At 35.6% G+C, this 569,334-nt stretch overlaps 56 protein-coding genes and 3 long non-coding RNA genes across 86 annotated transcripts; 24 read left to right on the plus strand and 35 right to left on the minus strand.

Moving 5' to 3' along the window:
- Positions 1-27,365: 27,365 nt before the first annotated feature.
- Positions 27,366-36,422, minus strand: LOC129797282 (phagocyte signaling-impaired protein). Of its 2 annotated transcripts, none has more exons than XM_055839686.1 (6): positions 36,337-36,422; positions 35,040-36,148; positions 34,449-34,644; positions 31,814-32,266; positions 30,056-30,949; positions 27,366-27,976 (listed from the first exon to the last, which is right to left on the minus strand). In XM_055839686.1, exons 1-6 carry the CDS (start codon positions 36,386-36,388, stop codon positions 27,801-27,803), a joined length of 2,880 nt encoding a protein of 959 aa, XP_055695661.1. In that variant the 5' UTR covers positions 36,389-36,422; the 3' UTR covers positions 27,366-27,800. The 2 variants fall into 2 exon arrangements, with proteins under 2 accessions (XP_055695661.1, XP_055695660.1); XM_055839685.1 differs by having other exon boundaries at positions 30,056-30,964.
- Positions 36,423-37,163: 741 nt separating this feature from the next.
- LOC129797283 (symplekin) lies at positions 37,164-41,023 on the minus strand. Its single transcript, XM_055839687.1, has 3 exons — positions 40,753-41,023; positions 40,025-40,617; positions 37,164-39,959 (listed from the first exon to the last, which is right to left on the minus strand). The coding sequence occupies exons 1-3, from the start codon at positions 40,843-40,845 to the stop codon at positions 37,211-37,213; spliced, it is 3,435 nt and encodes a 1,144-aa protein (XP_055695662.1). The 5' UTR covers positions 40,846-41,023; the 3' UTR covers positions 37,164-37,210.
- A 367-nt stretch (positions 41,024-41,390) lies between these two features.
- Positions 41,391-60,079, minus strand: LOC129797284 (uncharacterized). Its single transcript, XM_055839689.1, has 5 exons — positions 58,294-60,079; positions 45,928-46,026; positions 45,742-45,803; positions 44,615-44,693; positions 41,391-42,089 (listed from the first exon to the last, which is right to left on the minus strand). Exons 1-5 carry the CDS (start codon positions 59,152-59,154, stop codon positions 41,475-41,477), a joined length of 1,716 nt encoding a protein of 571 aa, XP_055695664.1. The 5' UTR covers positions 59,155-60,079; the 3' UTR covers positions 41,391-41,474.
- Positions 60,080-63,412: 3,333 nt separating this feature from the next.
- Positions 63,413-65,547, minus strand: LOC129797285 (uncharacterized). Its single transcript, XR_008751323.1, has 3 exons — positions 65,474-65,547; positions 64,537-65,301; positions 63,413-64,463 (listed from the first exon to the last, which is right to left on the minus strand). It is a non-coding gene; the product is annotated as an uncharacterized LOC129797285 (long non-coding RNA).
- Positions 65,548-67,573: 2,026 nt separating this feature from the next.
- LOC129797286 (protein giant-lens) lies at positions 67,574-73,002 on the minus strand. The gene is made up of 5 exons (XM_055839690.1): positions 72,521-73,002; positions 71,840-72,412; positions 68,832-69,358; positions 68,508-68,682; positions 67,574-68,442 (listed from the first exon to the last, which is right to left on the minus strand). The coding sequence occupies exons 2-5, from the start codon at positions 72,059-72,061 to the stop codon at positions 68,221-68,223; spliced, it is 1,146 nt and encodes a 381-aa protein (XP_055695665.1). The 5' UTR covers positions 72,062-72,412; positions 72,521-73,002; the 3' UTR covers positions 67,574-68,220.
- A 3,125-nt stretch (positions 73,003-76,127) lies between these two features.
- LOC129797289 (solute carrier family 46 member 3) lies at positions 76,128-80,247 on the minus strand. Its single transcript, XM_055839696.1, has 6 exons — positions 79,797-80,247; positions 78,429-78,810; positions 78,184-78,369; positions 77,741-77,847; positions 77,130-77,468; positions 76,128-76,853 (listed from the first exon to the last, which is right to left on the minus strand). Exons 1-6 carry the CDS (start codon positions 79,821-79,823, stop codon positions 76,407-76,409), a joined length of 1,488 nt encoding a protein of 495 aa, XP_055695671.1. The 5' UTR covers positions 79,824-80,247; the 3' UTR covers positions 76,128-76,406.
- Positions 80,248-80,302: 55 nt separating this feature from the next.
- LOC129797287 (adenylate cyclase type 6) lies at positions 80,303-124,516 on the minus strand. 3 transcript variants are annotated; one of them, XM_055839692.1, is made up of 14 exons: positions 124,266-124,516; positions 105,558-106,042; positions 97,242-97,563; positions 95,566-96,034; positions 91,001-91,185; positions 90,788-90,908; positions 88,659-89,327; positions 87,848-88,181; positions 86,405-86,763; positions 86,110-86,311; positions 85,206-85,292; positions 84,724-85,128; positions 84,481-84,650; positions 80,303-84,323 (listed from the first exon to the last, which is right to left on the minus strand). In XM_055839692.1, the coding sequence occupies exons 2-14, from the start codon at positions 105,663-105,665 to the stop codon at positions 83,123-83,125; spliced, it is 4,632 nt and encodes a 1,543-aa protein (XP_055695667.1). In that variant the 5' UTR covers positions 105,666-106,042; positions 124,266-124,516; the 3' UTR covers positions 80,303-83,122. The 3 variants fall into 3 exon arrangements, with proteins under 3 accessions (XP_055695667.1, XP_055695666.1, XP_055695668.1); XM_055839691.1 differs by having other exon boundaries at positions 123,893-124,516; XM_055839693.1 differs by having other exon boundaries at positions 87,878-88,181; positions 123,893-124,515.
- Positions 124,517-128,969: 4,453 nt separating this feature from the next.
- Positions 128,970-129,433, plus strand: LOC129797290 (coiled-coil-helix-coiled-coil-helix domain-containing protein 1). The gene has a single exon (XM_055839697.1). It carries the CDS (start codon positions 129,030-129,032, stop codon positions 129,387-129,389), a length of 360 nt encoding a protein of 119 aa, XP_055695672.1. The 5' UTR covers positions 128,970-129,029; the 3' UTR covers positions 129,390-129,433.
- LOC129797288 (2-hydroxyacyl-CoA lyase 1) lies at positions 129,416-131,684 on the minus strand. The gene is made up of 3 exons (XM_055839694.1): positions 131,350-131,684; positions 129,822-131,254; positions 129,416-129,761 (listed from the first exon to the last, which is right to left on the minus strand). The coding sequence occupies exons 1-3, from the start codon at positions 131,398-131,400 to the stop codon at positions 129,542-129,544; spliced, it is 1,704 nt and encodes a 567-aa protein (XP_055695669.1). The 5' UTR covers positions 131,401-131,684; the 3' UTR covers positions 129,416-129,541.
- Positions 131,685-132,524: 840 nt separating this feature from the next.
- On the plus strand, positions 132,525-141,911 carry LOC129797293 (sialin). Its single transcript, XM_055839700.1, has 6 exons — positions 132,525-133,178; positions 138,815-138,984; positions 139,050-139,559; positions 140,137-140,416; positions 140,494-140,732; positions 140,824-141,911. The coding sequence occupies exons 1-6, from the start codon at positions 133,142-133,144 to the stop codon at positions 140,971-140,973; spliced, it is 1,386 nt and encodes a 461-aa protein (XP_055695675.1). The 5' UTR covers positions 132,525-133,141; the 3' UTR covers positions 140,974-141,911.
- A 2,720-nt stretch (positions 141,912-144,631) lies between these two features.
- Positions 144,632-150,850, plus strand: LOC129797292 (sialin-like). The gene is made up of 8 exons (XM_055839699.1): positions 144,632-145,530; positions 147,189-147,316; positions 147,390-147,626; positions 149,245-149,346; positions 149,415-149,469; positions 149,558-149,986; positions 150,055-150,293; positions 150,543-150,850. Exons 1-8 carry the CDS (start codon positions 145,488-145,490, stop codon positions 150,726-150,728), a joined length of 1,419 nt encoding a protein of 472 aa, XP_055695674.1. The 5' UTR covers positions 144,632-145,487; the 3' UTR covers positions 150,729-150,850.
- Positions 150,851-151,186: 336 nt separating this feature from the next.
- Positions 151,187-156,086, plus strand: LOC129791560 (uncharacterized). The gene is made up of 4 exons (XM_055830194.1): positions 151,187-151,229; positions 152,490-155,327; positions 155,859-155,992; positions 156,057-156,086. The coding sequence occupies exons 1-4, from the start codon at positions 151,187-151,189 to the stop codon at positions 156,084-156,086; spliced, it is 3,045 nt and encodes a 1,014-aa protein (XP_055686169.1).
- Positions 156,087-156,661: 575 nt separating this feature from the next.
- LOC129797297 (uncharacterized) lies at positions 156,662-157,977 on the minus strand. The gene is made up of 3 exons (XM_055839709.1): positions 157,307-157,977; positions 157,127-157,233; positions 156,662-157,045 (listed from the first exon to the last, which is right to left on the minus strand). Exons 1-3 carry the CDS (start codon positions 157,682-157,684, stop codon positions 157,027-157,029), a joined length of 504 nt encoding a protein of 167 aa, XP_055695684.1. The 5' UTR covers positions 157,685-157,977; the 3' UTR covers positions 156,662-157,026.
- A 2,666-nt stretch (positions 157,978-160,643) lies between these two features.
- Positions 160,644-166,092, minus strand: LOC129797294 (uncharacterized). Of its 5 annotated transcripts, XM_055839703.1 has the most exons (4): positions 166,018-166,092; positions 164,956-165,030; positions 162,177-162,371; positions 160,644-162,102 (listed from the first exon to the last, which is right to left on the minus strand). In XM_055839703.1, exons 3-4 carry the CDS (start codon positions 162,237-162,239, stop codon positions 160,831-160,833), a joined length of 1,335 nt encoding a protein of 444 aa, XP_055695678.1. In that variant the 5' UTR covers positions 162,240-162,371; positions 164,956-165,030; positions 166,018-166,092; the 3' UTR covers positions 160,644-160,830. The 5 variants fall into 5 exon arrangements, with proteins under 5 accessions (XP_055695678.1, XP_055695680.1, XP_055695676.1 ...); XM_055839705.1 differs by lacking the exons at positions 164,956-165,030; positions 166,018-166,092 and adding an exon at positions 163,883-164,121; XM_055839701.1 differs by lacking the exons at positions 164,956-165,030; positions 166,018-166,092 and adding an exon at positions 162,485-164,109.
- A 518-nt stretch (positions 166,093-166,610) lies between these two features.
- On the minus strand, positions 166,611-167,553 carry LOC129797296 (uncharacterized). Its single transcript, XM_055839708.1, has 3 exons — positions 167,438-167,553; positions 167,198-167,359; positions 166,611-167,133 (listed from the first exon to the last, which is right to left on the minus strand). Exons 1-3 carry the CDS (start codon positions 167,509-167,511, stop codon positions 166,683-166,685), a joined length of 687 nt encoding a protein of 228 aa, XP_055695683.1. The 5' UTR covers positions 167,512-167,553; the 3' UTR covers positions 166,611-166,682.
- Positions 167,554-167,774: 221 nt separating this feature from the next.
- LOC129797291 (centromere protein J) lies at positions 167,775-171,695 on the plus strand. The gene is made up of 3 exons (XM_055839698.1): positions 167,775-168,297; positions 168,364-169,918; positions 171,272-171,695. Exons 1-3 carry the CDS (start codon positions 167,775-167,777, stop codon positions 171,624-171,626), a joined length of 2,433 nt encoding a protein of 810 aa, XP_055695673.1. The 3' UTR covers positions 171,627-171,695.
- Positions 171,624-173,260, minus strand: LOC129797295 (39S ribosomal protein L44, mitochondrial). The gene is made up of 2 exons (XM_055839707.1): positions 172,673-173,260; positions 171,624-172,588 (listed from the first exon to the last, which is right to left on the minus strand). The coding sequence occupies exons 1-2, from the start codon at positions 172,746-172,748 to the stop codon at positions 171,708-171,710; spliced, it is 957 nt and encodes a 318-aa protein (XP_055695682.1). The 5' UTR covers positions 172,749-173,260; the 3' UTR covers positions 171,624-171,707.
- A 209-nt stretch (positions 173,261-173,469) lies between these two features.
- Positions 173,470-182,191, minus strand: LOC129797298 (fatty acid synthase). Its single transcript, XM_055839710.1, has 8 exons — positions 181,360-182,191; positions 178,667-180,691; positions 178,373-178,602; positions 178,108-178,298; positions 175,890-178,043; positions 175,485-175,834; positions 174,327-175,419; positions 173,470-174,257 (listed from the first exon to the last, which is right to left on the minus strand). The coding sequence occupies exons 1-8, from the start codon at positions 181,815-181,817 to the stop codon at positions 173,601-173,603; spliced, it is 7,158 nt and encodes a 2,385-aa protein (XP_055695685.1). The 5' UTR covers positions 181,818-182,191; the 3' UTR covers positions 173,470-173,600.
- A 1,627-nt stretch (positions 182,192-183,818) lies between these two features.
- Positions 183,819-185,464, minus strand: LOC129797305 (malate dehydrogenase, mitochondrial). The gene is made up of 4 exons (XM_055839724.1): positions 185,234-185,464; positions 184,936-185,143; positions 184,824-184,867; positions 183,819-184,707 (listed from the first exon to the last, which is right to left on the minus strand). The coding sequence occupies exons 1-4, from the start codon at positions 185,297-185,299 to the stop codon at positions 184,018-184,020; spliced, it is 1,008 nt and encodes a 335-aa protein (XP_055695699.1). The 5' UTR covers positions 185,300-185,464; the 3' UTR covers positions 183,819-184,017.
- Positions 185,465-185,703: 239 nt separating this feature from the next.
- On the minus strand, positions 185,704-195,054 carry LOC129797303 (sorting nexin-27). 3 transcript variants are annotated; one of them, XM_055839718.1, is made up of 5 exons: positions 194,516-195,054; positions 188,486-189,156; positions 188,053-188,403; positions 187,457-187,635; positions 185,704-187,376 (listed from the first exon to the last, which is right to left on the minus strand). In XM_055839718.1, exons 1-5 carry the CDS (start codon positions 194,785-194,787, stop codon positions 187,308-187,310), a joined length of 1,542 nt encoding a protein of 513 aa, XP_055695693.1. In that variant the 5' UTR covers positions 194,788-195,054; the 3' UTR covers positions 185,704-187,307. The 3 variants fall into 3 exon arrangements, with proteins under 3 accessions (XP_055695693.1, XP_055695695.1, XP_055695694.1); XM_055839720.1 differs by lacking the exon at positions 194,516-195,054 and adding an exon at positions 190,275-190,826; XM_055839719.1 differs by lacking the exon at positions 194,516-195,054 and adding an exon at positions 189,223-189,387.
- Positions 195,055-195,582: 528 nt separating this feature from the next.
- LOC129797301 (tyrosine-protein phosphatase non-receptor type 9) lies at positions 195,583-216,966 on the minus strand. Its single transcript, XM_055839716.1, has 6 exons — positions 216,581-216,966; positions 210,176-210,391; positions 209,851-210,081; positions 198,752-199,765; positions 197,858-198,065; positions 195,583-197,792 (listed from the first exon to the last, which is right to left on the minus strand). Exons 1-6 carry the CDS (start codon positions 216,590-216,592, stop codon positions 197,566-197,568), a joined length of 1,908 nt encoding a protein of 635 aa, XP_055695691.1. The 5' UTR covers positions 216,593-216,966; the 3' UTR covers positions 195,583-197,565.
- Positions 216,967-218,474: 1,508 nt separating this feature from the next.
- Positions 218,475-220,321, minus strand: LOC129797304 (elongation of very long chain fatty acids protein AAEL008004-like). 2 transcript variants are annotated; one of them, XM_055839721.1, is made up of 5 exons: positions 220,005-220,321; positions 219,618-219,694; positions 219,324-219,520; positions 218,784-219,170; positions 218,475-218,712 (listed from the first exon to the last, which is right to left on the minus strand). In XM_055839721.1, the coding sequence occupies exons 1-5, from the start codon at positions 220,319-220,321 to the stop codon at positions 218,533-218,535; spliced, it is 1,158 nt and encodes a 385-aa protein (XP_055695696.1). In that variant the 3' UTR covers positions 218,475-218,532. The 2 variants fall into 2 exon arrangements, with proteins under 2 accessions (XP_055695696.1, XP_055695698.1); XM_055839723.1 differs by lacking the exon at positions 220,005-220,321 and adding an exon at positions 219,810-219,822.
- Positions 220,322-220,386: 65 nt separating this feature from the next.
- On the minus strand, positions 220,387-222,503 carry LOC129797307 (elongation of very long chain fatty acids protein 7-like). The gene is made up of 4 exons (XM_055839726.1): positions 221,970-222,503; positions 221,634-221,824; positions 220,705-221,088; positions 220,387-220,639 (listed from the first exon to the last, which is right to left on the minus strand). The coding sequence occupies exons 1-4, from the start codon at positions 222,028-222,030 to the stop codon at positions 220,472-220,474; spliced, it is 804 nt and encodes a 267-aa protein (XP_055695701.1). The 5' UTR covers positions 222,031-222,503; the 3' UTR covers positions 220,387-220,471.
- A 229-nt stretch (positions 222,504-222,732) lies between these two features.
- Positions 222,733-228,789, minus strand: LOC129797299 (small G protein signaling modulator 2-like). Of its 2 annotated transcripts, none has more exons than XM_055839711.1 (12): positions 228,384-228,789; positions 227,867-227,918; positions 227,589-227,763; positions 226,902-227,519; positions 226,693-226,820; positions 225,762-226,135; positions 225,377-225,679; positions 224,410-225,314; positions 224,211-224,344; positions 223,950-224,129; positions 223,586-223,863; positions 222,733-223,506 (listed from the first exon to the last, which is right to left on the minus strand). In XM_055839711.1, the coding sequence occupies exons 1-12, from the start codon at positions 228,475-228,477 to the stop codon at positions 223,421-223,423; spliced, it is 3,327 nt and encodes a 1,108-aa protein (XP_055695686.1). In that variant the 5' UTR covers positions 228,478-228,789; the 3' UTR covers positions 222,733-223,420. The 2 variants fall into 2 exon arrangements, with proteins under 2 accessions (XP_055695686.1, XP_055695689.1); XM_055839714.1 differs by having other exon boundaries at positions 225,377-225,703; positions 228,247-228,475.
- Positions 228,790-228,870: 81 nt separating this feature from the next.
- On the minus strand, positions 228,871-229,868 carry LOC129797308 (mitochondrial import inner membrane translocase subunit Tim22). The gene is made up of 4 exons (XM_055839727.1): positions 229,663-229,868; positions 229,471-229,595; positions 229,138-229,401; positions 228,871-229,063 (listed from the first exon to the last, which is right to left on the minus strand). The coding sequence occupies exons 1-4, from the start codon at positions 229,773-229,775 to the stop codon at positions 228,981-228,983; spliced, it is 585 nt and encodes a 194-aa protein (XP_055695702.1). The 5' UTR covers positions 229,776-229,868; the 3' UTR covers positions 228,871-228,980.
- A 458-nt stretch (positions 229,869-230,326) lies between these two features.
- On the plus strand, positions 230,327-231,773 carry LOC129797306 (protein NipSnap). Its single transcript, XM_055839725.1, has 3 exons — positions 230,327-230,597; positions 230,669-231,291; positions 231,362-231,773. Exons 1-3 carry the CDS (start codon positions 230,554-230,556, stop codon positions 231,508-231,510), a joined length of 816 nt encoding a protein of 271 aa, XP_055695700.1. The 5' UTR covers positions 230,327-230,553; the 3' UTR covers positions 231,511-231,773.
- Positions 231,774-231,950: 177 nt separating this feature from the next.
- On the plus strand, positions 231,951-242,922 carry LOC129797300 (serine/threonine-protein kinase Tao). The gene is made up of 11 exons (XM_055839715.1): positions 231,951-232,226; positions 232,910-233,621; positions 233,705-233,920; positions 234,634-235,660; positions 236,757-236,930; positions 236,996-237,358; positions 237,451-237,690; positions 237,881-238,054; positions 238,128-238,349; positions 238,413-238,531; positions 238,616-242,922. The coding sequence occupies exons 2-11, from the start codon at positions 233,392-233,394 to the stop codon at positions 238,737-238,739; spliced, it is 2,889 nt and encodes a 962-aa protein (XP_055695690.1). The 5' UTR covers positions 231,951-232,226; positions 232,910-233,391; the 3' UTR covers positions 238,740-242,922.
- Positions 242,923-243,278: 356 nt separating this feature from the next.
- On the minus strand, positions 243,279-245,538 carry LOC129797302 (vacuolar protein sorting-associated protein 33A). The gene is made up of 4 exons (XM_055839717.1): positions 245,360-245,538; positions 245,249-245,291; positions 245,016-245,186; positions 243,279-244,952 (listed from the first exon to the last, which is right to left on the minus strand). The coding sequence occupies exons 1-4, from the start codon at positions 245,459-245,461 to the stop codon at positions 243,436-243,438; spliced, it is 1,833 nt and encodes a 610-aa protein (XP_055695692.1). The 5' UTR covers positions 245,462-245,538; the 3' UTR covers positions 243,279-243,435.
- Positions 245,539-246,451: 913 nt separating this feature from the next.
- LOC129797309 (neurobeachin-like protein 1) lies at positions 246,452-272,721 on the minus strand. The gene is made up of 10 exons (XM_055839728.1): positions 272,533-272,721; positions 272,217-272,414; positions 269,355-272,131; positions 268,459-268,813; positions 267,158-268,385; positions 266,901-267,088; positions 260,859-261,008; positions 260,585-260,742; positions 247,313-249,545; positions 246,452-247,252 (listed from the first exon to the last, which is right to left on the minus strand). Exons 1-10 carry the CDS (start codon positions 272,581-272,583, stop codon positions 246,758-246,760), a joined length of 7,833 nt encoding a protein of 2,610 aa, XP_055695703.1. The 5' UTR covers positions 272,584-272,721; the 3' UTR covers positions 246,452-246,757.
- Positions 249,680-251,164, minus strand: LOC129797311 (cuticle protein 21). The gene has a single exon (XM_055839732.1). It carries the CDS (start codon positions 250,634-250,636, stop codon positions 249,935-249,937), a length of 702 nt encoding a protein of 233 aa, XP_055695707.1. The 5' UTR covers positions 250,637-251,164; the 3' UTR covers positions 249,680-249,934.
- Positions 258,919-260,358, plus strand: LOC129797312 (larval cuticle protein A3A-like). Its single transcript, XM_055839733.1, has 4 exons — positions 258,919-259,051; positions 259,141-259,374; positions 259,443-259,503; positions 259,584-260,358. Exons 1-4 carry the CDS (start codon positions 259,040-259,042, stop codon positions 259,790-259,792), a joined length of 516 nt encoding a protein of 171 aa, XP_055695708.1. The 5' UTR covers positions 258,919-259,039; the 3' UTR covers positions 259,793-260,358.
- On the plus strand, positions 262,791-266,877 carry LOC129797310 (uncharacterized). 2 transcript variants are annotated; one of them, XM_055839729.1, is made up of 2 exons: positions 262,791-263,163; positions 264,782-266,877. In XM_055839729.1, the coding sequence occupies exons 1-2, from the start codon at positions 263,125-263,127 to the stop codon at positions 266,798-266,800; spliced, it is 2,058 nt and encodes a 685-aa protein (XP_055695704.1). In that variant the 5' UTR covers positions 262,791-263,124; the 3' UTR covers positions 266,801-266,877. The 2 variants fall into 2 exon arrangements, with proteins under 2 accessions (XP_055695704.1, XP_055695706.1); XM_055839731.1 differs by lacking the exon at positions 262,791-263,163 and adding an exon at positions 264,499-264,564.
- Positions 272,722-273,981: 1,260 nt separating the features above from the next.
- On the minus strand, positions 273,982-301,633 carry LOC129797317 (cilia- and flagella-associated protein 298). 2 transcript variants are annotated; one of them, XM_055839740.1, is made up of 3 exons: positions 300,819-301,633; positions 300,633-300,749; positions 273,982-276,004 (listed from the first exon to the last, which is right to left on the minus strand). In XM_055839740.1, exons 1-3 carry the CDS (start codon positions 301,461-301,463, stop codon positions 275,888-275,890), a joined length of 879 nt encoding a protein of 292 aa, XP_055695715.1. In that variant the 5' UTR covers positions 301,464-301,633; the 3' UTR covers positions 273,982-275,887. The 2 variants fall into 2 exon arrangements, with proteins under 2 accessions (XP_055695715.1, XP_055695714.1); XM_055839739.1 differs by lacking the exons at positions 300,633-300,749; positions 300,819-301,633 and adding an exon at positions 277,128-281,385.
- Positions 283,343-286,634, plus strand: LOC129797315 (uncharacterized). The gene is made up of 2 exons (XM_055839736.1): positions 283,343-285,562; positions 285,818-286,634. The coding sequence occupies exon 1, from the start codon at positions 284,203-284,205 to the stop codon at positions 285,550-285,552; it is 1,350 nt and encodes a 449-aa protein (XP_055695711.1). The 5' UTR covers positions 283,343-284,202; the 3' UTR covers positions 285,553-285,562; positions 285,818-286,634.
- On the plus strand, positions 286,750-290,838 carry LOC129797318 (protein tipE). Of its 3 annotated transcripts, none has more exons than XM_055839741.1 (5): positions 286,750-287,094; positions 287,592-287,787; positions 287,853-288,026; positions 288,103-288,339; positions 288,951-290,838. In XM_055839741.1, exons 1-5 carry the CDS (start codon positions 286,872-286,874, stop codon positions 288,997-288,999), a joined length of 879 nt encoding a protein of 292 aa, XP_055695716.1. In that variant the 5' UTR covers positions 286,750-286,871; the 3' UTR covers positions 289,000-290,838. The 3 variants fall into 3 exon arrangements, with proteins under 3 accessions (XP_055695716.1, XP_055695718.1, XP_055695717.1); XM_055839743.1 differs by having other exon boundaries at positions 289,580-290,838; XM_055839742.1 differs by having other exon boundaries at positions 290,013-290,838.
- LOC129797313 (uncharacterized) lies at positions 291,703-300,563 on the plus strand. The gene is made up of 5 exons (XM_055839734.1): positions 291,703-292,446; positions 292,591-292,801; positions 296,929-297,013; positions 297,112-297,749; positions 298,091-300,563. The coding sequence occupies exons 1-5, from the start codon at positions 292,304-292,306 to the stop codon at positions 298,628-298,630; spliced, it is 1,617 nt and encodes a 538-aa protein (XP_055695709.1). The 5' UTR covers positions 291,703-292,303; the 3' UTR covers positions 298,631-300,563.
- Positions 293,073-294,785, minus strand: LOC129797316 (PR domain zinc finger protein 5-like). Its single transcript, XM_055839737.1, has 5 exons — positions 294,552-294,785; positions 294,090-294,485; positions 293,450-294,021; positions 293,216-293,384; positions 293,073-293,160 (listed from the first exon to the last, which is right to left on the minus strand). The coding sequence occupies exons 1-5, from the start codon at positions 294,671-294,673 to the stop codon at positions 293,145-293,147; spliced, it is 1,275 nt and encodes a 424-aa protein (XP_055695712.1). The 5' UTR covers positions 294,674-294,785; the 3' UTR covers positions 293,073-293,144.
- Positions 301,634-301,703: 70 nt separating the features above from the next.
- LOC129797314 (ero1-like protein) lies at positions 301,704-304,987 on the minus strand. The gene is made up of 6 exons (XM_055839735.1): positions 304,604-304,987; positions 304,266-304,523; positions 303,916-304,196; positions 302,456-303,026; positions 302,249-302,388; positions 301,704-302,184 (listed from the first exon to the last, which is right to left on the minus strand). Exons 1-6 carry the CDS (start codon positions 304,715-304,717, stop codon positions 302,133-302,135), a joined length of 1,416 nt encoding a protein of 471 aa, XP_055695710.1. The 5' UTR covers positions 304,718-304,987; the 3' UTR covers positions 301,704-302,132.
- A 239-nt stretch (positions 304,988-305,226) lies between these two features.
- LOC129797319 (V-type proton ATPase subunit D 1) lies at positions 305,227-306,522 on the plus strand. The gene is made up of 2 exons (XM_055839744.1): positions 305,227-305,471; positions 305,595-306,522. Exons 1-2 carry the CDS (start codon positions 305,431-305,433, stop codon positions 306,292-306,294), a joined length of 741 nt encoding a protein of 246 aa, XP_055695719.1. The 5' UTR covers positions 305,227-305,430; the 3' UTR covers positions 306,295-306,522.
- A 203-nt stretch (positions 306,523-306,725) lies between these two features.
- LOC129797320 (arylalkylamine N-acetyltransferase 1) lies at positions 306,726-311,862 on the minus strand. 2 transcript variants are annotated; one of them, XM_055839745.1, is made up of 5 exons: positions 311,520-311,862; positions 310,151-310,238; positions 309,787-310,071; positions 309,517-309,713; positions 306,726-307,409 (listed from the first exon to the last, which is right to left on the minus strand). In XM_055839745.1, coding segments are annotated over exons 1-5 (813 nt in total). In that variant the 5' UTR covers positions 311,522-311,862; the 3' UTR covers positions 306,726-307,168. The 2 variants fall into 2 exon arrangements, with proteins under 2 accessions (XP_055695720.1, XP_055695721.1); XM_055839746.1 differs by lacking the exon at positions 310,151-310,238 and having other exon boundaries at positions 306,921-307,409.
- A 1,448-nt stretch (positions 311,863-313,310) lies between these two features.
- Positions 313,311-320,243, minus strand: LOC129797321 (tubulin-specific chaperone cofactor E-like protein). The gene is made up of 6 exons (XM_055839748.1): positions 319,720-320,243; positions 317,047-317,298; positions 316,072-316,830; positions 314,349-314,448; positions 313,953-314,269; positions 313,311-313,875 (listed from the first exon to the last, which is right to left on the minus strand). Exons 2-6 carry the CDS (start codon positions 317,163-317,165, stop codon positions 313,686-313,688), a joined length of 1,485 nt encoding a protein of 494 aa, XP_055695723.1. The 5' UTR covers positions 317,166-317,298; positions 319,720-320,243; the 3' UTR covers positions 313,311-313,685.
- A 3,090-nt stretch (positions 320,244-323,333) lies between these two features.
- On the plus strand, positions 323,334-324,668 carry LOC129797322 (histone deacetylase 8-like). Its single transcript, XM_055839749.1, has 3 exons — positions 323,334-323,478; positions 323,541-324,160; positions 324,225-324,668. Exons 1-3 carry the CDS (start codon positions 323,407-323,409, stop codon positions 324,640-324,642), a joined length of 1,110 nt encoding a protein of 369 aa, XP_055695724.1. The 5' UTR covers positions 323,334-323,406; the 3' UTR covers positions 324,643-324,668.
- LOC129797323 (protein canopy homolog 4) lies at positions 324,625-325,414 on the minus strand. The gene is made up of 2 exons (XM_055839750.1): positions 325,203-325,414; positions 324,625-325,139 (listed from the first exon to the last, which is right to left on the minus strand). The coding sequence occupies exons 1-2, from the start codon at positions 325,376-325,378 to the stop codon at positions 324,689-324,691; spliced, it is 627 nt and encodes a 208-aa protein (XP_055695725.1). The 5' UTR covers positions 325,379-325,414; the 3' UTR covers positions 324,625-324,688.
- A 495-nt stretch (positions 325,415-325,909) lies between these two features.
- Positions 325,910-363,380, minus strand: LOC129797324 (homeobox protein ceh-10-like). Of its 4 annotated transcripts, none has more exons than XM_055839752.1 (7): positions 362,298-363,380; positions 353,894-353,947; positions 344,624-344,714; positions 344,359-344,485; positions 328,719-328,893; positions 327,561-328,029; positions 325,910-327,220 (listed from the first exon to the last, which is right to left on the minus strand). In XM_055839752.1, the coding sequence occupies exons 1-7, from the start codon at positions 362,650-362,652 to the stop codon at positions 326,947-326,949; spliced, it is 1,545 nt and encodes a 514-aa protein (XP_055695727.1). In that variant the 5' UTR covers positions 362,653-363,380; the 3' UTR covers positions 325,910-326,946. The 4 variants fall into 4 exon arrangements, with proteins under 4 accessions (XP_055695727.1, XP_055695728.1, XP_055695729.1 ...); XM_055839753.1 differs by having other exon boundaries at positions 327,597-328,029; positions 328,704-328,893; XM_055839754.1 differs by having other exon boundaries at positions 327,597-328,029; positions 362,298-363,344.
- Positions 363,381-394,923: 31,543 nt separating this feature from the next.
- Positions 394,924-395,573, plus strand: LOC129797330 (39S ribosomal protein L14, mitochondrial). Its single transcript, XM_055839763.1, has 2 exons — positions 394,924-394,979; positions 395,046-395,573. The coding sequence occupies exon 2, from the start codon at positions 395,046-395,048 to the stop codon at positions 395,514-395,516; it is 471 nt and encodes a 156-aa protein (XP_055695738.1). The 5' UTR covers positions 394,924-394,979; the 3' UTR covers positions 395,517-395,573.
- A 239-nt stretch (positions 395,574-395,812) lies between these two features.
- LOC129797325 (trichohyalin) lies at positions 395,813-405,391 on the plus strand. 2 transcript variants are annotated; one of them, XM_055839757.1, is made up of 5 exons: positions 395,813-396,754; positions 399,512-399,623; positions 400,089-401,796; positions 401,861-403,232; positions 403,316-405,391. In XM_055839757.1, the coding sequence occupies exons 1-5, from the start codon at positions 396,658-396,660 to the stop codon at positions 403,462-403,464; spliced, it is 3,438 nt and encodes a 1,145-aa protein (XP_055695732.1). In that variant the 5' UTR covers positions 395,813-396,657; the 3' UTR covers positions 403,465-405,391. The 2 variants fall into 2 exon arrangements, with proteins under 2 accessions (XP_055695732.1, XP_055695731.1); XM_055839756.1 differs by having other exon boundaries at positions 395,814-396,754; positions 403,281-405,391.
- On the minus strand, positions 405,382-406,274 carry LOC129797331 (40S ribosomal protein S19a). The gene is made up of 3 exons (XM_055839765.1): positions 406,218-406,274; positions 405,914-405,984; positions 405,382-405,846 (listed from the first exon to the last, which is right to left on the minus strand). The coding sequence occupies exons 2-3, from the start codon at positions 405,982-405,984 to the stop codon at positions 405,450-405,452; spliced, it is 468 nt and encodes a 155-aa protein (XP_055695740.1). The 5' UTR covers positions 406,218-406,274; the 3' UTR covers positions 405,382-405,449.
- Positions 406,275-406,395: 121 nt separating this feature from the next.
- Positions 406,396-408,597, plus strand: LOC129797326 (CWF19-like protein 2 homolog). Its single transcript, XM_055839758.1, has one exon. The coding sequence runs from the start codon at positions 406,468-406,470 to the stop codon at positions 408,487-408,489; it is 2,022 nt and encodes a 673-aa protein (XP_055695733.1). The 5' UTR covers positions 406,396-406,467; the 3' UTR covers positions 408,490-408,597.
- A 57-nt stretch (positions 408,598-408,654) lies between these two features.
- On the plus strand, positions 408,655-415,932 carry LOC129797327 (serine/threonine-protein kinase PAK mbt). Its single transcript, XM_055839759.1, has 4 exons — positions 408,655-410,058; positions 413,729-413,849; positions 413,946-414,217; positions 414,311-415,932. The coding sequence occupies exons 1-4, from the start codon at positions 409,135-409,137 to the stop codon at positions 414,773-414,775; spliced, it is 1,782 nt and encodes a 593-aa protein (XP_055695734.1). The 5' UTR covers positions 408,655-409,134; the 3' UTR covers positions 414,776-415,932.
- On the minus strand, positions 415,491-417,240 carry LOC129797329 (actin-related protein 10). Its single transcript, XM_055839762.1, has 2 exons — positions 417,067-417,240; positions 415,491-416,999 (listed from the first exon to the last, which is right to left on the minus strand). The coding sequence occupies exons 1-2, from the start codon at positions 417,135-417,137 to the stop codon at positions 415,949-415,951; spliced, it is 1,122 nt and encodes a 373-aa protein (XP_055695737.1). The 5' UTR covers positions 417,138-417,240; the 3' UTR covers positions 415,491-415,948.
- Positions 417,241-418,153: 913 nt separating this feature from the next.
- On the plus strand, positions 418,154-421,579 carry LOC129797333 (uncharacterized). The gene is made up of 3 exons (XR_008751325.1): positions 418,154-419,288; positions 419,348-419,493; positions 421,501-421,579. It is a non-coding gene; the product is annotated as an uncharacterized LOC129797333 (long non-coding RNA).
- LOC129797332 (uncharacterized) lies at positions 421,555-423,016 on the minus strand. Its single transcript, XR_008751324.1, has 3 exons — positions 421,966-423,016; positions 421,728-421,896; positions 421,555-421,662 (listed from the first exon to the last, which is right to left on the minus strand). It is a non-coding gene; the product is annotated as an uncharacterized LOC129797332 (long non-coding RNA).
- Positions 423,017-427,384: 4,368 nt separating this feature from the next.
- On the plus strand, positions 427,385-440,886 carry LOC129797328 (uncharacterized). Of its 2 annotated transcripts, none has more exons than XM_055839760.1 (7): positions 427,385-428,428; positions 432,093-432,420; positions 433,663-433,771; positions 436,969-437,188; positions 438,940-439,117; positions 439,493-439,629; positions 440,165-440,886. In XM_055839760.1, the coding sequence occupies exons 1-7, from the start codon at positions 428,263-428,265 to the stop codon at positions 440,281-440,283; spliced, it is 1,257 nt and encodes a 418-aa protein (XP_055695735.1). In that variant the 5' UTR covers positions 427,385-428,262; the 3' UTR covers positions 440,284-440,886. The 2 variants fall into 2 exon arrangements, with proteins under 2 accessions (XP_055695735.1, XP_055695736.1); XM_055839761.1 differs by having other exon boundaries at positions 427,389-428,428; positions 440,168-440,886.
- Positions 440,887-469,062: 28,176 nt separating this feature from the next.
- LOC129792218 (uncharacterized) lies at positions 469,063-473,021 on the minus strand. The gene is made up of 2 exons (XM_055831483.1): positions 471,846-473,021; positions 469,063-469,194 (listed from the first exon to the last, which is right to left on the minus strand). Exons 1-2 carry the CDS (start codon positions 472,899-472,901, stop codon positions 469,063-469,065), a joined length of 1,188 nt encoding a protein of 395 aa, XP_055687458.1. The 5' UTR covers positions 472,902-473,021.
- A 39,616-nt stretch (positions 473,022-512,637) lies between these two features.
- On the plus strand, positions 512,638-515,068 carry LOC129797334 (histone H4 transcription factor). Its single transcript, XM_055839766.1, has 4 exons — positions 512,638-513,295; positions 513,370-514,021; positions 514,079-514,547; positions 514,605-515,068. Exons 1-4 carry the CDS (start codon positions 512,984-512,986, stop codon positions 515,008-515,010), a joined length of 1,839 nt encoding a protein of 612 aa, XP_055695741.1. The 5' UTR covers positions 512,638-512,983; the 3' UTR covers positions 515,011-515,068.
- On the minus strand, positions 515,056-516,544 carry LOC129797335 (zinc finger protein 675-like). The gene is made up of 2 exons (XM_055839767.1): positions 516,271-516,544; positions 515,056-516,207 (listed from the first exon to the last, which is right to left on the minus strand). Exons 1-2 carry the CDS (start codon positions 516,406-516,408, stop codon positions 515,392-515,394), a joined length of 954 nt encoding a protein of 317 aa, XP_055695742.1. The 5' UTR covers positions 516,409-516,544; the 3' UTR covers positions 515,056-515,391.
- A 2,300-nt stretch (positions 516,545-518,844) lies between these two features.
- LOC129797336 (glycosylated lysosomal membrane protein B-like) lies at positions 518,845-521,009 on the plus strand. Its single transcript, XM_055839768.1, has 4 exons — positions 518,845-519,088; positions 519,214-519,940; positions 520,204-520,441; positions 520,509-521,009. The coding sequence occupies exons 1-4, from the start codon at positions 519,011-519,013 to the stop codon at positions 520,657-520,659; spliced, it is 1,194 nt and encodes a 397-aa protein (XP_055695743.1). The 5' UTR covers positions 518,845-519,010; the 3' UTR covers positions 520,660-521,009.
- Positions 521,010-521,655: 646 nt separating this feature from the next.
- Positions 521,656-523,801, plus strand: LOC129797337 (gastrula zinc finger protein XlCGF52.1-like). Its single transcript, XM_055839769.1, has one exon. The coding sequence runs from the start codon at positions 522,626-522,628 to the stop codon at positions 523,778-523,780; it is 1,155 nt and encodes a 384-aa protein (XP_055695744.1). The 5' UTR covers positions 521,656-522,625; the 3' UTR covers positions 523,781-523,801.
- Positions 523,802-549,070: 25,269 nt separating this feature from the next.
- On the plus strand, positions 549,071-554,074 carry LOC129797338 (fibroblast growth factor receptor 3-like). Of its 7 annotated transcripts, XM_055839773.1 has the most exons (7): positions 549,099-549,477; positions 551,676-551,754; positions 551,823-552,355; positions 552,411-552,624; positions 552,682-552,859; positions 552,925-553,061; positions 553,337-554,074. In XM_055839773.1, the coding sequence occupies exons 3-7, from the start codon at positions 552,026-552,028 to the stop codon at positions 553,441-553,443; spliced, it is 966 nt and encodes a 321-aa protein (XP_055695748.1). In that variant the 5' UTR covers positions 549,099-549,477; positions 551,676-551,754; positions 551,823-552,025; the 3' UTR covers positions 553,444-554,074. The 7 variants fall into 7 exon arrangements, with proteins under 7 accessions (XP_055695749.1, XP_055695750.1, XP_055695748.1 ...); XM_055839774.1 differs by having other exon boundaries at positions 549,071-549,477; positions 551,744-552,355; XM_055839775.1 differs by having other exon boundaries at positions 549,073-549,307; positions 551,744-552,355.
- Positions 554,075-569,334: the final 15,260 nt, after the last annotated feature.

The following is a 569,334-nucleotide window of genomic DNA, read 5'->3' on the forward strand; positions in this document are numbered from 1 at the left end:
ATTTATGTATCGAATTTGTGGAAAAAAAGAGTTGGAAAAATCATAAAATTGGATAAATTGAAAAGTCTTTCTTCAACGCCCCAAACAACCCCCTGAGACTTCTTTTAGACACATTTCGAAATGGATTGAGGAATGAAAAATGCTGGTTGAGAAATGAGCACTTTGAAGTGAAAAATTGAAACGGCTTTTAGTGATTTATTTAACGTTTTAGGTAAGGAGTCACCCCATCAAGTTGTGGTGCAATAATATATCTTCGCCAAAAGTCGACATTTCACCACACACAAGAGGGAGGCGGGAACAAGTGTCACACACTCTGTGATCCCATAAAAAGGCAAAAGTTCACAACCAAGTGTATGTAGGGTATACGGGTGCAAAAAAAAAAAGAATAGAGAGACGACAAATAAGTCTAAAGCTCTCCCCTGTTTAGATTGCCTTTACAAGAAAAATGCCAAGGTATTGATAAGATTAAAAAGTTTTCCCCCTTCTTACTCTATGTAGTGAAATAGATTAAAGACACATTTTCCTTTTCCTCACCCTCCAACATTACATCGATTTTCTACCCTTGTTTATTTGTGCACTGTTCCGGATGCCTTTCACCACTTGTGGAGAAGTGGTGTTTGTGTTAGCTGTTTTAAAATTCCTTGCAATCTTATTAAGTGTGGCAAGACGCTTGTAGAATCTTCCTCTTCATGCACCAACCGGATAATGAAGAGGGCGTTTAAAGAAGCTGAAGAATGATTGAAATGATCCCCCACAAATACAAACTGCTAAAAGCGATGGTGGGTCGGAAGACAATTTCGACCTTTGACCTAAAGGGAATCTGCCCTCTACACACTTTCAATCTCCTTGGAATCTATGGGAGGATTATTAGTGTTCTCATGCTTCTTGGGACATGCTGAAAGAAATCCAGAGAATCGATGGAGGCGTTTCGTATATAAATCATTAAATGTAAGGAGGTTTGCGTTGAATGAGCTTTTCACGCTGGGTCGCTTCGGATATAGAGAAAAAAAAGAAAAAGGAAAAGGTCGTGCTCTTAGTTACCGTATTATCGTGTTCAATAGCATGGGTAAATCGTATATGATTTTGAGATAAAGGCAAAAGTGTATGTATGTGTAGTTTTTTTCTTCCAACAAGAAAAATCACTAAGGCTCAAAATTCCTTATTATGAGCTTCTCCTTCTTCTAGTGAAGTATAATACATATAAATTTGCAGAGTTTTCATCACTCACACTATTTCTCGAATATCTTGAATTCTGGAAATCAAATTTTCCTTTGTTTCTTGCATTTTGTGTATACATATAGTACAACATGTGGGATGGGAAATAGGGAAAATGGAAATTGGGGTAAGGAAAGCTTTCGCTGCAGTGGTTTTGATTTGTTGAAGAGCTCTACCCTTTGAGAAAATGTACAGAAATGCACATTGTATTATGAAAATTGTAAGTGAAATGGTTCCTACTATATACGACTGCCATGGAAATTAATCTTTAAGATGGTGTTTTATTGCTATTCTTGAAGAAAATTGGCTCAAATCCCCATGATACGGTTTTAAGTGCCTGAGTGTAAAATAAATTGAAAGAAAATTAATTCCCATTTTATACCTTTAACTTTACAAAATTCAACACTGCTATAGCTACTTATAAGTAATAGCACATTATTTACCTTATGTATATAAGATTACAGACACTTTAAAAATTGTATTCCTGCAATGTAGAATTTTCATTTGTAGAGTCACAATTCTTGTTTAATTAAAACAAAACCAAAGGTAATGGGAATTTGCTTGGTTTAGAATTGATAAGCAGGCAAACAATCTCTTGCTCTACTCAGGCGGCAGCCTCTGGGTCTTTCATCACGTAAAGTATTTAGACATTGTGTGGGTTTAGGGAGTAATTTTCGTTTACCGTCAGAGTAGATTGGTTGGCTCTGTTTTGGGGTGCTGCTTCATTTAGTACTAATTTATTGCTGGACTAAATTCAATTGATTTGATTTGATTAATTTGATTTCGCATTTATCAAGGCATTAATCAGGACTCTTAAGGACTAATTTCCGAAAAATCATGCTTTATCCACATCCTTTTTATTTGTAGGCGAGACACATTCCACGAGAGAAAAGCTTGATTGCAAAGAACAGATATTTTTGGCATGGTAAAAGCATACCCTTATTATGTAATTAAGGATGCAATGCCAATTTCAACTCCATTATCATATAAAATTTTATAATATCCTATGCTGGATATAAAAATTCTATACACTAAATAATGTTCTTATACTAGTGTTATTATATAAAAGTTCTCATTATTTACCTAGTTACTAAACTTTAACTATTATACTAGAATCCTATTATAAACTTTTAATCCCTCTTCATTTTTAAAATATTAAATTTAACAGAAATTATTTTGTGTTTTAAAATAAAAGTATTTAGGAACGTTATAAATAAAGTAGATTTTTCATATATTATGTACAATAATATATAAAAACAAATTTTTTTCGCTGAGACAGTGTGTTTTAATTTGGAAAACAATCAAGTTAAATTTCAAAACACTTTATACGAATGGTCGTGGTAAAAGAGCAATCAAATAAATTCATTTGAGTTTTCAAATAATAATTGGTTGTCATTTAATTAAATGCTTCATACAATTTAGAAATAATTCTTTTCTGTTGCTTCATCCACAAAAAAGGGCGAGCTTTTTGGGGTTTTCCGTTTAGGATTTTTTTTTGTTAACTTGGGTGGGATAATTAGCGTTACTTAGCGTGAGAAGTGGGTGGGCAGAAAAAAAGCAAGAGTAAAGAGTATTGTGGGGGGACATAAAAAAGGGGTGAAATATTTCATTTCATGTCCACAAGTTGCGGAGATGGACGGAAAAAGTTGGACAAGAGTAGCCAAAAGGGGGATGAGAAAGGGGTGGCGGTTGATTTTGAGTGAAGAGTGCAATGGCGCTACATGCAATTGTAACGCATTGTCCATGTACGTGTATAAATTCCAATTGCAGTTGGAGAAATTCAGCAGAGAGAAGGATGAGTATTAAATGCACAAGAATCTCTCCGGGATGTAAAATCCAATGTTGGAATGGGGGATGTCCCACCCCATGGGAGATCTTTTAGCATGAAATGAAATTTAATGGACAACAATGATAATTTATAACTGCGACATGCAAATACCGGAACAACAATGAAAATGTGTGTGTACTGTGTGTGCGAACCCTCATGGGGATGAAGGGAGTGCGGGGTTCTCTCACATCCCCGCACCCCCACCGATATATTGCCCGGTTTGTCGCTTGATCCTCCAAAATGTACAATAATAGGGATGCTGAGTGGGGGGGTGCTTATGGGGATGAACTGTGCTCGAGGCTGTGCGTTGGCTTCTGTTTTTGGGGTGTTATAAATGTTCAATGAGCGCCACATAATAATTGAATTGAAAATTGTGTAGAATCGCAAAGGGGGAATTTGATAATTATTTGTCCTTTTTGACGGTGGCTTTTCCGAAACAATTCCATATTTCATCACTTTGGATTCCACCACGCCTCCACTCACCCCATTGCTATATATGTTCCTCTGCTGTAATGGATCGGGGCTTTGAGAGTGCCAACTATGTGCCCCTATTTATGGGTAATTGATCGCGCTTCTTTCGCGCGCCTATCCTGTTCCCGCAAAATTTGTTGCCAAACACTACACCCATTTCTCGTGTCTTTTGTCCTCTTTTTGGGGTTACAAAACATCCAACTCCCCAAATCCACCCTAAATCCGGTGCGGGTGAAAAATAACTATCAATTTCCCAACTACTTTTCCAACACAATCATCTTGAAAAAAGAATGGGAAGTTGGGTATACATATACTTGCGAAAGGACGAAAAAAAAACTCTTGTGCAATATTGAAGAGACTTCTTGTGACTCTATCCTCAATATGAAGTCATTTTCCCAACAACAATTGTGAGAAGGAAAAGTTTTGTCGACTTAAGAAACATTTTTAATAATTAACTTTTGGAATTACTCGGAAGTCATTTTGGCTTTTCCTCATACCATATAATGTGGTGGCGCTTTTTACTAGATATGTACCATGAAAGGCATATACAGAGAATGGGGGCTCCTATATGTATGAAGCAATTTGTTACATGGAAAATATATAGTTTAATATTTAACAAAATGATAATAAAAAATTAATTACAAATTTTTTACGGTAAATTAACAATACATTTTTCATTGTTATTTTGTTTTTTTTTGCCCTTTTGCCAAACAAAAAAATTGGCATATAAATACAAATTAAAAGAATTTTTTATGCGCACCGGCGAAATGAAGCGTCATTGATGATATGAGATTAATTAAATATTGAAATCGAGATTTTCTTTTACAATATTTTTGTGAAAAATAGGAAGTATGGGGAGATTGTGATGGTAGTATAAATTCCATATATTGAGGGATATAACAAAATTCAATGGTTCTAGTTATGTTAAAATCCTGTTAAAATAGAGAAATTTAGCGAAAATTCAAATTAGTTGCGAGTGACGAGTACATCCGGAAGTTTAGAACTCGCACGTCAGTAAATCACAAGTTGAAATATATAGTGGAACAGTAGACCAATTCCCAGGCAGAGATTTGTGCCTGAATTGCTCTCATATGTATATGTATGTAATGATGGTCCGAATATTACAGTATTTCTATGATATGGTAATGGAAGGAATTTATTTAAAATTTTCTCCCTATAGTTATTAAAGTTTAGAAAATTCGCAAAATTTTGAATCATTCCCCCTAGGCATGACGAAATGAATAGTTTTTAGTGACAATTTTTTACATTATGCTACTACACCAAAGTTATATAGAATAGCAGAGCAGTGGTTGTTAAAAAAGTTGCAAGTTATTTTATGCAGGTAGGTATAGGTAGAGTAGGTATTTGGTGAACTTTATTTACTGATTATACAAACAATAAATTGTTTGTTGCTCAGCTCTTGGTTTCGTTTTTGTTAGTTTGTTAAATTCACTATGTATATATGTTAATTAACCAACTTCCAAACTCTCTATACATTCTGGATTATAATATGGATTATGTCTAAACTTTATTTCCATTTCATAGAAAATATATTCATTGTTCTGTGAATTATATTCAGTTGTTGTATTTAGCATGAGATTGCATTTGAGTATGTACCCAGAAAAATTAATTATAATTCTGTTTGTCAGAGCTTTTCAATGATTTGTTATACATGGTATTATACAAAAATATTATTGTGATTCTGCTTCCGGAGCATTAATAGACTATTGAAAATTAATAAACCCGTATGGAGTTATTTAAAAAAGTATACATACAATCCCATTGTGGTGTAGTATTATAGGATTCCCTTCCCATGGAAAATTTGAATATTTTATAGATAAATAAATTCACACGAAAATGCAACGTTTTTTTCTGAAAATTTTAATTTGGTTTACAATTTCAATAGGTCGACATGAATACATTGTGGTTTCAATGAATCAAAATAAATCTGTTAAAATGATACGCAATTTTAATTATAAACATGCACATTATAATTTATAGTTGAATTTATGTCCAAAATTGCGAGCATTTACCAACAAAAAATACGTTCATTTAAGTAAGATATTTGCAATGATTCAATAATATTAATTAATTAAACGGTTTCCGCATGGCGTGGATAATATGGAAATTCCATGTGGGGAATTTAATTGGAAAAGTCTCTGAAAACATTATGGCTAAGCTGTGGAATGTGCATCAAAATGGAAATATTTGCATGTTTATCAATCATTGAATTTTCATGGTGGAATATATACTAGATTTATCTCTAAATTATTTGATTTCCTCCCACATCCATATCCTGGGTTGACTGCTATATATGTATATATATATAACATTTGGCGTTTCGAGCATCTTTCTGCGTCGCGTAACTTTTGGATTTGGTTGAGCTCTGAATGCGCAATTGAGCGCGAATGCCGCAGAGTCAATCTCGTGACAAATGTGACTGCAGATGGTTCCAAGTGGTTGAACATCATCAACGGAGTAAAGTGGGTGGTGGTGGTCCAAGAACTTCACCCTTTCCCATGGGAGTCACAAGGCGTTTCTGTTATATAGGGAATGGTTCTGGACTGGAGAGTTATTGGATTGCGTAATGAATTTACGATGACACAATTACAGAAAACTATTATAATAATCTGACAAACCATAACTAGGGAAAATCGATAAGTACATCGATTTAATCCATATAAGGTTCTCCCCTTTCCCCTTATCCCTCACTGCGCCATGTGATTCGCCCAATGCACCTGAATGTAATACAATATGCACATGAAACACATTAATTTGGATGTGGGTAATTTACGCAATTAGTGAGATAATTGCTACAGATAAAATTATTCAGCATTTTGTTCATCATGATTACACTTCATATAGGTAGGTACGAATAATACTTCTAGTTGGACCATTTATTATTGACTCAACTACCCATCCTTTTATGATGTACAGTACTACATAGCATATTGCAGAAAAAAAATCTATTCATCTCACTGATGAGTTTTCCGTGCAATTGAAAGAGTTTCATTATAATGCAGGAAAAAAAGCCGGAGAAAAATGAAAAAATGAGAGATTAGAGGACTTACCGCGATGACTCGTAAAGGGATCATTGAGTTGGAGTTTACTCTGTGTACTAGACGTTGGAAAATATAAAAAGGATGTTTTTAATGTAAGAAATCAGCTACAAGATTATCCTTCCAACTTATCTACCATATATAATGCTATCAAAGAAGGGAGAATTTCTTTGTACATACAAAAAAAAAAAAGAGAGAAAATTCAAATATTTCCACAGAAACTACTGTCTAGGAAGAGATAAAAATGCTATTTTCATTCACGTCCTTAAGTTATTGCAGTTTTTTTTCGACCCATCCTCTTTGCGCTATCCTCTTTCCTCGAGAGTTTCCCATAAACTACATTAATTAATCTCTTAGCAGGAGGAAGCGTATTTTCCCCCTCCTTTCTTGTATGTCCTCGTGAGATAAAAATAATTTTCTTATTACTCCCTAACTCTGTTGAGTCACCTCAGATTATGGGAAAGAAATTATGTAGGAGACATGTATAGAAAATCAATATGATGGTAGGTAAAGAGAAAAGAAAGCACCATTGGAAGACACTCGTCTTGTGCTCCCACGGGAAATTAGGAAAAGTACGAGATTATGGAAGTCGTCATTTCATGAATGCACAATTTTATCTTATCCCCAACACCTTCAGACCATATTGTAGCCGTGCATTTCTTGCAAAATACTCTCCTTTCCTGCATTTACCTCTTTTCATTACACATGATTACATTTTGTTCTACACCCTTTCACTCAACTCGCACGGGGATAGCAGAAAAGTATAATGTAATTGAGAATCTATCCCAACAATACCTTAAGTGCTACAGTGAGACCGTATCGATAGTTTAATTTGCGAGAAAATGCAGTTTATTTTGCAATAAGAAGTTTCAAGCTCGCGGGGTGTTTGGTAATCGGGTAAGCACACTGTACCTATACAATGTAACGTCAAGAACATCTTTTCTGCACGCGGGAATTTTCAATAATTAATTTGTATTTCGGAGAAATATACAAGAGGTGGAAACTTTTCAAATAGAGCCCTTATACTTTAGGTGGCTTCTCTGTAGAATTAACTGAATGTTGTCCGTATTTATCCAACGAGAAATACCCAGCTTATCTCTTTACTTTGCCCCACAGAACATATTATGAATTTAATGATATTAAATTGCACTTTTCCACCCTTAGCAGCAGATCCGAGGCAACAATTTTATCGCACTGTTGCGTTAAAATCATTTTCAGTCATAGTTTTTTTTTTTAATTTTAATTAACTCCATATAAATATGTTTTGAATACAACTTTTTTTTCGAAACTTTATGCTTTTTTCATTTTTAGAGCAAAGGGAATAAAAGTCAAGCTAGGTTCAGATTGAATGTTAAGTAAGTTTTTTTTTAGTTTTTGTCTAAAATAAAAGTTTTAGTGTATAAAACTTTTTTTTTCTGAATTCTATTAATAGTGAGTGTAAAACATAAAATGAGAGTTTGGAACATGAAGAGTCATAACCTATGCTTACATGATGAAAATGATGATGATGGTACCATTTAAATATCTGCATATTTATGCATGTACTAGGGTAGGTGAAAACGCAAAGCATAAAGAGGAAATCAGCAACTTTCTACAATCTCCAATAAATTACTCTAAAATGTTTGGGCATCTGATTGCACTATATGGTGTATAACTATTTTCAAAGGAGACATATAGTGTCATCGTACCATCTGTGGTAGAGCGTTTTTATCGGCAAAAAGTTTATGGTGTGTGTTTCACTACATAATGTGTGAAAGCATATGGGCCAAAGTTTGTGGTTTTCAAATTAAGTGTTTCTGGTATTGAACCCCCAAAAGCAATATGGGTTTATACACTCCAAAATGCGTCATTTATTTCCTTGTAGATCTGTAAAGTGTTTGGTTTGGCACATAGCTCGAAAACAAAACAGGCAATTACCCTATTCTTGGAAAATATCATCATATTCATTTCCAAACTAACAAGACTTTATGCTAGCTTTGAATGCAATTTTCTATCTCATATGGGGCTAACAAAAACACATATATAGGGGAGAATTTTAAACATTTTATGAAACAAAAATACAACTCTTTGTCTAATTTTCTGCCCCGAAAATACCATTCATTGTATTCTCATGGTGGCTTAATAATGTAGAAAAAAAGTTCCCTTGTTTGATTCACTTTGGAAGTTGTAAATGCAAAAATGCGCTAATTGCATTACAGCGAAACCACATATAATTAATTTCATTCTTTCTCATTTTCGCAATTTAATCACTTTCAATTCAATTCCAACTAATTCGACAATGAAACTGGAAATTAATTGGAAAACAATAAATAGAAATTCACAGTGTGGGAGGAATTTGTTTGTCGTATAGTCCGAATAAATAAATTGATAAAAGGGTGTGCACTCTTTGTTGCCTCACTAGTTCACTGGAAAAGAGTATGTAGGGAAAATGCGGGTGTGAAACCTCGGGAAAAATTTCATTTTGCCACATGGAGATAAATTAATAAAAATTTCACATAAATGTGGACTTCAATAAATTTATATGTATGGAAAATAATTCAATTTCCGCACTACTGCGGAATAGAGCGGAGAATCTTGAGTGGAGGAAAAATTGTGGGTTCCTGCCCAGGAAAAACAAATCGATGAAGTGTAAGGGAATTTTCCGCTCATAAAATGGATAAGGAAATTTAAACGTGAAGAGCATAGAAATCAATTTTGAACCATAGATTTTTTTCTGCTTCTCTTCCTTCCCTCCTGCGGGAGAAAATCATGAGAAATTTCCTAAAAATTGATTGCCAAGAGGGAAGAAATTAATAGGTGCATTTGGCACGGAATAAAAGTTCACACCCAATGTTGGGTCTAGTAATAAATTTTATGTTTCTCTACTTAAAACGTTTAAAATTTATTGAAAAGCTTTTAATTCTTATTCGATTTTGTTTTTTTTTCTGCAAGTTGTAGAGTTTAACCATCAAATTGAGCGCAATATTAAAGTAGCTTCACTGTATGTACGCTTACATCCAAAACGCTTTGTTCTTATAAATGAAAGTTGGACAAAGAGATAAAGCAACAGAGCGAAGAATGAATTACAAAATGGATTGTAAAAAGAAATCATATACATCCGTATTTGTATATGTTTCTATGTTGGGTTAAAGTAATAAAACCCTAAAACATGATTAAAAAACAAGAATAAAGGCTTACAGTGTTACACAGGCTACAAGACTTATTGCTGGACCTAATAAATGTTCACACCAGTTGTAATGTATATAAAAGTATGAGTAGAGAAAAGAGGAATGTGAAGCTAAAGTCCAATTTGTCCTCATGGTAATTTTCACTCGGATGGCGATAAATGTATGAATAACAAATGAATTTATAGCCCCATATATACCCCTCTTCATCCCACACTGAACTTTTATCCCCACAGAGAGTATTATACAATATTTTCAAGTAAAATGCAATAAATTGTCGCAATCCTGCAAATTATAGATTAATTTTAAAATTTATGAAGTATTTAAAATAAAATTTCTCATCGCATTTGTCACACATTTTGTGCGTATTTTTCATACACACATTGCGCAATAATAATGGGATAAACTGTGGGTGCGAGTTTTTCCGGCAGAAAATTAGAAAATGCTCCGCAATGGTTAGAGCGCGCGTATTTTTTTACATTTGCAAATTAAATCGATAAATTTGGAGTGATATTTCTGAAACATGTTACATTGGTGTTTTCTTTTCAACCTCAAAACTTTTCCATTTTTCCCCCGTGCGTTATTCCTTTTTTTTGCAAACAAACCTCGAGGAGAACAAAAGGCAAAAAAAAGAAACAAAATAAATTATTCGCGCAATAACGAAAAATTAATTAATTTTTTTTCATTGGCTTGGGTTTTACAGAGATCCTTTTTCAATCAATTTTTCTTTTGGATTTTTTTGTGTATGTTTTCCGTTCGTGGGCGAGCAGAAAATAAAGCGATTGAGGTGAAAAATAGGGGTGAAAATTGCTGGTATGCTGTATTTTAGACCATCAGGAGAATACGACCTGTTTGCAGTAGCTAGTCCCAAAAGCATCCGTATGAATTTCAATGTACTTTGCATGAATGTCCTTTTGGAACGTTGTGGGACAATGGAATATAATATTGTGAAAGGAGAATCCTTCGAGGGGAAACTTCTCCATGACGAGAATTTTCCCCGTTGTATAATGTGCCTCCTTATTGCTTGCTATATAAAGCATCTGCTCCTTTTTCCACCCTCAGTCTACCAGGGAGCGTCCTGATGAGCACACATAATAGCCCAGAAGATCCTTATGTATTTATATGCTCTCCTCCTGAACATTTAGAATGACATGACACACTCAATGATTTATGTTGAATTTCGTCATTTTTCTACCCTCGAGGAAGTGAGAAAATTACAGCAAACATCCGTCTTGGTGTCCACATAGCTGAGAATGAAGTTTTTTGTCCCACGATGACACCTTGTCCGATGTCTGTGGTGTGAGAATATGCGGCATGGGGTATGGCGCGAAGGGTGGAAAACTTTATGTACCCAAGAATATGCAAATCTCGCATGATTTATCACTGGACACGTTAGTCATCTTAAGAATGTGAAAGTGAATTTTCACCCATCTTTTTTCGCTTTTGCACCCATATACCTTGGTTGGGGGGAGGTATGCGAAAAGAAAAAATTATATGAAGGAACTTCCTTCAATGCGACACTCTGTCTCTTGATAGACAGGTAAAATCAATTTTTTCTTCCTCGCCCACCTCTAAATAATTCAATTGTGTTTTCCATTTGAACAACACCGACTGACAAAATGACATGAACAGACGCTCAATTTTGCCAGATACTTCTCGGAATATTCTTGAAAAATATTCAATACGATTTCATATCATTGCCCCGCATTGTGCTCTCTTTTCACTTGAAATTTCCAATTAGTTTTCATCGAAAAGTATAAGAGTATACCTACTAAAAATAAACCAAATGTATTATACACATATGTATATACATTTTCTCTCACATATGTAGCACATTTTAATTGCATTTCCTTGTTCCACATGCTCTGGGTTCATTATTTGAGAGTTTACAAGTACCACGGTTGAACATTGAAGGAGACTATGAAAAATGGTCATGAAATTTTAGAGAAGAACATAATACACATGACGTAGGATTTGGTGAGGTTTTCCTGTTTCCTCAATTACCATGAGATGACCGTCATGATTTCTGCCACATACAAAAAATGTCCTCTCTCATTCTTCTCACATAACAATGGCATATCATGGTCAAAATTGAGTTTGCATTTATTGTGTTTCTCCGAAAATGACATGCCTTTAACCCTTAATTAATTATAAAATCAAACTATGGCTTTTACAGCACCCCCCCCCCCCCCCCAAACCCACTACCTAGAGAATGTGGCCTATAGAGAATCTATGACGTTCTCAGTGTTGCGTTTAAATAAGCCCCTGCTGATTGTTGGCTGTCATGATATTCTATAAACGTGTTGAGGAAAGAAAGAAAAGTTTGTGTTGAAAGTATTTCGCAGGTTGCATTCGTGATGTCAAGCAATTATCCTAGACAGCCTTGCTTGATTTGGTATTTCAGTTAAAGCGAAACTCATTTCCAGAATTGGATCATTTAGATAGACATTTAATTTCGTGTCAAATTTATACTTAAACGTTTTAATTAAAAAAAAATATTCCAGCACAAATGTTTTCTTCTCTAAAATTGCACTAACGAAAAAGAGTATTAATGTGCAAGACAATGTCCTGCACTTAAAAGCTTTAACAAATAAATTGTTCTCATCTTCCAACATGTATAGTAGAGTGATAGAAAATGTTTTAAATAAATATAGATAATAATTAGTAAAACAAAAAATAGAAAACAATCCATTAAATTAAATTACCAAATACCTGATTCACACACTTTTTTCATTCATATTTTTTATTTCAGACGAGGTAAATTGTCGCTTCGCTCCAATTTACCTCGCCCCGCTTCGCGGGGATTTGTTGCGCTTCGCGCAAATTTTAGAGGAAAAAAAATTGTGATGGTTTGATTGAGGCCACTTATAAATCCCGGAGAAAAATTTTGGAAAGAGAAGAAATCATTTTCATACAACACTTTAGGCGCCAAATTCAAACATTTGCAAAAACTGCATGAAATCTCTATGGGGGCTACCTGAAGGGGGGCTTTGGGGGGAAAATGAATACGGCCATCTGAAACCGCCTGTTATAAGGGGCCTCTGTACCAAATTTCATCGCGATCGGACAAACGGTGTGGATTTGTATAGAAAAGTCGGAACGACGATTACCAACAAACAGACCTTTCTTTATTATATAGAGAAGATGGGCCATGCAAAACCTCCAACAGATATTTCAAAGGGAAAAAGTGAATTTCACACAACATTTATGGCGCCGAATTCAAAAAGTAGTCAAAAAAAAGCATGAATTTTATATGAGGGCTATGTGAAGGGGGGCTTTGGGGGGAAAATGAATGCCGTTGGTAAAAACCGCCTGGTATCAGTAGTCTCTGTACCAAATTTCATCACGATCGGACAAACGGTGTAGAAATGCATAGCTGTACAGGAACGAAATCCTTTCTTTATTATATAGATAACCTAAATCTCTATTACATGAGCAATAATTTAAAATATCTTAAAAAATGGGGCGATTTTTGAATATTTACAAAAAAATATTGTTGAATATGAGGGAACATGGATTAGTCTGTGATATAAATTAGACCAAGTCCCAAAGATGTAAAAGCATCATATCGTTAGATTCTCATTGAGAAAACACATTTTGACTTTTATAATAAGAAAATAAACTTTTGTTTTAACAAAAAAATCGTTAATAATTTTTCAGAAGCTAAACACTGTTAATTTTGTAAAAAATACGACTTCTATCCTGAAGTACGATTTTTTAAAATTCCTTCTTTAAATTACTCTAGAGGTTGTGATAAATCGGTGCATCTCCTACAAGTTTGTATTATGAGCTACGTTAAACTTGTAAGTGTTAAACAGAAAAGTTGTGTTTTTAATTATCCTGTTTTAATTATTGGTTTCAGTAGAGCGTGGCTAGCGCCTTTCATGTCTCCTTTATTGTTCAACTGCAAGAAATACTAGTAGGTGCACCTATTAGTTGGTGTTCCACTTCGTGGCCAACACCAAGTATTGTAATCGTCGGATTTTCCGACCACCTCAGATCGGGCTCAAATTTGGTATGAGCACGTTTTAGACATCCCACATTCCAAAAATGGTGGTGGAAAATTTTTGATCCGGCCGGCCGGCCTGCCGGCCTCTGCGCCAAACTTTGCTTTATAACTCGAGAACGGCAATAGATAGAGACTTCCGGTTTGAAGTTTTCTATAGAAATGTGGGTGTAAATTTTCATTTTTTCGCATTTTCAAAATCCAAGATGGCCGCCGTCCGCCATTTTGAACTATCATCAATGACTTCCCTTATAGCTAGAAGTCTGAAATTTTAGTATGTTGTAGAGCTCAGTGAGACGTTTTCATCGATAATTCATACTTGACAATCGGTCAAGCCGTTTAGCAAATATGGCGGCCTAAAGCAAAAAGTGTTTTTTTGATATAACTTGAGAACGGCTTAACCGATTTTGACCATCTTGGTATCAAATGAAAGGTATTGAGAAGCCCTACAACTGTCTAGAACATTCCAAGTTCCAAAAACAGCCGCAAGAGGCGCTAAAATCAAAAACAAAAATTGCCTAACTTTAAGGGGCAATATCTCCCAACATCTGTTATCGTTTTCCTTTAAATTTTGATATGTTGTGGCCTGACTCAATATCTTTCACCAGTCCGAAAATGAAGAAAATCTATGTCGCCGTTTAGAAGATATCGCAGTTTGAAAAATTCTTGAATTTGAAAAGTTCTAAGAGCCATATCTCCTGCACTGCTTGGCCGATTTTGCTCATCTTAGTATCAAATTAAAGATTTTGCAAAACTCTATAACTTTCTAGAACATCAGAAACCTCTAGAACTATTCCTTCGGAACAAAAAATGCCAAAAACTGTTTTCGCAAAACAAAAATCTGCCATTTTGTGTTCTGGAGGTGACCTTGAAAATTATTGAAATTTATGTTAGTTTATAGTCTGTTTTAATGCCTTTCCAAAACTAGTCAAGAAATTTCTGTAGGTCTTATAGAACCAGAGATATGACCATTTTTATCCATCAAATTGTCGAATTTTACAAAAAAATCAAATTTGTCTGCTAATTCTGCTCACAAATCGCATTACAACGCATAAACAAACTTCTACACGTTGTGGGACACCAACTCTTATAACTGGACGCGTTATGATTGACTTTTGCAAATTATAAATTTGCACAATGTGAACTCGTAGCATTATTCAGTGTTGACGAGTGTTGCCAAGTCATAGCGAAAATTCAGCAATAAACACTCGCACTGCTATACATTTATCATTGTTACATTTTGAATCTTCCAAATATGCAAAGCGGAGCTCAATTTCGACATTTGCGTACATATTTTGCATTACCTATACAAAAGCCATTATGCGAATTTCGCGAGAACGTGGAATTGAATAAGAGTTTTGATGGTTTTGAGTTTTGATTTTATTTAATGTGAAAATGAGGGAAATGAATAATAAGTTCCTTCTCCTTTACAGAAAAGGGCTCTCTTCTGAAATGAAGAGTAATTTTCATTTTGCTATTTTACATTTTAAAATGAGCAGAGTGCATATTTTAAACAAATACGCGTATTTTTAGTTAAGGGTACATGCATATGGAGAAAATATAAAAGACTTTAGACTTCTCTTCATGATACAGATCTAGACAAATCTGATGGTGAGAGCAAAGAAATAAAACAAGAATACATTTCACTCTTGGATATGTTTTTACATTTTTTTTATAATCCAGGATTTTGAAAGAAGTCACGGGGTTGAGCATTCAACTCCACAAAGGTTAATGACAAAAGCACTTCTATTCATGGTTACGATAACATAATCATCTGTTATGAAAAGGATATAAGCTTAGACTGATAAATATGTACATACATATATTGTACATAATTGTAATCCCATTTCTGTATTAATATAAAGTGGATATCTGGCGGTATTCTAAGATAAATATAAAGATCAAAATAAAGAAAAAAACCAAGATTTGGTATTCTACTTTAAAATTCCAAGAAATTTTCAGGATAATCTTGGAAATTCAAAATATTTCAAGATTTGGTATTCTAAGATAGAGATTTACGGTCGAACCATAACCTAAAAATCTTGTTTCTTCATACAACTTCCAAGACTTTTAGCATTCTGAGATACGAATCAAAATCAAAATAAAGATTTACAAAATGAGTTGTCAAAAGAGACTTGGATAAAAATATTCCAAGATTCTATATTCTACGATAGAGATTTACGGTCTTATTATAACGTAAAATGTCTTGGATTTATGTGAAATTCCAAGACGGTTTTGGGGTCCTTTGAAAAATTGGTTTTTGCCGGAATTATGGTCACTTCTCCTTTGTAATGATAAAGTGACCTCCAGATTGGGGATCTCATCCCAGGATTGTCACATCCTGGACAATCCTGGGATGAGATCCTTAATCTGGAGGTCACTCCATCAATAGCAAGAAGAAGTGACCACGATTCCTAAGAAAAATTCAAAATTTTGCAGTAGCATATCCCCCCTCAGTTACCGCCAAATTATCATGATCTGGAGGCAGAAAGCACCTCTCCGACAATATTCATTCCATTCCCGGAGCAATAATGCCTGGGAATAATAGCCGAGATTATACAATCAGGGCTCCTGGATGTAATGGCAATAGGGAAGAAATTCCCATGAAGTGTTTAAATTTCGTTCAATTGTCATCCGAGAGTGAACGAGAAAGCGCAATAGAAAAAATTAATGCGTTAGAAAGAGATATCGCTAAAGTTTTCTTGGCGCGAAGCTGAAACCAAGAAACTGACAAGTAGGATAACGCAAATTTTGATTTTACTTTCCTGGATAATTCGTCGTAAAGTAGAATACCGACAGTCTTGGTCTTTATTTTGATTTTTATCTTGATCTTGAAAGGTGTCTCTATCCTAGAATACCACCCATCATTTTGGAAAAACAAAATTTTCTAAGAAGAGCTTACCATAAATAAATAAAATAGGTAGGAAAATATTAAATATTTATAAATAGAAACAAAAATCCTCTCGTCTGTCTTAATCAATCAATTTTATATATTTTTTAAATTGACAAGAGCAAGATCTTTTAATGCAATTTATAAAATAGAAGGGAGTGAAATAACGAAAAAGCCTGTATACTGTGAAATAATAAACTAGATATTTAGTAGAAACTCATTATTTAAAACTTTTTAGTTCATCGTTTAATTAATTTTTGCATTTCATCACAAGAAAAATAAAATGTGAAATGAGTTATAATTGCCGTGAACACTCTCCCCATCTTTGTGAGCTACGATTTTAACTTTGTGTTATACAGTTTGTACTACAAATATCCCTAACCAACGACATACCATTAGAGGTGTCATTCAGTTGAGTTTCATTAAACTGTAATCAATTACCGAGCACTTTTTCCGTGCGGCTGTGTACTTCATTTTGTACTATTTTCAGTTGGTAATGGTGAAACTTTAAAATTTTATCGATTTTAGAAAAAAAAAGACTCGATTATGTATGTATATTATGGGATAGGATTTTTTTTTTAAATCTTCTCAGAAGGAAAAAAAAAACTTTTCTTCGATAAACAGAGAGAATTCTTAATATCCTGATTTGAATACACACTCCCCAAGTGGAAGGCAAAAAAATGCTTTAATTATTCTTATTAAATAGACGAGAAATTGAAAATGAAATTGAATGGAAAAATTCTTTTCAACTTTGTTGAACTTTTGCTTTCTATTAATCAATGCTATAGGGATGTGGCTTAAAGGGCATATTAGAGAGTGTCTATTGAATAAATATAAACCAAAAATCTTTCCACTCATTTTCCCATTTTGAATAAATATTTAAACAGCATCAGTGGAAAATTCTCAACACACTCCCCCGCGTGAAAGGCAGGCGAGCGAGTGAAATTTTTGAGCTCAATAATTATGATGAATTTCCATTGATGATTTTCAATATAAAGAGCTTTTTACGATTTCATCAAGCAATGTTTGGTTGTTGGTGAAATTCCATTTAGATTAAATATTTTCACAAAAGTATAACTCACAGGGGAGGTTGAGATGAAAAATCCTGCAGAAGCTCTTCTTGGAAAACTTGATGAAAAGCTTATACTATAGAAGGTATAAAGCGTGGTATATGCTTGGATAAATAAAAATGCTCTTCCCTCCATCTGGTGCTCCTTTATATCATGTGCATTTTGTGCCAAAAACTATGGTGTTGGGATTTATTTGTTTTCACACTCTCGTTTTAATTATTTTTTATTATGTCTCATACATATTGCGAGGTAGACTGAATATTTTTTTCTCCCATTTCTCATCCTCTTTGACTTTTTGTTGGCATCAAAAAGAGGGAGCAAAAGACTCCTATTTCTGGAAGTATCTTATATGATGGTGACTTTTTTTCCCCTTGCATCCACCCTCTTGACTTGACTATGGAGACAGAGAGAATATTTAGATTTCTGTTGGGGCGTGCTATTGGGGGCGGAAGGAAAAAAAAGGTGTGGGTGTCTGATGGCAAGTGCTGGCAAATATTATTTTGATCTATTTTTCAGATTATATGGAGAGAATAAAATGTGCCACCGAGGCGAAGAATCAAAGTATTTTCAATCTCCTATCTTTTTCCTTCCTCGTTTCCTTTTTCAATTTTTTTTCCATCCTCTCCCTAGCGTAGAATATTTTCTATTATTGAATATTTATTATGAAAATACCCCCAGTCCCCCATTGCATTCTTGAAATCAGAATGTCGTGTATGGGAGGATGGAGGAATAAAAAAAAACAACATTTAGCCTTAATTTCTTATCTCAAGGAAGAATAGAAAAAATGGAGCGTTTGGGGTGGTGAAAAGACAACAAAAAGCACCAGAACTTTGAGCTTTTATTTCCATGTAATCTGATTTTTGGGTATAAGCTCACCGGATAAAAAAAAAGAAGCCGAAGGAGTTTCTTTTGATGATGGTAAAATTCCTGAAGACATCTTTCATGTTGACTTCGCTTGTGTGTGTACACCAAAGTGGAGTGAAAAAAGGTACATACGCCAGAAAAAAAGGCATGGAAAATGGGGAAAAATGGGCAAGAAAGCTTTGGGTGGCGAAAGGGCCTTTATTGAACAGTAAACAAATTGAATTTAACGAATTTTTTTTTCTCCCGTGTGCTTACACAGAAAATACCCGCATTTTGTTTCACCACAACAAAATAATTTTTCAAAAGACGGAAATTTTTTTTTGTTGAAGAACAAATAGAAAGATTCCCGCAGGGGATGCGTTTCAGGGAGACTAAGTGGAAAGATAAGAAGTAAATTATAAACAAATATTCCCTGGAGGAAGTTTCTTCTTCTATATATTACATGAGATATTAAACATTGTTATATTATGTTTATTTTACCATATAAATATATGTATATAGATCAAGGGATGTACTGTGTACACTTTGAGGAATACGCGAATAAAATTATTGAGCTATATTGATGCTTCGCTTTAAGCATTTAAAAAGTATGAAGAATTGGTTGTTTTGTTTTTCTTTAATAACATCGTCAGTGCACAATGTTACCTTTATATTTCAGAAGAATTTTAGGATAATCCTACAGAAGTTCGCTTTATTTGTAATGTCTATTTTCCGGTTATTTTAATTTTTAGGTAGTCGGAAAGTTTTTTAAATATTTAAGACTATTGTAAAGAAAACGAAAGATGAAATTTCGGCAACAAGCAAAAAATATTATTCATCAACCATTTTTCGATGAATTATCACCGTATAATTATAATATTTTTTATCAATAATTTTATAACCCCCAAAATAAAATGACTGAAGCGTTTATTGAATCCTCAGATTCAGTTTAATTTAATTTTCCTATTAAAATATGAGGAATTTATTGTGAAAGCCTATGATTAGAATGACGGACAGGTGTATTTCAATCTCATCGTCAAAAGCCACAAGGATGTGGTTGCATGTCTACGTAAAGCAAACTTGAAGTAGGTAGTTATTTGATACGAATAATTTTGTATTTTCAACTGGAAAAGTATTCTCGTTGCATGGTAATTACCACACAATGAAATTATGTGGGTACACACACATAAGTTAAAATAATCCTTTAGCTTTGAAAGCTTTGAAATAAGAATCCCGTATTCTCCATATTTTCTTTTGATTCAAATTTTTAGGAGTGTATATTTTTTTTTTTACAATTTCTGTTTAAGGATGGATGCGAAAAAATAGACGATCCTTTCATTCCTGTGCTTTCGTCTTCCGCCAAAGTCCTAACACTGGCAATATTTAATGAATGTATACACGGGAAAATCCTCCTCGTTTCATGAAAATATACATTTTTTATTCAATTTTCGGTCCCTTTAATTGATTAATATGCTTCTGTTTAATGTCTCTGTTATTTTATGTCTCTCTCATCAACAAGGGTGGTGCGGTTGGTATATATTGTCTCTCAAGAGGAGGCGATTCGTTAATTAAAAGGACCATTTTGATCTCTCTTTTTTTGCTGGTAATTTTTCTATATTATTTTTCTTACCAAAAATCTTCTTGACATTTTGTGCGCTCGTTTCTTGCTATCGTCCTACGAGTCTATTGTGCGCACGGAGTTGTTTACATTCAATTTAGAGTACATGTTCATTAAATGCTCATTTCCATTGTTTCTTCACGTGTTTTCGTCATCTTTTCTTTGGTGAATTTTCCCGCAACCTTGGAAAAGAACACGGCATGTACATTAAAGAGAAAGAGAGGAGGTGGATGGGGGGGTTGGGAAAATTCAGTCAGGAAGCGCGAAAAGTTCAAACGAGCTTGAGACTTCCACTCACCCCCTCCAAGAGTTATATGGGGGGTGGGTGCTGTGGCAAAGGTGGTGTAGGGTGAGAAGAAAAACAAATCAATTATAAAACATCAATTCTCCTTATCGTATATATGTACGTACATATAGGTATACATATAATATGTGGCTGCTTGAGACGATAAAGGGATAAAGGAGGGTTCGTGTGTTTTTTCTTCTCCTCACTCGAAACAATCTCGCCTAAATCGTTAATAAATGGATTTGTTAACCCTCCGGGGCATTGAAAGAGACACGCACATGAATGGGGTGAAAATGGTTCACGTGTGTTTGTCAACGGTGATTTTATTGTGTATATGTGTGGGGGAGGATGAAGAAGAATTTATTTAATTGGACACTTTGTGAATTCCTTGAGCTCTATTTTCGGTGACACGACACAGATAAATTTTCCTTACATTTGCCATCGCTCCTGGGGACAAATATTTTTTGGAGAGATCTTCCACCCACATACTCCCCCACACCCTTAGCACCCAAGTCAAGTGGAAAATATTTCCCTTTCTCCGTCTCTCTCTTTTTCTCCCCTTTCCTTGCAAATTATGCCTCAAGTTAGGAAATGGTATGTGGAGGATGTGATTTGCAGAAAGATTTGTTTTGAATCCTTGGAATTGTTTTTGCCGAAACAATCTCTTATAAACTCCTTGTTTATCAACTCAAGCAATTTCCATGAACTCCTTGCTCACGAGATTTATGTATATTATAATAAACACATTGAGAATGGAATTTAAATTCCATCAGACATGTTATTATATTGACAGAGAAGAAAAAAAAGGCCAGATATTATTATTTCTCGGAAAGTTGACATAGAGTTATTGAGTAAACATTGTCCTACCTCTGAAATACTGATTGACAAAATTGAATTGTGTTTACCGAATCCACAATCCCCCCTTGATTGTGTTGCATTATCAGTGAATTTATAGTGACGCCAGTACCGTGTTAGGAAATCAAACAAACACACGAGCTAATTTTATATATATATATATATATATTGTAGGTATAACAAACGCATAAAGCTCTCTTCGCAAGCTTTTGATTTTCAGTATGTATGATGGTGCGTACGTGTATATATGAGAATCATCTCTTTAAAGTAAATTCCCATTGAAAAGTGTTTATCTACATAAAATACATGACCTATACTAATTTTCCTCAATTATTAAGCATTTTCTCCAAAAAGCTCTGCACATTTTTTTTGGCTTTTCTCGAGGCGTACGTGTTACAACCCCATTACGACCCTTTTAATTTTTTGATAACGTTTCTCTGATATTTTTATGACCGTTTAACTTTATAAAATATTCACTTGGTTGGAGTTTGTTAACAAAGAAAATTAATTTAGCTTCATCTCGGCAGAAAATATTTGAAACACCTTTGAATAAGAGATGAAAATCTCTGTTGCGATGTGAAGAGTGAAAAGTCAAAAGGCACATTGGGGTTTTTCAGGGGGTTGAGGCGAGAGGGGTTGTAGACTGGTTGGAGTTATGAAAAATCAAAGGGACCTCTCCCATAAATTGTATAAAGTGCCAAAGGGTTTTTTTTTCTCCATCCGCCGTAGTATTAGGGATGAGGGTGGTTTGCTTGTGTCCTCGGGTGTCTTTTTGCCATATTTTCATCTATTTGTTTTCCTCCCCATATGAACGATGGTGCACAATGAAGTCTTCACTGTTGAGTGGCGCTCACCCACTTCCACCACCACCACCACCTCCTGAACTCTCTGGGCTTTTTTTCCCAACCCCAACGCGCGCCCCTAGAAGAGTGCGGGAGGGTGTTGTGGCAGAAAGACAGGAAAAAGGGCGGCCTATTGTGGAACGATGGGAGATTGTAATAAATTTTCACAAATAATTCACAAACATTTATCATAAATATTGCAAAATACATCAACGTCATTCGTAATTGTTGCCAACACATGTCAACACGGTGTGTTTGTGTTGCCGAGCAGTACGAGGAGAGCTTTTGGTTCTGATGAGTGAACAACTCACACGGTGTGTGGCATAGAAAGATCTATAAATCCGTCCTACCCCCCTTGCAGCTAGAGACCATGTTCGAAATATATAATACTTCCTCTGTACGAAATATTTTCCTCAAAATATTCTGCATAGCTCACACGTGGGTCTTAACGCCGAGGGGCGTATATAGTTGGGAAAAGTGATGTTCGCACTAGTAGGAACTTGATTTCCGGGGATGTTTCCGTCAAAAAGCAATTCCTTTTATCTGGGAGTTTGTTCATTTTCGACTTTCAGTATTTCCTCTGAGCCCCTCTGCCTCCAGCAGCCCCCGTAGATGCTTTAGCAGCACATGTAAACATTTTACTGCATATATAGCGCAATGATGGTACAACGGGGGGAAGCAACCGGCGACCAAGGATATTTCCATCCAATTTATTACCACGTTATCTCACCATTGATAAGGGATATTTTCTGTTTTTGAACAAAACACCATTAAGCGACAAAATTCCTAGATGCACTTAAAATATGAGGTAAAAACAAAAACTCCATGATAAGCCCCGAAAGCATTTGGGAGCCATAGCACGTACATTTAACTATATACACACACTCTGTGCGGGGAAATTTATGACCTTTATATGGCTTTCGCCACAAGAATTCGGCAATTAGAAATATACACGGATCAAGATGGAACCCTTCATACATAGAAAAATATTATTATACATATCGCGGCTTCATCTTTTCCCAAAAAAATGGAGGTCAAATAAAATATTTTACATTTTTGTTTGCGAATGTTGAAATAATGGGTTTATTTCAGCGAATGGGGTTTTGTTCAATTTTTAGCTGTGATTTTTTTTATATTCCATACCATATACTAACTTATATATGGATTGTTTGTTTATGAAAAGAATTTCTATTTAGGAGAAGAATTTAATGTAAAAGATCATCCTTTAGAACATGGGTTTTACGATTTATATCCAAAGATTAGGGGCATAAAATTATTCCGTCTCAGTACGAAGACTTCCTTTTCTTTCTTTTAAAGATTTTTATATGTTGTAGCAGTGATTGCATATTTCATTGATATTTTATGGATTATTCCAAAATTTGTTGTTTTAAATCAGAATCGTGGTAGGAAGATTTCTGCTCTATGACTATCCTCTCACAGTCAGGTTTTTGCAATGATGTGCATGATTAATTTAAAAAAAAAACTGTTTTCTTTTAAAAACTTGCAAAGCTTTTCAAGAAAGGAACAATTTATACCTAATATATAAATTTTATACTCGGGAACGGCGTGTAATAAATATGCCAGGTGAGAAAATTAGAAATTTCAATAAAGTTTAAACAATGAAATAAATGATAGATTTGGAGTAAGAGAAACATTCCTTCGTTTCCGGAAGGTGCGCGTAAAACACCTCAGTATACTAAAATAAATAAATTCAAGACGAAATACAACTTCAACTGGAAGCTTAAAGCCGCCCTCGGCGCCTTAGCGGTTAGGGGAGGTAAATTTATGTATTGAGGAAATTGTACTACCATCACTTCTTCTTCGTGTCACTGAAGATGTCGCGGAGGGCAACTGGCAAGAACTTTCTACAACTTTAATCCACGGATTGATTTAAGAACTGCATTTGGGAACTTTGATCCTGTTGAGTTTATCATGGAGGTTCTGCGTGGCTTTCAGTTGTAAAAAGAAAAAAGCTTTACGAATAAATTGATTTTTTCTCTCTGAAAAATATCGTATTTTATCGCAAATCTGAGAGCAAAATTTCATGAAGAATGAAACTATTCGGAAAGAATTCCAATAAATTAAAATCTTTCAACATGCAAACAACAGCATTTCCATGTAACAACAATTTCCATCTCTAGTTGTGCAACTATCTCTATGTCAGGAATCAATCGAGCATTCTCATTTAAAAATCATGCAGCTGCAAGGGAGCAATTGTTGCACAATTTATATATTTTATTGCATGTGGATTAATTTGTGAAAGTTTATCATGGAAATTCGCAACCGCAAAAGGAATGGAAATGCTGGAAAATATGGTTTTGGAAAAATAAATAATTCACAAAATGCTGACGATATTAGCATCAAAGGTTACAAATTATTTAAATTTAAACTACGAGTGGTTTTAATGGTAAAGTGTCAAAATTAAATTTGTCAGCATCTCCAGATTTAGGTACCTACATAATGTAGTTTAGAGAGGGGTATGTTGTATAACGTAATATAGGAAGCTTTAAGCGGTGTCGTGCATTATTCACCCCTCGATTTTGCCCAGGACACCCAGGACATGAGAGGACGGAGCTTGTGGGCACTTTATGAAGTTTCCCGCCCTTTTTTCTCGTCGCTCTGCGCCAATTAGTGGGGACAACAAAAAGGCCGCATGATTAATTTTGCAAGGGAAATTTCAATTTTCTCCCACGGGAACATGATTTTGGGTAGGTGAAGTGGAGGGTAGTCACATCGTTCGTGTCTCATGCACACCCCAGTGTCAACCAGTTGGGGATTTGAATTCTGAGACACGCAGACGACGTGATTTATGGTCGCATGAGGAACTTTCAGCACACACACACACTCTTTCACTCCCCAGAGAGGTGCTCTCCTCTTGTCTTTCTGGGCTTGAGAAAAAGCACAGCCCTCCAGTGTGTCTCTTCTCTTTCCCCGCCCCAGGAGCGCCCTTTCTCTCCCCCAAGACAGATTTTTATCACTCGTGAAAATCATGGGAAAATGTGAAAGATTATCTCTATGGGGTTTGAGTGGGGTGCTGGGTGGTGAGAATTATTTGATTTGACGTTGGTAAAAGAGTGTTCGCGCAGATTAATTTGTCTCTTCAATTTGGTCTTGAGATTTTCTCACGAGATGAATGGCAAAATGGTCCCATTCTTTTATACATACATATATAAACGAAAAAGACCCCGGAAGATTTTGCCTCTTTAGGCGATGGTGAAGACACTTCTGAATTAAGTCATTGTCGAGATTGTCTTTCTAGCTCGTGCCTTATATGCGGAAGACAAACGAGAGCTTTGAGGGATGGGTATTATACAATGCAAAATTGAATCATTTAGAAAACTTTCCCATCGAGAGGACTTTTATTACAAAAAAAAAAGTTCCAAATTGAAAGTTCAAAGTGATGAATGGAATTCATTTTCGTAGAAACAAATTCTCGCGACTTTTCATGAATTTTCCAGGGCACAAAATTTTATTCATCATCCATTTCTACATACATACATATGTAATCTAGGTATGTATGTATGAACGTATTTTAATTTCATATTCAACAACACATCCCATGAGACGACAAAAGATTCTCACAGCAGTGTTGTGATTGAAAAGCAATTTTTTTCTCTATATGTAATTTATTCATACGTTTATAATGACATATCAAAGGTATTGGAAGTTGATGAAGAAAAACTCAATCAATGCAAATTCTGCGAAACTTTGATAAAATCTAAGCAAAAGAATTTTTTTTCTGAACTTTTAAACAGCAGCGGGAGCTTTTTCAAGACTTTTCCACTACACGGGATGCTTTAAATGGGATATACAGGATATACAAGATGAAATATCAGTGCTTTTGATAACAGAACTTTGTATGTACTAAACTTTTCTCACATTATAGTAATAGTAGTAGTTTATTTCCTGGAGTGTGCTTTGAGTTTCAAATTTTAGCAAAACACGAAATTTAATTTATATCACACGAGGATTTCTGTTTCCGTGGATTCCCATTTAGGTTTACCTTTTTACACACAATGAAATCTTCATCATTTCAATTTTCCCCCTTTCACTTCGATAAGCTGACACAAGAGACGCTCCCCCGCGTGACAGCCTTTAAGCTCTATGAAAGCAATAATATCCGGCTTCTCAATATATATAAGAATATAGTTGTCGGTTTGTAGCATATTTAAAACCCAATTATACGTGGAAAATTGACGCAGCGGAAAATTCTAACAATCTTATTGCGCGGCAAAAAATCCCTCTTATGCTCTGGGGGTGCTTGTAAAAGCATCACCAGTGTCTGCCTCCCGCTGGAAATCAACTGAAAGTGTCAGCTTTCAGGAACATTCTCCCCAATTAGGAAAGGAAAACAGCACTTGGTAAGGAATAAAATCCCATGGAAATGTCACACCATAAATTTAGAAAATGGCTTTTTTTGTATACGTAATGCACCCACTACCACATGTACCTACTACATATAAAACTAGGAACTAATATTTAATTCTTTACCAAACTATAAATTATTCCCGGCAAATGTGGTATGAAAAGGTGGAGAAATTTCTCTCCTCTCTTTTTCTGGGATCGATAAAAAATTCACTTAGTTTCCTACCCGAACTTTGTCGTGCGGTGAAAGAAAACTTTCAATCACTAAGTAATCAATTATTCGTGAAAATTTCTGCAATAAATCAAAATTCCTTGAAAATAGTTGTAGTAAATTCAAGGTAAGAAAGTTCCTTTTAGTCGGGGACGGGCAAACACACACAGAAAAAAAATCAATAGCTGACGATGAAAAGTATTCGCTGAGTTGGAAAGAGCATAAATTCAAAAACAATGTTTATTGTGTGTGGAGAAAACTTTCGCATTGAGTCTTTTTGAGTTTTTGACTCCACGCCACACCACACTGCTGTCATTCTGCTGCCCGGCTTTGTTGGCTGGCATTCCGTAGACTTTGTCATTATGTGCGGAGATTCCCTTTGAAAAATAACTCTCTAGAAGATTGAAAAGAGAATCATTGATATGATGAATTTGCTCATTTCTCCCCCGTGAAGATGTTTTTCCTCCTTTTGTAACGTTGCGAGATAAAATTCCAAAGAGGCGCACACGGAAAATGTTCCGTGGAGGCTACATTCCGTGAACATCCTTTCTACAATAACCTGAGATTGGCTGGGGGAGGGGGAGGGGCGGGGAAGCTTGAAGCAGTTGTATAGAAATAATAATTGGTAGATTGAAAAATCAATTGCACTCACAATGAACTCGAAAGATGCTCGTTTATTGAAAGGTATTACTTTTAGTGGTTCTTTTTCCGTTAAACTTGCTCACCAGTGAAAGGTATCTTTTTTGATATACAATTTTTCCGCGCACTGTACTTTACAATTTATTTATTTATTTATTTTTTCACCACCTCGTGATATTTTCATTGTTTATCCTCAGTCAGAAAAGAAAATTAATCCCGAGAGAGTGAGAAAGAAAAAAGGGATGGGAGCGAGTGAAGAAGTGAAGTGGATGATGAGGGAGAAGAATAAGAGAGAAAAGAAGGGGATAAAAAGAAGAGAAGTTGTCTATTACCTCCAGAAATGATGAAGATGATGACGTGCATTTTCTTCGCAATGCTCCCAAACCACATCGCACTTCTCAACACCATATAATTTTTCTTTCCACCCTCGCTCGCCTCTTACGACTTCTGCACCATTCGAATTTTCTCTTTGATAGCATTCTTGAGCTCTTTGACCACAAGTCGATGATTCTCCCTGAAAATGCCACTAACGGTCGCCTCAACTTTGGGATTCAGTGACATGGCAGCCAGGCTATCCAATAGTTCATTAGAGACTTGTGGCGTTTTCCATGAGTCTGCAAGTAAGAAAATAATTTGGTCACACTGAAGCACTAATTTACAAATTCAGCTGATTTATCAACTTGATTATTTCAATCCCTAAATTACGGATGCTAGTCACATGGGAGGGACACATTATTCTCCGACAAATCTATCGTCATTGCCGTAATTCAAATAATTGATTTGCAGTTTATTAATTAAAACTGATAAATGTGCACAATTGCTTCTCTCTAGTGCATCGCACAAACAATCCTATATTACACAGGGTTATTCAATTGATATGTCTCCATGAAAACTTTGTAATTTAATAATAAACTTCCTCCAATCATATTTTCTTTATAAAGTATTTTTTTTCTTTAATAAAACATTTTATAAAACACATTAAAAGCTTACGCTATTGGTTATAGAGATACCTTATTTTAAGAAGAAAAAGCTACCTAAGTACCTATATATATATATAGTACATATAATATACATGCAAAAAAGTTAAAAGTATAGCTCTTTTGTTGATAAATTACTTTATAAATTTTATGAAGCTTTTTAGAGAAAATTGTATTTCTTTGGAGAAAATTCAGGTAATTGCCAGTACGGAAACCACTTCCTTGTGAAAGTTCTTTACATTTCTCGTGAGCTTTCAATCAACATCTCTTTTGTGATTTTGTCAACTCCAGTCTGTTTTTGTTTTTACACAAACAGACGATGTTCCAAAAATATCAGGATGTTAAAATACCTTTAAAGTTAATTTAAAAAGCGACAATTTGCTATGTACAAATGTTTCTTTTCAAAATCTCAGGTGGTAAGAAAAATAATAAATTTAAAATAAACATCTGTGGCCATAGAACCGTGACCATAAATACACATAAAAAAATAAATTCTGGAATAAATATTTCCCAACAAGATTACATTATGTAGTACCATAGAAAGAAAGCAAATCATAGCAAATTCCTACATACCAACATCTATAAAAGCTGAATTTTCTCTTGAAGAAAAAAAAAAAAAAACGTGTGAATTATCAAATTGATTTTTAATGGAGAATCAAGCTTTTCCTCCAAGACATTTTTCTGAACAAGATTAATTATCCTGATTGATAACCATTGTGCTCTTTTTTCTCTCTCCCGACTTTATCAGGAGCAACAGGCAAAATTAATTATTCTGTAATACTACACGCTCATTTTGATTCTCATTACTTTTAAATATTTTAAGTTTTTTTTGCAATAAGTACATAAATGTGGTGTTGTTTAATCATCAATTTGTATGTAGTAAAGTTAGAAAACTCATTATTTCATTATCTCAGCATATGGTGTGATGATTTCAATAGTTCATAACATATAAATATATCCACAGATGAGGTAATAAATAATAAAGAGTTGTGTTGAGAATTATAACAGTTTATGCAAGCTTTTAGCTGAAATTCAATTTGTATTTTTCTCACATCTCTCAAGCTTTAACTAGAAATTTTGTGCTTTCACTTAGGATTTGGAACAGGAAATTGACTTTTCGGTGAGTAATAGCACCAGAGTTAAGCCTTATGGACTACCCAGGGATTTTATTTAATAATAAATAGTGGTTGTATAATTTGAGTTTCATAGAGACACATCCACTGGAATACCCTATAGATCGGTGTATACACAGCAAAAGTACAACTTGCAGCATTTAAAGTCTTTTCGATAGAACTTTAAATAAATTCACTAAAATGTAGTGTAGTTAATCGTGATTGCAGCAATGTTTATCTTATTTTATATAGCACGTAGTTAAATTTGCATGAACCAAGAAAGAGTGTGGAGTTTACTATCAACGGCATTACTTTTTTTTAGGTCAGGAACGCCTTTGGTCCATCATAGAATAGGAAAAAAAAGTAATGTGGTGGATATATGGATTCCCAAAAATTGCACCATAAAAAAATGTTGAAGAAGAGCCTCATAACACTTAACATATCTCAAGTATAATCGGTAAACCTTGCGATTCACGTAATAGGATAGGTTTTTTATGTGCTTCATCGAATAATGGTCCCCTCTGGGGGTGCGATGCCGAGTGGTTTGGTTGTGTTTGTGTGGTGTATGTAGTAAATATTGTAAGGAGAAATTCTATATGCTTACCTAGGGCTGCGTCGCATATACTCAATTGATCTCTGAGACCCTTGAGAACGTCCACAATTGCTACTAATCTCTCCTTTTCGGCCACTTGTCCAACACCTCCAATCACCGATTCCCCATTCCCCTCCACATCACGCTTCTTGTTCTTCTTTGTTGCCTGCTGACTAGCGAGGGAGGTCCCGCTGAATCTCTCATATCCGCATACGAGCACGAAGGAACACAGCGAAAGTATCTCAATGCAATTAACCACACGCTCCTGAATCACCCTTCGATTCCATATGAGGTCAGTCTCTTGATTGTGACTCGTGATTTCCGCCTCCAACCTCGATGCCACGCTCCTAAAGCATTCACCGAGCGTGTCGGCACGTGACTTGGGATTTTCTGCACCATGAAAGACACACCCCACGAAATCAGACAGGGCGAAGAAAGTCTCCTCATACGGTAGCGCGAGAATTGCATGCAGACGCGATGGCAGTATATTGACTAAGTACTGATCACTCATGGGCTTGTAGTTTGCATCGCGGGCGTGCTTAAATAGCCCCCGCCAGGCTTCATGGAGTCCCATGTGGATTCCACTGAAGCGGACATCTTTGGTTGATTCACGATTTGTTAGTAAATTAATGCATGCCGCCGTGAGATGCAGTAGCCCAACACGAAGGCGCAGCAACTCACGGTCCTGATTGAAACTCTCCACGGCCATTTCTTTTGTTGACGACACCGATGCATCGCTGCACTTTATATCCCCATCGGCCGTTGTGACGTTCGTTGGATCCCACCGGACAACCACTGCCAAGTCACGATTGTCCGTAAGATGGTCCCATTTGATTTTATCTTCTTCCGGGTGAATTCGCATACTCCGAAAGCTAGACATGTTGTGCGCCATTGTACCGCAATAGCCTACAAAAGACGATTCTATTGATCTTTCAATGTGATTGCATTATTATAAATTAATTTTTTGTTATTTAAATTTTAAATTAGGTATCTCCTTAGGGAATAGGGTAAGCTTAAATTTTCCAGTTAAAATCTTCCTTTCGTCCTTTAGCAGAGAGACAATTCAAGTATACATATAAATTTATTGCTTCTTAAAGGGAAATGATTTTGGTGCAAATCGCAAATAAATCACCGAAAATCCAACAAAGCATTTTCCCTCAAGTCTTGTTAGCATGGAAAATAATACCATCGAGCGACAGAAAGCCAAATACAAAACTTCTATTACGTACGTGTAATTGATAGTGACATTAGCTTTGACTTTCCATCGACATCAGCGCTGTTAATTAACGAACAATTGAGAATGCAGGCTGCAAACCGAGGTTCATTCTAGATTCGCATACATCTCAATTCGAGCGAACTGATATGTTGAGAAAACTTCCAAGTGGAAACCCCCAGTATCTAGGGTATATGTATGTTCCTATCGATTTAACATTTTCCACGTTAACAGAATGTTAATGATTTGCTTGTTCCCCGAAGGCACCCATATATCTGTACGTATAACGTATATTTGGTGTTGTCTTTTGTATATTTAACTTGTTGATTTTCAAACCATTGTTGGGGCTTGATTCAAAATTCATCAATTCCATGGGAAATGAAAAACTTTTCCCAAAGAACCCACAGAGCAAAGGAAAAGAAAGAAAAAAAAAAGAAACGAAATCAAAGGAAAAATCTTAGAGAAAGAAGAGATTTGGGGACTTTCTTTATAAAGAAAACATTTTCTTTGCGACGAATCTTACGAGTGAAGTAAAAAAGGAAAAAAAAGATTATTACCTGCGATTTCCATGAGAATTGCTTCAACCGATATTAATGAATAATGTAAACTATTAGCAAGCTTCTCGCGGAAGTCCATGAATTCCTGGAGTTTGGAGAAGGAGCCAAATTTGTAGCTCATGGCTAGATACTCGACACTATCCTTGAGACTCGTTGTGAAGAACTTCAGTGTGGCATCATAGAGGGGTTTAGCAATCGATGGAAGACCCACTGTGGGTAATAGGGCGCAATGGATGAATCCCATCGAATCCAATTGAATATGTTTAATGTCCAGCGTTTCGTAAATCTTCATGGCTCCCATGCCGCAACCAAGGTAGTGGTAAACCTTGAGTGACAGGAGTTTTGCATGGAAATTCGTCGGAGAGTTTGAGAGGAGATACTGAAGGAGACAGAGGGCTTCCACCAAATGCTTCGATGCTTTTATTCGTTGAGACAGATCATACATAACGTGAACTGCAAGAGAGATTGAATTTTATATATTACATATTATAAACCAACGCGTCAACCGCAATATTATTATAATATAAACGTGTATGCGGATGGGATAACCAAAATCACATGTTGCAAGGATGGCAAAATGGGAAAGCCAGGGAGATTATCTGTTCCCGTGATGGTGAAAATTGCAATTATCTTGTCATTAAATATTCAATAAATTCCATGCTGAGCTTGAGAACGCGGAAAGCACTTTGATGATTGTTTCCTTACAGAATATCTACCCATAAGATGAGATCTTTTTGGTGGATTTTCTCAGAGACTTTCACTACTTAAATGTTTAATGAAAATTGGATTTTTCTCAAGATGAGAATTTTTCAGCACTTCTGCATACATTCCACATCGTTTCTTTTTTGTACAACATTCACTTCTTTTTACGACATCTCATGCAAATTCCCGGTGATGCGGAGTTTTTTTTTTACATTCATTGATTTTGCATAAAAGAGTTTTTTGAAATAAAAATAAATGCACCACCCAAATAATAATAATAAAATGTTATTGAAAATGTTATTTCAATCAAAATGAATGATAAAGCGTCAAACTAATTTATGATATATAGCTCAAAATAATTTTATTTAATATTCAAATGTGTCGAGAGCTTTAATTAATTGAACAAAAAAATTCAGATTAATATTTCAATATATTTTCGAATTTTAATAAATTACTGATTTATGGATTTATTATAGCCAACATTAGATGCTTCGAATAAAATAATTATATTATTCGTCTTTTTATAGTTGTTTTTTTTTTTAGAAGTTGAATTTTCTATTTTTATACAAAAATAATTTAATCTTTTGATTTAAATTCATTTAAGCTAAATAAAATTGTTTTTTTCGTTGAAATTCTAATTTTAATTCATTTCATTTTATTCGACAGAATTTGATTGAAAGGTATTAATATTGGGGATGAAATTTATTATAGAGAGTGAGGACGTACTAACTCGACTATTCAATTTTAAATATTCAAAATTCTCTAGAAATTTAATTTAAAAATGAAATGTGTTTATAATTCAACAGATGAAAGGTTAATTTAGAATTCTTATCGAATTAAGATTACTCAAGATTACTTATATAATACAAAATTTGATAAATTTATCTTTCGGGAAGAGAGAATCAAAATTCTCAAAAATTTAACAATTTTTCTACGTAACAAAAAGCTTTCAAAAAATATATTACTAAGAGTACCTACTAGAAGAGATTTTGACGTTACCCCCACTTTAGAGATAATAATTCTAAAAAATCATTTTGAGTTCTTTTCCTGTATAAAATGTAAAAGATCCTGATGGAAAAATCACATTTTTAGGCTCTTTGTATAAAAGCATAATTTGGTTGAGCGGAATTGGTGATGGCGATATTTCCTATGAACATGAAACTGGGATTTGGAATTATCATATCAAGAGAGTTAAAGCGTTATCTGCTTACACATAGCACAGTGACTCTCACACTTATGATAAAAGGTGGAAAGGTAATAATGATGAGGGATTTGAGAGTAACAAAATTCATGGGCCCCTCTTCATATCCACTTCAGGATCCATTTGCAAAAATCGATTTTTTCCCTTCTATATGAGTAGGTAACAATAACTGAGATTCGTTCATGATGCTTAAAAAAAAACGTCGCTTTTCCTTTTCACTCGCAATCGAATGGAGAGGAGAGGAAATTAAAGTGCTGTGTTTGTGTGCAACTGACCCAGGGGAGATCCAAAAGCGGGATGTTTTGGCCGGGTGAGAACCCCTGGCGCACTTTAATCCCCTCACTGATTGATTTTGAAAGCATCCAAATGAACTCTGATTGACTTCTGAAAATTTTATCTAAACATGAACGAGCTTTTGGGTGTACGTTTCCACATGGAACATCAAACATTTGCTGCTGCCGAATCCAATTTTCGTGTGAATTGCCTCCACTGACAGTTCAAATTGGCATCATTGAAGGATTTTAATTTCTGTTACCCCTACTTCCATTGCAAATAGCATCCCGTATGGACCAACAAGTCATTTTTGTGAATTAAATGAAATTCACCCGCGCCCCACAGCAACAACAATGGGAACAGGCAGAATTTTCAAGGTTTAATTATACAAAATGCGGTTGTGCAAGTGATTTAAGTAATGGTAATGTAGAAAATGCTTGGATGCGAGACCTAACTCACCAGCTAGAAGTGCATAAGGATCCGATGGTCCAATTTCCGTGGGCATCAAATCCACCCCAAATGCACTGACACCGTGTTCATAATGCAGACTCAGTGCCGTGTGGAGAGCTTCCAGGTGCTCCGTGCCCAGTACCGAATGGACACCGACGTACCGGGAGATTTGGAGGGAGCAAATGTGCTTTTGCATTTGCTCTTTCTGCAACAAACAACAAAAAAATGGGAGCACTTTAGAGAGAGGATTCAACATTAAAAGTATTCTGTTGTATACATGTTTTCCTTTTAGCTCTTTAGTCCTTTTTGTGTGTGTTTTTTCAACCGTTCAGGAATATTCTTTTTGTGATTTTTCAGCCTTTTGAACTTTTTATATGGATTGGACTTTTATATTTTTACATATTCGTGTGTGTTGTTTTAGAATTTAGTGAGAAAAAGAGCTTTTATTCATGGGTTCACTCGAGAGAATTATTTGATTCAAGTTCATAAACCTCTTATTGAATTCTCTGAATCTACATTAATCCTTACCACATAAATTCCAATATTTGTGGTATGTTAAAAAATATATTAAAGGGTTATTTAAATCAAGAGTTAACTTACATTTTGCGGAAGAGTCGTTGAGCTAATCCCGCACTCAACGATGAGACGAGAAGCAAATCCGGGTCGTTCGTGATGTGGTAGATACTCGAGGAACATCTTAATGTCTAAAGCGCAGCAAGTTTTATCGCCAAACAGTCGGAAGTATTCAATAAGAAGCTCAAGATATTCCCCAAGAAGGGGTACTGGGTCTTTATTGCGTTCCCTGAGAAGTCGATGGAGTTCCAGGCGGGCTAAATACGGACCCCGCACTTTCTTTGTGCCCTCCATCATGAGACAAATGAATTCATGGCACATCTCCATCGTGTGATCAGTGCCTTCCCCTGACATTTGAGCATCTTCGAGCTCAAAGCACGTTTCAATGTAGATCTTGTAGTAATCCCATCGATCTCGATTGTCGTCCAGGAGTTGCTTCATGAGCAAATTGAGATCAACCCATTTGCTCAAGCACATCAGCAGGTCGATTTTAATTGAAACTGGAGCACTAGGATAGAGTTTCTTGCACACAGGACCTTCGAGGAATTCTAGCGCCTCTTGATATTTCTCCTGGTACTGCAGGATGCTTATGTACAGCTGAACATCCTGTTCAGCATCGAGCTTCTCCTCACTGATGAGCTTGTCCACCATTCTCTGTGCCAGAGTCAAAAGAACTTTCTTTTTGGCATCTTTATCGCGATCAGGACCCCGTAGGGCCTGCAACACAATACTCATGACGGCCCAGAAGTAGTATGGATTCTTGGGACGCAACCTGTATAGCTGGAGAGCTACCGTTTGTTGATTTTTGTAGTCATTTATCCGGACGTAGGCCATAAAGAGGTGCGAGAGTATTTCCTCATTCTTGGGCGCTAATTTTACAGCCTTCTCATACATTGAGCATATTTTATCCAGCTGATCTGTCTCTCTGTAGCAGAAGGTCATAACCTGGAGCGTGGGATCATCACAGATGTCCTCATCGGCGAGGGCCTTAACAATTGCTTCACTTTCGTCGTCGCGACCTAACCTCAACAGGGCCAGAGCCTTCAGGGCTCTGGCACACTGCATAGAGGCATTCTTTTTCAGTACCTTCTCAGCTTCCTGGAGGGCTTTCTTGTTGTTTCCCACCTCCAGGGAATCTGGAATAACACAGAAAGTGCATTTTTATGCCATTTCACTTGCAAGTTATCAACTGCGGTTTGTCAAAACACTCGATATTTTAGGCAAAAAAAAGGAAATTTGTGTAAAATTTCAAAGCCAAACTCAAGAAAACAAAGTTGGGAATCATTTTTGAAGACAAATACAATTCGGAAGTGAGAGAATTTACCGTAAATAGGACGTAAACGCCGCTCCGCGATAGCTTCCTGCACGTGTTGCATGTTTATATATCTCGACTCGACGGCTCCAAAGTCAACTACGCTTTATTGATTCGATTGATTCGATCTAAAATTATTTAAAAATATTTCTAATTGCTTTGATTTTCTCTAAAAGAATTCTCTCGTGGTTAAGTATTCTATGAATTATTTAAAATACAAGATAAAATACTGATTTAATAATTTTTTTATTCTAAAAATTAATCACAAGAAAAGTTTGAAGAGTTGTTTAATTTGGAACCAGCGGTACGGACGTCAATTTCCATAATCTCTAATCGGGCAACATGAAAATCTGCAAATCTTTCAATACCATTTGAACTTTAACGAACTTTTTTTTTGTTTCTCCAAAATTGGGATTATTTTTGTTTTTTCCCAAATTTTTGGGCACAAAACCTTTTTTTTGGGGGCTTCTGGGGGACCTCGTGTTGCTCCGGAACCTCCGGGGGAGTCTGTGCGGAAATTGGGGCCCGCGGAAATTTTGACGGTTGGGTTACAAATTCGAAATTTTTAGGGTTGGAAATTGTGGTAAACTTTCAGAATTTCCGATCCCAATCGACGCGGCGTTGCTTTCAAAGCAATTTAAACCCAATTTCCCCGGAAAATTCGGTGGAAAACGCGAGAAAATTGCGGAAAAATGAATGTGTGAGGGAGACGGATAGATGTTATTTGCATTTGTCTCATTTTCTCTTGAACAAACAGTGCCAAAAATAGCAGTGGTTGGTTTTGGAACTAACATTTAGAGCGCCAAATTTAAAAAGTTAATAAAAAAATAAATGCAAAATTTTCTTTTTTTATTTATTTTTTAAAGAAATAGAAATGGGTTTCAATTTAATCCTCTCCTGGAGGAAGTGGTTGGTCAGATCCACCGGGAACATCATCCTTGGCTTCGCTGTCGTTTAGCTTTTGTCTTTCTGGTTCCTTTTTGCGCTCAACATTCCCCATGAGAACATCCAGAATTGCCTGCGAAACCGTCCCAATCTCAGTGATGGTCTTCACATGATCCAGCAGAGGTGCCCTCAGATCGGGACACTGTGCTAGGGCTTCCTGCAGTTGTGGTGCTGGCAGTTGAATGAGAACCGGGAGGCTCTGTGGGACGAGCCTCTGACAACACTTTAGGAATCCATCCCAGACCACCTTTTGCTTCCACACATGCTTGAGGATGAGGCGCTGGAGGAGATTTGTCACAAATCCCGCGAGTCGTGGATAGAGTGTCAGGGATTGAATGACTGTGCGCATTAGGAGTGTGGGTAGGGGCAGCATTTCCACGAGTTGTTGCAGGACAATGGCCAGGACCTCATGAGTGTAGGTTTCTTTCTCTGCGAGGCACAAACTTGTGGCTTTAACAATGAATTTCAGCTCCACCTTTGCTGGATCAATTGTATGAAGCGCCACAAGGAGTTCAGTAGGACTAACTGGAAGGGGTGCATTGTGAAAATCAGTCGTGAGTCCGAGGAGCCTGTTGAAGACTTCCTTCACCACGACCGGGTTGAGTTTTATAAAGCGCGGAAGGGACGTGAGAATCTCCTTCTTAGTCAGTCCACTCATTACGGGGATTAGAAGACGCACATCGGACACTTTGTTCTGGTACAGCTCTCTTACGCGAGTCACGAGCTCAGGTGTGGGTGGTGCCTTCTCAGTGAGGATGTAGATAATTCGCGTGATTAGTGTTTCAGCACCCTTTGGGCAGTTTTCGACCAAATTCAACAGTTCAAAACTATCTGGTCCAATGTGACGGATGGGAGCCTCAATTGATCTCAAGATGATCCTCTTCATGTCACTGCTAGTGGATGTATAGACGGAGCAGAGATTGTGGATGAGCTTCTCATGGTATGGCATCAGTGCCAGGAAGAGATTGAGACAAATCCTTGCTAAATCATCCGTCCACATCAAAATGGGTTCCGGGCGTCCGTACTGCAAATGGAAAATCTCATCCGGTGGAGCTTCCCTGTCCAAGTAGGACAGCCACAGTAGGGCAAATTCCTCTATCTGTGTCACCATCATCTTGTGGACAGCATAGAGTGTGATAACTTCCTCAATAGCCTTCCCACGTATTTCGGGACTTTCATGCAGAACAAATCGCAAGAGGACTTTCATGAATTTATCCGTCTTTGTTGGACGCTGCAGGGCAATATCCTTAACGAGTGTTACAGCAACATCCGTGTAGTATTCCATTTCGCACAAAGAGACAAGGATGTTAATTGATTCATCTGTTATCAGTGGAGATTCCAAGTAGAAAGATCGTATGACTTCAATCTTCCATGCCCTATCCCGGATTTCTGCATGATAAGCTACGTGCTGAATGAGATCGCAGAGTAATTTATTGTAGGCATAGTCAGGTTTGTGTTCAGATTTGATGTACGAGTGCCGTGTGAAGCCCTGAAGGAGGCTGTATTCCTCATAGATCCAAGAGAAAGCAAGATCCAGATGCTCCTTGATGTCATTGAATATAAACGCGAGGATGTTGTCGCGCACACTCGGTGAGAATGTTGACGCCAGCACTGTGAGTATCTTCCGTCGATGATGTGCAGCACCGCCCGTAAGAGCTACTCGTTCTGCATCGAGGATGCGTTTCACAGCCTCCAGGAGAAATTGTTCTTTAAGCTGCTTCGGGAGGGGTTTTGTCACTTCTTGCAACTTTAGCGTTCTCACGCGTTGCTTCATTTTTGGCAGTAAACTCTGTTCCCCCTTTGTGCGTTCCAGATGCTCCCGTAGTTTCTTTGTGGCCTCATCCTTTCGCATTTGACTGTCGTCTTCCGGGCGTACTACCTCCATTTCCGTTGGAGCAGCTTGCTCAACAACTACTGGCTCTTTGCGTATTCCCTGTGCTTTGTCCTCATCAACAGACACTTTGGGACGCATCGGTGGATCCTTGGTGAAAGCACTCATGCCTGGACCACACTTCTTATCTGTCATCTCCTCCGCTAAACCTTGAGCAATTCGTAGCATCTGCTGTGCATGAGTCATATCCTTGATTGGTGTGTAATTTTCCAGGAAATGTTTTGGACACTCGTCCGGAAGCTTTGGCAGAGTTTCTGCCACAACCTGAACTACAAGCTCGGGAGATTTAATGGCTTCCAGGATACTTGTCTCGTTGATTTTCACACACCTGGCTCTCTGATTAGCCAATTCCTCCTGATCTACCTCCATCACGCGCTCTCGATCATCCTTCTCGTGTCTGGCCTTCTTAGCAGCATTGGCCATACTCGATTCTAGAGCTCTCTTTGCACGTCTCTGCTGCTCATGTTTATCTATTTTGGGTAGTGCACGTGCAATCTCTTGATTGCTGCATCCCAAATCGCTCAAAATCTGCACAATGGTGGACTGCATTTCATACGACGATGGTAGTTTGAGGATGTTTATTAGCTGCATCTTGATGTGTTTCCGCACTGAATTCACTTGTGAGTCCGTCAGTGTGGGTGGCAGGTTGGAATTCAGCTTGGCAATTGCTTCCACAACGGGGCTCATGAGAGACGGACGCATCTTGGCCACTAAGCACAGGGATCCTGTGCATGTAATTAAATTCACAGAAGATATATGGGAAGCTGCATGAAATTTTAGCAATAATTCAAAGATGTTTCTGTAAAGAAAGTTATTACAGGGTCAATAAAAAATCATTCAGGAGGCGTAAAAAAAAGAACTCACATTGCTTCATCCTCCAGCTTCCGTTTCCGGACGATTTTAAGCGTTGTCGGGACATCTTCGAGGGAGAAATCATTCTCCTTCTTTACGCTATCCTCATCTGGATATGTTTGAAGCATAATAACTCCCTCGAGGAATTTAATGGCAATCGTGCGTATCCCATCGTTATCACTGTCGATCATATCAACAATTTGGGCTTTAATGTTACACAGAGCATTCCATGCTTCTTCCATACTATCAGTCGCCTCAGTGGCTTCCGTGGCAGTACAAATCCACTTCAGAGCACTCCGATAAATTGCCGCAAAGGCTTGGATGACACGCTTCTGCACCTGTGGTGAGTGATCTCGTAGCAGGAGAACGAGAATTGGGGCAATTTTGGGGAGAAACTGCGCATCTTTCTTTGCAACAGCTTCCATAAATCCCACAACGGTTCTCTTTACATCTGCCAGCGGGTCTTGGGCAAAAGTCAACACATTGTCTATAAATTCCTCAAGGATTTCTTCGTCGGAATTCACCGTGAGCTCCTGTATCTTGCTAAGGAGTTCACACTTGGTCGTTTTGTCTGCCAGAGAAGCCTCATTGAGCCACTCAACAACCTACCGGGAAAGATTTTTTTGGTTATGTTTGCTACCCAAAATTCTATTACTAATTTCTTTGCAAGCTTTCGTGTATTAATACAATTTCATCAATTCTAGAACTAGTTAGCATCTTAGATGGGATCTAGAACTCACCTTTGACCTGGCATTTGCAGTTTTTTCATTTGTAAATAATGCTGCGGTTTCCTCCGACGCTAAAAAAGTTGTTCTCGGCAGTAAATTATCCATTTTCAAGCCTTCTTTCACAAGGTCAAGGTAGAACTTATCACTTGTTGTCTTTTTCACTATTAATACACGTTTTAAAAGTAAGAAATTTTAAAGAATTGCAAAAAATATACAATTTTTCTCAATTTGTTAATTTTTCGCGATAGCTGACATTTGCAACCCACTAAAAATTCCTTGGTATACTATGGAACTTTCTACGACATGTCAGTTTATTGTCCAATGAAAAATATTGTACTGAACCGGAAATTTTTGGCGGCTGTTTTGATTTTTCTATTTTCTTCATTTGTTTCTGATTTCTTTTTATTTTCCCAAGTGCTTTTTTTGCTTTTGCAACTCTTCCCAGAATGAAAAATGCAGATAAAACGCGATAAACTCTATTTTTTGGCACGTTGTGTCTCAATGAAAAAAAAAGCTTTTTTCACCCGCCACCAGAGGAACATTTTGAATTTTCGTAAATGATAAGGTAGAAACGGTTTTCAACCGCTGACAAAGATCATAAAAAAATTAAAGAAAAGTTAATGAAAATCACGAAAATAAAAAGAAAATTATGCTAGACATTTTGATATATTGCCGTAAAACTCAATAAATAGGTAATTTCTACAGAATTTCTTAATAGAAATGCTTTTTTTAGTCTATTGATCCCACTGCAGTTGCTCTATTAGCTCCTTTATCCGATGAATGGGAAATTCGGGTGTTGAACTCTTGTAGCTCCTTTCGCTTCTCGTCGTATCCTCGAGGTCTTCTTCCTCATCCTGCTCTGATGTATCCTCCATTTCCAACTCTTCCGTGGAGGTGCCATTGCGCGTTCGTCGGCTGTACGTGTTGACGATGTTTTGGTACTGCGGTCGACTTGAGATAGTGGATGTGAAGGGAAGAGGACTTCCGGGACGATTGAGATATTGGTAGTTGGCCTGGTACTGTGCCTCGTGGTAACTGTCTGTGTACTTGTGAGATGGTGGCCTCGTGGGGCGACGCTTTGGTGGCTGACTCTGTGTGGGGTGCTTCACAAAGTACCCTGGCTTCACGCACATCATTCCAAATACCCGGATTCCGGGGACGCTGGCGTACGTGGGCTGATCATGTGACATGGGACCATCGAGACGAAAGCCATCCGGACAGCGACAGATGACAAGGTAATGCGATTTTCCCGTTCTCACGTTCTGAAGCGCCAGTAGGGACCAATCTTTTGGGGCGCGACACTCACGCATCTCTGTGGTTGACTCGCACGTCTTGGCCAAGGTTATGGCCTGTAAGAAAATTTTTCCACACATTAATTTCTCAATTCCGGGAAAATATTTTCATGTCTTGGGAATTGTTTAGAAATCTAATGAGTTTTCCATTAAAATCTCATCACTTTCTCTGCAAAAACTTATGCATTTTGCTAATCTTGTGCAAATCATAAGAATAATAAATGTAAGAAGATGAGGGGTTCTAGTGCTGAGAAAAACTCAGGTAATGACCATAAAATTGTGAGAGAGAGAAAAAAAGAAAATTGTCGTGGCAATGGGTGGAAAATCTTCTAAAAATCTCTAGCTGTTTGAAATCATGCGAGACATTCTTATTTTTGCGGTTTGGTTTTGGGCGATTGGCTATTGAGATCGTAGAAAGATCACAAACCACGATCATCCAGCATATGGATTTCAAAAACAGCACGAAGCCGCAATATTGCGGATAGAATATCATCAAGAAATGGAACGCTAAATATCTGAATATTTAATTGCATAATATTAATTTCCCGAAAGAACTTGATTAATTTGTTAGCCGATTATTGGATGGGGAATTCAAGAGCCACACAAAAGATCCCGGGGATCATTCAACAGTTCTTCATTGAGATGGTGTGATATTTTAACACAAAACAAGCACTCATAAATATTCAAATCATACCGCATAAGCATTGCTGTAATACCCAGGATTATCCCTCTTAATCTCTTGCATATGGCCTTTCTACCGAAATGATCGAAAACTGTTGATTTTTATTCTTTGCGATCGACATTTTGATCTGATTTTCCAGCGGAAATACACAATATAGGCTAAGGTCGTCTAATATGGGATAAAAATTCTGCGATTTATGGCTTCTGCTATTATGCTGTTGCTCATAAATCGTATACAAATTATCTCATCATTCCCTAACACATAATGTTTAATAAAAATTCCATGATTGATTTCATATTGGGGCAGCAGAAAATCCGAAAGAGCACAATGAATATTGGAAAATCGTCACGATTGAAGATTAAAAAAACTGTTTTTTGTTAAATGAACCATTAAGAGCGAAACTTATTTTGGATAAATTTGATTTTGAGAGAACAGAGAAATGTTTAGAGAAAAGAGATATATTTTTTTGGATTTGTTTCAATAGATTTATGCATAACAAATTGCTAAAATTCAATAAAAATTCATTTAAAACAAATCAATTCATTTTAAAAAATTCCAAAAGTATGAGACAGTATCATTGTGAGACCCTAAAGGAATGATTTTCGATTTATTTGAGAGATAAAAGCAGAGAATTTTATATGGCCACTTTTGAGCACAACTTCGAAGCACATTTCCAGGTGGATGCGCTATACCGAGACATATGAGAGATACTCCTTTCCAATTTTAGCCTATTGATTGATTATTAATAATTATTTTTCGATTGTGCAGCGAGAATTATGTTAATGCGATATGAATCTGTACCTCACATTTGCTCCATCCATTCATTGTGGGTCATGTGGAGATTCAGTGAGTAGAGAAATAAAATATCTCTCTTCTAAAACCACAAAAGAGCTTGTGCGGTTGGATAAAAAGCATCATGTGAGTTTGCAAAGTAGGAAAAGATGTTTATGCTCATATATGCTAATGCTCATAATTTCTATAACCTTCAATTTTTCTCTTCATCTCACTTTATGCTAGTGTATGATTGAAAAATCTCTCACAAGTATCCTCCTTTGGGTTTCTATAACGGAAAAACGACGCTAAATTGCTGTACACATTTATAATTTTCCCTCATTTTCACCAAAGAATTCGCCATGGGATCACAAAAGTTACAACGTGCGCACGTTGATCTCTCAATATATTTCCCCTGCGCATCAATGAAAATATATGTTTGGCTGTAAAAGAGAAGCTTTTTTTTGTAAATCTGCGGGTTGCGAGAGTGTGTCACATTTTTTGCCAATTTTGCAAATTACGATAGTTATACAAACTATTAAGAATAATTAAAACATCATTTTACGGCAATGCTTCGGAGATATTTCTAAATTTCTAATCACAGACTTCAAAAAAAAATCGAGTGAGAGATACTTAAATTAGTTTTGTATTTGAATTGCGCAGAGAGGATCACTTTCAATTTAGCATTTTGCACATTTCTCATAAAGCAATTAAATTTATTAATTAATTCCCCATCAATGGTAAATATACAACTTCTTTAGCTTTTACAAATGAAGGAAAAAAAACTTTCTTCAGCGGATTTGTGTGTAAAAAAAAAGATCTGATAATTCATCAAGATTTTCTTTCAATTTCCGCATGAAAATTCACTGCGAAGTACATTTTTTTTCTCATCACTCATGTCGATATTGAAGGTAAAACTCTATTGTATGGAGACAATGAGGGTACAAATTTGTGAAATTTACATTTTCTAATCATTCTGTGAAATTTCTAGATGTGTGATGAGGAGAAACCTTTCGCAGCGAATCCATTCGGAAATGTGTGAAAAGTCGTGCATTAAAGTGTGTTTTAGAGATGGTTCTTTTATGGTGCTTTTTGTCACCTTAACGGGTATTAGCATTGAATTTATTACCTTTTTACTCCTGTCGCCGATCAATTTTGTCGTATGCAAGTCATCTTCGTTGAGACTGGCTGAGCATGGATCTCTATACCTGGTGTGGAAGAGAATCAAAAGGTCCATCCGTTAAATTTCTATTCAGCCACAGAAATAAAATTACATTGTCTAATAATGTTCTCTAACTTCATGGAAAAATCTAATAATTTAAAATTTAAATGTTACACAAATAACTTCCGCATTGCTTAAGTACTTCTTCTCATTTGAATTAAAAAAATGTTATTTTATTAAAAAAAATATTCATGAATGTTCACGTACAAGTTGATAGTATTAAAATATGTTTTTCCCTTCATTCCTATTATTCCATTGAAAATGCCTTTTATCTAGAATAGGAGGAGCACCGCGTCATATGGAATAATAAATCATTATATTTACGAGCATAAAAGTGTGCAAAACACGCATAAAAAATAATTTAATTAGGTTATTAATCTTGAGAAGCTCATAAGCAAAAATGTTTAATAAATATTAAAAATTAATAGAAAAAAAAATCACTTTCATCTTTGAAGGTTATTACTTTTCGCATGTACCGTACGTAATGTTTCCGCTTGAATATCTCTCAAAAGATCTTTATCCTAAATTTATGAGAAGATAATTTCATTACAGTGCCGCAAAAAACAGTGTAAGTGCATGTATCTTAAATGAATAACATAATTGCATTGAAGGTTTTATGTTAGGGGGAATAGTAAAAGTTTTTTTTTACTATACTATAAAGAAAAAAAACTCAACGCATCTTTTTTGCATAAATTCTCCTAAAAAGCGAATAAGCATAAATTAATTGCATCTGTGATTTGCATTTTATGCATGAAGAATTGGCAAGAAAATTTCTCCTAATGATGCAAAAAATCTACATAGAGTTTGGATAGCATATCTGATTACTATATGGTATTGAAAGGTATATGTATATATGTAGGTATCATGATAAAGTGTATAGTGAGAGGAGAGATATGGCACACGCATAGGCGATGAGTTTATAAACAAGGATCTTATCTCAAATCGTTATCTCTGTGTGGTAGGTATATAAGACAGAATTAGCATCATAATTTAAATCCTGATCGATGGAACTAAAGATATTTTGCGCTGCTTACCTCGATGGACACGCGCAGAGGGGTTGGGTGTAATTAAGTCGTACGTAGACCGCATTGCAAACCTTTGGAAGAAAATAACATAATGACGATGAGATGAAGAGGCGCAAAAAAAGAGAGGCATGCCAATAAATCACATGTGTAATTGGATTAATTTCTTCAACACACTGCCACGGTGTGATATTTTACCTGCTGAATAGCGCACTCGGGCAGAAGATAAATATGCTGATTATGTGGATAATAGTGGTACTTGGTTGGTTTGGAAGTTCCTGTAGCTGGAGGTTTTTGCTGTGAAGAGACAAAAGAAATAAATTTTCATTTTCCTTTCAATCGTTCATCCATCTAATTTTTGCTTGATGGATCATCTTTTGTGAATGTTGGCGGATGGGATGCCATTTGCGCAAAAAACCGCACAGGAGATGCTCATGAATTGTTTCCAATTCGCTCTGTGTTCTTTATGACTTTATTATATACTATGTATAAGAGCCGACCACACTTATATATTAGAAGTCAGCATGATCTCGTGGGTCATTTACTCTTTCAATTTGATAAGTATTGCTAACAATCTTGCAGATTGACATGCCGAATTTTGTTAGTGATGCTTGCATAGAAGTTTCTTTATACATATAAAAAAAACCTTCCGTAACTTTCTATCTCAACAATGGTAGCATCGCATATCACGGTAAAAGAAAAAGCGAAAGAAGGTGAAGAAAGATCACGTATAGAATGTCGGAAGCACTTTGGACGATGAGGATGATGAAGGAAAAAAAAGAATCTTGACTTCACAGCATACAAACATAATAAACACTCTCTAATGTTTTTCTGTGTCGAATGATTAATGGAGAGATTGTAAATTGTGGGCTTCTACCGTACATTTTCATGACACAATATATGAAGTTCCCATTCTTAATTTTTCCGTACCATCCAATACAACATATCTATATAGACATTGAGTCAAATGCTGGATTCATTAGAGATTATTTGAGCTTGAATTTCAATTATTCTCCCCCCCCCCCTCTCCTTACTAATCTTTGGGAAAGATGAGGCGAAAAATGAGAACTTACTGACATTCCTGTATATAAATGTTAGCTAATGATTTCATTAGGGAGATCGAATCATTTGTTATGTCCGGAAAGATGATTCATAATTGCTTCAACACGTCTTACTCTAATTTATATTTTTCCTACAGATGACTGAAAGTTATGAGCACCATTTACCTCCTAAGTTCAACTTACTATAATACCTACAACATAAACTCAATTTATATAGGAAATCCAACAGATGGAAAGGAGGTGAAATGGATACAAAAATGCCGCTCATTTTATGCTATGAAGTACATACTATATCTCATTCTCATAAGGGGATAAAAGCCAATTAATGAATGTGTGATAAAGTGCTGATAAATTACGTGTCGTTCCATGGGTAATTGTCTCAGCGTGTAATTAATTATTTAATCATGATTATTAAGAGAGTGATTATTATCACTAAATGAAATGTCTTACATATTGCTTGTTTAAAGTAAGTACATTTTACTTTGAAATTAAAATTATTTTCTTGTTACCTAACCACTTTCAAAGAAGTCTAAGAAAAAAATGAACAGTTTTGGGTTAAAAAAAGGTCTCAAAGAATTTTTGTTCACAAAAAAAAAGACTTAAGAACTTTCATGAGAATTTCTATAAAGCTGATGATCTTCGTGTATATAGAGAAATGTCCCATTGTTGGGACTTCAATTGATTTATCTCTTTTGAGGTCAAAATCACAAGCATTAACGCAATTTGTCTACGAAAAAAGTCATTGCTTTTGGTGAAAGAAAAACGGTTTTAACAGTAAATAATTCTCTAAATTACATCATACAACAATTGATGGATGGAATGTCAAAAAGAAGTTTATTCATTGAGGAAACTGTGAGAACACCAATTTCTCATCTCTGTCATACATAAGGTGAATTTACTACACGCTTGTGTAATTAAATACAAAAGTCAAGTTCATGTCGCTCGATGCAGAACAATAAACCCCAGGTGCATGCGTAAATGGTAGAAAAAGTGAAGTTAATTGAGAGACTAATCTATCCTATCACGGAATCGTGTTTCACTCATTAAGTGAATTTTAAACATTACCAAGAGACCATAGATAGAATGTAAATTAATTCTATTTTGAGAATTTCTCTGGAGAACGGAGGCATTGGAGATAGTGGCATGCTTTTGTGTGCTCTCGTGCTAAATGAGCAATTTATACCAAATACTTGTCCTTTCTCCTCACAAAGAATCCCATTTATCGAATATTTTCATCTTCAACAAACATGCGCTTGCAGTTGAAAACTTTCTTTAATGTTGATTAAATTTTCAACGTGGATTTAATTGAAAATCTGACCATTTCATCTTAATGTATTATAAAGATGTGGATTGTGAGGGCGCTAGGCATTCTATGTAAGAATGAATGTACCTGTATCTTGACCTGTATAATTAAAATCTACTACATACAGAGATGAGATTAGGTTGGCATATGGGAGACAAAGAAGAGCATGGCAATGGAAGTAGGAAAAAATTAATTATGCAAAGTTAAGCCGTGTTATGTCTCTCTTCTTAATACTCATTGACCGCAAAAGACATTTATTAGCAAACAATGAAATTGCAACGATTATGTATTGTTATCATCACGCTTTTACTTTGCCTTTTTTTTTGTTTTACTCTCATTCTCTTGCCCAACTGTAACATATTATGTGCAAAATATGCAGACTAAATAGAGAGAGAAAAAAAATAAAAACAGATTTTGCCAATTTTTCTCTCATACAATGTTATTTTATTATGGATGATCAACAATAAAAACACCTGTTGATTGCTCTTTTTTCGATGTGAACAATCTTGATTATGGGGGTGGGTATATGTATGTAAAAAGAACACGAGTTGTAACAAATATTTCGTTTGATGCTGCGTTTATTTTTAGTTACGATTTCTCAAAAAAATTATCTTCGTTATGGTCTACAAATATGAAAAATTTCTTTGCCTTTTCTCAAATTTAATTTTACCGCTCCATCTTCAATTCTACTGCTTTTATTTACTTTAACGTTTTTATGATGCGATCGTTGTGAACAAGAGCCCAGATGGGGGCTGAAATAAAGAAAGAAAAAAATTAAAGATGAGAGAATTCAATGCAGAGTTTCGCACGTGATGAACAAAGTTGTAGATTATGACACAATTTTGCAATGTTTGCCAATAAATTTGCACAAAAATTGAGGTAGATGGGTAAGAATTTATTCAAAAAAGAAATGAACATTACATTGTTTGCACAATGAGGCAAATTTCAGACCAAACTTCTTTCTTTTTAGAATTAATAACAATGGAAAGATAGTGAATGTGATATGATGTTCAATTTTTGCTTAAGAAATTCACACTTTTGTGACTTTTCCCTAATTATTTTTGGAAATTGGGGTCAGAAATCCGCGAATATACAGAAGAACATTTTCTTATGCCAGAAAACTGGCAAGTGTGAATGATTTACCTGCAGCATTGTAACAATTTTAGGAGATTTTTAGATTGCCTGAAAGTAAATACAAAGCAGGCATATATCAAGCTTCAAGAGCTTTTGCGTAGAACATATAGTTGATTTTTATGGAGTTTTTTGATAGCAATTTTTTTATAAGGGCATTCATTATTTAGAGATATATCTTGCTTCCTATTACGACCTCTAAAGGGCTTCTTCATTTTTTTTAAAAATTACTTACTGGCTAGAATTACCAAAGTTTCTAAAATTATATTAAATAAAAATTTCCATCAATATTACTCATTTTTTAACTATAAATTTGAAATGACCCACATTTCTTCATAATGAAGTGCTTAAAAAATATTGCTCTTTTTTTTGTATAGATGGAAGCAAAAGAGGAAATAATTTGAATGACCACGAAAATTCGTCTAAGAGGCATAAAATCGCCAATGAAATTTGGGAATGAATTCATCAATTTAATGAATTGGTCTTTAGCTGGAATTGTTGTATGAAACGATTCGCTTTCTTTTGAATTTCTTCATTGATTAACTTCAATTTCATTTCACATGCCTATATGCATTGATTTCAGTTGAGAGAGAACTTTTTTCTTCTTCAAAGTTTTCACAAAATCATCGTCAAACATAGCAATAATGGTTAATGATGGAAATTAAGGTGCTACCTAAAAAGTAACCCACTTTGGCATTTAGGTATTAGGCTGAATAATTTTTTCACGCATTTTTTTCCCTTTGAGTTTTCTCTTTTGAAGGGCTTTAAACTTGTATGTACAATAAAAAGTATGTATAGGACTAAGGACATACTTATATTTGGAAAAAAAGTTTTGCTTACTCATATTGAATTAAAGAAAAGAAATGAATTTTGACGAATATAAAAAGTTAAACTATGTATGTAGGTAGGCTGAGATTGAGATGTTCGCATGAATGCCAATTTCTTGCTTAGCATTTAATTTGGGAGTCAGCAGCGAAAATATAATGCGTATATACAGTGGAACCCCAGTACAACGACCACTTGGTTATACTACTCTCGCGCATTGAAGATAATGGGTGTGAAGAGTACATCCGAGTGGTCGTTGTACTGGGGTCCCACTGTAAAAGAAAGAAGCACAACAAAAGGTCTATTTTCACAATATAGTGCTAGTGAGTATAGCAATAAGAAATTAAAGAAAACCCAAGAAATTGTGTCTTGTAACTGCATTCTGAGAGAATTAAGTATTAATTTTTTTTATCTCGTCTATTCTTCAGATTCTTTCTTTTTCATATATACCAAAACAAGTTACATTAACCGATTTTTCTTAAAAAAATAAAAAAGTTTTTAGCGCAAATTTGTGACACCGCTACTCATTTGTTATTAAGAGGTAGCACTCTATGCTAGCTCTTGTACCATTTTCAATGTAAAGTTGATTTTCTCTGAACGATATTGCAATATAATGATTGATGAAAGATCAGCGGGAAATGCAAATCAATTAACTTTTTGTTAGATGTCTTAACGTACAAAATTTCTTCATGATATTGAATATTGGAAATACACAGTGTGTGGCTTGTGGGCTAGATTGTGCTTTGAGAGTTGCTAAACCTTGGTTGTTCTTTGCCGCTTTTCTCTCCGAAGTAGAATAAATTCCTAAAAGAGACAATCACAGTCATCTTAATTATGTTTTTTTTCCTGAATATTCACAGAGAGTACTCATGACATACATAATTACATGTAACGCTTAAATAATCAAGTGAATGAGGACGATTTACATAGAGACTCTGCGGTATAAAGAACACTTATCTTATGCTTCTGTTGATGTTGCTTCGCGGGGCGTTTAAATTCTCTTTTTGCTAAATAATTTCATTTTCTCTCTTTATCTCATTTCCTATAATAGTTTTCACATAAACTTGCTGTGCTGCCTTAGAAGACGATATAAAAAACCTTAAACTATTTGCATTTGCAGAAAACTAGTCTACCTAAGCACGTATAAAGATATTTATTGAAATATTTTTTAGAGATTTGTTTTGAAATCAAATTGAACAGATGATGAAAATAATAAAAAGTAAAAGTCTCAAATTCAAAATTTTTCATTTAAATATTAAACCAACCATGCAAGAAAATTTAGGTCTGTAACCAAAATAAGAGTAATTTGAGTCATTTAAAATCTAATTCTGTGAATGAAATAATTAGTTTTCATAAAATTTCTAATGAAAAAAATAAAAAGTATATAAAAATTTTAAGGTCATATGCAACTGTACTTGATAGCCGAGCAATTTGTAAGCTTAAACTCTCGAAAACGACACAACCTTCAGCACAGTGCACTTCCCATGACACCTGGGGTGCTGTGGGGAAAAATGTGTACTTTATAGCCCACACCAGCAGAGTGTATTCCAGTAGCATCAATAAAGTAAAGTTTTATGGCCGCATGATTTATACTTGCGACAGTAAAAATTTTTGACGGAGTGAAATTTGCTGCTTAATGAGCGTTTAATTGTTAAAGCAATTTCATAGTTTCAAATTTATTCGCCACATGATACTTTATAAATACTCTTCTTAAATATTTACACTGCACAATCTACTTTTACTCGTGCGATAAATTTCGACACCGCATGTATCCGGTTAATGGGCTTGATTTCATTGCACAATTGAAAGAAAGTCTATACGGAGAGGTGTTAGGCAGGCATACCTAAGAGATTATTATTGAAGAGAGAAAGAACATTACGAGGTTGAATGAAGATAAAATGCTGGATAAAAAATTCTTGAAAATCTGGATCAATTTGCCCATTGAGTGCATCTATATATACAGAGGAAATTTTATAAAGTGGTAAATACCTGTTTTTCACCTAAGAAATTATCTATATAATAAAGAAAGGATTTCGTTCCTGTACAGCTATGCATTTCTACACCGTTGATCCGATCGTGATGAAATTTGGTACAGAGACTACTGATACCAGGCGGTTTTTACCAACGGCATTCATTTTCCCCCCAGAGCCCCCCTTCTCATAGCCCTCATATAAAATTCATGCTTTTTTGACTACTTTTTGAATTTGGCGCCTTAAATGTTGTGTGAAATTCACTTTTTCTCTTTGAAATATCTGTTGGAGATTTTGCATGGCCCATCTATATAATAAAGAAAGGATTTCGTTCCTGTACAGCTATGCATTTCTACACCGTTGATCCGATCGTGATGAAATTTGGTACAGAGACTACACTACTGATACCAGGCGATTTTTACTAACGAATAATTTTTCTATTGGACCTTTTTCATCTCAATTATTTTCTCCATCTAAAATTTGCGCGAAGCGCAACAAATCCCCGCGAAGCGGGGCGAGGTAAATTGGAGCGAAGCGACAATTTACCTCGTATATATTATATATACTCAATTGCAGGCACTAAGATGAGGAAAAAAGAGTCAAAGATTTAAATTCAATTGCTACAACTCTTGCTCCCATGGATTAAGCTTAATTGGACGAATTTTCATTGAGAAAACACTCGGGGAACGTGCAGCAAGAAAATGATTGTTTTTACCACAGAATTTCCTCTTTTGTCAGATGAACTCGATAGACCTTAGCATTGGTGAACTTCTAGCTGAAGAGGCGTTGATATTAAAGTATACCTCTATTTTCTTGGAAGAAATGCAGAAAATTTCACTTTTTCCTTATGTCTGCCCAACTATCTAATTTAATTACACCGTTCTAGAATTTCAAGTGAAAAAGAAATCAAATCATGTGTGAGTTTTCTCTATATACGGAAAGTGGACTTTCTTCACAGTGTGAAGAAGAAAAAATATTGCATACTGACCATCTTTTTACATAGTGTATAAATTTTCCCCAATGTTATTTATTTTATTAAAAATGTGAGATATTAGATGATGGTGCGTAAGTAAAGCATTCAGATATGAATATTTCTCTCTCTGGGCATACAAGAACTTCACAAAGTGGCGCGCAAATTGAGTGAAAGAGAACACGCATTGTTTAAGTAATTATTTTAATAACTATTTTCACACTCACCTTACACCATTTTATGTCTTAAGTGAATGATTCGAAGTTAAATAACTCTTTTATTATATTTATAAGGTAGCTATTGAGAATGTTTTCCGTACTTTATGGTATTCAAAAGGAAATTTGTAGTTCTTGCTCTTTTATTGCCCTGCCTCACATTTTCAATTGATTCACAGTAGGAAAGTAATAAATGAGTATAAGACGTATAACATAATTGAAAAACTCATCTGCTCTACCACCAAGTAAATTGTGTTGTTGCCTTGATTCTTTCAGATTTCTTAAAATTTCTTGGTATTTTTTTTCTAACAATGTTCTTGTTGTGTAATATTTTCATAAGATCTCTCGACTGATGATAAGGTAGTGTTTGGTATGAAGGAAGTGAGAAATTGTTGATATTTTTCTTCTTTTTTTTTAACAATTAGTTTGAGGCAAAATTCATTCGTGGTGCAGCCAATTTGTGAAACGTGACAGTGACCTTAAACGATTCTTCACACGCGATCTTCGAGGTCAAAGTCAATAGTTCTGACCGTGAGGAATATAAATCCATGTGTCGTGATGATATTTTTGCTAATTTTTTTTTTCAAAAAAAAGTTATATAGAGCACTTTGGAGCCATGTTGATCGTGAGAGACAGAAGTTACATAGTTTTATTGGTACTTTGTGTAGTTGAAAAATAATTTTTGGTTCCAATGTGCTCGCGTCCAACGGTGAGAATGTTCTGTAACGCTAAATAAGAGGTCGATACTCCGTGGTAATTCCTCCCGATAAAATATAATTTCACGCCAGAGAGGTTTATATCCATTGAAATAATTCAGAGATAAAATTAATTCTTCTTCATTAAAAATTAATACATCAAAGAGAATGGGATGAAAAGGGAGAATGAATTTCTTACAAGTGTTGCTACAAGAAGTTGGTATGGAGGAAGAAATATTCAATGGTATTTTTAATGCAGTCATGATACAATTCTAACGGACAATCTGAGCAGCACAAATCGTTTCCTTTAAGGTGGTGCACCCGGAGAGTCTTTGGCGGTGTCTTTCTCGCGCCTCCCTCTCCTTATGCTCTTTTCAATTCTTTTCATCTCGCGATTAACATATACATACATCTACAATGATGATTATTTAACACCATTTGATGCCCTTCACGTGTAGTGCCAAAGGAAGGAGGAGGAAAAAGAAAAGAAAAGAAGAGAGATGTTGTGGAAAAAGCGATGAAAATTTCTCTGCGCGCGCAATTTGCGTTTCAATTTGCGTTTAAAGAAGTTCTAAGATTCTGCGAAAGAGCATTATGGTGTGAATTTTGCTGTTCCACTAGCAAAATGAGGTCAGTAGGCGTATTTCTTTCCATTCTTCGATGGCGTATTAAACGCATACGCAAATGCATAATCTCTTACCCGACTGATTTTCTAACCACGGCACAGAGCATCTTATTGACTCATTTTCATCATCATGCAATTCTGTCCAACTTGATTGCTTCTCCATGGCTGTGATGTTGGAACATTGTCGCATTTATTGGGGCTTCTCTCTTTTCTCTTTCCGTCTTGGGGCTTCTCTTTTTTTTATTTTTCAGTATCTCTTATGCTTCCTATTTTCCTCCTCGGGCATTTGAGGAATTTCTATAAGAGCACTTGGCGAGAAGAAAGACTTTCACAGAATAGTATGGTGTGTGTATAACCTTTACTAATGCGAAGGTTTCGTTCTTTTATTGTCCTCCCCTCATGGTTGTAGCAAAGAGAGAAAGAGGTGTGATATAATCAGAAAAAAGGAGATCAAAAGACGAATCAAATGATACAGGTGAGATGTAAAAAAGGTCCATTTCCATGTCAGCAATTCAGAGCTGTGTGTCAATAAATTGCTATATCGAATTGATTTTTCTTCATCTCACATAATATATCGATGAGCACCGTTGATGAATTGTTACCATTGGGACTTGATGGTATGGCAAGCATTAAATACAATTTACTAAAGTTCCATTTTCCGACACAATCTCATTTTTCCGACTATTTCTCCGTCTCTTTTCATCCTCAAATTTCTGAGAAGTTCACATGCCGTCTGATGTTGAGAGGTTTCATTTTACAAACGTCGCCTCTCTTGGTGGTCATGGTTAATGAACATGAAGGTTACTATATAGCAGTCATTTTAGCAATTTTTCATACTCTTTCATTGATATTCTCGTTTTTTTTTTTACCTAGTAGGTACCAATTTCCATCATCAAAGGGTAAAGAACAGTGGACCATAAGAGAGTGATTGCTAAATATAAAGATTTTCTACATTGGTTTTTTTTTCTTCTCTACCTACATAATGTGGACGTGAGGCTGATGGTTATGTTACTGGGTGTTCCTCCCATTGAGGAAGTTGGGTAAAGATTGCAAGATACTAAATTCCTCACTGTCTGGTTGTTGGCTGTCTGATTTCCAACTGTTACACGTTTAATACGTTGAAATATTATTCTTATTGAAATTCTTTATTCGTAGGTCAGTTAGGAGGGCTTTTACATCATCTTCTCCTTATACTTGCCTTGCCATCATATGTTGGGAAGTAGTGTTGAAAGAATATATAAATTTGTCAATTGTATTATGTTCTCTTTTACATTCTTTTCTTCTCGGGTAATGGGAAATTATTCATTGTATTTTTTTTTATATGCCTAAAGAATAAATTTAATCTTATTTGATGATGAATGAGAAATATGTGGCTACTACATTGTAGAACTTTTTAAAATTTTCATGTCTTTTAACATTCTTTTCTCTCGACTTCTTGTTTAAATGAAATTTTTTCTCCTTTTTTTTTATAAAATATGTATATATCACGTATTACCACTCTATCTATTTCCGCGTGTAAGAATAACAAAAACGTAGATATAGATTTCACTTTAAGAATTTCCTCCTCGATGGAGCATGCAAAGTACACCATCCATCAAATTAGTGTAAGAAGTTGTGCAATAAATTCTCACATGCTAAAGTGCCAATGAAAATTAAATTAATTAACAATTCTGGCGATAAGAATAAAGGGTGTAAAGAACAGACAAGAACAGAATCATTCTGCGTGAATCTCTGCACGCATCGTGACATAATGTGTTGAAATGCTTTGATGTGGAAAATGGAGCAAAATTCCCAGGATTTCCGAGCTCAATGACTCAATAAATAATGTCAGAAATGGACTTTTATTTTGTACGAGAATGAAAACAAATTCCTCTTCCTTTGTTCAACGGAGCTTGTCTAATGCTCATTCTTTTATATATATATATGTACAACATACATATATGTAAAGGTATACCTTTCCCTCCCCATTTGCCCTCTCCACAATATTATAAAGAATATTGCAGTAGGAAAAGTTCAACATCACGTTTTAATACTCTTCTTTCGTATGCATTGCTATGTGCTTTTCATACATTATGGTGTTGCTACATATAAAGTGGGAATAAGAAAAGAAGCGCGCCCGATTGCATGGCGATTTCTGCTGTAGAGAAGAGAAAGAGATCTTTGTGGTACTTGCAATGAAACAAAAACCTCTTATCACACCCCTCTTCCGTAGCATTTGGAAGGCACACACCATTCGCCCAGAAGTGTTCTCTGTGTGCCATACGTGACATATTTATATCATTTTTTGTCAAGATTGCTGATAAAATCACGACATTGCAATTGGGTGAATGCAAAGGGGTACTTATCTGGTGAGAATAATGGTCATTGATTTCATTGCAAACGTTCACATAGTATATGCATGTTAGGTCATTTTATTCACATTTGGTATGAGAAAATATATAGGTGAGATGGGTAGAGAAATGTTAGAATGGGGGTTATCCTACAAATTGCCGAGGAAATTGAACGTTCACTGGGTAAATGGGTTTTCAATGAGATTTTCGTGTTCTCCATAAGAACAAATGTCCACCGAATTGTATGAAAAGAGAACAAGAAATGCATCAGACTGTTGTTTTTTTTTTTAAATTTTCAAATATATGCAAAGTCAAAACTAAATAAATGATGTTAGACTTTAATACATTTATCTGATTTCTCTAGTTTCTCAAACAATTTTCTTCTATTTCTCGAGGTATTCACGTGTTATAAAAAAAGACTTTACGAGGGGGCTATAAACTCCACGCAATAAATGCATTATTTGATAGCAATTTTGTCTTGTATAATTTCACACAATTCAGTCACTTTTATTTCTCCTATATGCATGCTAGAATGCAAGATCTTTTGTAAGCTTTACAGCTGCATTAGTTTTTTTTTTGTAGAGAATACCTTTCTTTGGTATTTATGATCATTTAAATTGTTTTGTGTTGTATCTTATGTGCGTGTTCTTATTTTTTTACAAATAGAATCTGCTTTATTTGGCTCATCAAAATAAGTATTTAAAAATACGAAACAGATTTAAGTAACGAATTTTTATTTATTACATACTTTCAAATAAACATTTAAAACCAGAAGATATCAAATATGATACTTGTATCATATGCTATACGGTTTTTTGAAGAATTATTTTTCCTTTAAAGATTTGCATTTCGTATAAACGAAAACCAAGTCTCTTTTCTTCTAGCAAAAAAACCTGTAATGTTAAACGATTTATTCTTCATCAATAGTAATGATCTGTAATTTAAGAAATTTATAAAAAATTCTTTTTTTTTGTACAATAAAATTGCTTCTTAATTTAGAATTTTCGAACACCTTTTGATGCTGCAGCGTCACCGCCGTAATTTTCTATAGAAAACTCACGCAAAAACGCATCACAATTTAATCGCAAATTGAGATTTGTTTTCGCATTGAAAATGAGTGGGTGACTTCTATAGGGCAAGCGTATTAAATTACCATTTTATCGATCTTTTAAATTGATAATTTTCTCAATAGAGGTAAAGTCTTGCTCGGTTTCTTAGTGACGAGATATATGGATTACACGATTTAATGTATGCTTATAACATACATAGTCTTATACGTGTATGGAAAGATAATTTACGATAATATGTTACGGGTTCAATCGGGAAATGAGAAGGTAATCAATGGGTGAGAGTATCTAGTAAATATATGTATACACAACATGGGATGCGCAAATGTATCAGTTATTCACCCCTCGGGAATTGATCAGCAAGAGACTCACCTGGAGCTTGTTCTTTGTGGCATTGGTTGGTGGCGTCTGGTGATGATGGGTGGATACGGAAGGCGCTGGCAATCGGATCCGTTGCTGGTAGGCGACAGAATTGGGCTTCGAGAGACTCTCAATGAGTGCCGAAGCCGTTACATTGTAATCATAGAATGATAATTCCGATGGTTTGACCGTGTGCCTGCTTGTTGCGCTTGTGGTCTTCACCTCGTGATTCGTAGGTGGTACCGATGGAGTGAGTGTGGTGAATTGCGAAAAATCTCCACTATCTGTGGTTGGTGGTTGCTTGACTTTTTGCCTCGTGAGCGGCTTCTGAGTGGCTTTTGCAGTCGTGGCTGATTGATTTAGTGACGCTGTTGATGCAGATTGCGCCGGTGATGCGGAAGACGTTGACTGTTTTTGTACGGTCTTTGTTACCATCACGGACGATGGCCTCTTAGTGGTGGTTGATTTAGTCTTGTTTCTAATACCGCTCCGTGTTGGATGAGCTCTCGCTTGTGCATCCTCATCACCGTTGGATTCCACTGGAATTTTGTTAGTCACCATTAATCCACCGTATCGTGCTACTCTATCCACAATTTGCTCCAGTAGACGTCTCTGTTGTGCCGTCAGTGTTTCTGGATTCACATGAATAAATTCCTTGAGATGCTCCACCGCATCTTCGGCAGGAGCCCTCGTGGGAGCACTCGTGATTGTCTTCACGGGAATATATTCATTCTGATCCACGAAATCCCGACTCACACGACTATGCCGATTTGTCCTAATTTGTTCCACAACACCCGGAAAATTCACAGTCTCACTCCTCACCAGTAGCACAAGGGTGCTCATCAGTAAATATCTAAGCACCACCGTTACCATTTTAGCACTCCAACTTTCTTATACTGCCACACAGGTGTTGTTTTTTTCTTCCCTCTCCCCGAAAAAATAGAACACGCACACCTACGCAACTAATTTATTCTACTAGATGTTTATATTGGTCGAAAATTGAATTATTAATTGACCGTGATAGATGCAGTGTGAGGTGTTAGAAATGAGAAAAAAGAAGTTATCGAAACAATTTAATGGTAATTCTTTCTTTTTTTTCACTTGATGTACGAAGGAGTGGTTGGTTTTATTATAAACTAAAATAGTATCACAACATGAAAGATTATTACGGTTTTTCACAAGAATTTCTCAATTTGCTGATTGAGGTAAAAATTACGAAGTGAAGAGTGTGAAAGAGAGATAAAAGTTAAGAACTGTATTTGTGAGTAGAATTCACTTTGAACATCATTCCACCGAGTTATACATGTAATTATGTCTTGAACTAACTTTTATTTCACTGATCCAAAATCATAATTAATTATTTACGTTACATCGACAGTTATTTCAATTAATTGTTCATTTTTGCAGGTAATATTGTCTCTCTAACTTTAGGGCACACAATGTATATTATTCCTTTTTCTGCAAATCATCCACCAAGTCAATTTTATTTGTCTTTACTTCACTTTGTAAAAATTTGTTCCGGTACTTGATGATGGAGGTCGATGCGATGGAGATGTGTAAGAAATGTCCTGTTGGGAAATTTTTCTCAAGATCCAATGACGAGGCAAATTCACACAAGAAAAGTCTCGGAAAAGCACACGGGAAATTATTTGTATATATTTAAAAAAAAAACAATACTTGAGAGTGGCACTTGAAGTAGAGCATTCAATGCAAGAGAGACTTTAACGACGCGAAGGTTCCATAATAAATGTTCTAGTCAATGGCCTTCCAACTGCTTTTAATGCTTCCTCCACTTCTTAAGTTTAGCCCCTTCTTTCAATCTTCTCTTCGTGTTACCATGTCTTTCTCTTGCTCATATACTGCAACAGATTTATCTCTCTCTCATATAGAGGCCCAATACGGGGCTCTTAAGCTCACCAAGAGTGGAAACGTTATTGTAACACTGATTTTTATGTTACCATACTGGTTTACTGCGTAGTGCGAGTCAAATTTTTGCTACATTTTTGACGCAAATTTCACTATAATTGAATATTATGTAAATTGTATAATTTTGAAGTTATCGTAGAATTGACCTTTAGTTTTGGAATCCTCTATTTACTACCCACTTTACTAAGGTAATTTTTGTAAGTTATCACTCTTAGGGCAGCTTACCATTTATTGAGCGAATCATAGAAATTTCAATTTTACATATCCTCTATAGAAGATTGAACTCAATTACTATATCTGTGAGCATATCTAAAGAATATCGAGCATAGAGACTGATGTATGCGAGAGAATGTGTTTTGTCTCAAGCCAAGAAATCACGGATCTAGCCTTTTCCTCCTTTTTCGCCCATTATCCCATGCACATGCGCTCCCTCTAAATTTTTTTCTCGAATAAATTATTGAAAGTAAACAAATACAACAAATTGAAGTTTAGCTTTTTATTGCAAGCAGAACGTCTCTATATGCGCTTGAACATGGAAACATTCAATTTAATGAAATGATCTTGAAGAGCACAGCGAAAAAATTCTAATGAGGTTTACAAGACTTATGGAAGGAAAGTCTAAACGGTTCAAATATGAAATGAAATTAAGGGCTTTTTTCACGAGTATTTCAGTGGGAAATTATTGGTGTGTATGCTTGAGAAGGAGCCGCATAGAAAGCTTTAAGAAGAATAAATTATTTGAAGGCGTTCCAAAGTGTTTGTAGAATATAAGGTATAAATTGCAACTTTTTCAGGAGTTTTAACAGCCTCTATACGAGATCCTTACTCAAGCACTAAAATTTATTGCTGCGTGGAAACAATAAAAACTCCAAGATGGATGCGTGATGATTTAGGACATGACTTCCATGTTTCTTTTTCTATGGATCGCATTGAAAGCCCTAGATGAAAAGGTTCTCGCGTAATTAAGATATGCAATCTGAAAAAAAAATTAACCGAAAGATTGCTCAAAAATTGCCCAGTAATTTGGTAATTTCGGATGTAATTGCGGAAAATAGAATCATGGCTATATTAGGTAGAGTTTGTAAAACAATACCCGTCTGTTTTGTTCCAAAGATTCCAAAAAAAGTGTGTCGGGAATCATGAGAATATTCTTTAAAAAAGAAATGTTGTGAAAATTGTCTTTAATTACAAGATTAACATACTTTATAAAGAAGTTGGTTGACTTTGTTGTAAAATACAACTAAAATAATTTAGAAAAATTTCATTGCCATTTTTTTCAGTGTAGGGGACCTTCTTGCATAAATTTAAATTTTATTACTCTTTAGTACATATACATACATGTATGCCATTAATTAATTTTTATTGTACATTTTTATTGGGGTGCCGGGGGTGGTGCTGTAGTTAAAGAGCACTGAGGAACCCCAAATGCAAATAGGAAATTGGCCGGAAGGAAAATAGGCGCCGAAAGCAAATATTGTTCTCCGGGTGGAACGAATTATGTGGAAAAGAACGCCCTCGTGTAGAAAATATAGAGTTGGTTGTAGTTCTGTGAAATCCACGAGAAAAACTCTCTATTTCTAAAGTTTATTTTCTTTGTTTCAATTGACTCTTCGGTGCACAAAAGGGAGTTTAGCGTGCCATTAAAAGTCAATAATTAAAATTAATACATACAACAAAACGACATGATGACAATGTATGAAGACAATTGCGCGAAAAGATGATGAATTTGCTGCATGTGTGCGGTATGTGAAGGAGGGAAAAAGGTAATAAAATGGAGACACATCAAATGAAATTGCTATATTCTAATGCATTTCAATGGAAAATCATTTTATGTCGATTTATGCTAAAGTTTTTCATCGCACTTTTGGTGGAATATCGATGGCAATCGATGCCTCAGTTACCACCTGAATGAAGGTGATGCCGGGAAAAGATATAGTCTCCCGTCTTATGGGTCCGTTACTTCCAATTTTGCCGTTTGAAGACAATGAAAGGCACAAACTATAAAGGTGATTGTTGGATTGTATGAGCTTGCACCTCCAAGACTCTCTGGATGCCTCTTTTCCTCCAGCGCAAAATTGGTGGAGGTTCATTCAATAGATTTCCCATCTCTATGGCATTTCTCATCTGATTATAGTGATTGATAATTATAATTTGTGTAGAGTGGAACACATCACAATTAATCATTTCAATAGAGCTATACGCTCATAGAACTCCACTCGTGTGTGCCTCAGCACAAAAGAGTGTGACTCTCTGCCAAATGGCAACAAAAGGCCCCCATTTTTCCCAAAACTGATCACTTCCCCATTCCCTGGATCTCTCTTTTTTTCGTGATGACCAAAAAAAAAAAAGAATTCGCGAAATATGTCCCATTGGCCATTGAATGAAATTCTCCCATTGAAGCTCATTTTGGGTGAATTGAGAGCGCCAGTCTTGTCGTTTGAAGAATGAAAAAAAAAACCCAATTGTCTGATGGAAATTTGATTATGTGCGCCTTTTCTCCCGGAACGCACGCACGATTGAGATCACAAAAGAATTTCGAGTGACAATTTGGTAATTTTTCTTCCTTGATTTCTCAACATCTTCTCAAAAACTCTTCCCATCAGGAGAAGTTGTATGAGTGATTCTTTTGTCCAGCAAACTAACCCGCGTGAGATAAGCCACACGCGAAAGATTTTCCCTTGATGTTTTGACGAGATTTTGATGTTTCACCATCAAAACTGTGCCAAAGAAGATAAACATCATTGTACATGAAAATTTCACGTCGATCGGAGGTGTCGATTAATGGGATATTGCTTTAGGAATTTATTGTTTTTATATTTTATTATTATGAAGAGAAAAAGAAAAAAAAAGAAGTCGTATATGTGAGTAAAAAGCAGCATATTGAAAATAAAATGAAAACTCACTGAATAGCTTAAAACCAAGAGTTTCTTCAGTAATACCAATACAACCAATAAAATCAAATGGAAAGAGTGTTTTCTTTTTTTCTCTATAATATAATAAAATATAAATTACCTTACTTTACATTTTGTGTTTTTCATCTTCCATTGACCTATCTTGTGATAATTCTTTAACAGCGAATTATGAACAAAAAATTGCTCTATTAGTGAATAAATAACAATAAATATTGACTATGTTTTTTTACAACCACTCGAGGCTTTGCAATAAATCACAGTGCGTTCAAAGAGAAAATTGTATAGACCATAGAAAAAAGTAATAAATTTTATTTTTATTACCTGTCAATATACATCAATATAAAGTGCAAGATGAAGAGCTAATTTTAATACAATTTTAGAAAATTTCAAATGTCTCACAATGAGAAAATATTGCGTTAGAAGTGTATGAGTACAGTAATTTTTGCATTATTATCCTCAATCCATATTTTGTATACATATGTTTATTATATTTTCAGTAAGAATTAAATTGGGTGTTTACGGAGAAATTGCAATTAAAATATATTTTTAAATTTTATTTTGATAATCTTCTCTATATGTTCAGTTTATCTATAATTAAAAAGTATCCTATATATTCTTCAATTAATTTTCACGCGCTTCAAGCGTAAAAAGTGCTCTTTTTGTAGCATCTATGTAATATCTAATAAAGGTAGCTTTCCTTGTCTATCAGTTTACTTTTAATTTTACTAAAATGCTCGCTAAAACGTAATAGTTTCCGCGTATGAACACGATGTTTTGCAATTAATAAGACAGACGATGATGTGTTCTCAAAAAGAGATCTTCATCGTCTCATTCATCAGCAGCACACCTCAACAACATGTGATATTGAATGTTGAGCAAGGCGCGCAATTGCTTCTTCATCTAACCCAGATCCCTTTAATTAATGTACAAAAGATCGTGATCTCTCAATCGAGAATTGTTCTATAAATCCAGAAAAGTTGTGCGGTAAAATTTTATTGAAGTCTCGGGCACTTTTCTATTGTATATATCAATCAACGTCTTCCCCAAAATGGAGCATTTGGCGGTTTTTCCAGTAGCATTGGCAATTGCAGAGGTTTAACCCCAAAAATTTTAATTTAAAATTATTCATCACACTTAATTTGGTAGTTTTGATTGTAACGAAGGGGGCAATTTCAGTTCATCAAATTCTACCTACTCAATAGACATGCTTCTTCTTTTCAGTGTGTTTTTTATACCTTTACCAATTTCTTTCATGATTATTCAAGCGAATGTCGCTGAGACCTCTTTTCTCGTCATTTGAATATATATGGCAATATACGTTGTTTTCATGGCAGCCGCATGTACCTACAGAAGATGATAGGGAGAAATGAAAATTTTTTACAATGAAGACCGTTAAATTAAAAGTAGGTATACCTACCATGCAATGCAAATACAATCTATGAGTAGATGCCTTTGTTGAAAAATATGTGCCTCATCTCAATCACTTTCGTGGTGTGCAGTGAAATCTCTGGTGGATCTTCATGTGCCAAAATTGGCTGAAATTGCCCAAAATTGGTGGTAATTGATTTTGATGGCGTAGGAATTTCAGCTCATTTGGAATATCTTCCGAAGATGTCGATATGTTGAAAATAGCTCCGTAGGGAGAAAGTGGTATGCTTCATGTTTCGCTTTTTTCTTAAGGTGTTGTTCATCAGTAAAAACAATTTCAATCTCTAGGTGATTAATTGTTGTGGGTGGAGTGAGGGGCACTAACGACCAAACACACATTACACTCTCTTCAAATGATGAAATATTATTTTGCACACCACATCTGAAGAATTTTCTCTCCCATAGCAATATATAATACCTATACGTCGTAGCACCTTTTCTCGGAGAGCAGAATATGGGAAGACATTAAATATTAATTAGTCAACTTCAACTCTTGTGCCCAATTAATTGGCACTCAGGTGAGGGCAGAGAAATTCCTAGGGAGCATGAGTTTTTTTTTTTGAGAACAACTGCTACAGGTGTTTTTTCACAAGCAAGAATAATAGTTTTTTTTGTAGAAGAAGTAGAGTGGTCTGAACTCATGCAAAAATTAACCGGCATTGAGAGTGCTTGAGTTTCGTAGTTCTTCAACAGGTATATAAACTTTTAAATTATTTGTAGCGAAGCTTTACGTGATGAAAACCAATAAAATCACCTATAAAAATATATAGAAAACATATAAAAAGTAAAAGTTACTTTAAAATCAATTTCATGAAATTGAGAATACAAGAAAGTAATAAAATTATTTTTTAAATCAAATGTACACAATTGATGGCTAAAGCCCTCAACAAAATTTGTTATGAAAATGTGTGTACATATATACATACCTAAGAAATTAGTCGACACGTGTTGATCTCATACAAATATTATACCACGAGCAAGCCTTAAAGGCAATAAAAGGTACTTTATATTTACGTTTAAATATATATATATATATATATATATATATTTTTATAGAATAGTGATGAAGAAAATTCTTACTACATTATTAATGAAAATTTTCCACAAAGTTTGTTTTGACTTTTCACCAACACTTAACTTGTAAAGAACATCGAAAGTGAACCAGAACTTTAGTGACCTCATTTCGTGTGCTGCTGCTTTGGTTCTAGACTTTTCTCATGATTAAATTTTGTATATAGCATTAAGTGGTGTTGTATACTCATTTGCTGCCGTGTTCATTCCATTCTTCTAACACCTTTATGAGAGACACGACTCGTTTTTTTTCTTTCTCCATAAAGCCATTTAATATATGGAACTTTTCAACAATCATAAATGTTAGAATAGGCACGTTTCCACGGATCCGCTTTTATACGCATATATAGTGAGATGTCTTTACAGAAGAAGGTGAAATTCTATCCGAAAAAAAATAGTGCTAAGTTCTCATTAAACCGGTACAAATTGGAATTCTGGAAGAAGTGGGTCTCCTAATTAAACTGCGTAATTCAGTGGGGCGGAAAAATTAATTGCATTAGCAACAAAGTTAGTAGTTTGAGTAAAAAAATATTGCTACCTATGTGAAAAAGTCATTTGCTTAATTTTGTTTTTAATACAAAATTGAGTTTTTAAGTAGATCTTTTTTTTTATTTTAATAAAATTACTCAGTAAATAATTTCATAATTATCATTATCTTGAGTTTTGCACAGAAAAAAATCTAAATGGGTATTTCACATCTCAAAAGATTATGTTACATCTTAATTTATTTTCTATAAATATTGAGCTTGGGAAAGGTATAAATTGTTTATATGTCGAGTGAGGTCTTGAAATTCAGATTTGATAACGCTCTTTGAAAATGAGAGAAAATTATTTCATTGTATAATTGTACCTGAAGAGAATCTCAATTATATACAGAGATGGAGCGAATGAGATAAATTATAAATCACGTCAAATTAAGCAAATGTACACTCAATTAAATGCCATATCAAACAATGTGAATATGGTAGCCCAATATTGAAGAAATGTCTCTCTATTGTAGTTGAACAGGGGGAGGGGGTCGCACTTGTGCTGAATTTTCAAACTAGGGGAAGAGCAAAAAGAAATTTCAAGATGAAATGATGAAGAAAACCGTCTCATTATTGTGATGTTTGATCCATTAAGAAAGTAAATATACCATTTTCCCTCTGAAACTACCTCATTCTCTGCCGTTGCCACTTCACTCGATTAATCTTACTTTGTATGAAAATTAGGTGAATTAATTTGTACTACCGTGAGTACCTATGAGTGTTTTGTGTGCCGAACAAGTACTTCCAGAAGCTCATGCAATTTGTAATTATTTTGTACACAATTTCGTGTCTATTTCCTCGTCTATTTGTTATTTTGTACATAATTTATTCTTCAACAACAGCACATCTATCTTCTTGTATTCGAGTGCATTTAAGTGATTAACTAACGTTTCTTATTCCATGCAATATCAATGCCTTTTAATATATTAGGCAAAATTGCTAAAGGGTTTCTTGAGGTGCAAACGCTTAAGAAAATAATCGAATTAACTGTAATGGGGCAGTTAAGTGGAGGTTGAATGGGATCGTTCAAATATTTAAATTATTAAACTTTTCCTGTCTTTATTTTATTGCTCAAAATCGTATTCAGAAATTAGAATTTTCTGAAATTTATAGAAATTTAAGACCTCTAGATGGGAAGTATAATTTCATTTTAATAAGAAAATACGGAAAAATCATAGAAAATTAATTTAAAAATAGGGGGAAAACAGCCCCAAGTGACGGTACTCTAAGATTTAAAATTCATTCTCTGGAATTCCACAGACTCTTCCACCAGAAATTAGTTACTAGGCAAATTTTTACGCCGCAGTGTAGACAATTCATAGTAACCCCATATAATTTTTTCCTCTTTTAATTCCTCTATAATTTATTGAATTTCTAATTCTAATTAAACTGTACTAATTAAATACATTGCGAAGAAAGTAATACTAGTTTGTCCCGTGAATTAATTATTTATTCAAGTATGTTTTTTTCCTTTTAACGAATAAAGTACACAACAACTTTTATATACATACCGATTTTATATCTGTGTTTAAAAAAATACATGTATTTTAAGGTATCCATTTTTGTGATATCTTATCTCTAGGACAGAGCAATATTCTTAAAGAAAAAACTAACTAGATAACACTTCTTACTCTTTTTTTTATACATTCAGGTACAATAATGTTGAAATATGAATGTTATGAGGAAAGAATATACTTCTATTAAGAGTTATTGGAAAAAAGAAAGAATTAATTAAAAAAATACTTTTTTGTCTTCGGCCTCTAGCAATTTTTGAATATTCTCTCAACTTTTACAATAAATTAAGGAAAATGGTGCCATGTTATATATATATACTATATTTTTTTTTAATATGAATTTAGTATTAAAGCTATTCTGAGAAAATCTTACTTATAAAGAGGAGAGGCATCTTTTTGCGAATGTTTTTTTTTCTGTGAAATAAATTATTATAAAATAAATACATTTTGTAGGCATTCTCATGAAAAAATATACATTATTAGTTGGTTAATTAGCTCGTAATCTAAGTATTTATCGCATTGTACATGAAAGTCATCTTGTTAAGGAATTCTTTAAGCCATTCACTTTGTCAAATCATCTGCCATGCAGTAGCCAGAATAAGTTCGAATATTGTCCTGAGCATAGGATTTGCCCACAATTACGCCCACGTCTGTGTGATGTCGAGGGCAACGATGATTATGCGGACATTGGCACAAGGGATTCGTATTGACCTCATCCAAAAATTCTCGTCTCTTTCGTACCGTAAAAAGTTTACATGGCTCCTTTCTCTGGCATCTCAGGCGCTACAAAAAGAAAAAGAAATTGTATGAAAAAAACGTCAGAAACAATTTTTCTGCATATGCATTACACTCTGAGGCGAACAAGCGAAGAAATAGACATATCCTTGTTCATCTTTTGCAATTAGTGGCTCTCGTTTGATGAGGTACGTGACTGAATTCTTGGGACAGCGACAGTGGATTATTTGTTGCGTTGAATTTGCTCCTGTTGTAGATTTAAGGGTCCACGTGAAGTCCTTAAAGTACCTAAGAGAAGAACATAATTTAAAAAAAATTTAGTATAATTCAGTTCAACGGTGAAAAAATAATATAAAGGAAAAACTCTAATATATTTGGGAGGTATATACAATACATGCTTTGTAATTAAGTCATAAGAATAATGGCTGTATACTCACCGACAGACAGGTAATTTGTGAATGGGACTACAGAGCTTATAGTGTCGTGTTTTGTCTACAATTGTGTGACCATCATCCCCACCGATGGCACTTGAACAACCACCGATTGTGGCAAAATCCCGATGGGAGGCATGTCGAAGTCTCTTGCTCTCGTGCAAATCAGTCGCCGTAGCTGTAAGGTGGCTAATGAAGTCTCTCTGTTTGTGGATGCTACCTTTGCTGCGGTAAAAGTAATTCTGCCCATGCTCTGCCTCATCAATCCCACTCAGCACGATGTCATCCACATGATACACCGCACCGAGTCTCTTTAGCATCTCCCGCGTTGTTTTGCGTTCTATTGTGGGATCATTGCTGAGTTTCCGCAGGAGCTTCTCCAAGAATTCATTGTGCTGGTAGTTAATGTGCTGGCTGGAGATTGTTGTGGTATTCGGACAGCGACATTGGCGCTCAATCCACGGTGTTTCGTAGAGATCAATCTTCGAACAGACGGCATTTGGCGCACAAACCGGAAGATCACTTTCGGAAGACTGTACCAAAAAAAAAACAGAGAGCGGTTAATAAATTTTTATCTTTCTCTATTAGAGGAATTGTTGCATAATTTATAGAGAAGTTCATGATCTCGATTTCACTGACGTCAGAAAGATTTTTGCTCAGTATACTCAATTCTAGAGAAGCGCACGAATTTTTTTGTTCAATGCTACAAAACACATAAAAACCAATAATTTAAGATTCTTTTTTATCATTTTCGAATTAGTTTTACTTGTTTGGTTAATTTAAGTAATTTGTTTTATTTTCGATATAAATTTAAACATTTCTACAGAATCTAAATAAAAACCAATAGAAACGTATATTTATTAAAAAACAACCGCATAATTATAATAGCCAATGGATTAGAAATTCCAATAGAATGTACGTGGTGATCTTTACTTCCGCCGGCACGTTGCCAAATATTTCTGTAATAACGCAAAAACTAATTCGTCGCCGTTTCTATGGTGCGTGAGATCATTAAGAGCTAAATGTTGTCCTATGAAATTAAATCACGTTGTTAGTTTATAGAATTGCGCATTGAAAAGGAAAGAGCTCTTAATTCTTGTTTTCAATTTTGATGGGAACATTATGTGTAAAAAAACTAGGAGAACCTAATTTGAAATAGAAGGGGAGAGGGAAAAATTGAGTCATCATTTTTCATTCGCTCCACTGAGTAGTTTAATTCAATAACATAATTAAATAGCCATTTAATGACATCATTTATTCATCGCATGCCGAGTGCGTAGATTGTTCTAAGAAGTTTGTAGTATTCTGAAGAACGTTTGCGTATGCCTTTTCCATGGAATTCTACATAATATTAAACTTAATTATGTTGCTTCTCGCTGTGTGTATATTTTATATTGGTTCTCCAATTGATTTTATTGTGAAACACATTCTAAAAGCTTCTTCTCAATGAATTTACAGAGAAAAATGGGGCGATCAGTAATATTATGATATGATGAGGTTTTCGCACCATATTATCGCATTTTATATAGCCGAGGCATCACCTCGTGTGTGTAGCACGAGAGAGGAGGATGTTGAGTGAGCACAAAAAGGCGGGAAATGGTTCTCTGAAGTGCCCTCATCCTGGAATATATACATATGTATGTACATAATACACAACGCACACCGTATGTACATGTTTAGTATGAAAATCTCATTGAGGGATGGCGATGGTAAAATAGAAGAAGCGATATAATTTCCTAAGATGGTGCCTTCCGTTGCTCATTTTTTGGGTGTCGTGTTATTTCATTCAATAAATACACGAAAATAACGATAAAAAGCCTACCAAATAAATGCGAGAGTCAATAGGTTTTGAGAGAGGTGAATGTGTAAGCGAGAGGAAAAGGTAAATAATAAGAGTTTAAAGGGAAGTTCATTTAGCCTACAGCAAAAGCCCAAGAAATAGAAAGAAAATGAAGAACAAGATTGCTGGGTATATAAACGACGAGTGGAATAATATATATAAAATTCCGTATAGGAATGAATGAGGCGAAACAAAAACGAGAAGATTATTAAAGTGCGGAGGGAAAAAACAGGAGGTGAAAAAAGACCAAGAGGAGAACCTTTTTTAAATAGGTGAAAAGAGTAAATGTGCTGCTATGCAACCGGATGTCCGGTTGCCACATATGTATGTTCTTTTATAGTAAATACCACATGACAAAAAATCTCTCAGATTTTCTTCTCCGTATGCCATCGTTTTGACTTGCTTCCATTTCTCATATGGTATACTTTCCAGCAATTCAATACCAACCAAATGGAATCATCATAGGAATTGAATTTTTTTGAATAAAATATCTTACTGTATGTATAAGGATAATACTTAAGATTTTTGTCCTGAATTTAATTTGCTACGCGTGATTTAATTATTGTTTGTTAGTAGAAAATGTTTTACATATTTAAAAAAAAATACATTGGCTGCATTTGAACAATCTTTAATTAAAAAAAATGAAAGATTAATTGAAAAATCCGTAGTCTCTCTCTCTCATTTTAGAGACATTTTATTAAAAAATATGTATATAAATCTCAATGAAATTGATCTGTCATTTTAGTTGAATAAAGTATTTTATTCCCAAAGCAAAATCGCAATTAGTTCCTTTAGTTCTTTATGTGGTGTCGTAAATTGTAATTTTAACAAAGATTTTTTAATGTACTTTTTTGTTGTTCTGAAACAAAAATATATACCTAAGTCTTAATTACCAATAAATTTTTTTTTATAAAATATTTCAATTTTATAATTATATTTCTGAACAAATTAATTCTAAAGATTTTTTTTATCAGTCGTTCGTAACATAATTTATACGGCGTTTCTTGAACAACTTGAACAGCGATGTCAATATAATTTAATTGCGAACAAACGAGAAATATCAATTGGAAGCACTGCGTCAGATAAAAAAAATTAAGTGATGAACTTCTCACAAGGACGCAATAAAAAAAGAAAGAATTATTGATTGAGCATTGAATTAAGTTGAATGATTTACCCCAACTTGATACAAGACTCGTGGTTTGTTGATGCTATCTGTTGGTTGATTTTCTCTTGCAGTCGATCCGCTGTCGCTGCTGTTGTACTCAATGGCAAGATCCAATCTTTGATGCTTCACGAGATCCTCCACTTCGAGCACCTCCAGCGGAAGATGAATTGTCTCGAGTAGGTGAATCAGGCAAATTACCACAAATCCCGTTCCGGCAATTTGTAAGTACATTTTCTTCTCGTCTTTTCCTCCCTGGGGTTACAATTTAACTTCACTATGGGGATATTAAATGGTGTTCCTCCCAACTCGTTGGAAAAACTATCAATATGTATTCACACCAGAACTAGTCCAAGCACTTTTGAATCTCGCTCTCACCTCCTTCAGCTTTTCTGTCGCGCTTTTTGCTGTGTGTCTTTTTTTTCTTCCACTCTTCTATATGTGATATAACATATTACAACGTTCGATTTCAATGCAAACAACTTAAAATTGCTTCTGGAACTCTTGTTTGTTTATTCACTCTTTTTCTACTTCTTCACTTATGTGCTAACACATTCATTTTTCTCTCTTTGCTTTTCTCTCTCTCTGGATGGGAATATATTGAGAAAATTGTTCGGTACACGTCTTATAAAAAAATTTTTCAAGACGCTTTCCCGTATTTTCAAAATTATTCTTGTACAGTCAGTTCACCACCTTTTTCCTCACACTCTCTGTACTTTTTACAAGGAAAAATTTCTCACTGCGCCAAATGGCTCAAAGTTGCATTTCTCTCTACGCGAGCCCACAAAAACTCTTACAACATCACAACTCTTGTGTGGTGTAATTTTATATGTAGGTGCCGCACTACACTCTCTCTCCCTTAGCCAGGCTTTCCACACTGTCCTCCGGAAAATTCAAATTTTCCCGTTAGTCACGCGAGTTTGGAAATCAAAGGAAATTGTGAATGAAACTTTGTGTGCTGGGACGATAAGAGTTTGGACTTTCGAGGGAGCTCCAATACAACACTCATTGATCGACACAAGAATACTGAAATGCGCCTCCAATGAATCGGAATGTCTTGCCTCGTTGTTTGTCTCTCTTGCTCGGTTGTTTTTTTTTCTCAATAGAGCTCCAGCCTTGCGTTTTCTTTAATATAGTATATGTACATGCTGCTTGTATATAGAAGAAACTTGAATGAAAACCCATACAGTCGCATTTTCTGCTTTATGTAGAAACTCTTTGAAAAATAAAGTGAGAGAGACAGACAATGGTTAAAGTGAGATGTAAAAGTCAGGAGGCAAAGCCAGATACTCACTCTGTGGATGCTCGACCCAAGTGTTGGGCATCAGGTCAAAAATGAATGGTCTTCAGTATAGATTTTCGACTTTATGTAAATTGCATTTGAGAGGGACAAGACTAAATTAGTCAAGAGTCCTAGACTAGTAATTATGTAGGTATATTTAAAAAGTGCTTACTGATTTAGGATTCATCTATGTAACTAAATTAAAACGTTCTTATTAGGTTCTAACACTTATAAAACTGATCAGGATCAAATTGTTCAAAATGTCTAAAATTCAAAATTGTATCAGGAATATTTTTTTCCCAAAGCAAAACCAAATTTTAAGTAAACCACAGAGTGAAAAACTAACTAATTATTGGCTGTTTACTTAACGAAAATGGGGGAAAATTAATTTTTTTTCCAGATTGCTATAAAAAATTTCAAGTTTCCATATTTATTGAACTATCCCTTAATTCGTAATTAGAGAATCTTGATCACAGATTATATTGGATAGAAGATCTTAATAAAGAATGTGTTCCAAGTATTTTCAACCGAATCTGCGACAGTCGGAAATTCCAATGTGAATTACATTTCTGAGAATACAGAAAACTATAATAACCTTCTGATGAAGCTTGATATCATTTTTCCTCAAACCATAAATATCACTTTTTAAAATACCTATCAATTTTTATGTTTATAAAATACAATTTGGTAACACATTCCTTCCTTCCTACCATAATCGTTGAAAGCAAACATTGATTTTTTTTTAGAATTTTGAATAGTATACATTGAAACGCGCAACATTAGAAGATTGATGGATTTCTTATCAATATATAAAATTTATAGGATGAAATAAGGAAGGTAGGTAGGTATATATTGATCTTTTTTCAGTTTCTGTCCTCTTATGGAAAAGTTGAATGGAGAATCAATGGGTTTTTTTTATTATAAAAAGTGCGTATCGTATATGTCGCTGCTGGTATAACCCGTGTAGTGTGCGAGATCGAGCAATCAGAGAGGCTCACACAGTAATGCCCACCTTTTACATAATTTACACGTTCAATTTATACATAGCAAGACCTCTATATGGTGTATATTTATACGGTAGAAAATTTGTAGTGTGTAAAAGATGCACAAAATGTGTTTTTCATTCATAAAACCTGCAGGCACATTCATTGAGAAGTGATTTTTCTCTTACCAGGCACCGTGGCATTTTGCGAGGTGTGGAGGTGCAAAAGGAAGGGACGATCGCATATATGCCCATTATTGGGGAAGTCAACGCAATCTTCACCATATACATATATAACACACTGACTGTGTGCTCAAAGAGTCCAAGCTGTTTGTACACCGCAGCGTCTCTCTCGTCTTCTCCTTTTCACTCGGACGTTGAGTAAGAAAAACAGAGGCTGATGAATGAAATTATAGGTGCTTCCATCGGAGATTGTTTTGAGTTCATTGATGAGACGCGAACGTTTCTTTTGGGGGAAGAGAACCCGTAGTGCTTGTTTTTTCCTCACCTCACCTTTTACCTCTTCTCATCCTCTCGCAGCTTCTTCATCATCTCACTCGCACTACCTTGAGACAATCAAATTCATATATTTTTATTTTGAGAGAATTAATTCCATTCGTTAGCAATTTTCTAGAGAAGAAGAAAAAATCTTCATCCGTATGTTCTTTTCTTCTGCGTGCCCATCTTCTCCCAACGTCTCTCTTTTCAATATGTTGGTACATATGTTGTATGTAGACATATTTATGTATACGCATCGCATCCAGAGCCACGTGAAGCGGAAATAGGAGTTTAAGTGCCCCGAGAGAGAGAAAGAACATACATACATATATAATGTGTATGAAAAGAGATTTAAACGCTTCCTGAGAATTGTGTTTGTTTGACTTTTCTTCCGGTCTGTCCTATTCTTTGCGTCTTTACCTTCCTATCCTCTCCACACCTTCTCCCATATAAGTAGTATAAATTCCACTTTATTCAATATCCAGACTATATAGTATTATTGCCTTTCAAACATCACAAATGCAATCTCACCCAACTTCTTTCTTGCCTGCCACATTTTATATAAGCTGCAATTTCATTGAGAGCAAGCTAACACACAAAAATGTCGCACATCCCGTATGTTCTTGCAATAGAAATGGATTTTAATCCAATTCCTCAGACATTTTATTCTCTTTCCTCCCATGTGTGTTTGTCTCTTCCACAGGAAGAATGATTTTTCCCTTTGGGTGCACAATTGAAATTCTTTCCTTTGGCAAAAGCGTTTGGTTCATCGTTGCGGGATAGAATTGCATACATACTATATATGTGCCATACAGACTACATATATCGCTAGCACCTACCGAGAGTTTCCTCTCAACTCTGACATACTATAGCCTCATCCAAAAATGTAAAAAGGAAGTGTACCAATAGGGGTGAAATTTATTTCACATGTCTCGTACATTGTGCAAAACATCCTGTTTATCAAATTTTATTAATTTGGTATCAATTTTAGCATTTTTCTTTCCTTGAACCCTTGAAGCTACTGCGAAATTCAATTGCAAAGTATTTGGATTTCAGCGTGTACGTCTCATCGTCCAAATATTGACCTCAGTACCACAATAAACGTATTAAATATTTACCCAACAGATGAATTTTTATCGTGTTATTTTACGATGCTTCCTAAAAGCATCAACATTTTTGTTTGATTTGCTGAAAAACTCAGGAAAAAAAAACGTGCTTAGCTTATGAGCCTGGATGAAGCTATGTGCACTTTAAACAAAAAACCAGTGAGATAGTTTCTTGGAATTCATTCTCATCTTGGAATTTTAATTAAAAATTTGCTGAAAGTTTATGAATAATAAACCATTTTGTTGAAATTTCCCCCCAAAAAAAAGTTGTTTTTACATTGAACAGGATGTGAGTGTTTTATGCTTCTGTGAGATTCACAATCGATAGGGGTTCAGGTTAAATTGCTTTCGTAAGGAAGTTCATAAAAATGCAAATTTTTATGCCTTTTTGTCCCTACAAAGTTGAGACGGATGAAAGTAATAAATTATGCATACATAAAGGAATCTACTTTATTTGCGACATTTTAAATCTTTTTTGGACTTATCATTACAAAAAAATCTTTATAGAGATTATAAAATTTTTAACAATTCATGCAAAAAATGTAACCTAATTATAGCTTTAATTACTTGACTACATCCTGAGGAATTACTATTTGAATCTTTTTTCTTACATTTCTTTAGGTAGGAGGTTTAAAATGTTTTTTTTTTCGTCTTTTATTCGTAATATGAATTAAAATCTAATGGAAACTACAAATTTTGGTCTGCGAGATATTATTTTTGCTGACCTTGATCTTCCTCCTCTGAATTGGCTTTGTCACCATAAATGAGGGTTGTTTTCTTCTCCACTTCTGCCACAGCTAGATTACGTCCTTTGAGTGTTATGTGGATGTAGAGTGCAAAGAGGAGAACACAGAGTTGAGTGGACATGGTGAGCCAGAAGATTCCCGCCGGATGAGTGTTGATTGTGGCATTGTAGACTTGTGTGTAGAGAACACCGCTAAATAGCGGCACGGCGTTGTCGAAAACAGAGAGAAGTGCAAAAACTTTTCCCCTTTCCGCCAGCGGTACTACTTTTGAAGTCATTGAGCGCAATACAGGAGCCACTACTGGACCCAAACTCGAAACAGCACCACCAATGTACAATACCCACGGAACTTCAGCAAAGGCAAAGAAAAAGCGTGCTGATGCGTGAGCACATGCTCCCACCATAACGATTACCTATGTAAAATTATATATGTTTTGTTAGACAAAGTTTTTTCTTTAATCTAATTTTTAATAAGAGCATAATACTCTATCATCAAGAGGAATTAAGTTTAAAAGTTTCAGACAAAATATAAGAGGAAATTTAACAACTTTTTTTTTCCAATATTGCAGTAAAAAAATGGATTGAATTGATTTATAAAAATAAAATGTACGTAAATAAAAAAAAGTTATAGCCAGATATCTTCCTCTTGAATGAGAAACCTGTAATGGAAAGATAAAAGATTTTCTTACTGTATCTGGCCATCCAAAGACCTTGCTCATAAGTGGAATGCCAGCCAGCATCATAATCACGTAGGCAGACGATTGAAAGGTCTTAAAATTGCTGTAAGTCACTGTATTCCAGTCGAACTTGAGCTGTGTGTAGAGGTACATCATGGGTTTCTCATCTCGTTGGAAGGTGTAAAGGGCCATGGCCACCATGAAGATCCAAAGGTAGACGTGTCGCTTCATTTCGCGCTTCCTGCAGAGTGTCTTGAGGGACTCCACAACATGATGGCGATCGAAGAAGTCACAGAGAACACCAGAGCAGCCCACCTCACGAAGAGATCGTTGGTTGGAAGTTGTTTGCCACTTGACGAAGCATGAGATTTGAGTTATCATACGCCGATAAAATCAATGGCATGAGTCAGCAAGAGTTGCAAGAGGCATTTTTAACTTTTTTTCAAAATTAAATTTTCTTTCTTTTTTTTTTTAATTGAATTTTCACTAAATTTTTCTGATAAATGTATTTTTTAAATCATTTTTTGTACATTAATTGAGATGCCGCACATGGCACATTGAACTCCCAAGCCCCTCGTCACTTGCTGACTCAAGTCTCTCTAGCATAATAATTCTCCACTTACTTTCAAGTGAATTAATGAGTAAATTATCGCCGCCAGAAGACATGAAGCGTTTATCATGAACATGACGGAGTAATTGCGATTGACGACGTTGCTGAACAAATAAGACCCTTCAAAAGAAGCACCAATAATTGAAATTCTCGAGCTGCAGGGCTCAAAAAAAGCTACATTGTCATGTAATCTTCTAGGTCACAAATAATTCTCGTTAACAACATCAAGACACACAGAGAGGAAGTATTGATTAGGGGGATATATATTGGAAAAGCTTTATCACATGTGATTTTTCCCATAAAAAAATTCAAATCCCACTTGAAAATAACAATTAACATGGGGCGAGACTTTTTATAGCCCCACATATATTGAGTGGCTTGATAAAGTGTAATCGTGCTACGATAGCCGTCTCCTGGTAATTGGAAATTAATTGCAATTTCAATTTTATTACTCACCGAGTGCCACTCCAGTTGGCATCGTGCTCAAATAGCAAACATCGAGAATTGTCACCCGAATTGTCCGGGAAGAAACGGTGGATACATCGGAGATATAGGCAAAGGCAGATGCAAATATTGCCACATCGGCACCGGTGAGAGCGCTAGGAATTGTAGCGGAGTATATCACAGTTCTTAGAGGCCAATCTATGTGCAAACAAAAATTATTATTTTAAATTTAAATTTTGTGACAATTTGAAATTTACCTTTGTATGAGTTAACAATGATCATGATGGACCAGTAGAATTTTCCAATGAGTCCCAATATCAGTGGTAGCTTCCTCCCTCGTCGATCAGACCACGAACCAAGGAAGAGGGCCAGGATTATGGGAAAAATATGACCCAATACGTTGTTCCATTGATGAAAATTTGAAACAGTGATTTGCACCTCTTTCTTTATATCCTGGTGAATTTCTAAATCATCACAAACTTCAGCTGGATAGTTATGATCGACAATGCATGCTTTGTGGAGATAGAAGGCTTGTTCGATTACAGAAGTCACCATAAATGCCATCATGTAGAGGAACATGGTGGGTTCCACTGTGATTTTGTTGTACCATTTTTCTTGCCTCTGTGCAATTGGAACATCCTGATAAAGTTTTTAAAAAAATTTATTTTTGTCAGATTTCTATGCAATGAGTCGTTAGCATAGATAGGTTCTATATTCTGAATAAAATAACTAGGTACTTCTAACTATTAGCTGTGTTTCTGCTTATATGTTTGTACATGTACCTAAACTAGAAAGTAGTTAAAAAAAAAACTAATAATTCGCCAAATCTTTTTTTCCATGTAGGCTCTCTAATGATTACTTGAAATTGTTCTTTATATTAATTATTATATAATTTGATATACTATATTTAAATAGCATTGAATCATCATAAGTAAATAATAAATCTACATTTTGCAAAATACTGGAAGCAGTCAAAATAAATGATAAGACAGTGCAACATAACGTAGGATTTATAAAAACGTGGTGTGATAACAATATATTATTGAGGATTTTACTAGGAAATTATTTTAGGAAAATTCTGGAGATATAAAAAATTACATTTAAGAGAGAGTGGAGTAATAAAAGTTGCACAAAAGTACAAAGAAACTCGGCCGTAATATAAAGAAGTAATAGATAAAATAAAGTCATTTTTTTTTAATATTTTATGATTGATTATATTAATGTCTGTGAAAAAAGGAATATTTTAGAAATGTCATCAGGGGTTAAAATATTATTTGAAAAAAAAGCAATAAGCAGTTCTGAGGGAAATATTATTAATTCAACTTTTAATAATTGGATTCTATTGAAAAGGTACATATAGAAATTCTGAATTCGTAAAAAAAACGAGGGAAAATCATATAATTTTTCCGCCAATTTTCTCGCGTTTGCGCCTTTTTCTCCGGAAATTTTATATAACCTCAATTTAATTAATAAAAGTGCCCATGTGCTAATCTTGCTAAACACAGCGAAATCTTATCACAATCACTATCATTATGTAAATTGTGTATGAAATCAACAAATTTGAGACATTTTCTCTTAGATTCCTGTAAATTAATGGGAAAATGGAAATCAATTAATCTTCTTACCTCGGTTTTCTCGAGTTGATGATCCATATCTAACGTTGATATTATATAAAACTAAAACTTTTTTTTTAGTCTTTCACTGAGATTATTTATTTATTTCTCTAGCTTTAGCATCTTTATTAGAAATATTGAATAAACACAAATCACACAACAAACATTTTATTATCGTGACGTTTTGCCGGCGACCGACCAAAAAAATCAAGAACTAAGCGCACTCTATGGACAGTCGGGTAAAAAGGTAATTTTTAAAATAAAATTCGTTGGGAGACGAGATGAAGAGATGTTGAAGAAAATGAGCACAGAGTGGAAAAAAAGAAACACGGAAAATACACGCTTTTTGTATGATAGAAAAATAAAGTCAAGCACCGACAATGTTGCACGCGGGCTCTGTGAAGACTGCCTCGGAGCTCGGAGTCACTGCAAATAGTTAAGTCAAGTGCGGTGTTGTAGGAATAAAACACAGCCTGATGTCTCCTTATCAATTTTTCACACCAATAAGAGCAAGCACATTAATCTCTAAATTGCTAATTTATTCCCCTCCATTGTGTGATAAAGATTAATATTCTCATGGAAGATACTTGGGATGTGTTACAAAGTATATCACGAAATTAATCGAATGAGACAATATTGACATTCACTTTACATTCATTTTTATATAGATTTTTTTCCTTGTATCTCTTTATACTTGGTTTCTCTTTTATATATTCATCAATTGACTTTTTTTTTACGAAAAATAAGTGTCTATGATATTTTTATTTTTTGATTACTCTTCTGATATTTTTGTCAGCACATTCTGTGGGCTCCAATTTTTGTGCTCTTTTGATTATGAAACATTTTTGCTGGGATTGGAGTGTGTACGTACAAATAAATTGGTTGGGGCTCAATTTAATATTAAGCATTTTTTCACAAGCTTTAGAAAGAATTTTAAATCCAAATGTATGATTTTCCCTGTTTTTGTATTTTTTCAGTGATTTTTACATTTTGCAAGCAATGTAAATTTTCTCATCATTTTAGTAAAAGAAAATATAACATTTCTTTGAAAGGTGGTCCCCTATTTTTCACTGCTTCATCATATTGGTCAACAAATCCAATCAACAGGTAATTTTCGCGGTTGTCCATTTTAAATTGGTTTTTTTTTTCTACCTTCTCACATGCCACATTGCATTTCTCAGCCAAATCATCTTATCGTCTCAGTCATTCTTTTAAATTGCCTTCTTTTTAATTTACTTATTTAAATAATATATATTTAACGTATATTAAGTAAAAGTGGTTTTTCCTGGAATTTCTCACTTTGCAAGGCTCTTGATTGCATGCAGAGACTTATAGCTGTAACGCATAAGTTTAGAAATTGGAGTATCATACACATTCTCTCCTCTTAAGAAAATTGTATATAAATAGATTTCCTATATTTTGTGAGCTTTTAATTCTCAATATTAAGTTTCAAATTTGTTTATATAAATTAAACAGAATTATATGATGATATAATATTCCTAAATTTTAAACTGCTTTTGCAGAATTCAATCAATGAAAAATTATTTGGTGCTGCACTGAAATTGTTTATTTGATTAATAAGTCAAAATTTACTCTCCTCAGATTAGGTGGATGAGTGAAAAACATGTTGAGGCTATTACATTGTCATTTATAGCTGATCAAGATAAGAATTTCGGTGCTGAAGATAAGAAAGCATTTATAATTGCTAATAACACTGTGTAACCAATTTATGATTTTTTGAAATTATTTTAATTTATTTTGCATTTTTCTGTGGCTCTCTTGAGGTACATATTTGATGCCTTAATTTCAATAAGGGAGATTTGGGATAATTGAGCAACATTAAATTGTAGGTAAAAGTTGCAGTATATCACTATTTTCCATTAAATACGACACAACCCTTTCACGACGAAAATATTTCCATCGATAGTAAAATTATTTTGTGTTTAAAAATTGTATTTCTTTTTTTTTTTCAAAAAAAATTTCAGTGTCTATTTAAGCATATCTCTGCATTCATTATGAATGAATAAAAAAATATTAATAATGAGAAATTGGGCGCAATTTATAAAATTGTCAGTGGTTATGATGCTTTTATCGCAAGTGGGTTAAAAACTTCACTGTTTAATTGACTCAGTTTTGTATGGTTTTCCCCAGGTTTTCCTCTAATGAGAAGTAGGAGTTATAAATATTTTGTTGTGTAGTATTTTATAATAAAAAAAAATTATAATACTGCTTATAAATCATTAAACTCACTGCAACCATCTTCCGCAACATTATTTTTCACACCTTCAGAACAAACAAAATGAGTCATGTAAATGAAAATATTGCAAAATATTCTATTTTATTTTAACAGCAAAAAAATGCAAAAACGTGGCAGAAATTAATTTAATGAAATATTGCTGTGAGCTCGATTATCCCTAAAATATTCTGCATCTGTGTGTAAATATTTCCCTGAAAAGGTTAATCTGCTTTCAAAAGCACTCCATCACTATACTCGTTCTGGGCTGTGAGAAAGTTAGACATAGGATAGGGATCGAAATTACCTAATCTCCTGTAAATTTGCAATAGTAATACGCAAAGAGTTAAAATTCCCCATTCAAGAATTACCTTTGGAAGCACCAATAAATCCTCAAAAGCTAGCAGAGATTATTCAAGGTGTTTTGAAGAGATCTCTCTCAGAGCTAATAGAGAGACAATTAGACTAATTAATGTGGCAGTCGGCAGTGCTAAAAGGATCTATTTCATGTTGCACTCCTTCATTCACATAAGCTAATGAAAGTGGTATTGTGTAATCAGCACTGATCTGCCAAAAGTGGAATTGAGTACAGGAGATTTTCCAGCCAGGAAATATACGCTGTGATGCGAGATGGGATAACATTGTGTGCACCACACATATGAAGAGTTGAGCTTTCTACACAATTATTACGTAGGTACACATGTTGTGTAAAATATTTATACATACATTTTCACATAGAGTCTTCTCATTTTCATAATTAACATATTTATATGCAGCTTTTTCTCCACTCTATTAGCTATTACACCGTAAAATTTATATGTACACAGACTTTTGACGATGCTTCAGCAGCAGGGATGTTCTTTTGGGGTATTTTCAGGATGAACCCCAAGGAGGATTTGCATATTAATTAGGGGAAGAAATCACAAGCATCGCCCGATATGAATATCACCAATAAAATTTTTCAGACACCATAACGCAACCACATTAAATATAACTCTTTTTTTCTATATCGCGCATAATTGATTGATTTTGTATGTCACAGGGATTTTTCTATTCTTCCCTCTCCATTGGACTGAAACAACTCCCGGAGATGTGCAATGAGAGACTAATTTCGACAATTGGTGATGTCTTCCAAGACCACTTTAACGCTATTGACATCAATGAATGGCAATAAATTGAGACTTTTGCTCGTGGACATGAGGCAGTCTCCTCGTGTCTTCTGATGCTCTAAGTCTATTGGATACATTGAATGGGAATTCTTAAGGATCTTTGGTGCATCACTTTTTGCCTCGCTCACCACTTGAGGTACATTGATCACAGTCTCTGAGGACGTGGAGATTTTATCGGTGTGGTTCTCCACGTACTCCGGCACGATGTTCTCTTCATTGTGCCCCTCACTCGATACATGGCGGTATGGTGGGATTTTCACAGATGATAGATTCGCTAGGCCAATGTCGCTCTTTAGAAGTTTCTCCAAACTCTCAATGGAATCCTGCATCGCACTTTTTTCCACTCTCTGACGGTGCCCTTTGAAGTCAGCGGCTGTCTTCATAATCCTCGTGGATTCATCGGGTTTTACTGTGCTGGGAGGATTTTTTCCTGTTGCATCACCAGAATCACTGGAAATTGTTCCACTTGGTTGTATTCCACTAATACAACTCCCGGTGGAGACACTCGGGCTTAGGGATATGCTAAAATATGGCACAATATCATTCTGTCGGCAGAGACTCTTCCGCCTCAGTGCTGTAGGATTGTCCTCAGACTGACCACACGCTTTATCGGGATTCCCAGTTGCTGTAACATCCTCTGATGTTGTTGTACTTGAACTCTGTTGTTGCTTCAATTCATCATTGGTCTTGGAGAATGTCACCAAATCAGCTCGAGCAGGTCCCTTGAGAAAGTACGTCACCATGGAGCCCTTCCCTTTGACATTTACACTCCCTCTGCATTCAAGAGGGTACCCACGTGGCTGGAGGATCTGATATACTTCCTGTGTCACCTGAATGTGGTCGAGCAAACCTGTTGAATCCATCCTACTTGCAACATTGACAGCATTACCCCAGATGTCATATTGTGGCTTTCTCGCCCCAATTACTCCAGCAACCACAGGTCCAATATTGATGCCGATGCGCATCCGGAAGTTGTTAAAGCTGTGTGTGTTCACCTCATTAATTTGCTCAAGTAGACGTAGTGCATAATCCGCCATAGATGTTATATGACGAAAGTTCACCATATCGCAAGTATTTGAAGTGAGTCCTGATGCAGCCATGTAAGTAGCTCCAGTGCTCTTGATTTTCTCAATGTACCTGGAAATAATGGGATTCGCACAGAAAAATTTCCACGTTATTTTTTTTATTTAAACTAGGTCAGTTTTCTTTTGAAGAAAAAGAAATTCTTTTTTTTTCTTTGTTACTTGTTAATAGCTTTGAAGTTGAAATAAAATGAAAAGGAGCTTTTTGTTACCTGAATCTTTCTTCGCCAAGAAGCTCATCAAAATCAGCAATGATTTCATTGAGAAGACGGAGACACTCAACTCCTTCATTGTTTGCCTCAAGTTCCACATAAAATTCCGAGAAGTTGGGGATTGAAGCGAAAAGAACACAGACACTGTCGCATTGCTCGTGATATAATTCCTACAGAGAAAATGGAAAACAACTCATGTAAGTATTTAAGTGAATTAATGCATGAGAGAAGTGCTAAAATTACATCAATATTCTTGTCGCGACTGAGGAAGTGCTCTGCCACATGTACTGGAAGGATATTGGCTAGGAGCTTTCGATTGTAGGCCTGAAGGTGCTCCATGTCTTCCTTCTCTTCCGTTGCTTGAAGTTTCCATAGAAAATCCAATCGATACGTGGCTTCCACTTGATGACTATGAAAGATTAGTGCCACCACGAAAATTATCACAAACAGAGAATCCTCAATGGATGATGAGAGACTTTTACTGCCATTCTCTTGTCCAAAAATTTCTTCAAGCTCTATGCTTTGCGAGAATGTCGTTACAATGTAAATGATTGCCAGTGAGACGAGAAGAAACATCTTTACGACTATCTTGAGAATTTGGTGAACTGCACATGTCACCATGGAGATTATTGTGAGTAGAAGAAATGTCTGCAAAGATAGAGTACATAGGGCATTCTCTTGTCAAAGTTCAAAGACTGGCATGTGTAGATATCCCTTTGACTTACATTTGTTATGGTTGTGGCTCCGCAATCCGTCTTGATGTCATTCGAGATTGTCTCATTCAAACAGATAAATTCGTCCTTTACAATAATCTGAATAGAAAGACAAATATTATAAATTCTTTAGATTCCCAAATTAGATTTTTTGTATGGAAAGTTAAAGACAGAGCGCTGCAGAGAGATTGACCAATTAATCATGATTTGCTCCTCGAAATAGAAGCAAATTGCGCAGAGAGTAGCTTTAAGCACCACGAGAAGGAAGAACACAATAGAAAAGGATATTAATTCAATTGAAGGAGATAATTTCATCACCAGCAATTTGTATTTTACACGTAAATTACAGTAAAGTGATGAAAACATTGATTCAGAAAATTAAGCATTAAATTTATAAAGGATAATGAAAATAAACCCTAAGATAATACCATAGTAAGGTATGGTTCTATGAGGAAAAATAATAATTAGGTTTTATTTCTTTTTTTTAACATAACAAAGTTTCATCACCTCATGCTTCACGAATTTATTAAAGCTCGTTCAAAGCTAAGAGATAAGATGAGAGTTAACAAGGTGTGTTTATCCAGGTGTCTCACAACTTAAATGTATGCAAGAAAATGAGAAATGCACAGCATAATTTGTAGTCTCTGCATGCGTGGTTACGTACATGTAAAATACATTGAATAATAGGGAATGTGTTATGGGATTGAGTGCTTGAGTTGAGCATTTCACATTCTTCGATACAAGATGTGTTTTTAAAACAGCTTTCCCAATGGAATGAATCCCCCGCGTGCCGCCCTTGAGTGTGCTGTTTTTGAGGACTTTTTCAAGGGTTCTCGTCAAAATTCCAATATTCAATAAACAAAAAAAAAGGAACTCGGGCTGAGAGGGTGGATAAAATTGAAGTGATTATACTCACAACGGTGGAATAAGCCAAGCACTTGACGATGAATACCACAAGAAATGATAGAATCTGTGCAATGACTCGTTGCTTGTGAATTCGTCGAGATAACAACTTTAAATGTACTAGACACCATTTGTAGTCTTTGGCCACGACAGCACCACAAAGTAGAAGCAGGAAACTCCATAAAAAGCTCATCACAATGTAATTGTATATGTTTCTGCAAGAGAAAGGGTAAAATTCTAAAGTTAATATGGGTTGTTTGGGATGTATGTGGGTGACATTAATCACCCTAAAGGTGTTGGAAACTTACAAAGGAAAGATCAACCACTGAATGAGAATCATTCCCGAAAACATTATCACAGTACAGTAGACGTAAATGTTGAGCATTCGATCGGGCTCTTTGGCGTACTTGCGCTCAATATCATTCTTCTTGAACGTCAAGAGGATATGCTTGCAATGCTCAGACCTTAGTCTATCGATACTCCTTGCATCAATGGCACGCATTAGATAGTCATTAACTTCATCTTCGGGATCTTTAATTTCATGCACATCTGAAAAGCCCAATCGATCGTACTTGGAGGAGGTATTCTTTTGCGAGCCATGACCCATCATTCTCAGCTCCTTAGAGATATTTCCATTCATTGAATAAGAATGATTAGGCCTCTTGTGCTGCAAAAGACAAAAAGCATGTCAATCACAATGGTTCTCCAATGCCACATGTGGAGATATGTGGGGGGTGTATGTGATATAAATTGGAAGCCATAGGGGTGAACACTGATGGTTCATTCAATTCACACGGAACTTCCACACAACAATGTCTGGCACATATGTATATACAAATTTCCTATTTGATCACAAAATCAGCAGGATATTTGTGTGGGTTTGGTTGTAAAATTTTGCAAAATGAACGCATTTGAAAGTTTTACGAAACTCTGTTCGTTTCCATAAATTGAAAATGTTATATTTGTACATAAATGCAATGAAATAATGTAAGTTAAATATTTGTAGGTGCAAAAGCCACATGCAAGCCTGCCTATATTAACAAAATTATTCGTGTATAATTTAGCGGAACAACGCAACTTGTTGCTTTATAATCAAATTCAGAGGAAGTACAATATCCATTATAAAATTATTTTCAAGTGCTTTATTTTGTAAACCACTAATTTTGAAAGGCATTTTGCGAAAGTTCTTGAGGTGGAAAAGCAAAGGAAATATTTGGTGGATTAACTCCGCAATTAGATCAAAATAGTTTTAACATGAATCCGCTAGCTATTAAAATAAATTGAGCGCTATACATTCAAGTATCTACTGTACGTCCTCGAAAATTTCCAACTACAACTATTTTATTACAATATCATTATGCTTGTTTTAGAGAGTTTTAAATTGTTGGAATATTTTCAAGTTTGAAGTTATACCAACATTGAATAAAAATTTTCCCAAACAGCATATAGAGGAAAAACTCGAAGAGCTTTTAATTTTTTCTTCAATTAAAAGTTTAAAAATATTGCAACTTTTAAATTAAATAGAAAAAAAAACTTTTAAATAATATGAAGTGTGTAAATTTTAAATACAGTCAAATACAGCATTTAAGTTAATTAAAAGTTACGTCGTATCGAGGAATTTAATTTGAAGCTTTAGCCAATATTTAAATGGATCAAACATTCTCGAATCAACAACATCCACTGAGGACGCATAAAACATGGCATTCGCCAATATATGTCGTGCAACATTAGTCTTGTGATGTGATAAATACCCTGGAGTGAACCCCTTGTTGAGGACAAACCTGCTGGTACGTGTCACCGGGCACAATGAGAAATGTCTCAATTTGATGGTCCTTAAGGTAGGCATTCCTCTCACAGCCACGGCCCTCCTCTACTTCATAATCCCCGTCCAAGCATTTTAGTGTCTCCTTCGTAATGTGCACACGTCCGGGTATTCCGCCACTTTCCATGTGATTGGCCAGTGTCACGTCGTTGGACCACACGTCGAATTGCCATTTCTTAAGACCCAAAACGCCACAGTGGACGCGTCCTGTGTGAATTCCAACTCGCATGTTCACATTCACAGCCATCACCTCCCGAACAAGACTGAAATAAATTTTAGTTTTCCATACAGATCTACAAAAAAATTTCCTACTATACGTAAAACAACAGAAAATCCTTATTTAGTTTTCATAAATAAACATGAAGGAAATGAAATTAATTTTGATATTCGCAATACAATTTATATAGGAATATTTATTTTTGTTAAAATATTGCAAAACTCAAATAAATTGTATATTTGAGATTATTTTTTTCATTACTGGAAGGTTATTATCCTTTATTACTTCACATTTATATAGCCTGAAGAGTTTTAAATAAAATCTCCAACATCAAAAGTACCTTCGCAATATTATATATTGATTTGATAAGATCAATATTGAAATGTATGAATATTGCTATTTAAAAAACTTTCTGATTGTTCGAGAATCGAATGTTGTGTAGGATCAAAAATCCACTGTTATTATTACAATATTTCCTTACAATAAAATCAAAAAGAATTAGTTAAAAGTGCAAAAAACTTACGCAATAGCATCAATCATGTCAAGTCCCATTTCTACAGCACAGTGAGCATGATCTGGCCTTGCTTCGGGTAGTCCTGATACACAGTAGTAGCAATCACCGAGGAGTTTTATTCTTAGGCAGTGGTGCTCAGAAGCAAGTCGATCGAAGCGTGCAAAAAGCTCATTGAGCAACCTCACTAGCTCTTCGGCTGTACATTGGTCCGAGAGGCTTGTGAAGCCACAAATATCGGCAAAAAGGATGGATACATTGTCGTGGCGCTGGATATAGATTTTATGAAATTGTGCCTCTCGTGGCTGGCCAGCAATATCATCCTTCATCTCCATGGCCACATGCCGCGGTAGAACAGATAGTAAGAGGCGCTCCTGTTGCTGATTTTCTCGCTGAGTCCTGAGACGGGCTTCAATGCACTGCCGTGTCTCCAGAAATGCCTTTCTTTGAGCTTTTTCACGTGGCCAATGTGTGTATGCACCAGCGAGGTTAATGCAAATGAGAGCAATTGCAGTGGACACAATGTGTTGCCACTCCCTCTCTATAACGCACGTATCTATGATAATGTGTGCTATAGTTAGGAAACATCCACCCACGATAGCCTCCCTAAGCCTCACCGGCAGCATTGCATAAGTCAAGTAGACAAAAATCAATGTGCTCCCATTTACGCTATGTATCTCTCTGTCCGGGGAAAAACGACAAGTACATTAGGGACCTGTAAAGTAATCACTCGAGGCGATAGATTGGAAAGCTTCACTGTGTCACACCACACCTTAAAAGATATGGGCAAAATCAAATTGTCAGATCCTTCCTCTCACGAAAGATATATAATTCCCAGCTTTGGGCCAAATAAACATTTCGAATGCCAAAAATGTTTCCCATATTGTATTGGGGGAATCATTTTGAATTCTTTAAAGAGACACACAATTTTTTATCTCTCTATTTTTTTTCCTCTGTGATATCGAGCTTTTCAAATGGTATGAAGATTTTTTACAGTCAAATAAACCTATTCCCCGAGTGAATGGTGTGAATGTACGTTTCAATTGGTATAGATATGGAAATGGAAAGACGATATCTCTTAAATTTTAACGAGCAATTCGTGAATTTTATTTTTCACGCATTCGTTAAGGATACGCTTTTGTATCATTTTTCTCGTATTTCTTATACATAGTTTCTTTTACCAAATTCACGCACTAATCCAACATTAGAGACAGAAACTTCTATCTAAACCGCTTTTCAAAGAACAAGAAGTATGCTGTGTGAGAAAAGCTCTTCCATTCGTTTGTGACACTCTCTGAGTCTTTCTGTGTGTATTAAGTGTCCATTGACTCTCTGTTTCTCGACAATGAACACTTAATCCCTTGAAGAAGGCACAGATTGTGTTGAGGAAGAAACTCCCACTATAACTGTAGAAATTATTCTGGACGAGAGGTTTAAGTGGATAGGGTTTCTTTTTGTCGTTCAAGTTACGATTTCTCATTGAATTAGAACACGTGGCGATATATATTTATAAAAAATCTGCTATAGCTAGGGATTAATCCTGAGAAAGGAGGAACGTTTTTGTTCGGGTTATTTGTTGTCAAAAACACTTTATATGGAATTAGTAAAAGAATCATCATAACTAAGAATGATACAATCTAAATGTTTTTCCTCTATCACCATCAGAAGAATTTTGAAACCCAAGACATTAAAACCCTCAATTAGAGAGGAATTTTAATTAAACGATTATGTATAAATATGTAGAAGGATATAGTGTAATGTGGGTTGTTATAATTTATGCATAAAAGCTTTGTAATGTGTATAGTTAAGTTCTTTGTACAATGCTGTGAATAAAACAAGCTGTACTATAATAATACTAGGCATTAAAGGGATTACTCAAAGTATCTGGGAAGTCTATGAGCATGGAAAATCATTATTAGGTATAGACAGACTCTTCAAATTGGCAACTCCACACAATAGAATATTTTGTGTGGATCGTTATGGAATGTGATACTTTGTTCAGAATAAAAATAAAAGAAAAATAATGATGAAAATCTCAACCAACCCATCCAACAAATTTGACTTTTGCCATCACACCCTTAAATTCGCAAAGTGTGAAACATAAGAAGAGTTGGTGATTAAATATTCACTTTCATCCTTACCTGTAGTAATTGGTTAACGAGAGACACACTTCAATGGCGAAGAAAGTTGCGATAATGGCATAAGACACTAAGACTAAAAATACTTCATTGATTGCGGGCTTCGAAAGAGCAATAAGAAGAACTGTAGGGGTTGTTGGAAGAAGAGGATGTAGCATTAAAATGAATACAATAATATACATGGGAAATTGATCAAATTAATTGTACGACACTTACAGATGTAAACTACAGCACAGGCAATTAGGGTAATAATTGATGGCAAAATGCTTGTGAATTGGTCAGATGAATTCCTGGAGTTCTCCGCAAACTTTTCCTCATGCTCAGTCCTCCAACTTGTGTTCCAACTCTGGTTGCTCGTGGCATTGTTTGCCAATGTTGTCTCATCCAGTAGCACAGTGAATCTGAAAAGAGCCGGGACCCTCGTTGTGAATTATTTTCCTTGATTTTCCTCCGCTCATATATTTTTTTTCTTGTATACTTGAGTCTTGTGTTTCTTTCCCAAACATAAGGACCCGTAGACTGTATAAAAAATGCCTTCGATATTAATCTTTCGAGAGTTTTGTGATAAAATTTCCTGTTTGTCTTCCTTCTTCATTCTCATCATATGGAAATTGATTGAAGTTGCGGAGTGGGAAAAGAAAAATTTTCTCTCACCGCATGAAAGAGCGATAAAGAATGAAAAATGAGCAGGAAAAAGGTCACAAGGGAGAGATATTGAGGAAGGAAGTTACCAAGGAGCCGAAATATTAATTTATATAAATCAATTTATCTCGCGATTACCCCCATTGGAATTATATGACAGAGAAAGAAAATAACTTTTTCTTTAAAATCTCCCGCACTAACAAATTCAAAGGATACCATTTTATCTCCTTTTCCCACCACCTCATCCTACGCTCAACAAAATACCAAAAAAGGGGGAAATAGGAAAAATCTGAAAAAGCTCTTATTTTCTTATCGTTTTGCTACTCTCGGAAAAAGGATTTAAAAATTCATCATTCAATTTATTAAGTAGAAAGAATTGAGTGTTGCGGAGAAATGAAAGGGTATTTTTTATTAATTGAATTGTCCGTGAATTTTTAACAAATCAAGGGTATAAAAAAATTGGGTGTATTTACGGAATTCCACGTACATCGTGGTACATAAAATAACTAAATTTCCAAAAAAGAGATCCCAAAAGACCCCGTAATTTTATCACCGCATAAAATTAATGGTTAAAATTCCTTAACTCCTCATCACGGGGTATATTTGTTTATTGATGTTCACGAAATACTGTGAGCCAAAATATAATTAAAGTGGAACCGAAGCGTGAAACACATAAATTATATTGAGGTATGATTTATCATACCGATGAGCAATATAGAGATTATTGTTTTATATACATACATAGAGACAATATCATATGGATGATTTTGTGGTTAGACAGAAAGGGTTCACTGGGTTAGAAGGAAGAGATCCCAAACGAAAAGGATGTGGTTTGTTCGATCAATACTGTAGTAGATATTTGCCTATTAACACCCAGAAATGGTTTCAATATCAACAGAATTACCGGAAAATCTCACCAAAGCAATACACAATTTACAGGGGGTGTTGATAGAATTTCTACACAAGGAGGAATCTAATTGAAAATTCCAACTAAGGAAATTAAGAAATTCAATACTGGCCCACACACTCCAAAAGCAACTTAATTGTAGGTAAATATTAAATTGAATGTATTTACGATATCTATTTCGAGGAGAAAATTTTAATAATATAGGACAGTAAGTATTTTATCAGGCAATATTTATACACCTCACTAAGAGAGAGAGAGAAAAAAAATCCCAGCTAAAAAGACTTTAAGAAATTCATGTCGCCGTAACAGAAGTTTTCTGTTAAATTTTCAATTTTTCGTACGAAATCACTGAGAAATTCAATTATTTACCACTTCTTGAGAAAACTCTCCGAGTCATCGTGCACAACTTCTACTCTGAGTAAGCGTGATACATATTTAAACTTATCCAAAAGCTTTCCACGCAGAGACAATTTTTCCCTTGACGAGAGAATTTAAATTGAACCACAAGGCAGATTCTTTTCGTCTCGAAAAGTTCTCTTTGATCTTTTCTTGACAATTTCCTCTTCAGTACCTGCAGAATTATATACACATATGTACATGTGTCTATACTCTTATAAGGAAATGCCCCGTAAATTCATTCTTCGTATTTTAAATTAAAAATTCACGAAACTACTTGTATGTGGGACTAGGAATGTGAAAGAGAAAATAGAATCACCGTGAAACAGTTTTCTTTCTATATACATACATATATGTATTATCGAATGAAAAGTTACAAGCATGATTGAAACTACATAAATTCTAAATATATATTTTTAAAGAGAAAAATGGGAATCAGTAAAAAGTCACAAATAGTAAGCAGGTAGATGTTATAAAATAAATTCTCTGAAATTTTATTTCCTCGTGATTTCATTTTATTTCATTTTTTAATATAGCCACTCACTCAGTATTGGAAGCTTTTCACATTGAAACATTTTAGTGGGGCACCAGGCAGAGTGAAAAAAATGGAATAAATGTGACACCCTCGGGGTAGTTTTAGGTTTCATATTGCCAGGAAAAAGTTGAGCATTTTGATTTTGCCTTTACCCAACATTGAAACTTTTAATAGGCTCTGGATGATAATTTTTTTACAAGCTATTGTTGGAATTAACGAGCATGTTTTAGGTCTCGACTAAAATAAAAATAATAATAATAACTCTAGAAAATTTAAAAAAAAAAAACCTTTTTAAGTCTATATATCTTTAAATATTTAACACACATATAAGTTTACCTGTCAACCAACTTGTTTTTTAACGCAGTAAAAAGTATGCTGAATTTTTATTAATCTAACAGATAACTTTGCATAAATTAAATTAACTTTTTTCCCAATTTGAACGCATTTGATATATTTTATAAACGAAAGGAAATATTAATTAAAATTTCCATTCCATTAGTTTTAATAGTCAAAACTGAAATATAAATCAAAATAAAAAAATGGGAAGTTATAATTTTGTAAATCTATACTAGGAATGCAACTGGATAACTTATAATAAATATAAGCCGTGACATAACCATTTAACAATAATCCAAATTGATTATTATACATAAGTATCTTTATATTCAAATTTGTTTGAAGTTTTCAATTAAGAGGATTTGAAAATATGAATTTAAAATCAATCAACGTATTTGAAGAAAATATTAAGCCCATCTACACACTCAAGGCGAAAATGATATTCAAATTTTCACGAGAAATTAAATTCTTATCTAAAATCTTTTGAAACTTTCTCAGACGCGGGGGGTGAACTCACATTGAAAATTGTTCCTAATAGATTTCTTTCACTTTATATTTTAGCAAATTCCCCACCCCCATCACCCAGTGGGTGCGTGTTTCGCACCAATTTTCCTCATTCCATACGACAATACCTAATGAAGATGGTAGAACAAATATTTCAGACAAATTAGCTAATTCAGAGCAAAATCATTAACATATGTAGATATGTACGTAAACGTAATATGTATAGATATTACACATTATAAATATTACACATCACGTGGAACAGTGGAAATTAGAAATTCTTCTTATATCGATTACACGTCCACTTCTCAGAAAACCATCAGAGAGGTGACTTATGTGTGTGTGGCATAGAACAACAAAAAGAAGAAAAACAAATAGTGCCAAGAGAGGATAAATGTGTGGGTCAAAGATGACGATAATAAGTGGTTTTATTTCAATCCAAATGTCCATCATAGACGGTTGACATGGCCTAAAAAAAATGTTTCCCGAAAAAATGTGATGGAAATAGTTGGATTTTGGCCTCTGACATGCAAGACAAGTGTCACAAATCCTATATATGGTATTGTGTGTGTGGGGGTGGAAGAGTCTTGATTCAAGACATGAAATACGACACTTGATCCACTTGATGTTGAAAGATCATAGTGGGGTATTAATTAGCACAGCACATTTTATAACCGTAATTAAATTATGTAATTGCATCTTGGGGTAAGAACAAATTATTCTGGAAGTAAATTTAAACTCCTGAAGTGTTGAACTTCATGTGAGACTACTGAAAATTATTACAGTCAAGAGATGAGTTGTTTTTCCTATGGTATAATATACTTCAAAAGAAAATAAACTTCATGTTTTTCCCACGAAAGCACAACAACTTTCAGAACCATTAATTAGTAAATTTATACGTGTTTATAATAGGGATAGAGTTGAATTGTTTATGATGGCATATTTATATTAACATCATCCCATTTCTGAATGTGAATTTTATCGAAAAATTTAATACACAATATGCATTATTTTAATTATTAATAAAAAAAATAATAACCCTTTATTTAATTGAAAATTCTGGTAAATAATTAAATCAAATCCAGAAAACTAATAATTACCTACATAAAAACAACAGACTTATTAAAAGGATGTTGAGGATAGAAGAAACAAATAGATATAGCTATATATACAAAAAAAACAATTTTTGCTTTTGGCTGTCGGTTTTTATTGAAATGGAAGTAGATAATCAATTGAATTATTGTTCAATTGGCATAATTCAATGTAAATGTTTTTCATTATATGTTATAAATATAAGTGTATTTAAATTGTATATAATATGCGCATTTTTTGAGTACCGCATCACAATAAATCATGTTCAATCCGAATGTTTTATTGTATCCATACAAGTGAAATGCATTTATCGAAAGTACCCTAGAGGCAAGCCACATAACATTTATGAAGGTAAAATGTTAACGTTACCTGTGCAATTGTTCCCTCATCGATACAGAATGACTTCCAGTCAAATTTTTTTCCAGAGCACTAAATGTGTTGCCATCAATTACATGTATCTGTTCGGAATCTGTGATGTCGAGAAGAATCTTTGCATCATCGCTCGAAATGGCTGCATTTGAATTATAGAGTGTGGGAAGTCTTGTACTATTGAATGTGGCATCAGCCGTATTTGACATGAAACCCCAGGGTGTAATGGCGAAGAAGATGTAGATGATAGAAAGAATCAGCACTAATGCCAATAAAAGGGCCACAATGTGTGTTGTGTTGCTCTGGTTCATCCGAAGGAAGTACCGCTGATATAGCATTTCCACTTGTAGATTCTTAAATTGATGGCTACTGCACATTTGGATAATTAGTTTGTTGAGACGATACCAAAACGAGGTTTTTGACCCATTCTCATTCCTGAAGAGAGCTTCTTGTTCCCTCGATTCGTCCGCTGTTAAGCATGAAATTTTCAATCAAATCCAAGAAAAAAGTATGTAAGTAATTAATGTAAAGAATTGGAAGGAATGTGAAGGAAAAAGAATGAAATAGGACAGAGAAATCAATATTTAACATCAAATACAATTTGAGACTTCAAATAAATTGATTACAAATGCGAGAAAGAATTGACAGTGAGATAGCTGAGGGTGAAGGAAAAGAAAATTGAACCCTGCAGTTTTTCTCGCATTTACTTATTCTAACACAAATACAACTTTTTCCCCCCACAAATCACCGAAATCTCACTCAGAATTTGACTTTTTTTTCTTTACAATATGTATCACGCATTGAAGGAACATGGAGCATTGTTTGGTTGTTCTCCAGCAGAAACCATATTATAGACATCGATCATCCTCCTCAGATGAGAAATCTTGACGAAATCGATATAATGACTATATGGAATACGTTTTAAAACTTTTTCAATCAGGATAATGTTTTTAAAAGAAGATTAGAATGTCCCATACTTATATTGCATTAGCCAGTAAATTGAAGTGAGATTTTTTTCGAGGGCGACGTTTGATTGATAATTGAAAAAAAAAAAGAAAATTCAAATTAAATAATTAAAACTAAGCAATTCTCTTTCTGTAGATTTAATTGTACAATAATATGGCAAAAAACTAATTTTAATATGGGAGATAAAAATCTAATAAAATGAATATCGTACATTATTATATATGTATCTTGTCAACAATAAGAGAAAATCAATTAAATGGGACAAATATTAGATATAATGAATCATCAGATGCTCAGATAATTATTCCGATAATTGTCACTAAAACGCGGAAAAACAATAAGCTGAACCATTACTTTGTGTATGAGTTTGTGAGTTCTTTGCTAATTTAATGAAGGAGTCTACTTTCTATGGCTAACTCTGAAGCTGTTTAAGGTCTTATTCTGAAGTATAATTAGCCTTTATATTCCTAATGTATGATATCTTCTTTCTTTCATTTTCATCTGTTAGTTAAAGCGAATGAATGGAGAGAAAATAATTTGCTAGTTCAATATGAGAGTGAGCTTTTAATGAGCTTTCTTTCACGTTCAAAACACTTCACTTCACCCCCACATGGATGATGAAAAAAATAGAGAGATAAAATAGCAGGTGGTACATAGAGGGTAAATCAGTTGGACGAGAAAATAAAGAAAGGAAAATGTGAACTAATTACCAGGTAATAGTCGTTGATTAACTTCTCGATTTGCCATGGGACTGTTGCACGTGGATCCAGAGAAATTTGAACCGAGAGAGTCGTCGAGGTTGCACTTTGTCACCCCAATGGCAATTAGGCTACTACTAACGGACCCACGTCCCTTGGGTCCTGTGTTGAAATGTTCGATCACCTCCCAGTTGGATTTCTTGAGAGTACTACTATTCACCATTGGCGCCCAGGATGTGGGTGGCACTTGGAGCTCTAGTGACACTTGAGCTGTTCTCGTCTGTCGCAGGGAAGCCGCACGCCGAGTGAATCCCGTTTTCCTGACTGTTGTATCCTATTAAGAAGGGATACAAGGACTTTTAGCTATACTATTTATGTCATATGGTACTATATATGTATATATAAATACACAACATGTTTATAAGAAAACAACGCATGTATACGGATAATTGAAATAGAGCCATTAATTAATATGTGGGGTATTGCTTAATTCTCGCATGTGTTGATTTCTTACACACGTTCTAGAAAGAAGACTTACAAGACCTTTAATTTGATCTAATAAATTATTATGTCTTATAAAAAAAGGAGAAGAAAAAATTCGCAGAGAATTTACTTCTACAGTATTCACTAATAAATTATTTAAGTTAATTTGTAATTCAAAGTTATACATCAAAGAGTAATTTCTTTGAGTCACGTCCCTGTTTATGAAAAATCATTTATATAAGTCGCACACTTGAATATTCAAGAAGTGCTGTAGACGAAATTATTTTCAAGGCTGTAGTGGTGAAGAAAAAAATTAATAAAATTAAATTGCATATACGAATATTATGGTTCATCGTGGAAATTAGCTTTCGAGACATTTTCCAAATGTATCCTCATTGACATGCAAGCAAGGGAGAGTTTGTTCTTTATAATTAAAATCCAACATTACAAGGAAGCTCAACGTTCTAATACAAATTCTCTCGAAATGTTTTGTATTTTTTATGGAGGCAATGCCAACACCCTCAAGACTCCAAGCATCAGTCGCAAGGCATTAGCAAACTTCCATGGAGATCACAAACTCAATTGTTCTCACTTCGAAATTATGCTAATTATCGCGTTGATAAAATTCTTTGCATAGTCTTGGAGGGTACATAGCTATGTATACTTTGATACATTTATGTTGTGTTCATTTTCCATTCACCGAAAACACACCATTTGGGTGAACAACATTTAATGAAGGGATAGCTAAAATAAATAATTAAGTGGCTGAATGTCTAACTTAATATAGGTACTTATATATTAAATATATAAAGGTATAATATTTATTTAAAGAAAATTCAAAATAGTCCTTGTTGAAGAAAAAAGTGTGAAATGTTATGATTGATGATATTGAAGTAACTTATGGAATTTTATTATAGATTTAGAATTTCAAAAGTTAATTAAATGCTGCAATTTAACAAATATTTTCCATCAGCTCATTTCAAACGAATCACTTTTGCTCGGTGCTGCACATTTTAATTGAAAATATCACCACACAATCCATCTCCCGTATCATTCGATACGTCGTTTATGTTATGCTCTGCTAATTTAAAATAATTATACAAGCGTGATAAAATTACAAATACGACAACATGCTTTCACGGACCGATACATAGACAAACATTAAATGGTAAGCTCTATGTCTAAATATAGATATATGTAGGTATATTTTCAGGATAGAAAATGTGAAAATCTGTCTACAAAATTCAAAAGCAAAAAGGTACATGATTTTCTTAATCAAATAGCACCCTCAAATGAAAACCCTTTTCTTTAATTTATTTCACAAATTATGAAAACAAACTGGTGAAACAGAAAAACGACATGGCATCCTCGTTGAAAATTATATTTGAGTCCATATTCCCCGAAAAGTTGAACTAATTCACAAAAAATACCCCAAGAGTGGATGGTAAATTTTAAATAAAACATTTGCATTTCTACTCTTTTGATGTTTTTCCCACACAAAGATTTCGAAATATCAAATGCGAATGGGAGTAAACTCAAGGAATGTGCTCCTTTAATATTTACTATAGGTATATAATATAATAATACAATGCTCAATCTGTTATTCTTTTTCGAAGTAAAAATAAATCAATAGAATATTTTTTTTCTACTACTCGTTCCTGTCTCAGGAAATATGTATACATACATATATATAACTTATCTTTTAATCCATTTAGTCCCTATAAGACATAATGTTGTACCTGCAAAAAATATTCTAAAAGAACTTGACTGCAGTCGTTATATTTAAAGGGTTACAGGAGCCAAAAAGGATTTAGTAATGAATTTTTAATTGAATCCCGTTTTGTCTTATTTTCCTACCTTCATATTTTCCATATATGTATGTAATTATTTTTTTTATCCTTTACTAAACGACAAAAAAACGACAGACCGAAATATATGTGTTTTTTAGGCTTCCTTCTAGAGGGTGAATTAAAAACATATTACAGAACGTGATTTTTTTCTCAATCCACCAGTAAACCATCATGGGAACTGAGGGTGGCTTGAAGAGGAAAAGTATGGTACAAAAAAAAGGAAGGGAAATGAAGGAAAAGCTTCATTTAGAAATATTCGTTTGGGGTATATGTAATGTATATTCAAGGATATAATAAATTCCAACGAGTTTGAAAGACAATCAATTTTTAACTTAAAAATATCCGAGCTCCCTTCATTTTCCTTACATCAATGATAAATTTGTTACATACAAGAACGGTCGTTAGAACTTTTGATTTGTATGAAAATATTTTACTGGGTAAGCTTTATGCTTTTATTGAAGATGGAATACAAGCAAGTGCAAAAGTTCATGTTATTTATCAATTTGAATTTAACCGTAAAGAGAAAATTTGTAGTGTGTCATTTCAAATATGTTATGCTCAAAAGCTTTAGATTCAAGAACTCAAGCAAGAAAAATATATAGAAAAATTGCCTCACAAAAGCAATCTAACGTTAAATATAACTTAACTTATGGCAATGACGAGAAAGAAATTGAAAAGAATTTCTAAAAGTTCAATTACTTCTAGAAACGAAAAATGGAACTTACGTCAGAGACTTGTGAAAATCAAGCGGAAAATGTTAGTGCAATTTGGCGGCTGTATTTAATTGCATCGCAACTGTTGTTCAGTGTACATAATATGATATTGGCTATATTTGTAGCAGTAATTGTAATTTTACGTCAATATTAACAATGTACATAGTTGCATTAATTAGGGATGCACATACAAACGGGTTTATTTCTAAAATAAATCAGACCACATCACACCGTACACTCTAATACAAAAAACCACATCTAGTCTACCATAAAGCCAGAAAAACATATCGACAGGTGATACAACAATGCTTGAATTTCTGAAATTTTTCCAATAAAAAAAGATTTATTGTTATCACGTTCTTATAACCGCATAAGCAATTTCTTTAAAAGTTGTTTATGTACTTTTTTAAGAGAGCTTTTTTGCATTTAAGCTTCTTTGAAAAATATCACGTAAACAGGATGATTTTTTTTTATTATTCCCACCTCACTCTAAAGTTTTTGGTTCTACTGACCCATGTAGGACCGCCAACAAAAATCAGGATGATAATGTGGTGAGAAAAGTTCTATAGAAAATCTACATGAAGCAATTTTAAAACAAAAATTTTAGTCTAAAAAGATATTTCAAATGAAACAAATAAGAGTTTATTCAATCCATCCTGTTGATTCTTGTCACCCCAAGTATCCGTCGAAGAATTTTAAATTCTTCTATGTTGGAACTGAATAAAATTGGGACATAAAAAATACATGAATAATGTGTTCTGAGGAAGTACCATGTATAAGTCCACTGAGAAATGCGTATACCCACTGGGAATATACCCATATTGATTTTTATTGACACCAAAAATATCAAGTATAATATATTTTCTGGAATTCATGGTGTGGTAAATCATTCGTTTACAATTAATATCGCCAAATGCCCTCGGCAATTTCCCCCAAATAGACAACAACATTTTCACCGACCCATGTCCCTTTGCTCTCCCTCTTTTAATCTCCACCCATTAAACTCCCTCTGCGGCCCTATCCCCGCTGGACCATTCTTTCCTTCCATTTGCTATACTTACATATTGCTCGAATGATTTTGTTTTTAATTTCTGCAGCATTTCCATTTAGCACTTGCAAATTCAATGGTGTGGCTGTTGCTTCGACAATAAATTCACATTTTCCTCCAAATTTTTCAACTCTTTTCCTTTATGTCGTATTTTTTTCTTGTTCATCAGAAAATTTACATTTTTTTCTGGACCACGCACATATAATAATTCAGGGTATGGATTTTTTTTACATTTGGGATATAAATATAAATTCAAATTTCACCTCACAGTTGAAGTACACAAAAAACCCACGTAGAAATCTCAATCAACGTCATACACAATGCATTGATTAAAAAAATGTAAATCTCACTGGGATATTCGGTAAAACAATAAATTAATCAGAAAAATGGAAGGTGTGTACCAAAAGAGCTTTTAGAAAAAAAAACAATTTTTTTTGGGGATTCGTTCACAATGGAACTTTTCAGCGTGTTTTAGCGCTTAAAAAAATGCGGTATCTTCTGCGAATGATGGTTCAACTTCTTCAACGCGCCGATATAGACTGAGACAGATTCTTCTGTAACTTGAAGAGTTTTGTCCATGAGTGGGAGAGCTTTTACTGTCGTCACAGCAGGATTGTGAGAGTATAACTGATGAGAGAGAACATTTTGCTGAAACCAAAATTTGTTTTCAATCACTTCTGGGGTAGTCTTCTCCCTCCAAATTACACATTCGAACATTCACGTCAAATCCTCCCTTAAGAGTGGCTTTTTTCTCCTTCATTCGATTTTAATGTCGGATTTTGTTGACAAAAAAAGCTCCTTAACCTATCGATTTTGCCCGGTGGCACGCAGTTTGTAATTTCTGCAGGCACCTCTGTAAATAGCCTCAGACACTGTTTGTGATGTATTTTTGTACAAAAACACGAGTAATCTTCCCCTTAAAGCCATCAATGTTGGGGAAGAGGGTGGAAAAGAAAACAGAGACGAAAGAATGTGTACAAGTTTACAAATAGAGTGAAGTATAATTTTTTCTCATTTATGCTTCTCCCCCTTTCGCTTATATACATGAGCATAAAATTCTCACTTGTTGCATTTCAGAGAGCGCATGAGCAAATTTTTGGGAGTCTTCTCCCTACTCCATGCTTTTATTTTATATACAACAACACTACTTTTCGCTACCCCCATATTGATGCTAAGTAAATAATGGCAGGCAGGAGCACTGACATCACCGCTAATATATAATTTTAATACACCCTTTCTCCTTCTGCGTATACATATGTACATATGTATAACTTTTGCTGACACTACCATACATATATTCAGACAACAACACCGGTAGTCACGGTGAATTGTTGAGAAAATGAATGAAGCTACCCTTTACATTTGTGGATGAATTCAGCATCTACTCCCACAGCCTTTATTACCATATTAAAAATAGGCTCTTGCTCTCTCTATTACACTTTACCTCAATTTACTATCCATTATATTATGTACATAGAATCGGAAAAATATGCATTATTTACTCTTAAGATAACCAATGATATTTTCAGCTGTAAATTCTGTATAAAACGTACAAAAAAGTAATAAAGTGAAATTCGTATTAATATTTAATTTATAATAATTCATTGATTCATTAGATCGCCTGAAAAGATGGCATATTTCTCAAGACAGCCCTAACAAAGTTTATTGGACCATACCACAAATATTAATGGAATTTTAATGGCAGGTTACTTTTCCAGTTTAACACTTTACCCTTCCAAAAACTTTTAATTAAACTTTGAAAATTCGCAACATAGCAAAAGGGGAATAGTTATGAATTTTGATAAATTCTTCCTTTGACACAAAAAGTATCGTCTGAGAGTTTGCAAAGTGATGGTCAAAACCAATTTATAGTTGGAAAATCTCAAACTTTGTCAGAGCTACAAGAAAATACCTGATGTTCCAAGAATTACTTATATCTGAAGGGGATGCTCCAAGAAAAAGTCTCTAATTAATTGAACTTATTTTGTTTTGTTGTATTTATTCTCATATTTAAAAGAGTTAATCTGTAGATGCAAGAGAAAGTTTTTATCTCTGAACAATTAGTTTTACTCGCAATTTGGTTTTTATATAAATTGAGTTCACTCCACAAAAGTTTTTAACTATGTTCACTAAAGTAGAAAATGTCGGATATAGCAAAAAGTATTTTTTTCATTATTCGCTCTTCAAATAAATTATTAGGGGAACGTGGCCCAAATCGGACCGCCGCCCAATTGCGACCGCCCCTTTTTCTCGTAAATGACGAAATATTATAAAATTAGTTTCACTACATTATGAAGATATTATAGTAAGATAATGTTAGCGCCTAAAATAAATTAATTTGGTACACAACAGGACTAATAAAAAATCAAAATTCATTTTCAGCACTTGGCCGACATTTTCTGATTTTAGAAACTAAGTTGATATGAGTTTTTTTCCCACTATTATGTCTCATATTATGCCGCGTTTCTGTAGCTTAGAGGGTCTAGTTTATTACTTGATTTACAATTTTTTGAAAGATTTTAGGTATTTTAAGTAATTAAGTGAAAATGTAATACATGCAGAATGGTCTAATTGCGACCCCCAAAATGTTTCAATTCGGACCGTCTATTTCCACCATTCACCACGGTAAAGCAGTCGCGCATGCGTGTAGTGGTGTGGAAGTGTCTCTCTCACACAGACCGCGCTGTGTTTTGATTTCGGGAAAATCAATATTTTTTCACGTTTCTTGAAAGTTTTTTCGCAGTGAAAATGTTCCTACAGCCAAAGGGGAGTGCAGTTAGTGTAATTTACGCATTCCTCAGAAGAATTTTCGTGGATTTTCTGGGAATTACGTCAGTGAGTGCGCAATTGTCGGTGTGTGTGAAAGTGTGTGTAGTCACCTCAAGGGCGAAATGTCAAAACAAATGTGGGGAAGAATGAAAATAAATTCTTGATTTTCCGGCTTTTCCGGGTAATTCATGGCAGTTTCCCTATTTATAGTAGTGATAAATGTGATCTACTAGTGAAAAACCCACAAATTACGGCAAAAAAAGGGGGTCGCATTTAGAACACTCGGGGGGTCGCAATTAGAACACCGTGGTGAAAAAGTGCAATTTTAGCAACTTTTTTTAATTCGATTATTACTCAGAACAGGTAAGAGATAGAATGTTTGCATCTATAGAACAAAGTTAGCCTATTAAATGACCTTTCCAATGGTACCAAACTTGGGAAGATTTAATTCATTTTAATATGACTTTTTTCAATCCTTCTGAAACAGAATTTAGGGGGTCGCAATTGGGCCACGTTCCCCTATAAAGTATAGAGTTTTTAAAAGTACTTCATTTTAATTTAATTTAATTTTTCGATTTCGACATAAAACAACATTTTCAAAGGATTTTCCATTTCAATAAACCAAATAAATATTTTTTTTTGCGATGATAGTTATAAAAGTTGCAATTAAGTAATGATCAACAAAGACGAATGATAAATAGGAAAATTATAAAATTACAATGAAAACTTTTGCTAATATAATATCAAAAGTATTAAGTGTAATATAAAATTCTAGATTTCAAAGTGAAAAGATGTGTTCGTTTCCATCCATGACAGATATATAAGAAATCAATCACTCACATCACATCAGTAGTCTAGCAGAGAAGGGAATCTCTGTGTAAGAGTTTGAAAACTATTATAACGAAAATGGGTGTAAAATGAACAAGTTTCAAGAGAAAAGTGGGTTTCATTCTCAGTGGAATAAAACTCGTATATAATTCAATTTCTTTTGCACAAAGTGAAAAGTTGTTCTCCTTTGATGGAGTAAAATGCGAGAAATTTTTTTATTGAAATTGATATTATTATAATGCGGATTTTCTCACATCAAACGCACTGCAATCCGAGAACTTATTCATTTTCATATATGAAGGTTTATACATAACAATAAAAATAAATTGAAGTATGTGATATCTCGATTCCCTCTACCAAAATCCTCTGTTCAGGACACATTTCTCTATAATTTGGAGACGTAAAGGATGTTAAAAGAATTTGTGGAATTCAACTAAATATGCATATGTACCTGAAATACAAATAAACAAAATTCCACATTAAATGGAAGAAGCGATGAAGATAGTTAATTAAATTTTCTACTCTTGTAGTGTAGTCGACCTCAGTCAGAACTATGACGGTCAGTATAAGTGGTAAAATTATGCAACGCGGTGGATAATGAGGTTTTATGAGAATATATTTACAAAGTAATCCTTACCTCTCTCGTACGTCGACTTCCCCGGAGTGAAAGTCTCTTTCCCCAGTCCCTCTTGTGTGCATCAACGGAATATGAGCGCAACATTGGTGTGGAGGATGCAATTTCCATATTTATCCTTGTCTGGGAAATGCCTGACTTCTCGTGAAGGTAATCTCCTTGCGGAGTAGCTTGGACAGTTTTGTGATGGAGAAAAGCTCAACAAGACTTGCTTATTTTTTTCTATTCACCACCCTTTCAACTATCCTTGCGAAGCTGTCTTGCAACGAGCTTCAAAATAAATCTGCAGACAGATTTTCGTTCCTTTCGATGTGCAATTCTCATTGAATCAACATTTGCTCCATCAACATTTTAAGCTATATACTCCCATTTTGAAAATTTGTCACATATTTTGACACTATTCACCTAACACTTTACTATACAATATACTCTTTTTGCACGCGCGTGGTATTCGTTGTGCAACTTTGCTATTTGTCACTGGAAAATTCCTGCAAAGGAAAAAAAGAGATTATGAGAAAATTAAATAGTAGAAAATTCCAAACTAAAAGACAACTTTGATAAAATGTTTAATATAATTTTGGAAAATGGTAATAGAAAAAGTTCAACAACCAGCTCTCACTCTCACTTATGTATTATGTACAGTACATAGGTATATAAATTTCATGGTTATAATACATATAAAACTGTATAAAACCTTCTACCCAGAGAGAAACTTTTGAAAGCTTGGGAAAAGGGAAGGCCGCTACACTGTTTGAAATATACTGGGGAAAAACTTTGCATTTTCTCTATATAAAAACTTATATTGAAATGATTTTAATTATTTTATATTACCTACTTTTTTTTTGTTTTTCAGTAAATAAACTAATTAATACGTACATGAAAGAAAAAGTTTATTCTTAAATTTTTTTTATCTTGCTCATAAAATGATTTTAAAAAGACAACAAGTTTTTATTACAAGTTATAAGTTTTAGTTTGTTAAATAGTTAAGAAGAAAAGTAAGAAGATTTTCTGAGAGGATAATGGTCTAAATCTGACCCTATGGTTTATTTTTTATTTATTTATTTTTAATACAAAAAAGAACATTATAAATCTCATTTAAGTGATCTTATTCTACCCAGTTGGCACAAAAGGTCATTATAAAGTCTAATGTGCCGAAAATGATCGTTAGAATAACGTTGATAATTCATCAAAAATAAGTCATTTTACGTGATAATGGGGAATAAAAAAGACCCACGTTGAAAGTCAGTACACCGTCAGAATAACGTTATTGGAAGAAATTTCTGACCTTTTTCTTACGTTCTACTGACCTTTAAAATTTGAGACCAAAAGGGGAAATTTTTGACATGGCATCCCAAAAAAAATTTCCCAAACATATTTCTCTCTCTAGCATACATGGTAGCATAGGATAATGGTGTCTTCTCTATTTCCCTACCAATATACCATATTTATGGTATTTTACAAGGAATATTTATAATTTTTTTTTCGAAATTTTCTATATCTCAAATTTATATGCCGAAATACTTTACCGTCACAAATAAATCAAAAAGAACCTAAAATGGACTTATTATTAAAAATTAATTATTTTTTATAAAAAGTTTTGGAATATTTCTGATGATGTAAAATAGACTCTGTCTTTACTACTCATTTAAAATGTCTTAGACATCCTTCCTATTGCTTAAAATGCTGACCCGGCTTGATTCAAAGGCAATTAAATATCCTGAATTTCGCTATAAAAATTATTGATACTCCCGGACACTTAAATCTACGCCATATCTCGTAGCTTAAAAATTTTTGTCACATATATTGTATTTGGCCGAAACGTTAAAATGAACAGATAAATGATATATAATGTAGAGGAAAAAGAGCTTTTTTTTAATAAACTTTATTATATTTTTGAATAGATTTCGTATATTATCGAATCAAATCAAAAATCAAAGTGTGTGCATCAGTAAATTATTTTATGTAAAACGAAAACATATTAAGTGCGATCAAATTAAATATTATTTAATCTTCAAGGAAAACAAATATTTACCTAAACCCTTTTTCTCAGAAGTATTTCTTTAAAAGTATGTACCCAAATTGAAAACTAAGTCTAATACATTTTGTCTTATACGGATTATGACCTGCAAGCCTGCAATAAACATTTAAGAGATAAGGAGAGCAACCCTTGTAAACTGCAAAGCAAGGGCAATTAAATTGCCTACCTGGGAATAACTTAGGGTTTTTAAGGACCTTAAATATTTATTTTGAAAAGAAAAATGTGATATTTGGCAATAAAAGTTTATGCAATACATATTATATGTACGTTAATGTATTTTTTTCTCTTATTCTGGAAAAAACTTGAAATAAACTGTAGGAAAATATTGCAAGAAATTGATAAAAATCATTTCAATTAAATGATCTATTTTGATCTTTTTTATTGAAAAAAAGACTGATTAATTAATCTTAATTTTGTGCTCGCGATAGGTTTACATGTGAATCTTAAGAAATTCTATGCGGATTTCCTTACGTTCGGATGTCCCTTTTTGAACGCTCTTTTTCCCTTAGTGAATTTCAGAGAAGGTCTTCCAAGACACCTACGCACAATTTTGGTCATCCGTATAAGCATTCTTCCCTATTGTTATATGACATGCGCGAAATACTAAAATTGTGGCAATAAATGACGTATTTCTTAATGAACAAGACCTGGCGCACCCTCATTATGATCTCCTTTAACGATTTCATTGATCATTTTGCTCATTTTTATTGATTTATTCGAGAAAATCGTGAAAAACCTAAACCAAAACAAACGCCTGTCAAAGGTCAAAAGAAGAGTGCAGAAATACAAAAAAGAAATATCCCACGCAGTCTTTCTCTTTCTGTCTCTCCCTCAACACCAAAGGTTGGTGGAGGGTAAGTATACTTACGGTATTCTGACGTTGAGATTTCGGCAGGAATTTTAGCCAAAGTTGATGGAGGGTCAGAAATTTTGTGCTTTCTTACGGTATACTGACGTTGTTAAGGAAGAAATTGAAAGTATATTTTTATATAATAAATGAGATTCTTCTGCTCAAAATAGCTTCTAAAACTATTTGCTCTCTTTTAAACAATCATTTTAATGCATTTATATGCCATTTTATTTAGTTTTTGATGATAGAAAAAATGATTGATTTTTCATCTTACTGACCTTTAATGACTTATTTCTGACGATATTCCAACGTTTACACAAAAAATTGAATTTATGCGAAAAAAATGAAGTAAATAAAGCAAAAACGTCTTTTAATAGCTTTTTGATCATCTACAAATAGATTTGTAATGTTTTAATGACTAAAACTTTGATTTCTGCAAAATGACTAAAAATGCCTCAATTTTTACTGACTTTACTTACCAAATAATAACGTTATTCTGACGTTAGAATTTAGTAAGCTAATGACGAAATTCTGACCATTTTTTACGATAATCTAACGTTATTATAACGTTAATAAATAGTAAGTAAAGTCAAAGTTATTATGTGTTAGCTGGGTAGGAATAAAAATGCTAATATTGCAGGTGTTTTCAATTTTGTGGTAAAAGAAAATCGAACGATTTTCAACAATGTAGAGACAACAGATGGGCATGGAAAGAGATGATGAAAAAAAAAGAACTTGAGCGAATATAAATGAAAGGGGAAAATTGTGAAGAAACCCCTTTGTTGAAAATGTTCACGGTATACTGAAAAGAAAATTGTTAAACAAGCTGAGACGAAACTTTTATGAAATAAAAAGTGTGGTTGCGAAATAAGGGAAGAAAATCACATTTTCTTCATAAGAAAAAAATATATGTATAATATTAAATCTCAGGATAATTGTTTTCCATAGTTTTTTTTTCTTTTTTCTTTTCTTTTACAACTGCAAAAAGTATAATATTATATTAATTTGATATGAAATATGGCAATATGAATAATTTTCCTTTATAAATCGATACATTTACCTTCCTATTTATCAATCAGTTATTTCTAAATGGGCAGAATCGCGGAAGGAAGAAATTTCCAATCGTTTGTACCGATATTATGGATATTAAATTAAATTTAAAAGAGACTCCTTTCGTTGAAAAACACCGAAAGAAAATTGAAAAGTGATTTTAAGAAGCTTTCACCCCTGCTGGTGCTATATACCTAACATTTTCAATCTTCTGGGATCAATCAAAATTTTTGCAAATTTGTTATCCATCTCCTTTCGTTCCAGGAAAAAATATATATACATAGTCTTATTATGTTATGTATTATTTTATCTATAGAAACATGAGAAGCTCTGCTTGAACTCTCGCAAGGGAACAATTTCATGTAATCGAGGTTCTTCCTTCAAAATTCTCAAATTGATTCTCAATTCACAATTTAAAGAAGCATGGTAGTATAAAGTTTTGATCGAAAATTGAGTTTTGCTCTTTTTTCATCCTGTTGGTCGTCTGTGTCGGAAAACAAGCACATTTTTCCTATTTATTTGTTCACTTTTCTGGCAATTGATCTTTTTTTCTGTTCTTACAAGATTGTTTTTGAAGATTTTTTAAGGTGTTCGTTTGATTTTTTCTCTCTACATAGCCTTCCGTAAAAACTTTCACACGAGTGCCAAAAAAGTTCCGAAACTTTTAGGTGCTTCCAATTCTTTACACGATATGGTAAGATATATGAATAGAACGGAACATTTGAAGAAACCACAGAAAACTTTTCTTCTGGCCAAGTGATTGTAAATGTTTTCTTAAAGTTTTGAGCAAATTTTACTCCTCTATGTAGTCTCTTCAATGGCTCTCCAAAATGATAATTTTATATCAATTTTGCACTCTTCTGAAGTAGTACCATAAGCTTTCATTTCAAGCTGGTACTTTAAAGTAAATAAATATAAGATAGAAAATTATGAAAAAGAAAAAGTTGTAGGTATTGATTGAGCGAGATCTCGTAAATATAAAGCAATAATTTTCGTGGAACATGTATTTTTATTCATAATGGATTGAAAAAAGCTTCAATGCAAATTTGAAATTCAAAATTCCCTAAGAGTTATTTGATTGGTGGGTATATCACAAAATTTTACCGCATATATGGATAGTAACAAAGTTTCAGAACTTCACCAAATAACCAATCAATTTCACATTGCATTTCAACGATGATCTGCACAATCAATTTGTAAAAGCTCTTCGCTTTGTGGTTTAGTTATGTGCACCTAAATATTTAAGCCTCATAAAATTACAAACCATACATGACGGAGCTCTACTCTATCTATTTAATCTTTGACATCTACTTATTACAATATTCGTGCTCTATCTCACTGTAAGCTTTACACATTTTAGCATCATATATGAGTTACAGAGCTTCGGAGAGTAATAAACAAATTAGTCTGGCAATGCATTTTGAATTTGTCATTTCCACCGAGTTAGCGAGGTTTTTGCATAAAGCAATTCAACGACCACATACAAAATTATATTTTCAATCGATCATCGAAACTATTCGTTCCCATTCCGCACATAGAAATCTGGGAACATGGGCGCCTAATTGGAATGTGGCATCGAACGCAAATTCAATTGGTGGTAATTGGATATTTTACCGGAGAACAAGTAAAATTATATAGGTATCACAGAGAATCTCCTCCATGTTTCCTACCTCGCTTATCATTTAACAGACCAAAAGCGCTCATCATTTTTGCTGCGTTCCCAAACCCCCAGATTTAGTGTCGTATTTCACATCCCAACATAAGCTTTCAGATGTCACAATGAGACAGCGCAGAGATTTCATGAATTTCCATTATACAATATAAGCTATATGTATACCTATTTTTAAAAATATCTTTCGTACCTTCGTAAATTTCAATCAATTACAATACCATTGGCTAAATTTATCTCTTCTTTATTTATTTGGAAAACATCTCAAACTTGACTTTCATTGTTACCTACATTTGAATCTTTAATTAAAGTTGCAGCTATAGAAAATATACATATATAACGTGTAATAATAAAGATTAAAGCTTGCAATTTTGTAAATTTAAAATTTGAACGCCATTGTGACTTGTCAAAGAAAACCATTCAGATGAAAATAAAATTACTTTAATGACTTTTAAAATAAAATAATATTGAGTAGGTACCTACATGAAATAAATTTAATAGCTTTCTCAACTCATAAACTTTTTTGTTAAATAGGACAATTTAAAGAAATCTTTTTTGAATTCTAAAAATCAGCACGTGATCATGGATTTATTGCGAACATTTTTCGGTACATAAAAGTGAGAAGTATACGTAAATGCATTGTTGGAAAAAATATCACGTTCCCAAAATCATCATTCTCAGAAATAAAATATAATTTCAAGACATTTTATGTCTGCGAGTAGGAAACACTTGTAACAGGAATGTGAAAGAAAGTCTTGTGTAATAGATGTAATAAGAAAAATTTGATAGAGGATTTTTATCATATTGCAGTTGTGATTTTTCTGTAACTTTTATTTTTCAAGCATTGACACTTAAATTGGAAACGCTCAAAAGAAAAATATTAAAGCTTTAATTGTTAAAAAGAATTGACTTAAACAAAAAAAGAAAATTTGAAAGAACGTTGTAGGAATTATTATCTTCTCTTTCAATGAATTAATTTCAGTTCACAAATCACATTTTAAACAATTTCAGCAAAACAACAGAATTCACATAGAATTACAAACATTTAAAAATTTTACAATATTGGGCAAGATGAATAGACAACAATATCTGTAAATTTCTGGATTTCCTAATGAATGAACCACAGGAAATCCTCAATAAAAAATACATTACACGTGTGTAATACACGTGAAATCTCAAGAAAATAAAATGAAATTGCTATTATTTCCTGAGAGTAAGAGGTGTGATTGTTAAGGATATTCAGAGGTGAATGTGTAAGTGAAGACATTTTCCTTTTCATTGTACAATACTTCCCCCGCTATTGTATGGTTCTTGCGTTCTTATATGGACAAAGAGATAATTGAAAGTGGTACATGGAGAAAATCTGACTCTCTGATCTTAAGGCATTGTCATCATTGTATTATCCAAGCTCACTGTGTATTTTTTGTAAAAGACTGCGTGAACCCCAAAAAGAGTATTATTCACAAAATAAGGACTTTTGTCCTTTCTTTCATCATTATGAAATGTCAAAGAATTATGTATACAACTTGTGCCTGGCTATAATTTCTTTCATGTCAATTTTATCGCATATAATTTATCTTCATTCCTCCATAATTCAAGAAAAAATGTACTGGTAAGCTGACCAAGCTTACGAGAGCTGTGTTTCTTTCAGTGTACCAATTTTGTGAGAGCAAACTAGAACGCGAATTTGTTTAAATACGCGCAAAGTCGGGAAAAGTTGAAAAGTCATACCCTAAGAAATCTTTAGAAGGCTATATCTCGGGAATGGCTCCATAGATTTTCGAGTTTGAGCTATCGTTGGAAAGATCTTAACCTCAACTATAATATATAAAAATATGAAGTAAATCGATAATGGCATTTTCGAAATATTCGAGTTCGAAATTTTCGAAAATTTTGATTTTGACTTTAGCGCCTCTCGCGGTCATTTCTCGAACTTGCAATGTTCTAGACATTTGTAGGGCTTCACGAAACCTTTCTTTTGCGCTTGAGTTGATCGAAATCGGACTGGTAGAACCCGAGATATGACATGCCAACTTTGGAAGGCTATATCTCGAGAACGGCGACATAGATTTTCTTCATTTTTGGCATGGAGCTAGATAATATGGTCAGCTACAACATATCAAAAAATGAAGCAAATCGATAATGGCGTTTTTGAGATATTCATCGAAAACTCATCGAAAATTTTGTTTTTGATTTTTGGCTCTCTTGCGGTCACTTTTGAAACTTCAGATGTTCTAGAGAGTTGTAGGGTTTGTTGAGATCTTTCATTTGACCCCGGGTTGATCAAAATCGGTCAAGCCGTTTTCGAGTTATGGTCGATTTTCGATGAAAAATTGTGGCGGCCATATTGACTAAACGGCTTGACCAACAACAACAACAACACACATAGCCATTTGTCCCATTACTGGGGTTGGCTTCTCACACACAAATTTTGGCTTTGATTTTTAATGACCGGCTGCCGACCTGACGTCAACCTCAGAGAGGCATTTTTGTTGCATTGTGACTTTGTGTTAGGAATATTCCTCATTCATAAGTTTTTATCACAAGCAACGGTGCAGAGCAGTCAATATCAGTTCAAGAGTTGCCTCTCGTTGTAATATTGCACTGGTGGGAACGAGTGGGGGCATTCCTGACCGAATGAGATCTTTTTTCATATCTGCATTACAGCCAATCGAACACCACCGAGCCTCGAACCCGCCGACCCTCCCAGGGACAGAGCAAACGGACACTAGGACCGTCTGCTTTGCCACTACTCTACTGGGCCGACTAAACGGCTTGACCGATTTTCGAAAATGAGGTATCGTTGGAAAGGTATTGATGGCCCCTACAACATATCAAAATTTCAGCCCTCTAGCTATAATAGCGGCTGAGATATAGCGAAAACAAAATTTTGAAGTTATTCAAAATGGCGGACGGGGGGGTGGGGGGGTGGATTTGACCTCATAATCGGATGTCTTCCGGTCGATATTTAAACTTTGCCGTTTACCGCAAGTCTCTATCTATCACCGTTCTCTCGCAATTAGGCGATAGGTTCCGGCCGGACGGCCGGCCGGAAAAAAATTTTTTTGGCGCATACGTTTTTTGGAATGTGGGGACCCTAATTCGTGCTCATCCCAAGTTTGAGCCCGATCTGACGACTTTCGATTTTGCTCGGTACACAAAAGCTGTGTCTGAAAGAAACACAGCTAAATCTTTACTTCTTAGTCGATATATATTTTTTTCTTTGGGAAATGAATTTCTTTTCATCAGTGTGTGGTGTACCTACATATACATATATATTGTAATATTTTTATTCTTATGTCCATGACAAGTTCCTGCGGGGAATTTTCAATTTATATATCGCTCTTCAAAATCTCTCCCCTTATATCTACTTTTTTTTCTTTTACAACACACGATAAAATTGGTATGGTTTTCTCCCATGACGCGAATGAAAAGCACGCAGGAGATTGCGGAAAAGAAAAAAAAACCCAAAGTGTGTGTTAAAGGCTACAAAATTTCCCAATTTCCACGCATTATTTACAATAATGTAATGTAAACATAAATGTGCCTTTTCCTCCTGCCATGTGAGACATCTAAGCAGGGGAAAAGAGGAACAAACAAGTGACTCGAGGAATGGGCGAAAAAAAGAAAATATTCTTTTCCATAATACACTAGAAAGTCATTCATTTCATCCCGTCGCTTGTCTCACAAATAACACAATAGAAGGAAGATCAAAGAGATGATTCGCTTCAACCAAAGTCAAGCAATAAATTTGTTTTTCTCGCATAAATTACATGATAAATATAAGCGATGGCACATACATAGGTATATTATGTAAAATATAAAGAATATCATATAATCAAACAGGATTTTAACCCTCCAAAAGTATTTTCACATTCACCCTCTCTATGAAAATCTATTTTGATATGTGTTGTAAATAAATAATGCTGAAGCTCAAAATACGAACTTTGGAAAGGGGACAGCCTCTAAAATGTATGATGTACATATACATAGATGTACGTACAGTGCATATAATATTAGGAAGATTGGATCTTTCATTGGTTGAATGTTTCTCCACAACGTGACTTTCACACATCTTTAAATAATTAATTTTGAGCATGTGACCTTTGACACTGTGGAAAGATTGCAAAATCAAATTTAGTTGGTATACCACAATCGTGGCATACCAAGTATTGTAATCGTCGGAAAAACCGACCACCTCAGATCGGGCTCAAACTTGGTATGAGCACGTTTTAGACATCCCACATTACGAATATGGTGGTGGAAAATTTATGATCCGGCCGGCCTGCCGGTGGTCCAAACTTTGCCTTATAACTCGAGAACAGTAAAAGATAGCGACTTCCGGTTTGAAGTTTTCTATAGAAATGTGGGTGTAAAATTTCATTTTTTCGCATTTTCAGAATCCAAGATGGCCGCCGTCCGCCATTTTGAAATACCGTTAACTACTTCCCTTATAGTTAGAGGTCTGAAATTTTAGTATGTTGTATAGCTCAGTGAGACGTTTTCATCAACAATTCATACTTGACGATCGGTCAAGCGGTTTAGCAAATATGGCGGCCTAAAGCAAAATGTGTTTTTTTTATATATCTCGAGAAGGGCTTGACCGATTTTGACCATCTTGGTATCAAATGAAAGGTATTGCGAAGCCCTACAACTGTCTAGAACATTTCAAGTTCCAAAAACATCCGCAAGAGGCGCTAAATTCAAAAACAAAAATTGCCTAACTTTAAGGGGCAATATCTCCGAATCCCTATCATCGATTTCTTTTAAATTTAGATATATTGTAGCCTGACTTAATATCTTTCACCAGTCCGAAAATGAAGAAAATCTATGTCGCCGTTTAGAAGATATGGCCATTTGAAAAATTCTTGAATTTGAAAAGTTCTAAGAGCCATATCTCTTGAACGGCTTATCCGATTTTGCTCAATTTGGTATCAAATTAAAGGTTTTGCAAAACTCTACAACTTTTTGGAACATCAAAAACCTCTAGGACCATTCCTTCAGAACGAAAAGTGCAAAAAACTGTTTTTGTTGAACAAAAATCCGCCATTTTGTGTTCTGGAGGTGACCTTGAAAATTATTGAAATATATGTCAGATTATAGCTTATTTCAATACCTTTCCAGAACTAGTCTCGAAATTTTTGTAGGTCTTGTAGAACTTGAGATATAACCATTTTTGTCTTTCGAATTGATGAATTTCATAAAAAAAATCAACTTTGCCTACTAATCCTACTTACAAATTAAATTACAACGCATAGACTGACCAATCCGCGTTGTGGTTTACCAACTCTAATAACTGGACGCGTTATGATTGGCTTTACTATATATACACACAGTATACATAGTACAGTTAAATACTATGTACAAGTGTTTTCTTGGAGGGCATTTCCCTGTAAAAAGAGAAACTTTGTGTATTTTCTTTTGAGTTATTTTCTTCCAATTGGCTATTTTTGGAAACCCTTAACATTTCGATTTTATGCCAATCACAACCACGATTGAGAAATTCACGTTCACTTTCTGTGGTGGAATTAAAATGTTAAATTAATTCCCTAACAATCGAAGTTTTCTTTTCCCACGAGACGCTTTTGCTAAGCTTTTACATTCTTACAAAATCACGTGCACAAAATTCAAATTATACAAAATTCTCTTGGATTGATCGTTTGTCGTACCACACGCAGACTAAATGTGATGTGCGAATGAATTTATTTTCTTTCCCTTAAACCATAGATTTTCCTGGATGAAACTCCTAAAACCAATATAAAAGAATTGTATATTCCAAATAATTGGGGTAGAACTTTGGCAAGAGAATTGATTTACTAATTAAGGTGAATAATTAGTCTTAAACTACCATGCTGTGGTCTGCTATTTGGTTTTCCTCAAAATCCCTAATCAGTCTTTGGTGTAGAAAATAGGGGTAGATTTGGGTAGGGAAATGGGAGTGACAATTTGAGGTAAATTGAAGCTAAAAATCCTATTCTATTTTGCAGATTAGGGGTGAAAAATCCGCTAAAAATTTCAGCTGGAATTCTTCGTTTCTGCTGTGGAGTAGATGAGCATCAGGATCAACTTAAAATTGAGGTGAGAAAAATCCAGGGATTATGAAGGGAAAATCCACAAAAATGGAATATGAAAAATTCCATTAAAATACCGTTAAAAGCTCATGAAAGGATGATGAATTTTTCGCGCAAATATCCAGGAAATTCCCTGATGAGCATGAAAGAATAAATCCTCTTAATAATACTCAAGTAAAATGAAGCGAAAAAAAGTTCGTCTAAAGAATGTTCTAAGTTATACGTAGATACATATGTACGTTCAAATAAATAATAACATTGATTAAAGGTAAATCAGTCAAGGTAACGAAATTCAATTCTTCCTCATCCCACATACACATGAAGCTTTTCATAAACGTTACATAGACACAATCGCTCTTAAAATGTTTTGACCAAAATCCACATGAAACCACCACCACCGCACCGCAGAGAGCTTTCATGAAATTGAGCGCCAAATATCCTTGGAAGTTGAAATGAAAAAAAAATTCCCCGTAAGCTTAGGGCAATGAAATCCCCCAAAGAACTCAATGTGAAGATCAAAATGAGTGAATTCTCAAAGTTGTGCACAAAAGCATAGCAAACGTACTTCTTTTTATCCAAAAAAAGTAGAATTATTTATTAAAAAGATATTTCCCAGCAGTGAGAATACCGCCCCCCTGCAGAGGATAAAATTTGTTTGAATTCACGTCGTGATGATACCGAGAACTTTCGCTTCTCATTGGAATTGTTTCCACACAAATAAGTCTCTCTGTAATCTCTCTGGATAAATTTGATATGAAGAATATTTTCAATATACATTAATTAAGTAGAGAGGAAACCGTATGTGACTTATTATTGCTTGAGGAATGTATTCAAATTTGTATCACACTCATGATGATGTATCTCAAATAAGCATGGCAATTTGTTACATGTCACACAAGATAATTTCTATATGTATCCCGACAACATAGCATTTGATTATATCTTCATCTCTCCTTTTGGTATACACAACACACTAAAGGTGAATAACTTAATTTGGCATGCTACATAGAAAGTGAGTGAACATCACCAGAAAGGGATGTTCTTTGAGGCTTTCAACCGCATACATAACATGCTATGTAAGTCCATGTGTAAGGGAGCATAGAAAAAGGAAAGGAAAAAAAGAATAGAATACAGGGCAAAGGTGTTTTATCCTCGTAGTATTAAATCTTTGTGAATTTTCCCTGTGAATGAATCCCTATGCATACAACATATCCTTTTAGTGAACAGAGTTGACTAAAATTTTAGAATAAAATTGAAGAGAAAAAAACATCTTAAATACGTAAAAATATATTATTTAATATATTTTTTATTATGCTATTCTTTCTGCTTTTAAAATTATTATTACGTCCTATTCTTCCACGTGGACATTTAATTTAGTTTTAATTTACTTTGTGGAAATATTCTGTTTAAATGACATTTTTTTAGAAAGCTGAAAAATAATAAATAATAAAAAAAATGTAGGTACCTACTTATTTTATCATGACCTAATTAAAAATTCACAGCTACTTAAAATTATGATAAAAAAATCTCTTCTATTTTATATACCAGAAAAATAAAACAATAAATTTATCTAAATATCTTGCAACTCTGATCTTTATACGCACATTATGTAATTCCATGAAATCGTGAATTATAGAAAGGGACCCTCAAATTCATCATTTCTTTTCTTCTACCCTGTTGATGTACATTACATAAATCCGTGTGGAGAGTATATAGCCGAAAAATATAAATCACGTATATTCCCCATACATGGGGATTTTACCCATGAAATCCTATCTATCTTGTCATACTTTGATATATATTTCTGCTATACTTTTCCTGATAAACTTATCTCATTGAACATAATGTTGCAAATCACCTCGAAAAAAAATACATTGAGTGAAATAAAAATGTGTTTTTATTCTAAATTCCACCAACCCATCGTGTCACCCGCACCCTCGTAGGGGTGCGTGTGTGCTGAAGAGCCCCCAAAATTATTGAATTGAAAGCTCACGCAGAAATTTCCCCATGAAAGGAAGTTCGTGGCTTCCCAGGAGTTGAACCAAAGAAAGGTGAAAATTAACGTGCTGTACCTACTCTCCATCGCTCTTTTGCTCCTCTTGTCAGCAAACTTTGACACTCACAGCGTGATTTAATAAACATTGTTTCATATACCTACAATACACGGGATAAATTAAATTTAAATGTTGGCTCCCGATCTAATTAATATCGGTGCAGAAGAATCGCTTGATTGAACTTTGAACACGTTTTGTAGTAGTGTGATATATGTATTGTACAGGAGGTAAATTGTATGTAGGTAGGTTAGGTACATACATATATATTTTAAATAATAATGTAGTACAGAGTATACTAGCAAGTACGGGCACATTATGTATGAGTTACTATGGTGATTTCTCTCTCTTCACCTTCCAGTGTTTGCCAAGTTGAAATCTCTGATAAAAGTTAGAAAATTATTCATGTTTCACCTCTCATTATGAATATCCAACATTAAGTATTTTCTTTTACTAAAGTGTACAAGGCATGTTCTTTCCTTCCTACTCACTCTTATATCTTTTTTTTGTATTCACCTAATGATATGAGTTTGGGTGTGAGAATAACGAAAAAAAAGATGATTAACTTTCATTTTTCTTCACAGAAAGAATCAGTCATTTTTCCCATTTTTCTTTCTAGCCATTAAATTTATGTACTTTCATGTAAAAAAAATCTTTGCTGCCTCAATACACGATCGATGAAGTTTTGCAATTTTGATGTTTTCCAACTCCACTTTAGTGGTTTCTTTTTACATTAAAAGTTGAAAGTAAATTTTCGCAAGAAGTTCCGAAATTTTGAGTATCTACCAAAATTTATATACATACATACATAGGGGAACGTGGCCCAATTCGGACCCCCTAAATTCTGTTTCAGAAGGATTGAAAAAAGTCATATTAAAATGAATTAAATCTTTCCAAGTTTGGTACCATTGGAAAGGTCATTTAATAAGCTAACTTTGTTCTATAGATGCAAACCTTCTAACTCTTACCTGTTCTGAGTAATAATGGAATGAAAAAAAGTTGCTAAAATTGCACTTTTTCACCACGGTGTTCTAATTGCGACCCCCGAGTGTTCCAATTGCGACCCCCTGTTTTTGCCGTAATTTGTGGGTTTTTCACTAGTAGATCACTTTTATCACTACTATAAATAGGAAAAACGCCATGAATTACACGGAAAAGCCGGAAAATCAAGAATTTATTTTCATTTTTCCCCAAATTTGTTTTGACATTTCGCCCTTGAGGTGAATACACACACTTTCACACACACCGACAATTGCGCACTCACTGACGTAATTCGCAGAAAATCCACGAAAATTCTTCTGAGGAATGCGTAAATTACACTAACTGCATTCCCCTTTGGCTTTAGGAACATTTTTACTGCGAAAAAACTTTCAATAAACGTGAAAAAATATTGATTTTCCCGAAATCAAAACAAAGCGCGGTCTGTGTGAGAAAGACACTTCTACACTACTACACGCACGCGCGACAGCTTTACCGCGGTGAGTGGTGGAAATAGACGGTCCGAATTGGAACATTTTGGGGGTCGCAATTAGACCATTCTGCATGTATAACATTTTCACTTAATTATTTAATATACCTAAAATCTTTCAAAAAATTGTAAATCAAGTAATAAACTAGACCCTCTCAGCTACAGAAACGCGGCATAATTTGAGACATAATAGTGAGAAAAAAACTCATATCAACTTAGTTTATAAAATCAGAAAATGTTGGCCAAGTGCTGAAAATGAATTTTGATTTTTTATTAGTCCTGTTGTGTACCAAATTAATTTATTTTAGGCGCTAACATTACCTTACTATAATATCTTCATAATGTAGTGAAACTAATTTTATAATATTTCGTCATTTACGAGAAAAAGGGGCGGTCGCAATTGGGCGGTGGTCCGAATTGGGCCACGTTCCCCTATATTTAAATTCCTTTTACAGATTTCTGTATAAAGCTTTTTTGAATACTTACTTTGATAGCGCAACTTCGCTTAAACACTCACACTCTACTATTTGATAATTTTGCAAAATGTATCATCAATTTGTAATTATTACGATGTTATTTCAAAGTTAATAGCTTGATATAAACATCGCTTATGTATTTAGTTTAAATTTTGTCAAATGAACGAAAATATTCTCGAAAATCCCCAGATTCCAATGTAATACAATCTAAATTTAAGTATTCAGAGTAATCACGTCAAATTTGCGCAAATTGAACGATATTAACATTGAATTATTAAGCGTAAATAATTACTTTAAGAATATGTAATTGTTCATATACACATATAAGTAGCTATATATGTATGTAATTCATCAGAGAAAAATGCACAAGAAAAAAAAGGAGCAGAAGAATTTTGGAGATCACAATTATTATCACAATTCATACAGAAAATGTAAATATTTATGAGATGCCATTGAAGAGAAACTGGATTAAATCACCGCAACATCTCTCAAGGAGATTTTTCTCTCGCGCTTCGCTTAAATAATGTCCCTCTTCATTTCTGTTTAAAACAATTTCCGAGCATTTTATATCAATTATGAAAACCTCGGCGCGTTAGCACACGCTCAAAAATAAATTGGAACATTAAGACTAGTCAAAGGATGTAGTAATGTGTATAATTTCTTTTAGAGTACTGCTGAGAATAATAAGAAAGTCTGGCATATCTACTAAAGGTGCGATGTGATGTGAGGTTGAACGTAAATGTGTGCTTCAAACAGCAAACTTTAGCAATTAAACCAAAATTTGGTGCTATATAGACGTTAAAATTATTATTGGCAGATACGAAGTAGGGAGATTTTTAACCGCATAATACATTATTAATCATCTTACTCGTCTTACACACGATTTCACTGAAAGAAAATTTTATAATATTACGCAAAGAAGCGAGAGTAAGCAAAATGTCCAATTGAATTAGCACATTGGATAGAATGATACAGAAGCGAAAATTCCATAAAACTGTGTCAACAATTCATCCCACGGATGACATACACTTTTCAACATTAGCTTGATGCTTTCTCTCTCGGTAGTATGTATTCGTAAAATATTAAAGAATTTTCATTGTCATTCCATAATAGCTTTTCCCTCTCTACACTGTATTTCTTCTCAATGTTCGTTCTGATGGCAATAGTGCCTCTTGTCTCATTTTTGCATTTCTATGTTATCTCTCACAACTTCAATCTTCACCTCTGTTACAACGACAATTTGTCAAAGTGTATATTTACACAAATTGTGAATAAAATATTTTCTTATTTATTTTCTATTTTTCTATCTTACGTTAAAATACAGAATTTTCATCATTTCCATTAGGAATGTGGAAAATTTTCAACATAGTATTTCGATATTCAAATACATTATTCATGTCTTATTAAAATTCAACGTTTTATGTTAGGTACTTTAAGTTACCGTCTTTGCATAACTATGTTTAGCCATCTTAACGAAATAACTGAAAAGGGGATAATGATTCTTGGAAAAGACACTGTTTATGTAGGAACTTTTTTTTATGAATATCTGAGAATACTTTGTAAAATAACTTTTAGAATTATTTGTGAATGAACGATAAGTGTAGATGATATAGGATAGACATCAGCCTAGGACGTTTTTAAATTTATCTGAATAAATTCAGTCATCGGTATCCGTTCAAGATGATAAGCCAAAATAATAAATTAATAAACAAGTTAGAATTCCATTTAATTTTGCAAATGTATATTTTTCATTTTGCAAACCAATCACAAATGAAGAGATCTATATTGAGAGCTTTTTTTTTATTTAAATTAATTTTCCATTAAGGTAAACAACGTGTAACCCAATGCGATATTTATATCAATGAAATTAAATTTCCAGCTCTTTTTGTGATGTTTATCAAATAAACAATGAAATTAATGTCGATAAATTGTGATGTTTTGTCACTCTGTTATTTTTTGCTCATATGATGGTCTTCCCTGGCTAAAAGCGATTATATTTCTGATATCAATTTAATCTTCCATTACGACTCTGTGTTCTCTTTAATACGATATCTATGGGGATTATACATAAGTATATTGTTTGAGTCATATATTATAAGTTTATTTACAGTATAAATTCATATACACAAGTGTAAATGTGTTTATTTGATTTTCGCATAAGATAAAAAATTACCACAATTTATTTTTTACTTCTATATACACCTTGTGCCTTCCTTCTCAATGTACAGTGTATACCTCAATGGATTACACTAAATCGTCTCCACATGTCTCCGTATTATTCCACTATATTTATTCACTTTTTACCTGTGACACATCAGTAAAATTATGTAATTTCACATATTTATTATAATTTAGAAACATCGTACAATTATTAGCACTCGTAATAAAATCTAATGTTAAATAGTACGAAAAAAGAATTTTTTTTCGCTGCCCTTTTTTTAAAAACATTTTTTTTAATCCGTGTTTTATTTCATAATAACTCTTTTTTTCATTCTCGGTTGTTAGTTTAATTTTTAAAATGAACAAAAAAAAATGTCTGATATTTTCCTTTCACTATTTCCAGTTTGAACACACATCAATCTTTGGTTTTCCTGAATTCCACAACACAAGCAGTTTGTATGAAAGGGTAGGTATTAAAGGTTGAAGAACAAAAAATCCAACATACCGTTGAGTTTCCACCGTGTCTGGCGTCGTGCTTTTGACTGGGCTTTTGGTGGCGAAAACTCGGGGTTTTATATTGAAAAATCATCCAGTATGAGCTTTTGATTTTTCATCTTCTCTCTTCAACCCCTCTTCTAGTGCTCGTACAACTTCACTGCTTTTTCACCCTTATTTCTCTCACTCAATCCCTTTCCACTTCACTTTTCGCGACTCTTTCCGAGGGTGAAAAACACAACACAAAGGTGTATTTACCACAAAGTATTATTCATCACACTTTTGGTGTTAGAATGGGTGAAAATATATAACATAAGAGGGAAAAAGTGAAGAAGGTATACGCGCGCAAGAAAAGATTTAATAAATACAAAAAAAGAACTCACAAGGAGAAAATCTTGTATAGGAAGCAATTCGCCTCACTCGAAAATTATCTCTAAATTATTTAATTTAATTAACATTTGTGTGAAGCACGTCACGCAGCTATTGTGAAGATGGTAGAGCACTTGCTAAGCGCAAAAAAATTCGTCACCCGAGATGAGAGAAGTCTCACACAGCACAACTTCCGTCCAGTTGAAATATCGTCTATCAACTGATTTCAGAGTGGAGTACCTCGCATGTGAACATTTTCCGCAAACCGAGAAGCATGGAGAGGAGAGAACGCGAGCTACTTTTGTATACTACAACTTCGCCATAGTGTACGCTGTGCCGCTGTACTCTCAGTCAGGAAAGCTATTATGTGCCCCACGAACTGGAGGTGGTGCTTCTGACTGAGATATACTTTTCTAGATACACAGAATAATACATATATGTATATAGCAGATCGGTGTTCTTCTCGATACAGCACCAAATGCGTGCAGAGTTGGATATGGTAAGCTCAAGGGAAAGCGATAAAGATAGGATGGAGATTATCGTGAGAGCACGCAATCATGCCAATCATGCGGGAATCTTGGCTAAATAAATATTGCAAAGGAGGATATTTCTAAGAATTTGCTCACGGATAAGGATAAATATATTAGGTTTGAGGGTACAAAAGTAGCCCCATGAGTCACTTACTTAACTCTCTCGTAGTATATGGGTAGTTTAAATGGTAACAAAACATTAAGACATATTCATGCTTTATTGAGAGTCACGAGATATTCCTTCATCGATAAATCAAATTTAACTAAATTGAACCTGATTTAGCCAATTTGTAAATACTTTTATGATATTTTGAATTTCCAATGACATCATGTGGTGAGGTTTATTTATCTGAAACTTTTACTTGTACATAGCCTACATGGCTGTAATTGTACTAACAGCTAAAGAATAGACACTTTGTCAGAAACGCCTGAACTATATTTAGCTAAAATGTATACAATACAGCGAAGTTTTAGAAACTCCAAAGAAATTTTTCCAGAAATAAAAAAAAATACTTTTCATATAAGACGATTTGAAAATATATACAAAATATCTACATATGTACTAACTCAGTTTTATCAGCAATAAATATATTAGAGGAGACGCGCGCGATAAGGTGAATCCCAAGTTTTCCACGCACATTTTGTCTCGCTATATAAATTTTCATCAATAGATAAATCTCCACACTCGATAGCGCATTATCTCATTTGGGGAGGATTTCACGAGTAGTTTTCCGAATTGGAAGCACTTTGCACATTTTCCCGCTCCTAAACATTCAGCACGCCCATTCTTCGCATTTTTCCTCACACTTTTCCCTACATGTTCTTTCCACGTTATTCAAGACACGACGTTCTTCCGCCTCGCGCCATTGCTACGTGTGGCAAAAATAATGTTTCAGACGCGATTTTCACATTAAATTCTTGTTATTTTGACCCTTTAGCATATATTTATATGAGCATTCTGGCGGCTCAGCGTGAAATTCTCCATGCGATACTCTGCGCCATAAGAACTTCGAGGGAGTACCTATACATAATCGAAAAAGCTCTTTTTTGGGGGAGGTGATAGGCACTTTTTTTTGGATGGGGCACAATAGCGAATAATTTTCGTTATTAGAATGAGAAATGGCTACATCGTATACTAAAGAAGGAAATATGCAGAACCTGAGAGAACATTTTTGCGTGTGAATTTATTGGTTATTTTTGCCGGTATAACGAAAAATGTGGCAGACCGTCTTCGCAGAGTCTAAAGATTATGACTAATATGTTTTTGCTTCTTTACCCTGAGTGGATTAGATAGGCACGAAAATTATCTTGCAAGCACAAGCCATTAAATTACTCTAAACAATAGATTTCCTGTCTCAAAAAAAGCTCAACCGCAAGACGAGTTGAGTCGTTCGATGCTTTGAATAAATGAGAAAAATTACAATATATGTACATAGCTTGTTGATTGATTTTTATGGTAAAGCGAGCACAAGATTGATTTCTCAATTTTTGTCATCCTCTCGAGATTGCTTTCAATTTCTTCAGCTATACACCGAGAGAAGAAAATTGAGTGGTAAAAAAGTTGACCTCACATGAGAATTAAAAGTTATGCGCAATCGCAAATGGTTTGAAATTGAAATTCTCATCAATTCTGCGGGGCTCGTCTCTGAGGTTTTCTTCACACTTGACTAACTCCATTTATTACCCATCTATATTATGTTTGATAAAGTATCGTAGAATTTATTGGGTCTTTTTTTTATTCTACGATAATCATGGGTTTATCTTGAACTCAACACCGATACTTTGTCACACTTATTCCCTTTCGAAGAACAAATAAATTTTCATTTTACGCTCTTCAATTTATCTTTTACAAAACAAAATGAAAATAAATTCCAATTACATTCCTATGTCCCTAAAATTCAATTTAATTATTAGTTAAGGTCAATAAAATGAATAACTCAAAAGTAAATCAATATTCATATTTTTGGTCAATTTCATTTATGTGGAGTGTTTAATGTGGTTTCGTTAAATACATGAAAATTATATAGTTTGATTAAAATTAAAACCACTGCGTTTTCCAATTCAAAAAATATTTGAATATGAATAAATTCTTTTTAAAAAAATCATCAATAGCATTGTAGTCTAAAAGAAAATAAGAAGGAGTAATTGAAGGAAAAATCCACCTCCGCGATTACAAATAATAAGTTTTGAATGTGATTAATGCAAAATACCATGTCGTGTTGTCATTTTCATACAGAAAATTATTTTGTATTCTGCATAATTTGCAATTTATAATCTTCATGTGGTTAGAATAGAATTTGCATACATCTCACTAACTATTCCATGCTTTAAATAGCATCTAAATTATCATTTTTCTGCAGTTTTCTTAACGAATTGAACGACAAATGGAAGAAAAATCGGAATTATTTGTGAGATAAACGACAAACAATATCACTCTAAATTGTCCAAATTTATATTTATGTGGTATTAATACGAATATATTGAGTTTCTTCTATAAAGCTACTTTGTCTCATGCGGAGTTAAGAAATATAGTCGAAATTACTACCAACTTGTAAGTTTATTCGCTTTCTTCTCTGTGAGGTCTTTTTTTGTCATCCTCAAGAGCCACCCCCTCAATTTATAGGCCGATAAATAATAAATTGCGTGAACCCCTGATCGATACGTGCCAAACTAGAAAAAAAAAACTCTTGAATTCGTCTCCACATCCAGCCAGAATAAAAAGCCTCAGCGGAGGGGTTTTCAAATGATGTGAATTATAAATATTCTGTTTTTTTGGTGGAAGAAAAAAGAGTCCTCAAATATTGAACATAAGCAAACGAAAACTGAGAGCATGTACTCACATTTTCTCTGATTTTGAGGACTCTGCCATTTCTTTCATCTCTTCGAAGCTCAAAGAATGCAAAAAACACAGGATAAGAAATAAAGGTAAAAGCAAAGGAATTTTTGCCATTAAAACAGAACGAAGGAAAACTCTCAAATGCAATATAAATATTTTCAGTTCTCATATGAAAAGCTCACTCTAACAAAGTTATCAAGTTATGTGTTAATGTAATAAAATGAGTCATCACTTGGCCAGACGTTTATATTCGTGCAGAAAATTATAAATCAATGAAAATAGATAGAATATGAAGAATTATAAAGTTCTAAAATATTTATTTAAACTAGACTAGACAGGAAGGGAATTTTCACATAGATTAAATATGGATTGTAGTGGACTAACTTTAGTGGTTTCACAAAGTCATTCCATATTATCATACCCATTCTATGCAGTATCTTCTTCACCAGATATTCTGAGAATTTGGCTAGTTAATACAATTGTGGTAAAAATTTCTGAGATGCCTTCTATAATATAAAGTGGGGATACAAGATTGTTTAATTTGAGTTGTGCTCAATGATCTCAATTTATATACAATATAAAGAATTGTATATTTTTGTGATCGTAAGGGTTGATTTTTAATACTTTTCTAATTTATTTTTAAATTTAAATGCATTACACGAAAAAATCTCGAACATGTACAGAATAAGAAAATAAAAAGAAATCCGAAGAATCTTTTCAAGAATACCAAAATATTTACCTTGATCTCGCTTTAAATATTCTGAGCTTCCTTCAAGATGTTGGGATGCGTTTCATATTTCCAGAATGGTACAACCTCCTTGAGATGAAATCATACATATAGTATAATCTGTTGAATTTCCATGAAAATAAGACTGCAAAAATTTCTCGTGTTCCTTTTCTTAAAAGGAATTTTTAAGGCAATTTAAGATGGTTCAGTGGCTGGTACTAATATTACGAATTGTTTCTTTATAATCTTTAAAAAAAAATTATTAGGAATCTAATAAATTATGAAGGTTTTTTTTTGGTAAGACAATAAAAACAGAAAAATGAGGTAAAATGTCCGGTCTAATATTTTAGAATATGAAATAGAAAGAAAATAAGGAAGTTCACAAGAAAGCTGTTGGTAACTCCCCTAGTAACCTCAACTCTCAGCCGTAGCCAAAACGCATGGGATTGCCTCGACGAACTGGTGTGGCTAAATTTTTCTTTAAAAAATGTTTCCACGAAAAACCTAATTTTTCCTCAAAAATTGTTGAGAAAACGCGAAAAATCTAGTGAACGGTCAAATGAAACGAATGAAACTTTCTCTCCTAATAAATAAAATTTCATGAAATTTTCATACCCTAATTTAGGTTAGGAAACTTTGTTGTGAAAAATATTCGAGTGTGGAAGGAGAGGAAAACTAAAGGAAAATGCGGATACCATCAATTGTCCTGTTGCAGAGGACTCCACCACAGAATGAAAATAAAGTCCCCTTCAAGGAACAACTTCCGCTGCGCCTGAAGAACCGTGTGAGTGGGAAAGGTGGTTCTGAGAGTGATGTTGCCTGCCTTCATGAGATGTCGGTGCTCTTTGCCTGCATGAAGGGAGCAGATTTCAATGAGAGTGCATGCTCAAAGGAGATCACAAGTCTAAAGAAGTGCTACAAAACCTTCCTGGATACGAAAAAGCAGAAGAAGGCCGAAGATAAGACGGGGAATGTGGTTGTAGGAAGAAATCTCAACTACAAGCAACTCAACAAATACCTGAGGAGCTACCCAAATCCCGAATGAATGTTGCCGGAATAATAGCTAATAAATGTAGGTAAAAATACAAATTTTATTTTTTAGAGGAATGGCCTCCGTTGTACCCTAAAACCATTATAAAATTGCACAATATTAACCACCATATCCCGTGAACTATTTTCGGATTTGTCCTGGAAATCTTACAATTTGGATTCTGTTAGCCACCCAAAAGCTTGTTGCTTTCTCTCAGCACTGGGGCTGATGATTACGTTGATAATTGTGGGTTTATCGACTAGTGTTAAGGATTCTTTTACTGCTTTCTGCAGTTCAGGAATTTGACGTACAAAGTATCCTTTTTGATTGAACATGCCCATCATGTTCTCATAGTGAGTTTCAACGGTAAGGGCCATGGGAGGAGTTCTGGAAGGAAAATTAGATTTTATATTATCTTGCCAAGGATGTATGAGACAGTAGACTTACACTTGAGCTAAATCACCATCACTGCGAATTGTATCATAGCTCTCCTGATCAAATCCACTGTATATCCCACCGTTGTTAACCACGACAATTACAATGGGCAGCTTGTAGCGGACCATTGTCTCAATTTCCATTCCCGAGAAACCAAATGCTGAATCTCCCTCCACACAAATGACCTTTTTCCCAGGAATGTAGTCTCTGCAGAACAATGCTGCAGCAATTGCGAATCCTGGCCCAACACCCATTGTACCGAAAGTTCCTGCATCTAGGCGGTGTCTGGCCAGCGAATTGTGCAGCATTGTTCTTCCGATGTCCATCGTGTTGGCACCTTCACTAACGATGATAGCATCTTTAGGAATGATTTCTTGAAGATGATGGAAAACAGCATAATAGTTCAGTGGAGTACTGATGTCTAACGCCATTTTGGACACTGTCTTCTGGTTTTTGGAGCACTGCTCCCTCAGAGCCTTCCACCAGTCCTTTTCTCTCGTGAACGTGAACCTCTTTTGTGCAATTTTCATAAAGAGTGCATCCACAAATGGTACAATGTCTGTTTGTACTGCAATATGACTACGGATGCTGTTGTGCATCTCTTCAGGGCACAGATCCGCCTGAATGACCTTCACGTCATTCGAAAATCTCGGTGATCGTCCAAAATGGAGGATCCAGTTGAGACGAGCGCCCAAGAGGAGGATTACATCAGCCTTCTGCAGTGCCATTGTACGAGCTGAAGCGACACACTGTGGGGATGTATCCGGTACAACACCTTTCCCCATTGGTGTTGCAAGAAATGGCAGATTGGTATTTTGAATAAGCTTTCGAATACCATTTTCAGCCCTTGCATACGCTGCTCCCTTTCCGATGATCACGAGAGGACGTTTTGCAAGTGCTAGCAAATTTGCAGCTTCCTGCACAAGCTTCATGTCTGGATGACACAATGGTGGTTCTGGATGCACGTAGTAATCAACAGCAGTCATTGGGACTTTAGCTTGAAGAATATTACCCGGGAAATCGAGATAGGAAACACCTGGACGTCCGTATGTGGCCAAACGAACAGCCTTTTCGACATGCTGGGCAATAAGGAGTGCACTATGGGGTCTGGCGGCATATTTACAGTATGGACGACTGAGTTCCACCTGTGGGCATTCCTGGAAACCCCCAATACCTTCGTGATCTACCGACGTGGCTCCCCCAATGACAACCAATGGCCAGCAATTTATCTGTGCATTTGCCATTCCGCCGTAACAGTGCAACAGCCCAGGTCCCGAGACCACTAGAACCACTCCAGGTTTTCCGGTGAGATAGCCAATAGCTTGAGCCGCATAGCATGCTGCCTGCTCATTCCTCATCCCAATGTATTTTAATCCAGCGCTCTGCATCGCCATTGAGAGCTCAATGACGGGAATCCCAATAATCCCGAAAACATATTCAACGCCCTGGAAAAATATATTTTTCAGTGAAATTTTGAAAGTCCCTCTTGACCTTTGTACAGAGGCCAAGAGCTTATCTTCCAGAAAAAGAGAATTGTCACCTGCTTTTTCAGCGACTCCGCAAGAATCGTATTTCCATCCACTTCCGACATGTCTCACAGTAGAACTATTAATTAATAAAGAATCTTGCAGTCTTCTTTTATTTATAAATTTTTTTTCCTCCACAGATAAGCAAATTAAATCTCGCTTTTTGCTGATATCAATAAAAGTTTAATGTAGGTAGTTTTAATGTAGTTAACACTCGCGATATTTTTCAACATTCTGACGTTATCTCGCGGGATAACGTCATTTTCTAACGTAAATTTTAAATTTAAATATAAATATTTTCGGTTGAGAATTTTCTGTATTTTCAAATCAATTTTCCTCTTTGGAAATCATTTTCCGAATTTCCGGCTTCTGTGGAATTTATTTTTGTCGCTTTTGTCTTTTTAGAAACGATTTTTTGAAATTATGTTTTAGCATCACCATATTTAATGCCACGTCCTTTCCTGAGCACGGAAAATCTAATTTTCCCTTGAAAATTTGCCGGAAAACGTAAGTAAATTGCAAAAGAACTGACAGTGCGGTGCGATACGTTAACAAAATTTTTTGAGAGAGCTTTTGTCGCTATTTTAAATTCTAAAGCTGTGCTTGCGGAGTGCTTGCAAAAGCTTTGATGAATAAGCTTATATTATAATAGATTACATTTAATAATAATCCTAGTTTTTGGGTCTTCGGAAAAAAACATTTAACGTTAAATCATAAAATTTTAATATATACGTAAATTTCATTTTTCCGGTACTTTTTTAACATAAAAGATTTAAGAAGGACTTAATGTAACATCTATTTTATTACACCAGAAAAATGCTGTTAAATTAACCTTTTTATTTAAAGTTAACTTTAATGCTAATTCGTTTTTTAAATCCCATAGTTAAGAAGTTGCAAAAACATACAAATAAAGTGAGTCATAACCACTGATCATGATCACCTATTGCGACCGACATAAATCATAAAAAGAATATAGCCAATTCAATTGTCTGAAACCTATTTGTGGATCCTTTTAAATAATTTGCGATAATGCAATTTACGCCACTTGAGCAAATATTAACACCTCAACTATGTACATTATGTATTAAACGTAAAAATATTTTCATGGGAAATCCATTATCATTTTTTTCTGCTGGTTTCTCCTCCACTTTTTTTGTATCTTATGTGTGCCACAATTTTAGACACAATCAGTTGATTTTGACGAGGCATTGCGATCACTTTTATCACGCCAATTTCTCTCACATAGTTGTTCTTTTTTTCTGCCCGAACGTCAATGAAACTTTAATCTGCACAAAGTAAACCAATAACATCGGGAATTGATGGAAAATTATTTTATACATCCCCATATAGTCATTTCACCTGTAAACGCTATATTTATGAGAAGCACATAAAAGTGTTCTGTCGCGCTTTTTTGCAAGTCTTTTTTTATCGTATTGTCGTGAGTGCGAATGAAGATGGAAAAAAGAGCCGTGGATCGTTATCATTTATCATATAATCAAGCACAATAATATGGCTCATCATTAAGCTCCAAATTTATTATAGTATCTGTTGACTGCTGTTTCATTTAGTTCATCGCGGTAGTTCGTGCTAATTGTATCTCCTGTGTTTCCCTCCACCTTAAAAAATTGCGGACTAGGTGGTATTTGCGGTAACTGTCGCTAAAGTGTCGTGATTAAAAAGTCATTCAGTCGGAAATTCGCATTGAAACTCTGGAAAAATTCCAGGGGATGCAAGTTGTGGTGCTCAAGGAAAATTAGTTAATCTTCTTTTTATACCATTTAGACTTAATTAGCAACTACATGCAATATGGTTGAAATTAATGCCTTTCTTGCGAGAGTTTTCAGTGAGTAACTTTTACATTTTGAGTCTTTAAATTTCTCTCAAAAAATATCCTTTTACTGCAAATTAATTTACTGGCGGATATGGACCTTATAAATAATATTGAAACGTATTTGTTCAGTGAAATAATAAAAGTTGAAATTCACGTGAGAATTATTTTGCAAAGTCAGAATATTTAATAAATGTTTTTGATTGATATTTTGATTTAAAAATTACTGTATTGAATTATGAAAATCTTTTATATTCAGCAAAGAATCTACCTGTATAATTTTGGTTTGTTTTGTGTTGTGCAAATCATGCAAAAGTTTATCAGAAAACTATGTAGTGGCAATTTCATGGTCATATAAAGTATTTATTATCATCTATTTATTGGTTGTGTAAGAGATAACAAGTGGATATATAATAAATATTTTTTTTTATTAGAAATGTGTTGATTTGAAGCAAAATAAATCTCAAATATTTTTATTTGAAGTATTTTATGGTGTAGGAGCGCATTGACCAATTCGAGAAGAGAGCCCTCTCGACGGTCAAATGTAACCCTCTCCTCTCCCTAAATTCCTCTCTCTCCAATAACGGTGCTGAGGACTGCAGCTCAACTGAGAAAGATCAGTTGGGCTGATGCTGTGAGAGTGAACGCATGCGACCGCACGCTGTGTTCCTCTCCAGCGTGAAAAAGGGCGACAGTCCCAGCCCGTGCGTGCGTGAGTGTGTGCGTGTGCGCGTGAATTAAATTAAACGCTTACATTTCAGAAGTGGGATTGATTCCCATGTTCGCGGAAAAGTGGTGTGTTTTCCGGTGAGAAAAGTGCCGAAAAGAGTGAGACAAAATGGCGGCCGTACGAATTCCAAGAAATTGAATGGAATTTTGGCTTAAAAATGCCATTAAGTGAACTGTGTGACTGTTGTGGGCCACGAAAGGCAGCACACAACTCCATGAAGTGATTTCCGCGGGTGGATTTCACGTGGAAATGCACCTATTGTTGCGAATTGGAAGCGGAGCAAGGAAACCATGCCGTCAGGATTGCACATCTGGGAGTATTTCAAGTGCCTCCGGAGGAGCTCAAAAACCAGAATTGGGTGCTCAGAGGAATGCGGAAAGGTGTTTTGGCACTATAAACGTGCCAGAATGTGCAATAAAGATGCACGAAAAGGTCATTCTAGAGTCGGAGATCAATGGGAATTCATACAATGGGGACACGTAGCACCAAAATGTGACGTCGGGATGATGAGATGAGAAGTCTCCAACACATGAGACACGTGATCGCTTGTGTTTGATGTTCTCTTCACAGCTGTTCCGGACTTCGGAGGATCCTTAAGTGTGCTCAACAGAAGACTGCGGATGGATTGATTGAGCAAGATTTACGTGCGGAGGACCGCTGGCGTCACCTTAATGAGCTCCTCTGTGGTTCCAGCATCAAAAATGTACCAGGAGAAGCAGTGCCGCTGCAGTAAAGGACCACCTGACGTCGGAAATGAATGGGAGGTTCCACGGAGACCTAAGTTGTCTGTAATCGATGTGCGGTGTCGCATTATTAAGATCAACGGCGCCAGGTAGTTAAGCGAATTCCATCAAAGTGGAGTGGCAGTCTCAGAAGGATGAATATTCCGAGTCCTTGAGTTTCTCTCAGGGGTTGCCGTTCTCATAAAGTCTGACGAGATGATCCCTGGGAAATGGACGGTGTGAACGATGAAAGTTGAGGATTGCAGCTAAATTGAGAGAGAAATTGCGGCTTCTGTGATGTCCAGAATCGCTGTGCTGTTGTACCAACGGTGCGGAATGCAAAATTCACGAAAGAATGTCATCAGTGGAAAATTTCGAGAATCTATCGCAATAGAGAAGTATAAGTGTGAATGTTTGAATGAATGTGGGGCCCCAGTGTGACTGAAAGTGTGAATTAAAGTTATGAGAGCCTCCTGAGTGTGCCTTCCGGGAGTCACTTAATGTGTGATGTATGTGATGTAATCTTCCGAATAGTGATTGCTCTCCGCTTTAGTTTTGTCTTTCAGGAAAACGGAGGACATCCCGTGTGAAGGTAACAAAGGGCGTAGTGGCTACGGGGCGAGGGGCACTTCCAAATGCTCTGGAAGTAATACAGCGATTCTGTGGAAGATGTTGAGATGCTCGCACGTAAGATGAACTTCAGGAACGGACAGCAATGGCGCGATTGGTTCTCAAAGCTGCTGGGAAAGATGAATCGCTGTGTGGGAGGTGAAAAGTGGTATTTTTCACAAACTAATGCTACGTGATTTGGAAAGACGGCGAATAATATTAGGAAAACCTACCGCTGGATTATTTAAGCAGCCTCATTTCGTGAAAATAAGAGTGGATTCCCTCTTGGCCATAAAAGAAGTGAAGCACCAGAAAAGCAATTCCATGGGAAGTATCGGTTTGGTGTTGCATTGAAGTTCCTCAGGATGCGGTGGTTTCCCGTATGGTGGATCATCGAAAATTTAGCCTTCCGAATCAGCGTTCTGACTGCCGGAAATGCCCCTGAGGAAGAAAGGAATTGGTCTTCTTGGAAGATCGCAGAATTTGATGTGTAGAAGCCGCAGTAATCAACGCGAGGTCTGCTGTGAAATCATTGTGGGTGGAGAATGAAAGGGACACGGAGAATGAGTGAAGAATCGCTGTATCCCATGGACAGAGGCGCATCCGTTCTTTCTTCAATTATCTCATTGCCTTGAAGAAAAAAAAATCCTGAATAAGCTTATGCACCAGTGGACCTTGCATGTTCCATCTTTGAGGATCCCCGGATATACTCAGTGGTTTCTCATTAAAATCATGCACATACGGTGGTGTAATCGGTCTACATCATGGAAGTGAGCATTTCTTCTCCCACATGATTCCGATTTGAATCGGGCATGCACTAAGAGTGGAAGTAATGTCCAAGATTAAGTGTGTAATGCTCAGGTATGGCCTGCAGCACGTGTGGAGGTTTCCGGATTATTCCATACGAGATTGTACTTGATAAGCTGCCAAATATCCTCATTCCCTCATTCTCATGTGCATCACAGAGCTACATCCGCTGCAGAATACACCTGAAAAGGCTAATCATGGAGTGTTACTGCTGGAATTCTTTGAGCAGCATGGGAGGAATTTAACTACATGAAGACTGGAATAAGTACACAGAACGGTGAACGATATATACCGAATGAGGAGTTGCAGAAGGAAGTGGCTGATAGGCAGAGGCCGAGTTTGTTGTACACTGAAGATCACCTAACAGCTGGAATGTTAGGGAGAGATCTTCTCATGGTACATTAATATCGCCTGCATATTAGTTGAAGGAGATCTTCTCACGGATGTGTCCTGACAGCAGGAGTGTACGGGTGTTCGAGAAGCATCAGCTGCTGTCAATGTGCAGTTCAGAAGCATCGCAGATCATCGTTAGCGGAATCGGGTGAGTCAGTTCCATTTATTCTTAATCTTCCAAATTTAACTGCCGTATGTAGGGTAGTCTGTGTTTGGGATGTAGTCAGTTGAGATATAGTTGTGAATAACTATGGTATAAGAGAAAATCCTGGCCAGGTATAAAGTGTATAAAAGAGCTTAAAATTGATCATGCATGTAATTCGGGTGACGTGTGACTAGAGATGTGTATTTGTGGGTTAGGGAAAGTTGCAAAGTGGGTTGTCGCTTTCCGTAGGGAGGATGAGCCTCGGTTGTATGAGTCACATGGATCATGAGTTCATGATCACCAAGTTGGACTCACAACAATGGTTCTGAATTAATCACACAGCTTCCGGAATTTGCTAAGCCCTCTGACAACTAAACCATTACACTTATCCTCTGAGAAATCCATCGAAGGAAAGCTCATGTAGCAGTCTGAACCTCCTCAATATTTGATGTAAAGAAGTAATAGCTCACACTTTCTCGAGGGTGGTGGAGAAATAAAGGAGGAAATTCACAAGTCGACGAGTCGAAACATTGAAGTTATGGTGATGAAGGCAGTGTATTACCATGTGGTCATGTGGAACATGAACAAGACGGGAACAGAAAGTTGGTAGAGTGCCATGGGCAGTAAACGAAAGAGAAGTAGAGACGAGTCCTGATAAGAGAAATGTTCTGTGCAGTGGAAAAAAAAAGAGTTTTGAGGAAGACAACCACGAAGACACTCATACGGTGAAAAGAACTAAAAGCCCCAAAATGACACGAAGCAAGGAAGATTCCTGCTAAGGAAAACAAGGGGAAGTTTTGTTAAAGAAAGGAAAGTAAGCCTCAAGAGGCTGGCACGGCAATACGGTGCAATAGTGATGGGATTTGAGAATATGAACGATGATAAAATATGGAATATGGGTAATAATTGAATGAAGCAGCAGGATGACATCATGAGGCGGATTCGGCAGTTTAGGGCAGTGAGCCGGTAATGTACTTGACAATGACATGGTCAGAGAACTTTATTCCAGTTCACTCTGGTGATTCAACAAAGCATAATAAGATGCATATTGAGTGTATTCGTAGAAGTTACACCAATAGGTTAAGAAAGGATGTCCATGGGCAAATGGATTTGAATGAAGCGAATATCTGGAACATGAGTGATGATGGAGTATCTATGTTCATGAATGAGTCTACTTTTAACTTGCACACACACGAATGAAAGCAAGTTGATTAGCCAGTGAGCTAATGTAGACCTCAGGAACGAAATTCCACTGAGGTCAGGACTAAAGACAGCCATAGCTATAAGGGTAGACTTTTCCATTCAGGTGAAACCCCCAAAGTGTGATAAGTCACAAGAGCGTGTCGTGGGGCATTCTCTCATGGATGTCAAGTTTCGTATGCGAGAAAGATCGCATATGTCTTGACACCCATGGGAACGGTCCGAAGAAGTAAAGAGCCATCCAGTGTGTTTTTCTGCGCACAGTGGTTGACTCTTGTAGGTACTGGGCCTCATGAGTTACGCTGGTGTGCGTAGAGGAATATCACAGGGATGTTGTGGTGGAAACGAGCCACCGATGGCATGGGTGACATGCCAAGTGAAGCATCCAATCCAAAGTGATCATTTACACATAGTGGTTCACCAATGAAGGTTTGTGCCTCATAGGTTAAAGCTGCTGTGTGTAAAGTATCATAGGGATGCGAGGGTAGAACCGAATCTACCACTGACAGATGTGTTCTGTCTTTCAGTTCTGGAAGTAGAACTGAGCGCTCATAAAATTGCGGAATTTTAATGGTATTCGCGCCTAGTTCTGATTGAGTTCAACGGACCTTGGTACTCGCGGTGTTATGGGTTTAAAGGAACGGGTTAGTTGAGCTACGCTCCTAGCTCGGGTTCCTACTATTCACTGTGAGTTGCCAAGGGACGGCAACAAGATCAGAATGGCCGAATGTAGGAGCGCATTGACCAATTCGAGAAGAGAGCCCTCTCGACGGTCAAATGTAACCCTCTCCTCTCCCTAAATTCCTCTCTCTCCAATAACGGTGCTGAGGACTGCAGCTCAACTGAGAAAGATCAGTTGGGCTGATGCTGTGAGAGTGAACGCATGCGACCGCACGCTGTGTTCCTCTCCAGCGTGAAAAAGGGCGACAGTCCCAGCCCGTGCGTGCGTGAGTGTGTGCGTGTGCGCGTGAATTAAATTAAACGCTTACAATGGTAAAAAAAAGATTAAAATACGAATGAAATAAAAGAATCTTAATTTTTAAAGGACGAGTTCCAGCACGGCTAAATATTGGTTTTATGCTCTTCCTGGGATGTTTCATTACATACATGGTTCGAGTGAATATGTCAATCAATATACTTGCAATGGTGGAATCGCGGGATAATGAAACCCTTCCAGACTATGGAGATCGATATCCATGGAATGCTGATCAGCAGGTTAATTTAAATCAATTAATCAGCTTGTTAAATGCATTTAAAAAAATCTTTAAAAAAAATTTCAGGGCCTTTTGTTGGGAGCATACTTTTGGGGTTATCTATTCACATCAATTCCTGGTGCTTACCTAGCTGAGTACTTTGGTCCGAAGATCGTCACTGAGCTTGTTTTCATTGGATGCGCCGTGATCACCGCTCTTAGTCCACTTGCAGCATCAGGTGGATTTGGAACAATGTACGCGGCGAGATTCCTCACTGGTATCCTCTCAGGACCCCTCTATCCATGCTTCCACAATCTAATTTCCCGCTGGGCACCCCCGGATGAGAAGGGAAAATACGTTGCAAGTCTCCAAGGTGGCACATTGGGGACAATCTTTACGTGGCAGATGATTGGATTTTTAGTTGAGGCAGTTGGATGGGCTTGGGGTGGATTCTACATACCCACCATCATCATCATTGTAGCAACACTCATTTGGTTCATGCTTACTGCCGATCGTCCGGATACGCATCCCAGAATCACAGAAGAGGAACGCACGTACATTGAAAATAGCTTAGGAGACACCGTGTCCAATGAAAAGGTTTTTAAAATTCTGATCTTATCGTTAATCACACTCAAGTGTAATACTCAATTCTTTACACCCCACTAGAGCTGTTATCTCGACCGATTTTAATTTGATATCTGTCATATGGATTTTCTCAGATTAGATGTATTGGCGGCACACGTTTGTTATTTTCCCTTCATTTTATAGGCATTGAATTTGAATTTCCCTAAAATTGTTAGTGAAAGGAGAAATATTTAAGAAAGAAATGTAATATTTGGCGTGTGCCATTTTCCAGGTATTTCTCATTACACAAAATACTGGAAATGTTAGATATTCGAAAACATAAATGAAAGTGAATTCCCCCAGTTGATCTGATTTATGAAAAACCCAGTACATTAATAGCATAAAAACATATTTCATATAATACAGACTAATTTGAAATTATGTTGCCATTGCGATCTAATTATTGTGCATTATCGCTAATTAGCTCAGAAAAAGCGTCTAATTTGATGAAACACGTTTGCAATGAGAAAAGAAGCCAATTTGCACTCCATATAGAGGGTATTCCTTGATCTTACCACATGCGTTTATATATTTATTTTTATTCCACCAGAAAGTTCCTCCGTACCTGAAATTGATAAAAAGTGTGCCCTTTCTTTCGCTAATGGTACTCCACTACGGTAATCTCTGGGGTCTGTACTTTCTCCTTACGGCCACACCGAAATTCATGAGTGAAATACTTGGATTCAACATGGGCTCAACGGGTGTCCTGTCGTCTCTGCCACATATTGCAAGGATGCTCCTGAGTTTTGTATTTGGAAGCATTGGGGATTTAATTAAGAGACGCGGATGGCTTCGAATAACTGTGATGAGAAAATTCTTTTGTATATTCTGTGAGTTTTCTGTGTGTTAAACTCGTGATGCCAATGAAAGTGTTAATATTTTTATGACTTTTATCACTCACCAACAGCTCATATTGTCCCTGGGCTCTTTTTAATTGGCCTCTGCTTCGTTCATGAGCCATACACATGCGTTGCATTGATAACCCTCTCACTGGGCTTCAATGGTGCCTCCGTGCTTACAAACTTGCAGAACAGCCAAGATTTGGCGCCAAACTTTGCTGGGACACTCTATGGCATTATGAATGCAATTGGAACAACAACTGGATTTCTCACTCCTCTGCTCGTGGCATATTTTACACGTGAAGAGGTGAGTCACTGTGCCACACACTTATTCCAGAATATACCCAATTTATTCATTATAATAAAATAAATTTGTTTAATTTCAATGTCAATTTTAGAATACCTTTGAGAATTGGCGGTATGTTTTCATGATTGGTGCTGGAGCTTACATTGCCCCAGCCATATTATTCTTCTTCTTTGGCTCAGGCCAAGTTCAGCCGTGGAATTCAATTGAAAAACCCCCAAAAAGTGAGGAAGATAGCAAATAACACATAAGAAAAAAATCAATCAACAAAGACAGGTGCGGAGAATGATTGTACTGTGAGAATAAATGGAAAAAACGTCCTACAGTAGAGATAAAATGAATATGTACCCAGAAATATCGCATAGATATTGTATATTAGTTAAAATATTTGCAATCACTGCGGTTTTGGATTTTTTGTTCGGGATTTCTTTATGTTTTTATTTCTTAGCCAAAAGGCAAATATACAAGTTGGAATTTGTCTTGGGGCTATGGAAAAATACTCCGTGAAGAGTTGCTAACATTTTTTAGCCATCAAAAATATACATTTCCCATTAGAGATTCCAACAAAAAAAAACACTTCCAGTGAGGAATTAGACAGTCAAATGTTTCATTCATTTCGCTATTTTTATTTCTTTTTTTTGCGAAATAACAAAAATAGCATCAATAAAAAGTGATAACAGTAATAGGTAGCTATGATATGTTTACATATTACACTGAATTATTTGTACATATGTATATGATATATTTACACTTTATATATGTACATACATGTATGTATGGTGCAATTATGGAGTTTATAAAAATTAAATGTTGAAATCCAGAACCTTTCAATGGGTCATTCAACTCAAACGCGTTACACATTTAATAAATATGACAACTTTATGAAAAAATATTGAAAGAAAAAAATTATTCTACAAAATATATAATATCAAAATTAATTGCATAACATACTTTTTGATCACCGAATTTTATTCTTTGAAATCTTAACAAATCAGATTTATAAAATGTAAATCATTCAAATGTTTTGTTATATTTTTTTACAAATACATAGATTGCTTATTTTTATCAATCTATTGATAAAACTAGATAAGAATAATAAAAGAATACAAATAAAACCTCTAGTTTTAGAGCAAACCACTGTCTTTGAGAAAAGAAATTTTTTAATAAAGAGAATTTCTTAAATTTCTTGGATTTTCCATACATTTTTTGTCAATAGCCTTTCGGGCTTGTTTTTGAGGCCATGTATCATTAAATCTCATTCTTTTTGTAATTTGTCGCTATAAAAATGAGGTGAGAAATTGTTAAACGAAATGTCATTACCAGAAATTACTCGACTTTTATCACTGTAACACATTTTCAGTGGAATTTTCCTTACTCATTTTACTACGAGAGTTTTTTGAAATGAAATATAATTTTTTATTCTTTATTTTTTTTGCTTCTACTTTAAGAGATGAAAATATTTATTAGTTTGTAGTATTTAAAGCCTAAAAAATTAAATATTAGTACCAAAAAATAGCATGAAATGAAATCTTTCAGAAACTCACTTCCTCATTTAAAAATTTGTCATTTTCTTCCTTTTTGTTTTGGGTTTTGTTCCTGGTTGTGTCTTCTTGGTCTTCTTTAAAAAAAATGTTTACCTACATATTTCAATCTCACAGCTGAGCTGGAAAAGCGATAGCATGCATAGAAGCTCAAACTCTCTTATCACATTATTCTAATCACATACAACAAAACCTCATTCGTAAAACTTTGGTCATGGTCAGGGTTACTAACAGGTATAAGCATGCATGCATACGGCAACATTAATTGTCATTGATGTGATCAATTTAGTAGGAAAATTCCGGTCATTTACGCAACAACAAACATTTATGATGAGCAAGTTCTCAGTTCAAGGAAGAGTTTTTGGTAACTGATATCACAACAATTGGTAAACAACCACGTTGAATTAACAAAATCTGATATACCTATGGTTCTAAATTAGTACATAAAATGATGTTCTGTTTTATGTGAGATAACAATCTCTCAATTCCCATCATGTGGCGGTCATTCACTCTTCGTATATGTTGCAAAATTTTTAATTCAATTAGAATCTTTTCACGTTGATCTTGGAGTCTGAGAACGGTTTAAATGAAAAAAAACTTCATGGGTTTTTGACTATTTATTTAAAATTTTACCACGATCTTTTATGGGCTCATCGCTAAATTATATAGCAATTAACATTTTTGGCCATTAACTCTCAAAGCGTGTCGATTTTCTATGGATCACTTGAAGACAGCACAATATTGCCACCTTGGCCGATATTTATTTCACATTAATTCTAAATGAGTGCATATTTACACAAATAATAAACAGAAATTGTCTTTCAAAACTTTATTTCAATTAAATATTTCCACAGCATGGTCTATGGAAGACAAGGTGTCTTGTACATTGTTAACATCTTGTTACATCAAAATTCTCCCATTGTTTATTTAAAGTGAAATTTTTAAAACACGAAACATTTTTTTTGATGACTTTCGCACACGTAAAAAAGAGTTTCTGCATTTGGCGCCAAAAACGATGATGATTAATCTCACGAGTAGGTGTGTGTATACATATTAAGCATCCATCAGAAACAACATGGTGCCAATTTATCTCTCACAACTCATCGTTTAACGCAGCGATAAGTATCTGATAATGAGATGATGAGCAAGATATGTGAGAAAATTCTCCATTGGCATGCGTGCGCAGCACCCAAGAGAGGAAATCTTCTGTGGGAATTTTTTCGCGGAAATATCACGATATTTTCCGCCCTTTCCACCCATGAAGTTGTATTTCCAAATACCACTCATATTGTCGCAAGGAAAGAAAGCCACGTGTTTTTTTTTACATTACAATGTAAAATGTATTGCATGTAATATCAAAAAACTATTGTTTGAGACTTTAATTGAAACCTATTCCAATACCGCTTTCCAATACATTACGTTTAAACGAGAAAAATTGCTTACGGAAAGTCAAAGGAGAATTTTCCAGCAATTGACTTTTCCATCTAATCACATAATGTTGAATCAATTTCATACCATTCGATCCCACGTGGAATTTAATTATATTGGAAGCTAGAATTTATTGTTTGATTCTATAATTCAATGAACTCAAGGTAATTCCGAGATTGTATGAGCGTGAGAAAATTCTAATGATCAATCATATGGATTTTTTTAGAGCATAAAAACGTAAAAAAATAGATGTGAACAATGAATATATAAAATTGAAAAAAAAATATTTGGGATAAACCAACGACTAAGAAGAACTTGATAGTTTCGTGTCTCTTTTTGTGGTTTCCCCTATCATCTTTATGTTTGCTTTTTGCATATCATGTGATGAAGAGACGTTGATTCTCTTTTTGCATATTTGCTCATTTGAAACTGGTATGTTCATTATAGTAGTAGTTCTTTTCTGATTCTATATTTAATAAGATTCAAAAAAAAGAAAGCGAAAGATACAAAGTAGACAAACAGGGTTTTTTTAAAGTTGAGAATAATTTGATAATAAAAAAAATGAAATTTATGGACTTTAAGATGATAAACTGCGCATTTTTTAATTCGTATTCAATAGACATGTATGTATATATGTATATTTTTTGTTACATGACCTTGTAATTCGAAAATATGCGACAGATTTGTCAGGAAATTGATAAAAAACACAGCAAAGAGTTCAAGAAAAGCAACATGTACCAGAAAAAGAAAATGTTAATCCTATTGCCCATTTGAATAAGTAATTTTTGATTGTGTTATCCTACTTGGTTGAGACGGTCTCGCATTTTGATTACGTTATCAATGGAGCAATTATCGCAATTATGTTACTTTGCTTGCATTCCAGACGTGCTCAATGCGAAAAGGTGGGCACGATAAGCCATTGTGGCTTACCGTGACATTGGGCAATGCTAAACCACCAGCAGTTAAACAAGCCTAATAATGCGCGTGGCCACAGGAATGCCATCGATGAGGAGAGATTTTTTGGCACGTTTTACATGGTTTACGCATGGCGAAGGTGACATTACATGATATTGATGCCGAAACTGCCCCCAAAGAGCGTCATCACCGAACACGATCGGCAAAGAGGAAGCGTCCAAAAATTTTCGGGTCATGTGTTGAGAGTTTTGCTCGTCGATAAAGAGAAGTCCAGCGCTCGATAAATCTTCAATCTGTGCACAAAGGTGTGCGAGAGAAGGTGTTTAGAGGTAAACTTTTCCAACTGCACAGTAGTGGCAGTTGCTCGTTGACGGTGCTTTGAACAGCATGCTTTCTACCAAAGCTCACTAGCATAGTTGTGTGAGCACAGAAAGCTTCTCTCTTGCATTAAAACTCCCTAAATCCACATCCCGGTAATTATTCAATACGATCAACTAATTGAGTTGGAGAGAAGTAAGTCAAGTGTGTTACCTGGTGAAATAAGAATAAATTTTTTGGGCATGATGTGCGTCATCTGTATTAAAGTGCAAATAAAGAAGATTCCGGAGAAGGAACTTCCCCTGGATTGTGAGTGAAAATCAGCACAAGTGTGTGGAAAACTTGGTGGAAAAATTATTGTTTGCGTGTTGGTAAAAAGAGAATCTATCTGTGAGATATTTGTGAGAAAATTCATCACAATAGAAAATATAAATTGCAATAAAAAATTTGCAATTTGCGCTCGAAACAAACTGCGGCACTCTTAAAAAATAATTTATTTTGGAATTTGTGTTCTTAGCACTTTTCGCAGTTATTTGTGAGACTTTGAACACTAACCATGGTATCTGGAGCTGTTTCGAAAATCCTGAGTTTATCTCTCGGTAAGGATTCCAAAGCAATGTGAAAGAATGTGAAATTATTGAGTATCCATGACACTCTTCCTTTCTTTTTGAAAATGTTAATAAAGTGGAAATTTTGGAAAATCAAAATTCATGAAAAGTTAATGTGAAAAATGTGATTCATTATCTGCTCAATTTTTTTGAGCTTTCAATTTAAAGTTTATGAAGCTTTTTAAATACAAAATGTATCATACATTTTGTAGAACATCCAATTAAAACGATTACTCATTTTATTGTAGTTAGAATAGCTAAATAAAATCAAGTGTTCTAGAAAACGTTCTACAAATAAATAATTAAGCTTTTCAAAAAGAAATCTCAGAGTAACGAAAATAATTCCGTCGGAGTGATTAAAGTTTAATATTGAAATGTTCTTTATATAAAATAAGCGAACATATCAATAAAGGGAAGTTTTTTGTAATATATCGGAAGAAACATTAATTTAAAAATACATGTATGAACTGAAATGCTGCCTTCCAAGAATAACTATTAAATTAAGTTATTTTTATTACAATCACAACAAGTAGTGAAAAATTCATCAAGTAAAAAGTTAATAAGACATGTTGCTGAATTAAGTAGGAACCTGTACTATCTAGGAAGTGATTTTTTTTCAAAAGTTAAATAAAATACTCCAGTATGGGAAGTTTTGATCATGTTATTTGACACATTTTCTTATTATTTTTTTTTAAGATCCTAAAGTGTTGGGGAAAATATTTCGATGGGCCAAATCATGTGAAGACATAATAATAATTATTTTTTAAAGTTCAAAATTTGGAAAATTATGTAAGACATTCTTCCTGGAATGTCCCTACAATCTCAGCTCTGTTCTAAAAGTGAATTAAGTTCATTTTTTTTAAAATGTCAATAAATATTTGCGTTATACTGTTGTAAATCTATCAATCTTGCTCGATTTACATAACACAAATTCGTCTAATTAATAACTCGGACAAAACACCTTGATGAACACACCCTGTGAATTTAAACTTTCGTTTTTTTTTATTTAAGATGTTTTGCAAAAATATCAAGGCGATGGAAAAATTCGAATTGGCTGGTCCATTTGTGCATTTATTGAACAAGTGTTTAATTTATTATTTACACCACATATTATAGTTGGACAAATCCTTTAAATAAATAACATAAAGTTTCTAAAACATTCTTATCAAATACTTTTTTATGATAGTATATTTTTAGTTGTGATTCTTTCGAAGAAAATTTTACATTGACATTGAATTTGTAATTCCGCAAATGCATTAGGCATAATATTTTGTTCAATTGGTGTTTCATTTTCTTTCAAATAAAAAAAAACATTTTATTTGTAATCACGCGCACTTTTTCTCTAATCATTTTAATTTGGTATTCATGTCAAGAATTTCTTTTACGTAATCAATGATTGGACAAAAAAAAACAAACAATTCCATTTATTTCTGTATAGTTCACTAAGAATCTATTTTTGGTACCTATACGTTTTTCATTAATTGAACTTAAAAACTATAAAATTAAATATAAAAATTAATAAATATACGATTAAATTAAAAGATTCATAAAAGGTGAAAGGAAGAGTGTTTGATGAAATGGAAAAATTTCACACAATAATTTCAGATCAATTTACTATTATTCTATTGTTGGGTAATTTGTTCTTCCAGGGAAATTTCCTGTTCGCCTAAATGTGGGAGTGATGCTATTCCTCACCACCATGATCAACTATATGCTGCGTGTCAATTTTTCCATTCTTTATTTAGCAATGGTGAACACAACAGCTGATGCATCCGATGTGAGTTTTTTATTGAAATTTTTAAATAAATTTTATTACAATATGCTTCGATTTGTCTTTTTGCTTTCTCAAGTATGGTCCTCGATATGATTGGAACAAAAGCGAGCAAGGATTGCTTCTTGGTGCATACTTCTGGGGCTATCTCATATCAGCCATTCCAGGAGCGTTGCTGGCGGAACGTTACGGCGGAAAAACAATCACAACAATAATTCATCTGCTAAGCACAATTCTAACTGCCCTAGGACCACTTTTAGCTGGCTGTGGATTCGTCCCCATGTACATGTGCAGACTGTTAACTGGATTGTTTGCTGTAAGTACGCCTGCGTACACATTTGGCGTTTATATTGCGCAATGATACACTCGGAAAATTCATACTGAAAAATTGCACTATTGATTGTAAAGGATATCAATGATCGATCGTTTCGTACAAACAAGAAAATGCTTAATCTTCATTTGAGCAGTAAACTAATTTTACAGTTTTGATTGCAATAGAAATTTTTTAAATTTGTTTTTCTAAAGAATAATTTGAAAATTAATCTTGGAAAAGAAAAGAAAAACACGATAAACTCAAAGATAAGCTCAATTAACCGGACGTAATACTTATTTAGTAATTAAAATCATTTTGTTGATTTCGCTATAATTTTATATTGTCGACAATTTGCTCATGAAAAGAGTTTGTCAATCGTAACTCTCACCTTTTCAATGTCTCTGTCAGGTAATTATATATTTTCAAAATTAACTATACGCTATGTTTCTCTTTAATTGTCGTAAAATTTGTTACTTGTAATTGTTTCGTTATCAAATTTGATCCAATTGCTTAATAAATATTCTCCATTTTTTCTATGCATTTTTAAAATTTAAGATTCAAATTAAATATCAATGTATATAAAATAATATTAAACACTATAAAACAATTATATCCGCATAAACTTGATTTCGAGTTTCCAACTTCTTGTGAGGTTCATGGAAACTTTAACCTCTAGGCCGCCAAGCGGGGTCGTTGAACGACCCCAGCCCTATATTTCGTGCTATAACTTAATAAATATAAAAGATACCATTCCCATCTTTTGGAAATAAGTTCTTTGGTTATCTGAGGAGGTTGTGTAAAAATTTCAGCTCAATCCGTCCACCACAAGAAAAGTTATTAAGGAAAATGTAGAAGAAGGGAATTCAAAAATTGGTGTAACGGCCATGCTGCGGAAAATTTCTCAGAATGAAGTTAGTCACATCATAAATCATATGGTTGAAGGGGGTTGAAGGGTTGTGTTTACTTTCTCAATTTACCATCTCAGTGTCAGAATTATCGCGAATAAGTAACATAAACAACATAAAACATAATTAGAAGCATATAAATGTGCAAAACAATAAAGAATATTCGAGAAATATTGCCATTTATCACGGTGCGGGAAGTGAGGGGAATGTGGGGAAGTAGTGAAAAAAAATAGCAGTTGCGGTCAACTTCGTGGCAAATTTCTCACGAAGAAAGTGTGAAAAAGGAGTGAAAAATGTTTTTCCCTAATATCTTCTTCTGCGTGTTTCCGGGTGGCAAATTTGTGATGCAAGGGGCAAGAGGACTATATAAGGAGTCTAAAGGTAGTGACCCGACAGTTCCCGGTTTTATAGTTTATGAGAAAATCGACTTCCTTCTTGGGGTCGTTCAACGACCCCACCTTGGCGCTCTAAGGAAGCTCCAAGGTCTTGGCGGCCAGCAGGTTAATACAAAATATCAACAATGTAGTCAGTAAATTATAATAGATCCGCTAGAACTCTATTCATTTTCAGCAATTATTCTTAAGCAATTGACCTGAATTTTTCCAGCAAGTTTTTCTCTGTTGCTTCAAGATTTTATCTGCCTCAAATGGCAATTAGTGTAAATGTAGATATAGGTTGTATAGGTATTGTATAAACTTAAATATTTCTATCTAAAGGGTCCTCAATATCCTGCTCTACACAATCTAATTGCAAAATGGGCTCCTCCAGAGGAAAAAGGGAAATTTATTGCGGCACTTTTAGGAGGAACGTTTGGCACGGTAGGTGATTAAAGTCTTTTGGGAAATTCCCATGTTTGGTATGCTAATAAACTTGTATATTCATTTAGGTGGTTACCTGGCCATTGATGGGTGTTGTGATTGAAAATCTAGGATGGAAATTTGGTGAGTTTAACATAAATTACAATATTAATTGACGTGATTTGAAATTCCATAATAACTCTTTATTATCATCACTATTTTTCCTCAATAGGATTTTACATACCAGCATTTTTGAATGGAGTAATTGGCATAATGTGGTACTTTATCGTATCAAATGATCCTCAATCGCATACGTGGATTTCGCAACCAGAGAAGGAATTCATTGAGAAATCTCTGGGATCCGCAGTGTCGAAGGAAAAGCCTCCAACACCATTTATAAAGATTTTAACTTCCGTCCCCTACATTGCACTCATATGTCTTCACTTTGGCAACTTGTGGGGCATGTTCTTCCTCATGACAGCAACTCCGAAATTCATGAATGAAACACTTAACTTCAATTTGGGAAAAGCTGGAATTCTTGCGGCACTCCCCTATTTGGGACGTCTTATTTTTGGCCTAATCTTCGGTTCCGTGGGAGATGTTGTGCGAAAAAGGGAAATGCTTAGCATTACAGCCATGCGAAAATCTTTCACAATATTCTGTGAGTTTTCACAAAGATACGAAAAAGAATTTAAAAGGTCTAACAAAGATAAATTTCTTTTATTTTAGCTCACATATTACCGGGAATTTTTCTAGCGTCTCTGTGCTTCGTGGAACATCCATATGCTTGTGTTGCAATTATTACAATTTCATTGGCCTTCAATGGGTCTTCTTGTTTAACAAATTTGCAAAATTCACATGATTTAGCACCGAATTTCGCTGGCCTTTTGTATGGCATAATGAATGCCATTGGAACGAGCGCAGGTTTCGTTTCTCCTATTGTAGTCGCTTACTTCACAGAAGACGGGGTGAGAATTTGTTTATCGCTTTATTGATTCTTTGAAAAGAATATCATTTTTTTTAAATTTTATCATTTAATTGTTAATAAATAAGTTAAATATCATAAGTTCTCTTTGTTGGCTTGCTACTTACAATTTTGCCAACAGAAATTTAAAAGAAAAAATCATTACTCATTTTGGAAGTAATTTTTGATATATTTAGTTAAAAATCATGTTATTGCATTTAATTTATTGTTTTTTTTTCTTTTTTAATTGCAGAACGAAATGTCCAATTGGTGCAAAATATTTATAATTGGAGCAGTGTTTTATATTACACCAGCACTCATTTTTATGATCTTCGGTTCGGGAAACATACAACCATGGAATGAAGTACAGAAATTGGAGCCAGAGAAAGAGGCAGAGGCAAAAACGGAACAAATCCAGGAGGGAGAGAAAAATGTTTAGGCTGTTTTGATTCGGAATGAATTTTTTTAATTGTATTTGTGATAAAATGCATCAGGTGAACATCAGGGTTCGATACTGCAAATCTTGCAAAAATAAAGAACAAAATATTTAAGAAAAAAAAATGAAGCAAAATATTATTTCAAGCTTTAATCGATTTTTTTCCTAAGATGTGCAGCTTTTGATTAAAGTAATAAAACTCTTGAGAGAAACTTCAAAAGTTCGTGTATTTGGACATATGAATGTGGATGAAAATCAGCGTAAGTGTGTGAAAAAAAATGAAAAATTATTGTAAGTGTAAAAATAAAATTTGATAGTAAAGGTTAAAAGACTGTGAGAAAGCTCATCGTATTATGAGGACACATTCATAATTTTATACTCGAAGGAATTTAGAACTCTGGATGAATTTTTAATTGGTGTTCTCAGCTAATTGTAAAACATCCATAACTAGTAAAAAAAAAATGATGCCCAAAGCAGTTTCCAAAATCCTCAGTGCAACACTAGGTAAGGATCACAAAATCATGTAAAGGATGCGAAAGTGGCTCTTTCTGATTTTATGTAATCTATCAAAAAAATCTTCATATTCTTTGTTTAAAGTTTGAATTTAATACGATTATTTATTGCCGGGAATTTTGTTCAGGGAAATTTCCAGTTCGGCTAAATGTGGGTGTGATGCTATTTTTCACTACAATGATGAAATACATGCTGCAAGTGAATTTTTCAATACTCTACCTAGCCATGATTCAGACGACATCAGATACAAAAGATGTAATTCTTCTTTGTTATTTTGTACATATCCTTTTTTTGCATTCTTTATTCTATTTGAATTTTCTGTTCTAAAGTATGGTCCCAGATATGATTGGAGCAAAAGTCAACAAGGATTGCTTCTTGGAGCATACTTCTGGGGTTATTTAATTACAGGAATTCCAGGAGCATTATTAGCAGAACGCTATGGCGGAAAAACAGTCATTACATATATTTATCTTCTAAGCACTGTACTAACTGCTCTAGGGCCACTCTTTGCTCACTGGGGATTTGTTTCTATGTACGCATGCAGATTACTCATTGGATTAGTTAATGTAAGTAAAATTTAGTGTTTTCCTTAAAAAAAAATATCATAAATAAGTGAATAACTGTTCGCTTTGCGCGGGAAAATTCAAATTATTCAAACAAGTAGGCCTTGCATTTTGTGTCTTGGCAATGTCAGAAATATATAAGAAGTTTTCGTGAACACTACGCTCAATCATTAACTTACATTATATTCAATTAATAAATACAATATTAACAAAATCAAGTGTAGTTTCACATAAAAGAAGGTGTTGGGTGCTCTGTTGCGTTGGAGGGCACACTTTTTGTGGCCCTCCCAGAGCCGGGTGATATCTCATACCAATTACAGGTAATTCCCCAACATCCTTTTGTGGCCCTCCCAGAGCCGGGTGATATCTCATACCAATTACAGGTAATTCCCCAACATCCTTTTGTGGTCCTTCGGTCAATTGTCCAGCGCTGTGGGACAAATACAGCAACAACAAATTGAAAAATCCACGGCGTCTGCATCAGAGTCTCAGATCATCGAGCAACCATACATTGAGTACGCCTCTGGAAAATTCCTTTAATTTCCCTCCATCTGGAATTATTCTACAGCTTAGAGTTGCTTCAATTGACTACGTGACTACGCCAAATTCACAATGTCGCAAGCTACTCTAGACATTTTGAGGGAAAAATTGACCAATAACAAGAAAAAGTTGGAAAAATTCTCTTCAGAAGTTGGTGACCTTCAAGATGAGACGGCTCTACGAGATCTTTTCGCATTGCGGGAATCGTATGATCGTATTGGAGAAAAATTTGCGCAGCAAACCCAAATTCTCATTCTACAAACCACCACTGGAGCTGGAAAAACTGATCTGAAAAATGAAGCCAAGGAAGTTGCTTCTCAGTGTTCCTTAGCGGAAGAAGAAATTACCAATTTGATTGCCCAAGTGAAGGTCAATAGGTCTCTCAACAAGACGGAGGAATTAACAATAAATCAACCAGATTTTTCTGTGCTCATCAATGCACTTACCGACAACATAAATGAGCAAAAGAAGCAACGTGAAGCTGACTCTGAGAACATGAAACAATTTTTCAGAGCTCAGGAAGAACAGATGAAATTGATGTTACCTTCTGGTGGGCCAGCCATCGTCGAAGAAGTGGAGAGAATAAAACTTCCGCAATTTTCTGGCGATTATCTGGAGTGGAAATCATTTCATGATGTGTACGTCTCGGTGGTGCACTCCAATCGCAAATTTTCCAACATCCAGAAGATGAATTACCTCAAATCTGCTCTCAAAGGCGATGCAGCTCTTGTCATCAGTCATCTTACAATATGTGAGGAAAACTACAATGTGGCTTGGTCAGCAATACTGCGTCACTACAACGACAAACGCTCAATGGTGGCAGCACACATAGACACTTTCATGAAGCAATCTTCGGTGTCTCAACCATCAGCAGCTGCCATCAAGAGGTTGCAAACTACTTCATCATGTGTCATCCAGACGTTGGATTCACTCTCGGTATCTCAGAAGGATCCCTGGATCATCAATCATGTGCTTTCAAAGCTGGATCCAGAGACAAAATCCTTGTGGGCCCGAGAAAAGTTCGATGACATCCCATCTTGGACACAATTCGAGGAGTTTCTCATCAACCGTTGGCGTGAGTTAGAACAGTATGCTCTCTTCAATCCTAAATTGTCAGGTAATCAGGGAAAAAATTCAAATAATTGTGATCAGAAGCACAAATCCGATAAGAAAAAGCTTTCAAGTCACACTGCCTCCAAACAGGAGACACAATCGCTTTGCCCTTATTGCCAAAAATCACCTCACAAGTTGTACAGGTGCAAAACTTTTATTGCTCTGCCCATTTCGAAGAGAATTGAAGCTGTACGCTCTTTAAGCTTCTGCCCAAATTGCCTTTCTGAAAAGCACAGCATTGAATCTTGCAAATACCAATCATGCAAACTGTGCAACCAGAAGCACAATCGTCTTTTGCACGAATCACAAATTGCTTCTGGACCTGTAGAAAGTCACTCTCGTGGGCCCCCAGACAGTAACGCGCCGCCACTGTCAGCAAATACCTCCTATCAATTCAATCCCAATACAATGGTCTCATCAACTCCAGCCTCTTACAATTGTGTAGATGATGATGGCAGGGTGAATTCAAGGGTTTTGTTGGCAACAGCCATGGTGCTTGCATACGATATTCACAATCAACCACATGCTTGTCGTATGCTCTTGGATGCAGGTTCTCAGGTTAACTTTGTAACCACCAGTTTGTGTCAGGATTTGCGTCTCAAACAATCTACTGCAAACCTTACAATTGAGGGCGTTGGATCTGCTACTCAATACTCCCGTTACACTACCACTCTTCGCATCTCACCCCTTCACGGGAACTCGAATGAAGTTTACTCGCTTGAATGTGCTGTGTTGAGACGCGTAACGAGTGAACAACCAAATTGGAATATTAATCTGACCAATATCCACATTCCACAGAATTATCAGTTGGCCGATCCTCAATGGCATGTCACCCGTCCTATTGATATCCTCGTTGGGGCTGCCCTGTTCTTTGAAATTGTTGGTGGTCAGATTCTCCGGTTGGGTGAGGGACTTCCCATTTTGAGAGATTCAACTTTGGGTTGGCTTGTAGTTGGCTCTATCGATCAACCACAATTCGCCACATCCAATTCCTCTTATCAAACTGTTGTGTGCAACACAACTTCTGTTGAGCAACTTGATGCTAGTATCCGGAAGTTTTGGGTTACTGAGTCCCTTCCAACACAAACTGTAACTGAAATTGAACACCAGGAAGTAGAAGAGCTCTTCTCTTCCACAACGACACGATCCGATGAGGGGCGTTATGTTGTACACTTTCCCCTCAACGATAATGTTTCTAATTTGGGTTCAAATCACCGAGCGGCTCTTCGTCAATTCTATTCGTTGGAATCGCGAATGCGTAATCATTACCCTGATCTTCATGATCATTATTCTCAAATTTTTGAGGAGTATCTGGCTAAGGGTATTATCGAAAAGGTTCCTCACGAAGAGATTCACAATCCTTCCTTTTACATGCCCTATCACTGTGTCATAAAGAAGGATGCTCGATCGACTAAATATCGCTTTGTCTTTAATTGCAGTGCAAAATCTGAGACAGGTTTCAGTCTGAATGATTGCTTGAAAATTGGTGCTGTGGTTCAGCCACCCCTCTATTCAGTGCTACTGAGATTTCGCAGATTTCCATTCGCTGTCACATCAGACATTGTGAAAATGTATCTCCAAATTCTGCTTCACTTGCCTCATAAGGACTTGCTAAGATTCCTATGGCAATCAAAGACAGACAAATGCGTCCAATCATATCGTTTTCGCACGATATGCTTTGGAGCTTCTGCTTCTCCTTTCCTCGCAACTCGTGTCCTGGCACAATTGGCTGCAGATGAGGGTGATAAATTTCCCTTGGCAGCTTCCGTTCTCACGTCTAATTGTTACGTGGACGATTGTTTGCTATCCGTTCCAACAGTTGAAGAGGCAATTGAAACTATGAAGCAATTGACTGCGATCTTGAAGAGTGCTGGTATGGAGTTGTCAAAAATCAGGTCAAACATTGATGGATTTGCTCAATCAGAAGAGACTGATATGTCCTTTGTTGATTCCATTAAAACCCTTGGTCTTCATTGGCATCCAAAATCAGACATTTTTCGATTCAAGATCAACCTTCCTGAAAATTCACTGGACTCCACCACAAAGAGAAAAATCATGTCAACAATTTCGAAACTCTTTGACCCTTTGGGATTGATTGGCCCAATCATCACAGTTGCAAAATTGATTCTCCAAGAAATTTGGAAACTGAAACAAGATTGGGATGAGATCATTCCCCTTGATTCTCTACATTCTTGGCGGCAGTTCATTGAAAATTTGCCTGAAATCGAAAATATTGACATACCCAGATGTGTCTCATCTTTGTCCTCAGTTGAGTCTTGGGAAATCCATGTCTTCTGCGATGCTACTACTTCTGCATACGGAGCGGTGTGTTTCTTGGTGTGCGAAGATAAGCATGGAAATCGCACTTCACAGCTTCTTACTTCGAAATCTCACATCTCCCCAGTGAATAAGAAAAAGAAAAAGGGTAAAAATGATAATGAGGAATTCGAGAATATTGATCCTGCGAAGAAAGATGAAGAAATGGAATTAACTGTTCCAAAGGCAGAATTGAGTGGTGCACTTCTTGGGGCTGAATTGGCACAAACCGTGTCACAATATCTAAAAATTGACTCATGTTTTCTTTGGACTGATGCAATGGTAGTGCTTTGCCAAATCAACAATCCCAATGTAAAGCGTGAGGTCTTCGTGAAAAACAAGGTTTCAAAAATCCTCAAAATCTCCACAAGCGACCAATGGCGTCATGTGCCCTCACAAGAAAATCCAGCTGATATTCTCTCTCGCGGAGCAAGTCCTGAGAAATTGAAAAACGCGGAGATTTGGTGGAAGGGTCCACAATGGCTCACTAAAGATCAATCTTATTGGCCCAAACCCTTCTCCCATTCATCCTATCGCGAAATTTCACTTACGAGTTCTCAGTGTCTTGTGACACCAACTATTTCCCGTGACCCAATAGATTCAACTGGAAAGCCCTTTGTTTCGCTTCATGAGTACTTGATGCTGCGATACAGCAGTCTTGATAAAATCAAATCTGTCTTGGCTACAGTGATATTCCGAGTAATCCCTCGATTCAAAGCCAAACGGCGAAATACTCGCATAACCCGAAGTACTCCCCCATTGCCTAGTGGTCGTCCTACTATTTCTGAGTTACGGACCGCGGAGCATCTTTTGGTCAAGTGGGAACAGGTGGCTCACATGGATGATGTCCGCCGTGCTATCATTGATGGTTCATTGAATACTAAGCGAAGGTTCAAGAAAATTCGTTCATTGCGTCCCTTTTTGGATTCGAATGAAATAATTCGCGTTCGTGGCCGACTTGAACATTCTTATGCACCTTTCGATACCAAACATCCAATGCTCCTTCCTGATGGTGCATTGGCGGAAAAATATGCCGCAAGAGAGCACATCCTTACACTCCACTCTGGTCCACAACTACTTCTCGCGTCCATCCATCAAAAATATTGGCCATTAGGAGGTAGTCTTCTAGCTCGTAAAATCTACCGATTGTGCATAAACTGCATCCGTGCCAACCCTCCAGTACCTGAGCAATTGATGGGTGACTTGCCCCAGCCTCGAGTGGAATATGTCGCTGCTTTCCATTCAACTGGAGTAGATTACGCAGGTCCCGTGTTGCTAAAAATTGAAGGTCGTAAAGGTGTTGTGTACAAAGCTTACATCGCAGTTTTTGTTTGTCTTTCAACTAAGGCAATTTACCTTGACATTGTAAGCTCCCTTTCAACTGATGCCTTTTTGGCTTGTTTCAAACGCTTTGTCAGCACTCGAGGTTCACCAAAGCGGATGTACTCGGATAATGGCACCACCTTTGTGAAGGCAAATAAGGAATTGAAGTCCCTGTTTCATAGCAAAGATTTGCAAGATCAGCTCCATCCTTACCTCGCTACCAAAGGAATAGAATGGTGTTTCCAACCTCCTCGTGGTCCGCACCATAATGGCTTGTGTGAAGCTGCGGTGCGCTCTTGTAAAACTCACTTGAAGAGGGTATTGAAGGGTGCTACTCTGACGTTTGAGCAAATGATGACTATTTTGAAGCAGGTAGAAGCGGTGCTTAATAGTCGTCCCTTGTTCCCACTTCCAAATAATGCAGATGATCCACTGATTCTCACTCCGGGTCACTTTTTGAAACTGGAAGGTCTTCCGCAACTTCCAGATCCCGACGTCACTGCTTACAAGTTCAACCGACTCGATAAATGGCAAAAACTTCAGCACTATGTGCAACATTTTTCTCAAAGATGGAAAAAGGAATATCTTCATACTTTGCAAACTCGTGCTAAGTGGTGTGTTCCAACATCAAACATAAAGATAGGCGATGTTGTTTTGTTTGTTGAAGAGCTGATGCCTTCCACTCACTGGCCTTTGGGGAAAGTTATAGATGTTTTTCCTGGGAAAGATGGTAATGTCAGGGTGTTGAAACTAAAGACTGCACGGGGCATCTTCACGAGACCAATAACGAAGGTGGTTCGTTTGCCGATCAGTGACGCGGGGACTGATGAGGACCCAAGGGAGTGAACAATTATTTGATATAATTTAAACAGTTTCAATTGATCTTAAAATTGGCAAAGCCTCATAAATACGCGTAAACATGAAATGAAGTAAGTGACTTGAGGACTTTTCCTTTAAAGATTTTCTTGCTGAATTGCTAAACCCCTTTTTAATTGTTAGGTTTATCTTTAATTTAATTTGAAGTTTAATTTCTAACATATAATTAATTACTTTCTTGAACTTTTCTTTTAATTTTAAGAATAGGTTAGTTTTTGCAAAGGGGATATGTAACCCTGATTTTTTCTTTTTTAATGTAATGATTATTAACGTAGTTTTTAGCTTTTTTCATAAATTGAAAGAGCATACTTTATTGTAAAGCGTATTGTTCACGACGCGGAGGATGTTCGCTTTGCGCGGGAAAATTCAAATTATTCAAACAAGTAGGCCTTGCATTTTGTGTCTTGGCAATGTCAGAAATATATAAGAAGTTTTCGTGAACACTACGCTCAATCATTAACTTACATTATATTCAATTAATAAATACAATATTAACAAAATCAAGTGTAGTTTCACATAAAAGAAGGTGTTGGGTGCTCTGTTGCGTTGGAGGGCACACTTTTTGTGGCCCTCCCAGAGCCGGGTGATATCTCATACCAATTACAGGTAATTCCCCAACAATAACAAAAGATTGTTTAAAAACAACTTAATTATTCCGTTTCCGTTAATTATTTGATGTTTAAGAATATCTGATTGTGTTCCTGAAAAATTATTTAACTATTTTGAGGACCATTAAATATTTTAAAGCGTCTAATAATTCTCCCATCTAAAATCCTATAAGAAAATTCTGTTACAAACTTATCCCCAACGTGATCTTGAGTTTACTCAATTTTGAACATATAAAATGAAAGGCTTTAATGGGCCTTATTCAGCGACCAAGAAACCCTTGAAATTCGCTTGAAATCTTGAAATTTCAGTACAAAATTCAAAGATTTCAAGGGTTTCTTGGTAGCTGAATTAGGCCCAATATTCATTTCAGAATTATAAACAAATTAAAAGGAAGATAATTTAGTACAACTTAATATTTTATTTTTTAGGGCCCTAAATATCCCGCTTTAAGTGATCTTATTTCAAAATGGTCTCCACCAGATGAGAGAGGAAAATTCGTTGCTGCAATGTTAGGAGGATCTTTTGGTACAGTATGTAATTAAATTCCAAATTATGAAATTATGTATACATAAATTAATTTCTGCACTAACTTTTAGGTAATAACCTGGCCATTGATGAGTATTGTGATTGAAAATCTAGGATGGAAATTTGGTGAGTTTAACATAATTATATAAGAGTTATCTACTATTTACCATCGTCTATTCTTCCTCAAAAGGATTCTACATTCCAGCATTAGTGAATTGTGTAATAGGAATATTTTGGTACTTGATTGTGGCAAATGATCCTCAATCACACACGTGGATTACACAAGCAGAGAAGGAATTCATTGATAACTCTTTGGGTAACACTACATCCAAGGAAAAGCTCCCAACACCATTTATAAAGATTCTAACTTCTGTACCCTACATCGCTCTCACGTGTCTTCACTTTGGCCATTTGTGGGGCATGTTCTTCTTTATGACAGCAACTCCGAAATTCATGAATGAAACTCTTAATTTTGATCTGGCAAAATCGGGATTCTTGGCTGCTTTACCATACTTAGGGAATTTCATATTAGCCTTTATTTTTGGCTCAGTAGGTGATGTTGTGCGAAAAAGAGAAATGCTTACAATTACAGCCATGCGAAAATTTTTCACCATATTTTGTGAGTTTCCGCAAAATTTAATGGATAATTTAAACAATTCTAAATTAGTATTTTATTATTTTTTAGCTCACATTTTACCGGGCATATTTTTGGCATCTCTCTGTTTTATACGTGATGCTTATGCCTGTCTCGCAATCATTGTACTCGCACTATCCTCCAATGGAAGCTCCTGCTTAACAAACATGCAAAATTCACTTGATTTAGCCCCTAGGTTTTCTAGTATTCTTTTTGCCATTATGAATGCCATCGGGACAAGCTCAGGTTTTATTTCTCCTGTTCTTGTCACCTACTTCACAGAAGACGGAGTAAGTACAAAATGAATATATTTCCAATCACACACATAATGGATATTATTGCATTTCCTTTTCTCATATTATTTTAATTAGTGAGTATTTTCAGCTTTTACATTTTTTTTATTCTCTTGTTGCAGAATGAATTGTCGAATTGGTGCAAAATATTTATCGTAGGAGCAGTGATTTACATGGCACCAGCACTCATTTTTATGATCTTTGGTTCTGGAAACACACAGTCGTGGAATGAAATAAAGAAATTGGAGTCAGAAAATGAAAAAGATCAAGAAGAGCACCTGAACTTGAAACAGGAACATAAGGGGGAGAAAAATGTTTAGTAAATACATATATATGTAACTCAAGAACTATTTGCAGATATAAATCCTAGCAAAATATAAATGTTTTATGAAAGAAAAAAAAACTATTCATAAACATTTTTTTGTGTTGCGATGCGTTCGTTCATAACGCATGTTCCTCACCGATATGTAGCTTTCTAATATATCCAAGGGGCTTTTCTGTTCCACTTTGTCAATTTTAATAGACGCTCGATCATGTATTTTTCCTTTTGTCGTGCAGCAGAAATCACGAGGTGTACATTAAAGATTCACCACCAACTACTAAAATAAGTGCATGAGCTTCAATGAAACTTTTATTACAAAATACAAAATTTACACCTGCATTCCTAATAAATTTTGCAAAACTACTTCCAAGTTTTTGGAAGTCTTTTATAATAAAGAAGTTCCATTTGCAATTTCTCAGAATATCTGGTTTTTTTCTTATAAAAAAATGTCCTGCTTTGCATTTTTCACAAAAGAGATTCACTTATTGCTGCCATGAGAATATCGGACACCCTTTGGTGGAGGATCATGCGCGGAACTGGAGGATCCATTGTACGAAGGATTTCTTACGCAATAAACGGGGATTTCATCAGAAAATGTTGCCTTCGGCACTGGGATTCTCTGTTGTCTAGCTGCATTTTCCAAAAGAAATTGCCTCAGATGCCTAACATCGGATGGTAATCGTGTCGATCGTTGACGATTGGAGGGAATTTCTTGAACATTTTGGGAATTATGAGGGATTGCTTGGTGAACCACTGCTGGTTGGGGTACAAAATTAGTGCGTGGAATACAGGCAGGTGGATGAAAGGCATAGGTAATTGGTTGATTTGAGTATGGAATTGCTGGTGGATTTTTGGGAACTTCTACGGGGGGTGGATGAGGCAGGTAGCGTTGTGGAACATGAGCATATTGCGGGAAGGGTTCTGCCAGAGGACGCGGAGGTGGATAGACGTATCCACCATCTTCCATGTAAGGCACTTCGGAAACAGGTGCATAATTAGATGGGATTGCTAGGTGATAGGATCTCCGTTGGAGAACTGACTCGTCTGGGCATCCTTCGTAGTATGTTGCAGGAACTGGGTGGTGGTAAGAAACCGATGGACGTACGTACGGATTCGAATGAACAACGTGTGGATAGCTGTATGTTGGTAATATCCGTGAATTCGGCTGTAGTCTGGGAATTTCACTCACTCTCGCATTCTGAGGTGGCGGTGGGGGATACAATGTAGGTACTTCCGGTGGTGGATCCTCCATCAGTCTCATTTGAGGGTATGAATGAACCAAGTACCTCAATGGAACTGGATAATGAACTGGCTGAGGAATGTCTTCAGCATGAGCCGCCTGGTGGATATGACGAGTTTCTCCTGAACTCCTCGGCATCTCCTTACGTGGGATTCTCGAGAGATCCAGAGGAGTTTCTTCACTTGCTACATCATCCTTTAAAGGAATCCTCTTTATTTTCGTGCCCACTTCTTGCAGCATTCTCTTAAGAATGGGCTTGCGAGACAATCTCCGGAGTTTCACTGTCTTATCGTAGTGCTCCTGACTCACTTGATATCTCTTCTTAAGCGGCAAGGATGTTACAATGGATGAACTAACACGGGAATCGCGTTTTGGACGGATCGATGGTAATTCTATGGGAATGTTAAAATGCTTTAGCACTTTTCCATCCTCTCTTAAAGCATCTACGGAGATCACGAATGTTTCATCACCAGTCATTTTTGCACTTTTCCCAATCACTTTCGGCTTTCTCTGGTAATTTTTGCAATTTTCTCTCTTTAATATTAAGTGCATTTGATTTTACTAAAAATTTCTATGCATCTCACCTCATTTGATAGCCTTTTTACTGCGATAATTTTATCAAAGCATCTTTCAGATCTACGTTGCATTTCACTTTTTGCAATTTATGGATCCATTCTTTTGTAAATTTTTGACTTGATTGTCTTAATGAAATCGTTCTGTAGTGCCTTTTGCATAAAGTTCGATTTATAATTCCATCTCTGCATATAGAATCATATTTCCTAGAAGAAGAAGAACATAAGTTAAGATAAAAAATCTCATTTTGTAATTTTACATAAGGAAAAATTTAATAATAAATTACAAAGAAAAAGTGTGAATAATAAATCAGACCCACAGTATATTAAAAAAAGTTGCAAAATTTCACTTTTAGCGCAGTAGTTCCTTCTTGCTTGGTAGCTTATCACTATCTGTCCTGTTAAGTGCTATCGTGCAGAAAATATTAAGTAAAGTTGTCGTGAAAACGTGAAAATGTATTTGAAAATTAAAACCTAAAGATAAGAGTGTATAGCATCAGTAAAAGAACAATAGTCTCAGCATGGACACTGGACATTTTAGTCGTCGTGAAAAAAATATATTTAGTGCATTAAGATACGAAAAACATGCTCAACACAAAAATTATTTAAAGTTTACATAATCATTTTTTGCAGCTATATAAAGAAAACAAAATGTGGATTCTCTTTGATAGGTTTGTAGATTATCCTGCTTCACCAATTTTAAGAAATTAGTTCTTTTATGAATCCTTTGGAGCTTTAATAATTTTTACTGGATTCAAATTGCATATAGGGAAATCTGAGGTAAAAAGATAATTTTTTTGGGCTTTTTTATGGGAGTACGACGTAACTACTTGCAAAATTAGACAGATTAGCACTGTGTAATATTTTTTTCACCCCAGATTTCAATATTACAAGTATATAGCAAGTTAAGTACACAAACAAGGACTTGGTTGACAAAACTGTACGTACACCCAATTATGCAAAATAAACTCGTTTGTATTGCGTGCATGAAATAAAAAATTATCCTTGTAAAATAATCATAGATTGATACATAAATAGGTACTATTTACAGTATTATGAAGTTGTCTTTGCACAATCTATTTTAAAACTTTTAAGTTTTTCATTGTTTTTTTTCTAAAAATACCAAAAAATTGGTCTGACTGACTAACATATTAGGTTTGAAATATTCAATTAATTGGCAAAAAATCACTCTAATTTGATCGGGATCATTAACAAATTAAGTGTTTAATTTTTTTTAAAGAGAAAGAATCCAAAATAAATTTTATTATGAAGATCGTCGTTGCAATTACTTTATCTGAAGGGTAAATTATTTTAAATACCTACTATATTAACAGAAAACATCTGTGCAAATAAATAAATTTTTCTTCACTTTTTAAAACCTTTTTTTATGGAAATCTTCAAGGATTTGATCAACAAGGAAGAGGCCATACAATGAAAATTCTATAATATGCTGAAGCAACGAAAATTATGCTGAATTAATTCACTGTGAAACATTGTTTAAATCAAAGCAAAATAATTTTTTGTGAATAATGTGAATGATGAAAATAATCCAAATACACGATAAATAGAAAAATTCAATACAAATAGTACCATTATGCATTCTATTACATTGAAAAGCAATTTAATAATTAGATATGAAAGAATGTTACATTTTTTCTACATTAAAGCCATTAAAGTCTAAATGAATATGAATTATTTCACGCAAATCCACCCCATACCATTTTTCTCTATACTCATTCACCATCAGTGTCCTCATGAGTTCCAATTGTTTCTAACTGATCCTTTTTTTTCGTAAATTTCGAAAATAAAACTAAATAAATGAAGAGCTTCAATGCCTTTTCACTTGTTCACTTACGTTAAATAAAACGCTTAGTCTAGCACGAAAAAAAATAACTTAATTTTTTTCCCTCGCAACGAACAATGTGCTTAAGTTTAAGTACCGGAAAATGACGATGATGAACCGTACTGTTCGATAGTTTCCTTGCAACTGTCTCAATATGGGAAATAAATGGTGGAGTGACCACATTTTGTATGACTCAAACTCACCTTCTCGGCAGGACTAGGAGAGCAATTTATTAATCAATCGATTGAATATAACAAAGTTTTCTCAATGAAAGTAAACTGCACTGTTATAGGTGTGAAATTGGCAAGATTAAAAGGTGAATTAAACAAAGAACTATGTAAAGCAAAGGATGGAAAATTATTCCAATTCAGAACATACTTCCCAAAGATTTATTTGAATGGCAGATTAATTTAAAAACAAAACTTATATTTAGGATATTTTTATGATAACACGAGCTTTTATAAAAATATATTTCCCTTCGACTATAAATCTATTTTAGTCCAATGCTCCTTATTACATATGCACGCAGTAATAAACACAATAAAAACTTTTCCTTTTAAAATATAATTTTCTTGATGCAATTTCACTCAGAAAATTAATGTAAACTTCTATAAAATTATAATTTTCATTAGAATAATGGAGATGAGTAACGTTGGTAAGCTCCACAATCAAAAGATGAGTCTTAAAGTTTCTCATCAACCCATTGTGCAATACAGTTGTGAATATTTTTTTTTTTTTTTCATCTGACAATCGCAACAAATTGTACCTGGCTGAGGTGAGCTGGGTGAACTATAAATTATAAATTGAATCACACAAGTAGAACGAAAATATCAAATATTCCTTCAATAAAATTTCCTTGCTGATGAAATCACTGACGAGCATTGCGTCCAGAGAAATTTATTGATTTCTTCGAGCGCGGTAAACGTAACATCAAAACATTGCACTCACGGCTAATTAGTCCAATATCCCTGACGTCCAACGCGTCCAATTGCTTCCACCTGTTTTATGTTGCAATTTTCAACCCTTTTTTGAGATGAATGAGAAAAAAAATGTGTGTCAATCGTTAAATGAAATGGAAATTTTTAGAATTTCTGTCTTTTATATCTTGTACAAAACTGAATAAATATTTAAAAGCAAACTAAATAAATTCATGACAAAAATATGTCCTTACTAAATAAATATTTAATAATTTAATAAAATAAGTTTAGATCAATAAAATGTTCCCTTAACTAAATTCTGTATGATTGTTTTTTTTTCGTCTCTGTGCTGCGTTGTGAATGTTTTAAACTTTTGGAAAAAATATGAATATTTTAGAAAGAAACCCAGAGGCAATAGAATAATGTAGAAATAGGGTGAAATTTATATTCTATCTCTAACAATATTGGATAATCTTTGCATCCTTTCTTATGCAAAATGATCATGAACGATTGAAAGCTTGGAGAGCTTTTATGATTCACAGAAAAGCTCTTTCCTTGATAAATATTTTTTTTAGTAAATTCAATTTATGACGCGTTTCCTTTTCATTCTAATAAAATTTAAAAGCTCTTTTTTCGCCAATCTTTAAATATGATTTATTTAAAAATAGACTTTATCTTCCAAATAAATATCTTTATCACTCAATTTTTGTAGAGCCTTCAATAAAGAAAACAACTTGGACAATTTGAACATGTTTTTCTCTTACACGCCTATCTTTATATTCCGTCAAAATATGTTCTGCTCATTACGTTTCTTTTACGCCCACACCTGAAAATTTTTATTTTTTTTAATACCTACCTAAATAATAAATGAATATCAAGGCCACGCACAGCATACAATTCAATTTCTCAGTTTATTTATTTTTTCAATATGATCCTGAATATTTTACCTATAGATATCTTTTTTTTTAAGATTTTACTGCACAAGATCTTATAAGGAAACAGTGATAGTGTTTAAGTAAGGTTTTTACCATACTTATCATTTAACTGTGCTTTGTGTGGCCTCTTACAAAAAAAAGCCAAGAAAATGTCTCACCATAGTCTGAGAGTATTACACTTAAAAACCACGTGGACGAACCCAGAAGGCACTTTGGTAAAAATTAATTGTAAGAAATACTAAAAAAAAATATCAGTGGGAAAAGGTACAAAAAATGTGGCACTGCAACATGTAGAGTGGGTAACTAAACTATTTTTTTTAATCACTCTCAAGAAAATTGACTGAAACCGTCAAATTGGGCGATCTTTTCAGTTGAGCCTGCGCACAGACACGAAAAATTGGCCAACGCGTTAAGTTTATTTTCCATAATATCACCTGTAGAGCTATGTAGTTTATTTTACTTTATCAAATTGCATGTGAGTTTATATATTTGAATAAAATTTTAATTAAAAAAATATATATTTCACTGCCACGAAAAAAAAATTCACTGTGTTTAAAAAATATTTTATAAGATAAATTAAAAGAAAAGTGTTATGGTGCTCTTTTGTAAAAGGGTATTGATGTCATTTTTTGTCTGGATGTTTGTTCCAGATCGAGTTTGCAGAGTGACGACGATTGTAGCTCACAAGAAGGCAAACAAGGAAGATTGAGTGGGTGGGGATTATCATGTGAGAAACCGAAAAGCAACACAATCACTCTTATCACGATACTTTATTAAAGAAGGAAAATATAAAATCCATAAAATCTAACATTCTTACGCACACTCAAATATCTGTCTCCATTGCAAAATTATTGAGATCGACTGCTGATGAGTTATTGTTATCCACTTCCTCTTCATCGTCTGTTGCTTGCTCTGGTGGAAGATCTTTCTGCGGCACAATGAGTTTCTGAAGAATCGTCGGTGGCTGCCAGAGAACAAGAGCCGTACAGGGATTTTCCATTTTATCCAGGAGAACTTTTGGGAGTATTGAATCAGTCATCCCGAGATTCTTCACTTCATCGCACACCGTGATGCGTTGGGCATTTCGCAGCTTTTGCTCCAAATCCCATTGTGTCATGTTTACAAAGTACTGCGACGGTTGTTCGTTCTCCAGTTGCATTTCGGATTCAACCTCGAAATCATTGGAGCTGCTGTGAGATGTGAAGTCGCTGGATATGTGAAGATTATTGAGATGTGCAGCCATCTTCTCCTCCGTCAGTAACTTCTTCGCTGGACTACAAAAGCGATACAAAATTTTACAAATAAAACTCCTCGATAGGATTCTTTAAGAGAACTTACACAGTGGGCTCAATATCTGAACGACGTTTTTGAGACTTTACAGATGAAGGAACCAAGGGAGTTCCTTTGAACTCCATTAAACTCGGGTGGGCAGCATATGTCCATGGATTTGTCCATGCTCCACTTGTTGGTATACCATATGGATATCCTAAAATTGCTCTTCTGCGGGGTAAGAGGAGAATAAATTAATACAATCAAATACATTCAATTGATTCAATATGCAATTTCCATTCACATTACTTTTCTTTTGCACTTTCTGGATTTGTTGAATCATCTGGATACATGATGTTACCGTAAAGTGACATTATCCACATGCACACAATGAATTAAATTGCCTTTTTCGCGAATTTTCCTCGCAAATTAAGCACAAATTGAATTCCACTTCACAAAAATTTCGAGAGTTTTCCTTTGTTTATGTTTACTAAAAGGGAACAATAAGTGAGGTTAAATCCGACAATCTTATTTATTTTTTCAAACGTTTCAAACGGAAGAAGCCGAGCGTTTTGTTTGTTTACACGGAGTGTTGTAGCGTTTTTCCTGTGAAAATCCCGTTTTCCATGATTAAAAGTAATTGTTAATGGACGAGAATGAACTTGAGTCTCCGCGAAAAATACTTGGACGTTTAGAGAAATTGCGGCAATGGCAGGAAGAGCAGGAGAAGACACTCATTGAGAAGCAATGCAAGCAAAGGAAACTTTTGGCACAGGAACAGGATAAATTGTACAAAATGTTAGGACATAGTCAATTCCCGGATGCTGGGAGCAGTGAAAAAGGTGGAATTGATGGAGAATTCATAGAGAGGCTCAGTGGAGAGAATATGATGTCGGCTCTAATTGCCAAATCCAGGCAGGAGGTACAGAAAAGGTCTCCGATTAATAAGAAGCCCTTCTTGAAGCGAGGTGAAGGGCTGACCAGTAGATTTCGCGTGCATCCAGATCACTTTAATCTCAAAAACATCCCAAAATGTAAGAATCCACCCGGAAAGAGGAAGATTAAGCTCACAAATCTTCAGCAAACTGAAGTGCCTGCGAATGTCCAGGAAGTGTTGGATGATAGCGAGAAACCACCAGCTGACGGAGAAGTATCTGCAAATATCTTAGGTAATTCTTTCCCAGGTAAAATGACATAAAATATTTTTAAATAAACATAAAAAAAAATATTTGCAGATCCACAGTGTTGGAAGAAATTGCTGGAAGCTATGAATCTCAATCCGGACAATGCTTCGAGACTCTTTCAGGAATTTGCAAAATTCACACTGAATAATTCGACTGAGAGTTCCAGCAGCAAGAAATCCTGTGACCTTGATAATTTGAGCTTATTTGAGCTGCTAGAAGAGAAGCTCCAAAATTCAAGTCTTTCCTCAAATTCAAGCACTGTTAGGAGACTTCTTAAATACGACGAAAATAAGGAGCAATCAACTAATGATCACTGTCCTCAAGATACAGAGGGCTTCAAAGCCCTGCCACAGTCATCAGACGACGAAGAAACTGAGAACTCCGGCGATGAAGTACAAATAAGGAAGCCCCAAGTGAGATTTTCGGAGCAAGTTGAAGTGAATCAATTGAGCGATACCTCCGACGATGATCAGGATGGCAATATGGTGTCAACTCCTCAGAGATCCCACGACGAGTTCCTGAACTTTAAGTCAAATCTTGAGAAGAAACTATCAAGATTCTCCGATAGCGGATCTGAAGGTGACAGCCGCGAGGATTTACTTGTGAAGCGTAGTGATGAGATCAAGGCACGCCTGAAGGAGCTCGAGGAAGAGATCGACAAGTTTCGCAAACAAAATCATTCCTTGACAAAGGAAAAGCAAATGCACGAGTTGGCAAAAGTTGAATTGGAAAACCGAAGGTTGGAAATGGAGGATCAACTCAATGATGAGCGTATCAAGATGGAAATTTACTTTCACGATGAAAGAATGAAAATTGCCGATGACAAGGCGCGGTACGAGAAGATGCTGAAAGATTTTAAAGTTCCCACCAAGAAGGAAAGGGAGGAAGTGAAGAAGCTCAAAGAACGCGTTGAGGAGCTAGAGAAGGAGCTTAAAGAAAAAATCACAAGACACGGAGCGGCACAGAGTCGGCATAGATCCCAAATTCGTGGTCTTGAGAAAGAGATCAAGGAGCAGGGAAGTGAGATTGAGCAACTCAAAAAAGAGAACCGAAAACTTGAGGCGGAAAATGTCCGTCTCCGACGGCAGAGTAACAACAAAACTCTTCAGGAAATTAAAAGGAATATTGCTAAATTGGCTCCTCCGTCGATTCCTCCTGTTCAGGACACTCATGGGCAGAAGAATAGAAAATCATCTCCAGCAAGACGAAAAGAATCTTCGAAAAGTATGCAAATGGATGAATTCTTTTTCTCCTCTGATTTAGAAAATGAATCTAGCGATGAGGATGTGGCAGAAGAACCCAGAAAACTCGAGATGAAAAGTGAAATGCCCACAGGAATCACTAATGGATCATCCGAAGTCAAGCCGACTCAGCAAGTTGATCTAAAGCGGGAAATTGTTAATTCAGATGGGAGTCGCGATATTTGGTACCCAAATGGGAATCTGAAGAAAATTTCAGCTGATGGAATGCTCATCAGGATGCTTTACTACAACAAGGACATCAAGGAGACGGATTTCAATGCTGGCACTGTCAAATATTACTACGCAGAGAATAATACTTGGCACACGAGTTATCTCGATGGGTTGGAAATCTACGAGTACCCCAAGTAATTTGTGTTTTAGCTGTGATTCTTTCTTCAAAGAAGCACAGCTTCTGTGTACACTCAAAAAGCCAAAGTCGTCAGATCGGGCTCAAACTTGGGATGACCACGAATTAGGGTCCCCACATTCCAAAAAACGTATGCGCCAAAAATTGGTCCGTCCGTCCGGCCGGCCGTCCGTCCGTCCGTCCGTCCGGAACCTTTCGCTTAATTACAAGAGAACGGTGATAGATAGAAACTTGCGGTCAACGGCAAAGTTCATATATTGGGTGGAAGACATCCGATTATGACGTCAGATCCGACCCCCCACCCCCCCGTCTACCATTTTGAATAACCCCCAAATTTTGTTTTCGCTATATCTCAGTCACTATTATAGCTAGAGGGCTGAAATTTTGATATGTTGTAGGGGCTATCAAGACCTTTCCAACGATACCTTATTTTTGAAAATCGGCCAAGCCGTTTAGCTAATATGGCCGCCACAATTTTTCATCGAAAATCGGCCATAACTCGAGAACGGATTGACCGATTTTGATCAACTCGGGCTCAAATGAAAGATATTATTGAGCCCTACAACTGCTCCAAACATTGCAAGTTCGAAAAATGACCGCAAGTGGCGCTAAAATCGAAAACAAAATTTTCGATGAGTTTTCGATGAATATCTCGAGCACGGCTTTATAGATTTGCTTCATATTTTGATATGTTATATTTGGCTATAATATCTTTCATCATGCCAAAAATGAAGAAAATCTATGTAGCCGTTCCGGAGATATCGCGTTTTAAAATTAACATGTCATATCTTGAGTTGCATTAGTCCAACGCCCCGCGAAGCGGGGCGTTTTATATATACACATATAAAAGTAAAGTAAAATATATATATAAATGCATAGATAAAAATTAAATATAGCATGGATGGAACAGTATAAAGCGAAAGAACGGTAAGTAAAACTTACGGGCTGTGATTCTTTCTTTGTCAGTGAAATGTGAAATTGACTGAAAATTGAGGATGGGCAAATTTTGAGCAGAGACTTACTCGTGAGCCGAATCACAGCCAACGCCCTCCACGATTCAGACTCTTCAAAATTTCAGCGCGTTGGCTGTGATTCGGCTCGCGAGTAAGTCTCTGCTCAAAATTTGCCCATCCTCAATTTTCAGTCAATTTCACATTTCACTGACAAAGAAAGAATCACAGCCCGTAAGTTTTACTTACCGTTCTTTCGCTTTATACTGTTCCATCCATGCTATATTTAATTTTTATCTATGCATTTATATATATATTTTACTTTACTTTTATATGTGTATTTTTTTATGTTTCAACCAATTCCCCAATGAGGTTACTAACTTATCTGAATTTCCTTTTAGCGGTGAGACGAAGCATCTCCACAAGGATGGCACGACGGAAATTCACTTCCCCAATGGTGCTGTGCTGACAAAAAAGCCCCAGAATGATGGGGAGATTCACGAGGAGTGGCAATATGTCGACGGGACGCAGATTTGTCGCAAAAACGGTGAGATTATCTACACATTCCCCAATGGACAACGGGAGATCCATAGCAGTGACCACAAGAGACGAGAATATCCGGACGGGACGGTGAAATTCGTCTACAATGATGGTAGCCAAGAGACGCGGTACTCAAATGGGCGCGTTCGCCTCAAAGATCGCAACGGAAAGCTGGTCATGGATTCAGACACCAAGTCTCACAGATGTGATAGCTGAGGTGACATTCTTCCTCTTTAATCTCTAAATATTCTCCGGAATTGTATAAATCTAATCTTTCTTAAGTAACACTTTATCCTTTTACTGGGTATTCGGTGGTGGACATTCCTGGAAGTTGATAGGTTGTCGCCAAGCTTGCGTGTTAAAAATATCCCTTAAGCTGTCTCTGGCAGCCTCCTCTATGGCTATGTCAATATTCTCTCCAAATCCCGTGCCAAGCAATTCGCGATTGCAGTAGATTCCAACGTGATAGGCAGCCAGGATGGTGTTCCTTCCACATTCTCCAATTAAACGTGGCTCTACGTCTCCCAAATTGTTCCTAGAACAGTATTCCGTGAGATATTGCAATGGGTTCTGCACTTGCCAAATCTCTTCTAGATCTTTCTGATTGAGCTGTGTGAACACAAAGTCCCGGACAAATGTGCTTGCCCTCTCAGAGCCACTTGTCTGCTCCAGAGCAGCCACAACAGCTTTGAAAGTATCCGCCAGTGTTGAATTTGTGACAGGAAATTCAGCTGAAAGGATGAGATCTCTTGTACCAATGTGGTTAGAGATGTGAGCAAGGTTTTCCTCCTTCATGAGGTACTCCCTGATGGAAATTCTTCCCTCAAGAGGGATTTTTGGCATTGTACTCTCAATGTATTGATCGAGATATCTCCCTATTAGTTCATCCCCTTCCTGCACCATTTCACGGTTATCCAGCATTCCCACATCTGGCTGTTCTATGCCAACTTCCTTCTGTTTCATTTCTTCCTGAATTATGTAAGAACGATGTGTAAATGCTTGTCGTAGAAGTTTTTCATCAAAATTCTCATGCAGGCGACTTCCAAAGGCAAAGATCTCCGCCTTGTAGTTCCACTCTAAGTGAGATGAACGTGGACGCAGTGGTTCAGGACCTACTTTCTCCCTCCGCCGCCGAAGTTCCTTAAGGGTCGGAGCAACCCAGCGTTTTACATCTCGTCCTAAGAATATTTTTGAGGTTAAGTTTGCATTATTTTATCTAACATTCTTTTATATTGCTTTTTGCTATTTAATTTAATACATACGTATTAGTTTATGACTCTCCGAAGATGCTTGAAGGATCCTGGGGCACAATCGTAGGGAATTTCTCAATAAAAACATCTTTTTGGGGAAATTTTTTTTTTTTTTTTTTTTTTTTTTTTTTTTATTTTAAAGCTTTACGGCCCCAGCCTTTTCAAGCCACAAGGCCAAACGTCATTTGACGTCTACACACAATATACATATACTCTTATATTACTAGTTTGTTTGAATTTGAATTTTTGTCGTTGGTTTAATTTGTTCTGGTTTTGTTTACTCTTATTTAGGATAGAGTATTATCCTGTTCTATAAGGATGTATCATACCATAATAGTATATGGTAAAGTTGTACATTCTTATTGTTACTTATAATATATGAGTGTTTGTTTGTGTTTAAATGTCTATGTTGTTTTCCTTGGTGAACTCGTAGATTTCTATCAATTTGTTTGTCTTGTTCTCTTTGAGTATGCTCTGGAGGTCTGGGGCGTTGGTGATGGATTTGTATTTCCTTCTTGAGATATCATACTTTTTACAGTTTATTATGATGTGATTCGCGTTTTCTTCTGTATTGCAAAGATCGCATTGATCGTTTTCGCTTATTTTGGGGAAATTTGCAAATTAATAAACACACGAGTGGTTCCAATTTTACATTTTGGCGCTAGTGCTGCATTTCCTCCATTTCCTCATTTCCTCTCGGCACTTTTCGCGCCACATTTTTCAAGGGACAAAAACTAATTTGTAGAAAAAAAATTTTTTCTGTGGAAAAAAGTGATTTGTGAAAGACGTGAAAGATAAATTGGTGAGCATTGTTTAATTAAAGTTTTATTATTTATTGAATAAGAAGTTGTACAGATCAGATTCTTTACACCATTATGAATTTCCAGTCAATTAGCATTTTTATTTCGATCCTTTCGATCCTCGTACGAAGCCACGATCCTTAATTTGTGAGGTACTTCTTGAAAGCTTTGTCCGATTCGAGTTTGGGGTCAAGATCATTGATGATTTGAGGGAGTTTGCTGTTCTCCAGCATTGAAATATGATTTCCCTCGATGAATTTAAGATTTACAGGACCTTCAGTGTATCTGGAGAGTTCGTAGTCCTCATCAATGTCCACAATGGATACTTCCGTGGGGCGCACAAGGGTTATCGGGCACTTGAGAGGAACCGGGGTTTCCGTTTCCACTTCAAGAGTTACTTTGATTCTCATGTACAGCGCATCGGTCATCTTGCGCAGGTATCCCTCCGAATAGACATGCTGATGTTTACCCAGCTCCACCAATTTATTCACGCGTTCCTCCCAATTCTTTAATTCGGATATCCTTGCGAAGAGATCCTCGGGATTTTCATCAGGGAAGATGGTACGAATGATGCCAGATATCAGGACACATTGAACTGTCTCATCCGTGTAGTCTTCGGAAATCTGTCCAATGGCCAATCGTTTGAGGAAGGCTGGTGCACCATCAATGAGAAGAATCTGCCCAGACATCCCTGATTCCTCAAGCAATCTTGCAATTTCTAGCGTTACAAAGGCTCCAAAGGAGTACCCAACGAGATAGAAGAATTCCGATGACTTCATCACTTCGTTCTTGATGTCCTGCAAGTGGAAATGGGAATGCTGTAGGAAACCTTATCAAAAAAAAAAAAAACATTAAATCGTACTTACATCAATAACTGCTCTTGCAATCTCGGGAATAGTTTTGAGTCCGATGGTGTGGGTGAGTTGGAGCACAAAGGCTGGAAGGGAGATATTCGCACTGATGGCGTAGAATGCATTTCCAGCAACACCCTCAATGCCAGGAATGATAAGAGCACATGAAACGTACTTGACGTTCTCATCGCGACTCTTGACACGTAGAATGGTCTTCTCACTGTTAGTCTCATCGCCCAAGTTTCGCAGCAACATAGCCATTCCCACGGGTTTATCATCACTTGCAAGCTTCAGCTTCACATTCTCGCTGCCATCTTTCTCACGGTTATCCGCAAGTTCTTGCAACTTCATAAATGTGAGCGATCGCAAATCCTGTGGTGTGAGGAAGAGCTCAAATTCACGTTCGAGTGTCTGCTTAATTTCCACTGCCATCAGGGAATCCATTCCGAGTTCCGACAATGTTGCATCCATTGATATGGATTTTATGTCCCGAATACTCATGATATTCATCACGGTGTCAATGATATTACCCTTCCCTCCACTTCCTGCACGTTTCTCTGCCACAACCATACTAGCCACAATGGGATCATCACTTGTGAGGAGATTGTCCAATTCTGTGAGACACGATGATATCCTCTGTTGTAGCGTTCCTCCAATTTCCATGTCCAACTTGTCTTCCTGCATATCCGCAACGAGACCCACTTCACCAACAGCACCCCATTGGATTGCTTTTCCAGGGAGACCATCTGCAACACGTCGCTCAATTATTCTCTCCATCACAGAATTTGCCATGCCGTAATTGCATTGTCCAGCATTTCCACGACCACATGAAACGCTAGAGAAGACAACGAATTGCTCCAGTTGCGGGCACATGGTACGACTTAGCTCATCCAAGTACATTGTAGCAATAGCTTTGGGTGCCATGGATTCAGTGAATTTTTCCACAGTTTGATTCTCCAAGATACTGTCTCGCAGGACGACGGCCAGGTTGAAGATGCCACCCACTGGACCCAATTTTGCAGCTTGTTGGATCAGCTGCTGACATCCTTCGCGCGTAGCAATATTGACCGTACTAACGACAATCTTTGCTCCATAAGTTTCCCAAATCCTGCATAAAGGAATTTTAATTAAAAGTCACAAACTTGAAAAAAAGAAAAGGGTCACAATACATGCCTTATTCTGTACGCCTGATATTGCTTAGTGATGCCTCTGCTGGAGCTGAGTACGAGTTTCCTGGCACCTCTTATGACCAACCAATCAGCCAGTTCTAGACCAAAGCCTCCAAGTCCTCCAGGGATAATGTATGAGAAGTCAAAGTCGCAGTTAACACGTGGAGTAATAGTGATGGGATATGTCTCCTTCTTATGCTCATGTTCACGTATCTTCAGCAAAACTTTCCCCATGTGCTTTCCACTGGCCAAGAATCGGAAAGCCTTCTCCACCTCATGAGCCTCAAAAACAGTCGATGGAAGTGGCTGAATTATTCCTGAATCGATGTCACGCCGAATGAGATTGAAGAGAAACTGAAAAAGATTTTTTGTAGCATTAATTTGAAAAAAAAAAAATTAAGAGTCTTACTTCTTTGTAGTCTGATGTGGTTTTGAAGAGATTATCCGCAAGAACAGCACAGAAAGAGATTTCACGCAGGAAAACACCAAGACCAATCTTGCTATCATTAGCCATGTCGAATTTACCAATCTCGAGGAATTTTCCACCAATTCCGAGGCATCGCACAGACGCATGTAGTTTATCTTCTGCAAGGGAATTTAGCACGTAGTCTACACCACGACCCTTTGTCTGGAGCATGACCATCTTTTCAAAACTGGTATTACGAGAATTCCCAATGTGACTCTCCTTAAGTTGAGGGAATTTCTCCAAAAGGAACTTTTTCTTCTCCGGTGTACTCACTGTGGTGAAAACTTCTAAACCATATGCAAAAGCTACACGAATAGCTGCCATGCCAATACCACCAGTTCCTGCGTGGATGAGGATGGATTTACCCTTCTTGATGGTTGTACTAATAAAGAAAGCAATGTACACAGTAAGATAAACTACTGGCACCGTTGCAGCTTCCTGAAGAGACCAGTGATCAGGAACAGTGAAAGTTAACTTATCATCAGAGATAAGATGTGTTGCCATAGCTCCGCAGTTAACCATTCCCATCACACGACGTCCTCGATTGTCGATTCCTGAATACTCGAAACCCAAAACGCATTCCTGCTCGAGACGCGTGGTACCAATAACTTCAAGTGCGAGCTTCCCAGTAGCCAGCATAACATCTCGGAAATTGAGAGAGGAATACATTACATGAACAACACCCTCCTCATTGAAAAAGCGTTGCGATAATCCCCCGTGGAGCCATGTAACAGAAGAAAGATCACCACGTGTGAGAACATTAGCAAAGCAATGTTGTGTCGTAGTTTGAGGCTTCATCTCATGTTCCAGCTTCAAATGTCGATAGCTGCCCCAACGTCCGCTTCGACAAACATTTATGGCCAAGCTAAGTTTAAGATGAGATTTAAAATAGGGATTGTCAAAGTCGAATGGAGGAGCACTGGGATCATCGACAAATACACAGCTTATTAGATAGCCATCAGGTTCTTTTCTCAGGCAGTTCACCAAACCGATTATTCCAGAGAATGGTTCACCTTCAGAGACCAATGTTACAGGACCAGTCTTCATGCCAGCTCTCAATCTATTTAACCACTCATACTTTGTGTCCTCCATGGATATTTTAACAACAGTGGGATTTCCAATAAGTTTGCGACGCAAACGATGGCACATGATAATGGTTTCATCTTCTGTCGGGATAGATAGGATCATTTGGAAACCTGGAGGTACCTTAATATCTTCCACTCGTAGTTCTTTCGGCTCACGCGATACGAGATATGCATTCTCCGTAAGACTCACCACAGACTTCTCCACAAAGTCTGGATTTGAGAGGCAATCTGATGCAATGACGAACATGCAGTTGGTTTGTGTGGAAAGCTTCCCATTCTCCACGTGCACACCTGTAAGCTCGATTTCTCTAGCAGTAAGGTACATGAGATCTGATGAAACTAGAGGTAGATCACCAAGTGCTTCTTGGAAGAAAGTTATTATGGGTTCCGTGGTTTCACGTGTGTCGACTTCAACGGCTTTCACTTTGAAGGAGGGATTGTTCTCCAGTGCGAGCTGAACACACGTTCTAACTGCATCAATTTGAGACATCTGTGGTGCTGGTAAATGAGGAATGAATTTGTACGTTTCAAGAACAGGAACACCTGGTGGGCGCCTACGAGCCACTGGACTTGCGTGGAGACCAACAATTTCAACGCCACCGGAACTGATCATATTAAGTTCCTTTGAAACTTTCACATCAAAGTATGGATTTTCTTCGTTGAACATGTTCATATGATCACGGCCGTTGATCCTCATTCGCTGAATACGTGTCGGCAACATGAGCGAACGTGAATCCTGGCCTATAATGTGAACCTGAAGGAGACAATCGAGGAATGGTACCCAATTCCGCTCAAATTTCACTTTTCCAACTAGCCCATCTCCACGAGCTTCATGAACTGCCCTGAAGAAGCCATTGTATTGGTAACCACGCAATCGCAGCTCCTTGTAAAAGTCCTTGGTCTGCAGCACTGGGAATTTAGATGGTGCAGGATCTGGGAAACTGATAAGTGATGTTCCTGGTTCGAGTTGTTTAATAAAGCCAGTTACAACAGCTGATGATCCTTCAGTAATCTGTGAAAGACACATAAAATGTACTAAAGGGTTTGTTTTTTGGCCTTCATTGCGCATCATTTACCTCAAATCGTCCTGTTCCTGGTTGAATCATGATAAGAAATTCAATTTCCGTATCCTTGGTCATATTTGTGGCACGTAGGAAGCGTACGTCTGAGAATTCAATTTCCATGTCAAAGAACAAATCACCCTTCATCATACCATATGTCTCCCAAACCAAATGGAGGTATCCAGTAGCAGGAAACAGGATTCGACCTGAGGGAAAAATAAAAAAAAAAGAATAATCTTTGGAAGTTATTCTCCTTAGTCTAATCTGGGGCTAATCTCACCGTCAATTACGTGTCCACTTATATACTCATAATCATCCATAGTTAGCTGAACTTTGCAGTGCCGTTCGCCAGATTTCAAGATTTTCTGTGCTTCAAATTTAGTCACGTACCAATCTTCGCTGTGATCCCACTTGACAAGAGGTGATATCATAGGAGTTCCTCGAGAAACAGGATACTCAACAGGAGGATACATTCGTTCGATGGGAATGTCAACGCCGTTCATGTAGATCCTTAAAAAAATAAGTTTTTTTTTATTCTCTGCAATTCCACAATATATCCTCTGTTAATACTTACTTTCCTAGAGCTGTAAAGAAGTACTGGACATTATCCTTATTTCCTCGCTGTGCAAGTCCTGTGTGAACTGCATTTGGCATGGATTTTTTGAGAATAGCTTGAAGAAGTCCATGAGGAGCAATCTCAATGGTAATGGCGTTATTTGGTAGCATAGCTGAAGTTTCCTCAAAAAGTACAGCATTCAGCAAATTATTCGTGTGATACTGTGCCGAACTGTAGTGGTTCTCGGAATAGTCCCATCTCTGTTTCGGAACACTCGTACTGAGCCACCGTGGGGAACGCTTCTTAGGCTCACGGATTACTTCACTGAGCAAAGCTTTGAATCTTGGTCCCATGTCGGCAATGTAGCGTGAATGATAAGCAATATTTGAGCATGGAACTTCCTTTGCGAAAACCCCTTGGCTCTTCAGTTCGGCTACGAATTTCTCAATTGCCTTAGCAGGACCAGAAATTGTACACGAATCTGGGCCATTGTGACAAGCTACTTCAATTCCTGCTGGTAAAAGGCTGCGAATTTTGCGGTAGCCTAGACCAACAGCAGCCATTGAGCCGAAGATCTTTTCGGTTTCTACACTAACTTTTCCACGGCAGTAAGCAGCCAGAATCATTTCTTCAGCTGTGAAGCATCCATCAGCATAGGCACAACCCAATTCACCGACTGAGTGTCCGATAATGTAATCAGGCTCTAGATTGAGAGAACGCAGAATGTCAACGAGAGCAATTTGAATTGCAGCAATGCCAGTGAAAGAATGCAGAATGTTGTCGTATGTTGTGGGATCAGTAGAAGTGAGAATGCCAATTAAATCGAGATTCTTGGGCTTTAGGATTTCATGGCAGCGTTCAATGGATTTCCGGAACATTGGAATTTGCATCAAGGATGTTCCCATTTCACACCATTGGCTACCCATGCCACTGAAAACCCAGACTGCTGGTCTCTTTACTCCAGTATAGTGCTGAGCTTCACGACTGAGGCAAATCGCATTTCCACCATCGGGATCCTTCCGGTAGAGCCCGTAGCTGCGGAAGACATTCCCAGAAACGCTGTCCATCTGGGTACTGTGCAACAATCCAACGAATTCTGCATCAAGAGGTCGAGTAACCATAAAGTCCAAAACTTCATTAACAGCTTCCTCCGTTCGTCCTGACCAAATAACCAGTCTCGGAAGATCATCTTCTGGTATACCGAAATTGACCTTTCTCTTGGGATTTGCTTCGAGCAAAGCATGAGCATTGGCACCGCCAAAACCGAAAGAATTCACCCCGATGAGGGGTCCTTCGAGTTTTGTGGGCTCAGTAACAACCTGAAGGCGTCCTTCCATGAGAGCTGGGATTCCTGGACGTACAGCTGTAAAGTGGATATTTGGCGGGATGAGATCATTCTCCATGGCTATGATCACTTTGGCAATGCTACAAGTTCCAGATGCAGACTCTGAGTGCCCAATGTTGCTCTTCACGGAGCCTACTGGAAGGGGTTTATCTCTTCCCGTACAAAAAACAGCATCTAAGGCGGAACACTCTTCAGGATCTCCAGCAAGTGTACCGGTGCTGTGGGCTTCCATAAAGTCAACTGCTTTGGGATCAATACCAACTTCTTGGTAGAATTCCGTGAGAAGTTTCCTCTGCATTTGTCCAGATGGATAGGTGATTCCTTCTTCTTTGTAGCCATCGCAATTCACCTTGGAGTATAGGATTTTAGCGTAAATCCTCTTTGCATCCTTTGCTTGTTGCAGAAAGATGCAGCAAATTGCCTCTGAGCGAGTGTATCCTTGGCCATCCTTGTCGAAGGGTCGACAGTAGCCATCCATTGAAAGTACACCCAGTCGCGCAAACTGAAGAGTTACATATGGATGCAACAGGAGATTGGCTCCACCTACAATTGCAGCCTCGCATTCTCCATTTCTCATTGCACTGAATGCCACATCCAGGGCTGTCATAGAGCTACTACAGGCTGTATCAGTGAGCAAAGATGGTCCTTGAAGGCCAAGAGAATAGGAAATGCGATTGGCCATCATAGCACGACTGCATCTGTTGAAACCAAAAAGAAACAAGTTGAAAAGATTGAAGAATTAATGCTAAGTTAGTTATTTCTAATATTTTAGCTGTGTTTCTTTCAGACACAGCTTTTTTTCTTTACTCTTTCTACAATCTTTTCAATTCTTAATTGTTTGTTTTTTGTTAAGTGCATATATTTATTAACTCTATTTTCGTCACTTGAACTTCCTCTATTTGTTTGTACAAAGTTCACTTTTAATTGAAGAGGGAAAAGCTTACAAATGGGATCATGTGACCACCATAAGACGAATATAATTTGCATTAATGAATGGTTTATAAGGACATTTAAATTCATTCAATTAAACTGAAAGTGATTACCTACTTGACTCTAAGCACTTGCCCTTTTATTTTCTCTTTAACACTCGGAAAGAACCGCAAGTCTTTCCGTGATAATTCACGTTTATGTTTGTAAGAAAGGAAAAATGTTGTCGAAGAATTTTATTTTGTGAAAAAAAAAAGTTCTCCATTTTTTTTTCTTTTACGCACTAGTCTGTAAATTGGTGTATAGTAAAAATGCAAAAATTACAATTTTCCCTATAACGTTTATATAAAATGTTAGGAAACTAAGAAATTTATAACGAACTTATACGCTTTCAATCAGTTCCAAATGATTTTTAACTGGATTTTTGTACAGTCCTTACCCTGTGATACCGAAACCTCCCGTAGAGACCTTCTCGTAAAACCAAGTCTTCTCAGATTCGGAAAAACAAGCACCAATGAAGACCCCCGTTCGTGTCCCACGGAGAGACTTGGGATTGATTCCTGCATCGAGGACAGCCTCATAGGCTCTCTCGACAAGGAGACGCGATTGGGGATCCATGGTGTGGGCTTGCTTAAAGTGCACCCCGAAGAAGGTGGCGTCGAATTTCTCCAGATGATTGATTTTTCCGGATCTCTTAGGGATTTCGGCGTACGTGTGACGCCAACGACGTTCATCGTCATCAATAAGATCCACCTTATTGTAGAGATTCTTTGCAAATTCCCCGATGTTATCTGAATTTGGGAATTTTCCTGAAATCCCCGTAATCACAATTTCCTCTTCGGGACACCGTGCATGGGTCCGAGAGCGTAGAACTGGTGTTACACCTCTACAACTCATCTTCAACCAACTCTAATGGTTTCGGATGCAAAAAGTTGTTCTTTATTTAGTAGCTTCACTGTATTCACTTCTTCCACACAGAAATGAAGTATAAAAATCTGTACAATTTTCACTTTCACAATTTGATTATTCTGCTGGGTAATTCCACACGGAAAATGCACTGAAAATCCAAAGGGAATAATCCACAGAGAAGTAATCCAGGGGTTTGTGATATCCAGTACACAGTAATTGGAAAAGCCACTGTTGCACTAATTTTTTTTTGATTCCTCAAAACACCACCACTAAATAGCACAAAAAGTAGTCCAAGAACAAGCACTAGATTAAATCCAACTGGAGAAAATGTGAATTGTTGCAATGGTCACAGCACAATTGACTGGAAGTCCGCAGAAGGCTCCTTTTTATAGGGGTACCCAGGAATAGCCATTAGCATTTGTAATGTGAAATGGAAATTCGGTATCACCTGAAGGGGTTACGGCTGGTATTAAACTTGGTAATTGAGTCTGACTTCTTAACGGAATACAATCGTACAAGTGCGCGAAAATTTAAATACACTACACGGATTGCGTAAGTAAGAAAGAGCAAGAGAGCCGACTTTTCTCATATTGCCTTCCATGGGATTTTCACAGCCCTGCGTATTTTTCATTATAGAGGATTTTCTTAAAAAAAACTAATTTTTAAGATTCTTTTGAATGAATCATGCTTGAATGAAGGTGCTTTATTAGTGTTTTTTTATGCGTTAAGTAAAATATTATTTTGGCACGAAAGAGCATAATTGATTTGTTAAACAAACCCACCCATTAAACACCCTTAAATGCAAGAAAGAATAATACCTACTATAGAAAATTAAATTAATATTGGATGCTTTATCAAACATATTTGTCTGGAAAAACGAAAATAGCTCTTATTTAAAATTTTGATTTTGTTTAAATATCGTAGTTTTAATCTATGGTTAAAGTGCGGCAGTTGTTATAGGGAAATTAATAGACCTCTTAGGTCATCAAGGTTTCGAGGTGTTCCAAAGACAGACAAACACCACAACGGTATGAATAAACTGTTTGGAATTATTGGTTCAATTCTTATAGGCTAAAATGCCTCCTATTGTAATTATCGTACCACCTTATTTATACAATTTGTACAGTAATTAGAGAAAACATTTCAGTTATAAAGATATTTTAAAAATTAATTTTAATTTTTTTCTTATTCATTTCAGGAAATTCTTTATAAAGGATTGACACGAGCATTCTATCACTGAACTACCGATTTTTAACTTTTAAATTTACTTAAATTAAAATTCCAACTTGTGATCAATGAGTGAAATTGTGATACGTGTTCTGTGAAGCAAGAGTCCAAAAAAATTTCAATATTGGTAAGATTCATTTAACTTTTTTTTAATTTATTTTTAATATTTCTAAACTATTAGCAGAATGGTTCAAATGTAAAGTCGAGTTAATAAGTTTACTACAACTTTGTCACTTTATCCCCCACAATATCATCCTGATCTCGACCTGCCGTCTTCTTTAACCATGTTCCCATTTTAATCAATTGAAACGTTCAATTGAATAATTTTCATATATCTAAAGATTAAAAATTCAATTAGAAATCTTAAGATTTATTTTTAGATTAGACCATTTTTTGTAGCATTATAAATCACGTAGTGCGATATATCGTCATTCTTTGATCTAAAATTTCAATGTGACGATCATACTGAGAAATTAGGTAAATTATTTGGCAAATCAATGCACTACGTATATTGACCTAAATCATATCCAAGACATTTTCGTATGTGAATGAAGTCGTAGACATCGTAAGTTGTGATCTGTGTTGAGTTTAACGCCTTCTGAATATTTATCTTTAGCAATGAGAGAATACGATGTCGTTTTGAGTACAAACAGGCAAACAACTCCCATCAATGAAAGAATTACAGAGATAAGAATACTGATAAGGGCAAAGTGGAAAGTACCATGAGAACTTTGTGCGTTAATTCCAAAATGAAAAGCAACATTTTTGTCGTTTCATCTCGTCTCATGTTTATTATTTCATCTCACGGGACATTTTTGCACCTTAAATCAAAATGAACTTAACATTAATTAACAAAGAAAATTCTGAAAAAAAAACTTCATGGGATTTAAAGGAGAAAGGATATTTTTTTGAGAACGTTACTTGTCCTTTAGCAGAGCGTATCAAAAGTACTAGGAGAAATTTATTTAACAAAATCCTCGCCCTTCTTAATGTTGGCATGGAGCTCAGGGATGGCCTTCTCAAGCAGCTTCTTTTCATAATCATTGAGCTTGGGCAATCCCAAATTCTTCTCAATACCATTACGTCCCAGCACAAGGGGTGTAGAGAAGTACTTGGCCTCCGTGACGTCTGATCGCACGTAGGAGCATTCAACAACATTCTGCTCTCCATTGAGTCCCCGGATGAGTGACAAAGCAAATCGGGCACCAGCGTACGCCATGGATAGTGTTGCGGAACCAGCTCCTGCTTTGGCTTTGACAACTTCAGTACCAGCTTCCTGGATTCGCACGGTTAGTGCATCGATCTTGTCCTTTGGGAAAGAAACTGAGGGCTTTACAGCTGACAGAACTGGAATAATGGTAACTCCAGAGTGGCCACCAATGACGGGAATTTCAACTTTCTGTGGATCAACACCAGCTGCTTCGCCAATAAAGGCGCGAGCGCGAACAATATCGAGCGTGGATACACCAAAGACACGCTTAGGATCGTATGTTCCGGCCTTCTTGAGCACCTCCGTGGCAATGGGTACAGCGGAGTTCACGGGATTGGTAATGATGGCAAGACATGCCTTAGGGCATACTTTGGAAGCTGCTGTTGCCAGGTCCCTAACAATTCCTGCATTGGTGTTGAACAAATCATCGCGTGTCATGCCCTAGAAGCGCCCCAAAATGAAACAAATGAAAAGAAAAATGCTCGGATTAGTTGCGAAAGAGACTGATAGAGGGGTTTTATGTAATATGCGAGGGATTAGGTCACGAGATTACGTACCGGTTTGCGCGGAACTCCCGCTGGGATGACCACAACGTCGACTCCTGACAAAAATACGCAGAAAAAATGTTAGGAGTGATCAGGAATGAATGCAAGATTCCCATTTATTTACCTGCCAGCATTTCCTCCAGATTTTCGGGGCCACTCTTGCCCACAACCTTCGAATTAGTATCGATGTGGGACAAGTCAGCAGCAACACCGGGAGTGTGAACAATATCATAGAGCCTGAGTTCCGTGACAAGGGGGCTCTGCTTCAGAAGCAGCGAAAGAGGCTGCCCAATACCACCGGCAGCTCCACAAACAGCCACTTTTGCATTGTTCTAGTACGTCCCAGAATGCGTTCAAGGAGTTTAATTGCATTTTAGATGTGTGCCAAAGACGGATTACGTAAAGCGAAGAAAAAAGCTTACCTGAGATGTTGTGGAGAAACCACGGGCTGCCTGCCGCAGAGCTACTCTTGCCGCAGGGAAAATCATTTTGCACTTGGTGCTACAGCCACGTCAGACACGGAGAAAACTGGACAAGAAAACGGACTCGAAGAGAAGGAGATCTTCTCAACTTACCACGAATCTACGGAGAGATTTTCGACCTTCAACTGACAACTGTGATAGTCGCCCCAGTAAAAATTTTATCAGCACCGAGGAATATAAGAAAATGAATGGGAAAGTATTACAGTTTTCCGTTGAAGAATTACCGACTATTCCCATACAAAAAACTGAAATTGGGAACTTGTTTCAAAAAATAATTTTTCCAATGGGAAATAGATTTAAAGTTCTGGAATAATTTTATTTCATCACTTAAAGAAAATATAATTTCGTAAATAAATGTGATCAAGAGCATCAAAATGCTGGTTGAAAGCGTCAGGGGAGGAAAAATTTCCTTGCAATGCTATACTTTTTTATTATTATAATTCTGTATATCTCATGAATACATTAAGTTTTCATTAATCCTAGTGTTATTTTGCTACAAGACAAATTTAAATTCTCTCATCTTTGCAAAGTTTACACGAAAACAAATTAAATATAAAGATCTATGTCTCTTACACATAAGATTTTCTTCACTATTAAATTATACATCACTGAATACCATTTTTTCTTCATCTAAAAAGGTTTCCCTTCTCTGTGTAGATTTAATTTCTTTACGAATGATTCAATTTGGAGGGAAAAAGGGGAATCCTTTCGAGTGTACTTCATCTTCTTTTTTTTTTTACACATATATCACGTTGGAATGTAAAATTATGTCCGACCTCCATAAAAAATATTCATTTTGTTAAAGAGTATTTTTTTTCTTTTAAAGAGAATACACGGTTTTAGACTCAAATCACTACATTTTCTTGTGAATTGGTGCTTTTATCTACAATTTCTTTTCTCTACAATTTACTACACAGGTGCATCTTTACTTCTATGATTGATTTTTTTTTTCAATATTCGTCTTTCGTAGAGTAAAATATAATATATATATTTTTATATGTGATATCAGAGTTTATGATTAAATTGTGAGAATAAAAGAACAGAATAGCACACATAAAGAAGAATTAATATATTTTCAGAGACAAAGTTGGAATGCTATTTTTTCTCTCTTTTTTTTCCTAAAAAGAATAATAAAATGTTAGAGACATTTATAATATATGTATAGGTAGGGCAGAGATGGGAAATATAGCGAAGGATTTTCTTTAGAAAATAAGATCTTATATTGAGAATTATATTTATGGACACAATTACAGAATATGTTTTATTTTATACCCTAACAAGGTAAATTGGTTGCTTTCTTTAACACTTTACTTTATTTTCATACACATTTTATAATTTCTTTTTATATATACCTATATAAATCACAAATTCAATAATAGTTCTCGATAGAATGTAGGATGCAACAATTTTTCATTATCTTTCTTTTTGTCTCGTCAACGTAGATAGAGTTAGAGCTTTTTTTTTTGCAATCAACAACAAAGTTAAAGTGTGTGTACAAAGTATCTTCTTATTTTTTTTCATATACATACAATAATAAAAAAATATATTATAAGTATGAATAAAAATTCATATACATAGATTTTATTCTGAAGTGTTAGGTGTAGTATGTTAATGAAGATGTTGCTTCTTCGGAATTTATTGCCTCTAGAATTTTTGTGACAAGAACTTACGAAAACCGTTCAAAATTTGTTTTTGTTTCTTTTTTTTTGTTTAGAATGTTATAAATGCATTTTATTCGTCAAATGAAGGAGCTGTGGGATCGTGATTTCTCCTAGACAATCTTTCATTTTTTTTCTTTGAGAATAAAAAGGAATTAGATAAGAAATTTTCACACAAATTTGCAGGTATGCTTGTAATGCATTTTATCATTTGTTATTTTTTTTTTAATGTAATTGCTACATGTAGTTTTTCTCTAGCAGGACTTTTTTCTTAACCATTCATCAATGAAACTGCGTGTGTGTGAGCTTTTTTTGTAGGCTAAGAGTCTCGAATTTCTCTATTTTTGTCATTATTGCTAATCACCCGTGTCATCCCATTTTCTTTCCTCCATTATTCGATCAAAACAATCCGCCAGGAAGGCATGCTGTGAAGAGAGAGGAAGAGAGAGTGTTGCTTTAGTCAATTTGGTCAATGTAATGGAAATTTTCTTCAAGATTAACTTACATATGGCGTGAATACTTTGACCCATCGCAGTGGCTTATCGTTGCGAGTGTACTGAAAGCAAAATGCCATTGATTCCTCGTCACTCTCCCAGCGAGTGATTGTGTCCCATGTGAGTTCCACCGTTTGGGTCTCAAGAGAACCATCCTCGCGACATGCATGGAGGCGGAAGCTCTTCATGCCTATAAAAATAGAATTTTCGTTCATTCATAAATCCATAAAGTAACGACAGTTTTATGTTCCTAAAAAAAAGGTCTAATCTGTAGTAATATAATTAATGTATGATGCAACAAATTGATATTCTTGCTATATTGTTTTGTAAACCAAAATGAGTACTAATTATTGCCAAAGTGGAGCATTTACGTAAATCCTTATCATATCGTGTTTGACCAGAGCAGAAAAATAAGATCTTCAAACATGTTTGAATTTCTTATCACAAATTTAATTATTCCCAATTTTCCATTACGACTCTTTGTGTCCTTCTTGAGACAAAAATATTTCACATGGACAATAATGTGAATTAACTTATTTTCTTCGTATTTCCTACTGCAAATATAGGCAGATAATGTTGAGTTTATAATAATGTTGGAAAAACTTACCAACGGATGGCACAACATGCCCATCTTTGCGACTATCGCAAGCACAATGGGGAAAGACAACGTCTCCGTATCCTGGAAGTGTTCTTGCTAAAGCCAAATACTCAGGCGCCCTTTTGGAATCCTGAAGAGCTTTTAGCTCATAAAGTCGTCCATTAGCACGGATATTGCCACGATTAACTTCGTCCACGGCCTGATAGAAGATAAAATTGGTGGCTTTCTCGCCAGCCGGTAGTGTGAGTTCACGATTAATGGAGAAGAGCCACCTACGAACGCAGAGACACGTACTAGAGGCTGTACTGTAGTTTTGTACATAAAGCTGATGTGGAATTTCGTGTGGTTGCAGTTTTCGTTCTAAGAAATTATTTGGAAAAAGAAAATTTGTTCAAATTCTCAGGAATATGGAAAAAGAATAATATGTAGTCACAGAACTCACCAAAATTGTACTCGACAATTTCAAAGAGATAAAAATACTGCTGAATATATGATGTAAAGTGAGCTCGTTGCACCAAAATATCCCAAACAGTCTGTGCATTTGCGGATTTTCTCACGGAAACCGTGACAACCTCGTGATCTGGCAGCATGACTTTGATATCAACTGGAGATGCCGACAAATCATCCTCATTGTCTGTGAGAAATTCCTGAACAGCCTCGCTCTCAGCAATCACACGAACAGCACACACCTTCTCAAGGTATTGCTCTAAGCCACGTCTTCGGGCATCGAGTTGTTGCTCACTGAGTTGAAAGGGCCACTTGCTGGGTAATTTGGGGAAGTTGAAGCCTGTGAATTCCTTCTTGAGGGATGTGTGCAAATTCGAAAATTCCCGGTAGCGGCGTGAGCACAACTGCCGTCCAGCCATGTGAATGTTGAACACAACAAAACGCTCCCCATTGCGTGTTACAACGTTGTAGTCAGGGATACTGATGGGCAGAGAGCGCTTTTCTGAGTAGTCTATGTATGAATATCCACCAGGATCCTCCTGTGGTTCCAGCCTTTCAGCCTCTTGCTGTGTCACAGAAATTACTGTGAGTGTGAGACAGTCTCCACCCGATTTGATTAAATCCACCACTTGTTTGTGTGTTGCTCCTTCAACATTAACGTTATTTCTGCAAAAAAGGACACAGATACACATTAACTTGAAACTTAATTTTCTTAATTTCATTTAAGTCCACCTAGTTTCTTCATCATCTTCAATTTCAATTTCCAATTCATCATCAATATAGGGTATAGGAGTTAATTGAAAGTATGATGTGAAAATGCATCGTTGCATTTTTCTTATAAACAGCAGAACAAGAGGCAAGGATTGAAAGTCCACACTCAGCGAAATCTCACGTTAGACTGTTAGATTGAATTTTCAACGGGGTAAAAATAAATTTGGAATTTACTGCCGAGAGACAAGAAAATGAGGGGATTTACAGAAAAGTTAGTGACAGACATGGAAGAAAAAAAACACGCATTGTCTTAAAGTGTTTACCCTCTCGTCCCGGAACCTTGTAAATTACTTAATATCAAGACACGCGGGGTTTCTTGATAATTTGTTTTATCTTATACGTTTTACATTACACACACGGGGTTTCTGTTATAAAACATTTAATCTTTGAACAGCTCACAAAATTGTTTTAACGTTTGCCAATATCCTACAGCACGGCTTTTTTAATACTCCTAAAATTCCGTCTTAAAATCTTTGAAGAATTTTGCAATAGCCATCACCTCAATACTATTCACATATTTGTCTATAAAAAGCTCATAGCTAATAATTTTTAGAATTTATTGTCATCATAAAAACATGGGGTTAATAAAAAGAGTTTATGAAAAAGCTTTTCAAACATTTCAGTTTGATTTACTTGCGTAAACAGAACCACAGTTCAACATTAGAATTTGGAGAGCCCCATATATTTTCCAGCATTGCTATTCCTTTCATCTCAAGTATATTCATAAATAGTCATAAATTTCTCGACTGAATCTACATCATATGTATAGATATGGTGCTAAAAATATTCCTTATCATTAAAAGTTCACACTAATTGAAAAAAAAGAAGAATCACAGGTAAAGAGAAGGGGGGAATGTTTGAAAGAGAAATTTCTTTTGAATGCCATAATTATATGAAAATGACTCTTTTTGTTAACAATATTTTCTCGTCTTTTCAGGTGAAAATGCTCACGGTGGGGTCTTTTGAGAAGGATGCGATAGGAAAATAAATTTTCAGGTGAGTGCCTTTTTTACCTTCTATTTTGCCGCTCCTGCAATCGATGAATACGAGCTTGAAATTCAAGGCAGTGCATGTAATTGTACCCCAACATTTTCTTGATACTCAAGATGATTGACAAATTCTTCACAATCACACAATGGGTGTCTAGGCGAAAATGGTGTTTGATGGAGCAATTTTTTTTCAAGCCAATAACTTTTCACGTGTAGCTTCGGAAAAGGGAAGCTTTTGATTGACGTTGATCACTCGTGAGACTTCAACCACAGAATGTCTCTGCTAATTTTCTTTCACTGCCTTATTTACTAAAACGACTAAAACTTCATGCATATGTATGTAAGTATATTAAATTATCGAGACACTATCAAACTCCCTCCTTCAGACACTGAGAGGAAATTTTCTGTCCTCTCGTATTAGTGAGACAGTCTGTTTGTAAGAAAAAAGGCCAAGTACTTTGGGTTCACACACAATGTAGAGCAACTTATGAGGTACCAGTCACTCTTGTTTCTCTCTCAGAAACACTGCTGTGCGTCTTTCCTCCTAAAACACTTCACCCATGGGTGGGAGATACTGTTGAGACATGAAGTAATCGAGGGGTTTTTAAGTGCTTCGTTATCATTGCGCTTTTACATCCAAACAAAACGGAGGGTCATGCCCAATGAAATTCTTTATTTAAAGCAAATCGTCATGTAAGAATTCAAAAAGTCCATTGATTAAAAATTTTACTTTCTTTCTGTAGCTTTTAGCAAATCTATCAAAATCGGTTCTGGATAGTTATTAGACAAACCATACAACATTTACAAAATCAATTTGATATTCTATATAAATCTTTAGAAGACTCATAACTTTTGAAACAAAAATCTTTTTACTTGAAAATTGAATCTTAATGATCCGCAACAATCTATATTGTAATTCTTATTCGTAATGATTCAATGATTGGCCCCTAGCGATGAAATTGAAAGTCCGCGTTGACTATCTGAAATTATTCGTGATTCCACAACAAAACGGGTTTTTAGCGTTTCTATAAAACTTCATGATATTTTGCTGATGAAAATGCAATTCATTGCCCAATTAACAAAAATCTCCCACTTGGAAAATATTCTTTTGTATCTCATTCTCTGTGAGCTATGAGAAAAACTCTCTGCATTGCTTGAGACAAATGAGATAAGTCATTAGAGAGTTTTGCAAAAATGAATGATTTGGAAAAGGAAGCATTTGGGAGAAATACCGAAACAATGAGAAAAATAAATGAAAGAAAAGCAAATGACGTAAATTGCTACTGTTGTAGAAAAAAATTGATGATCAGAGAGCAAAAGTATAGCTTTAAAAAGTCATGTTCTAATAGGTATTCTGCTAAAGTGAGTGCTCCTTGGAATGCGGAAGAAGCTTCCTTTTCTGCTTTCTCTTACCCTACACTTTTCCCAGACACAACACTCGTTACTCACTGAATGGACATGGCAATTCTCATTCTTATCTCCAAATTGGATTTCTTTAATGTGTCTCTCTAGCCGTGAAATTAATTCCTGAGCTATTTCTCATCTGCAAGAGGGATCAAGCTCTAATGGGTACTTTATTTAGGCTAAAATGTTTACGCAAATTACTTGGATGGTAATTAAAGACCTACTAAAGAGATCACATTACCAGAATCTAGGACCTTTCCTCGTAGACATATAGAAGTTTTTTTTACACGAAAATGAAGTATATCATTGCAGGTATATTTGCTCTATTTTTTCTGACTACATTTTTAGAGTTTTTCCATTTGAGTAACTACTACACTCTAAAGAAAAAAAGACAAATTTACATTGAAGTTAATGCATTTAAAGGCAAGAAAATATACCATTCGCTAAGACAGTTAGTCGTGCACTGTATTACAAACATGAGCGATAATATGGCAAAAGAATTGGAGAAAGGATTGAAAGTGAAATCAAGAGATACGCAGAAAGACTGTTTAAATAGAGAAATTTCATTATCATTGAGACTGATTGAATTTACTTGCTCAATTTAAAATTAAGTTTCAATATTCTATGCGGTTGCACTTGATGTTTCGATTGAAAATCTTGTTAGTAAATTGAGAGTAGTTTCTCAAACTGACCTCACCAACACACCATCAATTAACATACTTTGAGCACCATTGTAAATTGGCTCTCTTCACTTCTATCTGACAATTCAATTCGAATACATCTCTCAAAATTCTCAAGCAGATTCTTAAAATTTCTGCAATTCTTTAACTCGAGTTTTCGTCTTCGACTTATTAGTTGGTATTTAGCGACAATCAAGGTGAACTGGCCAAGTTTTGGCAGATTTCTTTTTCCCTAAAAAAGCATTTTTTGTAATAAAAAAAAAGAATTTAAAAGACTTTCCTCATTAGGGAATTTGCAATTTCAAATTAAAATTTTTGTCACCGTTTTTTTTCTGTTAATTCCCAAGTATTTTCAGTTTTAACTACCAATTCCCATGTCATATATAAATATTCAATTACAAGTAGTAAGGGAAAATTTCAGACTCAAGAGAATAAGAGATTGGGTGACGAATTATACCATCAAGAAAGGTATTTACTTGTGGGAGTAGGTGAAATCTTTTCTCTCTTGCAAAAATAGACTGTCTCACAGCTTCCTCTTCAATATTATATATTGTTATGTACGTTATGTATATAAAACCAGATGTGTGAAAATATCGTGCATTTTGATGGAAAGGAAAATTCTTCCATTTCCTCTCAAATCCACTTTCCTCTTATCGTCATTTCCCGAAGGAAAGACAAAAAGACTTATTTGTGTTCTAGCGTTCACCTTAAGAACTTTGTCATTTTTATCAATTACAGCATAAATTAATCTTAAGTATATATAAAATGAGAGATAAACTAAAAAAATAAAATTCCAGAGATACATTTTTAGCTGAAGAAAATTTTCTATACAAAATTAATAACATTAATTTTTAAACATTGAGAATGAATATTCTTATAAACTCAATTATAATATTTCATTAATTTTCTTTTTTAATGATTGACATAGTGATTTTAAAACGAATTAACTTAGGGAATTATTTATATTTTGTTTTTACATTGAAAGTCTTCTAAATATTTTTCTGGGATGAATTTTGAGATGATTAATTAATATTTATCTCTATGAGTCATGTCATTCAGAATGTTTGACCGCGTAGAAGGTAAATAATTGCCCATCGATTGAAGAGTGAAAACTCCCGATAATTCCAACCAAAGTTTAGCTCACCACGGCAAATAAATCAAATTATTGTTGAATTTTTGATTGAATATTTGGATTACGTGTGACTTTCAATATGTCGATTGAGATTAGAAAGGGGGTAAAGTGGATGATGACGCTTTATCACGTTCAATTGCTATCAGTTTTGGAACAATATCCACGTCAGTGATAAGCGAGAAGGGTAAGCAATGGCTCTTTATTGAATTAGTGTCGCGTGTCGATTAGAACAAACAAGTATTTGAGGATTGGAATCTATTGTTGTATTTTGATCGATAAAGTGAATGAGTCAACCACCTATATTTTTCAAGAATCGATAAATAACATTATTATTTTGTTTTTCTAGATTTTTTTAAATTGTGAAATTGGTGGGCTAATCATAAGAAAAGGAAATTGATAAAATTTTATATAGAGACCCGTGAAACATTTTTAGTAAAAATTGATAACAATATTATCAATTTTATCATTAACAAAAATCAATTTGTTTCATTAAAATTGAACTACTGCAGAGCGGATGGAACAGGTATCAATTTTTTCTATAGGAATTTTCTTGAAGTATGACCTACCGCGTTGATCGCATGGATCATGACGATGATACAGCGAATTAAACGTGATGAATTTACTTTTAAATAAACAGAAAATAAGAATTCAGAGTTAAATTTAAAATCAAATATATTTTTCCAAGTTGGATTTTATGTGGAAAATTGAAATTGAGATATGTTGGTGTATATTTGCACCGTATGTACCATATGGTGGGCAGACTGACAGATTTCAATGTTCATTGTTTTCACACTGTCTGGTTATGAATAGATAATAAATGAATGGTGGTCAGCCGGAAGGGGGGTAATGGGGGTGTGATTCTTAAGCGCGCGAGGCATGAGAAAAGAGAGAGACAATGGAGAAGAAAATAGGGAGGAAAAATCGATAGATCGTGGTGTGACTTTCCATAACGTCACATATATATTCGGTGCTGGGTGTGTGCTCTGTGCGGAGGGGGTCTCTTATTTGGGCAGGAGAATGTCCATTGGGGGTCAAAATGCTCCACTTACACTTCGAGAATTCGATCACCCTTCTTGATGCCCGCCTTCTCGGCGGCTCCATTGTCCAGGACGGCGCTGACGTGCTGTAGGGGTGCATAGAGTTCCCCATTGATGGAGCGCAACTGGCCCCCTTCACTCACTTGGCCCCGTACATTGAAACCAAAGCCCGTTTCGGTTTTGTAAATGGTCACGACACGGGGACCAGAGTGATTCTGTGCCCCCGTCTGAGCCGGGTTTGGCAAATTTGGGGTGCTCTTGGGTTTCTTTACCGCTGAATCCATTTGGTAAAGTTTCACAACTCCAATGCAAATCTTTCGCCTCCCCGACTACTCAGTGCCTTCAGCACTGCACTCACTTTCCACTAGGACCAAGTACCCTGTGCCACTTCATGCACATTCACAAGCAAAATTTACACCTTAATGCACCAGTTTAACCAGGAAAAACTTTCTGGAAAACCCTCACGTCAATAACAAACTTCTCGCCATATTATAAAACAAATCGCACACTCACTACCGACGAAGCAGAAGCAGCAGAGGAGAAAGACTCGAACTCTGAAGCTTTTGCTTAAAGCGGCGAAGTAAAAGAGAGACGGGCATATCAAGGCAAAATTGAGCGAACCTGAAGTTTTCAGAATGCCTTTGAGTCGTTTGAAAATTTCTAACGTACCCAACGTATCGGCGATTCACGATAAACAGGTGGAAATAGATATTTTGGAAGCTTTTTATTCGATTATTTTCAATAAGTCCTTATTCTAAAGAAAGTCTTTAAATTCGTGTAAAATGAAGATGGCGTTGTATTCTTAATATGATGACCTTGAGTTCTAGAAAGTAACCGCGGAATATAGGAAAATCTGAACATATAGCTTTTTAGAAAATGAAATATTATAGGTTCTAGCTCATTTCTATACCTACCTCCAATTCCACCAAGTTTTATGAAATCCCAAACACATATTCGGTTTGGAATTAAAATTAAGGAGGTAATTCCTGTTTAGTATGTAGGACCATTCCGAAGATGCTAATGCTGTTCACGCTGTGTTCAATAACCTTTCATGCAATAAAAGAAAAATGCTTTCGACCTTTTTGCATTAATTATTATATTTCTTGAATCCGTTTACAACACTATGGAGAATTACATTTATTTACTTTAATATCTGAGACATTCTTTTAAAATGTAGGTATTAAATTTTTGATTGGATACAATCTTCTTGTTTTTTTTGTTACAGAAATAATAGAATAACCTAATTCAATATATTGTGAATTTTTACTTTAATGTTTGGTTTATCATTAGTTTTAAAGTTTTTGAACAAAATTGTCGAAGAATGCTACAAGTCATATTATTCTTCATATAATTTTGAGACAACAGATTCTGATGACTTTATCACAAGATGATCCCATTTAACATAGTGATGATAAAAAGATTGTATACCTACCTATATATTAAAATGTACAAAAAAGGAGAAGAATCTCTCATGATAACGGTTTTGCAAAGTCTTGCTAAGATTATGCAGATATTGGTGGATTTTCTTTTTAAAATTTTCTTGCGTCTGTATTACCTTTTTCACTCTCTAATCTAAAAAAAAAAAGGAGTTAATCGGTTTTTAGGCATGAATGTAAATTTAATTTACCTTTCATTTTAATGCTATTTTTTGTAATATTTGATTTAGAGTAATAAATAATTCAATATTTTATTATTTTTCATCTTGTTATTACAAACCACTTAAATTACACTGTGTATTCATAATTTTTCATCATTTAATATTCCTTATTATCCTAATATTACTAAAAATGTTTTCTATTTTTGCGCTTACATTTATAATAGTTTGTTCACGTCTCATGTTCTTTTTTTCTTCTTCATGATTTAATTGTGATTTTATTTCTGTTTTAGAGTTTAATTTTAGTGACAACTTGATACACTTGATGCAATATTTTTTTTGTTGTTGTTTCATCTTTCACATAAAATTCTGGAATATTTTGCATTTTTAATTATCCTTTATTATATATACATGAAATAACTTTTGTTGAATTACTATTCTGTCGTTTTTTATTCTTCCAGAAAATACATTAGTGTCCAAAGAGAAATTTATTTGTTTTTCATCGTAAAAATTTTCACTATAAAAATTACAATTTGTTAATTTATTTTTCTAGCGCTCCTAAAGACGGTTTCTATGCGATTATTCTTTTTCTTTTTTTTTCTTTAAATGAAGTTGTAAATTTCTTATTTATTCATCTACTTCTTTTCAACGCTTTTGTGCTCTACAGTAATTTCATCAATGGACTTTTTTCTTGGGATGTTTAGAAATAATGCTGATATAGAATATTCGTTGCAGGACATTGACAAAACTTTTGGGATAATTCTTTTATAGGACGGTTTTGTCAGGTAGAAATGTTTAATTTAACTCGGAAAAATATACAAGATTTTTGTCGCAAATTAAAAATCCCACAATAAAATATTTCCTGCCACGAAAGAAGCCAACAAAGTATTTTCAATTACAGTAAAAGGGTGGTATTTCGTCTTGGTAACTCTTTTATGTCCGTCCATAGTAAAGAAAAAAATGTCTAAATACGTTTTTTTTGTTTTTACTCTTAGGAAAGCTCAAGAAATGTGAAATTCTAAAATTAAAATTAGTATCTATAACAAAAAATATCTCGTAAACATTTTCAGTGTATCAAATTTGTTCCAATACATAAGGAAAATTGATTAATTTCTTTCTATCTTGCACTATATATTTTCATTTATTTTTCTTCCTATCTTGGTCCGGAGACTGAGTAATGAGTGGTAATAATGAATAAATACATATAATATGTTTATTTCTTCTCTTACAATGGAGAAATATAGAAAATAGATTGTGAGTCAAGAAATATTCTCAAATAGAATCTGATCTAGAGGATTTACTAACAACTATCTCAAACTGAGAATGAGTGAAAGGGTACTTTTGTTTCGATGTTCATAAGAAAAAGGAGGGATAAGAAATGATTGTGTGATTGTATTGAGAATGCTTAAACTTTCACTTCTCTTAAAAAGTATAAAAACAACAATTTTCATCCTGAACAATTTTCACTCTACTCAGACTCCTCTTCGCGATCATCAAAACCCGCCAGGTCGGCCGACTGTAGCATACCTCGGGATAGAGCATACTCTATCAGTGCCAAATGACAGAAAACATACTGATCTGGCATCTGAATTGAATATGCTCGCTGAGAACGAATCTTCTCCACTGTTCCCCGAATGTCTGCCGTACCGAGGTCCTCGAGTCGCGATATGCAAATGTCCAGAGTTATAAAAGTGCCTGAAAGTTATTATTCCATTTATTATACTTGCTAACCTACACTATTTTCGTAAAAATAAACTCACCAGTGCGCCCAATACCGGCACTGCAGTGAACGACGATCGGTGGTCCACGAGGATGTCCGGCCCATGTATCTCCTAGCGCTTTCACCATCTTTGCTTGCTGCTCTCGGACGCACTGCAGGAAATTGAGCATCGCCATAGCGGACGCTGGAACACCATAGTCTGGCCAACTAGTAAATTGCCAATGTGATACGTTTCTCGTTTCATCAGTCTGTTGGAACAGTAGTACATTTGTTTAATTTCTTTTTAAAAACTTAAATAATAATAATAATAATGAAATGAAAAGGTAATAGGATTCTAAATTACACACGAATTATACCAAGAAATAATATTTGATTATTTTTATATCCTTTTAAATGTTTTCATTTTGCTAGTAATAGCGTAAAAGTCTGAAGTTTTGCATTCGTGCTCACGCCGAAGGTAACACATGTTAATTAATGGTGTCAGTAATTGAAATTATTGAAAGCATTCAGTTTTAATTAGAGAAACAACTAATTGAGAGATATCTCGACCATTTACCATTTAATTGACTCCCAAGTTAGTTAGTTTTTTCCTCTCCGTATATATGGAAATGATTAAGAGAAAGTCAATTTATGTATAATTCTAATGAATCCCGGAATTATTATTTGCTTGGAAAATGTGATCTTCTTGATTGGTTCTAAAGAATTTTTTTTCACTTAATTGTGAAGCACCATATCCTCTATCCGGGTTCATGTTGGCGGTATATTAGAGACAGATTAATCGATTAAATGCTTTCCATCTCGTGATAATTGCTGATTAGAGATCACGCAATGTCGCGATCCAATGATTGTACTGTGGGATTGCTTTTGAGGTATTTCATGCGGGATATATGGCGGACGTGTGATGTATGTACTTATTGGGTGGAAAATGACTCACCTTTGTATTGGTAAGCTCTAGAGATGCTACTGTGTAATCCTCCTTTGTTTCTACAGATACTGTTCGAATCCTATATAGTCCAAATTCATTGGCATTTCCTTCAGCAATGTCCCAGTATTGTCCACACTTAATACGTCCACGCTCCATTACGCGTGTCGTCATCACAATCACAAGACAGTGTTGCTCCCACACCATTCGCCAGAAATCACTGGCCGTCTTTGGGAGTGGACCCTGTGTCGAGATGTAGGCATTCTTTTGCCGATATCCATCCACAAAGTTGGCATTTATATAATCCGATGACGGATCTTCATCATCCTGCGACAACACCACCCGACTATGATCGTAACAGAGAACATCTGTGTAACGATTCTTGGCCAGATTGTTCCTCAGCCGGGCATTCGTGAAGGTACCCTCGGGAGCACGAGAACGAATGTCCATGTACTCCTGTACGAGTCCCTGCCGTCCGCGCTCTCGCACCATTTGTACAATTTGTTCTATCGTCTTGGCGTCACCCTCGGTACCAGCTAAACTGTCGTCATCGCTGAAGCCCGACGAGGCGCTACTTGGTGGATTTTCGGACCAGAGTTCACTTATTTGACCTTGGGCACCGTCACTTACGAGCCCCTGGGGCTCATTTTGATTGGGGCTCTGACCGCATGTAGTGGTTGTGATTGTTGTGAGGTCCGATGTGGAATTATTTTGCTGTGGTGTCTGCTGCTGACCACCAACTGGAGTCTGTTCAATGTTGTTTGCCAGGAGTTCGTCCTCACGATTCGTCATCGATGTCTTGAAGCAGTGCAACAACCATGTGGAATGATCAATGCTCAACGTGCCACCAAGGCGTGTTGGAAGGGATTCACGTGGGATATGGAGGCTCAGTTGTGGTATGGACACCGTGAATACACGCTCTCGTAGCTTCTCACGCACAAATAGCCGCAAAATCTTGAAGGGTGCTTTGAACCACAGTGGAGCCGTTACAATTAGCACTTTTTTCAGCCGAGCTGGGTAGCCACCCTGAAAGTTGCAGAAAAAGAATACAATTTATTCACTTTGTCTCAGATCGTGGTTCGCTTGCTTCACCATCAAAAATCACCCTTGAACTGAATTTAGCACCCGACAATTTCAACCCCCTTTGAATAAAAGAGCACAAAAAAAGAGATCACATTGAATTGGATTTGAATGCATCTGTATGTGAGTGAAAATCCTCTCGGTTAAATGTGTCAGTGTAATACAACGTAGGTTTGGAAAGGGGGTCGTTGATACCATTCTTCTCTATTGTATTGTTTTTTATTCTCGCACTCTGTTTCAGCAAGTATAGCTTATGCTTTTGGGCAAACCAATGAAGTGAAAAATCTAGGAAAATATTTTATTTAAAATGTGATTTATAAAATAACTTTTGATCCATCTACTCAGATCTAAAACTATAGTTAGATAAAAACTAAAAAAATCCTATATAAAGGAAATTAAATTCAAATATTACCTACGTGAATATTCGAACCTGAGTATATTTCATAAGGTTTCCATGCGTAACATAGGGTTTTGCATCTATCAACTGACTCACTATAAAGTCTGTTATTTGTGTGTATATACCTTACTATAAAAAAGAAAAAAGAGAGAAGGAACGACCCATTGTTGGTTTGCCAAAAAGGACGATAAAAAAACATTCGGACTATTGACTGAAGACCGATTGATGAAAAGAGGAAGCAACGAGGAATTTAAGGGCACGATATGTACAATCCATTGTTCCATTTGCAATGGTATTACCACCGCCAAAGCTCTAAATGAAATGCAGAAAAGACTAAAATGACTCGAAACGATTCATGCTTCAGAGCTTTTCTATTAAGTTGAAAATTTTCTCCTCAAATTATCCCTCTGATGCCACATAATCCCTTCCCTCGGCACCATGGAAAATCTCTCATGACAAATTGAATTGAAAGTAAATTCACACACGCTTCGGAGAGGCCAATAAACTCATTTTTCTTAAGCCCAAAAACCTTTCAGTAGGAGGGGTGGCAGACCCCCTCAAATGCAGCTGCCCAAAAAATAACACAAGACATAAATTGTAACTGAGAGGAGTCAGAAAGCGGCTCCCCTTCATTCTCAAGTGAGAGACAAAAACAAACCCCATATTATTAAATACAAATTCGTTCGAGGAGAACGAAGGGAGAAAAAGGGAAAAGCACCCTGTGCGCACATTTTTGCGGGGTTTGGGGTGAAGATTTGTGGGGCTAGTGATTCTTGGGGAATTGCTTTTCAAACGTGTCTCAAGAGCTTTCCCTGCTTTTCCCTCCTAAACTCAATTTTGATGTTTCGCCACTTCAATCAACAAATGCGGGAGGATAATAAAAAATACATCACGATCTTCAAAGAAATGATGCTACACCACGAAGGAAGTGTTCTTGAACTTTTTTACTTCCATCCAAATCTCATTTAAAATTCATTTACATTCGTGATTCATGACGGTGATTTTAAAATGATTTATTGGAGGCAATTTATTTACGTTTAATATTCAATATGTCTGTAATTGACATTAATTTCTATTGAATGATCTTATAGAAAGGAATACAAAACTAAATGAGATATGTCTTTTGTTAGTAAATATTAATCTTGTTCAATTGATTCGAGAAAATGGTAAATTATTAAAATCATGAAAAATTATTTTTTCGTTCTCAATAGAATATTTTTCTCTATTCAGCACTTGTTGTTCCAAGTGATCGTTTATTTACTAGAGAGAGAAATCTCCCCCTCACGTCCTTACAATCTTGCAAAGTCACACAGACACAGTAACAGGCAAAACTTTCCAACCCACTAACGACATTTGCTTGTTGCCCCAACAACACCCCCTGTAATGAAAAAAGGAGCCACAACAGCTGAACTACTATGTATGTATACAATACATAATATAAATATAGTATATATTTTGCTCGAATCTTGCAGCATTTGTGTGGGTTGGCCCATCAAACACTTGACTCATTTGAAATGTTAATGGAATTACTGTGGATAGGGCATAACTTGAAATTGGGGATTTTCATCCCTCTTTTTATTGGCGTGAAAGTGCCCTTCCTTTTTTCCTGAGATTGTTGACAGAGGTGATGAAAAGAGAAAAAAGTTCGCGAATTTTTACATTTTCCCAAAAAAAAATGAGGAGACAATTTATTCCTTTTCTACCTTGTAATGTGATTTTGCATCCATTTCCATGGCAATTTCAAGTTTGTTTGTCTTTCATACTCTTTGAGTAAGGGATACCTTACAGGATGCAGCCCCATGGCAATATAGAGGCGTAGAGTGGGTTCATTTCATTGCTTATTTGAAGTACTTCTATGACGTCTCTGCGTCTGCTTTGGATTGTGAAATGCGAACGAGGGATCCCTTCACTTTCCTGAAGGGGATTCCACCACAATCCATTTCTCTACGCAAAATATTTCGAAAGGAGGGTTGAAATTTCGGTTGCCTTCTAAAATGTATATATATTTGGGTGCAGCGACCTGCGCATCAAATACACTTGTTTGCCTTTCATTCTCCCGCCATTCTTGTGGAAAATTCTTGGCATCCCCTCTGCGAAAATGTGCACATGAGATGACTCATCATCCAGGGACGGCTTCCCTAACTTTGTCTTCTTTTTTTTTTGCTACTTTGCCAAAAAAAAAGGGAATGAAGAGATATTTTTTTTATGAATCATCTTAAAGGAATTTTTCCATGTCATGATTTTTTATCTCTTACTATAAAAATCTGTTTTTCTACAACCAAAAATAATCCACAACCCATCGCGCGTGTGGCAAAATGAAGCAGATTTTGCATGCTGCACATTTTTTTTGTATCCTCCGGAAGTAGGTCAACAGCACCGGAGGCGGAAAATGGGGACAAAAGCACTGCGGCCTGTCCTCATTTTCTCGCCACATTTTTCCATCCCCCTATTTTATAACAGCACAATAATTGCTGGAAAATATTTAGAGAAATGGTGTCACACAATTTTCATTGCACATTTTGCATAAAGCCTCATAAACTTTCGACCTTATTGCAAGAGAGAGAGATGGAGAGAGAAAACAATTATTCGTAAAAAAAACATATTCAATTTCCCATAAAATGTCTCTATTGATAAAATAGTGCGAGGTGAAAAGGGGGGAGGTATAAAAACATAGCTAAAAGCTTTTAGAATACCCATTAGAAATGGAAGTTCGTTAAATCGAAAGAATTGATAAAAAAATGAAGGATAAATTATCCGGATAATTTTCCCTTCTACGTTTTCATTTCTTCAATTTATACATTATTTTGTTTCAACATTGTAGTAATAAATTACATTGTGACGCATTTTTTGTCGATTGATCAATATGTATTACATATTTATTTAGAAAATGTAGAAAAGTTTGAACGTATGAAACACATTTCTTTTGACCTTCAACTGTACGCTGGTGTTTCATTTATTGTTGATTTCTATTCTTCTTTAACTTGGTTGTTAGTAAATGTCAAAATACAATAAAGATATGGAAATAGAAAGACGCTATCGAGTAAATTTCTCAAGAAATGTGATAAAATTAATTTTGCTAACGTACTTTTGACACTTTTCCGTATAAAAGTGTTGGTTTATATGGAAAATATTTTATATATAATAGCATAAAAGGACATACGTTGGTAGCTTTTTTCACTTTTCTCTGTCACCTTCAACTCTCAAAGGTTGGCGCAAAAGCGGTAAAATTACAGGAAAGCACGCGATACATATTCAATGAATAATTCAGTCCTAAAATTTTCCTTCTCTCAGATCCTTTTACTCTTTGTCCATTTAATCATAAGATGAAATTGTTATCTTTGAGATGCATTTTTTGAACTTTCATTTAAACTTAGAGTCAAATAACGTCCTTTTAATGTACCTCCATTCAATTATTTAAATTTCGTGATAATTCTAAAATTACATACTCACACATTGCTAAAAAAAAATCTCAATTGAGAAGACCTTCTTGACAGAGGTGTGAAGAAAAGAGGCAAAAAAAGTAAAGATACTTGAACAAGCATCAGCAATATTTGAATTGAATTTTTATGTCTTCTTCCACATCAGCCTCTCACTTGAATCACCTCACCGTCAATTGACTTCCAAATCAAGCTTCTGTGGCATATTTCCCCGCACTCTTCTCTTATCTCCTCATTTGGTATATAGCAAAAAAAAATGTTGAAAAAATTATTTTCATTGTATAATTCGAGATTCATTGAGAATCACATAAATCATCGATGTATAAAATGATGAAAAAATCCAAAAAAGTAAGGAGAAAACACATATTGCCCACACATTTGCAAAAAGGTATGTATTTCAAGAAATCCATCGCATAATATTTTTTTTCATCATTAAACTTATTTAAACTTTAAATATTTGTCGTTAAGAAAATGATACGGGAGGCACAAACAGTTTGCTTAAATATATAGTAAGAGATAAATAAATAAATGGAATTTGATATGAATTTCATCTCTTAAGATTTTTTTTGCATTAACACACCTTGAATGTTCACTAAAATAGGGAACAATGTGTTGAAACTTTTCGGCGTATTTATCAAAATAAAAAAAAGAAGAACACAAATTAACTTTAGTTTTATATTATGTATACTAACTATGTTTAAAAGTAACACACAAAGATCTTTAAATTATTTGGCATCTGACACTACCCACGCTATATATTGAAAATTTTCAGTCTAAATAGTTCTTGGGATAATCAAATGTTTCCTCGATAAAGGTGTGTAGAATTGTTATGCTGAAAGAGTGAGTGTGAGAAGAGATTGTAATTAAAATTAGCGTCAAATATACTCATTTAGTGAGAGTGGATTGCAAATAAAAGTGAGTGAAATAAGACGAAATAAAATGCCTCTTGACGTCACTACCAAACTGACTTGAGACTTTTGCCAAGAATTTCTCTTTTTCACATGCATACAACTAACACGAGAAAATCTTTTAGACTGTACGTTTATAATTTCCAACAAGCACCATGAGGATAAAGCAAAACTCACAGACATACAAATAAAAAGTCAGTGAGAACATAAGAAAATCTCTAGAAAATCAAAGTGATAAGTTCTCCCATTTCTCTCGTGAAGCATCACGAGCATCACTCAAGAAAATTATCTAAAACGCAATTTCTATACAAAGTTTTCTTTCAAAAGCTTTTTTTTCGGGAATAAAGATGAGATTAAAATGAACCATTCACTTTCGAAATTTTTCAGAAAATAATAAGAGTGGAAAATGCAGAGAAGGGATGGTGTTAGATGAGAATTCATAACTTCAAACTTCTCACCGTTTTATACGAAATTCATATGAAAATAATCTGCAAATACGAGATGAAAGTCCCAAAAGTGATGGAAAATGGCTACGAGCTTTCCAATATTGATACCACTTCACACACACACTTTATCCTCTTATTGCAGTTCTCTTTGCAGAAAAGCTCACAGAATTATCCTTCTTAATTGCACACTAAACTTTTTCCAGTACACTCTCGTTGTAAAATGTTCGATTTTTTTCGCACCCTTAAAAACGTGATGGGAAATCTGATGGAAAATCACTTTTTTTCGCACCTAGATAAACCTTCTCTATTTAACTTGAGTCTGCACCGATGCAAATATAGTGTTAGGGCGACCGACAAGCACACCGATTGAAATAGGGTGAAAATTGCACAATGCACTTGTATGTTATCTAATCTTAACAAGACCTTAGAATAAAATTTTCACTTCAGCTACATAGAGAAAATTGACTATGAGTATTTTTCTCTCACACATCAACAACTGTCGACGTTTTCTTTAGCACTGAACTTGTGTCACAGAGAATATTCTGTCGCGACTCCTTTTCGCCCCCGTGGCTATTTTATTCCCACAACACTACCGCTCTGTGCGGGAAAATGCTCAGGAAAATGTTACTCGGACTGGTGTACTTCGAATGGAAACTATGGCTTTGGACTTTTCACAATTGACTTCAATGAATGAAAAAAAAATCCGCAGACTTGTGAGGAAAAAAGGGAAGTTCTACAGTTTGCACAAAAAAAAGATGCACAACAACCACACTACACAGCCATAGAGTGACTCAATCAACAGCATAGGATCTCCTATTTCTATCCCTAAATACACATATTTAAAAACTTATATTTATACGACCCTTATGGCAAAGTGAGGGTATGACTGAGAAGGAAAATCTCATCAATCGATTGCACCGGAAAGTAGCGAGTATGCGCAGGAGTTTGCAACCAAAAAACGGTTTACGGGACAATACAAAATTTTCCCGCAACAACCAACCATCTAGGAAAATACATTTTCCTTCCAAATACAATTTAAAATTTTGCCTTATAAACTGTTTTTTGGATGTTTCACTAACTGAAAATAATTTTTATTGAAAGTTAATATGGTTAATATAGCCAGGAAAACTGTAAGTAATATGCGTATTTATATATATAGTTTATTTGACGCACATGGACCTAACATTACCTATTAATTTAATGAAAATTTATGAAGCAATATAAAAACAAGTAAGAGCGTCGAAAAACATTAACAGGGATACAACAAGATCAATTTGTAATGTGATTCATTTTCCATGTTGTGACTGTATTTTTTGTGTCGCAAAAATACAAAAACACAAGGTAAGGTCACGTCGTCATCAACGTAAATATTGAATTTCCACATAGTCCACATAGTATAGGAGAGGAAAAAAAAACGTGGTGCACAATACGGGAGAAAAATCTCTTAGCAAATGCATTAAAAACCTTACTTCGAGCTATTTGCGACAAATTGCAAATATTTCTCTTAAAACATCCATATCGATTGCCATGGCACGATTTTTTTGCCGTCTTCCATAGACAACAGTGGGTATTCGAAAAACAGCTTAATTTTTTCACGATATCTACGGTTCAGCAGAGAGAGTCTGAGGTATTGAGCGAAATATAAATTAATTCTCGATAATGCTATTAAAATTCCACCAGGAAGCCTATAATTGAGAACTGAAAAAACCGACAGTATGAATTTGACTGTAAAGCGAATCCACAGTGTATTTGTACATTTTCGCATGGTGAGACATGCACACCGAAATCACATTATCAATTTCGTAAATAAACACTTGAGAAAATAATTCATTCAATTGACATCTCGAAATTCACTTGAGATACGTGTGACGCGTACTTTTTCATATACCCGCACACATTCTCTTTGCTCATTCAGTTCAAGAACGGGAAATGGAATTTAATAAAATTATTAAAATGGACTTGACAAAAGAGGAACCTACAAAGAGTATCCATCACCTGTCCAGTGCGTGGTACCGCGCGTACTTCTTTTTGCGGTTTGCTCAATGAAACGCACACGAAAATTCAATTGATTCCCGAAAAAAGCACCTGCGTCACTTCTCTTTTTCACTCGTTACTTCACCATGCCCACGAATTTTTCAAAAAAGGCCATCACTAAGACGTGTTGGATATTATGTAGAAAAGAAAATATGCCTGTATTAGAATGTCTTTGAATATCTTCTCTCTTTTTTTTCTTAGTTCACACACAAAAACTTTAATTTCTTTTTGCAAAATTCCTCCTTAATTTTTGAACATGAACTTGTATTTTTTTTTCAAGTTGCGCGCAGAGTAAAGAGAATATTTTTCATCATCAGTGAAGACTCAAAATAAAACTAAAGACACCCGTAGAAAATTGACAGTCATTGAGCGCGACTATGATTAAACTTAATGTTTTTTAATACATTCTCATACGTGTATTTTATGTGTACAATTTTAGCTCACACAACGCACACATGTTGAAAAAAACAGCCAATCCGAAAATATTTCCATATTAGCAAAAGTGAATTTTGTAAGAGTGGTTGCTTATGGACTGATGTTAAATTACTCGTAGAATTTTAATTTTTTTCTTGAATTTTTTTTTGAAGTTTCACAAAGAAGTTCTTTAATTGTTTCCATTTCAGTGAAAATCATATTTGCACAATGGTCAGAGCGGTAAAAAAAATAATAATCTTATGTACTGGACAATTAATTTAACGTACGATGAAGATATTAACTTGCAAAGAAAATACAATTTTTTTTATAAACAGTTAGTGTTTTACAAAGATTCTTCTAACTGCTTTTGGGTTAATTTTTGATCAAGAGAAATGTCTGAAAGCACGCGCGTAAAATTATTTCTCATTATTATCATACACATTCGTAATTTACTGTAATGATAGGAAACAAGAGGTAATAAAAATACTTTAGATACAAAATCATAATTCTATCAATTGCTTAGCTGACATGGAACACGTAGAATTAATTTAAAATTGATGCTATTTTACATTTTGCTCTAAAATAGATATATAACCTCATAGAAGAAATGAAAAATGAAAACGATAGGAATTTTTAGAATTAATGTATACTCTTACTACACTATAGGCAAAATTCATAAATTACATGAAAGTATTTTTTACACTCCCAATATCTTTTTCAGTGTAGTTCTAACTCCACTACAAAGAGAATTATGAAGAAATGTGAAACGAACGATTCTCTAAAAATGTGTGAGAGAAATCCCCTCCATAAAAAAAACTACGATTGTAGTGTTGCTATTTTCATTATCACCTGGCACGAGTTGAAGTTGTATATCGTGACTTTTTGGCATTCAATAGGTATTTGTAAATTATCTTCTCTGTATATGAACACCATTTGTCTGAATTTTTTATAACAAATATATACAAGACTTATGTACGTATATAACCTTTCAAATATAAATAAGGTAGATAGTTTTCATGATTTTACCGACTACACTGCAAACAAGGGGTGGGTGAGAATTTTATTTATTTGCTACCAACAACAAGAAACCCTATTTCATGAGAATAGATAACACTTGGGGACATTATGTGATAAAGCAACCCTAGGGTGAATTTTATAGCATTTATAGTTTTTTTACGCAATTAACAATACATATTTACTAATACCTTTGCAAGTGAAAGCTATATAAAAGGTGTAAATAAAAAAAATATAGCAGAAAGATTTATCTGAGAGGTATATTCATGAGAATTTTATAAGCCGGAAAATTATATAGAAAAAAAGCAACATAGGTAAACGCCCACAAAATTGAAGAAATATGTTTTTTACATCATCAGATACTACATCGATGAATGAAAAAGGGATAAATAAATATTTTATGTGTATGGAATAACTGAATTCCTCACGGTAAATGAGGAAAATTGAAGAAAAATATATATGTATGTATATTTAAACTCACGTGTAGCTTTACTTTCATAATAAACTTTTAAAGTTTATTGGGTGAAGCAGCTTCATTAGTTTAAATCAAGGACATATTTTATTTCTGAATTAAAAAGCCCTTCTTTGGGTGAATGATTTTGTGAAAGAAAGAAATCAAATTTTCACCCTTTCTAAAAAAAAATGGAATGTTCACCAACCATTTCTGTGCCTTACTCTTCTTTTCTCTCTCTTCTGTGTCAGTGCTTAAAAAAATTATGGTGGAAAAAAGTAGAAAAATTAATTTCATATTAAGTGAATGAATACATCGCGAGCTGTCTCATAATGCACACACTTTTCGCCAACGCCAGTGTGAAAGACGCCGAAGAAACTAATGGGTGATATTTTAGTGTTTTATAAAGGAAAAATATGTAGGTCACTGAAAGCACTTGAAGCTTGACTTGAAGCGCAAAGAAGATCATACTCTGGAGATAGGTACGTACCCCTCCTGAACATTTCATGAAGAAGAGAAAAAACATATTATAATAATCAAGAGAGTGAGATTTATCATTCAACTCACTGAATTGCTTTCTTCATAAAGTATTTTTATCACGATGATTTTCTCGAGAGATTTGCCCACCCGGTGCGAAAACAAAGCATTTACTTTGGTATAAGAGGATTTTTCATCATTCACTTTTCTTCTCCACTCTTGAAAATTATATTGCCCCAAACAGCGAAAGATTCACAGTGTGCAGATACTGTTTTTATGAAATAAAATTACAAAAATAGAAAATGAACCCATTATGGACTCACTCTCATTTGAAACTTAATTATTTTGTGCTCATTTTTACTTGACTTGAAGGAGGGAAATTTTCTAAGAATTCATATTGTAGAAGTCGGTGAAACGCGACATTTTCCACAACATTTAGTTAGGGGTACTTACTTTCAATAATGTCAGAATTTTCTGTGATAGATCATAGTCAAAATTTGAATATTTTGATCCACTCATGTCGTAAATGAACACAAGACCGGCTTTCTGAGTTTCCGGATTCTGGAGAGCTACATCAAGTTGATATACAACACCTTGGAGGGTGGTTTTATGTGTTACTGTCATTGGGCAGTGAAGACTAGCAGTGAAAAGGGCGATTGCTGCACCTGTTGCATCCCTCTGGGGCTGAAATTTAAAACAAAATGTTAGAAAAGTCATGCAAATTTTGGGGATTGATAACACGAAAGAAAATGTACTAGCAAAAAAAACGGCTATTTACCAAAATGGTGAATTTCCCCGTTTCCAGTTCACTCCTCAGTGGATCGCACATTGGATCAAAGCTATAGAGGCCCTCCTTTTGACGGATTAATTCATGTTGCTCATAGAGAGCAACAGCTCGTGGCACGTCAAATTTGCGAGCCAGAAGAAATTTTATTGCTGTAGCCGGTGAAACCGCTTTGCGACTACTCACGGCATCAATAAATTGCTGAACAGCCTGAAAACACATAATAATTAAGGGGAAGAAAATTAATTAAAAAACATAACGTAAAAATTGTATTATTCATTTATTATAGGCTGAAATAAGTTTTCAGTGAATGTAAACTCAAACTATCCATATATTAATGAATTGTATAGAAGAAGAAAAAGTTAAACGAGTTCTTGCGTTAAGAAATCATCCAATAAGAGTGTTTCGTGAAAAATTCTTATTCCACTCACAGGTGGATTCTATTTCCCATTAAAGTAGTTTTTTGTTCGATAAAATAAAATTCTTCCAACACTCGTTTGATATATAATTTTCAAAATCAAAGCAATTTTTCTTAGGAAACAATTTTGCCCTGTAAAGAATCTTCTGTGAATATTTTATTTCATTTTATGCTAATTATTTCCAAGAAGTACTTCCTGGGTATGTTCAACAATTTTACAATGTAATTCGTTCGTGGAGTGGGGTAAGGAGAAGAGAGAAGTACTAACCCTCAGCAACCAATTGAAAACGTAACGAAAGAAATTGAAACCCTTTCGACGATTCATTGCTGTAAAATCACAATTATTCACTTTAAATTATTCTTTTCTTTCACTCTTGATTAACCATTTTTTTTGGTAAAATTGTTTGTCAGTCTTTTAGCACCATTTAGTGCACAATGGTGAAAAAATATGAAATTTCTCTCAATTGGCCTGAAAAATTATTAACACAAGTAACAATTTCACATTGCTATTGTTGCAGAAATGGCTAAGAGAAAGAGCAAATATACATCTTTGCCCAAGTACACTGAAAAACACTTAAATATGCTAGAGTTTCTTATTCAAGAATGAAGTTTTGTTCGACACTGTGGATATACAGTTAGAATTTCGTCTTGATCCATCGAGAAAAGTAAAAAGCTTCTTATTTCCTACTAAATTTTTATAAACTTTTATTCACTTTGATTTGTTTTGGAAAATTGTAACTTTTTTTAACACAGAATTCAGTGGATAATTGTTTTTTGTGTGGAAACCGCGAAAACAGAGACGTGATGCTGAAGGAAAAGCACAACAAATTGTGTCTTCTGACACTGAAATACTAAAATACACTTTATATTTTTTGATGCTCTCCACATACAATTTCTTTATGTCTCACTCTTTCTCTCTCACACACAATCCAGCTCCTCTAGTGTAAAGAAATTGTTCGACGAATGAACTCTCAAGAAGAAGTAAAAAAAAAGAAATGCACAAAGTGGAGGAAGAAACATTACACCAGAGTTGGATTCAGTTGATTCTAATTAATGGAGATCTTTTCTCCGTGAGCTCTTGCGTCTCGCTCTTATGGTAGATTTTCATGATCAAACAATGAAGGCTAAAGCAAGATTCCATTCAATCTCAGAGCACTTCAGTTTATGCTCCAGTTAAAGCCATCTTTGTCTTAAAATTCACTCATAGCTTGATCTTGAAGAGGTCAGTGCTTCAATGAAAAGTATAAACTTTCCCTCTATTTCTTTTTCTTCCCCTGGCAATTTCTTTGAAGAACAGAATAAATAAATAATTTTCTTCTACTTTACTTAATAAGAATAAATTGTGTTTGTATTTTATATACAGTCGTGCTCTCGTGGTAGGACCGTCGTCAAAATGACTTCTCCGCGGTAAAACGGCTTCAGAATGAAGTATTTTGCCTTCGCAGTGGGACAATTAGTACTATTGGAAAGGTAGGATACTAATTGTCCCACTGCGAAGGCAAAATTCCTCATTCTGAAGCCGTTTTACCGCGGAGAAGTCATTTTGACGACGGTCCTACCACGAGAGCACGACTGTAACTACATATAGGTATGGTATATACCTACTTCATAACTGATTGTAATTTCCTTAAGTGAGTCATTTTATGGAATCATCTCAAGGAAGAACTATAAATGATTATTTTATGACTTTGTTGAAGTGCCATCAAAGTCATTCATTCAAAATATCTATATTTCCTCAGTTGGAATTTATTACATCGATTTTCACTTAACAATCCCATATTTGCAATTTAAAAACTTGCAAAACTTTTTCTTGTTCAGAAAAATAATTACAGACTATGTATCTAAATTCTTTTTGATAATGACAAAGTTAAAAAAAAAAACTTAACACTTGTTTTGCATCTAATTAATTGTCCACGTGGTATCTTATGATGTATACCTATATAAGAGTATAAAATGCAAGAAGTACCAACATATTGCAATTGGGTTCTCCTGATATCACGAACAGATCATAGTACCTCCTTATTAGAGAGCAAACTTTGCGTTGCCGCCAATTAGAATGGTAACGGTGATAAAAAGTATTCGAAATAGCAATTTTCTGATGCACCCCGTTTAACGGACACTATTTGCTTCCTGTCCTGTATGAAATGTATACAGAGTATGTATATAGCAGGATGATATAAATTCCACTAAAGTCAATTTCAATTTCCTCCCTTTTAAAGTGATCGCAATGTATCTCTTTCTCTCCCTCCTAAGATTCCCTCACCATTCACGTTACTTTTTTTCTTCATTCGTGTGATATTTCTTTTATTATTTATTGGATCGCCGGATTTCCGCCAGCACACAACAACTCAACTCTTTCAATGCTGGAAGAAACTCAAAATAGTCCCGAGTAAGCAATTCAACTTCACCCCGTATTTTACTTACACGAATCCCGACTGAAAGGGAAAATTTTCACCATCCACGCAATTTGCGTGGGAAAATTTTCCAATTACAACACCCACGCCTGGATTTCCTTCCAGCCCAACAAATCGAATTTTCCCTTGAAAATTCTTCTCTTGAGCATCGTATTGCCATGCAGTATTTGTGGAAATTTCGCAGAAATCCGTGGGTGTTCTACATTGAGTTATGTACAGAAGCAATTATTGTTTGTGACACAGAATTCCCTCAGTATCTGGGAAACAATTTACCAGTTTCTTTTTCCAAAAATAGGATACCCTAAGATGAAAAATCAAATACATGTTTATTAAATTTATACAGTTTGGCTATTTTTCAATCACCCACGCAGATATTTTGAACACAAAAATGAATAATATGAAAAAAAGAAAATCTTCTTTTGGTATAAATTTGTGATTACATGAAAATAGTATTATAATTCATATTTTAAGAAAATCTAGTCTAGTTGATGAAAGAATAAAGCTCTTGTGTGTGTGCATCAGACTATGTGGCAGACGAAAGAGCTTCTGAGAAAAATTGCGCGCGAAAAACAAAAATGAGAAGAAGTAAACAAGCAAATGTGGAAAAAAATCAAAAGTAAACACTGAATGAGTAATAAATTCTCTACAATGTCCCCCTTTTAGACTTTTTATGTAGGTAGAATTTTATAGAATCACATTTATGACACAATTTTTTCTTCTCGCGAAAAAATACCAAGATATCCAGATGTGCACGCGTATTAGTCGGAAAAAATGGAATGTTGAAGTTTGAACAGTAAAATATTTCGCCACTTTGTCTGAAATGGCTAAAGATAAGTAAAAAAAAAAATATCAACCGATATTTAATTTCTGATCCTTACGTCAGACCAAACATTTTTTTCTGGCAAAGTTTATTTAAAACCTTATCAGAGCAAAGAGGGATTTGTCACAGCTGCCAAACTCATATCATTAATGTTAAGTAAATTAAATTTAAGAGTTGTAATTTTCATCTTTAAAAAAATCATTGGATCCTATTTTTTATACTTTTCCTATATTTTCGTTTTCACACTCTTAATGAGCTGAGCAAGTCTTTTCGACATATACCTCTCATCTCTCATCCAACCCCCATTTTACATGTCTGGAAAGTTTTGTGCTATTTTCTGTCGATGGTTGAGAGTTTTTTTCTGATCCCGAATGTATGTGGACGAGCACATACATATATTTTCGAATAAATCCACCGTGTAACGAAACGGAAGCAACTGATTTCCGGCCAGACTGTTGCTATGCCAGCATTCAAAAGTAGCAATCGAAACACACATCTATGCAAAGTAGGTATGTAGAAAGACAGTCGGCTTTTAAACATGTCGGCAGAAGATTACTTCTTCGTGTCTCTATCATTCCCGTCTTCATCTTTCCTTCATACATATATACATACAACAAAATTACATTTCATTATCCATTTCCCAGAAATTTAATCTTGCAAGGATTCCACCAAATGAGGGAGTGGCAATGTAGAGTGCTGCTAGTGAAGGATGTCACCGGAAAACGCAATACCACTCTTGTATGCCTAATAAAAGTAAATGGTTTTCTTGAACTCAGCTTTATTCTATGCCCTTTATCTATTTTTTTTCTTGGCGTTTATCGAATTGATAAGAAATTAATTTCCTTAACGAGAATAATCTCTGTTGATCTTTTTTTTTCTTTATTTGTCTTTCCTTAATGTGAAAATTTCAGAAAATACGGAAAATTCCAAGAGAGAAATAATTTGCGATTCTAAGAAAATTGAATTTACGAAAGATATATCCTTATAATAAATTGAGTGGTGAATTTTCAGAGAAAAAATCTCGGTATTTTAATATTTATTTTCCTAAAATGTTATCAGGTTATTACAATTTTCCAGGAAAGAATTTTTCATTAAAACCAATTTTGATAAGATTGCATTTTTTATGTCCACTTATCTTTATTAGTTGGCAAAATAAAAAAAATGAATGAAACTCACGTGACGGTTTCTTTACAATATGGTATTGCACAGAATTGCAATGTTGATGTAATAGCAAAAACTAGCAATTTAATACATAATACAAAATTGAATAGATTTTTATTGAATATAGAGATGGCAGACTTGTACATACGTGATTAGTTATAATTTGCCAAATAAACATAATTCTAAGAAAAGTTGCATTCTTCACAAATACAGTTGTCGTAATGTCGCAACGTATTAAATTTAAGAATAAAATCCCCAATTAGGCTTGCCACTTTTCTCAGAATTCTTTCATTTTGATAAATGAATTTTACTTTTATTTTCAGTTCCATACTTTTCATACTTTTAAAATAGTTGAAGATACAGAGGAATTGTTATACTATTAATTGTTAACTTTATTACGAAACTTGCATGGTAATTCAAGCGAAACAATTGAATTTAGGTTGTTTAAAAGGAAATGAAGATTCATGGTACCGCATGAGGTGTTCTGATTATAAATTTTAGATAAGAATGTGGTTTAGTTTTTTTTTAGAATTAATATTATAATTTTGATCACTTCCGAATTTTTTTTGAATGAATCCTTGAATTTTCTTAATTTTTTATCATGTAGGTATGGTTTATAAAACCAAATATTTTCGTATAGGTATGTTAAGAAATTGAAATATTTTTCCCCTTATGTTATAGGGAAAAAACAATTGCATTGCTGAGGTACATAATTTCTAGCGTTAACATTCAAGTTCTTTTCTGTACTACCTAAAGAATTTCCCTTGGGGAGGTAGCTTTGGATTTTATATATGTATATGGGGGTTGAGGAATTTTAGCATGTGAAGCATGGGAAAGTTTCGTGTTAGCTCTTTTTTTCCCTCCTGAATCTAAATCGATTAATTCTGGGTAAAATGCGAGGAAGAATTCGTATGAGGATTTCGGGGAAAAACCTCCAATGTGTGTAAATAAACAAAGAAGCACTATTCGCTGAGAGTAAAAGTATTTCCGCTGAGAGAGAGAATTTATGTGGAAAATCGTGGTGTGAGTCTCTCAAAAGCCATATGACCAAGAATTTTTCCGTTAAACTGCACGGATTTCTCACCCAAGACATAATATCCGATGACTCACATCGTATGTCACCCACTAATTGGTGTCTGGGAACATTTTTGATTAGGTGAAGAATGAGTGGCACAGTGCCTCGTCTGGGGTCCCTTTGATGTTGGAGTTCATCTTATATGTCAACGACATTCCAACGTACCTATACTCTTATCAGCGGAATAATGACTTTTTTTTATCCATAGAGGACGAAAAACCTCGTGTCCATGACAGATTTCTAGTTTACAATTTTTATGGAATTTCTTCATAATCAATGAGCTATATGGGAAATTGATGTATATTTGTGGAAAGATTCAACAGATGTAAGTCATTCCCCCAGAGTATTGTTATTTGCTATTTGCGTGGATTTTATAGCCATCAACCATTTCCTCTCTTTGGGGGACTTTTACACAGTCATATATTCTCTAGCTGGGCATTGTCTGTCCACGCATTGACCTTTTGGAGAAGGATGAAAAATACAATGCATCTCTCGTCCCAAGGATACTTACATTCGATTCCATGTCTGATGTGATTCGGGTGAAAATTGGGTGTATTCAGTGGGTGGATTTTCCAACAGGAAATATCTCTCTATGTGATATAAAAATTCTTTTTGGGTGTCGCACAAAATAGTGTGTTCCTCCGCCTTCGACGGTATTCAATGATGAGAAAGATTGTGTGAGAATTTCACTAATTTTCCCACATTTGCCATTATTATGCACTCACTGGAGCACATGCACTATTGTCCTTGGTACCGATAGAAACATACTTTCGCGCATAAACTACTTCTGCTTGGATTTTTTGGCACGTTTTCATATTTTCATTTCAATTTTCCTTACAACTCTGCCTGCACACACAAACAGCACACATGAGAAGATTTCTTACTTGTGTGCAATTCACGATGAGATTTCGATGAAAAAATACGACTAAAGCGCCTCTGCCACATAACGATATAACGTTGAAAAGACCAGTAAACTCATGGTATTCATGAATTTCCAAGTTAAATTGGATAATTTTTAATTTTGTGAGAGATTTGTTTAATTTTCCTCTAAAACCCTAATCAATAACTTATAAACTTTTGTTTTTAAATTGGTTACATTAATTTGAATTTAAATGGAATAAAATTATATATTGTATTTCAAAATGATATCAAGGATTTTAATTCTTACAAATAAATAGTGGGATCGAACTCTCAAGAGACGCTGTGAAATAAAATCACAGTTTAAGTTTTATGATGCACTATAAATTCCCTCTTAATTTCTTTTAATGAATTACCTAATTTTATTATGATTCAATTCTATAAAAAAATTTAAACATTTAATAATTACCATAATTTTCCCACGATGATAACAATAGCTGTGAAATTAAATATAACGAAACACACTAAATCGATGTAACTTACGCTTGTAGCTAGCGAATCTATCGGCAGCATGAGGAACATTCACACGATGTATACAATTCAAAGTTCCATGTGTTTGCCACGAAAGATTTTGAAGCGCTCTCAAAAATTCCGCCAAAATTAAACAGGTAAAAAAATTGTTTTTAATTATTATTTTGATTATGAATATAGTCCAGTAAGCATTTATAGTTACAAAGAAATAGTAAATAGGTAGTATATTAAACAAGAAAAAATGTTTAATCTTTTCCATTTTCATTGTTATTCTCTTCAACATTTTCATTAGCTGCTTTAAACTTTTTGTAAATATTTTCCAAATTTATCAAAAATATCGTTAAAAGAAATACAAGAATCACAATAAAGAGTCTTCCTGAGATATATCCAATATTATGGCATGCAGATATTTCACTTTCTCCTTCATTTGTGTGAGTTCCTTTGGGTTGCAGAATTTTCGTCTTCTCAGTCACTTTCTCACCTTTTTGCAGAACTGGTTTAAAATCTTTGAGTTCATTTGAAGTTGTAAAAGAACTATTACGGTCCTCATTAAATCCTATCGAGTTATCTTCATTGAATTTCTTGTAGTTGACTTTATTATTGACACGCCAAGAATCCTTTTCGACTGATTTTCTCCTTGAATTTGTCATCTTTGGGTTTATAGCTTCGTGCACATGAGTTGCCGGTAACTGAAGCAGAAAAACTATTAATTTTATTTATAATCTTATTTACTTTTTCTGAGAAACCTTTTAAACTTTAACACTTACAGCTAACATCCAGATATATTAAATATACTTGTTCTAATTCCTTCAATATTACTTGACTAAGTGACACACTTTCCTCATCTGCGCAACCAAAGAATCTGCTTATAGTAGGTATGTAGATATGTATTATATATCAAGAATTCGACATGATTTTTGGGCCAAAACAGTGCCAAATTGGCGCCAACATACTCATTGCCAAAATATCATGGAAACTTTCACACTGATTGATTTTCTTAAATGAAAGTAAAATTCTATTGTAACTCTTATAATTTAATTTTCACTGTATAATACAAAAAATAATTAAATAATCTTATTCAGCATTGTTCTTGATCTTCTTCCTACGGTATGCCTTCATGTAGAAATCAAAGAAGAGAAGAAACATAAAGATATTCTGCATCATTGCGATGAATAAAAGAATTCTTGGGTGAGAACAATCGGATTTTCGTAGTAGTGGATGGGCAAAGTGAATAATTAAAATTAGGAACTGGACCTGTAAGTAATCATATTGAAATAATTATGTATAATAAAAATCCAATCAACACCAGATGTATATAATCTTACCATTTGCATTTGTGTTATGTATTTCTTCCACCAAATAGAGTTCTTGAGATTTGAATTGAAGGCCGTAAGGAAGTAGTATGTGTACATGATAATGTGAATGTAGGCATTGAGGACACCCAGGAGGGTTGAATGACTTCCTGCCATGAATTTTGCAAAAATAAATGTACCCAGAACCATTCCGCCATGATGGTAGGTGTGCAGAAAAGTAATTTGGTTGTATTTTTTCCGTAAAACGAAAAAAACGGTGTCCATGAGATCGAGAATTTTAGTTAAGAAGTAAACGTAGCTAACAAAGATCAATTGCAGTCTTTCCGGGGTGACAACCGTATGATCTATTGGCTGGCATTTCCAACTAAAGTCAGGTTGCCAATAGGAGTAGTAAGTTCCCTGAAAGTTAATAAAAAAAAGAGAAAATTGCAATTTCAATTGCAAAAAAAGTGCTTTAGTTTTACGCAAGTGTAATTTTTCCACGAAAACCTCGCTAATTATAGTTCAGAGTTCATGGTAATGACTATAGGTCAGGTCATGAAAAATACTTACAAATACGGCAATGTAGATATTTAGAACTATTTGTATTACATTGAATACATTCATTGTATTTTTCAGTTGAAATGGTTCACGATTTTCCATTAGCTTTGGACCCAATCTCTTCACAATATACACATAGCTGGTGATAATCAAAATAATTTTTGCTAGTCCATAATCTCCCATAAAAGGATAATGCGCTGCTCTGGGATCTTTTGAAGAAAGCACATACACAAACACTTTAGTTAGTTTCAAGTAATATTGAGTAACATTAAAATTTTACAGCAAAGAAATAATTCCTCTCTTTACCTGAATGCTCCGTGAAGAGTGCATTAAATCCATTATAGACCGATCGGATAACAAGGGCCATTTTTGGGACACGTGGGCTAAAGAATAAAAAGTATAAATATTTGGCGGGATAAAATTTCACGAGAATTTTTAGGGTTTTTTTCTGCAGAATCAAACGACACTATGTGCGATCGGTACAAGACTGAAAATCACATTCCAACTTTTAATCCAATATCACTCGCGACAATAACTCCGAGTGCCTATAATGCTAAATCCTCGCTATAATTTATAACAAAAAACGCACAAAGTGTCCACAAGGAGGGACAAAGTTAGAAAATGAAAGGCAAATGCGTTTAGGAGTCTTCATTTAAAAGTCGAAATAAATAAATGATGTCGGGTCTTTCTTACCTTCTTTGGCTCAACAGGAAGGTACAAGGCACGTAAGGTGTTGGAAAAAGAAGGAATGACGGCTGGACATTTAATTGCTGGGTAATTCTTGGTGTGCAAAGGTGTTTGGGTAAAGCAAACAGAAGAAAAGACGCGCGCAAAAATTTGCATAAATGTTTTGTCACTCTGCTAAAGTTCTTTTCTTTTTCGTAATACAGCCTGACGACAATTGTTAAGCGGTAGAATATATTTTTGCTGTAGTGCAAAAGAGATGGAAAAAACATAAAATGTGGTTGGGAAAATAAAAAGGGAAGGAGAGGATTGAGGAAAGCTCCCATTTACGTGTGTTGCAATTGGAACGCGTTTTCATGTTTTGTGGGTCAGGTGAAAATTAAAAAAAAAGTTCATTTTAACAAAAAATATTTTTCTTGGAGGGAAATCAGGGAGAACGGAGACCGCTTGTTGTAGGGCATATTTATTTTGAAATTTCAAATTTCTTTTTTCTTCGTGAGATATGCTTTACGGTAGAAATCGGAGAAGAGAACGAGCATAAAGAGATTCTGGACGAAACAAATAGCAGACATAGCTTGTGGATAGTCACAGTCCTGCATGACCAAGGGTCGACCAAAGTGAAAAATCAGGAACGTAAACTGGATCTACAAAACATTAAAAGTAAACCGATGTTAGACTCTGAAATTAAACTAAAGAACAGAATCTTTACCATTTGTACGTGCGTGATGTGTTTCTTCCACCAAATTGACTTTTTCATATCTGGCTTGAATGATGATATGAGGTAGTACATGTACATAATAGCGTGAACGTAGCAATTAACAATACCCAGCATCGATGCATGGCCTGCAATAGCAAACTTTGATGCAATGTACGTCCCAAAGACCATCATTGCATGATGGTACACGTGTAGAAAGGTTATTTGATTGTACTTCTTTCGTAGAACAAAGAATACAGTATCTAGCAGGTCTGTAACCTTAAGCAAATAGTAGCAGTAAACTACAAATGCTACTCGGTATCCTTGAGGGCTGAAATCTTGTCTTATTGGTTCACAAAAGAAGTTCCATCCTCCTCGCCAGTAAGAATGGTAAGTCGCCTGTGAAAAAAAATAGAATATAAAGCTTAGAATTATTATTTTTTAAAATTAAAATATCCACTAAAAATAAAACTATTAAAGATATTAAAAAAAAATTAAAAAAAAAAACAAAAATATTTTTTCATTTAGCTGACCTAGATTATTATTGTTATAATATAATTTTATAAAATTTATTCAGCTCTGTCATGAGGACAGCAATACTAAAAAAAAGAAAAAATTTACGCAATAGCACTCATTGTATTATCTATGTCCCTTTTTCTTTCTATAAATTAGCATAATATGTAGGTCTTTGATACTATTTCATTTAAAACTGTGATGACCAAATACTTTGCATTTTTGCAAAACAAAGTCATGCTATTTCCTGTTATTTGCGAAAACTACGAAGCAATTAAGAAAAAAAACAGAAATTAAATTGATATCTCAACTAAATCACAAGATATAATTTTCTTAATTTTAGTTATTGGCTTTTACACTATTTGTGCAATTTTTCACGTGATTTTACTATTTTTTCGGACACTTTTTCTTTTGAATTTGAATATACTTACATAAAGTCCTAGCCAAATATTTGCAAGGACTTGCAACGTGTTGTATATTATTAGGATAGCTTTTAGCTCGTACGGTTTCCGACTTTCCATGAAACGTGGCCCCCAGGATTTGGTAAAATACAAATAGCTCGCAATGATGGCGATGACTTGCGGAAGACTATGAATGATTGGGAAATCCTTCGTTCTTGCATCTGAATTAATCAAATTACATCTCACTTAATTTCCTTTCCATAATATACATATGTCATGTGTACACACTTCCACTTCACGTTCATTGATAAGAAGAAAAAAAAAAGATATCACAAAAATAAAATGAAAATCGAAATGGTTATTCACCTTCATGCTCGACAAAGAGGTAATTGATGTTCGTGTACAGGAATTTGAGAACAAGAGCCATTGTTGATCTTATAGGGATATTGTAAGTTTAACAAAGTGCTTTAAGGAGGGACTATTTGGGTACAATCACACGCGGAAATTCGGCAACGACTTGTGAGTGTTAGCAGATCAAATGGGAGTGAATTTAGATTTTAATGCTTCCCTTGAATTGCGTTTAGCTTATGTGGTGAATTTAATGAAATGCTAATTGAAACTTCTACACTGGACTATTAACAATGAAAATGCTCAGGAGTGGAGGAATGATGCCAAGTCATTTGCATGGGGAGTATACTACGTAGGCAGTTGACGGGGCATGGGGTCACAAAGCGGATCAAGGGGACCACATACCGTATTAATACAAAGTAGCGCCTTTAGATAAAAACTCGCATTACTTTTATCCATTTTATTTATTTCCAAATATATCATCTTTTCCTACTAATTTTCTACATTCCATTGTATTGTTTTTCAGCCTAAAGACGATGCATATAGTTTTCTTTATTCTTGTTTTTTCAACCTTCCCCTTATGTTTCATACCTTCGTCTTTCTGTAGTGATTTTTTTAATAGGATATTTCTTGTATTTGTTTTTTTTTATAATTTTACATAAATGTTTTTTTTTCTGTATAATATACTTCGACTGTCTTTTTTTTTGTACTAAACACCTATTAAAGATAGATTCAATATATTTTTTTTATAATTTTCTTTTTAATAAATTGATCTCTTCAATACTTTTTTTTTAAATTTCTTTAACATTTATTTTAAAAGTTTTTCATCCAAATTGATTACTTGTTTTTCACAATTTTGTGATATGAAAATAGTTTTCTAGCCCTGTTTAGTTGTTTTCTCTTTCTTTTTCGAGGAATTGAAAATTTTCTTTTACATAATCGATGAAATTGGCATTCATTTCAGTGGCTAATACTATGATCATTTCTTCCTTAAATTAACATCAGTTATAATGTTACATAAATTGATTATTTTTTTTAACGTTGTAACAGACTATAAGAATTAAAAATAATAACTATGTGCTCTCAACAATTTACTATATACTATAATTATATAATATATTTGCAACATAAATATAAACTTTAATTTAAAAAAATACTCTAAAAAATATTACAAACTTTTTTTTAGCTGTGCCGGCAATCACATAAAAATTTCAAGAGAGAGATAACACTGAAGTTGGAAAAAAATCCCAAGGATACTTTCCAACTTTGGAAAACTTGTAGAAGCGATTCATTTGTAAAATGTTTTTTAGAGGTAACAGTGACATTTAGAGATATAATCAATTTTCTCCCTCAATCGTATTATGTACATACAAACACTAAAAGAAGACTCTTGTCAGCTATCGATATTCTCCCATCACTCTTAACACCCACATAACAGGATACCACCCCCCACGCATGGAATGAAAAATTCAATTTTCAATAATGGTCTGTAGCTGAAGTACCAAACTCCTAGCGAGCTTGAGTACTTCATTGGCATTGTGTCTCTCAGCCATTTCTAAGGAGAAAAGGAAAAAAAAAAGAAAATATTATTACTTTCATATAAAATTCCGCATGGGTTACGTCATAAAGCTCACCATTAAAGAATTTAATGACATCCGTGAAATCCATACTGTTGACTATGATGATGTCTCTGTAGGTTTCAAGGAGGGCGAGGGCTAGGAAGAGAACAAAGTGGCCAGATGCCACGTGTTTGGCTGCCCAAATTACCTCCCAAGTGGCAAAAACATCCGCATACACGAGTTCTCGCTTAAAATCAAGCAAAAACCAACGGTAGCAGAAATAGAAGTGAGTGTAATCCCCATGAGCATGCATTAGGTCGTACATTTCAGAGTCGAGAATCTGAATGAGGGACCTGAAAAAAAAGCAAAAAAAATATTTTTTAATTATAAAATGTTGCCATGTCATGGTCAAATAGGAAAAGAATTTTTTGCCCCTCACCTCATATTTGCAAAATGCATGTCCATTGAATCACCATTTGGAAAGTTCTCAATCATTCTCTCCATAAGGCGACAGAAGCACCCATAGCTGAGTGATTCATCATCCAAAATGACCAATATTGGTGCCAAGAGATCACACATCCCTTGCATGTATCCCACATCAAGATGCTCCCAAACGTATCTAAAAAAAAATTTTTTTTAATAATTCTTCATGTCAGATTTCGTCTCAAACATAAAATTTAAGATAAGATAAATTGCTTACGTGCAAATAACATTCCTCAATTTATCCAAATTTCCAATATTCTCATTGGCAAAGAAGTAATAATTTCTATCACATCTATTCACATCCTTTTCAATACGATGGAGGTTCAATCCAAACAATTCCAATAATTCACTCTGCAAAAAAACAATATAATTTGAATGTACTGCTTTAAAGGAAAGTAACAAGAAAAAAATCTTACGCTGTAGATTCCTCCATTAGAGCTTGCTGGTGAGACACATGCAGATTTTGGCTCTTGCAATGCATCCAAAGAATTCTGGGCCACTTCCTCCTGAAGTGGAGACATTGGATCGTCAATTTTTTCTTTTTCCTGCATCACTTCGGCCAGATTGGCCACGTCAATAGAGGCATTTGTTACTATCACATGTGCCGATGTTTCTCCACAGACAGTATCCTCTTCCTCATCCTTGTCCACACTTGGGCTAAGCATCTTCGCCAAGCTCGGGTCGGTAAACTCAATAAATTCCGCCCCAACAGTCTCATAGGAGGAAGCTGTTGGTGAGCTCTTGTTGCTTCCACCGGCACTTTCTGCACCCACTTCAAGCGTCATCCCTTTCTTATCATCCTGCATTGTACCATCCTCCTCCGGGACACTTTCAGTCTCGGGTTGCATTGTTGGATTTTTGGGATCCATTGGGAGATCCTTAATATGATTGCCATCATTGTCATCGAAACCTTCAACATCGGAAATGTCAGAGTAGACATTCTCCTCAAAAACATCATTTTCCATTTCTCCATCGAGATGTACTCCCTTCGTCTTGTCCCCACTCCCACTTTCTGAGCTTAATTTGGCAACAGCATGTGCCGTCTTTTCCTTATCCCTCTGCCTCACAATTGCCTCCACAGCCAGCCATTCGCTCATGGTGGTCTCGTAGTAATTGTGGGTGGATTGATCGAGTTCTGCTCGCTCTTCGGCAGTTGAGCCGAAGGAGTAATGCCCAAGTAGGTAGGGCCACACTTCCTTTCGAATACTCTGCTCAACACCACCAAAGTACACCAATCGGTACACTTCTGCATCATCCGCAACAACACCATCCACATGCATTTCCTCCCAAACACTCTTTGTGAGACCTTCCTCAGCCCCTGCTGTTGGTTTATGATGAATCACATTAATTATTGAATTCTAAAATTATTCACTTGAAACTTACCTTCTGGAGTAATTCTTCCATTAACAAGCCCAGATAGGTGCGTACGTACAGTGGATAGATGCCTACAGTAGGCTAACCATCCATAGAAAGCACGAGAGATGATCTGACGCCTCATTGTGGAACAGACAAGAGCAATACTGGTGGCTTGGTTCTTTGTCTGGGGACTTGTTTCCGGGGCGGGATTGGCTGAATCAATGGACATACTCTTACTTGAGCAATCACTGCTCTCGTTTGTGCTGCAACTGCTCAGCTGATGCCGACGTGGGCTGGTACGCCCAAAGTCCAGTATAGAATGTGTAGCCACTGAAAGTAGCAAAGGCACCAAGTCTGGACAATCAGGACACATGATAGCATGCACAGGAGCAGGGATGTCGAAAATACTCACGAAATTCCTCGTGGTTGCTCTTATTTACAACACGGAAAACATAGTCAATGGGTGTCTCCTCGCCGGATGTAGCTGTCTCAAGGAGAGACGGAAGTGGACGACGGCGACCCCGGCCAAGGAGGGGGAAGACCTTTCCAATGCCACGCTGTGACCAAAGTGGCGGATCCAGTTGCCCATGTGGCAAAAGTCCAGTTTCGAGGCAACTCAAAAAGGACGCCATGTGCCCACCTTCGGGAAAATGAATTGGAGGACGCTGAACTCCATCCTGTCCCACAAGGATTACAGTTCCACCGGTGTCTGTGCCACGTGCCTGGTGGCAGTGGACATAGACTATGTCGTCTACATTGATATTGAGAGCATAAGCCCAGAAAGAGCTATAAAGAGAGACAGGGGATAATTTTATAATCCACCCTGTTTTATCTATATAATAAAGAAAGGCCTGTTTGTTGGTAATCGTCGTTCCGACTTTTCTATACAAATCCACACCGTTTGACCAATCGCGATGAAATTTGGTACAGAGGCCCCTTATAACAGGCCGTTTCAGATGGCCGTATTCATTTTCCCCCCAAAGCCCCCCTTCAGGTAGCCCCCATAGAGATTTCATGCAGTTTTTACAAATTTTTGAGTTTGGCGCCTAAAGTGTTGTATGAAATTGATATTTCTTCTCTTTCCAAAATTTTTCTCCGGGATTTATAAGTGGCCTCAATCAAACCATCACAATTTTTTTTCCTCTAAAATTTGCGCGAAGCGCAACAAATCCCCGCGAAGCGGGGCGAGGTAAATTGGAGCGAAGCGACAATTTACCTCGTTTGTCTCTATTTAAGTGTCGACAGACAATGAGGCGTTTTCATCTCAAATAATCTGCTGGCTGGTTGCAATATGCAATATGTATCAGAGAACATTTCAAAAGGCTCTTCTTCGCAAAGCTTACCTTTTGTCTACATTTTCCGATTCAGTGTAGCCATTCATGAGCTGATTTGGAGTCCATTTAATTGTGAGGGAGTATGCTGTCTGATGAAGACTCAAATACCCCGGCATCGGTTCATCTTTAACGTCTTTCTGCAGTATGATAAATGGATTTATTTAAAAAAAAATAATTTAGGTTTGTTGAATGGGTCAGGATCCCTCGGATTTACTTACAGGCAACACTAAGACGTTGTTTTTCCCATAGAGAAGGGTAGCTCTGGAGTTTTGATGAAGTGACTCCACATAGTCCTTGGCAACTGTAGCTGAAGCTGTTGACTTGAATGAGCTATTACTCCCATCTTCGGAGCTTGTATGCAGGCTTCGCTTGAAATTGAGAATTGGCCGTCGACAGGATGGTGGTGTGGGATGACTAGAGCTGATGCGATGACGCTGTACAAGTTCATCTGCCGGTGGATCTGTCCAGAAATGATCAGCAGTCTTTGTGCGCGAGTACTCTAGGGCACATGGTCCAACAAGAAGTGAGCTCAAGATTGATCCGTAGTCTGGATCTGCGACCAGGGAATCCCGGTCATAGTAGCGTGGAGCATTTGTCACGAGATGGTCAATGATCCGGGAGAGTTTCTTGTCATACAGCGCAAGGCGGATCCAGAGATACTTAACTGTTGGCTGAACTGAGACCGGTGGAGTGGTTGTGGACACCGAATTGCTGCTGTTCTTCTTCAATATGGGCGGTTTGCTGGTACTATCACCGCTTGATGAGGATCTCTTATTGGGATCAGCATGTTCAATATCCAGAACCTTTTTACTGATGTATGCTGCTTCTGGGCAATGCTGCATATGATTTGGGATTTTATTAACATAATGAGATAATTTTTATTAAATTTCCTGCTGGGTGCATACCTTGGCGACCTTGTGCAGCAGTGCTGTAGTTGATGATGTCTTAAAGAGTCCCAAAGCTCGCCTGCGTAGCCCTTGGCTAAGACATGCCTCAACGGAAGCGCATAATGAAGTGACCGATCCTGATTCTTCATGTATAAACTTTCTGGTCACAGCCTCCTCCATCACCTGCTTCACCTCTAAAAATAAGTAAAATTTTTTGCAATTATTGTAATATATAGTGCTACTATAGATCACTGTATCTCTTGCATATAATAAACTATATTCATTCATTCATTCATTCTCGCTTCACAGATGCTATGAGGCGCTCTTTGTACTCATTGGAGGAATCGGCTACAATGAAATTCCACAAGATACAAAGCAAAAAAAAATGATAAATCATTTGAGATGTGAGAAGATGGGATATTGATGACTTCCACTATGGCACGATTTAGTATGTCGTTTCCCACACCCACCAGTGTAATTATTCTTCTTTCTCGCATATAATGTACGGTGGGTATAATTTTTTTCGGGCGCATTGATAGCACAGAAAATCGATGATATTGGATGTGATTGGCATGAGTGCGGAGGGGGCGGGGAGGTGTAATGTGTGGAATTAGCTTTGCGGAAAGGGGGCTCATCTCCATTAGCATTTTCACCATTTTCTCATCGCCATACGCACCTGTTTGACCAGACATGTTGAGCACTTTTCCAGCAACTTTATCCATTTTGTTTAATTTATTTGGGGTGCAGGGTGCCCCGTGCAGCCTCCACAGTCACCAATGTGCGATAAATTCACAGAATACACCACAAAATCACCTTTCATATGTTGCTGATTGTGGAAGGAAAATTTTCCCAGCCGGAAGAGACGATGAAAAATTTTCTCTTGAACTCCGTCGTACACGAAGACCATTTGATGTGGACACAAAATGCAGAGTAAGACTCACGGATGATACAAACTGTACAAACCGCAAATGTCTTGAACCATGGATGATTAGTGAAGATTTGCAAAAATCCCCTCGGATTGGCTTTTTGCGTCACAAAACGCCCTTTTTCTTGCCAGAATGGCTCTCTTTTTTTTACCACTCGCTGTTCCCAGCAATCGGGCCAATTCTCACCACATACTGAATGTACGGCAAACTCTTGCCTATGACACTCTCCTTTGGCTCTGGAAATCAATATTGCGCCTGACTGTTGAACACAAGCGCGGAGTTTACAATGCGCTCTCTCTTCGTGAGTTTCTCCTCTATCACTCCTTCCTCCAGTTCTCACGACTTATTGTAAATGTTAAAAGAAAACCCTGGGATACTTGACGAGAAATCTCCTTATTTTCTCAACTTCGCAACTCAACAGTTTTACATAAAATTTAAAAATATTCCTAAAGCAAATTTCTACAATAGTTTTTATACTACATATTTATCGATGCCTCATGTAGTAATCAATAGCTGTGGAGAATGCCGCAAAACCAGCAGCTCCGATTATTCCTGCCTTGATTCCCGCTAGAAAACAGAGGGAGAGTAAATGCATGAAATGAAAACCCTTCTCACAGTTGCTCTACACTCCTTCAACTCACCTCTCACTCCGATTAGGCCACCTGTTATCGCACCCGCATATGTTCCATTGCGCCAGTCGGATTTCCCACGACTAGATTCAATAGTGCACTCAACGGCGGAGAAGACAGCACCGATGAGGGCAAAATTCTTTGCATATCCGTGTGTTGTAGAGCGCATCTCCCGAAAAATCTCTCGTGCAGACTGCTGTTTCTCCACACCTGGTGTAGCAATGTTGGGATTCACTGAAGAACTAAAGAGACCAATTGCAGCTCCCAAACCATATCCTGCACAAAAAAAAAACATCCGTTAGTATCCTTTTGCTTCTTTTCACGGTAATCCTCCCACATACTCACCCATAACACATGCCATCACAGATTTAAATGTACAACTATCCATGGCATTTTGGATCATTTTCTCCTCGTTCGTGAGAATCTTCACTGGACCAAGATTTTTAGGAATTACCACATTTTCACGATACCTGTGAAATATAAAGGATTTAAAAGGAGATCCTAAAAACATCGCTGCTTACCGCTGATTTTTCTAACCTCTGCATGTTCCCAATGAAATGCCTGGCCATTGAATCCATATCATCATTTTCAAAGAAGACATTCCTAGGGGCAGCATCTTTGGGCTTTGCTGCAGCTGGATTTGGCAGCATTTTCACGAATATTTGGGGATTTTTTTTTTAGGAAAACCAGAAAAACACTGCAACTTGTTTACCTTTTCACCATGCTCACACACTGCACTGATAGAAACAATCAGATAAATCATGCTACATAATGATTGTGCTTATTTTCTACACGTAATATAAAAAAAAAAAACAAAAATATTTTTTCTAACATTTTTCATTAACAAAAAAATCAAGAGGTGTTTCACTAATTCATCTGATTCTATTACCTTATTCTTATACAGAATGTGACAAAATCTATGATTCATTTTTTCGCCATTTAGGTATTTTACACTGAATTTTAATAAATATTTAATTGTCCTGATTTTCATTGAAGAACAAACTCATTTACACGTTTTTAGGGAGATATTATAATGCATTTTACATTTAGTTGTTAACATAAAAAAACTGAATTTGAAAAAACAAAAAATTAAAAAATCAAGCATACAAAATAATATGAAAAAGTTTCTATGTGTAATTAAGACAATCATCATGTAATTAAACATTTCTTTCATCGCGATTGGTTGCATTTTAATCGAAATCTCGTTTAACTCTCTCCTGACGTCACGAGCCTGTTATCAGCTGGTGGTGGGGGAAAGTGCTTGTAGGAGAAAAAATTGTTTAAATGTCATAGGAAGGATTTTTTACATTACGTGCACATCTCAGCTGAATTTTCTCAATTTTCCACCAGTAATCTCTATCTTTTGTGATTGTTTTCGCTGTACTGGTGATCATAAAAAACCTCTGCATTGGGATTTATGTTGAGAAAATGGCAGTATCTCGAGCAAAAGCATTTATGGTGACATCTTCACGGTGACTTTCTACAGAGATTGTATATTTGTTAGTTTTTTTTTTCTTATTTTCCTTCATTTTCGCTATTTTAGTGCCTTGTCCACTACATCTTCTGTGTGGCGCGATGGCAGTGAATCGTGGATCAGCAAATTGTTGGTGAGAAAAATTGAACCGACAAAGGAGCCACATAGCCGGATGCTGAGCGACAAAGAAATAATCTATGCACTTCATACGCACAATGTTCGCCCGGATTCAATAGCCAAATACTTGGCCAACTATAAAACTACTGTTGAGCTCATAAATGAGAAAAAGGATATTTCTTGCGACCTCATTGCATCTTGGACGGTGCAAGTGGGTGATATGGATCAATGTCTTCATTTATGGCGCTACACCGGTGGCTTTGAAGCTATTGATCAGGCAAAAGATAATTTGTGGCACGATCCTGAATACCTCAGGCTAATGCAGGAGCGTGGAAACTACCTCAGATCGCGACATTTGCAATACTTACTGGCATTTAGCTATTGGCCACAAATCCAATTGCGCACCGATGACAAACACATCTACGAGATGCGATCTTATCGCCTCAAGCCGGGCACAATGATCGAATGGGGCAACAATTGGGCACGCGCTATCAACTATCGACGCAACAATGACGAACCATTTGCTGGATTTTTCTCCCAAATTGGTCGTCTCTACAATGTTCACCATATTTGGTGTAGGTTTTCTTTTACGAAATCATTCTTTGAGAGACCTACAGGATAAAAAAAATCAATTCTCTCTTTTAGGCTACAAATCCCTTCAAGCTCGAAAGGAAACCCGAGAGGCAGCCTGGCGTTCACCTGGCTGGGATGAATGTGTTGCATATACAGTTCCTCTCATTCGTGAGATGCACTGCCGTATCCTGGCGCCTACAGAATTCTCACCTACAAAGTAATCGTATGCACGGTGAGCTGCAAAATGCGCAAGAGTGTTTATATATTTTTCTATGAGAAATTTTATACTAAAGTATGGCCCCCTTTTTGTTCCCAAAAGTGTATCTTTCCCATCTTCCCCTAACTCTGTTCTGCAAGTACGCAACATTATATTAGGCATTAAAATGCAGCTGTCTGTCTGTCCAATAAAATTAATCTCATTGATATTGTAAATATATTTCTTGAGATTATTTACGCAAAATAAAAATTGTAAATAGAAAAATTAGAATAGTAGTTTTTTTGCAAAATAGAATGCAATCTCTTATTGGAATTTGTTGCGGAGATTGTAAATTTTTCTACAAAACTAACTGAAATCTAGTTAGTCGTATGACAGTGTACCAACTGACAGTACTTGAAAATGACAGAAGGCACAATGGATTCCAAATGAATCAGACTGGATTCAGGGCTCAGATTCGTGGATCGGGGCTGAGTGAATCACCCCTTAGTTTATGTGTGTGTCCAGATAACAAATAATTGGCGAAAATATTGAAATTACGCCCTTTCTGTGGACACGGGACACCGTGAAAAGTGCAAGAGTGCTGTGTATAATGGCAAAAGGATCACATTGCAGTGCACTGACCATCCTGGGACTGGGCGTGCAGGTGTTTTCGCTCGAAATCCGTGGCCGTCTGCTCAATTGAAAAAAATTGAACGCCACCATTTTGATTTTGGATGGAAGGTCCGTATTAAATAATTCACCAATTTTCACACAATTTTCCCATCTCCCTGGGGTGTTGGGGTGCAGCAGCAGCCATCCTGACACCTCAAATGGGTCCTCTTGCTATTTGCCTGGCATTCCGAATGTGTCGTTGGGGTGAAAAAAGGTGGAGCGGGTGGGTGTGACGCGAATTCAATTCACTTTTGTCGCATTGGATGCTTTTTCCTGACCACCGTCATCACAGGTGTTTCGTCAGAAAGGTAGTTTAGGTGCTGAAAGTGCCCACGGGCATTTTGAGGTGCCTAAAACTACGCTGAGGTGGGTTTTTTGGGGCAATTTCCCTTGTCCTTTCTCAATCGTCTCCACCTCTAATTCATTCTTCCACCATTCTCTTCCTCCACTTCTTTTTTTTCTCTTGGCATCTCTCCTCTCGCCAGCATTGCATGAAAATTCCCTTCAATTGTTTATTTTCTTTATTGTCTGTGAGCATATTTTTCTGCACTATGTGAAAATTATGCCAAGATATTCTCGCTCCGTGCCATGAGAAATTGTCTATAAAAGCTGATGAGAAAGGCCAATTGTTTTGCGCGTTGAGAGAGTCTGGCCAGAAGATGAGTTGCCACCTCAAGAGAGCTATGAATTATGCCACCAGGAATGACTTTGCAATGAGATGGACCACTAAACATGAGAAATCTCTCTTGCAGGAGACCCATCCTCCATCCCCCGAAGGATGTCTCAAGAGATCACCGTTGTGTGTTTTCAGTGAAGGACACTACGCCGTGCTGTGTGTGCGTGAATTTCTTTTTCGTCAATCCGTGGGCGAGGACGAAGAAGGAAAAGAAGAAATCAACCACCCCGTGTGGAACAGTTTTTTGATTATTTATCAGTGCCCAGAGAGACGAGAGAAGAAAGTTTTTTTTTGTGTGTGGTGTGTGGATAAAAATCGATAAGTTCACTGTGAATTTAGCTATATAGGTGCGGTGGAGGCAAGAGAGGGCAACCACACTGCCAGTATCATAAATTTTCTCACAGTGACTCTTATTTGGTCAGGAAGTGCTCGAGAGTGTGTGCAATAAATTCCCCCCTAAACAACGGGTGCATTACTCCCAGCAGTCAAAGCATATTCTGTAGGAGGGCTCCAAACCACTTTGTCACCTGGTGGGAGTGAGCAAGAAGGGGCTGCAAGATGCCATCGGCACGCCCTGGCTCACTGAAGGACCCAGAAATTGCGGATCTCTTCAATAAGCACGATCCGGAGAAGATTTTCGATGATCTCCGTGAAATTGGTCATGGATCCTTTGGGGCTGTCTACTATGCCAGGTGCAATCTCACGCGTGAGATTGTGGCCATCAAGAAGATGTCCTACCTCGGGAAGCAAAGCATGGAGAAGTGGCAGGATATTCTCAAGGAAATCCGGTGAGATTGCAGCACATCCCAAAGTTTAATAAGTCTCAATTAACATTCCATTCTTTCGCTTTTTTTTCTCTCTGTGGCTCCAGATTTCTTCGGCAACTCAATCATGCCAATACGATTGAGTACAAAGGATGCTACCTGAGGGAGAACACAGCATGGCTCGTGATGGAGTACTGTGTGGGGTCTGCTTCGGATATAATTGAGGTACACAAAAGGCCACTACGTGAGGAAGAGATTTCTGCAATTTGCGAAGGAGTTCTCCGTGGTTTAGCCTACCTGCACCACCTGGGACGGATTCACAGGTAAAATTTCTCTCACTCAAAGTATTTCATTGTCTCAGAAGCCAATTTGGTTCACCTACTAATTTAAATTCTTATCGCCCATAAACTCATTGGGGAAAGAATCGCACGGTTCACACAAAAGTATTAAAAAAAGAATTCTTTTATGTTACTGAATTTTCATTTAATTTTTTAATAGAGGATATGGGATCCTTCTCTATTTTACAAGGAAAAAAAAACATTCTTATCCAATAAGAAAAAAAATCTGGTTTACGTCTTATTTGATTCATATTCAGAACATTCATTGCAAGCTTTAAATCTCATGAGTTTGGAATTCAGATATAAAAGAAAATATTTTCGGCAATGTAAATCCCACAATAGATTAAAAATTCTAAAAAAAAATAAATTATTAACTTCAAACTTCAAAAGTTTTTATTTTTAAATCAATTTTATAAATCTCATAAGCAGCATAATCATTAAAGAAAATAAATAAAATAGTTTTATTCTCATTATTCTTTCGTAACAAAAAAAATAAGAATTGAGAAGAAATATTGCTGTTGCGCATGGGATGTGCGTGATGCGTGGTGAGAAAAATATCACAAAAGGTGACTAAATCACGACTAGGCGATATAGTCCCATAATATTTTTATAGAAAAAAAAATCTTATCGAGGTTATTCTGGGAATTTTTGTGATAAACTAAAGCCAACCCTTCTTTTGCAAATTGACATCATCACAGGGACATCAAGGCAGGAAATATTCTGCTGACTGAGCAGGGAATTGTGAAATTGGCAGACTTTGGGAGTGCTGCCATCAAATGTCCAGCCAATAGTTTCGTGGGTACGCCCTATTGGATGGCGCCAGAGGTGATTTTGGCTATGGATGAGGGTCAATACGATGGGAAGGTGGATGTGTGGTCACTTGGGATAACATGCATAGAGCTAGCTGAGCGGAAGCCACCGTACTTCAACATGAACGCCATGTCGGCTCTCTACCACATTGCCCAGAATGATGCACCAACACTCCAGGGTGAGGAGTGGTCTGAGACATTTTGCAATTTTGTCGAAGTTTGCCTCCGGAAGTCACCCTACGATCGTCCAACGTCGTCCAAATTACTCTCACACGCCCTCGTGACGCGTTCACGTGCTGGGAATGTTCTCATTGAGCTGATTGCGAGGACAAAGGCCGCTGTGCGGGAATTGGATAATCTGAACTATCGCAAAATGAAGAAAATCCTCATGATTGACTCATGCGAGACGGAGAGTACAATGGGTGATGCTGAGGATACGCCAGATGAGCAAACTGGTGGCGATAGTAGCAAGAGCAACAGCATCACATCGGAGCACTCAATGCACTCCGTGGGACCCGTAACAAGCCAAGATTTGCACTTTCACTCCCAATCGGCAAACTCCATTCAGGGGATACATTCCCTTGGGCCGGGCGCTATGGGTGGCATGGGGATGGGTGGGCAGGGAAGTAGTGGGCAACATGGTATGAATATGGGCGCAATCACGCGCAATCCATCGCGCAATCGGATGCCACCGTTGATGCATGCCAACAGCACACCGTCGCCGGTGAATCACATTGGGCCGCCAGGTGGGCAAATGATGCCGGGTGCATCGAGAATTAGTGGTATTCATCAGCATGAGCATCCTGGAGTGCAGCAACAGGCCATGGTGAATGCAATGCACGAACATGGACCCAATAATTTTGCCACCATTCGCACCACGAGTATCGTGACGAAGCAGCAAAAGGAGCACATGCAGGTAAGTCATGGACATTTCTTTCTTTCCCCCCTCTCACGTACCCTCATTTCTTAATCTTTTTCCTCGCATTTTATTTTATTGATTTGTCAAGAAAATTGCTTCAAGGACTAAATTCTCAACAATTAGCATATTGCCCTAAGGGCGATTCTTGTTTACAAAAGACCAACATTTTCAATTGCTTCTCTTATCAAAACGCAATTTATCGATTTTCTTTGCCAAGAAATTAATTCTGTCAACAAAATACCAAACAATGCCGCTTTTCAGGCGTCTCTTATGAGAAGAAAATTGCGATATACTTGCCCCAACCCTTGTGGGGTTTTTATTAGAAAATTAGTTGACAAACCAATGGGGGTAGACAAGAAAAGTTTGAAGAAAATTAATTTAGTTTATTTGGGTATTTGTGAGAACATGAATAAATGAAATGAAAAAAAAAACATGAGAAGATTAACATTGCAGACAGATTGTGCGACTTGCGAGAAAGTTCTTCTCTCAGTTTCTCTCGTCTCAAAACAGTTGAAAAGTTATTTTAAAGTTTTCTATCTCTTAATTCTTGTGCATGAATTTCCATTTAATTTTCCAAAGTGCAGATAAATTTTATTATACACAAGTCTGCACAGTAAAATATCTGACATTTTATACGATAGAAGCATTAATCATTTTTGGATGAAAATGGAGCAACATGATAATATATTTATACCTATTTGTGTCTTCTGATGTCCTTTTGTTATTAATTCATCTTGTGAAATTTGATTCATGTCTTTTTAAACAATGCTTTCGGGTGCTATCCATCATCCAAAATCAGACAGATTAATCAATTTGAAATCTTTCTGGTTGATCAATGTGAAATGTTCCAAATTTTCAAATTGAAATTTTGATTTATTATTATCTCTGCCTTCGCTTAAAAAAAAAGCTTTAGTTATTTTGAATTCTTTCATCACAAAAAGTTCTCGGTGATTCATGCTTAATGATCTCTGTGAATTGATTTGACACTGCCGGAAATTCATGTAATAAATTTCATGTTGCTGTATTTTGAGACAAAACCCCCGCAAAACCACGAAAAAGAGAATCAAGCAAAATGTTTTATTTTTATTTGCAGGAGGAAATGCATGAACAAATGTCGGGATACAAGAGAATGCGCCGAGAGCATCAAGCTGCACTTTTGAAGCTTGAGGAGAAGTGTAAAGTAGAGATGGAAGCTCACAAGGCAGCTCTGGATAAGGAATACGATGCACTTCTTCATAATTTCACAAGAGAACTCGAGAGATTGGCTGTGAGTTTTTAGGTTCCTTTTAGAGGGAACTTTCTTTGAGAGAAAATACCCTTCTTTCTTTGCAGCTAAAGCATCAGCAGGAGATTGAAAGGCGAATTAAGCAGAACAATGTGGCAGAGAAGAAGCTTTTCAAGGAGATCTCGATGAAGCATGAGAGCGATAGGAAGGCATTTGATTTACATAGGAAAAAAGAGTACAAGGCGAACAAAGAACGGTGGAAGCGTGAATTGTCAATGGATGAATCAACGCCCAAGCGTTTGCGCGATGCAACATTGCAATCGCAAAAGGAGAACTTGAAGCAGGCTGAGGCACAAGAGGAACAACGACTTCTCAGGGTGCAAAAGAATTACATTGAGTTGGAAATGAGGAAGTTTAGAAGGAGAAAGACACAAGTTCTTCATGATTTGGAGAATCAACTCTTGAGAGATGTAATGCACAATGAAAGAAAAATTGTTTCTTTTTTTTATTTCTGTGTGAGGGATGAATTCTTAAATATTTTTTTTTAATTCTTTAAATTTAGGAATTGAGTAAGAAACAACAGCAGCTTGAGCAGGCTCACGGGATGCTGCTGAAACACCACGAAAAAACTCAAGAGTTGGAGTATCGACAGCAAAAGAGTGTCCACAATTTGCGCGAGGAGCAAATAACGAAGCAACATTCAACGGAATTGCAAAACCAAAAGGACTACATGGATCGTGCGGAGAAGGAACTCATGCGGAAGCATGCATTGGAATTAAAGCAGCAACCGAAGAGTTTAAAGGTAATTTAGGATCTTTATTCTGCCGAATCGATCGAATTGATCTTTATTCTGACTAAACCTATAAAAGCGGTACATGTTATCTTGACCAACCTATATAATATGTTCAAGTCCATATATCACATCATGTTCATTAATTTATCTTCTAATGGCAATTTTATGTAATTTCTTTCACAACAAAAAAAAAAAACAGCAAAAAGAACTTCAAATACGTAAACAGTTTCGTGAAACGTGCAAGACACAAACGAGACAATATAAAGCGTTAAAGGCGCAAATATTGCAGACAACACCGAAGGATGAACAAAAAGCTGTGATAAAACAATTGAAAGAGGAGCAACATCGCAAATTAACTCTTCTTGGTGATCAGGTAAATGGAAATAAATTTATTTTGCTCCTAGCTAAGGAAATTTTTAATAAACATTTTTTTTTGTGTTGGATAGTATGAGCAGAGCATTGCAGATATGCTGCAGAAACAGAGTTTGCGTCTGGATGAGAGTCAGGAGCTTGAATGTCAGCAGCTGAAGGATAAGCTAATGTACGAATTGGAAATCCTTATGGCCTATCAGAATAAGAATCGCATGCAAGCTCAGGCACAGAGAGATCGCGAGAGGAAAGAACTCGAAGATCGGGTTAATGTAAGGAGGGCTCTGCTTGAGAATAAGGTCAGGATTTTTTATTAATATTGTGAATCATCAGTTTTATTAATTAATAACTTTATACTTTAGATGGAGGCTGAATTGCAGCAATTCAGTCAGGAGCGCACTGAACGAATTCGGGAATTGCATGAGAAGCATGAGAAAGCCATGGAGAGCTTCAATGAAGAATCCGCTCGAATGGGTTTCAGGTAAGTTTTTTTTTTATTTTTCAATTTATGTTCCCTAAAAGGATGAAAAAAGCTAAAAGAGAGTATTTTTTCTGCTAAAATTAGTGCCCTCGCTCTGGCAGAGGCATCCAAGGAAACATATCCGGATGAAGAGGGAAGCTTGTCCGGATCCATGATAAGCTTAGCCCATAGCAATAGTTCAACAAGTTTCCCCGCGGGTTCTCTCTAGCAGAGCGACCACAATTCAGATTCATGGAAGAGGCGTTCAATGTAGATATATTTACAATAGTTTTTTTTTTAGAAACGAGAGAATATAGAGTATAAAAAAAATTTTTCTCTGAGTTTCCTACCCCCCAACGGAATAAAAAAGATTTTTAAGGAAGAAAATATACATAATAGATTTAATCTACAGCGGAAATGGAGTTTTTGTTCATAATACATCGTTCCATAGATGAGGATTATTTGTTTTTTCTTAGAGAAAATTCTAATCCTACACACATTCAGTAAAATGAAGAAAAAAATCCAAATAATTATAAAACATTAATCTTAAACAAAAAATAGAGTTCGTGAAAAGTTCTTTAGCAATTAAACAAAGATATTGAAAAAAAAAAGTATATTTCTCTCGCAAAATTTGTAAACATATTAATATAAAACATTCGAATACGAATGAAATACTCACAGTAAAAAGTAATATGTTGCGAAAACAATTATGCAGAGAAATCAACCACGTAGTCCCATCCCAATACACATTATTTGCAGGAATGGATGAGGGGATAGAGAGGGGAGAAATATGTAAAAGTAAGTAGTTTAGAACAAGAACAAGTAAAATGAAGAAAAAAAACATACACATTAAATAAGTCCTTCAGAATAATAATCATAACCAATTAACATGATAGAAAAAAAGCATATTTTTGTATTCGTAGGCCGGAATTTGGAAAAAAAAGAAGATTTAAGAAAAAATCGCGATAAATTGCCTATCCTCTCCTAATTTTTATTTTGAAAAATCAATGAAAAATAAAGTAGATTTATCTTTGGACTAAAAAAGGAGTTAAGATAGAGCATGAAAAAATCCTACTAAATTATTACATTCATCATTAAAGGAAAATCTTTAAAAGAAAAATTAGTGTTGCTTCATGTTGCAAAAAAAAGGCAAAGATAGAAATTAACGAGAAAATCTGGAAAAGTCTTTTTATCAAAATGAAGGGAGAAAATTAGAAGAAGAAAACAGTGACAATTATTTTCTTAAAGCTAGTCTTCCTATTTCGTTGTTATTTGCGCTTATGTTTCGACAGAGATGGGAGAATGATGCGAAAAAGAGAGAGAGGAAAAGAAGTTAGATTAGAAAAGTCGCTTTTAATTTAAAATAAAATGATAGCATAAAATGAATTATAAGAACAGAAAAAATTTCAAAAAAAAGAATCACCGTTTTTAACCCACAAACAGGTATTTTGAGCCTAAGAAATATTGCGATAAGTTTTCATTTTGAATGTGCAAATGAGGTAAGATTTTATGGAAATTTACCTAATCGGAAATTCTTTTTTTTTCTTTGTTAAATGTTGATTTTAAGGCAACGGGGGTTGATTCTAATAAAAATCTTTTCTTTTCTATTTTAACAAATTAAAAGTTGTTAAATCGTTCTATTGTCGTTCTATAAAAAAACAAAGAATTTTTCTTTAAGAAAACGTTCAGAAAGATCTTTTAAGAGCGATGGAAAAGTAATTTTCTTTCAAAAACCCGATTAAAGAAACAAATAAAATTACAGAATCTTATAAGATTTTTCCCAGAATACCAAAAATCTTACAACTGACGAATTGTGAGATAAGAAAAGATTTTTCAATATTTACCCGTAATGCCGATTCTCCTTAAAAAAATCTTTTATTTCCTTAAAAGTATAAAATTGTAAGATTATGACAGTTTGTTCTCTTTCAAATATTTTTTTATTGAGTTTTTTTTTATCTTTTTCTAAAGATTAAAAAAATAATAAAAATGGTCTTCTTTTCAATTTGAAAGAAAATAACAAGAAATTAAGATTTTTGATTAATTGTAAAATCCATTGCAAAGGATAAAGAAAAGAAAAAATAAGTATTTAGGCAAATTTTCTTAAATCTTAAGTCTCATTAAGACAAGCTCTCATTATTAAATTATTTAAAAGTCACAAAATTCCGCAGTTCATTGTAAAATCGCAATCTTTAGGAGTTCTAGGTACTTGGACATTTTATTTGATCTAAAAAAATACAATTTTAAAATATATATTTCGAGTGCTCTAAATTCTCTAAAGATTGCTTTTTTATCGCTTAAGAAATTTCAAAAGACAAAGAATATAAATTAAAAAACAAAACATGTACAGAACAGTAACTTAGCGCTTGAATTATTTAAAAATTTAGCTAAATAAATTCAATTTTTCTTTGCAAAATTCTCAGTAAATGTATAAAAATTATACAGCATCATAAAACAAACTTTTTTTGCAGATTGCAAAATGAATTAAAAAAAACAAAGATAATTAACAAATCACACACACAATACATAAAAAAAAATGAAAATTACCTTATTTTAGAAAACCTCCTAAAACATTATAGGATATTAAATTAATTACCTAATCTTAATAACAAAAAAAGAGAAAAAAAATATTATAAAAAGCTAGAAAAAAAGAAAGACGTAGGGAGATAAAAATTTAGAATGAAGAATAAAAGAGTTCAAGTAGATTGAAAAAAAATGCTATGTAGAAATTCGTCGCGATTTTCATTTTGTTTTTTTTTTAGTTTTTTTTGTAATTCAATTGTTATCTTTTATCTTAAATATTATTTAAAAGAAAAGAATGTGTATTTTTTCGAATTCGCGAAATTCTATAATATGGAAAAAATACGTGAAAATGTTAGAAGATGAAAAAATGTGCTGTAAAAATTTTAATTTTGTTAAATATTTTTATTCGTTATGTAATTTTTTTTCCATTTCTTCGTCCTTTTCACTCCAACTTTTCCTTCCTTTCATGATTTTTAAACAAATGAAAATTTATTTATTAGAGCGCAAGAGAATATAAAAGAGAGAGAAAAGGGATGTGGAGAATTTCTTGAGAAAAAAGAAATTTGAAAAGCGGTAAATAATTCTTTTAGGTTAAAGAAAATTAAAAAAAACACAAAAAAGTCCTTGTTTTAAATTTTGCTGAAAGAGCGATGATAAAAATAATATAGAAATGAGAAAAGAAAGCATAAAGAGATAATAATGTGGGAAAGAGATGTGAGAAAGAAAGTGTGTGAGAAATGAGGAAGACATTAGTTATTGCTCTAAATTATTATGTAGTTAATGATATTTTTTGTTTTGTCGATGTGTCAATTTAAATTAAATTGCAGACTCTGAAAAGGAGACAGAAAGTATATAAAGAAAAGGATGCATGAAAATTGTCTTCTATATGGGATGGTGGAAAATGAAAGGGAGGAATGTCTTTGCAAGGAATCACATTAAAGGAGTTTTTATGATTTTGGAAATACTTAATTATTTTTCAATTGAACAGCACTTACTCAAAATTGATTTATTTTTTTCAAAAGCCCTTAAACAGTTTGATCAGTCTTCTATATGGCAGGAAAAATGAAGATTTAGAAAGAGAAAGTTAATTGGAATTTTCTCCGTTAAATTAGATAAGCGTTTTGCTTTATATGGCGTCTAAAATGAGCTTTAATGCAGAAATAATCCAAAAAGCTTAACTAATAAAAACTTCAAATTAAAAGGTTTTCAAAAGTCATTTTTAGAAAATTAAAAAAAGGAACAAAACTACAGTCAAACCTTAAACAAAACCCTAATTTATCAATTTTTCTCTTTCAAGAAAAAGGGTTTTTTTTTCTTTCAAGTAAATATGAAACATATCTTGTTTTTTTTTTATCACATGGCATGTAAATATTGAATGAGTAAAATATTGATTTCTTATCACCACAATGAAAGAAAAGTTGAACTAAATAAATGCGATAAAAGTAGCGTTGACTCTCAAAACTTTGATCCAAAATCAAACTTGCGTTGGCGTATGCACGCATGAAAATTAAGTATATAGTGGAAACACAAATCATTTCATTATTTAAAGAAGAAAAACTCTAATCAAATAGACGAAATAAAAGCAAAGAATGATAAAACTATAAAATGAAAAAAAAAAAAAGAAAAATATTCTGTAATAATTATTACACAATTAAACCTCAAGCAGTGAGTGAAGATTTTTCTGTGGAAAGAGATAAAAAACTACATAAAAAATAGTAATGTAATTTATTTAATAATTAATTCAAATTGTTTATGCGTGTTTTTATCTCCAAAAAATACTATATAGAGATGCGAGAGTGGAATGTGGCGTGGAAGGACAAAAATAGGAAATATTCATTTTGAAACCATATTAAAAAAAATGATGAAAAATAAAAGAAAAATTCTATAAAATATTTCTTGAATTTTCTTTAAAAGGAGTTTGATCGTTTTTGAATGGGAAAACCCTTCTAAAAGAAACAATCTCTCAGTTAAAACAATCAGGATATCGCGTAATGAAAAGATCTATACATAAATATTTCTTAAACGAATCAAAAAATAGCAAAAAGAGACACCAATTTCCATTTAAGTTAGCTGGGAAAATGTTAAAAAGATTTGCTCAAAAATTCAAACAATGACGTCACATTTGCGATTTCCTATACAAAAACTAAAAAACTCCTTCCCCGATTTCCTAAATTTGAATTTTTTTGTTGTTTTTTTTATTAGAATAATTTAATTTATTTTATTCCAAATCGCGAATAAAACTACGAAGTTGTGGATAAAATTATTTTTGTATTTTTTTTTCAACATAAAATAATATTCAAAGCAAAATCAATCATGCTTCAAGCATAGCGACATTATTAATTTTATACTTTTTATAAAAATGTAGTAAATATTTCTTTCAGGAGGTGGATAAGAGTCAATGAGATCTATTCTGTTGATGCCTTTTCGATGAAGCAATCCAGGAAGGTGTTCTTATTGATGAGCTTCGTAGTGGCAATAATAAATTCCACATTATTCTCCTCCTGTTGAGCCAAGAATCGCAGCGCAGCCACCTCGGCGAAGGTACATCCACCGAGGAAGAAGACCAGAATAGTTCGTGGAATGTCCGATTGACTGATTTCGCTCGTAAAGGAGCCCCTGCGGGTGCCGAAGGATGACGGAGAAGCCTGGAAGTCATCAAAGGTTGGTCCAGGGAGGCATGAGAGCACATCATTTAGCCCCTGCCATCCGTTTGGCTTTAGTAGATGCTCAATGAGGCGCACCGAGAGCGGAGCATAGAAACTGTGCACGTAGCTTATATCCTTCGGGGAGACTTCCACAGCATCGTCCACGGTGAGGTTGAGCATCTTCCTGAGGATGGCGTAGCTGCGATTGCCGGTCTGTGGTCGCAGGAGACCGGCTTTTTCGAGATTACTCAACGTCAGGAGGCACTCGAGGCCGTACACTTGCACCAATTCCCGCTTGTAGTAGTCCAGGACTTTGGATTTGAGCCCTGAACCCGCGAGACTTTGCATGCAAATGAGACGAAGAACATTCCGGAGGGGTGCCTGCTTCGCTATGAGGTCTTCAATGAAGGCACTGGGACGATCGACATCGGCACACATGAGGAACTCCTGTTCGCATTCCAATTCATCGAGGAAGGTTGGGGAGTCCGTTACCTCCTTGATGAGTTCCGCAATGGTGGTGTGCGTGGCCAAAGATGCCTTCTTCGCCAACATAATGGGCAATCGCTCAACGAATTTCTTCATTGCTGACACGGATTTGTCTCCGTGCCTCTCCTCAAGTGCTGTTGAGATGCTGTTTGCATGCCTGGAGAGGATCTGCCCAACAGCATTGAAATTCTTATCGCGAATCTCTCCGTAGAGCTCTTCGCCGGAATTGAGGATTATCTGCTTTGTTTCGGTTGTCGAGAGAGCCGGCAAAGGTTGTTCATCGGTACGCCTGAAGCGATCTGCCGGAAGATGGAGGGTGGTGTTGCTGATGCCGAAGATTTCATCAATTAACCCCTCGTACGTGAGTTGCGTGGCCAGAACACTCATAAGGTCGACTGATCTATCGAGGATAACCATATGATCGATGCTACCCTTCTCATTTCCCTGCCCAATCTGGGTGTCATCTCTGCCGAGAGATTTTGTAAGCTCCCACAATTTCTCAGCATAGATTCCCTTTCCGCAGACACGCGGAATCCGCCCATAGAGACGCTGCAGCGTGACAAGAGCCACTGCACTCTGATGCAGGCATGTGGGATCTCCCTCAATGTGTAACTCTCGGAAGGCATCCCTTATCTCCATTGAGAGCAAATCATTATCAACGGGAAAGAAATCACATCGAAATTCCCCAACATGACTCAAACTTCCGTAAACGCCCTTATTCTTCAGGTGCTTCTCACACAGGAGGGACTTCTTGGGCAGGAAATACAGATGAAAATCCTTTTTAATTGTTGCTGCGAAAGAAAATTGAAAACTCGAGTTACGAGAAATGAGAAAATTTCATTTTGATGACTCACTTTTGCGCTTTCTCTCTTCGCTGTGTATGTTATCAGCAATGTAGCTCATCAGCTTCAAATTGGGGCGAGTTATGAAGATTATACTCTTCACATCAATGTCCGGGAGTGGATCCCCACTGAGAGGGAACATTTTTGTCACATTATGTTCCTTCAGGAATGTATATTTTGCAACTGAAAGGAATTAATTTTCATTCGAAGAAGTACAGTGGCAGAGAACTTTGCTATTTACTTACTCAATCCAACAGGTCCTGCAAGGCTCTCATCCCAGATTATGGCCTAAAAAAGCCACAGAAAATTGTGAAAAGTAGCCCATCAAATAGATAGGGATTGAGAGATGATTTTACCTTTGTTCCTTCACATTTTTCCAAAATTCCCAGCAATTCCTTCGCGCAGGCTTCCTGAAGTTGTCCAATGTTGACCCTCCAGCCTGAAAGATGAGGAAACATGGCAGGAAATCCAGCAAATTTACGGAAACTCCCAAAATCAATTGTTTATCTTCTGATGGAAACACTTAACCTCACAAAAATTAAAACCATTCAATTGCAACAGGATCAAACTTTTCAACGGTTTGGCGGTTAAAAAAACTAAAAGCGCGCCACTGGAAAAACAGCGTGCAACGTTTTAAAAGTTTTAAAACGAAGAAAATTAAATTTCCCGCATAAAATTACAGAAAAAGAACAAAAATGAATCTTCCGGATGAGCAGAGACGTGCCCTTCATCATTGTATGATTGATTTTGTGATCCAAAAGCGATGCATCCTGGATAGCACCTTTCTAAAGACTTGGGATATTTTCCGCGGCATTTTCAAACAATTCCCCTTTACACCGCGTCAACTGCTCCTGGAATTTCATCTGAGACTCCTGCCTAATCTCGCTGACTATGAGATTAATGAATTCCACGTGGATTACTTTGAGAAGATTCGTGCGATGAATGTTGAGCAGAGAACGAAGTGGTTTGAGGAAGCTGTGGAAGAAATCAAGGAAATTTGTCCTAAAGGGACAGAGATGGGCTTTCCGCCGTTCAAGGAAGATCTTCCTGAGCAGCAGCAGGGTCATATGCCGGAATTTCATGGTTCAGCTGAGAGATATTCAAGGGAGGATTCGAATGCCCGTGGATACGATGAGGACTTTATGGTAGATTCCTTTTGATCCCTATTACCCTATCCAAATTCCCTGCAAATCCTTATTGCTTACTTCCAGATTGATGCCCAATTTTATTTCTCAAACTTCCCATCCTTCCCTTGCCGTACAGTTGGGAATTTCTTGGGCTTCCTTCTGCCTTGCTGGGAAATTAGGACGCTCCTCAAATTCTATCCGCAGCAATTTGTTACAAACTTCTTGTACTGGCGTATGCGGATGCAGGATTGTCAAATTCAAGAGATACGGAAGCGCAAGGCAACTCCAGGAAAAACTCATGTACCAGCAAAGAAGAAGAAGTAGTTATCATCACTTTATTCTTTTCAATTTTCTATAATAATTTGCGTTAAAATTCTCCTTTATATACAGAGCTAAAAAAATTATATTTTCCCCCATCTGTGACAATTTTCCAAGGGAAAAAATCTTTCTTATTAATTTGTCGTTAAATTGTAAATAAAAGAGGTCAAGAATAAAATTTAAAATAAACAAGGATAGATTGAGACCAGCACCAAGGAAAAAAAATAAATGTAAAATTGTAAAATAAAATGTGAAATAAAGAATCTTACGTAAAAAAAAGAGAAATGAATAAGACTTTAGAGGAGGGATTCAGACAGTAAGGATGGAATGCTTTCGCGTGGACGGGATGCCAGTTGAAGTGGAGGATATACTACCCGGGTTATTTGGCATGATTACTCCGACAACAGCGAGATTACCATCACGCAGCGGTACAAGGAGGTGACTATTTCCAGGCACCACGACTAGTGTCTCAATGGGAATGTGCAGCGGAATGTCAAAGATGGGCTTTAGGCCATTGAGACGACTAATGGTGATATCTCCTGCATCATCAGACACCACAAGGAGGTCCGAAATGGTCGCCAAACTCGTGACACGCCCTGAAACATACTTCGATCCCACATGAACACCATTCACGGTAAAAGCGTGCACAGAGTAGGAGGTATCATCGAGGGCAGAGAAAGCCACATGTCCTTGGTATGAGATGGTCACGAAGGAGATCTCAATTGTAACACCCGTACATCCCAATGGACTCACTGTTCGTATCAACTGACCACTCTCGATGCTGTAGAGATTCACAGTTCCATCCTAGAAAGAAAAGAAATTGATCAATTAGAGAAGAAAGCTGGACGGAAGAAGACTACCCACCATCGAGCCAGATGCAACGAGATCAAATTCCGTCATTATGGCTACCGCTGATATTGCACTCTCATGCCCATGGAGTGCTTTCAGCGGTTGTGGAGCTAGAAGACTCGCAGCACCACCCGAACTGCCACTTGGAGATGCCACAGCTGCTGCTCCTGCTGCAAGATTGACTAAACCCACGGAACTCTGAGTGAGATTGGTGTTGGAGATCGACCATAGAACACACGTGCAATCGCGAGAACCCGTGACTAGATACATCCCACCGGAATCAATAGCCAGGCATGTAATTACATCTGAATGGGCCACCACGGATGCCACAGCACGTCCCTTGTGGACACTAAACACCTTAAGGCTGCAATCCCAAATGCCACCCGTGTACAGGAGCTTCCCCTCAAGATTCAGAGCAAATAGCTTTCCGGACAACTTTACAGCCGGATGAAAGGCACCCGTGAGAACTTTGCGCGTTTTGGCGGAATCTGTACCAAAGATGAATCCCTTCTCTTTGTCATATGGTGCCCATGTGTGCGTAGACAATGTTCCTGAGCGTGTAACGGAAATGAGGACATCCGGTCCGGATTGTAGGAATGATCTCTGTGGTGTTCGTGGTACACTCAAGTACACCACGGGATCTTTCTCCGTGGACAAATCACAATACACACTTGACACACGATCGAGGTAGTTTATAAATTCAGGACGCTTAATGTCATTCCGCAGGAGACGTACCAAACACTCATCACTGGTTAAGCGTCGTGGATGAGCTTCTCGCAGCAGTTGCGATGGAGTCTGCCCGAAATTATTAATCATCCCCTCAATGGCTTCGCGTTCCTTTGCATCGGTTATCTTATCGAGATCCACGGCTCCTTCGTAGGAGCAATAGTAGAAAACATTGAGCGCCTCAATGGCAGCACGACCCTTCTGTTTGTACCCAAAGATAAGATCAATCCAATGGTGAAGATTGGCGGAGACATAGTCCGATTCCAGTGCCCGCCTGTGGATGGCAATGAAACTCTCGGGACTCTGGGCCCATGGTGGGAGGATGACATCACTTATTTTTTCCTTTGTCGTCTGCAGCATCCCCAAATCCAGGCCATTGATGTTGCGCAGAAAATCGGGCATGTAGAAGAATTCCGGGATGAGTTCTTTCACATCATTCGGACTATCCATAAGCTGTCGCCATGTCTGATTGATTGAATGAAATTGTCGATCAGCCACATCGAAGCGTCCACTCTGTAGCTCCACATGGAGTGTAGTGAAGGGTTCAATGCGCAGGAGGTAGTGCAGGACACCAGCAGAATTCGAGTAGTGAGTCCCATAGTGGAACTTTGGTATCACCCCGGAGGGATCTTCGAAATTCTCATATTTGCTTCGCACCTCAATCTCATTCTTCGGATTCACCACCCCAATTGGCTTTGAGAGATCCCTGAAGGATTTAGGATCAGTCAAATCGAGAATTTCACTCGTGTAATCAGCCAAAATCCACGGGAAAATTGGATATTGACTCAGATCATTGTGAGTCCTTCCGGCAATTGTGTTGAGATGCATGAGGTAGTCAAAGTTGCTAATTTCACGATTAACCCACTTCTGCGTTAATCCCGATGCCTTGAGGAGCTCACTTGGGGCCCTACCGCTGCCATACTGAATATTTGGCGGCTGAAGTCCGAGAATCTTCGAGAAGGCCTTATTGCGCGTCTTTGTCGTGAGATTTACGAAATAACTTCGCTGATCCACAAGGAAAATCTCCAGTGCACTTCGACGCAAATTGTACTTACGCAGATGAATCTCTCGCAGGAGGGCCAGGGAGAATTTGAAATCATGCCTCTGATCTTGCTGTTGCTGCGACTGATCCACAAATGCTACACTTGTTGCACTTATTTCCAACTTCCCCTTTATGCGCGACATGAGCACAATCAATTCACATTCGTAACTTATGATGATCTTCTCGCGATCCACTTCCTGCGCTTGAGGCTCCTCCAGGATTGAAACTTCCTGAGAGAAACGCAAATCTTCTTCAAGCACAACGAATCCCTCTTCATCCGTTATGTCCAACGGTGTGGCGGATGGGATGATGGCAGGACCAAAGTCTGCTGATAGACGACGATCATCATCGAGTGTTGTGTTATCCCGCAAATTAGCAGCCATTGTGTGAGGATTGTGGTACAGATTGGGATCAAGTTTCATTCGCATTCGATTGAAATTTTCACGATTCAGTAGCTTCCAGTGATCTTGATCCAATTTACTGTGAAAGAGAAAAATTGAGACGAGTTTTCTTAGGAAGTTGTCCTATAGAATTTTTTCTTTTACGTTGAAAATTAAAGTAAATTCTAGCACAATGCATAATTTCTCTTCAAGGTTATCTTGAAGCTCTTGAAGTAATTCATAATTATTTGAAATTGAGGATCTCATTACAATCAATAAATAAATAAAACAGATTTTTTTAAAAGAAAGTCTTTATTACAAAATCAATAGAAAAAGAATTGTTTGGTGTGAAGGTGTGAGTCTCTTTGTGACATTCTCCCAATATTATTGCAATGACAAGATTGCTTATTTTGGCAGTTCTAGGAGTAATCTTGGATACACTGAAATGCCCTTGAACGTGGTGTAAGAAGGATATTTTTTGCTCAAAATTTAGGCTACAACCGCCTTAGCTGCTATAATTTTGGCAGGTGCAGCTGGGGCAACAACAGCGGGTGCTACAACAGTTTTAGCAGCTACAACGGGAGCTGCTGCTACGGGAACATCGCGTTGAACAACAGCACTGAATCCATTGACGGGATCAGCGTAGTACTTTACAACACGACGAGCACCATCGGGTTCAATGAGAGAATAGGAACCACGCACAACTTCTCCTTCGCGTGTCTCTTCTTGCGTTTTTGAGTCACCCGTGAGTGTGTCTTGGACATTGTAGGCATACTGGTACTGTGGGTACGCATCATCGAGTTCAGTTCGTGCCAAGACGGGAGCAGCAGCAGCAACAACGGGAGCAGCACGAGCTGCTACAACTGGAGCTGGAGCAGCAGCAACAACCCTTGCAGCAGCCACAGCTGGAGCAGGAGCTGCTGCAACGTACTGAGCAGGAGCTGCTGCCACGTACTGAGCAGCAGCAGCCACTGGGGCAGCTGCAACAAGAGCTGCTGGTGCTCTTGAAGCTACAAATTGTGGTTGGTACACAGTACGGGCAAAGGGTGCTGCAGCATAGGCCACAGGAGCTGCTGCAGTGTAGGCGAGTGATTGCAGAGGAGCTGCAACGGGGGCAAACTGCACCACACCAGCATTAACAGTGCTCAAGAGAGCCACGAAGCCAATCTGTGACACAAAAAAACAGAACATTTCACTTAATTCACTTTTAATCCAATTTTATGTAATCCTTGATGGTTCTCCCAATTTGATGGTAGAGCAATAACTTACAATAAGCAAACTCATTGCTGTGCTTGATAAAAACTCCTCCTGGAGATGGACACTTGAAATCACACTTCACTGAGAAGATTCCAAAACACTGATACCTCCGATAATGTCCATCAGGTGCTTTTATACTAAATATCTTCACCCCCAGACCACCTACGCAATGTTTAAAAAAATAACACATACGACACCTTGGAAGTTTGCAAGAGTGGCCAAATATTTCAAAATTATACATAACAATGATCTTTTTGCACCCAGAGCACGTGCAATGGTTTTAAAAGCCATTGAGAAGACGCGTTGGTTAAAATAGTTAAAGAATTTGTAAAGATTATGAGATTTGGCGCGTGGAAAAAGGTAATTTACAAAAATTCTTCGAAATCAATTGAAAATTTTAAAATCGAATCATAAAAAATGAATTGAAATACAAAAAGTTTTTTGACTTGATCGTGAGGTATTGATTAACATAAGATAATTTAAAGGTAGAATCGATAGTGTAGACCGGAATATATCCTTTATTAGACCAAGACTGGAGACCAGCTGTAGCGCCGGATAAGTTAAGAACTTTTGAATATGCATGTTGGAAGCCTAACCCCATCCGTAAGGAAGGATTCCAGGGGGTAGAATGAAGTAAAAAAGTTTTTGTGGTTTCTTTGAGCTCAAATTGGACATTTTTGCCAAAAATCTAATTTTTTAAATTTTGGGTTTTTGTTCTTCTCAAAATGTTTAGAGAGCATAAAGGCTAAGTCCTTGATAGGTTTTAGTCGTTTTGGTTCAATAAATAAAGAAATATAATTAAGCATTGTCAAAATCTAGCAATGGGACGAAAACATCCCATTGGTCCTTAAAGTTAATTTCAAGGATTGTTAAAGGATTTCTTCTTACAATTCAAGTTCTTATTCTAAACATATCTAATTGTTTTTCTGTAATAATTCTAACTATTGATTAAAACCAATACTGTGAACTAAATACATCTGATTACCACCATTATAAAATTGAAATACATTTAATTTCACTTTAGCATAATTTATTGGTTACTTGCAAAAGAGAATTTCGAGGAATCCCAAACATTGCACAAAATTACGTGGTGTGAAAAAGTAAAATTTTGTACTAAAAAGGAATTTTTTTTATTCAAAAAAATCCACACGTTCATCAAATCAATCTGCCACCACTTCAACAACGTACGCCACCAATGTGATTGCATTGGTGCGATTAGATAATTGATTACAGGAGGATTTGAAGAAATTTTCACGGTGATTCAAGTGCAGAGTGTGTGAATATTAATTACACGGCAATGAGAAGTGTGTGGCTGGGTTGTGGGTAAAAGCTATTAAATTGGTGCAAACAGATTCATAATTCACTAAAGAGCGCTTTTAAATTGATATGTGGAGTCACATTGCATAGTAATTATATTCCAAATATTATGCTATCATTAAACATTCACAATGTAGGGCAGGCAGAGAGCAAGTGATAACGCGTAGGAATAAAAAAAAGTTGGTATTCCATTACTTGAACATTATTTATGCGTTGAAATTTGATTTATCTGATTTATCACATATATTCGAGGAACTCAATGTAAGGGCTTTCATAAAAAGTTTATTAATTTTTTTAAGAGAAAAACGTTTCTAAGAAATCGTTAGAGAATTCTTATTTTCCACTGGTATCTGTTCAGAAAAGTCTACAATTTCTTGCTAAAAATGCAAGCAATGACGTCATATATGACGTTTAATGCATATTTTATGCAAAATCTCGCAAGTCGTATCTTCAGACACTTGTTAACCACGTATGTGCAATATCAACTAATTGTAAGTAAAACCACATACATGTGAAAGAAAAATTAATATTAGACCATAATTGATCATGTGGTCGGCTTTGCACTCTGTAATTAATTAATCGCATAGAAGAAAATACATTGATGAAGAAAATCTCTTGGTAACAAGAGATGAACTTCACCACCCAGATGCCGTATGATGATTGAGAATGTAACACAAATTGATTTTCAATATAATATTTCATTTCTTCCTAAACACATAATAATTTATCCCAGAGGTGTCCTAAAACACCACAAGAAAAATAAATCGTTCCACGGTGAGTGAAACAAAATGAAACTTGAGTAATTGTTCTACGACATAATAGCATAAAAGAGAGAGGGCAAGAGACTCACAGAAGGTATGAAATGAAGAAAAAAGATCATTCACAGCCATTCTGGAGGTGATATAATTTTTCAAAAATTTGTCCACCAACAAGAACGCCCCGCTAGTAGATTAATATAGACATCGTACAGCAATTTAATGAGCATTTCAGACCTTATGCCTGTGAATTGAATTAAAATGAATTTAGCGAAAGTAAAACGGCTAAGAAAATGTGAATTGAATTTTAAGTGGCTCCGTCTCCAACTCCTTCTCTTGTTGCCAAACACATATTTTGTTCAATATTCCAATATAATATATATCTATGAATTTGGTGTTGAAAATAGGCATATGAGACATTTTTTTGTGTAAAGATTTATTTTCAATTTTAATTAAGATATTACAAATAACAACTATTCATGTGATCAAAAATGGGGAAAACCATTAATTTCCCAATGAGGATCGCTTGAAGATCACACAGCGGCATGTGTACGCACGTTGTAGAGTAAGAATTAGCATTTAAACCATTTTAGCCATGAGCAATTGGACCCCTTTGGACGATTGCATTGAAACCATTGACTGGATCTGCTGTATATATCACCGTCCTAATCGTGCCATCAGCCTCAACGACGGAGTATGATCCCTTCACCACGTCCCCTTCGCGTGTCTCCTGCTGACTCTTCTGATCTCCCGTGTAGGCATCTTGGATGTTGTAGGCGAAAGTGTACTGTGGATGAGGATCGTGATTCGTGTCGATCGCCAGAGGAGTCAGAGGAGCATCAACGGGAATAATTCGACTCTCGATCACCATCGCACCGAAGATCACCACAAGCATCAACTGTACAATCTGCACATAAAATATAATAGATATGATCGTTAGTGGTCATTAGCTTAATCTCTGATCTTCACTCTGCACTCACTTGATTAAACTCCATATTTCTTTTTCTTTTAATATTATATCAAACAGCGGTAGACTCTCTTTTGCAAGTTGACTCTTCTATGATGCGCGTAAACACTAAAGATTCACAAATGCATTGCGGTGAAAGAAATGAGTGACTTTTTATAAGATCACGATCGCGAAATTTCCTTCCACTTTTCGCAACGCGACAATTGCGCGGGGAAATGCAGATACTTCCCACCAATTTCTCCAGAGGAAAGATTCACGTAATACCAAAATTTATGAATTCACTTCTACACCACACATCCCACCAAAATATCTATTCAAATTCACTTCTATATAGCGATGACAAATGCTGATCACTCAATAAAGACGTGAGAGAAATTAAAAGTAAAAATGGTATGTGCGGATTATATACGAAAAAAAATATAGGGGAACTGGGGTCTATGCTACATTTTTGATCAAATAATTCTCCTGCATTCTATGAGATGAGAATTTGTTAAATAGAAGACCTCAAATTGAATTGCAAAGAGTAAGTAAAAAATTATTCAACTAAAATGAATCAAAAGAGTCAATTGCTAAGTTAAAAAAATAGTAATTAAAAATAGTTCAGGGACCTCTGGTAATTCCTAAGAAAAAGGAAAAGAAATATATTTTTGAATAATCTCTCTGCCCATTAATTATAATATGCGGAAAACATATTTGAAATTATCATCAATTAAAATTGCATTTTCACAAGAAAAAAAAGTTTTCTGTTGTCTTTCAAATAAAAATGTTTTGATTGATCTTTAATTTCCGTTTTGAAAATCAACATAAAACGATTATTCTTTTTCTAAAATTAAAGATCTGAAAATTGGGTGAGATTTTTTTCCACAAAATACGATTTGTTATTCATATTATAGATATCAATGATTTAATAATTTGAAGAAAAAAATGATTTGTGTTTGTTTTAATCGTTTTGAAATAATGCAATACATGCATGAATAAGTTGAAAGATATTAATCAAAACACACTCCTTCCTTCTCTACAAATATGGAAATGGAAAAGAAGTTTCTCTAATTTGTGGTGATTTTTTAATTAGAAAACATTGCAAGTTTCCTCATTTTTTTCCCAGTATACTAATTAAGTAATCAAAGATTGAGACACCTAATGCTACAAATTTGCTATATTTACTATATTTAATCTTTTCTTTTCTCCTTGTCGGCGTTCGCTATTCCGACTCTAGGTCAAAGAAAGCAATACGGAGGAAGTTGCTAATCCATCTCGTATAAATGATCTAATATCCACATATATCTACATATATGTTGTAAATTACATGAAATTTGCATGTTGAGACAGATTTGAGCAATTACAAATTGCTAAATGAATATGGATTATGATTTATATGTTGAACGTGTTTTTATGATGGAAGCTATTCTAAATATTTCAAATTAATATGCTATGTTTGCAAGAAGCAGCTCTTGGGTAAATATTGGATTTTGCATCCTGTATACCCAAAGAGTGCCCCACACGGTGTATGATCACTCAATAAAACCACTAGGCGGCGAGGAGAGCTTGCAAAAAAAGCTTATTAGCCATAAAATACCTATTAAAAATCACATAAGATCACATATTTACAGCCTAACTGATATAAAATGCCAAATTTATTTAATCACACTGCTTGTCTCCACTGAAATAAAATTCACTTTTCTATGATTTTCTGCTGCTAATTTTTAATTCACTTTTATTTACTTTTGTTGACTGATTTATTGGTGAATATATTAAAAATCATGAATATATGATTTTGAAATGGCAAGATGGAAATGCAATAGGCTCGCGCTTTAGAGACCCATGTTAACCATGTTCACAAAGGTGTCTTGTAGGCTCAACTGCGAGCATATTTTTATCAACTATTATTCTCCAATAAAATTTACATAAAAGCTTTATTTTTTGGTTTTTCAGTCTTCTCTTTTATTTTTCGCATCAAGGAGAAATTTTTCAAATAAGTATTACATTCTTATTTTTGAAAATGAAAACGCAAACCACAAATTTTTTTATCACACAGCAAAGTAAAATATCATTGCAACAAGATTGATAAATCCGTGTCAATTGAACACAGATTCACCTTGTCTGACTTAATTCCTCGTCATCTTGCAATCACTACAAGACGTTCAAGACATTTCACTACTTTTCCTCATGCATTCATCTATGCTGTAATTAATAAGCACGATGACTTTGAGATCTGTGTGTAATGGGCATTATCATCAAGATCATTAATAAAGCAAAATGAATGTGTTTGGTTTTTTTTTTTAAATTTTTTATTTGAACGTCTTGTCGTATTCCGCACTTCCCATCCTCTGTATTTGGAAATCAGTGGCATTATGGATATCGCGTCTAAATGCAATATCCTAAAAAGCTAGTAAAACATCCAAAGACCCGCCTATAATATTGCACAATTTACCGACACTCACACGTTTTCAGAGTAATTGCAATTTAGAGTAATTTTGCATTGGAAAGGGGAGCAAAAAAAGCGAGCGAAAATTAATTAAATTAAATGCAGTTTAACATGCAGCTTTAGCGAAATTGAATATTTATCTTCTTATAGATTCAAGATTAAAGATAATACCTTGCATGAAATCAGCAGAAAATGTTTTTTTTTAACTCTTGATGCTGAATAATTTAAATAAGAGAGAAAAGGAGAATTTTCATTCTTCCATACTAACGAAAAAAAACACATTAGAAGGTTTAAGCATTCAAAGCGACAAATAAGACATGAAAAGATTTAATTAACATCAGAAAAACTATATTCTTTTTACAGCAATTGAGCTCTAAGAATTTTCCAACGCGTAACATGTAATCTTTCGAATCTAACATGTAATCCTTCATCTATAAAAATTATCACTGCATTTTCTATGCTTTATCTGCAGGTGAATGAGTTTGTGCCGCAGTGAGGTAACGAGAAAAGTGATGCAAAAATGTAATTGACTCTGGGTCAAGGTATGTGAAATAATGTAACATTATTCAAATAGCAATCGATAGACGCATAATTTTGCTCTAATGCACAATATTTCACATTGAGACAATTCACATGAGCACTTACAATGGATTTATTTCAATCAATTGTGTAGTACATTGCAGGGTAGGTAGGTAGATAAAAGAGAGAGTATAAAAATCTAAATGAATAAAATTTTAAAGACAGGTGAAGTATCAATTGTATCAAAGTGTCATTGTCGTACAAAAGTAAATGGTAAATTAAATTTATGATGGTTATGGAAAAAAATTAATAATCATAATTTCATGGAAAGAAATAAAAGAAATATTAAAATAAGTACCTTACTATAGATTAAAAAAAAACACATTTAGCTATACCTAAGTATCATTACTGTCTTGCTCGGTTGGGACACAAATAAATAGAAAGTACAATCCGCAAGGTCCATTACCTTTACATTGATCTGAATTTTGATATTAGTTTATTCTCCATATGAGAATAAATTTTGCAAAAAAGGAGCGTATTGCAAATTATATATTTTATCTGCTAACCTTTATTAAAAATATACTATATATATATATAGTTTGGCAAAAATATAAATTTAGGAAAAATAATAAAGTGCGTTAAACTTTTTCGCGTGTGGCTTCACGTGCGTTCCGGCATATTCCTCTCAAAATGCGCAAAATTGCAATTTTCAGTCTCGATAAACTATGTACAAATACTACACCATCTCATAGATAACTCATCTAACCAGACACATTCCCTCCTCCCTCACCGTCTTATGCCCTCCATTGTGGACCCACCACCCGATCATATTGCCTCCTTACGGGAGTCCCATGTGTGTGCTATGCAGCTTTTTCGCACACGACGCGCCACCACAATATCAAAAAATAATATCAAGTGTGCGCACAAGTCAAAGTACCGGCTGCATAAAATTTATCTCACTCTCATGTATCGATTTAGTTGTTCTTCTTAAGGCTCAACTACGCTATATTACTGGTGACACCAATTTGATCCACCTTCTTCTCACTCAACTCCACCAGAGTTGAGAGAATACAAAAGTAACCACACCAGGGCGTGGCGCGCAACAGATCACTCCATTTTCATTTTACTATATAGGTACATAGCAAAGTTATCTAGGAGAGCGAAAGTGAATTCTATGACATGATCGCAAAATATTATGATCACACACATATTTTACAATAATCACCGTGTGATCGCCTCCTTCCTTTCCACCACGCACCAAAAATATCAACGCTCTCCGTGATACAACAATATTCCCCAAACCACGTGCAATTTGCATTACAACGATTGCACAAAATGTGCGTATATATATATTTATGATACGATCATTCATTTATATTGTTGGTAAACATAAAATGAAAATTCTTCTGCCTAAATGCTCAATTAATATCATCGATTCTAGTAGCACCACACTGGTGGATTTTTCTCACCACACGTCTGTGCATTTAATGGGCAATTAAAAGTTGTTCACCGGATACATGAGACGCCTCAAAGTGTTGGAAATATATTCAATGAAGTCAGACAGGCGCAATGGTGCAAAAGATCATTTGTGAATTAACATGCAAAAAAGTGGGACGAATTTTACTATATATGCTGCACCACATGCATGCAATGGCATTTAATAGTGAGATTTTTTTCTTCACACATTTTCCAGTACAAATTGTATGATGGGATTAATTGTTAATCACCAAATACCGACGATGGAATGAGGATAATATTAACTGCACCAATATCTCATGCAAGATCTGAAATATGTTTTTTTCTCTCTCTAATAATTTCACAAAAATAAGGCAATCAACTCTCTTATTAGAGCTACATACATATATCATATCATACATAAATATGTACCTACATATATATTCCTAATAAATGTGACAGTAATTGATCCGCTGATTAATTAATATTGCGGTGAGTTGAATTCTTGAAATTTATCTCCCACAAGATCACCAATCATTTAGCAATATTGTAGAAAAATAAATTCACAAAATTATCTAGAAATGGTAAGAACTTGAATTAAATTGACAAAATATCTTGCAAAATGCCACCTTTTGGGGACGCAGCGGGGTGGAGTGATGAAAATGAGTGAAAAATCGCATGCATTTTTGCCGTGATTGCACACCAATATTGCGGGTCACCAAAGGGGGAGAGATCTCGCACGAGATCATACGGCAAAGAAGTGGAGGACAGAGTCTAGAATTTTGTGTGATTGTAGTGGAAATTGTCAGCAAAAGTGAGCGATAGGCCTTTTGGATATAAATATGAGGGAAATCACTGCAAATCACCCAAACCATAGAGTGACTTCAAAGTGATCAGACATGGCTTCAAAGGTGAGGAAATTTTGCGTGTTGCACTTTTATGTTTGTTAATTTTCTTCATCTGCACATCATTTTTCTATTTTATCCATTTTTGCCAACAGTTGATTGTCCTTGCTGCTCTTGTGGCAACCGCAACAGCCGTTGCTGTGGGACCTGTGGCTCCGCTTGGGTACCCAGCATACGGAGCTTACGGACACCCCGCATATGGTCCAGGTATTGCCAAAGTTGGTTTTGCAGCTCCCGTTGCTAAAATTGCTGCTCCCGTTGTTGCCAAAGCTGTTGTTGCCGATGATTACGATCCAAATCCTCAGTACAGCTACAGCTATGACATTCAGGTGAGGCACACGCACATATAATCCTCGTCAATGGTGGATATTTATGTAATTTTTATTCAATTGTGTAGGATGCACTCACGGGTGACTCGAAGAATCAACAAGAATCACGAAGCGGTGATGTTGTTCAAGGTAAGTTCATTGTCTCTATCAAGAGTCATTTGAGTGCGTGTGAAAAATAAAAAAAAATAATAATTGTTGTATCCCTCCAGGATCCTACTCACTCGTGGAGCCTGATGGCACTCGTCGTATTGTGGAGTACACAGCAGATCCCGTGAATGGATTCAATGCCGTCGTTCACCGCGAACCATTGGCCACCAAAGTTGTCGCCGCTGCTCCAGCTGTGGCCAAGATTGCTGCTCCCATTGGCTATGCTCATCCAGGTGTTGCCAGAATCGGATATCCCGGTCTCTATCACTAAGCACACCTCTTCCATATTTGGGTATGACTGAGATGAAATTCCATCAACGCATAGTCACACATTGATGGGATTTTCTCTCTTCCACGACGTTGGCTTGCACTTCTTGCACTAGTTTTCGTCCTCAACCTCTTATTTTGTGTATATATTGCTATTATTATTATTATTATCATCGTTTTTTTATATCAAGAACCGATTTCACTGAACACCATCCACGTGACAATTAATGAGCGTTTAACAATATTTCTTATAAATTATATTCTGAATATTTTTTTTCCTATTACGTCTTCCCCCATTGAAGCACTATATCTTCACCATAAACATCCTTTATCTCTCTTCTATGCAACCATCCACTCTTTATACATTTTCTATACAATCTTTTTCGAGAAATCAATTAAAAATATTGCCATTCAATTTGTAAAGAAGACAAAGAATGCATCGAATATGTTTATATGATGAAGAAAAATAATTAAAATTTATTCATAATTTATTATTATTTAAGACTGCAATGTCCGCAAGAGAATTGTACGAAAAAAAAGGCAAAATAAAATGCAATTGTAACAAAGACACATCAATGTGTTGCATTAACTGCTCTTTTCCTCAATGTTGAGAAGCCAGAAAATAAGCACCCTAAGGTGCAAAATGGCACTCGACTGTGAAGGTGCATTGAAATTCCAACATTATACTGTTTCAATTACCTTCTTTTCTTCGCTTCTTTTTTTTTTAAAACTAACTTTTAAGAGGGATTTCCAATGAAAGTAAAATGGGGAAATAAAACACATGAAGTCCACTCACCTTTTACTCCAAGGACCACGAGCTCCATAGAGGCTACGGCGAAATTGACGATAGAGTCGATCGCATTTTACTTCATCAGCTTTAAGGGTTGCTAATGCGGCATTTTGTCGGTGGATTTCTTCACTTTGTCGATAGCGCCAAGGCATTATAATTTTCTCCTGCAAATATGAGAGATTTCGGGAATTAATAGGAGGGACCGAGATGAAGAATGAGATCAAAATTGAAGAAAAATTGGAGCTTTTTTCTGCTTAAAATTTATGGTCTATTCACCCACCTGAAACTTGGTTCGACTTTCCATTTCAATCTCTTTGCATAATTTACCAGTTCTCTTGCAAGATTCATAGCATTCCGCCCAAAAGGTGTTCAACGGTTCACACAGAGTCACTTCAATTTCCTTCTGATACGCATCATGGAGTGGTTTTATCTGAAATTGCACACAAAATTCGCTTTTTAGTCCACACATTTTGAACGATGAAAAAAATCTCTCTCCTCAGGTGCGGGCAATATTCATTCAGATGAAAAAAAAAAGTTCATGTACAATCATTGGAAGGGGTGCACCTCTGTGTGTGACATATATTTCGAAAATTTATTCAACACGAGAAGAAATAGCCAAGATAGTCATGTAATTGGTTCTCAATTGCGCGATAATTGCATTTGAGAGTTGAAGAACAGTCTTGTGGGCCGGCACCACCATCCACTTTTGCTTCACACTCTCTTTGCGTGTAACACCCAAAGAGTGCAAAAAGAGGTGCAAGAGAGAAAAAAAAATATATAGGCACCACATAGATAGAATCAACGAGACAAGTTTCCAATCAACTCTGTCCTAAATTTTTAGCTTGCACTTCATGTGTTAGCTTTCGTGGCTGGAAAATCCTCAGGGTCTTGCACGAGAAAAGTGACCAATTGCCACAGTGCTCCGAGGCATTGTTGACAATTTTAGTATGCTTTAGTAGTGACGATATAATCAATAAAATGATAATTAAGCTATCAATGTTAGTAGAAAATCTACTATTAAAACCATTAAAACTATTATAACGTTTAAAACTAATTAAATGTAAATTTAGATAAAATTTTACAGCCTAGTTTATGATTAAGAGATGCAAAAGAAATTAAAATTAAAAACCAAACGAATTTAAAACTCCGAGATTTGCACAGTAGCTTAGTTACAATAGGAAAAGGTCACAGATGATCATGGAGGAGTATCAACTCCCTCCTCCAAGTCTATCTCATCTAAGAATCTCCAATCATCTCAAACGACTCTTTGTTGTGAAATGAATTGAAGTTCAAAGGTGTGCTGCATTTCCAAGCTACATAGCATGGACATGAGCATGGCGGAATTTCACATCATGCACCAAAGTTCAGCAATATGTGTGAAATTCTTTCCTTGGTGAATGTCAACCACTAAAGAAATTTGCACACGATCGAAGACCAAAAGCAGGGAATCCACTTTCCATACCCATCATCATTTGCGCAGCCTCCGCATTGCATGTTCACAGTGCACACAAGAAATAAGCATAAAAAGCTGAAACAGAAGACTTGGTTGATGAAGAAGCTCCACTGATATTCCGATGGGAAGTGCATTGATCTCCCCAGCATCGTGACTTACCCACTGCTGTTGTGCCTGCAATGGTGAAAAATTGTCCCTTTTGCCATGAAACGATGATCGAGCCATTAGCAACGAAAGTGAAAGACACGGTTGCAAAGATGAACATCGAAAGTGAATTTTTCACAAAGTGCATAATAGGTACATTTGATACGATATATACCATATCGTGGAAGCTCATGAAATTTTCTTCACTTTTGCTGCTTCACCAAATGTCTTGTTGTGAAACACGGTGCGGAGTGATGAAGAGGAATTACAAAGGTAGGAGAAGCATCCCATAAATTTCTCCCTCATCCATTCATTCACCAACTCATTTGCCGGATATACCCTTCCCGCCACATGTGTGGGCCCCAAGTGCAATGCCAAAGCTCTTGTATGGATTTATCAGTATTATGTACATTGTGCATTGCAAGTCTCAATGCCAAGGAGGAAATCCGAAGACAAGTCTTGTTTCTCATCTTTCCTCCCCACTCGGATCACGGCTCTTTTTTTACTCTCTCGCTCTTTCACCCGGCATATTGTGTGAGAATTTATTCATATCGCCACAAGTAGGAAACCGTGGTGGATAAAAATTTTATAAAAGAAGATACCACTGGAGAAAATACTTCAGTTGCTAAAGAAACTTACACCTTGAAAGTTCAGTGTCAGCTTTTGGGGCTTTGCGTGATTATTAGCAGTGAACCAAGTGGATTAAATAGCTATTATAAATTGAAAGTGTAAAGTGGAATCCGAAAGAAAAAAAAACCATAATCTAGGAACAAAGCACATCACACACGTGATTATTCAATCCTTCAAGTGTAACGAACATTTTCATCTTGGACAAAAGTGTCAATGGCGCGATAAACGTGCAGAAAGTGTGGAAATAGTACAAAAAAAGCAGCATATTTTGCCAAAAAGATCTCATTGGATTTAATTTATTCGCAATACCCGAGGAACAATGACTCTGGCATCATTTTCCATTATAATTGCATCTATGGTAAAAATCCATTTTCCAATCATTTGTCCCAGTTCTTCTTTTCCTCACCCAATGCGTACACAGGTACTCTAGATCTCAATCCGTGTTGTCGTTAAACTGGATTTCCACTTTGAAATTCTCTCTCTCTTTTGCTCGCAGCATCTTCCTACATAATCACGTATGATGTAGAAGAAATTCCATCACCATTTTAAACTAAAAAGTGATTTAGTGGACGCCTTTAAACATTTATCAATCTACTAAAGGATCGTGTTTAATTATTCCGGGTGAATCCGATTCTCTTTCACTACTTCCGGCTTTAATCAAGATTTGCAGGTTCTTCTTGTGCATAGTTTTCAAGAGAGTAAAGTTTCTTTAATCGTCCTACATAAATTCAGTTATTCGTGCATTCAAGAATTATTTCCACATAAAATCTATACCTACATATACTTATAATTAGACTGAATGACTTAAACACTTTCTTATTTATTTAATTCAAGAAACTTTTTACTTTAAAAAGATTTATAATTGCCTTTTTCAAATTAAATAGTCAGAAGCTTTAGAAGTCTAATATTAAAGGTTTCGACCGAATTCCAACGTAGGGCGTATTAATATGCATTGACTAAACTGAACAGGGTATTTTTTTGTTATTATCACTTTACACGCCATTTATTTAACAAGAAAATATTTATAAACTGTATTTATAAAGCATAAAACTAGTATTTATTATCTTTCTCAAATCTTTAATTGAATAAACCGCGTTTTGAAGTACAAAAGGGAAGAAGTTTCACTTCTTTTCACCGTTCAATTTCATTAGGATTACCTACCGTGTGATTAATGGAAGCGCAAACAAACAAATTTATCAACATAGAAATAAGCCCGATATAAACCAAATAAATGCATCAGAGAGTTGAAATTAAATTGCATAAAAATGTGGTCAATTAGATTGATAAAGCGACCATATAAAACGGAAAACTGTTAGAGGAAAAAATTGGCAATTTCTAAGCACCTGGATATTAAAGAAAATGATACATATTAATATTATTATTAAATGTGAATTTATTCCACATTGTCTGTATTTAGCAATTAATTCAATTTCTCACCTCGTTTAATTCATTCCATTATAATATGAACTCTTATCATTATCATAAAATCATATATATGTTATTAGCACTCATCACGACATATTATAAGCCAGAGAATTGCATTATTATTAAAGGAAGTTGAATTCACTATGGAATAATACTTTTCACTTTTTTCACTTGAATGAAAATGAATTAGAAAAAAAAAACAAAGACTATCGTTTTAGCAACAAATAACAACAAATAAAAAAAGAATTTATAGAGTTGAAATTTCAATGAAATCAAAGCTTAAAAAAAAAAACGAGTGTTGTTGTAAAGATCCTCTCTATAATACATACTATAGGTAATCTATAAATATTGATGAATTTTGTTGTTTTTTTTTTAATATAAAATCACTTCTATGCACTGTGACATCAATCAAGTTGGATAAGACGGTTTGAGTTTCGAAGATTTGAGAGAGTCAACACATTAAAATATTTCCTCCAGCATGAATAAATTACATCTACGGTAACCCGTCACGTTTATTAACTGTTGTCCCTTCTTTGTCTCTCCACCGACAGACAATTTTGGCATTGGCATCCGATGAAAGTTCCCATCATGTCTCATCGGAAGATCTTTCACTTTCAATGCCTGGGTCAAAAGACGCCTCCGCGGCGTTCAGTGCAAGCCACAGCAACTCCATGGCTGATCATTCATTGCACACACTCTCCAAGAGATCTCTTCGGCGGCAGCATCACATAATCATCGAGCGACGACCCGTAAGCAGGGGGCCGCCAAGACGAAGACGTCGTCCGCCAAAATTTCCCACGAGCTTTCGCCCGAAAAGTCGCCCAAAGATCCCAAAACCTGTCTATGGGCCACCCAACTATGTCTTCGGGAAGCCCCTTGGCTATGTGGTCATGAATCAGAATAATGAAATAATTCATCAGAGCAAGGACTTTTCGGAACTTCCTCCGCACTTCTTTGACGGACGCATCCCACCAAATTTCATAAACGACGACCCTCCAGCACCATACCAAGAGGAACCTGAAATTATTCCTTCAATTGGCTTTGAAGCCCACACCAGCCAACATCGTCCTGCACCACCATCTCTAGCTTCAGAGGAAGTACACACGTGGACACAATACGAGGAAATTCAGCCAAAGCCCAAAGTGAGGCGCAAAAAACCCTCAACAACTCCAGAACCATCACCACCGTCCCATTTTCCAATATTCTCAACGCATTTGAAGCCACAACCACCAAGCACGAGTTACGGGGTGCCTGAAACTCCATTTACAATTTCAAATTACAACCCCTGGCTTGGTGGATTGTCACCTAAAACTCCAGCACCCACCTTCCACAAACAACCATCATTTCCAAGTGCAACACGACAGAAAACTCCGGTCCATGCGAGTTTTCAGAATCAATTTGATCTGGAGCAAGAAGATGAGAAGAATCTCTACAATGCTCCAATTTCCTCCTATGATGTTCCTCTTAACTACGTGAGTACAGACACAAAGCCATCCTCAATTCAGACATTCAGCAAAAAGCCCGTGAGCAATCATAAATATCCGACTGAGACCTTCGATGTGGGATCATTTGAGCACAATCCCTCGAGTAGTTTCCAAAGTTATCTACCGCCTCAACTTCCGGAGAGTTACAACGATGATGAATTCCCCGGAGTAACAAGGCATAAACAGCAACAAATTCCACAAGACTATAGCGGAGAGTACAGCAACTCCGAGGAGTCTCTGGAGCCACCCCTAACGTTCACTTTCAAGAAACCCACCAAACATGTCACAAGGAAGCCTGTCTTCAGACAAACAACAACAGCACAAGAGGCTTTTGAGAATTTCGTTCGGGAAATTCGTCCAAGTTTAGCAACGACAACTCCTCCGACAGAACCAGAACCCATCTACATTCCCAAACCCACAACAAGGCGACCACGACCTCCAACAGTCTCCCATCGTCCTCGCATTCAACCCATTCAGTCTTCTGATTCACACAACCTCGACACAGATGACCTTCGAGAGGCATACATTGAGAGCAGTGCTAGCCAGGAAGATTACAACTTTGAACCTGAACCCATTAGTTTTGAATCCATGCGTTTCTCACCGCATGACTCACGTCCATCTGCTAGTGATAAGAGGCCACATAATTATGTTCTCGTCTCATCCGCTAACAGGGAACATCATACAACATCAAGTACAGAGAACTACCCAAAGAATCATCCGGGAATGCTGCATAAACCTTCAAATGTTGACATAATCTCCATTCAAAAGTCCAAATCAAAGAACTACTACGCCGGCTCAACTACACCATCCACAAGACCACCACGTTCCAATCCACGTGGTTCCCATCGACAATATACAAAATCACAAATTTCCCGACAGGATAACTTTTCCCTCCTTCATGGGGAAAATTATGGCAACAATCCTCCCACAACATCGTACAAATTTAATCCCTCCCTTCACTTTACCAAAACTTTCTCATCGAAAATTACCCAACCCCACCACACGAACCACAAGTACCAGCAGCAATCTCTGTGGAATGGTCAGGAACTGCCCAAGAATCACAAATTAACCAATCGTGATATATAATTCTGTGCAATTTCGTGTGTGAGTGTGAAACAAATTGTCCTGAATTTTTGTATAGAAATAAATGTTAATTGATAAGAGATTATTTTCTTGCAAAACTCACCCTCTTCTTGATAAATGTCTGCCATTGCTTGTGTCCCGCGAACATTTGGAATTCATGAAAGAATACCGGACCAGAGGAGAGAGGTGGTAGATTTGGCACATTCACCAACAATCCCAGCATTGTTTCCGTTTTCTCAAGGAGGGCTTTCATTACCGGAATGAGGAAGGAGTACTCTTCTGAATTCCCAACTGGAAGGAATTTTAATGAATTTATTAAGCAAAATTTATTAATTTTATTCTAATAATTTAGAATTTTACCTTCAATGGCATTTTCTAAAGCTCCACTGAGTCTGTAAACGAGATATCCAACTTCTTCGGCATCTGTTGGTGTTCGACACTGCAGGATGTAATGAAGTTTTGCCGTGGCCATGGCTACAATTGAGGGATCTGTACTGTGGGAGCATTGGATTAATAATCCCAAGCAAACTCTCTTCATGTCCGTCCAATCGTCAACAGCAGTACTTTGGAAAACCATTAGACCATCTAGCAATGCCAGAACGCCATCCAAGAGTTTAGTGGAGCATTTTTTGAGATCATCCTTGTTTTGATCCAGTACCACGAGGTCGTAAACCATTCGCATGAGTTGAGCACAGTACTGCTGATGATCAATCTTCTGAATACCCCCTTCTCCGATATCAATCAAGCATGCCTGCACCGTCATCTCCAGGAGCCTCAGCCGAAGCACAAGGTGAGAGCAATAGAGTTCATTGGTCAAGGCTAGAAAATTAATTGATGCTATAATCTCTCCAGCAGCCTTCCAGGATTCCTTTTTGTCCGGAATCCCCTGCCACAGTATGGTAAAGACGATGTTTGTGATGAGCCACACAAGTTGTTCCTCCTCACTTACAGTATTCTCCATTTCCGGCAGGGCAACACTCACTGTGGATGGTGGATCAGATGCTACCTTACCCGTAGGCGTTGGTGATGCCAATGAATTCACTTCACTTACTGTACTTGTTGAATGGAGGCTCATATTATCGCTATCGAACACCTCCATGGCATCCATGGCTTCCGAAAGGGAGAAATTTTCATCAAATTGAAAATCTCTCGCCTCAACGGGCGTCTTCTCGTCGAAACTTATGAAATCCACGTCGGAAGTCTTCATATCAATATTTATGGATTTCTTCACTAGGAGTTTCGTAATAGCTTGCTGCCAGCCCTTTTGCTGAGCAATTAGTACCATTGCGGAATTTTGCTTGGTAAAAAGTGTCGTAAGGAGTTTTCTACTTATCTCCAATTTCAAACTCAAATCCCGATATTGGAGATTGTTAATTAAGTACAGAATGCCACAGAATCCCGATTCGGAATTATTGAAGAGCATTTGCTCGGCCAAATTCAAGATTATTTCATCTTCTAACCGAAGCGGAAAGAGGTACGTCAAGAGTCCCGGATAGAGACTCTGTCCTATCACTGATTTATATTGCAGTGTCAGGTAACTTTTGTGCCTCTGCGATACCCATTTTGTCGTCAAGAGACACCAAATGAGCTGAAAGAATAAATATAAATTAAAAAATAAATAAAATGCTTACAGGGAAATTTTCGCTTGCAATCCTCCTCACCTTAAGTACAGCATTGTGCAGAGCAACAGTGAATGTCTTCTCCAGGAGCATACAATACAGTAATTCTGCATTCTGTGGCTCCAGCATTAGTAGGAAAATTTGATCCTTGCAATTTGCTTCCATGTGAGTTGTAATGAGGTCAATCAGCTCAATGAGTACTCCTTCATTCTTTCCCGTTGCCAGAAAATTAAGCAATGCTCCCACCTCCTTAATATTAATCTCCTTCTGAATGTAGTATCGTACAATGTCCATAAGAGCAACTCTGATGGATTTTGCATCATCCAGCGGAATGTTATTCGGTGTAATGAAATACAATCGAATTGTATCGAGAATAAATTGAATTCCAAACTTCTTCCTGAAATAATCAAATAAAGAACGAAAAATTAATCTCTTTTTAGAGGAAAACTTTATCGTTTCTAAGAAATAGCTTATTGTTTAAAAATATCTTCCTCCCTAATCTGTTTGATATCTCTTCATTCACCGCAGCAAAAAGGTGTGTTTGGTTGCTTTCAATTTTTTTTTTGTTTGCTGAAACTCCACATAAAAGCAAAGTGAATAATTAGGTCAGTGCTTCACAGAGCTGTGTAAATGGTATTGAAATGGAAAAAAAGTGTGATACAATCGCAAAATATTTGGCAATGGAAATTCTGCTAATTAAACTTGATGAAAAAAATAGTTAGGAGCTTTTGTGTCTTTCGTTTAAGTTAATTTTTTTCTATAAAACTTTAATTCATTAAGGATTTTTAAATATTTAGAAAAGCTCTTTTTTGTTCTCAAGGAATTGCATTCAAGGACAAAAAACAACTAACCCAATTAAGGTTCATGCTTGATGCCATTAATGTTTAATAGACGGAGAAAATTGAAAGAAAAGTCTTAATCAATAAATTCCATTTTACCTGAAGTACTTTCGATCAGTCTTGACGAGCGTCTGAAGGTACTGCGTGTGCCCAATAATAATCTGGAATGATGCTCTAGACCAGATCTTGAAGTTGAACAGTAAATGCTCATAGAGTGCCTCAAGGAGTGGCACATTGTTGACATTCTTGTACTTCTGCTGGATGGTCTCAATGTAAATTTGTAGCCCAACAAGGACATTTACATCCAGCAATGATGCATCGCACTGCACCAGCATTGATCCAATTAGGGAAATATTCTCATAATTATCCTGAAGGCTCTCACAATTAGTGTAGTATCGCAGAAGGACAATGAAGGATGCAATGGGATTCTTTAGCATTTGCTTATCACACGGAGATTCGCAACTTTCCTTTTCGCTGTCCTCCACTGTCCTCTCGAGAGTATCCTTGAAGCATTCGAGCAGAGGGAAAAATACCTCAATTCCACCGATACTCTTTACAGCATCCTGAATGGTTATCACATGGTGGAATTTAGCAATACTGTGCCCCGAATACTTCTTCCCCAGCGACAAATCCGCACAGACATTGTCATACGTTGCTGATGGGGAGAAGCAGAAGACAACTTTTGATGTTACCGCATCAGTGCCTTCACTGTCCTGAGAAACAATTGATGCCACATTTGCACCCGCTTCTACGGCACTTTTTAGCTGATAATTCGATTCAGCTAGCAAAACTGATCCCATTTGCCCACGGAGACATACCTGACTCCCAAAAACACTATCTTGGAGTCCCAAAGCGATGCACTTTGTTGTTGGATCTTGAGATGAGAACCCCTTGAGGGGGAGAGTGAAGTAGTTGGGAGCTTGCGTAACGGCTTTCTCGAAGATTGATGGAAAGAGTCCTTTCATTGTGTTTGCATTATCACGAGAATCCTCTACTTCCGGCACAGGGATCTCCTGAACGCGATTTATTGGTGCTCCAATGGTGCAGTAAACAAATTTATCGTGTTGATTGCCAATCTTTAGGGACGTACTGAGCAGTATGTCCTGATCACGATACATTGTGACCTGAAAGTAGGAAAAGGGTCTCTTCGACGGGATGACGGAGATAGTGATTGAATGCCACAACCCATCACAGAGTTTTGCCTCATTTGCCGTCACTGTGTGATATTCCTTCTTTGTAAGGGCAGCCAGGGTGAGGCTTCCGGTGTGACTGACAAAAATCTCAAAACCCGTCCCTTGGGTACTGAGCAAACTCAGTATTTGCCGACGGTACGGCCTGGCACTCATTTCTTCTGCATTGGTGGAAAGTTTCTCTAGGTTGAGAGAAGTGTGAAAAATAAATCCACTCCGGGGATTGCTTGAGGACCATGCCTCTATATCAGGGACCGTAATTCCCTCGTCATTCTTCTGGATATTCCAGAAATAACAATTATCCATATTATTGCCTGCGTAGTGCGATGAAATGTTAACAATTGCCTCCAATAGTTGAAATTTGTATGTAAAATTAAAATCTTCCGTGAGCAACCGGAAGAGCTTCTTCACTTCCACCGGATGTATCGTGTACTTTCCCAGCTCTTCAACTGTTCGAATCATGTCACAGATAGTCTCCGGAGATAGTCGTTGAAAGCGTTTGAGACTTTCGCATATTGCTTCGAGAACTCTGTGTTCACATGCTAGTATCTTTCTATTGATATTCTTCGTGCAGATTGCCAGTAGTTTCTTCATTGCGTACTGTTGTTCTTTTTCCCCAAAATCCCCGAGCCATGAAATTATCTCCCTTATGACGCTACAATTGATAAAGAGCTCATCGTCGAGCGCGTCAGCGAGACCAATTAGCTCAGCCACGAGATCTCGTGAGGGTTTCCCATTGATTCGAAGACCCTGAAAGAACTTTCCAATGGCCAAACGAGTCATCTTGTGATGAGATGCCCAGCAAATATGCCTGAGCACCCTCACGCACGTCGTCAAGAGTCCCTGCCTATCCACATCCCACGCTTCAATGATATTTGGCACTCCAATTAGGATATTCAGGATATTATTGTCAATCATTATCTTGCAAACATTCACACGAACTGTCGGCTCCTGCAGGAGACTCTTCAGATTGTCAATGAGAGCATGTAGAGCGGTAACGTCTATGCAGAAATCCTCTGATGCAATCTCAAAAGATTCACTTTCAATTTTCCGCATAAAATGCTTCGTTTTCAACAGCAACACTATGGATTCGTGATAGTGCTGCATGACTGTTGTTAGTTCAATTTGTCTAGTTTCCGGACTTGCCTTCAGTAGGACAATCACCATTAAATTGAAACATTTCAGAGCCACCAGACGAAGATCTGCCTCACATTCCCACGACGAAATGAGACTTACGATGACCTTCACTGTGGCAGGACATACGGCACGTTGAGCATTCACTTGGGAGCCCCCAATTATTCCACCCAAGATATTCAGGGAGTCACTAGTGAGGGTGCCATCCTCGAAACAACCATAGATAAAAGGGATGATTTCCGAATTGAGCTGCGTATTTGGATGGTGAGAGATCTCGTAGAGATCTGTGTTAACAAAGTGCCTCCACGTGAGGTAAGGGTCAAAGATGACTTCAACAAAGCCACTGAAGGTTTTTACGAGTGTCCGGATACATTTGGGAAGGCTACTACTTCTCTCTGTGGCACTTTTGAGCACACCCGTCACAATTTCCACCCCTACTGGCACAAAATTGGATTTCGCTACGGGGGCAATATTGTCAAAGTGCCGACAAATTATGGTCAAGCACTCAAACAAGAGGGTGGTGTCGGCGATTTCGTCATCCCGCAGAAGTCTCTGTTGAAATTGAGACACAATAATTAAAAAAAGAAAAAGTCAGCTCTTTGCGAAATATTCCATTTACAAAATTGAATTTTCTCACCTTCTCTGCATCACTTTTTGCTATTATCAGGAACTTTTGTATCGCCGGAAGCAATTCTTCTGGCAATCGTCGTATGTGGGGACCCGAATCGGGCTTTATCTGTGACGGCGGGGGCATCTTCTCCAAATCCAGTGGCAATTGCTCCCGCCAAATCCCCACGAATCCTTGCACGAATTGCCGGAAAAACACCTCATCGTTCTGGAATTTTTCCCACAAGGTCAGATTGAAGAAAAATCGTTGTGGGGAGACAGATAAATCATTGCAGCTTATCTTTAGCACTGCCGGGAGCTTAATAAAAATCCCCGCGACGACTCACCTTCGTTGTGTACTGGACCCAAAGGTTGTAGATATCCTTTTTTGTGTCCATAGTCCTGGTACATGGTTCACTCACATTCACAACACTCAGGTTTTACGCTAAATTCGCTTCATTTCACGCTATTCTTTCGCTAAAACTGAATGGAAAATAAACACAAAAACTCCCACGAAAAAATATTCTTCAATCAGCTGATTTTGACGTTTTACCCATCCCATTAAACATTTTCATGCTTTTTTGACTATCTTTTTGAATTTCGCGCCCTAAATGTAGTTCCAAAAGCCACCACTATTAAAATGAGACGGTGTACGTCACTGATACTGTCTCCCTCACATTTTTAGTTTTTCGCAATTTTGTCGCGTTTTTCGCCGAATTTCCCAGCGAAATTGCATTTTTTTTTACCAGGAAGCGACGCCGCGTCGATTGGCGTCCTCAGTTCAAAACACTCAAAATCCGCGCCAGAAAAAGTCGTACAAAATGATTTTTTTTAATCCGGCGAGTTTCGCACACAAATTTTTACTGAAGCTCCCCAGGGCCCCCCTAAGCATTTCCCGCGTAGGCCCAAGTTGCAAAAATGAGTTTTTCCCGGAAAAATAAATATTTTAAAATTTTTCCGCACAACTACAAACAAACATTTCACGCACACACTCAAAAAAAACTCACCTACACAAAATGCCAGAGTGAGAGGAAAGTATTTTTCATACACGATAGGGGAGAGTGTTTCAGTTGCGAACGGAATGATTTTTTTTCTGAACTTTTGTTTTTTTTCCTCCGCCAATCGACGTGACGTCGCTTCCTGGTCACAAAAAACGCAATTTTCCCGCGATAATTCAGCGGAAAACGCGAGAAAATTGCGAAAAACATCTAGTGCGAAAGCTTTTTTATAAGTATATATGTAATACTTTCCAGTAAGCTTTCCCCATTTCCAGCATTTCCAGGCGCCAAAAAGCAGTAACTTGAAAGAAATTAAATTGCACACTAGGAAAAATGGGGGTAAAATCGATAGATTATAATTATTTTTAGGGCAAAAGCTCTCGCGTGGATAGTGAGAATATATTATTGCAATTAGTGGTAATTTTCTCATGCGTCCTGCCGCTGAACTTTAAAGTAGCCAGCGAGCTTTTGGACGGGTGCCAGCAATTTGTAATTAGATATGACACCTGTAGTGGAAAATTAGTGAAAAGGTGCTGAAAAGTCCTGTCCAATTTATTATGTGAACAGGAAGATGTCGATATCCCATTTCCAATTCATTTTCCCTCAACGCCATTCAGGTAATGCCGAACGAGAGGCAGAATCCAAATGAATTTTTAACTATGTTTGGGATTTTAAATTAGATTTTTGTCCGCGCTGCTTTTTAAATTTAATTTATCATGAAGTCACCATACATTGATTTTAGATATTCTGCTATGATGCAAATCATGCAAATGGATATGTAAGGACAGTAAAACATAATTAAAGCTTTCACGATTTTTATTGTTGTTCTCATTTCATTTTTTTTCTCATAATTTTGAATTTATTCCTTCATTTTTCACATTCTCTCCTAGTTATGTATATTTAATATATATAGCAATTAAAAAGCAATTTTTCATCATTCAAAACACACACCATTAACAGTTCTTTTTTTTCTTTGAAATAGTTCAATATAATCTTTTTTTTTACATTTTTTTTTTAAATTGCCTTTCAATTAAAGATCTTTCATCAAAGAAGTTTTTTTCTCATTTTATATGTAGCTAGACTCTTAAAATTCAATAGTAAAGGTTTTCCGCAGTTTTTTTTTTCATATTTCTCTTTGAAATAATTTACAGTACATAATATATTTATCTAAAAATGCACGTCATTTGAATAATATCCTTTTTTGTTGTCTTCTCTACATGTTTCTCTGTCTATTTTGAAATTTTTGTGGGTGTTACGTTGGGAAATTTAACAAAGGGGAAATCTTTCTCACATTTTCTTGTATAGGTATATTATTAAGGGGTTGTCTCTTTTAAGCTTCTTCCATGACTTTCTATCTTTCTGATTTCATTTGATGCGTGGGAGGTCTAAATAAAATTATACAATACATTTGACTTGTGTGCCTATTTTTGATCGTGATTTCACCTCCCATGTTGAAAAGATTGAGATTGGGATGACATTGAAAATTGTAGAAAATCATTTCTAAGAATTGAAAAGAAAAATAGAGTGTTCCACATTATTCTCTTTGTCTCTTTACAGTTTCTCCAGCTTGATTCATTTATTGAATGATGAAGAAAAAACTAAAGTGGAAGAAGCCAATAAATCGATGATGTGCTTCTCCTTTCACACTCCTTTCCATAACTTTGCCTTTTTCTTCTATTATGTCTGATAATGCTTGAAGGGCAAAGATTAACAATACGCATTTTATTACCCATGCTGAATGAACTCATTAAATATGCTAAAAAATGCTTTAATAGAGTGGTAATTTTTTTTAAGAAAGAAGTTTTTTTTTAAACTAATTTACGTTGATTCGTTGTGCAAAGTTTACTTCTCACACGTTTTTTTTTACCTTTTCAATTTCTTCGGAATATAATTTGCATAGGTTTGCAATGATCTTAGTTACAATATTTTCTTTCTTTTTTATTTTCTTTTAGAATTGAGAGCTTATAATGTTTCAATGCCAATATTATTTACACAATATTTACTTGATAAAATATTTAAAAAGAAATAAATTGAATTTCCATTAAAAAAAAAAGCTTTAAATTAGGTTTTCAAGTTCTTTTTTTTTGTTAACAAAAATACAAGACCATCATAGTAATTTTCACTAATATAATACTTTAGCAATTTATATATAAGAGGGGTTTTAGAAGATACATTTTCGGATAATAAAGTTGTTTTAAGGAAAAGAGGCCCAATGAGATTTTTTAAAAATTGTTTAAAAAGCTTTTTTGTCAGTTTAACTCGCATTTACAAGAAATCTTGTACGAGATATTTTGTTTTTTGCTTCACGCTCATCTTTTTTTCTTTAATTATTATGTATAAATATAATTTAGAGTGAATGTTGCATGGCATTTTATAACATTGATATTTGCTGCGTTTTTTTTTCATGTGAGAATCAAAAGTTTTGAATAATAAAAGATCTCCTGCTTCAAATGAATTTTCACACTTTCATTTTTTTTGGTTAAAAGTGAAAAAAAGCTTCTCACAAAGCTTATTTTAGCTTTTTTAGAGTAAAAATATGTAATGTGTGATGACATGAAAATCTTGATTCAAATTTTTTTTTTCATAATGTAATCCTTTCAAAAATTTTATTAATCAATTTTTCAAACAGCCAAATGTGGCTGAATTTTCTGCGCATTCTTTCACGTCCGATGGGATGAGAATCTGCAGAAATGCCTATTTTGCTTCACTTCTTTCCGTAGTGAAACTTGATGTTGTCGAGTCCATGGACCTGTCTCTTCAAACTGCTGCTATCGGCCCAGGTGGAGTTGAGATACTCGTCGTCATCGTCTTGCTCAAGTTTCTATAAAGAAATTTTCAATTAAAACCCCAAACTGTGACCTCATTTATGCATTAAAATTCTCCAACAAAAAATTACTTATGAACTCCTTCGTATTAGACAAATATATTATGGGAAGGTATGTACATTACATAGCATAAAAATAACCTTGAAATAAAGTGCACAAGATGAAATTTTCCTTGGACAAACAACTCGTTATAATCAGTAGAAGAAATCTTCACAAGAACTTGGCAAAATTTCCAAAATTTGAATGAATCTGCAAAGTTTCTTCTAGACATGCAATAAAATTTATTGTCATGAGAATATTGTGTCCAATGGGCAGACACATGAAACAAATCTGTCCTATCCCTTTAATGTACAACCAGCAACTGTGCTGTGCATAATACAATAAATACCATCAGATAGGACAGAAAATGTTTATGGGAGACCAACAAAAATTGTATTATATTTAGAACACACTTCTGAGAAGCAAAGTAAAAACCCCCAAAATTAGTTTACGAATTACATACCAATTATATTAAATTAATTGAGTACATAATTATATGGCATTGATGTCAGAAAGGAAATCGTTTTACGTAGCAGTAGCCACGGGAATCAGTTCATTAGAATCCAAAAAAAACCTTTTTTAAGCATCATTACATAATGGTGCATGTAACTATAGGAAAGGTTATATATAGGTAGTATGTGAATTGAAATACAGGTATATATTGTATGTAAAAATGAATTCCATTCCAATAAAAATTGATGCACAATTTCCAGCATGGAAGGGAAAACCATTTGAATAATGAATAAGCCAATTTCAAATGTAAGGCACCATTTGCATATACTATGTAGGTACTCTCTTTCTTGAACTGCGATGAAAGCCATTTATTAAGGTTTTCAATAATTTAAAAGAAAACTTGGCGTAAGAAAAGGCATGGAAATTAAAAAGAATTAAATAACACGCATAAAGACGTATTCATAGAAATTAATAAAGTCAGGCCATCAATCATTTTGAGACATGTTTGATAAGCTTTCTAAGATGGCCAAAAATTCAATTAAAAATATAAAACACACAATAGATAAAAGAATATACTGCTGCTTGATGATGATTTAATAGATTTTTTTTTAAATACAATCTTCTTACCCTTGAATGCTGGCAGAGTTAGAAAGGAGTCCTCCGTCAATACTTTCACGCGACATCTCATCTGCCATCTTAACTTTGAGCTGATGGCCAAATGATGCAATGTCTGTGTTTGAGGATAAGAGTGGTCCGGATGCAGTTAGTGGGGTTGTCCCATTTGGCAGTGATGATGACACACCCTCACCGGCTGTACCGTTCTCCAGGGCAACCCCTTCACCCTCTTCACCTCCTTCTCCTTCTTCACCTTCTTCATCTTCACCGGCCATTCCTTCAGCATTCTTATCCAGCGGAGCTGCCTCCTCGTCTTCATGGTAGATTTTGAAGTAGGCAATTGTGAGGTAAATTACAGAGATGATAAAGGAGGGAATCGGAATGGCCATGCTGTAGATAAGATTCAGTGTATTCTGCCTATAGTCCAGATGCGTGATAACGAGCTTTGGGTCCACCTTTGAGTAGTAACATGTGAAATTTGTTCCGATGCGTTTATATGCTTTTGTCCAAATGGTACAGTTGAGTGCCGGTGGGTATCCACAGCCCTTCACATTGGGGTACAATCGTGCCATTGTGAAGAACCATTCGGATTCATTGCCCTCCTCACCGTGGTCCATGTCAATCACATCCGAATAGTCCACCTCGATGATACCATTGGCCGGATCTATTCCATTCATACCATCCGCAACCTTCTGTTCCTCACTATCTGCATAGTCGTATTCCCTGATGGCACGCTTCCTCCGATGATGGCTCCGTTGTGCCTCTGGTTCGGGATCTGGGAGTGTTGCTAAATCCATACCCGTGAAATTTGTATTATTCGGCATGAGGCGATAGTTGACGCTTATTTGCAGACATTCAAAAATATCCTTGGTACATCCCTCCCGACAGGATGTCCAGGAGCAATTGCTGGCGCCACGCAGGTGTATCGTCTCAACTGTGGTACATATTGCTGGATTCGGATCGAATTGCATAAAGATTGTGGTAAAGGCAGGATCAATCACAAATGGTACAAGAAAGAGAAATGCAAATAAGCTAAATGTTCCGAGAAGGATGAAAAATGCTGTTGTGTAGAACAATAATTTTTCCTTAAATGTTCTCTCTTCCGGTCCAGGTTCGTCAGCCATATCACTAACCTCTTTCTATATATCTCAAATCGCTTTTTTTTGTATTCTATCCTTCTCCTCTACTCTTGCTATATATCTATAGTCCTCTATTGATATTTACACACTGAGATTTATCTCCCAAGGATCTCTTGTTTTTTCTTCCTCCTTCCTTGTTATGAGCTGTTTCTTTTCTTTACTCTTGTCGCGCCTATTTCGCACGAAAGAGGTGTATCTCTTTATAAGTAGATTTCCCAAAAAGTTAGCTTGTTGCTTCGATAATACACCCTTAGGGTCTTTTGACCAAAAGATATATCTCACAGGTATTTTTCGTCAATTTATGCATCAAACACGTTATGTATAGCGTTATATACTCTCACTCTCTGTTGCAAATTCAATCCGCTCACGCAAAAATTGGGGTTGAGATTTGCGAGCTTTTAAGCTGCAGACAGGACTTTCTACCGGGGGCGCATTTGGCGCACCCCCTTCGTACAGCATCACATTCAAATAACCTCTAAGAAAATGTCCTTTGTGCTTTAATGCAACAAAATTATATATCACAAAATACACAAAGACTTTTTTTTCGTTATTCCTCAAACACACCCCTTTGTGTTAGCAATACTATGTGTGCTCAAAACTTACAATGCAATATTGTATGTAGTTTAGGTGTTCCACGTTTTCGTTTTCAACCCCTCACGCGTCAGCTTCCCACCACACACTTTCACGTGACTAAAGTTATTTTAATTGCACAGAAATCACCATAATTTAATACTTGAGGAGTGAAATGGATTTTTTTCGCTGGTTCTCTTATTGATTTATGATGCATTTTCTAGCACAGCAACACCATACAACCCCTCTTGCGGCTCCACTCTTGCGACAGTATGTATAATATAGCTAACTTTTAAATTCGGAGCAACTTTCACCCTGGCGCCGTCTGTTTCCCTCGATTATATCCGTAGCTATGTGAATCACCCAATGCAGAGGGCAGCGGGGTTGGGGGGTAAAAATTTTCCCAACAGTATGGTTCTTTATTGCAAAATATGGGTGGACTGTCTGGGGCGTGTTTTAATACTCTTTCTGCAACTTCCCTAGATGGATGGATGGAAGAAGAGAGCTTCACTTGTCGCACATTTTGCAAATGAAAATCCGCAGCAATAACTTTTCTTCGTTCTGGCACATTTTCACGCGCTTAAGCACGTTATCTCTCTATACTATTGGACCCACTTTCGATATATTTTTTTCTTATATAGAGTGTGTGCTCTATTGCTGTATTTTCTTGTATTTGGGTTGTCTTTTCTTTGGTTTTCTCTGCGTGAAATTTTCACTGTAGATTTTGTGCAAAAAGTCCCTCTTTTCTCTGTGGATTTTCTTTTCACACCATTAATTTACCATGCGAAATTATGTAATGCTTGGACGGTATAAGAGCTTTTTATATATATTTTTTTTTCAAATGTAACTTTTCCCTTAATTTACGCACACAGATTTATATTTTCACAAATTGAACATGTTTTATTTGTACAGAGACTCCCACGGAGATGAGAAGTCTTTTGGTGATTTTCACGCGAAAGTAAAATATTGAAGAATAACTTTTGCAGAATAGAACAAGTGATGAAAAGCTCCCAAAAAGAGGTGAGCTTCACACAAAAATACAAAAATTCAAAGCTTTTTTTTCCTTTCTTTTTTTTTTTAAGAGAAAATCACAATCACGACAAAAGTGGCACGATGTATTAAATTAATTTAGCTATTTTTTGCCGATAAATATCCACAAATGGTGTGCTTTCGCTGGGGATGGGTGGTTGAATGTGTTGAGAAACTCGTAGCATTCTCATCAGAAAGCTTTCTTCAACTTTTCCAACACCACCCACCGAAAATTTTCACACACACACATACACCCCCGCACACGACGAAAGATGGAAAAAAATTCACCTCCCTGTGAACTTTCCCCGTGTCACTTTTGACTTGGGAGCTTTCTCTTGCTTATTTTCACTTTGAGAAACAAATCTCGATGTGATTTTCCTCCGTTTTCCACGTCTCAGGAGAATGTTGTTCGTCGGGCCAACAAGAAAAATGTCCCTCCCTTTTGAACACAAGAGCACCTAATCAGATATTCCGTCTCCTCATGAAAGCACAAACATGAGTTTATTCATTGATTTAACGCTCGAGACGATCGAAGGCCTAAGGAATATCCATAAGCCAATTTAGGCTTTTATTAAATTGTTGGATTTCCAGCGGGAATCACTTGGTGTTCATGCGAGTTGGCAGAAATCGATGCTATGGTGAGTGATTTGGTGTGAAAATTCTATTCTTCATTGTGAACTTTTGCCCATACTCTCGTTGGTGGGTATGGCAAAATATTCACACATTTCAAAATTAATCTTTGCAAAAACACCCGAAAACCACAAGAGAAATTATCCTTTTCAATTCACTTCTAAATAGAAATGTTCCTCCATAAGATGGCGAATGGGATTTCGTGCAAAATTTTCTTCACGTCTTTTCATAGTCTCTGCCTCCCCTGGTGCCATATATATACTTTTCACAGAGCACAAAATCACCACAAGAAATGTTCTTTGTGGCAAGGAATACAGAGATCTGACAACCACAAAGTTTTAAACACTTCTCTATACCCCCACGGTACTACCAAAGTCCACCGTGTCTCCAGGAGTTTTCTTTTTTCTCGTATTTCTACTGTTTTTCCCTGTTTATTGTGTGGAGAACACTTTTTGGAGTGTTAGATAAAAGAAACACTGGGTGAGCAAAGCCACGAACAACTGCTACTGGTCTCTGCTGCTCAAGCTCCAACTCATGAGACCACCGATGATTTTCATTGAGCCAAAGAGAGTTGCGAGAGAGAATTCAAAGAGGGGAAGCTACCATCAGGAAGGAGCGCAAATCAGGCGACGACTTTCCATGATTTCCCCTACACTACATAATATAGAGATTTTTACGATACTAACTCTTATCTGCGGAGCTTTCACCATTTTGTGCTTTCCAAATTATTCTATTTCAACATTGAATCTTGGAAGTTAGCAAAAGCTTCTTCTTTGCTTGATCGACTAGATTATTTTGTGAAGTTTTCCTTTATTACATATATAATGACTTTTCATGGTTTATGTGAAAAATATTAAAAAAAAAAACTGCTAATGAAATCAAAATGTATTTTTTAAATTGTAAAAGCTTAAAGATTTTTTTCTTCTAAAAAAATACAAAAAATAAATTTTTCTTTTGAAGATATCGTTAAAAAAAACTTTCTAACTCCTGTAAACATTTGAAAATGAAAGTGCTTTGAGAGTACTTCCATAATTACAATCCCTCTATTCTTCTTAAATTCTACTCAATCAATAGGAAAATAGATTTATTATTGATTGATTGTGGTATAATGAATTATTAAGTGAAAGGAAAATTCCCTTTCGTGTGCAATCCAATTCTATCGGCACGGAGAGACTTTTTTATTTTCCATCAAACACATTTACTGACCAATGAGCGGGAGGCATGAGAAAAAGTCAGATAAATACTTAATGATTGTGCAATAAATAACCATCAGGGTGTTACCAGAATTGAGAGCATGATACGTGAAGCTGACTAAAAGAACATTAAAATCGATTTAGCGAACAATATAAATTTTCGGTCAATTTCCCTTTTGACAATAGCGAAGGAATTTCATTCACAACATTTAACATTTATTGCTTCTTATACTTGGCGCGCGATTTCCTCAGTGAATCCGCAAAAAGTGGGATATGTATTGTGTGTAGAAAGATAGGAGCTTTCTATATTGTGGTGTATATTATATATATAGAGAGAGAGAGCTTTTGTGAGCTTCGTGTTATGTATTATCCACTATGTCAAAGGATCATGCGCCAAAAAGCAACTATACTCCATCTAGATGATTTTTCCCTAAACTTCTGCTTGACAATTTCCCGTGTAAAAGTCCTCAAATAAACATCCCTTTGAGGTCCTCAACTTGTGTAACATTTTTGTCATTCATCCTTGAGGTGAAATCCTCAAAAAGTTCGAACTTTTAGTCTCACGGTAGTCGTCAGGAGGTTTAAAACAAGTGAACAGTGAAAATTATTTTTTGTGGCAATTCAATATACTTTCGTTGGACACTGAAAGATGGACTATTTCACATTTCCCTGACATAGGGTGATTGGCTTAAAAAGTTCGCAGAAATTGAATTAAATGCGTGAAAAAGACACCCCCTTATTGAGTTTTGCACGGCACTATTATTTTAGTGAATAATTTAGTGGAAAATTTATTATATTTTTTTAATCAATTTTCGTGTATATACATATTTTTTGAATTCACAGACACAGAAAAATTAGACAAAGAACCAAAAAGATTAAAACTGTCGAGAACCGATTAAAGAGAAAAATAAAAACAGACAAAAAAGCTCATTGCAGTTAAAAGTGTAAAAGCCCATTGGCAGCGAAAAAATAAGTGCGCAAGAAATAAATTGTGATGCTAATTTTTAAGTAAAATTTTCTACCGTAGAAGTTATCGCCAGTTTAATACTACAAACAAGAAATTCCGACTTTACGCCAACGAAAGCTTTAAAAGGCGCAAAAAATAATAAAGTGTAAGTAAATCAAAACTTTTTTTGTCTCATAATTAGTGATGAAAAAATAGAAAATGTGATTAATGGATAATAATATTGGAATGCCTTCTTTAAAGTCCACCCACATATCGATTGTCGTGAAACAGAAATAAACACTTTGTTAGAAAAAATATGTGGGGAGACATTCTGAATAATTACACGAATTATATTCCGCACTCGTGTTTAACCTAAATGCGACTGCATGCAAATTTTCATTGTCCCACTTTTTGTTCATTCTTATGATTAAAGTATAAAATTTTCTTGTTCGTATGCACCTAAAAGTTACGACTTTTGTGGGATAAATAAAGTTTGTTGACATAAATTAATCTATAATTTTATTTAGACAAATAAACGACTAGTCTCATTATTACTTAAAAAAAAAAGGAAAATATGTATTTGGGATTTGGGGAGACAATCGAGAATATTCTCGGAAGAGAGTTTCTCCAATATAGAGAACAAAATAAAAGAGAGAAGACTACGAAAGAAGAATTTTGGAATGTGGAAGTATTAAGGTAACAGCAGACAGCATTATCTGCAGAATATCTGGGAGAAAAAGCTCTCATTCCTTCAACCCGTATGGGTATTGGAATTGCATACGAAAGCTCAAATTATTTGTTGCGCGCGCACTTTTCCACCCAACCACCCACCAATACAGAGAGGCACATGCGAAATCGCTGCTCACCCAAAACGTCCTCTTCTGCAGTGGAGCAATGGAGATTTTTCAACTTGGGTGAAAAGTTGAGTGAAAAACCACTCATTTATCCTTCAAAACCTACATTTCACTGAAATACTTCCGTGGAAATTGAAAGTGTTCACATAATAGTGATCAATTTGGTGTATTTTGTGGTGTCATTGGCACAAAAAAAGCGAAGAATTTGTGATAACTTTCATTTGTGAAAATTTCCTTAGTGTGCGCATAATTTCTGCAATATCTAGAAAATTCTTAAGAAAAAGTCCATTTACGCGAATACATATCCTCAGCAAAACCACAAAAACATCTTTAATCAGTCGGAAAAGCTTGGAGAAAGCTAGAAAATTTACAAAAATCTGTTCAATATCGTCTACAATGGCATGCTAACTACATAATCCAGGAAAAGTGAAGAGTTCCTGCATAAATATAATTCTTCAGAAGTAAAAGCTTCCACATAAAAGCTGTAGAGATACCAGGAAAAAAGGAGGCTACAAAAAATTGACGGAATATATAGTTTAGGTCAGTTTTTTGCGTGTTTAAGCTGTATGACGAGAAAATCAATATCCTTCCTACAAGTTCTACCATGTTTGGCTCTATAGAAAATTACATGAATCAATAGTGAAACGGCGTGAACTCACCATTGACATTTCGCTGTGTATCCTTCGCTACAGAAACCTAATTATTCTCACTGCAATCGAGTAAAAAATGCCAAAGAAGGTCCCCGTTGAAGATTTAATAATACCGCCACAGGATACAAAAATATGCGGAACAATATGTATATGCCAGATGACACTTGTTCTGAGCTCTGTGGCTCTTGTATACCTCACTGTGGCTATCTACATGCCCTCAACCAGAGCTTTCAACAGCGGCATCATAGAGGTGCCCGTGATGTGCACTACAACCAGGGCGGTGAACAAAGATAATTGCGAATGGGGCTCATGTGGTGAGTGGTGTCTAAGCAAGACATCTGGGGCCTGCATCCAAATTTATGTTAATCTCCGCAACAATGGCAGCAGTTTAACTCTAGCAAACTGTACAAATTCAGCGAATAAAACATGCTACGGAATAGACCAAGAGAACTCCAAGAAAGCTCGTTGTATTGCAGATGAATGCAAAAATTTAACTGGCACCTTCAATTGCACAGCTGGCGCCTGCATAAATATAACTGATGCTTTCGAATGTGTATTTGCCAGCACAGACCTACCACTAAAGTGTTCCGGAAGACGTGGGAAGATAACATGCATTGAAATTTCGGGTCTCTTTACCTGTAATCGTGGAACATGTCGTAAGATACGCACACCCTACAACTGCGATCGCCGATGCGTGGATATTCCAACTCGCAATAAAAACATCGTCCTACTATCGGGTGATAAAGTCTATCTATCGCAATGTCAGAGCGCCATAGATAAAACAACACAGCAAGAAGTATGGAACGAAGAAGAAGATAATGTCTTGATGGCTTCTTGCTACAACATACAAAACACTTCGGGCGGCGTTGAAGCAGTTGACTGCATAAATGGATCAGTACTGGATAAAAATGTCCTTACAGATCTCACGAATTTTACCTACTTGAGCTACCTACACGTAGCAGTAGCCAAACCTCAAAAGCTAATAGCACCATTGGAACAAGATTTAACGATCTCAAATGAATCAAGGCTCATGATAAATCTCGAGGGTTGTGTCAATACTCTACAAGATGAGTGTAGGGATTTCCTCAAGGATTACGGAAAGGATGGTACGGATCACAATGCAAGAGCAAGATTTCCATGCTTCTTCTCAGACAACAATAAGGAAATTGCAGTGGCACGTTTTGATCTCGAAGTAACCTATCGCCAATTTCTCGTGGCATCCATTTTACCATCAGTTCTCTTCGTTGTGAGTTGCCTCACGCTTATCTTATGCCAACGGAGCGTTGTTGTGGGTGATGATGCAAAAATGCGTTTCAAAGGATGCGTCAGTACGGATACAATACTTCCTCCTGGTAGCAAAAACAACTCACAGCATAACTTGGGTGATGGCGGTGGTGGAGGAACGGATTCTGTTATGGCTCTCTGAGATCCGTCACGTAAGAAATGATCGCTCTCCTTATTTAATTGAACTTTCGGGAATTTTGGGCTCTGAAACTTTTCTTTTTATGATTCTTAAAATAAGAAAACAAAAAAAAAGTTTTGAGCTTTCAACTGCAAAAAGAGCTTAATGTTTGTAGGTAGTTTAAAGCTTTATGTAAATTCAACAAATTGAATTTAAAAAAAAAATTTCCTGAAATATCACGAAAAATTTACAAAAAAATATTAAATAATTTTTCTTCTTCGTTTTCCAGGCATTCCTCTACTGCAAGAAGAACGAGACAGTCCAACACATCATTTATCTGATGACGTTTTCACATTAGACAAATAAATTGCCTCACTCTTTGCATAACGCAGAGCAAATAAGAAAATCTTCTACAATCACAAATTTCAACAAAAAAAATCTAGCATAAAGAGCTGTACATAAATTTGCACAAAAATTCAATACATCAAGAGATAACACACTCATTTCCTTCTATACACGAAAAGTGAATTAGGCGGTCGCACTCTTTGCTAAATTTTATTTCTTCAAAAATATTAATAACTTCATATTAAATAACTTTTAAATAAAGAAAAAGTTTAAATTTAAAATTATAAAATAGAAACTCAACAGAAACTAAATTGTGATAATTGCTCGTGAAATTGGGTGCAACAACTATTTATATAAGATAATACCTTTCACCACTAATTTAACTTCACCTCTGCTATTTAAATATCTCTGCGAAACAACGGAGAAGTTTTATTGATTTCGGCAACCAAGAGGGACCCAGTCACAGAAATATATTCCAAAGAAAATACGCGAAAATATATACAATTTAACACACACACCGTACAGAATAAAGTGATGAAAGAAAATCTTGAGGTACAGAAAACGATCATAAGGAATTAGTTTTGGGCGAATCGGGAGGAATGCGTGAAGAAATTTAGAAACAAAAATTAACTTACTATACATAAACACATATAAATTCTTTAATAAATGAAAAACTTTTAATGGAAAAATATTGTTAGATAAAAAAAATTTAGAAAGACTCATTCGATAGTAGATGCTACAGAAAAATTATTAAACAAAAATTCAAAGAAATTATCTTCTCGTGTAAATAAATTTAAAATGGAAGTTGTTGATAGATATCAGATTGCAAAATTGAAAATAGTTGTGGGAGAATTGCCGAGAAAGGCACATTGAGAAACATTAGGAAAACACCTAAAATATACTTTAAAAAAATTACTAGAGAACAAAAAATTGCTTTGAAGAAGAGAAAGAAGTAGATTTGTATTGAGGAGAGATTAATTTGAGAACACTTTACAAGAATGAGTACGCATCAGTCGACACACTCGTCACTACCATCAATTGGTCCTTCGGGTTCACCTACATCTCTCACGGCCTCTGAGAGAGGTTTTTCGGGCACAGCAAGTCTACAGAACAGCAAATTGAGCATTAATTCTAAACCACAGTCACCCCAGCCATCTCAGCCGGGTGAAGTAGAGCCAACGTTCCTGGAGAAAGCGAAATTTTATACATCACTATGTTTAGGTGAGAACACCTCATTTATAAATTAAAGTATCTACTACATTTCTCCACCCTTTAAACTGCTCCATCACTTTAATTAATTTCCCTCCATTATTGCAATAACGCTTAGGGGAATTTACACAATAATTGATGCCCTCATTTGCCTATACCCTACTTTAAATCAATCTCCTTCCCAATGATGGAATGATTAAAAATATTTAAAATTACATCTTTTGGGTTGGGTTGGAATGGTAATTACTATGGTAGAGAGAAAGTGCGGCTATTTAAAGAAAATGGTATTTTATTTTTCATGAACTTTTTTTTCACAAAACCTGAGCTTTCACTGAAGGTTGGGTTTCATTTTTTTAACCATTGTTGATGATAAAGAAGAAAATCCTTTAAAAATCAGAATATGATAAAAGAACTCTTAATAAGGTCTATAATCCCAAAATCTAAAGCATTAGAAACGAATGTACTAATTTTGTAAATTATTTCAATTGATGATTTGTTTTTTTTTACAGGAACAACAGCAATTTTATCAGTGTTTGCCTTCCTCTTTTTGATACCATTCGTCGTTGATCCAGCAATTTCAACAATTGTTGCTGATTATGATCATGTTCCCGTGACCTGTATTGTTGTAGATCATTCTTATGCTGAGGGATTGAGAAATTGCACATGGAGCTCATGTCGAGAAGGATGCACTACAGCACCGCTCAAGTATTTAATTTTTAATTTTTTTAAATGATTCATTTTAAAAACCAATTGTTTTCTTTTTTTGGTAGATGTCACCAATTACTGGTGAATTATACAAAAATCCCGTGGCATGAATGGCAAAAGGAGCCGAAGGACATTACAGAAGTTACATGGGATGTCGGTGAGACGCGTTTTCTTGTAAATTCCGAGGGATGCGGCTACCCGCCACGTGTAAATTGCTCAGAATTTGCCAAAAAATTTGGGTAAAAATTATTCTATATAATATTATGCAAATAATATTTTCATTTAATGAGAAATCCTTATTGTGTTGTGTTATAGTTTCTCTCACATGGGCGAACCATTTCCGTGCTTCTATAGTCGGGCATATCCGGAGCTTGTCATTGCACGCTACTCCTGGGAAGACAACCTAAAACACCTAATTCTCTCTCTAATCATCCCCAATGTGCTATTTGCTATTTCTATTGGTGTTCTCAGTTATTGGTATTGTCCGTGCTGTGATAAAGCATGCCATAAGACAACTAGAATTTATGCAGAGAAATTCCCGACCAAAGAAGAGTAAGTATCATTTATATGATTGTTCTACTTATACTGACAATATGTGCCTATATACCTATTGTGATATCATTTCATTTGTTTGTCTCTTTAAAAAATATTCTACTAGTTTTTTTTTCAATTTTTTGCAATATACACGCTCTGCACAAAATTATTTCCACGTATAAAGAATGAATCTTGAAAATATATAAGAACAATCAAAATTAAAAATGATTTTTTAATTAGATGTTTTCAAATAAAATTTGTTATTAATTTTGAATTAAAAATAATCATTCTTTATGCGGAAATTGTGAAGAAATTTTTAGAATTTTTGGTTCTATTTTTTTTGCTAATTTCCTTTATAAATTTTTTTGTACCTATATACATTTTTTAAATGAATCATTTCGTCTTTTGCGGTTGCTTTTTTGTATGTGAATATTAAATTTATATTTCGAATGAATCTGCCTTTCTTTTTTAATGTTAAAAAAATTCTTTTACACAAAAATCCATATATCACTTTTTTCTTTATATAAATATAACATTTAATATATAAATTAATAACATATTGTAATAAATCACAATTTCACTGTAAATTTTGTGACTTGTTCCTTCTTTTTCTATTTGTATCTTCATAGCAAACTGTTATGTCGCAGTGATGATGAGGATGATGAATTGGATTACTAAATAACATGACTCAAAAAATAAAGTGCAAATCTCTAAAGCTTTTCATCGATTTTATCACACTTAAGTCTCACACAATCAGTTTCATTGATATGTTTTTATCTTTCAAAAATTTATTCACACAAATATTTAAATAGATAGTTATAATAGTAAATGAAGTGATGAAACTCAATAGAACTATTATGCAAGAAAACTAAACAGCCAAATCTAACACTCATTTCTCAGTAATTTGCAAAAGCAACCTTCATAATCATACAGTGTCGAGCCATTTTTTTTCTTTTACTAAATAAAATATTTTATACCTACTTTTAATAATTCATCTTATTTTGTTAAATCACGTATAAACGTACCTCTTGATTGCATTGTTAATTTTTTAAGATTATTTCTTTAATTTTTTAAAAATATACTACTTGATACAGAAAACATGGTTAATGCAAGAAATGCACATTTCTTTTTTAAATTCAAAATAAAACTTCAAAAATCATTCACTTGAATAAATAACAGAATATGCAAATATACCTAATTTTTTGCAGAAAATTAATGCACTGAAGTGTACGTTTTGTTTTTATTTTCTTTCTTGTAGTTACTAATTTTTCAATAAAAACGGACTTTGGCTCGTGGATTTTCATAAATTAATTCCAATGAGAAATTGAGACAATTCTTTAACTATAGTCCAAAAAAATCTATATACCCTACATACTACTAAACACTAATTTATTTTTTAAAGTTCTCATTATCTTTTATGTATCCTTATCTGTTGTACATAAGTATGGTAACTATTATATAAAACAATCACAGCAAAATACTGTAGAATACAACAACGCAAAAAATGTGGAATATACAGAAATATTTGTGAAAAATTATATATACCACAAAATCACACTTCACATAAAACCGTCTAAAAATTTTGATTTCACTTTTGTGTTTAATTCTCTGTGGTCACAAATTTTAATTTTTAAATTAAAAATAATTAACAATTTTGTTTGTTTTCTCTTCACTACAACATCAACACACAGGTTTACAATGGCTTTTTGAAGTCGACAAATATGATTGTAATAATTTTCTAATATTATACTTAAACATAATCCAATAAAAAACATATAACACTGTTTAATTTAAAAAAAAAAATAATTAGAAAACAGCATAAGATTTGTAGGAAGATTCTAAAAATTCTTCATTAATAAACTGCAGTTAAAGAAAATTTCTAAAAGCACAAAAATACTTCTTGCAATTTGTGATAAAAAAGATGCATTAAATATCCAAAAATTAGTTATTATTACATTTTAATCTTCTTGATAAACACCATACACAGAGAATGAAAAAAAAATGAGAGAAGCATTTTTCGAGTCGTTGAACAAGCTAAGCTGCCTCTATGCCATAATAATAAATAAAATTCTGATAGAAATATTAAAATAACAAATTTAACACAAATTAATAAGAAAAAAATAGATAAATTTCAAAAGTAAATATTTTTGTTTTTTTTTGTGATAACATTTTTATTTTGTTGAAACCATCTTCAAAAGATATTATAAAAAAAATTGTTTTTTTTTAATTTGAAGCTTCAAAATTTAATTATGTATATTTCATTATCGGCCTTTCTGTATTTCCCCGTGCTTAAGAGTAAATATGGGATCGAAAAATATGTAAAGAATGATATTGCATTTTAAATGTATTGTTATGTAAAAAGCAAAGTTAAATAATTACTGTGAAAAAAAGAATTTTTGTATACAATGCGAATTAATTTAAATAGTGGTTCCTTCTAAAAAGGGGGAGCTTTTTCAGAGCATAAAACATTTGTTAAACTTTTTGAAATAAGCGCTGAAATAAATTATTGCTTAAGAATTTTCTGTCTTTTAATGCTTGTTTTCACATTAGGGGTTGAATGTTTTTTTTTCTGCAACTCATTCACAGCCATAAGGGCGCCAACTCTCGTGCTATATGTATGTCCCCGAAACAACTAGGAAAAAAATAAGCTCCATAAAATAAATACACTAAAATATTCAAAAATGCATTAAACAGAATTTTGTCACGCGCGTAGCCTATCGCATTATTTTCTGGGGAACCTTTCACCCTAATTCCATCCATCTAGAAACTTCTCTCGTATATTTGGTAAAGGACATTTTTTCGTTACGCCCGGTCTTCCCACTCAGTGATGACGAAGTATGTTCAAAAGTATGATTAAATTTGAATTGCTAAAACTTTTATGTGTACTGTACACAATGTCGATGCGATGATGGTGAGAATAGAAGACATATATGTATTTACCATGAGGAAATAATTAATATAAAATTTTATTTGCTCCATTAAAAGTATAGAAGCACCAAAAAGCTCTCTAGGAGGGGAATCCTTATGGGAATGGGTAATTTTATTTCAAAAAGTAATGTTTGTTTGCGCATCAAAAATCCCACTGATTTCGATTTTCTATAAAAAATCATTTATACTTTTTTTGTATTAGGGATAAAGGGGTCAAGAGGCGGAAAGATCAAGAGCTCATACATTGAACACAAAAAATGGGAAATGCAATTTGATTGTGAAAAATCCCAGGAATTTCTCTCAATTTTCTCTATATATAAAATTCTCCAATTTATCTAAAAGCCGTGAGAGATTGAGGAGAGAAATTGAAGCTTTTTCCTCTCACAAAATATATAGGTACTACATATACTCTGTATGGGGAAAAGAACTCATGAGAACTTTCAACCCTCAGTCAGTTGTTGAGTGTCGTTCACGGGGAACACACGAAAGTTTACGTAAATTCATAAATATCATTTTTATCATTCCACACCTTTAAGTCCATTATAAGTGCTCCTATATGTTTGATAAATTACAATCAATTTAGACAATTTTATTGACTAACAAAGAGTTTCAAAATTAATTCAATTCCTTTCACAGAAATTCACTTATATTGCTTCTACTTACAATTAGTTTAGTCGAGAGAAGTGAAAGTGTGTTGTGAGGGTAACAAAAAGGCATACAGAGAGTGACTGTGGGGGCGCCTGGTGCAAAAGAAAATCAAGTGTGGAATGGGATATTGACGAGAAGGAGTGAATAAAATAAAATCATTTTGTTTTCCATGCTAACCCCCCATCCTCCTCGTGTGTGTCTTCTAAATGAGACAGTGTCACAAAGTTCAGGGTGGCGAAACGGACAAATAAAAGTCAAATAGATCAATATCATTTGCGAGGCGCCAAAATGACGACACGAATTTTATGAACTCTCCACTCTGACCTCATCATTAACATTGAGCTAAAGAGCAACCCCTTCTATATAGAGGAAAACCTGCCCGCGCTCTGTTGAGAGAAGAAAAATAATGGGCAGGAGGTACAAGCAACGACTGATTCCCGAGCAAGATCGTCGGATATGTGGATCAATTTGTCTGTGCCAGTTAACGATCGTGCTCTCCTGTGTGGCCATCGTTTACCTGAGCGTGGCTATTTATATGCCATCGTACAAGTGAGTTCGATTTCTAATGCGGGGTGTGTGTTTGAACAAAGTAAAAAAAAAAGAAGGGAGGAGAAAAAAAAGAAGTCACACGCCCAGCCAGCCTCACCCTCGCAAACTCATCAATTGCAATCCATTCCTCTTTCCACATTATAGAGCTTTTCAATCCGGCTTTGAGCCCGAGCCCGTCATGTGCCAAACAATAAATACAACCATGGCAAATAATTGTGCCTGGGCCAGCTGTGGGGAGTGGTGTCTGACCAGGACAAGTGGTTTCTGCCCGCAAATCCACACCGCAGTCCGTCGAAATGGAACTGATGTAATATTTGAGAATTGCACACGCTCTACCACAACAAATTGCCCACAGGTGGGTTTATTCATCATTACTCATTCACCATAAATTGCTATTTATTTTTTCAGTTCAGTGGACTTTTCTCTTTTAAATTCTCGAACTCGTTGAAAAGCTTTTAGAGTGATTACTTTCATTTATATGTTTGTATGGAAGAATTTAATCATAAGAATTTAATGTAGGTGCTAAAACACCAATAAATCCAATTCAAAATCATTACAAAAGTTTGGGAGTTCATCAAAATAGTTCTAGTATTATTTTATATTTTAAAATTAATAAACTTTAACAATTAAACTTTATCAATTTATTTTCATGACAAATCTATTTTTGATACATGACCATATTGAATACTCCTCAAGTTTTAATTCATTTTTCTCCTGGAAAATATTTAAAAACATGATTTTTTAAACTAATTAAGCTTTTTTTGCCTACCTTCTATGAGTATCTATTATATGGACTTTCAATGAGAATTTATCACGAAATCTCTGCCAACAGTGTGCACATTCAAAAGGCAAAATATCCGGATGCTGCTTGACGTGTTCTATGAGATCAATTCGATTATCACACATTTCTTTGCAGATTTTGCAAGCCACTGGGAAATCTGCAAAATAAATATTAATAATTCTAACAATTCTTTTTTTTTTTTGTACAATTGAGCATATTTACTTTTAATTGTTATCGGGAATCCTCTATGATCATTTAGGATATGCGCTTTTTTCAGTCGTTCACTCGATAAGACTTTTTCGCAGTATGGACATTTTCCATCAAGCTTATTATTGCTTTTCGTCTCTTTGAAAATTTTCTTATCATTTTTATGAATTTTATAGTGTACTGCGAGACTTCGGGGGGTTTTGAATGCCAAGTGACAAATATCGCATTCAAAAGTTTTCTCTCCATTGTGAACAACCATATGATTGAAGAGGTACTGCCTAAATTTAAATTCCTGCAGGCACGTAGGGCACACGAACCTTCCACTAGGACCTAGGTGAATTACTTCAGTCTGGGAATTTTTAGTCTTTGTACTTGAAGAAGCTGCCAATTTTGCAACATGCTGTTCTATGTGCCGTTTGTAGAGGTCCCTTGATGATAAAGACTTATTGCAAATTTGACACAGGATCTCATTATCAGGCTTCAAATGAAGTAGTTGATGTACTGCAATTTTTTGTGCATTTTCAAAATTTTTCGGACATTTAGTGCATTTGTAAAAAATATTTCCTTTTGAATCTTTAATCATCTCTCTGCAATAAAATAGAATTTTAGAATTTTCCTAAATTGAGATTCTTTAAAAAAATGTCCTTTAACTTACCCTTTGTATGAAATTGGCGTGAGGGGAGGTAAGGATTTTGGTTTAGGAGTTTGTCTCTCATTCGAAGGTACTTTTATGACACAGACCTCTTCATCGGAAGATTCATCAGAACTGTCGAGATATTCATTAACAACCACTGGCTTCTTTATATTTTCTTGTCTTTCCTGCTCCTCCTTCTCAATTTCAGGATGAGTCTTGAGATGAGCTTCATAGAATTCTCTTTCATTCCAAGGAAAAACAAGTCTGCATCTTTGACACTTTAGGCCATATCGTTCATCCTTCTCCCTATGACTTTCCAAATGCCTTCGTACCTCATAAGGAAATTTAAATGTTTTCGTACAGTGAGGGCATTTATTAGGCCTTGTATTAGGATCTTTTTTCTTGCTTTCCGGAGCACTGAAAGGATATATATAAAATTTTATCATACATAATTTAATTTTTATTAAAAGCATAAAAATTCACCTTGTTGGCTTCTCAAGCTCTGCATCCTCTCCATCTGATGGCAAGTCAGGATAATACATTCCTTCAACAATACGTTTACCATAAACGGCACGCACTTTAATAGCTCGCAATTTTTCTTCCATTTTCTGGCTTAATTTTGATACAAAATATTTTATTTTCACATTTCACGGAGATGCAAAAATGCTTTTATTACATTTTTGTCAGTTTGACAGTTTTGCGCATGCCCCCGAAGTATGTTGCCTTTTCATACGGAGAGTAAGTCCGAACCACAATGTTAATTCAAAGCCGCAAGATTGGCAAAAATGCAAGAGAGATCGCAAACAATCGCACTGAGATCGCAATACCTCACTCCATTTTAAAGGTTTTTTTTTAAAAAGATTTTAGGACCTTGAACTCAATTTTTAATTTTGAAATTCACCAAAGAAATCAAATATTAAAACAGAATGATTAAAAGATTTTTCATCGATTAGTGATTAAAGACAATTCGCTTGTTTTTATAAAAAAAAATGAGCATTACCAAGTCTTTAAATAAATCATATTACATAAATCATAATCCTTTGAGAATTATCATTGTAGAATTCCAAAAGGATCATAAGATTAAATGGAACGCTCAATTAAAATTTAAACATGATTAAATTAATAAACTGATGAGCGAAAACGATGCTCAATAATAAATTATATATTTCTTCTCCTTGTACGTGCAGCTTTTCCGCAGGAGAAACCTTCCTACTCATTCCCTTTATGAAGGAGTATATCTTCATTATTCACGAGAGAATTCCAATTAAAATTCCCATCATGAGCAAAAATCCTAATTCCCTTCTCACACAGTTACACAAGAGGCAAATCAAATCGATGTCTCACCGATCTCACTGAAGAAAGCGAGACAAAACCCCAGGATTTTCCTTAATTGAAATTCCTAGTGAGGTAATTACTTGAGTTGTCAGAGAGCCACAACTTTTTTCTCCGTGGGAGCTTTGAAGGAGCAACCCCTTTGAGAAGACTTTGTGCCTAAGCAATCAATTAATTTATTGGTCACTTTGTGTTTCCCTTTTGGAGCTTTTCTCATGTAATTTTCTAGAAATAAAAGGTTCCTAAACTGATTTTATGTTGTACATACAGGTACAACATAAAAGGTAACCACATCTCTTCAACACGGGACGTTCAATCAGATGATTGAAATTGGTTATATTGATTGAGTAATTCGTGTCAGAATCCCTGTCGAGATCCTTATCTTGAAACCTTGTGTGTGTGTGGCAGGATGGAAAATTTCATGGGAAATTACATTTCACCGGAGATAGGAATTAATTAATCCATTCAATTGTCATCAAGCATTATCTTATGTTTACTCAAACATTATAATTCCAAAGTGTTTCGTGAGAATTTCTATCTCTTTATCACTTTTATCATAAACGTAATAGAAATTTTGTAAAGCACGACAAACAATAAAACTATAATAATCATAAAAGAAAGGTAAAAAAAACTCATATGGCTTTTATGTAAAAGTTTACAAATCCCTCTTTTCTATTTTTTTGCATTTGAAAGAAAGAGCTTTTGAATTTTATTCACCTCACGCATTCCATCCCTTAAAGTAAACGGATATTAAATTTCACTATGAAGAAAAGAGACTTTTCATGTTAAATGACAAAGGTTGATATAATCGATAAAAACAACATTTTCCTGTAGAATTAAATTTTTCCGTCGACCCTTCATTTTCTACAAGAACCCACATTGTTTTCTTACCGCGCCATTCTCAGGGAAAGGGAGTGTTTACTTTCTTTTTTTAAAAGTATGATTATTCATTTTTCCACAATTCCCAAAATTTACATTTTATATTCGTATTTGTTTTTATTCATCAAAAATTTTAATTTCACGAAAACTTGCTTTTTTAAACGTTAAAGTAACAAAAGCTCCATTTGTTATTTGTTGTGTGAAAGAAAATCAATGTAAAATGCATAATTAAAGAGGGATTGTGAAAGTAGGTGATAAAGTTACATAAAAATTCATACAGGGAATTGAAAAAGGAACATGTTGCTTTATTTCCTTAAACTTTCCCTAGAATTTTACTTTCCATCTCTTTGACTATGAAAGCTTTCACAATAAAAGCTTATTTATCAAGATTTTCTACTTAATATTTTTAGGTATTGTACCCATTTTATAGCAATAAATTTAAAATCAATTTTTTATGATTCTGGCGGGCAGGATAAAATACATATAATGGTGAAAAACATTGCGTGACTTATGCAATAAAGGCGGGAAAAGAAATAAAAAATGCTCTGGGGAGATTGTGGGGCAGTTTTCATGATACTCCAAATGAATTTTCGTCACATTTTCACTTGAAATGAGCAGAGGGTGGCTGAAATGGATTTTCCTTTCCCAGGTGAATCCGGAGGATTTGAAGAAATACAACTGCAACAACGGTACTGAATGTTCTCATCTCACAGGTGTCTTCAACTGTTCCCTTGGTAAATAATATACTTATATATCCCAAGGATGTAATTACAAATGATGTTGCTAAAGCCTCCCTCACATATGTATATCACTCTGTTCAAAATAATTCTAGGACACTGTGCTAATATGTCTGATCTCTATGAGTGCCATTATGGGAAGGCAGACGGGGTGACTATAGATGCTGAGAAGGATAATATGAAACTCAATGGATTTTTCTACTGCAAAGGTTCTAATTGCACTAAAATAAAGAGAGCTTTTTCCTGTGACCGTTTCTGCCCAAAAATCACCACAACCACCATCAATGTCTTCGTCATGCACAACGATAGTCTCACGACGGCTGACTGTGAAGTTGCCTTGGCCATAAATGAAGCTCGAGGATCTGATCCAGGTGTCCGAATAGATCCCACGCGTTTTTGGAATGAATCCCAAGGGGCTGTTTTAACAAATTGCCTCGATGCGGTACGCACTGAAGGACGCATTGAAGCTTTCGACTGCCTCAATGGGACACTTTTGCCCGAGGAGCAAATCCCACATCCGTGGATGAATTTTACAACCTTCTGGAAAATCTACGAAAACAGCACCATTCCAGTGGACCCAGATCAGAGATTCCTCCCACGTCAGTCCACGCTTACAATCTACAACACCAGTAAGCTTTTCATTAATCTCGAGGGATGTGTTAATACCCTCAAGGGGGAATGTAAGCAATTTCTCGTAACTCATGGAAATGATGGGGACAACAATACAGCTCAGGTAAGCTTTATATACCTAATTCATTTAAATATTATTAATCTTGAATCTAAAAACGTCTAATTTTTCATAGAAGAATTTTTTGAAACATAAATTTTGATTTTTATGATGCGCTCCAGTTATTCAATAAAATTCTTATCACGTTCATATTTCATTTATGCAGAGAAAGAGTTCATGAAAGTTCAGGATTCTCATTGCAAGTTCAAAATACTTTTGTAACCTCCTATAATGTCGTGTACGACTGTTGCTCCACTACACCCCACATTAATAATTCCAAGAATTGAAGGGAAATTATAGAGCAGCAAATAAAGAGTATATATCATTATCATTCATTCTAATCTCAGGCTAGATTTCCCTGCTTCTACCACAAGAACAGCTCCACATTTGTTGTGGCACGATTTGATCTGCAGAAAACATGGAAAGAACTCATGATTGCCGTCATTGTACCAACATCCCTCTTTGTCATTTCTCTCATCACCCTGTGCATCATCACGCAGTCCGTACGTGTGGGGGATGATGCAAAAATGCGCTGCAAGTACTGCGTCGATGGGTCGGATCAAGAGGATTCCTTGGGGATTTCGTCAAAGAAACGCTACGCCGCCACAGAAGACAACACTCTGAACACCCCGAATTTGGCACCATCAGTCTCACAGCAATCCAATCCCACGGAGTTAAATAGCATCTCATTCGATTGTGGACAATCCAGCACAAAATCCCTAATTCCCATGAGTCCCTGCTCGGAGAAAACATTCAAGAAATTTGCGGAAAATCTCGAAAAGTGCTGCGAATCGAGCCTCAGTGAGGAACCTCCACAAATTACTGTTGAACAAATTACACAAAATGAGGAGAAACAGAAAGAGGATAAACCTCTAATGATTCTCTAACTACCCCTATTTAGGACTGCTCCTTATTAGACTTTCTAATTTAATTCCATGATAATTATTAGAGGAAAAATATGTTATTTGTGTATGTGTGTTAAAAGCTTCAATTTTCGCTTCATTTCGTGGAAAAACATTATAAATGATAAAAATCAAAAATTTCATCAAGAACTATACGAAACTCTCAAAGGGACCATCAATTGCACTCCACCCACTCACAAATGCCTTTTTCCGTCGTTATTTTTTTTTTTTCAAACCACACACGAAGAGAAAGTCAATCATAACGCGTCCAGTTATTAGAGTTGGTATACCACAACGCGGATGGGTCAGTCTATGCGTTGTAATTTAATTTGTGAGCAGAATTAGTAGGCAAAGTTGATTTTTTTTTATGAAATTCATCAATATGAAAGATAAAAATGCTCATATCTGAAGTTCTATAAGACCTACAGAAATTTCTTGACTAGTTTTGGAAAGTTCTTGAAACAAGCTATAAGTTGACATATATATCAATAATTTTCAAGGTCACATCTAGAACAAAAATGGCGGATATTTGTTTGAGCAAAACAGTTTTTTGCACTTTTTGTCCTCAAGAAATGGTTCTAGAGGTTTCTGATGTTTCAGAAAGTTGTAGAGTTTTGCAAAACCTTTAATTTGATACCAAATTGAGCAAAATCGGAGAGACCGTTCAAGAGATATGGCTCATAGAACTTTTCAAATTCAAGAATTTTTCAAATGGTCATATCTTCTAAACGGCGACATAGATTTTCTTCATTTTCGGACTGGTAAAAGATATTGAGTCAGGCTACAACATATCAAAATTTAAAGGAAATCTATAACAGATGTTCGGAGATATAGGCCCTTAAAGTTAGGCAATTTTTGTTTTTGATTTTAGCGCCTCTTGCGGCCATTTTTGGAAATTAAAATGTTCTAGATAGTTGTAGGGCTTCTTGAAACCTTTCATTTGATACCAAGATCGTCAAAATCGGTCAAGCCGTTCTTGAGTTATATCGAAAAAACACTTTTTGCTTTAGGTCGCCATATTTGCTAAACGGTTTGACCGATTTTCAAGTATGAGTTATCGATGAAAACGTCTCACTGAGCACTACAACATACTAAAATTTCAGACCTCTAGCTATAAGGGAACTGATTGACGGTATTTCAAAATGGCGGATGGCAGCCATCTTGGATTTTGAAAATGCAAAAAAATGAAATTTTACACCCACATTTCTATAGAAAACTTCAAACCGGAAGTCTCTATCTGTTACCGTTTTCGAGCTATAAGGTGAAATGTGGAGTCCAGGCCGGCAGGCCGGCAGGCCGGCCGGATCAAAAATTTTCCACCACCATTTTCGTAATGTGGGATGTCTAAAACGTGCTCATACCAAGTTTGAGCCCGATCTGAGGTGGTCGGTTTTTCCGATGATTACAATACTTGGTATGCCACGATTGTGGTATACCAACTAATTACAAGACTTCAAGCGAAGAGAAATTGTAGGGTGTATTGCCATCTACCTTTTGTATTTTTTCTTTTATACAAAGAATCCTGACACAAACACTACAAAATCCTATAAGACGATCACGAAGAGAAAAGATTAATCACCCGAAAACTCCTCTTCATCCCTTTTCCACCAACGAACAGTGCAATGAAAATCTTTTTAGACCAAACATTCAAAATGTCCATATTAATCGTAATTTGGAAAATCATTATTTTAAATTGTAAATGTGCCTTTGTGTAAACTTTTTGTGAAAAATACAACCCATATTATACAAGATGAATATTTAAAATCATCTATCAGAGCTCTTTTAGTAAGATTTACAAATGCTAATACGACTTAATATGTCTTTAGATCTGTAAATCTTATAAACAAAATATTTGTAAAAGAATATTGAAATCTATTATAAAGTCTCAGTGTTGAAGCTTAAATGAAAACTGATATATACTGTAAAATCTACTCTTATAAAAAAAAATAAAAGAAAACTTAATGATAAAATATGATTTTTCACTTACTTTGAGCTCCTCCTGACGACGATAAGCTCTTAGCATTAATTCCCGACGAGTTTCTTCGGATAAAACAGGCTCTCTTCCAGGTTGACCTTCACCGTGCTTTCCCAGCTTTACAATTACCTAAATAGGAGTTTTTATTTTTTTTATCTGCATGGTAATTGAAGAAATTCTTCCTTCGAACAAACAAACCTTGCACTTCTCATTATTTCCCACGTAAATCTTTAGTTGATCTTCCGGAATCATCTGCCTTCCAGCAAACCACAGTTGGGCTTTTGTTGGCTCAATCACTTCCAGCGATGCCTGAGTGCCGGATAAATCCTCCGTATTAGAAAGTTCCATTCGAATGGGATCATGTGGAGGTAGTCCCATTGGGTAGACAATCATTACGGCTCCACGAAGAATATCAAGAGCATCTTGAACATTTTTCAACCCCAAACATTCACCGGAATCAGCGAGCTTTTTCGAAATGAGTTCTTTGGCATCAGCCATGGCTTTCTCTAGAACCTTCTGCATCTCCGGCATCGGTTGACGTCCACATCTACGACGAATAGGGTCAATGTTGGTGCGATATCCCCCAGATGGGATGCAGCTTTCAATCCATGGATCATTAATTTTCAGTTCAGCCACCTGCTCTTCAGTTAGTTCAACGACCTCCGGACAATTCATGACGCCATGCTTCACTAACTCCTCAATTTCGTAGCAAATTCTACCAACTTTGAGGCGGCCGTTGTAAATTGGGAGGATTTGCTTGAGAACATCCTCCACCTTTGTGGTCACGTTCGTATCGAAAAGAAAGAGATTTTCCTCTCCACGTTTCACTTGAAGGCGCACCATTTTCTTTTTCAACGCAAAAACAGGATTTATGTGGCCGGATATGAGACTTTTAATGTTGTTTTCAGGATGTTTGCACAAAATACTTGACTCACAGGGATTATACGATTTCAACGCAGTAAAGTGGAGAAAACAAATAAACAAACATCCTGAAGCTCTCTATGGAAACCGTAGCAATGTGATGGCTGAAAAAAAAACTATCCGTTCTCAATTTATATACGAAAAAGGCAAACACAGAAAGGATATATGGAGATGTGTTTTCTGTTTAATTCACAATCATGTGTTTGGTTTGAAAATGTGCCACCTATATGTACTAAGAGTACCTACAATTCTTTTTTTTCGTTAAAAAGTAAAACAACTCTACAGGTATTTACAAAAGATTGCATCTTTCTAAAATAAATATAAACTATTTTGTCACTGAAATGCACAAAAAATTACTAGAAAAGGGTTTTTTTTTGTATATAATATATCATGTACAGAGTTATCAATTGATATTTTGTTTTTTTTTTCTTCTTGTAAGTATATAATCCTCCTTTCACTTCATCTGACTTTTTTACCACAGATAATTTACTTATCAATTTCACCTATATGACTCACAAAAACATTTTTGGTTTCTGTCCCTTCCGCCTCATGTGAAAAATGTCTCTAAACTCCTTGGCCGTTCCGGCACTATCATCTCATTAATTTGCGAAAATGTTCCAATCGATTGATACTCGTTGATAATCTTCGAAGGAAATAACAATTAGCAATTTCCTGCCTATTATAAAGTTATAGATAAAATGCCTTACCTGCCGAATGCATTGAAGAGTGATACAATTTCAGTCCGTTTGAGTTTCAATTTTTCACTTTTATCGTCACTGGCCAAGGATGTGGCATTATCAAATTTCCCCGAGAAGAGAATCTTAAGAGCGGTTCCTAATCCTTGAACCTGAAAAAAAATGTCGAAAATTGAATAAAATCGCCATGACAATATAATTGAGCAATTTAACACAAACCTGAAGCTTCCCCCATAATCGGCATTTATCACATCCCACGCAATCCATAATCTTGGAAATATTTCTGAATTTTTCTCGGAAATCATGCTTCAGCTTCAGCGATCCAACACCGCCTGAGAACATTGTTGTCTCATTGAAGTGACTAGGGAAGGTGTTGATGACAGACAGGAAATCCTGGATGGCATTCCTCAGTTCCTCATCTTGTTGCGCCTGACCCGTAAAGTAGGTTTCATTGCGTAGGTAGGGTGCAGCCTTTGCCAATGCTCGCAGTTCGACAACGTACACAAAATAGAGATTCTTGAGCCAGTGGGGACCTTCATTGGCTGTCTCACTGGGACTAAAGCGCCTAATGAACTCCTCGACATTTGGACCCCAAACCCCACTGTCGGACATGAATCCCTTCTTTTCCGACAGGAGATAATTGGCACAGAGATGGATGTTTATCGATGAGTGAAGTCCGGAAATTAAACGATAGAAGACACGCTCCTCCATGCAGATACCACTGCCAGCCGAAAGCTCCGTATAGGGAATGTAGGGGATGAAGGATAAGCTGTGCTTGTGTTTCGATGACCTGAAAGTGACACCATTGATAAACTTTCACTCTTGACGGAGCAAAAGGGAGAATTATTGTGCCAAATTGATAAATTCACACTCAATCAATTAGTTTGACATCCCACCCCCTCCCTATTATTTTTTGCCCCTTCCCCACATTTAACGCATCATCGGGGAGCTCTGGGTGAGTGTTTCACCCACAAGATGAGTTCCTGGAATTTCTCCAATCATTCACATTAATTGCTGTGTCGCAAACATGCAAGAGAGTGACAATGTTGTCTAGCTGATGGGTTTCGTATGGTGTTTCCTTCCCCACGCGATGTCTTCAATACGGCTTACTTTCCACCTACTCATTACCAGGAGCGTATTTGGCGTAATGATAGTTTTTTTTATGGTATAGGGAGCACCAATTGCTTGACAAAGTAATTGGTTTGGTGTTCTTTAAGGCTGTTTTCTCAAAGAAAATTCATCTGAGAAGAATATTTCATTTCCTTAATGAATTAATTTCGTAGTTCTGTTTAAGAAATAACCAAAAAAATGCTAATGCTGTAAATCACCATTAAGCTGACGATCGAGACCTTGGAGAAGCAAATCTTACGAAATAAAGTCGTAAATTATACAATCGCAAGATTTTATATATTGCGAAATTTCCCCAGCTGATAAAACAGAGTTTGCAAATTCTTATCAAATGGATTCTCGCAAATATTATTGTGATGCAAGATTCTGGGTGAATTTGTGAAAGTTATTGAGCACACAGAGTACGTCTCTGCTGTGAGAGAAAACTTTCATGGGCCAAAGTGTGACCCAGTTCCCCACTGGTACACGTTAACCAATTGAATTTATACACGTACATTTTAAATTGTCGCAAAAACAAGGGAGAAAGATAAGAAAATACCACGAGAACATACCCAAAACAATTCTCCAGGTAGATTGAGCGCCAAATTCTGTGTGCTGAATCACCTTTGTAGCCCGTATAGCGTTCTGGGTTGAGTGATAGATCCACATATTCGGCACCTTCCTGATGATCGTCTAAAATGCAGAAATTGTCCTGGGCCTCATCGTGATCTGCCCAAAGTTGGAAGCCCTGATGCGCTTTGTCACTTATGCTAGTATTTAGGTAGCTGAGTTCGGCATTCAGATCACTTCCGCAATCAACTATTGTGCCCCCTTCGTGGGCGTCTTTTGTGTACTGCAAAAAAGACCGAATACGTGGATAAATGAATTGTTAACTTGTAAGAAGAAGCAATATTAAGCTTACTTTAAAGGACGGAGACTCCAGGGAGAATCCCTTGATACCCTCAGGAACATCCCGTTCATCGCATGATTGAACACTACAGAATTTCATTGCACAGCGACTATCATCCGCCCAAAATGGGCAAGATTGCTTCAGGTTGGCCTTGTAGAAGCGAAAGTAGTCGCTGGCCAGAAGAGAATTCAGCCTCGGATAGATCTTCATGTTGTTGAAATGATCCACGGTGTCCACGTTGCAGGCGCAATCATCGATGGTTCCCTGCAGCTGTTGCAAAACACATCCGGGGGGTTAAAGAGAAATGAAAACATTGGAAAGTAGCTCCCGCGGAAGGGGCGGTGACCCACCTGGCAGAAGCACAATTTGTCGTCATTCCCATTGCTCTGGGAGTAGAAATACCCAAATGTCGTCGACCAGAGACAAACAAACACTGCACTTTTCAGCAAGAATGGCATTGACATTGTACGAATTGTGCAATTTTAATTATTTAATTTTCCCAGAAAGAAACCTCCAGTTGTCAATTTCACAATTCTCACAAAAATTGAAACAATTTGGAGGGTTCAAGAAGCACCACCACTGCCTCCAAGTCTCCTGATTGCATTATGCCAGAGAGTTGATTTTAATTAAATTCGCAAGATCACGGAAATCTTAATGATTTTTTTTTATCAAAACTAAATTATTTTTAAATCGTGTCAAAAATTTCCCGCTGTGGCGCTGTTGGTTGTAGAGAAAGTGAGATGGAGGCATTTTTTCGCGTGCCATCTCACCTCGATTCTCTCACTTGCACGTCACTATTAGTGGTCTCGCTCTCACGTAAAGTTTTTCGCAATTTTCTTATATTTTCCATCGAATTTTCTGGGAAAATTGTGTTGAAAGTGTTTCAGGAGTTTTAAACATGTGTTTTATGCCCAAAAATTTGGAAGAAAAACAATGAAATCATGAATTTGTGGTAAAGCAAACAAAAGTTCAAATAAATAAAGAGCTTTTTGCGCCTTTTGTAGAACAGTTTAGCACAGTTGCCCCATAGTGTTCCTCAGAATCACATTGGATTGTCCCTTGCCATGTCCATGGAAATGTCTATTATAATGAGACACTTTTTTATGGGGCAGAACATCACAAGTCAGCTGACTTTTCTGGTAAATTTTGGTGTCTTGTGAGAAATTTTCCATTAAAAATGTCCGGAAAGGATCGTCTACCAATCTTCCCCTCCCGAGGGTAAGTTATCCAAACATCCTGGAAAAGATTGCCACATAAATCCAGTGATGAAAGAGAATTTTTCATGAAAGTGGAATTCGTATTGGAAAAGCAGGGTCATGTGAGGGATTTCAATATTTTCAGGGCTCAAATGATCATGAAGGGACGTCTGGCGGGCGCCCAGAAGGGTCATGGGCTGCTGAAGAAGAAGGCTGATGCCCTGCAGATGCGCTTCCGTCAGATTCTGGGCAAAATCATTGAGACCAAAACTCTTATGGGCGAGGTGATGAAGGAAGCTGCCTTCTCCCTGGCTGAGGCCAAGTTCGCCACAGGAGACTTCAATCAGGTGGTCCTGCAGAATGTCACCAAGGCACAGATTAAGATTCGCACAAAGAAGGATAATGTGGCTGGTGTGACTCTGCCTGTGTTTGAGTCCTACCAAGATGGGGCAGATACGTACGAGTTGGCTGGTCTTTCTCGTGGTGGTCATCAAATCAGCAAGCTCAAGAAGAACTACCAGAGCGCCGTAAAGCTACTCGTGGAGTTGGCGTCTCTCCAGACGGCTTTTGTGACGCTCGACGAGGTGATTAAAATCACCAATAGGCGTGTTAATGCCATTGAGCACGTGATCATTCCCCGTATTGAGCGCACCCTCGCCTACATCATCTCAGAGCTGGATGAGTTGGAGCGTGAGGAGTTCTATCGTCTGAAGAAGATTCAGGACAAGAAGAAGATTGCTAGAGCTAAGGCGGAAGCCGCCAAGGCCGAATTGCTGGCTAAAGGCATTGATGTGCGCGATCATGCCAATCTTCTCGATGAAGGAGACGATGATATACTCTTCTAAAAGGCATAAATTCAGCCATCGCTTCCTGGCAAATTCCATATTCGCGTTCTGATGTAAATTTTCCTTTTTTTTTTGTTTTTCCTCTGTAAATAACGGTGGACGTTCGCAGTATTCCAGGTGAGCTCTTTTCCGGCATACAGAAAAAAAATTATCTAGTTGCTGTCTCAAGAAAGATGTTTTGATGAAGTTAATGGAAAAAAATAATAAATGTTAGACTATTTAATGGTATCTTTATTGTTCATGATAAATTTCTCTGTATATGTATAACGTCAAATGAGCCAACATTTTGTGTAAAAATTGGACAAAATATCAAATTTTATTTTTTAAATTCAATAGAAAAATTGGTCGGCCAAAAGGTTCGTGATCTTCTTTTATAATCTTCTCTCCACTAATCTCCAAAGACATCGCTTTGGTTCAAAATTCTATGTATATTTTTTCTTTTAAATTTATTTACTTTATTTTTTGTAATGTGCAGAATGATAAGGATGTGAGCATTATCAAGTCAAGAACATTTTTTCTATGAAAATTTAACAGATTTAATGATAATTTCAAAGTTTATTTAATATTTTCTTTATCTTTTAAAAAGATATATTTTTTAATGAAAATTCAAAGAAACTATGCTGCTTTCTTTCTTTAATTGTTTTTAAGAAAAAAAGAAAAAATGATATTTCCGTAAAAATTAAATCTGAGATCATTCTGCACTCAACACGACATCAAAATATGTGAATATTCCCTTTTTCATTTTTTTAATAAATATTTTGATTTTTCAAAAAAAAAAAAGGAAAAATAGACTATAAAATCCTTTCAACAAATCACATTTATCTGACGACTGAAGCAGGATATTGAAGGCATAAAACTTTCACGATAAATCCCATTATTCGATCACTTTGTACATGATCTTGAGCTTATCGTGTGGGGGATCAACCATAAAATCGGGACTCCTTCCATTTTCCAAGCTGTAGCAATATTCGGATTTTGTGCTGTAGCCCAAGGTGCTGAAAGTCTTTTGAGAGAAGAGTCCTGTGGCATCAGTCTTCATAACTCTAAAGTCATTCTCCTTTGCCACTTCTTCACTCTTCTCAAGCAGCTTTTTTGCCAAACCCTGACCTCTGAATCTGAAATGAAATTGAATGTAAAAAAAACAAGACAAAATAATTCAACAATTCTTTTCTTTCTTTTAATTTTGCAATTAACATTTGATTGTCGTACAGAGATCAATTGATCGTATACTTCTGGAACAATTGTTTTGAATTTGGCAGAAAGTGATCAAAAATTGATCACCAATGCAACCGGGTGGTCTGATACTTCATTGTTGAAATAAGCGTTCTACGTAATAGGGACAATCATGCCTTATTATGTGTTTCAGAAATCATAGTCCAGATGGACCGTGGAGTATTACAGTCACATTCATGCGTGAATGGCTGTACTTTAAAATTCGCTTATTACGAACAAAGTTTTAACACGTTTAAAACCCTTGCTGCTGTATCCAACGAACAGCAATTACCTAACGATTGAAGTACTCATGACCACCTTTTTGCCAAAATATTCTTAGATTTAACTTTTATTTTTTTTATCCACTACATAAAATTCACGGAAAGGATTTGTATTTCAAAAAGTTAGAACATTCTAAATCCATTCAAAAAAAATTTCCTTATAAAGGAAATTAAAGATTTTTTCAAATCTATCATTGGAAACATTGGGGACGTATATGGAGATCAATTTGATCGTATACTTCTGGAGTAATTAATTTGATTGTGGTAGAAAGTGATCGAAAATTAATCCCCAATGCAATCGGGTGGTCTGATACTTCATCGTTGAGACGGAACACTGAAGCCCGTAAACATTACTTCAGGAACCAATAAGCTTTATAGGTATAGGTAGTAAAAATGCCTTAACATATACTTATAAAGTATTTCACTTGTTAAAATTGCACATCGTCACAAACGCATCCAATTTTAATTTCATGATAAAATCAACGACAAGCAATTACCTGACGGTTTGAAGTACTTACGACCACCTTTTTGCTAAAAATTCTTTAATTTTTTTCCACTCACCTACAATCTACGGAAAAGATTCCTTTTTCAAAAAGTTTAAACACTTAAAATCCATTACAAATTATTTTCTTTAGATAGGAAATTGAAGATTTTTTTTTAATTCATCATTGGAAAAACTGGGGTCGTATATCTTTATTAGCCATACTACAAAGGAGTGTATAGAGATTTTCAATTATATACAATATTTACACACAATAATTTAACAGTATAGATCAAAAATATTTGAAATATAGTAAATCAGATCAAAATTGGGATGGTATATATGGGGATCAATTTGATCGTATACTTCTGGACCAATTAATTTGATTGTAATAGAAAGTGATCAAAAATTGGTCACCAATGCAATCGGGTGGTCTGATACTTCATGGTTGAAACGGAACTCTGAAGCCCCGTCGTAATTAATGATACTTCAGAAATAAATTAGCGGTCAGCATAGTAGGGAAAATCATGCCTTATTATGTATATAAATGTGTATAGAGTCATACTTTCCGGGGATGACTGTATACATTAAATTCGCATACAATTCTAAATCACGAACAAGTTTTAACACGGTTAAAACTCTTACTGCGCAACCAACCAAATGGATTGCAATTACCGACGATTGAAGTACTTACGACCACCTTTTTGCTAAAATATTCTTAGATTCAACTATATTTTTTTATTAATTTTTATCCACTCACCTACAATGTACGGAAAGGATTCGTATTTCAAAAAGTTTTAATAATCCAAATCCATTCAAAAAGATTTTCCTTACAAAGGAGATTAAACAATTTTTTCAAATCTATCATTGGAAACATTGGGGTCATATGGATGGAGATCAATTTGATCGTATACTTCTGGAGCAATCAATTTGTTTGTTGTAGAAAGTGATCGAAAATTAATTCCCAATGCAATCGGGTGGTCTGATACTTCATCGTTGAGACGGAACACTGAAGCCCGTAAACATTACTTCAGGAACAAAAAAGCTTTATAGGTACTTAGGTATAAAATATGCCTTAAATTATGATACTTATAAAGTATTTCACTTGTTAAAATTTCACCTCGTCATAAGCGCATCCAATTTTAAGCTCATGATAAAATCAACGACAAGCAATTACCTGACGGTTTGAAGTACTTACGACCACCTTTTTGCTAAAAAATTCTTTAATTTTTTATTTATTCCACTCACCTACAATCTACGGAAAGGATTCGTATTTCAAAAAGTTTGAATACCCCAAACTCTTCAAAAAGATCCACTTTGAGATTTTCCTCATAAAGAAGCTTGAAGATTTTCTTAAATCTTTCATCCTTGGAGTCCTTGAGGTCGTCCAAAGCTTTTTTCACTTCACCACGCCTCAGGATACCGTTTAGTGCCACACCAGCAATCTAGAGAATGCCGAAATAGGTGTGAGGAAATCATCTCAAATTTCCTTTCCACAACCCACATTCCCTCTCTCACCTCGCCACTTTCCGCAATTGCCATAACACTGAGACCATCACGAATTGTCTTCTCACTGTGGCGCTCTAGTTCGTGATGCCCCTCACCCGGGCGACACAGCTTCACGGCTCTATTGAGTGGCTCATCAGTGAAGAAGGTATCACGTAGATGCGTAATTATTTCACCCAATCGCTCGGTATTTGGGGGGATCTGCTTAAATTGCATTCCTCCCGACCCACCCTGAATGTTATCCATGCAGAGCCTCCGATTAGGAGACAAACGGCTGTCGCACGAAGGAAAACTTGTCTGCAAAAGAATTGGTGAGTTTTTCCAAAACAGGAAAATAAAAAAAAATAATATTCTATTACTTAAAATAATTACGAACCAGCAATGCTAAAGACCAATTTGAATTTTGTGGGAAAACTTTAAAAATTGATCTACGGAAAAGCTCCCTTTGAAATTGAAAAATTCCCCTAAAAAATGAGAATAAAAATGTTTTTTTTTCCTTATTTATTATCAAAATTTTACTTATTTTTTAATTAAAATAGACAAAAACATTTCATCTTTAAAATTATAGAAATTTTAAGACCATCAAGAGGTTATAATCACCCACTGAAGGTCATTTTCAATTTAATTAAAAAACAGAAAATATCCTGAAAGGTTGAATTACGTTACACATAGCTGTTGGAAAATCTTCTAAAAGTTTATAATCTTTTTTCTTTTGACAAAAATAGTTTTCTATTTAAAAACTTTTTAAAGAACAAATTATAATCAAGTGCAAAAAGTCTAATTTAAGCCCTATTCAAGAGAATTATCTTTAAGAAAAATTCCTTGCAATACGAATAAAATTATGCAGTTGGAAAAATGTCATCAAGAAGAAACTGCAACATATGTACATACATTCTCTCTATAAGATGCATTTTTCATTGCTATTCAATTGACCACTTAAATTCAATTGTGAAATGCACAATTTTATCATCTTCTTCTATATGCATCTTTGCGGAGCTTTCTAAAGGAAGGATTTAAGAAAATCTCTCGAGCAATTTTCATAAAAAAGGAGAAAATGGAGAAAATTGATCTTGACCTTGATCTGTGTGCCGGGAATGTGAAAGATGGCTCAGCAAAATGGATTACAAATATCTAGCTGATGCCACAGAAGCTTGGCGGGTTTTTATATGTATATCTATATGTAGCATATCGGAGCTTTCGGAAGTTCGTACTTTGGAGCGAGAGTCTCCAGACCAGAGCTCAGACTGTGAAGTCTTCATAGCAGTGTTATATGCTCAAGTACTGGAAAAGGATAAATTTCGGCGGGTGGGGATGGTAGAAGGAGGGAAAATAAATTAATCGTCCTTCTTCCTTCGTCAGATTTGAAATTCATGATGCCCATTCATCACAAATGTGCCCCATTTTCGTGTGGGGAAAGATGAAAAATGCCCTCGAGTTGCTTTTGTGTGCCATTAATTCCATTAAATTCATATCCTTCGTGGCTCGAGATCTCCTGCCACGAAGAAGTATTTGTGGTGTATGATTGTGACGGGTTAGAAGCAATTAAATTTCTCTTTAATATCGCGCTCATGAGGGGGTGAAAAATTCAGCACAACAGGAATTTTAATTTATATGTCTTTTGCACACACATGAGAAATATGCAATTTACTTTTTGCACGAGATTTTACCGTTCTGTTTTCATAAATATATATAATTTACATATATTTCCATATCAGACATATATCACAAAATCAATAATCACTTACATTTTTGGGCTGAATTTAAACGCGATTAATTGGGAGTGAGAATTCGGGAGCTTTTGGGAATCCTTTGCACTTTATTTATTTTTATTGAAAATATAAATGGGAATTATTTTGTGTAATATATTGTTACACTACTGCTAGATAAAGGCTTTGGGGGTATTGTCTGAATTACAGAGAGATTTTCTTTTAGAGATTGGAAAATTCACAGAGACAATGAGGTTCAAAAAAGGACACGAGTGCGTTAGAGAAGTGCTTACAACCAACTGAGGATGGAGTAGTAAAAAACGCCTGTAGCTAAACTCACACAGGGCGCATGTCCTTAAAGGACTCTCCATCCATGCCTCTTTGCTCGGCCAGTGTTCTTACATAAAGAACGTTATTCACTATACATACAGTAAGTCCCCCGCATGCAACCAAAATTGGGTTTTAAATTATTGTAGAGGATCATTAAAGGTTCAAAATAAGCGTGGTCATTTCCCGGAAAAGCGCTGGGAAACCTACGAATTTTCCGATTTTCTGTTTAACCTATGTTGATTTATTTCTCAATTTCTAGCAATTGTAGAATATTGCGATTGGTGTCAAATTAAAGCTATATTAATGCTTAATATTATATATTAAAACCATTTTCCAAAATGCACTAGAAGGTGAAAATTCGGAAAGATTTTCCGAACACGCATTTTTCTTTCGCCTCCCATTTCCACAATATTGCATGGGACCACCTGGAATATCGCTTATTTTGTAGCATTTTTAATCCCCTTTCATTTGGTATAGCACTTGGTGGGGAAATCCACTGGGAAAACTCGCTACAGAATGATTTTCCAAAGTTAAGCACGTTTTCGCGTTGGAAGAAAAGAGATAAACGATTTCTCCTCTTTGATGTTTCTAGAATGTTCCCCTAGAAAAAAATTGTCCATCTCTTTTTCTCCAATGCGAAAACGTGCTTAATTTTGGAAAATCATTCTGTAGCGAGTTTTCCCAGTGGATTTCCCCACCAAGTGCTATACCAAATGAAAGGGGATTAAAAATGCTACAAAATAAGCGATATTCCAGGTGGTCCCATGCAATATTGTGGAAATGGGAGGCGAAAGAAAAATGCGTGTTCGGAAAATCTTTCCGAATTTTCACCTTCTAGTGCATTTTGGAAAATGGTTTTAATATAAAATATTAAGCATTAATATAGCTTTAATTTGACACCAATCGCAATATTCTACAATTGCTAGAAATTGAGAAATAAATCAACATAGGTTAAACAGAAAATCGGAAAATTCGTAGGTTTCCCAGCGCTTTTCCGGGAAATGACCACGCTTATTTTGAACCTTTAATGATCCCCTACAATAATTTAAAACCCAATTTTGGTTACATGCGGGGGACTTACTGTATGTATAGTGAATAACGTTCTTTCTATTGAGAGAACGATGAATGTGTTAAAGTATGAAAAAGCCATTTTGGTCGTCTACAGATTTTTCCCAGGGAATCTCCTCTCTTGGGAGGCACCGACATGGAAAATTGAGTCCTGGGTATCCTTCCCCCATATAATGTACTTACAGGCACTTCCATGGGGAATTCAATTATATCTTGGGAATGCTACCAAGTAGCAACAGAGAGCACCTTATGAGGGAAAAATATAACCACACACTGTGAGAGAATTTCCAAGAGAATCTGACCCAATTACTTTCTTCTGTCTCGTCCACTACTCGTGTTTGTCCTTTTGTCCTCACGCCTCGCATTTCCGCCAGTATATTTGGAACTCAATTCCCGCATACTTTAGGAAAAACACAAAAACTCCACACAATATTCTTTTCATATTTAATTTTATTTATTTCACATCCACGCAAATTCCTTGTATTTCTCCTGGAAAATTCTTATGCTATTTTCTCTCGATTCTATATTATAGTAAAATTAGTAAATTGATATTCAGTGTAATTAAATAAAACATTTTTTTTAAGTTAATAAATCATATCGCTTTTCATGCGATCGAAGACATTTCGCCAATCTATTCCACATTTTGCGCGTCTTTCGCATCCATTTTTGATATGCCCACCACCGCAATACAAAATACGCACAAATTATCACATTTTGACGATTTATTTATTTTTTTGTTAATCCAGGAAGTGAGAGTCAAAGTCTCTCAGCAAATCACGTGTGCATGCCTCAATGAGATCCTCTACTCTAGTGCTTTCGATCAATGATTATCTCATCACCCGAACGTATATTGTAGCTGTAGAGCTGCTTATGAGGGTATTTCATCTCCTCTGGTCCCTGAAGATCACGCAGCTCTTGATCCACGTAGTATAGGCGCATCTTAGCCGCTGGAATGCTCACAAGGCGCTCCAGGCGCGTCTTTAGGTCAAAAACAGTCCTACAAGATAATACAAAAAAAATATTTTTGATGATTTTAAAATTATTTTAAGCTTCGAAAAAAAAGAAATTATCAACCTGTAGACGTCGACACTCCTAACTTCGCTTGTATCTCCGTACGTGAATGTGACCTTCACTCGTTTTTCAGGTCTCAAGTCAATATTCACGAGAGGATCCAATTTTCCATGGATGGAAATCAGTTCTGCGTATCTCTCGGGACGATCACTTTCGGGTTTATCCATGTAGTATCGTATAAAGGCCCTTTCGGCATCTTCACGCTCCTCTGCCCCTACAACCCCACCACCATTGAGGGTCTGGACTTTGGGCAGGCGAGCAATTAGCAACTGTCTCCGTTCATGCTCCGTTGAATCACATTTATCCCACAATGGCCAATTCTGAAAGGAAAATGCGAAATTATTACAAAGTTTATTGCAAAATATTAATTAAAAAAATAAATAAAATTAGGTAACTCACCTGAACCCGGAGGTTCTTAAGCTTTGGGAAACGTGCCAGTCTGTCAATGTCATCCCATGTTTGAATATCGGAATTGCTCAAATTGAGAAATGTTAGATTTCTGTAAAAGAAATAAAAAAAATATTTAATAAAATTAAAAATAAGTTATGATTCCATCATGCAATCTTTTTATTTGTCATCAAAATCATAAATTTAATTATTAGGTTATTATAATTATTTTATAGGTACGATTTCTTATAAATGATCAAAACAAGTAAGAAAAATAAACTTTGAAAGTTATCAACCTCTTGTCTCAATCAATAAAAGCGATTTTTATGATAGGAAGAAGCAATCAAAACTTTCATATCTCTCATGCAACCTCGAAAAAAAAATGACTAAGACAAATTATACTAAACACTACAAGTTGTACAAAAGAAAAAAAATGAAATATTCTTCTTTTTGCACGATCTGGCCGCTCTTCGTACAAGTTTTCAAGCAAAAAATAAGCAGAACATAACGTGTGGTATAAATTGTGCAATTCGTCAATGAAATTTTGTATTTTATTTCTCAACGGAAAATTTCACTTTCAGACCAAAGTTTCTGCGTGAAATCGACCATTTCAGTTTTAGATAAATAAAATTTAAGCTTCTTTACACATTGTAACATTTTTCTTTTATATACAACAAAAGTGCATAAAGAACTCTTAAATTTATTGTTCCATCAACTGGGATGATTCAGTGTGTTGCAAAAAAAAAGAGAACCAATCAATGCATCGAGAACAAAGAAGAGAACAAAATCAAATGCAAATTAATCAGTGGAGCACGAAAGAATTAAAAGTTGCACAAATTTGTTCTTGAAAGTGGCTTTTATACGTGTGGGTAAAGTTGCAAGAGGAGGCCTCATTTGAAATGCATTATTGCGGGAACATTAAATTGGAAAAAGAACATTTGCGAAGATGACGTATTGGACTTTGATGTGGGGAGGAGAACTTGAAGGTTCTTTCTTCGCACTTCTAAATCCAAAAAGTGTATTCATCAAAAGAAAATCTATAATTAGTATGGATATTGAGAACACACGGGAAATTGGACTTCCTTCACAAACTTTCCCTTCATTGCTTATTTTCGTGCAATAAAAACAAGAGCTGAAATCAACACAAAAATTACATAAAGATTTATTGTTTTAAGATGATTTTTCCACATCATTTGTGATTTTCATTAATTCCAAATCGTGTTAAAAACATAATGAATATTTTATTCTTCCTTTCAATTTTACATTTATGCTTCAATTTTTTTCCATCATGACACATTTTTTTTATTTATTAATGAAAGCAATACACCTGTTAATTCTCAGTTCTCTTCGTAATGGAAAATTTCAAAACATTATTCCTTAATAATCACGAATTTATTTATTTATACTTATTTCCCAATGAAGCGTGCAAGAGCAAGATCACTGCGAGGAAGCAAAAGATTTCCTTTAAGGGAAGTCACGAGAACTTCTGAATTGAGTTTTTTTTTGAAAGCTTTGTGATCAACTTGGCAAGAACGCATCACACTTAAGATAGAATTTCCTTCAATTGGCAGCAAGTAAGATTGCACAATTGATATGCCAGAAAAAAAGAAATAAAGATAAATTTGATAGTCATAAATCAATGACCATCAAGGTCATCTAATGAGACATTTCATGCAGTGAAGGAGATAAAAATAAATTTGTAATAATTTATTGCAGATGATGATGAGAAACTTACTGGAAATGCGCGTGAGCTGGATCACTATTGTTGTCATTACCCTGCTGAGCACTAGTGGCAGTATTGGGGTACTCCAATGATTTTATAGGACAATCTGCGAGCACGAGAGACTCCAAATTAGGAAATACACGACCAAGTCGACAAATCTCAAGCCACTGCGTGACGGGATTTCCTGTAAAATGGAGCTTCCTGACACCCTCATGGGCATTTGTTTTCTTGTACATGGAGCATACGGAATCAGTCCGTACGGCTCCAGCTGTCAGTGGGTCTTTCTTGCTCTTTGATCCGCATGTGCACACTTGATTGGCCATTTCGTCCTCCTCCGTTGCTTCCTCATCCTCCTCGTCGTCATTGAGCTGTATACCCTCGAGTGACTCACTGAAGTCATCCTCAATTGTATCAATAAGCACCTGTTTATAGTCATTGAGGCTTAGATGTAACTCCTCAAGCATAGGGAGAAGATTCAACAAAGATTCCACATTTTCCCAGTCTAGACGCGTATTATTGAGTACGAGGCTCCTAAGACGTGTCATGGCGAATTCTCGGGGTGGTGCTACAGGACCACCCAGACGATTGAGACTGAGGTTTACGAATTCCACGCGAGGCATATTAGTTAGGATTCCAAAGACTTCACCCCATTGCTCCAATTTATTCTGAGCCAGATCCAACTCCTTCACAGTGCTGCATTTTTTGCGCAAAACCTCAGACTCACCAGCCTTATCGATGTTGCAGTCGTTTAGGACTAGAAGTTCTGGCACGCTGTAAAAAGAAGGATTGTTTTAATGATAAATTATGAAAAATAGTTTTTTATCATATTCTACAATAAAATAACTTTAGATAAAGATAGCAGCTTAAGAAATTGATTCATAAAAAAAATGTTGTCATATTGAACAAAAGCTTTTTATCTGCAATTTGTGCTGTCGCAACTGACTGATAATAAAAAAAATCCGTCAATTAGTAAAATATTGAACAAACCTCTTTCGCGGCGGCAGTTTTGGCACAAAAATTGAGACCAGGGACTCCTCATGTTGGGTCTGAATATCCAGGTTAGCCAGACCATATTTCTGCTCCAAAGCTTCCACAAGGGACGGCATTTTATTTAAGTTTCTATTGCAAATTTAGTGTTCCACACAAAGTTTTAAAAAATTAATCAGCTTTTATATTATCTCTCCCCGAAGGTGCTATCTCGTCTTCTGTCAAGCTTCTATGGGTCAATGAATTTGCACTCTAGAAATTTAGAAAAGAAAAATGCACCATGAGATTTTTGCAATTTAAAGAAAAAGAGACAAAAAAGTGAGAAAAAGGGAGGAAAACAATGAAATTTTTATTAATATTTATGGGTCTCCCTTTCACTTTTTGTTAAATCTCGCGATCTATGTATGACCAAGTTTCTGGTGGTTTCAAATTGTGTAATTGCACTTCAATTGAGCACAAGAGTTTCGATGACAAAAGACTCATTTTACAGGCGCTTTTATTAACCAATTATTGGCTATTTTTCATCTACCGACATGCTCTTTTATCCGCGTTGTTTATTTCAATTTTTTATGTGATTTGCTTCGATAAAACCATCGCGAAGATTATAGAGACGATCTATGAGTCATGTATTAAATTTATATTTTTGGTGTGGTGATCGTGTCAAATGTGATTGATTTTGGCGCGACAGGGGCAACGCTAACGCATCCATATTTTATTTATTTTTTGTTTAATCTAGCTGAATTTCCAAAATGTGCTTTATTTCAAATTTAAGCGAGCATTTTCGCCTTTTATTGAAATTTTTCTATTGCAAAATTTACAATATTGCCAACCACCTATATAGAAATAACAATGTAAATTGTGCGTTTTTCCTTGGCTCTTTGCCAATAAAACCGCTCACCACGGAGAACATTAAATTTTGCTTGATTTTTGTGCAAAAGAAGAAAAAAAAACACAAGAAACTAGAGATGGATTTGTTGGAGTCATTTTTTTTTAGAAGGTGGATCTTATGTAACATTTTGGTTTTTCCCTTTCTTAACTTTTAATCGTGCAGTTCATTTTGTCGCAGAAGTGACTGAATTTTAACTTTTAAAAAGCCAAACATTTCTTTCTCCCTGCCCTTTTGCCATTCGAAGGTGACATTTTCAAATGGAAGTTGCAATCGTTTTCGCGATTTATCCGTTCTTCGTGATCTTCATCATATCTTGGTATGCATGTAATTTGATTTTGTACATACATATTTCGTGTGTATTCTCAAATGCTCAAAGCATAGGGGAAGAGAGCCTTTATCCAACCATTATTTAGAGTGATTTTTTTTCAATGTGAAAAAATCATTTTTTTTTCTATTATTGCACAAAAATTTCCATCTATGATAAACTCTTTTAGCTGACTTTAATTTTTTTTTATTAATCTATACACAAATTTAATCAGATGAAAATGTGAAATAAAAAATATGTTATACTCGTTGCTTTTCGATGCTCTTCCGCTTACTGATTACGTAATCTCTTACATTTTTATACAAAATTTATAATAAAAAACTTTATAAGAAAAAAGAATGTAAAGTCAAGTGCAAAAAGGTCGATATTATGTTATCGTCTCCTATTTATTTTAAATTGTAATTTTTTTAAAATTCATATTTGTCGTAGAATTGGACGTGATAAATTGCAAAATATTGATTTTTGAATAAGAATTCATATCTCGATTGCTCAATCTCGTAGAATTATTTGTTTATTTAAAAAAAAAATTCGGAAAAATAAAAAAGCAAAACTTCTTTGAAAGTAATATTGAAGATGATTAATTTTCTAGATACTCAACAAATAATTCAGGGATAATTTTCTATGTATAAACTATCAAATAAAAAATCAATTTAATATCGATTTATTGATTAAACTATAAACTTTTATATTTTTTATAGAGCCATTACTTTATTATTTGTTGTGGCACCTAAAATCGATAGTCTCACAGTAACATGTATGTGTAAAATTTATACTATTGTGTATTCATTTGCAATATAATATCACAATATAGGACATAATGTAGATTTCACTTTTCATTGTTAAATGACCGTTCAATTTTAATCAAATTGTGTGTATTAAAAATAGTGGGTCAATATGTAGAACGAACTATGGCGAGGAATGGCAAATTAGCCGCAAATTATGAAATTTGCGTGAGTGCGCGCCAACGCGTCCTTCACATTCAATATGGAGAGCACTTTTTCTTGCTAAGGCATTTTTATCGTGTTTTCAGTAATATGTTTTGTTTAGTTTAAAATTTTTATGTGATATCTACATGGGTTTTTTATGTTCTGCCATACTTATCATCACGATCGTATATGTGTACGTAATCCACCAGCTGATTTTGAGCTCTTTGTTCGAGCGGTGTGTCTGTTTTTTGTCGTTAAATCAAAAAGTAAAGCGCAATTTTAAGATCTCTTTGGTGTCTTTCGCACTACATCTGCGGGACATCGAGGAGAGCGTACACCCACAATGTCTGGGCAATATGTAAGTAAAATCGATTCATTCTGTTTCCTTCTCATTCATTCTAAAGGCATTTTACAAAACAGCTCTTAGTGCACGATTGAGGTGAAAGACCCCAAAATGCTTCTCACGAGTTTCATCCCTTTCACCCCTTACCCCTTCATGAAATCATCATCTTTCGCATTATATTATTTTATACCTGCTCTCTCTCTAGAAGGCAGAAAGAAAGATTTCTGTGTATTTCCAATTCAATTCCTACAGATGCACTTCACACATTGAAATTTTCTCTTCAAACGCACTGATTTCACGTAGGAATCACTCTGTAATTCCATTCAAAAGCACTATTTGTTTTCAATTCCACGGAAACTCTACTTAATCCACAGTAAAGCACAATTTAAGCATTGTTTTCATAAAACTATTTTTCTTTTCCTTAATTGATCTTCTTTATTTCGATGGTGATGTATTTTTCTAAGACCGAGAAATTGATGATTTTTGTCATCCAATATGGTCATTAAATGAGATCAGTTTAATCCACTGCTATACCCTTTTTCCGAACAAAAAGCACCTTTTTATCAAATCTGAAAGAGTTTTCTCTTCGTCCCACGCAAAAAGAGGGCACAAAGTGGTTAGCAGGAAATAAAGAATACAAAAAAAGAGAAGCCAATGGAAAAAGAGTCTCAATGCAAGAGCCACAAGTTTCACCTTTGAGAGTCACCGAGAGACTGATGTTGGAGGTGAAAAGTGCCAATTACGTGTTTCCCCACTACAGTCTTTCCCGTTTTATAAATTTCTCGGTTAAACTCTTCTTACGCATTAAAACTAATGGGTGAGAAGAGTGTAATGGAGAGACGATTAAGCGGGGAATGACTGTAGTTCATTTTGCTTTGTACGACGACGCGAAGGGGAGCGTGCGCGTGTGTGCAAAACCAAACGATGTCCATGGAATTTTACAATAAAATCCCAAAGATTATAGCATTTAATCATATGATTATTATGATTCAATATGTAGCCGCACTCTATGTGATCTTCTCAATTAATTTTTGCATAGTTTGCGTAAGAATAATGCTTTGTTCTTGCACATTTTTGCAGTTCAGCCAATTTAGGAAATCACTCAATGAGTAGGTTAACATTTGCTGTAAAGATTATTTTTAAACTCAGATTTTCAGGATTTATTTTCTAATTTCGCAAAGTCTGTCTTCAAAATTGTCTAGAAAAAATCAATTTTGAATTAATTTTGAAACTTCTAAAATTCCCTTTTTATTACGACTTTTGTGAAAATAAAGAACTTCTAACAATTTTCGTTCACTCAAAGTTGAGAGAAAAGATGATGGCAAATCCAAATTAAATCAACAAAGAAAAATTTATGAAATAGAATAAAAAAGATTTTTAGATCCGATTTTTTGTGTCCCATTAAAACCAAATTGTTCATTCTCAGTTCAATGCAATCGCTGTGAAAATTTATTGGTGAGGAATAACTATTTATTCTGTAGTTAAAATCATTCAACTATTGAAAGAGCATTACTCATGGGACCTTCTTCGCGACATTAAGTATTTTCTAGGTAAACTAATTAATTAAGGATAAATTGAAGAAAATAAAACACCTGCTTTGGAACAATTTTACAATCATCATCCCTATTTTTTGCGTCTTTAAATCTCCATCAATGATTACATCTTCAATATTTTTATACCATGGAATACCGTGGTGTTAGGAAAATGTTACACACACTCTACTACTTGTGCTGTATTCAATGCAACAAAGAAAATTTTTCAAGCTATCATGCAAAAGTGAGAAGCAACATAATGTTTGAGCGAATGTAAAAGCGAGAGATGAATAAAATAAACACAAACTATTTATTTTGACGAGCTATTTTATTTTTTATCGCTGAACTTCGTGCGAGGTGACGATGAAAACTCGCGTATAATTTCTATTCACAATCTATTAAACAGCTGAATTCCATGTGTTGTTACTTTTTTCTAACAACACACAATTTTTAGAATCAGATGTTTGCCCCCTCTTTGAGCCTCTTTGCACGCACACATCATGACAAATTTCACAATGCCCCTTGTGCTTGGGAAGTGTGACGATGTTGGCGCGATTTATCAAAAAAAAAAAAAACTTTATAAACTCTTTAGTTTTGAAGAAAAAAAATCATCAAGATTTCCGTGATCTTGCAGAGCTAATAACAAAGATGATTAATGATACAGAGACACCCTTCGTGCAGAAAATGTGATTTAAATCAGAGAAAATGCTACACATATCGATGATTTAATCAATTTTCAGTATTATTTAATACATCAGCGGGGAAATGGCGTAAAACTCAGTTGAAATTGTGAGATCAGGAGTGCCAGAGAAATATATATATTTTATCATTGTTTTGTGTCGTTTTTCACCACGAAATTGCCTTCACTTGTGTGCGCCAAGCAGCCAATTAATTTCTAACACTGCTACATGACCATTTTCTCATTATAGTTATTGCGCAACAATGCTAAAAAATTCTTATTTTTAGGAACTAAAATTCATTAAGTGTGCATAACACAAACAGGAGACTTGGAAGCCTTTTCTAGAGCATTGATGCTTGACCTTTTTCCCTCCAAATAGTTTCCATTTTTGTGAACATTATTTTCAGTGCCAAAAACTCGAGAATTGCCCCCAATTCCGGACCTACATCCATGCAAATGTTCTTCGGTCACTCACAACAAATGGGATAATATTTAGATTTAGTTGGGCTATTTTTAGGACAGACTCACTCTAGTAACCCACTTTGCGGAGAGCGTGAGCCCTTGTTGGTCATTTGCGCAATAATGTTGCAATAAAAACGTTAGAAAAGAACTCGATGTCAGCCCAAAAATATCTTGATTTAAATTTAAGGAAAAAAAAACTTTTCCTTTGTCATTTAATAAATAAAAATGAATAATGTCGTGTTCTCGAAATGTTCTTTGTTAAGAAATGTGAGTTCCGTGGAGCAAGTTTCCTCCTTTAATTTTATCCAGACCCCAGAAAATTTCGCTGACCAAATAGGGAAACTTGACTTTCTCAGTCTTTCAAGTGGTGGCTAACCTTGTAGCGATCTTTTTCGTGGATCGCATATCACACAATAGAGGCACGCAATGCAAAAAAAAATGTTGTTAAAACTGGTGGTAAATGCAAAAGGCTTATAAAAGATGAGATTCTCATGATGGACATACAAAAAATTTAAAAAGAAAAATTTTTAGGTAATTTTTCTAAAATATTGTAACCCGTTTTCTTCATTTTTCGCATTCGTCGCATTTATGATTAAAATGTGAGATTTTTCAAATTTTATTTTTAATGAATCTATTGTCTATTTATCCTCAAATAAATAACTTATTTTAGGAGAGAAAAATAGAACATTTTTTATGGAGGCCAAGATTATTTCAAATGACCTAGATTCGCATTTTCGATTATTATAAATATTGTAAAAATCTATTGGACCAATTTTAATAAAAACTTGTGGAAATTTTTTTCGAAAAATGAAGAAAATTTTGAAAATGGTTTTGTACGAATAACTTTACTTAATTACATACTTTCCAGTTATTGAGAAATCTTGAAAAAAGATAATTAATCAAATCACAATCCTTAATTATTTCTAAAAGTTTTATTTCAGTAGCAGGGAAATTTGTGGGCTCGGGGGACGTGTTTTTCATGGAGTTTTGGGGTTCTCCGAGCTTTTCCCGGTTAATTTTTGTTTTTCTTTTTTACAAACGATATTTTTTAAATTGATTTTTTAAACTTTTGTTTATTGGCGGGAAATACGATAAACTGAAAAAACTGACTGTATTACTTCTAAAAGCTCTGAAAGCTTTGCAGTGTGGAGTTGCCTGGTTGCGATGGAGGCGCCTAGTATTTTTCTTGTTTTCTAACCTCAAAATGGCGGGAATACTGATTTTTAGTGAGAATCTACTGCGGGAATGCAACAAAATCCCCAATTTAAATGAGCGAGTAAGTAAAAAAAATATATCCTACAATAATTTTAAATAAATAATTGATTTTTCTTAAATTAGGCTTCAATGATCTATGCTCTCATTGAAGCATATGGACTTATAAAACATGTAACAATCCAGCATCCACGTAGAGCTACTTACGAGGAACTCCTTCTCTGTCACTCTGAGAACTTCCTGCGACACCTGAAGACATGCGATGGCAGTGAAGAAGTCACCGAGGAGGATGAGGAATTCGGCTTAAGCTATGATTGCTCCAAATTCTCAGATCTCTATCAGTTTGCAGAAGTTATTGCAGGAGGAACAGTCACTGCGGCTGAAGCTCTGATCTCCGGAAGTCGATTTGCAATTAATTGGTGCGGTGGTTGGCATCATGCTCAGAGTGATCGAGCTGATGGCTTTTGCTACGTCAATGACATTGTGGTGGCAATTCAGAAGCTAGTGTCGCACTTCCCGCGAGTTTTATACGTGGATTTGGATGTTCATCACGGGGATGGAGTTGAGAATGCCTTTTCATGCACAAAGCGTGTCTTTTGTCTCTCCTTTCACCTCCATGAAGCTGGATTCTTTCCCGGAACCGGTGGAGTGGAAGAATGTGGCTTTGGAAATGGAAAAGGCTACACAGCGAATTTTCCGTACAGAAGAAACATATCCGGAAAGCGTTTCCGTGAATCCTTTTACAAGTTAGTCATTGTCTTAAGGTTTCAGTTCTGAAAAATTTCATGAGATTTTTTTTTTAATTTTCAGAACCACAAAACTCATCATGGAGAGATTTAATCCCACAGCCTGTGTTATCCAATGTAGTGCCGATGTAATTGCCGGTGATCCATTGGGAGGAGCCAATCTCACACCAAAGGACATTGCAGAGTGCATAAAAGTGGTAAAGTCTTGGAATATTCCTTCTCTATTCGTCGGAGGTGGTGGGTACAATTTGCCCAATGCCTCTCGCCATTTTACCTTCCTCACAGCAACAATTTGTGGGGCTGATGAGCTCAGCGATGATATTCCTGAGCATGATTTTTTCAATGCTTACGGACCTGGATTTGAGCTCTCAGTTGAACAGAAAAATCTTAAGGATTGCAACACAGATGCAGAGTTAGAAGAGATTTATCAATCAATTGTAAGAAATTTAGATAAGTTTGGGGTGTTTCCAGAGAAATTATGATTTTCTTAATTATAGAAAATGTTCAATTTATGTAATATTATAAAAATCACAATTCGTCCTTTTTCCCACTGTCACCTTTCTCCTGAACGACTTCATAGAGGCATTTGTGAGACTGCCCCATGAGAGCACGTTCTTCGCAGAGATATTGCATCAGTGGGACATTGTCCTGATGCTTAAAATACCAAGATTCAATGGTACCCTCGTATTCCTCCAGAAGACTCTCGCACTGAGTCTTGAGATTTGTTATCTCCGCAGATGGTTTGTCCCACAACTCCAGAGGAATGCCCAAATCCACCTTAACTCCTTTGTCCACGAGTCCATGCAGAGTTTGGAATGTTTGAGACATTCCTTTTGCAAATCTCGTGCTGTCTTGTCTCTCTTTGTGTATGTTGTACTGCAGAATCCTTTCACAGACATTTTCCAGAGATTCCAAAAGTCGCAATTCACTCCGTCTGTATTCCTTTTTCTTCTTTGGCTTCACATCGTCCACAGAGTATCTAGAAATGTGTTTGCATGACGTAATTACAGTGATAAGGCTTCCAGAAATTCCAAATACTCACCCAATCTCAATCACATCATGGGATTTCCCAGTCTCTGTGAGGCGTGCTTGGAGTTCTGTTGCGAGAATTTTGCAGGCTTCGCACTTGTCGGCATATTTTACACCTTCTTTTTCCTCTGGACCAGCCAGGGTGGCTTCCAAGAGCAGAAAAACAAGTAAAAACTCCCGGAAAAACATGTCTCTGAAACTCTTGAGATCAAAAGCTATACTGTTTTTTTTTAGGTTATGTACCTTTCATCGAATAACCCGAATAACCATAGAAAGCTCATCGATTGCATTTTAAATGCTCTAACGGTTGTAACGGTTCGTAAAAATATTAATGTATTTTTATTATTTTTTTATATATTTTTTAACGAGAAAAACTTATTTTGAGGGCTCCGAAAGTTACTGGGAATGCTCAGGGGGCCCCGGGAAGCTTTAGTAATTTTATCGCGATCGGACAACAACGGTGTAGAAATGCATAGCTGGTACAGGAACGAAATCCTTTCTTTTTTTTAATGCAATTCTTTTAAGTAAATCTCTTTAAATAGTTGGGAAGGTTTCATACAACCTTAATTAAAGAATTAAAGCATAAATTCATTCAATTTGGGCTTTTATTTTGCTTGTAACTTTTTTTTTCACCTTCTGTCTCGGAAAATTTACAGACATTAATACAGAATTGAATTTCTATATAGCCATCCTTTAGTGAGAAAATGTTTTAATCAGGACTTTTTGTTGTGTCATAAATGTAATAAATAAAATCATTTTTTATAATATAATTTTTGCAGGCTCTGTCTCAATTCTTTCGAGCATAAATTCAATTGAAAATTGACAATATATTTTTAGGTGTGACTTTCTTATATTCTAATTTACACTTTTTCTTTTAGATTAGATATTTACTAATTACATTGTAATTATTTTGTGTTTGCCTTATTGACTATTCTATATTCATTGTTACGGCTAATATTTTTTTTAAAGTACATTTTACAGCGAAATTAAACCTGAAGTATCTTCGATTCTTTATTTTTTTTCAATAGGTTTCTTTAATACACTAAAAGTTCTTTTTTTTGCTTTGCCTTAAAATTATTCACTTTGAGAATGAATTACACAAGTTCTTATGAATTTATTGCACATATCATACAATTTTATTTACAATGCATTTTATTGTGGAATAGTTTTTGCAATTTTCTTTTTAATACTTTGTCTGACTCACAATGAATTTCTTTTATTTTCACAATTTCTCTGTGTTAAAAGATACAAGACGGGTGCTAATTTTTAAGGAAGAAAATAAAACAATCATTTGAATTAATAATATTCTTTTCAGAAATATTGTCAATGAGATTTTTTAACCCGATTATTTTCTTAGTTTTTCTTGTTCAGCAGATTATTCCAAATCTCTTTCTTTGTACAGAAATTCGATGCTTTTTCACTCAATCGATTCAATCTAATTTTTGATTACTATTCTGTGCTATTTTCATATATCCGGGTCTTCTATTAGTTGATGTCTTTTCCATTCTACGTCGTTGTTCTGTTACTTTTCTCGTTTAAGTAGATTTCATTGGTTTTCTTTTGGTTACATTGAGTACTATACGTAAAATGTTAAAGAAATTCAGGTAATGTTGAGAGAAAGAAGTTGACCATGATTATTGGGATTTTTAGATGTCTCCTGGGAAGAAGTATTGTGGCTAGCATTTCCGCTCGTAGGGATTGTGAGTGAGATCATGGGAGGATGTTCTGTCCGCACCAAAATTGTCGCAATCCTAGTGTCAAAAGGACACACTGGGACTACTCGCGCTTGGCGGTTCGTTGACCGGTCGTGCAGGAGAAACAGCCGGTGGGTGGTACTTCCGTTCTATGTGGAGCCCTTCTGGTGGTGAGTGATGACCCAAATTATTGGCATTGCTGTCACAAGATTGGGGAGAACTATTGGTGGGACTCTGCAATCCCGCCAAAGAGCGCACTTGGAGTAGGAGGCCACTGTTGAGGAGTCTTGCTTGGTGCTCTTGTGCTTTTGCTCTGAGACATGCTATTGAATTGTTCCTGTTAAATATAGGACTTTGTTATTTTGTACCTCTAATTAGAGGAAAAAAACTTTTTTTTTTATCTATTTAAAAAAGAATTAAAATGGATAATGTCGTAAGATTTCAAAATATTTGGGTAATTTTCCGTTTTTTATGTCTCGGAATTAAAAACTTTTCAGTTTCATTTTCTCTTCGATTTATTCAAAAATATTTTACTTTACTCTTTGGACCCTTTAAATTAAAAATATTTAGAGAACAAAAAAAGATAAAAATCTTTCTAAAAAGTTGAATATATGGATGTAAAAAGAAATCTATCGACATCATCCTTGAATTTATAACTTCAAAGTGTTTTGAATCACCGTATTAGCGAAATGGGGTCTCTGAAGTCAACCCACCTGAAGGCTTCTGGGTCTGTATCGGGTGGATGGTATCCGGGTATCGCGAGAGCTTTTCGATCTAGCGCCGTTAGATGAGGATGAGTTGTATTAATACTCGTAGCTCCTGGTGGAAGGGTTGGTGGGGTTAGTTGAGATGCTTCCGGGGGCGGTTGTACATTCCCGCCATTTCCTGAATTCTCCCCACCAATATTCCCATTTCCCGATTGGGGCGTATGCGGTGTATGCTGTTGACCCTGTATGTGAGACTTCCCATCCCCAATTGATGTTGTTACCCCTGTGGTTGCACTGGAGGTTGCCATGTGCGGGGTTTTATTATTTTGCGTTGGCCCACTAGCATCACTCGCCTTCGAGGCAGCATCCTCCCGATCACTTGCTCCACTTTCATCATTCTTCAGAGCCTCAGCCGCTTCCAAGGACTTCCGGTGCATGCCTAATACGAAATATCAAAATCATTACAATCAATTTCAAATTCGTCACGGCGAGGGTGAATTTCATATTGTCGACGCGGGGTTGTGAGGTGTGTTGTTAACTAATAAACGCGCACGCTTTTGCCCTTCGTTTGTACGGGGTGAAGGATTGTCCAGTAGGCAATAAATAAGTCAATAACATTTTCAATGGACATTGTGTTGAGTTGGCTGAAATTAAACCAATAATTTCCCCAACTCACATCGCGTCTACCCTCAATTGATGGGCTATTTCACCCCCGTCCGTGACTATGTAATTTACTGTGATCTTTCAACTCTATATATGCCGTGATCTATTGATGTTTTTGAGAATATTGTAAACTGGACTCCTCAAGTGAACGATTTATTTATTTAAATTTTAATAATTTTAAAGGGCTATTAATTGATTAACGATTTCTCTTTTTATTCAATTTTTTTATATTTTTATAGATTTTTAATTTTTAATTTTAATAAAGTTTATAATACAAATGAGAAAAATCAATTCCTCTTTTAATAAGCATTCATCTTGAGTTGTCCAATTATCCAAAAATCTTGATCTTTTAAAAAATTGAAATTGAAATTGAATCATGTTTTTCTCTTTGTTAAAGTGATAAAAAAGTAAAAAAGAGTTAAAGATAAACAGAGTAAAAAGTTCATTTACATTTTTCCTCCATACCTAGAAGCCATGGTGCGACACATTCATTTTCTTTGGCCGATTTGAGAATTGTCTCCGGCAGAGGCAATGAATGTCTTACCATTGCACCATAAAGTCCATATTCGGCCATAATTGTGCTACGTCCCCAGCATTTTTCCGTTTTACGCCACTTTGCCCGACGATTTTGGAACCAAACCTGCAAAAAGGAATAAAACATCCATATTTGGGGATTAATTGTGGAATTTTCCACTGAATGTATGTATACGTACAATCGAATGAATGGGGAGATGGCGAGATAGGGATTATAATTATGGTTGGGAATTGTTGAGGAAAAGTGAGGAGGAATCTCCATTTTATTTTATATCCTGAGCAAAAGTGTCTATTAAATTTAACCCCTCGGGGCTTGGAAAATTAATAAGCAGGTCATTTTCTTCAATTCCTAATCGTATTAACATTCCATTCTTCTCATTCACTTGCTGATTCTCATAGCCAAAGTGATGTCCGTGGAATTTTAGGGTATTTCGGATTTTTGGGGTGCGTTGAGAATGTTTGAGGGATGAAAGTCACTAATCAAGTTGAAATTCATTTAATTGCTAATATTTCAGGGGTTGAGAAGAGACAATTAAGTATTTATTAATAAAACACGCCGAGTTTATTGGACAATTTCTCTCAAAAACTAATTTAATCACAAATAATGATGAGGGTTGAGAAGTCGTTGAGAAGGAAAAAAAGTAATATTTAATATCAAATTAATTGATTGCTATATACATATAACACATAAAAAGGCGTGAATAGTAGACATTACTCTGATTGTCTGTGCTGATTTCCCAGACGTACAATAAGAAGAATCCACACAGTGATAAGTTAACAATAAAATAAACGAGCGAATGAAGAAGAAAAACACTTGGCATCGCCATTTGCATGTTGAAGAGGATTCTTGCGGGAGATAAAAGACATCAAAGAATTTCTCTGTACATCTCTCCTCTTTTTTTCTGTTTCTTTTCGTCTCATACACACCAGTTTCCCAAATGTACCCAATTCAAGTATTACAAAATGGTAATGGGATGGATAAGTAAGAGGGAAAGAGAGAGAGAGAGAGAAAATGCTGAAAACTAATTTTGCTGGGTAGAAGCCACTCTACAAGTTGAAACTCATTGAGAGTTTTCACTCATGTTTGGATAACATACTAATTATTTATTTAAATTTTGTACCGCAACTCCCCACTTAATGGAGCGTCCACACACCGAGCTTTTGGCGCTCTCCAGAGTTAGCATATTCAGCGTGTGTGGCATCGAGACACATTCACTCCTGGACAAATTATCTCAATCTTGTCTCGTCATGACAAATTGAAATTATTTTACTTCTCGCAATATTTTTGTTATACGTTTCAAGTGAAATACCATGGAATTGTGCATGAAAGAAGTGAATAATTGATTTCTCTGGTTGGTGGAGTGAATTCTTTCTTTTTTTTTATCCTTTTCTTGGTGTCCAATTGAGCATCCTTCATCATACAATCAGCGCCTTTTTCAACCCACTTGAGGCAATCAATGGGATAGAGAAGAGTTTTCTTCATAAATATATACCTAAATGTATATATATACTTTGAAAATCCCAAGAAGGAGAAATTCCTCGAAGTCACCTCTTCATCATCATCATCATCCTCCCTGGTGTACCATCATCCACTTGAAAGTCTCCTCACAGAGAAATCATGAGAAGAGGAAGAGAGAGTGTCAAAAAATCCTTGCAAAAAGGGTGTCAATTCCTATCAAATATCCTCACAGAATTGAAGAGTTGAGAGCACATAAAAAAGGCAGCACAGACAGAACAAATCGGTAACATCTTAACAAGTAGCTGCTACTTCTTCTGTGTTTTTCCCACACCACACGAGAGATACGCACTATGAGATAAGGAGGCGCATCTTGTTGGCAGAGGAGAGCGCAAGGATTTGATACATTTGGAGAAGAGGGAAAAGATGCCCAAACAGAGGCACAAAAAATCATCCAGACCAGAAGATATTCTTCAACGGACAGCACAGCACTACAGAACATCCCAAAGTGTTACTCATCACTTTTCTCAAGAGTATTCCCTGGAAACACCGAAAGATACACACATAAGACACAAAATCCAAAACCTTTTACTGATGCAACCAAATCAACCATAGTGATGGTGGTGCACAAAAAAAACGCCACAAGAACAGAGTGTTGAAGTTAACTTCAAAAGCATCACAACTCTTGAGAAGAAAATTGAAATGAAAATGAGATTGAAATTCCCTTCATCTTCTTCAATTTCATTCTTTTCATCTCCTTTTGTCTCCCCTGCGTCCCACCCATATTTTCAATTTCATGTGCAAGTGGTGCGAGGTTTATTATCGGAATTCTCGTGAAAACATTTTTAAAACTATTAATTTCCTCTTATGATGATGCTTCTTGACTTGTGACGAACGCCATTTAGCTAGCAGGGTGGGAAGATTAATAAGAAAATATACCAATAATAAATCCATCTCGCCGCGAAACACTTCAATGGAGAACTCAATGGATGGACAAAAAAATATCTATTGGCTTTTCGAATTATATGTGTTATGCATAATATATGTATTTGTAGACTTTAGAGATATTTAGGTAGACATTAGAGACATAATTTTATTCAATTTAACTTTTTTCCATCGTTTTCATTCTCTATACTATTAACCAAAGAATTATTTAATAAGTTCGCAGAAATATTTCCAACAAAACCATTTATTTACTTGTATTTACACTGAATTATTAAATGATACCATCACGTGGCATTTTATTATAATCAGAAATACCAACCACCGCAATCATTTATGCATGTGAGATCCGACCCAAGTCTCTTAGGGGAGAAAGTGATTAATGGGAATCAAGTGTATTATATTGTTTGTGCATTGTGTGTGATGTCATACAAATATAATACAATTAGATTTGAATTTATTATTGAATTATTAATTTGTAAACGATGTTCATTATATACCCAAGCTGATGAGTATATGCGAGGGTCAAAAGTGCACCGTTTTATCATTTTAAATTAGATTAAACGCCTACCCCTCTAGAGGACTTGCGCTATGAAATTGCACATTTTCACGCAGAGATACTCAAAAATCTTTCACAGATAAATTTATTGGGATTTTCCACTACAAGTGCCAGCAAAAAATCTTGCACAAATTGTCATGGATTGAGGGAGAAAAATACATTTCACCAATTATGCAAATTTCATTTTTGTTTGTTCACACACGCAAACTCACCATGAAGGCGCTCTGAATTTTTCCGCGAACGCCAAAAAGGGGGAAGATTTTCACTTGGAAGGGCAAAAGAGAAAGAGAGAGAAGTCTAGTGGTTAATGTATTGGAATTGATTTGATTATTTTCTTGAATTTGCATGACACTAATAAGGATACACATCTCGCGGAGATTTCTCTGCCAAAAAGAGAAGTTTATCCATTGCCACAGAGAGTTTGGCTAAATGGATTTTCGGCAAAATGAATAGAAAAATAAAAAATGAAAATTTGATGAATAGTTAGAAAATCTTTTTGTGAAAAGTTGCAAAGAATATTTAAAATTTTCCTTCAAAAAATATTCAAACAGATTTTATTTAGTAAGTTTTGTAAAAATCTGTACAAATTTTTCAAATAAACTGAAGTAGCTGAAAATAATCCTTATGTGTATATAAGAAAATCTTTCCATTAGTAGTTGGATTACAAGAGAAAATACCCTCACAAGAGGTTAATGTTTCGAAGCCAGTGCACAAAAAAAGAAAAAAAAAAGTGCTGAGAACATTGTTGTGTGTCGATGGGCATGTAAAAAGGGGATAAATGGTAAATTAGGATTGAGGAAGATTATCGGCACTCCATGAATATAATGAAGTGGCACGTGTCGAAGCCGGTGGCCAATTATTTTGTGGGTTGTAATACCAAAACCCCTTCGTTTTTCTTAATATACTTCATACACTTTGATACAAAATATCCACATAATTTTCACACAGAATCGACTATTCTTTCATGAGATAATCTTTTGAAGAAAAATGAAGTCGGTATGTGGGGGTGAAAGAATTGGGATCAGCAAAAGTAATCCAATTTCGTTGGTTCTCTCATCTCTCTTTCAGGGTGTACTGAGAAATTTTCATGTGAGTAGAAGTTGAGAGACACCGGAGAATGCGAGATACATTAATCTAATAAGAAAACTGAAACCAACCAGCGTGCAGTGAGGTTCGGTAGTTTCCTATGTGAGCTAGCAATGGGAGATGGAAGGTGGAGCTCAATGGAGTAATCTTGTAAAGTGACCGTCGTTCAAACTAAGGGGATACTACCGTAAATTGAATTGGCGATTTCATTTTTCAAGGCACTTTTCAGACCATCCCAATATTCACTTCATCCCGCCAAAGACTCTCTCTCTCTCTCTGAGTTTTCCCTGCTGGATGTTACTGGATGTATAACATTTTCGAAAAGGGATGGAAAAAAACCGCAATAAGTATAACTGAGGTTTTACACAGAATATTTCTGTGATAAATCAAAAATCTGAACCATTCGTTTTCATCGTGAAACCTATTCACTTCACTTATTTCTAATTAGAAAATTTATCTTTCTGTGGAAATTAATTATTTGTTATTTTAACCCTCGCTTGCCATCTCTCAAAGTCGACACACAACCAGAATATACCCCAGAGGGTGAGATAAAATACATGAAACGACGTCCGCAGAACCATAAAGACACCCAAATGGTCGTTCGGTTGAGCAGCGGGTGGTCCAGAAAATTCCCCCATTTTCCTCCATTTTCCACTCTAATAAAATATCACTGACGCTCTTCAACTAAACCCAACCCCGGGGAAAACTCTTGGCGCCGCGTGCTTCATCAACTCACACCCAACCCCCTTGTAAAAAAAAACAACAATCTCAAACACATTGAGAAAATATCACGATTCCTCGTTGCCAATATTTTCTAGGAATCTTTAGCTTAAGCATTCAAACTCCTAAAACAGCCCTTGTTGAGAGGAAAAGTTGACCAATAAAAAAGCATGAAGCGTAAGACATATAGAGCCACCAGAAACCACTTGAAACATCTCTACATGGACAAATATTAACAATGTAATAGAATAAATAACAAATTACTTCCCTAAGGCGACACGTGTCGTTCACGCCTTCCCACAATTTATTGTCGGCTCATGAAGGATTCTTGTTTAATCATTAAAGTTGCAGTGCATGGATTTTCCAAACCATATCCTGTTTATAATTTTCTAAAAAAATTTCATTCACAAGTTATGTTTTTATGATAGATAAATTAGATAAACCACAATCAACTTAATCTTATTGATTTTTGTACAAAATATATACCAACAAAATGTTATTTTCTCAAAGAGAAAATCCCCAAAAGGACATTCAAATTGGAAATTTGTAAGTCGTCGATTTTAATTAATTCAATTTTCAATTCAAGTTCATAAATCTTCATTATTGGATTTTATTAAAATAAACACACAGGCAGACACAGAAAGGAATTTAAAGTAGCAGTCAAAGGGTTGGAAAATCGTGAAAATCCCCATGGCAGATTCCAGAGGGGATGGAACATCCTCATCTATTTGTACTTAAAGTCAAATTATCCTTCCACCAGAGCCTGTTGACGCATTTATTGACAAACAATTTTGATCCCTCTTTTTTTCCCTATCACATCGCCGTTCTCTTATTATGCAAAATACATCCCTTCTCGCATAAATGGAGCTTTTCACGAAAACCTCTCTCCCTTTTATCCAGTTCTCATCGAAATACTGTCTGCATTTCATGGGACCAGCACTTTGTGGAGAGCCGGATATAAAGGACCAGGGAGACGGCTACAGGGATGGAAAAAAGGACACCCAGAAATACCAGAAAATTGGGTGGATTCAGTTACCTGGAATCTACTTGACATCCTCTACGCTACTCCTCCTCAGTGATTTGACTCCTTTTCTCTCCTTGTACGAAGAGTTCGTGATTCCAAGGGTGGATTTTTCTTTCTACTTGTAGTGAAAAAGTAAGGAACTTTTTTTTTCACTTTACTAAAGAATGTGCAAATGCTGGTAGAGTTTACCGAAAGGACAAAAAAAACATGCGGTTACCTACAGATTGTCGGTGGGGATCTCAAAATCCCTACAACATCCTTCTATCCAATTACACTAAGTGAACAAGCGATTGGGATATAGCTCGAGTAGCAACAATTGAGGTTCTTTCTCACCCCATAAAGGTGAAGAAAAAAACTTTGTGGTTTGATAGCAAAAATCGCATTTGGTGTTTTGAGTGCGATTACGGTTGAAAAATGCTTTGAAGTGAGAAATCACAATTTTTAGAAAAATATTTGCAGCTCCCGAGTGAAAAATAAAACCATCAATTAACTATTTCTTGGTCGATTGTATTATAGATATGAAATGTTGGAGGGCTAAACGAGAAGAGGGTAAATCAGATCGAAAAGGGAGATGATGCTTCGCTAAATGAAAAATTGAATTACTGAGAGACACACAAGAGGGGTTCGGAATTGCTTCATAAGGGTGATTTTTTTCTTGCAATTCACACGCATATTTAGCAACAAATTAATATTTATGGCAAGTTATATTTATGACTCATTGAAAACTGTAAAAAATGCATTTTTGGTAAAATTCTTATCAAGTCCGAATGATTAGTTAAATATGAAAACTTTCTCTTTTTCTAAAGAATTAATTAATTAAATTTCATAAAATAAGTCTTTGAATATGACTGAAATTCTACTGAAAGATTTAAAAGACTGAATGAGGGGCTTTTGGAAGTAAGTATATGTTGTACCCTTAAATTCCTTCCATCGTACCATCAGGCAGTTAATTTTCACCAGTATACAGTGATTTATTCCCTATTGCCAGATAGTGACAGATGATCAAGTTTCATCCTCCCGATGGGATTTCACCGTATTTACACTCACTTTCATCGTGGCCTGATGAGCAAATACATTGAGAATCAATTTTTGTGAATAGCGCGAGAATTCCACGTCCCACGAGATTTTACCACACAACACAAGAGGGGGATGAAGATGATTGTCGATAATGTTTAACTTAATTGATTGTTTGTTCCCAATTTTATGCTATTTAATCAAAGTTTTGCTACATTCATTCCCACATTGCAATTTGATACAATTCCCACGTAATTGCTTTCTGGTAATACTCATACTCTTTAAATTTTTTACCAGCACATAAGAAAGAAGTTTTAAAAAGAAAAGAAAATCAATGTGAGTCAGGAAAAATTCAGCAAAGACATATTTCACGAATAACACCCACATCATATACATATAGCGTAGAACTTGAGACAAGAAGCATCTTCAATATTCCAATTACGAAACTTTTCAGTGAATTAATCATCTCAATTCCACGCCAGCAATTCCTCGTCCCCAATACCTCTGTGTCCCGCAAATCTCAGTGTTGTCGTCCGGAAGACGAGACAGTAGACTCTATTAAGTTGAGATGATGAGTGAGAAAATCATTAAAAGAAGTCGAGGAAGAGCAGAAGACAAAAGAATTTGAATCAAAGAAAAGAAGATTTGCATTTCAATGGGATAATCCGTGAATTTAACACCGTCCAATTTTTGCATTCTCAGCACACGTAATCACATTTATGTTAATTTCCTGACAATTTCTTCTGATGTGAGATTTCTAATTTTCCCTCATTTCTACATTCTACCGGAAAGTCCATTTCTTTCATTTTCATATTCTTCCCCCTTTCCAAGGCAGAAAATCAAAATTGGATGATAATCACAATAATTTATTTTAACACGTCAATTAAAGAAAATAATAGCACCATTTATATTTCATTGAAAGTTTTATATGTATAGTCTAAAATCAAAAATGGAATTATTTAGTTTTTCAAAAAAAATTCCTAACAAAAAAAAGAATCAGTTTAATTTCGCTAATTAAGCACTTTTTTTTACAGAAATTATTAATCATAATGAATTCAGCAAACGTATTGATTTGCAAAAAGGTTTTCATCTAATGATCAAAAGAGGCAATTCATTAAATTTCTTGCAGAAAACATTACTGTCCCAATCTCAAATGGCTCACAACTGTTTTGTATCTCTTTCATATGTTCCATCAGACGTTTGCACGTCGAAATTTCCTCGTGATCGTTCCCGCTACCTTTGTTGTTCTCGGTCAAAATGTGTGAAATTGCAAATCATCTAATAGTGGGTTGGAATGAATGAAAATAGCCCCGAAAGTTTCCTTTTTTACCAACTTCTTCCTTCGACACGAAATGAAAAAAAAAGAATTATTCATCGTCCAAACTGCTCATTCTTTTGGACAAACAATGGCGCGAAGACGCGAGTGAATTAATAAAGTAAAATTCAGCCAATGTATGAGTCTGAAATAAGACCACAGAGAACTTCCCTCGAAAAAAATGTGATGGAGGGAATTTGAGGGCAAGGAAAAAAAAGTATTCTAACACATGTTCAAGTGGATTTATTCCTTCTCCCTGCACATTGACCATCTCGTGGAGGTATAAGGAAAAATAATATTTATTTGCTCTCTGTAATCAGTGTGGTAAGAAAAATAATAATAATGAGATCAGCTAGTAGAGCATGACAGACAAATTAGCAGCTTCATGCTTTGACGGTTTGTTAAAAATTTGTACATTTTACAGTCTTCACACTGCCAAGCCAATATGGAGGGAAAAGAAAACCACCGAGGAGGTGTATAAAATATTTCACAAAAGAAATTACAGAGTCACTCTCTTATCTCGTAATAAAATTAAAGAGAGCTCAAGGAGGCATGCTTATGAAAAAAAAATTCTTTAAATAAGACTAATATTGAAAGTGTGGGGCGATGGGTATGAAAGAATGAATTGTATTTAAAATATTCGCATGATCATTGAATATTTCTATAGGGGGGCTCTTGTACCTCTTTTTTTTCCTTTTTGTGTCGTCCACTCTTCTTGTCTGCATCACCTTTCAATATGGTCTCCGTGCAATTCTAATTAGATTTTTGCTTTTCACCCATTGACTATGAACATAAATGACTCATAATCTACATTGCATAGAGAACCGTTTAATTAATTCAACTCTCATCCACGGAAGTTGACTTTATGACCTCTTTCAAAGTCATTTCCTTCAATTACTCCACTTTTAATATACTTAAGGCGCAACTCAATCTCGTAGGAATTTCAAAAGCGTGGAATTTCAAGAAGGAAGTATAAGTATAAGACTTCTTTTTTCTCTCAAAGAACATCGGACAATTTCCTTAGGAATTGCAAAATCTTCCTCTCTCCACGACTTTACTGATATTTTACTTTTTTTTTTTAAATCTCAGATTTTATTTTAAATAGAAAATTTGGAAATGAGATAAAGCTTTCTCGATACAATAATGATTTTACTAATTTTAGAATAATTCTTGTGATGAGTTTTAATTAAAATTCTTTAAAAAATCGTGCAGAAAATTCAAAGCGCTTTTTTTAACGATTTTTTTCTTTCCATTAGCATTGGCATTTGATTGAAACACAAGCATAGCATAGAAGAGGATAATTTGATGGAATTCCATGTGTGTCGTATAGAAAATCACATTAGATCGCATCAATGAAGCAATTAATCAAGTATAATGCAAATGAGAGGCTTCCTCCGGGGCAAATGACTATAAGTAGATGCATGAAAACGTATGAATGTGGGAGGGTGCTAAACTAAAGTTAACCCGACAAATGAGCTCCCATCGAGCTCCCAATTTGACTGTGTCACGAAGGATTTGATTAATTACCAATTGAAAGTTTTGCATTTATGTTCCCCATGCCACGCGCACCTTGCTATTGTAATACGAAATATTGTACCGAAAACTAATTTTATTTGCAAAAGAATATTATTATTTTTCTGAAAATTAACATGTCTGGTTATGACGTGGTGAATTGAAACTGTTTAAAAATGCACAATAGCATGATAATATATACGAATATAGCGAAGGTATGAGATGTTGAAAAAAAAAGTGTTAAAATTGCCACTTTGAATGAATCCAAAGTGGAATGGTAGGTACTTTCAGGGTGGAATTAGAGGCAAAGAGGCATTGAAGGGTATATAAATAATTGATGTGACTTTCATAAATGGCAATTTTCCCCCTGAGATAAGGATGTGCGTGAATGAGAAATTCCGAGTAGCGTGTGTCTCTTTCTCTGCAATCAATTTTACTCCAAGTACACACGAGGGGTTGAATGGGTGAGGGAACCCCCAATTGAGTTTGTACCACCCAATAACAATTCTAGACGCAAATTACGCTGTCAAAAGCACACAGACCAACTCCTGCCCACCTCCGTTTTTTTTCTGCCGCCCAGCAAAAATTCCATTTTACTGTATTTTTTCAATTATTCGCTTTCGATTAACACAAAAGACCAATTTGTTCACGGCAAAATTCTCCTCATGGTAAAAAAAAGCTTCGTGCCACAGGGTGGTGGTGGTAGGAGATTGTGTATGGGCAAAAAAAGTTTCTATCTCATTTTGAAATGAAATTTAGGTTTGAAAACATTTTATCAGACGGAGAGGCAATTTCAGAAATATCAATTTACTCTGTAATTTAATTAATTCTTTTTACCTCAATGAAAAGGAATGAGTATTGAGTTATTGAGCAGCGATTGATAATTAAGCCAGAGTCGCATATGAATATAGTAAAATTTTGAGTGTTTTTTTTATCTACGGGATGTGGATTACCTGTTTAAAACAACATAACTTTCAATACCTAACATAATTTTTAAATTGATTCTAAATTTTTATAGTAAAAGTATCCTTAAATTGATAGAGGTAACAAGAAATTCTAGAAAAAAACTGAACATGTTCAATAAGTTGGTAGTGATGAAATTCGGAAGGGTGGGTCATTCATAAAGGCAGGGATGTTTGAGATGTGTCACCAAGTATGTCAAATTCACATGAGATTGGATAACCTGCTGTTTTTCTAATCAAATTTTCTCGTTATATCTGTGATAGACAGAATGTTTTTGTCTTCTTAGGACTTGAAAATTTTGTCACACACATGTAAGTTTTAAGACAGCCTAACTTAGACTAGTTCAATTCTGAGTTTAATACACTCGATTTTGAAAGTTTTTGTGAAAAAGAGATAAATTGAATCTTTTTATTAGAGGTAGAGCATCTTTTATTATAAAATTTAAAATTTTGTAAATATCCTTCTAAAAAAGAAATTAAGCTAATTTTTACTAAAATACATAGAATATTACACACTATATACCTACATTTAATTATTGATTGAGATGGATTTGTCTTCAGTCCTTTCTATTGTCATCATTATTATATAACACCCCCTCTTTATTACTTGTTAGTTCATCTTGAAGATGGACTCAACAATATAATCGACATGTGTAACAGGATTTAAAGGACAACAAACATGTAATACAAGTGTATTGTGTGTATCTCATGCAATAACATAATTGAATCCCTTGTGGAAAATGCGTAAAGGGATGATTTTAGACATAAACGATGTGTATATATTTAGGCATTAGGGGATGATTCTATGCGACCCTTCATGCAACCACCACTAGCAATATAAATAATTTAATAACTATTATGCTTCAAAAGCTATATGATATTCAAACGATTTTCCTAATTCAATTAATTCAAAAATAGTAACAAGATTATCGTCTCTGCATAAATTCTAAGATTTTAGTTATATAAAAATCCAGTGGAAAAATATTAAGAAGAGTATAAGAAAATCTTCATCCCCTAAATTGACTTTATACCATCTACATTATGGCATGGGCAATGTTCTGCTTAAATGCTACAATATGTGCTATATGGTCTCACATTATTATTTAATCAAATGGAATTGAAATTTCGTTACGCTCCACACAATGGGATGCGAGGCGAGAAAAGGTGACAAAGGGGTGTGAAGATATGAGCTCACAAAATGATTTCCACGAGTACTCCCTCGGGAGGGGTTGCATGCAACACACCAAGTGTTTGGTGTTTGTTGTAAGAAAATTAACAATTACCAATATTTGATGGGTTTTCAGGCCTTCTGTTTACTTTTCCTCTTTTCATCGCACATAGACCGTACATAGGTCTACAGAGGGACTTAAAATTAACACCAACGACTGGTTTATGTTGTTTTTAAAGGGTAAGCGTATTTAATTTCGAAAAAAAGTTCACGATTTTAAAAAATTGTACAAAGTATTATATTTTGTATTTTAAACCGTAAAAATATTCCCTGAAGCCCTTTTTCGCAAAATCTTGCATAGGTACATAAATCCTCTTAGAACGCTGGGTTGAATTTTGAAACATTTTCATACGGGCTTTTAGGGATTTTATGATGATGAGCTATATAAGAATTACATTCGAATTATGTTTATATCATTTAATTAAATCGATATATCAGTCGGTATATAAAAGACATATTAAGCAGTTATGTATAGTTATTTTAGATTTCAATTTAATTTATATAATATGCGTGTATGCCAATTGCAAAATTTATTGGTAAAGAAAGAGACAAAGAGAATATCTTCAGTGAAAGAAAAATGTACTGGTAAGCTGACCAAGCTTACGGGAGCTGTGTTTCTTTCAGTGTAACCAATTTTGTGAGAGCAAACTAGAACGCGAATTAGTTTAAAAACGCGCAAAGTCGGGAAAAGTTGAAAAGTCATACCCTAAGAAATCTTTAAAACGCCATATCTCGAGAACGGATCCATAGATTTTCATAATTTTTTTTTGTTTGAAAGGTCTTGAAGTCAGCTATAACATATCGAAAAATGAAAAAAAATTATGTCGCCATTTTCGAAAAATTCGAGTTCGAAATTTTCGAAAACTTTGTTTTCGATTTTAGCGCCTCTTGCGGTCATTTCTCGAAGTTTCAATGTTCTATACATTTGTAGGGTTTCTCGAAACCTTTCATTTGCGCTTGAGTTGATCAAGATCGGACTTGTAGAACCTGAGATATGACATGCTAACTTTGGAAGGCTATATCTCGAGAACGGATCCATAGATTTTCTTCATTTTTGGCATGAAGTTAGATAATATGGTCAGCTATAACATATCAAAAAATGAAGAAAATTTATGTCGCCGTTTTCGAGATATTCATCGAAAACTAATCGAAAATTTTGTTTTTGATTTTTGGCCCTCTAGCGGTCACTTTTGAAACTTCGGATGTTCTAGAGAGTTGTAGGGTTTGTTGAGATCTTTCATTTGACCCCGGGTTGATCAAAATCGGTCAAGCCGTTCTCGAGTTATGGTCGATTTTCGATGAAAAATTGTGGCGGCCATATTGACTAAACGGCTTGACCGATTTTCGAAAATGAGGTATCGTTGGAAAGGTATTGATGGCCCCTACAACATATCAAAATTTCAGACCTCTAGCTATAATAGGGGCTGAGATATAGCGAAAACAAAATTTTGAGGTTATTCAAAATGGCGGACGGAAGGGTGGGGGGGTGGATTTGACATCATATTCGGATTTCTTCAGGTCGATATTTAAACTTTGCCGTTTACCGCAAGTCTCTATCTATTACCGTTCTCTTGCAATTTAGGTTTATGGTCCGGCCGGCCGGAAAAAAAAAATTTTTGGCGCATACGTTTTTTGAAATGTAGGGACCCTAATTCGTGCTCATCCCAAGTTTGAGCCCGATCTGACGACTTTCGATTTTGCTCGGTACACAAAAGCTGTGTCTGAAAGAAACACAGCTAAAACAATGTGAAGAATGACAAATTCTCCCCTTGAAGAAAATGAAATAATTAAACCGCTGCTAATGATGTAATTCAAAACAAATAATTTTGAGATCTCTCCAATTTTCTCTCCTAATCAAGCCGCTAATTTTCAAATATTTGCCCTATATATAGCCATTGATTTTATACCTATACATTCTTCAAATCAGAGCTAAAGAAGATAAATTCTTGCGAGGGTTGTTATGGCTTCAAAAAAAATCATTGAGTGGAGGCAAAACACGCCATTTTCCAATTTATCTTTTGCCACTTTCACGACTTTCACCCTCCCAAAAATACGGAGAGTCTCACTGTTTGTGAAAAGTTCCTCCACTTGGCGTCTCGTTATCTCCAGCCGAGTTACAGAAATTATTTCCTCCATCCATTGTGCCGTCACATTGCTCTCTCTTCCGCCTTTCTCTGGGTGGAATGGGAAAACTTTGTGGCTTTTCCCTCGTCAGCCCGCTTTTGCGCCAAAATCCCAACAAGGGTATCACCATGGGGGAGAGACAAGAGAGAAAAATCCCCTCAGTTATCCCTGGAAGGCACATAATCTGCACACATACAGCCACAGAGAAGCCAAGAGTATTGATTTTAATTGTAAAATTGTTAATTTGGAGCACAAGAGGAAAATGCAGAGGAGCAATTTCTGCTCACAGAGCGGATTCTCGGGGAAAATTTTGCCTCGGATGAGTGAAAGTCAATGCGATAATCCGTGATGAGACAGATTTTCTCTCAATACATTCCATTAGGAGTGGTTAGGGTAGGGAGAGTTTATAATCTTTTTAAGGTGAATTTCTCAATTATCCTTAGTCTAAAGGAGAAAGAGAAGATTCTTCACTTTGAAAGACTTTGTGTACTATATATAACTCATTTTCAATTATGTATCTTTTTTTGTATGTATCTTCTTTTTTTTGAATCGGAGCAAAAATTGAAAAGCGCTCTTTAAAAAGAATTTTACATTTATCACACCAAATTATAAAATCAAATTATATTATTTTGTGTTTATACCTATATTTTTGTAGAATATTTCGGGTCAGTTTTATATTATATACACAAAATATGATTTTCCATCGCTCTCTAGCACTCGGAAGGAAATTGGATTGAAGCAGCTAAATGTGAGTGCTCGCCATAGACAGCCAATCATGGTAAGAATTGGAGTATATAGGAAAGAATTTTATGTTCTATTAGCTCCGGTCGCTCTGACTTCCAATCTTACTCCCTCCTCTTTCCCATTTCCTCACACAAATACTCCCGAAGCAAGAGCCACAAGGCTTGGAAGCGACTCTTTGTTGCCATGGATATTCTTTGCCTTCCTCAGGGGTTCACCATTACAAGAACACACAGTGAGTCCTTCCCGAACGCATGCGTGCCTCTCCTCTGAGTGCTCCCACAAGGTTTTAACACAATTTTCCGTCTCTTTCCCAGACATAGTCGTCGGGTATGGATTTCCCAAAAGGGAAATGAGCTCCTTTTCATCCACTTGATTTATTAACCTAAACTTCATCCAAAATAAGCCTCGAATTTACTTCTGTGAATACCTATCGTCATTTTCATTTCGTTCCACTAAAAAGAATTTCCATTTTAGATAGACTAATTACAATCATGGGCAATTTTTATTTATTTAAAAAATTGAATATACTCGAAAAATCAACTGTTTTGAGAATCAATCCATATATGCGGAAGTTGTAAGGGTTTTAAGTATCATCTAAAAAATTCTTAATCACTATTTTCAACACCATAAGTGACATAAAAATTCCATGGTCGCCTTGAGACATTCCTTTTTTGCAAAAGTATTGAATTACACAAATTCTCACTATAAATCAATTAAAATCCCCATCCTATAGTTCTCAACGTGAATCTAATTGTCTCACTAGACATATAGAATTCTTGCCATTGTCCTCGTTATAATGGAGATAAGAGACAAGTGTCTGAAGGAACAATGGAGACTCTGACGGAGGTGTGAAATGTTGTTTGGCACAATTTTATTTGAACATACCTGTATTCTATCCTCTGGAAGGTCTGTCTTCAAAGAGAGCATTTCACGAGCATAGACGTCTGGATAGTGGGCTTCTTTAAAAGCTTTTTCCAATTCATCAAGTTGATAACTCGTAAAGATTGTCCGACTGTTGCAAAAATAATAAATTAATAATCCTTATTTTTTAAAGTCAGATTATTATAATTCCTTAAACTATGCAAATGGTATTGCTATAGATTTAAAAATATTTTTTTTTACATAAAATGATCAAGCAGCGAATTCTTACCTGTGTCTCCGCTTCTTTTTCTTTTTCTTGCCCCCAAAGCCATTGATGCCATCAACGGTAAAATCTTTACTTCCGTCTAATGAGCTAACACCTAAAAAATTCAAAAGATAAAACATTTGAGTGAGCATACAAAATATTTTGCCATTTCTTCTCCATGAGAAGAAGGGTTTGTGTAAGTTTTGGGCTACAATTTCGCAAACGGGTGACACCACTCCAATGCAAAATGTATAAACGGGAATCTGCGGCGTAAGTTATAAAACATTCAGGAATCAATTCTGGGCAAGTCATTCGGGGTATTTTCACTATCCATTATTCATTTTATATTTTTCATCCTTTCTTGCATTTGACCTCATTCGTCCCTGTGATTTATAATTCAAGGCGTTCCAACGTGCTTTCGATGGTGGAAGAACTATTTTTCAGAGAGTGGTTGTGTGTGCCTCAAGGAGAGCAAAAAAACGTGGTGTTGGGCGATAAAGGTACCTCCCACGGAGTGAGTTTGGGTGGAAGAAAGTTCTGGGTGGTAATAAAAATTGCCACTTCTCAGGATCTTTCCGTGAAGTACTCGAAGGAGAGTGGAAATTGGATTTTGTCGTGAGCTCGTACTTTATTTATTAACTGATGAAATGTACAAGGAGTCACATTTCCATCGTATTTCCAATTTGTTGGAAAAATATTCCGGAAATTCTGACTTTCACCTTAACAACTTTTTTTCATGCGCCAGTCTATGCTATGAAAATCATATCTTGACAAGTTTTTCATATAATGAATAGGAAATTATTTTTTGCTCATTTTTTTCTACTTATAATAGATTTTCTTTTTTATGCCAATAATATCATAACTGTCGATAATTCGAAGACTTCAATTAGCTTTTTTTTTCTAAATTATTTACGTAGAGAAAAATTTATGTATGTAAAGCTCTTTAATTGACTTCCAATTCAATTTCACGCTCAACCATTTTATTATTATATTGCAACCCAAATTCTGTAGATGACACTTGACTCATAAAATTCACGACATCAGAATTACAGCAGTAAAAGACTTTTACATGAGGGAGATAGAAATAATCCCCATATGACTGTCTTTTATGGAATTTTGGTATTTTCACCCTGGCTTTTTTCCCTCCACTCAATTTTCGTATAGGACTCTCGCTGGCTATGTAGTATGTGAGTTACATTCCAAATTTAAACTCCCCACCATATGATGATTGTAAAATATTTTCCGTTCCGTCCAAAATATCTACTCAAATTGCCAATTACGCCATGGTGAAAATATATTTCAACGAGGTATGTGCTGATGGAGGAGTTTTTGAGAGGGGTTGAGGGATATTCGAATGGGAAAAGGATCCCCTCCGTGTAAATAATACGTTTCGCGAATTTATGTGGAGTTTCTATGTACAATACATATATGTATGTACAGTTTGGGATTTCTACCATCATTCAACATTTCAATTTTTCATGGTTTGTTGGAGGCTTTAATTGGAAATTTGCAGTCTTTTTCGCAATCTGCCTACGTGTGTGTGTAAAGATATATGATGAATAGCATGGAAAAAAAATCTTAGAAATCCCAAGTTGTTAAAGGGTATGAAATCGTAATTTAAGGGCTGATAGTGGTAGTGTGTGATAATTTGCCATTTAGGAAAAACGATGAAATGACAATCATTTATTACTCTCCAGTTTTAATTAGAAATCCTTCCCCACATTCCACATCCCGTGTGTGTAAAAGGTTTCACTTGAAGACAGAGAATTCTTCGTTTCATCCCCTACGTGCTGCCTAGTGTCTGGGTTTATCTTTATAAACTTGTAAGTAATTATGTATGTACGAAGGGTGTTTATGTTATGCATTCACATTTTATACGCCTTTTTTTCAATTATCAATAAAAAATACAAACTAATGCAACATTCATTTTTGTGTTGATAGTAAAATTTTTAACTTATTTTGAAAACCTGCAAAATGTTTTTGATATTTAATGGAGTTTTTTCTTTTCCTTTTGAAATTAACATTTTATTTTAATATTAAAATATTATTTTTTTTATAATTTAGTTACGAACACTGCCACATACATACATAATAGAGTGTTGTGTATGCAACTAGGTACATATTAGAATAGAATATAATGTAATGAGAAAATCATGAATGCCCTAAATAGCTACGGAGTAATCGAGTTAATCCGTAAATTCCATACTCAGGATAAAACAAGAGGTCTCTTCATACGCTTATCCAAAGTAGAATGAAGAAGAGAACAAGTAGTATTTCCCATTTCCTTAGAATCTATTATGCTTTACACTCCAGACAGGATGGAACTTAATTTGCACTATTATAGTGAATAAAAATAAAGCAGAAAAGACCGCATTAACATTTTTTGCTTTTGGATTTTTAAATTGAATCAAAATTAAACCTATCGTATCATAACGATGGTAGAAAATTTTACAGTATTATGTTAAAATAGTTAAAATTAATGTAATTAAAATCCAAATCAGCCACATTTTGGTGTGAAATTGTCTGGAAATAACTGAAATATGTGGATAAACTTGGTAGTGTGGAAAAGGGTGAAAAAGTGTGAAATTGACCCTTATTCCTACCCCGAAAATTCTGTACAATAAATCAGTAATTAGGGTCATTTTGTCCATTTCTCTTCCTCTCAACTCACTCCATGTCATGGCGTGTTAATGTGTGTTGCAAATTGAAAATTAGTTCCACAAAATACCAAGCACGATCCCATGAATCAATTAATCACTGTCTCGAGGTCAGCATATGCTTTGGGGAAAGTTTGCAGAAACCCGTAGCTGCTTTCTTTGTATTACTTTATAGAATAGAAAAATGAAATTATATATTTTTTGGTTTCTTCCGTATTTTCTTTATCCATAACAATAAAAGAATCAATTTTACTGAACGTGGATTAATTTACCCCAAAGTAAACTCTTTCAAGGATAGAGGGTGTTGGTAAAAGAGAAAATTCACTGTGTGGGTGGAATATTTTGGGAATGGTGACGGTGAATTACAATTCAACAAAACCCCAAGAGGCGAAACCCTTTTCCTCACACTACATATGTACGTATACTGAGTGTTTCCATGAAAAGCTCCTGTGGGTTGAACATGAACCGAGGAACCCTGAATATGTGAAAGTTTATGTGCAAATGAGCTATTTTGTGCAAAGAGACTATGCAAGAAGGATAATTTTGTCGGAAATTGATTATTTTAATTAAAATTATCTCTGTCCTCTTGGCAAATTATGCTTCTCATCAAATTGTTTTTCTCATTATTGAGCTTCTCACAAATTTCTCGTTTTCCCTTCATATACACCACATTTTCAATGGACTCAAGTTGCAAAGGGAGAAATTAATATCTTGGAAACTTGAGGAAATTTTAATTGCGAACATCCTGACCAACATGTGTGTGGGCAGAAATGAATATATATTCACTCAAGAAAATATTGATATTAAATTATTGTGTAAATCTCTTGTACTTGTCACCTTTTCGCATTGTTTCTTTTCCATATACAAAATAGCATTGCCACGCTACATTATTCCATTAACCCATTAAGTGAGTTACTGACAACCCTTTTTTCGTGTCCCACAAAAACTTATTTACTTAGTGTCACCATGTTTCCCTTTCTATTTCCATTCTCGTAGCCAAAAAAAAGGGTTGATAGAAAAGCTAGGGCGGTTGGAGGGCGAAAGAAGCCCAAAAGGAAAAGATAGAATAAATAATGTAGAGAAACTTCTTTTTTCCAAATGTTTCTACTCTATATAGTGAAGTTATCTAAATTATTAAGTGGAATTCGGTTACGATGATAGAAATTACAGATGTAGAAAATAATAACCCAAAATTATTATTATACGATTGAGGTGTGAAATTAGAAATTTAGGGTGAGAAGAATGTTAAGATCTCTGTCAAATGCTCGAATCCTCGAAGTGATATATGTATGCTGATTTTAACCCAGTTATGCCGAGAAAATTTTAGAAATCCTTGCAAAATTCGATTTTAAAATGTTCTAAAATTAATCAATTCTCAACAAAAAAAATTAAAATTTCGCAAAAGAAGTTCAAAGCTTTTCCCTCCTTTTTTCTAGGGCTCAAAATCATAATATGGTACAATATAAATTCTGGATTAAAACAACATTGCGGTGAATGTCGTTCGATTGGGCTCAAACTTGATATAAATTCGTTTTGTAATCTATGGTCTAGGTAGAGTATTACATATTACACTAGTATAAAGATATTTTTTTAAATAGATTTCTTTCTTTCATAAAACTAAAAACGAGCTCCACATGAATAATTTTTACAAATAAAAAAAATTTTCCTATAAATTATAGATTTAAATACACGTCCCAATAGCGAGTGAGAGCTATAAAAGTAAATAAATGCGGAAGAGGGTGTGATAGACTTGAATCGGAGGGCTGTGGAGAGTTGTCAAAATATTTACCGAAAGGGTTGAGGTGTTACAAGAAAAAAGATCCTTTTAAAATAGGCAATTTCTGGGGTGGAGCTACAATTTTCGTCGTCTTTGGGGAACTCTGTTTGGAATAGCAATTATATATAATTATTGCGCCACATAGAGAGCCAGAAAACACAAATACTTCGATATCATTGTTGAAGGCTTCTAAAAAAAATGTAGAAAATATTGAAAGTATATTAAGAAAATATTAGAATTCATTAGTATTACATACGCAATTACGCAAGTGTTTAAAAAATTAATTGGCACAATGTTCTCCTGTTCCAATTTTTTTTGCCTATTGTGCGTTCGAAAAAAATATCAAACACGAGATATTTAGAAAAAGATGAAGAAGTATTCACACCTTTCCACATGTTTAGCGCGGATATATTGACTCAAGTGTTTATTTTCTGAACTCTTTTTATCATCTCATCATCTCATTACTTGGAATAATATTTAAATAGAGCCTATATGAAAGCAGATCTATTAAATATTTGTGATTGTAATTCACGAGAGGCACAAGGTGCAAAGGGTATTGAATACTACATTTTTTTTTATCAATCGACCACATTTTATTTGTCAATTCAACCTCAATTTCATATATCGATCATCTCATCAACTTGTGGCTGTGAGTAATTTTAGATGTTTGCTTTGCTACCAAATGGTTTGATGTTTTCTTAGAAAGCCACCATTTGCCAACAGGTGCCTTTTTCCAATTCAATTTCTCTGGGAAACATAAATTACATATTTTTAGATTACTTTCTTTTAAAATATGTAAAAGTCTGTATCAGAGTAATGTGGTACAAAACACATTGATAATAGAAATTAAAGTCAATCATAACGCGTCCAGTTATTAGAGTTGGTATACCACAACGCGGATGGGTCAGTCTATGCGTTGTAATTTAATTTTTAAGTAGTATTAGTAGGCAAAGTTGATTTTTTAATGAAATTCATCAATTCGAAAGACAAAAATGGTTATATTTCAAGTTCTATTGCACATACAGAAATTTCTTGACTAGTTTTGGAAAGGTATTGAAATAAGCTATAATTTGACATATATTTCGATACATTTCAAGGTCACCTCCAGAACACGAAATTGCGGATTTTTGTTTGACCAAAACAGTTTTTTGGACTTTTTGTCCTCAAGGAATGGTTTTAGAGTTTTCTGATGTTCCAGAAAGTTGTAGAAAATTGCAAAACCTTTAATTTGATACCAAATTGAGCAAAATCGGACAATCCGTTCAAGAGATATGACTCTTAGAACTTTTCAAATTCAAGAATTTTTCAAATGGCTATATCTTCTAAACGGTAACATAGAATTTCTTCATTTTTGGACTGATGAAAGATATTGAGTCAGGCTACAACATATCAAAATTTAAAGGAAAACGATAACAGATGTTGGGAGATATAGCCCCTTAAAGTTAGGCAATTTTTGTTTTTGTTTTTAACGCCTCTTGCGGATGTTTTTGTAACTTGAAATGTTCTAGACAGTTGTAGGGCTTCTCAATACCTTTCATTTGATACCAAGATGGTCAAAATCGGTCAAGCCGTTCTCGAGTTATATCGAAAAAACACTTTTTGCTTTAGGCCGCCATATTTGCTAAACCGCTTGACCGATTTTCAAGTATGATTTGTTGATGAAAACATCTCACTGAGCTCTACAACATACTAAAATTTCAGACCTCTAGCTTTAAGGGAACTGGTCGACGGTATTTCAAAATGGTGGACGGCGGCCATCTTGGATTTTGAAAATGCGAAAAAATGAAATTTTACACCCACATTTCTATAGAAAACTTCAAACCGGAAGTCTCTATCTGTTACTGTTCTCGAGTTATAAGCCAAAGTTTGGCGCACCGGCCGGCAGGCCGGCCGGCAGGCCGGCCGGATCAAAAATTTTCCACCACCATTTTCGTAATGTGGGATGTCTAAAACGTGCTCATACCAAGTTTGAGCCCGATCTGAGGTGGTCGGTTTTTCCGATGATTACAATACTTGGTATGCCACGATTGTGGTATACCAACTAATTGACAAACTCTTTAAACAGTTGCGCATAAATAGAGTTAACTGGAATTTTATTTCTTGCGCGTCTTACATTGAATTTGGAACTTTTCATTATGGCACTCTTCCAGACTTATTTTGACACATTCTCCGGGAATTGATGATGTAAAAAAAATGATGGAAATACGATACGATCTGTAGCAGAAGACATCCTCCCATAAAAGAGTGTTAAGAGTGAACACATTTTGACCCTTGATTGGGCCACAGAAGTAAATCGACATGATTCATATGCTGGATATTTGGAAGCGGAAGAAGATTGGAAAATTGGCGCGTCGTTGAAAATTCCTCCAACCAACGAGATAATTGCTTTAAATTTAATTTTATTTGACAAGAAATTCACAGTGAATTTCCCTACATTGCTTTCTCCTATGTACATAACACATTGTAGTACATGTATATATATAAATGTATATATGTAATCATTGCCCTCAACGAGCCAATTGAAATTTTCCAATCATCAATTTTGAGAAATTAATGTCAATAGAGATTTCCATTTACTGTGCCATGGGGGTTATTCACCCTATTTTGTCATGTTTGTCTGATTGATAGAGAAAATAAATATTTTAAATTGCTTAATAAAAAAATGGTTTTATCTAGAAAATGTGTTGGAAAGATATAATAAAAATATTTCCTTCGATTTTCTAAAATATTATATTTAAGAAAAAAAAAGAAGGAAACATTTGAAAAGGAAATTTGTAGGAAGTGTAGAAAGCATTTCATCAAAAAAAAAAAAAAAGCGAACGTTTTCCAGTAAATTGGATACAAGAACTGAGTTTTCGACACAATTTACTTCTTTGTGTATACCTGCCCTTTTCAATGAAATTATCTTCCAATATATTTCATGGCATTTTTTAATAATAACGAAGATAAATAATAAATTGGTGACAAAGAAAACTTCTTTTCTTCCAAGTCAAAATATTCACTCATTTTTTTTGTAATTCTGTAGTTTATTTTTGCTAATAAAATGCAATCTAAACATTTGTAATATATATATTTTTTGGTTTTGAAGAATATTTGCATTTATCATGGTGATTATAAATCACTCGTCGCCATTTTGATTCTTAACTACCGTTGCTATGTTCCTGTTTCATTCATTTTCATTCAATTAGCTTTGGGATCTTTTTACACATTTTCCCTCTCACTTTTCATATTTTTATTGTGTGCAAAAAACACGTCGGTTTGTGAAAGGAGACTTGGCATAAAAGTATTCTAAAATAAAGCCATGGTAGGTCATTTATTCAAAAGGGAAGATACACACACCCACAAATATGTACATATGTATTGGTATAAATTTAAGGTAAGTGCGTGCGTTAAACATAGGGTAAAACGGGGCAGTTTTAGCAAATTCTTCAATTTTGCAGTAAGAAGATTTTTTTATTATTTTAACTCTTAATTATTAATATCATTAAAAAGACAAGAAAGACTATATTACGCTTGAGTGATCTTTAAGATATTTAGCTAGATAGTTTAGATTTTACTAAATCCAATTCATGGCGGATAAGGATCTCATAAATGAATTAAATAATTTAAACCGCTAAATTTTTTAAGATCTTATTTACCCAAAATTCGTCCACTGATTATATTTTAAAAAATTTCTAAGGGATGGTCACGTTATTTTGGAAACTCGGGCGAACAAAATCGATCAAAAACTGTTTTTTTCGGTGTTAAATCTTAATTCCGAGTATCAGCAATCGTGGCGCTAGTTGTCAAAAATGTGAACAAGGTGATGTGTCACGTGGTACGGTGACGTCACTGAGTACACAGCAAAATGGTATTTTAGCTCGATAGAGTTTCCAAAATAACGTGACCATCCCTTAAAATATCATCGTTATAAATAAAAGTATAAAACTGCCCCATCTTACCCTATACGTTCCTATCGAAAGCAATGAAAACAAAAGCATTGAGGCAAGCATGGAGAAGGGGTTAAAAGTTTTGTACGTGGTGTAGTAGATCAAGGCAATGTTTGCAGAATACACTCTTATGTGGTTTAAAAGGTATTTGGATTTATATACCGCGAATGAATTCGCACATGGTAACGGACAAAAATTCGAACGGGTTGCAAAAATTTACAGGAGGTGTCTCTACCATGCCTGATTCCCTCCTTTCCATCTATGTGGCAGACTGTGACAAAGCCTTTGGGCAAAAGCTCCCGGTGCCATTATGTCGAATTAAAGGGAACACTGCAGCAATGTTTATTGTTTTGCATACACAAACGCACCATTAAAATCTCAAATGTATATTCAATGAGATTTTTATTTAATTATTCGGTGCTGAAATTGTATCTGATTTAATTTACTCCAGTTTCATCCCTTTTGAATGTTACAATTTATTTACAAAGAAGCAAAAAGAATAATTTTACGATAAAAAAAATACTTGATTAGGCATTAATTCTAGAAGTGGATTTCATTTCGCATTTAGTGTTAGAGCAAATGTGAGTGTCTTAAAATACAATAGTTCCTAATGAAAATGGTTCAATAATAAGAAATAAGGGATGGTCACGTTATTTTGGAAACTCTACAGGAACAAAATGGCCAAAATGTGAGAATTTCAAATAATTTTTTTAATCACAAAAATTAATTTTCAAAATTGAAAATACTGAATTCTTATCAGTATTTGGCCATTTAACAAGACTGCAAGCAAATATCGAATTTTTGGTTTCAAAATTGGCTTGAAAATCGCTCTTGAAAGTCCCCGAGTTTCCAAAATAACGTGACCATCCCTTAATGTAGCAGAAAAATATTTTAGAAAACATACATAATTAAAATATTGAAGTTCACTTACCGGGCAAGCAAGGACTTGTGGCTGATCCAAAAGTAGTTTTCAGCTGAGAAAATCCTGAAAATAAAAATTATGTAGGTATGTAAAACTAAAAAGTTACTGAAGACGTTAAGAAAGATATTCCTATGAAATATATCAACATAATGGATTAGGAGGATTCAGCATAAATTATACATATTCGCTCCAATAACAAAAAAACACCAATTTTGATATTAAAATTACAGAGTAGTGAGGTGTTCAAGTCCGATGATATTTCTTATGTACCACGAAAAACAGCCAATCTATTATTGGGCTCAGAACTTACGGGCGCAGATTCATGACTGTCCGATATATAGGTGTGGGTAATACAATTTTCCCTTTTTCTCCATCTCACCTCAATATTCAATTGATGTCATCAATAGACACGACGGAGCTACTCACAAATTATCTCTGATGATTCAATCAAAAGGCGTTCATGGAGAACGGATGATGCGAAAACGAGGAATTCACACCTACAATGATGATGATGTTTGATGGAGGGTGAAAAGAATCGGCGACAAAGAATCTTATTTGATGATGGACGGGATAATTTGAGGGCGCGCACTCGCCTATCTTGTATTTTCTTCCATCTCTTCTTCTTCGTATTTTCAATATAATAAGAAGTTATCGAATATGGAGAGATTGTTATTTAAGGATTAATTAAACAATTGATAAAGTGGGCAAAATTATCGTGACTTACAAAATCAATGGGTCCAATGGGTCATTCTTAGCAATCAAATACCATAAATCCATAATCAAACAGTTATTCTTATTTGTATGAAAAAAAAATCATTCAATATCTTTTGAAGAAGTTCATACTAATGGCTTTGAAATAGTGGGTATATTTGACACTTGATCAGATAAAATAATTTAACCCTTAGATGTGTCTCTTCGTTTGGCAGCTGCCATATATTGAAAAACATATCAAATGAAAACATCGCAAAAATATTGGCAGGAAACATTGAAATTTTCATAAATTATTTGGTTGGTGTGGTACTTAATTTCATGAATGTCCCATCAATTAATAATTTCTAATATATTTTGCATTCAATCCTTTCAATTAAATGAAAAATAAAATTATTTCAGAAAAGTATATAATATTCGTTTTCTAGGAATACAAGTCCTAGATTATTTACACACAAAATAGGTTTTAAAAAAACCGCAAGACTACCAAAATCTAGATATAAAGATTATATTACACGAAAAGGTCGTACAAACTGCATTGAATGAAATCAATTGATAAGTGTTTTGTGTATAAAGGTATTGTGCAGGCAGAAGGAAGAAAGGAAGAAGGTGAAATTACACAATTCAGTAGTTTCGAATATGGGCAATAAATTTTGACAATAGAAATCGTTTTTCACCAATCTATCATGAATCGAATACGGAAAAATACCCCTGGTACAATAAAATCTTCTACCGTGACATGAAAAGTCTTGTGAATTTTTCTACCTTTTCTTCTACATTTTATTTACATATTTTTTCCCCATTTAAATCCATACGTTTTCATTGCTTGAATTGGCAGTACATGTGTATGTATTTACAGATGTCAAGAAAAATATTGAATGGCGAATTGGGATGAGAAAGGATTTTATACAATCTTCTATTCAGGGTATGAGAACGAAAGGAGTAAGAAGAAAATGCATTCTTCACATTTTTCACATTTTTTGGAGCATATAAATAATAAAATGAAACATTCTTAGTCCTTAGGATAAATAAGCATCCTCAATTTGAGGTGTTAAGAAACGACCCCGATGGCTAGGCAAATATCGTGAAAAAAATTATCTCCCACTCTGTGGAGGGTTCTTTTGTTTCCTTTCTTCTTTTTCTCTAGGGTGTCCCTAAAGGGTTAATTACTTGAGTCAACATCCTCGTGGGAGATGCAAGAAAAAAGCACATAGAAAAGAAACGTGAAAGAAAGTATCCGTCTAAATGGTCGTCAAGGAACTTCTCGAGTTGATCCTTACACTCTCTAAATGTTGCAAGTAAGGGATGGTCACGTTATTTTGGAAACTCGGGGACTTTCAAGAGCGATTTTCAAGCCAATTTTGAAACCAAAAATTCGAAATTTGCTTGCACTCTTGTTAAATGGCCAAATACTGATAAGAATTCAGTATTTTGAATTTTGAAAATTAATTTTTGTGCTCAAAAAAATTATTTGAAATTCTCACATTTTGGCCATTTTGTTCCTGTAGAGTTTCCAAAATAACGTGACCATCCCTTAGTTATATGTATAGAACTTCTTGATAATCTCAAAACTGCATTTTGTTTATTCACACACCATTCCTTGCTTTTTCTGACTGACTCCCAGTCTCTCCGTACCATCAAAGTCTATAAGGGCGAGTGTAAAACCATAGTTGGGAATGAAATGGGAAGGAGTGACAGCGACTTCTTGCAAAAGATTGGTGAGAGGAGTGGTGTATGTATGAAGCGTCTGGGCTATTTCTGGTTCTCAGGCTACAGTGAGAAATATGGGATAACCTGGAGTAATTCCCTTGTCAACAAGTTCATTGAACATAAGAGCTTTTTTATAAGACGTTTTTTTTTTCATCATTAATTTTCTCCTGCCATCCATGTGTCAAATGTGGCTGATTTTTGCTTCAGGAGCTGAAGCAAATTGAACAACAATTGACGTGGTGATGAAAAGTACCTGAATTGTGGAATTCATCTCAATTAAATAGAATTTTGAGAGTATATGGATGTCTTCCTGAAAATATCAAATTTCACACATCAATTGAGTGAAAGAGAGCGATGACGTCTGCGGGATAACATTTAATCCCTCTTCTCTGACATGAACATCTGTAGGCGGTCTATTTATCCTTGATTTCCTACACTTCTTATTCTCCTTTCAAAAAAATCACAAAAGGACAAATAGTTCATAGGTAAATAGTACCTACCAATATATCTCATTTACTGATCATTTAGCACACATTAAATTTGTCCCCAACCATTTAAAATCAAACCTTTTTCTTTTCATGAAGTGTGACCAGTGTGAGAGGATTATTTTAAAGAGTTTGTATCCTTATAACAAAAAAATATAACTTAGAGAGACTGAAAAGTTACTAGGTACCTATATTGAATAAAAGGAGAAGTTAGGTTTCATTCACCTTCTTGCTTTCTTTCATGAAGATAGCGATTAGGACTGTAAGTTGATTTTCCTGTACGTTTCTGAAACCATTTTATTACACGAAAACCAGGTGATAAAATTAACCAATATTTTACTAGGGTATTATAAAATTTATTTAAATAAATAAATAAATAATAGACTAATTTGGAAATCCACCAGTCCTCATATTTCTTTTTAATTATTTTGAGTAAAAAGAATTCGTAGTCAAAGGGTTACATCCAGACAAAATGTCTGAATACCTGAATTTTGTTGCTTTCTTTTGCTTCTTGAAGAAAGAAAAATATAATAATGCTGAAAAGCACCTTTTTTCACTCCTGCACTTTCAACATGTATATATATATAGGTATGCATACCTTTTCTACTTTTTCTACTTACTATATGCAAGAAGAGTGGCTGCTGCAAATACAATCGCGAGAAAAAGGCTAATGAAAGAAGTGAATTTTCAAAACCTATCTGTCAAGTGGGAGTTTGCGTTCGTGAAGCCGGAAAGCCGGAAGCTGTAAGACACCGTGCTAACAAAAGAACCCCCGCGCGTCCTCTTCTGCCGGAGATGCAGGCAGACATGTGCATAAAAAAAAACTCACAAAATGCAGTAGTGGGAGTTAATTAGTTTAATTGTTTCACACCTCGTGGGATGAAAAGGAAATAGCGTCAGAGCTTCCGGCTGGTAGCTCCATTTAAATGCTTGTTTTAAGGTGTGAAAATCATCATACAAGAGGTACCACATTGACAGGGGTGTGTGGGTGGCTTTTGTTTTCACTCCTTCGTGGAAAAACATGATCCAACTCCAACATACATATAACATATGAACATAGATTGCAGCAATGAAGGGTTGATGAAATGCACATACTACGTTGAAAAAAGAAAATATGGCGAATACATCGTAGAGAGCAACCAGGAGCAACATATCAAACAACCAAGCATATCAAAGTTATATATACCCACAGATTACTTCACAGTTGCTCGAAATAAATTTTGTAATTATTACCTGTCGCTAATTGAGACGACGATAGAAGTTCTTTTAGGATTATACTGACTTTGAAGGTGAGCCATCAAGTGGAAATTCGAAAGTTGGTAAAATACAAAAAAAATCCAATTTAAATTCAATTTTCCTCAGTCACAGAATTTTCTCGTATACTCTCTGCATTGGAAAAAGTAGGAAGTGAGACTCAGCAAAAATTGCATTCTGTGAAATGATGAATCTTGATTTAATATTCGAGAACAGAGATTTTTTGCTCGGTAACTCCTATCCTCATGCTGTGAAAGTATTAAATCCAACTGTTTCGCTTTAATTAAAAAATTAATACTTGAAAGTCTTGCAAATTTTTCCATTTTCTGCTCTTCTTTCCGTTCCACCCATTAAAATGTCATTCTATAGATAGACAGGTGCTCACCCCCCTATGCTTGGATTTGTGTGTGCGGAAAATGAATGAAAAAGAAATTAAATAATCTGCAATTGCAATTCATAGGGAAAAATGCTGTTTTTTCTTTCATCTTTCTTCTATTTGTTTTTTTTTGTTCATGATGCACTAATTCACGATATTGTGAAAATCAGTTTATTTCAAAACATAAACTTTTTTTGATGAAGTTTTATTTTTTTTTAGATTTTTCCAAAAAAAAACATTTTTTTACAAACTAAAAGCTGCGTTTATTATAATACATATTTTGAACTTTCCTTTGTGTTTGTTTTTATCTCAAAAAGTACCAACTTTATTGGTTTAAAAATAAATTTAATTGATTTATACCAATACTTTTCACGGCAGGACATGAAAATTATGTTGGGAGGGCACTCAGCATGGGGACAAAAATGCAAGAGAGATTTTCATTATTGTCTGGCAAGTTAGAAGGGAAGACAAAAAGGAATTTTCATTACAATTTAATTCAGTCGCACCACACCCAGGTTCCACAGCCTCCGTAAACCGTAAACCACCCAATTCATTGCACACTTCCATCATTCGGGACATTTCACGTCCCGAGTTTGGTGATTTACATTTCAATTAATAAGATTGTGTACCCGCGGTTGGATGAAAAAAAAAGCTCACATCATTAGAGGGTTAATTTTTGCACATCTCTCGCCACTTTTGGACATTTTAATTTAATCTTCAACCCCCCTGCGTTACATTGCCCCAACTTACGGGTATACATTTTCTTGCGAGTGAAAGTGCTGACGAAAGCAATGCGGGTTCTTTCAGAGAAATTTATTTTTCAATTAACTTCGGATTGAAAATTTTCTTCCTGCTTTTCTTTAGCAAAAAGAAGGATGACAAATAAACATCCACAAAAGATGCCTTTAATTCGCGTGTTTGAGGGTTGAAAATCGGTGGATAATTTTCTCTTTGTATATAATAGCAAAATTCTCTGAAGCATCTCTTGGCACGAGGGTTGGAGGTTTCGCCTTTTGTTTATTTCGTTTGAAAATACGATGAAAAAGTAAATTAACTTAACTCCAGTTGGTCCTGTGAGATATTTTTATTACTCTGCTGAGGTCTTATTGAAGGGTAAGGGAAAGTCAATTATACTTTGAAGGTTGTTTTATTTCTTAATTTTCTTTTAGATATTATGCGGCTTATATCAATTATTGCCTTTAAACTATAAGAATCTCCCATATGAGACAAATTCGCAATCTCTTATATACATTTTCTTTATTAAAACACATAAAATGCGCACCAATTCCCCTTTCGACTCTTTTTATGTTGCTTTTTCACACACACACACCTGAATTTTCCTGAGATACACATAATGTCTACTGTGATATATAGAAGGTGAAAAGAAGGGATTTTAATTCAAGAATTGTCGCAATTTGAGCTACAAATTCTATAATTGTTTGTGAGTATCTTATTATCTGCTGGGGAATCGCGTAAAAGGAACGGCTTAATGGTTTAATTAAATGCAAAGACGAAGGATTTTCACTTCATTTTCAAATGGCGTCTTGTCGCAAAGTGTAAAATAATTAATTTTCACACTCTTTTATCTCTACGACGTAGAGTTGTGCCATTTTCTACAAAAGAATGGGGGGGAAAGGAATTTTTCCCTGAGATTTTATGTCTATGAGTTTAATTTATTTTCTAACAATTTCCACTCTTTGATTACATTTTAAAGAGGTAACAATAAATTAAGTCTTTTCTGACAGAGGAGTAAATTTTATTGTGCGAGTAGAATTTCTTCATGAGGTAATTTCTTTTCCCTATATAGAGATGTAGGATCTATATAGTGATGTTGAGAATTTACCACTCAGGGAAAGAATATATATATTATTTATATTGTCGTCCAAAGAAATTTAATACATTTGCTTTACTTTTAATTAACTCCAAAATTCTTCAACGACATAATGAAGTAATGAACTTTCCTTCCTTCTGCAAAAAAATTCTCTCACAGACTGTTCATCCTTTTCGCTTTCACGCGATGAATAATGGAAGATTTCTTTCTATACTGTGCTTCTTGAATGAAATTACAATACCATAGACTGGCACAGTGAAGAGAACCTGAGAAGACGCATTCTTTTTTTGTGTGTGAATTGAATAGTTAAAAAAACGGCCAGTATTAAAAAGCTACCAGCATACTTATTATGTATATAATTCCACTTTTTTATAAATTCATAGAACATTATAAAAATTTTGCTAAAAAAAATTTGACCTGAGGACAAGGGAGATAAAAAGTGTATATTTCACATTTTTTGTGTGACATAGTCCTCGGAAGATTGTGAGGAAGAAAGAAACGAATATCTGGAAGGACATAAAAGGCTCTTCAAATTTGCCACCAACTCCCAATTAGCAAAAGGATCGAATGTCACCAGAGATGGATTTGGATTATTTCTTTGTACTGCTATATAAATATTTTAATTTATACTCATCTCGATTACATTTCAAGTATAAGACGAAGTATTGTAACTTATCACTTTTCTCGTTTCATTTGTTGGTATTTTCACATAAATGGAAACCAACCATTTTTATGCATTTTTTTAAAACTTTTTCGATTAGACTGTCTTTTTTGAAAATTATTTCTTGAAATTTTTAATGGACGAATATTGTCTAGGTGGGCGGACTAAAATCGCGACGATGATTTAAAGAAAAAATTAATTTATAAAACTAAAATTTTTTTCTCTAAAATTTTATTTGATTTTATTGAAATCAAAATGCTTTTATAAAATTTTTTCGGAACTAGACTAAAACATTTAATATTAATATACTACATAATAAAAGAATCACAGCTAAAATGGGTATGGTACACTTATTTTCAAATGACGGAAAAAATTATAGTTCCAACTTAAAAAAAAATAGTAAAATAACATTTTTATTTGAAAAAGTTGGAACTTGGATAAAACAAAATCGCATTTCTCTTTACTCAAAATGTCTAATTTCAGCCCCAAATTAGACATTTTTTTCACTACTTTTGACTCATGTAATATAACCCTTAAAGGGTTAAGTTCGATTGATTTTTAATGTTTTACTTTAATTGTTTAATTGAAAAATCCAATAAATTCGGAACTAAAATTCTTTCGTTTGAAAAATATTTTTAAAATATACGAGCATACCGCGAAACCGTTTCATAACAAAAATGTAGAATAAATAATTTAATTTCATTTAAAGGATTTTTTCACTTTTGATTACATTGAATCCTTTCAATCTCATTTTTATATCTAGTTTATATGAAGTGGACTCCACAATCGCACGTGTTAAAATGGATGGCAAAAATGCAATAATGTAGAGTGAATAGATCACTCGATACATGAATAAATTCTCTCCCCATCGCACTAATTTTAATTTTCGCTCCTGGGTATATTTGCGATTTTATGTGATTGAGTACCAAAGTGCAAAAATTTCAATTGAATTTGCGAGAATAATAGAAATGCGTGTTTTTCGCGTGATGTGTTGAATGGTGTTTGAAATAAAATCCCACCCGGATTTCTCATACACCAAATTAATTGTCTAAATTGTTTTTGGCATGAATGGATATGCCAGAAGGAGCGTAGGGTGCAAAAAAATCACTGGGAGGCCAATAAAATAATTTCTTGTGTGACATGACAACAAATGGACGTTTTTTGTGTGAGTGTGCCATTGCCATTCGGCGACGCATTGAAAGGGTTAATTAGTGAAGGTGTTATATTTATTAGCTCCCTTAATGGATTCTTGTTTTTTGTGCATAATGAGTGGGGTTTTTGTCATGAGTCGGGTATTATGGCATTGTTTGGATGATTTTGAGACACAGCAAGAGTCAGCAACGTTCAGAAGAAGCATATTTATGCAGTAGAGAAATTTGAGATCTTACCTGAGGATTGATGGTGGAGCGAGAGGGGTCCAGCGGCGCCAGTTGCCATGTTGTGTGGCAGAAAGGCGGCTGCAACGGCGGCATGGGCATTGAAATAGGCCATCCTGGAGGCTGCCATTGTCATCTGGTGATGATCTGCCGAGAAAGGTGTTTGACCGACGGCTGGGTAGAGTGATGGGGTAACCGCGGAGACGGCATTACTCTGATGCCGCGTAGAATCGCTTAGGCCCAAAAGTTCCTGGATCGCAAATGGTGATCTCTGGGGCATTGTCTGTGAACTCGGTGGTGGTCTATTGAGGGCACCAGGTGCTGTGACGTGAATCGTCTCAGGACGTGGTAGTGATTCCAGGTTCATTTCGTGTCCTAATTCAGAGGTCACACACTTTTGTCTTCTTTTCTTTGTTCCTCTCAAAATTCACTCTTCTCACTTTATTTAATCATCTTTTGCAAAAAAAGGAATCAGTTAAAGCCACTCTTAGAAATTGCAAATGAACTAAAAATAAAAATGTCTATCAGTCAATTCACCGGCGGAAAATGTCTTGGAAAAATTGTTTAGCCTTCTAAGAATCTGACTTCGTTGTTCTTTAGTATGTTTTATCCCGCACTGATTTTAACACATAGCACTGTTTTCACCATATTTTGAAAAAAAAATGTTGCAGAAAAATCACTTTCTTTTAGATTTTCTTAAATAAAATATCTTACTATTTTTTTAGCTTTAGAATTTTTTCCAAAGGATATACTGTTGGATGTATGTGCCAATTCAAGAATTTAAGGACTATGTTGAGAATCATCCGAGAAGGTACGAGCGTTTCGGAAGAAGCGACATGATGAAGAGTCGGTGAGTGACTAAAGGCAGTAGACTTTGTGACGATGGTTAAATCGCGAATGTCCGAGTTATGGTTTAGAATCAGTCTCGATCACAGTTGTGTGTCTCCTGCGAGAGGGGGTGAGATTTTGTGGGATGCCATAGTTGGAAGGGGTGGATGAGGGTTGGAGGAAATCTGCGATTTTTCTCTCACTCACACGCGCGTAGGATTAAAAATGTGAGCAACGATGCTTCCGTCGCCACAGTCAGTGAACAACAAGTTCGCTGAACATCTTCACCTCACCAATAAATCCACCGGCTTCGCTGCAGTCTTCATCTTTTGTGTGAGGATTACCCCGTGTCGGCAATGCATTCGACACGTGTGGGTTGCCAGATTCAAAGGCGTGTGCCGTATCCGTGGTAGCCAGAGTGGGATGAATGGAGAATTCTCTGCTTCTATGGTTGATCAGCTTACACTCCAGGAGACTTATGATCTGCTGTATACCTTGTCTTCTCCATCGCAACTACAAATTCTATCTCTGTCACCCTCAAAGGCGTTCCCCAGCAATGGGATGTGGCCAACGTGCTGTGGTATTGAAGAAAATGTCGGGGTAGGGATGGATTCTATATAAGATTCCTGCCCAGAAATGGAAGAAGTCACCATTAGGCGCATGATCAGCACCCCGCCGGTTCTCTCCTTCTAACCAGTGGGTACTTGTATGGATGTCTCATCGGGTCACCCTCTTTAGAAGTGGGATCCCCAGTAAATATTTCGGTTGAGTGAGCGTGAAAAAAGGGGCCAAAGTGGAGAACAAATAACCCCTTGCATGTTGAGTAACTTTATCCCCTTCTGGCTTTGGTTTTTGCCAAGTATTCCATCCCTTTTGGTCGTACCAAAGGGGAGAAAGGATAATTTTGCTGGAGCACCGTCAACAATGAGAACATGTTAATTAAACATCGATAATTAGTAATCTATCGATTGGCTACATCCATTGGAGGATCCTGGGGAAAATAGCACATTTGAAGGATAGAGTCAATTTTCTCTGAAGAGTAGAGAAAGCTGTAATGGTGGATGTTATGTTTATGTAGAGTTCATTCTCACCAGTCATCAATACTCGTCATTATATTAAACTGATTCTTGTTTAAGAATAAAATTATTATCAATTTTCTTTGATAAATTATATGGAAAATTTTAAAAATATTATTTAAAATAATCATTGTCCACAGAACTCAATATGAGCGCATTTCCTTGAAATTCATTTTCTCTCCCACGATCTTTTGATCCTGACAAAAAGTATTGAAGGATTGTTTACGTGTTGTCTGCACAGTGATTATGAATATCTCAATAACTGCACCTGATCATCATCGCATCAATTTATATTCTATACTCCACCTACGTATGTGGATGATGTACAAGAGCAAGTGGGAAGTGCAAATTAATTTTGAAATGCAATAAAATCTCTCACAGAGAGAAATGATTATCATGGAGGATTTTCATGTGAATGAACGGTCAGTTGGGGCTTCCACCAGTGGACTATCAATGATGACTGTAATTAATCTATTTTGAAGGTGAATATGTAGCGAAGCAACGCTCATATTTTAATTGAAAATAATGCAACTATTCCATGTTTGATGCCTCTTTTATGTGCCGTTGTACATAGATTACACTGGATTGACAATACAAAATTAACGGATGTGTGAGATCCTACATTTATTGTATGGAAATCCACCAATCATGGTACTCATATGCATTCTTCATCAACCACGAAGCTGGCAATTTTCGTATTTCCGCGTGAAATGCGATAAATTGGCAGGTGGATGAGATTACATTTCACAGTAGATGATAATGAGTTGTCTGTTTTTTTTAAGTATATTCCGTGAGATCTATTGTAACTTTTTTAAATACACGTATAAGTAGACCGTGATACCTATCAGATCTATGCTAATTCAGAGAAATTAATTCTTTTTTTTTGGAAACTCATTTGATATTACAAAATGCTTTTTAAATTTCTCACGGAGAAGATTTTTTAAAACTAGACTTATATTGTAACGTTTATACTTGGGTACCTTTTACCTACTATTTTAACCCTTTAACGTCCACGTGATTCATATAAAAACATTGAAAGATTCAGTCTTTTTTTTATTGAGATATCTATTCCCCAGATGCTTTCAGATGGTATTTCTCATTGTCAGTCAAAACGTATTCTTTGACCCCTTCTACGTAAACTTTACCTGGGTGTTCAAAAATAAGCGCAAAACTTTTTTTTGGAATAACTTTTTTTGTGTTTGAGATACCGGAAATCCCATGGTAGATTTGTTTTCAGGAGACAAAAGGTAATTGTCCTGCCGTATTTTCAAAATGGCCGCCATCTTTTTTTTCAAAATGGCGTTTTTCAGCCCCATATTTGGTAATGTTTAGGAGGTTTTTTTTCACCCAATCGATTAATAATCCATTAAAACACATTTTTTGAGTCAGAGGTGGTGAAAGAAACTGGCGGCCATCTTGGAAAATGTCAAAAAATGCTCAAAATCGATTTTCTGCGATATTTTCGCTTTCAGGGCAGCTAGAGAGCTGAAATTTGGATATGTTACTCAGAATATCATTCTCAATAGTATGATAGTCTTAGACTCACTAGTAGCCATTTTGAATTTTCTTAATTTCTCAATATCTTCACTTCCAGAGCACCTAGAAAGCTCAAATTTGGATATGTTACTTAAGTTAACATTTCCTATCGATTAGTGCAACTTCCGTATCGCATTTATGATTTTATTTTGTTATTTTCAGAGAACGAAAAGAATTAAAATCAAAGCACCATTTGTTTTAAGAAAAATTCCCGATGGTGACAGCAAAGTTAGACTAATCGATAGGCAATGTCAACTTGAGCAACATATCCAAATTTGAGCTTTCTAGGTGCTCTGGAAGTGAAGATATTGAGAAATTAAGAAAATTCAAAATGGCTACTAGTGAGTCTAAGACTATCATACTATTGAGAATGATATTCTGAGTAACATATCCAAATTTCAGCTCTCTAGCTGCCCTGAAAGCGAAAATATCGCAGAAAATCGATTTTGAGCATTTTTTGACATTTTCCAAGATGGCCGCCAGTTTCTTTCACCACCTCTGACTCAAAAAATGTGTTTTAATGGATTATTAATCGATTGGGTGAAAAAAAACCTCCTAAACATTACCAAATATGGGGCTGAAAAACGCCATTTTGAAAAAAAAGATGGCGGCCATTTTGAAAATACGGCAGGACAATTACCTTTTGTCTCCTGAAAACAAATCTACCATGGGATTTCCGGTATCTCAAACACAAAAAAAGTTATTCCAAAAAAAAGTTTTGCGCTTATTTTTGAACACCCGCAGTATTTTCAATTTATAAAATCTATATACAGTCATACCCCGCATAATCAAGTCGAGGTTATACTCTTCTTACGCATTAAAATTAATGGGTGAGAAGAGTATAACCTCGACTTGATTATGCGGGGTATGACTGTAATAAAGAAAGGCCTGTTTGTTGGTAATCGTCGTTCCGACTTTTCTATACAAATCCACACCGTTTGTCCGATCGCGATGAAATTTGGTGAGACCCCTTATAACAGGCGGTTTCAGATGGCCGTATTCATTTTCCCCCCAAAGCCCCCCTTCAGGTAGCCCCCATAGAGATTTTATGCAGTTTTTGCAAATTTTTGAATTTGGCGCCTAAAGTGTTGTGTGAAAATGATTTCTTCTCTTTTCGAAATTTTTCTCCGGGATTTATAAGTGGCCTCAATCAAACCATCACAATTTTTTTTCTTTTAAATTTTGCGCGAAGCGCAACAAATCCCCGCGAAGCGGGGCGAGGTAAATTGGAGCGAAGCGACAATTTACCTCGTTATTAGTTGGTGTTCCACTTCGTGGCCAACACCAAGTATTGTAATCGTCGGAAAAACCGACCACCTCAGATCGGGCTCAAACTTGGTATGAGCACGTTTTAGACATCCCACATTACGAAAATGGTGGTGGAAAATTTTTGATCCGGCCGGCCTGCCGGCCTGCCGGCCGGTGCGCTAAACTTTGCCTTATAGCTCGAGAACGGTAACAGATAGAGACCTCCGGTTTGAAGTTTTCTATAGAAATGTGGGTGTAAAATTTCATTTTTTCGCATTTTCAAAATCCAAGATGGCCGCCGTCCGCCATTTTGAAATACCGTCAATCACTTCCCTTATAGCTAGAGATCTGAAAATTTAGTATGTTGTAGTGCTTAGTGAGACGTTTTCATCGATAATTCATACTTGAAAATCGGTCAAGCGGTTTAGCAAATATGGCGGCCTAAAGCAAAAAGTGTTTTTTCGATATAACTCAAGAACGGCTTGACCGATTTTGATCATCTTGGTATCAAATGAAAGGTTTCAAGAAGCCCTACAACTGTATAGAACATTCCAAGTTCCAAAAACATCCACAAGAGGCGCTAAAATCAAAAACAAAAATTGCCTAACTTTAAGGGGCAATATCTCCGAATCCCCATTAGGCAAATCTTTTAAATTTTGATATGTTGTAGCAGGACTAATAATCTTGCACCAGTCCAAAAATGAAGAAAATCTATGTCGCCGTTTAGAAGATATAGCCATTTGAAAAATTCTTGAATTTGAAAAGTTCTAAGAGCTATATCTCTTTAACCGCTTGACCGATTTTGCTCATCTTGGTATCAAATTAAAGATTTTGCAAAACTCTACAACTTTCTAGAATATCAGAAACCTCTAGAACCATTCCTTCAGGACGAAAAATGCGAAAAACTCTTTTGGTGAAACAAAAATCCGCCATTTTGTATTTTGGGGGTGACCTTGAAAATTATTGAAATTTATGTCAATTTATAGCCTGTATTAATACCTTTCCAAAACTAATCAAGAAATTTCTGTAGGTCTTATAGAACCAGAGATATGACCATTTTTATGCATCAAATTACTGATTTTCACACAAAAAATCAATTTTGCCTACTAATACAACTCAGAAATTAAATTACAACGCATAAACAAACTTTTGCACGTTGTGGGACACCAACTCTTATAACTGGACGCGTTATGATTGACTTATATTAAATAAATGTTTCACGTTTCGGTCAGCACGTCAGCCCATAACTAAATGGGCTTCAACGGGTTAATTCAGATAAAGGGTAATTAGAATTTCGGAAAAATGAAAATTTTCGAAAAACATTTATAAAATGACTCTGGAGTTTTATAATTGCCCTTTAATAGGTTATTCTGGACAAATGGAAACAATTAATATTATCAGTATTTTAGTGTGCCAAAATTTATTTCATTCATTTCATTTCATTTCAAATTTATTCATCTCAGTTACATTTGTATTTATAAAACTACATAAGGCAATGCCTCTCTGCTATTTAAATTTCTGTAAATAGGGGATATAATCCATTCAAACATTAAACTAATTTAAACTTCTGATTATAAAATTATACAAAAAGTCAGACTCTGAGTGAGTCTAATTTAGTTATTCTAAAATTGTACTAAATATTCTATGTTGAATATACTATTTATGAACCATTTTCGACTCTACCTTTATATTGTATTATTTTATCTATCGTCGGTATAATAGTTTGATAATCAATTTTGTGGGAAATTTTATATAAAAATCAATATTCAGCTAATTCTAACGTACAACTGTATTTTTTTAATGATCTATTAGAGATGATAATTATTAATTTACATTTCAGTGTTTTTATAAATTATGTCAATTGGCATTACGCAGGTACATGTTTTATGTTAGTGTTTTCTCAATGTTATAAGTATTTAATATGGTTCATAGGTGCACGAAGGGTTAATTGAAGAAGGTGGAAAGAACCTCATTGTCCAATTTGGAATGGATGGGAGAGTTGGAACATGAGGTGCTGAAGTAGCAGAAGCATGAGAAAACGTCTCTCCATCACTCAATGTTTCACCTCTCAAATCTCGCAGAAGGAGAATCAAGTGACGAGGGATGATGAGGGAGGCTGAAGGTGTGAGATGGCAAAAAATTAGTTTTTAAAATATTATGACGGTTCCATGAATAGATTTCGACCAGTGTTTGTCCAACAATGAGTTTGGGTCTGGAGGTTTGATTTTTTGTCCCATTGAATCCGCACATCACACTCCACAATGTAGGTATGTTTTTATTCATCCTCATCCCATGGAGCATTGTGGCAAATTTAAATGAATTTTATCACGTGAACTAGATTCATTTAGATTTGGAGCTTTTCATCATTCATGTCCGTATTATATTTGTATATGTATGTATAGTACACTGAGAATTCTACGAGGAAATTCAACGCTTCAAACAACATTTGATATAAAATTTAATCAGAGTCCCATAATGAATTGTTAATGTTGCTCAAATCGCGCAATTTTGCTTTTATAAATTGACATTAATGATATTAAGGAAACCCCTCGCGTTCATCGTCGTTATTTTGTTTTGAACACGCAATTCCCACTCTTTCTGCTTTCTCTCTTATGTGCTGCTTTCAATGGTGAGTGGGTGGTAAACGAGGGGTTTTGTTAATTTGATAATCAAGATATATGTTTATGGCTGAGTCTTTCTCCCCCATTCATCCCATCATCCTCGTATATCGCTCTGACTCTGACCACACAAATATACACATTGTACAAATAATATTCTGATTTTGGAGAGCAAATAATTCAATTTGTTATTGTGTTGTGTGGGGCTTTCATATCTTTTGTTAGAGAGAACAGAGACTTTCAGCCATTATACGGATTTTCCAATAAATTGAACTCATTTGCCACAACAACCAGAGAAAACTCATAAAATGTGCCCGACAAACTTTATAGTCTTTATTGAATTTTATTGATGACCCAACCAATTGTATAACTATGTAATTCAACGATTAAATACTACTATACCTATTTTAAATCAATTTTCCATTTTCTTAGTGCTTTAAACACAATTTGAATTTATAGTAAAAAAAAAACCAATTTTAATAGATGTATTTTTTTAATTGATTAACCTTCTGTGTGCCACGAGAAAATTTTGTACGTAATTTCTTTTACAGTTTTTCTTTGGATTTGTTCTTATTGAAACATTGAAATTAATAATTATGTTTGTTCTCATACAAAAATCGGAAAATCATTCAAAATTATTACAAAAGGAAGTAGCAAATACGACCATTACGTCAATTTTATAATTATTATTTTTTAACAGTTTACATATATAACTTGTTTTGTAGTGATCAAACGAAAGCTAATGAACGCGAAGTTTCTATCCAACCTTCTCAGAGATAAGGAAAATTTTTTATATAAAAGAGTAGACCAATACGTAGGTATAGCAAAAATATTAAATTAGCTTCTGGAGTCGTTCAATTATACTTCATGGCATACATAAGGTTAAATTGAGTTTTCATTTAAAATTTTAAAGGAATCCCATTGAAAATAATTACAATGATAGGAGATATATAGATTTGCGATAATTCACTAAATAAGCGCAAGAGCTTTTATTTAATTCTCCAAATGGTCCAATTTACTTGGCATTCAATTTAAGGAAGGAAGTCGTTTTGAAAAAAAAATGTCATTGAAATTTGAAAAGAAGAGGTATATAGAGAAAAAGACATAAAAAACTATAATTGAGCACTTAAGGAAAAATTTGCTGAATGATTGAGAACAAAATGTGGAATGAAGGATGAGAATGAGAAGAAATTCGATATTCAGTGATTTTGGCAAAAAAAAATGAAGAAGAAATTCCTCGGGCAATTCGCTTCTGTATTCCCGTAGTGATTTTCTATTGTTCCAGAGCATGCGATATCGAGTGAAAAGCTTCAATTTCACACAGTTGGAAATGGAATAAAGGGAAAATTGAATAAATAAGTCAATTTACAATGGATTTGTGTGCGTGTGTGACTCACAATTCAATACCCAATCAAGGAAAATCCTTTTTTCTCCAGACGAGGATTTCTTCTTTATTCTACGTTGATACCTACATATATTAAAAAGAAATTCGTATAAGAATATGGGAGAAATGTTTGCAAAAGTTTTTGAGTGCTCTCAATTTTGGATTGAAAATAATAAAACGATTTACTTCTTTTGAAGTTAGGTATTTTAATTTTTTATAATTTTGAAGCAGAACCTAAATATTTATTTAATCTTTTAAACGGGATGTATTTTAGCAAAAAAAAAAAACGAATTATTCTGATCCTTTTCCCAACTATGATAGTTTATGGGATAGACTTTTTTTTTCTAAATTTTACATTTGAATATGAGATCGTCAATTTAAAAAGAGTCGGTTTTATAATTACATCATATTCATACGTAAAAACTAAGGAGCTGCAAAGGTAGCGGTAAATATATAGACGAATATGCAATTAGGAAAGGAAAATTTATTTAATTATATCTCGTACCAATGCAATATTATGAACGTGAGAGACACTTAAGAAATCTCAAAGATGAATCTCATGATGTCCATGATGAATGTTATGAGCGGGAAAACTAATTAGTAGCCTGTGTGTAGTGGAGGCGCCATTTTACTTTATGCAGATTTTCCCTGTTAGGATTTTCGCTATTATTTTCCATGTTCTTTACAATTCCCCGGTACCGAGCTCACGAGAATAGGGACGCCCAGTGTAGAAAAAAAGACCATGAAAAATATGAAGAGTGGGGAAGAGATTATTCATTCACATTTGCCTCTACATATTTCCTTTGTACCACTTTTGCAATTGCAAAACACCCCCATCAGACTCTTTTGCGCACTCCAACTCTTTCATGTGTTGGCTAAATTAATGCCAGGGCTATGCTGGGATTACGATTTAAAAATAATGTACTATACAAGAATTTTTTTTTAACAAAATAAAAACCGCCATATTGTGTTTAAAACACTTGTCTTAATAAAAAAAAATCAAAAAGATTTTCACATATTTTTACTTCTTGTGTCTAAATTTTAGAACTAAATAAATGGATTTTGGATGATAGGACCGGGGTTGAATAGGTAGAGCATATCCATATATTCCTCGAAAAAAACGAACCCGCTATCTATGTATAACCGCATTTAGATGAACGAACTATGAAAATTTCATAAAAACAAGCGATTTTATGTAAGGAAAATATTAGAGTAGAAGTGCGAAAAGTGAAAAGTTGACGAAAATATTTATATGGAGAAGAGGATGAGAAATCCCGTAGACCTCATTGCAACTCGTATTAGTGCCTTCTAATTCCATAACGAATTTATTAGGATTGGTCCAACTCGTCGTCGTATTTAGTTTTAACCCATTAAATTTAACAAGTTATTTTTTAATCTTAAAACTATGCTTAAATATGATTTGGTCAAAGTTCGAAAAATGATTTATTAATTTATTTTCATTTTTTTGACAGGAAAATCGAAGAGATTTTTCGATGAAATACTTTTGAATTAACAATTAGCTGATGACTTCTCTCTCAGATAGAAGATATTGATACAATATAATATTACAACAGTTGATGAATGTTGAAGAAACTCCCTTTTTCGTGAAGTGAGAAGAATAAGAATAAAAGTCCTACAAGATTATTAATAATTTCTACATACATATATAGACTGTAGTCTCGGTAGTCTCTGTTCAACAATGAGTTTGATGGGAATGTATTTCCAAATAAAATTCAATTCTTTATTAATAAAAGTCGCCAAGATAATGAAATTTTTTCTTCAGTTTGTAAAAATAAAATACGCGAAAGAATTATGGTCTTCACCCATGCACTCACAGATGGTAGCACTCACTTTTCTACTCCTATGTTTCTTCCATGTTTGTTCTGAACCATTGCATTTGAATTTGTTCGTTATTTTATTCCCTCCATCATCATGCATTCTCATCCCCTACGTTCCTATTAGAAAATCGGAACAAAAAACTCACCACCCCATGAAGAGATAAAAAAAGCGACAATATAAAACAGTAAAATAACGATTCTCAATTGTTGCAGAGAAAGAACTAACAGAAAATTAATTCAAGTTCTCCAATTATAATTTCCTCTCGCGAGCATTTTCCCGTGTTGAACGTGGCGTTTTTCTGCCACAATCATCCTTCGCCTCCGGCAAATTGAGACATTTCATGTGAAAGTCACGTTTCAAAAGTCCCCAATAAATAATTGATGACACCATTTTATGTATACATACAATTTTAGTATAAATGTCACAATATAAACTTTTCCTCTCTCATTTTTTATGCTTGATTTTCTTAATTTTCCATCACTTTGTTCGCGGTTAGGCACAATCTGCGTATAATGATTAAAATCTGTATATAAACTCGTTAATTTTTCAATACTTTTTCGATCTCGTTAATATAAATTTAGATTTAGCACGTTTCCGTATGAGAACAAAATGGTTCTTATAATTAATGTAGGCCTGATGATGGTAATAAAACTATCCGAAATAATCCAAAAAAATTAAAATTTTTATTAAACCTTTGGTTCAAAGTTAATTAATATTTTCCTTTAAAATGTCTTTTTTCCAAATTTTAAGCCCTCTAAATGAATAACTACGAGATTTTCTGAACACTATATTTTACCATTTTCACTATATGTATATTAGTTTCTAATTCATTGAAAACAAAAAAAAAAAGATAAACTTAAGGAAATTATACTCATGGAAGATCATATTTCAAAAGATGAAAATTGCGAGAGCACCCACTGATTTTTGGGGGGTTGCTGAAGGGGTTTCCCAGGGTTTCTATCACAAGCATCGCAGATGAAATGTAAGTGGGACAATTTTGCGATAAACTTGTTTCAATATTATCCCTCCGGGAGTGGCAGTTATTGGCCAAATTTGAGATATCCCGGATTCCCAGCTCCAATCTCTCGCAGTGAATCAAAATATATAAATGTGTTTCATCTGCAACAAATCGCGTGATTTACTCACTTCGTGACTTTCCATTGACATTATTTTTTTTGTTGTAAAGTAGGTATGGCGATTTTTCCGTCCTTTTTTATGTTCTCTCAATGCGAATCCGAGAATCCACCCACATCCCCCATTTATGATTTCTTTGGGGTGTGGGTGACGACATTAAATGTCTGTCGTGTGACAAAATAAGATAACGATGAGTGATTTATCCTTGGATGGATCTAAATGAAGCCATCAATTTGTTCTGGCATATTTACACAATTTCTCTGACACGCACAACACAGATGACTTTCCGAGGGATATATAAGTTAGTGTGGGTGGAGGGTTGATTTATCACGAAAGTAATTGGATAAGGAAAATGAAAAAATAAGATAGGAAGAAGTGTGAGGGCATAACAGAATTAAGAAAATTGACATGTTGTCTATTTTCCCAAACAAGCATCCCTTTGCTGATATTCCCTCTCCTTACATTCCTCCCTGTAATTTTGTCAAAAACATCCCCATCTCTGGCATTTCGCAGTCCCCCGGGTGAGGATTCATAGAGTAAAAGTTTTTTGGGGAAATGGTTGGAGGTGTGGGAAAATACACAATCAGGAAAATCAAGGTAGCAAAATGGTCCCATTTGAGCCATAATATTATCCAAAAATCAAAATATTTGTATACATTATGAAATGTCGCATTAGAAGTGCAAAAACGAATTGAATTCATATTCAAATTATCCTTCCTGATGCTCTATAGAATCTTGATTCGACAAAAAAATGATGACCATTTCGTGAAAAGGACCAAATTGAAAAATTCTCTCAAATAACTTTTTAAATGTTGCTGAAAACATGTTAGTTTAATTTCTTTTTATAGACAAGTATCCCCTAGACGATATGAAGAAAAATCCTCTCAAATATCTTCGTGAAGAAAAGTGATTAAAGAACACGAAAAAATAATCAAAAGAATCACACTGAAATGAACTTGCATATGTGGAATTTTTCCACCATTTGATGCAACCATATCAAATGTCTCATTACGGGGTGAAATTCTTTAGAAAATCACATACGGAATTTAGAGATTTTCATTTGATGCGAAAATGCACGAGGGAGAATTTATTTTTTAAAAAGGAGGATAACAACATTTTTGCTCTTTCCATGTTTTTCTTCTACTCTTATACTCACGCTATCATTCATTTCTTTTTCATTTAAATGTAAAAAGACTTGGATGTAATTTTTCCTTTGATCCTCCTTGCTAAGGATAGCTTTCATTTTAATGCTTCTCATCTACAATTTCCATCTCATTGAAAACAAAATCATAAACGCTTTTATAATGAAGGGTAGATTATTGTAGGTGTCATATCTACATTGATATCACTTATCATTTAATTTCAGAAAGCATTAAAATTGATTAGAAAAACGATCCTTTTATTTCTTTTGACTTTTTGTGATTGTTTTTTACACTCTCGATAACAACTTCAGAGCTATTTCTCAAATTACGTGCAAGGATGCTGTCTTATTTAATAACACAAACATTAAATATCTTTTATGTCCTTAAAGTAAAGTCCTTAAAGTTAAGTCATTCTAATTATAGAAATTAATTAATTTAACTGCGTCAATGAATTTTCCTATAAATAAATTTGTGTGGGATTTGTACAGTAGGTATATAATATCTTTTTGATAGAATAAAATGTAAAGCGATACTGTAAGTCCTTCGCGTGAACCCCTCCTTTGTGAGATTTAAGTATCAATTTTATTGTCATACTTTCTTAACTCCCCTTTTTTCAACGGCTAAGAATTTCTTTGAAGTTGGCAAAAGACTAGGGGAGGTAAAAAGGCGATGGATGAAATTGTAGATGTTTGATGAGATAAATTGCTGCTTATATCAATTACTTGATTTCTACACTCTTTGAATCCATAATTACACACAATTTTTCCAGCAAGGTGTTTCTATAATAATTTTCGTATTATCTAAAAAGAGTGTTTGTGTTACCTTTTTTGGAAATCTCTCTTTTATATTGTACTTTTCGTGGAGGTGGAATTATGTTCATTTTTTAAATTGAAGTTTCCTTCTCAAATTTAATGTCAGAAATATTTAGCTCTTAATTACGTAAACAATTTAGTTGTGAGAATAAAGAAATAAGTCGCACCTGCAGTAATTTAATTTAAGCACGTGTTTTCGACACACAATGTGGAAAATTACGCTGGACGAAATAATTTTATCACCACCTGTTAATATGACGATTTTGACATTAATGATTTTACTCTTCATTATTAAAATATAACTGAAAATTTTATAATTGACTGTGATTGTATTGTGCCAGGTATATTTTTTTTGTAAATATGTTGGTATGTTTAGATTTATGGAAGATAATAACTTGAAAATAAAATGAGTCTTATTACAAAGAAAGACAAAAATCAAACGATTTAACTAATCCCATTTTACATATAAAAATTTCCTGTGCAGAGATTTACTTAATATATTCTCTGTAAATATATGAATTTTTTATGTGCCACCGTTTTATTATGTTGCCATGATTGAAGGAGAGACATTTTTATTTGTTAAATTCATTAAATAAATTCTCACCCTCTACCACGACCTTTTATTCATTACATAATTCCATGTCATCGTATAAAAAATATAAATAAAGGTATATACCTTAAATATCAAATAACTATGAGAGAAGGCGAGGGAAAAATGGCAGATCATCAGTTGATGCCCCAAAGGTGGAATCTCATTGGTGGAATGGGAAAAATATGCTGATGCTGAAATTCAAGGGGTGAGTTCTAGAAGATGAATAAAAACTCATAATAATAATAAAGCCGTCGAGTGAACAAAATCTGTACAGTACAAGGATAAATTAAAGGAAATGATGGAAGAGAGAAAAAAATCTGGCGTCATTATTGCTTGTATGATATTCGCATTATGGTATTTCTTTTCGCATTTTCAATTCAAATTTTCTTTCTTCTCTCTCTCCCTTACAATGGGGAGAACCATTCAAGAGCCGCCCAATAATGGGGATATTTGCGCAATGCGAGGTTGCAATCATAAACTATGAAAGGCTTTGGGGTTTTTAGCTTTCATGTGAAGAGATTTTGAATTTATTTTTTTTAATTTCATCAAACCAAAATTCGGCATTAGACTTCACAAAAATACAATTTCCGCTTTTCCCACGATTTCTACATATTTTTTTTAATTTTAATTAGAAGAAATTATTTTTTATACAGTTTTTTTTTTATTTTGAAGCTTTAAATACTGACGTATCAATGAAATTATTTAGTACTTTGATTTGTCTTTGCGACATCTTTGCTTTTCTTCGCTAAAAAAAATTTTCGAAAATCAATTACCTACCTAAAATTTTTAGCAAAACGTCAAATCTTCTTTAACATTAACGCAAAAATCTATCCTAAGCTCATCGCTGACGTAGTAAAAGTTATAAATTTCCTACTTTTCGCATCTCATTTATTAAGATAAATCCAATAAAATCAAGCAATTAATATTCAATAATAATTAACAAAGAGAGCTATACTTACCCGTCCGTATTAAAATATATTTTCACAGATTCCGTAACGTTTAATTCTAATTTATATTTATTTCAAGATTATTCACAAACTTCATTTTAACTTAAAATTTTAGTAAATTTCCCTATTATTAAAAAATAAATAAAAATTAATGCTAACTTTCCCTGAGCTTAAACTTTATTGTGTAATAATTTTTTGAAGGATAATATACTTCCCTAAACCAAAACTTGGTGGTGTGTGGATATAATAGATGCTTTTTCAGATTTCATTTCAGGAAAAAGTACTTTTTCAGGAAGTTACAAATAATGAAAGAGCACGTTAAAAATTTCTCGTAATGTCGGAAAGCTCCATTATTTTTGCGCACTACTCTTTTTGTGATATGGGTTGGAGCTGAAAGGATCCAACTGCGGCAAAAATGGAAGAAGCGCAATAGCACAAAAGAAAAACGAGACGGAAAAGTCTTTCCAAGCGGAACGTAAAAAAATAATGTGGGGAATATGTGTGTTGAGAACGATGAAGAATTTCATGGCATTTGTGCCCATGTACCCGCCCTCAACGGTCGTTAGTCGACGAATCATGAATCAGAGAGATCCCACACACATTTCATGCGGATTTGAGAAATGGAACAAAAAGCAATTCTAGAGGAAGTGGAAAAAAGCGGAAGATATTCTGCTATAGAATTATTCTCAATAATTCTCTCAACTCACTATAATTTATCCCATTCTTTTCCTCCATCCATTCGTTTCAGTAAATGTGAGTATTTTTCCCTTAATTATAATGATTGAACTGGTGGCAAAGATTTTTTTCTCTCGCACCATTCATTTACTAAATGAAGACTTATTTAAGATTTTCATTGTTAATGAGAGGTTTTCTATAATAACATCAAGAATGTTTACAAAAAAAATTTTATTAAATTCTCTAAAGTAAATAATTTCGTTAAATAATAAAGTCTTTAATTCCAAAACAGGAGTCAGTTTAAGTTATATAATTATTTATTATTTTAAAGTTCCATTCCTTATTTAATTTTTTTTTTAAATAAGAAGTTTAAGATACAGAAAAGTTCTGAAATAATCATAAAAGGTTTTTTTTTTAATTAATAACTTATTATAAAATAATCATGAAATAATAAGAAAAAACCTTTTAAATACAATTATTTTTTATGTAAAACCTGTAAACCCTTACACTATATTGTTCTGTGTCGACAAGCAAAGAAGTTGAGGAGGTGAAGTAAAGTAGTGAAAATGAAAAATCCTCATTAAATTTCACATGGGATTATGAATCTGTAATTGCTGCATTAACACTTTGACGATGATGAAATTCTGAATAAAAGGACTTTTTTTTACCATTTTGAATCATTTGCCACACATACAGAATGCAATGCAGACAGGATTCTTAATTGCATTCGCCGTATACGCCGTGTATAATATCTCCGGGGATTTTTTGTTGAATGAATGCAAAGAGGAAAAATGGGAGTGAAACCCCCCAAAAATATCCTTTCTCTCACCAATTCAATGATCTCTCAATCCGAATGAAGCTTCATTTGAAATAATTCAATAATAGAAAATTGAAAAGCCCGTTGATTTGTATTTAAGGAATGGAGAGAAAATCGCGTTGTGCAATTTGAAAATTCAAATATGTATTACGTACAGACATACATAGTGAAGAGGAGCACCCCTTTCGCTACTACAGTGATTGAGTGGTTGCCCTCCATCAGAAGCACTGATTCACTTACTATATATGGATGAAGCTTCAATGATAAAAGGGTAATCATAAGATTATTATGATTTTTTTTATTATTTTGAAAAAAAAAATAAACAAAAAATATGACAATTTTGTCTGCATGTTTATCTAAATAAAAAAGGATACTTCTAAACTATAAAAAAAAATTTTTTGTATATTTTTCTCAATGACAAACCCCTAAATGTGAACGTCATTGAAAAGAAATCATAACATGTTATATTCCACATTGAAGAGGGATACAAGGGAAAAGGTCCTTGAACGAGAAATAACACTTCTCTTACCACATAGCAGCATTTCTATTATTTCAAAATAATAACTATAAAAACATATTCGAAAATATTCTGCAAAATCCCACGTGAATGAATTTTTATATTTCGTATTATGGCGAAAAGAAAGAAAGCAACTCTTCGTCCTTAAGATGTGACAATAAAAGATTTTGAATGTCGTACATACTTTGAAAAATCCTTTCGAGACTTCCAAAATGATCTCAATGAAATTTCTCGAGAGAATCCAGATTGATAATATACCTGCATGATTTCTATCAGTACAACGCTTTGTTAAAATCATTCAGAGTCCTGGATGAATCTCTCATTTGTGGCCAATGAAAAAAAAAACTATGTGGAATCCTTGTGAGACTTCCTGTGAATTGCAATTGTTATTCAATTTCTCATTGTGTGGAATGGAGAAAGAGAGAAAATTGTTGATGATTTAGAAATGGACGAGAAGAGCTCCACAAAGCATTCACACACTGTGAGGAAAATCCAATTAAGGAAAAAGAGTTGACACAATTGACATCCACTGAGAGTCGATTGAACGTATATTTTCTTTTACCCATTTTTCCAATTGGACGCGCATCTCTCAATTGTGCACAAAAGCAATTTTGTGTAAATCGAATTCCCAATTTGTATCCCACTAGCGACTTTCGTAGAGATTGGTTGGCAAATAACTGCGAATTTGAGGACACTTCCCAGCAGTAGAGCTAGTCCTTAGAAGTACAAGTGATGGGTGTACTTTAATTTTGAATTATTTGTGTGGTTAACCGAAATAATGCTTATGAGACAATTGATGTGTTCATGAAGAGGTTTTTTTTTATAATAATTAGTTGTAATTCAATCACTTTGTCGCAAAGGAAATTTTATCTAAGAAATTGCAGAGTGGATAAAAATATTATGTAAAATGAATAATAATATTCTTTTTTAAAGTCACTGAAGAATATCCTCATTAGGAACAAAAGTCGAAAGCTCTATCAAAACTTAATTTCCTTTAATCCAATTACTGAAAGTAAGTATTTTCAAATTTTATTGTCAAAGTCAATCATAACGCGTCCAGTTATTAGAGTTGGTATACCACAACGCGGATGGGTCAATCTATGCGTTGTAATTTAATTTTTAAGTAGTATTAGTAGGCAAAGTTGATTTTTTTTATGAAATTCTTCAATTCGAAAGACAAAAATGGTTATATATCAAGTTCTATTGCACATACAGAAATTTCTTGACTAGTTCTGGAAAGGTATTGAAATAAGCTATAATCTGACATATATTTCGATACATTTCAAGGTCACCTCTAGTACACAAAATGGCGGATTTTTGTTTTACCAAAACAGTTTTTTGCACTTTTCGTCCTAAAGGAAAGGTTCTAGAGGTTTCTGATGTTCTAAAAAGTTGTAGGTAATTGCAAAACCTTTAATTTGATACCAAATTGAGCGAAATCGGACAAGCCGTTCAAGAGATATGGCTCTTAGAACTTTTCAAATTCAAGAATTTTTCAAATGGCCATATCTTCTAAACGGCGACATAGAATTTCTTCATTTTCGGACTGGTGACAGATATTGAGTCAGGCTACAACATATCTAAATTTAAAGGAAATCTATAACAGATGTTCGGAGATATAGCCCCTTAAAGTTAGGCAATTTTTGTTTTTGTTTTTAGCGCCTCTTGCGGATGTTTTTGAAACTTGGAATGTTCTAAATAGTTGTAGGGCTTCTCAATACCTTTCATTTGATACCAAGATGGTCAAAATCGGTCAAGCCGTTCTCGAGATATATCGAAAAAACACTTTTTGCTTTAGGCCGCCATATTTGCTAAACGGCTTGACCGATTGTCAAGTACGAATTGTTGATGAAAACGTCTCACTAAGCTCTACAACATACTAAAGTTTCAGACCTCTAGCTGTAAGGGAAGTGGTTGACAGTATTTCAAAATGGCGGACGGCGGCCATCTTGGATTTTGAAAATGCGAAAAAATGAAATTTTACACCCACATTTCTATAGAAAACTTCAAACCGGAAGTCTCTATCTGTTACCGTTCTCGAGATATAATGCAAAATGTTGACCACCGGACGGCAGGCCGGCAGGCCGGCAGGCCGGCCGGATCAAAAATTTTCCACCACCATTTTCGAAATGTGGGATGTCTAAAACGTGCTCATACCAAGTTTGAGCCCGATCTGAGGTAGTCGGTTTTTCCGACTTTTACAATACTTGGTATGCCACGATTGTGGTATACCAACTAATATCCTTTTCAATTTATTAGTTGGTATACCACAATCGTGGCATACCAAGTATTGTAATCATCGGAAAAACCGACCACCTCAGATCGGGCTCAAACTTGGTATGAGCACGTTTTAGACTTCCCACATTACGAAAATGGTGGTGGAAAATTTTTGATCCGGCCGGCCGGCCGTCCTGCCGGCCGCCCTGCCGGCCGTCCTGCCGGTCGCCCAAACTTTGCCTTATATCTTAAAAACGGTAACAGATAGAGACTTCCGGTTTGAAGTTTTCTATAGAAATGTGGGTGTAAAATTTCATTTTTTCATATTTTCAAAATTCAAAATGGCCGCCGTCCGCCATTTTGAAATACCGTGAACCACTTCCCTTATAGTTAGAGGTCTGAAATTTTAGTATGTTGTAGTGCTCAGTGAGATGTTTTCATCGACTATTCATACTTGAAAATCGGTCAAGCGGTTTAGCAAATATGGCGGCCTAAAGCAAAAAGTGTTTTTTCAATATAACTCGAGAACGGCTTGACCGATTTTGACCATCTTGGTATCAAATGAAAGGTATTGAGAAGCCCTACAACAGTCTAGAACATTCCAAGTTTCAAAAACATCCGCAAGAGGCGCTAAAATCGAAAACAAAAATTGCCTAACTTTAAAGGGCAATATCTCCGAACATCTGTTATAGATTTCCTTTAAATTTTGATATGTTGTAGCCTGACTCAATATCTATCATCAGTCCGAAAATGAAGAAAATCTATGTCTCCGTTTAGAAGATATAGCCATTTGAAAAATTCTTGAATTTGAAAAGTTCTAAGAGCCATATCTCTTGAACGGTCTGTCCGATTTTGCTCAATTTGGTATCAAATTAAAGGTTTTGCAATTACCTACAACTTTTTAGAACATCAGAAACCTCTAGAACCATTCCTTGTGGACAAAAAGTGCAAAAAACTGTTTTGGTAGAACAAAAATCCGCCATTTTGTGTTCTGGAGGTGACCTTGAAATGTATCGCAATATACATCAGATTATAGCTTATTTTAATAGCTTTCCATAACTAGTCAAGAAATTTCTGTAGGTCTAATAGAACTTAAGATATAAGTCTGATGGTTGTTTTCTTGACGTGGTTATAAGCTTTTTTATCTGTCAAATTGCTAAATTTTACAAAAAATCGACTTTGACTACTAATACTACTCACAAATTAAATTACAACGCATAGACTGACCCATCCGCGTTGTGGTATACCAACTCTAATAACTGGACGCGTTATGATTGACTTTTTCTTACATAAACAATAAAAGTAACCAATGAATTTATTAATATTTGTAGCACAATAAAGTATTCATTTTAAAATAAGTGTTAAAATAAGAAAATTTCACATTTCTTTTTAAAAATCTTCAGTTATATCGAAGCTATCTTCATCAAATTCAGCTTAAGTGGTATTGCTTTTAAATTGAGTTATGCAAAAGTGAATTGGGAAGTCGGAAAATTCAAGGGATGTGATATATTCTTGGGAGGAGAAGTCAATTTCCCGTGGAAATTCCAATATGTAGTTCAAAGTGAATAATGCTTTATTGGTTACCAAATATATGGGAAAAGTAATATGTGTGTGTGACTTGGAGGCGATTTTGTTCAATAATGCAGAAAGATGGTGAAAATTGCAATGTTAAATCGAACGAAAGTCAATCATAACGCGTCCAGTTATTAGAGTTGGTATACCACAACGCGGATGGGTCAGTCTATGCGTTGTAATTTAATTTGTGAGTAGTATTAGTAGGCAAGGTCGATTTTTTGTAAAATTTAGCAATTTGACAGATTAAAATGCTTATATCTTAAGTTCTAATAGACCTACAGAAATTTCTTGACTAGTTCTGGAAAGGTATTGAAATAAGCTATAATCTAACATATATTTCGATACATTTCAAGGTCACCTCCAGAACACAAAATGGCGGATTTTTGTTTCACCAAAACAGTATTTTGCACTTTTTGTCCTCAAGGAATGGTTCTAGAGGTTTCTGATGTTCCAGAAAGTTGTAGAGTTTTGTAAAACCTTCAATTTGATACTAAGATGAGCAAAATCGGTCAAGCCGTTCAAGAGATATGGCTCTTAGAACTTTTCAAATACAAGAATTTTTCAAATGGCCATATCTTCTAAACGGCGTCATAGATTTTCTTCATTTTCGGACTGGTGAAAGATATTGAGTCAGGCTACAACATATCAAAAATTCAAGGAAATCTATGATCGGAATTCGAAGATATTGCCCCTTAAAGTTAGGCAATTTTTGTTTTTGTTTTTAGCGCCTCTTGCGGATGTTTTTGAAACTTGAAATGTTCTAAACAGTTGTAGGGCTTCTCAATACCTTTCATTTGATACCAAGATGGTCAAAATCGGTCAAGCCGTTCTCGAGATATATCGAAAAAACACTTTTTGCTTTAGACCGCCATATTTGCTAAACGGCTTGACCGATTGTCAAGTATGAATTGTTGATGAAAATATCTCACTGAGCTCTACAACATAATAAAATTTCAGACCTCTAGCTATAAGGGAAGTGGTTGACGGTATTTCAAAATGGCGGACGGCGGCCATCTTGGATTTTGAAAATGCGAAAAAATGAAATTTTACACCCACATTTCTATAGAAAATTTCAAACCGGAAGTCTCTATCTGTTACTGTTCTCGAGTTATAAGGCAAAGTTTGGACCACCGGAAGGCCGGCCGGAAGGCCGGCCGGCAGGCCGGCCGGATCAAAAATTTTCCACCACCATTTTCGTAATGTGGGATGTCTAAAACGTGCTCATACCAAGTTTGAGCCCGATCTGAGGTGGTCGGTTTTTCAGACGATTACAATACTTGGTATGCCACGATTGTGGTATACCAACTAATAATGGTATTTCACTTGATTTAACACAATTTTTCACTCACTTTTTACCAAGATTCGAAAATATGTGAGTTTAGCATTTATTTTTCACTTGATTGATTTTTATATTTTCATATTTATATACATTTTAATGCTATTGTGTGTCTTGACATACATATTTCATTCATCACATTATTGTCCATTTTCTCCTCTGAAAAGAGAGGAAAATTGATAGATTTTTTCTGCACAATCAAAGTGATGTCTCGTGTTATTTGAAGCAATTTGTGAAAAGAAAAGAAATAAAGGAAATTTCTTCGTGATTATTTTTCTTCAATCAAACGGACAAGGGGACTTTGATTATGAAAAACACTCATATTTCCTCCTTGGAAAGTCTCTCTCTCTCTAAAATTTCTTTTGCACATTAAGCATAAATAAATTCATCATCTGAGAGAGAACATTTTCCTCCTATTCATTTGCTTAATATCCCCAAAGAAATGGAATTTCCAATTTATTCAACACGAATGAATTCTCAATCGTCTTGTTAGAATGAATGAATAAATTTGGCAAAATTTCATTTATCTACGAAAATTTATTCATAAAATATTATTGATAATCATGTCATTGAGCGGCAACAGAGAATCAAGACGACATTTTCATACAATCCAAATGAAGGATGTTTTATTCAAAATCAGCAATTTGTGTCGTCTTCCTCTGATGGAAAACTCATATTTCCATAATGATTTTTTTCTCTTTCTCCTCTATCATCTTAATCACTGTACCGATGTGAATTTCCTCTCATCATCAACTACATTTCTGCGAATGGATAAATATCAGAATAAATGAAATATTTTCCCCTTTTCGTTATTAAATCTTAATGGAATTTCTTCTGTGTGTAATTTTCTTTTGATCTACAAAATTTATTTATTCACGGAATCATCAAAAGAAAATTATATTGACTTATCGGCAAAACAACTATAACACTTTGAAAACTTATAATTTCTTTGAATGAATTTCTTTTAAATAAATTTAAAAAAAAAAATGCTGCACTTTTAACAATATTTACTTTCCCATAAAAGTGCTGCATTTGGAATATTGTTGAATATCTAGTATATGTGGATGTCTAACTCAGTCAGTTGGGTACCTACTTCTTCAACTTTTGGAGCCAATTGTGTGACTGACATTTTCCGAATAGAATTTAAGTGCAAATCAAACATTTCTAAGGCGAAAATGGATTTTTCTGTCAAATGCACCTTCTGACTTTGCTCTCCATTCACGAAACGAATCATCCCAAATCGTCTGATTTGAGTGTTTTCATTCACTTTTCCATTTCTTTGATGGCTTGTTTGATGAAAAAGGAATTTTTTTGAAAAAAAAATCTTTAAGCGAATGGCTTTTCATTTTCTCCACCCCCATTTGTCCGGGAAAAGAAATGGCTGATTTTTCGTTTCCGCCTCTGTTTCGCCATGTGGAGGGATATTCCTTTCATTGATCCCATCTCACCATGAACGAGGGACGAGAAATCACAAATTATTCTCGGTAATTTAGCAAAACGCGCGCACCAACCATCATTTTGTACCCAACAAGAGGGTTGGAAAAGCACAGAGGGATTGTGAAAGAAAAAGTGGAGGGAGCAAAAACCACTCGAGTGTTGGGTTATTCATGGTGGAAGGAAAAATTCCGAAGGGTGAGTGAGAAAGATGAAAAATGGAAAAATTTTGTCACAAAAAAATCATGACGAATGATATACAACTCCAAAGGAATTTTTGCGCAAAGGGGAACCCAAAATTAAAAGATGAAAAACTACAGTTTTTAACTGTCCTTCAAAACCTCATAAGTTCTGTCATCTAAGGAGTTGTTAAATATATTTTTAACTTTTATCAGAAAGCGACAAAAGGGAATTATTTATTAGTTTTTCAGTTAACATGAAAATTCAACTAATGAAAAAAAATTTTTTAACGATAATTTTAAATGATTCTCTGATTGTCATAAAAAAAAGATTTTCTTTCATCACAACAGTTCTCGAATGAAAACAATGATATTCCTCGCATTCATCCCCCATTGGAAAATTAGTGAGCTCTGTGATGGAAACTCAAACAGTACTGGTGGCTGCAAGAAGAGGGATGGATATTAAGCGTCTCTCTTACTGAAAATTCCGCCTCTGGTGGGGCTTTTAATTACACCCGCCATGATTTTTCACACCGCCATTTAAAAGAACTCTTTCGCTCATGTATACCTATATGAATGTTCTTACAAAAGAATAAAAGAAGTGCACGATGTGAATAAAAGAGAGGCGTTTATTCTCCTCATCCACTTGGTGTGAAATATTTCTGCTGCCTCTTAATTTTCCGTTTTTTCTACTTCTCTCATTCTTTCGCACCTCTTTTCGTGTGCTAAAAGCATGACGAAAAAAACGGTGTGCGATTTCTTTAATTTAGCAATGCGGGGTTTTGTATTATGCTGTGTTGTGTATACCGGAGCGCCATCAGTTGGGGGTAAGTAACAACTATGGAACCGTGGGTGATAAACTGTATGTTGTAAAAGAGGGTAGATTCGATAGATTCAATATATTCAACCGTAATTTTGATAAATTTATTCAAAGCCATCCCTCAATGGACCTCATAATCCCATTAGCAATGGACGAATCACCCATGCAGCTTCAGTATGACCTGAATAGAGTGCCACATGTGGCTAAAATATGAATTTAATTGAATAATAATTTTATAAATGGGCGTCAAATGTCCTTTTTTGCTTCCTTGCAACGCATTTTGATTTGATGAGGGAAATAAAAGAACATAACATGGGTAGGTACGTACCGTACATACATCACGCAAGAAATGTTCAGCTGTTGTTTTATTGGGAAAGTTTAAAAAAAACAAAAATTTAAAAGGGGTAATCCCAGGGGTGTTTATCCGAATGAAAATCTTCGGACTATTCGCCAAAGATTCGGTTTATTCGGTCTAGCAACACTTTGTGGGAATCTATATAAGGCTTGTTACTTTTTTACATTTTGCTCATATATTTCGTCTTGATGATATACTTCATCTTGCAACACTTTGTGGGAGCCTATATAAGGTTTGTTACTTTTTTCCATCTTTATCATATACTTCGTCTTACAACACTTTGTGGAAGCCTATATAAGGTTTGTTACTTTTTTACATCTTTATCATATACTTCGTCTTACAACACTTTGTGGGAGCCTGTATAAGGTTTGTTACTTTTTTACATCTTTATCATATACTTCGTCTTACAACACTTTGTGGGAGCCTATATAAGACTTGTTACTTTTTTACATTTTAATGATATACTTCGTCTTACAACACTTTGTGGGAACCTATATAATAGTTTGTTACTTTTTTACATCTTTATCATATACTTCGTCTTACAACACTTTGTAGAAACCTATATAGGTTTGTTACTTTTTTACATTTTAATGATATACTTCGTCTTACAACACTTTGTGGGAACCTATATAAGGTTTGTTACTTTTTTACATTTTTATGATAAACTTCGTCTTACAACACTTTGTGGGAGTCTATATAAGGTCTGTTACTTTTTTACATCTTTATCATATACTTCGTCATACAACACTTTGTGGGAATCTATATAAGGCTTGTTACTTTTTTACATTTTAATCACATACTTCGTCTTACAACACTCTGTGGGAACCTATATAAGGCTTGTTACTTTTTTACATTTTAATCATATACTTCGTTTTACAACACTTAGTGGGAGTCTATATAAAGCTTGTTACTTTTTTACATTTTAATCATATACTTCGTTTTACAACACTTTGTGAGAGCCTTATATATCAAAGGGTGTATTCGCCAAAGATTCGTATGATTCGCTAAGAAGTCGCCAAAATATCGAAATATTCGCCAGATAAACACCCCTTGGGTAAACTTCCCAAATAACTTGTACATAAATGAAATGAAAATTATGAAACTACGGTTCTGTGATCTTGAAATGAGCCAACTTATTATTTATAATGCATCGGAACGTTCGAAAAAATATATCTTTAAAATAATAATTTACTGTCGCGGTATTTAACATTGGCAAATGATTTGCCTCTGATGAAACGGAAAACCCCAAAATCACCCGCCAAGATGTACGTATTTGATCAGGATGCAGAGATAGGAAATAAAGGACCAATCCCTTTTCCCTCCTTTTTCCAACCATTTTTTTCTTCATTGAGTAACAATAAAATGGTGAAAAGTGTGTCACCAGATGATGACTACTGAATGATTCTATCAGAAAGAACCATGAGAGATTTCACCATGAAATGTTTTTTTTTCCTTCCCTTCAGTTTATATGTTATTCAACACGCCCTTTTTGTGCCCTCATCAGGCTGTCAGAAGCTCCTCTCAATGATGATTACAAAAGCACCAATAATAATATTTTTCCATCGTCAAAATGTGTCGTAACAAAATAATCAAATAATAAATGTTTTGTCATGTTTTCCTCTCGCAAAAGAATGGGACAAATGTCAGGATACTTTCTCCTATTTTAGATTTACAGAGAATATATCACATTGATATGATTCTCGAGAGATCTCTGTAAGGTGGTCAAAATCAATCAAAAAATGTTTATATTGAGAAAAATGTTTGCAGAGTGAAATACCTTCTCAATGAAAGTCTCAAATTTCAGTTATATATGGCGAAAAATATCCTTCCATCCTAGCAAATGAATACAAAGGACTTTTTTTCATCTTGGCTACCATCCGTCGGCAGGTGAATAGTACCACTTTCACCACATAACACATTTAAAATTCTTTTTTTTTATGAATTTTATGTCAAATTTTTATATTCGTCTAATTAATTTTTGTCCTAGATAATACAGAAAAAATTGAAATTAAAAAGAGCAGTACAGTCGTGCTCTCGTGGTAGGACCGTCGTCAAAATGACTTCTCCGCGGTAAAACGGCTTCAGAATGAAGTATTTTGCCTTCGCAGTGGGACAATTAGTACTATTGGAAAGGTAGGATACTAATTGTCCCACTGCGAAGGCAAAATTCCTCATTCTGAAGCCGTTTTACCGCGGAGAAGTCATTTTGACGACGGTCCTACCACGAGAGCACGACTGTATATACCTGATATTTTATTTTTCCTGGTGATGGAATTTTTAAATTTTGCATAACTTATTAAAACATTTCAACTGATTAGGAAACAGGCCTAAATATGAAAGCGCTTAATGTGTTATGGTCAAGCAATGTTTTATAAAAAAAAAAGTAATTTCAGATTTTAAAAAATAACATGATTTTGGTTGATTTTTTCCCGAAATAAATCATAAAATTCCTTAAAGAACAATAGATAGTCTACATATAGACGCATTGTTTAATGACCCCTGATTAATTTATCTGAAATTAGAATATTAACATTTTGAACCACTAAAACATCGAAGAAAATCAATCACCCAAAGTCGAATTACACCCAATTAGTTGGTGTTCCACTTCGTGGCCAACACCAAGTATTGTAATCGTCGGAAAAACCGACCACCTCAGATCGGGCTCAAACTTGGTATGAGCACGTTTTAGACATCCCACATTACGAAAATGGTGGTGGAAAATTTTTGATCCGGCCGGCCTGCCGGCCGGCCGGCCCTCCGGCCGGTGGTCCAAACTTTGCCTTATATCTCCAGAACGGTAACAGATAGAGACTTCGGGTTTGAAGTTTTCTATAGAAATGTGGGTGTAAAATTTCATTTTTTTGCATTTTCAGAATTCAAAATGGCCGCCGTTCGCCATTTTGAAACACCGTCAATCAGTTCCCTTATAGCTAGAGGTCTGAAATTTTAGTATGTTGTAGTGCTCAGTGAGACGTTTTCATCGATAACTCATACTTGAAAATCGGTCAAGCCGTTTAGCAAATATGGCGACCTAAAGCAAAAAGTGTTTTTTCGATATAACTTGAGAACGGCTTGACCGATTTTGACGATCTTGGTATCAAATGAAAGGTTTCAAGAAGCCCTACAACTATCTAGAACATTTCAAGTTCCAAAAATTGCCGCAAGAAGCGCTAAAATCAAAAACAAAAATTGCCTAACTTTAAGGGGCTATATCTCCGAACATCTGTTATAGATTTCCTTTAAATTTTGATATGTTGTAGCCTGACTCAATATCTGTCACCAGTCCGAAAATGAAGAAAATCTATGTCGCCGTTTAGAAGATATGACTATTTGAAAAATTCTTGAATTTGAAAAGTTCTAAGAGTCATATCTCTTGAACGGTCTGTCCGATTTTGCTCAATTTGGTATCAAATTAAAGGTTTTGCAATTATCTGCAACTTTCTAGAACATCAGAAACCTCTAGAACCATTCCTTCATGACGAAAATTGCGAAAAACTCTTTTTGTGAAGCAAAAATCCGCCACTTTGTGTTCTAGAGGTGACCTTGAAAATCATTGAGATATATGTCAAATTATAGCTTATTTCAAGACCTTTCCAAAACTAATCACGAAAGTTCTGTAGGTGTTATAGAACTAGAGATATGACCATTTTTATGTATCAAATTGCTGATTTTCACAAAAAAAATAAACTTTGCCTACTAATATTGCTCACAAATAGTATTTCAACGCATAAACAAACTTCTACACGTTGTGGGACACCAACTCTTATAACTGGACGCGTTATGATTGACTTTCATAAGTATGGCATATAATAAATCCAATAAATCCAATTCATGCCTCTGTCATATTTCATATAAATTAATTACTATCAGGTAGCCTTCAGGATCTTTGGTAGCAATTCCCTCACGCCAACTTGCAAGAACACTTTTTGCAATTCGCTCGAAGAATAATTGAAGAATGTCTGAGTTTCAGTTTTAATTGGGAAATTAAAATTCAACCATTGTCAAACCCTCTCCTATGTTGAGAACAAGCTTGCGGAAGGAATGAATTTACAGGCACTTGAAACTTACCTGTAATGTGGGGGAGGAAGTGAGAGTTTTGCCTCTGCAGAACACTGCTTGGAGTGGTTAATCCAAGTGAAATGTGACACCAAGTGTTGGACGTCATGCTGGCTTCCACACAAAGACTCTTTGATGAGGAACATCACAACAAATCAATGATCCTCTTTTCTTTGTCATTCTCTTCCTTAACATTATTTATTAAAAGACACCCAAATTTCCTTTCAACTCCTTCATTGAAATCTCAGATTTGTTTGCGTCTTGTGTGTCACAACAAATCCAATTAGTTGAAATTATCCTTTCAGTTCATTTTCTTCGTTTTTTTCCGCGCGCAAAGATTTTTTTTTTATATCATTTACAGAGGTGTCGTAATAAATTTAATTTCCGACGGGAATCTTCTATCCTTGCTTTATCCTTGAGCATACTTTTTTGTAGACAATTTCCCACAAGAGTTGAGTGGGAAGCATTAATTTAAATAATGACTGTTGTAATTAGGGAAAACATCATCCACCCACTAATCTCAATCTTTTAAATGATTTATAAAAAAATGGAGAACGTGCGTCAGCAGAATATTTATGAAACAAAATTTATAAAATTTATTTTAAATTAAAATGATGCTTGCTTGGTGGGTTGGTGATTTTTTAGACTATAAAATATTTTCTAAATCTTCGAATCATTTAAAATTTCGATTAATGCCTCATTAATTCAGTGGCGAATTCGGAGAAGGTGATAAAGTGTAAAAATTGTGATAAATGATGAACTAACTTGTCAAGAAGCGTACTAAAGACGTATCCCTTCTATAGATCCATTTAAATATTAAAAATAGGTGGTACACAGAAGCTGTGCTATTCTTTTCTTCGAAAGAATCACAGCTAAAAATAAACCACGATGAAATTTTAGACAAATTGGTGAGACTTTCATACAAATTAAATATAACTTTTAAATGAAAGCATATTTTTAGGTCTACTTCCCTCACCATTATTTATGATCAATGTTATATTTTTTTTTTGCTATTACAAACGGCTACGACAAACTCCCAAAATACAGATCAAATCACCATTTGATAAACATCTCTTTTTTAATATATTTTTTTTCTACAAAATAGAAAAAACTAAAAAGACGCCCAGCCCACATTATGAGAATTACTTGCAGTAAAATCTTTGGGGGATTTATGCAAAAGAAAATCTGTGAAAAACTCTTCATGTTTAAGCGTTAATGGAGGTGCGTTCTCAGCGGTCCTCCGTGCTTGATTTTTAATGAAGTATTTTTCCCAGCTATAAGCTTTTGTTTTAGCTCGTGAATAATTCATGGAGAGTAGAAAGTCACAATATGAGCCTCTTTTACATTTTCACGTGAATTCCCATTGTGTGATTCCTCATTTCAGGGCGCTGCTCTCCCTGAGATTGAGAGCTACATACCATACATACAACAGTCCTCCCCCGCGAGTCAGGACGCGGAATATACCGAGAGGAGCTACAATTAATCATACACGGAACATTGTGGGCGATATGGTGGGACTTGGGGGAGGGAGAGTGAAAAATGCTGAAAGGTGAGTGGTTGCAAAATTATATTAATAATTCAAAAGCTATACGTAAATGTGATGAATTCGCCACCGTCGCATTCTACCCCCCTTTGTGTGCGCGAGTATAAGAATCACGCCTTTTGTGGTGGAAAAAATAATGACGATGATGGCTAAAAAATTAAAGGATTCCACTTATGCAATATGCAGTTTTAGCAATTTCTTCCTTTCATCCTTTTGCTCTCCCTCCTCCCATCCAGCGTCATTATTGTCATCAAGACCCAAGTGGGGGATTGAAATTTATAATGAAGGATTGTGGTTCTCTGCTGATATTCCACATTTTGCACTTTCTTTCACACAAGAACAGTTTTTTTTTTCACAGAAAGTGTTTCTTGAGAACGCCATGAGGCAAAGTTAAAAGGAAATCCTTGTCGGAAAGGACAATTAATCTCAAAATTGGAGCTTCCGTCACAGACCACGCGTCAAGACGTTTTATGATGGTTGATTAACCTTTGGAATGCGGAGGCCTTGGTAGTTACGTAGAATGCGAAGGTGGGGTCGTTGAACGACCCCAAAAAGAAGGCCAATTTTCTCCCAAACTATACAACCTGGAGTTGTCGGGTTAGTGCCTATAGATTCCTTATATAGTCCTCTTGCACCCTGCACCACAAATTCGCCGCCCTAAAATACTTAGAAGGAGATATTAGGGAAAAACATTTTTCAATCATTTTTCACAATTTATTTTTGAGAAATTTGCCAAGAAACTTCAATTTTTTTTCACTCTTCCCCACATTCCCCTAACTTCCCGCAAAGTGATAAATGGCAATATTTCTCGAATATTCTTTATTGTTTTGCACATTTACATGCTTCTAATTATGTTTTATGTTGTTTATGCTCTAAAAAATTTTCCGCAGCATGACCGTTACACCAATTTTTGAATTCCCTTCTTCTACATTTTCCTTAATAACTTTTCTTGTGGTGGTCAGATTGAGCTGAAATTTTTACACAACCTCCTCAGATAACCAAGGAACTTATTTCCAAAAGATGGGAATGGTATCTTATATATTTATGGAGATATAACACGAAATATAGCGCTGGGGTCGTTCAACGACCCCGCTCCGCATTCCAAGGGTTAAAAAATAAAGTGCAGGATTAATGAAAGCTTTTCCCTCTTTCATTTTTCTTTCTTTCCTTTTTGAAAAATGTGTCAAAGGAAATTCTTTTTTGAGTTGGAAAATGTAGGGAGACCGGGGCTAACAAAGTCAGTCAAAGAATTTTCAAATACCAATTTTTCTCAAGTTATTAAATATTCTTAAATATTTATGATGAAAAATCCCACTTACCCTCAACGTTTAGCTGTAATTTAGAGATAAGAAACATCCTAGAAAGATTTTTTATTCAAGTTAACTTTTAGTGTCCTTTTTGATCTTTCGTACAGAGGGTACAGAGATCAAGAACTAAGAATAGTTACCTGTTTTTCTGGTGATTTTGTAAGAATTGTATTTCCATCCAATTCCTGGCATGTCTCAAGTAGAACTATCTGCCAAATAAAATAAGAATCCGCACTCTTTCTTTTTATTTTAGTTCCTCACCTATAAGAAACTTTTGATATTTATTTTTTGGGACACATGGAAGGACGCTTCCGGGACGTAGTGGGTGTAGCATTGAGATTTTGTCGGTTGAATATTTTCAATTTCCTGCAAAAAATACAACAATTTCCGTATTTTAGGACCATTTTTTTTGTTTTATCTATAACTTTTTTTTTAGACACAGTCATTCGATGCAGCGCCGTCACCTGAACCCGGAAAACTCTAACTTTCCCGAGAAAATTGTGAAAAACTGATTGCATGAGCAGTTATAACGGTTTTTTTTATTTAAATTCATATTCATTTCGTTTAACGCGCCGTTGTGATATGAGATGTTGTGGAATGTGTGAAAATATTCGCTTGTCCCATAAAGTTCCGTACATTACCCGATTATTATGTGTATAAATATTGGACAAGCCAATAAAAAAGTTTGGTTATCCTTGAACGGAAAAGTAATGTTTTTTTTTTTAATAAAATAACAAATAAAAGGTTTTACTGATATAATAAACACTTTTCAGATGTTGACAACACTCTCCCGCTTTTCCTTGCTGAGATTCCCGGCTGCAATTAATACGACAGCATCTCACTTCCACACATCCCCTGTTTGCAATGAAATTCGGAAGCTGGCCCGGTTGCGAGTTGTGGACAACAGTGAGATTGGGAAGGCTGCAATGATGGAAGGAAAGCCTCCACGATGTATTCATGTGTACAACAAGAGACAGGTGGGATTAATCGGTGACAAGGTGCTCGTAGCCATTAAGGGACAGATGAAGAAGGGAGTGCTCGTGGGGCTCAAACAGAAGCAGAAGATGAAGGTTCCCAAATTCGATAGCAACAACATAGTCCTCATTGATGACAACGGAACCCCACTGGGTACGCGCATTCACGTTCCCATCCCAACGATCCTGAGGACAATCTTGAAGGAGAGAACTCACAACAAAGGCACGGACTACACAAAAGTCCTGGCCATTGCCACGAGATTTGTCTAAAAGAAATTCAATTATTTAGTTATTTTTCGTAATTAAAAATTTTAAAATATTTAAAAATTCTTTGTATTTTAGAGTGAAAGGACTTAAGCTGGATGGGATTTGGGTCATCAAACATGTTATGTCAGAGAAAGCTGAAAGCTCTGGAAAAAAAAGAGTTTAATCAAATTAATAGATTTTAGATCATAAAAATCCTTTGATCAGGATTTCCCGATTAATCAGGAAAATCCTTTGGCTAATTAAGAATCACTTAATTATTTTCAGAAGGTAAAAAGGTTGTTAAAAAAATGCACCAGCAATGCATGCAAAAACGTCGAAGAGACATTAGGGATGCATTTAATCACACCAACAAAAATCCGCAGATAGGTATATATTTATTCTGCAATTTTCTCATTATTGCTCTCTTCCGCGAGAAACTTCTCTCAATATGCATTGCTAGCTCTCCTGCTGTGGAAAATTCATCACACACTGAGAGAAGGACCGCGAGAGCTTTTTGCCAAAAAGTTCATCTCACACAGTCGCTTCAGTTCCGCCACGCGAATCGCACACGACTTGAGCTTACCACCACCAACCACCCCCCCCAGGAAGTCTCACTGTGAGGCTTTTTCCTCTGCCTCCGTCACATAGGGTGAATTTTCCCAAGCAAAGGTAAAAATTTCCCCCTTCTTGCACACTCCTTGTTGCGTCTCTATGGAGCTGTTTGTTGTGCAACGTGCTCTTCTGAAGGTTCTTCCGTAGAGGAAAAAGTGTTTTAAGGAAAAAACATCCCCACCAAGGTGGTCAAGGAGTTTTTCATTGAAAAATTTTCCCTTTCGAAGTTGCGCAATTTGTTGGGGCGTGAAATTTTCACTGTTCCTTCCCCCAACGACTTTCCATCGTGCGGAAGACCCCCTCTCATATTGTATGTAGTGTGTGGTTGGTTTTCCAAGTTGAATCCGAGAATCGATATATTGATTGAAACCAGGCAACTAAGGGGTGTGTTGCTCACGCGGAAAAAAAAAGTAAAATTGGTCATATGAAAAAGTAAAGGGAGTGGGAGGGAGCTGGGGGGATTTGGGTGCACAAATACGACATCATTAGCAAGTGAGAGCACCACAAAAGGGTACAACAACACACTCAAAGGGCGACCCACAAGAAAGCAACAATGAACTCAACATCGCACACCCCGGGATCCTACTCGCTCACCAGTTCCTCGGCACTTCCCAAGGAAGTTTTTGATGTGCTGGAGCCAACGCAGAAAGGTGAGTCGAAAAAAATATTACCTACCAGCAAAACATTAAACACACATTTTCCATCTCAAAATCCCCTTGTGGTTACTTTTTGCCTTCATCATCATCCCCCAAAAATCACTTTGCTGTTCCAAATTTAATCCTTCCTTCCGGCAGTATTGATTTTTGTTCCTTTAGGTCACTGCACATCTATTTCGCAGCTTCCTCCATCTCTCACGGGAGCTTTAGCTATATATGCAGTATTCTCTATGTAGCATATTATGTATGTACGTATGTACATATATAGATGCAGTACCAAAAGCTTCTGACATGAACACGTATTGTCATGAAAACTCCACCCTTTATGTGCTAATTAAATGAAAAAGTTGTTTAATTTAAAACAAAAAGCACACCCATAACTTTAGTGGCAATGCAGAATGTCATGGCTTTCGCTCAAAAGGCAAAGGAACTCTTTAACCCTTAGGGCTAGGGGTGGTTAAGTCCACAATATATGGTACCTTACCTAATCACTGAATATTGCTCTTAATTTTCTAAAGTTTATCCCAATAATTAAGAAAAATCTAGGTCTTATTATTATTGTAAATTAGTGCAAAATTTTAGGGATTTTAGCTAATTAAGGGGGGTCTCTTTTGAGAGCTGGTGAAATTAAATATTTTAATTTTTCTTGGGGTTTTTCTTAAACTCGGTTTTCAAGTGTTGGTGACATTTAAAGACTTGGCATTAAAGAGTAAGAAAATCACTTTCCGCCATCTTAGATGCGACGCCATCTTGAGATTTTCCTCAAAACACAAAGGTAGGTTTTTCTCAGGATCTACTGGATGGATTTTGATGGGGTCAAAAGTAAATGAAAGAGGAAATACCAATGCAAATTTTGATGTACCAGAATTTTGAATTTCCACTCTGGGGCTGAGAAAAGTGGAAAAATGTGACTTTTTTTCAGATATTTTTGACGTTTTTCCACTTTTCTCAGCCCCAGAATGGAAATTCAAAATTCTGGTACATCAAAATCTGCACGGGTATGTCCTCTTTCATTTGCTTTTTACCCCATCAAAATCCATCCAGTAGATCCTGAGAAAAACCTACCTTTGTGTTTTAGGGCAGTTCTGCGGAAAAGTCGGAAAATCACAAGATGGCGTCGCATCTAAAATGGCGAAAAGTGATTTTCTTACACTTCAATAACTAGGCTACAAATGTAACCATCATCAGATATCCAAGTTTAAGAAAAACCCCAAAAAATGACAACATTAAAAATGTGTAAATTCTAACAGATTTCCCAAGAGACCCCCCTTAACCGTTTTTTTTTTAGACAATTTCCGAAGTCAAACTTCGCGAAATTTTCTAAAAAGATTTCTCAACTGAATTGCAGGTCGAAAAATCATTTGCGTAGTTAGGTTCTAGAAGAAACAGCGTGGCAATAAGCCAATGTACTAGGTGGCGCATAAGTTAATGCATGATTTTGCATGTAAAGTAGCCTTAAATCTTGCATTACCTTATGCGCCCCTCTATATAAGGACATGAAGTTCAATTATATGGCCAAGAAGGCATTTTCTAAGTTAATAAAGTTGGTTCTTTCAGAGCTAAAGAAATTAAGCTGTAATTTAGTATAATTTTTCGAATATTCAAGGTCACCTTAATTTGATTTGATCAAAATCGGCCAAGCCGCTCTCGAGTTTATGAAGTCATTGTTGGCTAGACGGCTGTTACAATTTTCGATGAGCCCTACAAGTTTATTTTTCTTTGAAAATGAGTATTTATCGATCTGAATTTATCTAATAAGCACTTATTAGCCCCTAACGTTTCATTTAGTACCTATATAAAATGTAAATATATATAGGGAAGCTTTTAGGGTGGTGTGGTGTTTAGGTAAAAAGCAGATCGATATTTTACTGCACCACACATAAAACTTTGCTCCCCACACACTTTCCCTTCGCACTGAGAGAAAATTCTCAGGTCGCAGAAACATCTGGCAGGATTTCAAGATGTCCTGCCCCATTGAACCCACCATGACGTAAGTGTTGGGTGAAGTCATTATGTGTCCCCCCATGTGGTGCTCATCGAGAAAATTTGACCGCAATATAATATAACAGCTCCGACAAGTTTTTCATCCTCCCAAAGCTGCACAGTGGGAAAGGAAAAGCTCACAGAAGGAAATGCCTCAATTATGTGCAATAAGTTAGAAGAGATTTCATTTAAAATTCCTCCACCATATGGCTTTTATAGTATGGAGGTGTGAAGGAAAATGCGGAAATTTCCATCGCAGTCCAAAAATGAATTTAATCAACTTATCCGTCGTTCGCATATAAAAAGCTTTCGTGCTAAATGCTGCTTTGGAGGATCGATAAAATTGGCTTTTCTGGAACAAAGAGTATTTCAATTTCAGTTCATTATTGACTCTCAACACGTGCGAGCACGCCTTTTGGGTGTCCTTTTTATTCGACATATTCGTGATTTCGTCCCCAAATGTACATGGGGCAAATTGATTCAGTCAAAAGGGTGGTTGGATGAGTGTGGCAATCTTTATTCATAAAATAAGATTGAAAGTTTTCAATCAATATCAATTTGTAAGTCGTGGGAATATTTTTCCACTGCCTGACGGACTTGGAGAAATGGAAAATTGAGGAAATTGCACTTCCACCCTTCCTGCCCCCACCGTTCGTTCCCTGTTGTGCTTTTGTCCCATTTCATCTCCGCATAACTGCACGGTGATTTCATCAAGAGAGGGTTGAGGGGAGCAGTTGAGTAATTTCTCATCAATTTCCGTTTTTGCAGAAATTGTTGACTACGCCAGGAAAATTGGCATAAATCCAGAGAAAGAGCCCCATCTACTCCCCATTGCCCGTGACGGACTCCTGCAGACACTTCCATATGACTGGCAGCCATAGTAAGTGATTCTTGACACCCCTCCGACATGCTATCTTTAAATTAATGGACGGGTCCTTCTGATGGGGTGGAAGAAGAGAGGAGAAACTCTTTTCTCAGGACAAGCTCTCAAAAAAGAAAAACCAAGATGATTTATTATTATTTTATGTGCTTCATTTTGCTAAATTGCTTCCTGAAATTTCTTTCTTTTAGGTATTTTATCTTTTAGAAGGATTAATTTGGAGAATTTGAATTATTTTTGTCCTCCTTTTTTTTTAAGTACCTATATTAAAAGTTTATTTTGCGGTAAATGAAAGACCAAAAAGTCCATTAAATTCAATAGAAAACTTTCCCATGAGCTACATATTTCAATGAACTTTCAAACTATTTTAATTAAATATTAAATTTTCTGAGGAAATGCTAAAAGCTTCAGGTTTTATGATTCAATTTCACGACAAAAGCTTCTTTAAAATCCTTTCCCTTTCAGCTACAATAAGCAGAAAAAGGCGTACTATTATTTAAATGTGATAACAAAGGAAATGCAGTATGAGCATCCTCTGGACGTAATTTACAAAGGTTTAGTCGAGAAAGCACGACGTCAGGGTCTATCGGATGTTTCAGAGGATTCGGGGATTCGTAGTTTGCAGGATAATGAGCAAGTAGAGAAACCCAAAAAGGAGCCTGTAGTAGTTGAAGAAGCAACAGAAGAAAAGATGGATAGGCATCTAGCTCCCCTGCCTAAACGTCCCATGTGGGAACTTCAGCCACTGCCCAAAAGACCCCTTGGCTCTGGTCAGCAAATTGGCTTAGAAATACCCCGAGCTAAGCCCGAAATTGTAAAACCCGTAGCAGCTGAGAAGCCCCCCGTGAAGGGGTTCACATTAACGGGAACAGGATCGATATTCCTGAAATCGAAGAAAGTCGAAGGATCAGATTCGAGTGTGACCAAACCAATTGATATTGAGAAGTCAAAACCAAATTTTCTCGAACAGCCAACAACGAATTCCAATGTCAAGGGGATCCTTCGAGATTCCAGCCTATCCGATGTGAGACGTCCCCTGGGGCAGGACATTTCCCATCAATCGGAAATGTCTGATCGGAAGAGCGTTAAATTCAATTTGGCTGAGGCAGCAGCTCCCAGAGAACTTCCAGCTGTGGCTGCCAGTGGTTCTTCCACATCATCGTCTGAAGATCTGGCAGCTGGGGAGGCAGAAGAGGACAATTGGGATTTCAATATGAGCGATGAAGGCGATGATGATGGGGTTCGACAGGTGACCGTTCAACCCGTAAACCGGGTGACCGTTGTAAAACCACCCCCAAAGCAACAACCGGAAGAAGCGGCAGCAGTACGTCCCTCTTCAAGCCGTGGCCCATCCCTGGCCCGTGCCTTCAGTATTGCCGTACAGGATGATGTACCAGACAGAGCTGGTGCAGCTGTGAAGCCACTCTACGAGGACAGCGACTCAGAGAGTGCGGCAAATTCAGTTAAAAATTCAAACTTTCCCACAATAGGTATGGAAAGTGATCCACTGATGATGCAGGAAGATCGTCGTTTGATTGTCGATCAGATGATTCAGGATCTCGATAAATTCCGTTTGCACATTCAGCAGGAAAAGCGCCTCGAGGAAGAGAAAATTCAGCGTGAAATGAGGATGGAATTGGAGGCAATGAAGAAGGAAATTGTTGAGAAGAATAAATCCGAATTGAATCTCTTTGAATTGGAATCCACAAAGGTGTCCAACAGGAAGGAACTTGAAGATTTAATTGCGCAGGAAAATCGTCGTTTTGCCACGGAAAAGGAAGAAATAATAAAGAGACTCAAGAGGAATCACGAGGAGAAGTTGGAGCAACTTGTGCGAGAGCAAGAGGGGCAATTTGAGGAGATGCTGGCAAAGAAGAAACGTGAATTGGAGGAAAGTCATCGGGAGAGGATGTCTCGCGTGGAAAATGACATGGATTCCCAACTGAAGCACATGAGGGAAGAGATTGAGGCGACTCATAGGCATTCTCTGGAAGAATTCCGGGAGAAGCTGAGGAGTGAATTTGAGGAACGGAGAAAGGTGATCAGTGCGGAACATCGGGCTTCTGTGGAGACACTCCAGAAGAATCACAGTGAAATTCTGCAGGAATTGGAAAGAGATTTAAAGACTGAAGAGGAGCTCCTGAAGAAGGAGCATACCATGAGCCTCAACCAGGTGAAGATTTTTCAAGAATTTTATTTATTTTCTTTGTTTTGACAATGTTTTATTCTCTTTCCAGGCTAAGGCGAAAATTTCCCATGAGATTGAGGTGGAGAAGCAGAGAATGCGAGAAACTGGTGAGGATCGTCTCTATGAGAAGATTCGCTGTGAGAAGCGCCTCCTGGAGGACAAGTACAGATGCCTCAAGGAAAAGTATACGCGTCTCAAGACAGACGTGAAGCTTTCTCTGGAGCGTCGCAATAATCGCCGCAGGGAGCAAATACAGCCGAGTGTGACAACAACAACGGGATCTGAAACAGAGCGATCACTCTCAAATCGTCAGCATGTAGCCATGGTGGATGTTTCTCCAGTGGGAAGACCCCCAACGGCTCCCCTGACGCCCAAAGCTCAGCCAAAATTTCGTGACTGCAGCACTGAGACGAGAGAAAAGTCCCTCGAGAGACATCTCAGTGTGAAAGAGGGAAAGAAATTTGGTGCAGCAACGAAGTATCTAAAGCACATACAGCAACAGCAGAATGATGACACCACGTCCATTAGTCAGAGCGACACAACAGTCAGCAATCCCCAGGGAGGGAGATTGAGGATTCCCGTGCCATTCGGGGACAATGGAAATTCCGATTCGGAAGCAATAAATCGCAACAATAACAACCAGAAGGATGGAACTCCGCTGAGGCAGAGGAAGAAGCTCTTTACACGAACAAAATCAGCATCAACATCGCGACTCAATACGACCAAAAGTGGCGGAGACTGTGGACGTCCATGTACGCCCGTTGAGAATCTCCGGAGGCAACTGCAGAAACTCGAAGATCTTGAGGATCAATTTCCAGACAACTCCTTCGACACAACATACCATCTTCGGTATCCCTTCTCCGATGTGGCCAATAACTATGCTAGCATGAGTTCAGAATTGGAATTCTTTAAGCATCGCATTCATCTCGAGAGGGATTCCGTGCGACGTGCCAAGGACTCCCTCCGGACGCAGAGAACAAACTTCCGGGCACGACAGCGTGAGATCAAGTTGCGTCACAAGAGCGGGACAAAGCACACAATTGATCATCTTATTCAGGAGGAGAAGGAGTTGACGGAAATGGAGGTGAATTTGCACCGTACTCGTGCACTATTGGGGGAGAAGGTTATTCGACTGAGGCACCTGGAGCAGAGTCTGCAGAGGGTGTGTGAGAAAGAGAAGCCCATTCAGATGGAGCGGCAGCATCACAATCCACGAGATGATGCAACACTGAGTGACGTCTCCTCGTCCCACTCAAGCTCCGGTTTCAGTAGCACTGATTTCATTACGGATACCAACAATCACGGTGGCCGACAGCAGAGGGAACTCTACCAGGAATCAACGGATATTATACAGAATCTTGAGCATCTGAATGCGGAAATTAAGGAGATTTGGGATATTCTCAGCAAGCAGCAGGCTCATGGTATGTATAGGAAAGTCTCTTAAATCTCCTCTAACTCCAATCTTTCAGGGATTCCTCCTCCACCAATCAACACATACGGACAGGAAGGTTGCTGGAGTACATCCCCAAATTCAGCCCAAATGTTCTTTCCTATGCCTTCAACTTCTCTCGCAGGACCCCAAACGGCACCAAAGCCCATCCCGAGTATGAGTCAGGAGACGTACAAGCAGGCAACAGTTGTCCGTGGAGCTAATTCCGTAACTCTGGGCACCCCCTCAGCTAGTGCTACGGTTCACACAATTGTTTCTCAGTCCCCTCTTGCTGGGCACTGCACCACGAGCCTCGTTGAGCGTACGCGAAACCTAAAGATTTGGCTAAATCAAGCCAAGAATGAGCACGAAATGCTCGCAGCAGGGAAACAAGGGAGCGACCTTTAATCCGATTCATTCGCATGCAATCCGGGAATCTACGGGACGCGTCAGAGGACGATCAATAAATTGGACTGATAAAATGATTTGAAATGAAAGAGAACTAAAAAGACTGAACAAATGGGAATAAAACTCCCCTCTGACCATTTTATGGATTCCCGCGAACTTAAAAGCCATCTCTCACGGGGAAATTCCTTCTTATATAACCCAGAAAGGATCTCCCTTAGTCTTTCTGCCTATATTGAATTTTCTCTGAAGAACGATACTTTTCAGTCAGAGACTATTTAGACATATTTATCGATTATATACTATTTCTATCATATATATACTTACTAATGAAAAAAACATATATATCGCTCCAATTTTTCTTCCTTGTGAAAAAATCTTCCCTGACATTTGCTTCCTTGTTGGAATGTCAGGGAAGTTGATGATGTTACACACAACACTCTCAATATTTATTAAAAATTCGTATTTAATCTAATAAAAAGATGAATATAAGGCACATTTCATTGCAATGGTACTCAAGTTACCCCCTTTTGAAGAAAAGAATCAAAAAAAGTGTCGAGAAAAATTGATAAAAAGCACTGATGAAAGTTTTTAGATTTAAGGATGTTCATGACCTTTAAAGGAAATTCATTGTGATCCCAAAAAAAATGATATAAAAGATGTTTTAGATTTAGGCGTGTGATGAAAATTGATGGGCCCCGTTGCAATTTGGTAAAATATCGGTTCAAAGGAATTCGACCTAAACTTGTAAAGTTTATCTTGTTGCAAATTCTTGAAGACAGAATTATCAGAATGATCAAGGAATCCTTTGATTTATGCTTTTCAAGGGGAAATTTTCTAATTTTTCCAATGATTTTTTTTAAATTGACCTTTCCTTTAAAAAAAAATTCATTGATTAAGGTTTTGAAACTACCAAAAGTGAATAAACTTCTTGGTTTAATAATGAATTCCCTATAAAACTGTGAAGTATTTTCCATTTATTCTCAAATTATTTATGAGAAAATAATTTTAAGATATTTTGTAACAACCTGCAGTCCTTTTTCATAATTTATCTGCTAGGCTTATTATGGAAAGGATTTAAAAAAAAAAGAGGAACATTTCTCTTAAGTCTCTCAGTCTGATTTAAAAATGATCTTTTTCCTTTTAAATAATCCTAATCTATCCAAAGCACTTAAGAATTATTAAGAATTAAGGTCGAAGTCTTTTGAACTCCTAAACGAGATTTTTTTTCACAAAATCTTCAATCCTTTCATTGCAAATTACAAAAAAAACAGACAAAATAAATTATTGATCTCAAGATATTCAAAATTAAACTTTGCTGAAAAATGACTATTAATTAAAAAGAGAACTTTAATGATTTTTGTTCCATTTCAAAGGAAAAACTTTAATAAAATAAAAGTTAAAGGAAAGATGATTATGATGTAGGAAAAACTTGAAATTAATTAAAGAAAAAAATTTTTTGATGTTTAAAAAAAATTCAAACTTATTTGTGCAAGTACCATCCCATTCTTTACAAAAAAAAAGGAATTATGTACGTATTTCGAGTAAAATCAACACCGTCCCATCTTATTCTGTGAAGAAAAGTATATACGACAATTGAAAACTAAATAAATAATCAATACATAATGTGTTTCCGAGAACTCACAATAAAATGGATTTAAAAAAATGTTAATGTTTGTGTCCCCGATATAAAATAAAAGATTTGAAAAATAAAAAATTGAGAAAACATTACCGGATTGGATCCAATTGCGGTCTTTATTTAATTTTCATCTCTTACATCTCACTGTGGCATCCGGAAAGTACTTTAGGAGATGATAATGGGTCCAGCTTCCTTCTTGGCTGCCCTCAGCTTGCCAACGATCTTATTGGCAATGTGATCGAGATCCCTCTGTCCCTTGGATGTGAGCTTGCGTCCACCATCGGGATGCTTCTCAATCAGTTGCATCGCCTCGAGCGATTGCAGTGCCTTCCGGGCAACTCCGTCAGCAGCACGGCAGTAGTGAGAGGGATGGACACCATTTCGCTTGCGTCCACCGAAGATGCGGGTGATGGAACCCACTCCAGCTGGATGACGGAGGTACATGTGGCGCAGAATGGAGGCGCATCGAATGTAATACCAATCTGGATCACTTGGAGCGAGCTCTTTGTACTTGCCCGTCTTCACGATGTCCATCTTTTCGGGCACCTTTAGTTTTCCGGACCTAGTGAGAGAAAGCCAAATTGAGGTTATGTCCCCAACAACAAGAGACTCTCCGGGAAAATACTCACTTTTTGAGGAACGAGGCCACCGCCCGGACAATCTTGTGCTGATCTACGTCTTTCACTGTAACGCCTGGCATCTGCAACAGGGAAAAATTGATGGAAAAATTAGCACAAAAAATTTCAGCATCCGCATGCACACGCAATCAACATGAGAAAAGTTCACTTTAAATGCAATTTCCAGCTAATATAGCACCTTAAATTGATTTCTTAGCAAGTCTAGATGAAAATTGAAATGTTTTTGTCGTGAAAATATGCCTAAAATTTAGGAAAATTGCATTTTTCTTTCACAATTTTGATAAACAGCATTTACCTTGGGGTTAAGTTGAAACGAAAAGAGAGACAAACGAGTGAGAAGGAATGAGATAGAAAGAGACAAAAACGGAAGTTGTCCACATAAAAAATGATCAAAGACAAACTACACTGGAAAGTCGTATGAAACTTCCAAGCGATTGGAAGGTTATGTCAGAAGTGACGTTTATTGCAAACCTTCTCCGTCGTCTACGAGAGCGGACGTAAACAAAAATATTGTGATTTTTAAATAAAAGTGTAAAAAGTGAAAAATGTCCTTTATTCAATTTGAGAGTGCAGCGGAAAAGGAGAAAATTCGTCAGGAGTTGCGATCTGTGCGAGAAAAACTGCTGGAAAAAGCGGAATTCAATGCAAAACGTCGTGATGAAATTGCTGCTCACAGAAAAGTGAATCAGTGGATGCTTCCGGCAGTCTCGGAGAAAATTGAGAAATCCAGCTCCAGCAGCAAGCCCAAAAAGGCCAAGAAGAAGCAAAAGAAGGAGAAGAAGGCAAAGAAAAGCAAGAAGAGATCCAAGAAGAAGAAGAAACATTCAGATAGCGATTCAAGTGATTCTGTGGAGTTTGTTCCAAAGAAATCTCGCAAGAGACGATCTCCTTCGACCAGCAGCAGTAGTTCGTCCTCAGAAGATGAGTGGGTGGAGAAAAACAAATCAAAGGATGACCAGGATAACAAACCATCAGTGAGAGATGAATGGATGTCATCGGGATTTCTTCTGCCAACATTTGGGAAAGAAGAATCACAAACTAAGAACGAGAAGAGTACCTACCAAGCTTACGATCCGTCCAAAAGCAGTCGGGAATTGAATCCTCATTGGAAGGATGGAGGATTAGGTCTTCCCAGTGCTTTCCTCAAGCCATCTGATGATATTTCAGCACCCACATCGAGTTCTTCTTACCTTTCTACCACGAAACGTCAGGGATGGAAGAAACCCCAGGAAAAAGTTACCTCCAAACAACAAAGTTCTTCGTCAGATTCCGAGTCATCATCATCAGATACTGAGAGGGGCTCTGAAAAAGCAACAAAGACACCAGAAGAACCTAAAAAGGCTGTAGCAACTGACTTCCTGAGTGATGTACAAATGAATGAATTGGGAGCAAAGATGATCAAAGCAGAGATTATGGGAAACACCAAGTTGGCAGCGGAGCTCAAGGAGAAACTTGAGAAGGCAAAACTTTGTCGTGAGAATGCCAAGGAGCAGGTGAAGACGCAGAAGAAGCAGCCCGACAAGGAACAGGAAGAAGTTCTCCTTACAGCAACTGATTCACGAGGTGTCACGCGTCCTGTGTCCTTTAGGCAGGATTCCGATCTCTGGGGAGGACGCCGTGGCAGCAAAAAGAAGCGCCCCAAGGTGGAGACACATACTGAGAGTGGTGAGAGAGCTCGTTTCTTCCCGGATGACGATCACAGGAGTCTGAAGGATATGTTCGAATCTGAGAAGATGATCAGCGCAAGTGATTCGGATGCTCAATACGCCAAGATTGCGGGGAAGAAGCGACGCCAGGGGGATGACCTCGAGGATATCTTTGCCGAGGAAGTTCGCAGGGATTTGGATGAAGATGCTAAGAGTGCCAGGGATAGAGATCGTGCCATTCGTGATCACGAGCGTCTAACGAGAACTCTCGAGACGTGCGAAATGTGCTTTGATTCCTCGAAAATGGCTAAGGAATTGATTGTGGCCATGGGAAGCAAGGTTTACCTGAGTCTCCCATGGCATGAGGCCCTACAGACGGGACACTGCATAATCTCACCCATTCAGCATGTTTCCTGCTCTACGCAGCTCGATGAGGATGTCTGGAGGGAAGTGCAGGAATTCCAGACTGCCCTGATTCGCATGTTTGCAGCGCAGAAGAAGGATTGTGTCTTCTACGAGATTGCCAATAAACTCCACAAGCGACCACATCTGGCCATTCACTGTATTCCCAGTTCGGAGTTTGAATTGGCGCCATTCTACTTCAAGAAAGCCATTCAGGAATCTGAAGCGGAGTGGGCACAAAATCGGCAGCTGATAGATCTCAAGAAAGAGGCCAAGAGCGTGCGGAGAGCAATCCCGCGGGGACTTCCATACTTCTGGGTCTCCTTCACGGAACATGCGGGATTTGCTCATGTGATTGAGGACCAGGAGAGATTTCCCAGCAATTTTGCAATGGAAATCCTCGGAGGGCTTCTCAATCTCGACGCCAGGAAATGGAGAAAACCTCGCCGGGAGCACAATATAATTCAGAAAGTCAAGCAATTTGCAGATTATTGGAAAAAGTACGACATAACAAAATAAATTAGTTGGTGTTCCACTTCGTGGCCTGGCCAACACCAAGTATTGTAATCGTCGGAAATTGTTATTTAATTTTCTTGTTAAATATAAAAATAAATTCTTTAAAAAATCGTTTTTCGTTTTTGAATTTTCTTCCCCTCCAACATTTCGTTGAAACGATATGTTTTCACATACTGGAAAATATTCATAGGATCCTCCAGTGGAATTCCTTAAGAATTCCAGAAGTCGTTTGCTATGGGGACACGTTTGTAAAAAAAAATCATAATTTTCGCTTATTTTTCATTTCCTGCCACTTCCTGAACAGTTACGTGTTGTGCGTGCGTTCTTGATGCAGCAACGCGGGCATTAGGGACGGATGTAAGTGCTGTGAGTGCTAAAATCGTGTAAAAGGCAGCTTGTGGGGTAAAGGAAGAAGACGCCTGTCAGGTTGGCCAGCCCCAAAAACATCTTTTGTGCACCAAGACGGCAATTTGTGGAGCTAATTGAGTGAGAAGAGTTGAAAATTGGCCGCCTATTGCAGAGGGGGAGCGCCCCCGACATTCCTGACGTGGTCAGTGATTTGTTTTGGGTGTGAGACCTTGTGGCTGTGTGTGTGCGTGCGGTGCCAGTGAAAGTGATCTTCGTGTTGCGTAGCTTGCCTCGGGCGTGATGTTTTCGAAGAAGAAGAAAAAGCCCCAGATTTCCCTGCCATCGAACTTCGAGCACCGCGTCCACACGGGCTTCGATAAGCGCGAGGGCAAATATGTGGGGTTACCGCTTCAGTGGGCCTCCATTGTGGGCAACAACCAGATCCTCAAGTCCACGAATCGTCCGCTACCCCTTGTGGATCCCTCAGAAATTACTCCGACTGAAATTCTCGACCTGAAGACCATCGTTCGTCCGCACGGGAATAATAATATCGTCGCCCGGGCACCACCTCCGGTCGCCGATGGCAATAACGGGGCTATAGTGCTGCCCAAGACATCCCATGTTGCACGATCCAACTCCTTGCGCAGCTCTAGTCCACCCCGAATGCGACGTGACATCCGTGGGGCCGCCAATGTGCCACCATCCGTGCCAGAGGAGATTTCGGCACCCTACACAGCAGCACGGCATCCCATGAAGCCTCCCATGCAGCCCCCCGGCGACTGGCGACCACCCCACGGTGGCCCACAATTCGACAATCAGCCCATGTATCAGAACAACGTGGCTCCGCCGCTCAATGGCAATGCCACGGGGACTCACATTGACCCCCATGCGGGTTACTATCGTCCCCAGCAGGTGTCGCCGGCCGCCAATGCTGGAGCCCCTCCACGACCGGCCTATCATGGTGCCACTCCAACACAGCAAATGCATGGCTTTGCAGCCGGACATCGGGCACCGCCTGATCAGAACCAAAACGTCCATCCGCACCATCATCATCACCCGCCTGCTCCAGCCACAAAGCCCTACACGCGTACGTCCAACTCAAGTGCCGGGAATGCCTCCACGGCTACCCACAGCACTACAACTACCGGCCATGGGGCAACAGCAGCACCCAGTGGACCCAGTCCAAGTGGCAGCAAGCAAGAGCAACGACTCACGCACGAGCAGGTGAGAGAAATAGATTTAAAGAAAAGAGATACTTTCAGTTTCACAGTCAAGGTGTCCGATTGCACTTTCCTTTTCACGTGCATTTGAGGAGAAATAAAATAATTTATTCGCTTTAAAACCCCAAAAATATTGTGAGAGTGAAAGTTTGAGTTTCTGGTCCATAAATTACTCATTCTCCGCTCTATCGTATTATTTCTACTTAACCCTCTCTATGCTATCAACTGGTAACAATATTCTTTAGCAAAGAACTTATTGAAAGTTTATTGAAAAGAACGAAAAGAACACAGAGAAGGAAATATTTGGTGATTCAATAAAAAAGAAATGGGGAAATTATTGTGATTCAAATTAGATCCACGAGGAAAAATGATGATGTAAGAACTATTCTGAGAAAATAGAATTCTATTATAGAATAGAAATTCTATTTTAAGTTAGGGTAGACTGGGGTTGAATTGAGCCTAATTAATCAATTTCCGAAGAGTCTTTAATTCATTTTTAAATTTTTATTTCTCCTTTATATTAGATTATCTATTGTCATTCCTTTAATAAAATTTATCTTATTTTAAAGATCTTGTGATTTATTATTCTGGTTTTGAAGTAAGCTGACAATGAGAGATTTTAATCATACCTCTTCTAAACTAGTGATAAGGGTTTGATTCTCTTGACGGAGTAATTGATAATTCAATTTATTCTTAAACTTTTATTTTTTCTAATGTTCTCTATCATATTTTACGATGCTTTTACATATTTTTGGATTGGTTGGAACTGACGTGGATTGAAATCGAACCCCCTGACTTTTTTAAATAAACATACATAATAGTTTTAAAATGAATTTAGAAAGTTGCCGAAAGACTAAACGTTATTATCGCGATCCGAAATATGTAGGTTCGATTCCAGTTATTAATCTATATTTTTTTTAATTCCTTTTTCTTCAATTAAAAATCGAAAAATAATAACAATAACCGGAACTCATAGCATTAAATTCCTAATATATTTCATTAAAACTTGAAATAATAAGTTATTAATTGTTGTCGCCAATTTTTTCAGAATATGAAATAAGAATATGTTTTAGAATATGTCTGAAAACAAACAAAATGTCTTACTTTTTCCTCATATTCTAAACCGCCTACATTTTAAGAATCTTGCACGTATCAATATATTATTATTTTCCATTTTTTTTAATAGAAAAACGCCCACAATGTATAAACATTTTATTTTTTTAAAGCCCATCACATACAATTTAAATAACTCTGCAATTGTTTGCCTGCAATACATTATTTCCTTATCAGGTGTTGTGTTTTGTTTTTTTTTTATTGAAATTAAAAATTCCATTGAGATAAATGTGATAACATCGTGTTTGTGTACATAGTTCTAGTTGGGTTTTTATTTACTTTTTTTTATGTAACTAAAAATATATCATGGGACATATGTAGGTATGTTTGGTATGCCACAAACTTCCATGATGATAAAGATAAAAAAATTGTTTAAAATTTCAACCTTGATGTTGTTGTCGCACACAAATTGTCCCAACCAATTACGATCACGATGAAATGGTGACATACAGTGAGGTGCAGCAGGAGAGCCATTAAAAATATTTTTTAATAAAAATTTTCAGAAGCTGAAGGATAAGAATAAATGGAAGAATCCTTAAGAAAATTAATTTTTACTATGTTGACAAAATTTGATGATTTTTTTAAAATAATTTGTAGCTAAAAACTGCGATATTTATCTGTATTCCATTATCAACTACAATGTTTTGTAATTAAGAAATAACAGCTCTTTTCGGTTGCAGCACATCAGTTAAAAAAAATTGGTTGTAAATTTTAAAAATTAGGTTCATATTGTTTACGATAAGGGAATTATTTATGGACTTCATTGTACATTTCGAGCAGTTAATTAAATTAGTGTATTAGAGTGGGTTCTTCCGTATCAGAGTTTCAGTGTCATAAAGTTGAGTTGTGTTTGGTCGATTTCTTTTTATTAGCCAAGGGGGGAATGTTTTTTGAGTTGTAAAAATGCATTATATTCAAGAATGTCACGTCAAACTTTTTTTCCACACAATTTATCGCGAGTGACACAATTTTTTCTCTTCTCATAAATTTCTCAGGGAATGACGAGCATTCCACCGCCATGACTTTTAGGGTACCTTTGTACCTAAAGTTGAATATTTGATGATTTCTTTTGCATAATAAAATTCAAACAATATTCTTTTTGCTAAAGGAGAATGAAATGATTTTATTTCATTTATTTGAAGACAATTTGTCTTTCTCTATGAATGTTTTGCTTCATTGGAATTCAAGTTTAGTAGCACGTTTGTGGCGTAAATTTCAATATATTATTATTATGTTTAGTTTATGTTGGAATGTATAGCATTGTCATTGAATAATTTGACTTTGAGCAGAAGATATTTCTCACCTACAATTTCGTACTCGCGTGTTTGTTTAGTACGTATGCGTACAGACAAATAGTTTATCGACCTCATTCTGATTTGAATAAATATTTTGTTGGAATTTGTTCTATGTGTAGGGAAGACCAGGGATGCGAGAATATTTACCAAGAAAGAGACGTTATAATTTAATATAATAATAATAGGTATTTAAATTACATTTCGCCTGGTCCAAGTGTTTTAAACCAAATGTTAAAAGTTAGGAATATAGTGACACGTCAATGAGTACGTTTCTTAAGTTAGGTATAGGTTTTTAAAACTAGATTTTAAAATTTTAAGAGCAGGATTTTAGTAATGTTTGATTAGGCCAAATCGGGGGAATTGGGACTGAATGCATTTTTGACATTTTTAGATTTATTTATGCTGGAAGACGATTGTAACACGTGCCTGGCCATCTTCATGCATTTAAAATTGTAAAAACCATTAAAATCTTTCACTGATTTATCCTTATTTAAACTTAAAAGCCTGACCTTAAATAACTAAGGTCTAGTTTAAAAAAAATTAAGCACAGCTTGTCCGATTTTGCCCAAGTCGAACTCAAAGGTTTATGTTACCTCTATAACTTTCTAAAACATGAAAAATATCTAGAACCATTCTTTGATCAAAAATTCCAAAAACTGTTTTTAAGAAACAAAAAGTACACAGTTTTATCTTCTAGATGTGATCTTGAATACTGTCGAATCAGTTAATAAATATTTCAGTTAATCAGTTTAAAAAAAAAGAGTAAAACTCACTCACGAGACAGAACTTAAGATTTCTTAAGAAAGACTAAAATTTTCTTTGAATTCCTTAAGTTTCCTTAAAATTGTTTTAAGTTTAAGATCTTAAGGTTTTTATATAAAAAAAAATTAAGATTTTTAAGTTATCTTAACCAAAACTTAATATAAGATTTCTTCAGTCAGGCTAAATCGGGCTAAATGCATAATTTTCGACGATTTTTTTTTGATCGCCTTAAAGCATTGGAATTCATAAAAATTATCAAAAAATATGCATTTTACCCGATTTATTTTTTTTAAAGAAATCTTAAACGCATAAGAAAAATAAAGTATCTTAAATCTTGAGTTTTTTCTTAAAGAAACTATTGAAAACTTAAATATTTCTTATTAAATCTTTAGTCTTTCTGACTAGTGATTTTCACCCAATGTCTGGGTATTTTCTCTGACAATTTTAAGGTTCAAAATTCAAGGAGGATTTTCTTTAAAACATAAAACTTCATTATAATTTCAGTTCCGCGCTGCACTTCAAATGGTCGTCTCAGCTGGAGATCCACGGGAGAATTTGGAGAATTTTATGAAGATTGGCGAAGGATCAACGGGGACTGTTTGCATTGCAACGGACAAGTCAACAGGTAATTGTTTAAAAAATTTCTTTTTTTTTTTTTTTTTTTTTCAAAATGAGAAAGTGTTGGAAAATTTATTTTATTTTGTTGTTTAAAAAAAAACAGGACGTCAAGTCGCTGTGAAGAAGATGGATTTGAGGAAACAGCAGCGGAGGGAGCTGCTGTTCAATGAGGTGGTCATCATGAGGGACTACCATCATCCCAATATTGTGGAAACCTACAGCAGCTTCCTCGTGGACGATGAGCTCTGGGTCGTGATGGAGTACCTCGAGGGGGGAGCTCTCACGGACATTGTTACACATTCCCGAATGGATGAGGAGCAAATTGCCACAGTGTGCAAGCAGTGCCTCAAAGCATTGGCCTATCTTCATTCACAGGTGAGTTTCGTCAGTCTTTCAAATTTTTTTTGTTGATTTATTTTGGGAGCTTTTTTTTGATTTTGTGGGCTTTCTTTTTTTTTTTGCTTTTAGGGTGTCATTCATCGAGACATTAAATCCGATTCAATTCTCTTGGCATCCGATGGCCGTGTGAAGCTCAGTGATTTCGGATTTTGTGCTCAGGTGTCGCAGGAGTTGCCTAAAAGAAAATCACTCGTGGGGACGCCGTACTGGATGTCCCCGGAAGTGATTTCTCGCCTACCTTATGGGCCAGAAGTGGATATTTGGTCGCTGGGGATAATGGTGATTGAAATGGTGGATGGTGAGCCGCCCTTCTTCAATGAGCCACCCCTTCAGGCGATGCGTCGAATTCGGGATATGCTACCGCCGAAGCTGAAGAATGCCCAAAAGGTGTCGCCGCGTCTTCAGAGCTTCCTGGATCGTATGTTGGTGCGAGATCCGGCACAACGAGCAACGGCAGCTGAACTGCTGCAGCATCCATTCCTCCGTCAGGCAGGTTCCCCGTCACTTCTTGTTTCGCTCATGAGACGCTCATAGGAGAGTAATCTCTCACTGGCCCGGACGTGCCTCTAATTGGGTGCTTCCTGCGTCACATTCGTGAGGGTGTTGCACCTCCTCTAGCGTAAGGTGTTTTGTTTACTTACCCATACTCCCCATTAATGCTTCCCAACAACCCCTTTTCACCACCCCCACAGCATTCTCCTTTCTTTTCAAGTGTATCAATCACGTAGCTTAAGCACGTGTGTCCACCAGACGACTACATATTGTATTGTTTAACGCCGTCCGGTAGATGTTTTATTTTTAATTATGGTTATCAGTTTTTTAATTAACTTATTTGATATAGTTTCTTTCTCAATGTAGTTTTTGTCTCTTTGCAACTTTTCAACTTTTTTATCATTTTCTATTTTATTATTATTTAGTTATGTTACATGAATGAGGAGAATTTTAGGTAGTTTTTAAGTGTTTCCAAACTTCCGCGAATTAAATTAAAACTAAAAAGAATAATGTTTCTTGAGGAACATTTTGAGGACTTGGCGCTATTCTTTTCCTTAGAAATCCGTGTGCCTTACATTTATATCGCAAATTCCATCTTGATAGAGTTTGAAAGAAAAAAAGACAAAAAAGTGCGATTACATTTAGAATGCATTTATAAAAAAAAATTGATTAATAATATTACAGTTTTTAAGGATATTTTTTAACACAGGAGATTCAGTGCCTGGTTATAGAAATTGTTGGTGTCCATAGAAAAGCATTTTTTATTTCAATTTTGTATTTTTATTTGAGTAAAATTTGCAAATATAATAAAACTTATAAAAAATCTTTTTTTAGATTTTTTTTAAAAGGAAAATTAATAAATATTTTTTTATAAAGAAAATTTGTATATTATTTCTAGAAAAAAAACAAAGAAAATGAAAATAAAGATAATTTCACTGAAGGTGCGCCAACATTTCTAGAACGGGGATACTGTAAGAGTATAATAGGATTAAAGTGTACAAAATAAAACAATAAAGAGCTTACAATGGAGAGAGGAAAGTAGGATTAATTATTTTAACAGGATAATTAAATAAGATTCTTAATCTTAAGGTGACCAAAGGCATTCCAAGGGACGCACTTTGCGACAAAAGCCCTCAATTTTCGCGTATAAATTTTTTCATGATTTTTGATGAAGGATTAATAAATAAATTGTAATAAAATTTGGTGTATGTAAAATTAATTGCTTCCGTGGGTGCGTTTGTCATCCAGGTGCGTCCAATCGGGTACACGAGGATTCTTGCAGTAGGCATCCTTTGTGAGGGATCGCGTCAGGAGGAGATCAGTGCCACCGTAAATGGAACCTCCCAGCCATGCGGTGAAGTTTGCTTTGGCAGGAGCAGAGTGGAATTTGAAGGATTTGATAAAGAGCTTCCCCTTGTAGAGGTCAGAGTTGAGAAGGTGTGTCAGTTCCTCCTGGAGCCTTGCCGTGAGTCCCTGAGTCATTGAAGTTCCGCCTATTAAGACGATATTTTCCGCCAGTTCGCGTCTCATATCGAGGGGGCATTTGAGGATGGCATCTAGCACCAGGTAGGGTAGTCCCAGATGGTCATTATCTTCAGGGAAGAGTACCTCAAATGCCGTCTCACGCACCACACCCGGAACACGGATTATCTGTTCCCCACCAGCTGGGTAATCAACATCTGGACATGGGGCTGGTGCCTTCCCTTCGCGGTACTGAATAGCCCGAGAGTGTTTGGTGACAAAACACGTCCGTACTTTGATGTTCTCAATGAGGTCATCAGTGAGGAGGGCACCTGCCACGCCCGAATCAATCAACTGTCGTCTAATTTCCGCATGTACCGCCTCAGATGCCAGAGGTTGTGCTTGCCAGGCATGTAAAACCTGTACCCCACTATACACAGGAAGAACAACAGCTTCCCGGAAACCCAAATCAATGACAAGAGCCGTGCTGACGGCCAATGTTGTGAGGATCACCAAATGCGTGGGCACGAAGAAGACGAGCGACACTTCAAAGTGCCTAAAGAAGGCTCTGGCGAGGCACTCACGGAACTCCGTGGGACACAGCACACTCTCCACAATCACAATCCGTCGATCCTTGGGACTCACGAGGACGTACTTGAAGAACAACTCATTGAGGAATGTCACGACTTTATCGTACAACTCCATACCGTGGAAGGAGAAGAGATTCTTCGATGTCCCCGTCGACGGATCGAGAACCTGTGTGGGCAGGATGAATCTCGGATGAGCTTCCGCAGCGAATCCCAACCTGCAATTTGTCATCACAACAGGACATTACTCATAATTCTCGAGATTTTCCATTGGGATCAACTTACTTTGTGTACGCGGAGCCAATTTCAAACACCACAGCGGGCTTTTCCTGCATCACAGAATCAAAAAGAGGCATTTTTTCTTGTTGGAAGAAAAATAATAAATTCTCAAAAACAATATCGTCACTTGTATCAGCAATTGTTGTATGTTGATTCAAGCGACGAACTTCACGCACACATTCAAACAGGCTACAGTGACGTCACCGAGCAATTTCCCTATCGACTAAACGTTTCAAAGTTAAAACATATGTGTTACGCATCATTTAATAGACGTTTAAAAACTTTCAAAGTTCATTTCCCGCCAAAACACTTCCCTCGACGAAAAAACTTTTTTTTTCATAGAAAAACTCATTTTTGGGTCTCCAAAAGTTTGTCGGGAATGTTCCGGGGGCCCTTAAGGAACTTCTGGGGTAATTTTGGGGCGTAACTCGCCGGATTATTGAAATTTTGAGTACTACGCCAAAAAATTTTGGTGGCTACGGAAAAACACAATTTTTTCCGCTCTTACGCAATTTTCCGACTTTTCATGCCATGTGGGAGTTTGTGGGGGTGGGGGATTTGTGTTCTGGGGGGTTTTGGGGTTTTTCGGGCGGTTTTTCAGGGAATTAATTATTAAATAAGTCTGGTCCAAATAATAAAATTTGAACTTTAACGAACTTTTTTTTGCATTTTGACAAAATTCGTGATTTCCGTATTTTTTCCCAAATTTGTGAGCATAAAACGCATTTTTTGGGCTCCTGGGGCACTTACGGGTGCTCCGGGAGCCTCGGGGAGCTCCTCCGTGCAGTATTTGGGGCCGGCGGAAATTTTGACGGTTGGGGATTTTACACGACTCTCATTTCCTGGAAATGCATTTTCGCGAACTTTTGGAATTTTTGATGCCAATCGACGCGACGTCGCCTCCTAAGCCCGGAAAACCCAATTTCCCCGGAAAATTTGGCGGAAAACGCGAGAAAATTGTGAAAAACTGAATGTGTGAGGGAGACGGATAGCGGTGAAATGCATCCGTCTCATTTTCTCTTCAACAAAATGTACGAAAAAAGAGCGGCAAATTCAAAAAGTAGTCAAAAAACAGGGGCCTGACACGGTCCCTTCTTAGCCGAACTCAGCAAATTAATGGCGGACGATTTGCAGGAAAATTCTGCTATCATTTAACAGCGCCATCTATTGGTTAGCACCGCCGAAATTTTAACATAACCTCAAAATTTGTTTACATTTCCACTAAAACGTCCGGAATCGAGAATATTTAATTAATTTATTTAGTTTTAAATTATTTTATCGTCCCCAAGTGATAAAGACCGGTAATTTGGGTAAGAGAAAGTGATTTTAGAAAAAAAATTGTGTAGTTTTTAAAAGAAAGTGCAGAAAAATACTTCAGAAAAATCATACAAGGCAGTTGATCACCACCAGAAAGCCCGGAAATTTCACATAGACAGGACTCGAATGGCAGGAAAATATAGAGATATTCTGCCAAATAAATGTGAGATCAACGCAATGGAGAATTATCCACAATACACGGCATGCTTGTCCGGGAATACAGTAATCACTGTACGGAACGACGAATCCAAAAGGAAATAAAGTGTACCTACATATCAGTACGATTTCATGGGACGGGTAAGACTACGGGGGTGTCTTCCTCAATTTTCAATCTTCTAGCTCAAAAATGCATGTTAAATTCTCATTAAATAAAATGTTACAAATGTTGTGTCAATAAGAAGAGGGCCCATTCACGCTGCTCCAGCCGCTCCAGCCCATAGATTTCAGGGTTTTCTCATGGGAATCAAGAACGATCTCCCCGTCAAGTGTTTTGTAAGATGAACTTGGAGAAAGAATTAGTGATACACCTTGATGAGACTGTAAAAATTACTAAAATTATTCGTGCTTGTGATCATCAGTGATTCATTTACTTGGACGGATTAAGAAGAAAGCCATTGAGAAAGTTCCAAGGATGAACATTTTTCCACGAGTTTCTTCCTTTCCCGCAAACGTATTTTAACAGGGCAGTTGCATAAACAACCCCACTGCTGGTACATTTTCCGACGAAGATCTTGGAGTGGAAAAATTCCTGTTTTCTACAGCAAATTCTCTAAGAAAGTCAAAACATCGAGATTCAGCATTAGGAGGTTGAAGAGGAAATTCTCAATACGGGAAATGCAGATTACTGGTTGGAAAAACCAGAGAAGGATTTATTCCCGGAATGTGAAAAATTCGAAGAGATGTTAGAAAAGGTTTGTAATTCTAGATATATTGGTTTGATTCTTGCATAACACGATCACATGTCTTACAGGAGGATTTCTACTCATAATAATACAACAAGGGAATCCTTCATTTGATGAGATTCTTCATGCTCTTCACGATGTTCCGGCCTATCATTTATGTGACACAGAACATCTAGCTACAAAACATACAGCTCACTCATTGGAAGAGAGTTAGGTATGCAATTCTTATTTTCTGGCTTCTTACTAGAACTTGTTCTTTTTATATTTACTCTCAATAGACTTAAGGCGGGTTAGGACCTTAATTCATAGGGTTTCATAGGATATTTCAATACCAAAATATCAAAATCTCTATTTGGCTCTTAATTGTCTCACAATTTTATACTAAAGAATAAACCGTTCGTGTAGGTAGTTCTTTTCAACATTCAAAATTACTTTAAATTAAAAAAAAATACTAAAACTAGCATGAGATGATGTATAAGGTAATATTTAAGTCTACGTTAAACCCGCAAAACACCAGTAAATATTTATTTTATTTTCAAAATAGTTTTTCGTTCAAATATTTTTTCACTTTTAGACTATAAAAAGTAAAAGAAGAAAGTTTTTTTGCGGATTTTTTTGAAGCGCAAAAGATAATTTTTGCTAGTAATTTTAATTTAAAGAAAGAAAGATCTTTTATAATGATATTTATTTCAATCAAAAGTTTTTAAGAAATAATCAAAAAGAATAAAGAGTTCTTCATTTTAAAGTTGTAAAGACAATAAATCAAAATTAATATTAAAGCAATAAATTTCATTCAGAAAAGAGAAAAGATTACCTACTAATAAAAGGGAATTTACTTCAAGGAAGAAAAATAAATTATTGCAAATTAAATTTAATGGCGAAAGAAAGTTCGTGTGAAGAAATATATTTTCTTTATTAGGGTTATTTTTAGGAAAGAAAGAATAATTTCAAATAAAGGTTAAAGAGATCTTCCTTAGAATAAATTGTTGTAGAATAAGAAATCTCTGCTTTAAACATCTATTATTTTTTTTTTAAATCAACAAGTTGCTCTTAAATAGTGTTACGACACTAAACCCTTTCCTTTTAAAAAAAAAATCGAATTAATTTTCTTTAACTTTCGTTCATTTCAGTCTCAATATTATTTGCGTCTTTTAATACTGCTCAAAAATTAGTTTACAATTGAATGAACTATTCTCTCTACGTTGTGAAACGCCAAGTTTTTATAAATGGACGCATTACAATTAACTTTTATTTGTAATGGAACTCTTTTAGATAATGAAAATATATTTTTTTAAAGTTATTTTTACGAATTTGGGAAATTTTTGGGTTCTCACCGACAAAGGGTTTTTCAAAAAAAAATTATTAATTGCAAAATTATTGAAAGAGAATATTTTTTTTTTAAAGAAAGAAGATTTTTAGGGGAGTTTTTTTTTTAATTAATTGCGGAATCCATCTTAAATGGTGATTTAACCGGGAAATTATTTTTGAAAAGAGATTTATGTTAAAAAAAAAATGAAAAACAATTTTATTGACACAAAACGCAACTATACTATATAGATATAAAGAAATGAGATTCTTAAGATATTTAATTTTCATAGAAAAATTGTGTGTTAAATTCCGAGTGACAAGAACCATTTAAAAAAAAACGTAGTTTAGTTTTATCTTTGAAGATTTCAATTTCAACTATTTAATTCAAAAATTATTATTGTGATGAGCTCGGAAATGAAAAAAGAGTCAAAAAAAAGAAAGAAGGATAATGAAGAGGACCGAGACTTTCATTTAAACATTGCCATTTTTCATAAATAAGAATAAAGCAAAAGAAAAATGCAAGGAGCAAAAAAGGTTTGCACAGAATATTTTTTTGGGACAAAAACAAAAAATAATAATTATTATTTTTCAATGCGTAAAAAATAAATATAACTTTTAGAGCAGCATTATAAATTACAAAAAATATAGTTGAAGAGGCATTAGAATTTTTATATATTTTAAATTATTTTACAACTTATCAAATATATTTATTTTTTAAATTGAAAATTTTTTATTCACTTATTTTTTTTTAACTGGCAAACTGTACATTAACATTTCTATAGATGCTATTATAGTTTCGATTTAGTACCACGATCACATCATGAACTCAGCAAATTTTTGAATCATTAAACATGGTATGCAGAGAAAATTATTCTAAATTCTAATTAAATTCTATTTCTTTGAAAATTTCCAGAAGTTTAACTGTGATATTTGAGGTATCACCCCAAATTTGATCTAAATCTGCACTCTGGCAATTCTCATCGATGAAGCGGTACATCCTTCACTGTAGCTCCTGCGGGGAAATGCAGGAGATATATCGCCAATGATCACAGTACTGAGACTCCTATTTTGCAACCTAAGAATCAAAATATATGATTATTAGTTGTGGAGAAATCAATAGCAGTACTACGTATGATATACCTAGCAGCCAGCGATGCACATAAACCGCGTCACCTCATTCAGGACTTCACAATTACTGCCCTCATTCCGTACATTGAGCAATTCGTTTTGAGTGAGCCTATTGCAACGAAGAAAATATAACAGCATTCTTCCGGAAAAAAAATATGTTGATCATACAGATGCGACAGAGCTTAAAGAAACAATAAAAAGGAAATCAGATAATAGAAGTGCTTTTTCTTTAAAATTGATTAAAACTTACATATCTTTGCGTACATATTGTGTTTTGTAAAGTCAGTAGACAAATAAAATTCCAATTTTCACCCTAAATTAGAAATTATTTGTTATGAGTGTTCACAGCATTTCCTGAACTGGGAATAGTCAGACGAATTTTCTACTTCTCAAGAGAGAACAGCTTCTTCCCGACATTCAATGAATCCTGGACATTGAGCTTCTCAGGATTCGCTTATTAGTATTGTAGCACTACAAGTTTATCTCCAGTGACGTTAAATAAAGTCGTAATCTGCTTTTCTAGTCCTTCTTTGGTACTTCTATTATGCTTCAGTGTTGTGAATCAATCTTCTCATAGGCGCTTCAGTCTCCTTGATCCTTCCCTTGAGAACTGAATAGGTTGTTTGTTTGCCTTTTCTAAAAATATTTCACTCTAGCAGCCTCAAGATTTTAATACTTCGCATTCCTCGGTGAGAATTGATGACCGGACATGACTCCTGACAAAACCATGGGGCACCTAGACTTTTTGTCAGTTCAAGATTCGCCTGATATTCCAATTTGCAATCAGAAATTGCCTGCGACAAAGAAATCCCCATTTTTTTTCTTGCACAAAGTCTTCCGGGTGGCATTACAACTTTCACTCGTGAAAATAAACATTTTCTTTGTCACGTATCACAAATCGGCAGCACTTTACACATCACTTAGGCAAATATTCTAACTTTTACTGTATTTTAGTCATGCTAAAGCACAAAAATAAGCTTTAAAACAAAGAAAATGATGAAAATCAAGAATCAAAACAAAAAAGTAAGGTTATGTTAAAAACTGTTAAAGGTCTCGAAGCTACATAGTTTTTGCTCATCAATAGATGGCGCGGTTGTCACCAAGGAAGAAAATGTCGTGATTTTTTTCTAAAAAGTGCATTGAAATTTTTAAAGTCAATATTAGTGCATTAATAGGAATGTGCCACCCACCAAACTTCCTCAATCGATAGAATATTAAATTATCTTTCCAGTGATGGTAGAATTTTTCAGATTGAGGCATTTTTCTGGGTGACACATTTCTCGAAAGTCGAGGGATACCTAGGGATCACTGAATTCCTATGGAAATAGAGCTCATGTCAGGCCCCTGTCAAAAAAGCATGAAAATTGTTTGCAAATTTATCTCCAAAAATAAATTTTATGCTGTCTTGGAAGAGATCCAAACACAATCCTTGAATCCTTGTGATTTATAGCCATTTATGGAATTGCATTAGCAATTCCTAGAACATTCTTTTAATCACAAATCAAAATTTAAATGACGAAAAAATGAGATGAAGAGCCAATATTTTATTTTTAGAATTCGCTTCATTAATAATTTTCAGAATGAATAAAATTCATTATAATTGCATTGAAGATCTCTAAATTTTCTTGGAAAACTTTATATTTTATGCGCTTAAAAGCTGAAATTAAAGCATCAATAATGCTCAATATAAAATGAATACTCATTATGCAAAAATATTCTCAAGTAAGAGTGCTTAAAGGGGTTGCATTACTATGCAGCAGTGACCCATATTTCGTAACTTCTATAACATTTTGAAGTATTTGATACAAGAAATTTCTGCTAAAATTTTATAAAGTTATCAGAGTTAAATTGGGAAATTGAGCAAAGTTTTGGTCATTCTTTTAGAAAGAAAAAAAAAGTATTCTTAAACTTTCTCTCGAAATAAGTCAGTTCATAAACACTTCAAAAGTTCTTTTAATGAAAAAAAAAGCTTCTCTTTCTTGATGAGATAATCTGGTGCTTTAAGGTGGTAAAATCATTAATACTAATATGTATAGATTGAGAGGAGGAGTAAGTCAATCTTCCAAATTAAAATGTACGGGTAAGCTGACCAAGCTTACGGGAGCTGTGTTTCTTTCAGTGTACCAATTTTGTGAGAGCAAACTAGAACGCGAATTAATTTAAATACGCGCAAAGTCGGGAAAAGTTGAAAAGTCATCCCCCAAGAAATCTTTAAAACGCCATATCTCGAGAACGGCTCCATAGATTTTCGAGTTTGAGCTATCGTTGGAAAGGTCTTAACCTCAACTATAATATATTGAAATATGAAGTAAATCGATAATGGTATTTTCGAAATATTCGAGTTCGAAATTTTCGAAAATTTTGATTTTGACTTTAGCGCCTCTCGCGGTCATTTCTCGAACTTGCAATGTTCTAGACATTTGTAGGGCTTCACGAAACCTTTCATTTGCACTTAAGTTGATCAAAATCGGACTTGTAGAACCCGAGATATGACTTGCCAACTTTGGAAGGCTATATCTCGAGAACGGTGACATAGATTTTCTTCATTTTTGGCATGGAGCTAGATAATATAGTCAGCTATAACATATCAAAAAATAAAGCAAATCGATAATGGCGTTTTCGAGATATTCATCGAAAACTCATCGAAAATTTTGTTTTTGATTTTTGGCCCCCTAGCGGTCACTTTTGAAACTTCGGGTGTTCTAGAGAGTTGTAGGGTTTGTTGAGATCTTTCATTTGAGCCCGGGTTGATCAAAATCGGTCAAGCCGTTTTCGAGTTATGGTCGATTTTCGATGAAAAATTGTGGCGGCCATATTGACTAAACGGCTTGACCGATTTTCGAAAATGAGGTATCGTTGGAAAGGTCTTGATGGCCCCTACAACATATCAAAATTGCAGCCCTCTAGCTATAATAGCGGCTGAGATATAGCGAAAACAAAATTTTGAGGTTATTCAAAATGGTGGACGGGGGGGTGGGGGGGTGGATTTGACCTCATAATCGGATGTCTTCTGGTCGATATTTAAACTTTGCCGTTTACCGCAAGTCTCTATCTGTTACCGTTCTCTTGCAATTTAGCTCTGAACTCCGGACGGACGGCCGGACGGACGGCCGGACGGACGGCCGGCCGGAAAAAACTTATTTTTGGCGCATACGTTTTTTGGAATGTGGGGACCCTAATTCGTGCTCCCCCCAAGTTTGAGCCCGATCTGACGACTTTCGATTTTGCTCGGTACACAAAAGCTGTGTCTGAAAGAAACACAGCTAATTGCTCGAAAAGTTGCATTTCCAATCGAGCTGGAGCAAAGTGGAGCGAGAGAAAAAGCTCTGGGGCATGAAATTTTCTTTAAAATGTTAAATTTGAGTTTTGCGCAATCCATTCAGAATATGTATGGGGAGGCTAACAGATTTTTTTTTAATTACTTGGAAAATTACTTTTTTTTTTCAATGAATGGTATTTTTTTTAAAATTATTTAAGAAATCTCTGTTGACTTTTTTGTGAGAAAAAAGCACTTTAATAAATTTTTCAAACAACAAAATAAATGAGGTAAGATTCTCAATTTTCCAAAAGTATATGCATGCACAGAATGAAAACTTTATTTAAGTAAATCATCAAAGAATAGTAAAATAATATGTAAAAAGGAAAATAGTAAAAGCTCTTTTTGAGAGTAAAGTATTAAAGAATAATATTTTATTTATCGTTTTGAAAAGATACTAAATTTTTGCTTTGCTGCTTTTCATCAAAATTGTTATTTCCTTTCAAGCTGGAAGAGTTTCATGAGAATGTCTCCAATTTAATTTAGCACATCTTTGAAATTTATCTTGATACCGTTTTAATACTTAACTTTAAACAGCACTAGTCAAGAGTTGTTGGCAGTAAAAGCTGTCAAAGAAGGTTCGTGCGAATTCTCTGAGGACGATGTGAGCGAAATTGCATCACATCCTCTCACCTGGATGAATGTCATCAGCAAAAAAAAAAGAAACATACATACGGTACGGAGTTAAATGTGACTCAATTGCGTCAAGTTTAGTTTTGCGGAAGGCTTTTCCGCTTTGATGAGATGTATGTATGTTGTGTAGTCTCTCTTGAAAATCACTCTTCAACTACTCAATTATTCAGCATTCCTTTCTATTATATCCAGGCGAGCTGAAATTTTATAGCTCAAAAATGTAATGAGAAGCAATATTATTTTTTATTATTTTTTTTCTACCATATAACATTTCAGTTTCCTGCCAACATTTTTCCCCATTTTCCGGACAATAAAAATAACGACAATGCAATTTTCTCTCTACATAATACCTTTTCCTTTCATCATAATTCCCATATAATGTGACTTCGAAATATCCACAATGTTGTCGATTCAGTCATTTTATTGCCAAAATGAACGTAAATAATATTATACTACAATATTGGGGACAAACAGTGTTTTATGCTCCATCCAAAAAGTGTGTGGAGATTCTTTATTTCCACTTAATGTATTTTTTTTTAAATTCCAATGATCGAATTGATGGGAAATGAAAACTGAAAATCAGGAAATTTAGGTGAGGCAGGAAGGTGCAAAAAATATGTGCTTTTCAATTGGAATTGCAATTAGATTCAAGTAGGTCGTTAAATTCATTATTTTTCAATTTAAAATCGCTCAATAGCTATTCCAAATCTTGACCAATTTAATCTAATATCAATTTAAATTTGTTGGATTTAATCAAATTAAATTGGTTTTCTGTTAAAATACATAGAATTTGTTTGTCAAAGCGAGGATTGTATTGTTGGTTTCAATTCTAGGTAGTTTAAAATAAAAAATTTGCATCTTTAATTTTTTTATCAGCTTCTTGTACTTTTTTGGAAATATTCTAATTTTGATCAATTCAATGGAAAAATAGATAATTCATTATTCTTTCCGAAATTTTAAATTTTATAAAAATCTGATTAAAAATTAATTTTCGCTATTTGTCATTATTTTTTAAATTCATTTTGATTTCAATCTTTATTATATTGTCCATTTCTGAACAGTTTATTTACATACTCTCCATAGACATAATCGTAAACAATCGTGAAAAGTTTGGTGAAAATCCGATCATTAGATTTTTATTATATTTAAGTAAAATCATTTTTGGTGTCAATTCAAAATGTTTTAGGATTTTTCATTTTCAGTATATCTTTAACGCTTAAAAATTAAATTTTCCTGTGAAAAATGTTTTGTCTGGAACAGTGGAATGAGGTAATTTGGCCACTATTGCATCAGGACTTTGGGAAAATGGAAAATTCACCAATTTTTCATCAAGCGTAGAGAAAAATGTTATGTGGGGGTTGAAATAAACTCAATAAACTCCAAATTGTGTCCAAATGGCCAAATTAACCCATCTTTTCAACTGATTTTTGAATTATATCAGTTAAAAAAAATCACAAAATCTTTATTTTTTTAATTTAAGATAAAGTGTCTCTACATGTATTGCAGGAAACACCAAAAAAATGAGAGATAAAGTTATACATTTTATTCATTAACAATTCTCAACGTGTCTGTTGTTTCTACTGTGAACTGTGTCTCAATCAGGGTGAACTTCCCCGATTTCTGCGAGAAGACAAGAAGGTGGCACAGGCGCATTTGACTCAACAAGAACGCATTGGTGCTCCCCATTCACATATTTTCCATCAGCACCACATTGAGAGTCAGTCAGTTTCCATCGGGACTCCCAGCCAAGAGGTGGTGTACACGTGCAACCCTCCATTTGGGGAGTAACGAGATTTACACGGAAATCACGTCGGCAACATCCTACACGGTGGTGTATCAATTACATGTGGGTTGAAAGTCAACCCCACGCTTTGAAAGTGAATGCCGGCGAAAAGAATAATTTCTCACAAAAGATGACTCTCTAATTTGATCTCTCACGCAGTCAGGAATTGTGTGTGCAAGGTGTATAATAAAAGAAGGGGTGGAGGAGAGAAAATTTTGAAAATTATGTGGTTGTGAAAGTAAATGTTGGGAGAAAAAAATTGGATTAGTGGGAAAAACTGTGGTATTCTTGTATGAGAGAAGACAATTCATGTGATTGCCCTGGTGGTTAGATTGAGGATTATCCCGTGGGGATTTTCAATATCACCATAAGAATCACCCGCTGGATTGCTCGTGTGAATTGTTTGTGATTGGTGCTGAAGGAAGGAAGATCAGCGTGGTAGTGAGAGAGTGTTTAAGTGCAAATCAAAATGACTATTTAATCTACAGCTAGGTCATTTGGTGGATTTCTCACAGAGTGTTGCAGCCCCACACGTTGGAGAAATCCAACTTCTGTGCTGGATATGACAGAGTGGGAATCTCGCAGTGAAAAATTGTGGATGGTGCTCAAGTGGATGTAAAAGGAGAGTATTTTGTGGAAGTGATAAGAAGAAAACCCTTGAGGAGAGTGTGCGAAAATGTGTCTCAAGTGCTTTCCACAGGACACTGCGTGGTGGGTGTGAATGAGGAATATTGACATGCATATCATGAGCCACTTACCCAAATGGCAGTGCTGGATGTTCCTGATCGGATCCCTCAAATAGCACCATCACCACCATGTCTAGGGCCACTTTTTTACACTTCTATCACTTAGCACTCATTCACGTGCTCATCGTTCTTGTGGGCACCACCGAATCACCGTTCCAGGAAATACCAACACCTCCGCCGGCGATGAGTTCCACGGAATCACCGCAGATCTCATACAATTTCTCTCTGACTTCAGGTAGCAAAACCGGAGGGTATAGAAAAAGTCCATGATGCGTGGGATGAAATTTGAATATGATTTTCATGCTTTTTTTTGGCACACGTGAAAGTGACACTGAAATATGCCTAAAAGGTTCAATTTTGATTAATTCACGAACATCGCAGATGAATTCCTTCCACCTCCGCATCCGCAGTGAAATTTATATCAATTTAACAACTCAACTCTGCTGAAGGAAAGAACATCTCCAATATCTGCCATCATTTTACGCTTTCATCGATTTTTCCTTTGGGAGATGGCCAATGAGAAAATGGATCTCAAGAGAGATTTCTTACCAGATTAATTATGTATAAAAGTCTACACCCATGGCACAGAGTGAATTTTTTTTTATATACCTACACAAGAACCCATTTCTATATTGCTCAACAAGATGTTTTGCTTGCACTGCGCTCTCTGCACAGATAAACTTCAATAACTTACTACCTTAAGTATTGCATTTACATTCCTACTTAACTACCACTTTGTGAAAACTTGTGTAACTCTCGCGGCAGGTGGTTTCTTTCCCTAAAACTTCTTCCTTACTATATAGAGATTGTTGCTGAGAAGAAAAAAGAATCTAAAAGGCGTGCAAATGGGGATATAACATCAAGCCATTTTGAGAAGAAACTCCCCAAAGAAAAGTCTTGGAGAATAGCGATAAGAAGCACTTTTGTGAAACTGTTGAAAAGTTGAGGTATAATATTGTTACTTAATGCCTCTGCTGAAGATCCCAAAATGCAGAAAGCTTGTGGGTGTACTTTAATAACAAACGAAATACTTTTGCTGGATTTAACATCATAACATTTTCCTTTTATCATTTTACAAAATTTGATTGAAAATCCTTCACAGCTTATTTTTCTCAAAATCATCGTGAAATCCCCAAAAAGCAAAAATATGTGATTTAGGATAGCATCTACGAGGGCTACGAGCCATTGAAGTCAGGATACATAGGGATTTGCAGAAAGATTTCTAAAATCCACCATCATAATAGGTATATGTGTACAACGTACATATGTATGTATGTATGGAAATATAGCGTGGCAGAGAAAAAAAGAAACAAAATTATTTTTTCTCAGACACATTCAGCGTATTTGTCGACAATTTCCAAGGAATATTTCATAAACAATTTTCTTATTTTTGAGCAAAAGTCCATTTCATGTGAATATTTTATTCAAAATTATACAAGTTCTCATTTGAAAAGATCAAAGCAACATCTTAAGGTTTTCACAGAATATTAAATAAATTTAAATTTTTAAGAGAATTAATGCATTGAGCTGTCTTCATCTAGATAAAAGCTGTGAAAGCTGCATTCTGATTACCTTGATTTTCCAGCATTTTAATTATTCATTTAAGAGATATTATTTAGCCTAGTTTGTGATATTGCTCATTCAAAAGCTCCTTTCGCAAAGCTTTCCCACTTATGCCTATTCTTAATTTGTATTGAATTAAACATTGAGGAGAAGATGTTCAAATCTAATATTTATTTATTTTAAAGAAAAACTTTAAGTGCAAAAAGCTCCAGAAGCAACGTCAACTAAATATGTACATATGTGTGTATACGGGGGAGATATTGCTTCCACGTGGATAGAAATTATGACTCAATAATAGTCTTAATCTTTCCAATCTGTTTGCTTTCTTCTGATTTATGGTTTACTCAATTCCTCCCTCTAAATATTCTTTAGTTTTTTTTGTGAAAAAAATGCTACCCCAGCATTAAACAACCAAGAAAAATTACAATCATAATTTACGTCATTCTTAATGTTTTGTGAGGAAATTATCCCATCATGTTATATGTTCAATTAATTTCCTTAAGCAAATTTAATCAATTTGTGTATGATGAAAGCTCAAATTACGGTTTCAATAAAATAAATAAATAAATCTCCCTGTCACGCTAAGAACGCACCCTTAATTTTCTGTAAAACACATAATTGGAATAGCGTGCAGTTGAGTTGAGGGTGGTGGTGTAAATTAGGCAATTGCGTAAGTAAGCATTAAATTTTGCAGTTACATGACAAAACATCCAACTGTTGAGTAGCACATTATGTTGTAAATTTTCTCTATAGTTACATTAAGACATTCTACACTGAAATACATACATTTTTCTTGTTTCCACTCTTGAAAAAAAAAAAAGAAAAAAAGGGTGGTTCTACAATTTTCCGAAAATTTACATAACATTTCCCTAGTGCGGAAGAATGTTTCACACGAAGAAATATTGTTTGTTGAAATGGAATGGGGGGAAAAATCAACTCCCATGGAAGGAATTCCATCCCTACTTTATTGTGTCCCTGGTATGTGCGGGAAAATCTGAAGGGTGATTTTTTACCACCCAATAAAAGTAGAAAAGTTAGAAAATGAATGTTGCAGAGGGGATGTAGTGCTATTCCACATTGAATTGTTTCGTGTGAAAGGCAAAATTTGTAATCTTAACACACATGTACATATACGTACAATATAGTTCCTATTCTCATGTGCTTAGTTGGAGACTTTTCTCTACGAATTCTCTGTAAATATTCCTCAGCATGTTCCTTGTGATCTCAAAAGTGAATAAAGTTGCCAAAGAGTGTTCTCTCACAGTAACATCTTCTTCGGGGAAGCTTCTGTATTTGAATATGCACTTAACAAAGGAAAGTATAAAGGAGCTTAAGAAGATGTTGCGCTCACAAGTTTCAGTTTACAATACATACAACGCAACATGTAAAAAGATACATGTCAAAATTGTTTAAGGCAAGATTTTTCACAAGATAAAAAGTTCACTGTGACTGTCCAAAACGTTCCTGAAAGCTCTGTGAATTTTTCAAGTAGGTTCCTACTTTCATCTCTTATTTCTGCTTGTATACAACATAGGTATATATCTAGCCAATGGTATCCAATTGAATTACTCTCAATCAATCAATTACCTTGATTTAATCCGTAAAGTCCGCAAATGAGCTTCAACCATGGCTTCAACAGATTTCCTATTGTACGTATTGTACCATAATTAAATTTGTCTGATAGGTATCCCATATATATTCATTCAATATTAATAGAAAGGTTGGGTGGGGTAAATTTTCAGTCATCATGCTTGATGCAATGTTTACTTAATTATATTACGTTTCGGATTGATTTTGCTTTCCTTTTCAATAACTTTAAATGTATTTATTGAAAAATGATTTTTTTCAGAGATGCAGCCGTGATTTTTTTGAGAAGCTCTGTCGTTATTATAATTTTTGAAGAAACTCTTAAACACAGAAAACTTACCTCATTCATGTCCTGTATTTAAAGCAGTTGTATTAAAAGGAATCTTAATATTTCCGCATGATATTCAATTTAATTGAACATTCTACAACAATGTAGAGAAACGGAACAAAGCCATATATGAATAAACCTCTAATACTGGAGCAAATGTTTGCCAATTTGCGGTTATGGTGTTGCGGAAGGAATTTATATCCAAAAACCAATAAGATAAGCGATATCAGTGCCAAATGTATTTAAGATTCCTTTATAATAAATGAAAAACGGTGCCAAAAGGGAAAGGCGCGAAACGAAATCAATAGAGGAAGGATGAATATATATAAAATTCCACTTGGAAAAATCATAAAATACTTTGCAGTATTTTATCTGGAGCTCACTTCATCTCTAAATTTGTTCTGCTCTTCCTCTCTGCCAGCCAATGCACCAATTGAGGTGGTCCAAGAATCTCCTACTCCAGTGCCACTGAGTGCTCCACTTGTGTATAATAATGACCCAGTGGCGGTGACAGAGTCTGCTGCTGTGGGAGCTACCACCACTGCATCCCATGGCCGAAGGGTGGTTTCGAAAGGGGAAAGTGGCAATAAAGGTCGGAAGACGGTAGAGGACAAATTTCAGAGAGTGCTGAAGACGAATTCATCGCAAACAAACAGTAGTGTGAGCAGGAACCACAAAACTGATGCTCCCATGCTCAACTACATCTTCGATTCTCATATTGTCAATAAACATCATCATCATGATTTTAGGTAAGAAAAAAACATCTAGCCTTATTGTTGAGGATAGATTTTTAAAGATTCTGGAGATTACATAATTTGTTGATTTAATTTTCAAAACAACCACCCAACTAATGAAACATTAACATTTTTAAATCCATACTGCATGCTGCACTAAATGCGTTTTATTATTTGGAATATTCCTATCTCATTATGTGGTGGAGTAAATAAATTTATTGTTATTATTCATAACTCATTCTTATATTCAATTTATCTCCATTTATTGCAGCTGAAGCAACATAAGTTAGTTCATAATTTTGCAAATTGTATACAATTGCGAAGGTTTATCGTTTTTGATAGCAACAGTATTTATAACATAATCGAAGTATTAATTAAAATAGCATTTTATCATATTTTAAAATCTATGGAAAAACCTTAAAAAATTCTACGAATATACCCACTTAAGTTTTTAAAGATCATTAGAACGTTGTAGGTTGAGAAAAGACACAAAATGAAAGATTACAAAATCGGGATATTTTTCTTAAAATTGTGTTTGAGCTAAATTTGAGCTTAAAATAGTTCAAATACAAAATAATACCTAAATTTTTACAAAATTTGGCTGGACACTAAACAAAATTTGTTTGGGTACATTCTTTATTGTTTAAGTATGTTCTTACGCTGAAATGCAGCTTTTACAGAGAACTTTTTGCCCTCAACTTTCACTTACCCCAATTTTTGCGAGTCTTGCAAAATGTTAGAGCTACATATTAAAAATCATTTCTTCACCACAGATTTTCTTTTTGTATAAAATATCATAAATATTAAATTTTATAATTGGAAGAGCTTTTGATCAATCAATAAATTATTTCGACCACTGATTTTGTTCATTACCTTACAAATTACATATATAGCTATTGCAATCTTTTGTTAAATCCCTGTAATGTATGCGTTCAGTTTAATCTCCTTTTATTAAGTGATACTATTTATTACTGACAAGTGAGTTACATTCTTTCCCAAACAATGGTTCCATAAAATTGAGTAACGAAAAACATCAAGACGTATTGAAAAGTCTTTCTTTTGATGCCTTTTTGTCTTTGAAGAAGACTCTTAAAAGCTCAGAATAATGAATAGAGTATTATTCATTGTCTTTTGTTATTTTTTTCTTTGTTTACAATTTTTAAATATTTTTTTGAACAATAAAATAAGTAATGAATTTTAATTTAAGGAAAATTCAGTATAGAATTTTATCTTAAATCAAATAAATTCTCTTTTAAGGTTTGGTCCACGGTTTGAGGACACTATCGCAAGCCAAGCAAATGTAACAGTCCGGGAAGGTGGAACAGCGTATTTTAATTGCAAAATCACGTACCTTGCAGACAAAATGGTAATTGACATTTTCTAATCACGCTTTCAAAATCTCTCTCACACTACCAACGTTTTTTACTAATATAATTTTCTCACTAATTTGCTAAATGTCTTATAAACTTTTCATTATTTCGACATTTCTCGTATTTATTTTTAAATTTTCTCTTTTTAAACCGACTGATTTCGTCATGAGAGGAAAGTTTTTCTCATGGGAGTGGATCACAATAAAACTGTCCCCTCCACAATAAATTGTTTTCTACCCCGTGGATTTCCGCAGGGATATGTATGAAAATGAGGTGAAAGAAACAGAGAAAACATAGTAAAGAATTCATGTTGATGAAAATAAAATCCTCGTAAAATATGTACATCATTATATTTATGTCAGAATTAGTTGGTGTTCCACTTCGTGGCCAACACCAAGTATTGTAATCGTCGGATTTTCCGACCACCTCAGATCGGGCTCAAACTTGGTATGAGCACGTTTTAGACATCCCACATTACGAAAATGGTGGTGGAAAATTTTTGATCCGGCCGGCCTGCCGTCCTGCCGGCCTGCCGTCCGGGACTCCAAACTTTGCCCTATATCTCGGGAACGGTAACAGATAGAGACTTCAGGTTTGAAGTTTTCTATAGAAATGTGGGTGTAAAATTTCATTTTTTCGCATTTTCAAATTCCAAGATGGCCGCCGTCCGCCATTTTGAAATACCGTCAATCAGTTCCCTTACAGCTAGAGGTCTGAAATTTTAGTATATTGTAGAACTCAGTGAGACATTTTCATCGATAATTCATACTTGAAAATCGGTCAAGCGGTTTAGCAAATATGGCGGCCTAAAGCAAAAAGTGTTTTTTCGATATAACTCGAGAACGGCTTGGCCGATTTTGATCATCTTGTTATCAAATGAAAGGTTTCAAGAAGCCCTACAACTATCTAGAACATTCCAAGTTCCAAAAATGTCCGCAAGAGGCGCTAAAATCAAAAACAAAAATTGCCTAAATTTAAGGGGCAATATCTCCGAATCCCCATTAGGCAAATCTTTTAAATTTTGATATGTTGTAGCCTGACTCAATATCTTTCACCAGTCCAAAAATGATGAAAATCTATGTCGCCGTTTAGAAGATATAGCCATTTGAAAAATTCTTGAATTTGAAAAGTTCTAAGCGCCATATCTCCTGAACGGCTTGTCCGATTTCGCTCAACTTGGTATCAAATTAAAGGTTTTACAATTATCTACAACTTTCTAGAACATCAGAAATCTCCAGAACCATTCCTTCAGGACGAAAAATGCCAAAAACTGTTTTGGTGAAATAAAAAACCGCCATTTTGTGTTTTAGAGGTGACCTTGAAAATCATTGTGATATATATCAAATTACAGATTATTTCAAGACCTTTCCAAAACTAGTCAAGAAATTTCTGTAGGTGTTATAGAACCGGAGATATGATCGTTTTTATGCATCAAATTACTGATTTTCACAAAAAAATCAATTTTGCCTACTAATATACAACTCAGAAATTAAATTACAACGCATAAACAAACTTTTACACGTTGTGGGACACCAACTCTTATAACTGGACGCGTTATGATTGACTTTAAATTATTTAGCTTTTATCCCACATATTATAGAAACATATGAACATTTTTGCGGTCAAAATGGAATTAGTCAAAGGGTTTAATTCCACTATTTATTGTCTAGTAAATTAGGGGAAAATTTTCCAAAATTAAATCTGATTTTATTTAATTAAGCATAAATGAATAGATAATTCATCTGGGCAATGTAACTATTAATCTGGGTAGAAATACCTACATATTGGATTAAAATATATTTGCTAAATTTTCCAATCTCTCTACGGATTAAAATTAATCTATAAGAGCAGTGAGTACCTATACATATTTTACACAAACAACGGCTTTTTTAGTCAACATAATCAGATCAGTCTATGTTTTGTAAATGAAACTCATGAAATTTGTTTTACAGTATTGGAAATTCCAATTCCTATCAAAAGAAAATTATTTTATAAGCTTTTTGTATTGAAAAAAAAAGTTATTTTATTTTTATGACTAACAAGTCCCGTCAATTGGACAACTGCAGAAAAGTTTTAATTTTTATTGCGCTGTCCTGTCTCATATTTCAATTTCAAATAATTATATATATTTTTTATTCACCGCACCTCTATGTTGGTCTCTTCTTTCATTCTCTCTTGCCTCATTCAATTCAATTTATCCAATTAAACAAGTTAAAATCCTGGAAAAAGTTTCACTTTGATGAAAAAATATGTTGTGTTGTCTCCCACTTAACCGCCAAGGTGCATTTAAATTGCATAAAAGTTATACGGAGCTGACATTTTCTTTCCAAAAAATAAAAACAACATTTTTTTATTCAAAGATTTTCAAGCTAGGGGTTCCTTATTTGTCTCTATTTTTGATCCTTTTTGATTTATTATTTACTTAAAATATATTTTTTAGAAAATTGTTGAGTAACATCAAAATATAAAAGTTGCAATGAAAACAAAATAGAATATAGGTTGTTATCGTTGATACATAATGGTATAGGTGCCTTTTAAAAGCATTTTTGATGCTGATGAAATTGTCATAAACAAATTTTCTTGGATAAACGCACACTTTTCAAAGAAAATTTATTCGAAATTGCTAGCAGTGGGAGGTTAAAGAAATTTTCTACCATATCGCATCAATAGAAACTTTTGCATGAATGCACGGAGAATAAATAAAATTAGGATGAATTTTGTATGAATATTTTTATGCATCTGTATCACGAGTTATGCCAAGAATTAAATTTTCCTTTTTTTCTGTTATTGCAAAACGTGAATTTTTGAGTTAGGACCTGGGAGAGAAAGGGGAACAAAAACAGAGACGAGATAGAGGAATGAAAGTGTCAGTAAATGTTATATAATTTGCCCCGCAGGGGATAAAGAAAAATCCAAGAGATGGGATTTACAGCAAAGCTCCGCAACATGATTCTTGCATAATTTTTTTTCTCTTCGGGCTTGCAACTTTCACAGCATGCTTTACGTGGTGTGATGATGAAAAAAAAATAAGAGAACTTTAAAATTTGACGCCTTCACTAAGTCGACGGGTGATCTCGTCCCTAACTCCATGTTTCCGCCCATTGTGATGAAATTCATCAAAGTCATGAGAGAACCCCATCATGAAAGTTTGCTCGTCCACCTCATTTCTCCAGAGGTTTCCTTTGCATTGCAGGTATCGTGGGTTCGTCGAAATCCCGAGACTGATGAACTGCAGTTACTCACCGTGGGCCATCATACCTACAGTGCCGACTCACGCTACAGCGTTGACTTCGAATATCCCAACAATTGGAGGCTACGGATCGTGACCGCCGACCGAAGGGATGAAGGAATCTACGAGTGCCAAATTTCGACTCACCCACCGCGAGTCATTCAAATTTACTTCTACGTCAGTGGTATGTGGTTTGAATAATAAATTACCTATATTTGTATTGAATGACCTTTCCTTGGGAAATAATATTGATATTTTTTATCATGTGATAAGCACTCCCATGATTTATGCGCCAATATTCGATTTTTTTCGGTTATGCAATCATATGCTTTTATTTACCTATACAAAAAATAGAGGATAAAAAATAGGGGAGAGCGGGGCTAATAAAGTCACTTAAGGGTTTGGAAAAAGTCAACAAATTAATATTTCCTAGTTAGATAGAACAAAATGATCTGAGAAGGAGTTATAGAGCAGTAAATTTCCTAAAGAAACGAGTTATACATTTGGCTTTATCTATTTGGGAAATATGATATTTTGAGCTTTTTCTAAACCCTTAAGTGACTTTTTTAACCCCGGTCTCCCCTACCTATATATAAAATAATTCTCTGGCTCATACACCGATCAGTGCAATAGCTATAGCAAAAAACAAACTGTCAATAACTCTTTGAGTTTTCTGAAACTTTTGCTTTTTACAGCTTTTGCTGTTTTTATAGCTCAAAAATTCTTACTCAGATCTTTCAGAGTTCTTAGAATAGACTCTTTAATAGAATTAAGCTGACTTTTTTAAATTCCATTGTAAAACAAAAGATTTTGCATTAAGTCTGATTTTTACTCGGAAAAGATTTTCTTATGTTGTTTTTTGTGACAGAATTGTGTGAGGGGTTTTTAGAACAAATATCAGAGGAACAAGCTCTTTTATGCAATTTGTGTTTTTAAGGGAATGCACAAGTTGTTGTCAATTTGAACTATCTTTATATAATAGATTACTTGCCTAAAATATATATAAGGTAATGTCGAAAGTTTGCAGAAACTCTTTTCTTTTGATACAATGTAAACTTTTTCTTTAAACTGCGACTTCTTTTCTTTTAAAATTATATTGTTACAATTCTCCCAAAATGTACTCGTTTTTATTGGTAGGTATTCTAAAGCTAATTTAAACGCTGATAAATGGTTCTAAGAAGCAGTTTATGGTTTTCCTGTCTTAAGGCCAATCGATTTTCTTACCGCAACCTCATATCGTCCTTTAAATTATCTAATTGACCCACTTCACCTCAAACGCTATGAAAGACAAAATCAATGGTACAAGAACCATTGTTTAAGATAAAAGCAAAGTGATAATTGAATATGGGTAATAAAATGATTTTTTATCAAAGAAAAAAATCAAAGCAATAAATTCTTCTTGAAAGAAAAAAATCTTTTGAAAAAAAGATTTTTGATAAAAATGTGTATCTTCACCATAATTAATTTCCGGGAAATTGAATTTAATATTTTCACACCCTGCTCACCCTTGTCGATTATTATCACAGGATAATATTAGGATAGTACCACATTTATTGGTGTTGTGGGCGTCATTAATGAATGATTTTATGTTGAAATATAATCATCTCATTAAATATTCTATATCATATTTGGTAATTTTAATGGATTTTAAATGCAACAGCAGATTTTGCCAAAATATTCTATATCCCTGTCAGTTTAAATTCAAATTTCAACCTATTTTAGACTATTTTTGCGCCCCCTCACATTGAATTTAATGAGAATATGCTTAAAAATGATTTACAGCGCTGGTAATATTTTCTCCATAATCGTTCGTGAATATTTAGTTCCGTACCCCACACATACCAGTCTCCTCTTTGAGTGACTTCCCATTATGCTGGTGCTCTGTAGTTCAACAACATTATTCAAGTTTCACTCTATCTTCCACATTCTCTGTAGAACCGGAAGTCGTTATTGTGGACGAACAAGGTTTACCTCTCTATGAGAAATACTACGAGGTGGACTCAACACTCGATCTCATTTGCATTGTGCGGCACGTCAAGATGACGACGTCGATGGTGCATTGGGTTCACGGGGAAGCATTGCTGAATTATGACACCAATCGTGGTGGAATCAGGTACGCTACAGTCCGACAAAGAGGTATTAAAGAGGATCTGTCATCGTACAGTCCTTTCAGTTCCATTTTGTCAATCAATTAGCATCCATCTTGATCAACGAGGCTTCCCTGCTTTACCAAAAAACAGGGGGCACACTCACCTAGCATACCAATTAAGGGGCAAAACACCGAAATGATTGAGATTGAAAACGTTAGTCCAATTCCCACATTCAAGTGGTATTTTCCGTGTGGAAAATCCCACTTTATCCTTCTCACATAACAGAATGGACGGTGAAACATGATAGAAAATCATAGACATTATACAACTATGTGCTTACATCGAACCACGTTTTCTCTGGTCAAATAAACAGTGATTGTTATTCTTTTTCTGTGCAGCGTACGGACAGATTTAATGGATGAAGGAGCCAATTCAACACTATCAGTGGCAAAACTCAATAAATCCGATTCTGGCAACTACACTTGCTCAATTGGACCAACACAATTCTTCACGACATCTGTTCATGTCCTCAATGGTAAGCAGGAAGTTTCCATTCAGTATTTCTCTATCTATAGTAAGTGGGTGATAGTGGGTGGGAAATGACTTTTATTGAATTTATTTTTCACTCTTGACTCTTGACGCTTCAACTGCTTATATTACCAAATGCTCTTTATCTCTATATTTTCACATTTTCATGGGGAAAATAGCTCTGATCGTGCATTTATAAGATGAAAAATGAAAAATTTACCATTGAAAAAGTTTTCACACACGTTTTTTTTATGTTAAGCAATGAAAATACTTTTTTCTCTATTTATCAAAATTTTATAATTCATTTTCTGGTATGAAAGAAAAAAAATTAAAGAATTTTTGGTCTCTTTTTATTATTTGAAAGAAAATCATATAATAAGGGAGCTTTATCATCATAATAGCGTATGGTATTGGTTATTGGCCCCTTGATTTTGTGTCTTTGTGTCCAAGTATAACTTTACAAGTTTTCCTTTTACAAACACAAAATATGTACCTATATACACTCTTTTCATGGCACTGCGCATTTTTCTATGCTGCGACAGCAGAAAGCTTGGCCGAACTCTATCACGGTTCAGGAGTTCCACTACAAATTGCATCGAGAGTCATGTGGCCACTTCTCATTGTCTATCTAGCAACTAAGGTGCGGTATATTTTGTTGTGAAGTGAATAGACGCATAATAAAGATACAAGGATTATGAGAAAAACTTCTTCATCTAATTTCCTACTTATTCATCCATCCTTTAAAAAAATCTCTAGAGACTTAATGTAATTTATAAAGTAAGCATTTTGTGGGAATTTTCGCCTGAAAAAAGACAAAATGAAGATGCTTTTATGGAAGAAGAGTCACGTTGGGATTTTCTCATCTATAAATAAGCAAGAAAGGAACTAAAATAAACAATGATAAATAACAAGGTCCAGTGCGTGTAAATCATATCTCGCTGTGCCTCTGACAAAAAAAAGGAAAACGAAGTGAGGGTGGGAGAAGGTACTTAAAATTAGATAAATTGTTGAGAGTATTTAATGGAGTTAGAACGAAAGCATTTAGTGGAAATAAACACGTAACACTAATGACGATTTATCCGTCATATTTATATACAACAATGACACGGACGAAATGATTGTTTTATTTGTCAGGCGCATTTGAGGAATAATGTAATCCATAATGTAATAATGTTAATTTAACTCAAATAATAACTCATGATGAAAACATTAATTTGTTTACCTGACATGGAAAAATAAAGAGGGAATAATAGAAAACTTAAAAGCGAACTTTTACTTTTTGGAAAGTCCATTCAATTCCTATAAATTGAAATCAATTGAGTTGTTTGTGTACTGATCGTTCGCCTGCAGCATTTGATGGTTTTCCCAGGAGAAAATTATTTCAACTACCTAAGCAAAAGAACAATAAGTAAAATTTAGGTAAGTATATGTATGTACCTATGTTTTCAATACTTAATCGAACTCCTTGCATTGAGTCCATTTATATACCCAGGCCATCCATACCTACCCAAAAGTTGCGCAAAGTCAGAAAATAATTCACGCAAAAGTTCACAATAAGGTGAGAAAATATTCAATGATGTGAAAATAATTCTCATACATAAAATTCAGATTGTTTTTGTTTAGGAGGCACATAGTTCAATAAAGTTTCTCTATTATTTTGTTTAAAATGTTATAAATGTAGATTAAATCGAGTGAATTGAAAGAACTTTTATGTAATTATAGATTAATTCACACAATTTTAATTCTCATACCTATCTATTTATTTGTTAAAAAATACATCTCTTTCAATATAGCGGAAAGCTCTAATAATATGATTAATTAAATTGATATCATTGGCTGTCATAAACAATTGGAATGAAACTTTTATTTTATTGCATTTTTATTTAATTTTTTACCACCCATAATGTAGAAGTTTTTATAATTCATTAAAATATATGCAGATAAAATCTCTTTGAGATTTTATTTATATTATTTAATCCATGACGAAGTCTGGGATTAAGATGAAGCATTTTCTCATTCTTGAAATTAAATTATATGGAAAAAGTTATCATTTTATTATCGTCAGAATTATTATATTTAGAAGAACTTTGCATAAAATTAACCCCAGCTAGAGAATGGGGCTTTTATTCATCATGCTGGTTATTGTGCCCAAATTCATAATTTGATAATTTTGTATGCTAAAACTCTATTAAGATTATTAAATGACAACCCGATGTATAATTTATTAAAATTTAACAATTTTCATATTAAACATAATGCTTTCAATTAAAAATTAATTTTACATTTTACCCAATATAGGAATAATGAAATTTACGTAGTGAATAATGAGATTACAATGTTATATTTCTAAAAAAAATATATTTTTTATTGATTTTGTTTAATTTACTATGAAATATTAAAAATTATATATTTTAAATATGGTTTTTTGAAGCTTTTTATCAGTTTTTAAATGACAATTTTATGGGAGAAGTGTATTTATATTGTTCTAGACAACAAATTTGTCATTTTAAGAAAAAATAACGAGAAAAAATTTTTTTTTATTGATTGTCCTTAGATTATTTTGACCCATTGAGAGAAACTCATTTGTTTCAAAAATTAAACACACGGTGCGAGTCTGTGTTACCATAGACGAAAACTAATTTACGTGGTCTATGACAATTTTTCCAACGAGATTTCCCCAATGATTTTTACCTGATGACGGAAAGAAAAAAAATACACGAAATATGATAAAAAAAATTGAGAAATTCACCTTCATCAGCTATTCCTCCCCCCCTCAGAACCTTATTTAATCCGAATATAGGATGTGACACTTTAATGAAGAAAGATAAACTCATGTCGATAATTTCACCAAAGCTTACACAAACTTCATAAAACAAATATGCATTTTGCAGAAGATTAGTTATGTCAATCAAAAGTTAAATAAATAGTGAGGCGTTTTAGTGAATCTACGCTTTGATAGACTGCTTTAACATTGTATGCAATTTCACAGTCGTTCGAATATTAAATTGGCTGTACTTTAAACGGTTGAAATTTTCCCAAATTGAGTTTACTATTTCAGTAGGTATATAGAATACAGTCTATGAAATTAATTGCAATATTTTTTTAGGCTGATAAAATGAGGGTACAATCAATCGCCAAAATAGGGGTGGGTAGGTTGAAAAATGAATGCGCTCATATTGTGACTCATTAGTCGCCGAAAGTGTGTTTTAGCATTCACACTATCTATATAGTTATATTGCTGTTTAATTTATAATGACATCAATCATCGAATTGGAAGGTACTTTAGTGATTGATGTACGTGTGAATTATTACCTACTAAATGCATCATACACTTTTATTAATAATTATTATTTTTTAAACAAAATCTTAAATAATTTGACTGTTTTCTGAAGTCGAACGTTTTTGTAAAGGATTTCTTTGATGAATTTTTTTTTTTCATTTGCAGCAAGAGCAGCAAGCATAAAAGTTATCATGTCTGCACATTTTACAGGATTCGTAGATAGCTGATTGAAACGTCCTATCGTGAATACAATATATAGGTTAGTGTAGATTATAGGCACCTACCACATACCTACATATTATATGTGCATACACATATGTATGTATGTATACAGTATTATGTACATACGTGCTGCTATGTTGCACGTTTAGGCAATTATAACGAACGACGACAATACAAAGTGGGTGTCGAAATATTTGCATAATACGCAACTCCCATGGGCAATATAGTTATATTCCCGTCAACCCATTTATATGTTCTCTTGCAGCAGAATTCGTGTTTTTACTGTGTCATTCCTCTTTCACTCTGCCAAATGTCGACAAACCATGTGAGATGGAAGAAGCATTTAATTACCGTAGTGTAAACAATTCCATATCCCCAGGACATGGTTTGAAAATTGCTCTTAGAAAATTGCATTTTATTCACATTCCATATGCAGATTGCATCCTGCACAATTTTTTTTTCATGTCTCATCCACACCAATATTAATATGTTGGAACAATTCCCAGTTGTTGCGGTTCTGTTACTAAGCGTACACAAATGTGAATTTTTTTAACACTATATAAATGACTTGATGGCCCGAAATATTAAACGAGCAAACATAGCGAATGGCGAAAAAAATGCAACAAATTCCCATAAAAACTTTTTTTTCCATTATTTAATCAAATTTTTTCACCTATCCAAAGTAGAGAAAAAATTAATTGTATTTCACCATAAAATTGATTTATATCATCTCAAAAGAATCAATTAATAAATGTAGGTATTTATAGCATTTATTTACAGACCATAAATAAAAGGTTGCAGATGCGCCAAAATCGATTTTTCATATGAAAGGTTATGGCATTAAACATTGCACATGCACATATTGTAAGTGATAATATTGGTCTAAATAATATATAAATTTAATTAAAGCTCCAGATAGATAACGTAAGAGTCAAAGCCTTCTACCTATAACTTATGGAAACAAAAGCTTAATCAAAAACTAATCCCTTTTGTGTTTTCAATCGGCAATGCAGCAATGGTGAAAAGGTACGAGGTGGGTAGGTATTATAGCGATTCACCTATAATATTTTATCATGCTGGAATTACTGTGAAAGCTTTGAAATTCATCAATTTTTGGGGATTTTGAGAACTTCCTGTGAAATATAGTGGTTGTTAGATATTTTTACGATTTTAAATTGGCGAATATGGAGAAAGAGCTATGTTATTGAATACCTACATATTTTTCAATATACATATATGTTGAATGGTCGAGTTCAAAAGTAGGGGAACTATTCGATCTGTTGTAATTTTGTAGAGGCAACTAGAACAAATTTCTCCTTCCACAATGAAAAGTTTTAATTTATGTATATGAAAACTCGTGGACTCAATAACATGATTAATCTGCATAAATTTCTGATTTGTAACCACAAGCAAGTACAGAAAAACATAGATTTTCCCACCTCTATCAAACATTGGGAAGATTTTGAGGTCACGTCGTTAAATTCGATTCTTCATTTACTTACAACGTTCAGCTTCTTGCGGTTTCTGATAAGTTTCAAGGGATTGATAATTTATACTTCTTTGATAGCAATGTAATCAATACTACAAATCACATCAACATACTTGCATATGCATTACATCGTTCGGCATAATTGATACGATATAGATAACTTTTTTTTCTCAATCTGTACTGAATGATTTTGGTTGAAATTATCGAGTTACATGTATCCACATGTTGAATATTTGATGCTTTCAATGCAAATGGTACAATTAAATTTAACAATATAGTATTTGAGAATGACTTTATGTTTTATTCGCTGATAGCTCTATTATATATATAATAATACAGGTGAGCCATTTAAAAGCAAAACAGTATAATAGCTACGAAAGCTTTATTTATAGGCTTTATAGGTATTGTATGGTGAAAGCTTAATTTAAAAGTGTATGAATATGTAAATTTCGTAAATTTAAATGAAAATTTTCGAGAATTCAGGTAAGGTCGGGATAATTTAATCAGAAAAGAATTCCCCTGTGAGAATGGAATTCACGGGCAGACACTCATTGTCTCACCACCATTTCCGGATCACGTTGTCGTAACCCATCTGAATGAAACTTTTATATGGGTTGCTTTTAAAGCATGAATTTAAATGTGTCAGCAGAAGACATTTGCTTGACGTAAACAAAATTATTTGTAGCCTTTCTACTGAGAGTGCTAAAAGTGTCTTTGTGACTGCGTAATTCCCCCAAAATTGAATTTTACATTAAACCACACCAGCATAACACTTCAACTTGCTTGCGGGATGTAAAACTTTATCCATTTATAGAGAGGGGAATGAGATGAGAGAGAGAGAGAGGTGGGATGGTACCAAAACTCTATCAACAGTTGAGTGACACCCCAAAACACCCCAACCCACTGGGTCACATCCGGCCGATAAATTCATTTCCGTACTGCCCTCGGAGACCCTCAATTATTTGTCATGATGGCGCATTACACATCCACTTGGGTGACGCCGAACTCCAGATAATGACCATCTGCATATTATCAACCCCACCCTGCTCTACGGCCCCAAGTGCTAGGAGGATACCACTGATGTGCTTGTGGCACAACTTTACCATTCAGTACATTTGTCAAGGAATTGTGGTGCGTCATTATTAATGATTAGCTCCTAAAGGATTCTGCAATTTACTCGTCTCAATATCGATTTTACACAGCACCCTCCTCCCCTCCTTCTTCGGGAAACTGTGTGAGAACAAAGACATCCAATTCTCTGTGAGGGGTGAAAGTCTGCGCCATTAATTGTACCACACTTTTTTCTTCCTGCACCAGTAATTTCCACTTAAAGTCAATTTTCCACTTTCCCAGTACTTTCTAAACTTAAATGTCACTCGTTGAAAAATTTAATATCCTTAATGAACTTCAAATGAATGTGGCTTGACGGGTATAGGAGTACGTGTGATGGTTTCATTAAATTGTTCCACAGCTATATCAAAGACAAGGAAGAAATGAGTGCATGGCAAAAGGAGTTAAATAATTTATCGCATCATCTGGAATTCCGGCCTGCAAGGCCGAGAGGGTCGAGAGTCCTGTGATTGACGGAAATGGGTATAGTTCAAAATTGAGAATTGGTCATGCTTGAAAATAAAGGACTCCGAGGCATTGGTTACGGAAAATTCACTGACCTCTAACAACAAATCATTATGTACCTACACATGGTAAAATAAAATATTTAATTTGCCCCAATTTGCCCGAAGTAGTTTTCTTTTTCAAATACTGTAAAGTGATTCGAGTGTTTCACACTGATTTGAAACAAATAAAAGAAAAACCTTTTTCAGATTTAAATTTTAAACAATAATGTTTATCGCCCTTTTGCTTATCCAACTGCAGTAAAATTTGAGATGAGTTAATTCATCTGCAAAACAGGAGTTTTCTTCGCAAAAGCTTCTTTTGTCTCCTCCGCAGAATAATTTCATCATCACTTTTGTACCTGGCGGCGATACAGGTGAAATTATTTCAGGGTGCGGAATTTTGTGCGAGTCAATTCCCCAAGCTCAAAGTTCCTTTTCATTTTGCCACCACCATGGATATGAAAATTATTTTGTAGGTACATTCATTTGCATTTCACTGACTCAATATGAATATATTTGAATATTTTGTGCTATACGTACCAACTACAAATAACAATAAGTTCCCAAGGATTATTGAGGAAAATTATTTTCTGACCTCCTATTTGCCTGGGAGCAGCAATTGTCTCCTTCGAGCCGGGTGTAGAGCTTTAGATGTAGGTACGAAAAGGAGGTTTTCTTTCAACAATCTCTCCCGGGACTTCATCAGTGTCAAAGCTCTTGTGCAGCATTTCGCCGTGGAAGCATCTCTATGCTGAAATTTGCGCATAACGGCACACCAATGGGATTTTCCAGATGTTAAGGAATTTCTCTTCAGAATAACGAGCAATTTGCAAAATTTGACAATTAATATGGTATTGTCATGTGGAAAGAAACGCTGCTGAAGGATTTCAACCCACACGTTTCTGTAAATCCAAAGGGAATTTCATGATTGAGTGTAGCTAGAATTTGAATTGTACGTATACACGTGAAATGTTCAATTCAACTTTGCTGAAGAAAGTGAGAACTAATTAATTCTTACACTATATAGAGCAATTATTCCTAGTTAAATGATGTTAGTCAGTGTCAGATAAGTGCTGCATACGCTTGCAATGTGATGATTTACCGAAAGGACTGTGAGTGAAGGTTACATAGAAATAGTTGTTGGAATAACAAGATGATCTATCAACGCAGGCGCTACATTAATAACTGTTAATAATAGTTTCTGATATTTTATTCAAGAAATCTTTAATGATTTTAATAAGACCTAAAAAGTTTAATGGAAAAGTAAAAAGTTTTCTCAACTTTTTCAAGCACATCAGCGACTACATAAATAAACTCCTTGAGTACACAATAGTTATTTAAGATGCTGAGACATATTATGCAGTGACTTACAATACCTATCTACTTTTCCCCTGATGAAACAAAGAGAAACGAGAACGAAAAAAGAATAAGTGAGTGAAAATTGCTTGATTGACGAGATGAATAAGAAAACGATTCAGAGAATGAGAAAAGAAATTACTCGGGGGGAATGAAAATAATTCTTCTGTTTACCATTCTATTGTGTGGTTGTTTTTCTGTGCTCTTCCAGCACCGCAAGGTGTATATAAAGGTACCTTTCTTATATTAACTCTGGGTCCAGGGCAAAAGAAAAGAAATCCCCGAAAAAGAGGGAGAAAGAATAAGTCGGGAAATCATTTTCTACCCTCGGGGAATGGAAAGCCATCAAGTGTCGTTAAGTGAAATTTTCTATGGGCGGAAATGTGTCTCTTGCGGCAGTGATGAAAATTATCTAAACGGTGGAGTGGATGGGAATCTTTTAGTAATTGTTACAGCATTGCAAATGTCAGTCTTTGCTTGTACCATGTGAAAAGTATTGCAAAGGATGGGTGGTGACAAAGTCCCTTATCTGCCCGGCTATTAATTTTACCCTCATTTCGCCCTCAAACACCCACCGTATGTCTCAGCACTTCTCAGATATCGCTTAAAATAGACCGAAGCTCAAATGTTCAAATGAAGCGTTTTGCCACAGAGCTTACAGACTGATTCATTTTAAATACATAGAAAGGCCAATTTGCTTGCAATGTAATTTTTAAGTTGGTATAGAGAGACTTTTAAAAATACACAAAATCAATATTTGAAATGATTAAAATAGGTAAAATGTACATAAAATACAAGTATTCATGTGAATAATAGACTAATGTTTAATAGACTGATGATTCATACATAAAAGGCTATAAAAGTTCTCTAAAAGCTGGGAGATTATTTGAAGAATCTTTGATCATACTCAGAATGATTCATACTCAAGTATACTTGCTGCAGTTCATAAATCACACTGTAATGGCGCTCGCAGAGCTTGCGGATTAGCGCACAGAGCAATCATGGTTTCATGTTGGAGGAACACGCGAATCCCATTGTGTATGGCATTAAAGTGAGGACAATTGGGTGGTAAGAGGGAGGAAGTTCAGTGTGGACAGAGTGTTTGAGACATCAGACTGCAAATTTAGCTTGGCATTTTGTTGAATTTCCATTTCAATTGGGAGGAAAATTCAACTGACGACCCCTCGAGGCGTTCACCACCTTTTGAAATTGCATCTCGTAAAGGAGATCCCAACTGCATGGGTTTGTAATGCAATAGTTTAATTTAGAACACCAAACCCACACTACAGTGGGAAGGCGGGAGAAGTCTCATGAAAACTCAAAATCCACTGTGAAAGATTTAATTAAAATTTCTCTCATTGTCTCTCACACACACTGATGACTAAGTGGATGGTCAATTTTGATACCAAAAGTGAAGATGAGATTTCAACTTTCTCGTTGTTGGAGATATCCCACGCTGAAAAATTTCAGTGAAACATATGATAATGAGGGAAAAGTGAGAAGATGGCTGGGATGATTTATGGGCAACTTATTTTAGCAATTAAATATCAAGAAAAAATATCTTATGTATATCATCATCATATTTCTTATAGGTATTTAATTTTTACTTGGGCCATCTTCGCAAGTCATTGAGGCAGAAAAAGGCATTAATACCATTCTGATTTATTTTTGTTATCCAAACGCAAAGTTCCTTTTTACGTGGGACTTGTCGAAATGTTTCTGCAGTAAAACGAGCTTTTATTGTAGCCACAGCTGAAGCATAAAATTGAAAGCTTATTGGATGGAACGTCAGCCACTCCACACGGTAGTTCAGAATATGAGTATATATCATAAGTGCAGCATAGGATATACATACAGAGAATTCTAAAATATGGGTCGTATTGTATGAAAAAAAAAAGCTCCTTTCTTTGCTTTGCGGTTTAACGACTAACTGCCTCCTTTTATTTACCATACATGTTGATCTGCCAAGATTTTGCATATAGTAGTGCAGAGATAGATTGCAGACAATGATTGTTGAATAAGAATTTTATATGGGAGGCAAAAAAACGACCTACTTCTTCCTACTCACGTTCAATTGCACCATCTGTCGTATGTTGGAATGTATTTGCAAAACGTGCTCAAAAATCGCCTAATAAATACAAAAATCGCAACGCAATCAAATTGAGGTGTGTATCTTACGAAGGGACATGCTATGATAAAAAAAAGTAGAGAGGTGAGAACGAAATGTGAAGAAATGAAAAGGAAATTTTACTCCTATATATGTATTTTATGTTGGTGCTTTACAATTGATGGCAATAGAAATTCTCGGGGGGGAATACGCGAAATATCCTTGAGATGGAGCAGACAATTGGTGGAGAAAGCTCCACCAAATACCTCCCGCTTTTTTCCTACTTTATTCTTATTATAATAGGAACATTTCGCGAGTTTTATTGGAGGGCGGTAAAAGTGTATCATTTTCTCAGAGCTGTACGAATTTTCCCAAAAGTTGTACATAAATTTTTTTCCTGCCTTCTCGTCGTTCCAAGCGAATTATGCAGCCACCTCTCCCAAACATATTCTTTCATTTGTTTTCACCCACAAGGGAAATTGTCACATTGTTGGCGGTGAAACCAGAAAAACTTACGCTTTTCTTATATATGCTCCATCGTTTTTTTTTGGTGCCATACCATCAACTCCACAATGTATATATAGCATCTTCTTCTGTATGACTTCATCGTATTTCGAAATACAAGTTGAATGGTGTGACATCCACCAAAATTGCAAATTGATTTATGAAGATAGAACTTTTGCCTCTGCTTTGCGTTACAACCCAGCATCTTGGGTGAGAACGAGAAAAGAATGACGACAAAAACTATCTTTGGAGTGTAAATTGAAGCAATTTTTCATGCCAAATTTTCTCTGCACTCTTGGGTTGCAAGTGTTGCGATTTTTTGCTCCAACTGCGGCTGCACAGTGGCACGTGTCAGTCGAATTAATCGCCAGTGAAATTGGAAAGAACGAGATAACTCTAATGAAAAAGACAAAGTGTCTTTTCTCTGTAAGAGCCTCAGGCCATGAAGTATTAAACACACTCGCAAGAGATGAGACTGCACAAAAAGATTTCTCCTCAAACGATGACATTTCTTTTCTTCCTTTACATAGTACATACATACATAATGGTATATTATAAAGAGTTACACAAATGGTTGAAGTTTAAATTCTGAGCACAATTTAGATTTATGCGAAACAAGATGTCCCAGACACATGTACAATACATTAGATTCTATACTAACCCCTCTCAATCCACGGATTAGAAAGAGCAAAATGTTAAGCAGAGTTGTCTTAAATTTATGTCTTGTTTAATTTTGATATTCAAAAATATTTTTTTGATTGATGTTTTGAAAAATGTTTTGTTTTTTCGACAGAATTATTAAATGGAAACACCAAAGAGCATTGTAATGTGATGTCGCTCTGGCGTGTAACTTTTTTAATGGTTAACTTTGGAAAGCTCACTTAAATAGGAAAAGCTTTAAAAAGTTAATGACCACATAGTACACAGCAATCTTCGTTATAACTTTTTTTATTACAATTTTGAGCTATCAGATTTCAACTTTGCATGAAATCCATAGCAAACAGATGTGCATTTTTAAGCGTCTCAGCTCTAATGTGAAATTTTATTCCCTTTCCATCCAGTATGTGTGTATGTGTGTGGAGATAATTCCAAAGTAGGTGAAACCCTAACGACCTTACTTAATCTCAATGTTGTACATATAAATCAAAACGCTTTTTAGATGTTTCCATGTGCTAAAATGTTCACAGTTGAGTTGTTTAATTGCAACTTTTAAGCATATACTTCAGCAAAGTGTGTGCAGAATGTGGATTATGAATAATTTTTGTGTGCAAAATTAGCGGGTATTACAGAAAAAGTTAGCATTATATCCTTGGCGACAATTGAATGGCAAAAGTTCGTCCTGTGGTCGGTGTAACAACAGCAATAGTGCTTCAATGCTCAAAATTATGGAAACAAATATGGAAATTTCCTATGCTCGTTTCATTTTAAAATACAATCCCGGAAACTTCCATGTGTTTTCCATGTTAACGAGTTTAATGTGAAAGAGTCCGTTTTGCGACAAACAAATTTTCCTGACTTTTTGTCCATATACTGGCATTTTCTAAAAACTTACATTCCCTACGCCCCTTGTGGAGAAGAGAGTTATTCATTCCACTCTGGGGTATTATTAAGGACGAAAAGCTCTGCAAAATGCTACAGAGTGTGTGGAATGGTGAGAATTCTTGTGAATTTATGCCTGACCATTTTCCTCAACTGGCCGTTACGTTCGCCATATTGATTACTACGTGTTTTCGCGAGAACTCCCAACAAATTGCTCAATTTACCGACTAATTCCCAATATTTTTCACTTTTTGAATCTGTGCAGTGGTGAATGAGGAGAGAACAAACATCAATAAAAATCCGTGTTTGTGCCTAAAAACATAGGGGCGTGTACACCGTTTAATAGAAAAAAATAGCATACCCATGATTCGTGAAGCTTATCACTTTACTCATTGATTTATTTCACATTGCTTTTGCTCTTCTCTTCTCATGTACACATTTTTATTATAAAGTACTTTTTTTGGGGGGTGGAAAACCTGGTGATGGGTAGAATTTGGTTTGCCACACATACAACATTGAGGGAAGCTCCCAGGAGGTATTGTGGGTGAAACGTGATGAAAATTTTCTCTTCAATTTCGTGTTTATTATTCCATTTGCTCGTGCACACAACGCACTCAAGCTTAGGGCGTCGTCTTTCTGCGTGGCTTGGGGTTGTACTGCTATGGATACAATATGCGACTGCGGACATACTCCAAACACAATGTTGATGTGCAATTGTGTTAATGTGCTAAGGCAAAGTAGATTTCCCATTCTCGCAAACACCCAAAGCTCATCGCCTACCTATAAATCCACCCATTAAAAGGACAAATCTAACATACACCCAGACCGAGTAAGTGGGTTTCCCGCTGGAGGATTTGAGTGACAATTTTCCGGTGAAATGAAGGCTGGGATGAAATGAGATATTATAGCCTTATTATATGGTGGTGGATGGTTGGTTTGTGCAATCAGTCTAATACTAAAGGGAATAATTTCCCTCAAATCCAATAACACGGTTTACCGCTATGAAATAATACAATATCTTCAATTTATGTATGTACGTACATATTACCTATGTATTCCTACATGTATTTATATGTATAAATTCTCTCTCTTTTATGCATCTAGTTTTAGATTTGACCCCTGTGGCAATTTGAAAATTTAAATGTAAATTTAAAGCTGGCATCGGTTGTCTACATTTTAAATATTTTATGAAGTAAAAAATACAAAGATGTATTAAAAAAACTTTTCGTAATTGTTCCATCATCTGTGTTTCTTTTCTACTGCAAAATCTACAAAAAAAATAATTGCAATTTTTCTCTTTGAGCTCAAAGAATACACTGAAATACGAAGAATTGTCCTATACATAAAAAAAACATAACCATTTACACAGATAAACCTTTTAAAAACAATGTTCTACATATTTTACTATGAAGGGCGGAATATGAATATGTTAATATTTTGTGATGGGTTTGATTGGTATTACATACATTATTAATATTGGAGCAATCAATACAGGATTCAATATAGAAATATTTGCGTCCATCTGCTTTGTCGATATTTGCTCCACTTTTTCCTGTACACACACACACACGTCTTCATGGTAAAGTGAATGAAGACGCAAAACATGATAAGAATAATTTTCTAGGGATTCTCGATTCGATGCGATGAAGAATGGAAGTCTCCTCGAGTGGATCACAATGAGGAATTTATGGAAATGCTCACGATAATTACAAATTTTAATTAATTCTCATCCTTCGTGCACAGCCTTTGGCTTTCTCATCATCTTTATACATAGACCAACCACACGAATGGCTATCGAGGGAAAAGTAAGATGGAAAAATTAAAGAAAAATGTGAAGGTTATGCAGGAAAAGAGTCTGTGAGTAATAATAAATTATTCAGAATTAAAATGTAATTAAAAGAGAAGGAGAGTAATTTGAATAATTTCATTGTCTACACATAAACATGAAAATTGAGTGGAACTTGCTGACTTTTCCGAAAATGGACAGCAAAGGAGTAAAATGACTTTTCCCACGAGCTTTTACTTCCCAAGTTAATTTATATAGTGAAAGCTGTTGTCATAAATAACGAGACACGGAGAAAGTGCGAGTGTGGGAGAATGAGTAGAGTTTCCTGAAAATCTTCCGCAGCATCAGCGGCACAAGTTGTCTTCCACTATTTTTTTTTATAATGTTGTCCTATGTACTACATATTTACTATATAGATAGTTTCAAGTGCACAACAGACCACCTAAATAAATCCATTATGTTGTCTTCTGAGTGTGGCAAACCACTTAAGGTTCTACCCTAACGTCTCAGCTTCATTCTTTCTCTATCATACACACATATTCTCCTCAAATTTGATGTGCTTTTAGTGCAAGGAAAGCTCTTTGGAAGTCGTTGCGTCAAATATTCACAAGATAAACCTTTTGCAACTTTAAACGTCTTTTAATTAATTGACGGGGAGCGGAAAAAGCTAAATGGGGGTAAGCTCTTGAGATCACCTCGAACACTAATACATAAGGAGTATTCTCGGAAACATCTTCAGAATACTTTATATCCATTCGGAGAGAGCATTTGAACTTTTGATTTAAACTTTCTCCTTTGCTCTTCAGTTACATTTGTAATTGATTAGGAATTTAATTAACAAACTACAATTAATCAAAAGTAAAATAAATTCCCTGATTGTATGCTCAAAGGAACCCCTTGTGGAAATGATTAATTATTCAACATTTGGGAGATCCTCGAAGAAGTCGCAACATCCATTACCAATCTTTGAATTTAACGTGTAATTATTTGTATAGTGATGGAGGACATTTGTGATGCCATATGATACGTCAAAGTTTTCATTACACTTGCTGAAAGTTCTTAGATTAAATTTTCATCCATCTGCAACATATTAATGTGCAATAAATTGAAATCTCATTGAAGATGAAGATTTAAAAAAAAAGAGTTGAAGATAAAAAAAAATAGAAAGTTTCTGCTTCTTTGACTTTTTCAATGGATTTCAAATTCCAATTAATAAAAACTTTCTAAGCTTTTTTAAAGTTTGTGCTATATATGTATATTATTTTTCTATATGTAAAATTGCTATATATGTATGTGCTTCAAAACACTTCTATAAAATTACGTTGATTTATCAACTTGTGTGATTTGGAACGATGAATTTTCCCATTTTATTTATGAACATTTATTAATTCAATGTATTGAAAGTGAAGAAACTTTGTTCTTTGTGTGCTTTTACGTTTACGCTGTAAAGTTACAAATTTCATACATAATTAATGAACAGTGATTAAATGTAAAATTAAACCTAATCAATTTTATCTTGCTTAATTAATAACAAAGCTCCAATAATTCATAAATATTACCCTTATATGTCTAGAAATATATTCCTGTTTCACATAATATTATTAAAATGAATATGTTAATTCGCAAAGTCAAAAATTAATCGATATCTACATACTTAAAATTCACATATCTTTGGCACATTTACATAGGTAAAGTTAAGTTGAATCTTCTCCATCTAGAATGAATGACTTTTTAAATAGGTGGAAACATAAAACTATTTACATATGCTATATTGATTCGGATAGTTAGTGTAAGCATATTTGAGAAAAGTTTTACTTGCATTACATGTGTGAAAAAGTTTTATACAAATTAAAGAAAATTATCTATTTGCATATTACGATAAGCACCTTCTAATGCATTTAGTATCATTTAGCTCTACAGAGTGTACTGTAAATCCGTGAATGTGGAAAAGTTTCTTCAAAGTAGGTAACTTCTTCTCAGGTCCATTATTGAGAACATTTGAGCCAAAAGTTTGTCAGAGATTTTCATCGTCTCACCGAGCACCAGTGAGAATTTTAACATGATGAAAAATAGTGTAAATAAGATTGAGTTTCACTGCGAACATAATTTTTCATCTCAACTCTCCCGCCCTTTTTTGCGCACGTGCTTATATTACCGAAGAAGTTCCCAATTTTCCTTTTGATGTCATGCAACAATTTTATAGCGCTGAAAATGTGCAAAATTTTATTAGGATGAAGACGTTGGGATGGGCAATTTGAGCAGTATAGCATTTTGCATATTTCACGTAATAGCTGAAAATAATAATTGCAGCTTTGGGAGCTCTGAAATGGAGAAAAGGGTTGCGAAGGGGGTAATGCGCGAAGGTTATTTTTCCTCATGCCAGATATATAGGTACTGAAGGATCTTTTTAATCACTAATTTCCTCCAAGAAGACCTTGTTCCCCTTTCTCAAAAAAGGGAATTACAAAAATTACACTCACTTGATGAAACTTTTCACAAACTTTGAATATTAATGAGAAATTTGTTTCGAAAATAAAGTTTACTGCACGTAATGACCTCTCAACTTTATATATCATAAATAGACATCTTGTAGAGAAATAAAATTAAAGAAAGTTTATATCTAAATAGATCAGGGTATTTTATGGTTAATGTAATGCCGGACTCAATTTTGAAAAATTATATATAGGATGAAATACATATCTCTTTTCTAGTTTTCGTTATACAAAGATTATGGTCAGAATCACAATAATAAGCAAAACGTGCACCCCTTCTCTCACAGAAAATCTTTACATTTCCCTCAAACCCATTTATATGTAGCAACGGATATTCATTGAGATAATGAGAAAGATTTGGTATTTTCCTTCACTTAATGTGGAATGGAATATTGAAATAGCACCAGGAAAGGATGTCCTTTTATTGCACACACATAAGTGTTAAAGTTTATGTGTGGTTAATTATTGGGAAATATTGGGGTCAATTTTATATCTCAAGAGAGAAAAGGAAACAATCAAATTGCTCAAGTTTTCGAGGGTAGTGGGAAAAGGTTCAACTACGGGTGGACTTTAATATTAGCTGTGTATAGGATAGCATCAGACCAACTTATAGGCCTAGGAGGAGCGAGAGACATTTGGAATAAATGGAAGTTGTCTATCTGCTTTGGGTGGAAAAGTGACCAGCAAAACTGGGAAATGGTCAATAATTGATGGTCAAGAGGGGACGAAAGTGAGCAGCTGGTGGATCATTTCGTGAGCACTGAGAATTTTGTAGCCATTATAAACATGGAAATGATATTTAATATTCCATCTCGTGAATTCATGGCACGCACGCAATCCACATGGCAAATGTTGAATCTTCCTCCGTATCCCATGTCTCGCCCTATTCCATTTTATTGAAATCTATCTCCTCGGTTATGTTTGTGTGGACACACAGAAGGTGGAATTTCAATGGGAATCGTGACATAACATCATTCTGGGACCTGTCGTTGGTACGAGCCTTCCACGCATTTGGTCATCATGGGACGAAATATATTGAGCACGAGTGGGAAGGATCACACACAAAAAAAACCCTCACCCCAAATGAAGCATCATACTGCTCAAAGTCTGGCTTTCAACGAAAATATTAGCCTCATTCCCCTTTCCCCACACCATTTTCATCTCCAAAATCTGAAATAACAATATTAAGCCTTTTAACTGGTGCAAAACGGCTGGAAGGAGCGAAAAGCTTCACATCTCTCCCCCATGAATTCCATTTAGAAATCCAATTTAAGTTGTACACCACAGCCTCACGTTGTATATTCGACAAAGTATCTCCGGAAGGTCTTGTAAATTTCATACAATTCATAAATTGGGAAATTTCCCATGGAAAACTTTGTTAACTTTCCATCTATTCTAATAGTATTAAGTATTTAGAAGCATAGAAATACACTGAAAAGAGCACAACTTTTGATTGTTTTATTTTACAGGATGCAAGTAAACATTTTAATAAAAACTTCTGAATTAAATTGAAGAATTAAAGGAAAATATTTTAGAAAGTTTAACACATAAAATGTATGTAACAAGTGAGATAAGTTTTCAGGGAAAATTTCACCCCAATATAGAAGTATTGTACACAAATGTTTAGGGCAATAGCGCCGTGAGGCTTCTAAAGGGGTTACAAAAGTGCTTACAGTGTCTAAAATCACCCAAAACTGTGAAATGCGGGTGACAAGCAGGGGATGGTTTGACGGCACTGTGTTCATTGGGGATTCCCAGGGAATAGACAACGTGTGTGTGTGTACAAATGTGAGAGATGGTTTTAGAAACAATACATCAGGAATCACAATTGCTTTCACAAATTTAGACATTTCCTCCAAACACTTTGCTTGGTATACTTGAAGTGTGATGTGGGGCTCAAGAGTTTTAAAATCCGTTGAGGGAGAACACCTTCCGCAAATTCACCTTTACCCCCAATCAATTTTCCCACAGGAATTTCACCCCAAAATATTTCAATGAAACAACCAAAACCTGAGAGGGTTTGAATGTGGCAGCAAAAAGTGCCCTAAATTCTCTTGAATCTTCACTTTTACCACCACTCTGTGGCGTAGAAAGGGAATGTGTTTGGGGCACGCTGGTATTTACTAAGAGTGGAAAATATAATAAAAAACATAAATAAATTTTACACGTGATTAACATTCTTTGCAGTGCGGAATTTTTGTACGCATAGACTACCCATTAATTCACAAACTTTTGATATTAAAGTTGATAGAACTAAATCTTATTCCTCACCCTAAACTATATGTGTTTGCGTTGCCAATTTGTTATATACCCATACCTACCTATTTTTTAAGATTTTTTTTTTAAGCTTTGCTAAAAAGTGTTTGAAGTTTTTAATAATCTATAAAAATAATTACTGCAACTTTACGTATATGAAGAGCTTTTCAGAAACCTTTGAAATGGTTAAATTGATCTTAATAACTAATACATAACGTTTTATTAGTTTAGATTTTTTATATATTATTTTTAAAACACGAATCCGGAAATTTATGAATGCTTCTCCTTTTTTTGTCGTCTGCAGTGTTGGGTAAACTATTAATTCTCATGGTTAAATGGATTTTTTATCTATGTTGAATTGACACATGGATTTATTGAATGGGCAAGACAATACATAGCACAATGCTGTTCAAAAAAAACCTTGAATGTGTGTTTTTTAATGTCACAGATTTATATTTTGAAATACGATTTTTGATTATTTTTGCTAAATTGCAGTAAAGTTTCATTGCACCATTTTATTTGCGTATTCAGCAAAAATGTACTGGTAAGCTGACCAAGCTTACGGGAGCTGTGTTTCTTTCAGTGTACCAATTTTGTGAGAGCAAACTAGAACGCGAATTTGTTTAAATACGCGCAAAGTCGGGAAAAGTAGAAAAGTCATACCCTAAGAAATGTTTGGAAGGCCATATCTCGAGAACGGATCCATAGATTTTCATAAATTTTTTTTTGTTTGAAAGGTCTTGAAGTCAGCTATAACATATCGAAAAATGAAAAAAATTTATGTCGCCATTTTCGAAAAATTCGAGTTCGAAATTTTCGAAAACTTTGTTTTTGACTTTAGCGCCTCTTGCGGTCATTTCTCGAAGTTGCAATGTTCTAGACATTTGTAGGGTTTCTCGAAACCTTTCATTTGCGCTTGAGTTGATCATGATCGGACTTGTAAAACCCGAGATATGACATGCCAACTTTGGAAGGCTATATCTCGAGAACGGATCCATAGATTTTCTTCATTTTTGGCATGAAGCTAGATAATATGGTCAGCTACAACATATGAAAAAATAAAAAAAATTTATGTCGTCGTTTTCGAGATATTCATCGAAAACTCATCGAAAATTTTGTTTTTGATTTTTGGCCCCCTAGCGGTCACTTTTGAAACTTCGGCCGTTCTAGAGAGTTGTAGGGTTTGTTGAGATCTTTCATTTGACCCCGAGTTGATCAAAATCGGTCAAGCCGTTTTCGAGTTATGGTCGATTTTTGATGAAAAATTGTGGCGGCCATATTGACTAAACGGCTTGACCGATTTTCGAAAATGAGGTATCGTTGGAAAGGTCTTGATGGCCCCTACAACATATCAAAATTTCAGACCTCTAGCTATAATAGCGGCTGAGATATAACGAAAACAAAATTTTGCGGTTATTCAAAATGGCGGTCGCGGGGGTGGGGGGGTGAATTTGACTTCATATTCGGATTTCTTCAGGTCGATATTTAAACTTTGCCGTTTACCGCAAGTCTCTATCTATCACCGTTCTCTCGCAATTTAAGTTTATGATCCGGCCGGCCGGACGGACGGACGGCCGGCCGGAAAAAAAATTTTTTTGGCGCATACGTTTTTTGGAATGTGGGGACCCTAATTCGTGCTCATCCCAAGTTTGAGCCCGATCTGACGACTTTCGATTTTGCTCGGTACACAAAAGCTGTGTCTGAAAGAAACACAGCTAAAATCACTAAATTGCCTCTTTATTGGCACGTTTCTCGATGATGTTCAGCCCCTATAAATTTTCCCCTTTTTTATGCACGGTCACTTTTCAGGAAAAAATCATTTTGTAATGTCCCATATCCTTGCAATAAAATTTCAGTGATTCACAGTGTTTTCATCAAGTGGACAGAAATGCATCAAAATATTCGATGGGAACAAAATGTGAGAGTAGGTTAAACTATGTGTGGTGTAGTCTTTCTCGTGTTTCAAAACTATTTCCGGCTTTGTTTTCGCTCTATGGTGGGATTATGTGTTGAATGTAAGTTGCTGTACCAACCGACCGACCACCCATGAGAAGACACAAAAGGAGGATGGTGAAATTGAGAAAATTGATTGATGATGGAAATCGAATTCGTTGAAAAATGAAATGAGACACGTGAAATGGATTCTTTTTACGACTGTCGTCTCCAAGTATCAATTTACTGTGTCCTCTCCCATCTGATTGATTGGCAGTATCAGAGAGATGTAGCCATATCTTACGAGACTCCTTCCTAACTCCACTTGTCGACCGAACTTGTGTAAAAAAAAAAACGAAGCCAACACCCCCACAGTTATTTTATATTAAAGTTGTCGGAAACGGATTCGATGCAATCTGCTCTGTGAGACACGCAATCAGCACAATATCCGGAATGGTATGGGGATAAGAAAGGAAAAGAATATGGGGTGGTTGTAACCCCTTTTTTCCAAGCATCGGCATCAATTCTCTACACCACTCAATTGAAGTTTGACTTTTGTGTGTATTTTCCCTCACTATTGAGAGTATTTTCTCTGCTATATAGGGTGAACAAAGTTTCTGGAATGCTGTCGACCAGGAAATAGCCATTCTACAGAGAGAAACAAGAGGTTGACCACCTCTCACCTTATACGAACACCTCCCCCATTGTGCCTCAAATATTTCCCGCACCACAGCAATTCCAAATATGACCCCAAGACCCAAAGCTTCTCCCCTGAGGGTTATCCAACAAAGGGAGAGAGACTTAGATGGGGGAGTCGTGCGAAAAAGAGGTAGAAGAGATTTATTATCTATGGCCCATGCTATTGACTTAATCAGCTTCTACAGGGGAAATTCCAATTCAGTTTCATGCAGAAATTTCCAGTATAATCACACTCTAGAGGAGAAAAATGTACACAAGGGACATTTTCATGTTGGAAAAACAACTTGGAAATTGTCCATGTCGAATGCTATTTAGCTTTTACTACCCCCTTCTGCCCCACCAACACCCACACAAATGTTGAAAATGAATCTCCAGACAGAAAGCTCAATTTCTAGTTTTGTCACTTCTCCAAAAAGTTCAATTCAGCTAAACTTGCTTATAAAACTTTTGTAATTTTGACGCGAGATGAAAATAGAATTTTAATTGAAAATAAATAATTGATGGTCCCCTCCAAAAATTTCTTCGTCTCTCTTGGCAGATGCAATTTCAACAGCATGGGTGTCTTCCTGAAAAATTGCTTATACTTTCAGGTGACACTTTAATCAAAAATTCGTTTACTATGCTATCCCAAGGAGAGAAATCGCTTGAAAATAGGGAAAATTTTCGAAAATCCGTCGGCAGGGATACGGCGAGAATTGGTCAAAATTTCGACGCCTTGACGAAAAATGGGGAATAAAAATCCCAATTTTTCTGTCGAAAGTTCGTCGAAAGCATCTTCCCTATTTCTGCCCAATTGGGAAGCTTTGTCGAAACGTGGCCGACCATATTTCGACGGACCGTCGAAATAGGGCAGAAATAGGGAAAATTTTCGAAAGTATGTCGACATGTATTGCCTTGATTTCCTCATTATTCTTCTCTTTCTCTCCAATGATATTCAATTCAAACAACATATTTTTATATTCTTCTGCTCTTTTCACACATCACATGATTATATTGGGGCCTCCATGGCGTTATTTTACATGACAACAATAAAATGCCAAGACAAAATGGAACACGATATTAATAAATATTAATATTTTTATATTGCGACTTATCCTGACGCTTGGTCTTTGGAAAACCATGCCACACCCTTTTCCCGTCATGAATATTTGCCATAGGCGATAAAATGCCATTGCATTTCACAAATTCAAATTTTTAATTATATTTTAATTGCACATAAAAAATGAAATTTCCCAAAACCTTGTTGAAAGTATTTTTAAAATTTCTTTACACATCCTGAAACATGTTGGTCAACTTATTTTGGATGCAAAAGTCTCAGATAATTAATAAATCGAATTTAATTTTAGCAAGTAAATTTTTGATTTGCCGCGCACGAATAAGTACGCCATTGAGCTCATTAACCTCTAAACCTTAAAGTCCATCTGTTGACAAAATATGAAATCAAAAATCTGGAGAAGGGCAGAAATTGGGAAGAATAGGGCAAAAATTGGGAAGATTGTCGAAAGCATGTCGAATATTAGTCGACAAGTTGCCTTATTTTTTCCCAATATTTAAGGAAATGGAGGAAGGAAAAATTTCGACAGACTGTCGACACCCAATTTCCTATTGGAAAGAGGGTCGAAACTTTTTCGAAATATTTTCCACTTGGTCTGCCCAATTTTTTTCCTTAAAAATAGGGCAGAAATTGGGCTGCTTGATAAGGAAATATGCCGAATATATTTCGAAAGATGATTTCCTTCCAAAATAGGGCAGCTACTTTCGACATATTTTGGAAATTATTTCGACATAGGGCAGCATTTGGGAAAGTAGGTCTCGTTGGGATGTATGTACACGTGTGTTTTCTGTGGGATGTGCTCACATGTAAGTGTTTAGAGTTGAATCTATTTAAGCTTAAAGATTTTTGCATTGTTGCTTTCATGTTGCTGTAGAAACTAAAGAATATGTAATTTCATACAATGTTTCCTTTTCTACCCTCTCGAATTAAGGGGTGTTTTTGCTGAAATTTTAATAAGAATAAAATGACTGTTTTAAAAGAATCTCAAATCTCAAGACAGCGATTAGGTTTGTGAAGGTTGTAACTGACATTGTGGTTTTCTCTTTATTTTCCAGATGCGTTTAATTTTTAATTTAGCTTAAAAATTGTGTCAAAAATGGCAATTTCTTAACATATAGAACAACTAAGAATATACATATCAAAAAAAATTTTTTTAAAGAAATTAAGTCCTGGCAATCGTTTATCTACATTAACTTTCAATTGGAGCCTACCGACAACTCTGTTTGGTAGGGAGTTATGTATCTATGAAGGTATTTACTCATTTTACAGAAGTCACGGGTGGGTGGTTAGAGATATGAGCAAGAGTTGAAGGAAAATTGATGCTACATGTGTTATATTTTACAGCATACATACATGTATAAATTTTAACCGCCGCAGCATCATCAGAGGCTTCCCTGTTAGACAAGAGAGCGAAGTAATACAAGAGTTTAATAGTTTCCCACTTGGGTTTTGTAATTATCGCAATTTGGGCAGGACGCCGTTAAAATATCAGGTGCTCTAAATGGTTATGGGAGTGTGGGTGGTGTAGAGTACGACCCCTTATACTAAAGGGGCGTGCATTTAATGCCTGACTAAATGAAGAGATGACCAATTCTTCTCAACATTGCTCGCCCTCTCTACGATTATTTCCGACTATATAGGAGAACATAAAAGCAGACACCACGTGAAATTTATCCTTTTACTAACTGTTCTCTCACTTTACGATTCGCACCCAAAACATATCTTAAAAAAAATATATATATGTATATCCCAACGTTCTCTAACGTTACAAATTCAACTTCTTTATAGCAATTTTGTCCTCGCCACATTCACCCCCTTATGTTTAATATCTCAATCTTAACACTTGATGCTTTTAATAAACCATTGAGCAACTCCTTCTTTCCGCGCGTGTATCCCCTCATTCACATTGTAATGAATTTTCCCATGAGAAAATTCACTCTCGTTGGCTCTATCCCGTGAAAGATGATATGAAGTGACTGTGGAAGAAATTGCGATAAAGTCTGATGCGAGTGTGCCTGAGGATCCTGTTAACAAGGAGGGGTTTATGATTTACGATACATTTTTTTTACTCTTTTCCTTAACACTCTTCCCACCCGGGGTGACGGTGATGAAAATGAAAGCGGAAGTTGTTTCAGGCACGATGTTGTATAAATTAATATTTTTTTTCTCTTCTTCCTGGGATTGATTTTCATTTTCTATCTAATATTCTTTACTTCCATCATCTTTGTATCTTCTTTTAAAATTCTATTTCAAGGCTTCACGCTGTCTTCGCCGTAATCTCCATTTCAGCAGAGACTCTCTGTTGTGCTTTTAGCCTATCTCTTTGCAAGGAACATGTCAAAATATATATTTATTTTATCTCCTCTCATGACTTAATAAATGTTCTGTTCAATTTCATCCACACCGTACAAGGCTTCAAATTTCAATTTTTTTTTCGTGGCTAAATTTCATTGCTGGGATGTAGCTTTATCTTCTTCATTGAAGTAAAAAGCTCACATGTTTCCGGATATAAATAGCCCAAATAGGAAGAGTAATCACTTTTGCGTGTTTTTCGTCGTCTTTTTCTCACAATTTTCATAAAAAAAGTAGAATATTCGTACATTTTTCCAACTATCTAATGCGTACCAAAATGAAATTTTAAAAAATTGTTGTCAACTGAACTTTTTGGGAACTTTTCGTATTCATAGATGATTGCTAAGTAATACTGAAAACAAGTGAGGTACATAACATAAAATACATACATACATAGTAGGTATCATAAATATTTAATCATTAGCTCTTGAAGTCACAGTTGATTCTTACTCAATTAAATTACCTAAAGTTACCTACACCTACACTACTCTAAAAAAGTTTCAGGATAAACATGAGGTTTTTTTTTTTTTACATAAGAGTAGTTCTTATATACGATTATTTGATAGAGTTCGATCAATATGTATAAAAACTTTACTCTCATGGTGCCCAAACTTTCTGGTAAATAAGATAAACAAAAAAGCACGCAATTAAGTAAAGAGCAAAGAGATCTGGACCTCAAGGATAAGACATAATATAGGCTAACATGAAAAACCATCACATCTGTTTTTTTTTTACTTCGGTCAACAAGATACACCCAACTCCTCAATGAAGGCGTAAAATAATTTACTGGGTAGCATGTACGTTAATTTTCTTGATGTTGTTCGCATGAAATGTTTTCATATTTGTTTGTGGAAGACGATGAGAGAGGAAAATTTTCTGTATATAACTGCAAAGGAAGTATGTACTGTACATAGGTATGTTTTGTGTCGAGCAATCTAAAACTTTTGGTTATAATTATGTAAACATAATGAATTTTTTATAAGACTTTTATGACCTTATTCACAACATTAAATGCAACAAATGTTTTGTGGATTGGGTACTCGAAACAATATTTTCACCCCATTCTCCAGAAAATTTATATGTACCTACCTCTACGATACTACAAACAATTACACCAAAATAGAAGGACCTTCAAAATAACAATGTCACACAACTAAAACAATGTGAAACAATGGGATCTAACAGGTTAAATGTTATTTATATGATTGAATAGAAATTGTCAAAGAGCTCTAAGCGATTTCTTCTCTTTATGTGGTTGCTAAAAGTATATAGTGGAAGAGATGAAAAGCAGGAGAGACTCCCATGAAATCATACATCAAATCCAATTGATGGAATTGATGTTATCAGGGCTTCATGGTAAATTTACCACTTTACATAGCACACGGTGTAGGGTTTCAAAAAGCAAAAGATTGTGACATTGTATAAGACTCAAAGTTGAATTCAATTCACAAAAATACGAGACATTCTATTAAATATCCTGATAGGATGAATCTGATACCCATTTGAAAAGTGCTTTAACAGAAAATACCTTTTCGAATTTCTCTCTCAGCAGCCCCATTAAGGCAAAATAAAGTTTCTCAACGCCCACAGCATATATGAGAACATACATTTTGAATTAAGCGACCAAATAAAATTTTCAGAGTTGAAAAGAACTTAATTTCTCTCCTACATCTGCACTCCCGTAAAAGGATTCAATTTGCACTTCCAACTTCCACTTCACAATCTCACATTGCATATATATAGCTATGAGCTGCGTGCATGATTAAAGGTGGGAAAATGGAACACCAGATAAATGAGCTACAGTGCATTTAATTATAATATTCAGAAACTGGAGGCGAGATAGCCGCACTATTTCCATAAATTTTCATTAAGAAAAGTTCATTCTCGCGCAAGCAGTGTCAACATTTTGGTAGGTATACACTCACCGAGCTTTTACACACTCATTCACATGCACTTTGTGGAAATTAAATAAAAAATGTACCCTCTGGAAGAATTCACCATGTGCTTTTTTTTGGTTGCTTTTATGGGGCTATAGATTTAAAATTTAAGTTTGAAAGTGACATTTGTCTTTCGTCATGACATTTTTCAGTCCCTTTTCTCACTGTATGGTTTTTATTTTAAATGTTTTGTCCCTTTATGATGATTGTGGATTTGTCGACTTTTTAAAAATATTTTTCCCCACATATGCTGAAATTCTATGATATGTGGGGTGTCTTAAGCAATGTTACATACATAGATGCCTAATTATAAAATATAAAAAATTATGGATCTTATATTTATTTCGTTTTTAGTATTTAAAAAAATATATTGTTTGAAAAATGACAATCAAGCTTTAGGAGTTTTAGATGGTTTTATTCGGCCACCCACATTGTTGTAGTTCTTCACATCATAAATATTGCGAGTTACACATGAAGATCTAAATTCGGAATAGTGTGAAAACGAAAAACGTTGCTGATATAAATTTTCTAGTCTTCGAGAGGCATAAAACTGATGTCAATTTTGCATTTTCCGAATGAGAGAGCAGGTTAAAATACTCTTATACTTTTACATTAAATGCAGTCCACGTGCAAGAGTTCCCTGAAGCACCGGTTTATACTGCAACATTTTCCATTCACGTCGCACATTGCACAAGCAAAGCACTATTTTCTCCTACTCCCCCATAGCCTGACTGATGAAAATTTTCAATCAAACCCCAGCGAGAAAAACTTTCAACTTATACATAGGTGGTGTGGAAAAGTTATGTCGATTCCCGTTCCGCACGCAAAGTACTCAAAGGAGTTCAAAAAATTCTTCGGTTCTGTATGTTGTGCTGTGTAATGCATATGTTTATTTGGTGTTCTATATGCATTATAAGAAGACATTTAAGAATTTTGCACGCGTTTTGCACATGATTATACATTGTACTGCAATGCTATATGTAAACTATGTACAGTGAGCAACAAAATTGTATTTAATAAAATGTGATCAAATGTATCGATAAAGAATTCAAGAGCATCAATGAAAGATATTTTTTTAATATAACTGGCATCAAAGGAAAAATTATAATACAATTTTTTTTCAAAGAATTTTTTTTTTAAATAAAGTACAGAAAAAGTTCTTAATTGGTTTAGTAATTCGCACTCTATGTAATGTATAGCGTACATAATACCTATGACATTTGTATCACATAAAAAATCATACTACTGCAGTTTCGCTAGTCACTGTATTCCACATAAATAAATCAAAAGTTCAATAAAAACAATGCATCTTTGTCATGCGAAATTGCTGAAGAAAAAAACAAACAAACACAACCCTTGAAAAAACCAACAAAAAACAATTCTGTGAATTTATTATTTTCTCAATACTCACTAGAAATCAATGTTTACTCATTCGTTGATATATTCTCTTCAGGTATCAATCGTCGACTTTTTTTCAGAGAAAATTCTATTGTACAAAAGAGTGGTTCAACTGCAATAAACGAAGCATTGTGAATGGAAAACACGTTTCAATTATTTAGAAAATTATCACAATTTCAACTTGCAACATTCAATTGTCCAACTTTTCGCTTCTCATGTATTCTTCCTCGACCCACGAAATGATTGCAACAATAAACCGGGAATGAGTCACGTGGAAGATTCCAAATGGAAAACTTTTATTTCCATCATACTTTATGGGGATGACAAAAATAGTTATGTTATGAAATGAAAATTTTTCGGAAAAATTTTAATAAATTAGAGTCGGTATTTCACGTATGTGGCATGCCAAGAGAGTCTACGTATATGAAAATTCTCGGGAAAAAGACCTTTTCGTTGGAAAATACTTATTTACATATTTTGAAATTTTTTTTCAGGATTGTAATTTAAATCAAATTTAAATAAAATTACATCCTTGGTTGTGGTAAAATATAAATTTCAATAACGTCTATGCGTAATGGTAAAAAAGATAAAACTAAACTGAGTGTCTAAATGTGTTTATTAAAAAAATGTTTAAATAGTGTTTGTACCTCTGCAATGTGTACAACAATATAATTTGGAAAAGTATTTCATTAACATTTCTTTTAATGAAACATTTTTTGTATTATGTTAATTAAATAAAATATATACAAGATATAAAGTCCCCATTGAGATTAGAGTTACATAGGTAAACAAGAAAATCTTCTTGTGTAATGAATTCAGTTTTAATGAAAAACCGCAGAATAGTCACGCTGGGATATTCCAGTGAGAGAAAACATAATTAAAAAGCTCCAAAGAATTGCTAATTATTCCGTTTATTGTATTTGCGATGTTTACAGCTCAAGGGTTTAGCTTCAACTGATTTTATTTCATGTACGTTTCAATGTTATAAATATATGACATTTTCTCCCCTTTTAGGGTTTAATTCATTTTGACAAATATTTCATTCTTTATAGTTTATTCTTGGTTTATCGCGGAGCCTTGCGCTTCGTCGCGGTAGAGGTACCTCAGGGGTAGATTTCACTGGGCTGTAGAAAACATCGTCTTCACTGGAATGTTCCGAAGTATTCTCATTGACATCATCATTTCTATCGGGAACATCGGGAATAATCCAGCGTCGATGATATTTCTTCAACTGATCCCGATGGCACTTGATCGTAGCACCCTCCACATTTATCATATACACGACTTTTGAAATTCTCTTTACAACACATCCTTTTCTCCATTCCTCTCCTGTGTAGTATAGCACCTGATCACCCTTCATGAATGACTTCTTCGATGGCGCATTTCTCTCCTCACTTCCCCCCGCATTTTCTGGAACTTCCTTAAGCTTCCGGTGTCTCACTGGGACTTCCTTCGCGTTGGGATTTAGGACGTGTAAGAGCGTCCGTGGTGAATATTGGAGAAGTCTCTGCAAAGGAGAGAGACCATGCTCCGTCGTGGGCGTGGTATTGTGTCTGAAACAGAGATTTTCGAGATTAACTTTCAACGATACTCCTTTACATTTCTCATCTCTTAGATATTTCTTCAAGGCAATTTTGATCGTTTTGACATTACGTTCTGCAAGACCATTGGATGGTGGATGGTAAGGTGGTGAAGTAACTTGCTCAATGCCATTCTCTTGCAAAAACTTTTTAAACAATTTTGATGTGAAGGGTGGCCCATTATCGCTTACCAGCTTTTCTGGCAAACCGAAAATCATAAAACATTTTCTCAACACCTTAATGACCGACAGCGCATCCGTGCTGGACATTAATTCCACTTGAACAAATTGTGAGTGCTCATCTACTAGGAGGAAAAAGGTCTTCCCGTTCAAATGAAAAAAATCAACATGAACTCTTGCAAAAGGCTTGTTTGACTTGACCCATGGAGTAATGTTTAGATTTCTCGGCCTAGGAGCAAGTTCCTGGCATACTTCGCAACTTCGCACTCGGTTTTCTATATCGGAATCGATTTTTGGCCACCAACAGCAGCTTCTCGCCAAAGCTTTAACGCGCACAATACCCTCGTGTCCCGCATGCAACAACTCTAGAATTGACACTCTTAGCGCCTCAGGAATCAACGCACGGTTCCCGTAATACACGATTCCCTTCTTAACGTGCAGAGATGATTTAACTCTTGCGAAGGGTCTCATTCGATCGGGGCAATTTTGCGGAAATCCATTTGTGATGCAATGGATAAGTTCTTGTATAATGCGATCTTTCTGTGATGCTTGCTGAACCTCTTTTTCTGAAACGGGCAAATCCCCAACGACATCACAAAAATTAACCATGTCATCAACTACTCCTGTCTCTATCTTTTGTGGGAATCGAGACAAAAAATCAGCATTTGCGTTATCCGAACCCTTTCTATGTACGATTTTTAGATCATACATGCCCAACAAAAGTGACCAACGAGCAATTCGCGCCGTGGCCACTGCATTTGATCTCTTTAGCTTCCCAAACAACTCACGAAGGCTCGAGTGGTCTGTGTAGACGGTGACTTCTCTTCCATAAATAAATTTATGGAATTTTCGGATAGCAAAAACCAAGCTCAAGGCTTCTCTTTCCACAATGGAATAATTCTTCTCGGCTGGTGAAAGCGAACTTGACGCAAACTCGATTGGTATCTCTTCTCCCTCTATTTCGTGAGCAAGCACTGCTCCGACGCCAACTCCAGAGGCATCCACACTAATAACCAATGGCAAGTCGCTTCTGTAATGTGTTAGTAGAGTCTCCTCACACAGCCATGATTTGCTATCCTGAAAAACTCTCTCATGATCATCCGTCCACACAAACGCACTACCCTTCTTGAGCAGGGAATACAAGACGGATAATCGACTGGATAAGTTACGAATAAATCGCCCATAGAAGTTCAGCAAACCCAAATACGACCGCAACTCCGTCACATTCTTCGGTGAATCCGCGTTTTTAATGAACTCAAGTTTGCTCTTTAGAGGCTTTATTCCATTGCCTGACAGACTATGTCCCAAATATTCAATCTCTGTCTTAAAAAATGAGCATTTACTTTTGTTTGCCTTTACGTTGAACTTCCTCAACCGATTTAGAACCCTGCGCAAGAGTTTCTCACACTCTTTAACATCCTTACCCCCAATGAGGATGTCATCGATGTAACAGGTTACCTGCGGTATTCCCTCCAAGATCCGCTCCATTGTACTCTGGAATATTGCCGGGCTTGAATTCAAGCCATACACCAACCGCGTATATTGGAACAAACCCCAATGAGTATTTATCGTAAGAAGCTCACGCGATTCTGGTGCCAACAACAATTGTTGATATGCCCCTGCGAGGTCCAAAACGCAGAATACTGAACACCCCGTCAGACTTAAAAAACATTCATCAATGCGCGGCAATGGATAATGGGCCAACTCCACAAAATTATTCACCGAGACCTTACAATCTACGCAAAGACGTAGACTCCCATTCTTCTTCTTTACCACCACCATGGGTGAAGCCCATTTTGCATATTGTACTGGTACGAGTATCCCGGTGTCGACCAATCTCTTCAATTCTTGCTCTACCTCTTTCCGTATTCCATAAGGAACTGAATACGGTTTGTGGAAAACCGGAGTTGCATCCGGCTTAAGTACAACACTTGCGGAAAATTCTTTGATTGGACTGCAGTCCGTAACGTCAAAAACGTCCTCAAATTCTTTCACAATGGATTTCTTCATCTGCTGACTACTTGATTTAATCTGCGAAATCTCATTGTTTTCCTGAAGGGAAAATGCTTCACGCCAATGAGGGAAAAATACGGCCAACCAATTTCTCCCTAGTAGAGGGGTAAATCTTCGATTTCCATCCACAACCACCAGGGGCACGCGTCTAATTCGACTTTTCTTACCACCCCTGAACTTTACGGAAACCATCATCTCTCCCAGAATTTCAAGACTGTGCCCGGACACCACTTTAAGATTTATTGACAATGGGCTAAGGGGAAAGTCACTGAAAAATTCGTGATAATCATCCGCATGCATGACTGAAACGCACGCGCCACTATCTATCTCCATCTTAATTTTCTTGTGCTCAATTTTCATTGAAACCAATTCAGGTTTCTCATTCTCAATATTCCCCAAAGTTAGGTTACATACCTCATATCCAATACTTACGGATTCTCCAACGTTTGCACTCACCAACGCCGGCGGCGGTTGAAACTTAGCCTCTCGAATTACAGATCCGAGCCTCAAATTTTGTACTTTCTCTCCCATGCGATCGGAATCGTAGCTGCTTTCCGTTGAGATTTCATCATCTGAATCCTGTATTGCCCGCAAGTGACGTTTATTCGCCCTTTCACCGCGTCGTTCTCGCTTTGACTTTTTTCCCACGGTGCACTCCGCAGCCACGTGATTCCCCCAGTTTCCACATCTGAAACACTTGATCGGGGATCGATTCCTTCTCTTTGAACCCCTCCGGTCAGTACTTTCATCTCGTTGTCTGTGCTCCCGGAGTTTTGAGTCACTGAAATTTCCTCTCTTTGAATTTCCATTGCCTCCGTGACTCTTCCCTTTCGGTGCCAAGTTTTTCTCCTTCTGACTCGATTTCTTAATGGCCGCCACTGTTTTCGCAGGCTTCATCATTTTAACGTTCTCTTCCGACAACTCCATCGCTATAGCCAGTTTGAGCGTTTGATCAAAGTTCTTGTCCTCATCCAGCAGTCTCGCTTGAATTCTTGATGAACGTACTCCGCAAACTAGCTTGTCACGCAAAGCTTCTTTCAAGAATTGCCCAAACTTACACGAACTTGCCAAAAGTTGCAATTCACTCACGTAGTCCGTGATCGATTCACCTTCTTCCTGTTTTCTCCCATAGAATTTAAAACGCTCCGCCGTGACACTCTTCTTTGGCATAAACTTCTCCTTCAGGATGTCTTTCATTTGTTTGTACGTCAAACTGGTCACAGGATCTGGCTGAATTGCTGCTTTTAGCTTTTTCACGCATGCATTTCCCACAAAGAAAATGAACGCCGAACATTTCTTAGAATCTTCCGTGACGCCATTAAACGCCAACAAATGATCCATACGCTCCAAATAGTCCTCAAAATCATTCCCTTCCTCTGGTACGAAAGGCTCAATCGTCCCAAAAAACGATCTTCCAGGCCCTCCTATGGGGGCCTCGAGTGCCATCCGTGGCACCGCACCCCCTTGCCCCTCACGTTCTACACTCATTTTTCAACACACGTGGTACAGGAAAAAAAAATCCCGTCGTCGCCAATATTGCGATGTTTACAGCTCAAGGGTTTAGCTTCAACTGATTTTATTTCATGTACGTTTCAATGTTATAAATATATGACAGTATTGTGCAAAAGGAGCTGACGGGATGAAAGTATAAAGCTTCAATTGAAATTCATTAGTTCGTTTCGTCATACTTGAAATTTTTACTCCACAAAATTATAAAGTTTTAATCAATGGAGAAAATGAAGTGGCTTTTCGTGAAATAAGTACATATACCTAGATAGAGAAGGAAGAATATATAACCAAGACCTCTGGACTAACAAATTTCATTGCAAGCGTTATAAGCAGTAATTTTTAAGATTGTAGATAAACTTTAGAAGACTTTGAGTTTTATAGTCTTTGGGAAAATTAATTTATTTATGATGCATGTTTAATTTATTATTTAATCACTTTTAATTACCTTTTTTATAAGTAGGCTTTTTAATTTAAAAAGAACAGGAAAATCAAAAAGGAAAGGGAAAAATACTCTATAAACTTATCAAATTGTCAATTTAATAATAACTCTTGTTGCGTTAAGACTTGGGAAAAATTTTACCCGTTTCAAGATACTGAACTTAGGAGATTCTATCGAGATTCAGCTAAGTATTTATCGAAAATTTTTATAGGATCGAGAATGTGAAAATGTGAGAGAAGATTTTTGCGACATCTGCACTGCAACTGGTAACAGATGGTACTTCAAAATGGCATCTGTTGTGGTGGTAATGATATTCTCGCCGGGGTGCTAAGAGCTAAAGTTGTGGTCGAGTGAGGCAGCAGAAATGAATGGACTCTTAATTCTCCCGTGGCCTGAAGTGCTTCATTAGGGGCCTCTCTTCGCAGTTCTGAATTTTTATCTCATACCACCTAACCCCTGCTTCAATGCCACTCCAAAAGAGCTTAAAAGCCCCAAACGACACACATATACACACACGTGAAAATCGTGTCTGATATGTTACGATAGCCAAATGTTGTTTTTTTTCCTCTCTTATGCTCACACAGATTCACCCTCAATGCCCCATGACGGTGTAACTTCACAACTTGAATTTATATTCCGTTTGCAAATAAATTCACCTGCTTTTGCTGCATTTTTACATCACATACACGCCTGAAACTCGCAAAAGGTACTGGCGAATATATAGGTCAATGGGATTTTAAGGGCGGGGAGGAGAGGTATTGTGTATTTGAATTCGTTTGGACAATTTCCCCAAAGCACAATGAAAGAGAGGTTGTTGGATAATGGAGAAAAAAAATTGGACGCTCTAGAGGAGCTAGAGATTTCTGAGTGACAGACAGACAAGTGGAATTCGCTCTATTTTGCATTGACATCCGATAATTGAGGTGAAACCGATGAAACGAGCTTATGGAAATTGGTGTGACGTCCCGTTAAAATTGTTCCTTCTTTCTGTGACAAGATTTTAAAAAAATATATATCTGTTTTTCAGTAAATTTAAAAGCTAACTCACATGAAGAGAAAATTATTACATTTCCTCCTACAAAATCAAAAAGGTTTTATTAATTAGAAATTAAATCTTTTTTATTAATATTTCGATTTACTACCATGTATTTTTACTAATAAATCTCCCTAAAAAAATAGAATAAACAATATTCCTATTTTCTGATACTTTTCCGAGAAGGCACACAATGAAGTCATATGGAAACTCCAACCGTGCAAAAGATAAACCAAAGTGGTTCCATGTATAAACATGGATGAAAAACATTCTATATATACAGTGTATCTGTACATAATATATGCATATATATAAAGAAATACGTCACTGAATATTTTCTTTATTGACTTATTGTTTCAAAGTAGGTTACTCTACATGGGAAACTAAAAAAAAAGAGTTCGCGGTTTCCTCAAGAATTGTTAATTCAAATATTATATACCTACATAAGACATGTGTATATGTACATAGACCATTTTGTGCAATTGCTCACGTGCAGAGTTTTCCGAGAAATGTCAATACCTCACGTAAAAGCTTGTCAAAGAAAATCTTACACCTTAGTGAGCTTCTCTCTTTCAGAGAATTCCCACTAACTCATTAACTAAAAATGCAAATGAATTCATTTAAAAAAAAATCCCATACGGAGCGAGCAATTTTGTCTCGAATGGCTCCTTATGGGAGCAAAATGCACTAAAATTACCATTTTTCTTCAATGCTGCTTTTTTATGGCTTGTTCAGTTTTCCGCCAATATGCAGAGAATTTCAAAAGGGATGGTACCTTGAGTGAATATGCATGGGAATCCTCACACTGCATTGTAAGTAATTTTGATGAAATTAGTAAATCGATTTTGCTACATACATTTCATTCCTTAAATATTCTACGAGATTCTTGAATTATTCATGAGTGATGAATGGTTTACATTGAATTCATGAGAAGGGTTGCATCCATCTGTTTTCACGAATTTTGTGTTTTGATAAACAGAAGCGGAAAATCAATCCCTTTTTACTCGTTTGATGCCCACCATAAAACACGCGCGTCTATTCCAGTCTCAATGGCCACTGGTGATGTTACAATGTTGCTCCAGAATTAATTAATAAATAAACTAAAGGACATCTCAGATTACCTCCCTTGCTTGCCCGTGGCTACTTCTTGTCTATAGCACCGCTACGATGGCATCTCGCGCCCAGAAGCACCTAAAACTCAATTCCAATCATTTGTAATCTCCATCATTCAGTTGGGTTGAAGATTTAATAAGCCCGGGCTTCCACAATCCACACACATACAGCTAGAGGTGGGAATTTCATTAACTCCCATGTGGCTTTTTCGCACAGTCAATAAATTACGCTTCATAGGCGCTTTTGTCTTTCATATAAACCCAAATTCCCCCACAATTGGGATTGCATATGGTAAATGTTTACAAATAAAATTTCTAATTTACCTTCAAAATAAGCTCAGGCAGTATAAACACCCTGCATATATGTTTATGGATCTATAATGGAAAAATGAAAATGCTAGCGATGATGTAGCCAAGCAAAAAAATCAAGGGTTCGTGACTTTTGCGCAAAATACAAAAACGCGAAATATTTCCGTGGGAGCCCACTGGCAAGAAATTATTTATTCACGCATGACAGGAAATCAGGAAAAAATCTTTCTTGTAACATAATTTTTTGTAGATGTTTTTTGATCTCTTTTCATCTCGAAAGAAGAATTTTTTTTTTGTTTAAATCAATAAAGGTTTTTAGTCCCTGATAAAGAAAACATTGCTATTTTCTCATCTATATGAAAAAAAACTTTATTTTAAAGTAAATTATATTACCATGGAAAATGCATTAGTTAAGAAACTAGAATGAATCATGTTGAAGAACTATGTAATGTAATAAGATAGTTAAGTTTGTTAGAAATTTAGTCAGGTACAAATCTAGGGTTGTCTGAAATATTTGTAATTGATGAAATTAAGCAACTTTGGAAGGTGGAAACTTTTATTATTAGATTTTTTTTCTTAAGCAACCGGAGATTAGAAAGTAAGAGAAGGAATGTGGAAAATTTCAAATTTCACTTGCTCCGGGAAATGTTTCTCCACACTTTTCTCATTAAATGCTACACCATTGGGGGTATGTGTGGAAGTGCAGCGAATAAGGTGAGGTGAGCCAGGATATTCTCGGTATAAAACTATTTAGGATAGAGCCCTGTTTGGGTATGGGGGAGTTGTCGTAAAAAGAGGCCAAGAGCACATTTTCCATGAAGCCAAGCGGAAGAATAACCATAAAATCCAATGAGAGAAGCAAATCTCCCACGGCATTCTGACCTGAATGAGGGAATTGTTGTGGCTAATTTCTCACACCTCCTGGCATATACCCTTTTCTACTCTGTCAAGGCTTCACATGTCGCAACTGCTTCTATGGAAAATCAATGAACTGAACGTAATCCAATTAATTTAACGAATGAACGGGATAGCGCATCATTTGAATTTCAATTCATCAATCACAATACCAATATTTGCCCCACAAGGAGCTTTCTTTATTCAATCAACCCAACCACAATGGGATTGCATCCTTGCAATTCTTGCATATTGAAGCGACTTCTTGGGAAGCTTCATGTAATACAATTTCGCTTTCTGGATTACATAAATTTTATTCTGATCAGATGCAACAAGCATTATACAATTTTGAAGTATTTCTCGAAGGTTTCTTCATGCCACAACTTCAGTGGTTTTTTAACTTGACTCTACTGCTCGTTCGCAAGCAGTGTTGAACCAAATTTAATGTCTTCTTTAATCTCTTGCTTCATGAGTGATTTTAATATATGAAAATGCCTTTTTTACGACTCCTACAGCATCTTTTATCACTTGGATTACGTCATACTCGGAGAATCTTGTCACAAAGTACATTTAAATTCCATGAATTGCGCTTTAAGATAATTTACTGGTGAAAATTTGCAATGCGTCAAAATTTTTACTAAACCCACAAAAAGAGTTTCACCAAAGAACGGAAAGGAATTCGAGTGTACCAACCAATGTAGCAAAAAAAACACAGAGGAAAAAGAAATGCCAAAAATAGGAAAAAAGGACAGAGACAAATGGAGTTAAATATTTTCGGGGACAAGAAAAACTTGAAAGATGTTATTCGCATCAGTGAGATGCAAAAATTCTCAAGGGTGCACAGTACGAGTACTATAGCATGTGTCTATGTTGTACGTGTAATATGTATATTGCTAATTTTGTGTACCGACCGTACCAACGTTAGTTTAAGCGAATTTTCTTTTCTGGACTTTTTCTGTATAGAGTGTTCTTCAAAGACATTCCACGTAATTGTACAGGAACTTTAAGAAAGGTGAATACCAACATCTGTGGCTGTCAGGACACTTTACTTCACTTTCCAGATAGAATTGCGTAATTGCATAGCACAGCTTTTCGTAATCTATAAAGTACTTATATGTATGTATATATATTTCAGATACTTATCCTTAAACATTTAGACATTTAAGAATGAACTCTTTATCAGCGTTCGTTGCACAAATAGGAAAATTTTCCAATTTCAACTGATGCCCACAGAACAATTTTCTTTTACTTTATTAATAAATCAATACCGGAACTGAAATTGGCATTAATTGAAAGCTAATTAAATGCAGTTTCGAGTGGAAGTTGAATTTTGTCAATTAATTCTATCATTCTGATCGACACTGAATGAAGATTCACAAAATGTATCATTTTCCCGGGTGTGACATCCTTTACCGGTTTATTTTCAAACATTTGTATAGGTTGATTTTTTTTTTTCAAATGTTTAAGTCAGTGTCAAAGTCATATCTTTTTTTTTTTTACAAAACACATAAAGGTTGAGTAGAAATAAGGACAAAAAAATAAATCTGTGAAGCATGTCGAAGTATATAAATCACAGAGGATAAATCTTTCCGGGTATTTGAGTATTTTTGTAGAATTATTTAAAGGACTCTCTACCCTGATTTTTCTATTTCTAATAAACCATTGAGGATATACTGGGTGTTCAAAAATAAGCGCAAAACTTTTTTTTGGAATAACTTTTTTTGTGTTTGAGATACCGGAAATCCCATGGTAGATTTGTTTTCAGGAGACAAAAGGTAATTGTCCTGCCGTATTTTCAAAATGGCCGCCATCTTTTTTTTCAAAATGGCGTTTTTCAGCCCCATATTTGGTAATGTTTAGGAGGTTTTTTTTCACCCAATCGATTAATAATCCATTAAAACACATTTTTTGAGTCAGAGGTGGTGAAAGAATCTGGCGGCCATCTTGAAAAATGCCGAAAAATGCTTTAAATCGATTTTCTGTGATATTTTCGCTTTCAGGGCAATTAGAGAGCTGAAATTTGGATATGTTGCACAGAATATCATTCTCAATAGGATGATAGACTTAGACTAACTAGCGGCCATTTTGAAATTTTTTGATTTCTCAATATCTTCACTTCCAGAGCACCTAGAAAGCTCAAATTTGGATATGTTGCTCAAGTTGACATTGCCTATCGATTAGTCTAACTTTGCTGTCACCATCGGGAATTTTTCTTAAAACAAATGGTGCTTTGATTTTAATTCTTTTCGTTCTCTGAAAATAACAAAATAAAATCATAAATGCGATACGGAAGTTGCACTAATCGATAGGCAATGTCAACTTGAGCAACATATCCAAATTTGAGCCTTCTAGGTGCTCTGGAAGTGAAGATATTGAGAAATCAAAAAATTTCAAAATGGCCGCTAGTTAGTCTAAGTCTATCATCCTATTGAGAATGATATTCTGTGCAACATATCCAAATTTCAGCTCTCTAGTTGCCCTGAAAGCGAAAATATCACAGAAAATCGATTTAAAGCATTTTTCGGCATTTTTCAAGATGGCCGCCAGATTCTTTCACCACCTCTGACTCAAAAAATGTGTTTTAATGGATTATTAATCGATTGGGTGAAAAAAAACCTCCTAAACATTACCAAATATGGGGCTGAAAAACGCCATTTTGAAAAAAAAGATGGCGGCCATTTTGAAAATACGGCAGGACAATTACCTTTTGTCTCCTGAAAACAAATCTACCATGGGATTTCCGGTATCTCAAACACAAAAAAAGTTATTCCAAAAAAAAGTTTTGCGCTTATTTTTGAACACCCAGTATCTTGCGTAGGCACCCTACAAACCTACACATTTTAACCTCCAACCCCAATCAATCGTTACGAGAAAGATATATACCAAGGAAAGAGTCATTGCTCCAAAGTAAACAAACTATGTGGTTGTATAACATGTATGTATACACTATACAAACAGAAGCATCCTTATATATTGAGGTGTATCAATATTAATATTTGTTTCTTGAGAAATCATGGATGCGTGAAAATATCTCCCACCAAGAAAGACGAATTTTTGTTCAAATAATATCCCTTCTTCCAAAGGAGGTCGCATAGTATTGCAAGGATAAATTTGAAAAGTCAAAAGTTAATATATAATAAATATTGTTTCTTTAATAGCCTTTCAAATATTATTGTATTATTTCAAGCATTAAAAACTTTTTTTAGAACAATATGGAGCTGAGTGTAGAAAGTCAAACTTAGGCCATGGTCCCCTATATTTATTTGGGAAATGTGATTCTTTTGAATACAACACATTTATAATGACAAAGTCGGTAAACATGAGAAAAGCACGATTTTCCCAAATTTTCCTTCCCATTGAATAATGTCATTCATCTCTTAAATTTCCTTAAAAAGGTGAATTGAACGGGAAAGGAGTGGAAGTTTGAAAAGTATTCTTTACGTTTTCTATTCAGTTTTTTTTGTCTCCTTTTCATCCCATTTTATTTATTCTAAATTTTCAACTTTTCCTTCACCATTGAGGAAAAAACACCAAAATAGGCTATTTTTTACCAGACACAACCCTAGAATGCCCAAAATTTATCTTTCACCGGGTATTCTTTTATTTTAAGGACTTGCTTTTTGATGTCAAATTTCATTCCGTATCCTATCTTTAAAAAGCGAGTTGAAGTCTGTGAATGAATGAAGCGCGCAAGGGTCGGATTTATATTATTAAAAACCAAGAAACTCTCATTAACTTCTCGTCAAACCATATCACCGCAATCTGGAAATTTCCTCTTGTGTACATAACTCCCCCAAACTCACGACATCGTCATTTTTGATTAATCAGCTGTGAATATCGCGATTCATGTTCCACCAATTCATCAGATGGCGTCACAACCATCCCACACCCAAACAAACTTCTCCTTTTCAACCACCATAATGGAACCATACGCACTCAATGGGTGGGTTGCAAAGAGCTTTTGGATGCTCGCTGGGTGTATTTGTATAAAGTGACAGTGGCATGGAATATTTAATGTAACTTCATGTGAATTTCACATCACTTTCCTCATGTACATAATTTTGAAACTACCCCATTAGAAATGTGGTACAAGAAGTGCACAAATATGCGTAAATGATTGCCATCAGACAACATGATTAATGATTATCAAAGTGACAATTTTGTTATCAAATCCATCAAGTAGATGTCTGCAGCTTTATCACTTTCTTATCCTATTTTCTTTCCACTTCTTTCACACTCTGTTGTGTACTCGTATGATAATTTTGATAATGCTCATACGGTTTCTTATGTGTGTAATAAGGATCTTGACAACATAATATAGACATTTTTTCAGTTGACAGAGAACATTTATTTATGAGTTTTGAATAAAAAAAAATATATAACACAATAATAATTGTAAACATCTAGCTACATATTGCTGTGATGGTAGTTTAACAAGAATGACTACAAAAACAAAAAAAATAATTTGTTTGAATTCAATCTCTTTGACTTTATGTTTCATTCAGATTAATCATTTTTCTTAAAGTGAATTTTTAACAGATAATGTAATACTATATAGTCATGTAAAATTCTATACGAATAAAATATGTAATACAATTTGCGCATCCAGCTTAACCAAGGACTAAACCATAGTGGGATTCACTATAAATATGTAAGTAAGCATCTGACCTATATATTTAAATTAATCTTACACATGGAAATGATAATTAATTTTAATAAATTGGTCAGGAACCAATTTTCGCACTAATTTTCATTCTAATGAAAATATTGGGAATGTTCACATAGCTCCAAAATTCAAATGTAGGAAATCGATGCAAAATTAACAGGCGAAGCATAATTGATTACTGCATTAATATTTAATATTGCTCTCAGTGCATTGCAAATGACTATATGTACCCACCATATGTGTGACAGAACACAGAAAGCATATTGATACAGAAATTGTGGGAACTTTGGGGGAGAAAATTTCTGTTGAAATTTCAAACTATATGTATTAAAATTTAATTGTAAAACCCAGAATGGGATTGAAATACGCAGATGATTTCACGAATATTGGCAATTTTTTTTGTTTGGGCCATTTCGGTTTAGGAAATCTGAATATGCTGGTACAGATGAAATTTGGAAACATTCAGTGTACAAATTCGAAACACCATTCACCCATGTAAAGGAAGACAAACCTTTTTTCGCATGATTTATTTAATCGAGAATTTTCAAGAGTATTTTTACCCTTTTATAGCTCTCACTCACAAAAATTTTACAGCTATATATTTCTATCGTTTTGGGCAGGGGCATGCCCAACCCCGAGAAATCAGTACTTTTCGTGAGGCAGCGGTTTCTTCCGATCAAAAGAAGGGATCAGTTTGCACAATTCCACTTACAATCGATAGTACATTTAATTAGCTTTCGGTTGATCCCTTCTCATCATCGAAATAACATTATTAATATAAAAAAAGTTAAAGTGTTTCTCGGGAATCGGTCGAGATTGAGCGAGATTCGAGAATTCCTCATACATTTTGTTCAACAAAAAGTGACTTTTCTTCACTGAAAATGAGGTTAAACCATCCCCTTGGTTTTGGGAAACCGTGTGTTGCAACATTTGATATTTTCTTGCATTTGAGAGTTTGAATAATTTCCAACATTGTTGATATCCAGGGCGTTGTATATACGCACACTTAAACCCTATTAAACACATGAAAATAAATGTCACAGAAACTTTTTTTTTAAATTAACTTTTGAACATAATTTTACACCATCAAGTCTAAAAACAGAGAATATTACAGAATGATTTTAAATGAATTAAATTTCATTTTTGGAATCTGATAAGCTAATTAATAATACATATAAATCCAATCAAAAAATTTATGAAAATCATTTTCATTTTTGTTTGATTGATTTCAATCCATTAAGTAGCATAAATGACAAATTATTCTGTGTAAAATAAAAATAATGCACCTGATGAAATTAAAATTAATAAATAGGTATCATAAATGTGTTTTTAAAAGGTGTGTAATGGTAATAATTAATTTTAAAAAATCAGGTGTGTATAGTTTTTCTATAAAATTTGTGTGAAAATTCTCCTGCATAAATTTCGTAATTAATAAATTTATGTTTATAGGTAACATTATATGTAAAAAAAATATAAAAAAATATATAAGAAAAGTTCCTATAACTTTCAGTAAGCCATTTGTTCAGCTTTGAAAGGCGAATCAATTCAATTTCTATGGCTTACCGTGGGACGAGTGAGAATGGCTTTTAGCCTTCTCACCTTTCTATGTCATGTGACCTGATTTATTTGCAAAAAACTGGAAAAAATGACCATCAAAAGGCTTACAAAGGAAAATACGCTAGGGCAGTGAGTTGTGTTTGATAGAGGATAAAGGTGGACAGAAATTTATGAATGTGAGAAAAGAAATGGAAGAATTATTCAGTAAAAGGAACTCATTGCCTCAAAGTACATACGATAAATTCATAGGAAATGTGAAATTCTAATATGAATGCGCAATAATTTCAACTTTCCACCTCTTGCACCCCCATTTTGAGTGCAACCACCATAAAATGTAAATGCATTCCATTTAAAACCTCCGAGTGAAACGTTGGAAGGAAAGTTTTGGTCATTCACATGTAAGCCAATTAAGTGTTTTAATTATGAAAATGCCAGACTCATAACCAACAATTTTGATGGAGAGTGAAGTATGTTAGAATATATTGCGTGCGGCAAATTTCCCACAAGACAATTCCTTATATCCTTGTAACTTGCATTCAGTTTTCGCATTGAAATTCTATTCCTCACATGCGCGTCTTCACCAATACTACGAGTAACATGAAGACAATGTCCATTGAATTACGGGTATTGGAAATGGATTCTCATGTGTGTAACTTTGCTACTTTAGTTTAACACGAAATAACATTTGGGGAATGAACTTGTGAGTCGGGGAGTCCCATACCACCCAGCATTTCACTATATAGCTCAAGTAACGCAACACACTTGCAGACAAGATAGCAACTCCAATGGAAATTGGACGTCTGGGAGTTGAACACAAATGGAACTTTATGATTTTCTAAATGAAATTCCCTCATACGCTTCACATTTAATCATGGTACACATACTATATTATGTGATGGTTATTTTCCCTCCTACATAATCCACCAATTTACATTATGTGCATGCGATCTAAGCGATTGATTTTCACCATTTGCAATTGAGAGCGGATGCTCCATTAATATTTATTTAAAATGCAATAAAATAAACGTTTTGTTTCAAATTATTTTTTATTAACAATAGAAATGGAAAAGATAGAAGTCCCTCAGTGCAATGAATGGAGAGCACTTTACACGTATTTTTAAATGTCTTCACCTTTTTTTTTAGAAGATGAAGTCTGTACCTTAATTAAACACTTTGGGGTTAAATTTATTGGCAATACCAAATTGTATTTTTGTGGTTGATATACAGCTCATTAATGATAAGAGCATGCAATTTGAGAAGATAAGAAAAATTGTGATCCTCTCTAGATTCATTCATCAAAATTGATTTAACGCAAGCGGAATAACAGAGTAAACGAACTTTGCATTGAAAAATCGTAATTTTAAGTTGTTTGGATATTTTTTGGCAGTAGTGTATATAAATATATATACATAACTATCTAGTTACAAAACTGTTATATAATGTAAATAGAATGTAAATAGAATGTCAAATGCATATACACATCGTATATATTATTAGAGAAAATTAAATACCTAATTATTCTGCACAGCTATAGTAGAAAGTTTATCCTTAAATACGAACTAATGAACTCTATTAAGTAATTTAGCACCCTGATTTCACGTTTTCGAAAAGACACTCTATATACTCACATATCAAGGAAGTACTCAAGGATGGATTAAAACAATTTGCATGTGAAATGTGGAACCTTTCACTTAAATTCATTTACTACCTCCATCTCTATAGGAAGTTAAAATGTATGTAGGTATGACAAATTTGTATTAAAACATACACCCATATACATACATTGTTTTGCGCAAGAGAGTACATGAACCCCGCTACTTTCTCAAAAATTACACCCCTTTTCCCTTTGGGGCCAAAGTTAATTCTCTCTGCACACATTTGATGGTATTTCAACTAAACATGCTGGTGATTAATTTCCCGGGATATTATTAATTGTCTCTCCGTGTAATAAACGGGGAGGATTCGAGGGCTGGGAGACAATTAATCAAGACAACTTCAAAATATCAACCCTATTTTGGGTAATTGTGAATTTAGAATGTGTTTTTGGATAATTACAACAATTTCCCGCGCTTTAATTTTCACACAATTAATTGATTTTCCCGGAAGATGAGCCCCCAACAGCTAGGGGTAGGTATTCGTGCGCAAGAAAGAACAATTAAATTAAACTTGTGTCAACATCCCACCTGATATTGCAGTATATACCACGTTCATTGATGACAGAAGTAAATTGTTTTGCAATGAAAAATAGAGACTAATTGTGTGGGTGTATATTACAAAGAAAATCCAATTTGTCATGAAGTTCTTATAGACTGCTACGCTGGCAACATCTGTGCTCCGGGTTGTTTTTGGTCGTATTTCGGAGTGATATAGTGAAATCCTTGAAATAGTGTTGAACATCATGAAGACAAGAAAATTAATGTGCATTTTTTGGATGTTTCTTTCACTATTTCCAATTAATTATCAATTAAGGATTCCTAAAACATTATAAGGGTAAAAAACAACAAATAATGTTTTTTTTCCACTAAAAACTTTTCCAATCTTATTTGAATAATACATGAAATTATATTATTTAAAATTGTCACATAAAGTTACATATATACGAAAAACAACATGAAATAGCTAAAAAGAGGAGACAAAAATGTCTAAACACTTCAGCTGTGATTCCTCCAACGACCCAGCTCTAGTTGCTTTTCTTTGAAATAAGAGTAATTTTTCACATTTTGTGTCTTTTTACACTCTCAGGCGTCCAAAGAAGTTGTTTCGGAAACAAAGTGTGTAAAATACACCATCCCACAAAAAAAGTTTATTTTAAGATTTACGCCATTAATCACGTCCACTTGATGTTGGAAAAAATTCTAAAATGCAAAGAGAGTTTCAATGAATTTATTTCAAGCGTGAAACTTTCACAACTTTTTAAAAAGTGCATGTACAGAGATATTTAGTTTTCTTTTTTGAAAAAGCTTCCTAGCGCGTTTCACATACGAAAGTTGGGAGAAAGCTTGAAATTCAAATATGTAGTTCTAAACATTTTCTCTACATCCCGCTTTGAACACAAATTCGAATTCGTTTTAGTGATATGGTTAGGGACTTTTAATATTTTTATAAAATATAAAAACTTAGATTAGGAACGTGTGATAGCATATGCAATTAAGTCTTGTCAAGTGTATTTTTTAACTGATCGTATATCGAGGGTTGGAAAATACACTATACTAAGTCGAGTTAGTATAGTATATTTTTAACGCATTTTTCGATAGCTTTTGATGTCCTTCATCTTCCCTCAAAAGGACAAATTCGAATATTTGTTCCCTACAAAGTTACAGCGAAAACTGTAAAAAGTTTTACATAAGAAGCAATGTAAATCTCAAACTTCAAATCGCTCTCCTGAAAATCAACAAAAATGAGTTAGTATAGTATATTTTCCAACCCTCGATATGCTAACGTAAGTTAATCCACTAAAATTTTCCTTAACCTCTAGGCCGCCAAGCGGGGTCGTTGAACGACCCCAGCCCTATATTTCGTGCTATAACTTAATAAATATAAAAGATACCATTCCCATCTTTTGGAAATAAGTTCTTTGGTTATCTGAGGAGGTTGTGTAAAAATTTCAGCTCAATCCGTCCACCACAAGAAAAGTTATTAAGGAAAATGTAGAAGAAGGGAATTCAAAAATTGGTGTAACGGCCATGCTGCGGAAAATTTCTCAGAATGAAGTTAGTCACATCATAAATCATATGGTTGGAGGGGGTTGAAGGGTTGTGTTTACTTTCTCACTTTACCATCTCAGTGTCAGAATTATCGCGAATAAGTAACATAAACAACATAAAACATAATTAGAAGCATATAAATGTGCAAAACAATAAAGAATATTCGAGAAATATTGCCATTTATTACGGTGCGGGAAGTGAGGGGAATGTGGGGAAGTAGTGAAAAAAAATAGCAGTTGCAGTCAACTTCGTGGCAAATTTCTCACGAAGAAAGTGTGAAAAAGGAGTGAAAAATGTTTTTCCCTAATATCTTCTTCTGCGTGTTTCCGGGTGGCGAATTTGTGATGCAAGGGGCAAGAGGACTATATAAGGAGTCTAAAGGTAGTGACCCGACAGTTCCTGGTTTTATAGTTTATGAGAAAATCGACTTCCTTCTTGGGGTCGTTCAACGACCCCACCTTGGCGCTCTAAGGAAGCTCCAAGGTCTTGGCGGCCAGCAGGTTAAAAATTAGAAATATTCATTTTGAAAATTTAGATTCTACAAAAAATGTACTTTATGTAGAATATTTAATTGTGGAAAATGTCACAAATGCAATAAAACTTAAAAGACGAAAAAGCCATTATATGGAACGTCATTTTCATTAAATTCTCTCAAATTACTTTAATGGTATATTTGGCTGAAAAGATAATTTGTTAGAACGACGAGGAGACTATAATTGCATAATCATAATGAAAATTCTCCCAACGAGTAACATGCTGAACAGAGTACATGGGTAAAACTACATAAAAGGATCATTTTTTCAATGTTGAATGGAATGGAAAACATTCTGTCCCCATCTAAAATTCACTTCCATGTTTTTAGGCGATACTTTGTTTAGTTTTCTATGCGGTATGCAAAATGTATGCGGCACACGAGGAGTATAGAGAAAGTGTGATATTGTGCAAAAACTACTCAAGTGCAATACATATTATCTAGAATTTTTACTACCTCGGGCAACTGGCCGTTCCAGTGAAAATTGATCCCGGTATTCCATTTACAGAAATTGCTGAGAGGTGGAATCCATTAATTAGTTGGTATACCACAATCGTGGCATACCAAGTATTGTAATCATCGGAAAAACCGACCACCTCAGATCGGGCTCAAACTTGGTATGAGCACGTTTTAGACATCCCACATTACGAAAATGGTGGTGGAAAATTTTTGATCCGGCCGGCCTGCCGGCCGGCCGGCCGGCCGGCCTTCCGGTGGTCCAAACTTTACCTTATAACTTGAGAACGGTAACTGATAGAGACTTCGGGTTTGAAGTTTTCTATAGAAATGTGGGTGTAAAATTTCATTTTTTTGCATTTTCAAAATCCAAGATGGCCGCCATCCGCCATTTTGAACTACCATCAACCACTTCCCTTATAGCTAGAGGTCTGAAATTTTAGTATGTTGTAGTGCTCAGTGAGACGTTTTCATCGATAACTCATACTTGAAAATCGGTCAAGCGGTATAGCAAATATGGCGGTCTAAAGCAAAAAGTGTTTTTTCGATATAACTTAAGAACGGCTTAACCGATTTTGACGATCTTGGTATCAAATGAAAGGTTTCAAGAAGCCCTACAACTATCTAGAACATTTCAAATTACAGAAATGGCCGCAAGAGGCGCTAAAATCAAAAACAAAAATTGCCTAACTTTAAGGGGCTATATCTCCGAACATCTGTTATAGATTTCCTTTAAATTTTGATATGTTGTAGCCTGACTCAATATCTTTCACCAGTCCGAAAATTAAGAAAATCTATGTCGCCGTTTAGAAGATATGACCATTTGAAAAATTCTTGAATTTGAAAAGTTCTATAAGCCATATCTCTTGAACGGTCTCTCCGATTTTGCTCAATTTGGTATCAAATTAAAGGTTTTGCAAAACTCTACAACTTTCTGAAACATTAGAAACCTCTAGAACCATTCCTTGAGGACAAAAAGTGCAAAAAAATGTTTTAGTCAAACAAATATCCGCCATTTTTGTTCTAGATGTGACCTTGAAAATTATTGATATATATGTCAACTTATAGCTTGTTTCAAGACCTTTCCAAAACTAGTTAAGAAATTTCTGTAGGTCTTATAGAACTTCAGATATGAGCATTTTTATCTTTCATATTGATGAATTTCATTAAAAAAATCGACTTTGCCTACTAATTCTGCTCACAAATAAAATTACAACGCATAAACTGACCCATCCGCGTTGTGGTATACCAACTCTAATAACTGGACGCGTTATGATTGACTTTAGTCTATGTAACTTCGTATATCACTTGAACACGCCTCATTCAATCCATACTCCATTAATTTGTATTTGGTCGAGATTCCTCTCTGATGGGGAATGATTGCCACTTTGGTGTGTACTCTCCCTTCTATGTTCTATTCCCCTGCATTTAGGGCATATTATGTACATTTATGCAGAACTTTGATGTGACATAGGGAGATTGTGTGGTGTAACCTTTGCCAATAATATCAGCACTTTAGTTGACGATGCCTAATAATGTTGCATCTTATAATATTTTATATTCATATTTTTTATGCCTATGGGTGAAATATTCTAAAAACTTTTAACGATCTAATAAAGACTTTTACATATAAATAAGTAGGTGTGTATGTACCTACATTATTTATTGATATTTAAAATGTTGAATAAAGCTCAAAAACAGAAGTCTTCCCCCATATATGGGCATGCTGACAAAGCATAAATGTGAGTTATCATATGACACGACTTTGCCTGGTTGTAATATTTTATTTTTGTTGTTTTTGAAGGAGAAAAAAATGAGCATATATACCTCCGAGCAAATTTCTAGAGGGTGGCAGAAATGTCATAAAGCAAAAATTATTCTCCGCATTGTTTTGTTTGCTATCGCGTCATTGGGAGGCTTTATGTAACGAACAAATGCACCCGGTTTATATTTTATTTATTACCATCATCAGTGAAACAAAGTGATTTTATGTTGTATGTATGAATGTTATATTTTTCCTTTCACTCGTGTTTACAACATATGTAACATTGGAACTGGAAAAATCTCCCCAAAATTTTCTGGTGAAAAAGAAATATCTGCGAGGGGTTACATGGTGAGATTTGTTAACATTGTGGGTGATTTTTGTGGCGGGAAGAAAGTATCCAATCCATTTAGATAAAATATTGCAAGTGAACCCCATTAACAGGGACCATCTACGGGGCGTGGAACGTGTGAGAAAATTCTCATAAGGATTTTCTATTTGTATTTTATTCCTTTTCCTTTTTCCCTTTTTTCTGCACTTCAGCTATACATATACATATAGATAAGCGACCTCTCTCTATTGCAAAGCTCCATGACCTCATGCGAAAAAGCTTCGAAAACAATATTAGATTTTACCCACCACGGTGTACCACAGGCTCCCTCGTCCTCTCGTCCGTTATTGAATTTCACATTTACTTCTTGCAGTACTCAACTTCTGCATCAGCGAATGCTTTTGAGCTGGAAAATGCAACCATTTGGTTTGCTGGGCTGTACACAACACCGAAAAAAAAGGGAGAGGCCTCAAAAATAAAAATGCAATTAAATTTATAAACTTTTTGCGCCACTGCTATCCCTAGAGTACGAACTATTTCTGCCTCTGGGGAGCACATATTTGGCCTTACCCACCGACCGGCCACAAAATGAAAACACATATACACTGTAAAATTGGCAGGAGAAAATTGATGAAATTATTTTTGCTGAGTAAAACTTTTAGGGGAACACATCAGAATTTTCAGGCGCTTTTGTACTTTACCCATCCCGACCACAAAATTACTATGTATCTCTACATATAGCTCTAGAAAGCACTCTAACCATGTCCCATACCGATTTTCACACACACACACATAGGGGAATTACAGAAAAAATGTGGGAAGAATTTGTTAGAAAATCGCTGAATGTCTCTTATTCAATTACTTATTTGTATTCCTTCACCGTGAATTACAATTTCTCCCGAATTTAAATTTTTTTTTATTCCAAATCCGATTATGAATTTTATTCTGTCGAGCAAGCTTCATTGGTTTTTTCGGCATCCATTGTATGGAAGAATATAAAACCTTCTGTACCTTACACGTGGGATTTATACAATTATTTAATAAAGAAAAACTCCCACTGAAAAAAAGAAAAGAAAAAATGCCAAAAAATGTCTGCCGGCAAATATTGGAGTTTGTTCAGCGGTAGATGTTTTTTTTTTTATTTTTTCCTAAGAATCAAGACAAAATATATCTAATTAAATATTAATTATTATATCTACTAATTTTTCTATATATTTATACTTCAATTTAATTTAACTTTTATTTGCAATGTAGAGATAACAAAAGTTCATTGTAGGAACCTCAATAGTAAAGCTTATTATGGTAATAAAATCAATATAAAGAATCATCGGCAATTGTGTGAAATGTGTGTAAACCCCTTTAATGTCAAATCAAATGAGTTTAACATTTTGTACATCCCATGATCAAATTAATTATAATAAATTGCATCCTATTAAACTACAAAGTTTTTGCAGAACTATAATAAATGAGATTGTATTTCTCCCCATGATAATGCATGGAAAGTCAATCATAACGCGTCCAGTTATTAGAGTTGGTATACCACATCGCGGATGGGTCAGTCTATGCGTTGTAATTTAATTTGTAAGTAGGATTAGTAGGCAAAGTTGATTTTTTTTATGAAATTCATCAATTCGAAAGACAAAAATGGTTATATCTCAAGTTCCACAAGACCTACAAAAATTTCGAGACTAGTTCTGGAAAGGTATTGAAATAAGCTATAATCTGACATATATTTCGATACATTTCAAGGTCACCTCCAGAACACAAAATGGCAGATTTTTGTTCAACAAAAACAGTTTTTTTCACTTTTCGTTCTGAAGGAATGGTCCTAGAGGTTTTTGATGTTCTAGAAAGTTGTAGAGTTTTGCATAACCTTTAATTTGATACCAAATTGAGCAAAATCGGACAAGCGGTTCAAGAGATATGGCTCTTAGAACTTTTCAAATTTAAGAATTTTTCAAATTGCCATATCTTCTAAACGGCGACATAGATTTTCTTCATTTTCGGACTGGTGATAGATATTGAGTCAGGCTACAACATATCAAAAATTCAAGGAAATCTATGATGGGGATTCGGAGATATAGCTCCTTAAAGTTAGGCAATTTTTGTTTTTGTTTTTAGCGCCTCTTGCGGATGTTTTTAAAACTTGAAATGTTCTAAACAGTTATAGGGCTTCTCAATACCTTTCATTTGATATCAAGATGATCAAAATCGGTCAAGCCGTTCTCGAGTTATATCGAAAAAACACTTTTTGCTTTAGGCCGCCATATTTGCTAAACCGCTTGACCGATTTTCAAGTGTGAATTGTTGATGAAAACATCTCACTAAGCCCTACAACATACTAAAATTTCAGACCTCTAGCTACAAAGGAAGTGGTTAACGGTATTTCAAAATGGCGGACGGCGGCCATCTTGGATTTTGAAAATGCGAAAAAATGAAATTTTACACCCACATTTCTATAGAAAACTTCAAACCCGAAGTCTCTATCTGTTACCGTTCTCGAGCTATAAGGCAAAATGGGGACCAACGGCAGGCCGGCCGGCCGGATCAAAAATTTTCCACCACCATTTTCGTAATGTGGGATGTCTAAAACGTGATCATACCAAGTTTGAGCCCGATCTGAAGTGGTCGGTTTTTCCGATGATTACAATACTTGGTATGCCACGATTGTGGTATACCAACTAATTGTCTACCATAGGATTAAATTTAATCCTTAATCCTGGCTTGTCACATGGAAGCTTTTATGGTTTCAGATATTTATTTTATTTGCAAAATCCACCAGACAAATAAAATGATAATTTTTTTCTGCACGGTGAGATTAAAATTTTACGTGTTTGTATGTGACAAAAATCCCGCATTATGCATAATAGGGGAATTTGAAAAGGTAGATAACCGTAGGTGTGTTAAAACACAATCGGTAACCAAATTTTATTTTTTTAACGAGATTTGATAAAACTTTTATATATTGTTTAAAAGTGTTGGTTTTCTTTTGATTTGGAAATTTTCAGTGGATGTCAAAAATAATTACAGTGATGAGCTGGACACGCTGAGAGACAGACGTGCTTGCGAGAGCAAGCAAGAGTTTTGTCGTGGGCGATGGAGGGGAGTGTGGTACAGGCGATCGTGAAATATTTTGAAATTTGAAGAAATGTTTAAAAATGAAGTCTTAAGTGAATTTAATAGTGAATTATCGAAACTATAACTTACATAGAATGAATAAAAAATTTTAAAAGTTTATTGTAAGCTGGTGACGAGGACATTAATAGTAGCAGAGGGTTTAACTGTATTACTGGACTTTGGATCATTTTGGCAAAATGTGATTAGTTGTTTCTCTCTCTTTTTGCATATGTGAGAGATTTGTAAATTGTAGAGAGTATTGCAAGACTGCAGAGATCAACAGAGATGCTATAGATGTAAACTACCCAGTGATCATGTCGTACTGTGGAGACTAAAGAGATCTTGGCGATTGAATATTGAGTTTAATTGTAAGAAAACTTGATTGAGAAGAAAAAGCTTGAATGAGTACAACGGAGCCGATTACTTGAAAATTGTGCAACGAAAGAATCTTTTGTATTCTGCTGGACGAAATTGAAATCGTCACTTCAAAGCCGCATTAGGATGTTCTGGGCCGCATCTTGGTGTGCAGAAGATCACTTTGGGAGGATAGCGAAACTTGATTAATGGAGAAATGAGGGCCCGCGTTTCGACAAAAATCTCGGACTACCTTTCTGAACAGAGATAGATTGAAATTGGAGCTGATTGAGAATAAATATCGAAAAGTGAATGCTTTACGATGGGAATAGTTGACTATTGGATAGGAAAACTACGTGAGGAAAATGAGAGTTGCCATCTAATCAATTGAGCTAGTAAATAGTTAGACTCAAGAAAAATGTCTGGGATTTAGAAGGTTTCTCGGTATTGAGATGAGGGAGACAAAATTATGAATTTGAAGTGCTTTTGACCATATCTTTGGTCTGTAACTTCATCATTGAAAAAGACAAAGAAAGCTCTTAAATACTTTCATCATTATAAAAAAAAGAGATATTATATGGAAAATGTAAGACTTTGTTGATGAGGTTTAATAAGTGATAAGATATGAATAAGTTAAAGAAAATACTGTAAAACGATATGTATATTAGCCCTTTGGGCAGATTACAATAAACCTTTTAATCAATCAATCAATCAAAAATAATTAAATATTATCATATTAAGCTAACTTATCGGACGTGACGTTATTATTTGTTTTATTGAGATGTCTCTTTCCTGACGTCTTATCCTTTTTAGATTCTCTACGAGGATACACGTATCCTGATTTTATCCTCATTTAAGTTTCTCATACAAAAACGAATAAGCTCCTTTTTGAATTTTCAGACTTCACAAAGTTTTAATAGGTATAATTCAAAATGAATATCTTGGTGAATGACACTATAGAGCTTTTGGAGCTTTTGATTTTTTTATGTGTTAAAAAAAATAAAGAATAAATCAGCAAATCAACTCCTTTAAATTTTAACTAAGAATACTCCATCATTAAAATTCACACTCTGTCACGTCATTACGTGAAGTAGATCACGTCTCTGATGGCAAAAAAGATTCATTGTGGGAGAAGTTGTAAGATGCGAAAACTTTGAGACATGTTGCTTATTTTATGTATATGTATATATACATATCTTTGTCCCCATCTCCCACTTATTTTATACGCTGTAACTCAGCTTCTATGAGTACTCCCACCATTTATGGCAGACACCCGTCGTACTAATTTCAAATACACATAAGACACCGCATTATAAAGTGAAATGAGCCTTTGGAATTTGCAAGTGTGACAACACACCAAAATTCACCCTAGCACTCTGTCGTGATTTCACGTGGGAGAAACTTTCAAAGTTGCTACAAGACTTCAATGTGTTTCAAATAACTCACATCTTTCACCTTGTGGCATGAGTGAACATTTTGTATAGAAAAGGTTTGACATCCCTCGAGGATCACACGGATAAAAAAATGAACAAATCTAAATTCGCAATTTCTAAAAACATGACTTTGCAATTATTACGAAAATATACATATGGAAGCACCTGACTTTCCTTCTGCCATCAAATTTAACCTAAATTTTCCGGGTGGAACACGAAAACTTCGTGATGTTGATCACGTCTCAGTAGTTTAATTGGACTTTTTCAGCATCTACTAGATTACCTGCGTCTGCTAATAACCTTCTTGTGAAAAAGTGTTCATGTGTATACATATTATGTTATATATATACTTCAACATAGAGAGATACAATTTATGTTGCAAACATTTTTAAGAATTTTAAATGCTTATTACACCGCATAGACTTTTATGTAAAACGCATAAATCGAAATGTTGGCTAAAGTAAAAAATTTAACTGATAAAAATTTACTAGGAGAGAAAGAAAAGTTCCGCCTACAGGTATAAAGAAAAACTCCAGAAGGTCTCCTACATATTTTTTTGTTCAAAGAGAAAGACAAATCACATTCACAAAAAAATGGTACAAAAGTTCAAGACAATTTTTCAGAAAGGTGAGCACAATAAATAAAAGAGTAAAATCCAAAAAGCGAGAATAATAAATGTTTGAATTTATTTTTCCATACATAGGAAATACTAGAAAAGGTGTTGTGGAGTAAAGTTCTCGGCAAGGTTCTCGGCATTAAATGAATTTATCTCTCTAATAAGCTTTTCGCTAGATCTAAAAGCTACTCCCATACCTACAACTCAGCAATGGCATACCACTTTGGTTGCCGAGTAGGAGAAAACAAAACGAAATTAAAGGAGGAAATCCACAGACAAACTTTACATTTTGGTCGAAATGCTCTTTATTTACTGTGGAATGGATAAAGCGGTGTGGGAGGTATGCTTGTACGGGTGGTTATGCTCAAAAATCAACATTAGCTGCTCATACAAGTTACCGCTACCTAACAAATTTAAAGTTTGCCAACTTCGACTTAAAAGGTTCATGGTATGAATTGCTCTTGTGGTGGTGTTGTTTTCACTTACATCCACATATTGTAAGCTCCATCAACCACACCTTTGGTTTCAACCTTATTTGAATAACCAATTGATGAACTCGGTTTACAAACCACCCTTCTTGAATTAGTTTTACAACAAAAATTTTCCTAAAGTTTTCACAAGTTATGATGCACCAATCCACTAAAACTTCATTTAATCCAATAAAAAAGACTCCAAAGTTGAGATTATGTACTTAAAAGAAATTAATTGAGGAACAGAAGAGCTTTTGCGGATATATAAAGTTCACTGAAAAATTTTTAAAACCTAATTATTGTAAATTTCTGATGTTTCATTTTTCATTACCTACTTGACTAGTTATAGAAACATAATCGAATCATAATAGAACCATAAATAATATTTAAATAAGGGTAGGTCACATAAATTATTTTATAAAAGTTTATCCCCAACCTCACAAAAATCATATTTTATTCCCTAAAACTTTACACAAAAAAATTAAAAAAGATAAAGTACTTTCGTTAAAAAAAAACACGTTAAACAAAAACTTTTTAGAGCTTTATGTAATCAATTCTATTAATGTGATTGTCCCCATCTAAAGAGGGTGCAATTTTATATCAAAAAGCATCCATTTGAGGGGAAATTAAGACGGTATTTTCACCCTTTTATTTCTCTCGCAGCCAATTCAATAAATTATAAATTTTCCACATTCACTTCCAATGTCGTCGAAATAAATTTTCACGAAAAGGTAATTTTCCTCGCATTTCCGTTTTCGGTGGGAAAATATATTGTAACGAATGTTGAGAATAAATGTCTAAATGTTAAATTTTACGTGTAATCTATTCGCATTAAAGGTGGTGTATTTTTCAGGCTCGCATCATTTATGTGTATCTTCAGATCTTCGCATGTGGGGTGGGGTGGGTGTGAGAAAAGCAAAATCTCTTAGGAGAACACTCTCATTCTCTTTTTTTTGGCGATACCATTCACATTATTGTGCAACATTAAAAATGTATCGAGGGAAAACAGTGAAAGAGAGAAAATTGCAAAAGAGCTTGAGTTTGGGGAGAGAGAGCAATGAAGTGGAATTCTATGATTTCCACATATTCAATTCATTCAAACCACCCCCGTCTACACGGAGGAATTGCTCTCGGGATATATTCAAGGTAACTAAATTCGATTTTCCTGTACAGTTCAGGCGAAATTTAGAAAATTACTTTATCTATGTGTGTGGGTGGGATGAAACATTGCCTAACCTTTTGAAATATTGCGTGCTGTTTATAGTTAATAGCTCAGGTATGTAATGTATACAAATATATATGCTCTTATTTATTGCCATAGATACTCATGTGTAAACTACGTACATATATTTTAGTTAATTGTTCATATTTTCTCTATATGACGCATTGATGTATTGAGTACTCGTATCTTCCTACGCTAAGACTTAATATAGAGACTATCATAACAAGTAGAGAACATCATTAAAAGTTTTCGCTTTCTGAAAGCATCCCCTTTGATGAATGAATAAATAACTGAATACTTGATTGCTGCAAGTTTATATTTGAGAAAACAAAACTTTTCTTTTTTTTAAGATTTTTAAGAGGATCGAATTGAAAAGGAAACTTTTCATGTCCTTAAATTTGAAAAAAAGGCATTTCGTTCATTGTGCAGAGGATTTCGTTTGTATACACGATTGTATTATAAATTTTTCTATCCATTTTAAAGTAAGATTTGCATATTCTTGGTGGGTTTAGCTTTTGTATACCAGAAAAAGAATGCTCACAATTTACCATCTAGGATGATTGGTATGTACACGAAAAGAAATATTTGTTCTGCCCTGGGAGAATTTTCCTCCAACGGAAAATCGGCTATATCTTTGCTGGTAGAATTTCAACTCCTTCATTGCTAATGTAAAATTTTTGGGGAAGAAGAAAAGGAAGAAGGAAAAATGATGTTAGAGTGAGAAAGATGGAGAAAATTCATGGAAAATTGCGTTGCTCTTTCCGCAGTAGAAGAATTTCCCTTTGGTGTGTTGTAAAAGCCGCACATACATAGTTGTGAGATAAAACGAAGGCAAATACTCAACGAGACAAGAGAATTATCTTGTAAAATGTTTCTCCATGACAAAAGTAAATCTAAAAGAGCGCACGATAATTCCCCTACATATGTACTGCGAGAGAAGTTAAGACACAACTTATTCACTCGAAAAGAGCAAATTATACTGACAGTAATAGATTTTCTAATGAGATTTAAATGTTTTATAACGCTTACAAGACAGAACACTTATCCTTTTCAATCTTTGCATAAACAACTGAGACACTTTTATCATTTTCCGGGAAAGCTTTTATTTCTTTGATCATGCTGTTCGTTTAAATATTAAATAAAATATTTCATCTTCTTTATTGGAAATTAAATAATGCTACTATATAGGTAACTTTCTATTATTAAGGAACAAAGTAGCAGAATTTAAATTATTTCAATAAATTTTGTAGCGGTGATTCTTTCTTTAAAGAAGCACAGCTTCTGTATCCTTTCTTAATTTTCAACATATCTGGAGAGCCTTTTTTATAAATATTAAATGAAACGAGGTAAATTGTCGCATCGTTCCAATTAACCTCGCCACGCTTTTCCCGCAAATATTGGACAGGAAATAATTGTAATATAACATTTATGTATGTAAAAATGCTTGGCAAAACCATTAAGATGAAGTGAATAGAGATGATATAGAAAGAAAATGCCAGGTAAAAAAAATATTAGGTATTATTCGTGGAGAGTACTAAAGGGGGTTGATTGGTAAATTGGGGCCACTTATAAATCTCAAACAAATATTGCAAAAGGAAGAAGTCAATTTTACACGATCGGAAAGGCGGTGCAGAATTGTATAGCCCAACAGAAAGGACGATTACCAACAAACATGACCTTCCTTGGTTATATAGATATTTAGATTTCGATAAAAATCTCTTTTGGCATATTTTTTCATTAAATAGGAAGACTCATAAAAAAGTGGCAAATCTCTCGAGCGTGCTGGATGAAAATGAAGAGAATTTAAGAGCCAAATAAGCTTAAGTTAAATTGAATAACAAATGCCCTAATAAATTCTTACGCAGAATCTAGGGCTCTAAATTTTCAACACCAAGGAGGCCCACATAAAAAGAGAACATTGTTGTTGTTCAACATATTCGAAAAAGGAGAATGACGAACTTTGATTCGTTTGGGATGATAATTTAAATCAATTTTGATAGATTAAAGCAAATTTTGACCCAGATATTTTTCTAGTTTTTGAACCAATAAAATTGTTTTCGAGCAAATATAAATGATTTATAAACTGGCAATACAATTTATTCTCTCACTCGGATTTTATTAAAACATTTCATTTGTGAGATGTAATATTTTGAATTGTTTAATCATTTTTTTCTGATTGATATTTTCGTTAAAAAAAAAATATTTAGATCTAACATCAAAATAGTTTAGTGTTCATTTCTTACATGGATTAGACACTTACATAACTAAAAGCACAGGTTTTGTAAAAACATGAAAACTGCACATACTTCTCGATATAATCTTACAGTCTGGATGAGTACAAGTGTAGATATAAAATCCTTCAATAAGTATCAGGAAGTGAGAAAAGAGATTTTTCTCTCTGGTGAGCTCGTGCTGAGAATATGAAAACGAATGCCAAAAATGTGTGTCCTGCTTCTTCTTTTTGATGATTTTACAATAAAAGTCAATGTTGCGAAAATATATTTATGTAATATCTGTTTTCCTCGGTCTCAGGCCACTTGGGGCCTCCACTGAGGAGTGAATCAACCCTTGTCGTAAAGTAATCTAAGCACAAAGGGGCACTGCGAGGATGGGGTATGGGATAGAATAAGTGGGAAAAAAGCAAAATTGGGGATGTTAAAACCATTTTTATCCATCTGGGGGATGCTACAATAATTTACTCCACGATGAAATTTGATGTTTAAATTCACCAAAGCATTATATACATATATGTATGTACATATGTATGGAAAAATTTCAACACTGTCACGAAAGGAAAAGAAAGCAATCGACAAGGAGGGAAAATTCAATTCCTGTTTGTTTTCATATCATCTCCTGAATTGAATTTTCATTTCTCCAATAGCGTTCCCTCCACGGAAAAATTCTCACATAAAATAATTTTAAATCACGTAGCGTGAATGTTGTAGGTATACTACAGCTAGAAGTGTGTAGTTGTATAATTTTGTTGCAATTGAATGCAGATAAAAGAAATCTATAGGTATATGCAATACACCTATATATAAAAATCACTTGGCTGGATATTCTAGATTAAAAATCGATTATAGCGTACAAAAGATTCCGTTTTTCTTAGTGCACTGAAAGTGTAATGGATGGAAGGAGGGTAAAGTCAATATCGGAAGGATCATAAACCCTTCTCTTGTGACGCATTTCATTACTCTGGGGGTAAATGCGAGCATACCACCCTCTTTGACAATATAGCGCAGAGAGACAATGGACGATAGTCACACTCAACCCATCTCGGTTGAAAAGTGTCGCTTTCCTCCGATATTGGTGAAATTTTGAAACATCTGCACCATCGTTGCCTTTATGAATACATCAGACCCACCCTCTGGCCTTAAAATTGGCTGACTCCAAAAAGCCACCCACAGTCATTCTTTCACACCCAGCTCTTCATTTGGCTTCAACAAATTGGCAATGGCAGCCGTGCTCCCGGAGCATCATATGAAATCCTTTCAATTGCTAAAAGGCATGGTTACAAAAATTCTCTTTTTTCCTCCATTCATACTTCTTGCTATGATTTTCACTACGCGACAAAGCGGGCAAAGCGCTGGAAAAAATTTCTAATTCGCAGAAAAAACCATCACAAAACTTTCATCCCAATTCACGCAGCTAAAAGTTTTCCATTCCATCTTGTGGATGATATGTTCTGTATACACATCCTCTCGAAAGCTTTCAATCGCTTTCGTTTCTCTCCTCTTATGGCAAATCGCCTCAAGTGAGCTTCCTCTGCAAAACAACTTTTCCATAAAACTCATGCCAAGCAGGAAAATTTTTCAAGGAGGAAGCTTTTCAAAATTCAATACTATTGAAATTTTTCTGATTTCCCACATTTAACTAAATCCCACAAATTGAGCTTTTATCCCTTACATTTTACGTGATATATTTTGTAAAAAAAAATATGTAACAATGTACACAACAGGAAAATCAAAATATGTTGTATTTTGTTATGGAAGTTTGGATAGTTTTTTCTTGTATTTTAAACTTGATTCATAAAAGAAAATTAGTCAGAAAGTGATTAAGTGCTCTATTCTTCACTGCCATAAAAGTTTTTGGCCATCAGTGTCGGAATAACGAAAATATTTTTCTCTTAGAATTATTAAATTTTCTTTAATTTTCCAAAAATGGGCAATTTAATGTGAAGAAAGTTTTGCATACCAAAAGTAGAGAATTATATTAATTTAAGCATATTTATACATTGCACAGTATGAAAGTAGATCTGTGTATGAACTTTAAATGAAATTTAAATTAAAAATAGTGTTCAGGACTTTAAGTTTTAATATGAAATTTCTCTGAGGGGTTTACCAAGAAGAGAACCGAAAAGAAAATGATAAAACTTTCCCATTGCTCTAACTCTATATACGTATCATAACAATTTAGCAGTCACTTTAATTTTGAGCAGCATTCAAGAGTATTTTGCCTCAAATTGTTTCATTGAACAACTTTCAATGGAATCCCACAAGAACAACTTTGCAGATCTTTCAATGGGTAATTTTGCATTTGGGAGGATGAGAAAACATCTCATTGCGGTACTCCAAAATCTTTGTCTTAACGAAATCAAAATTTCACTCATTCTCATGCAAGATTTTCTTCATATTCTCGCTCCGTGAACTGTTACTCTTTTGGGACCCTCAAACGTGGAAAAAGGAGAAAATGGAAAAGAGAAAAAAATCAACAAAATTTACTTCAATATTCTGAGTAGCAAATTCACAAAGTCTCTCAATGGATTCTTCGTTCGTCGTCACGTCTAAAGTACTTTTGAATGCAAAGTGAATTTACTCAAATAACCCACAATAAAGTGGTTTATAGTAAAATTAATTAGAATGAAAACTCTACCTTATATCTTCCTATACATGCATGTAAATATTTAAAATATATAATTTGATAATAAATTCAGAACATAAGAATAAATCACATTTTAATCATTAGGTATGCAAGGAGAAAAGGGCGAGTGTGGATTTGTTTAGGGAGTTTTGCATGCATAAATACAAATTTGAGACCATAAAACTTTCCTAAACTCCCTCCTAGATATTCACTAGAGGGGATTTATTGTGCTTATGTCCAAAAAGCTCTATAGAGCGTAAATTGTCGTTGATTAATTGTAATGGCAGCTCAAGTACCTCATACTACTTCTACGGTTAGATGAACTAAATAGAACTCCACCAGGTAGGTACCAATGTGTAGTATGTTGGGGTATACTAATAAAAGTTTCAGCTCTAATGCACGATGAAGGGAAAAATAAATTAAATGACATTTCATGTTTTTGAAATGCAATATTTTCATTGCAATTGACAAATTTAATTGAATTTGAATTGATTGTACGTTGTGTACGTCAATACGTGTAAGGATTAAAGTTGTTTCAAAAGTTTCAGAATCATACATCTCACTCAAGAGACAAAAATGTGGTGTCTAAAATTGTGAACTTTACTGACAAGACTGACCTCATCTCAAGATTTTAAGTGTTAAATCATATAATAAAAGTTTTAATACAATTTCTTGCAATTCATACAATAGATGTAAGATGTGAGCCAGAAAAATATGTTTAGTTATTGAAATAAATTAAAATAAGTTTTAGAAATATGTGAATTTATTTCCTCTTTTGATCAATTCGAGAAAAAACTGACCAACTCGAAAAATTCTCTGAACTTTTAGAGCAATTTTTGTAGCTGTGGCAATGTTAAAATCATTGGGTGAAACACACAGCATTGCATGAATAAAAATATCTAGAATATGTACGTATGTTCGTACAAATATAATGTACTATACATTTTTGAGAAAATAAAAGACCTGGAAATTTGATTCTATCGCCTGTGGGAGAATTTGTGATGAATTTTATCTGTCCTTTTTAATTCGTTCCGCGTGACACGAAGACACATTAAAAGCGAATGCTGTGAAGATAAAAGAGGGATATAAAAAAAAATGAAACATCTCTTCCCAAGTGAGACATACAAATAATTCACATACATATCCTTCATTACATTTCCGGTCACGTTCGATAAACGAAAATTGTCCAACACCCTTCAAACCTCATTACACGTCTTTTTTATACCCAGGCGCTTTCTTTTACTTTTCGTTTCGTCTTCCTAAAGTTGGGCGCGCGTACTCTCGACAGTTGGCAGCTATCTGCAATCATTGGATTTCCACGTTCCTCTTTGAACCCATATATGTATAAGAAAAAAAAATACGTCCTTCATTTGTCAATTGGCCCAGGAAAGAGATGTCGACAAGTGAAATATTCACCACAAGTACCTCCTAAAAAAAGAAAGTGAGGAGCTGCGAAAAAGGCATCCTACTTAAATATTGAACTACATTTTCCCTATTTTCACTCTTTAACCAACGCACACGAGTGGGTATGTGGATGGAAGAAAAAAGTTGCTGGCGGAGGTGCAGGATATTTCCTGCGAAAAGGATATTTCTCTAGTGTCTTCATTCTCCTTTTTTCATACCTAATTTCAGACAAATAGACAGAAGGCTGAAGAAGCTAGAAAAACCATAATGAATGGGAATGAGTAAAATGGGTCATTATTTTATTCTTTTAATTTGTGCGTGATTGAAATATCTTCATTTTTTTCCCATTGACATTTCCCTTGAAATAAGTGCCATGATCCCACGTGGATTTTTTTCTGTAGCACCAGGGGTTCTCATTAAATTCTACCTCGTAATTAAATTGGGAATCCTCTCCGAAACGATAGCGCCAATAAAAAGTTGATGTTCAATGAAGCTTTCAAGAAGCTTTGGAAAATTCGTTCAAGAATCCGAATGTGCTTCCTTAAAGGCACATGCCGAAAATAACATCGCACCATTAATTATTATGATTCTATGTTCAATTGAGTCTTTTCTCACCAATCACATATTTAAAAATTTTATTAGCAGGAAATATTTCCATAAAAAATGAACTTTTCAAGAGGGAGAGCTTTAAAGCTTCTTCTGAGAAAAATTACCTGTTGGAAAATTTTTCGCAGTATCCTGTACAAAAACACATAAAAAGTGTAACAGAAAAGGAAATCGTGAAGCAGTGTGAGGAGGGTGAAACGAAATAAGCAATTAAATTTGGGACAACCTCCATAGTCCACTTGTTAGCCCACACAAATGCCACCGGAGAAAAACACAAGGAGGAGGCCTGAAGGAAAAGGGAATTTTACTGGACATTGATGGGGCTCATTTTGGGTACTTTCATCACGTGAAATTCCCAATACCCCTTAGCTCCTTGGGCATGTCATCTAATGGGAAATCCTCGAGAGAGAGACTGTAGTGCGTGGTATGCGAAATGATCAAGTTAAGAACGTGACTAATCGCCTGATAAGGTCATCAATAATAAATTTTCCTCAACACGGAGACGCACACAGTAATTTCCCTTCTAATTTTGCCATGCCACAGAGAGTGAAGGAAATCCCTGATGGAATGCGCCGACAAATTCCACGCCATAGAGTAATGAGAACCACTCTGTGTGTGCGAGGTTGTTGCCAAACATACAGGATATACACCGTCAGTATTTTGATGTTTTCTCCCGATAACCCAAGAATGTGTCATGGAATGAAGCCGCAGTAATTAAATTTCACCCCAATTTGGAAATGCAAAGAGATCCAATTGAAGTATTGAAGTGGATTTGCACGCAATGAGAAAAATTTTACTTTTAAATTGAATTTCTCTCCACCATCGGAAGAGGAAGTCTCATTTCAATGGCATCACAAAGTGATGGGGAAGGAAGGGGATGTGGTGTGTTGTGGGTGGGCGAAGAGAAAAAAAATTGCAAGAGCAGGAAAAAAGACATCAGTTGACGAAAGGGCTGGTGCTGATGGGGAAGGATATATGGGTAAAATCTTCGTAACCACCTGTGCAATAAATTCCATTAGACATCCCATCAACTCCTATAGCATATCAATGAAAATAATTCAGTGGAGGATGTCAAGATACCGAGGCATGTGTGGACGTGGAGCTGAATTCCATGTGTTATGTATGAAGTTCATCCTTCTCGATATGACGAAGGGGTATCATTGAGTTCTCATGTATATTTTCGCATCTACTTCAACATATATATGTAGATAAAGACAGAGACCACATTTTGAGGCTGTTGCCGGAGGGAGCTTTCTTATATGTAGATTTTGGACTCACGCCCCAAAGGTGATATTGGGAAATATAAGTTAACGAAAGAGGAGGGTACACCCACCCTCTCGAAAAACACCCTCATCGACAAAATTTACGATGGCACTCTCGAGATACTTTATCCGGTGATTCTTTTCCCATTCTGATCTCAATCTCATCCCACCAAGAACCCTTTTGTCTCACAGCATTGAACATCAAACTCATCATTTTCCCAAATATATTTCACACTTCAAACCACGAGGATCAATTTCACGGCATTACATCCGTCCCACCTCCCTTCGGGGTCACGAACCACAAAAAAAAACGGGAAAGAGAGCATAAAAGTACAAGATATAAGGAAAATATTCATGACCTACCGTCAAATGGCACCAAGCTTGATTTTACTCTTCCACCCAGGCTTCCCACTCGTTCGAAGTGCCACAGCAATGTGCATCGAAAATTCACTCTGTGGATAAAGAGGATACACTTTGATGACTAAATAATTTCCCCATGTCAACAACCTACATTACTCATCTCTGTCCACTCTATATTTTCCAATACAGGTACATTTAACGTTTTATGTGCATATAAGTCAGTTAAAAAATTTTAAAAAGCGAGTGAAATAAATTATTTATATTTTTTTTTAAAGTAAATTTAGAATGAATGTGCAAATGTAGAGCACGACTGAATAAAAAATAAATAAAACGTCACTCCGCACAAAAGAATTCATTCATTTTTAAACTTTCATTGCTCTTATAATTTCAATATCAATAGAATCTTAAAATGAATAAGCTCCTTTCTATTTCTATTTCAACTAATATTTCTTCTGCTACGTCCTTTATCCACCTTTAATCTATGAATTCATTTATTTTTTTATAATTAAAAGCAACTGCAGTTGAAAATAAAGTAAAAAAAAAAACAATTTTGTTTGCAAAATACTGTTTGTCTTTCAACGAGAAAAAAAAACAAATAATACTTTTGAATAAAAGAAAATCTGTTTTTAAAATGAAATCCAATTTTCCACGAGGATTGCAAAGAAATGTGCTTGAAAATAAAATCGTTCAATATTATTCTATTGCATCCAATATTTTCTCCTCAATCTTATGATCCACATATCCATTGATAATAAATAAATCCATTTATTTTCATCTAAAACTAAATCTCCCTCGTTTAAATAGCCGTTTGCAGGAGATTTCTACATTCTCAAGGAGTCATGTTGTGTCTCTTAATGTTTTCCAAGAAGACAAAATATATGCATGGACTTTTAGAAGAAGAGTTAAAAGATTCATACAACTGTTTACTTAATGTTTGAGTTGCACAAGAAGACAAAATTAAAGTCTGAATATTTCATTTTGTGCCTTTGACAATTTATCTTTGGGGTGAAATAAAATATGCGGCACTCCCGTGAGATGTTTTATCTATCTTCTCTCTAAAAGGGACTGTTTGTGTATATCCTTTTTAATTCACAAAGGAATTAAGCATTTACTGCAAATTTTCAAAATAAGGATAATCTCTTCCGCTCTCAAGTTGTTTATCTCTTGTATTTCTTATTCGTTTTAAATAGCAAAGGTGCATGAATTTTTCAATCCTTTTTTAATTGACATGGACTGACAAGATAGAAAAAAAACATATACCTATCTCTATTACGTGCTTTTGTTTCTCCTATATCCCGGTAAGTGCTATGAAATGGTAAAGAATAAATAAAGTGTGAAAAATAGATTAAAAGACATTTTATTGCAATTGCAGAGAGAAAGAAGGAAATAATGGAAAAAAAGTAAATCCGCTCGACACCTTAAAATCTAATCTAGGAAGTGACACTCAGAATGCGGAAGGATAAACATTTCGCTGGTGTGCACAGTGAAAATCCCCGCACCATTTGGGGGTAGTTTTGGGGGCGGGATGTGGCAATTGTGTCGAGCATGTCCTTGTGTGCTTTCACATGGATACTTGAGCGATAAGGCGACAACAAAACCCAATTCGCATCTCATCTACATTAGACACCCTTTCGCATTTGCCCGAAAAAGTGGATATAGTGAGTTTTAAAATCCCTTCCGACATATCCTGACCATCAATCTGCTACCCTTTGAATTCCTTTTCTTTTAGCTGTGTTTCTTTCAGACACAGCTTTTGTGTACCGAGCAAAATCGAAAGTCGTCAGATCGGGCTCAAACTTGGGATGAGCACGAATTAGGGTCCCCACATTCCAAAAAACGTATGCGCCAAAAAATTTTTTTTTCCGGCCGGCCGGCCGTCCGGCCGTCCGGAGTATAACGCTAAATTGCGAGAGAACGGTGATAGATAGAGACTTGCGGTAAACGGCAAAGTTTAAAAGTCGACTGGAAGACGTCCGATTATGAGGTCAAATTTTACCCCCCACCCCCGCGTCCGCCATTTTGAATAACCTCAAAATTTTGTTTTGCCTATATCTCAGCCCCTGTAACAGCTAAAAATCTGAAATTTTGATATGTTGTAGGGGCCATCAAGACCTTTCCAACGATACCTCATTTTCGAAAATCGGTCAAGCCGTTTAGTCAATATGGCCGCCACAATTTTTCATCGAAAATCGAGCATAACTCGAAAACGGCTTAACCGATTTTGATCAACCCGGGGTCAAATGAAAGATCTCAACAAACCCTACAACTCTCCAGAACATCCAAAGTTTCAAAAGTGACCGCTAGGGGGCCAAAAATCAAAAACAAAATTTTCGATTAGTTTTCGATGAATATCTCGAAAACGCCATTATCGATTTGCTTCATTTTTTGATATGTTATAGCTGACTATATTATCTAGCTCCATGCCAAAAATGAAGAAAATCTATGTCGCCGTTCTCGAGATATAGCCTTCCAGAGTTGGCATGTCATATCTCGGGTTCTACAAGTCCGATTTTGATCAACTCAAGTGCAAATGAAAGGTTTCGTGAAGCCCTACAAATGTCTAGAACATTGCAAGTTCGAGAAATGACCGCGAGAGGCGCTAAAGTCAAAATCAAAATTTTCGAAAATTTCGAACTCGAATATTTCGAAAATGCCATTATCGATTTACTTCATATTTTAATATATTATAGTTGAGGTTAAGACCTTTCCAACGATAGCTCAAACTCGAAAATCTATGGATCCGTTCTCGAGATATGGCCTTCTAAAGATTTTTTAGGGTATGACTTTTCAACTTTTCCCGACTTTGCGCGTATTTAAATTAATTCGCGTTCTAGTTTGCTCTCACAAAAGTGGTACACTGAAAGAAACACAGCTCCCGTAAGCTTGGTCAGCTTACCCGTACATTTTTTTTTGCATTTCCCCTTTTTTTCTGCTCTTACACTCTCTTCTCGGCGTGCCTTCGCCTCAGCGAGCTTTTTCTTCCTTGCTGGGAAGAAAGTGGAGTATGCCCCAAGCGTGGCAGGATACAATGAAAGGCGTTTATAGCTTATGAAAACTGTGATCCTTATACACAGATTTATGTATATAAAAATTGAAATATTACATATTTGACCCGCAGTCACGTCTTAAAACAGGCTTCTTACACAATTTTGTTAGAAAAATATTTTTTTGTTTGTTTTTTATATCTTAACGTTGGTAAATAATTTTTTTCACAGCTACAAGCAATTTTTTTAATAACCACACATAGGTGGTAAGTACGTGTACTACCTGTATTCAAAAAAATATTCTAATTAGGTGGTTTAATTTTATTGATTTGAATCCTTTATGATCCATAAAACTAGAGCAATTTTTTATACTTATACTACTGGAACATAATACTTGTGAATTACCTATCATTAGCAAATACTTAAGGACTACCCCAAAATAATTTTTAATCTTTCTAATAAGTAATCTACGAAAAGTTAAGTAATCTCTAAAAAAAAAAAGATTAAGATTTTAATAAACGAATTTTATTTCAAAGAAACACAATAGCTGTGAACTGAAATTTGTTTACACAACCCTCATTTCTTCCATTTAAGTAAAAGATGCTTTAGCTCAAAGGACATTTTCATGTGTAAAACGAACGCCCCGAAAACATGGAGATTATTATGATAATTTCTTTCCACACGCTTTGTGCAGCATGGGAATCTTAAGCTTGTATTACTTTGGGGATACCGGAATTTGCATTATTTTCACCTTTTTTTGGATCTTGAAAATGGAAAAAAAGAAGAAAAATTGGGGTGGATTTCAGACACTTATAAACGGTTTCTGATACATACCTACATATAGTAGATACTCATTTTGTGGAGTAGTAAATTGAAAAAGATGACTGAACTTTTTGTTAGGTAAATCATTTAATTCACTAAAAGCTCTACAAAAAGCTCTATAAGTTTCAAAATGAGCAGTATAGACTTCAGTGAAGCCAGTTAAGTTTGGAAAATGGCCTGAAAAAGCATTTTCCCGTTGAGGAAGAGAAAAATCGTCTGAGACAAAGTTGTAGCCCGGAAAATTTCCTATAAGATAGTTGTCATGGGAAATCTCAAATATTTCCACGAAACTCAGGAAAAATTATCTCCCGAAAATTCACCGTTTTACCCCAGGTTCCCCTACAGTACTGAAAAAAATAATAATAATAAATCTTTGTGTAGCGCCCGACTCACTATCCAGCGAATATTAACCTAGCTCATAGAGTGAGTACCCTTAGATTGGCGGTAACTGTAACGGCTGCCCTTCCCTCGGCAACGGCTTCTGCGTCTAGGTTACAAACCCTCAAATAGGTGAGAGAGAATACGAGAATCCTCAAGAGAACGTAGGAGAGCACTGAGAGAGTAATTATATGAGAGTGGTAAAGAGGGATAATGAGAGTAGAGTCAGTCGGAGCTCAGCCTTGTGCGGGTATGGCTGCAAGCTCAAAGTGCTCTTAGGGATAGTTCGAGGACGAGGGTGGAGGTTACTAGACGAGTTGACCAAAGCCCTGTGGCGCCCCCTATTCAGGGCGCCACATTTGTGATCTTAATTAATTCGCATACAAATGCAATTCTTCTCTGATTTAGAACAATGCATGCAGAAGAAGAAGAAGAAGAAGTGTGAAAACACTGGCAGAGCTGGACGAGGTGGAGGCCATGCTGCAAAGTGAAGACGCAGAGGACGTGAAAGATCGCTTTACATCATCCACTATGGTTGGAAGCGCTCCTTGATGAAAATCTGGTGGTTCAATTCAGTGTGAACGAGGTCGTGGGAAAGAAGCCCCTCCTGAAGTTGGACATAGTGAGCTATGCCCAAAGGCTTCAGGGGGGCACCCCACGATCTCTATTCACTCACCAAATCAAACTATGCAGAGATCGATTGACGAAGAGAAGGGTAAGTAATTTATAGGAATAATTCTATAATAATTAGTAATTAATAAACCTGCTTTAAATATTTTTAGAAGCGCAGAGAGCAACGAAATGAGAAAAAGGACTCCCATGATCCTCTAGGACTAGACAGCCAATTCGAATAAATATGTTTTCCTTATATTTTTTATTTAAAAAAAAAAAATTCAAAAAAAAATTATATAATTTTAATGAATTAATGGTGTTATGAAATATGAAATAAATCTTTTTATACAAAATTAATATTGTCTTACTGTAGTGTTTGCAATTAGGTACCAATTCATTATTCTGTTTTTACATTGCCAGAAACTACACCCTTATAACAAAAGAAAATCGAACTATATTTTTTTATTAACAATAATAATTGATATTTGATCATTTTTATGCCTCTGTGATCTTTATGCAATCCTAACTATTATTTTGGTAGACACACGCATTAAATTGCTAAAATAAAACGCATTTTATACAAACATGAAAACTCTCACTTCTGTTTGTATTTCACACGACTGTTGAAGCGCTATTTGAACAATATTGATTTAACTTCTGAATTCTGTTCTGAACCGCATGTCAATATTTATTAGAGGTATGTAGGTTTTTTTTAACCTGCTGGCCGCCAAGACCTTGGAGCTTCCTTAGAGCGCCAAGGTGGGGTCGTTGAACGACCCCAAGAAGGAAGTGGATTTTCTCATAAACTATAAAACCGGGAACTGTCGGGTCACTACCTTTAGACTCCTTATATAGTCCTCTTGCCCCTTGCATCACAAATTCGCCACCCGGAAACACGCAGAAGAAGATATTAGGGAAAAACATTTTTCACTCATTTTTCACACTTTCTTCGTGAGAAATTTGCCACGAAGTTGACCGCAACTGCTATTTTTTTTCACTACTTCCCCACATTCCCCTCACTTCCCGCACCGTGATAAATGGCAATATTTCTCGAATATTCTTTATTGTTTTGCACATTTATATGCTTCTAATTATGTTTTATGTTGTTTATGTTACTTATTCGCGATAATTTTGACACTGAGAAGGTAAAGTGAGAAAGTAAACACAACCCTTCAACCCCCTTCAACCATATGATTTATGATGTGACTAACTTCATTCTGAGAAATTTTCCGCAGCATGGCCGTTACACCAATTTTTGAATTCCCTTCTTCTACATTTTCCTCAATAACTTTTCCTGTGGTGGTCGGATTGAGCTGAAATTTTTACACAACCTCCTCAGATAACCAAAGAACTTATTTCCAAAAGATGGGAATGGTATCTTTTATATTTATTAAGTTATAGCACGAAATATAGGGCTGGGGTCGTTCAACGACCCCGCTTGGCGGCCTAGAGGTTAAAAAAGAAAATCATGAAAAATCAGTGAAAGTAAAAAAAATGTTTTTACTTTGAAAAACGATGACAATATTTTCAGAAAACATATTTAAATGTTTAAAAATGATGAATTGTTCTTAAAACATAACTATCTTTACTACCTCCCTCCCCTACACCACCCGTGATAATTAAAAAAAAAGTTTTTTTTAGTGTTTGTTGGTAATCCTCGTTCTTTCTTTTCTATACAAATCCACACCGTTTGACCGATCGCGATGAAATTTGGTACAGAGGCTCCATATATCAGGGGGTTTCAGTATCCATTTTCCCCCCAGAGCCCCCCTTCGTAGCGCCCCCATATAAAATTCATGCATTTTTGGCGAATTTTTGAATTTGGCGCGGTAAAATTGTAGTTCCAAAAGCGGCCACTGGCAATTTTGGGCACTGTTGGTTAAGGAGAAAATGAGACGGATGCATTTTACCGCTATCCGTCTCCCTCACACTTTCAGTTTTTCGCAATTTTCTCGAGTTTTCCGCCGAATTTTCCGGGGAAATTGTGCTTTTCGTGACCAGGAAAACACTTTTGAATTTTTGACATCAAATATTCCAAAAGTCACGAAAATCCATTTCCGGGAAAAAAAGTGCGTGTAAAATCCCCAACCGTCAAAATTTTCAAATTTGTAACCCAACCGTCAAAATTTCCGCCGGCCCCAAATTCTGCACAGAGCGGCTCCCCGGGACCGCCGGAGCACCCGTAAGGGCCCCAGGAGCCCAAAAAAATGCGTTTTAAGTCCACAAATTTGGGAAAAACAAGGAAATCAAGAATTTTGTCGAAATGCAAAAAAAAAAAAGTTCGTTAAAGTTCAAATTTTATTATTTGGACCAGACGTTGTATGGCGCTGTTTAGTTTGCTCAAGAGATAAAAGAGACGGTGCACGGCTGTGTGGATGTCGAAATGACGTCCGGCCCTGAAGTTTTTAAAAAGAAGAAGAAGAAGAAGAAGAGACGGTGCACATTACTGATATTGTCTCCCTCCCACAATTAGTTTTTCGCAATTTTCTCGCGTTTTCCGCCGAATTTTCCGGGGAAATTGTGCTTTTTGTGATCAGGAAGCGACGCCGCGTCGATTAGCATAAAAAAAACTCACCTACACAAAATGCCAGAGTGAGAGGAAAGTATTTTTCTCATGCTATCTCGCATTTTAAATTTTTCGTAATCCGAAAAGTTCTTCGAATCCAGCTACAGCGCCTCTCGCGGTTAACACACGCAGCAAGACAAAACAGCTGATTTTTTGTTTGGAAAACAGAGAGGGAATTTTTTGACGTTGAAAAAAGAAAAATGCCGCGAAAAGGTGAAAAAGGTGAAACAGAGAAAAAGTTAGAGAAGAAAAAGAAAGACAAAAAGGAAAAGGATGCGGGAAAATTGAAGAAGAAAAAGACGATTCGTTCGACAAAGAGAAAATCAGTGAAACAAACAAAAGAGGTGCCGTCGCGTCCAAAGAAACCTCAACTAAACACCGATCCAACTCCGGAGAATATCAAATGTCAGGAATGGCTGAGGGAGCAGAAGAGACAGAGATTTAGGTACCCAAAGATTGACCTCAACGCGGAGAGTGAATCCGATTGGGAGGATGAAGAAGAGGAGTCAGATGTGAGTTGATTCATCAATCTCTTCAACAGGGAAGTTTTGTTTTTAATGCATTTTGGGATTCTTTTTGCTTCCAGATGAATCTGGCCAATTTGCCTCGAGATGGGAAGAAGACTCTTGTGAATGTTTTGTACAACTGTGAGTGGTCCAAGTGTACAGCCCTATTTGAGGACGCTGCAATGTACAAAGATCATGTGGAGCTGCACCTCATGAGTGTTGGGGAGAACAAGAAAAGCAACGAATTTCGATGCCTCTGGGATCTGTGCAAATTCACAACGGAAGATAGGTCTGCCTGGACTCGTCATGTACGCTACCACACGTACCACTCAAAGCTCATGACTGTGGGAGATAGTTTGAGGAGTCAAATGAACTTCCCACGATGTATGCACGATTCAGAGCAGCGAAACATGATCCCGGACACTCCGTATGATTTCCTGTGTGAATGGGATGAATGCTGCTGGAAGACAAACAGTATTCTCGATCATTTTGCCCACGTCAACACACACGGAGAGTTGGAGGTGGAATTTGCAAGATGGGACAAGCAGAGTGAGAAGGTGTTCAAATGCCGATGGATTGGATGCGAGAAGACCTTTGGGAAGCGCGAAAGCCTCATGAAGCACATCCGTAGCCATACAAATGAGAAAACTGTTGCCTGTGACAACTGTGGAGCAATGTTCATTCACAATTCCAGCTACTTTGACCACTGCAAGCGCCAACTCATCCACAACAGTAAGCTTCCTGGTTGGATTCCTAATTTACTAGAGCTAAATTTCTTTTTTCTTGCAGCTATGGAGTACGTTTGTCCACTTTGTCATCGCTTATTTGCCACTCAGCGTCTTCTCAAGAACCACTTGCGTCTCCATGTGAACTGCCACAAATGCCATCTGTGCGACATGACGTGTCCATCGATGGCGCACCTCACAATTCACATTCGGCACCGTCATATGGAGGAACGACCCTTCAAATGCCCTCTTTGTCCCTTCAAGAGTGTCTTACAGCAGGATCTGGAGACGCACAGCATCATCCATGGACCACGCAAGGTGTTCGAGTGTAGTCAGTATGACTGCAACTTCACCAGTTGCTCCCCGAAGAGTCTCAAGCGGCACGAATCCCTCAAGCATATGGGACCTCATGCAAAGATCTATCTCTGCGACTGCTGCGGGAGGAAGTATCTGCGCGGAGACTCGATTTCCATGCACCTCAAGAAGGCGCATGGCTACAAAGTTCCTCCCGGAAGCTCCCGATTCTTCTACAGGTAAGGATTTGCAAAGCAGATGGGACGAATCTTTATGATTTTAACTTTTTTTTCCAGGGAGGGAGATGATGGCTTCTACCACGTACAAACGATGAGGATTGAGAGTTTGGAGGTAACAAAGCAAATCATGGCAACCAAAAAGACTGCAAAAAATCGTCGTGGAACGACAAAGTATGCTCTGAGTGATCCAGTCATTGCAGACGATGGCGTCGTGAAGCTAAATGTGAAAGAGCTACCAAAGGATAACAACGACATGGATGAGGAAGATGAAGAAGAGGATGATGACACGGAAAAGGCTGATCAGGAGCAAAATGAGATGCAAAGTGATGTTGAACCGAAGCAAGGACTCAGCATGCCTCTGACGGAAGATATTGAAGAAGAGAGTCCTCCGAAGAAGAATATAACTGACTTTACAATGATGAAGAGGTACCTCAAGAGCATTGAGGAGAACAAGACAGCCTGAAGGATGTTTTAGGCAAACCTAAACGTATTTTATGAATAAAGAGTCTTCCTGCTACAAAGATGTTCTATTTTATTAAACAAATTTTAATCTCTGATCATTTATCATTGAACCTAATAAGTAGGGGGGATGACTTATAAACTGAATCTTCTACAGCGAACAATGTTTTGTCCTGATCAGTGTTTGAGACTACAAAACATCTTTTAAAGATGAGCTTCTCTTTAAATGCCAAATTGAGTTGACAAAGAATCAATTTTATATTTAGAGATTTCAATCAAAAGGACACAAAGAAATTCCTCCTGAACACTGAAGGAAAAAAAAATAAGGACGCGAGCACATTGTTCGTTGTATTGGAAACTGCATTCTATTAGAGCAATTTGAGATTTAAACAATTACCTCAATGATGTCCATCTTCTTATTTTCAGACGCCAGCTCCAGCGCCTCTCTGTGATTGTTCCGGATGTGTTTCTTCAAGTTGACATTCTGAGCGAAGTCCTTGGAGCAAAAGTCGCAGGTATACTTCTTCACTTCATCATGAATCCTTTTGTGCTTCGACAGGTCCGAGGAGTTTGTGAAGCGCTTCTCACACACAGGACACACGTAATTCTTCTCCATTGTATGCGTCCGGATGTGAACTTTGAGGGCACTTGGCTGATTGTAGCTCTTATGACATACTTTGCACTCATAGGGACGTTCCTTCGTGTGAATTCGAAGGTGCGATTTGTAATTGCCAGACTGTACGAAGGTTTTGCTGCAGTACTCGCATTCGAAGGGACGCTGATTTGCATGAAGTCGCAGGTGGTCGATGAGATTGGAACGCCGGAGGAATCTCTTGGAGCACACAGTGCACTCGTGTTTCCTATCCTTGTAGTCTACCGGCTTTCGACTGCGTCCACTCTCGGAGCGCTTATGGAGCTCTGCCACTGTCTCCGGAATGTACTTCAGTACAAAGGAGACTGCATCAATTTCCTCAGTCTCCTCATCTTCCTTCTCCACCACTATTCCGTCTTCCTTTGTCTCCACACTGTACTCATATCGTTCAATTATAGTCTTCTTCTCTTCCTCTTCCACCATTGATACCTCCTCTGTGACAAACTTCTTGTCGGATTCTTCAGCGAGAATTTTGAGCTCATAAGCGCTGTGGAGGCGACTCTCGCAATCCTGACAAATTGCTTCGGGTTTCCCATCACCTTTGTAGATCTAAATAAAAAATAACCAAAAGTTAGAACCAATCTCTGGACAGAGGAGCTTAATCAGCAGTACCTTTAAATCAGTTAGTTCTTGGATGGCATCGCAGAGATAGAGTTCCGTATTTCCTGTGACAATGGTATGCACGAAAATATCCACAAACACTGAATTATTTTGCGGTGTCATACAAATTCGGCATTCCTGATTATCCATTTCAGTTATTTGTGAAACTGCTGAACAATCTGGTCAGGAACAAAATAAAGCTGACAGCGTCTCTAAAAACAGGGTGGCTCTAAAATAAAAACATCAAAATGTGAAAAATATTGGAAACTTTAGTACCACCCTGCTTTTAGTACAAGCGGTACACGGGGTACATCAAACACAACTTAGTTCCCAAAGGCGTAAGTATATGTATTTTATTTTTAAATAATAATAATATTTACGCAAGGGGATGGTATAACCTCTTTTTCAGTGAAGAAAAGTCATTTTTTGTTGAACAAAATGTATGAGGAATTCTCGAATCTCGCTCAATCTCGACCGATTCCCGAGAAACACTAACTATTTTTTTATATTAATAAGTTATTTCGATAATGAGATAGGGATCAATCGAAAGCTAATTAAATGTACTTTCGATTGCAAGTGGAATTGTGCAATTTGATCCCTTCCTCTGATCGGAAGAACCTGCTGCCTCACGAAAAGTACTGATTTCTCGGGGTTGGGCATCCCCCTGTATTCACGTCAGTCAATGGAGAGCGGTATAGATCCATGTTGGTTAACTTTTTGTTTCCCAAGTTGGGGGAAATGGGACTTCAGGATATGTTTTTCCAACAAGATGGGGCCACTGCTCACACGGCCAGAATAACAATTGGCCTCCTGAGGAGCCAATTCCCAGGACGACTCATATCTAGAGCTGGAGGAGTCATCGTGTGGCCGGCACGCAGTGCCGACCTCACGCCCTTGGACTACTTCTTGTGGGCCTATCTGAAGGATAAGGTATGTATGCGTAATGACAACTTAAATGGCTGAATTAATGTAATTCTTTTTGACATGCACTTCTGAAGCTGGCACGTTCTCCCTCTCTAAATCACATAAATTGATTGTAATAAATCCCCATTAATTGAAGAGAATTAAATCAAGACTGAACATAATAGTAAGCGTGATCATTTCCCGGAAAAGCACTGGGAAATATACGAATTTACGAATGCTTGATGAGGAAGGATGAAGCCTTCGAAACTTCATATCTCAAATTTTCTTAAGAAATTGCATAACACTTGGAGAATCGAGATTTCTAACCTCAAATGTTTGACCCTAATTTTCTAGATAGAAAATTTTTCTCACGGATAGAAATTGATTTTCATGGATAGAAAATTATTCTCACGGATAGAAATTGATTCTCATTGATAGAAAATTATTCTCACGGATAGAAAATTTTTCTCACGGATAGAAATTGATTCTCATGGATAGAAATTTTTCTCACAGATAGAAATTGATTCTCACGGATAGAAATTTTTCTCACGGATAGAAATTTTTCTCACGGATAGAAAATTATTCTCACGGATAGAAAATTTTCCTCACGGATAGAAATTGATTCTCACGGATAGGAATAGATTCACACGGATAGAAATTGATTCTCACGGATAGGAAATGATTCTCACGGATAGAAAATTTTTCTCACGGATAGAAAATTATTCTCACGGATAGAAAACAGTCACCTCGAAGTGTAAAAAAAAGTCTCTTCGAAAGATTTTTGTGACAAAAAAACAGAACTGTGCTTGTTTTCGCCTAGAAAATGCATTAAGAGCATACGGAAAGCCCTCCGGGGGAACTGCAATGCATTTTTTCTCGTATTTCTAACTTTTTTGCACACAAAAAAAATTACTTTGTGCAAAAAAGTCACCTCCAAGTGCCAAAAAAAGTTTACTCAACGTCACCCAAAAGTCACCGCCGTCTGTTCAGAGCCAGTATAGTCAATCTTACTTCTGTGAATCTTTGTATTGAATCCTCAATTGAAAGAGACATTCGAAAAGTCTCTACTTCATTAAAAGGTACGTGATTATTTTTCGATGGATTTTAAAACCTAAAATGTCCGGAAGAAAAATATTCGGTCGGAGTAAATCAACTTTTTACCGAAGAGCTATCGTCCCAAATGATTAGAATAGTAATTTAAGCCTAATTAATGAGCAGTTCCATTAATAATGAGGAACATGCTTTATTGATGTGCAAATAACGATCAAGCAATTTTTTCACCATTTTTTAGCGCATACTCATGCTGATTCGTGCTTATTCCAAGTTTGAAACCGATCTAACGATTTTTCAATTTTGACATAAACTCTGAAACATGAACTAAAAAAAATCTAAACGTGTACCTTTCTTTAGTTCATGTTTCAGAGTTTATTACATTTCTATAGAAATCTTCAAACCTTAAGTCTCTATCTGTTACCGTTCTTGAGTTATAAGGCAAAGTTTGGACCACCGGCAGGCCAGCCGACCGGAACAAAAAATTTTCACCACCATTTTTGTAATGTGGGATGTCTAAAACGTACTCATATCAAGTTTGAGCCCGATCTTAGGTGGCCGGTTTTTCCGACAATTACAATACTTGGTGTTGGCCACGAAGTGGAACACCAACAAATACAACATGTACCGCCTGTACTATGCCGTTGTCATTGTTTGACAATTCCTTGATTTGGTTGGTCGTGCGTTTTTTTGAAAAAAAAGTTGTCGAATTTAGTGGAAAAGAAATCAATTTCCCGGATATTTATGCCTTAATTTTACATCTAGATGTGATCTCTGGTGTTCCTGCACGTATTGAATTATGAAGCTATATCTGTGGTTGCTCAAATTTAGTATCTTTGTGGCTGCTATTGCTGCGAAGAAAGATGTTCGACGGAAGGTAACATTTGGTCGCAATTCCCTTCCTCAAAAGAATTCCTTGTCCTATAAATAGGCTTACGTGGGGCATCTGCTTCCGAGGCTATTGATCACACTTTGATCTGTGTACTATGTAATTGTTTGCAGCTCACTGCTCAACTCAATCCGGGCTGCCCTGAGAACATCTGTGACGACGCGGGTAATCTCACAAATGTCGTCCATGTGACGTCCCTGGGCGCCAGTGACGCCATCCACTACATTTGGGATCTCACGGGGAAGCCGTCTGCCTTGGTGGCGCTCTGTGGCCCCGACACAAAGCTCAATATCAACTGGGAGGGTTTCTTCGACGGCAAAGCAAATACTGTGATGTTCTCAGATGCACCCCGCTACACATTTGGTGTGGTCCTCAATCGGCTCTGGGAGTACAATGACGAAGAGGACGTAGGCACATTTACCGTAACAAATAGCAGCCAGATCAATGCCTTCAGTCTACATGAGTTTGCATGGGAACGAAAGAATTTCCTCGCTACGGAAGATTCCGTTGAGTTATCGGTCAAATCTCGCGGGCTTCATGGGCTACCGGGGAACTTTGAACTCTCACTGGCAACCTTTGCTACGCCCGATCATGGCCCTATGACACCCCATCTTATGCACACTGAGAATTCAACGCAAATTGATCTCGTGCTCGATACCGTCCAAACCAATGACTCATTTCCTCAGCCACGATTTGCCATTGAAGTTGTTCTTGTGGCCATGGAGCCCAAGAAGGATAACTACACGGTTGTCGTGAAGAAAAGTCTGGACGATGAGTTTACTCCTGGAATTTTTAAGATAGTCAATGTTGCTTCACCAGCATCCGTCAACGCCAGCTCGGGTGAGTTCTGTTTGTTTTTACGTCAGTTTAGGAAATAAAAGCGGAAGCAGAAATTTGTGAAAGCATGAATTCGGCAGTTTATCAGTAAATCCGTCACAAAGAAAATATTTTGAGGCGTATATCAACAATAAAATGCAATTACAAGCACATTTTTTTGCCATAGTTGAATGATCTATAGCTGAGAGATAAAATAATTTAAAATTAATTTAATTTATCAAATAATTAATTAAGCTAAAGACTTTTTTTTTATTAATTTTTTATAGGAGGATATCTTCAATATCGTCCTGTTTCTTACACCGATGAGGATCGTGATGTCAGCACATCCACTCAAACTTACCAAAGCTCACCAGCAACACCCAATAATGCCATCAAGAAGCTCAATAATACTGTTTTTCGCTCAATATTTGGTGATTCTGTGGAGACCATGCTAGTCCAGTCTCTCAATGTCTCCTTTGGTACCAGTGGCGATGGATTCTATACCAAATATAATTATACAACTTGGTATAAACAATTAATTAGAATTTCCACAAAGTTTCCCGCATTTTACAGCTTTTCTTTATAATTTTAGGACTTTTGTTGTGGGATACGGAGCTCCGTTGCCGGATAAACTCTCTCTATTTGTCGTTGTTGTAGCTACTATTGGACTAGGTGTGCCTATTCTACTTCTCTGCTGCGGTGGATGCTATGTGTGCGTGAAACGTGTGCGAAATAATTCTTAAGGTAAAATCCAATCCCTACTACTCACAAATTCCGCATCTCACAGTGAGATTTTTTGATCAATTTGTTGCGAATGAATTCATTGTGAAGTGATGAGTATTAAAGCTTCCGCCATGGTTGCGAATTTTAGTGCTATTTCTGCACGACTAGGAGCAAATTTTTACACAAATCACCAAATTTGTATATTTTGTAATGATTTTTTTAGTTCAATCAAGTGCCTTTTTATTAAATTATTAATGTTATAGATAGACTAAAAGACAAAAGTTATCTCAATTCCTCACAACTCATGTTTATTGTACATTTTTATCTATATACGAATAAATTATGCTACCAATTTTAGGTTTTCAATTAATTTTATTATTTTTATTTATAGAAAAACATAGAAATTGTTTTTTGTTTGTTTTCGATGCAAAAGGTAGGTAAATTTCCGACGGAGAAACGGAATACTATGGAGATTTTTCCGAGGAAAAATTCCAAGAAATAACCTCCATTTTTGTAGGCTCAAACGAGATGGCATGAGAAAAAAATACGTTTGTCTCACTCACTTTGTTATAGTTGTGCAGAAATATTTATTTTTCCGGGAAAAACTCATTTTTGGGGCGCCAAAAGTTGCCGGTAATGCTTAGGGGGCCCCCGGGGAGCTTCAGCAAAAATTTGGGGACGCAACTCTCCGGATTTTTTCCGGAATTTTCACGAAACTTTTTGGCGCGCATTTTGAGTATTTTGAACTGGCGACGCCGAACGACGCGGCGTCGCTTCCTGGTCACAAAAAACACAATTTCCCCGGAAAATTCGGCGGAAAACGTGAGAAAATTGCAAAAACCTTCCGTGCGAGTGAAACAGTATCAGTGATGTGCATCTGTCTCATTTTCTCTTCAGAAGAGAAGCAGTGGTGGCTTTTGGAACTGAAATTTAGGGCGCCAAATTCAAAAAGGTGTCAGAAAAGAGGTCTTTTTTTGTAAGACAACAAAACATTTTCCATAAAAAGAACTTTGTGGTGATTGATAAAATCAGTTAACACTCGGAGGACTTTACTGGTACTTGCTACCAATTGGAACCTTAAAATCGTCACAGAATATTATCTATTGGACTTATCTCGATGAATTTAGCATCTATGTGTAGGGAATTATAATTACTTTAAGATAGCAGAAAAAAAATCTTGAGAAAAGTCTTTTCTTTGGAAGATAATTGAGGTCACAGTCAGAATGCAACGCGGAGGATCAAATTGGTAATAACTACCAGTCAAAATCCCATACATTTTAGCCATGGTTTTGAGGTTATGTTTCCCCATATTTCCCAAATAAAGTACTCTTGTTCACTTTTCCTCGGTGAAAATCATTAATATAGACTAATTTTATTGCCGGAAGTGACTAAAAAGTTACTTGAAGAATCAAAGTTTGTGATAATTTAGGCGCAATAATAAATTAAGCAAAACTGCAGCTGAAAAAGTCGTTTGAATTGGCAATTTTGCATCGATTCGACGTAATTTTTTTTCAGTGACGATTTTCTCAATTAAATATTTAGTAATTAGGTGAAGGAATGCTTGAAGGAGATTGAGAATTAGTGAAACTTTCGATCCTTGTTCAATAAACTGATTAATAATTAATTATTGAGCATATTTTATCAACTGATACTTATTACCAATTTGATCCTCCGCGTTGTGCCAAATGTTGGGTCCTCCAAGTGTTAAACAAGCAGTCCAAGCAGTACAGGAAGTCCTGAAAAGTATCTTCAAAGAGTAAGTGAATAATTCTGCCGGAAAAGATTATAAAAAAAAAACATTTCAATATTGTTTGTTTTCATCATCAGCCGCTGAAAGACTGCAGTGATACGGAATCTCCGGAATAAAGGATATACCTGATCCGGCTTAGCTGCTGACGCTATGACATACCTTCTTTAATCCTTATGACCCTCAGTTACTCAAACAATACGAATTTTTGAAGTTACTCAAAACAACACGGCTCTGCGATGACAACACTACATCCGGTGATTCCATGTCCTGTAATCCAAGATGTTTTCCAACAATGCACTTCCATTCTGAACATAATTGCCCAACACAGTGACTCTGTGCAGGAATGTGGAGTCTGCAGTGAACACAACGAAAGCATTGCTTTGCTCAAAGCTCAAATGACCATTCTTGTGGGAATATTTCCTCGGCAGATACTCAAAACAGAATTCACTGATTCAGATAATGCATCAAATGGAGCTGAAAACAATACTGATGAGTTTGATCTCAATGAACACGATACACAAATGCAAATAGAACAAACAGTCGAAGAGGAAGAATCAAAAGATGAATTCATCCATCTTCCGGAGACAATAGTTATAGAAAACTTTCCACAAGAACAAATACTCAAGAAAAGGAAGAAAGCTAAAGCGAGGAACTGCACAAAGAAATCAAAGGAGGAATTACAACTTTCAGATCATACAGAAGAAGATTCTGCGGGGAAGTCTTTTGAATGTGGGTACTGCGGGAAGATTTATATAAGAAAGAGATATTTCATTTCTCATTGTCTCCGGCATCTTAAGAAAAATAAGCCTAAAAAGAGAAACAGGAAAAAGAATGAATATAAATGCAATACTTGCAATAAGATTTGTTACTATAAGAAGAGTTTGGAGGACCATCAGCGGATACATACTGGAGAAAAGCCATTTGAGTGCACCATTTGCGGGAAAGCTTATCACTCAAATCGTCTTTTATCTGATCATAAAACTAGACACGCTAATAAGGACTTGGGTACCTTCAAATGTAAAATATGCAGTAAAATTTTATCCTATAAGGAACGATTAGTAGAACATATGAGGAAGCACACGGGAGAGAAAACGGCTCAATGTGATAAGTGTGGTAAAACATTTCACGGACAATTGGCTCTATATAGCCACAGAAGGATGCAACATGGATTTGGAAAAACTGGAAAAGCTCCATACCAGGGTAAACGCTACAATTGTGATATATGTGGAAGATCTATTCTTGGCAAAACAAAATTCACAGAGCACTTAAGGATACATACAGGAGAGAAGCCCTTTGACTGTCCTTTCTGTGACAAAAAATTCTCACGAAAAACTAAACTAAATATTCATATAGGTCGAATGCACAAAACACAGAAAGCTCATAAGGATTAATAAAAAATGTTGCAACCAAAATGAATTTTCATTAATTTAGTCAATTTATAATTTATTGTAAAAAAAACATCAGTACATAACACTTCTTATCCAATCAACGTAAGCTGATACTCTAATGTAAACTGTTGGAGCACCAACTCTGCCACAAGGTCTGAAAGCTCGAACAGCAAGACCAATCTGCATAAATGAATCACCGTACTTTTGTACAAGAGGACCTCCCAAATCCCCCGAACAAGCCTGAAAAAGAGTTTTTAAAATTAAAAATTAATTTGTTAGAAGTACAAAGAATATTAATGATTTGATCCTATTAAATTTCGGTCATGTACTCACTGAAGTTCCCCCACTTAGTGGTCCAGTACAGATGTGAGTGGCTGTATCGAATTCATTGGGATCCTCACCAAGATATACAAAAGCCGAATAGCACTGGGATAAGCTAATTAAAGGAACCTGAACACTTTGGAGGATGTCGGGAAAGAGGAAGGGTGGCTCGTCTATAGTCCAACCCCATCCTGAGAATAAAGCTGAACCAAGTGGATATGAGCTGGTTGGTGGAAGACTAACTGGATGAACCCATGAGTTGAAAATGAGTTTGTGATTTAATTGAATCAAGGCGATGTTGTGTGGTACGCCAATCCCTCCTGGATATTGTGGATGATTAATAAAACTTTGCACCCCCACTGTTTGTTGGTATGCAGATGGTGTGCGGAAATCCCATGCACCCACAATTACACTCATAGGCTCATGCTCCAGAGTTAACATGTTGCAATGTGCTGCCGTTAAGACCCAAAGCTCATTGAGGATGGATCCTCCGCATAGGTGATGCATAAGTCCATGGGGGGCCCATTGAATTGAAACCATATGCGGAAATTCGCCAGGACTCGAATTGGAACCACCGACGATTCGACTAACTAAACAATAAAAAAGAACGTTTGTATTTTAAGAGACATGCTACATATTCTCAAACAATTAAATTAAAAATCACTCACTGGAAGATGCATTTGCAAGTGACACAAGAACAGACAGCACTAGTAGCCACATCATCGTTCCAGAGAAAACTGACCGTGTGAGTTTTCTGGATTCCCCCAGGGTTGTTTATCTGGCTTCCGTAGCATGAGATTGCTTCTATCGACTCCTAAATTAGCCACTTTCACGATAAAAGTATCAAAAAAAAGGTATCAATGAAATGATTAATTTATTGACTTTACTGGGAATTCAAATCCCACCTCTTTTTCCTAATTGATTTTGTGTTTTTTTTCTTCTTCACTTTAGCAGATTGAAATTCTTCAGGTGAATATTTTTAGATGAGATTTCTTTAGGGTTTCGTAGAAGAGCGTGGGAATTTAATTGGAAGACCATGAATGAAAGTAGCAAAATGTTTGGCTGCGTTTGTCTGATATTTGAGAGCTTTCGTTGGATGACAAAGCTTTATAATTAAAGAATAGGGATTAATTTCATTGAATATTTTTCCCTTACTTCTATACCCTTTATTTATTTGTTTAATAATAATATCTTTTTAATTCCAGTGATTCTGAATAAAACTTACACTTTTCTGTACGATGTCGCTACCTTTTAAAGAATGAGCTTTTCTTTTCGGGAGCTTTTATTATCTTCTAAACTTCGCGGACCAATATACAAGTATTTAAAAACAAATTTGTAGAAAAATCGCATTTCATATCAGAATTAAACCACCACATTCTTTGAGAAAATCAACAGAGAAGGATTTCGCTTAAAAATAAATAAATCAAAATACAAAACCGCTATTGGCTTATTTTTTTCTCCTCCCTTCACCCCTCTGAGAAAACTCTCAATGAATCGAGTATAATCAAAAAGTTTATTTCTTAAGACATAATCGCAGATTAGACAACTTTTTCGTGTAATTGCTGTTGCCTCAGTCAGCAATATTTTCATTGATCCAATCAATATAAGCGGCCACTCGTGCATGAACTGTTGGAGCTCCAACCCGACCACATGGGAAGATTGTCCAGGCGGCAACACCATGTTGAATAAAATCATCTCCATCCCATTGTCCAAGGGGACTACCGGAATCCGCACTGCAAGCCTGAAAATGTTTTTCTTTCTTAATTTTTTATTCTTGAGTTATTGGCGCAAAAAATCATACCGAAAGTCCTCCTGTGAGGGGTCCAGTGCAAATATCTCCATCGAGATTAAGCAGATGAGATGCTCCAAATTGAATTAATGTATCATGACACTCTGACATGGTGAGGATAGGCATATCGGCACGTTGGAGGATATAGGGGAAAACAGCTGGTGGATCTGATTGAATATTTCCCCAACCAGAGAAGACTCCAGTTCCTGTTGCAAGAGTATTGGGCACAGGGAAGACAACAGGCTTGACGCGATCATTGAAAATGAGTGGCTCAGCCAAACGCATTACACCAATATCATGTGGAGCCACAACTCCACCTCCGGGATAGAGGGGGTGATTGACAAAGCGCTCTACAGCTACTTCCTGCTGATACTCCGTTGGCTCCCTAAAGTCCCAAGCACCAGCAATCACACTCAGTGTGCCACCATGCTCAATTACAGTCTCAGTGATGCAATGAGCTGCGGTGAGAGTCCACCATTCATTAATAATGGAAGCACCACAGTTGTGGCGACGGATATCAATAAAGTGCCACTGGAGTGATAGCATATGAGGAAATTCTCCAGGTGCTGCATTGTCACCCCCAATGATCCATCCATCTACAAAGAATAAACTTCTGTACGACTATTTAAATTTTCTTTAAAACGGATTTATCTTACTGGGAGCGGCCAAGCAGCCAAGGAACACATTAACAAGCACCAAAAAGATCTTCATCGCTTCACTGACTGATTCTATTTCGTACTTTTTGGGAGTCTTTTAAAGGCCTATAGAGTCCTTATCTGTACTTTAAAAAATGGTGTGACTGGTGGAAAATCTCCCGAATGATTGAATATTAGAGATAAGAACCAAAGCAAAGATTTTATCTCAAAGACGATTTTTGTTGTAATCGTTTTGATTTGTGATAAGAAATAAAGTTGTGAATGGTACAACTAAATTTCCCACCAATGACTTGTTGAAATTAAAGGGAGAAGAGATTCTCAATCGAATGATTCATTGGAGATAAATAACAACTATGTATATTGAATGAGAAAGCCACAAAGCTTCCTTAGGGAAAGATATAAAAGTATATCGATTTATTGCAGGAGACTAAAATTTATTACTCCACCATGAATGGTGAGATAGGGGTTTCCGCATGTTTTCCATGTGAGTTTTTTTCTACGTACATGGGAGATTTTCTTTTTAAGACTTGGACTGGATTTTTTTCTATAATCCAATTAAAGATAGAATTTTCTTATGAATTAGAAACTTTGATTTCTTCATATGATTTAACAATTGAATGAAGAAAAAGCATTATGTGGCCAATACCGATGTTGTGTGGTCTAAAATACCACACAGCATTTAAATTAAAGAACACATAAATAAAAATCTTTCTTGCTTATTTCTTTTTATTAATAAAATGCAGTTTACAAGCACGGAAGTCTTGCACCTGCGATGTAATTTATTACTTTTCTTTTGATTTAATATACCTCTGCGCAGCAACATTTTATTAAAATAAAATTTAATAAGCATCGTGCTTTTTTTCTAATTATAGATATTTAATAATGATGTTTCTTCCTATTTATATGACACGATAATAATGATATCAAATTATAAAAATTACGTAGCTATTAATCAACTTTATTGCAACACATTTAAAATTAAATCGTCGTCAAATAAAATCGTCGTTTACGTCAAACCATAGTCAATTTCTTACGATTCTTTCTATTTTCATTGCTAGCTTAACCAATTAATACACAATTCGAATGTTCTTCATTAATTTGGAGTGGACTTAATTGGCGCTAAAACAATTATTTGATCAACTGTTTTTTTTTTATTTCCATTCTTGCTCATTTTTCAAACAAGGGATGGAAAGCAAAGTTGTAAGAGGGGCGTGATGAGGTGAAATTGATTGTCACACTGTAATTGATTTTATTCTTCTCCCCTTGTTCGTTTCAGCATTTCTACTACATAGAAAACAATTCCTCGTGCTTACCACATTTTCCACAATGAAAGAATTTATTTCAGGACAACGTGGAAGTGGAATTGAAGATTTGTTTGAAGCTTTCTGTTTTTTTTTGTTCATCCCATTCCTCTCCTTGATGGGCTGAAAAACTTTAAATATGCTTCCAGTCACGGAGGTGGGAATATATGGCTCTGGGCATTATTAACATAAGAAAATTCATGTTCTCCTCCGACCAACCCTCAATTTTGTTTTCTCTTTTCCCATTCTTTTCCACCAAAGTCTCCGTTCGCCCCGTTTATAAGAAGAATCTCTGTGGCAGTTGCTCGAGCGAAAAATATAACTCTCCCCCCAGCATTACACAGAATCTGATAAAACAAATAATCAACTTTTGAATTAACCTTTAAAAAGTTGGACAATTTAGAAAGAATTAAAAGCCAAGGAGAATGGAGATAACGGGAGCATTTCGGTATACATACTGTGACGCCGCTACCCGGTGAAACAGGAGTCCTTTTCGCGGAAAAGTGGTAGACAAAGAGGGTATGCTTTTATCTATCTACTTATGTATATAGATAATATGTGCACACACACCTCTTCCGTCGTGAAAATTTTAGAGTTTCCCCATTATTTCTCATCATGAAAATGCTGCAATGGCGAGAATCACGAAGGAAACGAAACGAGAAAAAAACCCTTGGATTCAATCGAATCGAGAAGGAAAAACAAAGAAAATTCAATTTCGGAATTTTTCCGCTGGTACTGCACAAAAAAATTAATTCATTTTAGCGTAAAGCTTACGTGAAATGGATCTTTCTTCTCTCATTTCTTGGATCACATTTCTTCGGACTATTAGAATTGTTTTCCAAGATATTCACAGCAAGGAATGTCATAGATGATCTTCCATTTGAATCCAATTCTCTTTGCATGTTAGTGTGGCAGCGACAAAATATAAATTAATGGAAAGAAAAGAAATCCAATTCTGGATAAACTTGAAATTGACTCTTTTACTTTCTTCAATTTTGCTTATCATACAGTTGAGGTAAATAATTTCTTGTCGTATCTCAAGAAGAATTGAATCAACTCCTTCTATAGAGATTTAAAAGTTTCAAACTCTTCCGAATTATCTCAAATAATTTTGCTCTCTTGTACGTTATCGTGTTTGTTTTATAAGAGAAAAATATTGTTCAAACTTATTCTTGAGTTAAATGGGTTAAATGGTCAGATTATATAATTTATTGCTTCATAATGAAAGATAATTCTCTCTTTGCAATTTTGTATGTGATGTTGATTTATAATTCATTTTATATTATTTGTAATACATAAATAGTTAAAGAGGAAGAGCTTTTTTTTTTTAAATAGTTTTAATCGTAGAGCTTTCGAAATGATTTATTGAGAGTTGACCTATTTTTTCTCACTCAATCCTCTAATTTACAAATTTATTAGGTAGATTTGTGAATTTAATTTGCAATAATAGCAAGTAGATTGGAGCTTTTCTATGCTGAATACCATTCTAAAAATAAACCTCTTGTATTATTAGATTATTTTAAAGAGCGCAAAAGGATCTCTGCGAGTGGTGGGGTGGTAGTCACGAAAATGAGCAAATAAATCAGGGGAGAGTTAAAATTTGCCAATTCAACCCAATTTTCTTTTATATAATGTTTGAGATACCAATTGAACTGAGGAAATCCTTCAAATTGTCCTATTATTCCACGACGACTGTGGAAGAGGAAAATGCTTGTGAAATTTCGTTAAATTGCATGCCAAATAGAAGTTTCCGAAGAAAGATAGAACCGGAAGTGCGGTAGGAAGGCGCAGAGGCATTGCCCTGGGGGGTTTGAGTAATGGTGAATTTCCTTGTGATGGAAAGTGTTAATTTATGATAACAATAATAGTATTATTGGTGTTAATTGTAGCAAAGAACACCAAGTGGAGTAAGTTAATCAAATAGTGGAGTATATGTTCACTATATTGCAATAAATCCTCATAACTATCGCATTGTACATTGGGGGATACAAGGGGTAGTAGAATTGAGAACAATCAGCTTGGTCGTTTCTGATACACCATTGCATTGTATATATACAAAATAATGCTACATGGTGTATGTAGTATTAGTATATGACCATTTGTAGGTGTTGCATGTAATCCAATATCATACATACCACCAAGAATACATAGAAAATTGAATTCATTTTCTAAGACTTAAATTTCATTATGCATTGATAGAAATAGTTGGTTAAACAGAACATCGAATGATTGTGTTCTTTCCCTCTATCTAAGAATATGTAGCCTCATAAAATAAACTCAACGGTTTAACTCTTTAAAGATCGAACTTTTTTGCCGTTAAAATCACGATTTGATGTTATTACTTTTTCTGTCTTATCTAGCCCTGTGAATCCTGGAGATTTTCTTTTTGTGGTTGTTTTATGACTATAATTTTAGATTTCTCATTTATTGAGATTTGTGACCCCATCGACCACACTGACAACAAAATATAACTAATCTCCAAAAAGTGGTGAATTGGTTGAGATACACATGCATTTCATTGGCCGTTAGAAAGTTTTAAAAAGAAGCAAAAAAAACACACAAAAAATATTTCAATATTCCAAACATTCATTATAGTACAGCAGATTTAAAAATTTACCTCGAAATAATTAAACTAGGATATATGTAGATCCAATTTTTCTCGGGATCGGCTTAAAATTTGATCCTGATCAATTTCCTGTTGAAATTGGGGTCATACAGGTTGAGGAAAATGAGCACTTTCCCCGATTAATTTTCCCATATGTTTTCCAAGAATTTGAATGAAATTGTACAAGTGGCGCCAACTGGTGATCATAAAATTAAATTTAGGTTGACGAAATTTATGTTTTTTGTGACTTTATTTTCAAAGAATTTATGCTGTAGTGTTATGTTTTTAGTGCATTTTATGCTTTTATATTAAAGAAATATGTGTAATAAGTGCATAAAAATCAGCCGAAGGGCAGTGCGATGTGAAAAAAGTGCATTTTTTGTGGTCCAAAAAGGTGAAAAACATCACTTTTTCCAGGTGAGTTTTCCGCATGAAAAACACCTCAGAATGCAATGCGACTACCTCACAACGATTCTAGAACGCATGCAGAATCTGAGGAAATCATATTTGGTCAGGGAAACCCCCCCAATTTTCCGGAACATAGCTCCAAAGTTTTCCCGCGAAATCATTGACAATATTGTCAACCCTTTGTTTACATTTTTTATGTGAGCTGATTTGAATTTTTTTGGGGCGTTTTCCTAAAAATTGAGATGTTTTCCAGGCCTAAATTGATTTTCCTTACATTCTAAATGCATTGTAGGCTTTAAGTGAAGGGTTTCATAGCATTTTAAATACAAATAAATTGGAAAATTCACGCGATATGATGTCTCCACCACGACCCTAGGCAATTTCGCGGGAAAATTTTGGAGCTCTGTTCCGGAAAATTGGGGGGGTTTCCCTGACCAAATATGATTTCCTCAGATTCTGCATGCGTTCTAGAATCGTTGTGAGGTAGACGCATTGCATTCTGAGGTGTTTTTCATGCGGAAAACTCACTTGGAAAAAGTGATGTTTTTCACCTTTTTGGACCACAAAAAATGCACTTTTTTCACATCGCACTGCCCTTCGGCTGATTTTTATGCACTTATTACACATATTTCTTTAATATAAAAGCATAAAATGCACTAAAAACATAACACTACAGCATAAATTCTTTGAAAATAAAGTCACAAAAAACATAAATTTCGTCAACTTGAAATTATTTTTGTGGCCACTCGTGGCGCTACCTGTTCAATTTTATTCAAATTCTTGGAAAAATATATCGGAAAATGGGAATGCTCAGTTAGCTCAACCTGTATGACCCCAATTTCAACGGGAAATCAATCAGAATCAAATTATGGGGCTTTCCTGAAAAAATTGAGACTACATGTATCCAATTAATTATTTTGAGGTTGAGGTTAGAAAACATGTTAATTTTCTTGGTCTATTAGTTGTTGAACCTCCTACGATTTTATATCCCTGTACAATCTGAATAGCCTGCCTGCTGAATAAAGGTTGGAATTAGAGGGTTATGAATGTCTATACATTGATACAGACAGAAATATGAATAGTCAATTTAGATTAGATTGCATAAATATCACGGCTTTTCGAACACATTTAAGATTTATTGTGTTTTTGGTGGTATCACTATAACTCACCTAATACCCAAAAGTTCATTAATATTGCTAACTTTGACTTTATAATACAAAAGGAAGGGGGTTGTATTGTTCAAACATATTAGTGTCAAGATAATGCATCAAAAGAGATTTAAATTGTGTTTATACCTTGTTTTCTAGCATTTCTGCAATTGCTTCGTGACGTGAATTTTATGCAGCGAATGTCGTTCATACGTAGCTCTCCTGCAGCGATAAAGCTTTTCACCACAATTACTTTTTAATTTCTCTCACAACCACTAAAGAAAAATCCACCCAAACTAAATTTCAGTGCAAAATCAGATACCAATCTTCATATCAGAGATGATAAAATAAACAATGAAAATGTCCCCTCGATTCGTCCTTAAATTCTTTTAAATTTTATAAGAAAAATCTTAATAGCAAATAAATTGTAAAGCGATGATTTATTTGTAAATTGTTTAATTTTTGACTAAAATATAAAGGCTCCAACAGATGGACGAGAAATTCCTCGTGCGGTGCGGTGCGGCGAGGATTTCGTGGCCCATCGTCGCTTCGGATTGTCCGAAAAACGTTCTCGCACGGTGCGGTGAGAGTGTGTGAGCCATCTCTCGCTTCTGATTGGCCGAAAACCTCGCCGCACCGCACCGCACGAGGAATTTCTCGTCCATCTGTTGGAGCCTTAAATCACACAATCGACATGTGCTACAAAATTCCCCATAAAAACATCAGAGCATGATTTGAATAAAGTACAGGAGTAAAGAGGAATTGGTTAAATTGGTGTGATCAGTTGATTAAACAGATTTTATTGTTCTTCTAGTGTCGTATGTGTTTTCCCATGAGAAACATAAATACCGAATGCTTGGAAACCAGTGCAATTTGTGTGTTGGTTTGCTGATGTTTTAGGGGGTTGTGTAACTCATCCGGCGATATAATCGGAAACTAATTCCAAACACATGTATGAGCTGGTGGTGAGACACGGGGAGCTAGGAAATGGGTGGTGGGCTCTGGAGGGAGAGCAACAGTTTCTCGTTAAGAAAAGCATATTACGTAACGACGTTTGTGTGTTGTATGAAACTGATATCAATCGGGAACCACCTCAATTTCTCTCTCACCCGGAGCCCCTCCTCCCTCAAATCCTCAGTAGGGCACATTCTCGTTGCTGGACATGTCACTGAAGAGAAGCTACACAGGATGTAGTTACTGAAGGCGATTGGCACCGACTATAGAGGAAAAGTTTCATAAAACATGAAAGGGTATTTATTTCCATGAAAATATAATTGATTTTCTGTAAAGTTAACGAATAAAATTGATTTAAATCTTAACAAATTTCTTTTAAATCCATTTATTGAGTAAGTTTAGATACTGAATTTACAAAATAGCTTTAAATAATGTAAATTTAAAATATCCTTTCCTCCAGACATGAGTTTCTAAGAGTAATATTATATGGTTAAGCTTCTAGTTTGGCAGAGTATGCATAATGATAATATTTTAACATAATATTATACAAATAATATCCCTACCATCAGGCAAGCATAATATTAAAGGCTTTTTGAATAATGTTAAATTTATCTTGTCGTGATTTTCGGTGCAGGAAATCTTTCACTTGCAATGAAATTCATTACAATGTAAAACCCCTAAGGGATGCAAAAGCCATCATGTTCACTAACTACGGTGCGAGAGAAACAACGAATCAGATGGTAAGGCTCTCAGTGCTGCCAGAATTCTAACGCTCCTTTACAAGAGTAGTATGCACACATCATAGAGGGAAATGCCTTTAAAATTCCTGTAGTCCGCAATCCAATCACGTTTTACATTCTCCGTGCTCTTACCACGTGAAAGACAACTTTATAATTGACTCATTTATCTTTTCGGTTGGATGATAGGCAATTTTATACGCCAATAAAGCTTCAGCTTTCCATGACACCTTCATGTGCATCCTTAAAATAAAATTTATTTTATATTCCGTCTATGAATGGCAAAAGGGGTTTACATTCTTGATAGCAATTTTCTTTCCACACAAACATTCTCTTTGATTAATTTTTAAAATCCCTCAAACTGTTGAATTTCATATTAGAACAGCCACGTTCAAATAGTCTCCCGAAAACAAATTTTATTGAATAAACACTTTTTTTTTTAAAAGACAAACGGTGTAAAGCAGATTTAACTACCTATCTATATGTACAAATTAAATTCCTATTGCACTAAATTGAAAGAGGAACACGAGAGAAAATATCATTGAAATTCTACGTAAGGCAAACGTTTTTTCGTGTAAAATAAACACACCGTGTGTAAAATTCAGTATGAGAGTGTACAAATGAAGACGCATCCAATGGTAGTCACTGGTTCAGGCTATATATATTATGGTACAAAATGAGTGGCAAAGAAAACGTAGTCACCATTCCGCAAAAGCACCAGAAAAAGCTTTCATATTGGTTTCATCGCCGGGCAAATGTATGAAAAATGAAAGATTTGATGTTTTTGTATATTGAATTCGCCGAAAGGGATGGAAGTGCTAACAAAAATCCCTTCAGGAAGGCCAGACACGTCCACAATAATAATCTCTCGACGATGGTCAGCGTTATGTGATGAAATTCATTTGGTCCAAAGATTGAGCCCTGAAGGGTACTTCGCGTATTTTCAGCTCTGTTGCTAGGGATGGCCGTTGCTACAAATCACTTTTTATAATATTTACCACTGCACAGTGGACTCGTCATTCGTGATAGGAATCTTTTCCTCGTTCAATCTTTGATCTCACAAACAGCAACGGATGCTGCAAAAAGTGAGATTTTTAGGATTAAGGAGATTATTTTCTTGCAATAAAAAGGTCTCTGAGTCAAAGAGGAAATAAATAAGATTCAAATAGATAAACATAGCATAATTCTTTTTCAATGCCATATAAGAGGATGATTTGAGAAAAAAAAGAAAAAAATCTTTGTTGTTTAAAAAAGATTTAATTTTTTTACAATCACTTTTGCTATGGATATTCGTTATAACTTTAATTTAAAGGTGACCTTTTAGTTAAAACAGCAAGATTCCGAAAGTGAATCATCTGTTCTCAAGCATAAGATTTAATAAAAGTTTTTTTGATGTTTTTATTTGACTCATTTTGCCTCAGTTTTCTCTATATATTGCTGTGTTTGTCCTATAATAATTTATAGACTCCGAACACCATCACCGATGATTCATGAGACAGTTTAATGATTAATATGGGGATTGGACCACCAAGTACCTACCTATGTAATGTAGGTATCTGGAACAGTTACCAAAGAAATTATAGCTTTTGAAGTTTCTTTAATATTAATTTGTGTACATACATATTTACATAAACAACTAGAATATTTTACATTCTTCTTGGGGATAAAAAAATCCGAATGTTTCATAGGCTTTCCTAAGAGAGAAATAAGGGAAAAAAAATCTTATTCGGGTCATCCTCGTGCTGAGGAAAGAAGTGGAAATAGTGTCTTTATAGAAGTGAGATTAGAACGTGCCCCATGAATATTTTATTGTACATGTGTCCCCTCAGAAAAACTCTGACTTTAGCTTCTTGTGGGCTACCAGCAGTGGGTGTCAATTACCACATTGACATTCCGTGCGTGGAGAGACGAGAAAATTGGATTCTATTAATTATTATACTTTGACGCGTCATCCCTATAATGTCGATTGATGAATATTTTTCCTCCATCATGCATATGTCGGAAGAATGATTTTCATATTAATGCACACATTTTATGGGATGGCACAGAAGCAGCCTTCAGCAGTATTTTCAACTTTCAAGAATGTCGAGACAAAATGAGTCAATTAAAAGTTTTTCCTATGGAACATTTTCCAACTTGAAAGTTTTCTCACTACATGCCTCGAGAAGAGGGTCCTTCTCAACGCGATGTTCATTGGGGGATTTTGGTGGATTGTTGCAAAATATTGAAGGATTCAGATGTCTTCGGTTGTTTGTGAATTTATCAATGTCAAAACTTAATATCATCGCACAAGGAAACGTATTCAGGCAGGAAATTCCTTTTCCACGCCGAGCATGTCAACCCCAGACCCCACTATGGGGGTTGTGCTAAATCCACCCTGAGATCTTAATTAATGATGATATGGTGAAAAGGGAGAGAATTATTTCTCCAAAGATTGGAGCGAAAATTTTTGCCATGTTTTTTTTTCATGGTCACAGCTTTGGGGGATACACATCAATTGAAAACATACAAACAAAATCCTTTTTTTTTACTGATGATTCTAGATGTTTTTCCTGATAAAAAAAAAACGTTTGGAAAAAAATGGAAAAGCGCCACGCAGAAAATTTGTTTAATCCCTCTCATGTATGCATTTCAACGAAACAGAGCGAATTTTTATGAACACAAAGAGAAGTATATACAAGGCCAAAAGGAAAGAGATCACACAAAATAAAGTGAATAAAACCGAAATAACAGATGGATGGGTGGGAAATAGAAACGAGAAGATAAAATATCCTGACTAATGGTGTGATTTATCTGCCTTAAAAATTTTCTCGCATACACTCTACCATGTTTTATTTGCACTTTCACTGGAAATTACGGAGCAAAATTGAAAACATCTATTTACTTTTATGTGAGATTGAGAATAGGAGTGAGGGACAATGATCCTGCCAAAATTGAACTCTTTTCTCTGACATTCAAGGATGAGAATCCACCCTAACTGTTGAGGGTTTGGTTGAGGATGTATCGTAAATCACCAAGGGGTTGTGTACCCACTTTTACAAACCTAAATAATATATTTTTTGATTTTTTTTCCGATTTTCTAAAATAATTTTTATTTTGGAAAACTTTTATGCATTTTTTTAAGGGACTAAAAAAAGTATCCTCCTGTGCCTAGGTACATCTCCTAGGTACATAGTATTAAAAAAATTGTTAATAATAATTAAAGAAAAGATATTTCGACTCAAAAGAATATTTAAAAAAAATCTATTTCATAATATAATTTTTGTAAATAAATAATAATGTTTCATTTACCCCTTGAAAAGCTACATGTGTGTAGGATGGGTGTTGAGGAAACTTCTTTGGTGCGATTTAGTTTGATGTTGTTCGCATTCAAAAGGAACTGGGTGACTATGCGTTGGGTCTCCGTAAATTCCTATCTGCGGCCTCCCACACAGTCTCCTTCCTACTCTGCATGAATCATGAGTATAGCGTCTGGGAGCAAGGAGATGTAGCAGTTTGGCTTGCACAAAATAGAACTGATGGTATTCCATAAATTTGTATTGCGCTGCGAAGAAAATAAATGAGAATGTGACACCACTGCGATATCCTTTTTCGCCTTTCCTCAATGTGTCACTCCAATTCGACACTATTCAACACGAAGAGCATGTGTGAGATACAACAAGTACATGCTTGAAATGAAGAAGCATGTGTTTGGTGTGAGGCAAAACTCTATTCCGTCTTGATTTACCCTCAACATCCTTCCCAAGCTCTGAGGACTCTCCCCGGAACAACTCACAGAGGAATGAGGATGGTTTTGAATTACAACTGAGAATGGAAATTAAGTGTTTTGTCAGTTGGTAAACTAACTATTTCGTTCTGCACTATTCCGCTTAAAATTGCCCAGTCTTTCACATTTTACATGTAAAGCAACAAAGGATATAATTCGCGATGTGGTTTTAATAAACATACATAATATACATTTTATCAAATTGCGTGAGAAAATCCTTTTTCTTTTGCATAAAGTTCATGATTTGATGAAAGAGCAGTTTCGATTAAAAAAAAAACGGATGTAATTAATTAATCCGCCTTTTTTGGTTCAAGTTACATTTATATAAGTACACAGAAATTCAAGAAATTTTTTTTTCCTCATTCTCTCATTTACAATCTTACATGAAGGAATCCAAGTTCTCAAGAGCAATGTATGCGGTCTTGAGAATTGTGAAAGGCAGAGAGAGAAAATGATGAAATACGCTTAGCAATAAAAGCTCTTAAATTATATTTACCAAAGCAAATTGTAGGGTTCTTATTGAATCGCACAGATCTCTAACGTCAATGCCCAATAGCCATCTTCTCGAGTTCTTCTCATTCTCAATTTCCATTTTAACGTTCTTGTGCCATTTCAATGAGGAAAAAAGAACCTGAATGTTAAATTCACGAAGCATTTGAATATCTCACCATTATTGCAAACGCAGAGCATACTGGAGAAAAAAAGAGTCTCACGAAGGAATTCAGTGAAAATCCTTCTTTTCCCTCACTCAGACCGCTATTGGTGAACATTCTCTAGGATATAATAATAGTGTTGATGTGCTAAAGGGGTGCGAAGGTAGGAGGAAAATTCAGCACATAAGTTAAATAGTTTTTCAATGGATTCGCACGGCGGAGTCTGTTTTCTGAGCAATTTTAGACTTCACCTCTTTCATGTTTGGAGTGCCATGCTTGGAATTTGGGTCACAAAAGACCGAGAAAAGTGACAAAGGGACCGTGATTCTTTATTGCCCGATTTTGGCACAGCATCTGTGTGCGGAAATAACATTACTAATTCACACTTTTTACGAATAAAAGCTCGAAGGTATTTTGGGGCGGATTATTCATCCGTCTGACCCTATTACTCAAGATGTTTTATCGCTTTTAATTTTCAGGTAAAGGTGGGAAATAGCGTCGTGAAAAAAATCATCCACCCTCCCCTTTTGGGGATTTTACGATATATAAAGCATCCTTCAGACAAATTTCTAATGCGTAAAAATTTAACGAAAGAGTCAATGAAAGTGTTTAGGTGCTATTTTCATGAGAAGCTGTTTCCGCAAATGACATTTTTTTTGCGGTGGAAAATCTCTCGCTGAGTCGTGCATGCATGAAGCTTTATAGAGAGCACCCACCAACAAGGAGTGATTTATCAGTTGAAGCAGTAGAACTCTCACCCACCACAATGTAAAGTCACAGTGATAATATAAAAGCACCATCCCCAAAAATGAACATAATCCACCATAAATTTAGTAGGTGATGAATTTTTTTTGTGGGAAAATATGTCTTATATGATATGAATTGCAGATGCTATTCAAACTTGGTTTTTTTCCACACACTCCCATCTCATTCCATCAATTTTCCTCCAGTTTAACAATTTGTATTCATGAAACAATAAAAATTCAAATTTATCAATTATTTATGGTCCCATCAATGTGTAATGCGATTTTTTTCCAATGATGTACCCCCGTGGTTGCTTTTTAATGGGAAAAACCCAACCATGATGCAGCTGAAATTGCTTACAATAAAGCAAATAAGATCAGTGTGCTATCATTGTTCATTTAATGGACTCACGCGACGTGAATTTAGGATGAATTATATCGCTTTGATTAGATACCGTGATAAAATTAAATTGGAATCAACATTTTAACGTGTTTGGTATTCGTAATATGTATAAATCCATAAAATATGCTATATATCAAGATGTAATATATAATATGTATGTATAGAGATAAGGCTATCTGTTTCAAGTTCAATGTATGTAATTATTTTTTATTAAAATTTTTTATCTAGAAATTCAGGAAATCCGTTAACGTTGTGATAATATTATGTACAATTTGACCGTCTTGATCCGTCATCAAATTGAGACAAATCAGGGGATGAAACATTGCGTTCATGCATGATGTAGCTGCTTGCGTTAATTTTTACGTTCTTACGGCCATTCATACATTTTTGCATCCAATAATCATTGTCATGCATCCAAAAACCAATGTCATGCATCCAATGATAAGCAGCTACTTGCGGTTGTTCTTACGTTTTTGCGTTTTTTCCATAGATTTTTGCGTAAGTCTTGTGTCTTTGCCTTCACGCTTGTGTAGTTTCCATATAAAGATCGCAAGTCTTGTGTTTTTGGTTCACTTTTAGACCACCCTTAAATAAAAATTTAAAAATGACTTCCTCTCTTCTAAAAATTAAAAATACTTCGTAGTTTTTTCTCACATTTTTACCATTAGTAAAGCCATTAATAAATATGGACTTAAGATTTTTTTCTTAAAATCTCAAATCAAGTGACAATTTGTTTTTTTTTTTTTTTTTTTTTAATCCCCCCTACCCTGTAGGTCTTTGGTCAATCATGACCATTTTGACCAAGAGACATTTTTTTTTAACATGTAAGACCAACTAATCTCCTTCTCTGGGAAGGAGACAGTGGAAGAATGACCCAAAATCACAAAGTAATTGTATGGCGTCGAAGGAACCCTGCAATTGCTTGTAGGGGCTCGACGCGTCGACTTTCAATAGCAATGGCTACAATGTCTCTGGTGATTCTATTCGAACAAATAGAATCACAAGACCTCAACAACTCCGTTCTACCATCACCGTACAATGGACAAACAAACAAAACATGATCAATATCATCAAACATATTACACGTCTCACAATATGGACTATCAACCATTGAAAACCTGTACAAGTGCCCCTTGAGGCGTAGATGGTTTACAATAATTCTGTTTATATAATAAATGGCTTCTCTCGTGAGATCTTCATTTTTATGGAACCAAGGGTACCTCTTACATTCCGGAAGAATGGAAAAGGCATGTCTTCCTCTAGATTCTCCTTGCCATATAGATTGCCATTGCAGCAATGACCATCTGTTAATACATGCGAAAATGTCCTCCTTCCTATACATTCTTTCCTCAGTGTTTGACGACGATGCCCCTCTTCTCGCTAAGCTGTCTGCGCGATCATTTCCTAGTATCCCTACATGAGAGGGTACCCATAGAAAAGTGACTGGTTTTCCTGCGCTGTCTAAAACAGCAATAAGTTTAACAATTTCAGAGAAGATAGAGGGAGGAACATCACTGTAGGGTCTGAAATTTTTAAGAGCTTCGATCGAGGATAGAGAGTCTGTTATAATGAGTACACTATTATGATTAGATCTCATGGAGATCGCCCTAGTCAAACCCATTTCTATTGCCTTAATTTCAGCTGTGTAACTGGACGACAGCTTATTCAAAGTGCACCATTCCTCATGATTTAGCGATTCGTCCCAGAAAGCTGCCCCAACTCCCTCTGAAGTTTTGGAACCATCGGTAAAAATCCTGTGGTGATTCTGAGTACTTTGAGTTTGTAGTACCTCCGCTGTAACAGAAGGTGCAAAAGATGCCCACATGTCCTTGGGGATTCCTCGTAGCCGCTCCCATATGTCCAAGCACACATTAAAATGTGGCTTCTCAAAGTTTTCCGGGGGATCATATTGCACTAAGGCATTATTGTTCCAACCAATTTCATCCACTATTTGAAGAATCTTGCAAATAGCATTCCCAGGATCTACGCTTTGTAGCATTCTCATCTCACCAATTAACGCGCTGTCTCTATAAGAACACCTTATTAGAAATCGGGCAGACAATTCCATGTATCTAACTTCCAATGGGCAACAACCAGAGAGAACTTCCAAGCATCCCGTGTGGCTAGACGTCATCACTCCCAAACATATTCTTAAAGCACGCCACTGAATACGCTGAAGCTTGATCAGGTGAGTCTGAGCGGCACCTCGAAAAACGAAGGACCCATATTCTAACACCGATCGAATTGTAGTTACATACAATGTCCTAAGGATAGAAGGGTGAGCACCCCATTTGAGGCCACAGACAGCACGAAGGAAATTAATCCTCTTACTGCAAATATCCGTAGTCTTTCGGACATGGGCGGCCCAGGTTCCTCTGGCGTCAAACACCACACCTAGATACCTGAAAGAAAACTCTCTTTGTATAAATTGTCCTGCACAAGAGATAAATGTATCCAGGATTTTCCTTTTGGTGAAAAGAACGAATGCCGATTTCCCTACAGAAATTGATAGACCTTTTCCATGCAGGAATTTCTGAATTGAACTACATGCCAAGGACAGGGTATCCCGTATAACATCAGAATCCTTATGCGAAATTCCAATGGCTATGTCGTCGGCATACTGAAAAATAAAACACCCTTCGGGGATTACATTTTCTATTTCCCTGACATATAGATTGTAGAAGATCGGAGAGAGTACCGATCCCTGTGGTAGTCCAACAAACCCCGTCCTTGTCAACACCCTATCTCTTCCGCTGTAAAAATCAAGACGACGCTCTCCCAACAAATTGCTAAGAAGCACACAGACATGAGCCGGTAGCCCAGCAACTTGCATATCTTGACAAAGAAGATTTACTAAAACTCCATCATAAGCCGAAGCTACATCTAAGAAAACACAGCCTAGAATTTTCTCTGCCTTTTTTGCAATTTGGATTTTAGTTTGTAGACCTGCTAAACAATTCAAAGTACCCATACCCTTTCGAAATCCCATTTGTGATTGAGGAACAAGTTGATTTGCATCAACCCATAACTCAATTCGATGTAAGATCATCTTTTCAAAGACTTTCCTAACTGATGACAGAATGCAAATGGGCCTGAAATGTTCAACCAAAGTTCCATTTTTCCCGGGTTTCTTTACTGCAATTACTTTGGAGGTACGCCACGCGATGGGGACTTCAGAGGAGTTCAGAAATTCATTGAAAATTCTTAATAGACTATCAATACCTACACTGGGAAGATTCTTTAGGAGACTGACCCTGACCAAATCATCTCCGGCGGCTTTATTCTTGGTGTCTTCAATTGCATTATTAAGTTCACCTAAAGAAAAGTCATCCCATCTCCTAGCTGTAGCAGTGGAACTGCTATTACCTATAATCTCAGAAGGAACGAAGGGTTCATATACAAATGGTGGTGCCAATTTATCCGCAAATGCACTGTATTCGGTAGTGCTCATTGTACTCTTTTGACTTCTAGATTGACCTCTATAAGCTCTAGCCATATTCCATAATTCCGCTAATGATGTTGAATTGGAAAAACCTTCACACCTAGTTCTCCAACTTTCAGTCTTTTTCCTTCTAAAGAGTCGCCTCGTTCTTGCATCTATCCTTTTGTACGCCAAGAAGTTCTCTCTGGTGCCATGTTCTAAAAAGGCTCTGCTAGCAAGGTCTCTTTCTACCCATGCAGTAGCGCATTCAGCATCAAACCAAATTTCATCTCTTCTTTGCATACGGGTCTCCGAACTTCTTCTTCCTGACCTTTGGGAAATTTGGGCATTGGCCACAGAACTCAACATCATTTTATTAAATTTTTCCAAACGGATTTCTGGAGATGGGTGGCTAATCCTGTCAATATTTTCAATTACCAATTCTCTGTACCTTTTCCAGTTAGTGTGGGCCTCTCTGAAATATCCTTCTTCAGGTTCAGATATCTGGTTATTATGCTGTCTGGGATTAAGCCAAGTGGCCATAATTGGGATATGATCACTCCCTAACATATCGCTATGTAGGTCCCATGACCAATCGAGGGCATCATCACTCGTAACAAGCGAAATATCAATGGCGCTACTAGTAGCGGGTGGACATGCTACCCTAGTTGCCCTACCATCATTAAGGATTACTAGATCCTTTTCTTCTAGCCAATTGGCAAGGGTGGTTCCCCTACCGTTGGTTTGAGAACATCCCCACAACACATTGTGAGCATTAAAATCACCCCCTATAAAACGTTTATCAGTATTATCTGTCCATATTCTGTTTAAATCAGAAAATCTAATATCCGCTGTGTTTGGGATATAAATAGACCAAAATGCCCATGAACTATCATTTACACTGACTTTTACACCCACCATTTCCGCCGATGTACGCTCTTCATCGAGTATACTCAGTCGAGTTGCTCGATATTTAGTACGAACTCCTATTATAACTCCTCCACCTCTATCTGTTCTATCCCGTCTGAAAAGATTAAACCCTGGTATTCTCAAATGGCAACGAGGTGTAACTTTAGTTTCCTGAAGAAGAAAAACATCAACATTCTCACGATTGCACACAACACACAGATCCTGGAGTTTCGACCTAATTCCATTTAGGTTCCATTGAATGACCTTTAAATTATTAACAATCGGCTCCATCATCATCATCATCATCTTCATCATACATCATAGGCATATTCTTTTCCAAAAGACCCTCTATCCAAGGAAACATAAGGTCTTCAATGAAGCTTAGAAAGCCATCACCGAAGCCAAAATTTTTCAACATGAACAAAATCATCTCTTTCCATCCAAAACCACTGAAAAAGGAGAAATGTCCTCTTTCGTTCGATCTCCCTTGGGGACCTTTCTTTGCTTTTTTCCCCTGAGCCCTTGGAGGGCTTTTCGTCCGAGGTGCCTTATTTGCCCTTGCTTTATCATATTCAGTAGCCCATTGGAAGAATCTCTCTTCTTCCCTTCCCGCATTTTCAGGGTTCTTCCTCTTACCTGCCCTTCTACGAGGTCTCTCCAAACCCAACGCCTCGTACTCGCAATCTGACAGATCTGAGATCTCATCGTTTTCACCTTCATTTTCCAATCCTTTAAATCGATTTTCTGTTAATGGAGGGAATTCACTTGGCACCTTCCTTCTTGCTCCACCTCGAGGCGGATTATTTTGACTGTTCGAGTTTCTTGGCAATCCTTGACGACGCTCATCATTGTTTTGCGTACTCGAATTTCTCGGCAATCCTTGACGACGCTCAACATTATTTTGACTGCTCGAATTCAAAGGCAATCCTTGGCGAATATCATCACGCGCTTTATCTCTTCGATTGAGAGCTTTTTCTACTGCATTGTCCTTCATCTCCTTAATCTTATTGCATTTATGAGTCTTCTTATCACGAACCAGGAGCTTGCAATTAGGGCACTGATAGGCACCCTCACTAGTGCATGCCAGAGAATTTCCACCTTCTTCATGGAATAAACCGCACTTTTCACACCTCTGACGATTTCCACAGTGTGTTTCAGTGTGTCCAAGTCTAAAACAGATCTTGCATTCCATAATTCTCGGTGCATATGCTTTCACTGGGATTCTCAGTCTGTTCATGACAAGATAATCTGGGAGAATAGTGCCCTCAAAAACAATACGCACAAAAGGAGTGCGCACCAATTTTGCCTCAGATCCCTCACCAACCTTCTTGTTGAGACGTTTAGCGTCCAACACCTTAATCTTCTCCTGGGAACCATCAATAATCCCATATGCTTCACATTTGAATTCCGCATCATCTTCGCATTCATTCACGAAAATTTTTCCAAATACTTCAGTTTCCTTAGCTGGGATGTAGGTGAAGAAATCCTTACAGAAAACTTCATCCTTTACCAACTTATTCGCATCTTCCTTATTCTTCATCAACACCTTGAGCTTGTCCCTATTTACAGGTAAAATCGACTCAACATCAGCATACTTCTTAAAGATCGCTCCCGAAGTCTTCATTAATGCCAAAGAGTGCTTCTTTTTCGCACGCAAATAAACAATAAACGGTCCATCTGCTCTCTCTCCATACTGCCTAATTCTTATCTCCGGGGGATCTCCACCATGGGCTCCCTGTTCCTCATTCCCTTGCTCATTCTCTTGCTGAAAATCCATTTCCTCGCTCACACCACCTTCATCAGGCGGCTGATGCCCGCTAGTCTTCTCACTCCTCGTCATTTCGCTTAGCTCAGTGTGTGAGACACACACGAGCACAGCTCCACACGCTTAACACGTACTAATACGACGTGCTAATGTAGTGGACACAACCACCAATGCGCTAGCCACGGAAAAGAGCTCCGCGAGCTCCGTGAAAATTCAAGAAAATCCAATAAATCCTTAAATATTAAATGCCAAAAAATCTATAAATAAATAAATAAACCTAATATTGATCCCAAGATATGCAAATAAATAAGAAATAATCAAAAATAAAGGAAAAATCCAAATATTTTGTCTGGAGCGGCACAACCTTCTCGTGTGAGAATCAAATAGCCAAAAAAGTGACAATTTGTGTAACATGGTTTAAAAATTTTGAACGTGCTTAAATGATGACTATGTATTCGTAATGAAGTTTAAAGCTACGATACACAGAGGCATTTCCATGGTGTCCAATTTTAAATGCACAAGGCAAAACTTGAGAACTCTCTCACTTACTTTGGGACAAATTAATGAAATTTCTATTTAAATTCCTACATTTCATCTCGACGTCAATGTCATAGTGTAAATTATCCCCAACTGCATTTGCATATAAATTTTATTTTAATTTCTGCAACTCATTTTCTCTGATCTCCATACAATTAGAAAACAGACATGTATGATGAATTTAATTATGCTATCACACATTAAAAGTATATTAAGAGAAATTTTGCTTATTTGTTTCATGTTTTTCCTAAAATAAGGATGAGAAAATTTGTTAAGTCAAAGATTAGGGATTCTACTTCCTTTATTGGGGAGGCATTACTTTAAACAATATGTATTTTAGGGATAACCATTCGCGCTCGGTGGGAATGAAACGATCCCCGAAGTAAGTCAAGGGTAGTTAAGAAGTAATGTAATTTCATTGAAAGAAGATTACAATTTTGCCTGTACATACAGGAGGATTCGGCAAAGTTAATTTTCACAACAAACCACAGACTCGGGAATCAGCTTGGGAATCAGTGGAGAAGAGTTTAACTCCATTATGGGTGTTCCATTCTCCCTAAAACTACCTCATCCTTCACGACCTCAAGTGGTATCTTTGAAAGTATATTTTTTGGGTTGAATAGGGGAATAAAGAGTGGAGTGTAATAAAATATTCAGGAAGCTGTGAATACGAAATTCCATATTCCATACATCGCCATTCAGTGACATCTCATATGAAGCTTTTCGCATTATGCGGCATCTTTAAGGAGGGGCGGTGAATATATGGGCACATGGGTGACGTTTTGTGGTTCAGGAAATGCTATGACGTTGGTATGGGGAAGTATAGCGAAAGCTCACTTTCTTCTATCTTCCCAGCTCATCCACAGACGGTATTCCGGAAGAGTGAGAGAGTATAGTTGAAAATTCACACATAGTGATGCAATATACAAGGAATTGAACCACATCACAAATAAGATAGAGAAAGAAATTCCATATGTGGGACAACAAGGAGGGAATATTCTCATGGAATTATTGCAAACTGAATTTTGTTCTCCGACTCCATCACAACGCGCTGTGTCTGCGTATGGGATGGGGAAAAATATATCCAAGTACTTTTTCCCTCCATTCCTTTGGTTTAGAGGATACTGCAGAAGGGTAAAATTTGTCTGTGTGCATTTGCCAGTGGAAATGGAAACTATAACATTTCGCTGACAACTTTCTTTACCTCATATGCTCACACCAGCATCATGATCTCATTCACATGTACACTGTTAGGCTTGAGGAGAGCACAAAATTCTCATGAAATATATCGCACAATTTCCAATTGGTTCAACATCTCATATTCACGAGGTTTCCCCTCAGGATGCTCCTTTTATTTTTCTCTTATATGCCCCATTTCTCCGTCTGCCCCCAATCACGACACAATGGGGCTCATACTCACTTTCTTGGTTTCTTTTTCATCCTCACAGATAGCTAGAGCTCCATTCTCAATACCAAAAAGCTCTTCCCCATGAATGCATATACATAAAAATAAATACAAAAGTCAATAATAAATGGAAAAACTTTTCATCTATAGCATTCAATTTGTTTGAGAATTTTGAATTTTTCTATCGGATTGATGTTTACTTCCGCGATTTATGGGGGACCATTCAATAGAAAATGCATACAGCCAGGCTTTTGTGCATATAAAATTGACAACATTAGAATGAGAAGGAAGTTTTATTTATCAATGCCGTTTTTATTTCTATTATGTGCATACATATCTCTTTGCTAACGCATATCATTGTTCTGACGCAGCAGCTTTTTTCTCGCCATGATAAACTCAAATAGTTGCTTCTCTATATTGGAAGCGCCTGAGCTTTGAATTGTTATGCATGCGATAAAAGCATTTTCTCGGGTACTGGAATGTTGGATATTTATTTTTATTTTACAAGCTTTGCAAATAAATATGAAATATTTCTCTTTATTGCTGACTATTTTTTTTTAATAATATTTCTAAACATCGTAAGTAAATTAGGGGAGAATGTCCTGGATGTGTAATCTGGTTAAAAAGAATTGTGATGCCACAAAAAACTAAGACAAATAAGGATTCGAGAGCACAGAAATGATTTTTTAATTGGCAAAGGTACCCAGCCCTTAAAACACGATAAGAACGTGTTAAGGTGATAAAAGGGGAGTTGGTATGTCCTTCAGGATGGTCGCAGAACTTATAAGAATTGGTAAAAGGCTGAAAATCATCCTGCTGAATGGAAAGATTTGCAAAAAAGAACTTTCCCATTTTCACCCGACGATGGCTTTTATTGCTGCAGCACAAGTGGGTAGTTGCCTGAACGTGATTTGATTTCCATAATATAAAATTCACAGTGCCGCCATAAAGGATACATTTGTTTGGTCTTCTTTTCATCTTCGTGCCTCTCCCTTGTGGTTTTTTTGTTTGAGAAAGTCGTCTCAGCGTATAAAAATCTTGACGAGATCCTTTTTCTGCTTCCATTTACTTATTTTCCCTCTTTTTTCGTGACTTGTTGTTGCCATGAAATGACTTTCACGGTAAACATACCACATACATAATATACCAAAAACCCCTTTTTGGATGACTGTCATCCGCGTCATTATCGAAAGATAAACAGTGCGGCGGAGTAAATTGATGTTGAGTATTAAATTATTTTACACACCACCGTTAAATATTATTTCTAACATTGTTGAAATATTGACGCATTAAATAAACACGGAGATTAATAAACAGTCGCGCTGAGCAATTAATTACCATAAAATCAACATCATTTCAACTGAATATTTTCACACACAGAAAGCTCCACACCTCGTAAACACCTATTGTTTTACATCCTGCATGAATGTATAATCATTATCGAGTGCAAAATACGCCAAAAATCGGATTAGCATATGATACGCACGTATATTTGCCAAATAGCCGGAGGATATCTTTGGGTCTTCTCTCGCACATCCCGGTGATTCCCTGTGGGTGTATATCAGGACGAAAACATAATTCACAAATTATCGGTAATTAAATTTGTAACACACCGCCTCTCCTTGATCTCCAAACTAGTGCTTGGGGAACCACTACCCCAATCACAATCTAGTACTACCCCCTTTGTTGATTTTGCGCACATTGAATTAAATCCCCGCCATGCGGTACCACCTTATCTATGTGGCGGTTGCCCACAGTTTAGGAATACTTCTGTGTAAAGCTTCCGTTTGAAGCGTATAAACTCATGCAGTAGTTAGTGAACTTCCTTTCATGTTGCAACGTCTATCAGAGACGCGTGTACACCTCACAAGAAACTCACCGTCGCAACGTGCGAAAAAGTGCAAAACGTGTGAAGCATCAGAACGTGTGAAAGTCACAGAAGAGTTATAAAAAAAAAGGACTGTGGAAAAGATTTTTCAGTGACTTTGAAGTGCTTAGTGACAAATTAAGTGTGGATTAGCTTTTATTTTCTACTGCACGATACTTGTGAACATATTGCGAATATGGCCGGGAAAAGTCAGCAGCGGTGAAGGTTTTAGGCAAATGAGCGTCAGGCAGCAAATTAGTTTAGTTCAGATTCATCATGTTATCTTTCTTACATACACTACGAATAAACTAGGTAACTAGATAGGTTAGATTTATATGTGAAATCTTAAGGACATTAATTTGATATAGCCCATTGAACAGCTTTTACCTGTAATGAACATCACAATCACAGAATTATTTAAAGACTTGATTTACATTTTTTCCTCATTTAAATTCAAGTCATATAATTTCAGTTTTGTATTCAAATATGTAATGGATACTGGATAATATGGATAGTTATTTCCGTATCATCTTAAATTCAATAAAGAAGAGTTTCTCATAATAAATTTTGGGTAGATGGGAAGACATCCAACATAAATGTTATGTTCATTTGCATAAAACCGGAATACTATGTCCCAAAGAGATTTGTTATTGGACTAACGTATTCAAATGCTTGGACATTGATTTCCTTTTGTAAATTTGAATCAAGATTATTGATCGAATTTGAATATTCTAATTGAAGAATATGATCGGTTTTCATACCAAATTTTCACTGCTCAATTTCCGAATTCCTTATGTACGTACATTATTACCTTTTCTGGGGATTTATATGTATATAGATGGCATGTTTGCAAATTCGCTTTGCAGAATTCTCAACAAATATGCTTTGACAATCTTTTGACTTTGTACATCATCTTGATTCCACAAATATTGACATAATGAGCATAATACGACTGCGACCTAACATACTGAGACAAGAGAACAATCATACAGGTCCTCGTTAATGCGCAAGGTTGCAGAATATTGGCCAAAGATCATGAATTCTTAAGGACCTCGTTGAGGCGATTTTCAGTTTCGATTTTTTTTGTGTAATTTCATCGTTCTGGTCATTAATCTTCCGAAATTATTTCCAAATTGCTTGTCTCCTTATTAATAGAGAGAAGATTAAATTGATTTTATTGCTCCAAAGAAAGATAGAATTATTATACTTAAGGAATTCATATAAAAGAATACGTTATTTAAGGATAATTTTAAACATTAAATGAATCTGAAGTTATAAAATTTATAATCAAATATTGTTTATTTTTATGAAATTATTTTTAGTATTTTTTACCCAAAATACCGAAAGCTTTTAAATTAAAGAAAAATCCATTTTTTGATCCGTTACAATATTGCAGAAAATAATAAAATATGATTCAACATCATTAAAGGAGGTGTTAATACTATACACGTGCTAATGTGATAAAAAGCATCCTTATTTTTTTAAGGACTATCTAAAATATTAAAGACTTTCATGGTGCTGCTAAATATAATTTGCTGTCTGTATAGGGTGCGGTATGTGTAGGGAAGACTCTGGCAGAAGGACTGTAAGAGTGGTTTTGCGAAATGGGATAATCGTGTTCTAAGGCAACACAGATATTGCCGCATTGAATTATGCAGAAAAAGTCTCACACTCCTGCATCCATGAAGCTTTTCAGGACGGTTGGAAGCTCTCTCTTCACATCCCTTCTTACTGGGTTCTTCCCTTAGTGCGCTGAAGAGTAATTAAAGGCAAAACTGAGAAGATAAATTTATCCTCCGAGGTTCTTTTTTTTTTTGGTACATTGCCTCTTCCCGTTACATTTTTTTCTTATCGTATGTTATATATTTTTTTGTTGAAACTGAACGCAGCAGGGAAGAAATTATGGGGAAAAAAATGCATGATATCGTTTTTTTCTGTGCTAAATTCTCTCTCATAAAATATCCTTAAATTGACATAAAATAAATTACTTTTAAAAACATCGGTAAATGATGCTCTTAAATAACAATATGGGCAAAATTGAATGAGTGCTCTCCATAGGGGAGTGCGTGAGAAATTTCCATTTAACAAAAGCTTAAAAGCTTACAGTACGTGCTGAAGAATATTTTGGTGTAATTGGTGAATTTGTGCATTATAATATATCGTGTGTGCGGATGGGAAGACAATTCTCACGAGGCTGAGGGATACATTCATGATAACACAGTGGAGGGATTGATAAACATCCAATCCATCCTCTTCCGACAACCCTCATGATGCTTTCGCTTATCGCATTTAATTAATCGGATACCCCAATTTTAGTCCGCTGTCTTTTTTCATCTGTAAATTTTTTAATTATTAAATTATAAGTTCATGAGTCACGTATAATCAACCATCCGAAACCCTGAAATTTCACCCTCTGGTGTAGTTAATATGAAATATTAAGAAATTATCTCCGCCCCAAAGTCGAGGTGAATGAGAAAGAATTCAGGGGGTGAATTTACATAATTCATTAGAGTTTCAGCATGAATTTTTTGAGGGTGTCTAATGGTGTTTTCACTCCTCTCTCTCTCTCTCAATTAAGACAATTAGAAGGTAATTAAACCCCTCGGTGTTTGCAGTCCATACCCAAATCTACTGTGACTTGTGGATTTCTCGCACAGTGATATTCTTCTTATCTCTGGAAACACATTCGCAAACAATGGACTAAAAGTGGTTCGAGTGAAGAAGTTTTAAAGAAAAAAAATACTTGTAAAAGATGAGATCAACAGTAGAACATTGAGAAATTATGTATAGATACATATGGCTGATCCTGAAAGTACAAACTGTTTAAAAAAAAAGTAAAGCGGCGTCCACGGACGTCGCCATGAGGCGACGACGAGTGACGCTGCTGCTGATTGAGTTGGCCCTTGTGGTCACCTTGGCTGCCGCTCGTGGTCCACCACCACCTATCCTACGTCCCCGGGACGGCGATCCCTTTGACACTCTACCTAAGAGTTTCTGGCAGGAATTTTCCTCACCATTCACGGATACCCCCGAAGGAGGTGATACGGACGACAGCGCAGAGTCTTTGGAGACAACCACCCGCGAACCACAACCCTTCTTTGAGGAACCTCTAGCCGCAGCCAACATAACAACACAGTTAGGAAGTCACGTTCATCTCCATTGTCGTGTGAATGATCTGCGAGAGAAGACGGTGGGTACACAAACTTTGCCACCAAAAGTTTCTTCTTCAAAGTGAACATTTGCAGGTCTCATGGGTCCGACGGAAGGAAGATCAATTGCAGCTAATCACATTCGGTCGGCACACCTACAGCAGTGATTCACGCTACCAACTCGAATATCAACCTCCTAACGACTGGCAACTCCTCATTCAGTTTGCCAATGAACGCGACGAAGGACACTATGAGTGTCAGGTCTCCTCCCATCCACCTCTAGTCTTCCTGGTTTATCTCACAGTCGTGGGTAAGTAATAATTGCTACACCGTGGTAACCACCTAACCACCTTCTTCCTCTTCGCAGTACCACGAGTTGAGATTGTGGATGAACGAGGTGGCGCGGGAGCGGATAAATTTTACAAAGCAGGAAGCACAATTGAGCTGAAATGCGTCATCACGAAGGTGCCACAGCCTACGACCTATGTAACGTGGAAACACGGCCAGCGAATGCTCAACTACGACACAAGCAGAGGCGGCATCAGGTAGTTCCATCATCTGGGATTTAGAATCAAAATCCAATCAATTTTTCTCTTCATTTTTTTTTCAGTGTGAAGACTGATTTAAAAATTGGCGGTGCCGTGAGTCGTCTGTACATTGCCAATGCAAATCGCTATGATTCCGGTAACTACACTTGCGCCCTTGCCGATGTAGCCATGAATACGGTCACCGTCCATGTACTTAATGGTGAGCAAAATTAATTAATGTACGAGAATTTTCATTTTGTTTAATTAGTTTTGAGAGAATCATAAATGTTTTATCAAAATTGGAAAAGAAATTTTATTCGTTAGCGAGGTATAGAATTTGAGTAAAATAAAGAAGAGAATTAAAGGAATTACATATTTAAAAATTTTAAGAAGATTTGTTATGATAACAGCACAAAAGATTTGTCTAAAGAATAGAAGCTTACATTGTAGGTATTGTGAGTTTTAATTTAATTTCATTCTTTTTAAATTTTTAAGGTGAAAACCCTGCTGCAATGCAACACGGAGGCTCTCCCAGATGGACTCCAATAGCTTGGGCCACTGTATTTTCATCAATTACACATTTATTTGTACATCGACGGTGATCTTTAACAATCCCACAAAATTGAGTTTGAATTGTTTATTGAAGTGAATTGAAGGTTGGATTAAAAGTGTGGTTTGCTCTACAGCGCTATAAAGGTAAATGCTCCACAGTGTTCTGAGGGCACCAAATCCTTCAAAATTCTATGAGGATTCCTCATGAATTATTTTGCATTTACCTCAGACTATGAATAGAAGAGCGGAAAGTGAATCTCATAAATTTTCTATGGAGAAAAATTCAGTGAGAACATGAATAACTAATAACGAATATCATACTTTTTTCACTAAAAAAAGACACTTTTTTCGTACCTATTAGTTAGGTGATTTAAATAAGGTAAACCCATGTATAGTGAAATTAATATGAATTTCTTTTGTAAATAGAATTTAACGAAAGAAATTCTTTCATCTGTGAATGAGATTAAATCAAAGAAGTGTGCAAAAATAATTCTATTTCTGAACATTTGTTCTCTATGTGGTAGAAAAGGCAAAAGTGTGAAAATAAAGTTTCATTAGTTTGCTGTAAGTGGAGAAGACAGTGTTAGAAGTACTGTACTACATCAACATATGATAGGATTAATTGAAATGTAAGAAATTATGAATAAAAAAAATGAAATTTCATTTTGAGGCTGATATAATGAATTTTGCATCATAATTTTTCAAAATCTGTGATAAAAAAATAGTTTTTTTTTAACTTTTCAAAAAACTTATCACAACTTGAAGCATCAATTGCATCTGATTCAAATGATATTTGACTACATGGCTTACATAGGGTTGAGACGATGAGAATTTTTGCCAATTGTGGTGGCGATTTTTGGATTTTTGTTGGTTTTTGCCCCATCCCACGCCCCCCATAATTCACACGAAAGTCCAAAGTTGGCATATTTGGGTTAGAGAATCCCTCCTAGAGGATTGCTGTAAAATGTGGTGGCGGCTGCCAGAAACACTAATCAATGCATTAAACTTTTATTTCTCCATTTTGGCTCTCATCTTCCCTCCGGTTAACATTTGGTCGTCCCTTTTAACCATTCATTCGTGATTGGGGCGGAAATTGTGATAACTTCAATTCTTAATTCTCACAATGTCGACTGCTGGGGCTAAATTTACTGGCAAACAGTCAGAAAATGTTCGGATATATAAGCAATTTCATAGACAATTAAAAGTACGATCACAGAATCGATTCAGCAATTATTATTATCATATTTTGGACGAAGAGATAAAATTTCATGGATTATGGCTACTTTCGCCACTTCATTTTCCGGAGTATCCCTATCTGATATATTGTGTAATAATATGTGCATTGATGTGAGGTGTGGTGTTGAAGGGGTGTTACTTTGCACATTTATTAAATGCGCTTTTCGGATTTTCCACCGACCTCCCGTGGAAATTTGTGTAAACCGCAATGCAGCACTATTTCCAATGCGAAAATCAGCGATTTCATGGCATTGATAAAATGTGCTAACCACGTGGTCCCTTCAGTGGAACCCACAGCATTATCATATCTCATCCCCCACTCCACTTTTCAATTGCTCACCGTGTACATAGATAGATAGATAGATATACACACTCATATCCGCTACATATTCCTCACAGTGAGTGGTGCAAATTGCTAAAATTTACGCATTCATTAATGTGGAAAATGTGTCGAGAGCCGATTTGTTGTGAATCAAGATGAAAGATTGGGATTCAGTCAATTTCTTATTTTATTTTCTCAATTCTCTTTTTTCATATTATTTTTTTTACTCAAGATAAATCTGTGAAAATGTATCTCATTTTCCCTCTGATTTGAGTCACGAAGAGTTTACGCATAATCAGGGGTTTTTTTTATACATAAATTCATTTTTCAAGACCCGAATTTTTAAACAGCTTTTGAATATAAGAAAAAAAGAAAACGCTGCGGGTGCAAAGATGAGGAAAAAATGAATGGAAAAGCATGAAACATTATAAATTATGTAAAAGGACGTGAATTTATATAAAAGGGGAATGATATTTAGGTAACATTTGACTACAAATCTACCAAATGCGTTTATAGAGTCGAAGCCACTAAAGCGTAAGGTTAATTAACCTACATTCGTAAATTACAGTATGTACTTTTTAAATTAATGAACATGCATTGGGTCTTCTAGATAAATTAAATGCATTTTTAATGCTCTCTACCGGGAAAGTGCATGACGAGAAACTTTCAAGTTATTAGAGAAAGAGAAACGTACCCTCATCCTTGATTACATTATGAAAAGTCTCATTTAATTTTGACTTGTCTTACTTTAAAAGGTATAAGATGACTCTATAAGAGTGAAAGACAAACATCCATATAAGAAGTACCTGTGTGGGAGCTCACTTAGGTGGGCGTTGCTTGACAACTGAACCCTAACAAGTTTTCTGTGGTCTTTCTTGAGTCCAAGACAGTGGTTTATAAAAGTCTCTATTTGCTCCATTGAAAGTCATCCAACCACCAAAGAGTCCGCTCAACCGTAATTTACATAAGGTTTTTGTGGAAGTTTTAAGAAATCTATTGTGGTATAAATAAACCAAAATGGGACGTTTTTTGAAACTTTATTTTTCTTTTGAAAGAATATAGGTTCTAGTATTATTCTAGATTGGCTCAAAGATTCTAGAAAAAATGTAAAAAACTAATTTCTAATCAAAATATTTTTCTACAAAAAAAAAAAACAAAATTTAGAAATTATTTTTCCTCAAGCTAGGTAATGATTTGTTATCATATTTTAGATAACATTACCATATTTATTACAACACACGATAACTACAACTTTTCAAAATTTATAGAACAACATGGCCATTTGCAATATAAAACCGAAAAAAGAAAATCGTATCGTTTTCTTATATAGTGAGTACCAAGCATGAAATGCTCTGAATGTTTGGATTTGATTTTATTGCGATGGGATTCAAATGATAAAATTTACCCAAATATTTGTCTGCTAGCTTCTTTTCCTTTCTTTACTTATGTGTCCCACATTCTCCAATGAGTAGTCATTTTTTGTCTCAAAATAGGATTTTTGACTGCTAAAATTGCTTGCCCTAAGCAAATTTAAGCTTTTTGGGGCAGCTGCATTTGTCGATTAATTTATCTCATGTTTATGCCGAAGCTTTGAGCTTCAACTGCCTTCCGCTTGTGAATATTATATGTTTATGTTTAATATATGTATCTAGGCTAGGATGTATTTTTTATCCACGGTTCTGTTTGCGAAAAAATATTGATGGTGAAATTAAATTTTCCTGCTTCACGGATCTCCGTCTTATACGTTACGTATTCCGCTATAACGTATATTATTATATGATAGTATTGTATTGAGCATTATGCATTCCCATTCTCGAATTTCTTGCAAAATATATCTTCTCCAATACCCGTGAAATTGGAAAACACCAAACCAATAGTGAAAAATCAACAGAAAGTTGAGAGATTAAATTCACGTCAGTGGAATCTCTTACTCTTTTTCTCTCTTTTTTTTTTGTTCCTCGCTGGATTTTCAGCCCAAAACGAAAAACGAAATTCATTGCAATAATGGCTTGGTAGTGGCAGAAAAAAGGCAGAAATTTCAAGGAGAAAAAAATGATCCAAGAGTTTTCATTTCAATGGAAAGTAGTTGTGGCGATATGAATATATCTATTTATAAGTTTGGGAAAATGAAAGTCGTTGAAAATGTTTTTTTATTCTTTTGTATTTTTATTGAGTTTTCTTCAATAGTTTTTTCACATTACTTAACTTGTATACTCAAGCACTAAACTATAATCTTCTTTATATATAACTTTTGCGTCGATTAAAAAACAAGTCATCACCCTAGGCTATAGCCATAAAGTGGATGTGAGCTGAAGTGAATTGAATAAATTAATATCTGCACTGCATACCTTAAGTATATGTGACAATATTCTGAATAGATAATATTTTTAATGATTTTTTTCCTATAAATATTTCCTTAGGAGTTCTGCATTATCTCAAAGCAAAAGGCGTGTTAAGCTGGTGTCATGTTATTTGCGTACGTTAACCATGCGTACGTTACCTTTTTCGAGTGCATTGCGTACGTAATTTAAAAACAATTAAAGACCAATAAAAAAGGTCACTACCTGCGCCAACAGGTCAACTTACAAACAAAATGAAACATACCATTTTCAGCAACATCAGCTCAGTTCTTGCTCTTTTCTTATACTCAACGACCCAAGCAACACGGGTTTTCACGACTAGTCAAAACTATTTCTCCAATATTTTAATTATTATTGCTATTATTGTATTCTTGTTCAAAATTGAATCATATAAGTAGTCGTCAACAATTTCTCTACGATTTTTCAATAAAATAATGCAAAAAATTTAAATACTTGGTACTTTTTAAGAAAAGTAGTCGTAGTGTTGTCGTAGTTCTGACAACATTTTGTAATAAGGATACGTAAAGTTGTGGGTAGTCGTGAACATAAAATTCAATTTTTGCTTCATCTTTTAATATAAATGACATTTTGAAATGATTTCATCGTTGTAATTTACTTATAAACAATTCATGGATACATTTTAGTGCAAAATGTTAATTAACATCACAATAACACGCAATTAAAGAGAAACATGCGAATGACCACCAATTTCCGTGCTTATTATTTGATTAGAGAAACTAATTTTACATAATAATTTTATTTACTGCATTTATCCTTGGAATATACAATTTTAGTTTTACTTCTTTAATAAAAAATAACTGAAAATAAAAAAATATTTATTTGTAACCGACTCATTTCTACGACAACCAAAAATAAGTCTTTAAGAAGTCGCAACGGACGCAACATTTACTGCAGTTTACCAACTACGGAAGAATTACTACCTGACTTAATTGTTTTTTAATTACGTACGCAAATGTACACAAAATGAACCACGTACGCATGGTTTACGTACGGAATTATAACGTAACCGTTAAGCTATATACATCATATATGTATGTGATATATGTATATTTACATTAAAGCATTCTATTTTTTATTTACTTAAATTTTATATGAAAAATTCTCAGAAAATTTCCGAGCTTCGTGTATAGGTGTGTATAGGTGATTCAGGGCATTTTAACCCTTTTACACATTTCTCAACACACCAACTGCATTACCACAGGGAAAAAAATATTCAACAATGTGTAACGAGAAATGAACTTATGTAATACCCTTTGAAAAAAAAAAGTTAAACTTCTTATTTGAATTCATTTACAAATAGTAGTGTTTTTGCTACTCTCCCACTTCTTTTCGCAGCTCTTTTATTCTTTGCCAACTACTTTACAGTGTATATAGAAAATAGCAAGAAAATGTTTACTCGCTTAATCTTGGACAAAAGGGCTCGTTATGAAATGCGATACCTACAGAATCATTTCTTTGTAACTATTCCTTTTGTTACTCGTTTTGTTGAGCTGTTTAATGAAAATTCACGAATAAGCAGACATTTTCACACTGTTTTAGAATGTTTTGCATGGAAATTTTAATGCAAAAACAGATTGAGCCATTCTTTTTTATTAACCCTTTATTAGATGTGCCATATTCCCTTAAATACTTTTCATAGATCTGTTTTTAAGTAAATTGAGTAAATCTATCTATAATAGTATATTTCTTAATTGACTTTGATTTAAAATTTAGTAACAGACAGGTATTTTTATATATTTTTATATTATTACCCTTCATTTTAATCGTAGACTAACTTCAATCACAATTTAGGCGGATTTAATTATTAATAAAAATTTTACAATTCGAGAATTTTTATTATAGTTAATACAATTAATTAAAAATTCAAAGACAGAGAGGTATACATACATATACACATTTAAAAACAAAAAAAGTTTTTCATTAGTTCTGGATCATTTGAATATATTTTTCATATCGATAATCGGAAACAGATTAAAATACACTTTTTAATTCCATTTCCATATTTTATTCATTAAAATTTTGCCCATGGTGTACCAACTGGGGAATCAACGACTTTTCACAGCGTTTTAATCAACGCAAAATTTGCACTTCTTCCACCATTTAAACAATGTTTCGCACTTAATTAAATAAATGTACACGAGAATGATGATTTTTAATTTTTAAATTATCTGCTTCAGTGAAAATTCAGTTAATAATGAGTGTTACGTAATCAATTTTTTCGCCCACGCAATTTTTGTAGGTATGAATTACTTATTTTCACAATTATGGAATTATAAGTGATATTAATATTTCATCGATTGATATTTTAATACATACATATGTTTTGTGAATAGTATGGGGACTTTATAAACTAATCATCACTTCTGAGAGTTTTAAAACCTTCAAGAGATATTTATTGTATCTCCTTTTTTTCTTTTTTTTTTGTGAAGATTAGTATGATTCTAGCTTGTCACATTATCTTCCAGAATATAAATGAAAAGTGAAGACTTTTGTGGAAAAAAAGAGGCCATAGATCTAATGTGCTCCTGTTTGTTGCCGACTTGTGAGATATTTCTCTCCATTTGGTGGGAAATTGTGTCGGTCTGGTGGGAAAATAATGGACAGTGGAGTTGTATGGAAATTGGGACCTTTTTCTGGTGGCCGTTTGCAAAAATAAATATGGGAATAATGGCTTATTGTAGCCATTTTCACGCTACACGAAACAAAAGACAGTCAGTCGGGGAGGTAGGACAAGGGGTATTTGCAGGGTCATGGGGGAATTCACATTAACACGCGGATGTGCGTTTTATGTGACTAGCAGCTGACACACTGTCTCTTTCGCACACACATGATTGCCTGGCTGGAACAACCCGGAAATATTTATGAGACTCCTTTTGCTTAGCTCCCCAACCATTCTGGGGCAGGAAGTTGTGTCATAAGCAACTCGGATGGACACTGGGCCATGGTGGTGGGAACCCATTCCCACTTCGACACGCCACATTTGCGAAGGGTAAACGAGAGAAGAATTTGCGAGGAAAAAAATCACCCACAAGTTCACCTTATTGCAGGAAAAATCCCAATGTTTCGCCTTCAGAACAAAGAAATAAAGTAAGTTTGAAGGTTTGCTTGCCTTATTTGCTCACGAAAGGATCTCTCAGACCCATATATATATATGAGGGAGTCGTCATCACAAAGTAATTCACTGCATCAACATTAAAGAGAGAAGTGTGATTCAAAATATATGTACGTATACATACGCATTTAAACTTGGAACAAAACTTTCACTAAAACTTTAGTAAGAAACTTAAAGTAGGAGGATACTTAAATCAGTAAAAACATACATATATATTTTTCAATTGTTGATTATCAGAAGTATTTTATTCTACTTATTGAGAATTTATTTATACTTAATTTTTCATTAAATCAAAATTAAAGTGAATTTAAAAAAAAAACACTAAAAATTTTCAATTAAAAATTCTTTAGAATTTATCTCGGACAATAAAGAATAAACTTAACTTTGTCTTTTTGTAAATTTTCAACAAAATAAAAGATAAAAGAGAGAGAGAGAGCAACATTTCAGAATATTCATTGTTTTTACTTCTGAGAGGAAGATTCTTCTTTCACGAGAGGAAAAAAGAATAATAACGAATTGTTCAGTTCTTTCACACTCACTGAGACATTTGATTTCTTAGAATTTTCCAGTTCCCAGTTTTCCAGTAAGTATACATAGCTATTTGTTAACTTTTATTCAACGATTACATACTTTGAATACATAGCATGGTATTTAATGCGAATTTTTCAGTCTGTGTCATAATGCTGCAAAGTTGCGCGACTTTTTCCATAGAATCGATGCATGACTCTATCCTTTCTAAAAAGTTCTAAGGACTGCGAGAAGGTCTTGAAAAATTATTTAAATGAACTATTGAATAAGATTGAGTGGTGTATGTATTGTTAAACGTCATCGTAAAAAGTCATCAATTTAATATGAATACAAAATGATTTCATCCTCTACGAGCATATCCCTCTTCTCTGGCAATTTATACATAGTATTGCAATAGAAAGTTTTATACGTTTAAATGGGGGAGGGGAAAGAGGAGAAGAAACTTTCCAATTCTCTGTATACACATTTTGAGAAAAACTCGTGCGAATTGAAAAGACTTTGGAAAGTCAGGGCCAATGAAGCAGAGAATGTGATTGATGACAGAAAAACATTGACAAAAGCCACCAATAAAGCTGTTGATTAATTTCTTGTGTACCTTCCCTGTCGCCCCCCCTATTCAACATTTGAAGAATCTTTATAAAATTTAAGAGTTGCCTCCTCCTCCAGGGGAACCGAATATAAGGACCAAAAAGGGGATGCTTTTATGGAAGAAAATCTCAAAGACTTTAATCACTCTGTAAAGGGGATAGGGGAGCTTCCCGAGAGAGAAAGAGAGGGTGAGAAGACAAAAAGGAGCATAAAATACAACACCAAACGGTATTGAATGTCATTAAATGTGATTCTTCGAATTGGGACCGATGGGGAAAAGCGATGAGAGGGAGTGTGACAAGGATTCTGTCGTCCAGGCAAAGAGGATCAAAGTGTATGTGACGGGGATCAATAGCGACAAAATTGCCCCAAAACGTCAGAGACTTTGCCCATATACAAAAATCAATGCGAGAAAAAGTGGTCATTATAGAGATTGTTACATGGCTATTAAATATAAGCTCTTAAGCTTTACGAAAACTTTTATTGCCTGCCTGTCATTGTTCCATATACATACATTTTCTCTACATATACATACAAAAGCAACTATACACTCTCCTACGGGAAGCAAAAGGAAACAAGAAATTGTGCAAGATAATCGGACAAGGAATCTTCCTTCCCGTGGCAATTTATTACTTCGTTTTATTTTATACACGCTGAACACCACAATAAAGTTTAATTCTCTCCCGGGGAGAGCTTGGCGGAGTTCACTTGGCTGTGACACCGTGAGTGGCTTTCTATGGGAGATCTACTCAAGAAGAGGGTATTTTCCTCTCAAGAGAAAAACCTGGAAGGTATAAGGACATCGTTGAGTTTCTCGTTGACCTTGTTGACATCGTCAATTTGTTAAACGCTCCCCCTCATTTTCTCACGCTTTTCCTCATCGAGTGAGCTCAATATGAATTACCCAGCAATCACCATCTCATCACAATTTAATTCTGCACTTTCAACGATGAAATCTCTTCTAGAGCAGTTTTATGTCTTCACGAGGACAACACTTCAACCCGTGGAGTGGAGTGTGGGTGCAGAAAGCATCTCCGCACAATCTATAGGATTATTGGAAATCACATTGATACACAAGAATTATTGTGTCAAATTTTATGGCTTTATTCTCGCATCTATGTTTTCACGAAAGGAAAACTTATGTAAATTAATCTTCTTTTGTAAAATTATATAAAGACAGGTATTATTTTTTTATTTATAAAAAAAATGTGAGCAGGAGATGAGCTTGTCAGGTTTTCATAAGTATTTTCTTGTAGCTTTTTCCTTATTTTCTCTCTGTATTTTTTAATTAAAAATCACTTTATATTGATTCAAAAAGGAATATAAGGTTTTTTTTAAGCATAAGAGCTCACTTAAAACTTTGTAATGCTATTTCTTCGACAGTCCGAGTTTGATAAATTAATTCCGACACGTATGCTACGTTCATAGCTAAAGCTTTAATTAATAATTTAAAGATGAAGCACTCAAAAGTTACAATTTCTTTAGCTGGTTTAGTATTTTTCAACATTATGCGAGAATATAACAAAGTCACATAACTTCACTGTCGTTTTTATTGCTTCAATAAAAGAAGCTCCGCTGCTCGGGTGAGATTTCTTGTGTTCTCTTTTGACTTTTCCCTCCCGATCTACGGAGATTTACACACAATTTACAATCAATATGGAAGGCGGGGAAAGTGGCGAGAAGGAGAAATATTGCAAAAGTGCGATGCTTTTTTTTAGGATTCCCGCAGGAGATTGGGGTATATATGGAATGGGGAAATTGGAAAATTTACTCCATTGGAAAATCACACCAGAAATGCTGAAATATAAAAGAATGCTGCACAGTTCCATCGGTGGAATGAGGTGCAAAATCATATAAGAGTTGTGTGAATGACATACCCTCTATACTAAAACTACGAAACAAATTGAAAGGAATAGAAAAGTTATACATATCCGTGGGAATTGCTTTATGGAACAAAATTGGTATGATTTTTTTTTCAGTGATCCCCTCTCCTATTTCCGGAGAAGTGACCATAGAGTCAATAAATTTCCGGAACACAAATTTTATGACAGCAATCATTTCCGCTAAATCACAAATTAAAACAAGGTTTCATCAACAGGTGAATATCTGAAAACTCATCTCAAATAAAATCAATATATTGAAATTCAGTATCAGATGAGTGTATATCAATCTCATGAAATTTAAATTTGCAATCGAGTTAAAGTGGACATATTTTAATTAATAATCAAGTAGGGTTGATATGTGTGTAATTTATTACATTAGCATAGTATTAACAGCTATCGAATAATTGAATTTATCATCGATATTATGAGATTCACATCTCATATGGATTAGGACGACTACATCACATACCTATGTTTGTAGTCAATATTTATGACTAATTCATACACTACATGGGAGAACTGAGACTTTATTACATCGTGAAAAATTCCCTCCCTGAAATTATCAAATGCTCAAAGTTTTGTGTCATTTGGTCGCACAAAAATATTTTTTGGAGCCAATTTCATGTTTGCCAAAAAGGAATTATACCAATTATACTATTTCCTGTTTCTGACAGAATTATAGCCTAAATCTCTATTGCTGCATGTAAAATTGGTATTTATTGTATTATGACACTAAAATATGCTGTAAAACCTAGATTTCTGACCAGAATTGACAAGAAAAACAATTCAAAATCGATATAGACAAAATTAAATAATAAAATAATAAAACATTTCCAATGCTGTTTCTCAGAATAAGGGATTTTCATGTGTCTATTTTCTCGAGGGGCAAAGAAAATTATAAAGTATTGATTTCATATATACAATTAATCATTATTCAAAGTCAATCATAACGCGTCCAGTTATAAGAGTTGGTGTCCCACAACGTGTAGAAGTTTGTTTATGCGTTGTAGTGCGATTTGTGAGCAGAATTAGTAGGCAAAGTTGATTTTTTTTTATGAAATTCAGCAATTTGATAGATAAAAATGGTCATATCTCTGGTTCTATAAAACCTACAGAAATTTCTTGACTAGTTTTGGAAAGGTATTGAAATAAGGTGTAATTTGATATATATCTCAATGATTTTCAAGGTCACCTGTAGAACACAAAATGGCGGATTTTTGTTTAACCAAAACAGTTTTTTGCATTTTTTATCCTGAAGGAATAGTACTAGAGGTTTCTGGTGTTCTAGAAAGTTGTAGGGAATTGTAAAACCTTTAATTTGATACCAAGATGAGCAAATCGGACAAGCAGTTCAGGAGATATGACTCTTAGAACTTTTCAAATTAAAGATTTTTTCAAACTGCGATATCTTCCAAAAGGCGACATAGATTTTCTTCATTTTTGGACTGGTGCAAGATTATTAGTTCTGATACAACATATCAAAATTTAAAAGATTTGCCTAATGGGGATTCGGAGATATTGCCCCTTAAAGTTAGGTAATTTTTGTTTTTGACTTTAGCGCCTCTTGTGGCCATTTTTGGAACTCGGAATGTTCTAGACAGTTGTAGGGCTTCTTGAAACCTTTCATTTGATACCAAGATGGTCAAAATCGGTCAAGCCGTTCTCGAGTTATATCGAAAAAACACTTTTCGCTTTAGGCCGCCATATTTGCTAAACTGCTTGACCGATTTTCAAGTATAAATTGTTGATGAAAACGTCTCACTGAGCCCTACAACATACTAAAATTTCAGACCTCTAGCTATAAGGGAAGTGGTTGACGGTAGTTCAAAATGGCGGACGGCGGCCATCTTGGATTTTGAAAATGCGAAAAAATGAAAATTTACACCCACATTTCTATAGAAAACTTCAAACCGGAAGTCTCTATCTTTTACCGTTTTCGAGTTATAAAGCAAAGTTCGGGCCAGAGGCCGGCAGGCCGGCCGGCCGGATCAAAAATTTTCCACCACCATTTTCGAAATGTGGGATGTCTAAAACGTGCTCATACCAAGTTTGAGCCCGATCTGAGGTGGTCGGTTTTTCCGACGATTACAATACTTGGTGTTGGCCACGAAGTGGAACACCAACTAATAAGTTTCAACTTTATCAGCTTTTCTGATAAAAAAATTACTGTAAAAAGCATTCTCATTCTTTGTAGTTTTTATAAAATTCTTATTACGTACCTGGGAAGGAAAATATTTCTTTTCCATTTTGCTAATAAGCTCCGTCATCAAATTAAATTTTATAAGACTAACGCGACACATTTTTTTCCATTATTCATGTAGAGTAGAAGACAAAAAACAGTTTTGTTCATAAATCTTAAATTCATAGCAGGTGTCCCACAGATACGTACTTAGCATGAATATTAAATATTGATTTTTTTGTTAATTTATGTCTCTTAACTTATATTTCAAAATAACTCGAACATGGTGCTCATATAATATTTATTTGCTTAAAGTAATAATAAAAAAATCATTTTTAATTATTTTGTTTGCATCAATAAAATGAAGATTAATTAAAAATCTCAATTCTCAAACCAAGTGTAGTAAATAAATTGCTTTTGTCTGAGGCAGTGTTCTTTTCAAGGAGGGAGCAATATAAACATCTTGGCAATTTTCTCTGAAACCATATCAGCTTATAGTCTAGAAAATCTTAAAGTTGTTTCTCGGTTGCTGATACATCTTTAACTGCTGGAATGAAACGAAAGAATAGAGATTCAATGGGAGGAACCATTTTTGCTGACGGAGAGACACAAATTGATGTTTTCGTTTGCGGAAATCAATTCCTATGATAGTGAAATATATTTGTTAACAAGTCCATTGGATGGAATTTTCATTGTGTTGCCGATCGATGTAGAAATTCCATCCTCCTCGACACGAATTTGCGTCAATCAGTAAAATGGAGATGCCGGGTGGCCACATGGAGGCGCATGGTGGTGAAGTTTCATATATGGGTATCTCGATCGTTCCTTTTTTTTGTCTGTCTTCTACCCCTGTTCAAATTTCTCACATAAATCTCTCTAAAATTAATTCAAGAACAAACTAAGAGAGAGGAAGTACGGAGAGAAAAAAATTCATTTCGTAGAGTGACATTTTAACATTTCCGCTTAAGCTTGGATTCCCGGAGACACAGAAGAGGCTGGGTATATGAACGTATCATGTGCGAAATGGGAAGAAATGTGATGAGATAGCCCTTGATGAAATTGCAGATATTTCCAAGAGGGGGGAACTATCACTATATATTTGTGTGTGGTGTGTGTTCTAGAATCATGGAATTAGTATCGAGAATCACTCCATTGACACCCACTTCTCGCACCAAACCAACACCCAACAAAACTCTTTGGCGTCGAAAGAGGAAGTGGAAATGGTGAGGAAATCGGTGTAATTAATAGTTTGGTACTTCACCCACAAGGTGATTCAAGTCAATTGGATTTCTTCACTTGGGAGCCAAGGAGTCAACGAAGTGGGAAAAAAGGCACTTGAGATATGCTCTCGGAACTTCCTTCACCCTCAGCAGTAGCAGCATCAAATATAAGCTGTATATACATTCGTTTTTCAGCACTTGGAAAATTATTTAGCACAACCTATGAGAAGTGAGAGCAGGAAAGAATTATGCTTCTCGCTGTTGGTACAATTTACAATCCTAGTGGAAACCCTCAGTGTGATCAATCCCTTATGGGTTTCACAAATCATCAACAATGAAGCAATTTCACCTGCTGTTTCTTTTCCCACCCTCATCTGTGGAATGCACTCCGTTTCCTCATCCGCCCACAATCATTGATTTCCCTCGTAAAATCCCCTGCAACTTGTTGAATCTCTCACCCCTGCTATTCACACTTGAATCGATTTATAATTTAATGTTGCAGTTCTTTCTCCCTGCTCTTGTGGGTGGGTGGTTTAGGTATATAAAGACGAAGTTTCCCCGCTACTTTGGGTTGGATGCGCTGTACTGACGCAAACAAAGTACTCCCGCAGGACACAATTTGAAATGTCACGAGAAAAGTGTTCCTAATTTATCAGTCTTTATCTCCAAAATGCGTTCTCGCGAGGCTGCTCACTTTTTTTTTTAAATCTCCAGCAAGTGCACATGATAAATCATGGAAGAGATAATAAATGACGATGAGTGTCAAATGCGCTAGCACTGAGATTTATTCATGCGTCATACTGAATTCAATGAGCACCGAGATCATTGACTATCATGGTGATGATGGATTCCTCACTGAGAGACAGAAATCAATTTTCACTCCACTCTCTATGGCACATTTAGATGTACAACTTCCAACACTACCAACGAAATATATGTATTGTAAAGCTCTGACAGAATATTACTGACTAGGTGAAAATGTTGGTTACCTAACTTTTTTATTTACAATGTTTATGAATTTACTGAATTTATTATTCTCCGAATTATTCAATTGTAAAACAAAAGTTTATTTTTTAATCAATAAAGAAATGACTTTGCTACATATTTAAAAAGGAAAAGAACAAACATTAATCCAGCAATAATTTTGTTCACATCTCATTTTTTGAATAAAAGGAAATACACTTTGTAATATTTTTAAGTGCTCATAAAATGCGAAATATTTCCCAGAATAATGTCTTACATCATTCATACTTAAATAAATTATTAATAGTAGATTTATTATTTTCAAATTGAGAAGTTTTTTTATGAATTGAAGAGAATATTGATTTACAAGACTAATAGAAATCTTTAACAACTCTACAATAACACATACCAACATATTGCAGAGATCTTCTAAAGTCATAGCTCTTAATATCAAACATTATTCATTGCTGCTTTTTTATTCTATCATGACGTATAATAATTATAATTAATTAACCTATTCAAACTATTATCCTAATTAAATGCGAAATTAATTTAAATGTAAAATAATCCCTTTGGATGAGATTAAAAGCTACAATTCGGTTAAACCATAATTGAATTGCCCAATAAATTGCATTCATTGATTTATTGTAAAGGAATTTTCCAAATAAATAAAAAGCTTATACAGGTTCAACTGCATATAAATTAAATATAATGAATGTAACACATACCATTTTATTTTATGCCTTTAATTAACCCTTTAAGGTCCGCGCCTAAACTGCTGGGCCGATTTTGGAAATTTTGCTGTTTTCCAACTCATTGGGCGTAATTATACAGATTTTAGTCGAAAAAAAATTTTTCCAACTTACGGATTTTCCGGAAAAGCTTTGGGTCAGCATATGACCCAATGGACCGCAAGGGATACAAAACACGGATTTTTGATATTCACAATTAAGAAGCACTCTGTGTCCGTGGCCGGTAATGTTACCCCCAAGAAGCCTCGGAAGCACCCTGGGATGAACTACAATGAGATTCAGACCGACCAGAAGTAGTTTGGTCAGGATTTTCAGTGTCATCCCAGGTGAAGGTTCCTCTAATCACACACATTGCCCCGATTTTGTGGTTAATTTACCACTTATTTACCACATATTTGGATAAAACTTCACAGAAGAGTAAAGGAGAATACCTAATCCTCCATCAGAACACATCCCAGCCACTGATTTTGGCCAGGAAATCGGTCAAATCACCGAAATTCGTGGCTCATCCAGCCGCTTCTCCACACTGAAAACACGTACCTTGCCACGGTTTTGCGTTCAATTTATCACTTATTTATCACAAAATTGCAGAAAACTTAACACAACACTAAAGGAGGATACCCATCCCTCCATCAGAACACATCCTGGCCAGAGCATCTGGCCAGGAAATCACTCAAATCACTGAAAATCGTGGCTCATCCAGCCACTTCACCGCACTGTTTATGTATGGGAAATGAGTTGTCAAAAATTCCGCGTTTTGTATCCCTTCCCGTCCAT

The sequence above is a fragment of the Lutzomyia longipalpis genome, chromosome 1, assembly GCF_024334085.1.
Source record: "Lutzomyia longipalpis isolate SR_M1_2022 chromosome 1, ASM2433408v1".
Lineage (NCBI taxonomy): Eukaryota > Metazoa > Arthropoda > Insecta > Diptera > Psychodidae > Lutzomyia > Lutzomyia longipalpis.

What these genes read in the sequence shown, in the direction of transcription:
- LOC129797316 (XM_055839737.1), bottom strand. Translation starts at nt 294,673, where the DNA reads ATGGAAGAAAAATTGCGAGCTATTAAAGTGCGTGCCGTTTATGGTAAA. An exon ending in GAGCTTGAGAAGCCAACAAG is followed by an intron (nt 294,486 to 294,551) that starts GTGAATTTTTAT and finishes ATATCCTTTCAG; the next exon opens with TGCTCCGGAAAGCAAGAAAA. An exon ending in ATTCCCGATAACAATTAAAA is followed by an intron (nt 293,385 to 293,449) that starts GTAAATATGCTC and finishes TTTATTTTGCAG; the next exon opens with ATTTCCCAGTGGCTTGCAAA.
- LOC129797288 (XM_055839694.1), bottom strand. Translation starts at nt 131,400, where the DNA reads ATGTCGGAAGTGGATGGAAATACGATTCTTGCGGAGTCGCTGAAAAAG. An exon ending in CGGAGTCGCTGAAAAAGCAG is followed by an intron (nt 131,255 to 131,349) that starts GTGACAATTCTC and finishes ATATTTTTCCAG; the next exon opens with GGCGTTGAATATGTTTTCGG. An exon ending in GATGGTGATTTAGCTCAAGT is followed by an intron (nt 129,762 to 129,821) that starts GTAAGTCTACTG and finishes TTTTCCTTCCAG; the next exon opens with AACTCCTCCCATGGCCCTTA.
- LOC129797317 (XM_055839739.1), bottom strand. Translation starts at nt 278,239, where the DNA reads ATGGCTGACGAACCTGGACCGGAAGAGAGAACATTTAAGGAAAAATTA. An exon ending in AACTCTGCCAGCATTCAAGG is followed by an intron (nt 276,005 to 277,127) that starts GTAAGAAGATTG and finishes ATTTCTTTATAG; the next exon opens with AAACTTGAGCAAGACGATGA.
- LOC129797328 (XM_055839760.1), top strand. Translation starts at nt 428,263, where the DNA reads ATGTCTAGGGCCACTTTTTTACACTTCTATCACTTAGCACTCATTCAC. An exon ending in CAATTTCTCTCTGACTTCAG is followed by an intron (nt 428,429 to 432,092) that starts GTAGCAAAACCG and finishes CCTCTCTGCCAG; the next exon opens with CCAATGCACCAATTGAGGTG. An exon ending in ATCTGTTCATGTCCTCAATG is followed by an intron (nt 439,630 to 440,164) that starts GTAAGCAGGAAG and finishes ATGCTGCGACAG; the next exon opens with CAGAAAGCTTGGCCGAACTC.
- LOC129797326 (XM_055839758.1), top strand. Translation starts at nt 406,468, where the DNA reads ATGTCCTTTATTCAATTTGAGAGTGCAGCGGAAAAGGAGAAAATTCGT.
- LOC129797311 (XM_055839732.1), bottom strand. Translation starts at nt 250,636, where the DNA reads ATGTTCTGTTTTTTTGTGTCACAGATTGGCTTCGTGGCTCTCTTGAGC.
- LOC129797312 (XM_055839733.1), top strand. An exon ending in GCTACAGCTATGACATTCAG is followed by an intron (nt 259,375 to 259,442) that starts GTGAGGCACACG and finishes TCAATTGTGTAG; the next exon opens with GATGCACTCACGGGTGACTC. An exon ending in AAGCGGTGATGTTGTTCAAG is followed by an intron (nt 259,504 to 259,583) that starts GTAAGTTCATTG and finishes GTATCCCTCCAG; the next exon opens with GATCCTACTCACTCGTGGAG.
- LOC129797282 (XM_055839685.1), bottom strand. Translation starts at nt 36,388, where the DNA reads ATGCAACACGTGCAGGAAGCTATCGCGGAGCGGCGTTTACGTCCTATT. An exon ending in GCGTTTACGTCCTATTTACG is followed by an intron (nt 36,149 to 36,336) that starts GTAAATTCTCTC and finishes GTGTTATTCCAG; the next exon opens with ATTCCCTGGAGGTGGGAAAC. An exon ending in AATTCTCATGGAAATCGCAG is followed by an intron (nt 30,965 to 31,813) that starts GTAATAATCTTT and finishes AAAGATCAATAG; the next exon opens with AATCGTCTTTTGTAGGCTAT.
- LOC129797300 (XM_055839715.1), top strand. Translation starts at nt 233,392, where the DNA reads ATGCCATCGGCACGCCCTGGCTCACTGAAGGACCCAGAAATTGCGGAT. An exon ending in AGCAAAAGGAGCACATGCAG is followed by an intron (nt 235,661 to 236,756) that starts GTAAGTCATGGA and finishes TTTTATTTGCAG; the next exon opens with GAGGAAATGCATGAACAAAT. An exon ending in AGAATCAACTCTTGAGAGAT is followed by an intron (nt 237,359 to 237,450) that starts GTAATGCACAAT and finishes CTTTAAATTTAG; the next exon opens with GAATTGAGTAAGAAACAACA.
- LOC129797283 (XM_055839687.1), bottom strand. Translation starts at nt 40,845, where the DNA reads ATGGATAATTTACTGCCGAGAACAACTTTTTTAGCGTCGGAGGAAACC. An exon ending in CTGCAAATGCCAGGTCAAAG is followed by an intron (nt 40,618 to 40,752) that starts GTGAGTTCTAGA and finishes CTTTCCCGGTAG; the next exon opens with GTTGTTGAGTGGCTCAATGA. An exon ending in AAGCTGGAGGATGAAGCAAT is followed by an intron (nt 39,960 to 40,024) that starts GTGAGTTCTTTT and finishes CTTTCTTTACAG; the next exon opens with AAACATCTTTGAATTATTGC.
- LOC129797296 (XM_055839708.1), bottom strand. Translation starts at nt 167,511, where the DNA reads ATGTGGATAATGTCACTTTACGGTAACATCATGTATCCAGATGATTCA. An exon ending in CCAGAAAGTGCAAAAGAAAA is followed by an intron (nt 167,360 to 167,437) that starts GTAATGTGAATG and finishes CTTACCCCGCAG; the next exon opens with AAGAGCAATTTTAGGATATC. An exon ending in TCAGATATTGAGCCCACTGT is followed by an intron (nt 167,134 to 167,197) that starts GTAAGTTCTCTT and finishes TCGCTTTTGTAG; the next exon opens with TCCAGCGAAGAAGTTACTGA.
- LOC129797320 (XM_055839745.1), bottom strand. An exon ending in ATTGGTCTTTAGCATTGCTG is followed by an intron (nt 310,072 to 310,150) that starts GTTCGTAATTAT and finishes ATTCTTTTGCAG; the next exon opens with ACAAGTTTTCCTTCGTGCGA. An exon ending in CAATTGCGGAAAGTGGCGAG is followed by an intron (nt 309,714 to 309,786) that starts GTGAGAGAGGGA and finishes GGCATTCTCTAG; the next exon opens with ATTGCTGGTGTGGCACTAAA.
- LOC129797321 (XM_055839748.1), bottom strand. Translation starts at nt 317,165, where the DNA reads ATGCCGTCCCTTGTGGAAGCTTTGGAGCAGAAATATGGTCTGGCTAAC. An exon ending in CCAGCTCACGCGCATTTCCA is followed by an intron (nt 314,449 to 316,071) that starts GTAAGTTTCTCA and finishes TTTCTTTTACAG; the next exon opens with AAATCTAACATTTCTCAATT. An exon ending in TTAAGAACCTCCGGGTTCAG is followed by an intron (nt 314,270 to 314,348) that starts GTGAGTTACCTA and finishes TTTTCCTTTCAG; the next exon opens with AATTGGCCATTGTGGGATAA.
- LOC129797306 (XM_055839725.1), top strand. Translation starts at nt 230,554, where the DNA reads ATGGCAGTATCTCGAGCAAAAGCATTTATGGTGACATCTTCACG. An exon ending in TTTATGGTGACATCTTCACG is followed by an intron (nt 230,598 to 230,668) that starts GTGACTTTCTAC and finishes TCGCTATTTTAG; the next exon opens with TGCCTTGTCCACTACATCTT. An exon ending in CAATGTTCACCATATTTGGT is followed by an intron (nt 231,292 to 231,361) that starts GTAGGTTTTCTT and finishes TCTCTCTTTTAG; the next exon opens with GCTACAAATCCCTTCAAGCT.
- LOC129797324 (XM_055839751.1), bottom strand. Translation starts at nt 362,652, where the DNA reads ATGAACCTGGAATCACTACCACGTCCTGAGACGATTCACGTCACAGCA. An exon ending in TCTAGGTATGGAGGAAAAAT is followed by an intron (nt 328,030 to 328,703) that starts GTAAATGAACTT and finishes ATTTCGTATTAG; the next exon opens with GCATGCACCGGAAGTCCTTG. An exon ending in GACCCCATTTCGCTAATACG is followed by an intron (nt 327,221 to 327,560) that starts GTGATTCAAAAC and finishes TATATTTAACAG; the next exon opens with GAACAATTCAATAGCATGTC.
- LOC129797304 (XM_055839721.1), bottom strand. Translation starts at nt 220,321, where the DNA reads ATGGGAGCTTTCCTCAATCCTCTCCTTCCCTTTTTATTTTCCCAACCA. An exon ending in ACTCTTCACGGAGCATTCAG is followed by an intron (nt 219,521 to 219,617) that starts GTAAAGAGAGGA and finishes TTTCTTCAAAAG; the next exon opens with ATCCCAGAGCAGCGCATTAT. An exon ending in ATATCTACATTGCCGTATTT is followed by an intron (nt 219,171 to 219,323) that starts GTAAGTATTTTT and finishes ATTAACTTTCAG; the next exon opens with GGAACTTACTACTCCTATTG.
- LOC129797284 (XM_055839689.1), bottom strand. Translation starts at nt 59,154, where the DNA reads ATGGTAACGGTGGTGCTTAGATATTTACTGATGAGCACCCTTGTGCTA. An exon ending in CTCTGCGCGTGTCCATCGAG is followed by an intron (nt 44,694 to 45,741) that starts GTAAGCAGCGCA and finishes CTTCCACACCAG; the next exon opens with GTATAGAGATCCATGCTCAG. An exon ending in TCGGCGACAGGAGTAAAAAG is followed by an intron (nt 42,090 to 44,614) that starts GTAATAAATTCA and finishes ATTTTCTTACAG; the next exon opens with GCCATAACCTTGGCCAAGAC.
- LOC129797334 (XM_055839766.1), top strand. Translation starts at nt 512,984, where the DNA reads ATGCCGCGAAAAGGTGAAAAAGGTGAAACAGAGAAAAAGTTAGAGAAG. An exon ending in GCGCCAACTCATCCACAACA is followed by an intron (nt 514,022 to 514,078) that starts GTAAGCTTCCTG and finishes TTTTTCTTGCAG; the next exon opens with CTATGGAGTACGTTTGTCCA. An exon ending in AGCTCCCGATTCTTCTACAG is followed by an intron (nt 514,548 to 514,604) that starts GTAAGGATTTGC and finishes TTTTTTTTCCAG; the next exon opens with GGAGGGAGATGATGGCTTCT.
- LOC129797307 (XM_055839726.1), bottom strand. Translation starts at nt 222,030, where the DNA reads ATGGCTCTTGTTCTCAAATTCCTGTACACGAACATCAATTACCTCTTT. An exon ending in CCTCTTTGTCGAGCATGAAG is followed by an intron (nt 221,825 to 221,969) that starts GTGAATAACCAT and finishes TGATTAATTCAG; the next exon opens with ATGCAAGAACGAAGGATTTC. An exon ending in ATATTTGGCTAGGACTTTAT is followed by an intron (nt 221,089 to 221,633) that starts GTAAGTATATTC and finishes TTTTTTTCACAG; the next exon opens with GCGACTTACCATTCTTACTG.
- LOC129797301 (XM_055839716.1), bottom strand. An exon ending in CGGGGAAATTCACCATTTTG is followed by an intron (nt 210,082 to 210,175) that starts GTAAATAGCCGT and finishes TTTAAATTTCAG; the next exon opens with CCCCAGAGGGATGCAACAGG. An exon ending in TGCCGGTATTGGGCGCACTG is followed by an intron (nt 197,793 to 197,857) that starts GTGAGTTTATTT and finishes AATAACTTTCAG; the next exon opens with GCACTTTTATAACTCTGGAC.
- LOC129797319 (XM_055839744.1), top strand. Translation starts at nt 305,431, where the DNA reads ATGTCCGGAAAGGATCGTCTACCAATCTTCCCCTCCCGAGG. An exon ending in CCAATCTTCCCCTCCCGAGG is followed by an intron (nt 305,472 to 305,594) that starts GTAAGTTATCCA and finishes CAATATTTTCAG; the next exon opens with GGCTCAAATGATCATGAAGG.
- LOC129797331 (XM_055839765.1), bottom strand. Translation starts at nt 405,984, where the DNA reads ATGCCAGGCGTTACAGTGAAAGACGTAGATCAGCACAAGATTGTCCGG. An exon ending in GTGGCCTCGTTCCTCAAAAA is followed by an intron (nt 405,847 to 405,913) that starts GTGAGTATTTTC and finishes TTCTCTCACTAG; the next exon opens with GTCCGGAAAACTAAAGGTGC.
- LOC129797305 (XM_055839724.1), bottom strand. Translation starts at nt 185,299, where the DNA reads ATGATTTTCCCTGCGGCAAGAGTAGCTCTGCGGCAGGCAGCCCGTGGT. An exon ending in GTTTCTCCACAACATCTCAG is followed by an intron (nt 185,144 to 185,233) that starts GTAAGCTTTTTT and finishes GGGACGTACTAG; the next exon opens with AACAATGCAAAAGTGGCTGT. An exon ending in CGGGAGTTCCGCGCAAACCG is followed by an intron (nt 184,708 to 184,823) that starts GTACGTAATCTC and finishes GGGCGCTTCTAG; the next exon opens with GGCATGACACGCGATGATTT.
- LOC129797297 (XM_055839709.1), bottom strand. Translation starts at nt 157,684, where the DNA reads ATGAAGATATTCCTTTTTCCATCTTTGAGAAAAATGTTGCACATAGTG. An exon ending in TCTATTCCTTTGGTAGCGAG is followed by an intron (nt 157,234 to 157,306) that starts GTAAGGATGGAG and finishes GCCTTCACAAAG; the next exon opens with GTGGTGCCATTATCCGAGTA.
- LOC129797289 (XM_055839696.1), bottom strand. Translation starts at nt 79,823, where the DNA reads ATGGATCATCAACTCGAGAAAACCGAG. An exon ending in GCCAACTGGAGTGGCACTCG is followed by an intron (nt 77,848 to 78,183) that starts GTGAGTAATAAA and finishes CTTCTTTTGAAG; the next exon opens with GGTCTTATTTGTTCAGCAAC. An exon ending in TCTTTGGATGGCCAGATACA is followed by an intron (nt 76,854 to 77,129) that starts GTAAGAAAATCT and finishes AATTTTACATAG; the next exon opens with GTAATCGTTATGGTGGGAGC.
- LOC129797286 (XM_055839690.1), bottom strand. Translation starts at nt 72,061, where the DNA reads ATGTACTTACAAATTGCCGGAACGGGATTTGTGGTAATTTGCCTGATT. An exon ending in CACAAATTACCTGTCTGTCG is followed by an intron (nt 68,683 to 68,831) that starts GTGAGTATACAG and finishes TTCTTCTCTTAG; the next exon opens with GTACTTTAAGGACTTCACGT. An exon ending in TCGCTTGTTCGCCTCAGAGT is followed by an intron (nt 68,443 to 68,507) that starts GTAATGCATATG and finishes TTCTTTTTGTAG; the next exon opens with CGCCTGAGATGCCAGAGAAA.
- LOC129792218 (XM_055831483.1), bottom strand. Translation starts at nt 472,901, where the DNA reads ATGAGTGTAGAACGTGAGGGGCAAGGGGGTGCGGTGCCACGGATGGCA. An exon ending in GTGCAAACGTTGGAGAATCC is followed by an intron (nt 469,195 to 471,845) that starts GTAAGTATTGGA and finishes TCTCTGTTTCAG; the next exon opens with ACACAATACCACGCCCACGA.
- LOC129797294 (XM_055839703.1), bottom strand. Translation starts at nt 162,239, where the DNA reads ATGCAACGTAGATCTGAAAGATGCTTTGATAAAATTATCGCAGTAAAA. An exon ending in TAAAAAGGCTATCAAATGAG is followed by an intron (nt 162,103 to 162,176) that starts GTGAGATGCATA and finishes AAAAATTACCAG; the next exon opens with AGAAAGCCGAAAGTGATTGG.
- LOC129797310 (XM_055839729.1), top strand. Translation starts at nt 263,125, where the DNA reads ATGACTCTGGCATCATTTTCCATTATAATTGCATCTATG. An exon ending in CCATTATAATTGCATCTATG is followed by an intron (nt 263,164 to 264,781) that starts GTAAAAATCCAT and finishes CTCCACCGACAG; the next exon opens with ACAATTTTGGCATTGGCATC.
- LOC129797293 (XM_055839700.1), top strand. Translation starts at nt 133,142, where the DNA reads ATGGTTGAAATTAATGCCTTTCTTGCGAGAGTTTTCA. An exon ending in CATGGAATGCTGATCAGCAG is followed by an intron (nt 138,985 to 139,049) that starts GTTAATTTAAAT and finishes AAAAAATTTCAG; the next exon opens with GGCCTTTTGTTGGGAGCATA. An exon ending in ACACCGTGTCCAATGAAAAG is followed by an intron (nt 139,560 to 140,136) that starts GTTTTTAAAATT and finishes TTATTCCACCAG; the next exon opens with AAAGTTCCTCCGTACCTGAA.
- LOC129797303 (XM_055839718.1), bottom strand. Translation starts at nt 194,787, where the DNA reads ATGGATTCAGCGGTAAAGAAACCCAAGAGCACCCCAAATTTGCCAAAC. An exon ending in GGTGATCGAATTCTCGAAGT is followed by an intron (nt 189,157 to 194,515) that starts GTAAGTGGAGCA and finishes CCTTTTTTGCAG; the next exon opens with AAATAACGTTAATGTTGAAG. An exon ending in GCATGTTGTGCCATCCGTTG is followed by an intron (nt 187,636 to 188,052) that starts GTAAGTTTTTCC and finishes CTATTTTTATAG; the next exon opens with GCATGAAGAGCTTCCGCCTC.
- LOC129797309 (XM_055839728.1), bottom strand. Translation starts at nt 272,583, where the DNA reads ATGGACACAAAAAAGGATATCTACAACCTTTGGGTCCAGTACACAACG. An exon ending in CAAAAAGTGATGCAGAGAAG is followed by an intron (nt 272,132 to 272,216) that starts GTGAGAAAATTC and finishes CAATTTCAACAG; the next exon opens with AGACTTCTGCGGGATGACGA. An exon ending in TGCACAATGCTGTACTTAAG is followed by an intron (nt 268,386 to 268,458) that starts GTGAGGAGGATT and finishes TTATTCTTTCAG; the next exon opens with CTCATTTGGTGTCTCTTGAC.
- LOC129797327 (XM_055839759.1), top strand. Translation starts at nt 409,135, where the DNA reads ATGTTTTCGAAGAAGAAGAAAAAGCCCCAGATTTCCCTGCCATCGAAC. An exon ending in TGCAACGGACAAGTCAACAG is followed by an intron (nt 413,850 to 413,945) that starts GTAATTGTTTAA and finishes AAAAAAAAACAG; the next exon opens with GACGTCAAGTCGCTGTGAAG. An exon ending in TGGCCTATCTTCATTCACAG is followed by an intron (nt 414,218 to 414,310) that starts GTGAGTTTCGTC and finishes TTTTGCTTTTAG; the next exon opens with GGTGTCATTCATCGAGACAT.
- LOC129797322 (XM_055839749.1), top strand. Translation starts at nt 323,407, where the DNA reads ATGGCGGGAATACTGATTTTTAGTGAGAATCTACTGCGGGAATGCAAC. An exon ending in TCCCCAATTTAAATGAGCGA is followed by an intron (nt 323,479 to 323,540) that starts GTAAGTAAAAAA and finishes TTCTTAAATTAG; the next exon opens with GCTTCAATGATCTATGCTCT. An exon ending in TTCCGTGAATCCTTTTACAA is followed by an intron (nt 324,161 to 324,224) that starts GTTAGTCATTGT and finishes TTTAATTTTCAG; the next exon opens with AACCACAAAACTCATCATGG.
- LOC129797330 (XM_055839763.1), top strand. Translation starts at nt 395,046, where the DNA reads ATGTTGACAACACTCTCCCGCTTTTCCTTGCTGAGATTCCCGGCTGCA.
- LOC129797302 (XM_055839717.1), bottom strand. Translation starts at nt 245,461, where the DNA reads ATGTTTCCTCATCTTTCAGGCTGGAGGGTCAACATTGGACAACTTCAG. An exon ending in AAAAATGTGAAGGAACAAAG is followed by an intron (nt 245,292 to 245,359) that starts GTAAAATCATCT and finishes TGGCTTTTTTAG; the next exon opens with GCCATAATCTGGGATGAGAG. An exon ending in TGCAGGACCTGTTGGATTGA is followed by an intron (nt 245,187 to 245,248) that starts GTAAGTAAATAG and finishes AATTCCTTTCAG; the next exon opens with TTGCAAAATATACATTCCTG.
- LOC129797295 (XM_055839707.1), bottom strand. Translation starts at nt 172,748, where the DNA reads ATGTTTTTATTGAGAAATTCCCTACGATTGTGCCCCAGGATCCTTCAA. An exon ending in GGAGAGTCATAAACTAATAC is followed by an intron (nt 172,589 to 172,672) that starts GTATGTATTAAA and finishes AAATATTCTTAG; the next exon opens with GACGAGATGTAAAACGCTGG.
- LOC129797298 (XM_055839710.1), bottom strand. Translation starts at nt 181,817, where the DNA reads ATGAGTTGTAGAGGTGTAACACCAGTTCTACGCTCTCGGACCCATGCA. An exon ending in CCACATCAGACTACAAAGAA is followed by an intron (nt 175,835 to 175,889) that starts GTAAGACTCTTA and finishes AATCTTTTTCAG; the next exon opens with TTTCTCTTCAATCTCATTCG. An exon ending in TTGCAAGAGCAGTTATTGAT is followed by an intron (nt 174,258 to 174,326) that starts GTAAGTACGATT and finishes TTCCACTTGCAG; the next exon opens with GACATCAAGAACGAAGTGAT.
- LOC129797323 (XM_055839750.1), bottom strand. Translation starts at nt 325,378, where the DNA reads ATGTTTTTCCGGGAGTTTTTACTTGTTTTTCTGCTCTTGGAAGCCACC. An exon ending in CATGATGTGATTGAGATTGG is followed by an intron (nt 325,140 to 325,202) that starts GTGAGTATTTGG and finishes ACACATTTCTAG; the next exon opens with ATACTCTGTGGACGATGTGA.
- LOC129797287 (XM_055839692.1), bottom strand. Translation starts at nt 105,665, where the DNA reads ATGGAAATTGCATCCTCCACACCAATGTTGCGCTCATATTCCGTTGAT. An exon ending in TAATCAACGACTATTACCTG is followed by an intron (nt 96,035 to 97,241) that starts GTAATTAGTTCA and finishes CATGCTTAACAG; the next exon opens with CGGACGAATCGAGGGAACAA. An exon ending in CAGTGGTTGATCTTTCCTTT is followed by an intron (nt 86,312 to 86,404) that starts GTAAGTTTCCAA and finishes TTTCTCTTGCAG; the next exon opens with AAACATATACAATTACATTG.
- LOC129797308 (XM_055839727.1), bottom strand. Translation starts at nt 229,775, where the DNA reads ATGCTGCCAAATCCAGCTGCAGCAAAGCCCAAAGATGCTGCCCCTAGG. An exon ending in TTCATTGGGAACATGCAGAG is followed by an intron (nt 229,596 to 229,662) that starts GTTAGAAAAATC and finishes TATATTTCACAG; the next exon opens with GTATCGTGAAAATGTGGTAA. An exon ending in TGGCCTAATCGGAGTGAGAG is followed by an intron (nt 229,064 to 229,137) that starts GTGAGTTGAAGG and finishes TCTGTTTTCTAG; the next exon opens with CGGGAATCAAGGCAGGAATA.
- LOC129797338 (XM_055839774.1), top strand. Translation starts at nt 552,026, where the DNA reads ATGAGGCGACGACGAGTGACGCTGCTGCTGATTGAGTTGGCCCTTGTG. An exon ending in GGTTTATCTCACAGTCGTGG is followed by an intron (nt 552,625 to 552,681) that starts GTAAGTAATAAT and finishes TCCTCTTCGCAG; the next exon opens with TACCACGAGTTGAGATTGTG. An exon ending in ACAAGCAGAGGCGGCATCAG is followed by an intron (nt 552,860 to 552,924) that starts GTAGTTCCATCA and finishes TTTTTTTTTCAG; the next exon opens with TGTGAAGACTGATTTAAAAA.
- LOC129797335 (XM_055839767.1), bottom strand. Translation starts at nt 516,408, where the DNA reads ATGGATAATCAGGAATGCCGAATTTGTATGACACCGCAAAATAATTCA. An exon ending in AAGAACTAACTGATTTAAAG is followed by an intron (nt 516,208 to 516,270) that starts GTACTGCTGATT and finishes TTTTTTATTTAG; the next exon opens with ATCTACAAAGGTGATGGGAA.
- LOC129797313 (XM_055839734.1), top strand. Translation starts at nt 292,304, where the DNA reads ATGGGCAGGAGGTACAAGCAACGACTGATTCCCGAGCAAGATCGTCGG. An exon ending in ATTTATATGCCATCGTACAA is followed by an intron (nt 292,447 to 292,590) that starts GTGAGTTCGATT and finishes TCCACATTATAG; the next exon opens with AGCTTTTCAATCCGGCTTTG. An exon ending in TGTCTTCAACTGTTCCCTTG is followed by an intron (nt 297,014 to 297,111) that starts GTAAATAATATA and finishes AAATAATTCTAG; the next exon opens with GACACTGTGCTAATATGTCT.
- LOC129797337 (XM_055839769.1), top strand. Translation starts at nt 522,626, where the DNA reads ATGACAACACTACATCCGGTGATTCCATGTCCTGTAATCCAAGATGTT.
- LOC129797329 (XM_055839762.1), bottom strand. Translation starts at nt 417,137, where the DNA reads ATGCCTCTTTTTGATTCTGTGATGCAGGAAAAGCCCGCTGTGGTGTTT. An exon ending in ATTGGCTCCGCGTACACAAA is followed by an intron (nt 417,000 to 417,066) that starts GTAAGTTGATCC and finishes GACAAATTGCAG; the next exon opens with GTTGGGATTCGCTGCGGAAG.
- LOC129791560 (XM_055830194.1), top strand. Translation starts at nt 151,187, where the DNA reads ATGATGCCCAAAGCAGTTTCCAAAATCCTCAGTGCAACACTAG. An exon ending in AATCCTCAGTGCAACACTAG is followed by an intron (nt 151,230 to 152,489) that starts GTAAGGATCACA and finishes AATTCTCTTCAG; the next exon opens with AAGTTGGTGACCTTCAAGAT. An exon ending in CACTTCTTGGGGCTGAATTG is followed by an intron (nt 155,993 to 156,056) that starts GCACAAACCGTG and finishes ATGCAATGGTAG; the next exon opens with TGCTTTGCCAAATCAACAAT.
- LOC129797336 (XM_055839768.1), top strand. Translation starts at nt 519,011, where the DNA reads ATGAAGCTATATCTGTGGTTGCTCAAATTTAGTATCTTTGTGGCTGCT. An exon ending in ATCCGTCAACGCCAGCTCGG is followed by an intron (nt 519,941 to 520,203) that starts GTGAGTTCTGTT and finishes AATTTTTTATAG; the next exon opens with GAGGATATCTTCAATATCGT. An exon ending in AAATATAATTATACAACTTG is followed by an intron (nt 520,442 to 520,508) that starts GTATAAACAATT and finishes TTATAATTTTAG; the next exon opens with GACTTTTGTTGTGGGATACG.
- LOC129797291 (XM_055839698.1), top strand. Translation starts at nt 167,775, where the DNA reads ATGGACGAGAATGAACTTGAGTCTCCGCGAAAAATACTTGGACGTTTA. An exon ending in AGTATCTGCAAATATCTTAG is followed by an intron (nt 168,298 to 168,363) that starts GTAATTCTTTCC and finishes AAATATTTGCAG; the next exon opens with ATCCACAGTGTTGGAAGAAA. An exon ending in GAAATCTACGAGTACCCCAA is followed by an intron (nt 169,919 to 171,271) that starts GTAATTTGTGTT and finishes ATTTCCTTTTAG; the next exon opens with CGGTGAGACGAAGCATCTCC.
- LOC129797318 (XM_055839741.1), top strand. Translation starts at nt 286,872, where the DNA reads ATGAGTACGCATCAGTCGACACACTCGTCACTACCATCAATTGGTCCT. An exon ending in TTATACATCACTATGTTTAG is followed by an intron (nt 287,095 to 287,591) that starts GTGAGAACACCT and finishes TTTTTTTTACAG; the next exon opens with GAACAACAGCAATTTTATCA. An exon ending in TGCACTACAGCACCGCTCAA is followed by an intron (nt 287,788 to 287,852) that starts GTATTTAATTTT and finishes TTTTTTTGGTAG; the next exon opens with ATGTCACCAATTACTGGTGA.
- LOC129797315 (XM_055839736.1), top strand. Translation starts at nt 284,203, where the DNA reads ATGCCAAAGAAGGTCCCCGTTGAAGATTTAATAATACCGCCACAGGAT.
- LOC129797314 (XM_055839735.1), bottom strand. Translation starts at nt 304,717, where the DNA reads ATGTCAATGCCATTCTTGCTGAAAAGTGCAGTGTTTGTTTGTCTCTGG. An exon ending in TGGAGTCTCCGTCCTTTAAA is followed by an intron (nt 304,197 to 304,265) that starts GTAAGCTTAATA and finishes TCTTTTTTGCAG; the next exon opens with TACACAAAAGACGCCCACGA. An exon ending in GATTATGGGGGAAGCTTCAG is followed by an intron (nt 302,389 to 302,455) that starts GTTTGTGTTAAA and finishes ATTTTTTTTCAG; the next exon opens with GTTCAAGGATTAGGAACCGC.
- LOC129797292 (XM_055839699.1), top strand. Translation starts at nt 145,488, where the DNA reads ATGGTATCTGGAGCTGTTTCGAAAATCCTGAGTTTATCTCTCG. An exon ending in CAACAGCTGATGCATCCGAT is followed by an intron (nt 147,317 to 147,389) that starts GTGAGTTTTTTA and finishes TGCTTTCTCAAG; the next exon opens with TATGGTCCTCGATATGATTG. An exon ending in TGTTAACTGGATTGTTTGCT is followed by an intron (nt 147,627 to 149,244) that starts GTAAGTACGCCT and finishes TTCTATCTAAAG; the next exon opens with GGTCCTCAATATCCTGCTCT.
- LOC129797290 (XM_055839697.1), top strand. Translation starts at nt 129,030, where the DNA reads ATGCGGATACCATCAATTGTCCTGTTGCAGAGGACTCCACCACAGAAT.
- LOC129797325 (XM_055839756.1), top strand. Translation starts at nt 396,658, where the DNA reads ATGAACTCAACATCGCACACCCCGGGATCCTACTCGCTCACCAGTTCC. An exon ending in ATACCATGAGCCTCAACCAG is followed by an intron (nt 401,797 to 401,860) that starts GTGAAGATTTTT and finishes TTCTCTTTCCAG; the next exon opens with GCTAAGGCGAAAATTTCCCA. An exon ending in CAGCAAGCAGCAGGCTCATG is followed by an intron (nt 403,233 to 403,280) that starts GTATGTATAGGA and finishes CCAATCTTTCAG; the next exon opens with GGATTCCTCCTCCACCAATC.
- LOC129797299 (XM_055839711.1), bottom strand. Translation starts at nt 228,477, where the DNA reads ATGGTCTTCGTGTACGACGGAGTTCAAGAGAAAATTTTTCATCGTCTC. An exon ending in GAGCAACCACGAGGAATTTC is followed by an intron (nt 225,680 to 225,761) that starts GTGAGTATTTTC and finishes TGCTACTTTCAG; the next exon opens with TGGCTACACATTCTATACTG. An exon ending in TGTCATTAAATTCTTTAATG is followed by an intron (nt 223,507 to 223,585) that starts GTGAGCTTTATG and finishes TTTTCTCCTTAG; the next exon opens with AAATGGCTGAGAGACACAAT.